The 576,716-nt window shown below is 44.9% G+C and overlaps 6 protein-coding genes across 15 annotated transcripts in view; 3 read left to right on the top strand and 3 right to left on the bottom strand.

The window, feature by feature from the left end:
- GLOD4 (glyoxalase domain containing 4) overlaps nucleotides 1–93 on the bottom strand; it is a 14,817-nt gene extending 14,724 nt beyond the window's left edge. Inside the window, exon 1 of one of the 2 annotated variants that reach the window (XM_072639891.1) lies at nucleotides 1–93. This exon is cut by the window's left edge and continues 97 nt beyond it. In XM_072639891.1, the coding sequence (XP_072495992.1) occupies nucleotides 1–14 (14 nt within the window). In that variant the 5' untranslated portion in view covers nucleotides 15–93. The other variant, XM_072639893.1, reaches the window with a different exon arrangement.
- Nucleotides 94–114: 21 nt separating this feature from the next.
- Nucleotides 115–10,603, top strand: MRM3 (mitochondrial rRNA methyltransferase 3). Its single transcript, XM_072639894.1, has 4 exons — nucleotides 115–425; nucleotides 1,823–2,067; nucleotides 5,668–5,835; nucleotides 9,880–10,603. Exons 1-4 carry the CDS (start codon nucleotides 127–129, stop codon nucleotides 10,449–10,451), a joined length of 1,284 nt encoding a protein of 427 aa, XP_072495995.1. The 5' UTR covers nucleotides 115–126; the 3' UTR covers nucleotides 10,452–10,603.
- Nucleotides 10,604–18,854: 8,251 nt separating this feature from the next.
- Nucleotides 18,855–187,355, bottom strand: NXN (nucleoredoxin). Of its 2 annotated transcripts, none has more exons than XM_072639889.1 (8): nucleotides 186,866–187,355; nucleotides 44,736–44,853; nucleotides 42,299–42,432; nucleotides 41,388–41,488; nucleotides 39,956–40,062; nucleotides 27,237–27,416; nucleotides 25,046–25,170; nucleotides 18,855–20,423 (listed from the first exon to the last, which is right to left on the bottom strand). In XM_072639889.1, the coding sequence occupies exons 1-8, from the start codon at nucleotides 187,244–187,246 to the stop codon at nucleotides 20,241–20,243; spliced, it is 1,329 nt and encodes a 442-aa protein (XP_072495990.1). In that variant the 5' UTR covers nucleotides 187,247–187,355; the 3' UTR covers nucleotides 18,855–20,240. The 2 variants fall into 2 exon arrangements, with proteins under 2 accessions (XP_072495990.1, XP_072495991.1); XM_072639890.1 differs by lacking the exon at nucleotides 186,866–187,355 and adding an exon at nucleotides 114,758–114,843.
- Nucleotides 187,356–204,165: 16,810 nt separating this feature from the next.
- On the top strand, nucleotides 204,166–210,729 carry TIMM22 (translocase of inner mitochondrial membrane 22). Its single transcript, XM_072639887.1, has 4 exons — nucleotides 204,166–204,465; nucleotides 207,950–208,146; nucleotides 208,760–208,832; nucleotides 210,066–210,729. The coding sequence occupies exons 1-4, from the start codon at nucleotides 204,228–204,230 to the stop codon at nucleotides 210,140–210,142; spliced, it is 585 nt and encodes a 194-aa protein (XP_072495988.1). The 5' UTR covers nucleotides 204,166–204,227; the 3' UTR covers nucleotides 210,143–210,729.
- Nucleotides 210,730–212,874: 2,145 nt separating this feature from the next.
- On the bottom strand, nucleotides 212,875–502,264 carry ABR (ABR activator of RhoGEF and GTPase). 8 transcript variants are annotated; one of them, XR_011973884.1, is made up of 24 exons: nucleotides 501,064–502,264; nucleotides 379,140–379,324; nucleotides 336,181–336,279; nucleotides 319,547–319,732; nucleotides 311,852–311,959; nucleotides 306,127–306,187; nucleotides 298,166–298,218; nucleotides 297,498–297,638; nucleotides 295,232–295,353; nucleotides 291,001–291,166; nucleotides 287,282–287,404; nucleotides 286,675–286,750; nucleotides 285,846–285,950; nucleotides 285,221–285,295; nucleotides 279,874–279,971; nucleotides 279,325–279,456; nucleotides 232,403–232,464; nucleotides 226,829–226,888; nucleotides 226,356–226,465; nucleotides 224,928–225,067; nucleotides 222,274–222,408; nucleotides 220,511–220,616; nucleotides 218,222–218,369; nucleotides 212,875–215,696 (listed from the first exon to the last, which is right to left on the bottom strand). XR_011973884.1 is itself a non-coding variant. In XM_072639879.1 (23 exons), the coding sequence occupies exons 1-23, from the start codon at nucleotides 502,145–502,147 to the stop codon at nucleotides 215,607–215,609; spliced, it is 3,603 nt and encodes a 1,200-aa protein (XP_072495980.1). In that variant the 5' UTR covers nucleotides 502,148–502,264; the 3' UTR covers nucleotides 212,875–215,606. The 8 variants fall into 8 exon arrangements, 7 of the variants coding, with proteins under 7 accessions (XP_072495980.1, XP_072495984.1, XP_072495982.1 ...); XM_072639879.1 differs by lacking the exon at nucleotides 232,403–232,464; XM_072639883.1 differs by lacking the exons at nucleotides 232,403–232,464; nucleotides 501,064–502,264 and adding an exon at nucleotides 444,972–445,500.
- Nucleotides 502,265–560,164: 57,900 nt separating this feature from the next.
- Nucleotides 560,165–560,959, top strand: BHLHA9 (basic helix-loop-helix family member a9). The gene has a single exon (XM_072638323.1). The coding sequence runs from the start codon at nucleotides 560,180–560,182 to the stop codon at nucleotides 560,957–560,959; it is 780 nt and encodes a 259-aa protein (XP_072494424.1). The 5' UTR covers nucleotides 560,165–560,179.
- Nucleotides 560,960–576,716: the final 15,757 nt, after the last annotated feature.

Raw genomic sequence — 576,716 nt, 5'->3', positions numbered from 1 at the left:
GCCGCCTCCGCCATGGCGCCGCGCCTCCGAGAGCCGGAGCCCCGCCTCTTCCGGTGCCCGCCCTTTCCGGCGTCCGCTGATGACGCAGAGGCGACGCCAGCGCGCTTCCGTGACGTCAGCGTGAAGATGGCGGCCTTCGCGCTGTCCCGCGGCGCGGGGTTGCCGGCGTTGCTGCTTGCGGCGGGGCCGGTCTGGGGCGGGGGCGCGCGGCGCGGGGTGCGGGCCCTGAGGCGGAGCCCCGTGCGGGTGCTGAGCCCCGGCCGGGAGTCGGGGGGGACGGCGCCGAAGCCGGAGCCGCAGCGGCGGGGGAGGGAGAGCTCAGGCCCGGTCCGGGCGCCGAAGCCGGAGCCGCGGGCGGGCCCCGGCGCGTGGGAGGAGGCGGGGCTGCGCTACGAGCGGGCCCTGCCCGGGGACCGGAGGTTGAGGTGAGCCTCCCCCTCCCCTGTGCGTTCCCCTTCTCCCCGCCCCCACCCTGTGCCCCTCCCCCTCCTGGCTCGCCCCCAGGGCAGGCCCCTCCCCGGGCTCCCGCCTCCATCCTGCCGCCCCGGGGCCCACCTGAGGCTCAGGCCCGAGCCCCCCCAGCCAGTGCCGTGACTCTGCTCCTCGGTCACAGTAGAAACTCCCCTGCCGGTGCTGGAAGTCTTCCTCAACCTGACCCCCTTCTGCCCTTTCATGGACGGTTCTTCCTCCCGGGACAGCATTCCTCCGCCCCTCTGCCCTTCATCCTGCTTGTTCGGAAGTTCTGCCACCCACTTTGTGGGATATGCTTTGCCACCTCCTTCTCCGGGTCATTTTTACAGATGAGGAAACGGAGGCAAGCAGGGTGAAGTGACTTGCCCAGGGTCACCCAGCTAATAAGGGACTGAGGCAGGATTGGAACTCAGGTCTATCTGACTCCAAACTTATCGCTCTACCCATTGTGCCACCTACCTGTAAATAGCCATTTGTTACTTAGATGCCTACTAACAATATAACATCCCTGTTTTTAGAAAGCACAAGATACATAGACAAAGGTTCCCTCGTCATTAGGAAGCCAATAAAAACTAGCTTTTATTTCCCGTAATATCACTACATTAAAGGATCATTTATTTCTCCAAGCATAATCTTACTTTTTTTACGTTCTTGGCTACTCTTTAATATTTTATGTTCTATTTTATTAAAAAATATTTTTCATTAAAACACATTCTCAAGAAAACTACTGTATAAAAGCACCTTTTTTTCTCCAAAGTACAAACATTTAAATACTACATTTGTAATTTAAACTTGAAAAATGAAATATTTTGACCATTTCAGTGTGATACTTTGGCACGGATAGTTTGGAAGCTTCTGACACTTCTACTACAGTAAATAATGCACAGTACATAGAAATGTGGGGTATTTTATAATTTTTTAAACCTGAAATTATCAGAGCTAAAAGGAGTGTTAGAGATCATCTATTCCCAGAGTCATAAGTTCATGAGGTGATAGATGTAGAGTTTGAGGGGATGTCAGAGGCTATCCATTTAGTCCATTTCCCCTCATCTTACAGATGAGGAAACTGAGGAAGCTGCATCTCCTGGAAATGAAAGAGCTGGGATATGAACTCCAAATCTGGCCCCCTCCACTATACCACACTGGCTCCCAAAGACAGCTTCTGAAAGAGTGGACTGGGATTGTATGTAATCTATATAATGGAATGGAGTTGTACATGTGCCTTCCATCATGTCTCGACTCTTCTCTGATGGGCCTCAGTTTGAGGGCCTCCTCCTCATTTCACACTCCCAGGGAGCTGTGTGATGCATACCCAAGACTCATTTATCTGTTTGTTTTTTCCCACCCATAGCAAAGTGATGACAGTTGTCAAGTCCAGGACCTTCAGGGATAAGCAGGGGAAGATATTGCTGGAGGGCCGGAGGCTGATTGCTGATGCCCTGAGAGCTGGAGCAGTACCCCAGACAGTCTTCTTTAGTCGACTTGAATACGTCCAGGCGCTCCCTGTGGATAAGCTGAAAGGTGTCAGCCTCATCAAGGTGAAGTTTGATGATATCAAGGAGTGGTCCGACCTTGTAACTCCGCAAGGAATAATGGGTCAGTGGCTCATGTCTTTGTAGAAATGCACCTTTCAGCCTTTTGTGACTTTCTTGAGCTGAAGATAGTCTGGCAGCTTAGCTGAGCAGGTCCCCAGGGAACCATAATCAGATCAGTACAGTCTCTGGAAAGGGCATGTCGGCTGTTCTGTGGCCTACCTCACCTTCCTAATACTGCCCAGATCAAAATTCCCTTCCCTGGCCACCACTGCCCTACACGTGGTGTCGTCTTCTGTTAGATTAAAAGCTTTTTGAGGGCAGGGACTGTCTCTTGTGTTTGTATCTGCAGTGCTTAGTACAGGGCCTGCACATAAGAGTTGCTTAATAAATTCTTCATCCATTCGTTCATTCTTGATCAGTCTAGCTAATGGCTCAGAGTGTTGTCCACAGGCCTGACTTCTTTCCTTAAACAATGCTAATCAGAAGTGTTTGCCATGCCACCTTATAACCAAGCACCAGGCTCCTCCCCAGCCCCTTTTCTGTCCTTGGCTCTACTCCCTAGACTTTGCTGGCCTGTCTCAGCCCTGCTGTTCTCTAGGAGCCTTGGGAAGGGTGCCTCTAAAGTCTTCCCACTTATTTGCCTCCTGCACTGACACCTTTGGGCTTTGCAAGTTGAGGGCTGCCCAGAGGCAGCACGGTCAGGCTTCTCATCTCCCCACACCTGTGTGGGTGGGCTGGGCCCCATTAAGCCCAAGGAGGATGGGGAGAGGTCGGAACTGCTCTGTTGGTCTTTCCTCAGCTGCTTCCATTGTTGCCCCCTTTGGACTCTATGGTGCTATCCCTTTCCTCTACCCCTGTGCTACCTCCTGGGACTACCTGGATTATTTCCTTTCATTGCTTTTCATAAACCCTGCTTAGCTCCTTCCCATTTCAGTTAATTGGGATTAAAGAGAGAGTAGACACATGGCAGCATGCTTTATGACTTAATAGGAAGGGCTATAGCCAGGAGATTTGGGTTCTAAACTCAGTTCTGTTCCTTGGGCGTGTCCTTCTCTGGGCCTATGACTTTCTCTGAAAAGTGAGAGGAAGTGTGGGACTTGTGGACCTCGCTGGGTCCTGCTTCATCTGTCAGATGAGGAAGTTGGACTTCGTGACCTCGAACCCTTGTGGGTAACATTGTATGTGTCTAAATTATAAGCTGGAAGCCTTGTTCCTATATTTCCTCCTCTGGCAGGACATTGCTAGATTCTGAGAGCTGCTGGACTAAGTGCCCTCCTGAGGCTGCTGCCCTTAGCAGAGTGAACCCCTTGCCACGGGAGGGCTGGCCTGCAAGGCCTTCCTCTAGGAGGCTGTAGTGGCATTTCTTGTACCAAGGGGAAGAGGAGTCCAGGTGAGCCCCATGGGGTTGTAGAGATCCACCTTGAAGACTCTGTGCCTCCTCCACTAGGGGCCACCTTTACTAGCTCACTGCTGCAAGATGGTGAATTCTTCTGGTTACGGGGGAGCCGGTGTGAAATCCTGGAGTTCTGCCCCAGTCTCTTCTTCCACACATGGGCTGCCAGAGCAACCCATGCCACCCCTTTCTAGGAAGCAGAATTGCTGTGGCTTCATTCTGTCACATAGAGGGATGCTGCTGGGGGGCATGTGTTTGCTTTGGGATGGTAAATATTTTTCTTTCTTTGGGTGCATGGTAAGACTGGATATGTAATTACAGGGAAATCATTCCTAAGTAGAATTTGAGTGTCTTGTTATGATGGCTCGGGATAGCTTTGTATTTTTAATGAATGGGTGGAAGCGCATTTATTAAGTGTTTCCTGTGTGCTGAGCACTTGGGGTCCAAATGCCAAAACAGGCAGCTCTTGATTCCAGGAGTTTATATTCTAATGGGAGAAATGCCTTCCCTGGAGAGGAAGGGCTGGTCAAGGACTCGGGTGCTGAAAATGAGAGGGATGGGAAGTGGGCGACGGGGGAGTCCATCCACATACCCGCTTCAGCAGAAAGGCAAAGTCAATCTGGTCTTGGTCCAGGGTTCCAGAACTGGAGGGGCTGAGGAGGAGGGGATGGGGTAGAGTGGCATGACTTGGTCAGGAGCCATGGTAGAGGGGTCCAAGGGAGGCATGGCCAGGGCTCTCTGGAAGTAATGCTCTGAGAGAAAGTTACTGATTGAGAGCAAGGAAAAGAAGGGCTTTAGGAGCATTGAGGCAGAAGTAAAGAAGAATCTGTACTGACTTTGTTAGGGCAAGCTCGAGGCAGTGCCTCAGTTATGGGGACAATTGTCCCTTCAGTCAAACGCAAGCACAACTAACATACTGACCCTAGCCCTTCGGATTTGAGTGGAAGGGAAGGGATTTGGCATGGCCTTGGTGTCCGGATAATGGGTCTGTCCTCCTCTTGTGTTACTGTGTTGTGCATTGCAGAGATATTTTGTTCGTTACCATGTGTGTGTTTGTCCTTTGTTGCCAAAGAAGACCATGCCATCAGAGAAATGATGACATGACTTGCACTTGACTTTGTTTTGAGTGAGGGAGGGCTGTGCAGGTCACCAGCCTCACTTCTCCTCCAGAGCCATCTGAATCCAGTGACCAGATATTCATCAGGATGACTGGAGATGACCTAGGATGAGGCAACTGGGGGTTAAGTGACTTGCCCAAGGTCACACAGCTAGTGAGTGTCAAGTGTCTGAGGTGAGATTTGAAATCAGGTCCTCCTGACTCCTGCACTGGTGCTCTATATACTGCACCACTTAGCTGCCCCTTGTTCATTACTACAGATGGAGTAGATGCAGAGTAGAGCTGGAACATGGGAGGTCACTGAGTCCAGCTACCTAATTTTATAGAAAGAGGATACTGAAAGAAATGACAGGTTGGCTAGTATGTCACAGACAGGATTTGAACCCAGGGCTAGGAGGTGCTTAATAAATATTGATTAATTTTTGACTCTCAACTTCTCTACTGTATCATGCTGCCTTTCCTATTATTAGTTATTTACTAAAATCCTGTGAACTGATAGGAAACTGGTTCTGAGGGTAGCATGTCAATGAAAGGACTTTTTAAAGGTATTTTTCTGCTGAAGCTCGAAAAAACCTCTTTACAATTTCTGCTCACACCTTCCAGTGAAGCTTCATTTTCAGGAGTAGGGGATGTAGTAGAACTTTTGAGGTAAGATAAAAAGATTTCAAATCATGCCACTTAGGGTTTGTAGGATCCTAGGCCCCTCAGGCCTGTTTATCTTCCTTTAAATTGGTCTGAGGACAGTGAGCTAGGCTGGGTATTCAAATCTCCAGGAAATGCCAGGCTCCTGGAGTTTCCTGCTAGAAGACCCCCCTGGGATGTGCCCACTAATCTGCAGACAGCTTCTCTTCCGAGGAGCTTTGCACACAACCTTCCTGGGGCATCTGAGAAGTAGGGCCTTTGAGGTCTTCGATGGTTGGATATTTGTTTGCAGAAGGGAGCATGTCTTGGATGTCTAGAAATTTTAGATGTGGATTCCAGCTCTGTGTCTGGGAATCTGCTTCTCATTGGACCTGCATGAAGGAAAAGCTGGGGAAGCTACTGCCATGTTGCTGTTGGCGTGCCAGGCTGAGAGCTTATCATTATCTGGGCTGGCTAACCAAGGAGGGTCCTGCTGCTCTGTTAGGTGAACTCATATTTCATTCCCCTAGGGATATTTGCCAAACCTGACCACATTAAGATAAAGTATCCAGAGAGCCAGCTTCAACATTCACTGCCTTTGTTGCTGATCTGTGACAATCTCCGTGATCCTGGAAACTTGGGTACCATCCTTCGATCTGCCGCTGGGGCCGGCTGCCAGAAGGTGCTGCTCACCAAAGGTAAGGGGCTTTTTCACCTGGAGTCTGTGATGGGGCAGGAGAGCAGCCGACTTTCCAGCGGTTGGAGCAGGTAGAGAGAACAGAACTTAGAAGCAAGCAATTGGCATTAAAGGGATAAGATGCCGATTGTGAACGATGGCTTTGTATTTGTTTTTATGGCCCTGAATTCTGAAACTTTGGGATTTGTAAAAAATTTTACGAACAGAGTGCAAGCTCCCGATAAGAACCAGCCTTTACACTCCCTTCTTCTGGGGAGGGGGAGACATTTAGCTTTAAACAGAATCGCTGCAAAGTCACAGAACAGCCTCAAGGGCTGGAAGGGACCCTGTCAGCACTGAGTCCAGCCTCCTTCATCTTGTAGGCGAGGCAACAAGCCCTGGGGACGCTGGGTGACTCTCCAATGTCAGAGGTTGGATCTGAACAACCGTGTCTCTGACTTCTGAACCTTTCACTGGACCCCAATGGAGTGTGTTGGGGATAGGCAGCATGAGATAGATGTTGACATCTGGGAGAAGCAGCCACACCCATCTTCTTTAGATAGGACATAAATTGGCGTTGGCCTCAGTTGCTGAGATGTGCCTAAACTGTAACCTGTAAGCAGTTTTGTTGCTGCTGCTGCCACCTCAGGGATCCCCCTTGTTTTTTCCTGTTTTGTTATTTCACATTTTGAGGAAGACATTTTCCTTCTTTAGAAGGAGAAAAGCTCAAATCCCCATGAATCCCAGCTGGTGTTCAAGTTGATACTGGTGTATTGGTAGCAGTGCAGAAGAAGGCAGCTCTGTTCATCAGAATCCTAGATCCCATGTTAGGAATTCCAACCCTTCTTCAGTCTATTATCCTTTCCCTACTCCTCCTCCTAACTACTATCCCTTCCCTCCACCCCCACCCCCAGGGCTGAGGAAGCTTCAGATGCCCCAGAGGCAGCTGTGACCTGAGATGGGGTGCCCTGCAGAGCAGGGGAGAACTGCCTCTCCTTGGCTGCTTTCCTACCTCTTTGGCAGACTCCTCCTGGGGAGAGGTGGTGCTGCTTCAACTCTGCCCTCTGTCCCTTATTGCCTGGTTTTTCTGGCTTGCCTAGTTGACTTCGTCTGAGGTTAAGATGGAAAGGTTTCCAGAAATGATTGCTGGAAAAAAAAAACAAAACACCTCTGAAGTACCTCCTCAGATCGGCAAAATTAAAAAAGAAAGATGACAAATACTGGAGACATTGTAGGAATACGGGTACATTAATGTATTGGTATTGGAGCTATGGACCAGTATGGCCCTTGTAGATTTGGAACTGTGCCCAAAAGCTATTAAACTACACATACCTTTTGACCCAGCAGTGTTGCTACTAGGTCTTTTTCCCAAATAGGACAAAGAAAAAGGAAAAGGGCCCATGTAAGCAAAAATGTTTGTAGCAGCTTTTTGTGATGGCAAAGAATGTGGAAATGAAGGGAACGGAGCCATGAGAACAGTTTAGACACTGCTAATAATCCTGTAAATACGAAAAGCTTGAAAAGATTCAGAAACTCTGGTCAGCACCTCCCCGACAGAGAGGTGAAGGACTCGGAGGGCAGGTGAGAATTTTTTAAAGAAACATGATCAAGGCAGGAATTTGTTTTGCTTGTGTATGTTTTTTTTAAATGGGTTTGGTTTTTCTTGTTTTCTAAAAAAAAAGGGGCAGAGGGATGAGAGGTAGGAGGGAGAGAATGCCATCCTGAAAGTAAAAAATAAAATTGAATTAAAAGAAAATTGCTGGGCTTGCCGCCACAGTGGACCACTAAGGAAGAGTGAGAAGTGAACGCTTGTTGTCAGGTGCCTGCTGCTTCCCTGCTTCCCAGTCTTCAAGGCAGGGTTGGGGCTAGTGAAGGCAAAGGAAAGGGCCTGCCCTAGTGGTAGAAATGGGTAGTTCAGCCCCCCAGGGGAACGGGCCCCTTTGTGATCAGCTTCTTCTAGTCTTTTTGTTTTTAAATAATTTTGTCAGTTAGCAAAAATCCACCTTCTTTCCTTCTTATCCCTTCATCACAAACATAGTCAAAACACAGTGGACATTGACTGTGTCCAAAAGAAGTACGCATGTCTCATTCTGCATTCTGAGACTTATCCTGTTGTTGTGGTTCTGCTGGCCTTCTTCTGCATCAGAAGCCGCACGCGTCTTCAAAGGTCTCTCTGAAACCACCCCCTTCCTCAGGTCTTCTAACACGGTAGGGTTCTGTCATATCATCATGTATGATCCTGGCTGCTGAAGCTCAGTACTTGAAGGATTTTGTCTTTGACCTGGAAGTTCTGAATTTTAGCTCTAAGAGAGTTTTTAAAAAAAGTTTGGGCTTTCTTTTAGGAGTTAGATTCTTTCTAGTTCTACTTTGCCCTCAGGTTCTAAGAGATCTGGGCAGTTTTCTTTTAAGATTCCTTAAAATATGGTGTGTAGGGTTTTTTAATAGTCATGGTATTCAGGTAGTCTGAGGATTCTTAATTTTTTTCTCTTTGATTTGCTTTCCAATTCAGTTGTTTTTTGCTATGAGATACCTTACATTTTCTTGTTTTTCTAGTCTTGACTTTGTTTTAGTATTTCTTGTCTCATGGAATTAATTATTGGCCTCTCTTTGGTCCATTCCGTTGCTTGGACAAGGTTTTGTTATGCCAAACTGTTAATTCCCTTTCCAAATCCTTGTGTCACAGCTCTCATTTCATTTCTGTTTTCCCCCCACTGCTGCCCTTTTTTCATTGGTAAAAAACATCTTAAAACTTTCTGGCTTCATCTTTTCCAGGAATTCTAGTTGAATTTATGTTCAAGCTGTGTTTTCTTAGGAGGTTTTACTTGTTGATGTTTTAGAGTTATCCTCTTCCAGGTCTGTAGCATGAGCATCTCTATTGCCACAATAGCTCTAAAAACTGGGATCCTTATTCTTTTGGCTCATTCTTCCAGCCTCCTCCTTGACCTCAGAGCACTTCTAGAGGGGAGGTCTGGCCTGGGCCTGTTGCTTTATTCTTGGGGGTATTGAAAATCTTCATGTTCTCAGGGACAGCTCAGGCTCCCAAATAGTTCTGGGGCAAAGTCTGATTGCTGCCCCTTCGTTTGAGTTCAGCAAGTTCCTGACCTGGGTTTGGTTCTGGGCAACAGTAAATGCTGCTGGACGCTGCCTAAGAAACTTTTCTAGTTTGGAGTGAAAGAAGTGCAGGCTTCCCTTTGGTCTGGGTTTCCAGCCATGGTAGGCTTTAGTCTGGGTGAGAAGCTGGAACTGAGACCCCTTTCTGCTCTTGCCTTCTTAATTTGCTTCTTTTTCCATTCACTGGCTAGGCCCTGTGTTAGCTCCTCATGCTGAAACACCTCCCTTGGCACAGGTCCCTTCCTCAGGCTGCCTTGAACCTGTAACCTGGAGCTGGGTGGTGATGCCAGGGCCTCACATAGGGTCTCTGTGCTCCAGTGCGGGTCTGGGGCCTTCTGTCCCTGCACTGCAAGGTTTCACATGGCATGTTTCTGGCTGGATCCTATCCACAGATCTCTGTTCCCCCAAGCTGACTTGAGTTGGTTAAGTAACTCACTAAGTCTTTCTCTTGGATTTCTCCTCCTGATGTGGTTTGATGGGGAAAAGCTTCGGGCTGCTCCACCCTCTTGGCCCCACCCTGGTCATTCTCCTAGATGTGTTTCAGGGACAAAGCACTGACAGAGCTCTTGATGTGCATGTGTCCTCATCCTAGGCCAATAGTACTCTTGTGGGAGGATGTGGTTGTCCTCATTCTGCAGAGGAGACTGAGGCTTTGAGGGGTTAAGTGACTGGTCACCTTCCTCTGCAGTGTCATGGATGGCATTTGAACCAGGACCTGTCCTAATGTGAAGGCCACTTATTACCATACTTGTTTCCTCCTACTGAGATTGCTGTTCCTTTTTGGGCTTGAGCATCGCTGGGTTCCTGAAGAGCCAGCTCACAGGAAGACAGTGCTAATCGGGCACCTTCTTCCTGACATGTCACCCAGTCTTTCCAATGCTCTTTGGATTGACACCTAAGCTCCCTTATCTGGCGCAGTTCTGACACTACTCAGTTCTTCCTTTTCCTTTTTCAGGTTGTGTGGATGCTTGGGAGCCTAAAGTGCTCCGGGCTGGCATGGGTGCTCACTTCCAGGTGCCCATCATCAGTAACCTGGAGTGGGAGGCCATCCCCAACTACTTACCCTCAGACACCAGAGTCCACGTAGCTGACAACTGTGGCCTGCACGCCCAGGCCCAGAGGTCTGAGGGAGCCAGTGACCAGGGCTGGGTTTGTGACCGGCGCTTTCAGAAACATCGCAAGTATGAGGAGGTGGATGATCTGCAGGAGGAAGCAGAGCCGGCCAACAGCTGGCTCCCAGAACTCGAGGTCCAGGGTTATGACACCATTTGGACAGATGCTCCAGCAGCTGTGGTGATAGGGGGGGAGACGCACGGGGTCAGCTTGGAGTCCCTCCAGCTGGCTGAGAGCACTGGAGGGAAGAGGCTGCTGATCCCCATCGTGCCGGGCGTGGACAGTCTGAACTCTGCCATGGCTGCCAGCATCCTGCTCTTTGAAGGGAGGAGACAGCTGCGCCTCCTCCAAGAAGAACGTGCTTGTTCCAGGGAGGCAGGTGTCCCCCAGCAGGCATCGCCAGGGCTGGGTTGATGGGTGCAGTGTGGCCCCCCCACTGCTTGGGATCCTCACCGCTTAGGACCTCAGCTTTCCTTACTTCATTTTCACTTCTGAGGAGTTAGGAGGGACTGTGTGATGCTTGCCTGATCCCTGCATTTATTTCTAATTATATTTTTTTCACAGAAGCCACAGTCTCTCAGGTGCTTGTACTTTTCTGAAGAAAATCAGTGGGAGGGGGATGGCCTTGGGTCACTTCCCCAAGTTCTGGAATAGCTCCCATTATCCCTCCCCTCCACAAAGCCAGCAGGGGGCAGCAGCAACAATGAATGTGGAAAGGAAAGGCATTAATGTTTAAACAGGAGACCCCTGCAGCACCTGCATGTTTGTAGTTTAAAGTCAGGAAGAAAAACAGTCTTTGGACAAAGACTCATCACTATCAGGCTAGTGAGGGAACCAGGGAAGGCAAGTAGGACCATTTGATCCGTGTGGCTTTTGGGAAATTGGTTTGAAAAGCAAACTCTTGGCTTCCTTTATAATAACAAAATTAGACAATGTAGTGGGAGTCAGAAGCGGGTGGTCACAGGGGCTGCAGGAGTTGTCCAGAGGAGCATGGGTAGAGGTAAGCTAGGTCAAGCCCCCTGTGCTTGGGGGTGCCCTCCCCAGCTGACTTAGCAGATTGTACCAACATCATTCTATTCTTAATGCCCCAGTGGCTCAGGAGCCAACTTTTCACATCTGACCTCTTGACAAGGTTGTTGCCAAGTGGGCACTAAGCCAAGAGGCTAAAGAAGGGCTGGTGGCTCCATCACTCTGGGGCTCTTTGTTCAGGCCTTGGACATGAAAGCTCTTAAAACAGTGAACTTGAACATAACAGAGCTGGAGAATCCTCTCCTGGATAAGTGACTGAAACAGGCCCAGTCGTCCATCAGGGTTGGTGTGCTAGGAATGTTTATTTCTGATGCTTTGGTGCCAGCCCTTCCTGTTGTCCCCTGCAGAGTGCTGCTTCTGGATGGGTTTTAGCCAGAGTTTGGGGATTCTGAACTGAACGCTAATCCTTCCCCCTTGCTCACCCACCAGCTCCTCTTGGGGCTGTGATCTCACCAAAAGATGAGATTTTCTGGTTAATTTGCAGCAACTCAAGTCAGTATCCTGTAATACATACAGCTTCCTTTCCTCTCCTCTATAGGAGCAAAATTAGACCACTTGAGAATATGTCAGGGACTTAGATAACTAAAAAGAGTCCCCATGTCAGGCAGTGGGGATCCAAAAACAGAAGACCATGGTGGTGGCGAAGGTCCTGAAGACCTGACTCAAGGTTGTCTCTCATTTAATCAGGGTCTGGGAGTTAAAAAGGACCTCACTGTCTCAGTGACCCTCCCCCTTCCCCCCTCCAGGAGTGCACCTGACCAGAGCTCATCCAGCCTTTGACCTCCAGAAGATAGCCCATTCCACCCCACTGGAGAGCTGTTAGGAAGTTCTTCCTGACATCCAGCATCAAGTTGTGTGCCCTGGTTAAGAACTGCTTGGCCCTTACTGGCAGCAGTCCTGGTACCTGCCTGCCCCTCTTGAGTAAAGGGAACCATCTCCCTTGCCCAGGCCAGGGTAGAGCAGGGCGTGGAAATCAGCAGCAGCAAAGAGACAGACCGAAAGGCTGCACTTTTGGAGATGGCTGTGACCAGTGTGTCAGGACCCTGTCCTTGTGTGTATAGGGAGCAGCGTTCTGCTTCTACCTAGTGGAGAGTGAAGGTCACTCAGCAAGTCTCCCACTTTCTAGATTTACCTGATTGAAACTGCTAGAAATAGGCCATGTTTTTTGAGTCTTCACCAAAAGGCTGAGAACTCTGGCTACATAGAAGGTGTGTGCATTGGAGTGATGGAGTAGCAGCTTGTTTTAACAGGTTTCTTCGTCCCCTGAGTACCCCTAAATGGTATGGCTCCTCCTGGCATCCTGTGTGCCTTTAGCAGCCTAGGACCCCAGGGGTCTTGTGCAGGGGCTGCAGGAGAGCTCAGTTACATGCATGTTGTCATTAGCTTACCTGAAAGGGGTTGTGGGGTACAGAACCCATTAGTGCCATACCTGGACATTTCCACCAGCATAAGGGAGGAGAATTCACTCCCCCAGTTTGCCTTGGGCCAGCTCTCCTATTCCTGTTCAGGGAGTACTGATGTATATTTAATCTGAGCCACTGGGAATGGCCCATAGCTCAGGGCAAAGGCTCGATGGAAAATGGCAGATGTTTGTCCCTTGATGAAGAACGGCGAAGGATGTGCCAGGTTTGAGGTTCAGCTGGGGGGAGGGAGCTCTCCTCCCAACTCCTGCATTTTAGAATCTAGGCATGGCAACAGGCTTTCAGCTGCCAGGCCCCACAAAAGGCTGCTACTGGGGTCTGAGACCTCACTGGCAACACTCCCCATCCACTAGCCAGGAGAGAATAGTAGGGGATGGAGAGTATAATTCCAGGCTGAGTTTCACTTCTTGAGAACTGTAGGGAACCACTGGGCACGAGCCAGAAAGCTGCTGATGTGAAACAGAAACAAGGAATCGATGGGCATTGTCTTCTCTGGTGTTGGTCACATTCCCACTGGCCTTTGTATCGTTTTAGACAGAGGCTGCCTGCTTCCACCAGGGGGTGCCGTGCAGCAGCAGGAGAGGTGTGGACTTGGGAGCACGAGATGCTGCAGTCTTTTCTAGGGTGTTGGTTAATGGGCTTGGCTTGCATGTGGTTTATAGGTGTCCAAACCTGCTGCAGACCCGAGGCCCACAGTGGGGCCTCTCCCACCAAACCGTCACCAGTACTGTCTTACTGGAAGGAAGAACTTTGAACACAGCCAGCCATATTGGGTGGAAGTAGAGAACTCACGCTCAACAGAAAACCCAGCCAGGGTTTCCTGGGTTTGTGTCTCTGGCCCCAATACAGACCTCTCTGGGAATCACTGTCCCTGTTCCTTGGGATGTGAGGCCAAGAAGTGCAGCCGGACCCAGCAGAAGATGCCCAATTTTGTTCGGTGCTGGTGATTCTAGTGCACTTCCTGGCCAGCCTGAGGATAAGCAAGCCTGGGCTGCCCCCCTCAGAGATCTCAGCCTCAGTGCCCTGGCCTTCCCCAGGCTCTCCACACAAAAGCTCTTCAGGGAGAGCAGCAGAGCTTTTGTTCACAGTGGTTTTAGGCAGGGCCTGGGGATCAGAGTCCAGTGCCAGAGTCTGCTCCCAAGCCTCATTCTCCTTCCTTCACAGACCTTCCTGGGGCTAGGGGCATGTCTATGCTCTAGCACCACAACCTTATCTTCCATAGCAGAGGCATCAAAGGTGGTGGTCTAGAACCAAATCAGAGAGGTGAGTGGATTGCTCTGGAGCTGGGTGGTTTGAAAAGGTGCTTTGCTCAAAAGATACAGAGCCTGTGAACAACTGAGGAAAACAGTGACCACTGAAAACCCCTGTCTCCTTCAGACTTCACTCTATGGTACAGAAACTGATGCACTCAAGATGAGAGCTACCAGGTTCTGTGTCAAGTGTGGCAGTGTTGAAAGGAACCTCTGAAGTCATTAAGTCTGAATCCTACCTGACACATGAATCTTTTACAAAAGCCCAGAAAAATGCTCCTCTTCCTGTATCTATCTTCAGTAACAAGTAATGTCTTACCTCTCATGGCTGCCCATTCCTTCACTGGAAAGCTGTACATATTAAAGGGTTCTTACACTGAACTGAAATCTGCCCAATGATAACTTGATAACTAAATCTGCCTGTGGAAGATACACAGATTCATTCTTCAAAGACTTAATAGTAGCCACATCCCTCTCAGTCTTACAGTTACAGTCTTGGAGCTGGAAGCAGCTCAGGGGGACTTCTTGCCCAACTCCCTTATTTTGCAGATGAGGAAACAGGCCTGGAAAAGGGAAGGCCCTTGCTCCAGATGATGCCAAAATTCTAGCCCAGATCTGGAGGGACCTGGGAAGGGCATTGGGCTTGATTTGGGAAGTTGTAGCTTTGGATCCCAGCTCTTCCATCTACTACTTGGGTGACCTTGGCAAGTCACTTCTTTCTGGGCCTTCCTAGATTTCCTCCTCTGTAAAATGAGTGGTTTGGCCTGGACAGCCCCTAAAGTCCTTTCAGCTCTCCATCTGTGGTCCATGGTCTCTCCCCCTCTTCCCTCCACCATGTTGCCTCTTACAGCCACCCCTTCTCATTAATCTGATTGTCCTCTGGATGAAGTTGATATCGGCTGGTCCTTCTTGAAATGCAACTCCCAAACAGTCACTGACAATCCAGGAGTAAATTGAGAAATATGTTTCAGTGGAAAGAATTTTGGACTTGCCTTCAGAATCACAATATTCTCTCTTTTGGGCCGCTGGCTCTAAGTCTCATCAAGCCAATATTTTTTTTAATGTGCCTACAATGTGCCAGGCACCGTGTCAAGATATTTAGAATATAAAGAAAGGCAAAAAATCATCCATCCCTGTTTTCAAGGAACTCACAGTCTAATGGGGGAGACAAATTACAGATTGAGCACCAGCACTTCTTTGTACTGAGAGCCTCCCCAACCCCAGAATGACTCTGTGTTTCATATGTGAATCATAATGTAAAATCCTGGCACATAGGGACTTGTCCCCAGCCATCACTTAGCACCGTCTAGCACAAAGTAGGCTTTTAATAGGTACGTATCTCTGAAATAGAATCTAAGCTCCCTGAGGATGGGGACTGTGATTCCTATTCACACCCAAGCATCTAGCATAGTGTCCCGCACACGATAGGTGCCTAATCAGTGCTTGTTGAGTGAATGGCTCTTGGAGTCAAATTCTAATTCTGAAACTCGTGATGGGGACCTGGACAAGCCACTTAACTTTTCAGACTCAGTTTCCTCATCTGTAAAGTGATGCTTGTACTTGCACTACTTACTACTCAAGACTATTATGAAGAGAAAGCACTTTGTAAACTTTAACAAGTTATATAAATGAGTTAGATAAATTGTTGGGGATTCCTGATTTATCTATCCCTTTCGGTACTGAAAAAGAATTAAAAAGAAAATGCTAGGTATCAGGGATATCTTTCTCTTTTGTATTATCATACCTAAGAAATAAGGAAGATGTGCTGGACCCTAACTTAGTGCCTGAGCAGCCCAAGCAGCCTCTCTGGAGGGGCCCCAGAAGGATCCTGTCATCTAAATCAGATCCCGAAATCACTTGCCTTGGGCTGTATATTTGTCCACTTGCCTGTAAATAAATTTTTTTTTTCCTTTCACAACATCACTGAAATTGAATTGAAAACCTAGAAGCCCTCAAGAGCAAGTCCTGGTCTAAACCTAGTGGGACATTTTTAGGAGGGGGTGCATTCTACAGCACGTGTGGGTAAGGGCACCCACTCAGTGATGCCCTGGAAGGATAGGAGGGTATATACAGAGCTGGATATTATTCATGCTCAAAAATACCAAACATCAGAGCTTGAAAGGAAATTCTAGAACCAGTCTAGTCCAGCCTCCCTCAGCTTGGAGAAAGACTTGGATGTGTCCTGCTTCCCAGGCCAACCCTCTCCCACCCCCTTCTACACTATGTAATATTGTCCCCCTTGGGGGGGAAATTCCAACCAGAATACCCAGGAAAGAAATTTACCCATTATGGTGTTTTCCATATAAAATGCTCAAAAAACAAAACAATAAACCTTTTGTTTCCTGGAAAATATTATGTTTTACCCTTCTTGCATGCGCATGCCCCATTAACCCTAATAACAGGGCTAATAAACAGCTGCCATTTGGCCCCAAAGACAGGAGTTTTCAGTCACCAGATTGCTCCAGGGAAAGCTGGAATGCTCCGTTTTTGTCTCTGTCCATGTCAATAAAGTGGATCATGGAGGAAGCAAAGCAAAAAACAACAAAAAACCCTCCCCCTCCTTCAATTACAACCATCAAAGAGAAGGCCTGGAGGCACCTTTGGAACCTGAAGCCCCCACTGGAAGCAGCCCCCTCCTCCCAGGGCAGGGCTGAAGATGAACATCCAGATCCTGTTGTACCCGAAGCCTGCAGCTCTCTCATACCCCAGGCTTCAGGAGGGGGAGGAATGACCTGGCTCATGCTGGGAGGGGGAAGCTGGCACCGACAACAGACGCATGGGGTTATGTGTGCGCATATAACACAAACACATGGGACAGCAGACGTTTTCTCTTCTTAAGCCAAGCAATGATAAACAACTTGAAAGTGCTTGTTTGAGCTACACGGGTCTAGCTGATCTGTTCCTGGCCCATTTCCCTAGTCTTTATGATGCCACAGACTCCAATCTGTTGCCTTGGGAATCATTCTATCACCACAAACATGGGCCTGGCTATGGCTATATGAAGGCAGAGGTGGAGGAGGCTTTAGTTAGACAACAGGAAAAAAGAAAGTCTGCATCCGAACTCGTTAATCTTCTCTCTAAGAGAAGATGCCGCCCCAAAGTGGCAATGTGACGCTGGCATTTGGGGAAGGGGAGTCTCTGACTGCACCCAGATGAAAATCCAAACGTCCAGGGCCAGGCAGTGGGTCTGATTTCTGCTCTGCCTCCTCCACATTCATGGGCCAGGCTCCCACTCTCATCTTTGCTAAGCAGAACCTCATTGCTAAGAGACCGCTGTGAAAACCTCTCCTTTGTTTTGTAAATGGGTAAGATCAGATCTGGAATTCATCGTGGAGAAAACAAATAGGGGACTCCTGGGGTAGCGTTTTTTTGTACAGGGTGCTGGCGGAAGCCCATAAAGAGGGCCCAGCGGATGTCTTAACCTGCTTCTAATTAGTGACAAGAATTTTAAGGTATTCCTGAGCTGCTCAGGGAAAATGCTCATACCACCCACTCAGTTTGCACCAACATCCCTCAGATCATCTCACCCTTCTTGGGCAAGGGCCAGCCCTCTTTCCTGGTCTTGGTGGTATTATGTTCCTCATTTCTTCTAGAGGAACCACTGCATGGGGCATAAGTATGAGGGGGAAGAGTGGGCACACTGAGCCTTCAGCCATGGTACAAACGAACCTCTCCTTCTCTTAAAAGTTAAGGCTCCTTGGGGCAGACTCTAGCTGATTTATCTGGCAGGTATATCAGAGTTAGAATTGGAAGTGCCAGGAGAGCCCTGGAGATAGCCTGGTTATTTTTTGGTTTTGCTTGGTATCTGCTTACAGCCCCTGAGGGGCTGAGGCGCCCAGCGTTGCCTGGCAGAAATCCTTGTTCCTGTTGCTTCAAAGGACGCGCAGGTGCTCAATGGGACAGAAGATCTTTTGCTCCATAGTAGGAAAAATGTGACTCCCCCTTTCTCTCCTCTTTCAGCCTCAGTGGAAACATTCAGCGATCCTTGGCTCACTGTAAGATGCACTTCATATTTAGACTTGGTAGCACCACAGTGCAAATCATGAACTCCTGTGTTCCAAGACTAGGTGAGCTTTAGGTCAAGGTCAGGTTTAGGGGTTTCCAAATGCTCTCTGTATTTTTTTTTTCTTCAGTTAGAGCCAGGTTCTCCCTGCCTTGCCCAGGCTATGGTGTAGCAGCCACTCACAAGCCTGATGTCATTTCTGATCAGGATGGGAGCTTCTACTTACTGTTTCCAAACTAGGCTGGTTTGAGCCTCCTTGGGTAAACTGGTTCCCTCCTCCCCCTGGGGACCTCACCTTCTTGGTGCAAGACTTGGAGTGGACACCCAATTGGTTTAGCCTACTACAAGCTCAGCATTCTGGACTTCAGGGATTTAGCCTCAGTCTCCCAATTAAGCACGGATTACCAGTTTCTGCCTGGCCTTGCCCAAGTCTTCTAGGTAACAGTGGGCCTCCAAGTCAGGAAGACCTGGGTTTGGGTCCTGCCTCTGCCTTATACTCATTCTGGGATCCTGGGCAAGTTACTTATCCTCTCTGCTCTGAGCAACTATCAAGTGACTATCAAGTGGCCAAGTGGGTGCCAACTTTCCCCACTGGAGGGAGTTTCCTTATCTGTTAGTTCCCAGGGAAATCACAGGTTCACACCATCTCTGCTAACAGTTTCTCTGTCATTACTGCTTTTGAGTTTTTACCCTTCTCTTTGATCTCCAACAAGAAGGGCTGCACACCCATGGGCAATTCAATGTCCACTCAATACCCAGAGATCTGAATGGCCACAAGGGGGTCAGGGCTCTGGGCTGGGGGCTGTGTGGAGTAGGCTGGCCCCACTTCTGGGGCCGGTTGGATCTGACCATGGAGAACTCATCTTATGTCCCCACTGTTCTTCTGGAAATCATAAGGAAGGGATTCCCGTGGCCTGGCCGTCTCTTCACAGCATCTGGACGCAGTTCCTGGGTCCCAGTGGGGGATCAAGGGGAAATGTTCTTTTCCCTCCAAAGACCTAGCAATCTTGTGAAAACAGCACCTAAATAAACACCTCTTGGGGATGAAAGCAGGGTAAGTGCATGGGGGATAAGTGTCCAACAACTCCCTTCACAAAGGAACTCTACACGCCAGTGAAAAACCCAAAGGTGCCTGTTTTATTTTTAAGTGACCGCATTTCAGACCTGGGCCATCATTAACGACTAACTTCCTACCCTTTGAACTACAAGAAACAAAACCACACAGCAAGGGCCAGCAAAATCAACAGCTTCCTCTTAGGGAGCTGGGTCTTCCCGTAAGCGTTCACCCCAGACCCCTTTCCCAGAGGCTGCTCTGTGCCCAAGTCTGAGGAAGGCCTGGCACAGCTCTATCCAGAGGCCTCCAATTCCTGGCTCCAGATAACGCTGCTCTTTTGGATGCATACATTTAGGTGTGGGATGGAAGCAATGAGATGCAGCGGGAAAGAACACTGAATTTAGAGCCTGGGGACCTGGGTTCAAATCCTGCCTCTGCCACTTTTTACCTGTGTGACCTTGGGCAAGTCACTCCCCCTCTGTGGGCCTCAGTTTCCTCCTCTGTAAGGATGGGGGCCATGCCAGATCATCTTGGGGATGCTTTTCATCTTTTGAGAGCCCAAGGGCCCGGCGAGTGAAGCAGTGACCAGATCCAGGCTTACAAGCCTCTAGAAAAGGGCACTGTGCCATGGACTCCCATGGGGTTCTCTGATGCCATCTTAGCCAGGGGACTGTTTCTTAAGAGTGTGCATCAGGGTCTGGGCTCAATGTGTTGGGCCCCTCTGAGGATAGGTGGCAGAATTCCTTGGTCAAGGGAGCAGTGAGAACAATTTGTGTAACTGAAGGCAGCAGGGGGAGTGTTCCTAGAAGGTGGGCCCTGTGTGGGGAGCCTGGGGAGAAGAGAGACACTCTTCTCTTGGTTTTCCTTGCAGCACTTTTCATCATCAGTAATGACAAAGACCCCCTCTTGGCTTGGGAGGAAGCCCTTAAGAACCCTAGAGTTGGTAAGCAGAGACTTTCCTTTCCTTTTCTTTAGCCAAGAGACAAGGACACCTGATGATTGGGACCAACAACCAGAGGCATCCCCAACAACCACCCTTCTGTTTGATGAAGAGTCCTGTGTGTGTATTCATGAAGGTGTAAGTGTCTGGAGAGGGCGGTAACCTGGCAGATGTGAAAAGGATGCCGAGAAACAGAACCAAGTTAACTACCTGCCTGCTGCCTAACCTGGGGGAAGGATACCCTTGTAAGGATTTCACTGTGAGGATCCCAGTTCTGGCCCAGCTAAATCATCTGTGAAGCAGAAGCAGGCTCCAAGACACATGGGCTCGAAGGAGGCGCCCCTCAGGGAGCTGGCAAGAAGGACCAAACTCAGAAAAAAAAGGCACCACAAAGAGGTTGGACATCAGGATTGAGTGAGTGCGTCAAAAACAGCTGAAAAGTCCAAGGAGGGGGAGAGGAGGCGGCGGCTGAGTTTTAAATAATGTCCAGGGAGGCCAAGGTCCCGTTAGATGGGCTCTGGCTTTAGCTTTTCTGCTAGGAAGTCGTTCACAAAGGCTTCCACAATGACAGGCGTGATCTCCTCCACGTCCATCACGTACTTGGCTCGGGCCGACATGTCCAGGATGGTGAGCAGGGGGGCAGCCTCGGGCAGGTTGGTGTAATCTCTCAGGGAGTCTGTCATGTCATCCTGGAAGAGCCACCAGAAGGGAAAGAAAATCAGCAGGTTTGAGAGGAAGAAGACAGGGAGGGAACTCCCAGTTCAATATGAAATGCATAAGTCTTTCTTCATTGGCCTGGGTGCCAACAGCCCCAAGAACTCTGATTCCCCAGGTTCACCAGTCAGGGGTGGGCTGGGAGCACTGAGAGGTTGGCAGCGCTGGCCATGGTACGCCCTTCTCTGCTTAGCCTGGCTGAGCACACTGGTGGACTTTGAGGTCATTAGACAGTCATCTTTTATATTCGGGCTCTAACGATATTACCACCATGCTGATCATAAGTGCTCGTTTGGTTCATTTTAGTTTATTTGTTGTATAGTCAGCTCTTAATTATGCATTGCTACACTGGGACCATCTGTGGCCAATAAGCCTTCCATGCTGCTGAAGGTCTTTTGAATATAAAGGACTCATTATGTCAGAGGCCCTGAGGGAAGGCAGGGCTCCCACAGAGCAGGTTTAGAAGAAGACAGTTTTGCTGAAGTTGGCGCTTTGGGTTAGTCTAAGAAGGAATGGGACATCTTGTTGTTTGGGGAGGATGGTAGTCTACAACGCTGAGGCTGAGGCTTTGGTTCTAGTCGAGCAGGAATGGATGGGGGGAGGGGGATCTTGTTACCCCATTCATTCATAGGAACACAGATTTAGAGCCAAAAGGATTGTCAGAGGCCATCTAGTTCAACGCCCTCATTTGGCAGGTAGGGAAACTGAGACCCAAGGAGATGAAATGACTCGTCCAGTGTCACACAGGAAGTAAACACCAGAGGCAGGTCCTGTAGTGCCAAGGCCTGTGTGGAAGCTGACTGTGTATATATCCTGAGGTGGCTTCGCCATAAAGTATGCTTTTATAGACCTCTAAGGTATCCTGGCAGAAAAAGACCCACTTCCCCTGCCTCCACTGCCCAGTTTTGGTCATGCTTGGCCACTACAGGAGATAGATGAATTGAATCCACAGATAATTTCTGGGGGAAAATGTCTCTCTCTCAAAGTGACAAGCCTGAAGGAAAATGGTGGGTAAGGCTCTTTCTCAAGAACTGAGCCCCACAAGTTTTCTTTGATTAGTACGTCAGGCCCTGGCTCTCCTGTACATGTAAGCATTCTCATTCTCTCATTTTCATTTTCTCATTTTCTCTCTCCCAGCCTGTGTTGACAAGGTGACAAGAGAGCACCAGAACTTGGCTAGGAAGTCTAGAAATTAAAAGAGATGATCCAGGATTATCACTGGGCAAATAATTTAAATACCTTTGGGGATTAAAACAAAAAAATTCAAATCCAGGTTAAGAAACAAACACCCAGCCCACATCTTGGCCATGCAGTTTCCTGAGCAGACAAGAGCAAAATGGAAGATGGTTCCCTCATATGGGGCTGTCCCTAGTTTTCTGGCAGAAAGGAATGATTTTTTTTTCCAGTTTAAAATGGGCACCAAGCAAGTGCTCTTCCCTTCACTGGGTATAGGACTGGACATGGTGCAAGGACAGACTCCAAAGCGCAGAGCCACAAAGCTGAGCCTCCAAATATAAGGTCAGCAAGGAAGTCTGATAAAGTCCCTGATAAATGGATAAAGCCAGTCCCTACAGAATGGGGGCAGGGAGAGACAGAGGGCAGGGATGGACAGTGCAAAGAGTGTTCTCTCTGGAGACAAAGGACCTGGATACAGATCCTACCTCCAAACCCCAATGTTCATGACCAAGACATCAACTTCCCTGTGCTTCAGTTTGCTCATCTGTAAAATGAGGTTTAATCAACTCCAGGGGCTCCCTGTTTCCTCCTCTGTTTAGTTTTTAAAGTCCTTCACTGCCTGGCCCTGACCTGTCTTTGCAGCTTCACTGGACATTACTTCCCTATCTTGGGAGATGGGATGCTCGAACCCATCAACTCCTGAGGCCTTTCCTGATCGCTAGCCCTGTTCCCTTCCTCCCAATGCCTCCATATTTAACTACTTTATCTGAATTCTCCCTCTGACTCTGTATATCCTTCTCTATGCCTTGTCCATGAGAGTTAAGGATTATTTCATTCCGTCTTTGTGTCCCCAGCACCTAGCATGGTGACTTGCACACAGTAGGCATTTTAATGCCTGCTGATTGCCTTTAAGTCCAAATGGGCTCTGAGGTCCCTTCCAGCTCCACCTCAAGGATCCTGGGATGCCCTGCCCATGCCCAGAATTTCAGGTCCAGTGACTATGTCTTCTAAGCTCTAAGTCAGGACATATAGTCTAAGAAAGGGCATAACTTTTGTATATCCATAATACGACTTGATTTTCCTTTCTTGAAACCAGCGACTGTCCAGGAAATCTGGTCACTGACCATTCAAGGGGAGCCCAGGAAGGTGCATTTATGCCCAGTATTGTGATGCCAGCCCCCTACTGGGTCCTGGGCTCCCTCTGTCCCTCAGGATGCGGCCTCAGAGTCTGAAGCCGCCTCCTCGTGTCTCCTGCCTTTTATTCCAAGGCTGTTTAAAAACACTACTACTACATAAGGGTATGGAGCTGACATTCAAGCTGGCCTCCACCAGCCTCTTTGTCTGTGGGGCCAAAGGCAGAGGGCCCTTTCCAACTCGCTTTGTTTCCCCTGCAGCCTCAAGGCTGAACAGGGGAGCCTGGGCCTGCTCAAGGGGCCCAGATGGGCTTAGCCACAGAGGCTATTGAGGAGGCGATGAATGGGTGATTCAGGGTGTTCGGCCATTCTTTCCGGCTCGCCTGGGACCCAGCGCAGTGTGAAATGAATACGTGGCAGACCTCCAGCTGCAGCCCGACTCAGGGCGCAGGCGCGCACCCGCTGGAGGGGGATACTTTTCAAAATCTGTGTTTCCCAATAAGAGGCTTATGGATGGACAGCCTTTGGACTGTCTTGGGAAAGGCGGTGGTGGGGGAGGCATCCTCTGCGCAGGGAGCACGCTTGTGAAAATGCATTGGGGGAGGGGACCGAGAGCCCCTGCGCAGACTGCGGCCATTTTGAAGAGATTTCGCCATTTCTGAGGGATTGAGCCTAGTCACCCCTGCAGAGGGTCCAGCTGCAGCTGCCAACCTGCCCGGCTGAGTGTGGCAGGAACAGGAATCAGCTCACAGAGAAGACATTGACTCATTTATGAAATATTCACATTTTCACAGGCTTTGGGTAAAATCACTCCTCAGCAAATCCATGCTCCTTCTGATGGACAACCATTTCTGGGCTTGTGAGAAAAGCAAGACCTACCCTGAAGGGCAAAGCACGCCATACAGAGGATCAGGGGAGCTAAAGAGTTCCCACAGACTGGGACTCAAGGGAGAGGAGCCCCCCCCAAGGGACTGGAATGGAGGGCTTGTCACTGCTGTACCCAGTGCCAGAGAATCCAAGGAGAGACTGACAAGCAGAGTCAGAGCCCCGCTGTGGATAGCTTCCTGGGGAGTGGACCAGCACCAAGCTCAGTGACTCCCTGCTGAGCTCTGAAAAGTCCTTGGTTGGCTTCCTCTGTCTCTGGAGCCAAAAGAAATTCTCCAAAGCCTGATGATGAGGTCATGGCAGGGGGAAACTCCCCAGTGAGGAGAGAAGGCACAACAGGAAGAGGATGTGGGAGATGGATTCACTCCCTAAGGCTCTGGGACCCCAGTGAAGTGACTCGTGAATGCCTTTTCAAATCCATTTTACAGGTGCTAGACCTCTCTGCCTTTGCCATGATCCTCATTTCACTGGATTTTTTATAGGGAGGGAAACCACTGGCATATTCATTTCATGGCAGTATGGTAGAAAGGGTGCTGAGTCTGGTGTCATGGCATCTGAGCTGGGCTAATGGCTCCTGATGTCCTACCTGTGTGACCTGGAATGGTCCCTTCACTTCTCTCAGCCTCAGTCTCCTCATCTACAACATGAGGCCATTGGACAAAGTGGCCCCCAGGCCCCTGCTCTAAATCTGTAATTCTATAACTACCCATAAATACTGTGAATCCTGTAGCTCCCAACTCGATGCAGAAGACTTAACTCTCCCCTGAACTCCAACAGAAGAGAGAGAGGATCTGGAGTCAAAGGAGCCAGGTTCAAATCCTAGATTATCTATGTGACCTTGGGCAAGTCCCTTCCCCTCTCTCGGCCTCAGTTTCCTCATCTGTAAAGTGAGGGTTTTGAATTAGACAGTCTCTGAGGTCCCTTCCAGCTCTAGATGGGCAATCCTATATAATAAGGAAGTTCAGTCCCATGAAGGTCATCTCTGAGGGATTTAGGAATACTCTTTCAAGTGATCTGGATGGGCATCTCTATTATTTCCTCATTGGACCAAAGACTGAGAGCTGGAAGGGGCTTTAGAGGCCACGTCTAGTCCCCTCCTCTCATAGAGGAGGAAACTGAGTCCCATGAAGCTCAAGGGACACATCCAAGATCACCCAGGTCATGATCATTAGAGGTAGGATCTGAGCCCAGGTCCTCTGACCCCACAGCTGGTGTTCTGCACCACTCTGAGTTCAGAAGCATAGCTAGGACCAAGCTCCGAGTGCTCTGCCTTTCCCATCTGGGCGGTGCTCCTGCATCTCCCCCAGAGGATGACAGTGAAGAGAGGGCACTGGCAAAGTGTCCCTCTGAGGGTGGCCACAGAGTAGGGGATGCCCGGCCCTCGGCCCCAACCCCTCACTCACCTCTCCTGCCACAAAGAAAAGCAGGGGGGCCTCTTCCTCTTTGGCTTTGTACTTGGCAATTATCTTCTCTGCGATTGGCTGGATGAGCTGCTTGGCAGCGTCAGATTCGCCATCATCCTCAGAATCTGCAGGGGGAGAGGAGAAGACAAGGATGCGTTGATTAGTGATCAATGGGGCCAGGAGATACATCGGGCAGTGAGGTCACAGGGAGCTCTTGGTGCCACAGGCTCCTTAGGAGAGCCCCTCTCATAGGAGGCGGCCCACTGGACCTTCAAGACTCCAACGGACACGTGCCCAAGACCCTGCCTCCCAACAGCAAAGAACCCGCAGGCTTCTGAGGGTCCCACACACCATCCCCCCAAGTTGCATCATGGACACTGGTCTGTTGTCACCCCAGTGAAAGGCAGCATGCTCGTTGCAGAAATCCCTAGACTTGAGTCAGGAGGGCCTGGGTGTGAACTCTCATAAGCTGTGTGGTCCCGGGTAAATCATTCAACCTCTCTGGACTTCTTTTGCTCACTTGTTCCCCTTACAAGAAATGGCATTACTAGGTAGCAGCTGCCTGTCTCTACCCCCTGACTAGTGGGCTCTCTACATCCCTGAGCTGGGTGCTCAGCTGTGGGCTCTGGATTCAAGGGTGGGCCAGACTAGTGACTATGGGGGAGGAAAAGAAGGGAGGTCAGCTTTGGGAGGACCAGGGTAAGAAGATAGGGCCACATGAATCAAACATGATTGGGGAATAGCAAAAGCACTGGCTTAGGGTGCATGAGACTTGTGTCCTGGTCTTGTCTCCTACTCTGGGCTTGGGATGTGACCATGGGTAAGGCATGTTGCCCCCTTGGGCCCTGCTGCCCTTCACCTGTAGAACGAAGGGGCCATAGGAACACAGGCTACTGATGTGGTACTGGGAGGGCCCTTAGAGGACAGCAAGGCCAGCTCTGAGGGGGAGGCAACTTGCCAAGGTCATGGACTAGGTCCTGACCCCATGTCCTGTACTTTGCCCCCCATCCCAGAACTCAGAAGCAATAGCCCAAAGCTCCTTTCGCCACATGTACTGCCCCCTCCACTTCATCATGGAGACTTTGGTTCTGGCAGCTAGACTTGAAGGCCACAGCCAAATCAGAGGATACCTAGAAGTGGAGAGAATGAGGGTTGTTGACAGGCTGGTGCTGCAAGACTGTGTGGCATGAGGGAAAACTTCCAAGGTCCCAGGGAAAATGCAAGGTATGCTACTTATGATGTTTGTGACTGGGCAGGTGACCTGACTTCCCTGGGACGCTGTTTGCCCCCTTATAAAACTAAGGTGATTGGACCAGAGCAGTGTGTGAGTGTGTGAGTGTATGTGAGTGTATGTGTTCGTTCCTAGCCTACTTCTAGCAGAAGCTCATTTGAAAAGGGGATCAGGGAGTTCCCTCAGGGCTGTGTGGACTACAGAGAGGGTGTGCAGAAAAAGGCATCTGAAGACAGACCTGATGTAACCTCCCTGAAATAAAATCCAGGCTGATTTCTCTTTCCTCTCTTGTCAGGGATAACACAAGAGAATCACCTGTTGGAGAACCTTTGCTTCCCGGTTCACTTATTTCCCTTGAATTCCCAGGTCTGGGAGAGTAGTCCCCAGAGGGCTGGGGTAGAGGATGATGAGCCTGGGAGGTCTCTTTGGCCCCAGGAGCCCTCCAGGAGCCTGGCAGGATTTGATAATCCCAACTTAGGGCTATGTCTTGAACAATCATGACATGAATGATCAGTCACTTGGGATAAGAAAGAGCTCTCAGCAGATCACCCCACCAGGACTGCAGAGCCCTGAGAGGGCCCAAACATCCTTCACCCCCACACCCTACTGGGATGTATAAGCCTGCGTCCTCCAGACAAGGCTTCTTTCAGTTGTCTGGGGTAGGCAGTGGGGGGACAAGGGAGATCAGCCCTGGCCTGACCTCTTCTCAGCTGGAAGGCAATGAGCCACAAGGGAGCAGGGCAGGCAGGGATCCTGTAGAGAGGACAGCCATGAATAAACCATTGGGGTCAAAAGCAAAGCGGTTGGGAAGAGACAAAGGCCTTGGGTCGGGCATTGTTAGGGACAGAAAGAGGCTGTCAAGAAGGGGGCCTCCCCAAGCCTGGTCTTCCCAGACAGGCTAGCTGAATCAAAGGCTGCAGCCCCTTCCCCCCTGCCCGGGCCCCCAGCTGGGCTCCATACCTACAAAGAGCACAAGGCACGGGCCCTCATTGAGCTGCACGGCATTGGAGTCGGAGAGCTCCAGCACAGGCTTGGGGTGCCAGGGGAACTCCCGGCAGTCTTCATCATTCAAGACCTCCACCCGCCCCTGTCGGGTGATCATCTCTCCCTTTGGGTCCAGCACGATGAGGGTGGGGATGCCTGGGTGGAGAGAGAAGAGACTAGTCCACAATCCTGTCTGGCAGGGAACGGAGCCAGGCAAAAGAAGTCAGTCTGTCCCTCCCATTTATTGACCCTGCACCACAGCAAGGCATGAGAGCGCTGGCCTTGTCCAGAAAGAGGAGAGGACGGAAAGAGATAGAATAAGAAAGATGGTTGACCGGCTCCACGTGAGAAGGCCTGGCATCTGCTTCCCTTCTGTCACAGGCCCCCTCAAACTGATTTTAAAAAATTGTAGCCAGAATTTCGATGTCATTTGAAGGTGTGATGTTACTCACAATGCCCCTGGGAAGTAGGCGCGATTACTATTCCCATTTTACAGATTAGGAAGCTGAGTCTCAGTGGGGTTATGTGGTTTGTCCAAGGCCACACAGCTTCGGAGTATATGATGCAGGATTCGACTTAGTGGGTAACTGGTCACCTGGCTTTTTTAGAGTGTGTCTTCATGCTCTTTGTTTCATATCCATGCACAGATACATGTGTATCTATCAGTGTGTATACACACACACAGACACACACACAGACACACAGACACACACACTGATTACAAATAGGTTCTTTGAAGGCTGGGGCTGCCTCACTTTTGTCTTTGCATCCCCAGGGGTTGGTCTAGATCATAGTAGGCATGTAGTAAATGCTTATTAGCTGATCCATTAGACCTGTGGCAGGGCCAGGCACTAGGCTAACAATGTCATTTTGATGATTCATCATCCACACCTGGTCACTGCTCTCAGTCACATAACTGAACAAGGAGAGGCAGGTTCTCCTCTATCTTCTTGGGACCCTGGATTCAGGAGCCCTGGCTTAGGGTGGGGCTGGGCTGCGACCTTCTTGCAGGCTGCAGGCTCCTAGGAACAACCTCCTTCCTCATCACTTTCCCCCTTCTCACCTCTTCCCAGGGATCCTGCCAATGGCAGTAAAGGGACAAAAGCAATCCCCACCAATCGCTTGGGGAGATTCTGCAGGCAGTCAACATTCCCCCTTTACATGGCACTGGAGACACTTGTACAAGCTGCCTGCCCCCTCCTGGCTGTGGGGATAAGCATTTCATGTGGCCCAGGGAAATCCAGGGCAGTTTAATATTTATAGATTTCCAGTCCTTTGCTGGGTAATTTGCACCCTTAGGTCATGTCTCGGTGGGGACCATGCCAAAATATTAAAAAGGCAGCTCCGGTGTTTTGGAACTCACCCACACAGGAGGCTCAGCCCCCCTGATTTCAGTCTTCAAAGGGAATAAACATATAAATTATGTTCACACTTATTAGGAGAAGTAGATTAATGTGTTAAGGAACTAACCTGTGAGGGAAATGTGTTACTGAGGGCAGCCATCTCATAACACGTACACTGAATAAGATTTTGTGAGCTTTCAGGGGTCTGTGTTGAAGCCAATGTGTTCACTAAACAATGAACTTCCAATCTTTCCTTCACAAGTAACTCTTTGATTCCCCTGGAAGTCTTATGATGCTTCTAGGGCTAGAATTTGGGGAAGGGGAGATAGACTGGGAAACCCCCATTCCATCACGAAGGAATCAACTTCAGAGGTCATTTAACCCACGGCCTTCATTTTACAGATGAGGAAACTGAGGTCTAGAGAGAGAATGTGACTTGCCCAAGGTCACTCATTTTTACTATCACATTTGTTTCTATTAAGTAGCAGTACTATCAGTATTTTAAACTCAGGGGCTATCTGATCCAACCACTGCCTGAATAGGAATTCTCTTCAAGATCTGACATGTAACCTTTGCATAAAGACTACTGGTGGATCCACATGGGACAGCTTCCATTGCTAGGAAGATCTTTACAACTCCTCTAATCCTTGGGATCAAAGATTTGGGGCTGAAAGGGACCTAAGTCAGGTGACTTACCCAAGGCCATGCTGGTAAACAAACAGAAGAGCTGGGGCAGTACTCTTCCTCTCTACGTAGCAGAGAGCTAAAGAGATACCTTTCCCCACCTAAGGCCAGGTCCCTTCTACTCAGAAATAACCCCTTCACTGCCCCATCCACTCCCATCCTGCCTCCCCAAAGAATAAAATTCTACTAATTAGAGATTTACTTAAATAACATACCAAGAGTCTGAAAGCTCCCACTTAATAATGATTTTTAGAAAAATAACAGTTACATTTGAAAAAAATGCTTCCACAGGCATCTTTATACTGCTGTTCTTTTGTATGTCTTCTCAGGGGCCCATGGCTCCCCACAAACTGGGAGAAGTTGGTGGCTAGCAGGCCTTCCAGCAAGAAATGAAGAGCACAGATGAGATGAAGGTGAACTCTATAGCTCTAAGCAGATACAAGGAACGGGTGTCACCTCCATCCCATAAGACAAGAAGAAAGAAGCTGAACTGAGAGGTGAGTATCAGGGAACAGACAGATCCTACTTTTGGCAGAGTGTGCTAATTCAAGGGATGAGCCAGACTGTATTGGAGAGTAAGAAGAGAGGGAGTAAATAATGAATGAATGCAAAAGCATTTCTTCAGCTTCTCAAAGTCAAGCGAGTGCTGGAAGTACCAAGGGAAGAGGGAGCCTGTCAGTCCCTGCTGTCAAGGAGCTCCAGCTCTGAAGAGAAGAGACAGTGACCCATCGAAGGGCAGGGGGCAAAGGGCATGAAGGCTAGCCCACAGGCCCTTCTGGAAGCTGGGAGCCAGAAGAAAAGTAGCCTTGGGTGGGGTCTTGTAATGGATACTCTGAGCACCAGAGGGCAGCATGAAAGCACTGAAGTCAAGAAGGAGAAAGAGAGGAAGCCCCAGAGGAGGTCTACTAACTGCCTCCTGGGAAAGGGGCCGAGTGGAGGCAGCAGAGTTGTCTCACACCAGAGAGGCAAGGACACTTTCCTCCGGGGAGCTGGGAGAGGGGCCATGCATGGCTTTAGCCAAATCTTTTAGCCTATTTAACCTCCTCTAGGAGATCAGGATGATTCTTGGAGTACCTGGGCTCCAATCCCACCTCTGACTCTTGCTGGCTCTGTGGCCTTGGGCAAGTCACTGAAACTGGGCCTCAGTTTCCTCCTCTGAGGGAGTTGGACTTGATGCCTTCTAAGGTCCCTTCTAACTTTAAACCTATGCTGTCTGCGGTCATTATTGTCATATGCCCTGCAGTTACCTTGTTTATCAATTTATATTTGGGAGTACAAGCGCCTTACTGGATTGTAACATCCTTGAGGGCAGGATCTGCTTTCTGTCTCTGTATCTCCAGTGCCCAGCACACAGTAGGCATCTAATAAGTATACGTAGTAGGCATCTAACAAGTCTCTGACTGACTGATGTCCGTATGTATCTTTGTAGCATTTACCACGGTTCTTGGGACACAGTAATTGCTTAATACAAGATTATTGATTACTTAATTATTATGCAGACCTATTACAGACCTCAGGAAAAAGGGTTAGAAGAGCTCTCTTTGCCCTCAACAGGAAGCTTGGGGGCTTCACTCTGGTCTCAGTGCTCCCCACACAGAGCAGAGGCTGGCAAATGGTTACTACCTAATAAATAGTCATTCTTTGATTTCTTCAAAATGTTACTAACCAATCTTCAAAACTTTTATGCATGAACAAATGAGTGTCTTATACAGAAAATATATTTTATCAATTTAGTCAGTTAACAAGCTTTTAAGTCCAAGCAATATGTGTGTGCACGCGTGTGTGTACATGTACACTTGCATGTAAGGGGGTTGGTGTTGGTGTTATGAAGACAAAAACTGGGGGCTGTTCCTCTCCCCCAGGAGCTTCAATCCCACCAGGGATCACACATATATAAATAAGACTATACAAGAGAGAGAAAATAAAGACCAGATAAACATGGAGGAGGAAGATGCTGAGCAGCTCAAGAAGTCAGGAAAGCTCTGATGCAGAAGGTGTCAGTCACTTAAGCAGAATCTGTGGGGGGGTGGGGCATGGAACAGCCTGTGCTGAAGTGAGAACATGGGATGGAACACCTATCTGAGGAAGAGCAAGGCCACTGGAGAACAACATGTAGTTAGGATGGAAAGGGCTTAAAATGCTCATTTAGTCCTCGAAGAGCCCCCTGAGCTCTCACCCAGTCCAACCTGTCCATTTCATAGATGGAAAAGCTGAAGCCCAGAGGTCCAGAGAGCTGGCCGAGGTCACATAGCTGGTAAGGGTCTGACCTGGTCCCAGCTTCCTCATCAGTAAAACAGGGGTAAGGAGTCCTAGAGAATCCACCTTCAGGGCTGTGAAGACCAAGTTAGATAATCAATGTAAAGCATCTTGCCAACCCTAAGATGTTATTTTATAAATCAAGTTTTAGTGTGCAGATGAGAAAAGTCAAGGGTTAGAGAGATTAGGTGACTGGTCAAGGTCAAATGGTTAGTAAGTAGTGGAATCCAGGCCTTTTGACTTCAAGTTCAATGCTCCTTCCACTACACTGTGTGGCCGAAGATCCCTGAAGACAAGGCCTAGATCTTTTTTTGTTAAAGGGAAAACCTCACCCCAGCCAGGAAGAGCCCCTGACTCAGATGGGTCCTGCTCCTACCCTTCCTGACAAGATGCCTTCTCCCCTGACAGTAAGTCCATCAGTTACAAATGAGAGATGCCTTTCTCTAACTCTCTCTTTTCTTTAGAAAAACACTTTAAAGATGCTGTAAACTTCAAACTCTGGGTCACACTCCACAGCATACTCTTTATGAGGCATAGGCACCAGGAGGGTGGCGAGTTCACATCTTCAGAGGGGGGAGAAGGAACTGCCAGGGGGCTCTGCTGCCGGCACCAAGACCCAGGTGATGGGGAGCACTTGAACACCTGCAGTCTCTCCCCCACCCTCTGAATGGGAGCCACTCCTGACAACCACACAATATTCCCTGGAGAGGCTTGGAGACTTTCCTCCCTCCATATGCTGCCTGTTCCCTGGAGAGGCTGTTGGCTCATCCCTGTCAGGACTCTAGGCTCATCCCGGCCATCCTTTGGAAATGGGGTCTCACTGGTCCTGCAATTAGGGCTGATGCCAAGCCCAACCCTGGTCACGTGGCCATCTGTTCATGCACACAGAGGAGCAGCAGCTGGAGCAGGAGACACATCCAATGGAAATTTTCAGGAGTCAAGAGGGGGAGGCTTCCTGTTCAGTCAGTGGCCTCCTAGACGCTAGCCTAGGTCAAAGTGCAGGCTGTTCTCTCCATATATTAACATAGATGATGATGAGAGCTGGTTCCAGGCTCCTTTCTGCACCAACTCTCTATTACACTTTGCTTCTTGCTGGGCTAGCGTTTCCTCTTTTCCAAAATGAAGGAATGAGGTGAGGTGGTCCCTCAGGGCCCTTCTAGATAATGTAGCCTAAGTTTTTATTCCATGATATACTGACAGCTGTACAGAAAAAGCCTTTTGATTGTATGTGCGGGTATTCTCTCTGCTGGTGTAGACTGCAACCTCTCCATACACCTCAGCCTGTACAATTTTCAAAGGAAGAAAGGAATGACTTTCTTATTAATTACCAGGAAGTAGGAATGAATGGATGAAAGAAAAAAGTATTAAGTACTTACTATGTTGCCAGAAAACACAAAAGTCAAGCCAATTTCTGCCCTCAGGGAGCTTTTCTTCTTCTCGCAGGGCAGTGGGGACCATGAGAGGTACTTTGGACAGAGAAGTTCTGAGGACGGAGTCATGGGGCAATCCAAGGTTGTGTCATTTTTTTGAAACGGTAGGAATGGTCTGATGGTGAAGGCTACATGCACCACAGCAGGGAAGATAGCCAGGGAGTAGTAGCAATGTGCCAGCTTTGGAGCAGGCTGGACATGGTGACCTCATCACCAACCCAGGACCTCAAGGCAGATGGCTGGCATGTAGGAACATGGCATGAAGACTTTTGGTGAGGCTGCCAGGGCAGCCAAATCTGCCCTCTCTGGCTCTGCTCTTGACTCAGCCGAGTTTCCTGAACAGTCTTGCTGCCAGGCACAAGGTCTGTTTTGGTGTTGAATTCTATTAAACTACAAACACCTTTTGGATCACATGATATTAGAACTGGCAGTGATCTTGCAGAACATCAAGCCTAATGTTTCACATCTGCCAAGGCCAGGACAAATCTGACTCTTTGTGATTCCATGTGGGTTTTTCTTAGCAAAAATATTAGGGTGGCTTGCCATTTCCTTCTACAGTTCATTTTACAGATGAGGAGACTGAGGCAAACAATGACTTGCCCAGGGTCACAAAGCTAGTAAGTGTCTGAGGCCAGATTTGAACACAGGAAGATGAGTCTTCCTCACTTCAGGCCCAGTGCTCTATCCAACGAGCCACCTAGCTGCTCTGGGTCAAGTTTTTACCCCTCTACAAAACGTTCACTACTCAAGGACCTTAATTCTTATTATTATTCGCCGTATGGTGATAGAGAAAAGAAAATAAGACTTAGCACAGTGCCTGACTCAGAGCAGGCACTTAAAAAATATCTATTGATGGAATGGAGTCAAGAGACCTAGATTTGGATCCTTGCTCTGAGCCTGGGCCTCAGTTTCCTCCTCTGTAGACGAGATGATCTCTAAGGTCTCTTCTAAATCTCCATCCCTAGGGCCAGCTGTCTCCTTTTCCTCCTCCCTCAGAACCACCCTACTGAGGTTTCTGGGAGTAAAACAGGCCATGGCAGAGGATCTGGACACTTTGCCACAGTTGAATCTGGGTTTACATTTGACAATGGAACCTGAGGAGGAAAACGAACTGAAGAGAAGTGCTGAGGTGTCCGAAGTCGCTCAGCTGATTAGGATGGCACAACACACCAAGGAGCAAAAGCCACTGGATTCGGTGACAGGGGAGGTGGTCACGGAGATGACTTTCTCAAAGGTCACAGCTGATAGGTGGGAATAAGGGATTAAGGTGTGTGATCATGCCCTCCCTGAATCTGTAAAATGGGAATGATCATGCCTTAACTGTGTACCTCACAGGAAATAATATCGGCAGATCTTAGTGCTGCTGGTCAGCCCAGGCATAAAAGACTCATTCCAGTGATCCCCACATGCTCAGTCCTGATACCAGCCTAGCCCCCAGATACTGGCCAGGGGGGCAATCCTTAGGGAGAAGTGAACTCTCAGCTCAGCCCCCACCTTCTTCAGCAGCCAGAGCTACTCAGGACCCTTAAATTTCCTGATTCAACATTCAAAACGGAAATGGTCTTGTCAACAGAAACAGCACAAAGGAAGATGCCTGCCCATGTGCTTTAGTGCTGTGCCCTGAGGACCACAGGGCCTTCCCCTCTGACTCGAAGCTGAACCTCATGTTTCATATGGTACCTCCCCTAGTAGAGTGTGAGCGCCTTAAGAACAGAGACTTTCTTGCCTTTTACTTGTGGTCCAAGCAATTAGTGTAGTGCTTGGCCCAGAGTAAACACATAAGTACCGTTTTTTCATTCATTCATATTATGACAAAGAAGAAGAGAGAGACAGGGCAGTAGGTTAAGGAAGGGACAAGCATGAAGGAAGACTTTTTTTAAAACCATAAGGAAACTCTCATTTTTAAGGAAAAGAGAAGGAGCCTGTGGAGAGAAAGACACAAGATACCCAAGAGAAGTAGCTGACAGGTCCTCAAGGTTAGTCCTACAGAACAGGGGAGGAGGTAGAACGTAGAGAGGGAGGAGTCCTCTATTCCCTCTCACAGATGGGAGTTTTCATAATGCCTTTTGTTCTGTGATGGGAAGGGAAAAGAAGGGATGGTGCTCATGAAAAGGCCAAGCCAGTAAAGGTAACTGGGTCCTGCAATCTCAAGCCCAAGACCCCAATTTTCTCATTTGCTGTGACTGAGGGAGGAAAGACTGGGACTAGGGTCTTCCAGGGCTGGGGAATTCCATGGGGGAGGCCACAAGAGGGGCAGGAAAGGCTGTTGGACCTCATGTCACTCGCCACAGGCGTTCCACACTGAGTTTGTCAGGGCTTCAGAGGCTCCTTTTGGGGAACCTGGCTTTCGAAGACTGCCTCTGACAACTCTCAGCATATGGGAGCAGTGAGATGCTCTCAAAGGCTGGGCCACAGAAAGTCTGGGAGAACAATGCTGCTGAACTGTTAGAAAGACATAAAACACAGAACAGGGATTTATTAACAACATGTGCTTCTACTCAGAGGACAGACCTCCAAAGTTAATACATTAAGGAGCAAAAAAAAAAAAAAAGAAAGAAAGAATGAAAAGAGCTCACAAATAAAACAGTCTATGAGAAGACACAACTGCCAAGAACTAATGTCCTTTTAGGGGAGATGGGCATGAGGGGATAAAACAGGGAGGGGGACACCCATCAAGTCGCCCGGGGTCTCTGTGGGGGCCACATTCTCTTCATTCCAGGCCCTGACAAGGCTGCCTCACATTCCTCAGGCCATGCAGCAGATGGATTACGAATGAGAAGATGTGGCCCAATCATCATCTCATCACAGAATTTGTTCATCACGAGCCAGGGCCTCCAAGAGCAAGCTGGCAGCTCAGAGGGAATCAGTTGCCTCATTGGATTACCTGCCTCCAGGCACCCCACACCCTCCTGTCAGATTAATTCTCTAAAACCCCTATGTAGACGAGTCAGCCCCTTCCCCAAAAACATCTTCATGAGAATTCCCTATTTTCCACAAGATAAAACCCCAAGTCCAAAGATTGGTCCTGAAAGACCTCTATAACCTAACCATGAGTGTAGTAGGGAAAACCCAAGCTCTGGGGTTTAGATGAATTAGTTTCAAATCCTCCTCTGAAGGTGATTGCCTGTGTGTAGTATACCTGCTGCTTCCCTGAGCCTCTTTAACCAGGGGGCTTAGACTTCCCTGAAATCCCTTTTAAGTTCTACATTTCTGAAGTAGGATTTTCCCAGACTCATCACTCATTGATTCCCAACATAAGTCCTTCCCTTCAGCTATCCTGGCCCCCAAACACAAACACCCTGTGTCCTGTGGCTCATTCAGCTTCTGTTACACTCCAGACCCTCTGTCTCTTCCAGCATGGGCCCCTGGGTCACAGAGTAATAGAGAGGAAATCCAGAATTATCTAAGACCTTTCTTGTGCCTACAGTGCTCTGGCTAAAAACTATGGGGGAAGAGGAAACAGGCACATTCATGTGCTGCTGCTGCAATTATAAACTGGTCCAGTTATTCTCTTCTAGAAAGCAGCTTGGAACTATGTTCCCAAAGTCACTTAAAGTGTGTACACATTGTGCAATCACCACTAGGTCTATACTCAAAGAGAAAAAGAACCCAAATGTACAAAAGTATTGCTGAGTATTCTTTTCATAGGGGTAAAGAACTGGAAAGGGAAACAGTGCTCATCAAATAGGGATTGGCAGAATAAATCCTAGCTGCTAACACTTACATCGTGCCTATGTGCCAGACACTGTGTTAAGTGCTTTACAATGATCTCATTTGATCCTTACAACCACCATGGGAGGTGGGCACTATTATTATCCCCCACTCATAGATGAGGGAACTGAGGCAAACAGGGGTCAGTGACTTGCCTAAGGTCACATAGCCAGTAAGCTGGAAATGAACTCAGGTCTTCCTGACTCCAAGCCCAGCACTCTACCCAGCACCCCACCTAGCTGCCTACAATGGGGAAGGTTTAGGAGAAACCCAGGAAGACTGTGTGAACTAATGCAAAGGACAGTAAGCAGAACTAGATCAATTTATCGCAATAACAACATTACAAAGATAAACAACTTAAGAACTCTGATTGACGAAGAGACTGAGCACAGGCCTGGTGGCGAGGCACATGAACACATCTGCTGATCGACTCGAAATGACAAAGGCTTCAAGGGTCGATTCTGCTGTGCTTGATTGTGCATATGTATTACAGAGGGTCTTCTGAAGAGGGGAAGAGAGGTGGGAATGCTTGTCCATTATAAAACAAAAGATAAAAGGTCTGGGAAGAGGCTTGCTCCAAGCATTGCTGATACCTCAGTAACAGTCCATTACAACTCACTAACCCTCTTTCTCTCTCAAATATAAACCTCTTCTATTCAGGGCTGATGCCACCCAGTGCCCTGCCACTCCTAGGGGCTCATTATCTGGCTGGGTGTTCCATCTCTTCTTATGTTATCATCTTGTACAACATTCCTCAAAGTCTGGTCCACTATGAACTTTTCTCAACATTATCTATCTTGGGTCAAATGACACACCATCTCCAAGAAGCCTTCCCTACCCACAGTGACCTCTTCTTTCCCTTAACTTGTCTACACCATTCATTTGGCACTACTCCCATTCTGTCCTGTGGTATTTCTTGGACTAGTGTTTTGTGTTGGTAAGTCAGCTCTACATGTGTCTGATCACTACAACTAGAAAGTAAATTTCCTGAGAACAGGGCCCTTGCTTCATACTTCTTGGGGCCCCTGAGGTACCTAAATATCTGAAGAATGAACAAAATAAATGAAAACTCAACTCTTCATCCTGTGTGGTTTTTTTCCTTTTTTTTGGTCTATAAGTTCTAGCAATTTGCACACTCTGCTGGGAACAGAATGAGGGGAGTTGATTTCCTTGTCCCACCTCCTGACGACCTCAACAGCTCTCCTCCCTCGTTCCTTCGTACTCAACTCTAGAAGTACCTTTTGTGTGTCTTCAGGAAGTCTTTGGCCATGGCTCTAGTGAGATCAGCACTGAGCTTTGAAATCAGGAGGGAACCACATGCCACGTAATACTGGCCCTTCAGCTTCCTCACCGTGTGACTGACAATAAGTCACTTAACTTCTCTAAGACTTAGTTTCTTTCCCTGTAAAGCAGAGACCACTGAACTTGCAGCCCTTCTTCATGAGGTGGTTGTAAACCTTAACCACAGAATGCTCAAACTTTCAATGTACCAGTGATCTCAGGTGACTACTACCTCCAGATAGCAGCCTACTCATCTCGATCCTACACAGAGGCTCCACCATGAGGCTGGGAGATGGGAACCTACATTCTGTGTTATCTTCACTCCTGCCCCCTCTCTGACCAGCTCTCTTCCTTTGCAAGAACAATTAAGAGGGCAAACAGGATTGCCAGGATGAGGACAGGGGTGTGCCCACTGTGCCATGGCTTCTATGGAAAGGTGAGCCTGGTCAAGAGCAGGCTTTGAAGGAGAGGAGAGGGGGATCCCAGTTCTGCCATCCCTCATTCCCAGGGTTATGCAGATAAGTAAGCCTTAGATCCCCCCAAAAAACCCTGGGTTAGGAGGCAAGGCACAAGGATAGGTTCTACCCGAAACCACGTGTCGCCTTGGGGCAGTCACCTCACCTCTCCAGGCCTCATTCGTGTCCTCATCTGTTAAATGAAGGCTGGATGATCTCTACAGTCTTTTCTAGCTCTGCCATTTTGTGATTTTGAAACAACTGCTCCTAGAACTCCCCTCTGGCCAGGCCACTCCCTGTTCAGAAATCTCCAGGGGTACTCGACTACCCATAGGAGAAACAGTCACATCCTGGCACTGAAAAACCTTACAAGCTGGTTCCACACCCCCTTCTCATCTTGTCTCCTGTTCTTCTATACGTTACATGTGTAGGCCAGACGAGCTTGGAAGTTCGTCCCACCCCGTACATAAGCAGCCAGGCTGCTTATTTCAAGCTTCCTGGAAAGGACCACTCAGATGCCCCCTCCTAGATGAGGCCTCTCCCAATCCCCTGAGTTGTTATTGTTCTGTCTCTATGAATAGTATTTTGTATTACTTGGTTAAAATTTCATAAGTATTCATCTGTATACATGTTCCACTCAAGTACAAGGAACATTCCTTAAAGGAAAGGATTATTTTATTTTTCTTCTTGTATTCCTAGGATCTAGCAGAAAGATTTGCATTCATCAGGTGGTTAATAAATGTTTGCTGAATTGAAGGCTCCTTTCTGCCTTAGTTTCCCCATCTGTAAAAAGGGAAAAGAATCCACAGCCCACACCTGTCTCCTAAGATTATACGGACTACTATGGGATGGTGCTGATGAGGGGAAGGGTATAGGGATATCTTCAATCCTTTTATGGGTCACTTAGTTTCATACCAAGAAAAACTGTTTCTGAGTCAAGGAGTTGCTTCTCTGCTCTCCCTATTTAATTTTTTTCAGGAACATACACCCAGAAGAAAGCTGCAAATGTGGGTACAGACAAGCAAACATCTGCCTGCATACCTGGTAAGAAAGCCCAGTACACATGAGCATGAAGGTGGAACAAGGTCTCACAGAGCAGAAACTCACAGAGTGGAAATGGCTACATGCACAAAGATGGCAGCCAGCATGACCTTCCTAGAAACCCTGAGGGCTGGACCAGTATTGCCTTGGGGCCCACAGAGTTCTGGTTCTGTCACAAGATCTGTATGTAGCCTCAACCTGTCTCCACAGAGAGGAGTTGGCCAGGCAGCTGGGGGCCCAGAGTTTACCCATTTAAGGACAAATATAATGGTTACATCCATCATCATAAGCCAGAAAACATGGAGATGATCAACACTCAAGGGCCTACTTTTTGAGTATAGGACACAAAAAGAAGGGAGAACATGGCACTGGACTTGGAACATGAGAAACGTGTTTCTTTTCTCTTTACAATGAAGATCAAGGCTATGAAAGGAGCAGAGGCACAGCTGTACATGGGAAGAAACACTCTGGAAAGGGTCTGTACCTCCTCCTACCTTGGATTCCATAGAGTCGGTTGAGACGTGACCTCCGAGCTTCATCAGTATAAGGGACAGCAAGCCAGGGCATTTCACTGAAATATTGTTTGAAGGAGTCCTCTGACCTATGGAGAAAAGGCACCCAAAATGAGAATGGCCTCACCCCCTGAGTCTTCCATTGATTTTTTCCAAACATTGCCCCAAATAAAAGACATCCTGCTGTTTACTATTTCCCTTCCTAGACACCCTGGGAACTACCCTGTTCTAAGAAGGCTTCATCTATAGGCAAATGCAGGGTCCTGGAAATCATGTTGCTGATCACCAAATAAAATGTCGAGCCCTTTCAATGTTTTGTAGACTGTTCTATCCCACCTTGTTGCCAGTTCAATCCTTCTCTTTCAAGCCTTCTAAAAGGGAAAAGTTATTTGAAAGAGGCCTTCCACCTGTACCACAACATCATACTCCCTGGTGCATTTCTTACTTGTGTGTCTGCCAGGAGCCCTATTTTAGGGTCAAGTGACACACGGGCACTTGACCTTCATGTGCCACATGGATGCACAGTATTCTCACCCTGTGCTAGGAAGGTGGAGAATAGAGAATGGAAGCTCCATGAGGACAGGACCTCACTCTAATTTTCTCTTCAGATTCACAGTAATAAGCACTGAGTAGGTGCTTAAACGCTTAGTGGTCTGGCACCTAATGAGTGCATAGCTCTATCCAAGAATAAAGAAAGGAGATAGCTGAGATGGGGGAACCCTCCCAACACCTCCATTTGTTGGCACTGACCCAACCTGTGAACACAAGCCCGGAGGGGAAGAGGCCAAGGAGAGCAGAAGTACCCCCAGGGACAGAGACTGAGACTTGGAGACAATCTGGCTCCTGAGTGAGCAAAAACATCAGGAATCCTGTCCCCACCCTCAACCCCAAGAGCATGGCTCTGCCCCTCTGTTCTCCCTCCTCACCCAGAGGCCTCCTGCATGACAAGGAGCCCCAGCTACAACTGACTCTGCAGCTGAGAAGAAACAAACCACGTTCCCACGCCAAGCAGGTGGGACATTCTGCAAACATTTGGCTACTTTCCATCCCCACCCCACCATGCTCTTCTGTCATCCTACAGAAAGCCAAACAAACTTGAAAATGCATTCCATTACAATCTGCTCTTTCACAAAGACCAAAGAATATCAGAGCTGGATGGGAACTTGGAGAACTCTGGCTCAACTTCTTCCCTTCACAGGGAATGTGAAGATGCCCCAGTATTCAAGTCAAGAATGGATTTTTTCTTATCTTCTAGTCAGAGCTACAGGAGTAAGTGTGAAAGGTGTTAGTTTCTTCTCCAATGATCATGAATGTGTTTTGTTTTTTTTTTTAAAGCACAGGAGGGTATCATGTGTGTTATCCATTTCAAGGAAAGCAGGGAGGAAGACACCTCCAGTTTCACAGCAAATATTACCTGTCAGCGCTAACAAAAATAATCTCAAATTTCTGTCCTGACTCCTTGATCTTCCGGTAAGACTCCACCAGGACACGGGTGAGACTTCGGCAAGGCGGACACTGACAATAAAGAAGAAATGTTGTACTTTAAAAATGCTTAAAATACCTCCTTCAAGATGTCAGCTATTGAGTAAATTCCTCTGGAAGGATAGCTAGGTGGTATAATAGATAGAGCAACAGCCCTGGAGCCAGAAGGACCGGAGTTTAAATTTGGCCTCAGACACTTACTAGCTCTGTGACACCAGACAAGTCACTTAACCTTGAATGCCTTCCCCACCCCCCCAAGAGAAAAAGAAAGAAAAATTTTTCTTTGAAGATCATGAGTTCATTCTCTCTACATGCTGCTGACGACTAGTGGGCAGGGAGGTTGCACACTGTACTAGAAAGGATCCAGGTTCCAAACTGATTCGTGACACACATTGGTGAGGGAGCTCTGGGCCAGTCCTTTCCCTTTTCTGAGCCTCATCTCATACCTCTGTAAATGGGGGTGATTATAATACAGGTATTACCTCCCATACAGCATAGTTGTGAGGGGAGGGTTTTTGCCAGCCTTAAGGTATGAGCATAAGGTACTGTTGGCCTCTCAAGAATCTCTCATAGTTATTTGGGGCCTGATCAGAAGAGGTAAGGAGAAATAGTGTTACTAATGAATACTGAGTTACCAAAGAAGTAATTTCTTTGTATTTATTACGGTTTTATGACTCTTAGTGCCAATAATACTTGGCATCCCTGAAGGCTGGGAAAATGTACCCCTCCCTCATGCCAAGGAAGCTCCCTGCCTAAGCTGTGGTACATTTCATGGCCAGCCACTGCTGAACCAACCCCTTCTCCTGCCTAGACTGATGGCAGGGGCAAGGGGGAAGTACTCACCCAGTGGGCAGAGAAGTAAACTCCCACATGAGACCCTTCCAGGCAGCTGCTGTCCAGCGACTGGCCGTTATTTCTAAGCAAAGACCCGGCAATGACCTCACTGAAGGGCTTGGGCCCCCAGGGGAATTCCAAACCTGAAACAGGGGCAAGTGACATCAGACACGTGACTGACTCAAGCGCCATTTGGCTTTTGAGCCTGACAGCAGTGTGCTGGCGCTCTGGGAAGTCAGGACATCTGGGCTCAAATCCCACCTTCGGTGCTTGTTGCTTCTGGGACCATGAGCAAGTCCCTCAAATCCCTGAGCCTGCTTTTTCGTCTGTAAAATGGGAATAAAAATGCTTCCATGATCCTCAGGGCACCGCTGTGAAGAAAGTGGCCTGGAAAGCTTAGAGCACTGGCTAAACCTAAGCATCATTATCATCACCAATGAGCGGTGATTCAGAACTCCTAGTTCTACCAGAGCAAAGGGAGGAGACGCCACACATGCTGAGGCATTTTTTCTCAAGGAGCTCCCAGCCAGTGAATCCTCAATGGCTCCTGATCTGGAGCATCATGCAGATGGCCTGTGCCACCCGACTTGCAATCTCTTCACCAACACAAATGCACATAACTTGGGAGGTATTTCACTGAACCACAGACCTAGAGCTGGGAGCAATCTGGAGAATGCTGAGGCCCCAGCAGGTGAAGTCACTTGCATACAGTCACACATGTGAGAAGGGTCAGAGGTAGGATTTGAACCCAGGTCCTCTTTTCACAGTAAGAAGAATTTATGAAAGTTGCTACGGCAACACCACCACCAACAGCCTTCCCTGGTTCGGCCAGCTTAGTGAGGAGTCTTTCCCAAATTAGCTCAGCTGGTCATCCCTGGGCCTTGGAAGGCTCTGCCAGAGCTTCTGTGTGCTGGCATGAGCTCCACGCCCCTGAGGAACAGGAACGGGAGGAGGACGAAGTCAGTCCTGTTTAAGAGGCCCATCATGAAGCTCTGGGCCATCCCATGCTCCTCAAACAGGGCAGGGAATGGGGGCCACACCAGCCAGAGGCAAAGGAATCCACGGAGGTATCCGTGCCTTATATGGCTTTGTTTGAGGGTCATTCCCAAACACTACAGGCTATGCTGATTCCAAGAAACCTATAATTTTCAGAAGTTGACATCTGTTGACAAAATGGCTCTTAAAGCTAGCCCTGGGCTCAGAGTTGCTCTGTGAGCACCTCTCCTGCCTCAGGCTCAGGGCCCAGCTTCCCTTTCTCCTCAGTCAGATTCGGGTCTAAGAGCCACACATTTAGGAGTCAGGATCCCTGAGTGGGGGTCACAGTCATCGGGTGATGACTAGTGACTTTGCACCCAGGTCCTTACTACAGGGTGCGGGGCAGAGAAAGCAGTTGATAAGTGCAGGCTGATTAGATGTTGGTAGGATACACTCCTTAATCTCTGGGAGCCTTAGTGGCCTCATCAGAAGCCAGGATAACTGGAGCGATCGGCACCTAGAGCTTTACACTCACCAACTGCCCTACGCACATATCACACTGGATTGTCACAGATGCCTTGGGAGAGAGGTATATCATTATTCCCACTTTACAGATGAGGTGACTGAGGTTCAGAGTGACATTTCCAGGGTCACACAGCCAGTGTGGCATCTTTACTCCCTCCTGGAGCTGCAGTGAGAAGCAAAGGAGACAATATATGTGAAATGGCTTAGAAATCTGTGAGGTTCTAGGGAAAGATAAGATGGTTTAATGATGAGAGAAACACATGAGATAAGACTCTTTCAAGGGATATCCCAATTTGCACTTAAAAGTTTTTTTATTATTTGTTTAAAACAAAGGATTAAAAAGACAGGAGAAGAGACCCAGCAAAACCAACATCCAAACATTCAAATCCCATGTTATCTGCAGAGTTTGGTGCACACATTCTCACATCTTTTCTTTAGAGCCAAGTGTGGCCATTATAATTTCACAGCATTTAGTTTGCATTGTTTTGTTTTGGTTGTGGTTTCTTCCATTTGCACTGTTGTTAACACTGCAAGGACTCAGGAAGACCTGAGTCCAAATCCAGCCTCAGACACTGACTAGTGACCTTGGCCAAGTCATTAGATCTCTGCCTGACTCAGTTTCCTCAACTGTAAAATGGGGATCAAAACAGAATTTCCCTCCCAGGGAGGTTGTGAAGAACAACAGATAATATTTGTAAAAAGCACTTAGCACGGTGTGCCTGGTACACTTGAGGTGCTATGTTAGTGATGGTGATGATGACGACGATGACGATGGCGCTTGTGACTATGTTCAGTTGGGTTCTGCTCCCTTCATTCCATACTGGTTCATACTAGTTTAATTTCAAATGAAAATAGGCCACAGCTGAGAAAATTAAGGAAACTTTATGAAGAAAAGAATCCTGTTTGGGGAGAGGAAAAGACCGGCAGAGGCCCCCATGGTGCTTACCTTCTGGGTCATCTCGGATCACCAGCAGCCCATTCCTGCACACGACTTTCCCCGTGGTGGCATCAATGAAGACCAGTGATGGAATGTTGGAAATTCGGTATTTGTTCCATAGTTTAAGCTGTAAGACAAAAAGAGGGCATTGATCAGGCCCAAAATGCATTCATTAATTCATTCAGCAAGTCAGTTGCTTGAAAGCAGGAGCTGTTTTGTTTTGTGTGGCCTTTCTTTGCATCTCTAGAGCTTAGGGCAGTGCCTGGAAGGCACATAGTAGGTGGTTAGTAAATGTTTGCTGACTGACTGCCTGCCATCTGTGTGACAGACTAGCATCTGCAAGGGGACACAGAGGTAAAAGCATCTCCGAAGTCCTCTAGTCTAAGCCAGATCAGAAAAAAGAGGAGTAAGAAAGCCCCGGATCTAATGGGTCTTACTGCCTAATAGAGGTGCTAAGGACAGATATACCCAGATAATGATAATAAACGTTCTTTCAAGCTTTCCAGGCCTAAGAGGAGAGGAAGAGGCAACTATGAAGATGAAGGAAAAATTGGAAAATACACCTTCTTGATAGTAATAATCACTGTCCTTAAAATCCTATTGCACAATAAGCCTGGTTGGTGTTGGGCCAGTTAAAGCTGTCATTCTCTTGGCCTTTTGGGAGCCTCCTGAAGACTTCACTCACCCAAGGCAAATATCATCAATCAAAGACATGATCAGGAGATCTGAGTGCCCTAAGCATATATAAATAAAGAGTGGTCATCCTCCTTCTACCTTCCCCCTCAGGTCCTTCGTCTATAAAACCTGGTGAAGGATCAGCCATCTTTCCAACAAAATCAGATTCCTGGCCAGGTGAAGAAGATAGGAGAGGAAGCATTTCATTAGCTCTCCATTTCACCCCACACAGCAAAACAGTCTTCAGCCTTCCCAGCATCCCCTTCGCCCAGCGCGGAAAAGAAATAGGAGCATCAAACCGAAGGTTAAATATTTATATGTTCCCCGATTTCTCTACACGGGAAATCTCCAGCTATTAGTTGTATCCTATTCAACTTGCTAATAAACAAAGGAAAGAAACAGTCTAGAAGCTGACACAATCTCTTAATCTCTGACACTCAGAACTCGACATTCTGTATTTGCTGATGTTTGACACTGGCCATGCAAACTGGCTGAAGTCCAAAGCCTCAGAGTCACCAGGCTGAGAAGCCAAGGATAAAAAATTCAATTCAACAAACATCTGTTAAGTGCTGGTGATAATAACAACGGAGACGCAAAAGACAACATGTGAAGCAGTCCATGCCCTCCGAGGGCATTCTCCTGGGGTGGTATTCCTTACTTTAAAACTTCCAGCTTCTTTCAAAGCTCAGCTTGAGGAACTTCTATTTTATCCTGAAGGAAGCAGAGAAGCACTGAAAACATCTAAAAAGCAGCAGAGTGGTAAGCTAGTCAGACCTGGGCTTTAAATGGAGATTATCCTGGCCATTGTGCAAAGGACACCCTTATTGAGATGACAGACCAGGGGCAGGGAGGCCACTAGCAAGGAGGCCTGGGGGGAGTTGATGAGGGACTGCGCCAGAGTGGAGGCCGGGGCGGTGGAAAAAAGGGGATGTGTGTGAAAGGTTTTGAGCATCACAAAACAGCGGGGAGGGGCAGGGAGAATCTAGCACACCTCCTGAGACCACCATCATCCACCAAACCAGGGCAGCCCATACTCTTTACAGGCTCACAAGCTCCTCAGGTAAATAACTTTTTCTGACACTGATAAATCACTGAATCTTAGTGTTAAGAGAGATGCTAGAAATTATCTCATTTAACCTCAGCCTAAAACACAAATCTTCTCTAGGACATCATTCATCAGCTGGCCTCTTGACTTGAAAACCTCTAAGTACAAATTATGTGGTATAGCAGAAAGAGTCCTGTGTGGGAAGGAAGACCTGGGTTTGAAGCCCAGCTCTGAACTAGTTGTGTGAGTCTGAACAAGTCAGAATCCCCGAGTTTCAATTTCCTTATCTGTGAAATGAAAACAAATATTCAGATTTATAAAGTCCCAACCCCCTTTCTAAGGTTTACGAAATCTTTTCCACAAGCCAGTGAGAGGGGCAGCACGTGTATTTTGATCTCCAGGAGCAACCCCTTTTCCCTTTAGGATAGCTCCATTTGTTAGGAAGTTAACCCCTCTCTTCCTTCTCACTTTTCACTCCCTGGTCATGGTTCTGTGCTCTGGTACTCTCTCTTCCATGACAAGGAAGGGCTTTGGAGGCAGCATTCAGAGTGGGCCTCACAGTCAGGAAGTGCAGCCTCTGTGACCCTGGACAAGTCACTAAACCTCTTTGTGCTCCAGGAGCTAACGGGTCCAGGGAGTTTCCTCTGTTTCCTAATGCAGTCACAGGTCCAGATCCAATCCTGTCCTTCCCAGCCCATTCTGACACCTATGTCATTAAATGAAATCAAAGCTACCATTTCACCTAAAAAAATGAAAGAAATGAAGAAAAGCCACTGAACTTCCTCCTCGGTATAGGTGCTGCTGGGGTAAGGGTTCCCTCTGCCAGCTCTGCAGGATACAGGCTGCTCTTCAGACAACACAGCAACTCAGCCAATGAAGCGATCTGGAATCAGCCTAAGGAAAGGTGTGGCTCTCTCAAAGAAAAAGAATCCTGCCCTACACAGCACTCATGAAGGAAACCTGAAGCTGCTGTTGCTAAAATAGTATTGTTTTTTTTAATCCAAAGGCATTTTAGGGCTCAGGGAAGAAAGAAAGGGAGATCAGGATTGCTCTAGAGGATTACTCAAAAGCACGGGTTGGGTAGCTTCCAGCTGGTTACCGTGAGGGCAAAGGTGGAAGGATGTCCCAACTACTGGGGCTGGGGTCCACAGAGAGCACCTCGCCAAGGCTAGCTCACTCCCCTGTTTTTTCCTAGGACCAGAGAACCTGGCTGGCTCCCCAGACCAGAAGTGACGTCACACCCACTTAAAAAACCAACACTGCAACATTCCAGAGAAACCCCAGATGGGATTCAGTTTAAATGCCCTGAGAGAGATGCGGTTGAACAACAAAACAAGACAATCTCAATTAGGACACAGGGATTAGCTGTCATTTAAACCCTGCTATAAAGAATGGGCTTGGAATGCAAGCTAGTGGTTGTAAAGACCCAAACATATTAATTTTGATGTCTGAATCAGAAAGCTCATGGAAGAGCGGCTTGCAGCCTGATCAGCCCATTCTGATGATTCTCTGGGGCACAAGCAGGCTGATTGGAAATGAGAAACGCATGCATCTGAAGAGCACTTGCCAAGATTCACCACTGCCCTGGTTAATGGTCTCCTTCAATCTGGCGTGGCTTTCTAAAGTACACAGAACACTGGGGAAAAGAGCTCTTAACGGATCATTTTAGTGCACCTCTGACCTCAGTTCACCTCACCTTCTAAGGAATTCAGTTGTGATGGCTACTTCCTTTCCCCACCTTTGTTTCTGCCACTCTAATTTTCTCCCATCTTCAAGTTACTCTTTAAAATAAAACCAGCCTTTCTGCCTTTGTGCAAAATAGAGGATGCTACAAGCTGGAGAGGGTAAAAAGCTCAAAAATCCTCACTGAGCAGCTACTCTAATCTGCAAATTATTCAGACTCACAGGTCTGATGCTACCCAAGTCTCGTGATTCATACTTTGCCTTTAGGAAGGCAAGTAGCTCTAGCCCCCAGGCCTTCGGGGCTGACTATCCATGTGGAAGCATCCCTGGGGACAGAGATATCCGCTGTCACCAGGCAGCGTATTCTCTAGGGCTTAATCAATCTTACGGGTAATGAGTTCTTCCTCATTTTATTTCTTCCATCAAGAGTTCCCTGATTTCACTGGTGTAAGAACTTCCCACAAGAACAGCTCACAATTTCTTCTCTCCTTAGGAGATGGTTTTGTGAAATGCTGGGGCCAAGATATTCACTCCCTAAGGACCAAGCCTCTGCTGGGGCGCCTTATACTCTCAACCACACTGTTCCTCTGATCATAGACACAGATTTTGTTTGTGGACCTCACTTAAAACTTGTCTGCCCTGGAGGTTCCTGATAGAGCTTGGGATCCATTTGTACGGCCTTTGAGAACCCAGCACTATCCCTATGATGTAATAAGGCTATGGAGGAATAAACAATAACCATTTAGGTAGCAATTTAAGGTTTGCAAAGTTCTTCACATAGTTTTTTCTTATTCAATCCAATCATATTGTAGGAGGCACCCAGGAAATATTTGGTTTCCCTCTCTCACCTCAAGTTGAGAGAACATGGGCCACCAAATCTCCATCCATTATACTCCCACATCTTCTATCCATCCCCTTCTCTCTGTCTGCACACAGCCACCACCCTTGTTCAGGTCCTCATTACCTGATGACTGTTACAACAGTGTCCTCATCGGTCTTTCTGACTTCATTGTACCCTACATCCAGCTAGAAAGGGCAAATCTGACCATGTCAGTCCTCTACTGTCTCCCTCAACAAGAGGATCAAATAGAAATGATCCTGTTTGGCATTTAAAGCCCTTTATAACTTAGCTTCTACCTACTCTTCTGGCCTAATTCTCCATCTTTCTCCTTCACGCCCTCTTTGGTAGGGCAGACTGGACTTCACACCATGCATTTGCACACTAAAGCTGGATCCCTCGCCAAAGCCTTCCCTCTTTACTTCTGCCTTGTAGAAGCCTTGGTTTCTTTTAGTTTTTCTTGTCCTGGTTTCCTTCAAAGGGCACCATGAAGGAGAAGATATCTCTGTTGTGCCTTGAGGGAACACGAGGATGCTGAGAGCTGGAGATAAGAAGGGGTCTGTCTTTCCAGGTAAGGGCACAGGTTTTTGTGAATGAATAGGGGTAGGAGATGGAACATTGAGTTGTGGCAACAGTTGGTCACCCAGTGTAGCTAGAACACAGAATGCATGAAGGAGGTGGAAGGTAATGTGTGTGTGATAAGCCAGATTTCTGAGGACTTCAAATACTTTCACTTAATAAAATTGCTTTTTGCTGCTTCTACCCACTCTTCTCATCTCATTCTTCCAGAAGATGATCAGTCAAGTCTCCTTGGCACAACGCAGAAATTTCCCTTTACACTGGGGCAGTGGCTGGTGCTGTATTTGGAGTCAGAAAGATGAGTCTAAATCTGGATTCAGACATTTACTAGATATGTGACCTTAGGCAAAGTCACTTAACCTCTGCCTGCCTCAACTGTAAAATGCAGATAATCACAGCAACTACCCCCTAGGGTTGCTGTGAAGTTCAAATGAGATAAATTTTTTAAAGCTCTTAACACAGTGTCTGTCACATAGTAGGCACTTCATAAATGCTTATCCCCTTCCTTCCTGTTTTCTCATCTAGAAAATGGGGATAATCATAGGTATTTGTAAGGAAGATCAAAGGAAATGATATAAGTAAAATTCTTGCAAACCTTAATATGCTATATGAATGGGAGCAGTTATTTAAATGATCTTGCTGATGGGCAGCTTGGCATTCGATGCCATGGCAGGGATCCTGAAATAGATCTTGGTACCTGTCTGGCAAACAGCCAACATGGAACTGGAGCTCTCTCAGTTGTCAGCCAACATTATTTAAGAGTCACATCATGCACCAAGTCTTGTACCAGGCCCTCACCATTTGTAAAAATGCAAGATGCAGAAGGTCATGGACATATTAGAAGGGTCTATTGAGTCCAGCTCAGTGGTGGTGGCTGGTAATGAATTTGTATTGGTTAGAAGGCAGAGCAATAAACCCCTTCCAAAGCCTTACTTTAGAGAGGGCTCAGCTAATTCCTCATTTTCTATCAGCTGCTCCACTTGGGTACCCAGTGACTTCTCCCTCTTTCCAGCTTCATTTTGTGTACTGTCTTTCCTCAAGATTGCAAGCTCCCTGAGGGCAGGAATTATCTTTTTTTGCTCTAATGTGCATCCCCAGGGATGCACAGTGCCTGGCACATAGTAGGTGTTTAATAACGGTTTACTGACTACTAGCTCCAACCCCTGGTGGTGGTTTTTGAGGAGAACCAAAATGGAGTCAAGGCACAGTGTGTCCAACTGTGGCTGATCAGATCAATACAAGCTCAGAAGGCTCTACCGCGGGTTGGGCACAAATAGTCCATATGAACATACGCAGTAGAGATGTCTCTAAATTTGCATATCTCATGTTTCTTTTGAGTTACTGCAATTCTGCTTTGCCCATAGAGCATAATGTTTTTTTTTTGATGTGGTACATCATGTTGGGTGGTGCTTTGCCAGCATCTTCCATGTCACACAATCAATTCCAAAATTCTGAGAGATCCTGAGACCTTGTATCACTTCTACCAGGTGAGTACCTTCCTTGCGTGACTTCTTTGTAAAATAGTCTTTTTTTAGGAAAACATGTGTTTGGCATTTGAACAAAGTAACCAGCTCATCAGAGTTGCTCTCTTTGCAGTAGAGTTTGAGAGCTTGGCAGTTCAGTTTGAGAAAGGACCTCAGCATCTGGTACCTTATCTTGCCAGGTGATCTTCAGAATGTTCTTAAGACAATTCAAATGGAAGTGATTTAGTTGTCTGGCAGGCGCTGGTAGACTGTCCAGGTATAATAGGCATACAACAATGAGGTCACCACAATGGCTCTGTAGAACTTCAGTTTGGTAAGCAGTCTTATTAGACTTCTGTCCCAGACCTTCTTTCAGAGCTTCCCAAACACTGAGCTAGCTCTGGTAATGCATGTGTCAACTTCATTATCAAGGTGTACATTGTATACAATGTATACTGCCAAGGCAAGTGAACTTATCCACAGTGTTCAAAACTTCTCCATTTCTTGTAATAGATAGTTCCATGTATGGATGCTGTTGTAATGGCCAGTGGAGAACCTTTGTTGTAGCTCAGCCTCAGAGGCTGCATTGAGTGTAACAAGCAAAAAGTCGAGTACCAACTCTCCCTCCACTTTAGTCTTGACTTGTAGACTTTTCAAGTTAAATAATTTACCCTCAGTATGGTAGCTGGCCTTGATGACATTTTTGTACTAATTGAAGGTGTCTGACAAGATTATACTTTAAAAAGCATGAGGGTAAGCACACAGCCCTGCTTCACTCCACTGACAACTGGGAAAGCTTGAGAGTATCATCCATTATCCAGAACAGGAAAGCATTCTGTGTCATGAATTTGATGGCTCATACTGATGAGCTTCTCTGAGCAGCCACATTTTGTCATAATTTTCCACAAGTTCCCAGGACTAACAGTAACAAAGGCCTTGGATGTATCTATGAACACTGTGTACAGACCTCTGTTCTGCTCCTAGAATTTCTCCTGGAGTTGTCAGGCAGCAAAAAACATCACATTGACTGCTCCTTGGCCCTTTCTGAAGCCACACTGGCTCTCAGGTGAATGAATATCTCCCAGGTAAAAAAAAATCAGCCTATTAAAGGAAGACTTTGGTAAGAATTTTGCCAGCAATGACTAAGAAAGAGAGAGATCCCTCTGTGATTGTCACAGGACAATCTATTTCCTTTACCTTTATAGAGATGGGCAATGGAGGCATCCTTGAACTCCTGAGGGACAGATAACCTCCTCTTGCCATATAACCTGGAAAATTTTAGTCACCTTTTGTATGAGCAATGGACCCCTTGCCTTATAAATCTCAGCTGGAATAGAATCAGCATCAGGTGCTTTGCCATACAAGAGGAGTTGAATGCATTCAAAACCTCTTTGTCAGTTGGAAGTTCAGCTAAAGATGGACTGACTTCAACCTGAGGTATATAGATCAGTAGCTTCAACATCGACTGATGATGGTCTGTTGAGAACACTATGGAAGCCTATCTCTCCAGGATCATGTCCTTATCACTAATCAATGTGGTTCCATTAGCACTGAGTAGCTGAGATTGGCCATAGGTCTTTGGCCTATAAACAGCCTTCAGGGCATCAAAAAAGTACTTTGGATTGTTACTTTCAGTATTCATCTGCCTTCTTACTGAGCCAAGAGTGCTGCATCTCTCTAAGCTTGACTTGCACTTTACTTTTGATAGAGTTAAATGATGCCTTCTTAGAGATGGACATACTATCTTTCTGGTAAACCCTGTGGAGTTCTCGTTTTTCATATAGCAGCTTCTGAATTTCCCCATTATTTTCATAAAATCAATCTTGATGTTTGTGAGTGTTCTGACTCAGATGAATAAAGGCAGTACTGTACACCAAATCTCTGAAAGGTGGCAACTCCTTTTCTGCTTCACTGTTGCCAACTGTGTCAGCTTTCCCTCCAAGTTAGCAACAAACAGTTCTCAGTGGGAGAAGTACTCCATCTAATCTGTTGACATTAAATATTCTGGTAACTGTCTTAATTGAGACTACCACTTTTGTTGAATGAGAATCTTTAGCTTGGAGAGGATAAGTCAATGATCAGATCAGCTCTCTGAGCCATACATCATCTTCGTCACCTTTGTTGTGAGGGTGCATCCACAAAGTTTTACTGCATTTAGGCAAACAGAAGACAGCATTGGTGATGAGAAGATCATGAGACGCACAAGTCTTCAGTAGTAAGTGACTATTTCTGGTTCCATTCCTCCCAAGGACTCCCTGAGTGTCTCATAGTTTGTGCCTACTCTTGTATTAAAGCCATCCAGAATTATAAGCTTGTTCTCTTTTGGCACGCTGATGATGAGAATCTCCAGGGCTTCATAAAATTTTTCTTTGACCTCATCAGAGTTTATCATGGTGGGAGCACAGGCACTGATGATGCACGGGCCCTTCCCTGCAAGTGGCATTCAAACTGTCTGAGCCTGGCAGATATACAAGTCTGTTGACTAGATTAGTTTTAACTGTGAAACCTACTCCAGCTTCACAGCACTCCCTACTCACTGCAGACACTCCAGGAAAACATGCCTTCATTGGCCGGCCTTGTTTAACTGAGCTCTTATTTGGATGTGATACCTGCTGAAATCTCTCCCTTCAAAAGCTGTTTGTCTTTCAGGTCTATTGGATTTCAGATTGTCCATAAGGTTGCGCACATTCCACATTCCAATGGTGAGCGGAATCATCTTTGGAAAAGTTTTTTACATTTTTAAATGTTTCTACCATAGGGTGGGATGCTCCACCTAGTGCAGTAAGCAGGCCAAGGTCGGGCGAAGCAGACAATTTTTAGGGTGCCTTTTCTAGTCCCTTCCTCATGCCAGGAGGTGAGCAGTGTAGTCCTTTAAAAAGGTTGCTTAATCACCTGCAGAGTTGCTGAATCCCACAGCTATTCAGCCCAGTGAGAAATCAACCCTATGGCCCAGGTCACCTACGTGCAGGACTGTGACTACAGCTCCCTGTGTATCCATACCTGCTACTTCGTCACTTGCCTGTGACAGGACTTTGAGGTAGGTAACAATGGTAAAATGGTACGGGTGATTGATGTCTTATGATTTGTGCGCAAATGAGATTGAAGGGAGGTAGAGCTGCTTGAGATTGTTGACCTTGCTCCCTATTCCAGGGTCATCAAAATCCAGTGGCAAGGCAGAAGTTACGATGACTGGTGATGTCTTTGAGGTCTAACCAAACTCTCAGCGCTCCACAGCCCCTGTTTCACGAGCTGTTCTCACCCACCCATTCTGCAGGGGAGGGCAGACACCCCCATAACTCACCAAAAGGTTACCTACCCTCAACCTGGTTTAGCCACTCTGCTGAAATGGTTTACTTGGAAGCTACAGTTTCTTGGAGCCACAGGTGACAGCTGGCAAATCAGGGGGAAGCCAAAGGTGGAAAGCAGCCCGGAGAAGGGTTCAGGAGCCCTGACACCAGAGGTACCAGCCTTCCCTGAACACACCCTATACCCAGTTCTGACCCATTAGCAAAGGGGCTAGGCAAAGCTTGGGCTTTCCCCCCAGATACTCCAAAGCCCAGAAACAACTCAGAGGAACATGTCACTCCCTCCTCTTATTTGATTTTTTTGAAGTTGATCAAATAACTCATTTCCTCATTGTGGTACTAGGGCATAGAGAGGCAGGGCTTTTTCTCCCAAGGCAAAGTGGAATGTTTACCGGATACGACTTCTATGGAACACACACATATGCTTTCTGACATGCTTTTCTGATATCTAGATTTAAAAGGTTCATCTTGTATGTAAAAAACACAGTAGTTAGGATTTAATTCTTTAAACTGTAACCACAGAGATTTGCTTTGTTCTTTACTCACGAAGGTTCAGTTTGGGCTCAGCATTTGGTTCTGACGGAAATCACTGCTTTTATTCCTTAACATTTTGGTCAGGATGACTAAAGGCCCCAAACGTCAGAGTACTGAGGAATTTAGCTGGGTATGAGCCAGTTGAGTCAGGCAGCCAGCCCTGGCCACATCAGATACTGGAAGTCTTACATGCTTCCATAGGGATCAGGAGAACTATTATCCATTTGAATAAGGAAAAGGAAAAAAAGGCCAAACTGACTTCCTCAAAAGTCACCTTCTGGAGGCCGGCAGCTGCTCCAGCCTTCCCCTCCGAGGCTATCCAAGGCACTTTAGTTGTTACTACCCATTTATGTACATGTCTTCTTCATTAAGACATAAGCTGCTTGAGGTCAGGGACTTATTTCACTTCTTCTTTCTATATATAACACCTGCCACAGTGCCTGGCACGGAGTAAATGAATAAATAAATAATTATTTGATAAAACTGCCCCAAAAGGTAATGATCCTGATTCATACTTCTGTGACTTGGAACAGCCAAGTCATTCTCATGCCATGACTGTTTCTCCTCAGGTACTTGTGTGGTGACCCTGATGTTTGCCCCAAATGGGGACCTCCAATGGAACACGAAGCCCAAACACCCATAAAACTCAACCGTTTGGGGAATCTGTCCATCATTCTCTCCAGCAAAGTGACTGCCCATTCATTCTCTGAGGGGTGGAAACTGGAAAAAAAAGAGAGTATTGGGAAGATTGCCTCAAGTTGGTGAAAATCAAACAGATGACAAGATGGGTGGGACCATCCAAATGGGAAATTTGGGTTATCGAGTTACTTGCGAAGTCTCAACTCCTCCCCTCCTGGCGGCTGGTTCTGGTTAGCTATTCAAAAGCTGTGGTCTGAGCCATCAGCCTAGGAATGCTGGCCAGCAAAAAGTTGGGACTCTTTAAAAATCACCCCTTTAAACAATGACACAAGTATCAAAAAGAACACTGAGGGGAATCAATAGGTTCTGTTAAAAATGCAAAATAGGAGACCCCAATCACAAATTAATTTGAACCAGGGATGAGATTTGTGCATGCCCACAGATGCCACAGGAAAACGCAGCATCAGCCATTTCTGAAAAGCCTTTGCTCTGGAGGATGACCCAGAATGTGTCTCTTGCTGGGAGGATTTGATCTTGCACTTGACTGGGGGGCAAGGGGGGGGGGGTGTCTCAGCTCTTATTTCTCAACAGCTGCTGTAAATCTGCAGGATCAAGCCAAAGCTAACACAGATGTGGGAGTAATCAACAGGCTCCTTTAGAAGGATCAGCTGATCCTTTTCCGGCAAACCCTGAAACTTGTGCAGTTGCTGGCTAGATGATATCTTCTGCCATCTGCAGGAAGCCACTGAGAAGTGGATGCCCAAAATGTGCCTCTGCTCTCTCCAAGCAAATGGGACCAATGAACATCACCTCCCTAATCTGGCAATTCCAGCCCCTGCCCCAAACACCTTCTACTAAATACAGGGGCATCACCACTCTACACGTCAGGCCCAAGGGACAAACGGCACAGCAATCACTTTACCTAGGTTTCAAACATTTTGCTTTCAAAGCATGACACTAAATATGAAACTTAGCCCTTTTCTGGAATGCTTCATGAAGACCACGTCTGTTATATCTTCTTAGGTGGGGATACCTTGTCCGAGAGGCCCTTCCTGGCCAGCCAAGTGCAGTTTCTCCAAAGGCTTAGTTATCTGACGTACTTTTGGGTAGGATAATAGTGTCAGCATCTTAGAGCTCGAAGGGACCTTAAAAGGCATCCAGACCAACCCCCTTATGCTACAGAAGAGGAAACTGAGGCCCAGAAAGATGAAATCACTTACCCAAAGTCATACAGGTAGTCACAAAGGAAGGGCTCCACTCCAGTGATCATTTTACTATGCTAAGCTGACTCCTGGCTAGTCTTTAGAAACATATTCTCCTGGTTATACTATTAAATGGGGCTATAAAAATATTAAAAATGCTTCATGGTAGCCCAACCAGAGAGACTCCATTGTCCTATGATCCCACTCCCAGGTATAATGCCTCAAGGAGATCAGAGATTAAAAAGGTCCCACATACATCAAAATATTTATAGCACCACCTTTTGTAGTAGCAAAGAGCTGAAAACAAAGTAGACACATATCAGCTGGGAAAGAGCTAAACAGATCATAGTTCTTGAATGTAATACAATACTGCTGTGCTGCAGGAAAACCTGAACATGATGAACACAGAGGAGATGAATACAAGAGGAGACTTACTGGAACTGAGGCAAAGTGGAGTATGAAGAACCAGGAAAACCTTAGTCAGCGACGAGAGTGACGTATTGCAATGACTAGATCAACATCGCTGCGACAAAACGATCAAAACTGAATGTTGTGAATGCTCATCACGGAGCCTGTCTCCATAGAAGAGAGGGTGGAAAAGAAGGTACCTCTCTCATGTCTTTGAAGAGACGGGCACTGCATAGAATGCTGGATTTGGTCCATACACCAGCTGGCTTTGCAGAACTACTTTTTCTCCTCAATTTTGTTCTTTATTATAAATAAATGGCTCTCAGGGGATGGAAGGGGAGCATATAGCAAGTAATGTAAAAACAGAAGATAAAAATAAAAATTTAAAAATTAATTTAAAAAAGAGGCCTCCTTGCCAAACAAATTAGCCCAGTGTTGGTCAAATGGTCCTTTTAAATGGGTGAGGCAGTCAGTAGTATAGTAGATAGCATGCTAGGAGGCCTAGAGCCAGAAAGACCTAAGTTCAAATATGGCTTCAGCCACTTACTAGCTGTGTGAGCCTAGGCAAGTTACTTTAACTCTGTTTGCCTCGGTTTCTGCATCTATAAAATGGAGAGAATAATAGGATCCACCTCCTGGGGTTCCTGTGAGACTCACATGAGCTAGTAATTGTAGAATGCTCACTGAGCAGCGTGCTTGGCACATAGTAGGTACTGTAATACAATTGTTAGCTATTATCATGATCATTATTAGGAACTTATCACCCTAACTAGGTGAGAGGGGATTGAAATTACTTTTACTGATACGTCCCCTTCCTATAATCTCCTCTCTTTCTTTTATCCTTTTCTTATCTCAGACTAACATGCAGCATAGTCTGGCCAGACGAAGCTCATTCCAGCTTTGCTACTTACAACCTGTATGACTCTGGGCAAGTCATTTAGCTCTCTAAGACTCAGTTTCCTCATCTGTAAAATGGGAGGTTTGACCTATTTGGCCCTGAGGTCCACTGCTATGATTATAGCTCTGAAGCTAGAAGGGACTTCAGAACTCATCTAATACAACCCCATCATTTTACAGATGAGGAAACTGATGCTCATGGAGGTTACATGACTTGCCCAGGATCAGAGAGCTCTTAAGTGGCAGAGCTGGGATTTTAACACAGATATTCTGACTACCTTCAAGGATTTCCCCCCTATAGCAGGACAGAGTTAGTCTGAGGCATTATAAGTAAGATAACCAAGCCCTCTTAATGATTTCTGGAGGTAATGTGGCCAAATAGACAGAGCACTGGATGGAGGTCAGAGGATCAGGCTTGGCTTTGCTGCTTACTACCTCTGAGTGACTCTGAGCAAGTCATTCCCCTCTCTGGCTCTGTTTCCTCGTCTGCAAAATGAGAGGAGTGAGGTCCTCTCTACCTCTGATCTAGGAGTCTATGGTTTCTGACTGTGAAGGAAGCAGTCTTAATGGTCAGTCTTTCCTATTCATTCACCAACTGTTCAGAGAGCAGATGCTATGGGCAATCAGCAGGTTAGGTAAGGGATTCTTTTGGTTGAACAAAATTGTTCTGATACCTCTCTGCTACTCAGCAGGGGATTAAAGAAGGAAAAACAGGCTAGCTGTAGCAGGTTACAAATAAGAAATCCTGTCTCCTTTCTCTTGGCTTTCGCGCAGCTTAGGCTTTCCAAGTGGACTTAGAATCAGCATGCAGTTGGACAAGGAAGAAGGGTCCAGAGAGCATGTTAAAAGAACTCTCATCATCATCATCAGGCTAGGAACAGCCCTGAGGGCTGAATGGAACCCAGGCGTCTATGAGGGCACCTAACTTCCAGATCGTTATTATGACACTGAAAACAAACAAATAAGAAAACGCAGCTTACTCAGGTTAGGTCAGGATCAGTTATTTATTCTGGTCTCAGGCACCTGATGTGGTGGATTTGGAGTATGAAAGGCCTGGTTTCAAATCCTACCTCAGGCACTTACTGGCAAGTTCTCAAACCCAGAAGGCTTCAGTTTCCTTATCGGTACAATGGGATAGGGAAGAATCAGACTTGGTGACCTCCAGAATCCTTTCCAACTCTAAATCTATGATCCTAGAAACAATGAAGGTTTTTCATTAAATGCCTGCTTTGTGAAGGCTGAAATACAAAGACAGATATGATACAACAGAGAACCCATTCTCAAGGAATTCAGTGGAAGGAGAAAAAGAGACTTGCACACAATAGCTACTAAGTGCAAGGGAGAGAGAATTTTCAATTGGGAGGGTAAGGGGTGTCTAGCGGTAACAGTTGAATTGGGCCTTGAAGAGAAAAATTGCAACAGGTGGATATGGAAGGGGAAAGCAAGCCTATAAAAGCTTAGAGTGTGGCATGAGCAGAGATGGCAGAGGGTAGAGTGACAACAGTGGAAGAAAGTGTCCCAGCTTAGCTGGAGCCCATGGTGGACAGTAGGAGGTAAGGCTGGGAAGCCAGACTAGAGTCAAACCAGAAGGCCAAAAGTTAGTTCTGAGATAAGGGGGAGTCATTGAAGTTTGGGGCTGCATTTCAAAGATGATTTGAGTACTGAAGTGAAGGACAAATGGAGAGGGGCAGACCAGAGGCAGAAAGATTCCTTTCTGGGAGACAAGAAGAAACAAAGGCCTGAATGAATGATTTATATTCCTAGTGTGTTTGAAGAGAAGCTAACCCAGTAAGTGCTGGTTACCTCCAGGCCAGGAAGGCACCAAAATTTTGCTGACTTCTTGTATCCAAAGGGGCAAATACTTCTTTACTGTGGACTTTTTGTACATTAAAAGGTCCTGTATCTTGCCAGTGGGTGAGAAATGCCTGTCTTCATCAAAGGGAAAGTTGTTTTCATCACGTACCAAACCACAGAATACAGTTTTTTGGGCTGCCTCTGCGATTCACTGTTTTTCAGGCTGCTCTGTGTTGTCAAATAGATTGGAACGTGCCAGAAGAAAGAGCCAAGGTCTTCTCTTCATTCAAACCAAATACCACCCCATTTCTGCCTCCAAAGTCCTTTTTACCAGGGTGGCTACCGGGCTTCCAACAATCCTTAATCTTTCATTTAACAGATGTATTTCGGTTTGTGGAGTCATGGGCGAGCCCTTCAATATGCTGACCATTTCAATCGTAAGGCCTGTACAACAGAATTTGGGTCCCTGGCTAACATAGTCCAAAGACCACATGGGTCCTTAATTAATAGCATCTGATAAGCATGAATAGGGCAGTGACTCCTAAAGTTTCTGGCATCAAAACCTGACCAGTCAATGCCAGGAATACAACCTGAATGATTCACACAGGCCAGAGCAGAGTGGTTGACAGGGACCAACTGCAAACAGCCAAACAAATCTTCTCAGACAGAAGAGAAGAGCTGAGGAATGGGGGTTTATGGGCATTTCCCTTCCCTTTCTTCAGGGATGATTTTGGGTGGAGACAGAGCATATAAGCTGGTACATAGAAGGGAAGCCAAACTCCAAACTATAATATTTCAGATCAAACCCACACGGCCAGCTCTGTTTAACAATGGAAACAAGATGTTTCTCAGGGCAGCTGCATTGGGCAGCTTTTGCTTTCCCTCAAGGAGGGGAGCCCTGGTACACAGCAGAGGGCCATTGAGTTCAAACTGTGACAGCTGAACGACAGTGGGGCTGATGGCTGCCTTGTGGGGTGGATGCTTCCTCAGGGCGCCTGGGGAAAACTGACAGAATGCAGCTTTGCCTGCCCCACTGGGCTCCAGCATCGTGGCGATGCCAGCAGGAGAGCTAAGGGGAGAAAGGGATGTACTACAATTGAGGAGGGAGGGCGGCTGAGTCCCTGGAGAAATACAAGAAGGGAAGCTTAGGGGGAAAATTGGTTAAAGAGTTCCTAAGGCTTCCTCCAAAGAGATGGAACTGGTGACCTCTTCCCTCCCACATGCTTCCCTTGAGGGAGTTAGTCAATTCTGTTCACAGCCCATTAATCATCACATTTAATTACAACAAAACTTCATTTCAAAGCAATTCCTGCTATAAAATTTCCCTCTCAAAAGACCCAGTCTGAAACTGGCTTCAATAGAGGGAGCTAGCTGAAAAGGAAGATAGAAGAAATCCCAGTCTTCTTCCTGCCTCTTTCCTAGACTGTCCTGAACTATGACATAACAGAAAGCAGTTCTAGAGGTTTACAAAATGCTTTCCAAAGCTGTTCTATCATCTGATCCTCACGATAACCCTGGGGTGCAGGGGGCGCTATAACTGCCCTCATTTTATAGATAAGAAAACTGAAGTGGAGCGCAGTTATGTGGCCTGCTAGGAAGTGTCTGAGGCAGGATTTGAACTAAGGACTTCCTGATTCCAGGTCCAGGTCCAACACTATTCATTTTGCCACTCAGTTAACTGAGAGGAGCTAGCCACTCAAACTAACACACTGCCGTCCTCAGGGGTCATGGGACTGCCTGACAATGGATCCCTGACTCTCTTCACTGAACGTGAATTCTGGAATCCTCTGTTGGGAGATAATTTGGTGCTAGTCAGGATTTCTTGAGACTCTGGACTAGAGCTGACTCCTTGGCTATATTTTTATTCAGCTAGTTTTACTGTCTTATGATTCAGTGACATGGGCCTTCTCACTGTTCCTCAGACACAACCCCATCTCTGACCTTAGGCCTTTTCACTAGCTGAATCTGATGCTTGGAATGATTTTCCTCCTCATTTCTGCCTCCTGGCTTCCTTCAAGACTCAGCTCAAATCTCACCTCCTACAAGAGGCCTTTCCTACTCTTACCCACTTCACTAGATTCCCTCCATTTACAACTACAAACCTTGTATGCACATAGCTCTGTTTCCATTTACGACAATATATATCTTATATGCACATCGTTATCTGCATGCTGTTTCCCCCATCAGGCCCTTGAGGACAAGGGTGGTGTTTTGGCCTTTCTCTGCCACACAGTAATGCTTGATGATAATGATTTTGGGCGTCCTTTTAGCTCCTCAGCTCGCCTCCAGTCCCAGTGTGGGGACCTGCGCCTCAGGGGCTCCTCCTATTCCCCCACCCCACTAGGGGCTCTTCTACTCCATTAGCATGAGTTTGAGGTGATCTCTACTTCTTTACAATCTTACTCAGATCCCCCATGATATTTGGTTTTAAAATCACAAACATGGAAAAAGAAACCAAAAGTCTTCAAATATGATTCTTAAAAAGGGCTGACTCATCCTAAGGGCCTGGACACGCTAACTTTGTGATCCTGTCCAGTGGTGCTGGGGAATATCCCTTGGCCAAACCTAGGACTTCAGAGCATTTGGAGTGCCAGCTAAAGAGTCTCATTACAATGCCAATACAACTTCCGGCACTAAGAAGCAAAAAGCCAGGAGATGAGCAGTTTGTTTTTAGTACAAAGCACCATATGGCTCCCAGGTGCTGGCCGACACCACAGAAGGAAAGGAGCAGCCGGTCCTTTCTTCAAATGTCAGTCTCACTGACGAAAGGGATTTCCCAAAGCCAGTGCCTGATGCCTAAACCTCCATCATGCAGAGGAGTCTGGAATAGCAATACGGCTGCCAGAAACAACAGGCCAATGGTCACATAAAGAGAAGGAATAATAGTGGTGGCTACCTAGGGCCGTGATGCAGGATGAGTCTTTCTGGGGCATCTGAACATAGGTCTGAGAGACACAGGATGAAGATTCAGAAAGTACCAGCTATATGCCAGGTACTGTACAAACCTGGGGACACAAGGAATGACAAAACCAGCCTCTGCCCGAGAGGAGCTCCTGTTCTAATGGGGAAGACAACATGCAAACAACTGGGCACATGCAGATATTTACAGAGTCAATGGGAAGTTTCTGGGAAAGTCATTCACTTCTCTGAGCCTCAGCTTTTCCCCACCTGTAAAAGGAGGGAGTCTGTCCTGAAAATCAAATGAGATGGTGCATATGAAATAAGAGCTCTGTGTCCTGTGAAGGTCCTTTAAGAGATGGGAATGCTGGTTCATCCTGTTTTTGAACCCTCTGAGGACAGCACCAGTAACAAACTCCAGTGTAGGAGTGTGCTAGGAATAGTGAGGTTTTTCAATTATCCACTGGAAAGTTTTATTTATTTGCTCCTCTCAAAGCCCAGCATCTTGTCATGGGAAGTTCACTCTTACAATGTGAAATTCATCTACACACACACAGAGGTCTTGAGTGTTTTCACTGAGAAAAAGCTCCAAATCCATATGGGAACTTGGATCAGAAGAAAGGGTAAGCCCAGCAAAAAAAACAGGATGAAGAAGGAAGAGTGAACCTCCTTCCAGATTCTCAGCATTCTCTACCAGGGCAAGGTTCTCCACCCCCATCCCCTGGAACTTTGGGCTCTCTCAGGCTCCCAAGCGCCCCAAGTCTTCACCCCTCTTCCTGGAGCCTGACATTTGCTAACTCTGCCGTTTCATGTATTATGGCTAGGAGGCACCACAATGCACAGATCGTGGGGCCTAGAGTCAGGAAGACAGTTCAAATCCTGCCTCAGACACTTACTAACTGGGTGATCCTTGGCAAAGTCACTTAACCCCTATCTGCCTCAGCTGTAAAATGAGGATAATAATAGCACTTACAGAGTTGTGAGGACCAACTGAGTTAATGATTGTAAGGCACTTAGCACTTTGCCAGGCACATGGGGAGCTCTGGATAAATGTTAGCCAATATTATTATTGTTAGAGTGTGAGTTCTTTGAGGGCAGGAGCTATTTTATTTGCTTGTGTTTGTATTTCTAATATTTAGTATAGTTGTTGGCACAGAGTACGTGCATAATAAATGATCTATCATCCATCCATCCATCCATCCATCCATCCATCCATCCATCCATCCATCCAAGGAACATGATCTTGTCCTAAGGGACCTGCCTCAAACCAGCACTTCCATTCCATTCACAGCTGATACCACGGTGAAGTCTACAAAAAGCTTTATGTTTCTCTATTGCCTTAGGTCAGCTGGCTAAGGACTCAAGCCAGCAGACTGGGGAGGCAAGGGCACTGGTAAAAACATGCAGAGGGCCAACCTCAGTGAAAGCCAGGGTCTCCACTAAGAGCCCCTCAACAAAGGAAGGGGGACAAGTTCCATTGGTACAAGATCATGTGGTGGGGATGAGAACAGTGTGTGTGTGTGTGTGTGTGTGTGTGTGTGTGTGTGTGTGTGTGTGTGTGTGTGTGTGTGTGTGTGTGTGTATTGTATGGGCAGATGTACACATTCTTTGCCGTTTCCACCTTATTATTAACGGTTATATTCAACACTTCCAAGGCACCTTAGCACATCACATGGTCATCTAAGCACTTCTAGAATAATGGGGACTAGTTCCCAGGAAAGGTAAAGACAAATCTTATTGGGTTGGTAAGTGACAGACTGGGTTGGAATTATGAACCCGGTCAGCAAGGTGGCAGCCTCCTAACGTCTGGTCATCTACCCCTCTCCTTCACTGTTGTGCTCATGGGTTGTACAGCAGAAAGAAGACAGGGCTGCTTCCCTGGATCTTTAGCTGTGTGTGCCCCCTGGCAAGGCAGCCAGTGCAAGCCTTGCCAGGACTAATACTTGAGGCCTGGTTCTGGCACTCAGAAGCTATGCTCCTGGGCCAGCACCTCTCTGAGCTATCTCCTCAGGTTGTAAACAGGCAAGTGTCATTTATAACACAGAGACTGGAAGGCCAGCTTTGGAGTCAGAACGCTTGGGCTAATGTTCTTCTTCTTTAAACACATCCAATTATGGGACCATACGGTACCAACTCTGGTAGACTGGCACTGGGAAGTTATTATTTTTTACAAGTCTTATGTCAGTATCTGGTTTTCCCCCCTTTTAATATATGTCACATTTCACAATCAAGACTCTTCCTCTTCCCAGAGAAAAATTATATTTAAAACTATATATTGTAAATTATAATAAAATATAAATGATAAGAAATTTTTAAAAAAGAAAAGAAAAAACAACACAAACAACTGAGTTTCAACATATTGAAAAAATCTGGTATTGTATTGCAGTGTTCCGCCCACAAAGGCTTCCACCTTGACGAAGAAGCAGGAGGTCTGGCCTTCCTCTGTCTTTTCTTTGGGTCCAAGCCTGGTCATTAGGATTTTGCAGCATTCATTTTCAACTGTTTTGTCACTGTAGTTCCCATTTAACTTGTTGAGGTACACTATGTACACAACGTACCTTGATTTCCTTATTCAGCTTACTTCTTTTTATATCAGTTCATACGTTTTCAAGGCGAAGAACTATGTTTATGATATTCACTGTTTCTTACAGTCAGGAGTATAGTAGTAAATGTTTAACAGCTGATTTGCCAGGAAAAAAATGTACATGATCTAGCTTTAAGTGTAATCTACAAAAGGAGTCTAACACTTTGTTAGGTCTAGACAATCAACAAAATAATAAATCATGTCCTGATTTTATAGCATTTGCCAGTTTCTGAGGTATTAAAAATGCTTATGCTGAATATTTAACTACCAGCTCATGCTGGTCCCTGTTTAGAGCAATCATATTCAGGTAACACAACTTGTTAACTGCTCCTTGATCTATGGATATAGACCTGGCCTCTAGTTCTCTGTTACTACAAAATGTGCTGCTATAAATGTTGTTCTCTATATGGGACCTTTCTTTTTATTAATGACCGAAGGGAGAGAATTTCTTCACCAAGCATTTTCCTGAGGCAGTAAGGTGGTCTATGTGGAGGCTAAAGTGCTGGATTTGGAGCAAGAAAGAGTTCATTCCTCTCTCTGATACTTATTAGCTCTGTGACCTTGGGGGAAGCACTGCAACTTCTCTGCTTCACTCTCCTCATTTGTAAAATCAGGCAGCTGGAGTTGAGGGCTTCTAAGGTCTCCGTACCTCTGAATCTGTACTGCTATGATACCTTGCACCAACAATGCAAATCTCAACACATGCTTCCTACCATTACAAATGCAGAGCCTTTAGAATCTGGGACTACTTTCTGTTTCTTCATATTTCTGGCTTCTGGTAGAGTGCCCTACAGAGCAGGTACTCGATAAATGGCTGCTCTTATTGACTATTATTTGACTGAGCAAGTGAAAGAAGGCAGAATAAAGCAAGGAGAGAAGATAGTTTCTACCATCCCTTCTGGCTCTACCAATTATAATCCTTAGGGGTATTTCTATGTGTTGGAGGACACACTGCTTGGGGCTCTTATCACAGGACCAGTCTGCCTTATCTGTAAAAAGCAAAGGTAGACTCAGTGATCTCTGAGGTCCCTTCTACTCTAGGACTCACAATTGTGAAATAGTCATACACACACATCTGAAAAACTCCTGCAGCTTTCAGTCAGTTGGGAGGGTGGACACAAATTTAACTATTATAGTAAATGGAATAAGATTTCTATGCATACTTCTGAGAGCAAAAATAAGTAGAGGAAAGGTGGTGTCTCTTGGAACCTACAGAAATGTTTATCATTTCAACCACATACCTGTCTGTCACTGGTCCTCTTTCAGCTTCCTAGTTCTGTTATTTTACCACTTGTTGCTCTAGCTGGGCAGGCTCTATTTCTTGGCACAACTGTCTGAACGCACAGTTATCAACCCCTTGTTACCTCTTTTCCTGCATCAGGAAGTCCCAAGCTGAGTGCAAGCCAAATGATGAGAGGAAGAAAAAAGGAGATATTTAAAATGAGGTGAGAAATTTCCAGCCAGGAAAAAAAAGACCCAACTGGGCAGAGAGGACTACTTGGCAGAAGCCCAGGATGGAAACATCACCATCTCTCAAGGGATTCTGAAAGCCTGTGGGCTCTCAATGTCTCTGTGGAGACCAGTGAGCTCCAGTGGTATCTGCCTGCTGGCCATGCCCAGAGCGAAGGGGATTTCTGCACCAACAAGATGCCTGCCTGTACACAGAAGAGGATTATGGCTTGTGAAGCATTTCTTGTTCCAATATGGGTATAACTGCTTTGCGTTGTTGCTCTACTCAGACTCTTGAAATAAAAGGGTTGTGGAGCACAATGAAATAAATAACAGCCGAGAGAAAGGAAGAGGGAGGTAAATTGTTTGGAAAGGAGAAGACAGGGTGGAAAAGATGAAATTTGAGACAGATGTGAGAGCCACAAACACATGCGTCCTTGAATTTATGCATCCAATCAATTCAGACTTAGAAAAAAGCTACATACTCAATACAGAAATAAATTTGGAAGTAAACAAAGAAAAAAACGTCCATTTTATATTTCTTTGTGCTTACAAAGAAGCATCAATTTCCATTTCTCTCTCTAGATGTCAGAATAAAGTTAGGGACTGGGATGAGTCAAAGGTCTGGGATGAAGATACATTAATTAAGCCAAGGGTCTCCACCAATTTACACTATCATCTATCATTCTCAACAATGTGTCATCCCCGCAAATCAATGCATGTTACAGAGCCTTGGGTTTGGTTTGGTTTTTCCCTTTTAAATCTCCAAAAGGTGCTACTCCTTAGGCATCAGCAGAAATTCAAAAGCCACCGCACTGGTCAGGTTGACGCCTCATCATTTAGGGAAAAAAAGCAGGAAGTTTAGATGGGAGTTCCCACTAAAACACAAAAGTTCTCAGATGCCGGGAGGAAAGTCATTTCCACGATCTAGCCTCAGCTGGCCACCGTTTTGTTTCTCACCAGTTAACTCCAAAGGGCCGCTACACAATCAGATCCAAACACGTCCCTCTAAGAAACAATACTGGCAACCTGCCTTACTGGTCAAAATCCCAGTTTTTGATTATGGAATAATTGAATAAGAATTAGGGACAGAAGGAAGGCAATCCTAGTGCCAGGAATTGGTTCTGGGATGGCAAAAGCCTCAGGTGCTAAAGATGCTCTGGACTAAGACCCCTGTTGTTGGTAGTGGCTTGCACTGTATTTTCTGAATGCGCAGAGCATCCTACTTGAAGGTTATAGGATCACAGATTTAGAGCTAAAGGAGGCCCTAAGGAAAGATGATCAAGTCTACCCCAACCCTTCATTTTGCAGAGGAGAAAACTGAATTCCACAGAGATTAAATATTTTAATAATTCAGGGTCACAACTAGTAAAAGAGTCTGGGGAAACATTCAAACCCAGGTCTTCCTAAATACCAAGTTCAAAACATGCTAAGCCTACACACTGCATCTTCGACGCAAAAATGCTTTGCTACAAAAGGAAAAAAAAGGTTTTCATCCTATCTTTCATTTTGTCTTGGTTTGTTAACTCTCATTTAGGTTTCTAGTATCAAAAATAACCACTGGATTTGCCTTTGAATTCTGAAAGCATTTAGGTACTCAAAGAATTATGCATATGTGTATATATGTCTATGTGTATATGTGTGCACACATATTCCTCATATGGTATTAGAAAGAGAGCAATACAACAAGGATGAGCTTAGAATAAAGCAAAAACCCCACCGACATGCCACCAAAAGGGGCACTGCTTGGGCTCATGTAAGATTAGGTCTTCTAAAGGCCAGGCCAGTGGGCGTGTGATGTCTCCCTGGCTCTCCTAGACTCTGGTTTGCTGTAACTCAAGAAAGAGGCAATTCTGGATGGGTCAGACAGTGAGGCTGGTGCCTGCTGGCTTCACGGCTTCCCCAAGCCACACTGGGGTGCTGCTCTTATAGTTAGTTCTCCTGGAAGTTATGGTCCTTGCTCCATTTCTCTCCAATTTATCCTCTATAGATCTTATTCTTAAAAAGTTGGTGGCACATGTTTGTCTCCCCTTTTGGACTCTAAGGTCCTTGAAATCAGGGACTGGGTTTTTTGCCTTTCTTTGTACTTCTCATACTGAGCACAGTGACTGGCACACAGAAGGCACTTAACAGATGCTTGTCATCTCAGCTTCCAAACACTACACTTTATACCCATTTGTGGACTTGGTTTATGCCGTGTTTATAATAGTAGAAGGTTGGTCTCAGCTGAGTATACTCTTCTTGGCAAGAAGATCTTGTTAATCAAGTGGGAGCGGGGGGAGGTGCCTGACTTGGTCCCTATTTGCCAAACATAATGTTTAAATATGACAGATATGGCAGTAGAACATGTGGTAAGGGAGTCTAAAACTCAAAATCTTACTTGCTCCCAAACACTTACTAAAACATACTTTTTTGACTTTTCAAATTTTTTTTCTCTGTTACATTAATTGAAAACTCTGTGAGAGAAGTAGAAAAGACAGGTATAAATGCTGTCAGTCAGTCACTAAGCATTTATGAAGTGCCACTGTGTGCCAGGCCCTCCACTAAGCACCGGAGACACAAAACCAGACAAACACTGCTCCCAAGAAGGTCACAATCTACTGGGAGAGACAGTAAGCAAACAAGTATGTACAGATGGACAACAGACAGGAGAAATGAGGAAATCACTGAGAGGGGCTCTGTAGAAGAGGATTTTAGATGGCAATGAAAGGAAGCTAGCAAAGGCAGCGAGTGGAGAGGAAAGAAAGCATGCCGGGCATGTGGGACACCCAGAGACCCCCAGCCTCAAGTTGAGAGATGGGGTGTGTTTTGCTCAGGAACAGCAAGGAGGATGGTGTCAGTGGATCAGAGAGAACGTGGTGGAGAACGAAGTGTAAGAACACCAGGAAGAGGCTGGGTTATGAAGCACTTTGAATACCAAACACAAGATTTTGTGTTTGATGTTGGAGATAACTGGGACGCACCAGAGTTTATTAAGTAGGAGGGGTGACATGATTGTCTCTGTGCTTTGGTGACTGAAAGCAGGCTGAACTGGAGTAGGGAGAGACCCCCCCACCCCAGCACTGCTGCAATAGCTCAGGTGTGAAGTGATGAGGGATCCATCGCACTAGGGTGGTGTGGTGTCAGAGGAGAAATGTTGTAAAGGCCAAATTGAAAGACCTTGGTAACAGGTTGGAGATGGGGTGGGGAGATGAGAGAGTGATAAGTCCGGGTTGACTCCAAAGTCACCAGATTGAGGGACAGGGAGGATGGTGATGTCATTTAAGGAGAAAGGAAATTTACACCAGGAGATGGTGTATAGTGAGATGGGTCCAGGTCTCTTGACCACCAAATGGTGATGCTGTTTCAAAGAGACTACCAGCTTTTGAGCTATACCATGACTTAAGTGTAATTGTAATATACCCCATAACAGCGATACAAAGTTATGATGTCCTCCACAGTGTATCACTGGATATTTATCAATCATTGGGCAGAGTTTCTAGAATTCTATCCTTGGAGACAAGATAGAGAGATGTGGACCAGATATTGGTTGGTTGGTGGTTGTCCTTCATTTTCAAAGAGGACCAAAATGACATCAATACGATAAAGTGAAATTTCAGTGTGTTCGACTGTGGTTGATCAGACCAATAAGAGTTCGAAATGCTCTGCCACAGGTTGGCAGAATATTTGGGGTGGATATTCCAAATTTGTGCATGCTATGTTTACATTGTGCTGTCTCAATTCTGCTTTGCTCAAAGACCACAGTACCCTTTCTGATGTGGGAATACCATGCTGAGTGGTCCTGTGCCAGTGTCTCCCATGTTGCACAGTCAAATCCAAAGTTCTTGAGAGAGGCCCTGAGAGTGTCCTTATATTGCTTCTTCTGACCACCAGGTGATGGCCTGCCCCATGTGACTTCTCCATAAAAAAGTCTTTTTGACAGGCATACATTTTGCATTCGAACAATGTGGCCAGCCCATCGGAGCTGCACTCTCTAAGCATAGTTTGAATGCTTAGCAGTTCAGTTTGAGCAAGGACTTCAGTGTCTGGTACCTTATCCTGCCAGGTGATGCTCAGAATCTTCCTAAGACAGTTCAAATGGAAGCAATTCAGTTTCTTGGCATGGTGCTGGTAGACTGCCCATGTTTCACAGACGTACAACAATGTGGTCAGCACAACAGCTCTGCAGACCTTCAGTTTGGTAGTCAGTTTAATACCTCTTCTCTCTCAAACTTTTCTTCGGAGCCTCCCAGACACTGAACTAGCTCTGGCAATGCGTGCATCAGCCTCATTGTCAATGTGTACATCCCTGGAAAGTACACTACCAAGGTAAGTGAATTTATCCACAGCATTCAAAACTTCTCCACTTGTTGTAACTGATTGTTCCACCTATGGATGGTATGGTGGTGGCTGATGGAGCACCTGTATTTTGTTGGTATTAATCATTAGGCCAAAATTAGCACATATATCAGAGAATTTATCCATACTTTGTTATATCTCAGCTTCAGAGGTTGCATCGAGTGTGCAATCATCTGCAAATAGAAAATCATGCACCAACACTCCCTTCACTTTGTTCTTGGCTTGTAGCCTTTTCAAATTGAAGAACTTACCATCAGTACAGTAGTTGACCTTGATGCCATGTTCATCCTCATTGAAAGCATTTGACAACATGGCTGAAAACATCATGCTAAAAAGCATGGGAGCAAACACACAGCCCATTGGTGACTGGGAAGGCATGAGAGCATTGTCCACTATCAAGAATCCAGACAAGCATGCCATCATAAAATTGACATACAATATTGATGAACTTTTCCAGGCAGTCAAATTTTGACATAATTTTCCATAAGCCCTCATGACTAACAGTGTCAAAGGCCTTGGTCAGATCTACAAACATTGTGTACAGACCTCTGTTCTGCTCCTGAAGTAGTCGGGCAGCAAACACCATATTGACTGTTCCTTGGCCCTTTCTGAAGCCACACTGGCTCTCAAGTATATGACCACCTTCCAGGTGAAGGATCAGCCTATTAAGGAGGACACTAGCAAGAATTCTGCCAGCAATGACTAAGACAGAGACCCTCTTGTGACTGTCACAGGACAATCTATTCTCTTTACCTTTATAGCGACGGACAATGGAGGCATCCTTGAACTCCTGGGGGTTAACTTTCTCTTGTCATGTAACCTGGAAATTTTCAGTCAGCTTTTTTGGAAGCAATAGTCCTTCTACCTTGTAAATCCCAGCTGGGGGGGCTGAGCCAAGATGGCGGAGTAGAAAGACGCACATACACATAGCTCCGAACCCACAACCCACAGAACGGCTACAGGGGAGTAACTTACGGCGAATTCTGCACCCAGAGGCCACGGAATATTGGAGCGAGGGAGATTTCTGTTCTGGAGGGACCTGCAAACCTCTCACGGGGGGTCCTTCATGGTGTGGACTGGGCGCCGAGACTGGGAGCTGAGGGCAGCCCTGCAGCGGCCGCGGCACCGAGAGGAAAAGATCCGAGTGGGCTTCGGGGGCGGAATCTCCAGCGGCCACGCGGGTCCCTCCACCCACAGAGGGACCTGCAAACCTCTCACAAAAGGTTCGTCGCGCTGCAGATGCGGAGCCCAGCCCAGCCCAGACCTGCTGCGGCCATGGCAACAAGAGGAACAGACCCGAGCAGGCTTCAGGGATGGGATCTCCATCGGCCGCACAAGTCCCTCCACCCACAGGTGACGGGGGTCAGTGAGAGAGTCTCTTTGGCGGGTCGAGAGGGGAGTGGGGTGCCCCCATGATTCGGGCCCCCCTGGGAGGTAGAAGCTGAGAGGCGGCTGCAGACCGGGGCTCCCCATGCAGGCAGGAGCCTGGATCCATTGTGGAAGGTCTGTACATAAACCCCCTGAGGGAACTGAGCCTGAGAGGCAGCCCTGCCCCTACCTCAGCACCTGAACTTAATTCTCACACTGAATAGCAGCCCTGCCCCCGCCAAAAGCCCTAAGGCTGGAAGCAGCATTTGAATCTCAGTCCCCAAACACTGGCTGAGAGGACCAGGAGGTGAGGTGGGTGTGAGGAGAATATTCAGAGGTCAAGTCACTGGCTGGAAAAATGCCCAGAAAAGGGAAAAGAAATAAGACTATTGAAGGCTACTTTCTAGGTGAACAGGCATTTCCTCCCTTCCTTTCTGATGAGGAAGAACAATGCTTACCATCAGGCAAAGACACAGAAATCAAGGCTTCTGTGTCCCAGCCCACCCAATGGGCTCAGGCCATGGAAGAGCTCAAAAAGAATTTTGAAAATCAAGTTAGAGAGGTAGAGGAAAAGCTGGGAAGAGAAATGAGAGACATGAAGTCAAAGCATGAACAGCAGATCAGCTCCCTGCTAAAGGAGACCCAAAAAAATGTTGAAGAAATTAACACCTTGAAAACTAGCCTAACTCAATTGGCAAAAGAGGTTCAAGAAGCCAATGAGGAGAAGAATGCTTTCAAAAGCAGAATTAGCCAAATGGAAAAGGAGATTCAAAAGCTCACTGAAGAAAATAGTTCTTTCAAAACTAGAATGGCACAGATGGAGGCTAAGGACTTTGTGAGAAAGCATGATATCACAGAACAAAGAGAGAAGAATGGAAAAATGGAAGATAATGTGAAATATCTCATTGGAAAAGCAACTGACCTGGAAAATAGATTCAGGAGAGACAATTTAAAAATTTTGGGACTACCTGAAAGCCATGATCAAAAGAAGAGCCTAGACATCATCTTCCATGAAATTATCAAGGAAAACTGCCCTGAGATTCTAGAACCAGAGGGCAAAATAAATATTCAAGGAATCCACAGAACACCATCTGAAAGAGATCCAAAAAGAGAAACTCCTAGGAACATTGTGGCCAAATTCCAGAGTTCCCAGGTCAAGGAGAAAATATTGCAAGCAGCTAGAAAGAAACAATTCAAGTATTGTGGAAATACAATCAGGATAATACAAGATCTAGCAGCCTCTACATTAAGGGATCGAAGGGCATGGAATAGGATATTCCAGAAGTCAAAGGAACTAGGACTAAAACCAAGAATCACCTACCCAGCAAAACTGAGTATAATACTTCAGGGGAAAAAATGGTCTTTCGATGAAATAGAGGATTTTCAAATTTTCTTGATGAAAAGACCAGAGCTGAAAAGAAAATCTGACTTTCAAACACAAGAATGAAGAGAACCATGAAAAGGTGAACAGCAAAGAGAAGTCATAAGGGACTTACTAAAGTTGAACTGTTTACATTCCTACATGGAAAGACAATATTTGTAACTCTTGAAACATTTCAGTATCTGGGTACTGGGTGGGAGTACACACACAAACATGCACACACGCACGCATACATAGAGACAGAGCACAGAATGAATTGAAGAGGATGGGATCATATCTTAAAAAAAAAAGAAAAATGAAATCAAGCAGTGAGAGAGAAATATATTGGGAGGAGAAAGGGAGAAATTGAATGGGGCAAATTATCTCTCATAAAAGAGGCAAGCAAAAGACTCATTAGTGGAGGGATAAAGAGGGGAGGTGAGGGAAAAATATGAAGTCTACTCTCATCACATTCCACTAAAGGAAAGAATAAAATGCACACTCATTTTAGTAGGAAAACCTATCTCACAATACAGGAAAGTGGGGGACAAGGGGACAAGCAGGGTGGGGGGGATGATAGAAAGGAGGGCATGGGGAGGAGAATGCAATTCAAGGTCGACACTCGTGGGGAGGGATAGGATCAAAAGAGAATAGAAGTAATGGGGGACAGGATAGGATGGAGGGAAATATAGTTAGTCCTATACAACACAACTAGTATGGAAGTCATTTGCAAAACTACACAGATTTGGCCTATATTGAATTGCTTGCCTTCCAAAGGGAAGGGGTGGAGAGGGAGGGAGGTAAAGAAGTTGGAACTCAAAGTGTTAGGATCAACTGTCGAGTAATGTTCTTACCACTAGGTAATAAGAAATACAGGTAAAGGGGTAAAGAAAGCTATCTGGCTCTACAGGACAAAAAAGAAGACGGAGACAAGGGCAGAGAGGGATGATAGAAGAGAGAGCAGATTGGTCACAGGGGCAATTAGAAAGCTTGGGGGGGAGGGGATAAAAGGGGAGAAAATTTGTAACCCAAAATTTTGTGAAAATGAATGTTAAAAGTTAAAATTAAAAAAAAAAAGAATAAAAAAAAAAAAAAAGAAAACGTAAATCCCAACTGGAACAGAATCAGCACCAGGTCCTTTGCCACATGAAAGGAGCCTAATGGCCCTCAAAACCTCTTCTTCAGTTGGAAGTTCAGCTAATGAGGGACTGACTTCAACCTGAGGTGAACGGTCAATGGCCTCAGCAGATTGATGATGGTCTGTTGAGAACACTATGGAAGTGTTAAGCCCATCTCTCTAGGATCATGTCCTTATCACTAATCAATGTGGCTCCATCAGCACTGAGTAGTTGTGATGCACCATAGGTTTTTGGTTCATAAATAGCTTTCAGGGAATCATAAAAGTGCTTTGGATTGTTACTATCAGCATAAAACTGAATTTCATCTGCCTTCTTACTGTGTCAGGAATCCTGCATCTCTCTAAACTTTGCTTGTACTTTGCTTTTGATGGAATTAAATATTTCCTTCTTCAAGGTGAATGAACCACCCTGCTGGTAAATCCTGTGGAGTTCTCGTTTTTAATTTAGCAGCTTCTGAATTTCCCCATCATTTTCATCAAACCAGTCTTGGTGTTTGCGAGTGTTCTGACCCAAATGAGCAAATGCAAATGAGCTGTACACCATATCTCTGAAAGCTGCCCACTCCTTTTCTGCTCCACTTTTGCCAACTATGTGTTGGCTCAACTTTCCCTCCAAGTTAGCAACAAACTGTTCGCACTCAGGTTGCACTTCCTCTGGTTGAATGGGTGGATGAGAATAATTTGTTCCAACAGTCATGAAGGCAGCTGAAGCAGGTGATGTAGAGTGCTTAGAGCTTGGTTAGACACCAAAGATGCCAAGGTCATCCACTGCAGCCTGAGCCATCACCAGTCGTCTTGACTCTGGCCTGCCACTGGACTATGGTGGCTCTGGAGAAGAGAGTGAGGCTGACTGAAATCCAATTTATGCACTTATCAAAAGACATCACCCATACCATTTTACTATTATACCTCAAAGTCCTGTGGCAACAGGCAAGTGCTGAAGTAGCAGGTGAGGATACACTGGGAGCTGTAGTCACAACCCTGCACACAGGTGGCCCAGGTCACAGGGTCATTTCTCACCGGAAGCAGCAGTGGGACTCGGCAGCCCCCTGGGTGTCTGAGCAGCCTTTTAAGGATCGCACTGTTCACCTCCTGGTGTGAGGAAGGGGCTAGAAAAGGTGCCCTAAACATTGTCCGTTTACCCAACCCTGGCCAGATTACCACGGCAGGCAGGGAATCTCACTATGTGGTCAAAACACAAAAAAATGTACAAAACGCACAAAAACATCTGCAAAGATGATTCCACAAACGTGTGCACACTTACAGACAACACAAAATCCAGTAGACCTGAAAAATGAACTGCTCTTGTTACAAGAGAACTCAGCAGGTATCGCATCCAAATAGCAGCCCTGAGTGAAACAAGGTTGGCAAATAAAGACCAGCTTGCTGAAGCTGGAGCTGGATACATGTTTTTCTGGAGTGGGCACAGTGAAGGGGAGCACTGTGAAGCTGGCGTGGGTTTTGCAATCAAAACTCATCTACTCAGCAAGCTGGTATGCCTGCCAAAAGGAGTGAATGACAGGCTCATGACAATGCGATTGCCACTCACAGGAAAATGCCATGCCATCATCATCAGTGCCTATGCTCCCACCATGACAAATCCTGATGAGGTCAAACAAAAATCTTATGAAGACCTAGAGACCCTTATCATCAATGTGCCAAAAGAAGAAAAGCGTATAATTCTGGGTGACTTTAATGCTAGAGTAGGCTCAGACTCTCAGACTTGGCAGGGAGTCCTAGGGAGGAATGGAGTGGGAAACAGCATTGCATGACCTTCTCATCACCAACACTGTTTCCCATTTACCTAAACGCAATAAAACTTCACAGATGTACCCTTGCAGTAAACATTGGCATCTAATAGACTATGTGACTGTAAGGAGAAGAGACAGACAAGATGTGAGAGTGACAAAGGCAATGTGTGGTGCAGAATGCTGGACTGATCACAGACTTATCCTTTCCAAACTAAATTTTTGCATTCATCAAAAGTGCAGCCCCCAAGGCAAAATGACTACCAGAATATTCAATGTCAACAAATTAGAGCACTTCTCTGAGAGAGGACCAGATGGAGTGGCTGAATTAAGAAGCTAATATTAACTTAGAGGGAGGTTTCTAATAGAATGCCTCAAGGATCTGGATTGATCCTATACTCTCAACATTTTTATCAATGACTTGGAAGAAGGCATGGCTTGGCATAATTATCAGACTTGCAGAGGAGCCAAGTCATTAGGGATAGCTAAAATACTGGATGATAGTGTCAGGAGAAAGAAGGATTCTAATGATCATAGGGTTAATTGCCCCTACTTGGGCAGCCCTGATGTGATCATCAAGAGAGTTTTGGTGAACAAGAACAGGAAAACAAGAGTCCTAATGTGTTTTCAACCCTGGCCACGTCCCCATAGTTAGTGCTAAGCGCCCCAGTTTTGGAAGGATATTGACAAACTGTAGCATGTCCAGAGGAGGGCAATCAGGATGGGCCATGTCATATAAGGACTGGCTCAAAAACTGGGGATATTTAGGCTGGAAAAGAGTATACTCAGGAAGAACGTGATATCTGTCTTCTAGTATCTGAAGGGCTGTCAAACGGGAGAGAGATTCTTTTTGTTCTCTTCCTCAGAAGACAGAGCTGGGAACAGTGGGTTGCAAAGGAGTAAATTTGGTTTGATGTCATGAAACCATCAGAGCTGTTCAAAGGAAGGCTGAGCTGTTCAAAGGAGGGAGGAGGTCCCTGCTGATCTTCAAAAGGAGGTTGGATGACAACTTGGCCATAATGCTGCAGTAGATGAGGTGTTATTTAAATAATTTTAAAATTATTATTATTAAATAAATTATAATAAACTATTTAAAATTTAAATAATATTTAAAGAATAATCTTTAATTATGTATATTTTCAGGCATTTCAGCTATAGTCCGACTCTTTGTGATCCCATTTGGGGTTTCCTTGGCAAAGATACTAGAGTAGTTTTTGAAGAAACTAAGGCAAACAGGGTTACATGAATTGCCCAGAGTCACACAGCTATTAAGTGTCTGAGACTGGATTTGAACTCATGAAAATGAGTCTTCTGGATACTCTTATCGTCTGTGCTACCTAGCTGATTATTTAATTGTACATATGAAGTCTAAAACCCAACGAATCCAACAATCCAACCCACTCAAACAACCCAAACCTTGAATTTAAAAGAAAATTCAAGGAGGCTATCAGCAGACACACCCAAGATAAATGAGTCTGGCGCCTTTCTGAACAGTTATATTCCAGAAAGCCAAGATTAGATGTGGAAAGTTGTGTAAAAAGAGCATATAGAAGAAGCCAAAGACCAGTAACTGGCAGAGCACAGCATTTCTGAGGTTGGAACTGGACAGTCTTCTTCCTCCAGAACTGAAATGTCCAAGTGAATCAGACCTTGACTATGTGTCTGATCACTTCCCTAGGAAATTTAAACTGCTGTGGCTTTCTGAATGGAAACCACATACAAATTGAGGCACCATAAGAAACATGGACTTTCCCAGGCCCACTGACCAACTCTTCAAGAACAGTCATCAAGTTGGCCTTTAGCAGAACACAAATGTGAAACTCAACAGGCATCAAACTGGTTTCCAGATGACCGGTAGAATCATTTGCTTCTGGTTTGCTGTGCTACCCCTGAGCAGGATGAAAATGGGGCCAGGAAGACTATTGAGTCTAGACTTGGGTCCCTGACCCAATAATAAGAGCAGTTTCTGGCTCTTATTATTTCTGGATGAATGTGTTCAGATCCTAAAAGGAATCCAGGCAGGCAGAAAATCAAGAAAACAAGAAAATACAAGGAAGTATCAAACATCTTTTCATTGTAATATTTTCTCTAAATGTTTTTCTTCTTCAGATTCATAATGCACACATATAATATTTCCTTATAGGTAACATACCAGAAAATGACCAGCACACTGAGGCCCAAAGGCCACCAAAAGATATCCATTAGTACAGAATGAACAGCATTTTAGGCTCTCCTTCCAAGTCTCTAAAATCAGGGACAAAAGGCGAGCAGCAATTCCGGGCACCAGGTGTTAACCCCGAATTACTAAGGAATGAGGCTTTGATGTCACTGAGCTGTGAATTTAATAGCCCAGTTCTGGCAGAGGGTAGAATGGTGGCAGAAGCCCCAGGTCAGACTTGAGGAAACTCTCATGAAGAACACACTGTATTGTCATTTTGTTCACAACCAACGGAGATGGAAGCCCGTACTTCATTTGTATAATAATAGCGAAGCCGACTGAAAGCATTTATTAAGTGCTTACCATGTACCAGGCACTGTACTAAACATTGGGGATACATACACAAGTGAGACAGTTCCTAACCTCAAAAAGCTTACATTCTAATAGAAGACACAAAGGGCAGCTGGAACCAGGTGTGTGTTTGGGGAGAGGGAGGAGCTTGGGGCAGGGGATAGGAAGGGAGGGTGTGGTTTGGCGCTGGTGACCAGGAAGTGAGGTCAGAGCTGGGTTCCAGGCACAAGGAGGCCTATCAGAGCCCATGGTGGAGTTTAAGTTTCCTATGAGGAAGAAGAAGGGATGAAGGCTGTAAAGGAGGTGGCAGAGCTTGGAGCTGGTGGCCAAGAAAAAGAGCTAAGATCTATGTGGCGCTTTACACATATTATCTCATTTGATTTGATCCTTACGGAGACCATCAAGTCCAACCCCTTTGTTTTACAGATAAGGAAACTGAGACCAAGACGAAGAACCTGCCTCAGGGATACATAGCTGGTAAGTGTGTGAGGCAGGATTCAAATCCACGTCTTCCTGACTCAAAGTCCAGCATGCTATGTCACGCTGCCTCCTTATCCAAGGTTCCAGCCAAGAAAGAGTGGGGAAGAATGGTTGTTCGTGTCAAATATCTCTGGGATGAGAATGCAAAGGGAGCAGTGAGAGGACAAACAAGGATAAATCTGTTGTCAACACAGGGCTGGCCTTACAGCAACGGTGCCAGTACCTCCAGGAGGCAATGAGCCAGGCAGTAAATTCAGAAGCCCTGGGATGCTGCTGACTCAGAGCCCTGATCTCTGCTGTTGTTGGGCAGAGCAATTACTTCTGCCCCACAGACCCTCTAAGGGGGAGCCAGGGTTCCCAGTGACCCAGCTCCTGCTGTTTCACCAACAAGGAATCTTGTAAAACCAACCAGTAACCAAAGCTAGCAAGAGAGGATGGTGTGCAGGACCACTGGTGCCTTTCAAGGGTGGTTAGACTTTCCTTCCAAAACTCATCTTTACCTTTCCCCTCCTCTTCCTTTCTCTCCCCCCAGGAAAGGTCAGGATGGTCTAAAAATCAATCAATTAATCCAAACTATTTAAGTGCTTCCAATGTGCCAAGCGATTTGCTCGTACTAGAGATACGGATAATAACAATAAAATAAAACACAGGTTAAAAGCCAGAGCAGGGGCACACCAATCAGTCAACAAGCACTTGTCAAGTGCTTACCTTGCTGGTGCTGGAAAGAAAGGCAAGACACAGTTCCTACTTTCAAGGTGCTTATGGTCTAATGAGGCAGACGATGCTATACAAATTAGAACTACACAGGATAAATTAGTGATAATAAAAAAGGAAGGCACTAGCACTAAAGGGACTAGCACTTGAAAGTTTAATCATCTGGATGTTCAGGATATTTAAGGATGTCTAAATGAAAAAAAAGTCTCCCTTCATTCTCTAAGAGGGTTCTCAAAAAGCTGGGTGCCGTTGGGCCAGATTTGGTTGCCTAGGGTATCTGGAATAAGCAAGACTCAACCATTTTCCACCTTCCACAGGAAGACTTTCCCAACCCCTCTTAATTCCACTGCCTTCCTTCTGTTAATTATTTCCTACTTAACTGGTTTATAGTTTGACTGTAAGAATCTGTTTGCTTATTGCCTCCCTCATTAGATTGTAAGCTTCTTGGGGGGAGGTAATGCCTTTTGGCTCTTTTTGAATTTGTAGCCCTTAAGCAAAGTATAGGTGCTCAATAAATGTTCACAGGCTGAGTAACATTTCATCACCACAAAAGCGCAGGCCTGGTGTAGACAGACTTTCTTCCTTTTCATGAAGGGGCTGGACTAGGTTATTCTAAAGAGCCATCCTGGACCATCTCCAGTCATCCTGATGAGTATCAGGTCACTGGACCCAGATGACTCTGGTGACTTTGCACAGCCCTGCCTCACTTAAATCCAACTCACTTGCATGCCATGGCATCACCTCCCTGATGTCATCGTCCTCTTTGAGGACAAAGGACAAACAACATCTTCTATTCCAAATGATGATGATGGTGGTGGTGGTGGTGGTGGTGGTAGCAGCGCACATTTATATAGCACTTACTATGCCCCAGGCCCTGTATTAAGCGCTTCACAAATATGATCGCATGATCTTCACAACAACCCTGGGAGGCAGGGGCTATAATTATATCCCATGAGCCTCTTCTCCAAAATCCTTTCTGTGTGGAGCACGATGGGAACTAAGCAGCCTAGCTGCCCACCCTCTTCTTTAGACGGCTGTACTGAATCGCACAGAGCGAGGCTTCTCAAAGTGTGGGTCATGCTGAAGGGGTGCTGAGTGGAAAAAGTTTAAGAAGCCCTAGGTAGAGCACTAGGAAATTCTTCGTGAGAGGCACCATCACTTTTAAAGCCTTACACGCTTTAAGTGACTTTCTACTTTCCTAGTTACACATTTAGAAAGAGGAAAGATTCAGTGATAATAATGTGAGCCTCTAAAGTTAAATAAGTCGCACCAAATGTTCACAGGTAAATTTCAGAAGTACAAGGAGGCCTCAGGTGAAATAGAATGGGGGGCGGGGGTGCTGCTGGGCTCCAGCCAAACTTGAAGTCATTTATGATCCAGAGCTAACATTCTCTAGCCAAGTAAATCAAAAGATTTTAGAGGTTTCTTCCCCTCTCTGAAAAGTGGGTTTCAAGAACTCTTTGTTTCTTGTCTCAAGTTGGAAGGGATTGTCTTTAACTGATAATATTGACCAATGAGCCTTCCTTTTTTTTCCTTCTAATTAATACTAAGTCAATTAGAGGCAGGTATCCTGCCGACAGGACACAAGGAACAAAAGGGCCCAGAGAATCTAGATTGAGAGGTCTCTGAAGGCAGGGACCATGTTTTTGCCTTTCTTTGCATCTCTAGTGCCCAGCACAGTGTCTGAAACAATTTAAGTCATGAACAAGTATGCACTTAACAAGTGCTTGTTGACTGATTCATCCATTAAACCTAGAATTTGTGGGTCCTGTCCCAGCTTCTTGCCTCACTCAGCAGCCAAGGGCAAAACATTAGGTTAATAAATAACATTGCCTTCAATATCAGCAAAGTACTCCATGGTGTTCTATATGGCCCCTGAAATATTAATGTCATTTTTAGGATTAATCATCTACATTAGGCTTGGTAATCTCTGTGTCTGAGAAAAAAAGGCCAAACAACCCACAATCCTAGGTCTTTATGTGAAATGGATCCCTTTGGGAAAAGGTCTTCTGATCATGAAACACCTCATTTAAAAGGACATTCTAGAAAGTTGAGAACAGGCAGCAGCAGCTGTCTGATTCAACAGACACCACCTCTCCAAATCCCACTGGGCAGGTCAAAGTGTGCCTTGACAAAAGCACACACTTCCATTTCCAATTCATATTCAGCTTACTGGTTTAAAGACAGAAGGGCACAGCCTGTGAGTGGTGGGCAGGGTAGTTGAATGTACCAAACATAAACCAACTTTCCATGCTCCTAAACTGTCGACTATAGGGGTATTACTGCCTTAAAATGTGATTATTACAACGAATCTAATTACCAAGAACAAGCTAGTCCCCTTATGAACTGATATAGAAGAAGAAAGCAGAACCAGGAGAAAAATATATATACATAACATCCTACAAAAGTACTGCTGTTAAGCTGTTTCAGTCAAGTCTGACTCTTCATGTCCCCATTTGGGTTTGCTTGCCAAATCAAAGATAATGGCGTGGTTTGCCATTTCCTTTTTCAGCTTATTTCACAGCTGAAGAAATTCAGACAAACAAGGTTAAGTGACTTGTCCACAGCTACTAAGTGTCTTGAGGCCACATTTGAACTCAGGTCTTCCTGACAAAGATTGGCTGTGTGACCTTGGGCAAGTTATTTTGACCTCTCTGGGTCTCTGATCCTCATGTAAAATAAATGCTGAAGCTGATGGCTAAGATTCCTCCAGCTCTAAGAAGCTGTGGGAGGGAAGCTGAGGCATCAAAGGAAACTAGCCCCTAAGTTACCCCAGGGAGTTGATAGGGAAACTGTGCCAGTTACTCCTGAGGCCAGCTGGAGTTTAGGGTTTGTTTGTGTTGCTGGTGGTTTTTAATTGCTTATAAAAACTTCCTTAATGTCAAGGAACCAAAAAACAACTGTCCAACGTTAACTTCCCCAAGATATTTATTCCAAAGCAAAAATTTGCTTGTGGCCACTTTGTTATGTTATGCATGACGGGATTAAAACGAGATAATATTGTCCTGGAGGGAAAGGGAAACACAAATCACTCAGGAACAAAACACCAGCGGCAATAAAAGGGCTGGGAAGGGAAGCGACTTATCAGCTTAGTCAGAATCTGTTTCACGGATCCACAGACAGGCTGCAAGATCCCAGGGTTGAGTTCCTCTCCTGTCAAAACTGATTAAATGCTCTATCAAAACTGCCCTCCAACATCTTCATTGGATTTGCAAGGGCTGCATTTCAGATCCTCCCTTGCTCTCCTTAATTATCCCTGCCCAGGCTGTCTTCTGCCAGGATCACTTAGCAACTGACACAACTTTGCAAATTAGCAGGCTCTGATAAAGGAGGAGATAACAAATTCCACATCCCTCTCTTTCTAAAGCATTTCCTCTGCTTATGATTGACCTTAGAACCCAGAGCCTCAGACCATGTCCATTTGCAAATAAGGAATGAGTGCCTCTCTGATCCTCCTTCCTCCACCCCTTTCTCCAGGCATCTCACAGACGGAACCAAATAACAACAGATTGTTACTAGGTTCATCCATGCCTTTGAGGAACTGTAGCTGGATTTAACTAATTAGCACCCCAGCCACAGGACAAAAACAGTGATTTGACCAAGACACAGTCCTTTAAGCCAAGGAGGCTGGCCTAGAAATCCATGCTCTAGCCCTAGACTCCAAATTCCATCCATCCTTTCGAGTGATGAACTGGAAGTAAAGAAAACCTGGGTCCAAATCCCACCTCAAGACCCTGGGAAAGTCGCTTAGCCTCACTTCTGTTTCAGGTCCTCTTCTCTAAAGCAAGGAAGTTGGACTCAATGACCTCGAAGGTCATTCCAGCTCTGGAGTCTCACAGATCTCTTTAGCTGACAACCCCACATAGATTATTTTGTATTATGGTTACGTGTATACAGGTGTTATTCCCCCAGCAGCCTGAGAATCCTATGATGGTAGGTGCTATCTTACTTAACTTTGTATCCCCCTGAGTATATAATAAATGTTTGGAGAGAGCAGTCCTCTGAGACTAAGATCTGAGTTCCAATTCTACCTCTTACATAGACTAGCAGTGTGATAGTGGATAAGTAAGTCTAATTGACTCAGAGGTTAATGATTTCTGAGTGACCTAGGCTCTAAACTCCAGAGGAGAACCTGGCTTGTTTTTTTGGCTGGACTTTCCTTTTTTGGGGCACCCTTACACACTGAGGCAGTCACAGGTCTTGTTCCTAATCCTAAACATCAGTGAAATTAGAATGTACACCAAGCTCTGGAGAAACAGATTACCATACAGCCGGCTGAGCTGTGAATTGGTCCAACAATTTGGAATGATACCAAAAGCAAAAAATCGCTAAACCCTTTGACTCAGCAGTAGCACTACTAGGCCTATGCCCCAAGGAGATCTATGAAAGAGGAAAGGTCCATATAAACAAAAATACTTGAAGAAGTACAGAACTAGAAATAGGTTTCCTTAGGTACCCACAGGATCGACCAAACAAATGGTAGTCTATGAACGTAATGCACCGTTATGACATGAGAAATAACAGATGTAAAAGAATTTCAAGGACTTTGAGATAATCTGGATAAACTGATGTAGGGGGAAGTAAGCAGAACCAGGAGAAAAATTTACACAATGATGCCAATACTATAAAGGAAAACCACACTGAAGAACTTCAGAACTCTGATCAATGCAGACCAAGCAAGCAATAAACTTACTAAATGCCTTCTGGGTCAGGCTTTATGCCAAGTGACTAGGATACAAAAAAAAAAAAAAAAGGAAAAACAGTTCCTGTTCTCAAGGAACTTACACTCAAACGGGGCAGACAACAGGTAAAAATAACTATGTACCTCTAAGATATATAAGGAGCATATGCAAGGTAATCTCAGTGGAAAGAAATCGCATCAATAAAACTTTTTTAAAGGAAAAACAATCTCACTCACTTTACCTTTCCAATTTTCCAGTACAAAATACCACTCAGCAGACGTGTACTAGACTTCCACCCCGAAATCATTCCCAAGCAAATTGCAACTAAAACCATAATTACTCCATCCCTGACACATGAACCTCTGAGTTAGCTTAGCGATCAGCAAAATATTTATCCTACTTAAAAATACAAAAAGCATTCTTAGCTCAGGGGCTAAAAACAGACCAAAGGTCAGATTTAGTCTTGGGGCCACAGACCCTCTATACTGAGGACCCTCCTCCTCACTAGCAAAGCCCAGGTCCTCTGGCCATGCTAGAAGGGAATAAGAGACAAGCTCCTTTAGGAACTAAGCTTTCTGGAAGAAATGGGGTACAATTTACAGTATGTCATTAGCGTTGTAAAAGAACAATTTATAGAACAAAGAGAAAAAAAGAAAAAACTTTTACTTTTGCCCCCAAAAGCATTCAGGCCAGAGAGAAGCCCCAGGGGTTTATCCTAGACTAAACTCTGTCAGGGTCAGAAGGCTTGAACTAAGCCAATACATCCACTCCAGAGGGCAGGCAAGAAGCAGTACAGGAGCCCAGGCCAGAGAGAACAGCTGCTTTTTACCTTTAATAATCTGGCCTTATTCACAGATGGACCTTTGGATTTACGTGAAATGATTAAGTGAGTCGTTTCTTTGCCCTTCTTTTTGAGAATTTCTATCACAAATCTGTTTTCCTTTAAAAGGTAGCTATTCATTACACATACTGGGCTACATCACAGGGCAGGAAACCCAGAAAGAGGAGACCAGGCATTGGTACAGCCCACTGCTGGGGGAGGTTGTGACACTGCCAAGAGCTCCTGACACTCCAGGCACCATCTAATCCCCTCTGATCAGGAAGCTGAGGTTCAAAAGGGGAGTCTGTCAGATCACTTGTGTGTTATTCAGCCCTACCTCTCTGCACTGGCCAGTGTCTCAGAATCAGACAAGTCAAGCTTTAAGAAAATTTCCAAGAGTTCTTGGCCACATTTATTGTGATGGATCTGTTGTTGAATGGCCCATCCATTCAATGTTTAAGTCAAACTTTTCAGAAATGATGCCTGGCAAAAAAAAAAAAATCATCATTTCTGATCTCTGAGAAATGCAGATGAAGGTGTGGTTTCTGAATCTAAACCCTCAGTGATAAGAAGTAGATGGGTTGGGAAGCAAGGGAAAGAGGTGACAGGCATAAAACTCTGGAGTTAATTTTTGACTCCTCCCATTCTTGTGCAGACCACAAACACCTCGAAGTCAAGCTTCTTTTTCTAAAGCAAGCCTGGGACCCCCAACCCTTCTTTTACAGTTTTCTATTGACGTTGATTTAGCCTAGGCCTGGGTCAGCAATTTATATGCCTCAAAGGAAGATGCAAGGAATGCAGGATGACTTTGGGGGGTGGGTGGGTAGGGGGATGGCATTGTGAAAAGGAGGGAGCACAGGACCGGTGTGTGTCCTGCAAGACCATGTCTCCCTACCATCAGGCAACATTCTGTTCCATTCCCATCCTACAATCCCTTGACCATTGGGAGCCAGGGATTATTCCCATCCTTTGACTGGGAGCTAATGCTGAACCTGTAATCTCATGTCTAGGGTTGCTTAGATCAAGTGCTGATTCTAATACATGGAGACAAAGCTACCCCTTCAGAGATCAAATCTTGTAGAGAGATAACAGAAAGGAAGCTGGCCAGTGCCCTTATGACTAGTTCTATCTGTCATACTCTGCAACATACTACGGACTTGCTGTGGGACTCTCCAGAATTCCATGCTTGACTTTAATGGTCTCATTTTCCTTATTTCTTATTAGAAGGTCAAATGGACACAAGAAGGATGATCACAGACCAATTAAAGAATTCCGTCCCAAAGCATCACTTCTGAGATGATGGGTGGGAGTTACACATGTAGTTCTCTGAGGTTTTTCATGGGCTTCTAGACCTCTAAGTCCAATGCAAAGGTGTGGTCCTCAATGGGTGAGACAAACTCCAGTTATAATCACCTAAAAGGTCATCTGATTCACAGATGCCGGTCCCTAGTTCTATTACTTGCCAATCACTGTAGTCCTGAGTGCAAAGACCCTTAACTTCACTAGCATTTTGCAAGGCTCTCCCATCACAGCCTGGGATGGCAGAGGAGACAAGATCCCAATCCTTTAAGAACTAAGCTTTCTGGGAGATAGAAAGCACAGCTTATAGGATGCCAAAATAGCCTGTAAAAACTAGGAAAATATGATATTCTAATACTGATATCTTAAAAGAACTGCTAGGGACATATATAATAAGAGTGACACATGGAGTGTGGAGGCTCCTCTGTGGAGCCACTGTGGTCCAGTGGAAAGAACACTGGTTGAGGAGTCAAAGGAAGTGGGTTCAAAGCCTCCTCTGACACTTGCTACCTGGACCCTGGGCAAGTTGCTACACATCCCTGAGCCTCCTCAATTATAAAATGAGTGGGAAGGACTGGATGACCCCTGAGGTTCTCTTCAGCACCAGATCTTGGATCCCCTAAACCCTCATCAGTACACTGTGTAATAAAAACAAGTCCAAAAAGGGAGGCAGTGTGAAATGAGAAAAATGTTATAGAATAACTACAACCTTATTTTTAAAATTAAATTTAAAAAAAATTAACAAATTAATTTTAAAACACATCAAATATACATAATCAAACAAATAATAATAGCTTATTGGCCCTGTCCCAAAATGCATGTTCCATTTTGTACAATGAGTTCATGTCTGTCATGTTATGGGTTACAGTATGCTTCCTCATCAGCGCTTTGCAATCGTGGCTGGTCACTGTGTTGATTAGAGTTAAGTCCTTTCAAAGTCATTTTTCTTTACAATGTTGTTATTGTATAAAACATTCTTTCCGTTCTTCTCAAGTTAGTTTGCATTAGTTCATTAAAATCTTCCAGATTTCTCTGAAGTCACCCCTTTCATCATTTCTTTGGACACAACAGCACTCCATAACATAACCTTTATATTCCATAACACAATTTGTTCAGTCATTGCCCAAAGAATGGGTACACCCTTAGTTTTCAGTTCTTTGTGCTACAAAAAGAGCAGCTCTGATCTCTCTCTCTCTCTCTCTCTCTTTTTAGTTCTTTGGAGGGTACAGGACTAGTAGTTGTCAAAGGATATGCGCAATTTAGTAATTATGGGCACGACTACAATATTGTAAAAGAAAACATTATCAAGTCTTCCAGACTCTGATCAATGCAACGATCAACCACAATTCCAAAGGACTATGGATAGATCATGCTTTCCACTTTTCAGCAGAGATGACAGACTAGGGGAACAGAAAGAGACATACCTCTTCAGCAATGGGAAAGAAAAGTAGAGAAATTAATTCAACGCAACTATTTTAGATAGTGTCTTTAAGTCCACGTAAAAAGCTTGTTTGCTACAGAGAGGTTGAGAACCTTTGGGCCTCCCCTCCACAGCACTTTCAGCCACAAGAGTTTGCTGAACAGCGGTCAGTGTGACTTTCCGATCACTGCATGAGAAGAGGATGCGGGGAGAGCAAAGCCCCAGACATCGAGAAGTTTTGTTCACTCTACAACAACTAGGATGATGTAATAGTGACTATCCCAAGGACTTGCATGAAAGGCCCCACATCTCCCATACTTGATTATGCAGAAACTATGAAACCATTTCAAAGAGGAGCTCTGGGGAAAACAAGAAGAGCTCATTTATATAAGATGTATCCTGGAAGAGGCAGAGAAGACCAGGAAGCAGAAAGTGTGTCATTTGATGATTGGGGAGGATGTCTCTTCTTTGATTTCTCCTGCTCTTCTATGACCATGAAAGCAGATTCTCCTTCAATTTCATTACCTTTGGATAATCAAGGGAGAAGTCCTGGCTCCAAGGGGGCTTCCTTTTGGTAGGCCAGTCAGGAGAAGATACAAAGAAAAAAGTAGGGACAGATAACCCCCAAGGGACACATCAAGAAGAAGCTCCACACAAAGATGGCTAAGAGGCCCACCTAAGAGGTACCAGGTGGGATGGAAAGAGGGCACCTTATGGAGTCAGAGAACCTGGTCTGGATCCCTGCTCTGCAGACTACTTGTATGACCTGGAGCAAATCCAGACCGTGAAAATTGCAGGCATAAGACACCCCTCAGAGCTCTAACATCCCCTCATCTATGACCAAATAAAAAACCACAGGCATAACAATACTGCCAATTCACAGTGTATGAACTAATAATAACAGCTAACATTTACATGGTACTTACTACGACCGAGCTCTAGGCTAAGTGCTTTACAACCATTGTCTTATCTGATCTTCACAATCACTCAGGTGTATTTTCCCCTATCTTATAGAGAACAATAAGAATAACGATCATTTTTCTAGTGCTTTACTATGTCCCATGCACAGTGCCAAGTGCTTTACAACCATTATCGTACTTGATTCTCCTAGGAGTCAGACTCGATGGCCTCCGAGGTCCCTTTTAGCTCCAGAGCCAGGACCCTTTGATCCTATGATTCTTTATTTCATGTCTGGTTTTCTTCTCTGACCACTACTAAATACTTGGAAACAATAACTCCTCCACGGGGCAGAATTTCCTGTAATTCACTTATGTTATAATGGAAGAAGGAAGGCTTGAACTTAGCTTGGAAGGGTCAAGGGGAAAACTCAAAATAATTGTTTATTTTTCTAATTAAAATCAAACAACAATTAGTCCCCAAGGAAGACTCCACAGGAGAGGAGGTGTAAGGAACCAAACCCTTCCTGATGATTTCCCAGCTTCAAGGATAAATGAGAATTCCCATTTTGCATCTTTACCACCCACTCCTGGACCAAGGGTCCCAGAAACAAACCAGGAATTCCAATTGTCTGTCAGACTCCTCAGAGAATAATCAAACCCATGGGAAGAAGTTGGTCATGGGGCTGGAGCCCAAAGCTGAAGAAAAAACTGGACAAGACCAAGCTCTGGTGTTTCAAGTATCTGGAAATCCCTTCTCTCCTACTGTCTGACTGAAAGAATCAGGCCTGAAACCTCGAGGTGAGCCTGGGTTCAGTCAGGGTCTCTGCTGCAGTCATCTTAGGATCCTAAAAAACAAACCAACAACCACTAGGAAAGAATATGAGAGGAAGGGCGCTCTAGGGAAGGACAAGAAGAAACAAGTAAGCCTCTTCTGGTGGCTGCTTTTGTCCTCTGAAGTGGTTCTGGGAAGGAAGGTTTCCTCAAAGAAGTGAGATTGAGAAGGGAACCTGAAAGATGCAAAGGAGGCAGCCTTTCTTCATGGAAAATGGGAGAGTAGACCAAAAGATGCACAGAGAGCGAGCATGAGAAAGGAACGTCACCCAAGGAGGGCATTTCTATGAAGGCACTCAACCAAGAGACCCAGAAAAGAGGAAATGTGATGAGGCAGAAAGAGCCATAGAGGCGAGAAGATCCCTAGAGGAGTCAAAAGTTCATCCAGGGAAAAATTCAACTGGTCAAATACCTACAATATCATTTAAAGGACTTCAAGGTTCTGCCTGGCTCCAGGGGGCAGGCCTTGGAATAAATGAGTGAAAGCTGTAGAAAGCAGAATTAGGTCTGATGCAAGTTACCCACTGGGAAGGGTGAGTGACCCGCTATTCAGCTACAGCTTTGGGCAGGAATTGGGGCTCAGAAATCATGGAAAAAATATGGAGGCTTGTAAATCCTGCTACTCACTGGGTAGGGAAGAGTTTAAAGACAGAATGGAATTACTCTGGCATCAGACTCCTGCAAATGAAATACAGCTACCCTGGCTCTCTGTGAGCTCCAATCTCGCAAACAAGAACCCCCACTGAATTTGTACCACATGCTTCTGTTTCTCCTCAAAGAGTTGGAAGACGACTGGTGCACCAAAGCATCTTCTGAGAGAGAATTTCCTAACAATCAAATGTCCCTGACATACTTCACCTCAATAAGAGCTCAGACAAACACAGGAGAATAAAAAACAAAGAGGAAACAAAATTTTCCTTTGTTCACTTCTCTTTTTTGCCAACTTGTGGATAAGAATGTGGGAAAAATTCAGAGAATTTTACCTACAACCTCCTAAAATAGAGGTTCCAGGCTTCTAAAATAAGGGCTAGAAGAAAGCCTAGGTCAGTCCCAATTCTCCAGTACTATGTGCAGATGTACCAAAGGCACATAATTCTATTCATTTAGCAACACAGCAAACCTTAGGACAACTGAACATCTATCCCATACTGGGAATGTATCTTGTTTATGCTTATTTCTCTACATGTTATATCTCCTATTGGAATGTAATGTAAGCTTCCTAATTGGAACACTAATGCATTGTTGGTGGAACTGTAAAGTGATCCAACCATTCTGGAGAGCAATTTGGAACTATGCCTAAACAGCTATAAAACTGCACATACCCTTTGACTCAGCAATAACACTACTAGGTCTGTATCCCAAAGAGATCACAAAAATGGGAAAAGAACCCACATGTACAAAAACATTTATAGCAGCTCTTTTTGTGGTGGCAAAGCATTGGAAATTGAAGGGATGGGGAATGGCTGAACGAGTTGTGGTATATGAATGTAGGGAATGCTATTGTGCTATAAGAAATGGTGAGCAGGCAGACTTCAGAAAAACCTGGAAAGACTTATATGAACTGATGCTGAGTGAAGTGAGCAGAACCAGGAGAACACTGCATATAGTAAAAGCCACAGTGTTTGACAACTAACTTTGATAGACTTAGCTCTTCTCAGCAATGCGAGGAGCTAAGGCATCTCCAAAAGACTCTTGATGGAAAATGCCATTCACATCCAGAGAAGAAACTTTGGAGTCTGATGCAGAGGGAAATATGCTATTTGCTTTCTCTGTTTTGTTGTTCTTTTGTTTCTTTTTTCTTCCAGTTCCTCCCATTGGCTCTAATTCTTCTTTACAACATGACCCATGTGAAAATATATTTAATATGAATGCATATGCAGAGCCTATATCAGGTTGCATACTATCTTGGGGGAAGGGGGAAGGAAAGGAAGGGGAGAAAATTTAAAACTCCAAATCCTATGGAAGTGAACACTGAAAACTAAAAATAAATAACTAAGAAAAATAAATAAAAGGTGTCAGTAATAGTTGAAAAAAAACAAAAAACCAAGAATGTATACTTCCTGAGCGCAGGGATTGGCTGTCCCTGTAGCAGGGCCAGTTGAACACAGCACCTGACACAGAGTAAGGGCTTCACGGAAGCTTTTTGATTGGCCAGGTTTTCACAAGGCTTTCTATGCCAACACGCAAACAACAAAAACCAGTGTATGGGCCAGATGGAAACTGCACGAGCTTCTTAAGAGACCATACATTTACTATCATTTGTTGGGCTGGGGCTACCCATCACCACAGTCCTCCCTCTTGTGAAAATCACTTTCTCCCAAAAACACAAGTTCACAAAGCTAAAGCTAAGTTTCTGAGCCACAATGAATACATGTTTATCTAGGTTTTACAGAAAAGGAAACTAAGTTTCAGAACAACTCTATTGAGATCATTCACACAGAAGACAGGAAGCCTGGGTCTCTCAAAAGAAAGTGCCTTCTCTAAAAGGTGAACTCAAGTTTTTTTGTCAAATGATAGGTAGATCACCACTTCAGAGGAATTTATGCTGCCTGAGCCTATTTCAAACCAGAGGATTTTCAAATAAGCAATAATGAATGGGCTTCAATGTTGGGGGAGAAACCCAACCACACCACCCCTCTCACTTCCCTGTTCAATAAACTCCCCTGGCTCTTAAGATGAAATTAAAATCATTTGTATGACTTTTAAAGCTGTTTATAGCCTAGCCCCTCCCTACCTTCCTAGTCTTCTCACACTTTCTCCCCTCCACATTCGCTGAGATACAGGGACACATGCTTTCCCTCCTCACGTTCACCTCCCAGCTTCCTTCAGGTTTCAGCTAAAGTCCCAACTTCCTGATCCCCGTGATGCTAGTCTCTTCTCTCTGTGCTTATGTCCAATGTGCTCCATCTACGGCTTGTTATTATATTGCTGGCTGCTTGTTATCTCCCCATGAGCGCCTTGAGGACAGGGACTATTTTTGCCTTCTTGGTGCCAGGTACGTAACAGGTATTTAATAAATTCTAGTTGACTGACTGAAATAACTTTTTTTTTTTTTATCCTTCTTCAGTTTATTTTCTAGATCAGGAAACTGAGGTACATAGGGTTAAGTGGCTTGCCCAGAATTACAAAGCTAGTTACAAATCTGAGGTCATATTTGAATTCCAGGTCCAGCAATCTATCCACTGCACCATCTTGCTGTCCTTACCATCCTCCATACTTGCCTTTTATATATATATATATATAAAATTTATTTATTTAACTTTTAACATTCATTTTCACAAAATTTTGGGTTACAAATTTTCTCCCCTCTTGTCCCCTCCCCCCCAAACACCAAGCATTCTAATTGCCCCTATGACCAATCTGCTCTCACTTCTGTCATCCCTCTCTGCCCTTGTCTCCATCTTCTCTTTTGTCCTGTAGGGCCAGATAGCTTTCTATACCCCTTTACCTATATTTCTTGTTTCCTAGTGGCAAGCACATTACTCGACAGTTGATCCTAACACTTTGAGTTCCAACTTCTTTACCTCCCTCCCTCTCCACCCCTTCCCTTTGGAAGGCAAGCAATTCAATATAGGCCAAGTCTGTGTAGTTTTGCAAATGACTTCCATACTAGTTGTGTTGTATAGGACTAACTATATTTCCCTCCATCCTATCCTGTCCCCCATTACTTCTATTCTCTTTTGATCCTATCCCTCCCCACGAGTGTCGACCTCAAATTGCACCCTCCTCCCCATGCCCTCCCTTCTATCATCCCCCCCACCCTGCTTATCCCCTTATCCCCCACTTTCCTGTATTGTAAGATAAGTTTTCATACCAAAATGAGTGTGCATTTTATTCTCTCCTTTAGTGGAATGTGATGAGAGTAGACTTCATGTTTTTCTCTCACCTCCCCTCTTTATCCCTCCACTAATGAGTCTTTTGCTTGCCTCATTTATGAGAGATAATTTGCCCCATTCAATTTCTCCCTTTCTCCTCCCAATATATTTCTCTCTCACTGCTTGATTTCATTTTTTTAAGATATGATCCCATCCTCTTCAATTCACTCTGTGCTCTCTGTCTCTATGTATGTGTGCGTGTATGCATGTGTGTGTGTGTACTCCCACCCAGTACCCAGATACTGAAATGTTTCAAGAGTTACAAATATTGTCTTTCCATGTAGGAATGTAAACAGTTCAATTTTAGTAAGTCCCTTATGACTTCTCTTTGCTGTTCACCTTTTCATGGTTCTCTTCATTCTTGTGTTTGAAAGTCAGATTTTCTTTTCAGCTCTGGTCTTTTCATCAAGAATGCTTGAAAATCCTCTATTTCATTGAAAGACCAATTTTTCCCCTGAAGTATTATACTCAGTTTTGCTGGGTAGGTGATTCTTGGTTTTAGTCCTAGTTCCTTTGACTTCTGGAATATCCTATTCCATGCCCTTCAATCCCTTAATGTAGAGGCTGCTAGATCTTGTGTTATCCTGATTGTATTTCCACAATACTTGAATTGTTTCTTTCTAGCTGCTTGCAATATTTTCTCCTTGACCTGGGAACTCTGGAATTTGGCCACAATGTTCCTAGGAGTTTCTCTTTTTGGATCTCTTTCAGGCGGTGTTCTGTGGATTCCTTGAATATTTATTTTGCCCTCTGGTTCTAGAATCTCAGGGCAGTTTTCCTTGATAATTTCATGAAAGATGATGTCTAGGCTCTTTTTTTGATCATGGCTTTCAGGTAGGCCCATAATTTTTAAATTGTCTCTCCTGGATCTATTTTCCAGGTCAGTTGTTTTTCCAATGAGATATTTCACATTATCTTCCATTTTTCCATTCTTTTGGTTTTGTATTGTGATATCTTGCTTTCTCACAAAGTCATTAGCCTCCATCTGTGCCATTCTAGTTTTGAAAGAACTATTTTCTTCAGTGAGCTTTTGAATCTCCTTTTCCATTTGGCTAATTCTGCTTTTGAAAGCATTCTTCTCCTCATTGGCTTCTTGAACCTCTTTTGCCAATTGAGTTAGGCTAGTTTTCAAGGTGTTATTTTCTTCAACATTTTTTTGGGTCTCCTTTAGCAGGGAGCTGACCTGCTATTCATGCTTTGACTTCATGTCTCTCATTTCTCTTCCCATTCCTCCACCTCTCTAACTTGATTTTCAAAATTCTTTTTGAGCTCTTCCATGGCCTGAGCCCATTGGGTGGGCTGGGACACAGAAGCCTTGCCTTCTGTGTCTTTGCCTGATGGTAAGCATTGTTCTTCCTCATCAGAAAGGAAGGGAGGAAATGCCTGTTCACCTAGAAAGTAGCCTTCAATAGTCTTATTTCTTTTCCCTTTTCTGGGCATTTTTCCAGCCAGTGACTTGACCTCTGAATATTCTCCTCACACCCACCTCACCTCCTGATCCTCCCAGCCAGCGTTTGGGGTCTGAGATTCAAATGCTGCTTCCAGCCTCAGGGCTTTTGGCAGGGGCAGGGCTGCTATTCAGTGTGAGATTAAGATCAGGTGCTGAGGTAGGGGCAGGGCTGCCTCTCAGGCTCAGTTCCCTCAGGGGGTTTATGCACAGACCTTCAACAATGGATCCAGGCTCCTGCCTGCATGGGGAGCCCCGGTCTGCCGCCACCCCTCAGCTTCTGCCTCCCGAGGGGGCCCGAGCCATGGGGGCACCCCACTCCCCTCTCGACCCACCAAAGAGACTCTCTCACTGACCCCTGTCACCTGTGGGTGGAGGGACTTGTGCGGCCGATGGAGATCCCATCCCTGAAGCCTGCTCGGGTCTGTTCCTCTTGGTGCCATGGCCTCAGCAGGTCTGGGCTGGGCTGGGCTCCGCATCTGCAGCGCGACGGACCTTTTGTGAGAGGTTTGCAGGTCCCTCTGGAACAGAAATCTCCTTTGCTCCACTGTTCTGTGGCCTCACTGCTCCAGAATTCGCCGTGAGTTACTTTATACCAATGTTGTATGGGTTGTGGGTTCAGAGCTATGTGTATTTGCGTCTTTCTACTTCGCCATCTTGGCTCCACCCCTGAAATAACTTTAAAAAAAAAAATCAACATACATTTACTTGACTACTATGTGCCAGGTACTGGAGATACAAAGACAAAACCAGTCCCTTTCTTCAAGCAGTTTGCCATTTATTGTGGGAAAATAACATGTACACCCTCAACCAATCAACAAGCATAGCTTAAGTACCTATTATGTGAGAGGCAGTGTGGTATAGTGGATGGAGAGTTAACCTCAAAGCCAGGAAGGCCTGAGTTCAAGTCCATTTCTGACAAATGCTGGTTGTGTGACCCTGGAGAAGTCATTGTAACTCTTGATACTCTACCTGACTCTCTAAAGACAATAATTTTCAGAGGATGATTTCCTCAACAGGAGATGTCTATACCAAAGAAATCACAGGACCAGTCCTTATCACTATTGCCATGGGCCAGGTGCATTGATAGGTGACAGGGATACAATGAGTGGCCTCAAGGACCTCACATTCTTTTGCAAAAAGAGGGACACAGTGTATGCAGTCAAGTATGGTACAAGGAAAACTGAGAAGGGGAAGAACAGCATTGACTGAGGAGATCAGAGAAGGCTTCAAGGAAAAAGCAGCATCTGAGCTAAGCGTGGAAAGATGAGAAGGATTCTGGGAAAGGAAGGTGAGAGGGACACAAATCCCAGGCCTGGGGAGTCTTAGGAAGCACCAGTTTGGAGATGCTTACAATACATAATCTTGGTAATCTTGAGTGGCCCCAGTTTAAAAAGCAAAGATGACACTGAGCTTGCATATTCACAAGTAAAACGGGAAAGCAGGAGAATTCTTTGAAGACACATTAAAAGCCAGTCATTATTTTTACCATGTTCACAGCAAGCAGCAATAAACTGGAGAGTTCAGGAAGGAGAAATAGGCCAGGAAAGTTCTGTAAGTAATGAAGTGACCAGACTATGCTGTACAAAAATTAAGAAAGAGGGAACTGAGCCAGAAGCTGAGGAAGAATTTCTAACTGCACGAATTAACAGGATCTCCTTTTAGAACATTGCATAAGAATTCAAAGAAAAAAGGCATGACCTTTACAGGGACAAATGAATAACTGGCAGCAAAATGTAGATCAAGCTCAATGAACACTGCTGGTGCTAACTTATTCAGGTTAAAGCACACACACACACTGCCTTTCTTTAACAGCTGGTAAACTACTAAGGGACAGATGAAGTTGCATGGACTACCTCCCTGCAATCATGCCTTTGGGTTGTTTCCATTCATTAATTTTGGGGGCTTGTACTCTGTTATGATAAAAGGCCTACTGTGCGTACACAACAGCACCAAATGGGACTGGGAGGCGAAGACGGGAAAAGAGGAACTTTCTATACTAAACCACAGAGATCTCCAAGATGAGAAAACACGTTATTCACAAAAAAGCCCAGGTCTCATTTTTTTCCCTTCCCCTCTATTCTCAAAAAGGAGCTTCATGCTGACTCTTTGTTCTTGAAGTCCCCCCAGCACAGAGCCTCACATTTCCATTACACCCAGAGCCCAAACTCCTCCCATACACATTATGACCTCCAGGGCTGAAGAAGCTCATCAGGAACTTCCTGGGCTAGGAATGTCCAGTTCCAGGCCCATGTGAAGGGAAGGATTTCCCCTGAAAGACTTCTGATTCCCTGTACAAAACAGGGTGATTTTTAGCTTCCTACTTAGGTTCACTGAAGGCATGAGGAAAGTTTGTCTGTAACGATTTTAAACGTCATTTGTTCCCTACTCCCCAGCTCCAGCCCATTCAGGCTGGGGGAGGCTACCTCACTCCAGGTACCTCACTAGGCCTCCATGTTGTAGAGAAGCTGCTGCCCTGTACTGGTCTGAGTCTGCTCCCTCAGGAGTTCTTTCTACTAGTGAAATGGTGAGTATGCTTCCCTGTGCCTAGCTTTGTTTCATAAAGTTAAAAAATAAAACATTTCCTCTGTCTCAAGACCAGGTTCCATTGATCCCCATGTGAGCTGGTGCTCTTAAGACAGAAAGCATGGTATGCATATGGGATCTTTAGGTATTACTGTCCATGGAGGATGATTTTTTTCCTCTGATCTACTTTTTTTTGCTTACTATTACCTGGAAATTGCCTTATTTCATTCCAAATCCAACAAGCATTAAGGCATAAAAATAAAAGTGACACTTAAGCTGCGTAAGACTAGAGATGGGCCACACCCTTCACCACTGGCCTGGCCTGCTCCATCCGGGAAGCCCATGCAGATGGAAAGACAAGGTCAGCCCAGGAAGAGTGAGCAGATCATCAGAAGACAGGCATGTCTGCTACTGCCACTACTGCTTGAGTTCCAATGATCACAGTACCTGCCCTTTTCTTTTAAAAAGGTTACTGACATCTTTTGTTGTCACAAAATCAGCTTCACTTCCCAGTAGATCACTTTCTCTCTCTTCTCCTTCGTCAAAGAAAGAGAGAGGGAAGGAAAAAAGCAACTGAACAGAATAGAGCAACCGAGTCTGCGTGCTATAGAGACAGACAGGAAATAGTCTGTCTTCATGGAACTTCCATTCTGTTGAGGGAGACAATGTGGACAGACAAGCATGCATACAGTAAATACAAGGTAATTTTTTTTTGAGAAGGAAAGAAAAATAATGATGATAAAAATAATAGCCAGCATTGACATGGCATTTACCATGTACCAGACATTGTGTAAGCATTTACAAAAAGTATCTCATTTGATGTCCACAACAACCCTGGGAGGTATGCTCCCCATTTTACAGAAGGTGATGCTTGAGCAGAATTTTGATGGGAAAAAGAGGAAATTGGAGATTTTGAGAGATGAAGGTAAGGGGAGATAGTGAGGCATGGGGGTCAGAGAAGGGAGGAACACCATGTGTGAGGAACAGCAGTCCCTTTGGCTGGACTATAAGATATAGGAAAGGGAATAATGAGAGGCTAACTAAATGACTTTTTATGTTTAAATGCACTTGAAAAGCCTTTCAAGTTTGTGGATATTTAACTAACCAATCAATAAACATGTATTAAGTACCTGCTCTGTGCCAGGCTGAAAGTGCATTTCTAGGATCGTTCCAGAGCAGGGCAGATATTCGGTGTGTGAGAAAGGGAAGTAAGACTGTCAGTAGTAGGATCTGTGGGACTTTGGTTTGGTTAGGGAGGGGTCAGGAAGGCAGCACAGGTGTTCCAGTTGGCCTGTGCACTTTCTGGGCTATGCCATGTTAAGGAGGAAGGCTTTAAAAAGGCTGACATGGGCTCCTTTCTTTCTTTCCTCTGACTCTAGGAATCAATGAAAAGAAGAAATCTCCCACTTCCAATTCTCATCTCTAACCTTCAGTCCTTTGTCTCCCTCCAGGCTTGGAACTCATTGAGCTTTGGAATCAAGAGACATTCTTCTCTCCCTCCCCTCCCCTTGGAGCCAATGCCTGGGCTTTGAGGACTATGGCCACCCCAGGTTTGTGGCCCTTGCCTGTTCTGCACCACTGAACATCCTGAACAAAGGCCTGGAACACCCCTTTTGAACCTGGATTGGAGGTAGCCATTTATGCAGCATGAAAGGCAAAAGATGGATCAAGAAGAACTGACATTAGGCACCTTAAAATGATTACAGGCGTCTGCTTTCTGGACCCACTATCGTACTATCAGCATGCAAACACTTCTCAATGAGCCACCTCCCTTTTGAGCTAACTGGGAAACACTGGATTTCTGCTGGGAGAGCCATAGAATGAATGGTAAACTTCATGGTACGGTCTCTTCGGCTATTTTTTTTTTTTTACTCCTGGCTCCCCTAATACTGCTTGGCTTTAACAATTAAATAAGAAATAACACTGGCATTTTCCTTCCACCAAGGCTGGTGTTAAGGGTTTTGTCCACTTGGAGCAAAGGGAAAATTCAAAGCAAGTGAGCGGTGGTTTAGACACCTGATACTTTCATATGATTTTTTTTATATAGGAGGGCAAGCAGCCCAGAAGGAGGAATTGCTATATGAGAATCAATGTTGCTAAGCTACGAGAAGTCACTGTTGTGAGTTAACAGTCAGGGACTTCTCCTGGAAGAAAGAATCAGCAGGGAAGGGGAGGAAGGGGGAGGGGACTAAATCCTCTAACTGAACAACTTTAAAGATTCTAAAGGGAAGTGCTGGAATCCCAGATCTAATTGTTAGGGCTGGGCAGCCTCCATCCAAGGAGTAGGCCCATTCCCCTTTTTAATTATCCAGAAATGGTGAGAAATATGGAAAATGGAAGAGTAAAATCTCTTACAATTTTGGTCACTAAGGCCACATTGAGAATATGGATAAGGAGGTGAGAGTGAGGGATAAGGGAGGGGATGGCCCGGGTGATGTAGTGGCATCTGTGAACTATTAAGACACCCAGAAGAGGGCCTCTAGCATGCTAGGCAGAATCTATGGAAGGCTATGGCCAAGAATGACGTGGGATGAGAAGGCATGAATAGTCAGAGCTCTGCACACGTGAAGGAAAGACCACAGAGATCAGGGGTTCATTGTATTATTTTGAGTATTTCCTACCCAACCAACCTCTTCTAACTCACTTTGACTTCATTTCTATGAAGGAATTTCTTTATCTTATTTTATAATCTATTTTTTTCACCTGTGGATCCCAACAGAGCATGCCAATATGTAGCCAGTAGGTTTTTAATAAATACCTGTTGACTGACTGACAATTTCCAACCTAAGGGACAGGACACAAGCAGGAGTCTACAAGGGAGGAGAGTGTCAGAAGCTTTGGTGAAATAGATCAGTGTCTGACTCTGCGGTTGCCATGCCCAGCGCAGCCCTGGGTCCTTTATCACTGAACAAAGACAAACAAAATCACCTTTTCCCATCCTCCTCCGCCAATCATACATTTGGATATTTTCCAAATCCTTCTAAAACCCCACAGCCGATTATTTCCTCCAAGTGAAGATGCCAAGAAGAAAATCCATTTTCTTTGTCATAACTAGCTGTAAGGTAAACAAGTATAAAAGAGAGCGAGTGTGTTACCCAATTAAACAAGAATGCAGTCAGGGCAGCTACATGACCACAGCTTTCCATGTGTTCTATGCCTTTGTAAGTCTTGTGTGGAGCAGCCTCCACTAACTGGGTCAGATGGAGCCTCAGAAAAGGAGGAAAGGTGTTTTCCACAAGTGTCTACGGGCTCTCCCTCCCCCTGACAAAAGAACCAAAACAAATGAAACAAAGGCTGAGAGTCCTAGGGAACGTGAGATCACCCATGAAATCCAACCAACTGCTGGAAAGGGAGGCAGGACACTAGAGGGCAGGTGCTGAGATGCTGGCGTTTAAGGTCAGAGGGCTTGGCTTTGAATTCTGGTTCTGCTTATTTGCTTCATGATGTTGGACAAATCACAACCCTTCTAGAAGCACTGTAATTTCCTCATCTGTTGATTCAAAAAGAAGAAGGGGATGGACTCGATAGATTATTACAAAAGGTCCTTTGACTTTTAGAGCCAGAGTTGAAGGGTTAGGCACTTAGGTATCCTCAGATTTGTTGTTGGGGTTTGTGCTTCATTCTCAAAGAGGACCATGACATCAGATTTAAAGAAACAAATCTGCAACAAAGAGTGGAGGAGAGCAATGACAGGAGTATTTCCTATGTACATTTGCTGAGAATCTATATCCACATGGTTTCTAGAAATTCCAGGCTTAAAGAAACAAAATCAGGAGTATCTTTCTAGCCTTCAGAAAAGCAGGTGTCACTAAAAGTTGAGGATGTTTCAGAATCCAAAGAGAAGTTGGATAACAGCCCCTGCTTCTCTCTGTCAGATAAAAGAGAAACAGAGGGAAATGAGGAATGTGGAAAAAAACAAATCCCTGGAGGCAGAATGAATTAGAGGTCTCTGCACTAGACTGTTGGTGAAGAATGATAGTACCTGGCATTTAAGACGTTGGTGGTGGATGTGAAACAGGGCCCCTGCCCTAGGCTGTTGGCTGGGGCTTGCAGGCTCAGGTGAGAACAATGGGACAGAACGCTCTCTTCTCCATCTTAGACATACCCTGCAAAGTGCTTGGGAGAGGGTTTCTGGCTCACCAGCTCTTCTGTATGTCTGAGGTGCAAAAAACTTAGCTAGTTCATAATCTGTATTGCTTAGAAGAAAAAAAAATTAAAAAAAAAAAAAAACCTAGACCCAGGGGCAGCTAGGTGGTACAGTGGAAAGAATATGCCACTGGAACCAGGAGGACCTGAGTCCAAAAGTAGCCTCAAACACTAACTGTGTGAGCCTGGGCAAGTCATTTGACCCCAAATGCCTACAACCCCTTTGCCCCAAACAAAGACATACCCAAAATAAAAATAAGGAGATAAAAAAAGAAAAAATCTAGACTTCCAAAACTCTTGAGGTGTTTGATGTTTGATTTGAAATGACAAAAGTTAATGCCTTACAGGTGGAGGGTTTAATTTAAAAAAAATTAAACATGCCAGTATGAATTGTGTCTGAATTTACTTACTATGAAATAAGCTTGATTAAGAACAAATCCTTTTTAAGATGAGAAAAAACAACGACCAGCAAGCTTTGTACATCTCTCTGGTACTGTTCTCAATTATCCCTTTCCCTCTGAACTTCACAAAGTATCAGCAGGTGGTAGATAATTGAAATTTTAATAAAACTTGTTTTACATCCCGAGCAGAATCTTTTTGTTCCAAGAAGCCCCCCTCTCTCTAGCCCAAAGATGCCCCCACAAATGAACTGATTCTGGGAGAGTTTCCTAAGCAAGTGAGTTTCTGGTTACATTTTGGTCTGGTGAAGAAATGGGGAATGTCACTTATGAGAAAAAAAAGCAGTACACATGACTCATATTTACATTCTAGAAGCAACAGTTTGATATTTCTGGTTCCCTTTTCATTCCTATCAGGAAAATAGAGCCTTTTCTCTACTCTCAAAAAATGTATGGGGCACTGAGAGGTCTCCATGACTGACGTGTGCTAGACAAGCTTGGGCAACCACAGCTCTCTGAACACTGGCCTTCTTTCTTGCCCCAAGTTGGCCTGTAGATTCTGTATGAATCTTTCCCCTTCAATAGCAGCCATCTATTCCTCTCCCTGCCACTCTGCAGCTCAGGTCAGCCTTTTCCCCACAAAAAGGGCTCTCCTGATTCACTCGGAATGCTGAGCTCCTTTCTTCTGGAGCTCTGTTGACACTGGAGTTTCTGTTGACAATACACTTCAACCTAAGATCTCCAAGTCCTTTACCGACATTAATTTATGTACAATGCATGAGAACAGGAAAACTCCCTTTTTAGATGGGGCAAAGACTAAGATCCTAAGAAGTTAAAGAAGTGGATTTGAATTCAGAACTCTGGATGTTTTGTTCAAGACTGAGCAGAAGTGGAATTTATCTGAAACTAATCAAAGCTGATATATCTCTGCAGAAGAGGTTCAAGCCTGTAAGGGGCAAGGAGGAAAGAATACATATAAAGACTGGAGTTAGAATGTTTGAAAAGGCTATGAGCTCTTAATTTGCCTCTGACTTTGACTGGCTATGTGATCCAGGGAGAAATACTTAGCTCTCCAGGACTTAGAAGGGTTGGATTTGAAGGCCTCAGAGGTCCCTGCCAGCTCTAAAAAATTGATGATTCCATGAGGTGGGAACATCCTCCCTGCTCTATGGCTTGTGACATGGGCAGCTGTCAGGCTGCCTTTTAGCTTTTAGCTCTTCTCCAAATTTAAATAAATCTAGGATCCTGTGATCAAAGAGGGCAATGCAAAGGGTTCCAACCCCAACTTGAAGGTCTTTCTAGAGATTGTTATCTAGCTCTTAGCCTTTCACTATATCATCAGTCAAGACAGTGCTTTGACAGGGAAAAGTGCCATAAGGACCAGCCCCTTTCCCTTAACAGTTTGAAATTATCCATACAGACCTACATCCCCTTTTATGAACACGGATAATGGAAAGCTGATTTCAGTTTTATGGATAAGAGTGGACATGCATATGGGAAATATTCATGAAATTCAGGCAGGAAAGCAGCTTCCACAGGCCATGAGAACCCCTCCCCTCTAATTCTTTCACCTTGGCCTATCTCACCCTTCTGTATCTTCTCTTGTCTTGGTTTTTTCCTCTTCTCTTTTGTTTTAAAATCTTCCCCTTTCTCTATTCTCAAAAAAGGAGAGAAAATAAAGAGGGAGAAACTAGAAAAAAAAGAATAAGGAAAAAGACTGAGGGATGGGGAAATCTAAACAGACACCTCCATTAGGATGCAGATAAGTGCAGACAGCAAATGAGAATAGTGGTCACCAAACCAAAGAAGTGACTACAGTATTCCTCCTTCAAGAGTTACTTGCTGAACTAGTTACCTTTCCACACATTCTTTAGAGTATTAATCCCCTAATATAACATTTCATTTAATGCGAAATTGTTTTAACATTTACTAAAATTATGCACTTTGGTTATCCTTCAGAAGCAGCACAGTCTCATTCCATTTCACTGATCCCTCACCCAGAAGTTTTTGGTAAATCATCTTTGCCTCTATTGGGGAGGCTGTTCTCAGAGATCAGTCTTTCTCTTTTCCTTCTGAGTTCTCATTCCTCAACCAGCTGAGATTTCACTTCCCCAGATTTCCTTGATGATAAGAACTAGCAAACAGCAGCTTTTACTCCATGACTAGAGTGTAATCATTAATCCGCTCACTCCACATCTCCAGCTGCTCTGAGACATCACAGAGAATTTCTCCTCCTTTTTTCTTGGAGATGGATACCTTCATGAGTCTTACTGTTTTAATTAAGTAAGCCCTTGCAGAGACGTTAGCACAGCTGATAAACAGGGGGATTGGTAATGGAAACACCAGCATCCTCAACAATAGAGACACTGTCGCACAGGCATGCACTTTCCTGAAAATAAAGTTGGCAGCTATGGCTGCTGTGCCCAGGAAAAGATTTTCTATGGGGGAAAGAAAACAACTTTCAGTTCCCAGCAGGTCCTGGGCAAGCCCAGGCCAAGCTTGCTTGAGAATCTGAACCCTCTCTTCCAAAAAGAAAGGCGAAGAAGGGCTGCTCCCACCCACTACTGCTCTGTCAGGAAGTGAAGTTGGCTAAAAATCAAAGCAGGATCCCAGACCTGGGGTTCCCCTTGGGAGCAGTGAAACAAATCCAAAAGATAAGGCTGCTACAGGGGTAACGTAGTGGGTCATTAGTTGTCAACAGAGATCTCATTGTGAAAGCCAGAAAACAAATTCTATTTCCCTTTTGAAAGTACCTTCTGGTCCTCTCCTCACTTCTTTGCAGAGGTGGAAGAACAGGGGTGTGTGACACTCCATACAATGTCAGATTTATTCTGCTTCATATATGTTGCCTGGTTTTGCTGAATTCTTTTTTCCCCTATTTTTTATTCTTTGTTATAAGGGAAGGTTCTCTCAGAGGAGTAGAGAGGAGGAGAATAATGGGAACTACAGGTGAAACAAAAACAAAAGGCAGTCATAAAATTCCTTTAAAACACAAAATATATCAATGAAATCACCATTTTTAAAGGTATCTTTTAAGTCCCCACCCCTGCTCCTCTGCAGCGAGGAGGACCATGGGTGTGGAACACTGCATATGTCAGATTTTTTTGCTATTTTGGTTATAACTGTTGAACTGCCTTTTTTTCTTTTCTTTTTTATTATAACGGACAGCCATCTGGGAGAGTGGAGGGAGGGTGCACTGGGAAACACAGAAGATATCAGTAAAAATCCATTTCTAAAAGAAAGTATTTTCTAAGGTTGGGTAGTTTAACACAGTCAATCGGGTAGAAAAAAGCAATCATTCAAATTTAATGAAAAAAAAGTTTTATCTTGCCTGCTTTTCCACTAACAAGAGGAGACAGGCAGAAAAATTAAAGAGAGTAAGTAACCTTTTACTTACATGATTCCTAGCTCCAACAGGGCTGGGAGTGGGGGCCTCAAAGGGCCGTTCAATACTATATGTTACTTGGCCAAACGTTAAATAAATCATCCTACTTAGTATTATCAACAAATATTTGGCAACATGTAGTTGGAAGTCCTCCATGTGCTGTATCAGGAAAGCATAATTTTATACTCTTTTACAGATGGAGAAAAAGAAGTTTGTTAAGAAATTAAGTTGTTTCTTTTAAGACATGATTACTTAATGTTTACTGAGTTCCCAGAAGGTATAAGGGACCTAATACTAAATATCAGAGCCTCTGCCTTTAGAAAAAAAAAAAAGATTAAGAAATGTTAGAAGTTCAGTGATGAAATATGGAAAAAATGCTGAGCTGAGGTTTATATAGATTTATTTAGATCATAGGATCCAGAACTGGAGGAGACTTTTAGATGAGGAATCTGGAGGGAGGGTCCAAGGATACAGAGGATCAGAGTACAGACTCTAGTCAGATCCTTGGATTCCAAAACTGATCCTCTTTCCCTGATATACAATTCCTCGGTCACTTACAAACTGCGTGAGCACAAGCAAGTCACTGTACCTAGGCCTCAATGAGGATAATGTTTATATGTGAGTTTACATATGCATGTATGTATGTGTATACACATATGTATGTATGTATAGATATATATGTGCATATATGTGAACTATTCTTAATATTTTTCTTCCTGATGAAAGCAGTATTTCTTTTTCAAATATTAAGGTACTCTTCTTGTGTGATCCTGGGACAATGAGACCTGTTTGGGAATGGGCATCAGTTGGGTGAGAATGCTTAAATTTGTTTAATCTTGGGGGCTCTAACTTTGGCTAAGTGTGTGTTGGATGGCTGGGGGAGGGACAAAGCAATGAATTTATGTTATTCCAAATGATGTTATACCTTTGAGGAGGAAAATGAATGGTATTAATTCTAAAAACTTCTAACAACTTCGACTAGAATTAAAAATTAATACTAACCAGTGAGGCCAAAAATTGCTAGATGTACATGCCTAAAAAGGAATACAAAGAAAATTTGTTGCTTGGGCTCCCCCTCCCCCCCAAATAATCCTTTCAAGAATTCAGAATATTCTGTTGAACTGATCTCAAAACCTCAGTGAGGAGTTACTAGCAATCTATGGGCTTTAAAATGTTTGACTCATTTTAATCTGTGAGTTAGACTACGCAAGCTTCCTTCTCAACTAGTTCTTTAACATATGGCCTGGTGGTTTGAGTCCTGGCTTTGTGTGGCTATGTGCTGAAAATATTCTCTGGATCATTGTGCCAACTTTAGAGCCAGGCTTGGTCCTGGAACTCAATGTCACCAATATCACCACTAGGCACATCCAAAAATCTCTGGGCCTTTGGCCACTGGGTCCATTAGTCCTCTTGTTTGCTCAGAGGGCAAACACACCTAGAATCATGACCATATGCAAATATAATTTAGCTTTATCAGGCAGGGGTAAAGAGCAACACCTCTCTATCAGAAACCTCTATCCACAACCCTCTCACAAACAATTCAGTATTAGAGATAGCAGAATGGTTTCTGGAGGATGCTAAAAGCCATTGTGAACCAAAAAAGCAGGCAGTCCCTAATACAACCAACAAACCTACTAGGGAAAGGACGGTGGCAAAAACTGTTCTCCTGAATAGCACTTGTCATGCCTTCCCCACGTGAAAGTCCATTTGACATAAACCCCAAGATCAGGTCTTTAGACTCCAAAACGTGGGGGCCTTTTCTACTACATCCATACTGTAACTTGCTTCACTCTATGGGTTAAGAACTGGAAAGGGGGTAGTATTTTCTAAGGGAAAATATGTAGTTATCAGATAGATTTATAGCAAATAAAGTTACATAAGTCTCAAAGAACCAAGGACTGCTTGGACATAAGGCCTCCCTACAGAATACTCAAAAGACTCCTGAGTCTATCACTGTTTGCCATTAATCCACACATCCTAGGGTGAAGTAAGAGTTAAGATCCTTGAGTTTGGCCACATTTGCAGACACAAAACTCCATGTTTCCTTGATTTTGTGGTCTGAAGTCAGACTTGTAACGTTAACTTTAATGCAATTTTTTTGGGAGGTGATTCATGCAGTGCTCCTGCCAAGAATTTTAATAATTAGACTGAATTAGGACAACTCTGTCCGCACATGCCTGACAACATCTGCTGATGGAACAGTTATCCTGGAAGTGCTGTAAGGCCCAGGGAAGGGCTATAAGGGGACTGTTCAGAAAGGATTCATAGCTGGCCAGGGAGTCTTTAGCCTGAAGAGAGAAAGCTGGCTCATGGGCTGTTCCCTTACCAGCTAAAAACTTGGGCTACTACTCTTCAGCTTTGTTAAATGCTATTAGTTAGTAGTAGGGAACAGAGGGTAGCAGGAAAAAGGGAAGAGGAGGAGATAGAAAGGGAGGGAAGGAGAGAAGGAGGAAAGGAGAAAAGGGGGAAAGAGGGAAGGAGAGGGAGGGAAGGAAGGAGAAAGAAGAGAAAAAGATAGAAAGGGGGAGAGAAGGAAGGGGAAAAAAGGAAAGAGAAAATGGGAGAAGGGTAAAGGAGGAAGAAAAGAAGAGGAAAAAAGAGAGAAAGGAGGAAATAGCAATGAAGAAAGGTGACTGGGGAAGAGGGAAAAGAAAAGATACACAGCTTGGAGGAGGTGTGATGCAGTGGAAAGAGCTACTACGGATGGTCTGAAGACAGGTTCAAATTGCAGCCCTGCCACTTACCGTATTACCTTAGTCAAGTCACCTAACCTGTGTGGGCCTCAGTTTCCTTATCATTAAGTGATGTAGTTGGTCTAGATTAGAGTTTTCATTTTCTGCGTGTGTGTGCCATGGACCACTTTTGGCACAGTCTGGTGAACCCTATGGACCTCTTCCCAGAATAATATTTTTAAATACATAAAATAAAATACACAGGGTTACAAAGGAAACCAAAGATGTTGAAACAGTTATCAAAATATATTTTTTAAAAGTTCATAGAACTAGATGGTCTCTAAGGTCTCTTCCGCCTCTAAATCTATGAGCATGTGATTTTTGAGTAGGTTCATACAATCACTGAATCTAAAAGTTGGAAGAAACTCCAGTGGTCATCTAATCAACCCATACACAAAAGAGAAAAAAGTCTCCAAAGGGAAAAAACCCTCCCCCCACATTACTTTCTACCAGGAACTGAAAAATGTACAAAATGTTTATCTCCAAGGATGTGTCCCAAAACAAAGACAATGTCAATGTATCAAGTATTTCTTGGAAAAGAAGGTCAAAAAACTACATTATGAGAAATCAAGCTTTCTCATGTTTCTAAAAGCTTTTTCTCCCATGTGCAGGGATGCTTTTGCACAAGAAGCATACCTCCCTCCCCCTTCCCCAGACACACACAATAATGATGAGCTCAGAGACCTAAACAGGAAGTTTCTTCTGATTAATATGAACAGAGAGAAAAGATCTCCCAAAGCTCTTTGTATAACTGTCTGATAATATTCAGAATTTCCATTAACCATCTCGAGAATGGACTAGGTGGAGTGAGGACAAAAAGTAGATTAGAATCAGATGATCTCTGCTCAAACCCAGGTTCTGCTACCTATCCACTTGTGTGATATTAGTCAAGTAAGATACCCTCAGATCAATGTATTCTTTCCCTCAAACATGGTCTCCAAGCAGTGTGAAAGTGACTAACCAAAAGGCAGAAAGAAAGAAAGGCTTTTATCTTCCTCTCTCCACCTCAGTCAATCCTGGTTTTATCTCCAACATGACCAGAGCATCCAGCCCCTTCAACACTTTGCACCTCAGCCCTCTCTCAACCTTCCCTAAGTATAGCTTTCCCTCTGTATAGTTAAAACCTAAACCAAATCAAGCACCCATAGCTGCTCAGTCAAAACTCCTGCCCACCCATACAATTTCTGTCCCCTGAAATCTCTCAGGAGCCCTACAATTATCTTATCTTTCCCTTTCCAAAATAACTCTAGGGGCAGGAAGAGTGGGACAGTGGAAGGAGCCCTGGCTCTGGAGTCTGAGGACCTGGTTTCAAATCCCAGCTCTGAGGGGTACTTCCTGTGCGATTATCCTTGGGCCTCAGTGTCAAAATGAGGAGATTGGTCCCTTCCAGCTTCTCTATATCCATGATCTTCCATTCCTTCTTCCAAAGTCCCTGCTTCCATGAAGGGTAATGTCTTCCTTCCATTCTTCCAGATTCTCAGGTTAACCTTCTTTCATCCTCGATTCCCTATTCAATTGAACCTGCTCTTTTCAAAGTCATCAATGATTGCTTAGGTTCCAAATCTGAGGGTCTTTTCTTATTCCTCATCCTTATCTCGATGCACCCATTGACACTAAGTTAACTAAGTTCCTTTCCTCCTCAATACTTAGCTTTCTCTTGTCTGACTGTCATAACAGAATTGTCTCTTGGTTTTCCTTTTATTTGGTTGACCACACCCTCTTAGCCTCCTTTGCTGGATCACCTTCCATACTACATCCCCTAACAATGGGTGTACCCTAAAGCTCTGTCCTGGGTCCTCTTCCCTCTTTCACTTGGTAACTACACTAGCTCCCATAGATTAATTATCATCTCTATGCTAACGATTCACAGATCTATATATCCCAGCCTAAATTCTCTCCTGTGCTCCCATCCCACTTAACTACCTGCCTAGTGAATATTTCAAACAATATGAAAATGTACAAAGTTGAGCTCAGTCTTTCCCCTCAAATTCAATCCTCTTCCAAACCTTCCATTTTCCCAGGTACTCAGTTTTTTTTGTTTTTTTTCACTTTGGCATTACCCTAAACCACTCCTTTTTCTTTATCTTATACCAGTTTGTTGCAAAATCATGTTGGTTCTCCCTCCACAACATCTTTCCCCTGTGGTCCCTTTCTCTCTCCCTTTTGTAGCCATCACTCTAATTCAGGTTATTGTCACCTCTCTCCTGGACTCTCTCCAGTAAGAGCCTCCTTGCTGGTCTCCCTGCTTCAGATTTGTCCCCTCTCTCTGGGCCTGAAGAGCAAAACTGTTTCCTGCTGGCATCTGCTGATCGTGACTTTTCTATGCCAAGTCACGTTCCTAGATGGCAAAACTGAATGAAGGTGGGGCCCTAGAGTCTCTTCTAGAAAAGAAGCAAGAGAAAGGAACTGCTGTGAACTCCTCCGACGAAGGGGGAATGACACATCTGTCTGTTCTTCTCTTCCTGCCCTTGGCTCCTTTCTAGTCTTGTATTTTTCTCTTTTCTTTTTTGAGGGGATAATGTGGGTGTTTAAATAGTGGGCTTTTTCTGGTGAGGCTAAAGAAAAGTTGAGGGGTGAAAGGGAAACTGGAAACTGGAGAGCAAATCCCCTTTGATATGAAGACATTGTGAAGTTTGAAGAGCTTAGGGACAGTTCAGCTCTGCTCCCCCAATTCTGAACCAATCACAATACTGAGAAACTTCATGGTACAAATGAAAACACAGGCTTCAGAAGAGGCCCACATTTGAATACTGACTCCTCTACTTACTAAACATATAACTTAGTCAAGTCACCTAACCTTTCTAAGCCTTGGTTTCCTCAACTGTAAAATGGGAACAATAATCCTTGCATCACCTATCTTACCAGATCTTTATAATTTGAAAACCTTAACTTTCTACATCAATGGGAACTCTTCCTCGTGATGAGCCATAATGAAAAGGGTGTTGGATACGGAGACACAGGGCCTGAAGTCAAATTCTGCCTCTGCCATTTACTACTCTATGACCTTGGCCAGTCACTAACCCTTCTAGACCTCAGTTTACTTCTCTATAAAACTAGCTCTTACTAGGGACCAATTGGTTCAGGCTCCAAAGCTAAATCATCCCAAAACTCACTCACATGAAAACAGTGTTAGAACTGGAAAGGACCCATCTCAGACTCCCTTTAGTTCAAACCTCTCATTTTATAGACAAGGAAATTTAAACCCCTCAACCTGTAAATGGGAATGATTAGAAATATGATGATACCAGAGGTAGGGTATTTTCAAGTTAACATGCATATGTTCTTCTACAGATTGCCACATTCACCTAATGATTATGCCAAAACAGACAAATATTTTTCTGTGTAAGGGGTAGCATGGTTTCTTTACTATCTGACATCAGGCTTGGCATGGACTGACTTAGTAACTGTTTGGTTACATTGCCTTTCCCCCCAGCTTCCCTCCAGGTACATATGCCCTGACTTAAGCACTGAACTTGAGACTTGTCGTGGGCAAAGGCAGTGTAAAAAGTATGATCATATAGGAATAAATATAATAATTGTGACCATTTCCATTGTCTTAAGCAACTGTAGATCAGGGTGTTTTCATGGACTGCAAGAAATGACCCCTCTCTCAGGCTTCCCTGAAGATGGACTAAAGAAAGAATAGTTTCCTGATTTTTCTACTCTAGAACCTTCATATAAGGCAAAATGGTCATACTATACGGCTTTTCTCTTTGTTTTTTTTTCATTGTGAAATGAGCAGGCTCAGCTATGTTGTCCAGATTTTTTTTTTTAAAGGAAGAAAAACTGAGCCTGACTTTGATACCTTGGAATGTTTAGCAAAGGAGATGGTGATAACAAAAAGCTTTGCTACATCAAGGTCAGATCATGCAAGACTCGTTATTTTTTTCTGACAGTTATTAAGCTCATAGATCAAGGGAACGTTGTAGACATAATTTAACCAGGTTTTAGCAAAGCATCTGATAAAATATCTCATGCTATTCTTGTGGGAAATATGTAGAGATCTGTGCTAGATGATAACGCAATTAGATGGATCTGGAAGTGGTTGAATGGTTAGACACAAAGTACTGTGAACAGTCAGATGAAACAATGCTGTTCAGTTATAAACAGTCATTCATGGTTCACTGTTACTTTGGCAAAAGGTCTCTAAATTGCACAAGGGATCTCTGCTTGACCTTCTGGTGCTTAACATTTTTATCAATAACTTGAATAAAGCCATAGGGGGCATTTTTACCAAATTCACAGTTGACATGCAGCTCAAGGAGCTCATATTCCAATAGGGGAGACAACATGCAAATAACTAGGTTATCTACAATATATAAATAGAGTAATTGAAAGATAAATTCAGAGGAGATAAAACACTAACAGCTGTGGGGGGTGGGGGTGGGGCGACCAGGAAAGAATGCTTGCATAAAGTGGGACTTAAGCTGAGTCTTGGAAGAAGCCAGTAAAATTAAGCAGTTGATAAGAGGAGGTCGAGAATTTCAGAATTGAGGGTCAGCCTGGCAAAAGAAAGGCATGGGAAATGGAATAGCTTGTTCAAGGCTAGTAAACAGGCCAGTGTAATTGAACTGTAGAATGTGGGCAGTAAAGTGCAAGAAGATTGGAAATGTAAGAAGGGGCAGTTTAAGAACACTGGTAAGCTGGAAAGCATCCAAGGAAGGCTACCAGAATGGTGAAGAGCCTCGAGTGTAGGTTAGAGGCTGAAAGAGCCATGGATGTTTAGCCTGATGAATAAAGGATTCAGGGTACAAGATAACCGTCTCCAGGCTCCTCAGATAACTGAAGGATTGTCATGTGGAAGAGGAGTGGAACTTGTTCTGGTTGGTTTGACTGGCCAGAATCAGGAGCAAGGGCTGAACAACAACATCGAACACCACTGAGGCTTGATTCTGGCCTTCCTGACTGTCAGAACCATCCGCCTCCAGACTGGTGGGATTCCATTTCCTGGAGGTCTTCAACAGAGACTGGATGAAGGCTTGTCAGGGATGTCACAGGAAGGATTCCCTTCAAGGATAGGCTGGATTAGACAGCTGCAGGGATCTTTTACACTTCTAAAACTTTTTTGTATAATTAAATTTCTAAAATCCTTTCCAGCTCTGATTCTTTCAGTTATCTGTTGATTCTCTGGGGTTTTCTATGTAGGCTGCATCAAGGTTCCAGAAAGAATTGCTTTTCTATAGTTGGATCTGGTCAGATAAAAGCAAGAGTGCTGTGTTTAGTTTGAGATACCCTGTTTTAGGAAAGACACTGATAAACTGGAGAGTATCTGGATAGTCAGAGGCCTCAAGTTCATGCTCTAGGAATATCAGTTTAAGGAAGAATTAAGAAGGATGTGTTGTTCAGTTACTTCAGGTGTGTCCAATTCTTCCTGACCTCATTTGGGGCTTTCTTAGCAGAGATATGAGAGTGGTTTGCCATTTCCTTCTCCTGCTCATTTAGTGACTTGCCCGAGGTTACACAGCTACTAAGTGTCTGAGGCTGGATTTGAACTCAAGAAGATAGATCTTTCTGACTTCAGGCCCAGCACTCTATCCATGCCACAGGAAGGTTATAACTCTTGAATTCAAATTCTGGCTTTTATATGCCAGAGGATCTGAGTTTTAGGAGGCAGAAGTAGGTAGAATGGGTGGAAGCTAAAAAGAGGTTAATTTTAGGCTTCATTTAGACACAAATTTCCTAGCAATTAGAGCTATCCAAAAATGGAATAGACTCTCTCAGAAAGAGGTAGTTTTCCTCTCATCTGAAGTGTTTTTAAAATGTATTGCTATCTTCTGTTTTCACATCACCTAGATTTTCCTATTGTAATCCTCCCCTTTTGCCTCTTACAGATTTCCATCCCTCATAACAAAGAAATTTTTAAAAAGAAAAAAAGAAAGATCATTAAAACTAACATATTAAAACAAAACAAAACAAAACAAACCTGATATTGTATGCTACGTTCCACTGATGAGGGAAGCATCTTCTCCTATCTCCTCTTCGGGCCAAGCCTTTTCTTTAGAATTTTCACGTGGCGTCTTTAACTAAAGACCAAATGACCCCTTGTTAGTTATGTTGCAGAGGAGATACTTTTCTCAGGGACAGGTTGAACTAAATGACCTCTTAGCTTCCTTTTATTTAACTCAGAGATTCTAAGTTTTTATGAAAATGCTGAGGATCCTGAATCTTACATTTTTGAAACAAAGGTCAAGATGGTTAAATAAAAATAATACCTAGAGTCTAATCCACACATCTGAGTATTCCTCATATCAAGTTAAAATTTAATGCCAAGCTAATGACACAATGAGGTGAATGATAAAATTAATATTTGTTCTCAAATTTTAATCTTATGAGGCAAAACTCATAGTATACAATCCCAAATATACAATCCAATATCATATTTGTAGTTTTCAATTGATGTCCACTCTGAAATACCAAGCTTTTCTGATATTCTGTATAGAAAAGAGAGGAGAAGAATTGTGGGAAGATGGCAGCATATGGCAGGAAATTACCTGGTTTTCCCAAATTCCCACCCAAATAACTTAAAATAATGACTCAGAGTGAATTTTAGAGTGGCAGAAGTAATTAAAGGTCAGGGTAAAGCAGTCATCCAGCCTAAGACAATTTAGGAGGTCATTAGAAAAAAACTGATTAGAGGTGGTGATCTGGAAAAAAGATACAAGAGCAGATACTGTAGAGTCAATAAACATCGAGCCCTGGGGCAGTTGGGATGTAGCAACCTCAGCTTCCAGAATTTTCATCCCAGGGATGGTGTCAACAAATTGGAAAAAGAAATCCAAAAACTTATCAAATAACTCCCTAAAAATTAGAACTGGACAAGGGGAAGCTAATGATTTCCTAAGACATCAAGAAATAACACACACACATACACACATCAAAAGAATGAAAAAAATAGAAGAAAACATGAAATATCTCATTGGAAAAATGACTGACCTGGAAAACAGATCAAAGAGAGATAACATCAGAATTGTTGAACTACGTGAAAGTTACTAACAAAAAACAAAAGAGTCTATAAACACTATACTTCAAAAAATTATTAAATAAAATCACCCTGAAATTTTAGGGTGGGTAGAGTAAATTTTAGGGTGGAGGGTAAAATAGAAATTGAAAAAAAAAATCTACCTATCACCACCTAAAAGAGATCCCAAAATGAAAACTCATAGGAATTAATTAATGTTTAGCTGAGTTTCAAAGTTCCCAGGCTGAGGAGAAAATATTACAAGCAACCAGAAAGAAATAATTTAAATACAGCCAGGATAACAAAAGATTTAGTAGCTTCTACAACAAAAGACTGAAGGATGTAGAATATGATTCCAAAAAGCAAAAGATATGGATTTTCAAGCAAGAATAAACTTGGTGTAATCCTGCAAGGGGAATAATGGATATTTAATGAACTAAAGGACTTTCAGGAATTCTTTTTTTTTTTTTTTTTTGGAGGGGAAAAGGCAGGGCAATTGGGATTAAGTAATTTGCCCAAGGTCACATAGCTAGTAAGTATCAAGTGTCTCAGGCTAGATTTGAACTCAGGCCCTCCTGACTCTGGAGCCAGTGCTCTATTCACTGAGCCACCTAGCTGCCTCTACTTTCAGATATTCTTGAGGAAAAGACCAGAACTGAACATAAAATCTGACTTACAAAAATCAGAAGAAACGTAAGAAGGTAAACATGAAAGCTAATTATAAGGGATTTAATAAGGCTAAACTGTTTACTTCTTATATGGGAAAATGCCATTTGTATCTCTTAAGAATGTTATCATTATTAGGGTGGTTTGAAAGAGTATACATAGAAGGCTCAGAGTTGAGTTGATTATGATGGAATGATCTTAAAAAATAACACTGAGGAATGAGAGATTAAATGGAGCTAATTATCTCATACAAAAGAGGCATGAATGGAAGTGGAGGGGAGGATGACTACATACAATCACATGAAAAATTCTCCAAATCATTTTTGATTAAAGAAATGCAAATTAAAACAGCTTTGAGATGCTATCTCACACTTATCAGATTGGCTAAAATGATAGATGGGGGAAAGGACAAATGTTGGAAGGGATATGGAAAAATTGGGAAACTAATACCATTGTTGGCAAAATTGTGAACTGATCTAATGGTTTTGGAGAGCAATCTGGAATTATGTCCAAAGATTCGTGAAACTGTGTATGCCCTTTGACTCAGTAATACCACTATTAAGTCTGTTTCCCAAGGTGATGAATGAAAAAGGAAAAGAACCTATATGTTCTAAAATATTTATAGCAGCTCTCTGTGACGGCAAAAAACTGGAAACTGAGGGGATACTCATCAGTTGGAGAATGGCGGAATAAACTTGTGGTATGTGATTGTGATGGAATACTACTGTACTGCAAGAAATGAGGAGCTGGCTGATTTTAGAAAAACATGGGAAAGACTTGCAGGAAATAATGCAGAGTGAAATGAGCATAACAAGAGAACACTGTATACAGTGACAGTGATACTTTTCAAAGAATATCTGTAAATGACTAAGCCGTTCTGGGTGATATGAATATTCAAATCAAATACAAAGGATGCCTGAAAGAAGATGCTATCCCAGTATCATTTCGCTAGAATCGAGTTTCAGTGCATCTGACTGGCTGATCAGACCAATACAAGCTCAGAATGTTCTACCACAGAGTGGGCACAAATAGTCCATGTGAACATTTGGGGTGGATTCTCTAAATTTGCACATCCTGTCTTTCCTTTGAACTGTTTCAATTCTGCTTTGCTCATAGAGCACAGTACCTTCTCTGATGTGGGCACATCATGCTGGGTGGTCCTATGCCAGTGTCTCCTATGTCACACAAGCAGATTTGGGGGGTAGGAAGGGGATGAGGAAGACTGCTTGGAATTCAAAATGAAACAAACAAACAAAAAGAATGGTGCAGAAGCTCTGATATTTAATTCCACTGACCCATTACATTGAAGGGAAGTAATTAGGCATTTCCTTTTTTTAAAAAATAAATTTATGCATAACTTGTTTTTATATCACCTATATTTCCAGTGTATCTTTCCCACTTGCCCTCTTCCCCTCCATAAGAGCCATCCCTTATAAGAAAGAATATGAAAGGAGAAAACTAGTTTCTTAGGTAGAATTCCAAACTGCTTTCCACAACAGTTGGACCAATTTACAATTCTACCAACAATGTATTTATTGGGCACTTAAAAACTATTTAGATTTTTCAAAATTATAACCTTTTAAAACTCAGGTGCCCCAATCAGAAAGGAAAACCAATCAAGTTGCCAATACGAGAATCCTACTAACTCAAACTGCCCACCCTCAAAAGGAGGCAAGTTTTTACCTCTGTTGGAATTACCCTTCCATGTGGGTTATAGAAATGTGCTGCGATTGCTTATTTTTGTAGGGACTAAAGAAAAGGCTTTCATATTCTAAGGTTCCAGAGGAAACAAGGGTTAAAGAATTATTAGGAATGATGTATGTGAACTGCCTCTAGTTATAAACTAACTGAAAATGTCACATGCAATAGATCAAAATGTGGCTGTCCCTAAATAGCTTAATAAATGCAAGATTTTTTAGCACTCAGAAATAATAAAGTCAAATCAATTTAACAAATGTTAGTGACTGTGAGATCCTAAATAGAACTTATAAAAGTATCATCATAAAATTCTTCTAAAACAAAGACAATTTAATTGCCAAAAAAACATCAAAATTATTTTTTCTTCCAAGGCATGGATGATATCACAAAGACCTTCAAAACTAGATGGATTTCCGCCCCCTACAAACTCTGGCTGATTCTGGGTTCAAATAACGTTCCTTACAGATCTTCTAGAAGCCAAGGCTATGACACTTAAAATTCTGATCTTCAGAAATGGCAGGAGGAGCAAAGGAAATTATTCCCAAATGCTGAGTTACTTTTTTTAAAGAGTATTTATTGGTACAAGGCACATTTCAAAGTTACTAACACGTTTTCGGACTTTGTGAATTTAAAAAACAAAAACTACTGTACATCAGAAAATCTCCTTCGTGCAGATAGACAGCAAGATTATTTTTGTGAATTAATGAATACTGACAATGCTCCTGGTGAAAAACTGGCCATCTGCAACTCTTTAGGAAATTGTGTGCCTTTGTAACACTTAACCCCAAACCTTTACCCTGGATGACTTCATTGGAGATCCATTTGCAAACTTAAAGACTTCCGTAAAGAACTCCAAGCAAGGCAGGCTGCTAGAGAAAAAGACAGTGGAGTGGCCCTGGGATCTCTCCAGGCTGCTCTCCAGTAAGAGAGATATGTCAGGTGCGTGTGGAGTTCATGGTCCACCTCCCATGAGCCTATTTGTTTTGTATAGAAAAGATTCCCCTCATTACCCTTGACAAAATTCTGGCTAATCCAGAAGAAGCACATTTTGCTTACTTCGTTTTATTTACTTGTTTGTTCACATTCCTATGGCTTTAGCCTAGTTTTGAACATAGCAAGTTTCTAAATAAGTACTTTTTTCATTTATTCATTCTGAAACTTTTTAACTTCTTCAGAAAGTCTCCCTTACCCTTGATCACTCCCTTCATTCTAAGTTGCCAAAGCTATTCAATTCTATCTCTTTGTACTTAATACATTGCTATTTAAAAAAATAATACTAGCATTTATATATGGCATTAAAGTTTACAAAGCACTTCATATGCTGACTAGCTCACTTCTTCCCATCCCCACTATGTTGTGCCTCCCCAACTAAAGTATAAGCTTCCTGAGGGGCCTCTGCTCATCATATTATTCGTTTATCTACCCATGACCCCTGTATAGTCTAACTCTTCAAACACTGTAAAGGCTCAAATTCACTTGAATTTCTAAGAACAGTGAAGTCAGACAGATTTTTAGCCAATCAAATTACAAACTTCAAAGTGTCTGGCAAAGCCTTCTCTGGAATCTGTGAGAATTGGGCCAAGAAGCAGGGGGCATCAAACCAAAGAATTGCCAGTCTATGGTGAAGTCAATCTTTGAAATGGCACCGGCAGATCACTCAAATGACACTACCCCCACAATCCTTTAGTTTGGCTTAAAAATTCCATCTGTCCACTTTCCAGAATCCAGCATCTCTCCAGGTGTCTGGTAAATAAAAAGGTTCTAACACCCCCCACTTCTCCACCTCCCCACTCCAGCCTCCATAAGGTTCTGCAATTGACTAGAACAGGAGTGGTGAATCTGCATCCTGGAGGCCACATGTGGCCTTCTGGGTCCTTGATTTCAGCCTTCTAACTGAGTCCAAGTTTTACAGAACAAATCCTTTTATTAAAGGACTTTGTTCTGTGAAGTTTCGATTCAGTCAAAGGGCCACACTTGAGGACCTAGTCATATGTGGCTTCCAGGCCACAGATTCCCCACCCCTGGACTAGGGTTTCCCTTTTCTGTTTATTACAGGAGCAGTGGGAAGGATGAGATGTTCTACTGCTAGAGAAGATTGAGGTGGGAAGACTCCATTCTCATCTTCACCTCCACCTTTGTGCAGTCTGCAGAATCCAACAGATTAAAGAGCAAGGGAGTCTAGTCTGATTCCTTTACTGGCGACATCATGAATCAAGAACAGATAATATAGACCCAGATGGAAAAATTATTAAGGCTGTGGAGTTTAATACCTAGCTCCCAGAGGTGACTTTTGCTCCTGGCCCTTTCACTACTCTAACAGTCTTTTCTACAAACCACCCTATAAAAAGTGGTTAAAATAAATGGATTTTTACACCTCTCGGACAGGCATGGAAAGGTGAGCATGTCTTTCCAAATACAAGAAACTTAATTACCTTGGGAGTGAGAGACAAATGGGCTAAGTAGCAGCTGTCCTTTGTATTTGAGATGGATCCCCATGACCTCTCTTCACACATATCTCTGCAGGACTGAAAAGATCAAAATACCCCACAAAAGAGGAGATTCTTTGCGGAGGGGAGACAGCCTGCCCTTTGGACTCAATGAAATAACTCTCTCCTTCCATGTGGCAACCTTTCTACTTAAGTGATTCAAATTCTAAGAGCCTTCCATTAGGATGTTTAGACTAAATGAACTTTTAAATTCATCACCACTGTGCTCATGACAGTAAGTAAATGGGGTTCTCTCAAAGTTTCACAGATCCATCACCTGAAAAGGAGGCCATAAGAGGTTATCATCCTGAAAAGCTAAAAACATAGCTCAGAGATACCAAAACCCCAGCCTAGGATGGAGCAAAGCACATTCTACCCATTCTTCAAGGCTTGAAGTGAGTTGGCCTAAGGCTGAATGATGCAGTTCAGTTCTATGAAAAATTTCATTCCCCACCTGAGAAGCTGAATATCTTCCACAGCAATTCTCACCCTCCCCTTTCCTGTGGCTCCCCCTTCAGCTCCCCTCTTCCCTCTTTGGAGCATGTGACATCAGCTATTCTGTTTCATGGAGGGAGGGAGCCCTCAGGACTTTGTCCTAGACCTTGAGGATGGACCAATCCCCAAGCCTGAAGAGTGACATGTCACCTCCTTTTACTCTGAAGTTATCACTTCCAAGTGCCATTTTCCAAGCTATTTTTGCAGGCTAATGTTTTATTCAATCACAAAATCACAAACCACAGCCCAAAGGGACACCAGAACCTATGCAATCCAGTCCTCTCATCTTACAGAAGGGAAAACTGGGGCCCAGGCAGGTGAAGCAATTTATTCAAGGTCCTACAAGTAGTAGCATCTTCTGAATCCGAAACAATATCTCTGTCTACTACAGTATGCCATCTCAGCAAGGGTGAATGAATGAAAAAAAAGCATGTATTAAGTGCCCACTATATGCCAAGCACTGTGCCAAGCGTGAGTAATACAAACAGAAAAGGTAAGACAGTTCCTGTTCCCAAGGAGCTCTGGCTCTATTTGCAGGAGACAATAGGGAACAGCAGAGAAGTCCAAGGAGGTGTGGGGTGGATGGCAAGGTCCAGAGGCTCCTGCTTACATGAAAATGACACTGCTGAAGGATAAAACCAAGATGGGAGAGTAGCAGAAGTTAAGTGAATATCCCAGCCTCCCCCATCCCACCCCCCAACTCTTCTGAGCAGAAAATGCACCAGACTGAATTGTGATCAGGAAATCCAAGGAAAAAAATCACAGTGAGATATTTTTCTAACTCAGGGCAGCACAGGGAGTCAGAGAGCTCTGAAGACACTGAGGTCTGGTCACTGGACCATGCAGACACTCCAGCAAAGAAAGAGGCCATGTACCAGGGCAAGAAGAGATTCCAGATTCAACAGCAACAGGTGCCAACTGGCAACTCTGTTGCTCACTGTACAGTTCCAAGTCACATCCATGGCAGATGGAGAAGGAAATCTGTGTCTATAGGTGGCAGTTCAGGGTGAGAAGAGGACAAAGCCCCGCTCCTCTACTGTGCAAGAGGGAAGTTCAGAAGACAGCAGCAGCTGTGTGGCTTGGGTCCTGGGAGCAGAGCTGGGTCTCAGTTCCAGCTTCTAGACCAATGTGAAGTCTGAAGAGAAATAATCAGGGTAGGAATCCTAGACCAAAGGCAAACCTATATTTCTGTTACTCTGGACCAGCAGAGATTTCCAGCGCGTTGACAGGGATGAGTCTGGGAACAATGTAAGCTTTACAGGTCCACAGCCTCCCCCTCCCTGAGCACCTAGAAAAACACAATAGCCAATTTCCCAAGAAAGCAGCAACAGAAGCAACCCAGACCTTCCCTCCAGAAGGGCACAGAGTCTAACCCTTCAAGTCTGAAGTCAGGAAGTCAGCTAAAAGAATGAGCAAACAAAGAAGGGATTCCTACTTGTAAAGCTATTATGATGAGAACAACACTCAAGACACAAACCCAAAAGAATCATTATTCCCAAACATCTATAAGCAAAGCCTCTGTCTCTGAGAAAAAACACAACCTGGATACAAATTCAACTAGAACTCTTGGAAAAGATGAAGTAAAAAAATTTTTAGTTAAAAATGTCTTTACAAGTGAAATAAAGCACTAGAGAAAAAACTGGAAAATAAGTTGCAGTTACGGAAGACAAACTGGAAAGGGAATTAACAGCTTGGCACCAAGGTACAAAACCTTGCCCAAGCAATAAACTCCTGAAAATGAGAATGCACCAAATAGAACCAATGACTCCATAAGACAATGCCAAAAAATTAAAACAAAGTCAAAAAGTCAAGAACACAGAAGAAAATGCAAGGTATCTCATGGCCAAATCAACATACTAGGAAAACAGACTGAGTCAATCAATCATCAATAAATGTTTCAGTGCCTGCTCTATGCCAGAAATAGTGACAGGGATGCAAAAAGAGGCAAAAGGGAGTCCTGGATCTCCAGGAACTCACAATCTAATAGAGAAAAATGTAAAAGTCATCAGACTACCTGAAAGCCATGACCAAACACCATATACCAAGAAATTGTAAAAGAAAACTGCCCAAATCTCTTAGAACCAGACGGTAAAGGGGAAACAGAAATAATGTACTGGTCATCTCCTAAAAGAAATCCCCAAATGAAAACTCCAGGAATACTACAGCCAAAACCCAGGGCTTCTAGGTCAAAGAAAAAATACTGTAAGTCGTCAAAAAGAAAGAATTCAAGTACCAAGCAGCCACAGATCAGGATTTAGCAGCTGCCATTATGAAGAAAGGGGCAGCCATCGATAGAGTGCTGGCCTGGAAGACTCTTTGTGAGTCTTCATCTTTGTGAGTTCAAACCTGGCCTCAGGCACTTATTAGTTGAGTGACCCTGGGCAAGTCACTCAATCTTGTTTGCTTCAGTTTCCTCATTTGTAAATGATCTGGAGAAGGAAATGGCAAACCAAGTATCTCCGCCAAGAAAACCCCACATGGGGTTACAAAGAGTCAGACATAACTGAAATGCTGGAACAACAAACAATAAAGAAATAGAGAGCTTGGCATGTGATATTTTAGAAGACAAAGGACATGGGCCTACAGCCAAAAATAATTTGTCCAGAAAAAGGGAATATATTCCTACTGGGGAAAAAAATGGACCTTTTGTGAACTGAGGACTTCCAAACATTCCTAATGAAAATGTCAGGACTACTTAGAAACTTTGAAGTTAAAACACAGGAGTTAAGAGAAAAATAAAAAGAAAAATAATGAACCATCATAGGTGACTAAATAAGGATAAAATGCTTACATTCAAATATGGGTAGAGGATATGTATGTCCCCTCTGAACTCTATCATGATCAGAGTTCATAGAGGAAGTCTGATTAGATAAAAGGTCTACTTCTGCTATATCTTGATGAAAAAAGACGAGAAAAGGAATACAATGGGGGTGGGGGAGAAAGGAAGGTTAGGGAATATTATCTTACATAGTTGTGGTATTCAAATAGAATTCTGTACATGGAGGAAGAGGTAGGGGGAATGGCTGACATGTGAACCTCATTCTCATCTGAACTAGTCAAAAGAGGGAAATACGAGGGAAAGGAGAAGGGGGAATTAGAGGGAGGGTTGATAAGGAAGGGATTAGTCCTAAGCATAGTAAGTTGTAAGGATAAACAAAAACATTTATAGCTCTTTTTGAAGTGGCAAATAATTGGAATGAGGGAGTGCCCATCAAATAAGGAATGGCTGAAAATTAACGTATATAATGTGATGAATATTATCGTGCTGTAATAAATAATGGCAGGGTTGGGTTCCGAAACTTGGGAAGAATTGTATGAACTGATACAAAATGAAGGGAGGAGAACTGGAAGAGCAATTGATACAAAGACAATATTGTAAAGACAAACAACTTGATGAGCTTCCAAGGGAGTAATGACAAAGCTCACTACCCACGCCTCCTGAGAGTGCCGAAGGAGACTCCTCAGGTGCCCACACACGAGGGTATGTGGACCTCTACTGCATCTGGACATCTTTATGTGTGCGTGTATACATCCATACAGGCAGACAGGCACACATTTATATACACATACATGTGTTTTTTGGACATGATTAATGCAGATTTTTTTTTTTTTTTGCTTTCCTATACATGTTGGTAACAGGGCTTTATTTTTCTTTTGCTCTCAATTTGGGGAGGAAGGGAGGAGAAGAGGGTAAAAGGGCAAATTTTTGCTGATTTAAAAAAAATTTAATGTAAAAATATGACAGTGTTGGGGAACTGCAGGGAAGGGAGGCAGGGTAGATGGCAAAGTCTGATGGTCCTCCATTTCATCATATATCAATCTTTCAGGCAAATGTATGGTGAGGTATATAAAATTGTATAAACCCTAATCCCTCCCCCCAAAAAGCTTACAAAGTAGTAAAAGGCATATTTAAATTCAAAGCATTTACTATATGCCTACTGTGTGTAGAACATTGCTAGGTGCTATTTAGAAAGGACCCAGTACCTGACTTCATGGATTTTCTAGTCTAATAAGGGAACATGACACAGACACAAATAATGATAATATAAAATAATACACATGTGCAGCAGGGAGATACAAGCAAATTGCTGTGTGAGGTTTGAGGAGGTCTAGCCCAGCCCCTGTAGCCATCATTTTGAGAACCAAACTCTGGCTTGGTTCACCACCAAGAGCCAAACAAGGGCCACCCACAAGGTAAACAGGCCACCCTTGCTGAAGGATCAAGCTACCCTGAGGGAGAGACAAGAGGCTGCATGTAACAGGCAAGTCAGGTCATCTCTACCACCTCCAACTACTGAACTTCTACCAAGAGGAAAGAGCCCCTTTCAACAGCCATAGATACTAAAGACCAGGAAAAGAAAGTTCTTGTCACCACGGTCCTAGTCACTGTCAAATGGTTCAACATTAGATGTGGATATAGCTTTCTCAATGGAAATAACATTTTAAAAAAACTCCATCTTGCCATTGTACTCTGAGGACCATAGAACCTTTCCATTTGACTTGCAGCTGAAACTTACTACATGTAATAGGTAGGATGTGACCTCTTTGAGAGCCTGTTTTTTTCTAATTTTATCTTCAGTGCTTAACTACGGTAATTTCAACAGAACAAATGTTTAATAAATGCTTTTCCATTTATTCAAGAGTAGGAATTCACTAGGTAGAGAGCAGTGGGGGCTGGGAACAGACATTTCAGAAATGGGGATTGTTTGTTCTTCATTCTCAAAGAGAACTGTGACATCAAGATGATGACATGTCCTACAGATGACTCTGATTTGAGTGAGGGTGGCTGTGCAAAGTCACCAGCCTCACTTTCTCCTCCAGAGGCAGGACAGTACACAGGATGTATGGCAAGCAGTCCCATTTGGCTGGGGTGTCTACTAAGGAAAATGACTGAATGGTGCAGCTTATGAGGCCCCTGAGTGCCATGCTAAAAAGTCTGGACTTTGTGTTAATGTAGGGAGCAAGGTCCATTATAATTTCTGAGAACAGTGACAGGAGCAGAAGAGCTTCTGGCAGTGGTGTGAAGGACAGATTGGAACAGCAAGCTGGGTAGTGAGGAAGCCTTGAAGAAGGTTATGGAAATAGTCCACTGGAGGATGAAGGATGGTAGCCATGAGTATCGTGGGTGGAGTGGAGAGCCCAAAATTGAAAAAGATGCTGAAGATAGAACTGATGCTGAATATAATGTCAGGGTGGTATTGTTTTGTTTTGTTTTTTTCTGTTGTTTTGTTCAGTTTTCCTGAACTGTTTTCCCCCTCTTTTTTATCCTTTGTTACAAGGGATGGATCTCTGGGAAGGAGAAGGCAAATGGAATACAATGGGAAATGTAGGCGATGGTAAAGCAAAATACTGGTAAAAATATTTTTTAAAAATAATAAACCAATTAGCAGGTTACCAAAAACATTTGACAGGGTTTGGTAACTAACTAAATAAAAAGGAAGAATAAATTGAAAATAACACCATAATCTGAAACATGGGAAACTGAATCAGCGAAGGAAGGCATAAAGTCAAAAGCTTAGAGCAGCTTTTTAGGAATAGGAAAAATCAATTGAAGCATGCAGAATCTGAGGTGTCCGTGGGACACGCCAATTCAGGTGTCTCACAGGACAGGGCTTCTTAACCTGGACCTGTGAACTTGTCATTTTTTTTACAACTGTAGGTCAATATAATTGGTTTCCTCTGTCACCTTGCACGTTTTCTTTTATGCATTTAAAAATAATATTCTGAGGCATCCAGAGCCTTTACCAGAGAGTCAAAGGGGTCCATAATACAAAAAAAACTTTAAGAACTTCTGTTCCAGAGTAACAGAAACATAAGTTGGGAGCTAGAGACAGAGGTGATTAGTTGGGAGAGTAAACTGGAGTAGACTACTTTTTCAGGAGAGTTAGACAAGGAGGCATGGCAAGAAGGCGTACATACATGTCTCTCTATTAAAAGGCAGCATGTCATTTCCTATGAACTATAGGAAAGCAGAAGTAATCAGAGATTTCATGAAGTGGCATTTATATGCACTCATAAAGTAGGGATAGAATTTCAATAAGTAGGAGGGTTTTTCTCAGGAAAATTAGTGGAAGCAAGAAAGTATCATACAAACCAATAAGCACTTATTAAGCATTTACTGTAAGATCCTACTTCATAGATGGGTAGAAGAGGGGGAGATGTCAGAGATGATTCATGATTTTTGGTTACAGTGACTTATAGAACTGTGGCACTGTTCATAGAAATAGTACAATCATAAGGAAGAGTTCTTGGGGAGAGGTTTTTTATTTAATTTCTTTTTTGTTATGATCTTGACAAACATAAAAACATAAGCAATTCCACATACAAAAAACAGAAAAAAGAGATTGTGCATGAAACCAAGACTTTTCACTAAATGCAGAATCGCTGAACATGCTATAGTATATGAATATAATGGAATACTACTGCATGGTAAGAATGATGGAGGGGATGGTTTCAGAAAAACCTGAGAAGATTTGTAAGAATTGGTGCAAAATGAAGCAAATAGAACCAGAACAATTTACACAGTAATAGCAACATTGTAAAGACAATCAACTGCGAAAAACTCAGAAACTCTAATCAACACAACAAACAAGCTATCCTCCTCCAAACAGAGAACTGTCGGACTCAAAGAGCAGACTGAAGCTTCTTTACTCTTCCTTCTTTTCTTTCTTTTTTTTCTGGAGGGACATGGATAATATGGAAGTTTGTTTTGCATCATGCTTTCCGTCTTCTAAATGGGTGAAGGAGTGGAGAGGGAATTTGGAATTGAAAATAAAATTGAATTTTAAAAAAATATTTAACTGTAGTTTCAAAAGAATCCTGCCTGTCTATGTCTTTCTGAGTAGCTTTCTGTTCTCCCCTAGATATTTCTTAAATGTTTCTTTGGGTGCTTTTATGAAAGGATAGAAGATGATGAACTCCATTTTAGGCATGCTCAATCATGCTGAGCTGTAAACATGGGATAGGAGCTCAGGTGAGAGGTTGCAGCTAGATAGAAAAAGATGGGAACCATGCCCATTGAGGTGAAGGTTGCAGCACTGGGGGTAGAGAGGATTATTTAGGGAAGGAGAGTCAAGGAGAAAAGAGGGCTGAATATAGAACCTTAGGGAACACTTAGAGGTAAGGTGAGAACAAGGACAGTAGTATAAAAAAACAAACAACCACCCAAAAAAAACTAAGGGAGGGCAGTCTCAAGGAGGTGCCAAGAGAGTCTGTGTAAAATATAGAGAACAAATTAAGAAGAATGAAAGGTAAGATAGAAAAAAACATTGCTTTGTCATAACCATATGGTAAAGAGGCCCTTCAAAAGTTCAACTTAAATGGAGTGGTGGGGCAAAAGCTAGAATACAAGGGGCAGTAAGTCAGAAAATGGGAGTACTGAGTGTACGCTATTTTAATAAGTTTGGCTATGAAAAGCATTTCAGTGTGTGGCAAGATCAAGGGATTGTTTTTCAAGACGGGAGACACTTGGTTACATTCAAAGAAAGAAGGAAAAATGGAGATGCAGGAGATGGTAGTGTGATACAAGGGAAGGAGCACTGATTTGGGAGTCAGAGGGTGTGGGTTCATATATCACCTCTGAAATTTACGATAGTAGGTGAGTCACATGGCATCCCTAGGGGCCTCAGTTTCTTCTTCTGTAAGAGAAGAGAGTTGAATTAAATGGTTTAGGAGATTCCTTTTTGCTCTAGCTCTACATCTATGATCCTATGAAAATTTGAATGTCCTATGCTTTAAGGTCATAGGAGAGTATGGGACTTTTAGAACACATATTCAGGGATTAATTTTTCTGCGAAACAGGAGGGAAAGTGGAAAGGAGAATGAATTTTATGCAATGAGGATGTCTTGGTTTTAAAAAGACAGAGTTTGTATCAGGGAGCAGCTGGGGATCATTAAAAGCAAAGCACAATTTCACAAATGTAATCCAGGCAGGTTTTTTCCCCTTCTATTTAAACATGAGACTCTGAATCTGCATTTAGCTGTTCAATCAACTGTATGTCATAAGGTGAGAAATATGCATCTTTCATCCACTTGGTTTTTCCTGTGTGGGTTGCTAGGTCAATCTATTTCAAGTACCTATGGATCTCACTAAGGAGGCCCTGTAATATTCTAGGGCTTGATACAATCAGCATGTTATCTCCTCAAAAGAGCTACATTTATAGGAAATACCTCTTGCACTTAGATTTCAAATATGAAATCCTCCATGACAGCTGTGAATATCTTTTTATCACCAATATCCTCTTGATGATGGTCTGTGACCACAAATCAAGGAATACCATGATTTAAAAAAAAAATAGAATTGTCGATGACCCAAAAGAGTAATGGATAAGGGACAGAGACTCCTCAGGGAACAGAAGAGAATAGAAATGAGTAGGTTTAGCATGTAGCCAATGATCTGTGTAGAATAAGTAATGTGAAATATATAATCAAGAAGATATATGGTGAATAGGAAGAAGGAGGTGACTGGTCATGGAACAAGGAAAGTACACAGGTACCCACAAAATGTTAAAAGACCTAGAAGAAGATTTCTAGTTGTTGGGTAGATCCTCTGTTCAAGGTTTATAGGAGGCCATGGACAAGAATAAATTAATGAAAAAATATTTACTAAGTAATTACTATGCCTCAGTCACTGTTTTAGACACAGGAGATACAAATAGCAAAAAATAACGCAGCCCCTGCTCTCAGAGAACTTACATTCCAGTCCAGAAAGACAACACATTCAGGCGAGTAGTGTCCAGGTGGCCAGGGCAGGGTGTGTTAGGGAGGAAAATCACTGAGAGGATGAGCAGTCACCGGACAAATGATTGACGTGCCTTTTCCAGGAAACTGCTAGTTTGATTACTGTTCCCCCAGCTAAAGGTGGAAAGCAGTAGGAAGGAGAGATAACAGTGGCCTGATGAGGCTGGGATGGGCTAGAAAGGAAGCCAGCCCAAGCACAGGAATGCAGGGCTGGAGGCAGAAGCTGGAATATAGGCACAGCGTATGACGATGGCCAGGGAATTCCATAGGATAAGAAATGTAGACTATAATCTGGCACAGAGAGTAACTGCACTGACAAGGTCATGGATTCCCCTACAGAGAAAACAGTGATAGGAAGAGAGGAAGGAACTGATGGGAGATTGCCATGGGTGGCTGTGATTTTCTATTAAAGCATGAAGCAAATTCATCTGTGTGGAATGGAGGTTTAGGGAGCCTTGAGGAGTTTGACAGAAAGACATGGTAGGGAAATAAATAATACTTAAATACTTTAATGAAATAAGGAAAAAAGCATAGGGGGTTAAAAAGAAGTGATTAAAAGGCTTGGTAAGCAGCAATGAGGGACCTCTAAGGATAAGATGATGAATTTATAGTGGATTTTGTCAGCGTGTTTTTTGGCGACCTTTTCCAGTAGCCAGAGTATGAACAGAGAAAGTGAACTGTTTACAACATAATTCAGAATTAGAGAAGGGCATAGAACCCAACAGAAGGTCAAGTGGACAAAGGATTCTAGGGGTTAGACAGGGCAATTGTAATGGAGTGACTTGACTGACTATGGAGTAGAGTTTGGGTCATTTAGGGTCCTTTCTCCCAACTCCCCTCTTTATTTCTCTTTTTCCTGAGGTTCTAAAACTTGGGTCTCAAAGAGCTCAGATAGAGTTAAGTTGCATCTTGAAAAGACACATCTTGAAGTGAGGAAACTGGGAGGGAAAGACTGAAGTTCCAAGAGTTCCAGCCGCCACTCCAGCTGCCAAGGCATTGTTTTAGTCAAATGTCTAATGAAAAGAGAGAAAAAGAACAATGGATTTATTTGAATCACTTCCAAGAAAAAGTAACTTCCTGCAAAAGTCAAGGCCCACTTTTCTGGAAACCCTGGCACATGGACGGCATAAATGGAAACAAGAAGTTTCATCTCCCCAGCAGTACAGCATCAAATAAAAAAGGCTGGGAGGGAAACACTGTTTTACGGTTCCTGAGGCTCAGCCTATAATCATTTCATTTCTTGTTGCCTCCTTCACAGGTTCCTCAAGCTACTGAACATAAATTCATTTGTGGATGTAATTGTCCTGGGTAAGAATGATGGGGATGTTAGGGAAGTGATGCTAAATAATTTCAACCTTCTAGAAAGCCTGATTTACAGAATTTTATGATCTCATCAGCTCCCATGGTTTCAATGATCATCTCTATGCAGCTTACTCTCAGATCTACATGTCCAGATCTAACTTCTCCAAAACAAAACTCATTATCTCCTTACCCTTTTTAACTCCCTTACAGCTATGGAGGGATGCCACTATCCTCCCAGTCTCAACCTTCCTCAAGTCTCCCCTTACTCCAGTCTACCTTCAACAAAGTTGTCAAGTTAATCTTCTTAAAACTAAGATCTTTGGGGCAAGAACTTACCATTTGACAAAAATTACAGGGAAAAATGGAAAGCAGTTTTGCAGAAACTAGGTCCATACCAATATTTCATGCCATATGCAAGACAAGGCCAAAAGGAGTAAATGATTTAGATATAAAGGGTACTATTATAAATAAATTAGGGGAGCATGGAAAAACTTACCTGTCAGAACTATAGAGGAGGAAAGAATTTATGGGTTAGAGTCAGGGTTAAGGTTAGGGATCACAGGACATAAAATGGACAATTCTGATTACATGAAATTAAAAAAAGTTTTGCACAAACAAAATCAATGAGCCAAAATTAGAAAGAAATTAGGAAAAAATTTTCATAGCAAGTTTTTCTGATAAAGATCTTATCTCGCAAATATATAGGGAACAAGGCCAAATTTATAAAAATAAGGGCCATTTCCCAGTTGATAAATGGTCAAAGGATATGAATGGGCAGTTTTCTTTTGAAATCAAAGTTATCAACAGCCACATGAAAAAATGCTCTAAATCACTATTGTTTACAGAAATACAAATTAAAACAACTCTGAAGTACCACCTCATAGGTATTAGGGTTACATGACAGAAAAGAAAAATGTTAAACATTGCAGGAGCTATGGAAAAAATGAGACCCAACTACTGTTAGTGGAGTTACAAAGTGCTCCAACCATTCCTGAGAACAATTTGTAACTATGTACCCAAAGGCCTATAAAACTGTGTATATATACCCTTTGATAATACCACTACTAGGTCTATATTCCAAAGAGATCAAAGAAAAGGGAAAAGTACCTGTATGTATGAAAGCATTGATAGCTACATTTTTTGTGGTAAAGAATTGGAAATTGAGGGGATGCCCATCAATTGGGGAATCGCTGAACAAGTTATGGTATATGATTGTGATGGAATATCATTGTGCTATAATAAATGACAAGCAGGATGGTTTCAGAAAAACATAGGAAGACATACATGAGCTGATAGAAAATAAAGTGAGCAGGACCAGGAAAACACTACACAGTAATAGCAACATTGTAACAATGATCCACTGTGAAAGACTCAGTCTGATCCACGACAATTCCAAAGGACCCATGATGATAAACACTATTTACCTCTAGAGAGAGAAATGATGAACTCCAAGTGCAGTTTGAAGCATATTTTTTCACTTTATTTTTTTGAGACAGCTAATATGGAAATATGTTTTACATGACTTCACATGCATAATTGATATCACATTGCCTGCTTTTTCAATGGGTGGGAAGAAGAGAATTTGGAACTTTAAATTTTATAAAATGTTAAAAATAAATTTTAAAAAACTTTAAATTTAAAAAATAAAGCAAGATCTAATCATGCCACTTTCTCTATTCAATTAACTTCAATGGCTCCCTATCACCTTTAGGATCAAAAATAAAATTCTCTGTTTGACTTTTAAAGGCCTTCATGACCTGATCCTCTCCTACTTATACTTTGCTCCTTTTTGTGTATTCTGTGGTCCAGTGACGCTGATCTTGCTCAAACAGAGCACTCCATCTTCATCAGCTGTCTCCCCACCCTCCACACACACACACACACACACACACACGCACGCGCGCACACACACACGCACGCGCGCACACACACACACACACACACACACACACACACACTGCAAACACACACACTTGGACCACTCTCCTAATTCATCTCTGACTCCTAGCTCACTTGACTTCCTTCCAGTTCCAGTTAAATTCCCATCTTCTACAAGAAGCCTTTCCCAGCACTCCTTAGTTTTAGTATCCTCCCTGTGAGCTGACTCCCAATTTCTTCTGTATGTAACTTGTTTGAACCCAGTTGTTTATATGTTGTGCCTCCCATTAGACTGTGAGCCCCTTTGAAAGCAGAGATTGCCTTGTGCTTTTTTGCGGGGGAAGGGAGGGGTGTATCTCCAGTGCTTAGCACAATGCTGGGCACACAGTAGGGAATAACTGCTTATCTCTCTCAGCCAGTTTCTTCCTCTGGAAGTAAGGATGGTTAGCACTTACTTCACAGTGTTGTTAGGAGGGTCAAATGAGAATATACATGTAAAGTGATTTGAAAATTTTAAAGTTTGTCCTTTACAGGGCCATGTAAACATTAGCTATTATTTGTCAATGGCCCCAGCCCCACCAGAGTCTACCACCAAGTACTGAAGGGAGATACTGACTAGGGCGGTGCCAGCACACAGTCTGACTTCGAGTCCCATCCTACTAGAATTTTCCCTTCCCTATTGTTATGAACGTGTCCACACCACAGGATTTAGATGAACAAGGAGTCACCAGCTACAACCCTTCTGTTAAAATGGAAGAACCCCTTGCCTTCCTGTCTGCCATGTCACTGGGCCCTAAGGACCCCTGGGTCTTTTCATCTGCATCCAAGAATCCTTTGTGATGCATTGTCTCCCCCCCCCCCCCCCCCCCCCCCCGCCCCAGTTATAATGAGAGCGAGGAATATCTCAATTTCCTCTTTGTTTTCCCAATGTTACCAGAGTATTTGACCCATAGTAAGTGCTTAATAAAGAGTCAGGAACATATGAGCAACCTCTATGAGAATCAAACTATAAAGGCTAAGTGTTACTGAACAGAGTTAGTGTGTGATACGCCAATAAAATCTGCAGTATTATTAATCTGATAAAGGTTTAATCATATGCACAGTCATTCTTACGCTTCTGTAATTAGGTCTGAACAAGTAAGGAGAAGCTGTTAGCGTCAGGAGGCATTGGGAGAAGCAGGAATCACAGAGTCAACAAGCTGAAACCTCAGACTCTGTCTAGCATGGGACATAGAGGAAACCAAGGCCCAGGGAGATAAGGCAATTTAGCCAAGGTCACAAAGGCAGGTCAGGGATGGGATTTGAACCCAGAGCCAACGTGCTTTGATTCTCCTGAAAACATATAGATCTATAACCAAAGGGGTTCCCTCATCCCTCTCCTCTTCTCTGGCTCTGGGAGTTGGGGACCCCAGATTCTTTCCTAGTAAATATAGCACAATAAGCCGTACGAATGGGGTGACTTAAGGAAAAGCTGCTCTGTCTCCTCTCATAATAGCTATTCCCTTAATGTAGATTAGTTTAAACAAACTCCTAATGCCTAATCCTGCCCAACTTCCCTAGGTGTTAATTAGCTTGTCAATTCAAATAAATTCTAGAAGCCTGGAGTTGGAAGGGACTAACGAGATCATGAGGAGGGCCCTTATAGATTGTCTGGTCTAATTCTCCAATAAGTGAAGTCCAGTTTTAGTTTGCCCACCTCACTTTTTACTCCCTCTCATCCTGTCGCCTTTTGTGCTTCCAGGAGACCAGTTCTTTATTCAATGTGGTCGCCCCAGTCCTGTTCATATCTGGGGCTAAGTGGTTGGTTGTCTGCCCTGTGAAAGCTGATCTGGGGCTATCTAGACATAATGGCCATGTGCTGGCTGACCACCATCACATGACCCAACATCACCATGACCCTGCCATCAGGGTTGATGCCTCTAAATCATCTCTAGCTGTTTCTCCTTCGCCCCCCAAATCAAGACTTCCATTCCCTTAGCACATATTACAACAGATACTGGCCATTAATCTGGGAATTGTGCTCTTAGATCCCATGGAACAGGAAATTCCAAAACTACTGATAATACAGGAAACAGAGGAGGCTGGGGTGGGGAGAGAAGAAGGGAAGAGAGAGGCAGAGACAGAGAGACGTGTGTGTGATCTTTCTTTTTCATTTTTCTCTCTTTTTAGCAAGAGAACAGGGATACACTGGGTAAACTAACATTACAGATTTCCAAACTAGTTCTAATTTCTTAACATACTATTTCTAGAACCTGAGGTAAAATTGCCAACTGAATGAAATGTGTCTCCCCACATTAGGGAGCTTAGGGCTTTTTGTCTCCTTACTTCCAGATGCCCAGGGTCTTCGTGTTGCCTTCTCATTGTTCAAAGCCCAGCCTTGCCCTCCAGCTCCTCCTTATTCTGTGGAAGTGCTTTTTCTTTTATGTTTAGTGGCACTCTTCTAAGGAATGAGAGGATTTCATCAAAATAATTCACTCTAAGGTACAAGTAAGGCTAATTTTCGCGGGACAAATTTGCATTTTTGTCTCAAATGAACTGGTAGAATTGCCAAACCATGTCTCCCCTTCTTCCTTCCTCACCACTCTCACCCCCCTTCTCTAGTAAATACTTAGTTTTGCCCCTAATGATGAACCTTGAACTTTCCACAATCTACCTTCCTTAACTTTTCAACCAGACCCACCCCAGGTCCCTAAATGAGATTGGAGAGGGCTTTTAATTAGATCCGATTGCTAAAATAAGATCTTGGCTTTACAGGTAGAAAGGACAGCAGAGACTATTTATTACAACTCTGTCATTTTACAGTTTAGGACTAGACTGTAAACTCCCTGAGGTCAAGGATGTCTCTGTACCCCCAGTAGTTCCTAGGGTAGGGAGTGAATTGTTTAATTCAATTAGGGAACCCTGAGAGGCTCTTTCCAGGTATTTTGTTCTGTGCATGGGGAGAAGGAGGCAGGGCGTTATCCAGGACATTGGCTCTGTGACCTCACTCTTATTCTGGGGCTCCTACCAAATCAGAATATGTTACCCCAGTGTGTGTCATGATAAAGATTCCTGGCCCTATATTATTCCCAAAGCTGACATACCAGTTTGTTCTGACAACACGGACAAGAGTCCTTTGAGGTTCAAATGGCAGGGTGGTTCAGTGGTCACTGGCTTTGGAGTCAGTGAATCTGGGTTCAAATCCTGCCTGAATAACCTTGGGCATGTTACTTTGACTTGCCTGTCACCTGTAAGAGTTGTTGGTCGGACCTGACAACTTCTGAGATCCCTTCCAACTTAGTTAGGAGCCCATGTTTCATTCCAAAAGACCCTTGGACATCAACTCAAATTTTCTGTATCCCCTTCCCCCATTTTAAAAGTTCTTTATAAAAGGATTTCTCATCTGAGTCCCCCAAAGTTAAAATACTACCTTTTGTTTTGACTATGATTTTACTCAAAGAGAAAGCCACCCCTCCCAGACCCCGAGTGGTAGAGAAAGGCTTAGGGTGCCAGTGGCTCCGGGCAGCTCTGGGTGGCTCCTGGCTGGCCAGCATGTGGTGGAGGACTCCAAGGCCTGCCCTGTCTCCAGGACACCACGCTCCCTCAAAAGTCATAACACTGTAAAAGCATTCATTTGTTAAATTAGTCCTCTCTCTAATAATCTCATTGCCCACTAATGTCTATGCCACCCATCTCCCTCTATTATAGCAACACTTTGTCATCCACTAGCTTGGCTGGGCAGACTGTCACAAAGCAGCTGCTTCAGAACAGAACATCTTAAATAGAAACGCATGAAGAGGGGCTTTCAGGAAAATTGAGGACACTTTCAACAATGAGTGAACCTCTTTATGCTGGGAGAAAGTAAAATATTAAGTAAAGAATGTCCTATTGTACTATTACACAGTTTAGTCAGGGAAGTTACACCTTTCCCCCCCAATATTAACACCTGTTGTATTCATTTTTCTAATAATTATCACACAGTTGTAATCAGAGCTTAAATTCTGTCCAATATAAAATAAAATTATATTTCATAATTTTAGTATTTTTTAAAAATGTGATTTCTACAGGCTAATGTATCAAACCAATTCCCTTTATAAGTAAAGAAACTAAAGCTTAATCAGTCAGAACCAAAGTCAAATACTGAATCCTGACCCTGACACTGATTAGAACTAGGATTTCTGGGAGTCTCCAATATAAAAAGAGGAGAAAAAAATAAGATGGTGATGACAATCATTGATGACTCCCAAGCTTCCTTGACTTTTTTTTTAAAATCAAACTCTCTCCTTCAGTTCCTTCCCCAAACAGTCAGAGGAGGGAAGGAAAATCAGTTTAATCAAGACCAGACTTCTCTGAGTCCAGGGTCCATTCTGCGGCTCTTTTTCCTAGCACTGTAGAGGTTCATGTAGCCGCCATAAGCCATCCTTCCTTGATTACAGAGGAGCTCTGTTGGCTTGATGGGGTTTTAAAGTATTATATAGCTGCTAAATGGATAAAGGAAGCAGACCAACATTGAAGCAACTTTATTTCATTTTACTGTTCAGATAATGCCCATTGTGGCTCGTATAAATTATTTTTTCCTTCTAGTTTGTGCAACAAATATTCCTAGCTTGTTGGAAAAGATATAGCTTCCAATAAACAAATATCTACTGAATACCTACCATGTGCAAGGCACCAGTACTAGGTTAATGTTTTATAAATAATAGGTGTCCAAGAAACATTTTGTTAAAAACTTAACAAACTGGAAGTCAATGAAATGTTAAACATATGCTTACCCTCCAGCAACTTATTTCAGAAAAGAACCCTATTTTCCCATTCATTTTCTCTGTGAAAGCAGAACTCTCTTAATTCTGATATTTCTTCTCCATCTTCCCTACCCCCATTCACTGATAATGGATTTTTAAAATAGCCTCGAATCCCAAACTCTGCCCTGGCTCCTCTTGGAACGTGTCTGTACGCTCATGATAGCTAATACAAGTGGAATGCAATATTGCACTTTACCAGTAGGTTCCACCACTGAACTTTACAGCTGAAGTCTGAACATTCCTTAAATTCAAGGGCTTCAAGTTACATGAAAAAGCAAACAAACAACCGAACAAATCGAACCAGAACCTCCGAGCTCCCTAATTCAGTGGTCATTCTACATGATCCCCTGGGGTATGCAGCCAACCAGCTACAGAGTGGGAAGAGAGGTAGCTTTCAGCCTCCGAAAAATAAACTTTCAGGGGAGGACCAAGATTTTCCATCGCAAAGCATAAGATACTTTGTCAAGACACCAATGCTTGTTTAAGGGCTACAAGATGGTTTGTTTTAGGGAATCCACCCTAAGCAGTGGTTTGTAAGCACAAAGGAGATAACTGAGGAAATATTTGTTGATTGATGGCCATCCAGTTATTGGTTTGCTAACTGTCTAGACTTTTCCTGACACAACCGTAAGCTTCACAAAGAGTAAGTTAAAGCTATCAGGACATTTCACAGAAATGACATTTAGCAATCTGGCTAGGGGTTACCCTGCAATCCTAGTTTCCAAAACCTGCTTCTTTTTATTCTGGAATTCCACCTCTTCTGCTGGCTAAATGGAATCAGAAGTATTGACTGATAACCTCCCCCAATCTTTCAATATATGCAGCTCCAGAGATGAACACCAGAACTATAAAACCTGTGAAATAACTCAGCCAAGTTTGTACATATTGGAAATATAAATTATACATAAAACTTTTTCCAATTTTCTCAAACAGATGTTAACCCTAATGGTCTCTTGTGAAGTTAGTTCTAATTCAAAGGGAAAATTTTCAGAGCAAACAATGGAAGAACTTTTTTTGTTTTATTTTATAGTAATGCTAATAACGGATTTCACAGATGTTTTGTGTATCTTCTAAAGTAAGAATTCTGGATTTCTGCCCTGAGGATATAATTTATGTTGATTACACAGTTTTTCCCTAGAAGACTAATGTTTTTTTTCTTCTCCCCTACTCAAGTATGTCCATAGATTAAGTTTAATATAGTTTTAAAAGAAAGTACTTTTTAAACCTAACTGGGAGAAAACCCAAATTCCACCACTTCACTTCCCCTCTCATCCCAAGAGAAGATGCTTATAATGTGTTCAATCTAAAGACAGCTGAATCTCATTTATGCTTACCTATCTCAAGGCTTATAGACTGATTAAAGTATTTTGTTATCTACTATTGCCACTGTAGCAGAATCCTAATGGCTAGATAGGCAGAAATACAATTCCAAACCAAGCAATGATTTCTATTAGAATAAAAGTTCACCAAATGGAGAAAACAAACTCCACAGCTCCTCGGGATATCATGGTCCTACCCAAATCAACACTGGAAAGAAGAAGAAAGCTGTCTGCCAAGCCCCCCCACCTTCTCAATTCCTTAATGAACCAATCAACAAGCATTTGTTAAGTGCCTACCATTGGCCAGGAGCTAGAGCTACAAAGACAAAAATGAAACAGGCCTTGCCCACAAGGAGCTCACAGTGTAGCAGGGGAGAAAACACAGACATGAAGAAATAGATACATATTATAAAATTGAAGGTAAAGGTTTTTTTGGAGGGAAAGGAGGAAAGTCTAACATAGAAGGGCTGAGCCCAGTTTTAAAGAATGCAAAGCATCCTGAAAGGTGGAGGTGAGGAGAGAGTACAACCAATCAACCACTGCTAAGCATCTGTGACATGTCTGGCACTGAGGACAAAAGGACAAAAGGTAGAGTCCCTGCCTTTGACAAGCTCAACGGTCTATTGGGGGAGGGAGAAAAAAACAATAGAATTCACATGGAAGAACAAAAGGTCAAGATATCAAGGGAATTAACGAAAAAAATGCAAAGGACAAGCTGGACCAGATCTCAAACTGTATTATAAAGCAGCAATCATCAAAACTACTTGGTACTAGCTGAGAAACAGTGGTGGATCAGTGAAAGAGATCAGGTACACAAGACAGTACGAAATGACTATAGTAAACGACTGCTTGATAAACCCCAAAGACTCCAGCTTCTGGGATAAGAACTCACTATTTGACAAAACCTGCTGAGAAAATTGGAAAATGGTATGACAGAAAGTAAGCAAAGAGCAACATCTCACCAAGACAAAGTCAAAATGGGTACATGATTTAGACATCAAGGGTGATACCGTAGGCAAATTAAGAGAGCAAGTCATAGTTTGCCTATCAGATCTATGGGGAAGGGAAGAATTTATGATCAAACAATGGATAATTTGATTACATTGAATTAAAAAGGTTTTCCACAAAAAAACTCCAGTGCAACCAAGATTAGAAGAAGAAAAACATAAAATGATTTTTACAGCAAGGGTTTCTGATAAAGCCTTCATTTCTCAAATAAAAGAGAACTGGGTCAAATTTATAAGAATACTAGTCATTCCCCAACTGACAGAAGAATGGTCAAAGGACAGCTATCTATAGTCATATGAAAAAATGCTCTAAGTCACTACTGATTAGAGAAATGTAAATTAAAACAACTCTGAGATACCATTTCACACCTATCAGACTGGCTAACATGACAGAAAAGGAAAATGAGAAATGTTGGAGAAGATGTGGGAAAACTGGAATGCTAATGCATTGCTGGTAGAGTTGTGAACTGATGTGGCCATTCTGGAAAGCAACTTGGAACTATGCCTAAAGGGCAACCAAACTGTGCATTCCTTTTGATCCAGCAATACCACTAGTAGGTTTGTATCCCAAAGAGATAAGAAAAGGAAAAGGACTCACATGTGCAAAAATATTTATAGCAGCTCTTTTTGTGGTAGCAAGGAACTGGAAATTCAGGGAATGGCCACCAATTAAGAAATGGCTGAAATAAGTTGTGGTATATGAATCTAATGGAATACTAAAAGAAATATATATTCTATATATGTATGAATATGTGTATACACACATATATGAAATGATGAACAGGTAGATTTCAGAAAAACCTGGAAAGACTTACATGAATTGATGCTGAGTGAAGTGAGCAGAACCAGGAGAACATTGTATATAGTAACAGCAATATTGTATCAACTGTGAATGACTTAGCTCTTTTCAGCCATGCACCGATGGAAGCCAACTCCAAACGAGTCATGATGGAAAATGCTATCCACATCCAGAGACGGAACTATGGAATCTGAATGTAGATCAAAGTATGTTATTTTCATTTGGGGGGGGGGGTTGTGTGGCTTTCCCCCTTTTGTTCTGTTTCTTCTTTCACAATATGACTCATGTGGAAATATGCTTCCATGACTGTACATGTATAACCTATATCAGACTGCTTGCTGTCTTGGGGAAGTGGGAGGGGAGGCGGAATGGAGAAAAATTTGGAGCTCATAATCTTATAAAAATGAATTTTGAAAATGATCTTTACATGTAATTGGAAAAATAAAATACTACTCACAAAAAAGATATCTATTATACACAAGTAACTCATAAAAGATGGTATGTGAGAATACACAAATGTAAAAATACACAAAGTACTAATTGATAAGCTTAAGCCATGCCCCTCCCCATATTTGTATTTTAAAAGTAGATTCTTTAAAGGCCAGCATAAGCAAGATTTGTCTGTGTCAGTAATGATACTAGCTCATATTTACATATGGTTTTGTAGTTTACAAAGCTAGCAAACTATACTGAAGAACTGCCTTCCCTGCTCTGGACTGGAGATTCCTCCAGCAACAGTTCTCTCCTCCTTCCCAACAGTGAGTCACCTAATTGCCAAAGTTACAAAATCTTGGGGCTGAATGAGACGTCAGAACTCTCCAAACACAACCCAGGTGAAAAAGACATTTCCACTACCACATCATGTGGTACAAATGAGTGGCCTCTGCCAGACCGCTGCATGGAGATCTACCTTCCACAAAGAAGCCCATCCCACTTTCAGGCAGTTCAGTTTGGAATTTTTCTTTATACAGAGCTGAAATCTACCCCTCTCCAACTCCTACTCATCACTTCCAGTTCTGCCTCCCAGAAGAGGGAAAAACAAATCTAATCTTTCTTTCACCATGTTAGATGCCCTCTTCTGAGTACGCTCTAGACTGTCAGTGTCTTCCCTGAAATGTGGTGTCTGCAAATAGACAGGACACCCATAACGTGCTCTAGCTAGTGCAGATGACATAGTAAGGCAAGATCACCTTTCTCATTCTGGACATAGGCTCTCTTATAGGCTACCATTTCACACAACTGTCTATGCTGTACTTGCCACAGTCCACTATAACCCCCAGATTTTTTTCATATGAATTATCTAATCATATCTTTTTCCAATCCTCCTTGTTGCAGAGTTATTCATATAAGAGCTTTAGTAGACACCCAGCAAATATCTGTAGAATGAATCTATGTGTGTATATACACATATATACATATATATGTGTATGTCTATACACACCTATACACACATATGTATTGTATATATGTATACACATATACATATACACATATAGACATGTGCACATACACACATATATAGACATACATATGTATGTCTGTGTGTGTGTGTGTGTGCATGATGTCCAACTAAACTAAAGTAATGATCAAATCAAACCACTGAGTTGCCAGCACAGAGATTTAAATATCAGTCTTGGTGCTTGCAGGGAATATGGAACCTAGCTCTGTCTTTTTCAGGTCTAGCTCCAGGAGGCCAGAGTTGTGGTTTTATCCTGCTCAGGTGTAGCTACTAAGGAAAGACTGAACATGAAGGGTGTAGGTGCAGATGATCCTTCAGATCAACACTTAAACCAAAGAGAGATAGGTGAAGTTGGGGGGATATTAGACAGTCATTATTTAGGGGCAGATCAGCAATGGCTCATTATCTTTCTGGAAGCAAAGCCCAACTAGGCTGAAAACTCATTTCTTGTTTCCTGGAGTCGCTTGTCGGGTTCTGCAGGTCAGGCAGTTACATTTTTCAGTTGCTAATATGAATAACACCCAAGTAAAGAATGCCCCAAACTGCACTTAAGGAAAAATGTTGAACTAAAATGAGCAAGTGACCACACCGAAATTGTACCAAAACCCAAAGTAATTTATATAGGGAATGTGTTTCATGGACATAGAAGTGTGTTCTGCCCTTGAGTGGCAGCACTGTGCAATGGATAAAATGCCAGAGTTGGAGTAAGGAAGATATGTGTTCAAATCCTGTCTCATTTACTTGCTAGCTATGTGACCCTGGGCAAAATCACTGAACTTTTTTGGGTCTCAGTTTCTTACCTGTAAAATAAGGGAATTAGACTAAAAGGACCTAAGTAAGGTCTCTTGCAAATCCAAATCTATGACGCTATGATCTATGATTCAAAAACTTTTTTGTATTTATTGTCACTTCAAATAAAAAGAAAAGAAGCCTTCTGATTCTTTTGCATAAATGTTTACTTCATACCTCATTCATCTTAGAGGTTCTTTAACCTCTGGTCATTTTTGAGGTCTGGTCTAACCTCCAGAGAGTTTGGCTATCTCACATGGTAGAGTCCAGTTATGTACGTGCGACTCCTCTGGGCTTCTCTCTCAACGTGCACTCCCTCATCCTTACAAGTCACCCCAGAGGTGCTCAGAGCTGAAGGGTGTATCCTGAGGCTAACTATCGTAACTAAAAAGCCCTTGATAAGTTTCCCATGAACAATCAGATAGTCGGCTCAACTCTTAGCAAAGGCATTTACTCAGATGGCATAGCAACACCAGTAATTACCAAATACTCTCATCATGTACCTGGAGTACATTCTCCCACAGATGCAGCATCCATAGATAGAATGGTATCACACTCTGGAGTACAACGGTAGTAGGTGAGGCACATGTGTAGGATACATGCCTGACAAAAGGAACGTGTAACTACTGGTTATAAAGGACATTGAAAGTCGTTTCTGCCTTTCTCTCAGGGCACTGCTCTGCCAAAATATAAAAGTAACCCAAGGTCTAATGTGTTACTCTTGGACTTCTTGTACATAATTTCATTTGATCTTAGTATCAGAAGACTTGGGTTCAAATCCCAGCTCTGCTCCATAGGGGACCATGAACTGGCTGCTTAATCTCTCTGGTTCCTAGATCCTCCTCATCTATAAGACAAGATAGTTGGACTGAACTGCCTGAAAGGTCCCCTCTAGCTTAAAATATGTGATGTTAGAAACCCTATGAGATAAGAGAAACATTATCATTCTCATTTTAAAGATGAAGAAATTATAGTTCAGCCAAGTAAAATGAATTAATTAAGGTCATACAATGAGTAAGTGGAGAAGACAGGACTCAGTCTAGGTCTTCAGACTTTGGGTCCAGTGTATACATGTATGTGTATGTGTGTGTGTGTGTGTGTGTGTGTGTGTGTGTGTGTGTGTCTGTGTGTGTGTTCTTCATTACACCATGCCAATTTCTAAATATGTACTAAAAGAGAATATGATGTAGAGGGTAGAAAACTGAACCTGGAGTCCAGAAGAGCTAGGTTCAAATCCTAACTCATACACTTTCTGTGTGTCCCTAGGCATGTCACTTAAACTGGCTGAAGTAGGAAAAGAAGAAAAAAAGCCTTCTTAACTGCTAGGCACTATGCTAAGCACTTTACAAATATTATCTCACTTCAGCCTCAATAACAACCCTGGCTGATAGGGAGATTATCCCCATTTTACAGCTACAAGGCAGACAAAGGTTAAGGGAGCTGGGAGTCTTCCTGACTCCAGGCCCAGGACTCTACCCACAGTGCCACCTAACTGGGCCTTGGTTTCTTTCTGTATAAAATGAGAAGGTTGGAAGTGAAGACCTCTATGGTCCCTTCCAGTTTGAGCTTGATCTATTATCCTATGAACTGAATTCTCTAGTTTTCCAAAGGTAACCTAACAATGAATTACACCCTATACTCCCAGCTACAAAAGGTATTTTGTTTTTTCTGAAGTGATTTTACAAGGGAGGAGAAGTGAGCACATTATTTTTCTACTATGAAGTCAGCATTTATATCTCAGGGTTTGCATTTAAAGGACTTTAGAAAAAATGTTTTCCAAACAACTTAGACTTAAGAATCCAGAACAATGCAAGGCCCAACCACAACTGAAGAAGACCATGAAGAAAGAAAAAAGAAAGGAAAGAAAAAAGAATGGAAGGAAAGAAGATAGGAAAGCAGTGAAAAAGGAAGAGAAAAGAAAGGAGGGAAAAAAGAAAGGAAGAGAAAGGAAGGACAGAAGGAAGGAAAGGAGAGAGGGAGAAAGAAAAAGAAAGAAAGCAAGAAAAAAGAAAGCCACTAAAGCATTTTTTTAAGAAAATATACAGTAGAGAAGGGAGGTCACAAGGAAACAGATAAGCACAGGACAACTTGGAAGTTTATGCACTAGATTTATATAAAGAAAAGCAATTTATACACAATACAAACTCTCAATTTTAGGGAATCTTTGCAAATCTACTACTTACATGGAAATGCTAATGTTATTTGGTGTTTAAGTTCAGCTAGGGATAAATGAATTAAGTTAATAAGATAATTACTCACCCAGAGCACAGGAAAGAAGGGAAGGAAGTGGTTCTGTGCATACATTAAGTTTGTGGAATGGACACTGGAAGATTGAAAGGGGGGAGGGAAGAAGCAAACTGACAGAGAGAACTGATTCTCTAAATCGAGGCCCTTAGCATGCCTGCTTCCTATTCCCAGGGAAAAAATGATAGGCCTGGAGCTGATAGAAAGCCGGAGCAGCACACTCTGGCCTCCCAGCTGAACAAAAGGATTGTGATTGCTCCGGTAAATCCAGTTCCTTTTTCTTCAGCTTTTCCTTACTGTCATTCACCATCACTCACTGGGCATCTTTATATTTTCTTTCCTCTACACAAACTCTAACTAAATATAATCAACTTTAAAATATTCATCTGAGTCCCACTTTCTACAACAAGGCCTTTTCTGATTCCCCAGCTGCTAGTATCCTTCCCCTTCCAAAACCACATTTGTCATCGCGATTTTGGATATGATTGTAACATTATATAAGTCCTGTAAAGGAAGAGGCTGGCTTCATCGGTCTACCTCACCGAGGCCACTGCTTGTGGAACTTAGCAAGGGCTTACCAAATGCTTGCTGACCGATTTGATTCACTGCACTCTCTGGGGATGGCTCTTAAATGCTTAGAATTCTTATGTAAATGCTAACATACTAATATTTAGGGCAAAATTCAGATATTTCACTCTATCACCAATATCCTAAATACTAGGACTTCAAGCAAAGCTATCCCTTGTCATTTATCAATTGTAAATTAAGTTTAGAGGTCAAGGTTTGGCTGCACACCAATCTACAATTTACAACAAAGAACAAAATATTGGAACCTTACTTAGTCCTTCAAAGCTTCAAATTTCTGCTTATCTTTACTATGTACCTAAACTATTTTTCATTCAAAATAAAAGTGCCTCCCAGGAAAACAAGGATTGGTTGTTAGTAACTTTAAAAGTCTTTATACTTTAAAATCCATTCTCTAAAGACTACGCCAAAGCATAAGATTTAGAAGCCATTTCTATACTGGATTACCCAAACAAAGATGAGTAGGTCAGAAACACAGGCTGAGATTAAGCCAAAGTAGCCTAGAGGTATCCTTGGCCAGGATTCCTACAAGTCCAGTGATGGCTAGCAGCCTAGGCACATACACAAGAAGTCATTGTTCACACTGCCCTCTACTCTCCCCAGAGAGCTCTGCCCTAGCTCACAATAGGGGTCTCTCAAACAGCAGGTGCAACTGCCTATGGATCACTGACCTCCTGGGAAGAAGCCAACCCCTCACCCAACCCCCTTGACAGGCCTCCCTAGCTCTGGGATTCCTAGTCTTCCACGGGCTATTCTGTCAGATCTTGTAAGTCTCCTACTCCACACTCCAACTCATTCCAACATGTACTCTACAGTGGACATTTATTTTTAAAATTAAAGCAAATTAAAATAAATTTAGAGAATTTCCGAGCAACCATTTTAGAAACTGGACAAGTCTCCAGTGAGGGCTCCAAAAGCAAAGTGCTTAAAATTCCACATAACTTTAATAAATCTGAGGAAGATTCATTTGTATTTGTGTGTATAATGGGAGGAATCATTTCAGAACAGGGTTTGGGTCATGCCTGACTACTGAATAAGAACAGTCAGCCCCCTTATTTAGTTCTACACAATAAACATTTATTAAACCCCTACAATGACCCCCTTGCAGTGCTAAGCACTGGAGATGCTAGATGTCTATACATTAACAGTGCTAATAATAAAGTCAGCGAGAATGGAAAGCTCAATTGCTCTCTGAGTGAGGGAGAAAAGGAACACCAGAGGCTTCCCACAACATCATGGCAAGGACTTTCTTTGCCTGCTACATACAAATTAATACAAACAAACTGAAACAAATTATGTCTTCTAGAAAGTAAACCTTTTTCTCAACCAGGATTTCCCTGCTGGAGCTTAAATTTAGATCAGAAGATCATAGGAGCATAGATTTCGAGCAGGAAGGGTCTCAGTGCAGACCGACCCAGAGTCACACAGGTGGGAAGTGTCCGGGGTAAGCTCTGAGCTCAAGCTTTCCTGACTCCAGGGCAATCCAGAAGATCATGCTGCCTCTTCTTCATACCTATACAGTGAGTGTTTTCAGTTCATGTCTCAGTTAAAAACCATCAACCTAGCACCCTTCTAATAATCCCCATCCTGAGTTTGAAACCAGGAAGAGAGTAATTTCTTTAAAACGAACCTTTCCTTCTATACCACTTCCTCCTCCCCCATTGTTCTTTGGCAAAGATTTAGAAAGAAAATGTTTTATACCTTAAGCAAATTAGGATAATAGGATCATGGATATAAAAGCTGGAAAGGACCTCAAAAGTCAATACTCTCACACTATAAGAAACTGAGTCCCAGAGAAGTTATTCCAAGGTCCTATTGCTACTAAGCAGCCAACCTGGAATTTGATCCTGGGTCCTTGGACCCTAAATCTAGCACTCCTTCCAAGGTACCACACTGCTTTCCACATTATGGGACAAAACTTCCTATTTTGGTGCCAGATGTAAGGACTGGCTTCTGAAAGAACACTGGAACAAAGGTTTGCAAGCTGGCCACTGTTTGCTTCGAGAGTCTGCCGCCTTTCAGCTGAGAGGCCAAGTCCTTGGGAACCTGTGCCTCTGACATGTGCCATCTTGTGCTTGGGCTTTGTGAAATACAGTGCAATTGTGTGTGTTGGTTTATCCTGAAAGGCAAACATCCATTCAGTATCTCATTCAGGGTGGTGACAGATGCTGGACTGAGCACTCCCACTGCCAAGGCTGTCGGCCTCCACTTTTTGAAATGTCCTCTCCTTACCAGTTCTGTTAGACTTAAAAGCTCCAACTTAGCTAGACCAACTAGGTACTGGTTTTTCTTCAGAAATTCAGAATTTTCTTCAGAAATACTTTCTTTGGACATGGAGTCAAGCAAGTATGTGTCATCTCTAAGTAAAAAATAGGCACACCTACATTATACATGTGGTACAAGAGCCACATCTGAAAAAGTTGACCCAGACACTTTTGGCTACTGAAGACACTGGTCTGGCCCAATTCCAATCCAAGCAATTACTGTCTGCTAAATCCATGCTGACTTTCTAGTTGGACAAAGTATTCACTTGTTGTCATTCATTATTGCATCACGTTGCCTAAAGTCTTTTAAAATGTCCATTAAGCTTCACTCCACCTGGAAAGTTTCTCAGTGTTCTCTGCAAAGAGAACAGCAAATGAAACACTTGGTTTCATGTATTTCTCTACTCAGCCTAGACCCCAAAGTCTTCCCATGCTTTTGCTAACACCCTAGAATTCTTCACCCTCTTGCCCTTTCCCACCATACCTGCCTTACCAACTTCCTACACTGGGCAAACTGCACTCTCTGTCCATTTTCAAAATCTTCTCTTGCTTTTGGGGCTGCTGACAGCAGCTGGAGAATTAGGAAACTAAGCCACTTGGCTCCACATCTAACCCCAGCTAGACACTCAATGCCATTTGGCAGACAATCGTTTGTCTTCAACAATGGTGGCTATTCCAAACTTTCTTCCCTCAGCTTCCTGTCCCCCTTCTCCTTCTCTATGGGTAGTCAGACTTCCTACTTCCCTGAGAATGTTACAACCATCAAGCATGGGTGCCTCTCAAGGTTCCTCCTCCTGCCTTCTGAGGAGACTTTAACTCATAAGAAGATGTTGAGATGAAAGCGGCTATAGAGGTCATCTAGTCCAGCTTATGGCAGAGAGACAAGTGACTTGCTAAGATTCCACAGAGAGTAATGTCAGAGGCGAGACTAGAATCCAGGTTTTCTGCCCCAAGCCAAGGGAACCTTCCACTTCGCCATGCTGCTCTCGGCCTCTCCCTCACCATGCTTTTCCCTTAGTATAAATCTGTTTCCAGCTCTGACTTCTCTCCTGAAGTGATGCCCAAGGTCACACAGCTGAGATTTAGTCCTGAATCTTCAGCTTCCAAAGCCAGTGTCCCTCTCACATTGCCACCCTTCCTCCTAGACTTACAGCATCTTTTTCACTGTTTTGAAAAATAACTGGAGCACATAAGCCTTCAGATGTAATAAATTAATTAATTTCGAAATGGTGTCCTAATAGCTACCCACTGTATGAGATCTGGCTGCTATGCCCTGAGAAGAGATGGTAGGGGCACTGATTATAATTTGGTCTGGTCAAAAAGGAGAGAAGAGAAAGGAACAGAAGAACAATTCAAGGGCCCAATGGTCATGGTACAGATACATTCCCAGATGAAGATGGGGAATCCTAGGAGACTTCCAAGGTTCTCAGGGCCTAGCACAGAGGCTCTGCCATGAGAAGAATGGAAGTTGGCAGGGATTTATGTAGGACCTGTGGTCCTGTGAACACATGTGGATTGCAGCCATGGGGGCAACATTAACAAGGAAGGAGATTGGAGAAGGCGGACAAAAAGTCTGAACGGATGACAGAGTGAGTCAACAAAAGCTACTAAGGTCAGTGTTTGGACCAGGCACTGGAGGGAAATGTCAAAGTCCTGCTAAAATTTTCCCTGTTCTTTGAGGCCCAGCTCAGGTACCACTAAACTCCATGAAATCTTTCTACCTCCTCCTCCTTCCTTGTTGGTATATTATCTTAAATATTCCTAAGTCGAGTCAATAAATATTTGTTATATACTATGTACCAGGCACTGCTCTAAGTGCTTTACAAATACAGGTTAACAAAGCACTAGCACTGGGGGTAGAAAGGGCTGCAAAGGCCTCTTACAGAAGGCAGAATTTAAGGAGAATTTTGAAGGAAGCCAGGAGGTAGAGACAAGGAAGAAGACCATGCCAGATGTGGGTGGGAAGTGATGGAGGGTCCTATGCAAGGGACAGTAAGAAGGCCAGTCAGTGTACTGGATTGCAGAGAAGCACATTAATAAATGCTTGTTGAACTGAATTCATGTAATATCATTCTTGGGGCAGCTAGGTGACACAGTGGAAAATGAGTTGGAGAAGGAAATGGCAAACGATTCCAGTATCTTTGCCAAGAAAACCCCAGATGGGGTCACAGAGTTGGGGACAACTGAAATGACTAAACAATAACAATACCATTCTTAGAGTATGGGCTATGGTCTGACACAGGAGAGGTCACTGACTTGGAGTCAGGAAGACTGGGTTCACATTCTACCTCAGACACTGTGTGACCCTGGGCAAGTCATATCACCTCTCTTCCTCATCTGTAATATGAGGCAGTTGGACTTGCTAGCCTCTAAGGTGTCTCTTCTACTTCTAGAGCTAGGATCCTAGTCTTTAAATATAGCTAAATAGGAGAGTGAGCTCCTGTTTGATTAGTTATAGAGTTATAGAGTCTGAACGGACAGAGGCAGGCTAATCAAAGACAACTGGCTCAAGGCTGGTGGTGAGTGGGGCTTTGAAGGCAGGCAGTGCCTGACCTGAGTAAGAGGAGGAGACAGGGACTCTAGGCACACTGCAGCTCTGGAGCCGGGAGCCTACTAAAGCAGGCTCTGGAGTTGTCAAGCAGGTTTGCTAGGAAGAAATCTGGAAACCAGTCACCCTCACCCATCTACTCACATAAAGCAAACGTGGTTGAGAAGGGGGAAAATGGATATGATATTATTTGTTAATTAAGGAGAATTTGTGCAGGGTTCTGCCCAGGCCCTCCCATTCCTCTCCAAATACACACATACACACACACACACATACACACGCATACACGCACACACGCACACACGCACACACGCACGTGGCACACACTTTGCTCTCCATTGTACAGATTCCAAGGAGGAATTGTGAAGACAGACATCAAAAGAAACCCATCTGACAACCCAGAACACATCATGCAGTCACAGAGAATTTACTAAGTGTTTTATTTTATTTTAAAGCACAGACATCTTTCATTTGGGTTTAAGGACAGCTAGCTAGCTACCTTTGGGAAAAAGACTGGGCTCTGATGCAGCTCTCATGGCCTCACCCCTGTGGCTTCCTCCTGCAGACTGTGTAGGCAACACAGTGTAGGGGGCAGACTGCTGGACATAGCACGAGTTCAAGTACTGCCTCAGAAGCAGACTAGCTGGATTAGTCTGGGCCTCAGGTACCTCAACTATAAAGCCACCTCCTTGTCACTTCCCCCAAAGGCTAGTCTCAACTCTAAATCTATGATTCTATGACCATGGGCTCCTCTTCTTCACCAAGGAACACACACACACACACACACACACACACACACACATACACACACACACACACACACACACACACACAATACAGAAATTCTAGTAGTGGAGACACTGAAAGAGAAGAAATGAGCCCTAAAATGAACACTAGTTAGGAAAAAACTAGACCGACACAATGTGTTCTTCTTGAAGGGTGGAACATTGGGGAATAGGGGCACAGCAATAAAACCCAGGCCTTCTCACTTAGAAGAGACTAAAAAAAACCTTCAACAAGTGAAACCATAAACCAGCAAGAGCCCAAGGCCATGAGAAAGCCCAGGAGCAGGGCCAAGAAAGGAGAGCTCCCCTGCCCCAGGCAAAGATCTCATGCACCAACAAGTTGCTTTCCTGTGGCTTGCCTCGGACTGCCCAGTCAACAGATTCCTTTTGGGCCCTTCCAGCACCTGCCAGTCTCGGAGATCCAGAGACTACCATGGGCTTGCCCAGGCAAAGCCGCACAAGGACTTTACTTCCCGGGCCCCGGAAGAATGAAGGAGAGCTGAGGGCTGCCATGACCTCCCTCCAGCCCAGGCTGATCTTTGTAGATGGCTTGAGCCTGCTGGCTTATAGAGGCCGAGCTGCTCCACAGGGATGCCGCCCTGTCTAATGTTCCCACAATTCCTTTACAGAAAATAGGCAATTCCTCACCACGTTTTCACTGGTAAAGTTCCAACCTTACAAAAAAGAGTTAAGAAATATTTTACAGAGGTGAAGACAATCTTAGAGAAAAAAAGGGGACATTCAAAATTCATAAAATATGGAGATTATCTAGTTGAACCCCCTCATTTTAGATATGAAAAAATAACAAGAAAAATAAGAGCTTACATTTTACAAAGGACTTGAGAGGTTTTGGCCTTGAAGTCAGGAAGACCTGAGTTCAAATGCTACCTGGAGGCATTTCCTAGCCTGGTGACCCAAGTAAGTCATTTTAACTGTGTATCTGAGTTTCCTCACATTGTTGTGTTCATTCTTCCTTTTCAAAGAAGACCAGGACATTAGTGAAACGATGACATGACTTGCACTTGACTTGGTTTTGAGTGAGGGAGGGCTGTGCAAGGTCATCACTCTCACTTTCTCCTCCTGAGCCATTTGGATCCAGTGACCTGATGTTTATACAAGTGAGAGGGTTTAAAGTCAATGGCCTTTCAAGTCACTTTCTAGCTCTAAACCTATGATCTTATGAATGACTAAAACAATGCAAATGGAAATACCAATAAAACAAAATGAAATGCTCTGTAATTCTAAGGGCCAAGGTTGACTTTGGAATAGCTAGGAATATGCACCTCCCCCACAAGAGAACAGTGAGACCACACTTGGAACTATTCAAATAGTTGGCTGATTTACTAAGGTTATTTTGTCCTATTTTTTTTCAATCTGTTATGAAAGGTGACCTACTGGGTGGGGAAAGGGGAAGGAGATGTGTTCAGAAGTGAATATGAGACAACAAAAAAGGCACTAATAAAAACATTTTTAAAAAGAAAAAGAATGTACCAAGTGCTTTCCTCATATCAGCTCTCTGAAGTAGTGGGTGCAAACATCCTTTGGCTCAGGGAGTAACACATTTGCCCACAGACTCCCAGCCAGGGCAGGGCTGGAACCAGACTGGGCAGGAAGGACTTCTACTGTGAGCCTTTGTCACTTCGCATCAGGCACTTTTCCAGTATATGTGTCTTATTATTATCCATCATTGTATTTCCAGCCCTTAGGTATTTAAAAAATGTTCTGTTGTAAACGTTCTTTTTAAAAAATCCTAACTCTCCTTAAATCAGCTAATGAGCCTTTAAAAAGCTGACCAAAATTGAGGCCCCTATCACAGAGGGCACCAGCCTAAGTGTCTGTTCACATAAGAAGAACTACCAGAACATTTCTGTATATTCACATTACATCTAGTGTTCTAATTAGGATATCCACCCCAAATATTCACGCGGACTATCTGTGCCCAACCTGCGGTAGAGCATTTCAGGCTCATATTGGTCTGATCAGTCACAGTCAGACACACTGAAATTTCACTTTATAGTTTGGGTCCTCTTCAAAGTCTAAGGACAATAACCACCGGTATTCTAAATATCACGTCTTACACTTATTCTCTCTTAACGATGTCTGTGGATCACAGTGCCTCATACAGAGTAAGCGTTAACTAAATTTGAATAAATGAGGACAGATGGACACTTAAAGTGTTTGCCTCCCAGTCCTAATAACACTTCCAAATCTCAGAGGATGGAAAACAACATTTTCTGTAAAGCTTCAAGTTTATACTGTTGACAGCACTGCAGGACTTTAAGATTTGCAAAGCACTTAACAGATATTATCTCGTTTGATTTGCAAAATAACCCTGTGGGGTAGATGCTGGTATTATTCCTCCCATTTTACAAATGAGGAAACTGAGGCTGATATGCCCAGGGTCCCACAAATGGGAGACTTGTCTTAGGTGGGATCTGAACCCAGAGATTTCTGTCTACAGGCTCAGTACTCAGGCCATAACACCACACAGTGTCTCAAGTTAAAATGGAGGCAAGGCACATAGTAGTAGCTATTTAATAGTAGGTATTTAATAAATGGAATATAATAGGAATGTCCATGGCCTACTGGGTGGGGAAAGGGGAAGGAGATGTGTTACAGACATTCCTATTAAATGACAGCTACATTTTCTGTATCTCAGGAATAATCAGTGGCACCATCTCTCTTACCTGTTCTAGAGTAGTGCTAACTGTGACATCTGAAAGAGACAGAAGGCCAATGGAAGGTGATTCCCAGGCTCTTCCTGCAGTCAGAAAGATGGTCAAAGCAGATCCTTTTGTCCCAGGTGACAAAGGGCAGGGTTCTTTTGTTTTATCTCTGAAATGTGGCTCTCAGGTATGGAAAAGCCCCCTCTGCAAGGAAGGGCAAAGGAGGAGTTCCTGCTTTTGGTTTTCTGTGTGCTCTCCACACTTCTTTAAATCAAGTCACATGCTACTCACAACAATGCAATCAAAAGACTAACCTCAATAGAAAGCCAGAGAGGGGCAAAAACCCAAGAAAAACAAAAAAACAAGAAGAGAGTTTCTGAGATTATCAAAGTATGTGTCCCTTCTCTCTTCCATCTCAACAATCCAACCACAAGGAGCACTTGGGAAGATGAGAAACAAAATTTTAAAAATTAAAAATTAAAATAAATTAAAAATTAAAACAAATTTTAAAATTTTAAAAATTAAAACATGATGTGTGTGTGAAGGGGGGAAAGTGATCCTCCAAAAATAAATCTAATGCCAACAGGGCAGATGGGAAGGAAAGCCCTAAGAAGCATTCCTAAGGGTGATCTTCACTATGGGAGACAGAAAGGAGTCTTTCTCTCTAAACTCCACATTGCTGGTCATGTTACATCATCAAGTGATGCACATCTGGGATCCTCCCTTTTGTCTCATTCTCACTACTGCCCTGCAGGTCCAGGCCATTATCATTTCAAGACTGTGCGCTCCCCCCCCAACAAGTGTCCAGACTCTTCCTTCTCCAAGTGGGCATCCTTCTACCAGACTACTATTCCTCAAACCACATCATCAGTGGCATTAGGCTTGGAACTTGGAGGTCTGTTTAAATCCTGCCTCTGCTATTTTCCAGCTGTGTGGCACTGGGCCAAGGCTCAGGGCCCCTTTGTGGCACTTAGTTTCCTCATCTGTGGTTAGATTAGATTGTCTATAAGATGGCTTCTGTCTCTAAATCCCATGATCACTCCTCTGCTCAACAACCTTTAACAGACCCTATTTGCTCCTGCATCAAATTTAAGCCCCTCTTAAAGTTCTCAGTAACTTGAGCCTGCTCACTCTTCCAATCCAATTTTACTCCTCCCTGTTCCCAGTCCAGCTGTCTCCCAATTGTCCCCCAAACACACCATGTACTGTCCTCATGTGGCATGTCCTCTTCTCCTCCCTAGACCTTGGCCCTAAGTCCTAGCCATCCTTCAAGTCCTATTTTCTCCAACAGTCCTTCCCTTCTCTTGGAAGTTCTTAGGGCCACAGTCAAGGAATTTATAGTTGGAAAGGCCCTTATTTCACAATGGAGGAAATGAAGGCCCAGAGAGGAGAGGTGACTTGTACAAGGTCACTAAGGATTGTTGCTGCAGCTGAAGGACAATCAAGTCTTTCCATATCTGCTTTGCATCAGAAACCTTTTTTTGTGTGTTATTTTCCCCAATAAAATGGGAGATCCTTGAAAGCAAGAACCTGTCTCTGCTTTTCTCTTTGCTTGACATAGAGTAAGCACTTAACAAATGCCTTTTCATTCATTACATAATAATTCATTTTTCTAGAGCATCTCAAGGTTACAAAGCACATTCCTCACAACAATGCTGCAAGGTAGGTAGCCTTGCTACTGTTCGGATGCAGCTGGGAGCTCAAGGACGTAACTTGGCCCATACAATTTAGCACTTTGCTTTATATCAGTCATTGTTTTCATTAATGTTCTGCAGGCCCCTGTCATTTTGGCTAGTCTGTAAACTTTTTGAAGGAAGGGAATATACCTATACTTCCCGATACACTTCAGATTGGAGCACATAATAAGTGCTTATTAGGTATTTATGATTGACTTCATCAGCATTACAGTAGCTTGCCAAAAATGTTCAGGATGGTGTGGCTTGCTGTACTGAGAGAGTCATAATGACTTGAAGTACCAGGTGTCTTTAAAGAGAATTAATTATAAAACCATGCATAGTTCTTCATCATGATGAATAAGATGTTTCAGACAGACAGTTCCCCAAATAACTGAAGATTTACTATTCAAAACGTAAGACTTTCCATGGTATTCTTTTTCTCCCTACTATTGGGAGGGCTGTTCCCATGTGGCTACTAAGGAAGCCAGAGGATGGCGCCCTCCACCCCCTCCCTGGCTCACAGCAAAGACCATGCTCACCTCTGGCCATTGTCAGCCCCACCAGCATCTTCTTATCTATGTCCTTTCCTACCCCATCCCCTCTTCTTTTCTCCACTTTTCCTCTTGTTGATCCCTTTGTCTTAAGCTTCTTCTGGGCTTTCATGTGACAAGGACTGGCCTTTTATAAATATCAACAACCAATCAGTCTTCATTTCCTTCTGCTCTGCAAACCACGCCAGTCACAATATATCATTTGCAAAGATTCTTCTCAAATATCTTCCTTACTAAAAAGCTGTGAAAAGCCACAGATGGCTCCCCACCCCTTTTGTTACAACTTCTGAGTTTTTCTCGATACTTGATCGTACAGAAAGGCGGATACCTGGATGCCCAAATACCCAGGATTTTACAGTATCATCTTTCTACAACTATCCCTAGCCAAAATACTGCAGTTGATGTGCCAACAAGCATTTATTAAGTGCCTCCTGTGTACAAGGTGCTGTGCTGGATTCTGGAAATGCTAAGAGCTGACACGTGATGCTTTTTAGAAGTCTTAACCAAAGACTGTGATATGTAGAGATGAAGGGGCCTCAGAGACTACCTAGTCCAACACCATCATCTTACAGAGGAGGAAACTGAGGCACTTATTTCACTGTAGCCTCACAACATCCCCCAAAGCTAAGAACTACACTTATGATTCTATAGATGAAGGAGCGTCAGAGAGTCTCTGAATCATGGCCACACAGCTAGTAAATATCAGAGGCAGAATCTGAAGCTAGGTCTTTGCAGCTCCATGGCCAGTGCTCCATCTACTAGACCAGTAACTCCTGGAACACGACCCTCAGTACCTGGCTGAGAAACAGATCCCAAATGGTAGATCATTCTCACTGATCAAGCCCATTCTCATTGACCCACTCCATAACATTAGTGAGCATCTATTAAGTCCATCTGTGACTTAAAATAATTCTTAAAGCTAGTTCAATCTAGTCACTTGACCAAAAAAAGGAAAGAGAAACACCAAAGAAGCCAAGTGACCTGCCTAAGGTCACACAGCTAGTCAGCAGCAAGGTCAGGCTTAGGACTCAACTCTTTCCCCACATTCCTGCTCTGTGAGGTCTCCTGAATGGAGGCTCAGCTTCCTACAAAGCTGCTGAGATAGACCACTTTGGTGATGATGCCGTGCAGTACCGGACTTGGCACATGCAAGGAACTAAATACTTGCTAATTGAATAAATAAATATTAGCCCTCCAGCCTCTAAAATCTCACCACCCTGCATGTCCTTCAAACTTAGGCATGTAGCTGGTAGTGAAGGGGCTGCTCAGTAGCTTAAGAGCTGGAGGTACTAGACTAGGGAGTCAGAAAGACCTATTCAAACCCTACTTCTAATATCCAGGTTCAGCCACTTACCAGATGTGTGACCCTGGGCAAGTCACTTAACTAATACCTACCTCAGTTTCCTCATCTGTAAAATGGAAATAACAACCTCGGGTTGCTGGGAAAATCAAATGAAATAACACGTGTAACGTAAAAGCATTATATAAGTATTAGCCATCATTATTATCATTCTCACAGAAATGAGAAATCTTGATGAAAGCACCTTTTGAGATGTCAGCAGCAACGAGGAAAACAATACAATGTCTTTTGCCTTTTCCTTTCCTTTATCTCTCTGTATTTCCCTACATAAAAGAAAAACGCCTGAAGACCCTGCTGTTGTAGAATCCCTTCACACATGTCTTCTTGAGACAGCTGGAGCCTTCTGTAGTCATGTCCCCAGACCACCTCAGTCTACACCCTTTTTCTCACCCTGCTCAGCCAAATTCTCCCAGGCCCTATCTCCTCCTGATTTGGAAGGTCTCACTCAAACAGCTACAATACAAAGGCATCCTAGGGGCCTTACATCTGAATACACTATGGGTAAACAGCAGCTCCCCTGTCACTCTACCAGCGTCCATTTTCCCCCAGAAAAATGCTGAGACAAAGCAGCTGGGCAGGCCGTGATGTCATTTGTGCAAATACTGGCCCCCCACTTCGAGGTGAAACAATTAGTAGGTCGATGACAGCCAGCCTGAGGAATCACCCACCAGAACTGCTAAAAGCAGACATTTTACCCAGGAGGAAGTTCTATCTACCCTACAATCCCAATACCTCCTTGGTATACAGATCTATCTAGCCCAGCATGTTATCTTTTAACTAGCAAAGAGATGGAAAAGGAGTTCAGATAAACACCACTGACTAAGGCATGAAATAAATGGGATTTTTTTTAAAAACAAAAGCATCGAAGAGCCAAGAAAGAATGTCATTATAATCCCTTTGTATAATTACAGAAAGGCAAGACATGAAAAAGTATGTCTTGCTCTTTTAAGTTCAAAATATAAATTGTGGTGAGAAATGTCAGAGAGGTTTAAATTTTTTAAAGAACTTAAATAAAGCAGAAAGAGTCTCTTGTTTTCTTTCCTGAGGGTCAACAGGACCATTCAAGTGGGGGTCTCTCCCATTCCTCAACCCAAAGCCCAATAAGGAGCACCACAGCTGTTAGCCCACTGGCTGTCTAGAAACAGTCACAAGCTTGAGCTATGGCTTTAAAACCACAATTCAGAATCTACATTGATATGTTTTGGGGGGAGGAACCAATGTGTGTGTGTGTGTGTGTGTGTGTGTATGTGTGTATACATACATACATACATACATATATATGTATGAGAGAGACAGAGAGTCTAGAGACAGAGAGTCAATCAAGTACAAAGATAAAGTATCTGAACCCTCAAGATAACTAGCCCCAGTGTGGCAAGGTAGAGTCATAGACAAGAGTCACAGACTAAGACCTTAACCAAGGAAGTTGCAGTTAGCACAAGCCAGGTAACAAGTTAAGTATCCAAAGACTCTCACTGACAAACCACAAGTCTATGAGAAATACACTCTCCCTTCTCCCAGGAATACCTTGGGACTGAACAAAAGTGTAGGCACCTCCAAATATGGTTCTGAGATCATACAGATGTGCAGATGGAGGATTTAGTCTCTGGGACATCAAACAACCCCCAAAGCACCTTTCACCACATTTTTCCTATTTCTGGTTCATCTAAACCTCACCTTCTCAGTCATTCCAGGGTCTCTGCCTCAGCTTCTCCCCTGCAGTGGGGGACTACAAAATATTAAAACAAACTACACAAACCCTAGTTCATTCAGTTTCTTGTGAAACTTCTCCTGATCTGGCATTATATTTGTCTTCATTAATTTCCCAAATTCAATCAAAATAAACATTTCTTTGACCAAGTTGCTCTTCTCAGCACAAAGGACACAAACAAGAAGAGATCCAGTGACAGTCATAGGAGAGGATCACAAACTGAGGGCTAGTAAGATCCTTGAATTCCTCTAGTCCAACCCCCTCCCATTTTACAGATGAGCACACTGAGGCGCAGGGACTCTAGATCCCACAGGCAGTAAGAGGCAGAACCAGGATTTGAACTCCAAGGCCTGCTCTTTCCTGTTCATTCAGATTTACCACCCCACACAAAGTCTCTGTTCAATTGTTTTTCAAGACTTAAATGTTCATCATTAGCATTGTCAGAGATTTCAAGCAAAAACCACCTAGGACAGCAGAGGAGTTCTGTTTATGAGTCATGCGGCAAGAGCTAGGGATAAAAGAGAGCCTGAGCACTAGCATCTGAGGAACACTAAGAGAAAGCCTCCAGCACTGAAGGAAGATGCTCTGTGGAGTACAGATGGGAGAAAGACAAGAATCTCCCAGGAAGAGAAGCTGTGGAAGGTTTTGAGGTGCCCTCTGTGAGGTAGGCCCCCAAACTGATGAGATCCCAGATCTCCTAACCAAAATACATTTGCTTGATAAATGAAAGAACTTGGGACACAGGATAGAGAGAGACTAGAACGTGTTTCTACTGGCTATTCTCTTCACTGAAGAGGTTTTCTTCTTGTGGGCATGTGTGCTTAAGTTTGGGGTATTTTCCATCAAATATCTTTTGAAACTCTGCATTGGTGGGGTGTCAGCTGTGGAAACCAACAGCCTGCTACAACTACCTCTGTTAGCCAGGCTGGCAACGTTCCATTTCCATGTATGGAAATATATGAAAGTAGTAAAACCACAGGCATGAGGCCGGGCAGGGCTCACAGGGTGGGGGCCAGCATTCCTCCAGTCAAAGCAAAGCATGGGCCCACAGGGACTGACAATAAGAACCTGTCACTGGAATACAAACCCATTCCAGGTCCCCTCCCCCAATAGACACAAGTGTATCGGCTTTTGCACCAAAATTACCAGCATAAGAAAGAGCTGTTTCACTCCTGTCCCTGGTAAAAGCACGACCTATTCTTCGAGTCGTATTTCACACTGCCCCCTTCACTGTCCTTTACTCGATTGGCTCCCTCCATGAGCTCTGCATATGCTGCTTACTGACTAGCCTTTGTAAAACTGCTCATATTGGACTCAGTGCTCTCATGTGTTAAAACCCTAACCTTGTTTCATGTCAAATGTCACCTCTCCTGTGAGGCCTTTCCCCCATGGGAGGGGGAGGGCTTTTCTCTGGACACAGGGTTCTAGCTCGAGAGCTAGAAAGGACTTCAGAGGCCTTCTAGCCTAGTCCCTTCACTTTGCAGAGAAGTAAGGTGAACTGGACAAAGTCACACAGGTAACTGTTGTTCATCTTTCATTTTCAAGGAGGACCAGCAACATCACAGGCAATGTCTTAACTCTCAGTGAATTAGATTTAAGTGAGGCAGAGCTGCCCAGAGTGGTCAGCCTCACTCTCTTCCTGAGTCATCAAAGTCCAGTGGCAGGATGACTGGCAATGGCCCAGGACACAGTGGATGACTTTGATGTCTGCAGTGTCTTCACAGTGCTGACCATTGACATCCATGGCCATTGGAATAAACTGTTCTCTTCTGCCCAGTCTGTGGAGGATGTCTTCATATGCTAACCCATAACTCACTGATGGGTTTGAGGGCTGTTGGTTATCCTCAACCTGGTTTAGCCCATCTGTGAGGAGATTTAGAAGATTTAGGGTGTGGTTGAGGCTGCTAGCTGCACACGCTCCAACTTCTTGGAACCACAGCTAAGAGTCAGGTAACAAGAGGTCACCAAAAGACGGATGAGCAGTCCTGAAAAGGCTCAGCAAGCCCTCACGTCAGAGGTGCCAGTCCTCTCTGAACACCCCATACACAGGTAATAAGCATCAGATGTAGGATTGACCCCAAAGCAAAAACTAGTCTTCCCTCAACACCAAGTGACCTCTTTCTCTTCTCAACTCCCACAGCACTAAGTTCCTCTCTCATGCACTTACCATGTTCTAATTTGTATTGGTGACTGGTGGATTCTCAAAGGTCCTGCCCAGCTGGAAAGGCTTTCAGTAGTAGCCAGGACACAGGAGCCTAGATTCTGAGTCCAAAACGACCTTAGAGACCATCAAGTAGAACCTCCTGAGGCCCAGAGAGGTTCAGTGACCTGTCCAACATCACACAGTCAGGAAGTATCTAAGGGAAGGTTTGCAGAGCTGGATCCCTTCTGAGCCTCATCTGTAAAATGGGGATAATAAGCCCATAGTACTTTCCTAGATTAAGATGCATGATGGGAATGACAGAATTTTGCAGGAGTGGTATCAAATTCAAATAGAAATGAATCCCTGCAGGCTGCATATTGACTTAGAAAACTACAAATTCATGTTGTGTTGTATTTTTATTAATTTTGTTAAACATTTCATTAAATGTAATTAAAATTACATTTTAGTCTGTTTCTGGCCACCCTAGGAAGTCCTGCAGACCACAAGGGTCCACACTCTTCTTGTTCCTTCAGCTGTTCTCTCAGTCACTCCCGATGAGGTGTAGGTATCAATCTCTGTGGAGGGTATTCATTGTCATTGAGTTGTTTTTCAGTCATGTCTGACTCTGTGACCCCCTTTGGGGTTTTCTTGGCAGAGATACTGGACAGGTTTGCCATTCCCTCCTCCAGTTCTTTTTATAGATGAAGAAACCGAGGCAAACAGGGTAAAGTGACTTGCCCAGGGTCACACAGCAAGGAAGCATCTGACACCAGATTTGAACCCAGGAAGATGAGTCTACTTGACTCCAGACCCAGTGCTCTACCCGCTGTGCCACAAAACTTTGTCTACAATGTATTGACACTGTTGTTGTTATTGGTGTGTGGAGACATGAAGTGGGAAAAGGAAGGTGACCCAGAAAAAGTTGTGAGAGGTAAGTGGGTAGTAGGTAGGATATTGGATTTGGGAGTCAGGAAGTTCAAATCTCACTTCAGACATTTAGTAGTTGTGTGACCCTGGATAAGTCAGTTCACCTTTGTGCCTCAGTTTCTTCATCTGTAAAATGAGAAAGCTAGACTTGATGGTTTCTAAGGTTCTAAATCTATGTATGAGCCAGTCAAAAATGCTAATAGTATGGCTCCACAGAAAGAGAATGCCTTGCCTATATCCACAAACAAGCTTTCCTCAAGAGAGTGGAAAGCAGGCTGAGGGAGGGTGCTCATTTCCTCTCCCATTCAGGAAAACACAGTGTAACTCTTTCAAACCCAAAAGGAAGAGTTTTTTCTCAGCACAGAGGAGGAATCCCTCCCATGCAGACAGGCGTAGGATTTGATTCCCTTTCAGCAGTCTCAGCTCCACCCCATCCAGCTATTAACTGGCCCTGGCTCCTTTGCCCTTCTCAGCCTTACAACAATCTTCATCTACATAGGGCCAAAATCACACTAGAGTGAGCTTTAATTTGTAGTCCATAAATAATTCACATTTCCCTCGTGATCTCCAAACAGCCTGAAAGCAGGGACAGGAAGTGAGGTAGAATGACGACCTCCTTTCCATAATGTCATCGGATCACATTTCCTCTCTTTAATCCCAAGTATGCATCACAGCTAGTGAAAAAAATACGTGTATGATTTCATGAGTGTTCTAGACTACTTTAAATGATTTATTAATAAGAAATTACTTTTGAAACTATCCCCACTCCAAAGAATTAGACCAACTGAATTCTCCCTCTAGTCTGAAACCATTCTGCATTTTATAAGCTCCCCTGCCCAGCTGTCATCATTCTGGATATTCATGAGTCCCAGGATGAACACTTGTCAAGGGCTGCTCTATACTGAATTTGCTTTTCTGATACTTCCTCTTCTGCTTTCCCCCAGGTTTGGATGACCTCCACAATGCAGCTGGGCAAATTCCCATGACCCGGGGCCAGTAAGCTGAGTTCCAGGGGCTCAGGTCATTCCGTCTCTCTGGAGGATTAGAAAAGTGCTCCAAATATAAGTTTCTCTCATTACAACACTGAGAAAAATGTCAGGTTGACTGGAGAAGAGTCTGGTCATATTCCATGAGTCTCTTTACTGGTCTTCTCCCTAGGGCCTATCTCTCAAAAGTTCTCTCCCCAACATGATCACTGCAGCAGCCAGCCAATACTATATTACATATCAAGCTGCATTCTAAACAACAACCACCATGGAAAGCTCTCAGAAATGTAAGCTCTTGGCCTTCCTTCAATTCCTTTCTTATACTTTACATATCTTGGTACTGGGATCCCTCCATGAGCACTTCTGGCAGTGAGGTCATGTGTTTGCTTTTTTAGTGACCAAATTACAGACACTCGAGGCATTCCATTCAAGAGTCTGACCGATATCTTAAACAGCAAGTGTGATGCTTTCTCTCAGGCCACAGGAAAGAGGACCTGCTCTCTGAGGCTTGGACATAAAGCCCAGATAAAGTCAGTGGGGTTACAGCATTAGTTGCCCCTTCCTCTCCTTTCCCTCATTCTCTGCAGAGAAGTTTGGCAATGCCTCACATGGCCCCATGCTCAGCAGGCACTAATAAATATTTGTTGATCTGATTCTTTCCCCTTCTCCCTACCTCTTCCACACAGGGTGTTGAATGCCAAAAGAGTCAGAGAGAACTCACAGCAAGGAGAGCACAGGCATGGGAACAAGGCCCCCAGCTCAACCTGACGTGTATAGTACTTTCTGTCTGGGTAAGTCACTTGCCCTCTTTGTGCCTCAGTTTCCTTAATCTAGACAAGGGGTAAACTAGACAAGTTCTAGGTTACATCCCTTCCAGTTCTGAAGTACTACAGCCCGGAGAAAAGTGAAGTCGATTTTCATTCTTCCCGCTGTGACCAAAGGCACCAGGAGAACTTGGGGGTGGGTGATACTCTAGGGACTGCTCCTTCTTCTATAAAGAGCTCTTGGCTCTCAAGGGCTTCTCCCAGTCACTGGATATTGGAGGACAGACTATGCATATGGAGGTGACAAGTCACCTGACTAGTAAGCTTTCCAACCAATTGGGGCAGTCCTAGCCTGGAACAGGCTAGCTAGCCCAAGAGGCTTTCTCAGGCAAAGACTGGATCATGACTTGGTATCCTTAAGTGAGGATAATGACAGCACTTACCTCACAGAATTACCGAAAGGATCAATTGGGATAATAGGTGTAAAGGAGTTTGCAAACCGAAGGCACTACATAAAGGAGAACTGCCATCGTTATTGCTATATAACATAACTAATACATACGTGACTACAGAACGCAGAGGCAGTGTCGCCAGACAGAAACAGCACTAGACTGGGAGGCAGGGGAGCTAGGCTCCAACGCTCTCTCTGTCACTTACTCTCTTTGTGACCTTGGGCAGACATCAGTTTTCTCTTCTGTAAAGTGAGGTGGGGTCCCTTCTGGACTCCAGATCCATGGGCCTAGGAGTCTATAAAGTCGAGTAAGTCCCATGAAAACAAGCACAGGTTAATCAGAGAACAACCAGCCTGGAGAGCTGGTGTTTTCTTTTGACCATGCCTGAGGTCAGCCCTCCGGTGCCTTCTCTTCTCCTCCCACATAACATATCACTCTCAGGTACACCTCTTCCATGAAGTCTTTCTGATGAGCCTCTCTGACACCAGCATCTCTCCTTCCTCTCAATTCCTGTGGTTCTTCCTCTTTCTCCCTCCTGTGTGCTTATGATTATTTCCCTCACCTGGTGAAGACAGGGCCTGCCTTGTCCCCAGTTCCTGGAAGACAATTTCCAGCTCCATTATTACATTTAGTGGGGGGCAAGTAGGTGGTGCAGTGGATAGAACACCAGTGCAGGAGTCAGGAGGACCTGAGTTCAAATCTCACCTCAGACACTTGACACTCACTAGCTGTGTGACCTTGGGCAAGTCACTTAACCCCGAATGCCTCATCCTGGGTCATCTCCAGTCATCCTGATGAATATCTGGTCACTGGATTCAGATGGCTGTGGAGGAGAAGTGACCTGCACAGCCCTCCCTCACTCAAAACAAAGTCAAGTGCAAGTCATGTCATCATTTCTCTGATGGCATGGTCTTCTTTGGCAAAGAAGGACGAGAACACACATACTTATCACAATCTTACTTTGAGTGAGATATACCCATTCAATGAATAGACTTCTTTAATTTACTCAAGGAATGGCCTCTTTGATAAAACAAACAAACAAAAAAAACCAATCAAACTGGGAGGGGAAGGCCTTCAGGGTTCCTGGGTAAAAGAAAAACAATTCAAAACTCTAAGCAGTGAAAAATACATCTCTACTGCACTACATAGAGGTGTGTGTGTGTGTGTGTGTGTGTGTGTGTTCATTCTTCCTCTTCTGCGCCAAAAATTGTCTCATAAATCCATACCTACCATTCCATTTCAACATCCAGAGCCCACAAACAGGCCCCCATCCTCTCATGCCTGCACTCCTGTGACCTGTTTGGCCAGAGCTACAGCACATAAACATCCTCCCTTCCAAATAACTGCCACAAAACTTTCTGTCTCTAAAGCTAGGCAGATGTTACAGCTGCACTGATGTGGGTGATTCTACAAACTACCTTAGAACAATCTAGAAGAATCCTGCCCACCATGCAACTTCTGACCATTATCATTCCTATCCCTATAGTAATACCTGAAAAAAGGAGAACAGAAAAGAGCATCAATGAATCCCTTAAAAAAAAATACACAGAAGAGAGCAGAAGGAAGTTCAGAAGGGAATGCAGACAAGGAGGGCAGTGTTGAAACATCTTAAATCAGAAATATACTTTTAAAAAACAAGTAATGCGTGGTAGAGACTCATGACTTTAGATTGCAGGGCTCTTTGGGGACTTGTTTATGTTTGTCAGGCTCATAATAATAATAACAATAAAATTAAATCTGCTTCTCAAAAACTACTTCAGGGAGTCCCTGTTCCTGCCTATTGATTTCGAATGGTGAGCTTCACTGAAATCCTGCTGGGCTGGTTCTACACTCCTCCTAATCCTGCCTTATTCCCAGATGCTGGGTCCCCTTCTCCACCTCATCTTTGCACCCTCTGGACCCTCTCCTTGAAGGCAGAGACAACTGAGTTCTCTTTCTACCCCAGGGCTTAGCACCGTGCCCAGGGACACTTCAGGCCTGTGATTTCACTGATCTAGGACCTTGAAGTGAGAACAGTCATTCTGCCCACACAGATGGGCACTTGCTCTGCTTCTTCCAGTAGTAGAGAGTTACCCTGGCCCTGTGGAGTGAAGGGACTCACCCAGCCAGGGCGCTTCAGAAGCAGGGCTTGATCTCAGGCCTCCATGACTAGGAGTTCTGCTCTCTGTCCAAATGCCATGCTGCTTCTCAGTCTAGCAAACAGCAAGAGCTCAGAAATGTTTATTGGCAGATGGATTGAATTCCTTCATGTGTGTGTTCATCCTTTGCTACCAAAGAAGACCATGCCATCAGAGAAATAATGACATGACTTGCACTTGACTTTGTTTCGAGTGAGGGAGGGCTGTGCAGGTCACCAGCCCCACTTCTCTTCCAGAGCCATCTGAATCCAGCAACCAGATATTCATCAGGATGACTGGAGATGACCCAGGATGAGGCAGTTGGGGTTAAGTGACTTGCCCAAGATCACACAGCTAGTGAGTGTCAAGTGTCTGAGGTGAGATTTGAACTCAGATCCTCCTCACTTCTGCACTGGTGCTCTATCCACTGCATGACCTGGCTGCCCTTGAATTCCTTCAAGTGTTACTTTCAAGCTACCCTTTTTCAGGAAGCATTCTTCAATAAAGTAAGAATTACTCAATACATCAATACAATCAATCAATAAGCATTTTTGGAAGATTTTTCTCAGATCCAAATTCTCTCCCTCCTCCCCCCTCTTCCAATGGAGAAAACAAGAAAAATAAGACTCCTGTTATGAACATGTATAGTCAAGAAACACAAGTCCCAAGAGTGGCCATGTCCAAAAAAAAGATGTCTCCATCTGCATTCTGAGTCCTTCACCTCTATTAGGAGGTGAGCAGTCAAGAGTTTCATTCTGAGTCCTCTCAAATTTTGGTTGGTCATTGTGGTGATCAGAGTTACTAAGTCCTTCAGAGATGATCATCTTTGCAATATTACTCTTATTGCTAACTTGTTATCCCAGCTCTGCTCACTTCACTTAGTTTTAGTTCAGACAAGTCTCTCTGAAACTACCCCCTCATCATTTTTCACAACATAATAGCACTCTGTTCCATTCATAGATTATAACTTGTTTAGTCATTTCCCAATTAATGGGTATTCCCTCAGCCTCCAATTCTTTGCTACTATAAAAAGAGCTGCTATAAATATTTTTACACACATGGGTCTTTTTCCTTTTCCTTTGATCTCTTTGGGGTATGGATCTTGTAAGCAGTATTTCTGGGTCAATGGGTATACCCAGTTTTAAGTCTTTGGACATAGTTTTCAAATGTTTTCTACAACTGTTGGACCAATTCACAATGGAATTGTGACCAATAACACATTTACATATCTGTTTTCCCACAGTCCCTCAAGTATTTCTCATTTCCTTTCTTTTTGGTCAATCTAATGGATATTCAGTAAAACTACAGAGTAGTTTTAATTTGCATTTCTGTAATTATTAGTGATTAAGAGAATTTTTTCATTTGGTTACAGAAAGCTTGGATATATTCCACTAAAAACTTCCTATTCATATCCTTTGACAATTTATTAATTAGGTAATGGCTATTTTTCTTATACATTTGAATCATTTCCCTACAAATATCTTAGAAATGTGTCTTTTATCAGAGAAACTTGTTGCAAAGATTTCTTCCCATTTAACAATTTCTTTCCTAATTTTAATTGCATAAGTTTGTGCAAAACTTTAAATTTTACATAATCACAATTGTCCATTTTACCTTCCGTGATCTTCCCTATCCCTTGTTTGTCCATGATATCTATAGATCTAACAGGCACTTTCTTCCTTGCTGCAATAAGCATTTAATAAGAAACTACTATATATCAATCACTCTATTAGTCTGGGGAAACAAGGTGAAAAATAAACCAGTCCCTGCCCTCAAAGAGCTTACATTCTATCAGGGGAAATAACCTATCCACACATAAGTAAATATCCACATGTTGGAGGTTGCCTCAGGAAAGGCCTTTTGTAGGAGGTGGCTCTTGAAGTGAGCTTGGAAGAAAGAGAGGGAATTCTAAAAGATGAAGGGAAATTCTATTCCAGGAAAGGTAGAGAGCCAGTGCAAAGGCACAGTGAAGGAGGTAGCATGCCCTGTAGGAGCAAAAGCAGGCAGGCCCGGTTAGCTGGACCAAGAGTTTGTGAAAGAAAGTAATGTTTATTATATGGAGATATTCCTTACCAATCCACAAGCACTAATTTGGTGCCTCTGTGTGCCAGGCTCTATGCTAAATGCTGGGGATTAAAAAAAAAAAAGGTAAAATACTATCTTCCATGAGTTTTTAATTTATTGGGAGGTGGGGGAGGAGATAGCAGGGAAGGGAAGAGACAGACTATCTTTATAGATAAGGATATATACAAAATAAACACAGAGGTGGTGAGGAGGCGGGAGAAGGTCCTTACTAGCAACTCAGTGAATCAGAAATGGCTTCCTGAAGAAGACAGCTCTTAAGCAGAGACCTGCAGGTAGTTGAGGGCCCCAAGAGGCAGAAGTATAGGTGGAGTGCCTTACAGAAATGAGAGTTACCCTGTGCAAATGCAACAAGGTGGGAGACGGAATAGGAAAAATCTTTAACCTCCTTGTTTTCTTCCAGAATTGTGTCAGTAGGTTCTGGTTAGGGGAAAGACTAAAAACCATCACAAAAAATGAAATGAGACCATCTTAAGGGAAAGGAAACAACTAATTTACTGATGTGGGAGTCATTTCCAAGTCATCTGTTTACGAGTAGTCAGATTGTCTATTAGTTAAAACAAAAATTAAAATCAAGACTAAACAAGAAAAGTGGATAAAGATGAACAGAGACTGTGTCCAAGTGGTATTGCCTCAAAAAAACAGAAAAGCAGTAGAGGATTTGAAAGAGTTGGAAAGGACTACAGAAGACATGAGCCCAAGCCTCTCAGAAGGTCCAGAGATTAAGTGACTTGCCTAAGGCTACAGGGATAGTCAAGTGGAAGAACTTGGGGCAGTGAGTTTGTCTGCAGAAAGTTTGTCATGGGGCCCAACAGATCATCCTATTATAAATGAAGCGGGTTAAATCACTGGATGACTGGACCAACATCCTTCCTGCCTTAGAGAGACAGATAGATGGATGGATACATAGGTAGATACATACATAGATAGATGGATAGATACATATATAGATGGATACAGAGATACGCAAATAGATTGATACACACATAGATGGATGGAGAGATACACAGATACACAGACAGATGGATACACAGACATATAAATGGATGGATGGATAACATAGACAGAATAAGTGAGTACTTATTTTACTGTTTACTATGTAACAGGAACTATGCTAAATACTGGGGATATAAATCTAAGAAGAAAAGAAAATTCCTGTCTTCAAGGAGTTTATGTTTTAATGGGAAAGGATAACACCTAAAGAGGAGCTGGGAAGATGAGGAGAAGAGTTTGGACGCACGTGGTAGCATGGTGTAGCAAAGTCCTAGAAGTGGAATGGAAGCCTGGTCCTAGGCAAGGTAAGGTAAACTTTTACATATCCAAGGTTCTGGAGGAAGGCAGATGAGTATGATGAGGGTTGTGTAGAGGCAGCATGATATGGAAACCACTCAGGACTCTAAATACTATAGTGCTGACGAGATGAGGTTCCCCATTCACTCAAAATTCTACACCTCTCAAAAAAAAAAGACTGTAAAAGAATATCTATTTCTATATCTAAACAGAGACAGATACATATATCTATGTGCTGTTACTTACCCTTTAATATTCTCCATTTCACCATCCCTTTAGTATATAAGCTCCCTGTGGGCAAAGACCACAGAGAAAAATGTATACTATGTATATTCAGTCATCAACATTTATGACGATGCTGATGACATTAAAAATAAAATTTCTCTCATTTCCAAGTCAATCTGAATTTCCATTCTAAAACTTTATTCTTTCTCATTGGTTTATTCTCAGTCAGTCTCTGCAGTCTGGCTTTCATAATTCCTGTCTTTGGTCTACTTAAACATTCCCATAGCAACACGTTAGAATATCATATGAAGTATATCAAGGCTTCCCTTGTGAACCCTGAATAGGATTTATAAGCAGTTTTCCTCATTTAATAGCATAGCAGTAAAGAACCAGGAGGTTTGGGGTTTTTTGTACATAGTATTTGACAAAAGGGGTTTTGGTGTGGAACTGGTCCATCTTTCAACAATAGATGTGCACCTAAAAAGTTGTAAAGATCGTTTTTCTACTTTGAATATTTTAAATGCATGATAAGCACTTACTATTTAAAGGATCATGGCAGTAAGCCTTTCCTTTCATAACCTCCAAATACTCACTCACCCCTTAATTTATCTGTTTTGTAACTTTGGGGTTTTGTGCAGTGTTTTTTTTAAAGTGGGGCACACTTCACTGACAAAAAGCCTATATGCAATAGAAACTGCCTGAGACGTCTCCATAAAAGGCACTGCGTACACAAATGCCCCCTCACTGAAAAATCTCTTATCCTTTTATGAATCTGACCATTCTTGAAAGGGGAGATTGACAACTCCAGAGAATGAGCCTCTTAATTTATCCAAATGACTGGGCAGCAGTAGTGGGAATCTCACAGACACTCTCTTCTCATTGCTGCAGGTCAATACTATGGGGGCCCCTCTCTGAAGAGACTGAAAATGCTTTCAATGTCTACCCAGTTCATGTTCCTGCTAAGCCTGTCAGAGACAGCCACTGAGGGAGAGAGAAAATAAGAGGAGGGAGAAGGCAAGAGAGAAGAGAAAGAAGGGAGAAGGAGTGGAGAGAAATGGAGAGGAAAGAGGAGAGGAGATAAGAAAGGAGGATAGGTGGTGAGAAAGACAGAAAGGAGAGGGGCAGAGAAAAGAGACAGAGAGAGGGAGAAAGAGAGATGAAGAGAAGAGGAAAGGAGAGGAGAGGGAGGGCAGAAGTTTGGTAACTCTACTTGTTTTCACTAGAAATTAGATCATTACTGGGGCATTTCACACAAAGTTATCTTAGAGAGAATGATTAATGATATCTCAGGTTTGTTACCCTGGACAAGCTGTTTAATCTAAAACTCAGTTTCCTCATCTTTTTAAAATGAGAAGGTTGAACTAGATGCCCTTGACAGTCCCTCCTAGCTATAAATCTATGTTCCTACAATCCTTTTGAGAATGGGAAAAAATGTTAGCGAAAAAAATATTTTTATTAATTATGTCTGACAGGACAAGAAATATAAACTGCATTTAAAAATATATAAAATAGTGTTTATATTAGTTTGACTGCACACATATAACAAGTGTGCATGTTTGACTACAAAGAGATATAAAATGCCTGAATCACATGCAGGAAGTTAAGCACACACCTTCATTCTCATTTCACAGGATGAATCTACTTACCTTAACTTCTTATACCTTTATAACTCATATCTTAACTTATCTACTTATCTTACCTCCATTCTCATGGAGAAAGGGACTCAGTCATCTCACAAAGGGCTTCATTGTTGGATATTTAGTACCTCAAAAACCTCAGAACTCAAGAGTGCCACCAAATTAGGCCCTAATAAACTCCTAAAATTTCAACAAAAGAAAATGTCCATTTAGTAGTATTTTACCCAAAAGAATGGGTTTTGGGGAAAAAGTTCAGTACAATGGGTTCCATACCAGGCACTGTGTGAGGCAATGGGATACAGTCCCTACTCTCCTGCTCACAAGAAGTACCCACATTCTATAGGTGAGACAATATGTAAAAGATATACACATCTTTTAAAATAAGTTCAAGGTAATTTGGAAGGAGGCACTGACAGAAGAGAAAATCAGAAAAACTTCCCATACGAAGAGATGGTAGAGCTGAGCTTTGAGGGAATAGGGAAAGAAAACAAATACATTTCTTAATTAAGATACAATTTTTAAGATAAGTAGATTCATCCTGTGAAATGACTGACAATAAAAACAAATTCTGTTCACTTCAGATGCTAGGTTGCTTTTAGTTAGTTCTAGTACACTTCTAATTTAAAAAAAACAAACCGAACATGATTATTCAGTCCAGTTCTCACCCAGCTTTCCCATAGGGAGTAAAAGAAAAGAATTATCATAAAGAAGAAGGCCCCCAAGGCACCCTAAATAAGTGGAAGGCAGAGGGAAGGGAACTAGGGCTGGGGAAGTCACTGTGCTATAACACTGCTCAGCCCCCACACACGGCCTGGCCACCCAGGCCACCTAGGAAGGAGGAAGACGTCTCAGGGAACACCTGCTGCTGGGAGATATATAAACACACTAACATCAAGGTGGGCACTTACTGCTGGGGCAACAATGCCCATTCCATCAACAGACGGTCTGGGGGATTAAAAAGAATTTGCAGAGGTGGTTGGGGGTTCTTTTTTTTTTTTTGCAGGGAGGGGAGAAGAGAGGAGAAAGGTCAGAGGAGGAAGGGGCAAAGGAGGGAAGGAAGGGGGAGGAAAACACACTGGATTCAGAAGATTGCTATAGAGTAGATGGGAGCAGAAGAAAGGAAACTACAGGATGACAGATTTGATCTAATAGAGCCTTGGTGGTCACTGAGTTAAACCCGTGGGCCTCCAGGGGTGATGTGACGCACATACATCTTCTGATTCCCAATCCAGGGCTCTTTCCAAGTCAGGTTGGGGTGGGGTGGGGATGGAGAACTTCAATAATACTGGTGAAAGAAAAAAGGGGAGCTATGGTTCAGTTTATCTCCCCTCAACTCTCTTGACTCTAAGGAAAGAATAAAGCCCATTTCTTATTAACTGACAAAATACAATTGTGCCCAATTAAAAAATGTTCAGATGTTCCATAGCTTCAATCAAATATTTTTTGAATGCTTATTAAATGAAAGGCCTGGTACTAGGAGCTATGGCAGATACCCCAAAAGGTTCAGATTGTGCTTTCCAGCAAACTGTAGACTTCCTAAGTATAAGTATTACCAGCCATCAAAAGAATGGAGACACCTTAGGCAAAGGTTTTCTTTTTAAAACAGCATAATATTTTAAAGAATAACAATGTATCATCATCTGAGAATATTTCAAATGGAAGGTCAGTGCAAAATGATGGGAGCTGGAAATTGAAATACATTGAAAACACCACTGAAAAAGCCTCCAGATCTGCAGCCATTCAGAGGTCTGTTGGCGGCTGCACCATGATTTTCGAGGACATTTTACTCTGTCCAGTCTTTCTACTTCACATCAAAACTTGAGCAATGAGTAACAGATGAGGGGCTGGTGCTGCAAGTTACCATGATCAAAAGAATACTGTGCTGACTGGATCACACTTTAAAAGGAGGGGGTGAGGGAGGGAGCAACGGGATGGGGAGAAGGAATATCTTTTGATTTTAAACAGATTAAATCCATACAGATTTTCATCCTAGGAATTTCTACTGGGGGAGGGGGGGGAGCAAAACAAAGTCATCTGGATAAAATTCCCTAAGAAAAAAGTGAAATTTTATCCCCCACACAGCCAATCTTACCACACCCAGCTTGAGACTACTAAAAAACAACCCAAGATCAAAACGTCTTGACTGTGAAAATGTTACAGGAATCTACCTTCAGTTGGTGTCTATGCCGATGTTTCAGAAGAGCCAGAGGCAAAGTGCTTTCTCCTTTTGGGCCTCAGTTTCCTCTTCTGTAATATAAAGGGGTTGAACAAAGGGACTCTAAGGTCCCCTTCAGTTCTATGACCCTATCCTCTCTCAAACCATGGAAGGGGTAACACTAACATCTAATTTTAAGTATTATTTCTAAATTGGTTAAACTGTTGCAGTACATATAAAAATATACAGTAAATCTGATCTAAGAGGGAGCACCAAAAAAAATTCATGTTTGTTTTTAATCACAGATGCCACAGAACTTAAAGTTTCCATTACGTGGTTCTGCTGCGGAATCAGAAAACTTAAACAACTTCCAATTACCGTACTTCTCACTGTCATAGAGGACAGCACATGTCTGCCATTTCACTGAGAGTTGTGAGTACTGCAAGGCCCCTCAAGCCCAGGTTCTAGGAGTAGTAATGCTGTCTCCTTTCTCAAATTAATCTGTAGATTTCATATCTTTGTGCTGCATCCTCCAGTTTGCTCTTTGAGGGCAGGGAGTTTGTTTTTCTTTTATCTTTGTATCTCTTGCTCTTGAGAGCCTGGCAATTCTAGAGGAAACCTTTCCTGATCTTCCCCCCTCCAAGTGCTGGCATCCCCTCCCTCCCAAAGTACTCTCTACTTATTCTCTCTACATAGGCATGTCTCCTCTGAGAGAATGTAAGCTCCCTAAGAAAAGGGATTTTTTTTTTGGATTTCAATCTTTCTATTTCCAGCAAATAGCACACAAAAACTGCTTAATAAATGCTTATTAGATGACTGAGTACAATGTACAGTGATGGAGAGGGTCCATAAAATGCACACTTAAACAGAAAAGCATAAACTTTTCCCCCTTATTTTTTTCTGAATTCATACTCTTTTCTAATGGAATTCTAGATGCACATACTTCAGTACTGTCCCTTGAAGTTTCTTAAGAAGAAGAAATCAAGAGCCCAGAGACAAAAGAATGTGAATTTGAGAACACTTGGTCTTTCTTTCTCTGTCATCAATACCAAGTGTGATAAAACCTTATCCTGTGTTTGCTCTGAGCTCTTCTTCTACAGCTGTTCCTTACTTCCTCACTTATTTTCCACCAAACGCTTTTAAAGAGGTCAAAATGCTGAACTTCTTGCTATCTACCTTATGGGACACTAGGAAAATGAATAGGAAAAAAGCCTGGCGTGCGTTTCAAACTCCGAAGAAGAAAGGTAGCTGACACACAGTAAATACAAAATGCTTCTTAAAATCACACTTACAGGTCTGTGTGTGTTCGTCCTTCATTGCTGAAGAAGACCGTGCCATCAGAGAAATGATGACATGACTTGCATTTGACTTTGTTTTGAGTGAGGGAGGTCTGTGCAGGTCACTAGCCTCACTTCTCCTCCAGAGTCATCTGAATCTAGTGACCAGATGTTCATCAGGATGACTGGAGATGACCCAGGATGAGGCAGTTGGGGTTATGACTTGCCCAAGGTCACACAGCTAGTGAGTGTCAAGTGTCTGAGGTGAGATTTGAACTCAGGTCCTCTTGACTCCTGCACTGGTGCTCTATTCACTGCACCACCTAGTTGCCCTAAAGTACAGGTCTGTAAACAGAAGGTGAAAGATTAAACTAACTGACCTGAAAAAAAAAAAGTCCATTTTGCCCTCTGGACTTAAAGGATGACACATCTGAAATCGAGGACTGAGTTTTCAGATTTTTCTCCTTCCTTTCCTTCCCATGATCAGTTACTTGATTATGGGGCAATACTGCTGTATAAATTAAAATAAGCATGAGCTTTTTTCAGTTGGGACGTCTATTTCTTTATTTAAATATCCTTGAAGGAATTAAGTGGAACCACATTCTCCATAGCATATATGTGATGAGAGTTCATTTAAAACCCTATTATAATAATATACAAATATTAAAAACAAGTTGATTGCAAAAAAAAATTCCTTAATTATCTCCTTAAAGAGGAAAGAATGGATTAACTAGAGAGTAGATACTAGAGAAGGGAGCAGATTTTCCAATCACAACACTTTATCAGGTTTTCCCCTGACTTAGGACTATCTCTGGGCTCAGACCGTGCTAACTCACCCTCCAGTCTCCGAAAACATTTCGATTATGGGGCAGCAAAATTGAAGTGTTCAATTCTTGGTTGCTGTATGGAACAGAAAAGATGTTAAGCTCAACTTAGGAAAAAAAAGTCACTTGAAAGTAAAAGTGCTCACAAATGTCATCTAGAACAATAATTTATTCTCCCCTCCTTCCCTGCCAAAAATAAATGACATATATAGGGGGGTTGTTGAAACAGTTTCAACCAGATGAACCTTCAGTGTCTAAGGTCTGAAATTCACTTTTTACCCAAGAAAGGATCTCAAGACGTTGCTTTTTACATTTATTTGTCCATTCTTCATAGTAACCATATAGACATTTACAAACTGTTTTTTACTCATACTCCACTTTCTCCATGTACACAAGCTAATTTATAATAACTGTATGCCAACTGCTTTTTAATCGCTGACTAGGGTGGGTAGGGAGAGATGGGAAAGGGACAGTTTTCCTGGAAGTTTTAATTTTAAATTACAACACTGCTGAAGGGGGTGAAAATAGCTAGGGAATACCTGTCTTCCTCTGTCTCTAATTCTGGAATTTTGGGGGAAAGAGAGAGGAGGTGAGACTCATTTCAATTCTTTAAAATTTTCCTCATTTCGTATCTTTATAATGCCACTAAGTATCAGAAAAAGAAAACTGTCATTCACATTTAGCTGGACAACCACATGGTCTCTCTCCTCATTCTGCTTTTCTTCAACAAAAAGAAAATACATTTATGTTCTACGAGCTTTTTGATGGCTCTAAATTCCCTTTCATTTACTTACATTGACCACTGCCCTTTATAGCGACTAGGATAGTAGCTATAATTCAATGCTGGATTGAATGATTCAAAAAGGTCTTAATTATTTAGAAAATAGTAAAACACAAGGTTAAAACAGAACAAAGAGGCCTGATAAAGTTGGAAGGCTTGACAGTAAGAAACTAAATTCATAACCAATTTGTTCAATGAGCATCCTTAAACAAGCATAAAGATAAAATTAATTAAGCACATTAAGGACATTAAACACTCTTAAAATCAGACAGGTAAACAGATGAGAAATCAGGAGGTAAGGGAAAAGAGAGAGCTATAAAGTAGAACAGCAAATCTCCTTTTCCTGCTAATCCCTTACCCCCTAGCCATCAAGGGCTAGAAAGCAGAGAGGGTGGAGGATTGCCCAATTTTTAATCTGCTCCCCTAAACAACACTGTGCAGAGCAGTCTTGATCAACCTCTGACATACCCTGTTCAGGAGCCCTGGCAATCCTCCACTCTTCTGGGCTCCTAAGCCCCAAAGGGGATAGCTGTGAGGTTTAGGACAGTGCAGCAGCAAATCCCACAGTTTACAGGGTCACTGCCTGAGAGCCAGAAAGGTCCTTAGAAGCAACTAAGTTCAAATCCCTTTTCATAAATGAGGAACCCAAGGCGCAGACACGTTAAGCACCTTGCCCAGAATCTCACCCCCAATACCTGAAGAGCAATGTGAATCCAAGTCTTTTTGACTCCAATTGCAGCTCTCTGACCACAACATCAAAGGTGTCAAACCCAATAGAAACAAAGCACTAATCTATACATAAGGATCCCTGGGAACACACTGCATTAGTTTTAATATGTAATCTAAGCTAAGTTTTATCATATTTTTATTTATTTTTGTTAAACACTTCCCAATTACACTTGAATCTCCTTTAGCGTGTTGCTAAAGGGACATTTCTGTCCCACAGCATCTCTCAACTTGTCTTTCTGTCCAAAACACTGGACTTCTAAACCTGCGTCCCCAAATTTGTATGGATGTAAGATGAGGCCCCTTCTCCCCCAAAAAGGGCAAGAGATAAAAACAGTGCCAATGTAAACCAATGACCTAGCCCCCAAACCTCATTTTTGTCCTTGCTTTGGCTTAGCTTTTCCAACCATTATCAGATGATAAATCAACAGCAGCAAGCAGCGGTGGACATCTGAGGCCAACCCAGACTGAAGCAGCCTATTGGACGATGTGCATTGAACCCAAAATGGCTTGATATCTGAACAAACCTTTCATACAGCAATCCATAGCCCATCCTACTGAAGGAAAAGAAAAGGATTTTCCTCTGCTACAGATGTTTGCTAATTCACTGTGCTGCATCACGTTTCCAATGTGGAGAAAACACAACCCTGTAATCTACCAAACTGACCAAATCTGACTAGTGTAAGCAGAATAACGTTTAATCATCTTAGCAACCACTAGATTATAAGGAGAGGCAGCTGTATAGAGGAAAGGCACACACTATTCAGAGTCAGTAAACATCTTACTTGGAATCCTTCCGCTCACTTATTAGATAGAGAACCATGCACCAAGTTGCATAACTTCTAGGAATCTAGTTCCTCATTTGTAATATGTGATAATAATAATATCTATAGGTATCTACCTAATGGCAGAATGGTTGTGAGGCCCAAAGTATGTATACAGTGCTTTGCAAATCTTGCAACCAGAAATTAAACTGAAAAGACACTGCCATCTTTAACCATTTCTTATAGGCAGGCCATCATGTTTTGACTTTAGGGGCCTAAACAGCTTATGGACAGAATAGAAAATTAAAAAAGAGAAAGATCTGTTGTTATTAACAATATCTCGGAGCTTAAAGAAACTGAGGTCTCCTATGATCACTTGTTCTCTTAGCTGTTTCTCTAATAAGAGTCTAAACTACTGAGGAGTACCATTTCTTTTGTAGCCCCCCTCCCCCCTGCCATGCCCCATCATGGGGGGAGAGGGGGAGGGGAGGTTTCAATGATGTGCACAGAGCAAGGTCCTCAAATGCCTACTGAATGAATAATACATTTGGAAAATTCTCATGGTATTGGCTATTTGTTTTGTGTGTGCGTTTGTGGCGGGGGGGGGTGTTTCACCACCACCTTCCAATGGCTTTGTGATTGTGTAATTTGATAAATTCCAAAGCCTCAAGTTGTGGTAACCAACCACTATGATTTATCTCCAAGGTATGTGGGGTGTGATTAAGCAACTAGAAAGCAGAAATGAAAAAATCTGAGGCAACTATCTGAAAGGAGTCAGCTCCTGGAGGAAGAAAGACCTTTTGCTTCAGTCTTTTAAAACTAGACTGGGCATAGTTCTGAAAAACTCAGCCTCCCATGACACCCATCTCCAACCTAGGCTTTCTAGGAAAAGTGCTAAACATCCTAATTATCGCAATCTTTTATCCCATGCTATTTATCCCATTCTCTCTGACATGAGCATTTATGTTCTCTAAAGTCTTGCTTTTCCCACCACATTATATATTAAGAGTGAATATAATGCTTTTCCTATATACTTTTGTCTCAGTTATCCTTACAAAGCCCCATTGTATTTTCAAAATGTTTTACTGATGCAATTTGTGTACCATAATCACTTGCCCATACATTACATTACCCTTTCTTATTAAAAATAAAACATGGAACAGTTCTGAAAAACTGTCCAGTAGGGAATGGCTGAATAAATTATGGTATATGAATGTAATTGTGCCATAAAAAAGATTGAAAGGAATGTTTCAGAGAAATATGGGGAAGATCTGTATGAACTGATGCAGAATGAAGTGAGCAGAACCAGGGGAAAAATTTATGTATGGCAACAACATTGTAAAGAAAAACAATGTTGAAAAACTTAGCATTAATCAAAATGCCGCCTGATAAAGCCTGCTCCCCGCTCCTAACAAAGAGGTGAAAGACTAAAGATATAGAATGAGACAGAAATTTTCCAATATGGTCAAAAATAGATCTGTTTTCAGTGACCATGTTAACTTGTTATAAGGGGAGTATTTTTTTTTCATTTTTGGGAGAGGGGAGAAGGAAGAAAGGAGAATTAGGAGAGAGAGAGAAGGATCTTATTAATAGCAATGCCAAAAAAAGTGTGTCAATGAAACATCTTTTAAAGTGCACAGAAATGGAAGAGAGAAAATATTTTGGAATGAATATGCTGAAAATAGTATATACTTTAAAAAATAAAAAGATATAAAACAAGTTGTACATAAGGAGATTTATAGGTTCATATATAACACTCTTTTTCTGTCCTTTGTATATAGAAATGTTCATGTTTGTTCACATTTGTCAAGTTAGAATAACAAAAAAAATTTTTTTAATTGTCCAACACATTGACCAGGAAGGAATGAGAGTCATAATATTCCATAACCACAGAAAACCTCTGATGAGAGGAAGCATATTCCAACATCAGTCATCTGGGCCCAACACTGGTCATTGCACTTGATCTAACTTGTGCTGTCATTTAATGTTATATAAATAATTGTGTGTATCATTCTCCTGATTCTGATTCCTTTGATTACATCAGTTTCTCTGAATTATTCAGTCATCATTTCTTAATATGCAATAATATTCCCTTACATTCAGATAACACAATTTGTTTGACCATTCCCCACTATTTGTTTCCACATTTTTTTTGGCTACTACAAAATGAACTGCTATGAATATTTGAGAATATATGGAAACTGAATTTCTTTGATTGCTCTCTGAGAGAAAGATGGGGTATGGACAGCTTAGTCATTTTTCTCACAAAGTCCTCAACTAATCCAATGGCAGCTTCAAATTCCCATTTGGAAGAGTATCTTTTTTGAAGGGAGAAGAAAAGGGAGGAAAGAGAGAGAAAAAAAAGAAGAGATCTAAAGACATTTTTACTGTGGTGATAGAAAACTTTACCTTTTCATATGGGTCATATGCATTTCAGGGGAGGGGAAACTGTAAAAAAAAATTTTAAAGATTTTATATACTATATAAACAGGTGTTTATGACAAGTCCTAGGCAGATCTTCCATAATCCAAAGTACTTAGGAAATCCAGCTTATTCTAAGGAGGACCTGAGCATCTAGTCTTTTTCTGGGACCTCCAGGATCATTCCAGATAAAAACAGAAGATACATGAAACAAAATTTTTTTAAAAAAGCCTTGTAGGGTAGCCATAGAAATGATCCAGTCTTCCACGGGTGTACCAGTCAGACCAGGGATGACCTACAAACAAGCTAAGTATCACTAAATCAGCTACAGACTGGAGTTGACCCCCTCTAGTTTATCTCATGAGTACTGGGTGTTCTAAAGCTGGGCTAGATGAATACACAAAATACTCCAAAGTCTATTGGTGTATCAGCTTTCCAAAGTAAATACGTTATCTTCTATCTATTTGGGAACATATAAGAAATAAAAATGACCAAAAACCTGCTTATTAATCCAAGAAATGCTGTCTGTTTGAAAGGGGGGCTTTCAAACAAATTTGATATCATGACATAATTGCCCTGGTCAACTTAACCCACAAGGTACTATTATCTCTTGATTAAAATTTCCGTTCAGCTCCATAACATCAGTGTATATTAAAAAAACAAGTAAAACCTCAAGCATAAATTACTTTTACAGCTCCTACTAAAACAAGCATGAACAGGTTGAGCTTTCTTGGGGGTAGCTAAGACCCTATAATCTTTTTATATATTATTTTCTCATAGCACTTATGGGGGTGCAGGGCTGAACAGAAATGCACACAATATATGAGGCTCATCCTCGAAGCCACTTTCTATAGAAAAGGGAAATGAACAGGAAAAAAAGATATGCCACATGGCATTTTCTTTTCCCTACATAATTTTTCAATTTTCTTGAGAGAAATGCCAACCAGTAAATAATTAGAACCATAATCCTCTGTTATTCCACTGGGAAGAAGGATGTGAAGGGCTTTAAGGAACACTAGTTATTACTTTCCTGATGCTATGTTAATGGAAACTTAGAAAAATTAGTAATCTGGAACTTTCATTTCCTTTTGGTGTGAAATACTACTTTTACAGTCAGTGAAAAAGTACGGATGCAGTCCAGGAAGAAAAGGTGAGATGTCATAACCAAGGCAGTGCTAGAAGACCAACCATTTATGATACAGGATGGGGAGTCCAAGTGTTTCTTCACAACTATGTCACTTATATTAATACTAATTATATTATATGTCATGTCCCTCAGACCTCTAATACTCTGAATTTCAGAAAACTGCACCAGGCTACAATGTCTTCAGAAACCTCTCTGTACCATCAGTAAGAATGAATAGTTAGTCTGAGGAACATTCCACTTCCCTTCTCCAGGCATTCCCACAAGCTGACACTCATTCCTAGAATGCACTCACTCACCTTCCTTGAAAGATCAGCTCAGGAGCTCCCTGTTCCTGAATCCTCCCTTCCAATGGCACCTGAAATGACCTTGTATTTAATTTACCATGTACATGTCATATCCCCCAATTGAACGTAAGCTTCTCAGGAGGAGGGATTTGGATTCATTAGTGCTGCCCTGCATATGGAAGGTGCTTAAATGTCTGAAATGACTGCCATCAGAAATGCAGGTTCTCCTGATGTAATAGACCCCAAGAAGCAGAATCACACTACTGAAATGTCACTTTCAATGAAGAGACAGAGGCTTCCTGTTTCACAGTTAAGAAAGGGGCAGGGAGAGGGAGAGGAGGGGAAGAGCCCCTGAAAAGGGTTCTTGGTCACTTACAAAGACCCAAACCCATTCTTCTTCCTAACTTTGCTCTGTCTGCCCAGGGCCCTACACACCTTCCAGGCACCCAGCTTCACCACATCAGGGTCATCCCTTGGCAATGGTACTGCCCTCACCCAACATATCCAGCCAAGGGCCAGGTCTTCTTGACTTTGTGTGCTCTCCCACTCCCTCACACAGTCATATTTCAGGCACTCGGGGTCTCCTCTGGATTACTGCAATAGCCTAACTGGACTCCCTGCCTCCCTCCTCATTCTCTGTTCTCTCCCAGCTGCCAAAGTGAAGTTCCTAACACACGTCTGACCATATCACTCCTCTGTGCAAAAAGCGCTCATGGCTCCCTGTTGCTATCTCTATTTTTGGCAACAGAAAGTCCATCTGGCTCCTGGGATGAGTCTTCAGGTCTGAGACCAAACTAGGTGCCTAGGCCCTGGAGGGAACCTGGAACTGTTAGATGCTTTGGAATGTGCACGAGCTGACTGATTTCCGGCCCTACTACACATGACTTCCCTTCAGGCGCTCCAGTCCTCCTTGCTGCCTTTTCAGTCACGATGGGCCTAGGCCCAGGTCACCCCCCCTCCCCATCTCGAGAATGCATTCCCTCTTCACTTCTGCCTCTTACAAGCCTTAGCTTCCTTCAAAACTCATCTCCTAGAGAGAGGGGCCTTTCCAGAGCTCCCCACTCCCAGGAGAAACTAACTTCTATTTATTTTGTACTGTTTATTTCAAATGAATTTATGTGCAATATATAGATATATGTAGGCTGCAGATGGTTCATGCATATAGTGTTTCTCCAACGGAATATAATGCTGAACTGTTTTTTTGTATTTGTAGCTCCAGTGCCCTACACAGTCTGGCACACAGTAGGTGCTCGATAAATGGCTGCTGATTCCAGCATTCACAATCCATAATAGTGAAATACAATTAGGAGAGTAACAAAGCCTCAGGAATTGTTTCATAGCAGGGATGAGCTGCATTGAGTGAGTCATGAAGAATCTCTCATGCTGTTATGAAAGAGGGGTGCAGTCTGCAGTCATAGAACTTTTCTCTGTACCAAGTTAACTGACCCATATGGACTGAACTCTCCACTACTGGCATCCTTAACACCATGGTCTTTCATTCATTCATGTATTTACTAGGAAATGTTTGTTGGATGAATTTGTGCTCAAATCAAGCAAGCCCAGGTTCATCTGAGTATATAATGTTTATTTTCTAAGTAAGATAAATAACTTTCCTCTGTATCTCAGTTCCATTCTTTATCAGTGAAAAATACCCAGCAACATGTCTTACCCTTTTAAAGGTTTTTCTTTAAGAATATTCTGGCACTAAAGTACAGAGTTTCAAATGCCAGCAAATCTTATTAGTTAACCAATGAGAACACTGATTTTTTTTTTTAAATGCTAGGCAACACTAAAACTGGCCATAGGAACATTAGATATCCTTTTGGTAAACAACTTTATAAACCTGACTTTTTCCCCTTTACAGGATAATTTAAAACAACCAATAACCAAAACAAATATCCCAGTACTTTTCATTAGTCATGCATGCTTTTATTTGCACATATTAATGACTACTGTGCCACAGTGGAAAGACCAATGGGCCTGGGTCAGAGTACCTGGATCTTCTCAGAGTCCAGTACTGTCCTGGAGCCTTCTAGGCTTCCTGAGGCCAAGCAAACTGAATCTGGACAGCCAGCAGAACAAGGCTTACACACTACTGGCCTCGTTTGACTATTGTGAACAAAATGCTTGGCTCAACTAAAAAATGCCATACAAATGTGTTTAATTATGTAGAAAGTGTGCAAAATAATCCAGAACGCAAATTTACCTTATTTAATTGCTGTGCTGTAAGAAATGGAGAATACAGAGAAGCACAGAAGAACCTGGAGGAGCTAAGGCAATGTGAAAAAGCAGAACCAGGAAAACAATATACACTGACCACAACTTCAACGGAAAGAACAAGGCAATCCAAACCAAACGTTAATTAATGGTCAAGCTTGACCCCCTTTCCCCCGCAGAAGCTCCATTCTACATCACACACACCCCCCACTTTGGGGAGGTGGGGCTACTGATGTAGAATGCTGTATGGAGTCAGACTTACTACGGTTGAGTAGTTTTGCTGACCATGTTTTTTCTCCTTTTGGTTTCGGGGTGGGAGGATACAATGGGAAATATAGGTGCAGTGAAAACAAAGGGCATCGATAAAATTATATTTTTTTTAAAAAGAATAATTTGTTCACGTAATGAAGAGTAATGAAGGGTGGCATCAGTTTTGATGGATATGTCTCCAGTATCTAGTTCAGTGCCTGGCAAATAAAGATGTTGAATTAAAGTGGTGAGATGCCTTCCCAAAGTCAAATTTACAAAATGTATTTATTAGATTGTGTTACATATTTCCAAGCTCAGACTGGTGCCTCACTCACTCTAAAGGAACAAAGATTTATTCAAGACATTTAAAACCACTTCCTAAATGAGACCTTTGCTTTGCTCCCTCAATCTAATCAAATTTTTAGGCAATTTACTCCTATATAAGACACATTTACCACTCCACTCCCTAAATGACCCCAAATACTTCTACATACTCTCCTGCCCACCTCATAAACTGAGTTTCTTAGGAGAAAAGGTCAATGTTCAATGATTCATAACTGACTAGATTTTCCTGGCCTCAGAACTTCATTTTATTCACTAAGTCCCCTATCCATCCAGACTATGACCCACTCTCCGGCCTTTTCCCATCTCCAGTGAAATTCAAAAAGACAGTACTGTATCAGTGCCACCTATTTTCTCATTTCCGGAGAATCTCAATCTCCAGCTACCAGTTACCTGAATCTAAAATGGAAAATCTTATTTATACCTACTTAGAATTGACCCGAGATGCAGGCACATCCACTGGTCAAAACCAGCTCCCCTTACACGCTAGAGGAGCCTTCCTAAAGGAGAGCTAGCTACCGAGGCGCTGAAGGGCTTCTTCGGGCAGGCATCCCATACAGGGAAAAGGCCCCTCATTCATCCGAGGCTGCTCAGGACACGGGGGAGAGAGGAAGGGACTAAAGAAGGTGTTGGGGGCCTCTTCTCAAAATCACTTGCTAACCTTTTGTCACAGATCCCTTTATACGGCAGGAGCATCAGGGCACCGATCACCACGGCATCTATATCAATGAAGCTAGTCCTGGACGCTCTTTCCAGTGAGGAAAAGGAGGAAGCCTCCTAGACCTGGCATTATGGGTAGGGGGCCAATCCCCCTCCCCCACAACAGACTATATATCAGCTAGAAGTCAATAGGCTGAGGGAAAGGAAGGGGCCCCTCCTGCAACATCTGGCTGGCCTGGGCTCCGTCCTTTAGAGTGGAAAAAACTGATTTCCCCAGTGGAGCCCAAGAAGATTCTTCTCGTCACGGATATCTTGTGAAAGGGGGAAGAAGGCAGGTCGGGCCACCCCACAGATCGCAATCTGAAAGCAGTCAGACCTAATTCAGTGCTGTAAATATGGTGGGGTAGAGAAGGCAGAGAAAGGGAGCGAGGCAACCCAGGAGAATCCTCCCCGGACGCCACCTCACCTCGAGCCCCAAACCAAGGGCGCTAGGAGGGGGTCTTCGGCATTCTCGGCCAAGTCAGACCCACTTTGGGAAATCAACACGAACGCGGAGCCGGGGGCGGGGCGCGGATGTCAAACTTTTTGCCGCCTGCTTCTCGAGGAGCCCCGGGAGCCCCGGACTCAGCCCCAGGCGAAGCGGGCGGTGCGGCGGGGACGGGCAGGAGGCGCGGGGCGAGAGGAAAGGAGGGGAAGGCTCGTGGCAGGGGGCAGGAGGCGAGAGAAAGGCCGGCCGGGCGGCCGGGCTGCGCGCTCCCAGACGTGCCTGGCCGGCCAGCCGGCGGGCCGGGGGCTCACCTTCCGGTGCTTCTCCTTGTAGGGCAGCGCCAGCCACGGCATGTCCCGCACGAACTCCTGCCACTGCTGCTGGTCCTGGTCCGAGGACACGAACACGATCTCGAGGCGGCGGCGCGGCTCCGGCTCCGGCGCGGCGGCCCCGGCGGGGGCTGCGGCGCCCGCGCCCCCGCTCCCCGGCCCCGGGCCCGGCGCGTCCCCCCGCAGGCGGCCGTAGAAGGCGGCCAGGCTGGCGCTGAGCTGCGCGCAGGGGGCGCTCAGGCTGCAGCCGAAGTAGAGCCCGAGCAGGGAGATCCCGCGGGCGCCCAGCGAGTGCACGTCCACCTCCTCGCCGCCGCCGGCCACCAGCTTCTCGCCGAGCAGCTCCACCAGGAAGCCCGACATCCTGGAGCGAGCGCGAGCTCCGGCTGCCGCCTGGCCGCGTCCCGAGGCTCCGACACACAGAACAGCGGGCAGCCGGGCGCGCAGGAGGCAAATGCGGACTGGGAGAGCGGCGCCGTCCGCCCGCCCCCTCCCCGCCCCCACGCCGCCGCCGCCGCCGCCCGACTACCCCGCCAGGGCCGCCAGGGGGCTCCGTGGTGCCACGGCGGCGCCCGCGGTCCGGGGGGCTGCCCAGCCCCAAGGTCAGGGAGGTGCGCTGAGGCCAGGGCGCAGCGGGAGGGACACTGGAGATGGGACCAAAAGCGGCAGCCCCGAGTGGGCAGCGTGCGTGGAGATGGAGCTGCCGGACAAATGCCCCTTGGTTTGGGGTCTAGGGACCTTTAGGATCCTAGATCTAGAGCTGAAAGGGACCCCAGAGGACAGCTAGGCCAACCACCTGCGTGGACAAATAAGGAGTCGGAGACCCGGATCGCCAAGGACTAAGTGGGACATGGAGTTAGGAAGAGCTCGAATTCAAATCCGGCCCAGACACTTACTAGCTTTGTGACCCTGGGCAGTCAATTAGCCTGTATTTGTCTCCCGTTTCCTCCTCCATAAAATGGTTGTTGTGAGGATGACATGATAGGTTAAGTGTAAAGTGTTTTGTGTGATGCCAGGCACTGCCATGTAAATGTTAGCTCATATTAAGTGTCAGAGATGGGATTCAAACCCTTGTTCTCTGTGGTATCCTTGTCCTCTGGAACATTCATAGGGTTCTAGATTTAGAGCTAGAGCTAGAGATCATCTGATCCAACTTACTCTTTCACAGATGAGGAAACTGAGGACAGGGTGGCTTACTCATGGCCACACAGTTCCAATCTATGTGCAGCTCCCAGCTGCCAATCTGAGCAGCTCTACCAGACTGCCTTTTCCTCTTCCCACTTAATTTCCTCTCCATTACCCAAATTCTCAGTTCTCCATCAAAGTCTCTTTCCCATAACATACCACTCATCTCTCATTCAGCCTCTGTCTCCATTAAAACTCTCCTTAGTTCCTACTCTTCACCAGCCCCCCACCAACCCTTATGTCCCTTTCTCCATTTCAGATCCATCCTTCAAAGCCAAGTTCCAATTTCATCCAGGTCAAAAGTCGGTAGGCACTACAGGTGGAAGAAACATTAGAGATCACCTAGCTGTGCTCTTCAGGACCAGAGAGGGCAGTGACCTCAACTCAGCAGTCTCAAATGTGGGCAGCAAAGCCCAGATTTAAATGCTGGTCCTCTGAATCCAAATTAAGCCCTTTCCACTGGACCATCCTGTTCTCCCTGAAGCCTAACACAGCACTGCTGTTCCACATGGATTTCTCTTTCCTTTAACTCCTATTTTACTTTTGATCATTACCATACAATAGACATCTATTATGGTTCTAATGCTGTCAGATGTCTAACCCTTTTTTTGCCAACAAGATAATGAATTCCTTGGAGATAGGAACCCTGCCATACTTTATGTCCTTCACCTAAGTACTCAATAAATACCTTTAGGTTGACTAAATGGATCTACCCTTTGCATGGCAGGCCAAGTTTCAGAGCAGGTGAGTGGTGTGCTTTGACCAGGGAAGAGGACCAAGAAAAAGTGGACATCTCAACAAATCTTGCGCTCAGACACCACATCATCTTTGATGAACAACTAAAATTCTAAATGACACCAAATGGCACTAGTACTTCTAATAGACTGGGCATGAGAATGATCATAATGATTTCTATAGTCTCTATGACTCAGAATTACTAGACCACTAGGCAAAAGACTCAGATGATCCTAGGATTTAAATCGGAAAGGAACGTTAAAGATCATCTATTCCAAGCCCCTCATTTTTCAGAGTAGGAAACCAAGGACCCCAGCATTATCAGAACGACTTGCCCAGTGCTACAGAAGCAGTAAATACCAGAGTATGCATTTGAACCCAGGACCTCTGACTCAAAATCCAGTGCTCTTTCCACCACTCCGGGGCAAGAGTATCTGAATTAAGCTTCTATGTCCAGACCGAAGATCACAGCTGCTAAACGCCCCCCCTCCCCACCTTAGCGTCTTAAATGGGAGAGCCCCGAAGTATAATTTCTGTAAAAGTCGTTTATTGGGCTCTACTGCCATCTAGTGGACAGAGCCGCAAACAAACGTCTATGTCCCAAAACCCAATATGAAAACAAGATACTAACTTGTGCCAAGCAGAATATTTTGATTTTCTATAGTGGCTTTCCACCAACAATCTTAAAATGCTTTACAGGAGCTAATTTAAGCCTCAGAACATAACCACAAGTTTCTGGCACAGAAATGAAAATTCAGGGCTAAGATTTTCAATTTTGTTAGTGTGGGACAAGGCAGTGCATGGATTTTCAGTTCAGTAAAATATTACCACACAACCCAGGGAAAGGTTGGAGGGAAAGCCAAGAGGAGAGGGGCAAGCCATACAAATTATATCTCCTTACTTTGTCCCCTGGCACTACTGCTCACTCTGTAGCTGGAAACCTATGGATAGAAGGGCGCCTCTAATTACCAAGAGAAACACTGCTCAAATACACAGTACAGATGGGTTTCCATGTTAGTTTTTGGAAGAACCAATCGATCGATATGATAGCCACTACAGAAACAATATTAACTTATTGCCTAATTACACATAGAGATGTATGTATATGTGTATATGCACACATAGATGAAATGTTGGGTTTTAATTAAATCACTTGGGATGTTCACACAACATGGCTAAAGGTTTCTTAATGTCTCAGAATTGCTGTGTGTGTGTATGCGTATGTGTATGTGTGTGTATACTGCAGCTTTCTTACCAAAACATATTTATTAAGCCCCTATTAATATGTGTTGTGTTAAGCACTGTTTGAAGCATGTTAAGCATACAACTTAAACTCCAGAGCTTACAGATACATGAATACTATAAGCGTTTATATTACATGTCAGGAAAAGGACAAGTCCTTTTAGCTGGAATAGTAAGAGAAGAGGGCATCATGGGACTTGCAAGTTCAGGCAAAATAGTGAACTCATTATTATACTACTTCCTTTGGCTAGTGTCAGAGGTATAGTGGAGGAAAGACTGAAAGAAAACAGCAGCATGTGTGTGGTGTGGTGTGTGTGTGTGTGGGTGTGTGTGTGTGCGTGTGTGTGTTCAGCACTTCACTTTTACTATTTTACAGGAAAGCACTTTCCACTGGAGTGTGTCCAAACCAGCATCTGGCACCTGGGAAAGTGAGAGCCTGAGCCTACTACACATGAAATAAGAATCAGTGTAAATAAAATTTAGAGAATCACTGGTAAAGCAGGTTTTGGTTTGAAGCCAAGTGCAGCAGCTGCCTTTTAAATTGGTGTGGAAAGGGGAATTTCCAATGGAAATGATTCCAGAATCATAACGCTAGTGAGTGCTCATTATAAGAAGTAGTCCAATGAGGCCAGTTTAGCTTCTGAGAATATAGCTGACATCCCTTGAATTATGGAGCCCACTCCATCTTTCTATGTATCAAGAGAAGGTCCCTCTTGGTATTTAGCAGGTTATACATATTGGTCATTCAGGTATATTATTATGGCACATATATGCATGACTTATAGCATGTTTGGCACCCTATGGAAATGACTAATAACATTTATGAAGTACATCGCTCACTCACAACAACCCAGTGCCAGGGCAGCTATTATTATTCCCATTTTCCTGATAAGAAAACTGATTAATAACACTTAAGTGACTTGTTCAGAGCCATGGCAGAAGGGTAGCTCCAACTTGGTTCTTTGACCTCAAACCTAGAGTGCTTTCCACCACCCCAATGTTGCTTCCAGTAAACATGACAGTTTCTTTCAATGGTAGGGCTCTGCATTCAAAGGCATATGTGATCATATGTGCAGTGCAAACATTATGCATACATTCCACATAAATACTCATTCTTTTCTTAATTACAGGTTAAATCCTACTACAATGAAGATTTCTATGTCAAATGTACCACAATAAGTGCAAAATGGATCTATGGCTTGAATAAGAAATTTCACACCACAAAAGTAATTCAAAGAGAATAAGATCAGGTACCTTTCATAGCTATGGCTAGCAGAAGAGATCTTAACCAAACAAGGAAGGACACAGTCAAAAAATAAATGTATAACTTCTGTTACATGAAATTAAAAAGCTTTGGAACAAACGAAATGGATGCCAGTAAGATTAGAAGTAAAGTTACAGAGTGGGAAAAATCTTTGCATCAAATATCTATCAAAAATCTAAGATTTACTGGATATGAATACAGATAAGATGAAGTGCCATTTCCCAGTGAAATGATGTGAACTGCTGTCCCAAGAAGAATTACAAACTATCAGTAACCAAACAAAAGATTGTTCCTAATCACTAGAAAATCAAAACAACTCTGAAGTTTCACTTCACACCCAGCAAATTGGTAAAGATGACAAAAGATGGAAATAGTGAATGCTGAAAGAGATGAGTAGAGGAAGGCATACTAATATATTCTTGATGGAGTTGTGGACTGGTCCAGCCATTCCGGAAAGCATTTCAGTATACACATGTATGTGCATATATGTATATGTATATATATGTATATGTGTATGTATATTTTTAAGTGACTAAAACGTTCATACCTAGAGATCCTACTGCTAGGTGTATATCCTAAGTAAGTAAAAACCAGAAATAAAGGTCTCATATATACTAAAATATTAATAGCAAAGAACTTTAAAAAAAGATACCCATCATTTGACACGTGTCTAAACAAACTATGACATGTAAATATAATGGAATATTACTGTAACATAAGAAATGATGACTACAGAGATTTCAGAAAAGCCTAGGAAGATTGATATGATGTGAAACAGAAGTAGGACAGCAGAATACACAACAACTACAGAAGGGTAAATTAAATGAAAAGAACAAAACAATGAAATGGAAGGCTGATAATTAAAATGGCCAAGAATCTTAGACTTAGAAAAAAGACCATGGTTCTCAGAAAAGGAAGATTCTGGGCATGGCTTGTTGGACATACTGTCAGACTTAGGTGAGTGTAGTTTGGTTTTGCTGAGCAAGTTTTTTTTTCCTGTTTGTTTTAAATTCTTTGTTATAATGAATGGTTCACTGGGTAGGTGGTCAGGGAGAAATGTATTAGGCAATAAAAGTGATGTAAAAAAAAAATCAACAAAAATTTAAAATACATATTTCTGTATACTATTCTGCTAGGTGGTGCTGTAGAGAGTGCCAGGCCTAGAGTCAGTATGACATCTTTCTGAGTTCAAATCTGATCTTGGATACTTACTAGTTGGGTGACTCTCAGTAAGTCACTTAACCTTGTTGCCTCTGTTTCCTCACCTGTCAAACAAGCTGGAGAAGAAAACAGAAAACCACTCCAGTATCTTTGCCAAGAAAACCCCAAATGGGGTCACAAAAAGTTGGACACAACTGAACAACAAAATAATCCTACCTACTGGCCCACTTAATTGAAATAAGATTTGATTCAACAAAATCCCAGGATCAATCAAAATATCTGAATATTTTCTTAAAGTTGTAGGATAGGAACTAGACCTGTGATCTCATTGAATACGTGAAGAAAAACTCACAGAACCTGGCACACAATAAATGATTTAAAAATGTTAGTTATTAGACTCTACCAATGCAGACTGGCATCTGTTTTTGTCTTAGAGAGATGCCTGACACTAGAATATCGAGAGGTTGTGACTTGTCCAAGGTCACACAAGCAGTATGGTCAGAGGTGGACTTGAACCCAGGTCTTCCTGGCTCTGAGGCTGGCTTTAATCCACTATCATGTCACATCTGCAATGAGTTCTAACTTGCAGTTTTACATCATGGGAGTGTTTTTGAAATGGACTTGTTAATTTGTTCGTATAGAAAACTCCTAGGGAGGAAATTGTGTACTTGGTCCCACTCCTTCTCATCTTCCTCAAAAGATTAAATCCTTAATCATCTCCTCCCCTATCTCTTCTCCCCATCGACGAGTTACTCCCCTACTACCTTTCAAACATATCCAGGTTTTCCTCATCCTTAAAAACTCTCAGTGGAGCCTAACATTTCCTCCTGCCTTCACCCTACAAATTTTCTTCCAAATTCCATTAAAACCTTATGAGCTGATGCAATTCTCTTAGAGGTCTTTCTGGTCTGTTAAATGCATGGTGAAGAAACTAGCTTTTTGACTGGCTGCCAACCAAAAAGTGCAATGCATAAAAAGGAACTGACCAGTCACGTCTATTTCTTTTTCCTCCTTGGCTTGACTGAGGGAAGACATGCTTCAAGCCTCTGTGGGAGGAGAGCAACGATATTGTACAGTGTCGTTTTGGGCATAAAATGGGAAAAAAAAAAAAGCCCTGCGTTACAACCAGCAGTAATGGGCATGACCTGGATGAACATCAGAAAAGAGACTAAGCAAAAATGGTCAGACAAGTCAAACTAGACCCAGGATAGAGTAGGGTCATAGAAACCTAGACAAAAGAGAGCACCAGGAAGAAGATGCTCAGTAGGGCCAACAACTGCAAAGAGGTCTAAAAGCATGAGGTTTGAAAAATGGCCATTATATTTGGTAACTTTGGAGAGAGCAGTTTGGGTGCAGGTTGGAAGGCAAACTATAGAATATTAAAAAATGAGAGAAAAGGAAGTATTAGATGGTCTTCTCAAGGAGTTTAGGCATAAAAGGGAGAAGAGATGTGGGAATTATAGTTAGGAGGGATAGAGAGGTGGAAGGAAGGTAGGTTTTAAGAGGATGGGAGAGTCATGGGTATGTTTCTGGGCAGTAGGGAAGCCAATAGAAAAAGAGAGATTGAAGAAAAATGAGGAGAGGATGATGGAAAAGGCAATCTGCTGAAGATGGGACAGAATGTGGAAGAGTTTGCCTTGGCCAGGAAAAGGGCCACCCTCACCACAGGAGACAGAGCTGAAGGAGGAGACAGTGGTAGAAGGCATCTGGGTTATGTGAGATGAGGAAGAGGGGAGAAGAGGGAGCTCTTGGCAAAGAGTTTCCATTTTCCCATGAGATATGAGACAAGATTTTCAGCTGAATGGGTGGGGAAGAGGGAAGCCACGGTAAATTTGAGGAGGCATAAAAAGATTTTGAAGAGCCATTGCAGTGAAGAGGACAGAGGATTAATTGGGGAAGTGTAAAAGGATTGTTTGCTATCGTCAGGGCCCAGATGAGGTTATATAATATAAAACTGTAATGGACCAAGTCAGTGGTTTTGTGATTTTTCTCCAGTTCTTTTCAGCAGCATCTGCATAAGAGCAAAGGTAGTAAGCAGATAGTAGGAGTGATCCAAGGTTGAGGCTTGGCATCCATCATATAAAGGAACAAGAAATTCTAGAAGAACACAGTGTAAAGTTGGTTTACCAAGAGGTCAAGATGGGGAAGGGAGAAAAATGTAGCTAAAGAAGGAATATGGCCTGGAAAAGAACTGAGGGGTAGAAAGACTGGAGGTTGTGGTAAAGATGAAAAACAGTTTGGGATTACAAAGCAGAGATAGAGGTAGAAGGACGAAGTGTGATCAGATGAGAGCATTTCAGAGTTCATGAGCACTGAAATGGCACATTTGTGAGTGATGGCAAGATAAAAAACATGGCTCTCCTTGTGTGTGGCTCAGGTTGGGGAGGAAGCACAGGTCATGTAAAATGCCTAAGGAGAAACTGTGACGTTCTGTTGTTTGGTGGAGTATCACTATGTATGCTCATAGCAGAAGGGCAGGAATTGAGAAGAGAAAGACTGAGTCAGGCTCTGATCTCACTGATGAAACAAAAAGCTTGTCCTGGAGGTGTGCAGAGAGCAGCCACACAATCATCAGTCAACATGTTTTCATTAAGTCCTTATTATGGGCAAGGCTTTTGTATGGAAAATACAAACAACTGTGTCAACATGTTGATTAAAGTAAAAGGTATGTTCCAAAAACTTGCTTTGTTGTCAGAACTTTCATTCCTTGAGGCAAAAATAACATAGGGGAGCATTCTTGTAGAACATGGGTCACTTAGAGCTTGTGCAGATCTACCCAACCTGCTTCTGACCGAGCACATCTGGGCACACTGGAGGCCACAAACTCCTCGGCTGTTTCTGGCTACCTAGTGCTGAAAGGCCTTGTCCTTTGGTATGACAGAAAATCCAGAGCGGTCCCTTAGACTTCTCCCCAGTGTCTCCCACAAAGAATGGCAGAAGGGTGGAGGGCTGTATCACTGAAAGGGATAAATAGCTTCTGATTAGCTCTCTCCCTTTGACTCTCCAAGTGGCATCACGTACCTAACGCGGACACTTTCAGTGATGGGTGCAGGAGGACTGGCCCCTCTCTACCCTTCACCCCCTTCTGGCATCACGGTGACTACACCCAGAAGGCTGCTAACACAGGGAACTCAACTAGGCCAAGCTTACACCTACACTGGAGCTATCTTTTAGTTGACATGATTTATGTTTCTTTTTCTGAGTAGTACCTGACTACCAGGTTCAATATAAAGGTATCCAGGCTTGGAGCGAGAGAGGTGCAGAGGTGCATCAGATGGGGCTGACTAGCATCCAGAAACCATCTGTAAAAGTGGAATTAGACTTGTGTGTGGAAAGAACAGAAGCAAGAGGAAACATGGCCATGCTCTTCCCTGGCCTCACAAACTGCTTTATGTCCTAGGGAAGCCTAGGTACCACTCTTTTGAGGTTACTTGTGTTGTTCAGTCATTTCAGTCATGTTTGACTCTTCATGGTCCCCTTTGAGATTTTCCTGGCAAATATACTGGAGTGGTTTTCCATTTCCTTCTCATTTTACAGATAAGGAAACTGAGGCAAACAGGGTTAAGTGACGTGCCCAGGGTGACACAGGTAGTAAGTGTCAGAGGCCACATTTGAACTCACGTAGAAGAGTCTTTCAGACTCCAGGCCTGGTATTCTACCTACTGTGCCACCTAGCAGCCCTCTCTTGAGGATATAATAGTAATTATAAATTATGTGACTTAATCCTGTTTTAAGTTGTTCTATCAATTCAGGCTGTGGGTCATTTTTGTCCATTAGCATTCCTTGGGTTTGGTAAATAAAAGCTTTTTTTTAATACCTGATAGTATACAGAGTACCTTTCTCCTCCCATTTTGGCTAAAGTCCTAGACAAGAGTCAAATTAAAGTTTTAAATAGTTTTATGGGAGTTTCATGAACCAACGAGTTAAGAAAATGGAGCCTAACCCCTCTCGTTAGAGGCTAGATTCTCCCAGGACTGAACCTATTTCAGACCACCTACATAGGGCCACAGATCAGAGGGACTTAGTGGAGAAGGGAGTGGGTACAGTACTCTGAAGTGATTTCTTAATGTTAGAGCAGGATGTCAGAAAAGGTAAATATTTATGTTAGGTGGTACTAAATATAACCAAAAAAATATCCAAAGTGATGGAATCTTGTGTTAGAAGGCCAGATTATGCTTAGGAGGAGAAGGAAGGAACAGATGCACTTGGTCAGGGAGGGAAAGAGAACTGGGGAGATGGGGGGTCCTGGGAAGCCTGTCGGGCAGACTTGTGTTGGGACAAAGTTGATTCTAAGTACAAGAAGAAACTGATCAATTCCTCTATTCCCAACAGTTGAGCCTTTTCTGTAAATTTCATTGTCCTCTGTGGAGCAAAAAGCCAAGACCACCCCTCTAAAATGAATTGCCCCTTATCACTCCCAAAGGGCTAATCAAGTTTATTTTAAAAGCATGCCTTATGTGCAATTTGAGAAAAGAGAGCCAGGCTTTTTGAACAGTCTGTACTTAAGTGCTAAAACATAACTGCAGGCAAATCCCTTGGCCTCTTCATCTGTAAATGATATTTCCTGTGCTACGAGCCTCACCATTCTCATGTTGTGAAGAAAGCATTTTGTAAACAGTGGGTCGCTATACACATGAGAAAGTTCAGTATGTACAAAACGGGCATAGTAATGTTCATCAGGCTGTGAGGTGGCTGCTAGGAAAGTGCCTGGCAAATCTTCAAGCCCAACGTATATAAGCATCAGTTATTATTAGGTAAACTTGAATAAGAAGTAGTGGCTAGGGCTCTCTATTCTCCAAATAATTAATGGTCAAAGGATATGAAGTAGTTTTCAAAAGAAGAAACCTATCTATAGTCATATGAAAAAATGCTCTACATCACTGCTGATTAGAGAAATGCAAATTAAAACAACTCTGAGTTACCACCTCACACCTATCAGATTGGCTAACATGACAGAAAAGGAAAATGACCATTACTGGAGAGAATGTAGGAAAATAGGAACACTAATGTACCATGGGTGGAGTTGTAAACTGGTCCAGCCATTCTGGAGAACAATTTGTCCAAAGGGTTATAAAACTGCGCAAGTCCTTTGACTCGGCAATACTACTACTAGGTCTGTATCCGAAAGAGATCAAGGAAAAAGGATGAGGACTTATATGTGCAAAAACAATGATAGCGACTTTTTGTGGGGGCAAAGAACTGGAAATCAAGGGGATGCCCATCGAATGGGGAATGGCTGAATGAGTTGTGGCCTATTATTCGTGATGCAATACTAGTGTGCTATAAGAAATTATGTAGGGGATGGCTTCAGAAAAGCTCGATAAGACTCATATGAACTGATACAAAGTGAAGTGAGGAGAATCAGAACATTGTACACAGCAGCAGCAATATTTTAATAACAATCAATTATGAAAGATTTAGCTACTCTGATCAACAGAAGGATCCATAGTAAACTCAAAGGATTCCTGATGAAGAATGCTATCCACCTCCAGAGAGAGAACTGATGAACTCTGCAGATTGAAGCATACTTTTTTCCCTCTCACAACATGGCTAATGTGGAAATACGTTTTGTATGGCTTCATATGTATGAAGGGTATCATATTTTTTGCTTTTTCCATGGATGGGAGAGGGGTGGAAGGAAGAAAAGGATTTGGAATTGAAAAAAAAAGATAATTGTTGGGCTGGGAGACAATATGACTTGGGTTCAAATCATGACAGACATTTAATAGTTGTATGAGCAAATTGAACTGACTCAGTTTCTTTATCTACAAGAAGGAGGTCAGACTTGATGGCTTCTAAGTTCCTTTCCAGCTTTAAATCTATAATTCTATGATAAAAACTTGAAATAAAGTGGGTGCTTATAAATTGTGGTTAAGTATGTGTAAGATAACATTAATGTGTTGTAAAAAACAATGAATATGAAGAATTCAGAGAAGCATAGAAAGACTTCTGTGAATGGATGCAAAGTGGAAAATAATATCCATAATGGGCATAATGTAAATGGAAAGAATAAAAAAAATGAAATTGGACGCTGTGTAATTATAATGACTAAATCTGTCTTTTAAAAAAAAGGATGAGAAAATGGATCTCTCTTCCTTCTTTGAAGAGGTGGGAGACTAAAGATGTGATGGAATATTATAGATACCATCAGATTCTATTGATGCATTAATCCTTGGACCAGACTCTACTCTATCTAAGGTACCTTCTTCTACCCTTACCTTTTCAGCTTCCTTTTCTAAGACTTGAAGCTCCCTGAGGGCAGGGATTAATTTTTCTTGTTGTATCCCCAGCACTTAGCACAGTGTTTTGCACATAATAGGCATTTAATAAATGTTTGTCTAATGACTATTGTTTATTTTTGCTGAACTTCTTTCTTTTTCCTCTTTCTTATTCTTTTATAACTATCTTTTTCTTTTTTGGAGATGTAGTCCTGGGCAGGGGCCATTTTTCTTCCTGTCCTGGGAGTGACTGAGACTACTGTGAATGCTAAATCCTACATGCAATTCTCACCCCATGGGGAGCTCATGACCTGAACCCCTCGGTGGTGGCAGGAGCAGCTGGCTGTTGGTTGTAAAGTGACTTTTCTAATTTCTATTTAATTAGTTTTCATTTCTTTTACCAGCTAGATAAATTGTACTAATCTATTTGCTGTTGATGAGCATGCTGCCTCATTTGTAGAATGGGCTGGGGTAGAAGAGGTGGAGTAGGAACAAGTACAGAGAGAAACACAGAAGTCCAGGTCAGAGTCCTGGTATTCCAATGTGCCAGGTTTTCTCCTGGCTGGGCGCTCAAACAATTGTTAATCATTTTTATAAACTTCCCAAAAAGCAGTTTTCCTAATAATCTTAAGCTAACAGAGGTCATACAACATTCTGTTGTCTGGGACAAGACTGGACTTTTGGGTCACATGGCCTCCCTCCCTCATCCTTTCCCCATGTAGGTCCAGAGAAAGCTCTACCCAGGACAGAAACATGTGTGTGGGATGGCTCAGGTCCCTACATAAATCAATTACTCAGAGGCCTCTCAAAGTGATGACAGAAAAGAGATTTATTTGATTCTCGAGAAGCGGGGCTCACCTGTAGGAGTAGCAAAGCCGAAGACAAAGAAAAGGCAGTGATTTATATAGACTCTAAGGCAAGTCCCCCCCCCCTCTCCCCCCCCCCCCCCCGCTGACCATTATCCTCATTAGCTGAGAATATGATCTTACATTCTAGACACGAAATCTAACCAATCCCTTTTGAAATGAAGACATTGAAGAATTAGGTAAACTTTATCCAATCATTGAGACCCTAATGTACTACATAGTTTTATATCCTTATATGGAATTATTCTGTTCTAAAAAATATAGTAACCTTGAGCCTCTCAGTCTTACCTCACGCCTGGGAGAAGAATTACAATCTGAGAAGTCTTCACTAAACCTATCCCACTCACATGGGTAGGGGCTAGGGAGTGGGGACTGCCTGGTAAGAGGAGAGAAGGTGTGTCTAGACCTGTGTCTACACCCACATCAAGAGGTGGGGGCCAGAGAAGGGAGTCAATGCTTTTTCCATTTTGGTTTTACTTCCTACCTCCAGATTGGCAAAGGAAGACAACACTTTGTCACCAGGATATTGTGTGCAGGAAGGAGAAAGGACACATCTGGAAATTAAGGTGACCTAAAAATAAAAAGTATCCATGAAACGCTGGCTCTTTTTAAAAGTGGGTTCTCATCTTTGCCCTCCACTGCGTTAAATGTTAGCTTGTTATCGTCCCTCTGCATCTGTGGCCCTAACTGATTTTAACTCCAGGGAACTAGATGATCCCCCACCCCACCCCTCACCCCCACACTCAACTTTCTTGCCTCCTGTATGGTGTTTCCCCTTTTGGATTGTAAGTTCCTTGAGGGTAGGGGCTGCCCTTCTTTTTGTTAATTGTATCCCCAGCACTTACCACAGTGCTGGGCACATGGTAGGCACTTAATATTGCATGAGATTGCAATAGATTGCATGAGATTATTCTATATTTCTAAATTTCTGCACAGACCTGTGTAGTTCCAGCCAACTCCAAACCCATCCCACCCCCACCCCCAGCCTCCAAGCCACCTCTCAGCCATCACCACACCATGCTACCTTCCCTCTCCCATTTTCAAGCACCTCTTTATTTGTTATTCCCTCATTAGGATGCTGGCTCCTTGAGGACAGGAGCCATCTTTTTATTTATGAACCTGTTCTTAGGATAATGGGCACATGGTAAACAAGTACTTCATCTATGTTCTAGTTACCTGACCTCCCAAAGTTAATCATCCTAAGCCACTTCTGCCTTGATTTTCCTTGAAAAGGAAGTATTTGTGACTAAAATACTTCACTATGAAGAAAATAATATGAAACTGCTCCATTTTCTAGAGATGATCTCTCTTTGCCTTGTGAAGGGAGGGAGTGAATGGATGCCCACCTGTCCATGATGAGCACAGGGTTTCCTATAGAAAGGAGCTACAATTTCAGCTTGAATTTTTACACCCTTAGGATCCAGGTAATGTTCAAACTTCAGAACTCTGGCAGAGTAAAGTGTTATATATTTACATATTATTAGAGCTGAAAGGAATTTCAGAGATTATCTAAGTCCAAATCTCTCATTTTACAAGGACAGAAACTAAGGTGCCTAGATGTTAAGCCAGGATGTGTTAGGATAGAACAGGAAGGTTAACCTTGACCAGTGAATATGGTGGCAGGTGCTAACATTTTTTCTGAGGCCTCTCCTTCTTCTCCAACTGAGGAGAGTACCATCCAGAAAGAACATAAAATGTTTTACAACCTTTATAGACTCTATAAATGTTAGCTATTATAAATATCACTATATCTATACAGTATATTTAAAATATATATGTATTTGGTGTTGTAATGGTAAGGGAATTTGAAGATTTTCCCTGCTCCTTAATAAGCCCATGTGACCTGCTTTGAACTTTGGCCCAGCCCACAACCTGAGTCACATGAAGCAGACGTGAGCTAGCTGAACATGTGTAGCAGGAAGGGTAGAGCTGGGAGACAGTGAGGCAGAGCAGAGCAGTTAGCATGAGAGAGGGTGTGATTTTGCCTAAGGGAGGCCTGATGGAAGGAAGGCTTGGGGATGGCCATGCCCCCTGCATTGATAATGTATATAGATTTATTTGTTACTATGACAGATTTGACTTTCTGGTGTTTGAATGAGTGTCTTGGTTTCATCTTTGAGGAAGAAAGTTTATATTTTGTGAATTTACCTTGGAAATATACATGTATATCCATAGTGGCTGCTGTGGGTATCATATTGGTGCTACAGGTCTCATGCCTATACGAAACATTTTTCTCATAATAACCTTATGAATTAAGCCATGCATATATTATCATGCCTATTTTGTAAGCTCTTCTATGGAAGGACCTGTTTCAATTTTCTCTTTGTTTTTCCATTGTTAGTGAATGGCCTCAATTTTCTTAGTAAAGAGGCAATGTCTTCAGCTGAGAGGATGGAGAGAGAAAAGGAAAGGCTACAGGAGAGGAGGTTTGGAAACTCCCTTTCTGGAGCGGGACAGGAGATCCTTTAGGGACCAATAAAAGGACTGCCTTCCTGAAGTGAGGGCCCAGTTGAGGCCTCACTAACATTAATTTGTACTGTACCCAGTCAATTTGGTTACATGCAGCATGGAAGCAGCAACAAGGGAGCGAATGGAAAGAGTAATCCAGGGTTGGAGACCCTGGATAAGTGGTCATGGGACAAGATGAGAAAGGATTCCATAACAAAGAGCACAGAGCTGAACTGTTAACTATTAGATTGAGACTGAGAAGGGAAGAAAGTCAAGTCAGAAGAGGGAATGGTCAGAGAAAGTACCCAGAAGTAGAGGGACTGGAGGTCAGGATATAAGTAAAGAGTAAATTTAGGAAGGGTAAGGCCTAGTGATGGGGATGGGATCTGAACCCCTAAAAGGAAAACATGTCTTTGGCACATGGACCCCAAAAAGGAAAAGCCCCTGGACTTTCCCATGTGGCCCAGTTCCCTGGTACTCCCAGTTAATAATCCTTTCATTGTGGCCCTCATTGTCTGCAACTGGCCTCATCCTAGACCACGACTCCTTAATTCCATCTAGGCCCTTTTATGTTCAGTCTCCTGTATAAAAGGGGCATCTTGCCCCCACTAAAATACTCATATTCAATGTGGCCCTCTTGTCAATACGAGCATCATAAATCCTCAGGATTCTTAAAATCTGGGCAATATGGTGGATTCTTAAAATTTCACCCACCCCATCTGGTGTTCTAATAAACCTTATCTTTGGCTCAAACGAGGCTTGGGTCAAATTCATTCAAGGCAGGACCTAAGTCATTTGCCCTTGAATTTCAGGGCCCCAGCACCCCTAGACCTCAAAAATAGGAATAGATGGAATGACAGAAGGGGTTATGGTCATGTATTACATGTGTCTGTCTATACATACACATGTATTTGTGTATGTATCCAAGTCGTTTGTTTTACACACACACACACTTATCTCTTGGTCTTTTATTTTCTCTATGTATGCATGTATATATGTATGCGTTACAATAACAGCACATACATATACATATATCATACACATATAAAATATATAGATCTCCAGGTCTTTTGTTCTATATATAATGTGTATATCCAAGTTTTTTGCTTTATACACATATGTATACATGTATATATACACACATATCTCCAGGTCTTTTGTCATATCCACACATGTGTATGTGTGAATGTATACATATATGCATATACATATGCGTCTATGTGTGTGTGGGTATATATGTGTATGCACAAGCACATATGTATAAAGCCCCGAGGACCTGGACATACGTGTTATATCTGCATATGTGTATGCATATATCTTATACACATGCATGTATGCTGCACATGCGTGCATATGTTTCTGGATACAACACCCAAGGACAAGGGTAGACGTGTTGCATGTGTGGACATACCTTCTGGCTCAGACTTCTGGGCTCCCAGTCCAGCCTCAGAGAGCCATGACCGAAGTCAAGCCTAAGGTGTCAAAGGCAGGATCTGACCCTCCTTGGCCTCAGTTTCCTCACCTGTGAAATGGGCTGGGCTGTAAAATGGGGGCAATACCTATCCTCCCCCTATTCCCCGGCTCCGGAGCCTCCTGCTTCGCCCTCCTTACAGAACTTGAAGCCACTAGGTGAGAATTCCAGGGTCACGTGGGAAGGCGCGGGAACTGTGCCTCGTGCTGCGCAGCACGAGGCAGGGAGGGAGTTGGGCGCATGCGCTTCTGCGCTGCTCCCGGGAGCCCGCCCTTCCCTGATGCTCCTCTACACCCTGCAGGGCGCTACAACCGCCTCTAGAAGGAGAGCGAGGACTAGGCACCTCACGGTGCAGCCCGGATCTCCCTGGGAAATGTAGTTCCCGGATGCCTGGGCCTGTCGCCCAAATTTGGACTACAGCTCCCGTCACGCCCCGCGCGGCCCACACGTAACTAGAGACTATGGTCCGTATCCCCAGCTTCCCCAAAAGACTAATACCGCTTGCCAATGTCTTCAGTCCCACGGAAGCGTCTTTAGAAAAACACCCTAAAGCTTCCTAGCTCTTCAGGGGTGCTGTGAGGGAGTAGACTTGGCTCGGGTCCCGGGGTAGGCCAGGGAAAGCTTAGCGCGGTGTGTCGAATCTGCCGCAGCGGAACGCCCGGCGGAAGTGCTGGCGTGGAATTTGCCTGTGCCGCAAGGCGCGCAGGCCGGAAGGCCGGCCGGCGGAGCGGAGCGCACCGAGGCAGCGGCCAGCATGGGGGCAGCGAGGCCGGCTCCCAGCCCCGGCGGCTCGGCGCCCGAGGCGGCCGCCGAAGCCCCGCTGCAGTACAGCCTGCTCCTGCGGCACCTGGTGGGGGACAAGCGGCGGCCGTGGCTCCCGGAGCCCGGCGTCCTGGGCGGGATCCCGAGCCCGAGCAAGAGCGAGGAGCAGAAGATGATCGAGAAGGCCATGGAGAGCTGCGCCTTCAAGGCCGCTCTGGCCTGCGTCGGGGGTGAGCCGGGAGCCCCGCGGGGAGGAGGCCCGCGGCCGGGGGGAGACCCGCGGCGGGGGGGAGGCCCGGGGCGGGGGGCTGGCCGGCCGGGACGTCCTCCGCGACCCCTCCCCAGGCCCGCGGCCCGTAGTAGGTGCTTAATAAATGGGATCGCGGTTTGAACCGCAGCCTCGCCTTAGGCCGACCTTGCAGAAATAAGTTGTAAGCCATTGATTTCACGGGGGAGCCACGTGCCCACAGTGGTCCCCGAGCCTCCCCCGAACGAGACCCGCAGGCCGAAGATGGAATGTGGGCCCGGGAGCAGCTGGCAGGGAGGGTGGCCAAGGGCAGGCTGAGAAACCACGGGGATCCTGACCTGTAGTTTTCCCAGGGTTTGGCCACCATCACCAGGGATGGGTTGGATTGGAGAGGAAGAAGCCAGGCACAGGGGGTTCCTGTTCACTTTGAGATTCCGTACCCATTTTGTGCCCATTGTGGTGGGCACGGAATTTAGAGCTGGAAGAAGCCACAGGGATCAATCAGACCAGGGCATGTGAATCTAGAATTTAGGAGATGTCAAGGGGCCTGTAACACCTTTGTTTTCACTGACCTCTAAAGGAAATGAATTTCCTGCAATTATTTAAAACCGTTATTCAGAGAAAGGGTCCCTTGATTTTGCTAGACTGCTTAAAAGTGTTCATGACATAAAAAATGTTACAATCTTTTGATAAGGTAGACCAACCTCATTTTATTGATGAGAAACCTGAGGTCCAGGGAGATTAAGTCACACAGTAAGTAGTAGAACCAGGCTTTAAACTCTTGACTTTTGACTCCAAATCCAGTGTTGTTTCCATTATGCTATACTGCCATAAAAGAGTCAGGGTTCTCAGTGTATAATTTAACTGGGAAGGCAAGACATTAACACCTGGAAAGCTGCTGTTCTAAGGCACTGTATGATGGATGGATGGATGGATGGATGGATGGATAAACAAGCCTGTCTAGTTACAACTATTTTCATACCCACTTTGCAAATGAAGAAACTGAGGGCTGGAGAGGCTAAATGATTTAGAACGTGGTTGTTATGTGAGTGATAAGGGTCAAGGACAGGATTTGGACCTCAGTATTCTTGGTTTTAAATATCCAGTATCATGCTTCCTCTCAGGCAAAACCAAACTGGTGAGGTGTTTCTGGACTCCATTATGACAGGTCTTGAATGCCAGTTTAAAGGGTGTGGACTTCATTCTGTAGACCTTAAGAAGTTATGATTGAAAGAGAGAGGGAGCGAGAGGATGTAATATTTGAGGAAAATTCTTCTGATCCTAGTTTGCAGGATGGATGAGGAAATGAGAGGAAGGTTCCAGTTAACAAGCCATTGCAGTAATCCAAGCTTGAGGATCTGGATGAGGGTGGTGGCAGTGAAAATGGAAAGGAATGAACAGATATGAAAAGTTCACAGTAAAAAGACACAGAACTTGGTAAGTGGGTATAGAGATAGTGAGAAATGAATAAGTGAGATTTTAAGACTGGTGCCTTTGACAGAAATAGGGTAAGTTAGGTAAGAGCTCTGCGTGTGTGTGTGTGCGTGTGTGTGCATGTATGTGCACGTGCGTGTGCACATGTGCATATGCACACACGTATATAGTAAAGCTGGTGAAATGAGGGACAATTTCCATTCAGTTATATGATGTGTAAGGTGATGGGGACAAAGAAGTCAAAACGTTAGGTAGGCAGACAGACAGAGTCAGGGCTAAAGACAAAGATTTGGAAATTTTTCACTGAGGTGACAGTTGCAATTGAGGGGGGACAAGTTCTCTGAGGGAGGATCCAGCAGAGGAGGCAACAGTGAGGAGTCAGCCTTGGGAAATACCTACAGGAGGCACAGGAGCGACCATCCCAGGTGTGCTTGCAACGATAAGGTAGGATTAGGGAAGCCACAAGAGGGTAGAGACTACACTGAGGTCAAAGAGAATAAGGACTGGGAAAAAGATCTGGTGATTAGAATCTGGTCAAAGTACATTTTCAGTGGCACAATGAGGGTGGAGGCCAGATTGGAGTAAACCTCGAGTGACTTGGAAGTAGAAATGGAGAGCACAGATCACATGAATGAAATGATGTTGAGCATCAGAACTAAAGAGAAAAGAAAAAAAGTAGCCAGAGTGGTCACTTGAGGCTTTGGGGGTATGTATGAAAGGCTAGGGCAGGTGTGGGGAACTTGTGACCTGCTAGGTCCTCAAGGGTGGCACAGTCCTCATCTAGAGAGCTTGAAGGCGAGGGGCTTAGCAGTGGACGCTGACCTTGCATGCCTTTGTCCAGGCCCCTCATCCTGCCAGGAATGGTCTCCCTCCTGACCTCTGACTCTTGGAATTCCCAGCATCCTTCCAGGTTTTCGTGTACACGTCACTTTCTTGAAGTCTTTCCTGTCTTCGTTTTCTCCCCCTCCAAATTGTGAGTGCTCTCTCTGTCTCTATGTCTCTCCCCCTCTCCCTCCCTCTCTGTCTCTCTCTTCCTCTCCCACCTCCCCCTCTCTCCTCCCATGATCTTGTATTTACTTATTTATGTACATGTTACATTCCTCTCCCCCCAGTAGATTGTAACTACCCTGAAGATTAGGACATTTTCATTATTGCCACAGAGAGGTGGTATAGTGGGTAAAGCACTCAACTTGGAGTCTAGAAGATCTGAGTTCGAATCCTTCAGATATTTCCTAACTGTGCTACCCTAGGCAAGTCATGTAACTTCTCAGCCTTGGCTTCTTCATCTATAAAAGGGGGATGAAAAAAGCACCTCAGAGGGTTATTGTGCATACTTTAAAGTGGCTTTTAAATGTTTGCTATTATTATTACCTGTGTATCCCTAGGACTAGTGCTGTGTGTACACAGTCAGTGCTTTATGGTTTGGTTTTTAGCTGAATTGACTATTACTGCAGCACTCGTGGTACTCCATATATAAAGAGGGGTGAAAATTTGGATAAGGTGGGTTGTGGGTCTCAGAAGAAAGGGAGGAATCTTGGGGACAGTCCTTCCTCGGCAGTTTCCTTTTTTCTGGATTTCCAAGAGAATTTCCCTACATTGGCCTATCACCAAATTCCTGGGAGCCTGAGAAACAGCTTCAGGCATAACTGTAGAGTTATGTGGTAGGTTTTAGAGTTAGCTCTTGGTCTACAGTGTTTCATATACTTCTATTCTCTCATCAAGGAAGCAAAGGGTTGGGAGCCAAGAACCCTTTTGTAACGTGGTGTAGACATTTTTATCTTGTACAGTTGCCAGCATATCTCATCGTGTTTAGTGATTCTTAGAGTGTTCATGGTTGCCTTCAGCACTCACGCTTCTTGTAAGATTGACCCTTAAACAGCCACTGTTAACTTGTCTTGTCCATGAGAACTTTCCAAAAGTAGGGACATCAAGCTAGCATGATTCCTGGCACAGGGTATTTTGTAGTCAGGAGTATTACAGGAGACTTTGCAAAGTAACAGCCTTTCCTTTTTACTTTCCTTTTACTTATTTAGGATTTGTCTTGGGAGGAGCATTTGGAGTGTTCACTGCTGGCATTGATACGAATGTGGGCTTTGACCCAAAGGATCCCTATCGAACACCAACTGCAAGAGAAGTTCTTAAAGATATGGGACAGAGAGGAATGTCCTATGCCAAAAATTTTGCCATTGTGGGCGCCATATTTTCCTGTACTGAGTGTCTGGTAGAATCCGTAAGTGATGGCTTTCTGAAAGAGTTTGGTTTGTGGACATTAACCATTAGCATCCCTGCCTGATGCAGATGTTCTGGAGCTCATGTGCCAGAAAAGCATATAGAGACTATACAAATGAGAGGCTCGTTTCGTCAATAAGGCTATTTCCTAGTACTTTGGGTGGGAGCCCTTTACAGAGGCATCAAAGTTAGTTTCTTGTCACGTGCCTATATTGGTTTTTTTCCTCCTAGAAACAGGCTTCCTTTTCCATGTGAAAGTCATAAGGTTATGATTTCAGTTAATCTCCTTGTGTTAGGCTAGTTAGGAAAAGATTCTGGCATCCTAACTGCTTTGGATCTTGTGTATGAGGTTGCCCTGGTGCCATCTAAAGGAGATGCCTTGGAACAGATCTAAGCTTTAAGAATTGTCTTTGAATTTGCACTTCCAAATTTTAAAAATGAATGTTAAAAATTGTTTTTACATATAATTGGGAAAAAGAAAATATTTTTGAAAAATTGTGTTTGGAAAAGATGAGGTTCTTATTAGTGACAAAATGAATCGGCCAACTAGACACCTGTGATTTATTAATCGTTTTGTCTGGTTGGTACTGACCTGTATTTCTCAAATCCTATAGTATCGGGGAAAATCCGACTGGAAGAATAGTTTCCTCGGCGGCTGCATCACTGGAGGAGCCATTGGCTTTAGAGGTCAGTGGACCACTCTTGTGGAAGTGTTCATTGTGATTGTGGGCAACATTGCCCTGGTTCTAATGCTGCCACTGGCAGCCCATGGCATGTGTAGATACGAGATAACCATCATCTCCTAATGACCACAATTAATATTTACTCGTATGTGAATGCTGATATGCTGGTGGCACTTCATCACTATGTGGTATAGTGGAAAGAGGGATGGATTTGGGGTTCCAGTCTTCTACAACCCTAGGCAAGTCTCTGGGATTCATGTTCTGCATCTGTAAGAAGCGGGGGTTGGACTAATTTACCTTGGTCACTTCCAGTTCTAAAATCTGTGATTGTGTGATCTGTGAAGGAATTTAGAGATGAAGAAGCATCTCCTGATAGTGAGCAGTCATTGGAATGGTTATTGCCCCTTTGGGAATTTTATCTAGGTTTCTTCCTTTTTCTTTCTTTCACTTTTTATACTTTAAAAAAAAAGAATCATTTCCTGCTATACTATTCCCTACCCCCATCGATAGAATTGTCCCTTAGAACAAACATAAATGAGCAAAACCTGATCAACAAAATAACCGTGGCTCATAGGCTACATGGCATTCTACAAATGGCACTCCATGTTATAATTCCCTTCCATTAGGATAAAAATTAAAAGTTGCGTTGTCACTAAGCTGCCATCCATCAGTCAAGTTGGCGAAGATTCTGTGGAAGCAGGAGGCATTGCCCAGCAGCCCTGCAGCCACCGTCACCTCCTGGCCTGCCCAGAGCCCAAGCCCCCTTTCTTGTTTGTTCATAATTGCTGAAAGATTTGTTATTATTGCCACGGCCCTGGCAACTTAACCAGACAGTGGTGTTTGATAGAGGAGTAGGAGAGCTAGCTTTTCCTCTGCTGAATCTTCTCTTGCCTTTTCTACTGCCTTGCAGCAAATTGGCTGCCTTCCATTCTCCTTTAATCACCTTCTCAGGAATTTATTCTATAAACAAATATCAGGGTGACACGCTGTCTGCTTTCCTTGATTCCAAGGCTGATGCTCTCAGACAGAAGCTCTGGCCATGGAACTGAACTGATTAATTCTCTGGGATGAGAGTATGAATGTGTGGCTAGATGCTGCGAGGGGCCTGATGGTTGGGGGCTTCGCTGGCCTCCGTCACATTGGCTGCTTTATCTGTGTGAGTGCCATCCTCCAGCTAGAACTGAATCTGGTGTCTCTTCCATACCTGGAGCATCTGATCTCCTTGTTTGTTTCACAGCTGGTTTAAAGGCTGGGGTCATCGGCTGTGGAGGTTTTGCTGCTTTCTCTGCTGCAATTGATTATTATATACGATGAGAGGAGCTTCTTCTGGGTGAGGAGCCCAGCGCCTCATCAGGAGCCACGAAGTGGAGGAGGCCTGGCCTTTAAGTACTTTACCTGGACCACGAGAGTGAAAGATGCCCTAGGTTTGCTTTCCCAATCCTGTAGTGGTGGGTGACACAGGGCGGGCTCTGTTGGCTGCTGCCGCCGCCTCCAGTTTCCTGAGCTATTCCACTCCGCTCTTTCCAGGTGCTGGCAGACTGCCTTTCATGGTGATCCCCAGTCCTTTCTGGACTCCACCCAGAGCTTTCTAGTAAGAAATGCCACAGATCAGGGACAGTTTGTTGACTTTAAGGCATTAGGAATCCTGACTGCAGCTGTCCAACCTGCCTGTGTTACTGCTAAAACAGACCTTCTTTATTATCCTGTGTTGGGATTTATTATGAGCAACATGTCATAAGGTCCCCTTATTTGAGGGAAGGGACAGGGTCTGGGGGCAAAGTAAAAGTTACTTCTTCCTTCCAGCCCATTCTGTGGCTAGGGCATGGTTCCATCCTGTTGGCTATTACCCTGTCATCCTTGCATTGGAAATTGTGTATTTAAATACAGTTTGAAAAGACAAATTTGATGGTCTTTTTCTCTTTTGTCAAAATCTCCCCAGGCAGGACTTGGGTACCTACCCTGTGGCCCAAAGGGAAAGGAGGTGGGAAGTTCTGACCGAAGCCAGACCTAAGGGTGCACAGAGGGACATGTCTGTTGTTGGGGAACATTACAAACATGCTCACTAACTATATCCCTGGCATGCCTCTTAAAAAAAAACAAACAAAAAACCTTTTGTCTTACTGACAGTCATGTTTCCAGTTGGCTGAGTCTACTAAGTTGATTCTTGACTCCCTGACATTGGCTAAAGGTGTGAATGAGCCTCGATCCTTAACTTGGCAGCGAATCCCCACTCCTTCCTCAGGGGCTTCAGTGGGAAGTTGTTTCCAGGGTTTTCTTCACTCCCTGTGTTCTCCAGCATCAGTCTCAGCTTTGAGTGAGTCTAAAGCAGCCGAATATAAGCAACAGCCACTGACCTTACTTCCATAATGCTATATTTGGCAGAATCTCTTTATTTTATACCTGAAACTTGGTTATTTCAGGCCAGTTTAGTGTACAGATGACTGTCAGAAAGAAAAGGCCCTCAAACCCATAGTACAAAGGAAAAAAATAAAAAGTTCGGTTGCCTAGCAAGAGACGCTGCTCTGATAGGTCAAGTTTGAGCTGCTTTACAACCTAAAAAAGGACATTTTTATTAGGACAGAATCTCTGGATGCCCTCTCACCATCTTTCCTATCAACTTATAACATACTTTTTAAAAGGCCTCACTAAATCCACAGTAAATGTATCTCTGCACAGGGAAGCAATTTGATTAAACCAGGCAGGAGAATGCCCAGGGTAGGGGGACCTGATCTGGTAATGGGAAATGGCATTCCTTAAACTTGACTTTGATATCTCAGGCAGTTATCCTGATGCTGGGATGGGCTGGGTGGGGTCCCAGCCATGACCCCTTTCCCTTCCCAATACACTGTGCACCCCCTTTCTTTTGTCTCTTATGTGCTTTATCACCTTGATTTTCACCCTCCATCTTTCATCAAAAACCAGGAGTCAGAGGATTTGCCCAAACATTTCCAATTTGAGTGTGTCATCCATGATGACTAGTCATGCCTTCTTCTGGCTGCTGTGTCTCATCTCCTGAGCAGTGCAAGGTCCTACAGATCCCCACAGCATTCTGATCATGAATTTGATATAATCCCTCTCCTCAGACCCCCTGTGTGACAGACCACTGCTGCTATTAGCCTTGACATTTCAGGGCAAACATGCTGACAGAGTGGTTCCAACACCCCTGCCTCTCCCATATGGGCATTTTGGGAAGCACCAGGAAAGGGGGCTTTCTAATCCCAGATGATTACCTATCAGAGCATTAGGACACCATGCAAGTCGGCTTGAATAGCACCCAGCCTAACCATGGCACGAGGCCCTGAATGTCATTAATGAATCAATGAAATGCTGTATTCCCCATTGCCTTTGAGAAGATGAGCTCTGTGGAAGTTGGTTCAATAAACCAAGCATTGTCAGAATGGACTATTCAATCAGAAGAGGAGATGAATGGTTTCCTGTTTTAGATGGCCAGATCTATAGTATGAGCTCATAAACTAAACACTAATTTTCAGAGACATCTGTTCCCTCTCACCAGAATAAACACAGTGTTGGGCGAGCTTTGGCCTGCTGTGAGTCGGCATTAACCCTCCTGGCACCATGGATGAGAGTCTGAGGACTTCACTGTATTTCAGCCTCTCTATGGACAAGATGCTCTTTACAGTAGGCCTGCTCCTTGCCAGAGAATAGCCTCTGTCTTTCAAAAGAAAATTTGGGAAAATTTGAGAGAAAATCCATTGTGTGTGCTTGAAAACAAGCCCTCCTGCCTTTTATGCACCATCCAGCCACTTTTTGGGGTCCATTACCCTCTGAACTTTAGGGGAATTGGTATCCTACCAGTGGGGGCAGGAAGTTGATTCCAAAAGTGCCAGCTTTTCTAGCCAAGGTCTGGGTGGCTGGTGGCCTACACCAACAAGCCTGCTCCACCACTATCCAGGAAAAGGCTCAGAAGCCTCTCTCTTTAAGCCTGACTCCATCTTTGACATGCAGGGGAGGTGTAGAACTGAGAAAGCAGTATGGATTCCATGTCTCCTGCGCCACTGAGAATGCAAACATCCACACCATGGGGCTGTTTTGTGCAAATGTTGGGGCTTTGCATTTTTATTAACATTTTCCTCTCACATGGTTTACATCCATTTATAATAATCTACATAATTGAAACAACACAGACAAAAAAATATATCCTTACCAACTTATTAAAGTCAAATTATTAATGAACAGTCCTATCCTACCTGTATCTGCAAAACTCCAGATCTCCCAGGCCCCTGCATGGGAGGGCAAGGTCACATGGAGCGGGGAGGATGCCTGTGTTCTGGGCCTCTGTTAATACCAACTGTGCCCCATAGCAGGCTACCTGGCTAGGGCCTGCGCTGAGCAGTCCCTAACATGAGAAACCAAAGGATCTCTCGTACAGCTTTGTCCTGGCTTAGTACCTATCCATTCTTCCCGTTGTAGACTTTGAGATAGATATATAAATATTTTGATTTCTTTTACCTTCTCCTTAGCCTCTACTTTTCTCCTGCTTCCTCGTCTCCAGGTGGCAGCAGTTGACTCCCTAAGAAACCAGAAGCTGGCTGCTTCCCTTTTCCCACTGGCTTCTTGGGAAGAGGACTTCTTTCCAGCTGCTGCCAGCTCCTGCTAAGCTTTTCTTTCCTGCCCTGGTACTTGATTTGGAAGTCAAAGAAAGGGTCCATGGCGGTACAGGAGGCTAACTTTAGCATGCCAAGGCTACTGGGCAGCTGGGGCCTTTGGACGTGGGGATGTTCCTCTTCATCTGGTGTCCTAGTACCTCTGCTGCCAGTGAGTGCCCTCTCCCGTCACCTTTTTGGGCATGGCTACATCCAGCTCCTTGGCAAGGCAGAAAGAGGACCAAAGGGAACTGCTTCTCACTGAATGGGCTGCATGTTTGATGCGCCCTTGATCAGAATTTGGCCTTGAGCACCAGTCGGGCAAGGCCAGGAGTAAACTGATGGCAGTCTTCTTCCAAATGCACTCAAACACAGGGAGCCCTGCCTTTGACTCTATCATATCATTGTGTGGGCTCTCCAGTCCCAACCCCAGGGGCACGGATGTAGGGATGTCCCTCCTCCCCCCCTTCACTAGGGAGCGCAACTCTCAGGTGAGTGGGAAGCCACTTGCTTTCCACAAGTCATGCTGTGGAGCTGCCAGTGCTTGGCTGGGGAGCGCACATCAGACTCTGCCACAACTAGGTGTGCGTCTGTACTCAAAGCAGCCAAATTGCTCACTTCCTCCAACCCCCTTCCTGTAGCTGGGTGGGGAGGTCACTGCCAGAAGCCAGACAGGCAGGAGAAGCAGGATCTGAATGAACAGCACTGTGGAGGTCGACTGTAATCATCACGCCTAGGCCTTGCGCTGTTTCTACCCCAGGTGCTCTGGCAAGGCAGGAGAGGGGGTCAGTGCTGTAGCTGACATACCCCCTCCTGATGGCTGGGGTCAGGGAAGGAGGGGATTTCAGAGATCCTACTGGATCTCACTGAGGGTATAAGGAGCTACTCTGTGGCAGTACCTGTCTACAGAGCACCCAGGTCTAAGGCAAAAGTACTGAGGAGGTAAGAGAGAGGTGCCAAGGGCTGGGTGTCACTGCCCGCTGAAGGCTTTCTCTTCTGGGCAGCTGGGTCAGTCCTGTTTATCACCCCAGGGGAGATGGGCCCCAGCAGGACTCAGAGCTGCCTTCCCTGCCCCACATTCCACCCCTTCCCTTAGGGACTAGGGTTACACTCGATACCTCTCACTTTCTAACCTATGAACACACAATGAGAAGTGGACCAAACTTTTTTGTTTCCCCAGCACCAGAGATTTAGAGGAGAGGAAGGAGCCTCAAGGTCTTCTAGTCCAAAACCTGTATTTGGCAGATGAAACTGAGGATCACAGGGGAAATGACATGCCTAAGGTCACATACACCCTTTGTGAGTGAAGAGTTCTCCCAAACCCTCCGGCTGGACAGCAGGTTACCCGCCATGAGTCTGCACATAAAAGAAATAGAATACCAGGGAAGAAGGAACAGAAAAGCAGAGGAAGAAAAATCAGGTGATAATCTCTCCTAGAGATGGGGTTATAAAGTAGGGAAAGCAAACAAGAAAGGACCCTTATGGACACATTCCCAGGAAGAGAGATGCTCAAACAGCAGTTCCCAATGTTGTCTCTGGGCTCTTGCTTGGAGCCCGGGGGATGGGTGCAGCCCCATCTCATGGTTCGACATCCTCACGGGCGTCGAGGCAGAACAGGACACGGTGTCTCAGAGAGCTCTCCCAGACAGGGGGCTGGGCTGAGGCTTCACATGCAGGGGCGTGGGGTGGGAGTCAGTGGAAGAAGCGAAGAAGAGGACTTCCGGGGGCAGTGCCAGGAGAGGGCAGCTTGGCAGAAGTCAGAGAGCAAAGGAAAAACCTCTGCATTTAGACTTGGAAGCAATGAAAATGCTGGAGGAAAGAAAAGTCTGGGTCCAGGGTCCGAGTCAGCCATTACCTTTTCTTCATGACAGAAATACACAGGATGACTCCTGAATACCGCAGGGCATCAGACATGAGCGGAAATACAGAGGGGTAGGGATGGAGCACAGCGGGGTGATGGGGCCGGGGGGAGGTCGAGGCCAGCTTTGTACAAGGCTGCACAGGAGACAAGCATGTTCCAGTTCTCAGAAATCCGCTTCCCTGTTGTCTGCTCTGCTCCATCTGGTTTTGTGGGGTGGTTGGTCGATTGGTTTTTCAAGTCTGCGCTGAGCCCCAGGGCCAAGCTGGGAGGGACTGGTGCCCTCATGGTGGACCCTGTGCCACCCAGGCCTGTGCTAAACGTCCGTGGAGAAGTACAGTGTGTTCCGTTTTAGTTCCGCAAAGGAGATGGGAGGGTGCTGCAGGTAATAAAGGAGGACCTGGACCTATGGAGAAGCAAAAGGGAGCAGTAAGGGCTGGAAGCTGCCCCAGACCCAGCCCTGTAAACATCCCCCTCTCCCTGAAGGAGCCACATGCTGAGAACTGGCAGAAACCTCGGGGGGTCTTCTAGTCCAACCTGGTTATTTGGGAGATGAGGAAACCCAGGCTTGGGGAGTACCAGCGACAGGGTTTGAACTTAGATCCTCTTACTCCTAAAGCCAGTGCCCTCCATTTCTAAATGCTTGTGGACCCACTGAAGGGGGCAGGTTAGGAAAGAAGGCATCTCCTTTAGACAGTACAGCCTGAGGAGGCCAGGAAGTCTGCAGGGACAAGGTGGGCATGAGTGCCTGGGCTGCTGCCTTATGCAGCCCCTGGAAGGGCAAAAGTTTCCAGACCGAGATGTAGAAAAGCACCTTTGGACAGGTCAACCTGACAGGAGCAGGGGCCTCCTGAAAGCTGGGATGGCAATCCAATCAGTCAGTAAGTGTTCACTGAAGGGCCTGGCTGTGGCAGCTACCAGTGCCAGCTGCTGGAACGGCCAGATGTGGGGCCTTCTCTCATGTCACCTGGGCACATCTTGGGATGGAAAACGATGACCTTCTCCTCTACCCAGGGCCTGCTTTCCTGTCCCTGCACTCTCAGGCTTTAGAGGAGCGCAGGGACGAATGACTCTAAGCCTGGGGTTCTTAACTCTGTTTACATACAGAACCCCCCCACACCTCGGCAGTGTGGCAATACCCATGGAAACCTTCCTAGAAGTAGTTTTAAATGCATAAGATAAAACACATAGGATTACCAAGGAAACCAATTACAATGAAACAGTTTAGAATATATGCACACACACACATACATAAATGTGTGTGTGTGGGGGGTACACACATGCATGTGCGTATATAGCTATACACATATACGTACATAGGTATACACACATATAGGTATATGGATATATATATATACATATATATATAAACAGCAAGGTTATAATCGATAATACTACTTGCCTTCTCAAGGGGTGGGGTGTGTGTGTGTGTGTGTGTGTGTGTGTGTGTGTGTATGTGTGTGTGTGTTCGTTCGTCCTTCGTTGCCAAAGACCATGCCATCAGAGAAATAATGACATGACTTGCACTTGACTTTGGTTTGAGGAGGGAGGGCTGTGCAGGTCACCAGCCTCACTTCTCCTCCAGAGCCATCTGAATCCAGTGACCAGATATTCATCAGGATGACTGGAGATGACCCAGGATGAGGCAGTTGGGGTTAAGTGACTTGCCCAAGGTTACACAGTTAGCGAGAGTCAAGTGTCTGAGGTGAGATTTGAACTCAGGTCCTCCTGACTCCTGCACTGGTGCTCTACCACCTAGCTGCCCCTAAGGGGTGGGGTAGGGGCAGGAGGGAGAGGGAATTTGAAAATCAAGATTTTTACAAATGTTTAAAAAAAATTTTGAATGGGAAATATTTAACAAAATTAATAAAATTAAAAAAAAAAAGAAATCCTGTCCTAAGTGCCATAAATTCTGCCCATATGGTTCGCTGACTCCCTGCCATTATTTATATTATATTAGGTTTGCTTGGGGATGACCAGCCCTAAGTGAATCTCACATGGCTTTTCTTCCACAGAGGATGGAAGCATAGAATCGTGGGAGCTGGAAGAGACCTTAGGAGCCACTGAACCAAACCCCTCATTTTACAGAGGAAGAAACTGAGGCAGAGGGATTAAGTGGTTTGTCCTGGGTCCAAAGCTAGTGTCTAAAAGAAGGATTTGAACTCAAATCTTCCCTGACCCAAAGGCCAGTCCCCCCTCCACTAGGACATGCCTCCAGTAATTCTGGGGACAATGCAGGATGTGGAAGAGAGAAATCCTAGCACCACTGTGGGGGCTGGGGAGGAGAGGACCTCTAGTCCCCCTTGCTTAAAGAGGCCTCTTGCCCTGACAGCCCCAGCACTGTGGGGGTGGGGCACCCTACAAATGGCCCTCAGGGGCGGTCTCCTGAGCTGCCTCCAGGGAGCCAGCAGATCATGGAATCTCTTCAGGCCCCAGCAGACCACATGTTCTTTCTTTTGTGGATCAGGCTGTAATTTAACTGACCTAATAGTAATCACCAGCTTTTATATAAAGCTTTATGGTCTGCAAAGTACTTTACAAATAACTTCTCACTGGATCCTCACCACCCTAAGAGGTACGTGCCCTTCTTCTTATCCTCATTTCATCAACGAGGACGCAGTTTAACTTAACAGAGAAGTTAAGTGACTTGCCCAGGGTCACACAACTAGTCAGTGTCTGATGCAGCATTTGCACTCAGGTCTTCCCGACTTCATGTCCAGCTCCCTCTCTCAAAGAGGCAAGGCCACTACCGGTGCAGATCTGGAGAGCTTCCTGTGGCACTGAGAGGCAAGGGCAGGGTCACACAGCCAGGATGTGTCAGGGACATGATATGAACTGAAGTCTCATCTCCTGGGCCACCCTTGCCCTCTATTCTTTCTCCTCTGGTGCTGTCTGCTCCCAATCCCCCTCTGCCAGAAGGAGACAGTTTACCTGTGCCATGACGTCATGAGACCAGATATCCGAGGCTGAGGTCAGGTGTCCTTTGCTCTCCACCTCAGACGGCCTTAGTAATGTTGGGCCAAACACAGTGGCCAGATTGTGAAGGGACATCTTGTTGATGGGCTCCTTTTCAGCAACCCTGGGGGAGAGGAAGGAAGGAAGCCAGGGTGGTCATTTCTGCCCTAGGGCCCCTGGAGGAATGTTGCTCAAGCCTGCCCATTCCCAGCATCTCCTGCCTGGGAGCCTCCCCAGGAGGCCTTGAAGGGATGGCTAATTTCTAGATTACAGTTTTAGACCTGAGAGACTTCAAGGTCATTCATCCAAGCCCCCATTTTACAGAAGAGGAAACTGAGGCTTGAGGGATTCACAGCATCACAGACTTAGAGCAAGAAGGGACCTCACAGTTTACTGAATCCAATCCTCTTGGGATGATTTTTTTAAACTTTCGGGAGGAGAATGAGAGCCAAGGAGGTGAACAGATTTGCCCTAGGCCACTCTGCCTGACTCCAGGCCAGCTCTCCATCTGTCTCCTCACTTCCCTGCTTCAATTCAGTTACTGTTCAGGAGGAAACTGGGGTCCATGGAGGCTGTGACTTGCCCGAAGAGCATGTCAAAGGTGGGATTTGAACCTGTGACCCTCTGCTGTCAAAAACCATTTAGTCCAACTCCCTCACTTCTGGGAGGTCAGGAGAAGTCAAATGAAGGTCACTTGGCTAGTTGGGGTGACTGGGCTGAGGAGAGGGCAGGACTTCGAGAGAGGGAGGCCACTGAGCTGGCCGGATGGAGGGAGCTCCCAGGAAAGGAGGTAGCCTCTCCAAAGCCAGGGGTGCAGGGTCTGTCCCTCTCGCCACTTCCAGATGATTGATGCTCTGAAGCCTGCCTTGGATTTTTTCCCTGCCCTCCTTTCTCTTGCATAACTGGCCAGATGTACTCGCTGTGATTTCTCCCTGGAAACAGCAGGTATTAGCTGCTATCTGTACCCAGTGCCCAGGCAGGCCACCTCCCCCCTTTTTCCTCCTCCCATCTCCACCCCACACAGTTATCTGACAATGAAACCTGTTCCTGGCCTGTCCTCAGCGCCAGCACCCCAATGCCACTTGAGAAGTTCTTGCTGGAGCTGTTTCTAGCCTGACCTGCACTCACAGATGCCCCCCAATCCCTACCAGGGCCACCACCATCCTTTGAGAAAAACCCACAGGCCCTGCCCAAATGGAGCAGTCCATTGCCTTGGAAACAGGCAGGAAAACAGGGCCATGTCAAGAGGCAGCTGTGCAGGCCTCCTCCACCCCCAACCCACACAGAAATTGAGCCTGGTCCAGGAGACCAGATGTGGGAACAGGCTGTGCCCGGTTCTCAGGGTGGAAAACCTAATGGATTTTCCCTTTGCCCTTCTCCATGATGTTCCTGCTCACTCTCCAAACTGTTTGGGAACTGGATGGGACTTTGGTCCCAGCCAAACCAGAAGGGAAAGCGCCTGAGGATGGGAGGAACGTGAAACCTGAGCTCATTCCCGGCTCTATCTCCCACTCCTCTGGCCCCTTGAATAGTCAGCCTCCTGAATAGTCAGCTTCTGCTCAGCCTGAACCAATGTTCAGCAAGGCAGATTCCCAGAAGCCAGAAAACCCAGACCCCAAGGAGAACAGATGGAGGGGGGATGGAATGGCTGGTGCTATGATTCCTGAGAAGTGCAATCCTTCCCTCCAGTCCAGGAGTGGGGAACCTATGGTCTCGAGGCCATGTATGGCCTTCTAGGTCCTTGGGTGCGGCCTTTTGACTGATCCAAGTTTTACAGAACAAATCCTTTTATTAAGGGGATTTGTTTTGTGAAGTTTAGATTTAGTTAAAGGGCCACACTTGAGGACCCAGAGAGCCACATGTGGCCTCTAGGTTGCAGACTCCCCACTCCTGCTCCAGCCCATACCCTAGGGCTGCTATCTAAGTTCGCAAGAGCTGGAAGTTGAAAAATCATAAGATCATAGTTCTATAGCTGGAAGGGACCTCAGAAGGCATTCAGGACACCCTTCTGCCCCCATTTTCCAGAGGAGGAAACTGAGGCCCAGGGAGGTGATGTGATTAATCTAAGGTCTCACAAGCAGTAAGACTTGAAAGCAGATCTGATTCCAGTCAGTCTGTGCTCTCTGGATGGGACCCCTCTGACCTCCCTTTGCACCCACCTGAGGGTACAGTGAGTGAGAGGTTACACACAGAGTAGTCTACCCTCTCCCACTGGGCAGTCCTACCAATTCCAGGAGCCCCGTGGGCAAACCCCCACCTCTTTACCTTTTCAAGTGTTCTAGCAAGAAGAGGAAAGTGATGAGGTTGGGATCAGGAAGAGTCCGGAGAAGGTGCATCATACAGTTTTCCTTGGCAGCAGGATCTGAGAGGGCTAGAGATAGACAGGGAGAGAGCGGGTCAGCAAGTGAGCAAGCTCATCAGGACAAGGGGTGTGCCAAAGCCTCACCTCCAGAAGCTACGTTTTTGTCTAGCTGAGTGACTCGAAGGAACTGGGTGGGGTGGATACCCTTTGCTGTGTTCAGGACTAATGTGATCGTCCTGGAGCTCCCTAGACAGGTGAGTTCTTTTTGTAGACTTCATGCTGGACCCTTGGACCTAGGGCTTGGTAAGTCTTAATCAGCAGGAAAAACTGTGAATCTAAAGCTGGACGGTATCTTAGAAATGACCTAGTCAAAGCCCCTCAATTTACAAAGAGGGAAACTGAGGCCCAGAAGGCAGCCTCAGAAGTCAGTTGATCCAATCCAGACACTATCCCTGACCAGTGGTCCTCCTGTCTCCAGGAAAGACAAAGAGAAAAGAGAAAGAGAGAAGGCAGTGAGAAGGCAAGGTAGAACTTGCTGCCTGGCAGCCAGCCTGTGGCTGACTAGTCTTTCATGTACTGTACTCTCCAATAAGACTGGGAGATCCCTGAGAGTAAAGGACCATCCGGTTTTGTATCCCTAGCTCTTGAAGCAGGGCTTAACCTAGGGTGAGCCCTTGATAAACATCTTTTCATCCTTTCACTTTTCTTTCCTTCATCTCTGCCAATGTGCACATTGGTAGCTGACAAAGCCTGTCCACCTTTTGCACCCCCCCCGCCTGCTGCCCAGCTCCCTCTTCCTTTGCTCCCAGCCAAAGATGGTGTCTTGTTTCCTGTTACTGTTTTTAGTAAAGCAGAGTTGGAAGGCTGGAGCAGGAAGGGCAAATTACTTCACCAGAGCCTGGTGAAGGGGTCCCTCTTCTCTCTAGAATGAGACAAATCTCCAATCTCTCTATCCCACTGAGAAAGTTAGTTGGGGGTAAGGGAACTGAGTCCTAAGAGAGGACAGGGATAAAGGTGGAAGCTGGCAGACAAACCCATGAACTTCCTCCACCAAGGGCTGCTTTACTCTGATGGTCCTTGCTGTGGGCAAAAGGGTCAAGAAGGCAGCCCATCCCTGAATAGTACAGCTAAGGGCAGAGAATCCCTTTTCTTGAGTCCCTCTGACAAATGGGATTGGACTTGGAAAGTCAATCTTGTGCTGATCAGAGAGCCTAAATGTTCTGAGGAGCAAGAAGGATGGTGTCAGAATAAGAATGATAGAGGGTTGTAGGGGAGAACATAGGCACAGGATGGAAGGGACAGGAGTAGATGATGGGGCTAGGGGATCAGGCCTATGGGTCAAGAGTCATAGAGGACAGTAGAGGGAGTGCTGCCTACAGTAGACCACACAACAAAAACCAAGTTGAGGCTGTCCCTTTAGGACTGGTTATGTTCAAAGGCCAGCCCTGTTCTTCTGGGTACTGAGCATTATCGAACAAATGGCCTGGGGTCATCCCCACCACCATTATGGCTTGGAGGTTTACTAGTGGACTTGGGAATTCAAGGCATTTGGGGTTAGAAATCTTCCTCCTCAAACCTAAATGAAAGGATAGGCAGCACTAATCACTAGCTACGTGTTATTGTGTCTTCCTAAATGCTCCCCAACCCCAGGGATCACCTAGATAGGAACTCCAACTGCCAACCTCTAGCCTAAGAAAGACTCTCAGGAAACTGGCACAAGTCTCACCGATGCCCTCCATGAAGGCTGGATAGAGTCTGTCTGTGAGGAGGGGCTCTGGGAGCTCCCGGAAGTAGAGCTTCAAGGTCCCTGCGATGGCGTTGATGTCCATGTCACTCAACATCACCAGCACATCCTTATTGTCTGGAGGAGAGGAGAGGAGAAGAGTGAGAATAAGTCACCCCCCACAGAAACTCAAAGCTGACTGCTAGGAATGCATCCAAACCATCCCTGATAAGGGTTCCTCTGGTCTCTATTTCAAGACTTCCAGGAATGGCGAGCACACTGCCTACCAATTTTGGAAAGCTTTAATTGTTAGAAAGTTTGTCTTTATCCTGCATAAAATACACCTTTGCGGAGCCAGCAAAATCCCTCCACCTTCCTCCCCCCACAGCCAAAGAGCTCATATGTTGTTTGATCTGTTACCATGTTTTTTAATTTGTTGCTGCCAAAATTCTGCTCTGTGGCAGTTTCTACCCATTGGTCAAATTCGGCTCTCTAGGGCCAAGAAGAATAAGTCAAATGCTGTCTCCCAGAGAGCACCCCACTTATTAACACACATGCATCTTGGCAGCTTTTCAAATTCCCTCCTTCCTGTCTCAGGGCCCAGGAGTTTCAGAACAGTTCCCTCTTCCCCTAGAAGTGACAGGTACCATACTTCCCTATTTTATTCATGCTGTGCTAAGAAAACTGTCAGAAGCATCTTTCCTGCAGGCCTGGCCAAGGGCCATCAACATGGGGGTTGGCTACAAGCTGGCATGAAGGGCTTTCCTGGTAAACAATTTCTTTCCTCTGACAGGGCCCTAGATAAAGGATCATAGATGGAGAGCTAGAAGGAACCCCAGAGGCCAATTAATCCAACCTGTCACTTTGCAGTTGAGGAAACTGAGGCTGTGAGACACTAGGCAACTCCAAGGCCAGGTCTGAAAGTCCGCCTTGCTCTAGGCAGCTAGGGACATGAGGGAGGGAGAGAATGTAAGACTTGGCAGTCAGGAAGACAGACCCAAGTTCAAAATCCTGCCTCCGATATTTTACTAGCTGTGATCCTGGGCAAATCACAGCCTTTCACAGCCTCAGTTTCCATGTCTGTACATGAGATCATAATAGTATCTACTTCCCAGGCTAATTGTGAGGATCAAATGAGATCATGTTTATAAAAATCAGATTGTAAAGTTAAAATCCTATATAAATGTTAGCTATTTCCTACATTATGCTATCTCTTGAATATCCCTGTTAAGGATAAGGCAGAGCCAAGACAAATCTCCAGCCTGGTATGGAGAAGCTTGGGACTTACCCAGTCCCCACTCAGCCATGACAGGGGAGGGGGTTCTGGGCCCTGGGGCTGCAATCTGGTTTGCTTTGCCCGTGACTCTCATGTGAAGAGTGGAAAGGGGAATGAGGGAGAGAGAAAAGTCAATTCCATGATCCAGGGCTCTGGGGCCATGTTACTGTACAGAAGGCTCTGTCCTCACTGACAGTCTCAGTTAAGCTCCTCTCTGGAAAGCTCGGCACATTTTTTACACCTAAAATCATGTTCAACCAAGCCTCAGTTTTCAGGCCACAAAGAGAAATCTGGGCCAGGAACAATCAGCTTTGTGCCAGTATCTCCCTCAGCCTCCTGGCCCCATCCTGCCCCCTCCATTTTCCCAACCCCCCCTCTCTATCCACTCTCACTGCCCTCCCCCCTCCTTCCAAAGGATGTCATCTTCTGTGTTTGCCAAAGACTACCCATCAGGGCCTCTGCTTCTCCCAGGGTGGGGGTGGGGTAGAGGGGAAGGGCCAGGGAGAAGGTTCAAGCTAGTTCTTCAGGAGCTGTCCAGCTCAGCCTCTAAGGGATTGGCCTGGTCTTCCTAGATCAGTTGGGCTTTCCCAGCAAGCAGGCAGGCAGCCAGTCCATACCAAGTACTAAGTACCAAAATAAAGACACAGCCCTAGGCTCATCACTACAGGATCATATGAATGAAACCAAAGGCCCCGCTCTAACCTTTGAGAGTCTTCTGGCCTTAAAAGAGAAAGCAGGATAAATATTACAGGATAGAGACTGATTTTATTGGTACAGAGATTTCCTGGGTGAGGAAACTACTTTTGCAAAAACAAGCTGGCCCCTTGTATGCAACTAATAGTTTTAGAGACTCTTAAAACAATGTATATTTTGATACATTTGCTTTATTGTAATTAGTTTCCTTTGTAATCCTATGCATTTTAGGCTTTTAAAAAATATTTTTCTGAGGGGCCCATAGGCTTCAGCAGACTGCCCAAGGAGGCCATGAGATGACAATGTGAAGAACCCCTGTCTTAGGGGGTTACCCAAAACACTGGGCAGTGAAGTGATTCACCCAGGGTCTCACAATGCCTCTCAAACTCTACTGAAAAAGACCTCAAGAGCCTGGTATCCAGAAGTCGAGAAGTGCGAGCTCAGGGTTTTTGAACCTGTCTCCACTGAGTACCCTGGGAATGAACATGGGAGTCAGTTTCCAAGATGTAAGCTGTAAATTTCAGCTCTGTCAGAAGCAAAGCTCCCCCTCCACGTGCAAGTCTAGGCAAGTGTGGGGAGAATACCTGAGAGCCAGACAAGAAAGTGTGCCAGTCCCACCCTCTGCTCCCCTTCTCAGTCCATTTTCCCTATCCTCCGCCCCTCTCTCCCCAGCTCCCCTGGGACTCACTGGCATCAAAGACAGCCTTCAGCGCCTGGATGTCAGTGGCCACCCCCGAAATCCGGTAGATGCCAATTTCCTCAATGCCTCTTTTCTCCACCTCCTCCACACATTGCCGGACAATGTAGGGTACCTTGGAGCGCTCTCGCCTGTGGAGGCAAGGAGTGGGCAGCATGGTGACTACCTATGCCATGACAGCAGTCACCTCCCCTTATCTCCCACTCATGTCTTCATTCCTGACCTTGGGCAGCCCTGGCTGCTTGGAATGGGGAGGGGGGAGAAAAGGAAGGGGAAGAGGAACAGAAGGAGATACCCACAGAGCTTGCTATATGTGTAAAGGGCTGGAAAGGGGAGTAGGGTGTCAGATCAAGGTACACAGGGTCTCTGTTCTCCTTTCACAGGTTGATACCAAGATAAGGGTCATGTACAACATGTCTGGGGTTTATAAAAGGGAGGCAGATTAAACAGGAGCCCAAAGAGATTGAAGAGGGAGGATTTTCCTTTGGGAAAACCCTAAGGAATTTTAGTGAGGATGAACAAGCCTGGGGCACTCTCCTCCTACAGGAGAATGAGGTATCTGTTTCTAGGGAAGAACCTCAGCTCCCAGTCACAAAGACTCGCCTTTCTGAGATGACACCTGAGTGCCCCACCCTTCCCCTCGACATATCCCAGGATTACAGGATCCCAGATGTAAAGCCCAGACATTGCCAAGTTCAATGCTCTTCATCGTCCAGATGAAGTAATAGAGGCCCAAGTGATTTGTCCAAAGTCTCACAGGAAGTATGGGGGTAAGGTAGGATTTGAACACAGGACCTCTCTGACTCTAAAGCCAGGGCTCTTTTCCTATCCTAAATTGTCCTAATTTTCCTGGAAGATGTTGCCTCACCAATTCAGGGTAGAAGAATCTCATCTGTCCCATGGGGCGAGGGGTCAGAGGGAGGATGAAGTAGCCAACTTTTGGATCAATCAATAATTATTTGTTAAGGAACCATGCTACACTGGAATCACAGCATTTTAGAACTGGAAATGGTCTTAGAGGTCACTCAGTCCAACTGTTCTCACTCCTTCACTTTACAGAGGTAGAAACTGAGGACCGAAAACTTGTTCAAAGCTATAGTTGGGTGGCATAGTAGAGAGAGTCAGAAAGACTCATCTTCCTGAATTTAAATCTGACCTCAGACACTTACTAGCTGTGTGACCCTAGGCAAGTCACTTAACTCTGTTTGTCTCAGTTTCCTCATCTGTAAAATGAGCTGGAGAAGGAAGTGGCAAATCTTTGCCAAGAAAACCCCAAACAGGGTTTTGAGTAGGAGGGATCTGAGCCTAGCATGTTGGCTTCCAGTGCAGGGCTCTTTTTCTCCCCATCCTTTGGGGAGGTGTGGCTCTGGTGGGGAGCGGAGGGGCCTGGGGAATACAAGTTCCAAGAACGGCACACACTTTGTCACGACGCTGATCTTCACCCCAAACACTCCTGTCTGCTTTTTAGATGGGGTCCTCTTCAGGCTCATGTCACGGCTGGTGAATTTCATGGAGAATTCCACCTTGATCTGCATCAAAGAAAAGGCCAAGTCAGAGCAAGCTTGGGGCAAAGGGTAGTCAATGCCTTGGAAATACCTCCAAGACACATGGTAATGGTGGAGACCCCAATAAGGTGGTCTCCAACAAGTACGTGGACACAAAGGGATCAAGATGTGGGAACGCAGGGCAGGGCAGGTCTAGCTGCTATGTGGGCTGCCTCCATCACGGGCAAGGCTAACCCAAGGCAAACTCTGAAGTGCCTCTGAAAAATACTCTGAAAAGCGAAAAAGAAAGACAGTCTTCCCTAACTAGAAGCAGCAAGAAGCTGGGGAGTGACAACAGGAAGGCCCACCATGCCAAGCTGGGATCCCCTCTAGCTCCAATGGCCTTACCCCATTCATCTCGATCACATCCATGTGCCAGTTCTTTGTCTGCACGGTCTGTGGGTCCAGCTGGAGAAACAGAGGAGATGGGGAAGGTTACATACAGCATGGCCTCACCAGAGGCCGAGGAAGACAGCTCTCCACCAGCCACCAATGCGTGCTGATTAGATCTCTCAGTTTCCCAATTTGACTAAAAGCTCCTTGTGGGGAGACTGTCCTGAACTTCTTGTGTACTGTGGATATACCATAAATATCTGTCAAACCAAGAAATAAATGGATGAGACTCAGTTGGATGTGGGAGCCTCGGATGGGCCCCAGGGGATTGTGAGGAATAAGAAAGGCAGGGAGAACTGATTAAACCACAAGCCAAGAACCAGGCTGGTGCTGAGGATACATGGAAAACAGTTTCTGCCTTCAGAGTTTACCTTCCAGTGGGGAAACAACAGGTACAGATAGAAGCATAAACTAAGCACTCACTGGAAGTGCCAGGCACTATGGAGTATAAAGATAGGCAAAAATCTGACTCCTGGCAGATAACATACAACTATATACATACAAGATACCTACAATGAAAAATAGAAGGGAATCCCAAAGAAATGCAAAATAATTGGGGGGATGGGAGAGGCACTAGTATCTGAGAGAATTGGGAAAGGCCTTATGTAGGAGATAGAACCTGTGCTGAACTTTAAAGGAAACTAAGGGTGCTAACAGTGAGGAGAGATGGTGTTCCAGGTATGAGTCTCTGGTATCTCTGTGCAAAGGTGTGGAAATGGGAGATGGAATGTTGTAACACAATATCACATAGAGATATTAAATAACTCAGTTTTAGAAAAGGAAAGAGGCCTAGCTGTAAAGGAACTACGAAAAGGAGGGAAAAATCTGGTATGGAAGAATTTACAGGGGAATTAAGTGTAACTTTTAGAGTGCTTTCTTTCTCAATGTGTTTACAGAAATTATTCTCCATACCTGAGGGAAGAAGCACTCTACCAAACTCCCTTTTATGAGACAAACAGAATCCTAATACTTAAACCAGGGGAGGATAAAACAAAAAAAGAGAACTATAGATCAATATTATTAATGGATATACTTTTAAATGAAATCCTGTCAAACAGACTATCCAAGAAATTCTGACTGAAGTAGATTTATACCAGGGAGGCAAGACTGGTTTAACACTAGGAAAACCATGAACATCATAGCTTTTAAAAAACAAACATCCAAAACTACACAATCATCTCATTAGACAAAGAAAATGCCTTTGACAAAGTATAAAACTCATTTATGCTAAAAAACAAAATCCTACAAACTGGGCATAAAAGGAATCTTTTTAAATATCATAACTCTTTAAAAACCAAAAGCAATTATTATACATAATGGAGGGGCACTAGAAGCTTTCCCAATAAATATAGGAATATCAATCCCATTTTATAGCTGACGAAACTGAGGTTCATGGGACAGTCCAAAGTTATAGTGACACAAGTCACCTGATACCCTAAGGAATAGGAGGGAAACCCCAAGGGCCTCGGGGGGAGGCCACCTCCAGGAATAGGTTGCTGCTGGCAGACACAGCAGAGGAAGACAGGGAACACCCACCCCGGAACCCAAGAAGACCCCCTGAGTTTCTTGGGGAGGAGAGAGGAGGTCCTTGAATGGTAGGAAAGAGCAGCTTCTGATGCCCTCTACCCCAAGGTTCAGTTCACTGAATAGGAGCTGGAAGGGGCCTCAGAAGACATCCGAACCCAGACTTCCCATTTTGCAGATGAGCCAATAGAGGCCGAGAAAAGTTGAGTGATTTGTCCAGGGTCACGTAGAGCAGGGATTCTCCTCGCTCCAAATACGGCATTCTTTTTGTCACACTGTGCTTTCGTGATGGCGGACAATGAGCTGACCTCAAAGCTAAGAAGACCTGGGTTCAGGTCTCACCTTTGACACCTACTAGCTATATAGAACCTTACGCAAGTCACATCCCAGTGCTCTAGGCTGCTCCTTATGACCAGGAGCTGACAATAAGGTGCCAACTTGCACTGTTAGGGGGAAGGACTTGAGAGCTGACCTCAGTGGTTAGGGGGAAAGTGATCCCTAGTGTTTCAAGTCCAGTTCCTCCCCCTTAATCTTATGCATCAATGAATGCTGCCCCAACTGTTCCAGCTTAGATGAAGATCTCTTCACCACCCACCCACCCACTCCCACTGGGGTCTAGACAATCTTCAGGACTCAGTCATGTACTGTCTGATGGATGCTTCCTACGGCAGTCACGGCATCTTCTTCCTCTGTCCCCCAACTCCACTCCTCCAGTGCCTAGAACAGGGTCTGTCTAATACTAGGTGGCTGACTGGCCATTCAAATCTCCCCTTCCCCCCATTCCGTCAGAGGGGCACCAGGTCCCTCTCTGCCCTCTACAATGCCAGCTCTGTCTCTGGGGAGCAGAGCAACTTCCATAAATTAAGGCTATTTCAGGATCTCATTTTAATACAGAGAGAGGAGGAGGGGAAGGCATGGAGAAGGATGGGGGCACATTTTCCAGTGAAATTATGTCTCCTGAATTGCTGTGGCTATTTATAACCCCTGGGAAATGTGCGCTCTGCTATTTCCTGATTAGATTAGTGGTCTAGGGGTGGGGTGGAGGGTGCAAGGATGTCAGGAGGGGACTGGATGCTTGGCAGGGGCCCTCTCTGCCGCAGCACCTTCCTCAGCCCCCCACACAGCTTGGTACCTGGGTGGGAGCCACCTGAGAGCATCCTAGACACAGCCTGCCGAACAAAACTAAGGGTGGGAGAAAATATGAGGTGGTCAGAATCAGAAAACAAGCCGGACCTCCAAGGACATCTGGTTCAGCCCACACAGGAGAGGCTGCCCCTTCTGGAACCCACTCAGCCTCTGCTTGAAGTCCTCCTGCAGAGACCCAGCCAGTCCCCTTCCTCTCCCGACCAAAGCTGCCCAACTGCCTCAGGGGACATCCTCTCTGGAAGGTTTTCCTGACATCAAACCTAGACTTGATTCATCCAGAGACATTTACAGGCACCCACCACACACCAAGTGCTGGGTTACACACACAAAAATCAAACCTGCACACTCTATACACAAACATGTATAAGGAGTACCAGGTTACACCACCTCGGGTTCTGCCCCCAGGGTCAAACATGACAAGCTGACCCCCTCTCCACAAGACAGCCACCTGAAGACAGCTGACCTGCCTCAGCTGGCCCCTCATCCCCAGTGCCTCTGACTGACCTTCATGACGCAGACATGAAACCCTGCTTCAATTCTGAAGGACTTGAGAGCTGACCTTGGCGGTGGCCAGCCAGCCTTATACAGGCCCTGTGATGAAGGATGACTTCTAACAGAGGATAGCAGAGAAGGGAATGCACATGTGCCATCTGCAGAATGGAATTCTTTAGGTGCGGACGTCGTCAATGAGGGAACTGGGTTAGCTTGAATAGGCACATGAGGAGGGGTTTGCTTTGTTCTCTTTTCAATAAAGGGGAGGCAGGGAGAGAAAATTAATTTTTAATTGAAAAAAGAAAACTTTATTAATGGGAGAGTGGAGAGGACACTATGGAGGGCAAGCTGCATTTATAATCATAACAGGGTCCAAGTCTTGCCTTTGTCTGCTGTGTGACCTTAAGCAAGTCACTTCACAGCTTTCATTCTCAGTTTACCTCTATAAAATGAGGAGGCCAGACTTGATGGCCTCAAAGGGCTTTGAATCTACAGGCCTTGTGGTGACTTCCCACCCAACCAATTACAAAGAAGTGAGACCGACCTGTGTTGAGGGGAGGAAGGAGAGGACTATCTGGGGGAAGGGGGAGGCTTCCACGGAAGGCAGGAGACGGAGCCCCAGCTGTGAAAAGATGTTGGAGCACAGACAGCAAGTCAGTACAGGACAGAACTGAGACCAGAGCTGGGGGCAGCACCCCTGAAGATGGCCGGCTTATAACATACAAGGGTGAGAAACCACTGGGGAGTGAACTAGGGGTGGCTTGAGCACACACAGACACAGACACAGACACAGACACACACCACACACCCACACACACTCTCTTTTCTCCTTTTTTTTCTTTACGGTCATGGATTCACAGATAGGACAGCTGGGTGAGACAAACCTTCAGGGTCATAGTACTCATCATGTTAGGGCTGGAAGGGACCTTTAGGAACACTGAGAACAGCTTTCTCATTTCTTAAAATAGGAAACTGAGGCCTAGAGAACGTAGGTGGCTAACACAATCCAGGAGAGAAGAAAGAGCACCTCAAAAGCTTTCCAGCCAATTTTCTTCATTCCTTCCTCCTCTTCCTTCCTTCCCTCCCTCCCTCCCTCTCCCTTTAGTTCTTTTGCCAGATTCCAGGCCAGCCCTCTATATGTTAGATGGTGTTGTTTCCATAGTATTAAAAAGGGTGTTCCAAAGGGCTTTTTGGAACATTTTATATATAAAACTGGGAACTTCTGTTCCCTGTAAATTTCCTATCCCTTTCAGGCCAGCCTAGTTAAAGGGTCCCAAAGGGAAGGAATTCATGTTCTTTCTGGGAATCCTTTTCCTTCTGGGAAAAGCACTGGAGTGTTGGAAGCTCTGAGTTCAAATCCCAGCTCTGTAACTTGCTACTAACTACTGCAAGCAAGACTGTTTAATTAATTTAATGGAGGGCAGGAAGGAAAGGAAGATGTTGAGAAATGACAGCAGTGTTTTAAAAAGGCATTACTAAAATTAAAATAAGTCAGACAAAGGCTGTCCAAAGTGACTTCCAGAAGGGCTGAGCATGGATGCCTATATCTCCCTGTTGAGTTGGTCCCTCCCTAACCTGACATATTTGAGTTAATGAAGGCAAGAACGGGCAGAAGGGTCCTTCTGTGTTCTGGTTTCATATTATAAATGGGAAGAGGACTCGGAGAAAAGGGGAAGATGAAGACGGGAGACCACTTCCCTTCTCCCCAGAATTAGGTGGTCCCTCCCGCAGAGCCTCCCTTCAGCCCTTATCCTCAGCCTTGCAGGTTTGGGTGGCTGTGGCTTTTCATCTCAGCTCAGGTCAGAAAGAGCCATCAGCAGCTTCGCTTGGAGGGGTCCTGCCTTGGTTCACCATTCTTCCCTTGCTTTCCACTCCAGTGGCATTTCTTTCTCTCTGCTCTCTCCTGGAAGTCCTCCACCCACAGCAGATCCCAACTATATCTCAGCTGCAGTCTTTCAGCCTGCTTGTCTAGGATATGAAGCTTCTGCCAGGAACCAATGACAAGCACCACGACCTAGTCTCTAGAGGCGAGCATCTGAGTTAGCGCTGATGGCGTCACGTCTTATAAAGTCAGCATGATGCAGTAGGAAGAGCACAGTAGGAAGGATGGAGGTGGTTTGAGAGATCTGACCCTGGGCAAATAATTTTATTTCTCTGGGTCTCAGTTTCCTCACCTGTAAAATGGGATTGGCCCCAGAGATCCTTTCCAGCTCTAAACTGAGGGCTATGATCCTAAAGTAAATATGGGTTGTATGCAGTAAGCATTTAATAAACGCTCATTTATTGATGAGATGTATGCACAGTGGTAAGAGCAGGGGCTCTGAGGTCTGGGGACCTTTGTGGCTTCTGGGAAGTTTCAGATCTTACCTCTTGGCACCTGTGTGACCTGAGGAGAGTTCCTTCAGTGCTCCGGGCCTCACTTTCCACATCTGTAAAATGAGGAGATTGGACTAGAAGGCCCTTGAAGCCCCATCCACCTCTGAGGTTGATTTGCACAGAGGGGTATGCCTTGATCCTTCCTTCTTTTCTTAAACCCTTCACCCTGGCCAGTCTCTGTTCCTGTGGTCACCTCTGTACAGCTGTTTATGAATAAAGGAAGCCCCTAAGAGGGCTGTGAAGGATGAATGGTTCATAGGATCATAAGTTTGGAGCAGGGAAGGGACCTTCCTAGCTGGCTAGCACAACCCTGTCATTCTGCAGATAAGCAAACTGAGAATATTAAACATAAATGTTGAAGGACAGAGGACTGTAGAGCTCATTCTGCAGATGAGGAAACTGAGGCCTGGAGAAAAGAAAGGACACAGCTTCATAGCTCTGACAAGTGACAAAGGGGCAGCTTGCTAGCTGGGGCAAGTGACAAAATTGAGATTTGAATCTAGGCCCTAGGACTACAATGTCAGTGTTCCTCCCACTGTACCATGCTATTTTCACTTACGTTACTGTTGTAATTGTGTATACCATTCAGAGAGACTGTTTTTTAAGAGAGGCCTTTGCTGCATTCCAGGAGCCTGGGAATGGGGCCCATTTGAAATGGGTTACCCTGACCAAAGGCTGACAGGTAACCCTGAGCCAAAGTCCTAAAGAGGTTGTCCAGAAAACATCCTGCCCAGGACCTTGTCGGCTCCTGGGAGAAAGGGGATTAATTAGCAGTATTTATAAAGCTGGCAGTGAGGACAAAGATAAACATGAGTGCATGCTGCCTGCCCTCAGGGATCACATACTCTAAAAGTTGAGGCAGGATGCCACCGTAGGGTGGGGGCAGGAGAAAGGATCAACTATACATATGTACATAGTGACGCCCCCCCTCCACAGACATATACAACCACCACCAGAGACACAAGTTGCTTGGATTGGGGTGGGGGTGAGGTGAACCCTGGAGTTTGGAATCAGAGGCTCCACCATTTAGAGTCATGTGACTCTCTGAGTCTCTGAGCCTCATTTTCTTCCTCTGCAAAATGAGGAAGACGGCCTCAAGGCCCCTTACAGCTCCAAATCTATGATCTTTTGAGGTAGTAAGCTACCTGCCCTGCCCGTCCTCCCCATTACCCTCCAAACCCTTCTATCTATCCGTGGATAGACTCTGCTCAACGGGGCGGGGGAAGAAGCCTCTTGGGTGACTAGCTTTGATAGCTCAAGGTCAGTCTAAGCTTCGGGTGTCTTTGCTCAGCTGCAACCATTAGCCAGCTGGTCTGTTAATGTGGGCAGTGCGCAAAGTCCTTCATCTTGTACCACAGGGCATCATCAAAGCAAGCCAGAAATGGAAGGGACCTTTAGAGACTTTTACAGAGAAGGAAACTGAGGCCAGGGAGGTGACTTGTCCAAGGTCATACATCCAGGAAAACAGCAAAAGCTCCTTACTATAGGAGACCCACTTCCTGGTCCCTATTTCATCTCAGGGAATGCCCTGTCTTTGTCCTTCTGAGCCCCAAGGCCCAGGCACAGTAGTTCTGTGAGTCTGGAAAGGCTCCCTACTTAAGGGCTGAATCTGGGCCCAGGATAGGGGAAACTCAAATGTTCCTTGAAGCCTAATGGAAAAATTTTACTGAGTGTAAGACTCATGGAACTTGTACCCCAAGAAGTAATAGAAGAAACATAAAGAGATTTGAGAAACACTTAAGATAAAATAATTATGAGTACTGACTGAGAATGATAATTGAGGGGAAGCTAGGTGGCAAAATGGATAGAGTGCAGGACCTGGAGTCAGGAAGACTCATCTTCCTGAGTTCAAATCTGGATTCAGATATTAGCTGTGTGACCCTGGGCAAGTCACTTAATCCAGATTGCCTCAGTTTCCTCATCCGTCAAATGAGTTGGAGAAGGAAATGGTGAGCCACTCCAGGATCTTTGCCAAGAAAACCCCCAAGAGGATCATGAAGACTTGGACATGACTGAACAACAAAATGCCCTAATGGGGAGGATGTGAGAAATGGCCAACATAAGGCCAAACAGGATCACAGGTGAAGTACTAGAAGGAGCCATCTAGTCCAGCTAATTTTACAAAGGAGGAAACCGAGGCCCAGAGGATAAATGACTGGCTCAGGGTCTCACGGTGGTAAGCAGCTGAGCTGGGATTCAAACTCAGACCTGCAGATAGCAAATCCATGGTCTCTCTTCTCTGAACCTCCTTCAATGCCACTGTCAGAGTTATGTGGATGAAAGGGGTGAGCCAGCATGTCACTTCTGGCAGTTTTAAAAGGCCTGTGTTGAGGAGGCAGCTTGAATCCTAAGATTCACAGGCTACCCCATCTTGGACTGTATGATTCCAGGCCTGAGTTATTCCTATCCCGGTGCTTCCCCCTCTTCTCCAACCCTTGCAAAAAAAAAAAAGAAAGAAAGAAAGAAAGAAACATTGACAGGCACATACCCAGCTGAGGTCATGCTAACTCTGCTATGCCAGGGCCAGTCTATCATTGGGGGAGACCACAGGCTTGAGAAGCATGAAAGGGCTGGCAAGAGAGACAGATGAATGCATCAGGAGCCTGCCTGCCTCCCTTGGGCAGAGGTGCCAGAGTGCTCCAGCAACGTGGCTGCTGGCTTGGGGTGGGGGGGTGGGAAGGAGAGGGAAGAGGGGCTGTTGGGAGCTGTTCCAAGGCTTCCCATGTCAGGACAAGGGCCAGAACACATGCCCTCCCACTGCCCCCAGGTCTAACCCAGAACCAGGCTGGCACCCACAATATCACCAGAGCCTTTCCAGGCTTCCTCTGTCTCTCTCCACAGAGATTAAGGGTTTGTCCATCCTGCCCTGTGCCTTCCCTTACACACACACACACACACACACACACACACACACACACACACACACACACACACACACACACACACACACACACTCTCTCTCTCTCTCTCTCTCTCTCTCTCTCTCTCTCTCTCTCTCTCTCTCTCTCTCTCTCTCTCTCTCTCTCTCTCTCTCTCTTTTCAATGCACACCCAATGCTGGATCCCTCTGGAACTCCATTCTAAACAGCCCTGGCTTATGCCTGCCCCCCCGCTCCTTCTCCCAGCTTTCCTCCTCCCTCCCACCTAAACAGAACTTTGAAGTGCCTGAGTTGCACATATGGAAGGGGTTTAGCTGGGCTCTGAATGCAGCCTTTATTAAATCCAGGTTAGCCCCCCATCAGCACCGCCTACCTGCTCTCCCCAGCACACTTCACATTCCTCCAGCTAAGCCCTGTTCCCTTCTGGTTTTTAACCCTTCCTTCTGCTCAGTGTGGAGGCAGCATGCTTGCTTCCCAATCATCATTTTCCAAGCCTCCCTACTCCCCCTGACCCAATAAACTAATGAGAGAGAGAAAGAGCAAATGTTTCAGGTTCTGTCAGAGCTGCTGGTGGCAAAGCTGGCACTGTAGAGGTGGGGGCCTGGGACTGCATTTGGGGTCCCATAAACCTCGGCATGACCCTGAAGTTAACCTATCTCTTTTGAGTACAGCCATTCACCAGTGCTGACTGCCACACGGCTGTTACCCCCTTCACCTCCAAACAACTCCAAGGCTCTGCTCTGTGGCCAGGGCCCATGCCAACTACCTGGGAACAGTCTATCAAAATTCAATGCCAAGAGATCATGTGGTGGAGAGGATGGGGTGCTGGGCCTGGAATCTACCTCCGATACTTACTAGCTGTGTGAGCCTGGGAGGCTTACTTCTCCTTGCCTCAGTTTCTTTCTCTGTAAAATGATGGGGTCCCTTCCAGCTCTAAATCTATGATCCTATAATTATGTCAGAGGGCAAGAAGGGGGTTCATGCAGGGCAGAAGGAACTGGCATCTCAGAAGAAAACGTGCAAGGCATCACTGTATCCAGGAAGTACGTATATGGTCACATTATTCTCTAAGGAAATCCCCAGGGAGAAGGCCTGGTCTGACCTTCGCTGGCTCAGCTGCCTGTTTTCTGAAGGTCAGGAGACAGCATTGGAGGTCAAATCCAAGGGAAGGGGTCCTGACACGGAAACTTGAAGTTAGTTTAAAAGACAAGGCCAAATTTCTTGGAAAGCTATTAAGCAAGGGCCCTGTGCCCTGTTGGCGGCAAAGACCCTTTCCATCCTTGGTCTTAGAGCTCAGCAGTTTGGAAAGAGTTTGAGAAACCCTTCCAACAGTTAGCTCTCCCCTGCCCCGCACAGACTATATGTTCTGAGTCAGCTCAGGCTCCTCACCACTGGCCAGAGGAGGAGCGAAGGCATGGCTGCTCTGCCCTGAGAGCTCTCTCCACATAGGTGACCCTCTGCCCCAAGAAGGCAGCTCCTCGAACAACTAATGCTTTCTCCAGAAGCTGCTACCCCATCTGTCCTGCCCTGGATCAAGCAATGCACTGGCCATAGCACACAGGCATCATCGCTGCATGTCCACCTCAATGTCCCTGATGCTGCTGAACCAGCCACACCACAGATTGCCAGCATCATCCAAGAGCTGGCTCATTTGTTAAGTGCCTATCTTTGCCAGGTGCTAAGGATACAAATACAAAATAAAATAAGCATATGCAAAACCCCATGAATTGGATCTAGGGATAGGAAGAGAGAGAAGGGTATTGGACCTATCCTCATGGGTCTTATAATCTGGCTGGGGATTCAGGTCATGGACAGCAGGACGTGCACTGACTCTAGGGTCTGGGCACAAAGCTCATCTGTTCTCTTTACCTCCCAAGTGGTCACCCAAGAGGGTAAGAAGGCAAGGAAGGCAGGAAGGGGTCAGGTTGGCAGAGAGCTTTTAACGACTGAGAATTTTAAATTTGAACTTGGAGATAATAATTGGAATTGAAGCTTCTGGGAAATTACTTTGAGTAAAGGATAGATTGGTGTGGGGAGGGGATGGAGGCAGTGAGGCCATTGCTGTTGTCCAGGTGTGAGATGATAAGGGCCTGAACTGGGGCCATGGCTGCGTGAGGAGACAGATAGGGCCCTTTATAAGAGATGTTATGAAGGGACAAACAAAATCTAGCAACAGATGAAGTATGTGGAGTGAATTTGAGTGAGAAGCTGAGGATGAAGGCTGAGGGTGGCTAGAGGAAGTAATAGGGAAATTGGTTGGGGGTGGGGAGAAATTACTGAACTGAGATGCCTACAATTATTCATTTCGAGATGTCCTGGAGCTCAGCAAAGGGCCTGGTGTTGGACGCACAGATCTCAGGACAACTGAACCCACAGGGGTGGATGAGACAGATCATGGAAGGAGTGAGCCCAGGACAGAACCTCGGGGACTCCCACAATTCATGCTCATGACCTGGATGAAGACCCAGCAAAAAGTTCCAGGGCAGCCTGAGGCCTCACCTTCCAGATGAAAACAGCAGCTCCCCATTTATCCAGCCCCTTCTCTAGTACTTAGCATAGTGCCTATCACATAGTAATTAATAGATGCTTCTTGACTAATTAATTCACTCTGTGCAGACTGGTGATCATACAACGGGCATTCATTCAATCAAAGCGTGTTTACCAGGCTGGACCTCGGCATAGAAGTTAGAGAAACTTACACTAACAATTCGGGCTATGGTCAACGGTGGGAGAGCTGTAGAGAGCATCTGTTTCAACCTTTTCATTTTACAGAAGGGGAAACTAAGGAAGGCCTTGAAATGTGAAATGACCTGCCCATGATCACAGGGTGAATTAATTATACAACAAGCACTGATTAATTACTATGTGTCAGGCTCTGTGCTAACCACTAGAGAAACAAAAAGAGGCAAAAGACAATCCCTGCCCTTAAGAAGCTTATGGTCCAACGGGGAGACAGAACACACAATTAAGTGTATACAAGATGCACACAGAATAGAAGGAAGGAAACCTTAGAAGGCAAGGCTCAAGTAGCTGGGGTGGTGGTGCAGCAGAGGAGACCTCACTACTGGGAGAGGTCAAGATCATGGTACCTCTGTGCCTGGAACACAACAGGCAACTGCTTGCAGATGAAAGAAGGTGAACACAGGAATTGGACACTGGCTGAGGGGGCAAGGGGACAGCCTGGGGGCATTTTGGAGCAGATGGATCGGCAGGGTCTCCCTTCCTGCCCCCCTAAATCTGTTTGGGGATGGGGGGGAAATCCATGCCCTGCTCCTCTGGGGAACCTCCCAGCTCAGTAGCAAAGCTGATAAAGCCAGGGTTTTTGCGGTATTTGGTCAGGGAGGAGAACTGCTTTGTTTTTCAAACCAGAGGTGTTGTTTCCTCCTTCTGACCACCAAGGTAGGGCCCCCACCTCCACATCATACCACAGCAGTGCCCACAGAAGCATCCTTGCTGGGTGGGACCGGCTTTTCCCCCAGCACTTGGCTGGATGGGCCCACTCACTTCAGCTCATTCCACTGCTCTAAGGTCTGGATGCCTCCCCCAGAGCCCTACTCCTCCATCTTGGTTAGCAAATTCAGTTCTCAAGAACCTTAACATACATGAAGGCCATTGCTGAAATCCCTGCCACACTCCAAAGCTCTGTGTGTGTGTGTGTGTGTGTGTGTGTGTGTGTTTGCATGTTTCCTCACCTGTAAAATGAGCTGGAGAAGGAAATGGCAAACCGCTCCAGGATCTTTGCCAAGAAAACCCTAAATGGGTCACAAAGTCGGATGGGACAGAAACGACTGAAAAACTTACTGTGTCTACATCACAGTCCTCCTCCTTGAGGGCAGGGAAAGGACTATGTCATTCGTCACTTCTGCATCCTCAGTGCCTTACATTCAATTGATGCTTAATAAGTGTTTGTTGAACTGAGTTCAAGTGCCTGATTAAGAAAGGCAAATTCCAGTGGAAACAGCAAGGAAGACAAGCCTTGCAGAGAGTGACCTAGGGCAATGACCCAACCAGGAGGCTTACCTCCCAGGTCTGACTCTGAGATCGACTCATAGATTCTGATGCAACGCACTGGCTGGGGATCCCTGTTTACCATCATGAAGGCTTAAGGAAAACCTGTCTGAAAGAAAAGGGATTGTTGGCTGAAGGAAAGTAGAGTCTCCTTTTCTGGAAGATTGCAGACAAGAAAATCTCTGCTGCCATGTGGCGGAGGAGAAGTGGGCCTATCCAGGGGAACGAGGCTGCGTGGGCTTCCTCTGGGACCTTTCACATGTCAACTTCACGCTTCTCTAGTGAGGGCATTCAAATTAAAAGGAATTCTTAAACTCACAAAGACTCAGATCATCAGGCATCATCCCATCTGATTCATGAATCGTCTTCAAACATCCCTGACAAATGGTGGCGGAGCCTCCGCTCACAGTGACAAGGAATTCGTTATCTCCTGAGGAGGCTCATTTCCACTTTTGGATAGTTCCAATCATCAAAAGGTCTTTCTAATATTGAGCCAAAATCTGCCTTGTGTTATTTTTCACCCACTGACCCTGGATTGGGCCTCTGGAGCCAAGTGGAGTCACTGCAGCCCTTTTTCCATATGGCTAGGAGGGTTTATCTCAATCCTTGCTGCTGACTGGCTGCCACAATCTTTCAGAGCTTCAGTTTTCTCATCTGTGAAATGGATTAACAATAGCACCTATCTCCCAGAGTGGTTGTAAGGATCAAATGAGACAAATGTAGAGCGCTTCATGCTGTACCTGGCCCATAGTAGGGGCTACTTAAATGTTTGCTATTATCACACATATAGAAGAAAGAGGGGGCATCTGGGAGCCTCCCAAATGTATACAGCCACCCAGTGTACATAGAAATACACTGATAAGGCAGAGGCAGTGTTACTGTGGAAAGGATGCTAGATTTCGGGGTCATAAGATATGGTTTGGAATTCCAGTTCTGCCATTTACTCCCTGTGTGACCTTAAACAAACTACTTAAACTCTCTGGGCTTCAGTGTTTTCAGATATAAAATACAGGGAGGCAGGTGGACAGGATGACCACCACAGCTCCCCTCCAAGTGTAAATCTATGGCCCCCTGCACAGGCTTTTTCTTCTATGTGGGGCAAGTGTTAGGGAAATGGTCTTGGTGTGCCCACAGACATTAGCCAACAGTTATCAATTAATAGTTAATTAGCCTTAATAGTCAAGTTTGTTCATCTGTAAGAAGGGGGAAATAAGAGGCATACTGCCTACCTACCCCATTGGGATTCTGCAGGAAGTGCTTTGGGAACCTTAAAGTCCTATGGAAATCTAGGTTATTATTAAGTTTGTCTAGCGGTGCATGTGTCTAGGGCAGGTGCTGTTATATGGACAGGAGCTGGATACAGAATGAAAGATAAAGAAGGGTGAATGAGCTAAAGCATGCTCAATACCGACTCATATCCAAGAGAGGAGGAATCCATCAAAATAGGATTACACTGGCCCTGGATTTCATCCATGCAGAGAACTGCCAGGTAAGGAAATTCTCTCCACCATCTGTCTCGGGGACCTGCACTGACAAGTTAAGACTCAGAGTTGCCTGTGGCCATCAAGAGGTTAAGTGATTTGTCCAGGATGACACAGTCATTATATTATCTGTCATTTGGAAAAGAGACTGGATTTCTTGGCCCCAGAGGGCTAATGAGTGAAAACTAGAAACATAATGTAGACTTTGGTTCACTTTTGATAATGAGAGCTATCTAAGAGTGGAAATGAATTGTTTGAGTAGATAAGGGATACCTAGATGGCCCAAGAGACAAAGCCCTGGGCCTGAAGTCAGGAGACCTAAGTTCAAACTTGACCTTAGATATTTACTAGCTGTGTGACCCTGAGTAAGTCCTCTGTTTACCTCAGTTTTCTTATCTGTAAAATGGGGTGGGGGTAGGGGAAAAATAGCATCTATCTCCCAGGATTGTTGTAATAGATCAAATGAGATAATGATCACAAAGAGTACCTAGCACATGTAGTAGGTGCTATATGAATGTCAGCTACTCTAGTCCACATACTATTCCTGTTGCATATGCCAAGTATTGTGCTAAAAGCCCTCAAAAGGATCATTATTCTATTAATATGTTCTTGAGGTTCATAGCAAAAGTATGAAATACTTAGGGAAGCCAGAGACATATCTGTGGGGTCACAGGCTTATAATCTGCATAGATTATGCCATGGAGTCTGAAATAGATTTTTTTTTGGAGGCAATCAGGATTAAGTGACTTGCCCAGGGTCACACAGCTAGTGTGTGTCTAAGGCTGGATTTGAACTCCTGACTTTAGAGCTGGTACTCTATCCACCATGCCACCTGGCTGCCTTCCTGAGATACAGTCTTAAAAATTATCTTGACATGATTTGTTTTTATATCATCTTCATTTCCATATATGTATATATACATATGTATGGAAATGGGTATATATATATATACATACATACACACACACATACATATAAACATCCTTTCCCTATAAAAAAGAAAGAGAGGGGGGAAAAAGCAGTTTTGCCAACCTCATCAGCACCCCTGACAGTACATGCAGTATTTCCCACCCACAGTCCCCTACCTCTGCAAAGAAAGGAAGAGGGCGCATTCAGTGGGAGAGAGTTTTCCAGGAGAATGTCAGAGAGCAGGAGGGGCCGACAGTGACACATGAGCTGCCCCATGGTGCTATTGGTTCTTCCAGAGAGTTCCTTTAGTGATTTTTCATAAATTGTGAGTCACCCCCAAGGAAGACCAACAGCTGTTCCCACAGTCTGCTGCTCAAGGAGGACTCATCAGATTGACACACTTAAGAAGTCCCAGAGAAGGGCCATTTATTCACTTTCTCTGAGCCCTGAGGGTAAGAAGATGAGTCTTGGTCACTGGGCATTCCCAGGCTCATATGGTTGCCTGGTAGACTAAAGAAATGAGGCAATCATGAGCAGCCTCCAACTCAAGTCTCCTCAGTGTCCAGATCACTTCCTACCCGTGGCTCTGTCTGTTTCTCTCTCTTTCTCCCACTTTATGCTAATTCTACACAAAGGGTACCTTTGGAAGACAGCCTGACTTCCTATCAGAGGCCAAAAACCCTCTCCCTGGTCTAACCTGGGACTGCAAGCATCTTCCGAGGTATCTCGGTGATGGTGATATAGAGCTGGGAGGTTTCCACAATCTCATCCTACAGTTTTCCTTTTCTCTAAAACAGGAGTCTTTTAGACACAGGGAGTCTGTGGGTAGATTTCAAGGGGTCCAAGACATTACATTTTTATTTCGACATGACTGGCTTGAGCTCTGTAATCTTACATATTTTATTTTATGCATCTAAAAACACTATTCTGGGAAAGGAGTGATCCACAGGCTTCACCAGATTGTCTGTCAAAGGAGGTCAGGACACAGAAAAGCTTAGCAACCTCTACTCTAAAACAAGTTTCAGACGGGGAGTCAATCAACAGGCACTTACTGATACCTACACCATGCTAAGCACTTCTGACAAATGTTATTTCATTTGATCTTCATCACAACCCTTCATGGTAGGTGCTGTTACGGTCTCCATTTCACAGTTGAGGAAACTGAGGCAGACATCAGTGACTTACCCAGGGTCACATTACCTAATAAGTGTCTGAGGCACTATTTGAACTTAGGTCTTCCTGACCCAGGTCCAGAGCTCTACCCACATCCTCTGCACCACCAGCTGCAGTGGAGATACAAAGACAAGTAAATCTGCCTGCCCTCAAAGAGCTCACATCCATGTGGAACAGTCAAGAAAGGGGGGAAGGGCCCCGGTACGGGGACAGATGAATGGGGTCTCTTCTCATTTATCTGCCAGGGACAAATTATTGTCTGTGAGCAAGTTCAAAGGCAAAAAGAAAACACACAAAAAAACAGGAAATGAAAATGGAAAAAACAGTCTAAGTGAAATGCTTATCTGTACTATTTCCCCTGATATATGCCTGTGCATCCAAGGTCACTGCTGGGCTCTGGGCCACAGTGAGCACCTCTCCCAGCGCTGTGAAGGGAGAGCCTGGTTTTTGACTCTCAGGGAACTCTAGGGAAGGAGGATCAGGGGATCATATCCCTGGGGCTAGAAGGGACCTCATCTAGTCAGTCTACCAGAAGAGAAACCTGAAGTTCTAGGAGGTGAAGGGATTTGTTTAACATCACACTCTTCAGAGGCAGAATCTGAATCCAGATCCTCTGACTCCAGAGCCAGAATTCTTTCCTGAGCTACACTGCCTTCCCATGAGACTACGCAGGAAGGGATGAAGCTAAATTCCTTAATTCAGCTCTCTGGTCGGAGCTCTACAGCTAAACATAGGTTATTTTAAACATTTGGATTCAATATTGTGATGTTTCTCTACACTGCCAGCAAGCGGTCTCCTGGTGACTTATTCATGGCTTCCTGAAGCCTTTAAAAGGGAATAGGAAGAACCTGGGTATTTCTGGCAAATGAGATGCCGTTGAATCCTTGGAGCAAAGATCATGAAATGAAGCATCTTCCTTCCAGTGACAGGCCAGCTTTGGGAACTGTCAAGAGTTAACCACTGAGCTTGCTCCCCAGATAAAGCTCCTGTTTAATCCCTCCCCAGGGAGGGCCCAGCCCCTCAGCCCAGGCTGCTACTGCTGCTCTGGGAAAACTAGGTTAATGCAGCAGTGGTGGCAGTGTGCTGGGAAAAGAGAGGTGGGCAGCAGGCCTGTCTAGAAAGTCTGCTTGCAGGCAGGAAGGCAGAAACAGGTGAGCAAACCCCACTTGGTTACCAGGCAAACACTCGCATCTATAATACTGACCCACTTTGACATACAGAGAATGCCAGGGGACTGAGTCAGCCTCTGAATCATGTATGCCAACCACTGTTGCTGCTGGGAGAGCCACCATGTGACCCACTAGTTGAACTGACCCAGCAGCACTGCCTTGGGGAGCCAGTCTTACCAGCTTGCAGACCTGCTCACCTCAGGGGCAGCTCTATAGAAAAAGGCAGGGTAGAACCAGGAAAAGCAAGCAGAGGCCACAAAGACAGAATATGGAGACAGGAGGACCTGGTTCAAATCTAGGCCCTGCGCTGCCTTGGGTAGGTCACTAACACAAAGACTGGCTCTACATTCAGAGGAGGGAGATTCAAATGCCACTTCTAACTCTTAATACCTGAGTGACTTCTGGCATTTCACTCAGTTTCTTCATGTGTCAAATGAGAGCTGGATCACGTGGCTTCTGAGGGTCCTTCTTGGCTCTAGAGTGATCATCTTCTGAGCCTTGGTTTCCTCCTCTGGGATATGAGGGAGTTGACCTCAATGATCTCTAAGTCACTCCCAGTCTTAAGACTCTATTGTGTTCTGTGTGGGAACAGTATTTCTTTTAGGGCCTCCATAGGATTCTACATTCAAAGGGAAAGAAAACTCAGAGGCCATTTGTTCAGCTTCCTCATTTTACAGATAAGAAAACTGAGTCCCAGGGAGATTAAGTGACTTGTCCAAGGTCAAACAGGTACTAAGCAGTAGAGGAGGGATTTGAACCTCGGTCCTCTAACTCCAAAAGCTCTAGGTCCTATTTCTTGAGCTAGAAGAAATCTCAGAGCCTACCTAGCTGGCAACTTCTCATTTTATGTATGAGGATGCTGATGCCAGGCAAGTTAAATGATCTGAGGTCACACAGGGAATCAATGTCAGAGGCAAGATTAGAACCCAAGTCCCCTGGGCTCTCTCCACTGTACCACACTGCCTTATTTTGGTGATGATCCAAGCCACAGGGAAGGAGTCAAGGAGAGCTGAGCTAGGAAATGAATGGAAAATTTGAGGTTTAAAGAAGAAAAGGCCCCTGCAGGACTGACAAAGCTCTTAGTTCACCCCAGGACACCTCACTCAGGGGTAAGGTAAACCTAAAGAGCTCCTCTTTTGGTATCCTCTGTTCAGTAAACCTATAAAGTTGAGTCATCATCCACCTCGAGAGTGTCGGGGAGGTGGCTGCAGGCCAGACTGTTTGGGAGCTCAGGGCTGCTGCACCAGTGGAGGACAGAGAGGAAGCAGGGCAGGTGAGGGTGGGGGGGAGGAATGAGGACCTAGGCACCAAGCTGCTTGCCACAGACAGCTGCCTCAGCAGCCAGGGGGACATCAGAGCTCTGGTGACCTGGTCCCCAGGGAGGCTCAAGGTGAGATGGGGCCAGGACACAGCAGCTCATGTGGCAGGGCCTACCCAGCACTTCCCAGAGCTGATGTCACCTTTGCTAGGGCATATTTGTCCCCTAGAAACAATGTGCCAGAGTCCAGGTCCCTTTGATTTTTTGAGCAAATCACTGGCCCTCAACTTTTCCATCTAAATCTAGAGCTCTTAGCCTGGAGTCCACAGACTCAAGTGACTCATGGATAGATTTCAGGGGAGTCCAGGGACTTGGATGGGGGAAAAGCAACATCTTTATTTCCACTAAATGAAATTTAGCACTTCCTTGAATCATTAAAAAAAAATATTCGGAGAAGGGGCCCATAGGCTTCAACAGAGTACTGCCGAAGGGGTCCAGGATACTAAAAATAAGGTGACGTTCCTCTGGGTGAGATGACCCTTGTGGCAGGTACCACAACCCTGCCCCCTTCCCACTCCTGCAGGTGCCAAGGAGTTGGCAGAGAAAGCACCCCCAGGGATGCCCCCAGGCCAGGGGTCCCCAAAGGTGGCACTGAGGGATGAAGCAGGGAAACGACAGCTCTGCAGGCAAGACCTGTGGCCTAGGTCAGTCTATTAACTAAAAAGCATTTATTAAGTACCTACTAAATGCCAGACGGGGCAGGGAGGCCTGGGGGGCTCAGAGACAAAGACAGAACAGTCTCCGCACTCCAGGAGTCTACATTCTAATAGGGAAGTCAACAGAGATTTCATTAGTATATGGAACCCCCAGATGAAGAGACATTCTCAACCAAGGAAGACCAGCCCCTTCTCTGCAGATCAGAGCTGCCCAGGACACTGAGAGGCTGAGCAATGCAGCCAGGAGGTGTCCCAAGTGGGTCCTGAACCAGACTCGTAGGCAGCTCTCTCCGCATGAAGTCAGGCTGCACATACACAGTAGCTAGCCAGCAGCTGGGGAGACCACAGAAAGCCCCGCACAGATGGTGGCCTCACCTGCATCCAGTCACAACCCTCCGTCCTTTAGGGCATTTGGGCCATAGAGGACATTGGCATCCTCTCTGACACCCAAGGGCCATAGAGGACATTGGCATCCTCTCTGACACCCAATCCGCTCTTTTGCTTGGCTGGCACAAGCAGAGAGAATGAAGAAACTGACTTCCCCATCTCCCAGCCTCCCATTCTGTTAGAAGCTGGAGGTGATGGAGATGAACTCCCTCACTGGACAGGGGGGCAGAAAATCAGGCCCAGAGAGGGTACTTGACGTGTGGCACCCAGCTCTAAAAGCCAGCTGCCCTGGTTTCGAGTCTAGTGTTCTCCCTCATTACACAATAGCCTGTTTCTAACCTCCCCGGTTCTATTGTACCACAGAGGAAAACTTTCCATTTCCCTGACCAGAGGGGGAATCCAATCAGCCCACCCTGACCCCATGCACCCAAGTCTAGTTCTTCTTGCCTGCTAGAGAAGCCCCCAGGACCTTCATGCCCCACTGGGGCCAATCCAAGTAAAATGCAATACACAGCACTGACTCAGTGGCTCTGAACAGGGTAATGGGACAGCTGAAAAGCCTGGGCCCCTCACCAGAGACTAAGCAGCATTTCCTCTGCAGACCTTCACTCTTTACCCTCCCACCTCTTCAGCTTCCCCTGGTCACTGGGGGAAGCTAGGGGCTTGCTCCCAAAATAACCCACTCAGCGTCTATGTGCCTGCTCCGCTCACCCAAACATAAGAGCAGGGCAAAGAGGGTCCTTTCCCACACAAGACAAAACATGCCCCCCCCCCCCCAAACGTGGCCAGATGCAGAGAAAGCCATGGCAGGGGGGTGGGGGCATTGCTAACCACCATTAGTCATCATGTTAACACAGTTAGGTACAGCCCCTCCTTCTCTTTCAGCTCGTCCAAAAATTATTCCTACGGAAATTGGCACTCCTGGCACAGGAGAGTGCCTCACCAGGATTTGCAGGTGTTAAGGCTGCTGGGCCAAGGAGATACCAGGTAAGAAGAGTCTGTGGGCTTTGGGGGATGGGGTTGCTACTTCCTAGATGAGAAGCACAGAAACTGCTAAAACAGCTGAAGGCAAGAGGGGGAGGCTTCTCCAAAAAGCCCCCCCTTTCTTTCCCTCCTTTTGCCGTTGTCCAGGTTCCTCAATACCACCCTGCCCCCCAAGAAACAGGGACAGACAGACAGATGGCACCTTTTGGCGGAGCAGTTTGCTGCGGACCCGGCCCCAGAGGCGGGCTCCTGTGTTGGGGGGCCGCTTGCTTCCCGGCTCCTCCATCCGTTCCAGGCAGCAGCCCTCCAATGGCTCACATACAGAGTTCAGGTTGCAGTCTGGCTGGGCCAGGATGTCCGTCATTCTGCCAGCCCACCCCCCTCCCTGGCCGGGGCCCTTCTCTGCCCAGCTTGGGGCAAAAGAAAAAAAATTCCACAGCCACTGTTCGGGAGCCCTCCAAACTGGCTTGTGGGCGAGAGAAGAGAGTGAGCCTCCTGCCCAGAGGGAAATCCCAGCGGCGAGGATGTCTTGGGTTGGTGCCTGAGCAGAGGACGAGGCGGTGTGCGTCTGAGAGACCTCTGCCCCAGCTGGGGAGCTTGCCCCGGGAAAAACGTTAGTGGAGCTTGGGCGAAGCCGTCATCACGGAGTGCGGCTTCCCTCCAGCCAGAGGCTCCAAGCCGGGGGAGAGAAGGATGGGGCAGGGCAACCGAGCACTCTCTCCCCTCCCTGGTGTGGGACGCGTCCTAGGCTGCCAGGATCGCCAGTGCGCCAGTGCGCCAGTGCGCTCGGTGAGCTGGCGGCAGGCGCTGGAGAGCATTTCGCCTCGGCTCCCCCCACCCCGGCCTGGCCCGCCCTCTGCACGCCCCCCGCCACTGAGCGCTGAAGGACCTCACCCAGAGGAGGAGCCCACCCAGCGCTCGGCCCGCCCCGTCCTGCTTTAACCCTTCACAGCTCAGCTCTCCCTCCCTCCAAGGCTCTACTAAATAAAGTTTGCCAAGTTGGGAGCTACAAGCCAGCCCCTTCCTCCTCCCCCCCCCCCCACTTAACTCCTTCAGCACCAAGGCACACCAGAGGACACAAGAGCCTCCCAGGACAGCTTCCTGGAGGCTCTAGGTAAGGCGTCCAAGCTTTTGCCTGGATCAGGGCTTCCTCCCCTTCCTCAATATCAGTCTGGGAAACCCCAGGACCCCTTCTCACACTAAGCATTTTAAATGACTACAAAGAAAGCCAATTAGACTGAAAAAGAGTTATCAAAATAGCAAAAACCAAACGAACCAGTTCACTGACACCCCTTCCTAGGATCCCCTCGGCTGGGGCTGGGATTCCTGGTCAAAAACCTCTAATCTAGACCAAGGCACAGTGGTTTCTGCCCAGAGTTACGGAGCCCAGGCTACAGTGGACCAGGGAGAAAGCAAGTCTGATGACCACCACTACTCGCTGTCAACCAGCCTTCTCTCCCATTCATTCCACATTCGGGAATCACAGATTAAAGGTCTTTTAGGGCCCAGCCACGGGGCAAGGTACTGGGGGCACACCTAGGCTTAAGTGAAGTGATCCCTACCTAGCCTGCCTTCCATGACCAGAGAGGTCAGGACAGAGACAAGGGAGAGAAAAGGGAGCCCGCCTGCTGGGGAATCACACCTACCCTGGCTCAAATGCATAGGATTTCTGCCCCCCTCCCTGACACATGCCTGTTTAATTACTGTCACGTGTGCTATTTGCAAACGGCCATGAGCACATGTGTAGACCTATCAGCCAGGGGCTGAGAGAAACAAAGCTCCCTTGTGACTCTTGTGATGTTTATTTAGGGCATTTTCTGCCAAATGGGAAGCAAATGCAGAGATGTGAAGATGAGCTCTGTGTGCGGCAATCCCTCCTGGCTCAGCTTTCCCAGCCTGCCCCCCATTCTGCTCTCTTCCTTTCCTATCCCACAACGGGGATCTGGGGCTGACTGCTGCAGACACTCTCTAGGGACGTGGGCACAATGGAAGCCAACAACACCTGCCATCTGTGCCCAGCGCCCTGCTGGCAACACCCCTCATCCCTGGGGTAAACCCTCCTTGAATGTCATCTTCCAACCAAGCCAGAGTTGGGGGCTGCAGGCAAAGGTCTTCATCTGGGAGCAGCAGGAGTGCAGACACTACCCATTGCCCCCAATCAATCAAACATTTCTTACAGAGCGCAAGGAACTATACTACGGAGGGGGAAAAAAGTCAGTACCAAAGAATGTAAGTTCCCTGAAGGCAGTGCCCCCAGTTCCTAGCATAACAACTACTGCATGGACCTATTAACAAGTGAAGGAAACAAAGTATACGTAGGTGAAAAGTTAAATAATGATAAAAGAGTTAAGTAATAACACATAATTATATAGCCAAGGCAAGTATGTAATTAATTGGCAAATGAGTGGTACAAGAAGTTCTACCTTTATAAAATGAGGGGGCTGGACTATGGGAGACATGAGAGGTCTGAGAGCTCTGACTTCTCAAGATGCTGTGACAAAGGATGCTCTGAATGTAAGAGGAAAGAGACAGTGGGCTGCCCAAGAGACACTGTGTCTGAGTGAAGACTCAGAAAGGGAAAGTCACTTCATCATCTCCAAGCTTGACTGTCTGCACTCCGGTTGTACTAGGAATGCCTCGATGACCTCTAAGGCTAGTCTGGTCAGTGCGCTGTTCCCTGGGTCAAGAAGAAATTGTGGAATATTTCCCATAAAATCCCCAGAATTCCTCCCAGGAGAACCCAACTTCTTTGGATAAAGAGAGACTGTCCCATGAGGCTCCAGATGTCAAGGACAGAGCTTACTGGATTCAGCAGCTAGGTGGCCTGTAGTCCGCCGAACACTGAGCTTGGGAGTCAGAAAGACCTGAGTTCAAATCCTACCTCTAATGACACCAGCTGTGTAACCTTAAGCAGATCACTTAAGTTTTCCTAGTTTCACTTTCATCCTCTGTAAAATGGGGATAATAGTCACAGAGTTGTAATGAGGACCGGGGCAACTGCATCACAAGGTTGGGAATATGAAAGATTATAGCAGGACAGGAAGGGGGATCTCACCAAGCAGAGGAGGTCTGAAAGATGGATGGGAGAGAAGAGTAAAGCGGAGGAAAAGGTACAAAGAGGGGGAGGAGGAGAGGGTATTTTCTTTTCCTTTATTAACTACTTGAATCCTACTTAAATGTATTACTTTTAAAAGGCTTTTTCTTCTTTGCAATTATCATTTTATGATTCCAGATAACCCATGGTGCAGCTTGCTACCCACCTCCTGACAAAGGGGTGATGGACTCATGATGCAGATTGAGACATAGGCTTTTGGATATGGCTCGGGTAGGAATTTGTTTTGCTTAGCTATGTTTGCCTGTTACAAGGATCTCAATTTTATTTTTATTTTTCAGTGTGGGCAGAGAAGAAAAAAAGTTTGATAAACGAAAAATAATTTTAATTAAAAAAATAAAAAAAACAAACAAAATGTGTGTTCTTGATCTGATTTACCAGCATGGTGCAAAATTGAGTCTGGATGACTTTGGAAGTTTATCAACAAGAGCTGGGACAGGGGCTCAAGCTAAATAAGGAATTCTTATCATGCAAATAGCTCACACTGACCTAAGTAATCCATGTGACACCAGAGCTGGGTGGAATGTGGGCAGCAGAAAGACCCCCAGATGACACCCAGCACCCTCTCTGGCAGGGTTCTGGCAGGCTCTGAATGGGCACTGCACAGGTAGCCAGATGTCTCCTGCTTCAGAGAGGGTGGGATCGGGGCTCCCAAGTCCTCTGGGGGGTCCTCACCTAAACTAAAGGCAGAGCAAGGCATGGGGCTGGCTCTGGAGGCTCCTTTGGTGCAGACAGCTCCTCAGACAAACCCTGCTGAGGACGTACAGAGCATTCCCACTGCTCTTCCTCCATTCCTGCAGAGCATTTGTCTGAACAGCAGACTGAGTGGAAGGTATCCAGAGCCTGGATGACAAGAGCCCCCATGCAGGAGACAAGCAACAGCTTTCCCATTGCCTCCGCAAGGAGAGAGGAAGAGAAATACACACAGATGTCTAGATTTGGCACTGGACTAGGAGTCTGAGTGCTGCCAACATGAGACCTGAGCGCTGTTTCTGCTGACCTGGCCTGCATCCCTTCACTTTCTGGCTGAAGGGATCACAGCCAGGGGAACAAAAATGCCCAGGGTGCCCCTGGGGGCAGAAGTTCTTGCTAGCTGTGTGATTCTAGGCAAGTCACTTAACCCTGTTGGCCTCAGTTTTCTCATCTGTGAAATGACCTGGAGGAGTAAATGACAAACCACTCCAGCACCTTTGCCAAGAAACCCCCAAAAGGGGTCACGAAGAGTCAGATATGACTAAAGAAATATAATTTCCATATGACTGGCTTTCTCCATAATCCTTGGTATTTTATCTTATGCTCTTAAAAACATCACTCTGAGAAAAGGCCCACAGGCTTTACCAGAATGCCTTGCAAGAAGGCTCTAGGACACACAACAAAGGTGGAGAACCCTGCCTTTAAGGAATATCAGGTAACTGAAGTCCTGGCTAAAGGGAACTTTCTAAAGAATCAGCCCCACAATTCACCTCTTTTAGGAAGTCCTCGGGGATCAACCATACCATCTCACTCTAACTATTTCTCTGGCCGCATTTCCCTCAGCCCTAATGCTACCTTCTTCCTCCCCGCCACCGCTCCAAGGAGAACAGAAGCCTCCTAAGACAGGGGCTGCTTTGGATTCCTAATACTGAGCACAATATTTGGAACATAGCAGATGTTTGTCGAATTGAACGGAATTCCATTTTGTGGCATTCACCAGGTAGTTAAGAGGAGGCTGGTAGCCACAGAACCTTTCATTTCCTCTCAGCTGTTACTGGGGATTCCATCTTCCTCACTGCTGCACACCTTGCTCCTTCCTCTAACTCTTCTTGGACTGTTCCAGAGTGAGGTCTGTGCTGGGGAGGAGAGAGCAATCTTCCCTTTTCTTCTCTCTATCAACAGCAGTGGTATAGTAGAGGGAGCACTGGGCATGTCAGGAAGACAGGTTCAACACCCACCTCGGACACTTACTAGCATTGTGATCCTGGGCAACCTCTTCCTGTCTCAGTTTCCTCATCTGTTATGTGAGAGGGTTAGACTTCTAAGAAAATCTGTGATCTTATAAGCTCTCTGGGTCTCAGTTTCTTCATCTGTAAATGAGGAGGGTTGGACCCAATGACCTCTAAGGTCTAAATGCATGATTCTCTGAGCTTACTGTCCTGGCAACCTCCCCAACCCCAAGTTCTTCTCTTCACCACTCACATCCAGATGTTAGCTTGGCTCCTCTGCTGCGAGCCTCATCCAGCTCCTATGACTTAGATGTCTAGGACCCTCAGAAAACAAGGAGTGACTAGAACCAAGCCTTGGATCGGAGACCTGCCCAGTCTTGTATGCCAAAGAATGCATCCAAGGGATGCCAGCCAATCTCTCTCAAGACCTGTCAAACTGGATGGCTGTTTCCCAATCCTGGGGTTGCATGTGGGCACACATGATACTGCCAGAAGGAACCCAGAGAGTACAGTTAAAGGCACAAATTCCTGGTTAGGAACAAAAGACCTGGAGTGCCCAGGTGGTGTCTTCATCACTGCTGGTTCAACAAGGGATTGAGCTGAAAAAGGGCAGATCTGGGAGGTGGTCAAGATGGAACCTGCGAATGGGAATTGGATTTCTGGAACACAACTTAAAAAAGAGACGTATGTGACTTCTCCTGGCACAGGATGGAGTATTTCTGACCAGAGTGGGTAAGCCTATGTCTGCTAGTCTTGCAAATTGAATCAAACAGGCAAATTTAGGCTTGATATAAGGAGGGGGGCACGCACAAACTCCCTAACACTTCAAGCTGTTCAAAAGTGAAAGGGGCTGCCTTGGGAGGGAGTAAGCTTCCAGGTGCACAGCAGCTAAGATCTCAGACAGAATCCTGCTTCAGATAATTACAAGGTGGGTGACCCTAGGCAAGTCATTTCTTTCTGTGCCTCACTTTTCACATCTGTAAAATCTAATGGTCCCTACACCTTCACCAAAAGCAAGGCTGATTACTTGTCCAGTGTGACACAGAAGAATGTAGGGGGGATGGTCTGTGTGGCCTTGGAAGGCCCTTCTAAACTGAGATTCAGGAGTTCCAGAGGCATCCTGGGGATTTCCAGAGGCAGGAAGCTCCTGGCCTCTGAGGATCTTTCTGCTGCCACTCCTTAGGGGGATGTGTGTTTGTGTGGTGTGTGTGTGCACGCGCATGCACATGCATGCACTGTTTATCCATTTTTAAAGAGGATCAATGATATTACTGGGAGATGTTGTGACTTGTGCACAAACTGGGTTTCAATGATGACACAAGTCATCAGCCTCACTTTCTCCTCCAGAGTCATCGAAGTGTGTGAGTAAAGAGTTGGAAGTTCCCAAGTTGGGGATGTGGGTCCCTTATAACTGGGGTCCCCTCATCTCTCTGGGTCATGATGGACTCCACTGTCAATGAGTGGGTAGACCAGAGTTCCCTCTGGCTCTAATGTTCTGTGTGTAGGCAGGAGATCTCTGACACCCGAATTTAGAACTCGGCTCATCTGTTCCCAAGGAAACATTTCTATTTGGTCGTAATTAGGGTCGATACTATTTGCACTGAACATCAGCTACAAGTTCCCATTGGCTTTTACAGGTTGGTGTGGGAATCCAAGCACCACAAAGGACATGGAAAAACATGGTTTCACCCTCTAAACAACTGGCCACCAAACTTCAGGAACACAACCTGTTTGTAAGTTGAGGCGTGACTGCATTCTGCAATTGTCGCTATGGTGTTTCTTCTGTGATTCCCCTGAAATGCAATTTTTATTTTTTTCTGGTCTCCCCATCATAGAGCAGGGACAGTTTCATTTCTGTGCTGGCGTTGTTGGCATCTGGCACTGTGCTTGGCACAGAGCACATCCTTAAAAAATGCTTGTTGATTGACCGCCTTCCTAAGACCTGGATTTTCCCAAATCCTCCAGGATTCTTCCCCTGACTTTTCCCTTCTCCAAAACCCTCGAGAAGTGTGGCCGGTACAGTAAGCACTCCAGACAACTTTTCTAATCTCATCTCCCACTACTGCCAAACCTGTATCCTGAACTTGGGCAAAACTAGACTAACAGCTGATTCCTAAATATGCTCTTGTGATTTCCCACTGCCATGCTCTTGCTCACACAGTTCTTTTCCCCTCAAATGTCTTTCCCACAACCCAGCTCTTCCTGTCCAATTCCTAATCCACAGGATCTTAAATTTCAACCTGGAAGAGGCCTTAGAGGATACTGAATCCAATCTTCTAATTTTACAGATAAGGAAATTGAGACCTGAAGAAATTAAGTGATTTGTGTAGGGTCATATAGCTAGAGAACATTTGAGGTGAGATTTAAGCTCAGGTCCTTCCTAGCTTTACTGAGCCACCTGACTGCTTCCTATTTCCACAGCCAGGAAATATCTCCCTCTATTTAATTAACATAGATAGTACTTTGGACCTTTCTTACCATGTTAATATAACTCATACAAGAGTTGACTCATTACACCTCTCATCATTCTTACTATTCCAATGGAGTGTCTTCGGTTCTTTCAATCACATGATTTAATGATGGAAAGTTGTTCTTCAGTCATGTCCACCTCTTTGTGTCCACATTTGGGGATTTCTTGGCAAAGATACTGACGTGGTTTGCCATTACCTTCTCCTGCTCATTTTACAGATGAGGAAACTGAGGCAAACTGGATGAAGTCACTTGCCCAGGGTCACACAGTTAGTAAGTGCCTGAAGCTAGATTTGAACTCAGGAAGATAAGTCTTCCTGACTTGAGGCCTGGAGCTCTATCCACGGTACCACCCAGCTGTCCATGATGGAAACAGTTACCTGTTTTCACAGATGAGAATAAAGTAAAATGACTAGTCCAAGCTCACACAGACCTGGTATTCAAATGTAAGCTTACCAACTCCAAATCCAGAATTTCTTGTACTACCTCACAAAGACTCTACCCTCCCTCCTCCCCCCACCTCCATCCCCTTCACTGCCCAGCTCACTACATTGGCTCAAAGACAGGTACTCAGTAAACATTTGTTGGATGAATGAGTACTAAAGATCACTTTGGCTTTCCCTTCCCCTTCACTCCCAAACAAAGGGAGAACACCATTCCTTCTGGCCAGGGTCATGCATATTCTCTAGAGTCCCTTAGAAATAGCAAGCCTCATCAGAAAGAGGTCTGATTCCTGCTTTTGTGGGTATGGAGAGTGGGAGAGGAGGAGGAATATGGATGCAGGGCCCTGGGATCCAATCAGTCCCAAGAGCCCCTAGGATGAGGCTTGCTTGGATAAAGCAGCACCTGATTGGAGGAAAGCTGGCTGGTCTGTCTCCATGGCAACCCTAGTGCCTCAGCAGATGGGTCCTGAGCAGGAGTTCTATCCCTGCCTTCCCATGGACTGGGGGCTCTTTTTAGGTCATCCAACTTCCCTCAATGATAGAGATGTCTCCAGCTTTGTGTGTTCCTCCCTGGGCTCCCCACCACCACCATCTTGCTCATCCTTCATGGTAGCATCTGGCCCAAGAGGTTTATTTCTATTGTTCAGGAGGGGCAGATCTGCTCAAATCCCAGACTCTTTCCCCCCAGAAAGTTCCAGAGAAGTATCAGACTGAATGAAAGTCACTGGCTCACTTTCACTCAGACAGAACCAGCCAGTGAGTAGGGGCCTTACACCCACCCATCCAACCAAACTTGGCACAACAGAGCTCAGAGGATGCTCAAACACAACTTGAGCCTCACCCAAGATAAATGGAGCCCAGTCAATGGTGTCAACTTGAACAAATGCCAAAACCTGGTGGAAAAAAACCTTTCCCAGAAGCACTTCCTGTTTCCCTAATTCTTCTTAAGTCTCAAAGCCAGAGGTGTATAACCGGGGCTGGTAGCTTATGGCAGGGGTTCGTAACCTTTTTTTTTTTTTTTTGTAATTATGAACTCCCTCTCAGAATCATGTTTTTAAATGCATGCAATGAAACTATTTAAATGGAAATAACGATGTGACTCCCCCTGACCCCACTCCACCCCATGCAAGTTCCCATACCCATTGAAATCTATCTACGACTCCCCCAGAAACCCAAGGTTAAGAATCCCTGACCTAGTAGGATGCAGAGCTCAGTCATCAGTAAGGCTGCGAAAATGACTTTGTGTGGGCTTATTCATTCAATATTTTTATCCAGGGAATGTGAAATTAGATGGAAAGGGGACCTTCTTCTCTGCCCATCTGAGTCACTGCTCAGCAGTCAGTCACTCTAGCAGGTGGAGGCCCCCAAAGTCCAAGTTCCTGGGTACACAGCAGATTCTGAGGGAGGTGTCAGGCTAGAGAGAAGAGGGTTTGACAGGGAGATCTGTCTGCTGTCACCCGCCTCTTCTCCTTCCAGCTGCAGAAAGGCCACTCATTTATTATGGCCCTATGATGTTGTCAGGGTCTGTTGTGCCCGGGGGTCTTACCCAGGACCACTTGGTCTGGATAGGTCAGCTGACTCTAGACAGCTCCCTGACCACTCTATGGCCCTATTTTTAAGTCAAACATGCCCAAGTCCTTCAACAAATCCTCCCGGAGCATTGTATTAAGCTCTTAGCCATGCTGGGGGTCTTGCTCTGGAAACTCTGGAGCCAATCAGTGTCCTTTCTACAAAGTGGTGCCCAACATAGCTGTGCTGGGACCTGGGCAGAGGACAGAAGGTGGAGAAGCCTGTGTTGCTGTCATTTCCCACTGTTGTTGACTTGGTGAGTCTGCACCCCCTACCCACCCCCAACCACTCTCCTCCAAAACAACTGGTGTCTAGCCATGACTGTTTGTACTGATTTTTGACTCAATGCCTGTCTAGAACTCTAGATTTAGCCCTACTGCGATGCACCCTCTCTGATCCAGGACAATATTGGAGCCTGATGTGATCTTCTTGGTTTCTGCCTGTCATCAAGCATATTAGCTATCCCTCCCAGGCCTGCATCAGCTGCACACATCTGATAAGAAGTCATTAATAAAAACAGTAAATAGCTCAGGGCCCCAGGGACCTCATTCCCAGTTGACAATGAGCTGTGTTTCTCACCTTTTATCCTCATTGGACTGTCTGTGAGTCAGACAACAACAGGGATGATGGTTCCTACACTGGAGAAGGAAAACCCAAGGCCTTTGTTTATTTACTCATTCACTGTTTCTTTGTTTACTGGGCACCTACCATGCGCATGGTTAAGGCCCAATGGGAGGCTCAGAAAAGGAAAAGCTTTGCCCTGGGTCCCCTGTTGAGGCAAGGGCAGGAGCAGGAGCAGGGCTGGCGACCAGACTGGGTTCACGCTGCCCCCACCCCAGCTTTGGTGGTGCTGGAAATGTCAGGAGATGTCCTGTTTATGGCAGGATAAACAAGCTTGCTCTCTGTTCCTCTAAGCCCACCACATGGGGCTTATACACACCAGCACTGTCCTACAGAAGCAAAGGCAGTGGCGTTACTGAGGGAAACTGGGAGCTACGGGTGCCTGGGGCTGAAAGGCCTGTTTGGGAAGAGAGGAAACAAGGAAGGAAAGGGGAGGCAAGGACAAAGGAGGGAAGAAGGACAAAAGGAGAAGGGAGAAGATGAGAAAGGGAAGGGAGGAAAGGGGAGGGGAGGAACAATAAAGAAAAAAGAAGGAATTTCCAGCCGTGCCTTCTGGAGCCCTACCCATTGCCAGTCAATTCCACACACCCTTCCCAGCTCCAGCCCAGGGGGTGCCACAATGTTCACAGGATCCCAGATGGATGGAAGGAGTCCAACACCACCATTTTATAGAAGCAACCCAAGGGCCCGAAGAGCATCTCTCATCTGTAAAATGGGGACAAGTACACTTGCCTGTATCCCCTACAAGAAGGAGTTTCATAGAGAGGAGAATGGCTCCTTGGAGCTTTTACAGATGAGAAAACTGAGGCTCAGTGACTTCCCATGATCACCCAGGTATTAAGAAGCAGGGTCAGGATTTGAATGCCTGTTGTAAGATCATCTATTGAGTTGGAAGGGGCCTTGGAAGCAATCAAACCCCATTTTACAGATGAGGAAATGGAGGTTAAGGACACTGAAGGGATTTTTACAAGGTTGTCCAGGAAGTAGCAGAAGGAGGACCTGAACCCAGGTCCCTTCGCTCCAGAGCCTGGGCTCTTTCTGCTGTAAGTTATCACCTCCCTGTTACACAACAGTAATGGAGTTTTAAGGTTTGCCAAGAGCCTTACAGATGACCTCATTTGATTCTCTCAACAACCTTATGTGTAAAGTGCTATTATCATTCTCACTCTGCAGATGAGGAAATGGAGCCTTGGCCCATTCTTCATGGAGAAAGCCTTTCTTGGGCTACTTAGCCTTATGGGGTCAGGTGGGGCAGCCCCAACAAGCTAGAAATCCTATTGGTTGGGGCTCAGTCTCCTACACATACTGAGCCTGCCCTCTAGCACCGAGTAGGTGGGAAAAGGTGCTCCTTCAGCCTCACCCTGGGGCCCCCCAGGAATCCTCCAGGTCACGGTGGGAGAAAGAAAATCCACTTCAGCTCCTCTTTGAACCATGGTCTCTTTGGAACATCTTGTTTCACACAAACTAGAGCTCCCACACAATAACCCCTCCTTACAAAACCACCCAGAGCTGAGGACAATGCCAGATTTTCCTTGGACCTTCTCTCTTTTCTCCATCTGAAGGAAATGATATAAAGAGAAAAAGAAGATACCACAGGCAGAGTGTCTTAGGACTTCTGTTAAGTATGGAATGGGTGCAAGTGATGCTGACTGAGACCTCCCAGAGGGCAGGCCAGGGGATGGGGGTGCAGCCACCCCTGGAGAGGGAAAGAGGGAGAGCTGGGCAGAAGGCAGCCTGGGAAGGGTCCAGGGTGCCACAGTGGACACCAAGCCTCCCCTGTCCTTTCCCCTTCCTTCCCTTTCTTCTCTCATCTGTGCTAAGAAGCACGTCTTCCCCCACGGACATTCCAAAGGATCCTCTCCAACTGGCCTCAAATATTTTTCTTTACAAAAAATTTTGCATTGCGGTCATCTGTATTATCACCTTGATTTCCAAATATATCCCTCCCTTCTCTCCTACCCAGTGAATCATCCTTCATGATAAATGAGAGACAAATAAAATAAACTGGCAGACAGATTGTGCCCCTCAGTGGCCCTGCCAACTTTCAAAAGCAGGAAAGAATCGCTTTTCATCACTTAGGATCATGGATTGAGATCTGGAAGGGATCTCAGAGGCCAGGTAGTCCATCCCTCTGACTTTAGAGATAAGGAAATTATGGCTCAGAGAGCCTTCTCTCTCTCTATCATTAGATGGAAGCTCCTTGAGGATATGGACTGTGTTTTCCTTTTTTATATTCCCAGTGGTTAGCACTATGCCTGGCACATAGTAGGCACTTGATAAATATTACTGCTGGGCTTACTACGAGATGATCCACTCACCAATTTGCTGGGTGATCTGCTGTAAACTGTTTGCCTTTTTGGGGCTTTAGGTTATGAACTTTTTAAATGCCCAGGATTACAAAGAAACCTATTACACTGAAATATGGCTATCAAAATATTACCAAAATAGAACCAAGGTCAGGGTGAGAAGCCCTGGACTAAATGATCTCTTAAGGTCCCTGTGCCATTCACCATCCAGCACTGAGTCTGACTGGGGGCTGGGGGAAGGAGGGAAACCCTGGGGAGCTCTCTGAGACAAAGCCAGTCTGGGAAGAAACACAGCACAGGTGTGTCTCCTTTTAAGCACCAAGTTTATAACTGAAAACAGAATGATCATAGTAGACAGTAAAAAGGAGATGATGGTGACAATATAACAATGCACACAAACAGAGTGCTTTCCATCAGAACGTATAAAGAGATTTCCCCATAACAACTCAGTAAGGGTCAAATCTGGGTTTAAATGCCAGTTGTGCTATGTTTAATGCTATTGTGACCTTAAGCGAGTCACTGAGCCTTAGTTTCCTCATCTGTAAAAATCTTTTAAGGGCCACTAATTCCCAAAGTCCTACTGTAGTTCAAGCAAGTATATGTTAGCCCTTCTAACTGATGAGGAAACTGAGGTGCAGAGCTGGGACCCCAACTTGGGCTCCCAAGGATCTCTGGTCTGCTGTGCTATATTGCTTCTCAATGTCAATTTTTCTGAGGCAAGTCCTGTTCCCCCCCCCCCCATGATTTAAATGATCATTTTAAAGATAGCTGAGTATCAGGCCTGGTTTTAAGATGACCTGGCTTCAAAAATCCTATCTTGGACACTTACTATCTACGTGCCCGTGGGAGAATCACTTCCACAGTGACATCTGGAGGGTCTGGCAGTATGGTTCAGTGGATGCAGAGAGTGTGCTATAATGACTAATGTGGTCAAGAAGTGCTGAGTTTGAATCTTACTCACTAGCTGTGTGATCATGACCTCCCCCAACCTCAGTTTCCTCATCTGTAAAATGGGGATCAGAATTCCTGTGCTGGAGAGGGATGGTAGATACTGGTGAATAGTATAGTGAGTAAAGAGCTGAGCATGGAATCAGGAAGACCCGAGTTCAAAATTCACCACCTCAGATACTTATTAAAGTGCTTGGAGGCTGTGAGGTCCTTAAGGCCAGGGACTGCTTTCTACCTTTCTTTGTATGCTCAGTGTCTGGTACCTGGCACATAGTAGGCATTTAATAAATGCTAGTTGCCTGAGAAGTGACTGAAGGTAAACCATTTAACTCAGTTTCCTCATCTGTAAAACAGGAGAAATAGCAGCATTTCCCTCCGAGGCTTGTTATGAGGGGCAAATGAGCTCATGTGTCTAAAGCCCTTTAAAGGACTGTTATTACCGGGTACTGCATGGGGAGTCAGGAAGAGCTGGGTTTCAGCCCCACCTTTGATATGCTGACTAGCTGCATGACCCAGGATAAATCATTTAATGTTTCTGAGTCCCAGGTAACCCTCTGAGAACTGCCCCAGAAGCTAAATTAAGGCTGCACTATGCCTGCATGGAGTGAGTACCCACAAGGCCAGAATCACACCCCCTTGATGTACTGACCTCTAATACCTGCCTCAAAGGGTTAACAAGGGGCTACCAGGCCCATGCTAACTATGACTGAACAGCCAAGGGCAGGGGTTTCCAAAAGCCCTGTTTTGCTTTTCTCCCCGCTTCCCTGTCCCAAACCCTGGCCCCTCTGTCAGAGATCCTATAAACGAACACTTAGAGTAACCACTGGAGGACTGGGGAGGAGGGCCGAGAAGACAGCAGAACTGACCTTGCCTTGCATCACAGGCTGACTGCTTTGTGCCAGGCACCTGGCGAAGGATGGTCCCCGCCCTCAAGGAGGTCACAATGGAACAGGGAAGGCAACATGCAGACAACTCTGTCCAAACAAAATGCAGCCGGGATAATTTGAAGGTAATCTCAGAGGGAAGGCGTTAGCATTAAGAGGGATTGGGGAGGGATTCTTGTACCAAGTGGTCTTTAAGCTGGGAAAGCTAGGAGGTAGAGGGGAGAAGGAAGGAACTCAATACTGGGGATGTTTGGTCCAGGGAAAAGTAGACCCAAGGGGAGACACGACAGCTGTGTATTCAGACTGTCATGTGGAAGAGTGATTGTGAGGAAAGGTCTTGACCAATGGACAGGACTTACAGGGAAGTTGATTTCTGCTTGATAAGGGCAAGGGCAAGGATAGAGACTGGATCTGTGATTTCAGTGGTACAAAGAACTCCCAAACCTCTGCATTCCCTCTGTCCATGAGGCTAAAGGCAGGACCTATCTTTTGCCTCTTTTTGTATCCCTGGCACTTAGTGCAGTGCCTGGAGTTTAACAAATAACAATAAATAATAAGTAACAAAACCGGTCAGCACCTCCTCTGCAAGCGATATCAGGGAGTTTCCTGGGCACAAAGTGAACTGACGTGTCTTGTGTCACACAAGCAGAATGTGTCAGAGGCAGGACCAGAACCCAAGTCTTCCTAGTTCTTTACCCATTCCATCCAGATTATCCCCTCCTTCTACAAAGCCCTCATTTGGGGTAGGCTAGAAGGACAAGGGGCAAGTCCTTGGGCCCACAGGAGCCCTCAGGAAGCTTTGCTGAGCTGGAGAAGCCAAACACATCTGCCTTCAGAGTAGGCCAAGTGGGGATGGTTTAGGAGACAGATGCAAAGACTTTCCTGAGTCTAGGAGAAGGAAGAAAATGATGACAGCAGTCCTATGTAGCAAGCGTTTAGAGAGTTGTAACAATTTACACACATTGTCTCATTTGATCTTTGCAACAACTCTGTGATGCAATTATTATCCCCATTTTACAGTTTAGGAAACTGAGGCTCATGGAAGATTTAAATGATCTGGCCCAGGTCACACAGGTAAGCCTCAGGGGTGATATTTGAACACAGGTCCTCTAGGCTTGGGGGCTCTTTTCTCTGGCTCCAGGGAAGAATGACTGCCTATAATCTAAATTATGCCAGGTAGAAAAATGTGCATCCCCAAGCAGCCAGCTTGTGACAGGCCACCATGGCTTGACAGAAATGACCCTTGAGTTTGTAGGAGGGGGCCCCTAAATGGTATTTAGAAGCCCAGGCCTTACCATTTGAGAGCTAGACATGTAGGGATGAGCTGGACATCAAAGATTCTCATGGGAAACATGGCTTTCGTCTGGGCCGTCATGGCTGTCACCAGAACACAATTTCTAATTGAGGAAAATCCAAGCTCTGCCCTGATGTGAGCTGCCAACGTGACAAAGGGGCATGAAAGGCTTAGGAACTGCTGCTGTGGCTGGTTGGTTTTTTTTTTCTTTTTTAAAGTAAGCCACTGGGTGAGGTTTGCAAATCTTTCTTTTCTCAACCCTCCTGGCCCCAGCATAGGCTGCTCCTTCAGGAGGAATCTGGGTCATCGCTTTCCTTGGGAAGAATGCCAGCAATGGTGGACCCAGCCCTGGTGACTGCCACCTCCATGTTTGTGACCAAGACCACATTTCACAGGATGGTCCATTTTGTAAAAGGAAGGACCAGCTTGTTGTGTTAAAGATGTTAATTCTCTTTGGAATGGTGTCTGTGCGTGATTTAAAGCAGGACAAACTTATAACTAAAAGAACAAAAAAAAGGAAGCCTGAGGTGTGCCAAAGAATGATATAAGATCATAGATTTACAGCTGGAAGGAAGCTCGGAGGGCAGTTAATTTAATTCCCCCCATTTTACAGAGGAGGAAACTGAGGCTGAGAAAGGGTAAGTGACTCTGCCTAGATTTGAAACTAGGTTCCCTTCTGACTTCAGAGCCCTTGGAGAAGGAGAGGAGAGGCCCTGTCCATCACAGGCAACTAGACAGTGCAGCAGATAGTAGATAATCCAATCTAGCCTTAGACCCTAACTGGGTGGCCCTAGGCAAATTACAATCTCCATTTACTTCAACTGTAAAATGGGGCTAATAGCACCTACGTCCCATAGCTGTGGCAAACATAACACAGGATTTGCATGTAGGGCTTTACTAATCTTAAAAGCTAATTGTTAATTATTCCTATTACTCATCTCTATAGTGCCTTGCTGACATTTTGTGGTAGACAAACAAGGCCTTTCTCTCCTCTTGAAAGAGAATCCAATTTGTTGGGCAGCTTGGCCCTGAGGGATGTCCCCTTGCCTAGAATTCAATTCAATTCAACCCAACCCACAACATGGTATCCAGTGGATAGAAAGCCAGGCTTGAAGTATTTAAAACCTGGGTTTGGGATCTGTCTCTGAGAGTGACTGTGTGACCTTGAACAAGTCACCTAACCTCAGGCCTACATCTTTCAAATGAGAGGGTGAGAATTGAAGGCCTCTGAGGCTTCCTCCAGCTCTGAATGTGGGTCCTTACGATCCTACGATGCCTGTACATTTGCTGTGTGACCTCCTTAGGGGATAAGGCAACTCTGTGACATGATCACTCATGAGGTCCCATAAAGACCAGGAGTGCAGGAGCCATGGCCGAATTGAGGAACTCGGGAGAATGTTCCTATTGCCCAATAGACCTTGCCAAAAGTAAGCCAGGGTCTCCGTGCAGAGAGCTGCAGAGAGCTAAGGACAAAGCCCGAGAAAGAAGAGGCTCTTTCTCCATTTCAGGACAGGCCTGAATTTCTCTAGTGAAGGCATCATGTCTTATCATTCAAGTATAGTCCCTTCTAGAGGGCATGAAAGGAGGCCCTGCTGGAAGTCAGAGCTGGAAGGGACGTTGGGAATCCTTTAATCCATTCGTGCCAGAAAAGGAAGCTAGTAGGGGCTAAACAATGACCCAAGGCTAGCAAGGACTGGATGCCAGAGCTTCCAGTGATTAGCACAGTTGCTGGTACACAGTAGGCACATCATAAATGCTGGTTACCTGAATGACTGACTGCCCATCCACTGCTCATTCCCATACAGCACTTTCCCCCTGACCTCCCCCTCCCACCTTTTACCTTTTCCTTTCAGGGGTAAGAGAGTGGATGTTCTCATGGAGAAGGTAAAACTATTTCCAAGGACTCTCTGGGTCAAGGATTCTTAACCAAGGGTCCATGGACTTGGGAAAAAAACATTTGTGGCAATGTCTATTTCAGTGGCTTTTGGTGTCCTGTGCCATCCTCTGTTTTATGCCTTTAAAACAGGATCCTGAGAAGGATGCCCAGGCTTTTGGCAGACACTGCCCATGGGTGTCTGTGAGGCAGGAAAGTTTTGAGCCCCCGCTGCAGAGCCAGTCCTCAGCCGCTGTTTGGTCCCTAGTTAGGGCAAAAAGAAAGAACACAGGATCCCCGAGATTCTGAACCGTGAAGGAGCCCCCACTTCTTACAGATGAGGCAACTGCCAAAGGACTTGCTTGCAGTCACACAGGTCATGACAGAAGCAGAATTTGAACCCAGGTCCACCGACCCCATATACAGAGAGCTCTTTCCACTGAGTCTGGTTCAGAAGTCAAATGTGGGATGCAGAGGGGAAGGAGAAGGGAAGGAGAGAGCCTAAGCTGACATCTGCTTGCTTTTCAATGCTTCCTGACTCAGGAGTTCACTTGGCAAAGTCTGGGTTGGCCAAACCATGAACACCTGGGAGACAAGGAAGGAGGGAGAAAGAAAGAGTTTCCTCCTAGAAGTCTGGGGAAAAACCACTGCACATTAGCCTGGCATGGGCTGCCACACATAGGAGAGCCCCTTAATCAAGCTTCCCTAGGTTCTAGATAAGCATCTTCCAGTCTCTCCCCTCTCCCTAGGGGATTTCTAGGGCCTGGCTTTGCACCATGAGAGGTCAGACAGCTGCCAATGGACACAACTGCAAGGGGCAGAGGTCAGGGAGGGAATGGGTCTAAGAGCCAAAAAGGGACTGAGGTCAGGAGAGGTACTGGGGCATGCCGGGCTCGGGGGAGGCGGGGAGTCCCCTCCTTGGCAGGATTCAGGTTTTGCAAGATGTCTCAGTCTCCTGCTCTGTGGCCAAAGCAAACACTGATGAATATGGTCGAACAAGGAAGGGCCCTCCAGTGGCCAGAGTCATTAGCACCATCATCCAGATGGTAGACAGTGTGGAATTGTGCAAAGAACACTGGCCTTGGAGTAGGGAGAACTGAGTGTAAATCCTGCCTGATGCTGACCAGCAGTTACATGACCATAAGTAAGTCACTTAACTTGTGAACCTTAATTTCATTACCTGTAAAATGTGCTAATGCTTTTATTACCTTGGGAGGCAGCATGTTCTAGCTGGTTTCAGAGTACGGATGACCTGCTCCTGATGCATACTGACTATGTGACCTTGGGCAAGTCACAGTTGTCGAGAAGGCATGATCTATATTGGTATAGGGGAGCTCCTCATGGAGAGGACACTTCACTGGGGGGAAAAAAGGAAATGGCCCATCTCACAAAGCTTAAATTTAATAGATAATGAAAAGAGTAAAATAGCTAGCATTTAAAATACACATACACAATAACTAGCATTTATATAGCATTTTTAGGGTTTGCAAAAGGTTTTACAAGTATTAGCTCATTCGATCCTCACAACAGAGGTAGGAGGTGCTATTAATATCCTCATTTTAGAGATAAGGAGACTGAGGCCAAAAAGCTTTACATGATTTGCTCAGGGTCATACAGCTCAGTAAGTGTTTTCCAAGTCCAGGGTTCTGGGTACTGAGCCTCTTAGGTCTGTAAAGCCCTTTGTAAGCTGTGAAGCAATAAATAATTGTCAGCTATTATTAACAGTGGGTTAACAGAATACTTTCCACCTATAAAGTCTGGGATTTCAACAGTCTGGGGTAGGAACAAAATCCTGCCAAAACACCCAGAGCAGATCAAGCCAAGTAGTTGCTGGAGGTACAGGAGGGTAGGTGACTAGCCCAGGGTCACATAGCTAGTAAGTATCACAGACATTTCGGAACCCAGGTTTTCCTGGCTCCAAGTCTCTTGTTCTATCCATGTCAACTCTTATGTGTTCACAGGTAAGTAAACAAGGTAATTTGAGAAAATGTGAGATATTATAGAATCATTAATGATATAATTATGTAATATAATTATTAATAATGCACAGAACAGGGAGAGATGGCTGGCACTGAAGTCAGAGGACCTGAGTTTACAATTCAACCTCTAATACTTATGAGTCCCTAGGCCTCGGTTTCCTGCTCTGTCAAAAATGACAACAAAAGTGGGGGGGGACCCTAGCTGAGCTGACCTCTCAGGTCTCTTCAGCTCTAGATTGGATGCTCTGAGCCCCTAGGGCCTCACAGCATCATGAGGATCTAGGTTGGTTTCCTGCTGAGGAATGCACAGGCAGGAAGGGTCTATGACAGGGGCACTTGAGACCTGAGAGAGGTAGGCAGAGCTGAGAGGGGGAGGAGGATAGTTTTGGCTCCCATGCCCATTTCTGGGAGGAGGTTGGACAAGGGGCAGCTTCCGAATGCCAATAGCTCCGGAGTCCATTCAAGCCCAGCGATGTTGGAGAGTCCCCAGGGAGGGGGGCAGGGGCCAGGAGAGAGAGGACGAAGCAAAGGACAATGGTCCTGCTCCCTCCCCTGGAGCCAGGGCTTCCTCGGCGCTCCCTGCACTTTGTTCCAGTCTAAACAAGGCTTCCCACAGCAGTCAGGGTCATGGTCTCTTTCTGTGCCTTCTAGATATGTGGGAATGAGAGCCAAAGCCTGCCATAGCATGGAAGGAGGAGAGCATCCAAGGGCTGCAGTTCACCCCAAATCCTCCTTCAAACCATGTGGTACAGTGGGAATAAGGCTGTCTCTAGAGTCAGTGGACCTGGGTGCAAATCCTGCTTGGAACACAGTACATCTTCATTTTTTTTCTGTGTCCCCAGTTTGAACGTGAGCTCCTTGAAACAGGGACTATCTTTTCCCTCTTTTTTGTACGTCCCATGTCAATGACTGGTACACCCTGGGGAGGCGCTTAATAAATTCTTACTGACACATCCTACCCACGTGCCATTGGGCAAATCGTTTACCTCCACATGTCTCAATTTCTTCATCTATAAAATAAATGAGTTGGTGTACACAACCACCTGGGGTCCCTTGCACACCTAGATATCACACAGTAGGCTCTTCATAAATGTTTAACACATGCTACCCGTATGACATTGGGCAAATCATTTACAGGAGCTACCTCAGATGGACACTGGGGCCCTTTCCATCTCTAGAGCTATGATCCTTCAAATTGTTTAAAATGATAAACTGAGTCACAGGACATCAGAACTAGATCTTGGAGATGATCTGTTCTGAGTCTTTCATTTTAGAGAGAAAATGAAAGCCAGAGAGATGCCCAGGATCCAATGCCCTTTGATCCTGTTATGCATATGACCCCACCTCCAGGGGTCAAAGACAAAAAGTGTGCAGATACACACAAATATTAATAATGCTACTTTTTTAGAGGGCAGCACAGGCATGGACACAAAGTAAGATGCCTACCCACTGGGTCAAGGCTAAACAAAGTGTTGTGAAGGAATGTAATAGGATTCTGAAGTGCAGGGATAGGGATGGGACCTGTGATTTTACTGATTCAAGGACCTCCCAGCAGAGAAAATTCCCTCCTCTGGTGCAGGTTAGCACCTTCTCTGTATATTCTAGTCTTAGAGAGGTGCCCAGAGCAGTCAGAGATGAATTGACTTGCCCAGAGTCAACCAAGCCAATGAGTCAGAGGGGAGTTTGAACCCATATCTTACTGGCCTTGGGACCAGCTGGCTTTCTATCTATCATACCAGCTTCTAGAGAGTGAGGCACGGAAAGACTCATAGGAAGTGGCCCTAAAGGAAGGAGGCACAGCCAGGAAAACAACAGATGAAACGGCTATGACAATGTGTGTGGCAAAGAATGATGAGGAAATGTTGGGAAATCACAATGAGCAAGCGTGGCTTAGCTCCTCTGCAGAGGTGGGGGTCTACAGCCATGAAATGGTGCATACAGCATCAGACTAGTTTTGTGCTGTTGGCTGCTTTTGCTTGATCCATGCCTTGTCTCAATGACCCTTTTCTGCTCTAGGCCTCATGATTTTCCCTCCATAAAGTGGCATTAAAAAAATCATGTATTAAGTACCCACTGTCAAGTCATTTCAGCTTTACACGATAGGTCCTTGTACTCATGCCTTATCCTGCCTCCCTCTCTCTTCGTCTTTTCCTTCCTCTACTTCCCTGAAAGGATGGGGCCAATTCCTTGTCTTGGGGGGGGATTTGGAAGGCACACACTGGACAGGAATGGACCTTGAAATCAAACCAAGACCACAGGAGGATTATTAGGACAATTTTACACAAACATACACACACATACACATACACATACACACACACACACACACAGCCTTCTCAACATGGTCACTACTTTGCAGGGCATTAATAAATGAAAATCTCCCCAGTAGCTAAAAGCTGATGTCAGAGGCAGCCTAGCACCTACTGGTCCCACCCTTACACTAAACTGCTCATTCTCTGCCTTAGATCACGGGGTCTGAGGCACCAAGAAACAAGCATGTTTGAGAGGACAGCAGACTGATGGGCACAGCCGGAGGGTGCTGGGTCCGGCAGCCCTCCTGCCCTGGGACCATGGGAAGAGGCCCAAGGTTCCACAGCATGGTGGACCCATACTCACTCCTCAACTTCCTTACAATCTTTCAAGTAACTGAAACCAGAAGTAGCCCCAGTGCTGCTTACAAAGCCCTCTTGTTCCCCAGCACCGCTCCTGACTGATGGCTTTGCTGAGCCCAGGCAGATGGATGGCCTCCCCAACCATCTGGGTCCCAAGGCCAGGGAAGGCCACCACTAGTACATCTCTACTTCCCCGGGTCACTCACAGCAGTAATGCCTGTGTCCTGCATCACCTCACTGCAGGTATCAGAAAAGAACGAGCTCTATCATGGGGAGATGGGTACCCACTGACCACTCATTCTTTCATACACAGCAGTCATACATCTTTAACTATCAATTGATTTATTAAAAATTTTGTGGCCCAGGCTCATGAGCTCTAGAGTTGGAAAAGAGCCATCAAATACAACCTTCCCATTTTACAGATGGGGAAACCAAGGCCCCAGGAAGGCCTTGGGAGGTCACACAGGTAGTAAGGAGACAGAGTAGGAGGTAGCTAGGTTATCGAATTTCAAATTCAGCATTCACAGGATAATCATGGGGAAGGACCTGGAAGAGGCCTCAGAAATCACCTTGCTATTTTACAGATGAAGAAACTGAGACCAAGAGAGGTCAAGTGACTTGCCCAAGGTCACACAGGTTGTTAAAGGCAGAGCTGGCAATAGAACACAGATCCTCGGACTCCAAAGGCAGCCTTTTGCACCATTCTTGGTGGCAACAGACGGACAATAAATACCTAGTCTGATTTATTTTTGCTTTAAAATGAATGCTGTACTTCAAAATTTTTAATTAAGGTATAAAGAGTTATTTAAACTTGAGGTTTTCTTTGGAGACTTGTTCCACTTTGATTTATTAGTATTTCTGGAATATGTTGTGGTGGTTGTTTTTAACCCAGGAGCAGTATCTAAGGCCCCTAGGGTGGGACAGGGAGAAGCAGAGAATGAAGACTCTGAATGTTCAGTCATCCTCCCTACTCCTAGTCTGGCCATCAGCTGCAAACACATCTGACACCAGCAGCCACTGTGACCAGATGCTGGAAACACCCAGCCAGAGAAGTCAGTGTAGCTGGCCACTGCCAGGTGACCAGTGCTCCCTGGCCTCTGGGGGCAGCTGTGATGGGCTCCAAGCCATGCAGTCAGGCCTCCCGACAGTCACAATCCCCGCAGTGTGACCCAACACAACAAGATGCCCAGACTTGCCAGCGTGGGGGGAAGGAGAGGGCTCAATCCCCATCAAACAAGGTCCAAGGCGCCAAGCCCAGGAGACAGATGGCAGCTGTGGCCTCATCTCCCACTTGAATGTGGCTGGCAGCTCCTGAGGGTTGGGTGGGATGAAACCTGAAGGCTCCATCCCTGACCTTTGCCTCAGCTGACCTGAGAAGCAAGGCTGGAGGGGGTTGACCCCAGTACCTGTCTGAGGTAGATATAAGGACCCCAGAGCTAGAGCCAGAAGGGACCTCAGAGGACATCAGCAAGTCCAGCTCCCTTATTTTTACAAAGAAGGAAACTGAGGCTCAGAGAGGCTAAATGATTTCATAGGCAAGCCAGAAAGGATCTCAGAGGCCACTGAGTTTACCTCACTCATTTTACAGAGAAAGTAAATGAGGACAAGGGAGGTTAAGTGATTTATAGATCTGGAAAAAGAATCTCAGAAGCTGTCTGGTGTGCCCAGCAAGGAGCCAAGGGTCACACCCATAATAAGGGTCATTGGCAAGATTTGAATCCAGGTCCGCTGACCCTAGAAGTGTGTCCTCCCTCTGAACACAGAAGTTGGTATTGCACGATGCTGAGTATAGCTTGTCCCACAGATAATGACTTTGGGAAGCCTCAACACTTCTGAAGAAGATTCTGGGGCCCCACCTGCCTTCACTATTTGCAAGCATCTCTGTTGTTAACCACCTTCCTCTGACCCAGCCACTTAGAGAACCAGCACTAGCAACATTCTTCCTCCCCACCACAGCAAACAGGTGTCTGCTCCTCACTTCCCCTAAAGACAGGACTGGTTCTGGCTCCCCTGGCTAAATAGGAGGTGAGAACCGCCCCCAGTGCTGGGCAGTTTCTAGGGACTTCCTAGACATTGGGCTCCCAAGAGTCTCAGATTGAATGACTCATCTCCTCTCCTGATCTGAGCAAACCAGAGCAGCCGCCAACTTCCCCATCCAAGGGCAGAAGAGCAGGCCCTTCCCCAAAGAAGCCATTGGACAGGCGGGTGGGTGGGTGGCATGAGGCTGGGGAAGGAGGGCTATTTTCTACTTGGGTGACTCCAGGCAAGTCAGGTCACAGGCCCTCTCTGCGCATCAATTTTCTCCTCTATAAAATGGGGGAAGGACTTAATCCCCCACGTCTGATCATTCTACCTCTCCAGATTGTTGGTTCCCTTCCAAGATGAGATCATGCACTGCCTCCTCCAGGAAGCCTTTCCTGACTGCTCCCCAGTTGCTCGGTCACCCTCCCACCATGAACTCCCTACCTTCCATATATAGGCACATTTCCTCCCTCATTAGACTAGAAATTCTTTGAGAACAAGGACTTTCTCGCTTTCAAAATTATTTCTTTCTAGTACCCTGCACAAAGCAAGTTCTTAATAAATGTCTGTGGATTGACTAAATCCAAGAGGAAAACAGCAGGTCCTATTAGGAATCCCAAAGGTGGCCAGCCAGCATAGAACAAGCATGCTGGATCTGGAATCAAGATGACCTGGACTGGGATGCAGGCTCTCCTACTTTTTCTTTTTTAGAGGTTTAAGCAAGTCACGTTTAACTGGATACAAACAGGGCTTCACAGCAAAGAAATAGGATGAAAAAGTTAAAAGTCAACAAAGTTTGCAAGATCTATTCCAGCAAATACCATCAGCTTAAAATAAACAAATTTTATGGAGAGTTCAGTTTATTTTATATATGGCAAGGAGACACCATCAGACTCTCCTACTTTCAACCTGTATGACCCTGGATAAGTCATTTAACTTGTGTGGGCCTCAGTTTTCTCGTCTGTTAAATGGCCACGATGGGAGAGGGCTACATTAGGTGATCTCCAGGGCTCCTGCCAACCCTAACTCAATGCTCCTTCGATCTTTGGGTCTCTCTCTCCTCTCTGGACCTCAGTTTCTTCCCATGCATGCACACACACAGACTTCAAAAGGCTCTATGGCCACCGAGGGCTGAGCACGAAGTGACGCTCTGCAAATAGGGAGAGGATTTTCCAAGCTCCTCCTCCAGGACAACAGTGACGCCTCCCTCCCCCCAGACACCTTCCTTCACCCTTCTTCAGACTCTCATTCATCTTTCCAGGATCACTTTTTTTCCTATCCTGCTCAGCACCTCACACATAAGCACGGAGGGCGGTGGACCTGACAGCCAAGACAAGCTGGCTTGAAATCCTGCCTCAGACATTCACAAACTGTGGCCTCCCAGTTCTCTGGTGTATAAAATCAAGGAAGGAGGTGGAAGCAGCAAATTCTAAGGCCCCTTCTTATCTTAATCAATCAACAAGCCTCTATTCAGTTCCTTTATACGTCAGGCACAGTGCGGGGGAGGCAGAGAGAGAGGAAGGAAGGGAGGGAGGGAGGGAAAAAGGAAGGAAGGGAGAAAGGAAGGATGGGAGGAAGGGAGGGAAGGGGAAGGAAAGAAGGGAGGGAGGGAGGGACGAAAGAAGGGAGGGAGGGAGGAATGAAAGAAGGGAGGAAGGAGGAAAAGAAGAGGAGGAAGGAAGGAGAAAAAGAGAGAGGAAAGAGGAAGGGAGGGAGGGAGGAAGGAAGGAGGAAGAAAGGAGAGAGGGGTCTGCTTTGCCCGAAAGAAGTCTATATTCTATTGGAATGTCTGTTGAATTGATGTGACAGATGCCTACTTCTGCCCAGGGGGCTAGCACACTAGGCTGAGGCTGTGGAGACTTAGCCCAAGAAGAGGTCTAGGAAACGCCACCACAGAGCCTTTGGTGCTTCACTCTCCCAGCTGCCTGAGAGCAGGGGACTGGAAGAGATGACCCCCGAAGCTGCAGACTCTTTGAGGAGCCCTGCACCTCTCAAGGTCTCCAAGGGTCTTAGTGCCTGCTCCCGGACTTCCCAGAAGCTGCCCTCTCCTGCTGAGGACACCCTGTCACTGGGTGCAAGTGCTGTACTCTGGAGGAAGAATGACCCCACGGCCAAGGCCAGGAAGCTTGTTATTGAGCTGACTGTTTGCCTTCTGCCAGTCCCTTAGGCTCAGGATCAAAGGTTCTCTCCCACCCTGGAGTATGGGCTCTGGCCGAATGCAGAGGGGCCTCTGAGCATTTCAGTCCTGATGAGGAGGCCTTTAACTGCTGGCTTCATGGGAAAATCAGCCTGCCTCCCACTCTGGGGGTGGGGAACTCCCAGCCTGCACGAAATCTCAAGCTACATTTCACAGAGTCTTGGGCTGGGGGGCAGATATGAGGGGGACCAGGAACCCGAGTTTGGCTTTGGGAAGCTCAGATGGGTCACCCCTCCCCTCCGCCAGGAGGGAAAAGACCAAGTTCTTCCCCGCAGGCCTCTGAAGAATGGATTTAACCCTGGGAACATGTGGATCAGGCAGCATGTAGGTCCCGTTGGGGACAGGAGCATCTGGAGGCCGGGAAAACGTGGGGGCTGTTATCGGAAACTGGCTTGTGTAAACAAACAGCTGAGTCACCCTGGCTCAGGGCTGGGGGTGGGAGTGGGAATAGGAGACCATCTGAGGCAGGCAGAGAGCAGAAGCTGTGGTTAAGGAGGCCTACCTTTCTGTAGAGAGGGAGACCTGGACAAATCAAAGAAATTGCCTGGACCCTCAGAGCTCTCTACTACAATGTCCAGCTTCAGAGGAATCTTGCTGGCAAACCTCCCTGACAAGAGGTTGCCTGGATCTTTGCTTGAAGACTTCCAGTGACAGGGAACTCACTACCTGTTGAGGCAGCCTCACTTTCTGCTTCACTTTGCGGGGAGGATCAAATGAGAATGAGATATAACATGCCTAATGACCTTAAACTGGTACGTAAATGCTAGCTAGCGTTCTAATTAATCATTTTGTAGACTTCCTGACAGTGAGCTTAAATCTTCCTCTCTGCAAGTTCCTTACTTGGCCTTCGGGAACCCAGGAAAGGAAGGCAGCTTCCATATCTCCTCACCCACAACGCCCCTCCAGCTTTCTCTTCTCCAGGACAAAACCCTTCATTTCTCCCCTTTTCCTTGCCATGACCCAGCACAGAGCCTTTCACTCATGAACTTACTCTCTGGGCCATCTTCGCGTTACCAAGGTCCTTCCTAAAATGTGGGGCCCAGAAATGAACACAGTGCTCCAGATGGGGGCTGGGCAGGGCACAGGAGCCTTCTGAGTCTGAGGCTGAGAAGCAGGGGCTATTAACCCCGCATCCACAACCTTGTTCCTAAAGAGACATTGCTGGCTCTCAATCTAACTGGTTTCCTTTGCAGTCCTGTGCATTGGTTCTGAGGAGGGGGTACATAAGTTTGACCCAATTATCTTTCCAAAAGACACGAAGGGTTAAAAGACCCCGTTCTGGACAAAGGTGGCCTGGAATTAAAGGGATAAAGGTAGGAAAGTGCTCATAGTATCTACATGGGACACTAGAAAAAAGAGATGGAGAAACAGCCAGGAGGCCGGCGTCACTGGATGGAAGAGTCCATACAGAGGAGTGAGGAGTCAAGGTGAGAGCAGGTGAGGAGGGGCTGGGAGCACCAAACAGAGGATTTTCCTTTTGATCCTGGAGCTGATGGGGAGTCAGTGGAGTACTTGTGCATGGTAGGGGCTTAAATAAGTGCTTGTTGATTGATCTATTGATTCCCTGTAATACTTCCTGTCTACTCTGCCTAGTCTAGGGCCTGATTACCGAGGATCCCAGGTTGTTCCGCAGCTGCCTCTTGCCCACACAGCTAGACTATAAGCTCCTGAGGGTAGGAGCCAAGCCTTCTCTTTCTCTTGTATACCCCCAGAGCATGGTAGCCACTCCAAAACAGAGAGGTAGAGTAGGGAACAAGGCAGGCCTCTTTTTATTCCCTCTTTCTACCAGCCCAGATGAGGAGCAGTGGAAGTAAAGTCCCCTTTCCCTCCTGTCCTTCACATGGAGTAGACAAACAGGAAGATATCTACAAGAAAAGTCAGAGTCTCACCTCCCTAAGGAATAAATAGCAACTCCTCACTTTAGGATGGCACTTTCAGGTGGGCCCAGTGTCTCCCCCAAACTGGTGAGGTAGGAAATATCTAAGTCATGGTTAGTATTCTCATCACACCCCACTCCTCCCATTTAACAGATGAGGAAACTGAGGCTATAAGGCCATAGCTGAAATGGCCCTCGGAGGCCACTGAACCCAACCCCCTAATCCTCCATAGCAGAAATCTTAAGCCTCAAAAGGTGAGATACCTCATCTCATCACTCACGTATTGGGATGTTAGGTTGGCATGTTAGCTAGGATGTTACTTAACTCCAGATCCAGCCTTATGACCCAACACACCAGCCTGGCTCCTTCCTTCTGAAAAATGTTTGCTAAATGATCATTTTTTTTAATGTCACCATCACTTCCCAATAACTCCCCTGTTCCTTCAGCAATAGAATCCCCCCTTGTAAGTACAGTCAGGTGAAACAAACACATGGGCCACATGGGCCACATAGGCCTCATTCAGCATCTCCTCCCCTACTGCTCTGCCAGCAGGGAGGAGAGATTCATGCCTAGCTCACTTCTCAGTCTCACTGCTGAGCTCAGACAAGACTCTCTCACCCAGGCTGAGTGCCTCATTCCATGCTAATTCCTGCTCCTATCAGTGGTCACTTACACAATGTCTGTTCTAGCTGACAATAGGGAGCCATTAAAGCTTATGAGGAAGGGAGTGATGTGGTCTGACCCTTGCCATGGGGAAACTGCATGAAGGCTAAAATGGAAATGGGAGAAAATGAGCCACCCAGGGGCAACCCCAGGGGCAAGTACCCAAGAGCTACTACAGAGCTGGAAGGGGCCACAGAATCCAACTCCCTCATTTTACAGAGGAGGAAACTGAGGCATGGAGCAATTAAAGTGATCACAGAAGCATATTGGATTGGAACCTGTAACATCACCTAGTCTAATCTGCTCCTTTTATAGATAAGAAACTGAGGTCCAGAGAAGCAGCCCAAGGGTAGGATTCAAAACTAGGTCTTTCTGATTCCAAGTCCAGCACTCTATCCAATTAATACATGTTGTCCAGAGTCACCTAGGTAATGAGGGATAGGACAAGATTTGAAACTAGGTCGTCTGCCTTCTTCAGGGCCAGTCTTCTTACTTTCGGGCCCTCCACTGGTTCTGTAGCCTCTCCCTGTAGCTCTGGTGTTGGGGAAAGACCACATGGCCAACAGAAGCAGGAAACCCTTCTTTCCCCATGCCAATCAGGTGCCTTCTTTCCTTGACCATTGGGGCAGAAACTAGGCATCAGATGCTGTAAGACTGATGTGACCATGTACAAAGAGAAGTCAGAGTGAGGTCAGAGCTGTGCCAACCCCCTTCCAAAGTAAAATGAGGTGGGCAACGTGGGAACAGTATATTCCATGTACTCTCCAGGGTATCTCTTCCTGGCCTGGGGAGGCAAACCATGCTGCTCTGAGGGACTGCAGGGTGAGTGAAAACTCAGGACTTAATCCCATATCTCCCAGATCTATCAAAGTGACCATTTTAGGCATTTCCACCTCCATAGAGACCTGTGGCAAAGGGCAGGAAGCCAGGACCCCGGGTGGCTGGGAAGGACCTGAGGACTTCAAAAGAAACCCAGAGGAATCCAAACTGCCCACTTCAAGGCCTAGGGTCAGCTGGCGAACCTGAGCCATAGATTTCTTTTCATATCAACTCTCAGGCAGTTAATATTTTTAAGTTTAAATATAAAAGCATTTTCCCTACCAGCCTGTGCTCTCCTCTCTGCCAAACACAACAGAAATTCCCTCTCCCATTCCCCCTTCCTCCCCTCCCTCCCCCCATCTGCATCTGCCAAAGAGACATCATGATTTATGGCTTATTTCCCTTGGGGGCCTAGGAGGCTGGGGGAGGGGGAGGGACAAATAGAGAGCTGGAAACTCAGGTGGCCACTGGCCACCTCCTTCCATGAAATTTCCATAACAACATTCAGAAAATAGGGATGGGGGAGGGAGGACTCCAAATTTCCTGTTAATTGGTGGCACTGATGCCATTCCAGAACACCCTCTCTCTGTCCATCTTCATCTGCCAGCCTCTCTCCCTCCCCCAGCAGAGAGAACAGATGGCAGTCACCCACCTCTTCACTGTGGAGACATGTATTCTAACAGGACCCAAGCTGGAGCCCTGGAAACCTCCTGGGGCCACACAACTATGTTCTAAGTGAGGAGGGGGTGGGCAGACAGGGACAGTGTAGGCACCACAAAGAATGGAGACCTTCCCACCAGCCTAGTCTGGACATCCCAGGAACTGTCTGGGTATGGAGATGGGATCTCCACCAGAGTCTCAATAACCACACAAAGAAAAAAGTTCCAAGAACTGAATTCAGAGCTCTCTCTCCTTTCCTCTCCCTCCTGCCCATCCACACTCTCTTTATCTCTCTCAATCTCTCTCCCTCTCTCTGTATTCTCTCTCTCCCCCCTTCATCCCTGTTTTCCTTCTTCTCTCTCCTCTCTCTCCCTCCTTTCTCTCTTCTCTTTCCCTCCCTCCTTATCTCTCTCTTCTCCCTCCTTTTCTCTCTTCTTTTCCTCCCTTCTCTCTGTGTGTTCTCTTTCTTGTATTCTCTCTCTCTCAGCCCTGCTCCCTCCATAATGAAGCACCAGCTTGCAGTTGTCTTGGCAGCACTGGTTTCCTTGGTGACAGTGCCCAGGAACAAGAAGCAGGCCTGGTACACTGAGGACACCATAGTGAGTGGCAGCAGGAAAGAAAGGCAGGCAGGCAGTGGGCACTCCCTGCGTGACATCCTCCCCATGCCTACCAAACTCATCTTGGTGGCTCTGAGGGAAGGAGGAGACACTCCCTGTGTCCTGGGCAAAGGACTAAGACAATTCAGCTAAGGGCCAGAGCATGAGCCCAGGAAGCTCACATTCTAGACCAAGCAGAGGGCATCTCTAGGGACATCCTACACACTCCCTTGAGAGGCGCTCTCTCCTCTCTGACAAAGGAAGGTACTGTGGTGGCGATTTACAGTGGCCAGCTGGCTCCATCCATCAGAGCACAGCATTAATGAGGCCTCAAGCTCCATTCTTACAGAGGCTTGGGAGCGTTATGCAGTTCCATAGTCAAAGAGGTGACCCCTGAACCAGGTCATTCATTTTGTAGATAAATATACATGGAGAGAGGAACCAGGTGAGGGAGTGCAGATGGTCCATCACCACTGCAGAAGAAACAACTCAAAAGAGAAAGCAGAAATCTCCTCTGATAGTAAAGACGAAGAACATAAGAGTTTGCTGCCAAGCCAAACCTATGGAAGGACAGGGTCCTCAGCCACCAGGAGACACAGGACAGATGAATGAGGTGGCATTCCTTTTGCAAAGCCTGGAGTCGACCCCCCAGCGCCTAGTAAGATCTTGGGTCCCTTCACCCCACCCAGACAAAGCCTAAAAATTTTCTCCCTGTACTGGGGCAGGCCAGCATGATCACAGAACCAGCTAGGAGGAAAACCAGCTGGGGTCTCTTTCTTTGAAGCGGCTGACTCCTTACATTAAGTAAGTGCCTTGAGGGCAGGGAGGTCTTTCTTTTCCTTCCTTATATCCCCAGATTTTAGCCCAGTGCCTGGCACACAAGAGGCACTTAATAAAAGTTTAATGTATTCTAGGATAGCACATGGAAAGACCAAGCAAAATTTGAGGAAGATGGAGATGTCAGGCAGAACAAGGTCCCCAGGGAAGGAGGAAACAAGGTCACGTGAGTGCAGTTGTGGCAGCGCTTCCATCCCCTCCTCCCCACCCCCAGCCGTTTCCCATTCCGTCCCGCCAAGCATCTGACCTGGATCTGTCCTTTGCCCATGATCTTGTCCACGATCTCATTGTTGTCTTTGTTGACCTTGGTCTTATCATAGCATTTCTCGTAGCAGAGGATCCGCAGAGACTGAGAGCCCTCCAGCTCAATCTCAAACTCCTAAAGGGAGCAGAGAGTAAAGGGTCACCCAGACCTCTGAAACCTGTGGGGCAGGCATGGAAAAGAACCTTTCCTAGATTGCCAAACTGCCTCCAGGATGGGGGGGAGCTCATCTGAGGGACTAGTACAGCAGTGTTTGGGAGCCCCCAGAAACAGAAACATCCGGATTGGAAGCTGGGATGAGCAAAGGACCAGAGAGCAGAAGGGATGGCTAGGTCTTTGTCCACCTGGCCCCCACCACCCCAGCTCTGGCCAAATGGGATCCTCACCAAACCAGTGGTGGACATGTGCTTCTGCAATGGGTCCTATCGCACACACTCAAAGGGCAGTGGGCTCTGCTCTCTAGAGCTGGGGTCTCCCTGCAGGGATATCCATGCTCCCCATCTCTCTGGAAGTCAGGCCCTCCCCTTCACTTACCTCATTCCACTGGGGCTCCATTGTGTCCCGAAATACCCTGGTTTTTGCTTTGCTGACAAAATAGCCGAATGAATCCACCTCTAATGTACAGTATAAGTCTGGGGAAGAAAGGGAAAGCAGAGGAGCACTGAGACTTTTGGGGAGCAGGAATGAGGGCTTAGGGGTGGAGAAAGCCATAGGAACATATTGATGGATAGTATGGTAAAATGAAAAGGAGCATGGGGAATCAGGAAACTTGACTAGAAAATCACTTCTCTGATCCCCAGTCTCCTCATCAGTAAAATTAAAAGGTTTGGAAACATGTAAAGAGGTAGGGTTGCAGGAGCCATAGTGGTGTAATGGAAAGAGCCTGGGATTTGGGAGTGAGACAGACCTCAATACAAATCTCTTCCCTCCTGCTAAGTATCTGAAAGATGGTGGGCCAGTCATTTCTTCTCTGGGCCTCAGCTGCCCTCTGTTAAAATTAGGGGGCTGGACTGAATCATTTTGAGGCCCTTGCATTTTTCATCCTATAAAAAGGAGGATAACAACCCTGAACAACTCCCTCACAGGCCTCTTTTGAGGATCCATCCTACATACATCTTTCTTAATTTAAGAGCAAGAACTGTTTCCTTTTTCTTTTCCCAAGAAAATATTTTATGGACATTTTTTTCTATATCTCTGTATCCTATACTTATCCCCTCCCAGAGAACCATCGTTAACGTCAAAGAAAGAAAAAGAGGAAGAAAGGAATGAAAATGTGACAAAACTAATCAATAAATCAAAAAAAAAAAAAAAGCCCATTCCACACCTGTGAACCCCTACCCTCTGCAAAGGAGTATGGGAAGGAGTCTCTTCAAGAAGCCAAGCTTCTTTCTCACCATTTTCTTCTTCAGTTAGTGTGCCCAGCTCTTAGATTGGTGCTTACCCCATTGAAATATTTTCATTAGTTCACTCACCAAATGATCTCATCATGCAAACACATTATAACCATAAATAAAGCAATACACAAATGTGATGGATGACTGGAGTCCTTCCGCAAAGGGAAAGAGACAATATTCAGAGAGGGATATCTAGGTTAATCCCTCCCCATTTTGAAGATGAGGCAACTGAGGTCCAAGAAAGCCAACTGATTGTCTCCATGTTTGGTGCTCTTTCCCAAAACATTCAGCTCTTCCATTAATCCTAAATCTGGGTGTTCTTTTTCTCCCCAGTGGGGCTGGGACTGCCAAGGAAAAGAAGTCAAAGAGGACACATGGGCAAGCCTACATCTTACCTGACTGCTTCACCCCATGAGGTGGGGGCAGCTGGCTTCCACTTGGGAACCCCTCTCCTCCTCCTGGGTCTTACTATAGGAAAAGGTAGATCTACCTGGGTCCTTCCACTGACCATGTGCAGCAAGAGGCATAAGGGTGAACAGCCAAATGGGGGTCACTGCTCTGAAGGAAGTAGTCAGGGGCCCGGAGATAAAACCTGAGGATTCCTGCTCTGTTCAGACCCCATGAATCACACAAAATATGAGCTCTAGGGCTGCTTTCCATCAGGAGGGATTTAGCATGGCAGAAGGGTGATGGGGGTGGGAGGAGCCGCTGCTCCCCAAGCCCCTCAGCCTCCAGCCAAGACTGACTTTTACTGACCATAAGCCTCGAGGGCTCAGATCATGTTTGGGCGGGGGTGGGGGGGTGGGGCCAGAGAAAGGAAGATGAAAAAGCAGGGGAAACCAAAAATCCCCAAGTCATCCAGAGCTCTGGAAGCCTGTTAAACCAGGGAACAATTCGGCATGCTGGCCAGAAATGGAGGAGAAGGAGGAGGATCCAATGTCTGCGGCTTGTCTTGGGGCGTGCACCCTTGCTAAGCCAGGGGGTTGGGTGCACTCTCTTGGAAGAAAACTGGGTCTGTATGGGCCCTTTTGGAGCAAAAGACAGTTGTGGAACTCAACAGTCAGACACAGTCTGAAAGCATCAGCCAAGTCCAAAAATAACAAGGAAGACTAAATTAAATATCCCCATGGGACAGGAGGCAAGGGGAGGATACGGGAATAAGCCCATTGTCAGGCTTGGAAGGGACCATAAGGATCATTGAGCCTAAGGCCCTTATTTGTAAGAATTATCCATCACTCCTTTATTAGAGCAAGCAGAATGAAACAAAAGGTTGAGAACAGCAATGGCAACGTTGATCATGGGACCCAGGTGGCAGGCAGTGCCAGGTAGCTGGGGTATGGAGGAGAAATAAATAGGATCCCCTGGGAGACCATTTACATTAGCTGGGGAGATGTCACTGCCACAAAATGGAAAAACCAAGCGGGGAAAGCCAAGGCCTCGAAAAGGGAAGTGATTCACCTAAGGTCACACAGTAAGGGCAGAGTCAGGACTCCAACCCAGCTCTTCTGATTCTAAATCTACTGCTCTTGGAATTGGAAGTAACAATAATAACTGTTTAATTATAAATTTTAGCCTTCTATACAGCACTTTTTCAGTTGCAACATGATAACACATATTATTTCATTTGGTCCTGATTTTCCCAACAACCCTGGGAAATAAGTGCTATATTATTCTCATTTTGCAAATGAGAAAACTGAGTCTGAGAAAGTAACTTGCCCAAGGTCACTCAGCCAGTAAGTGCCTGAAGCAAGATTGGAACTTGAGTCTTCAAGTCTCCAAGGCCAGAGCTCCATCCACTGCAACTCCTAACTGTCACAGCATGCCCAGTTCCTCACACTTCATGAGGAGAGGTAGAGTGAAAAATCCCTTGGCTCTGGATTCCGGAGACCTGGGTTCAAATCCACTCACCTGCATGACCTTGGGCAAGTCAACTTCATTTCCAGCAGCCTCAATTTTCTCATCTATCAATGAGAAGTTCTGGCCTTGATGGGGGGCTTTTTGCTTTTTGTGTGTTGCACCCCCCTCCCCTGACTCTACGGTGAAACCTGGGGATCCCCTTCTCAGAATCAGCATTTTAAATGCATAAAATACATCACATAGGATTACAAAGGAAACCCATTATATTGAAATACAGCTATCAAAATATGAAAAGTTCCAAGTTCACAGTCCCCCACCCTCCCCAGTCTATCCACAGACCCTTTGGAGATCTGTGGACTCCAGGTTAAGAGCTCCTAGTTATTTGTTTGCTTTTTAAAATTCCTTTTTTAAAAATCCCTTTCCAGTTCTAAACATGAACTATAGAATACTACAACTGGAAGACACCTTGAAAATGATCCAGAGAAACCACTTTATATGAAGCCTGAGAGGGAAATAACTTGTCCAAAGTCACAAAGCTGGTGAATGGGAGGTCTGGGACTTCACACCCCAGGTCCCTAATCCAATGGTCTTTTACCTATGTGAGCCTGAGCTTGGTCATGCCCACAATGTGCACCCCCTAAGGCGAGCTGTTCCTCTTTGGGACAACTCTAACAGCTAAGAAGTTCTTCCTGATATCAAGCCTAGATTGGACAGTGTGGTAGAGCCTTGCATCTCCAGAGTATGAGGCCCTGTATTCAAATCCTTCCTCTGGGTCTAACTGCCTGTGTCACCTGGATGGCACGCCCCCCATCCTCCCCGCTTGAGCCTTCTCTCCTCTCTAAACACACCCAGGTCCTTCCAGTCAAGGTCTCAAAATCCTTCACCTCTCCTGTTCTCTGGTTAGTCTCCAGCTTATCAAGGTCTTCTTAACTGTGGCGTCCAGAACTAAGTCCTCACTAAATGTTCCCTATGAGGGCTGACCCAGGCAGAGTGCAGTGGAAATATCTCAGTCCTGGAAACCATGCTTCCCTTAAATAGGCTTTTGGCTGCCTCATCACACACTGACTCAGACTGAGCTGGCAGTCCACTAAAACCCCTCCATCTTGTTCAGCCACTGCTGTCCAGCCATCCCTCCATCATCTTGTATATGTGAAACTCATTTTTGTACTCAAGTATGAGATGCCACCTTTATCCCTTCTTACTGAATTTCATCTTCCTCTACTCAGCCCAGAGTTCTAGTGGAGTACGCCCTTTTGGATCTAATTCAACAAGCATTTATTGAGAGTCTACTGTGTACAAAGCACTGCACTGGGGACTGAGCTTACAGAGACAAAACCAAAGGCCTCCTGGCCCCAAGGGGCTTCTGTAGAACACTTGCTCGACTCATGGCAAAAGTCAGCTTGGGAGGATGATTTTGGATAATGCCTTTTTCTTTTTTCTTTGCATTTTTTTAAAATAAAATTTTATTTTTTCCAATTGCATGTAAAGATAGTTTTCAACATTCATTTTTTATAAGATTCTAAGTTCCAAAATCTGATATAGGTTATACATGTTCAATCATGTTAAACACATTTCCACAGCTAATGTCCTTTTCTAACATCACCGATACCAAACCGTTTTGGGGGAAGGAGAGAACAACCCTTTCTGTTGTTGCTGGAGGAAGACTGGAGAAGCCCGCCTAAGAGAATCTCCCACTATGCAGTAGGCTCACCATCAGGTTACATTCTGGGAAGTGGCATTTATAGCCCCAAGCCCACCTTTCCAGCTTTAATTCACACTGCTTCCTTATTTATGCCAGATCACAGACAAACTGGACAATCTGCTATTTCTGGAATTCAACATGCCTCCTACCCCTGGGTATCATTCTTTGCCTAGAATACATTCCTTCAGATAGGGTGCTAGACTTGCAATCAGAAAAATCTAGAGTCAAATTCCATCTCAGATACTGGTTCTATGATTCTGGGCAAATTACTTCTTTGGGTCTCAGTTTCCTCATCTGTAAAATGGGGGTGAGGGAGGACTAGGTAGCCTATGCCTATAACACCCCTTCTAGGTCTAAATCTATCTTTCTAAGTCATTTAACCTCCCTGGGCCTCAGTTTCCTCAAATGTAAGATGTAGGAGGTTGGACTCAATGGGTTCTCAGGTCCCCTCCATCTTGAAATCTCTGATTCTAGAGGCAGCACGGTATAGTGGATAGGGTACTACTGGATTTTGAGTCCAGAAGGCCCAAGTTCAAATCCTATTTCAGACCCTTGCTTGCTGTGTGGCTTTGTGCTTATCTCCTTAACTGATTTGTGCCTCCTTTAGATGATGGGGCTGGACTGATGCCTCAAAGTCCTCTTCTAGATCTAAAAATATTTTCCTATAAGTTACTGAGCTTCCCTGGGCCTCAGTTTCCCCATCTATAAAATGGGAGTGCTAAACAAGATACCTCTAAGGTCCCTTCCATCGCCATCTCTAGGCTCCTAGGATACAAGTTCAAACCCCTGTGATAGACTGACAGGAGTTCTTTGATCAACAAGGAAACCGAGGCCCTGAAAAATGCCTCTCGGGGAGTCACCCAGGACACTGACAGCCCCTGCTATTTTCGGTTTCTGTCCCCAAGGACTGGGGTACCCAAGCACTTACTGGCTGACTGCTTAAACCCCTTGGCGGAGTGGACGATGACGTGCAAGAAGCCATAGAGTCCCGGGGCCTCATCGTCTGTAACATAACAAAAGGAGATGGTTTTCACCAGCACAAACCTGATCTGATCAGCTCCCTCCAGGTCTCTGGATTAGAGCCCAAACTGACCAGAGTCTTGGTCTGACAGCACCACCTGGTGGTTAGAAAAACTATGCTGCTTGGAGTAACTCCACCCAAAGCTAAGGCCCAGTGGGCAAAGGGCCCGCAAGCAGGCCTGGGTCTTACACCCAAGGCCAGTGCCAGACAAAAAGAAGTCAAAGGTGCAGTTTGTTTTCAGTTCAGTCCTCTTCTGGGTACCCCAACCCATCCCTTCTTAGCACTGTGTTCAAGCATCACCTCCCCAACCCCTTCAGGACTGACTTTTCTCAGCCACACTACCCCATAAAAAGGGGATCTAGCTTGCAATGAATGCCCTCAAAATCAGACTCTGGGGATTATTAGCCAGGATTATTATTCCTCTTGTCCCCCCTATATGGTATCTGTATTTTATCAGGGTCTGACTCATAGGAAGGAGGGGCATGAATAGCTGGGAGATATCCATGAAAGGGAGAGCAACTGACATTCTTACCATCTTTATTGCTGGTGACAGGAATATTATGGACAGTTCGCAATTTGAAACAGGACCCTGTGAGCACTTGGAGTTCCACTGAACTCAAAACAAAGGCTTGGAGATCTGAAAGTAAAGCAGAAGGGGCAGGGAGGTGAGGAACATCATTACCACAGGTCCACTGGGGCCTGCTTATCTTCTTCTGTAAGGAACTTACTGAATGAGGAAGAGGAAAGCCCTGGCATTAGGCGCCCTGGATGTCCTAGTGATGGGCAATGGAAGGGGCAGAGACTAGGCTGCCCTCACAGTAACAGTGGAAAGAGCATTGACTTGAGACAGGAGGATCCAGGTTCGAATCTTGACTGTTGTACTTTCTACCTGCCTCCACTGGGCTAATCATTTTGATGGCTGGGGCCTCAATCCCTTCATTTGCAAAATGAGTTGGTTCAACTCAATGGGCTCAGAGATTGCCAATCATTCTCAGAAAGGAGAGGACATGCAGACAGGCCATGAGGAAGAAGAGTTTAATGGGGCCCAAGAAAGGCCTTGGGGTGGGAATGAAGAGAGGGAGCTTTCATTTGTGGCGGGTAATCACTATGGGCCTAATCTCTTCATTTGTAAAAGGAGGGGAAAAAGAGAGGGAGAGGGGAAACAGAAGCAGACAGGAGAGGGAGTCGGCGGGGAGGAGAGGGATTGAGAGAGAGAGAGAGAGAGAGAGAGAGAGAGAGAGAGAGAGAGAGAGAGAGAGAATAAAAAACTGAAAATGAGTAAAGTGATGTTATTTCTATGACAAAGGAGGGTGGAGCCCCCTCCCCTTCCCCCAACTGCCCCTTAGGAGGGCAGGCTTTACCTTTCTTCTGTAGTTTCTGAATCGCTTCTCTCCATTCTGACCTCTCATAATCTGAGGACAGGAGGAACAGGTAGCTCTAAAGGGAGGAGATGAGAATTCATGGGGCAGCTGTGTCCAGGCTCCCCAGTGGCTCCTTTCAAGGGGGAAGTGGCACCAGTGGGAGTTGGTAGGTGAGCCAAGCTACGGAAATGCTGCTCAGACCTGGGCAGGGAGGAGGCTGCTCCCTCACTGACTGACCCAGATGTCCCTATATTTTGACTCTACTTTCCCTGCCCCTACCTTGCTCTGCAGGAGCAAGAGATAGAGCTATAGCTTCCAATCCAGAAGTGTTGGGTTCAAACTGCTGCCTCAGATGCTGGGTGACCTAGATTCCCTTGGACTAGAGTTTCCTCACTTGTCAAAGGAGAGTGTTGGTCCTGATGACCTCTAAGGCCCCTTTCAGCTTTCCAAATATAGAAATCTATGAGGGATCCCACTTTGACGAGACAGCAGAGGACACTCCCTCCCTGCCTGTCCCATCAGGGGCTCCCCTTGGACAGCCGCTTTCCCAGACACCTCTCCTGGGCCCAGCCCCTGCATGGGTGCCTACGTGTGGCGGTCTGCTCACCTTTCCATTTCGATTGTGGATCCGGAAGGGGATTGTTGGAGAATTCAGAAGCAGTAAAAACTCATTTTCAAACATTTTCTTCTTTAACCTCTCAATAGCTCGACTCTGACCTTTGTTGGCTCTCTGCAGGGCACAAAAGGAGGGACCCCAAAGTCACCCATGCTCTTTGGGTCTTGTCCCTGGAGAGCAAAGGTCTGTCCCAGGGCCCACCCCACCTGGAGAGGTGTGGCAAGAAGAGATCTGGTTTGGGAGCCTGGAGACCTGGGTTTAAATTCAGCATGGAAAACCTACTACCAGCATGACCTCAGATGAGTTATTTCCCTCAATGGGCCTCAGTTTTCTTATCTGTAATATGAGGGGGTTAGGTAGCCTCTAAGGTTACCTCTAGATCTAAGTCTAGGATCCCATGCCAGCCAACATCCCCTTGCACAGGCCAATCAGGTAAGAGAGGCTAGTGTAGTGGATATAACTCAGGGCACCTTAACAGGGAAACTCTCCCGCGGCACAGGAGGCTCAGAGCTCAGGACCCTAAGAGGAACAAGGCCATGGGCAAAATTGGTGATAAGTGTCCCATGTTTCCTGCCACCATGTTCTTGCTTAGGCTGTTCCCTTCCTCTGGACTGCCTTCTCCTCTACTTATTGAAAACTTGTCAGTCTGTTCCTATTTATTCAGAAATCTCAATGCTAGGCCTATATACCAAGGAGGTTCAAAGACAGAAAGACAGGTCCTTTTTGGTGAGTGGGGAGAGCAGCAAAGACCTAGCAACAAAGTAGGTCCCCTCTTTTGGAGAATGGTAGTACACGAATAAAATGGAGGGACTGCTGTGTCATAAGAAAGGATGAGTATGAAGGAACCAGGGATGTGTTTTATATGATAACAATGATGTATTATGACACACTGCTTCTAAAATCTTTTCTCTGTTTATCTCTTTGTTTCCAAGGAAATTTTCCCTTTGTAAACTTCCAACCTTAACCCAAGGGGAGGGCCAGATTTGTTCAGACCCAGACTAGGATGGGCAGGGAGAAGAACAGAGCCTGAGATGACAGCGATGATTCCAGCTTGGGGGCCTGGGCTCCTCTGGCAGCGCTCCTACCAAACCCCATCACCACATAGTAAGGTCTCGAGGAGCAGGAAGAATGAATCCAGTGAAATGACATGATCTCAGTATTAGAATCCTCACTATTCCGAGTGTAATTATGTGTAAAATATGATCATAGGTTTCAGCCCAGTGGACATGTTCTAATAACGTGACTCATTGTTTGCCCTCATTGGGACCTGGTTGTGATGTTTTTCCACGCACAAAAGAGGATTATAAAGGAAACCAACTGAACTGAAATATAGTTACCAAGAGGTATTTTTTAAAGACGTTCACAGGGTTGGGATAAAAAGCCCTCCTCCCCAGATGGACATCTGCCCTTCAGCCTCATCACCCCTTCTCTACTACTTCTCTCCATTCATAGGACAGATATTCCATTGCCTCCTGCCTCTGTTAGGACTTCTCTCTCACAGCCCATCATCCCCTCTCTCTCCTGACTGCTCTTTCTGCACTCTCTCCTTTCCCCTCTGCTTATACACATGTTCAGGTCTTCTGGGCACTCTTTCCACCTCTCCTCACTCCTTTTTGGGCTCTTCACCTTCTTTCTGACCCCTTCACATGGCATTTGGCCTGCTTCTTTCTTTCCAGGCAATCTCATTCACTCCCTTAGTTTCAACTGCCATCTCCACGATTCCCATACTTGGCTCTCCACCCCTGATCTCGCATCTGAGTTCTAGACTCTCATCATCAACTGTCTCTAGGACAGAGGTCTTTAACCAAGAGTCCATGGACCCTAGATCTCAGAAGGAATGAGAATTTGTTGGGAACTGCGTCTTTATTTTAGTAACCAGTAATCTTCATGATTCTGTGTATTTTGTTTTACGAATTTAAAAAATCTGATCCTGAGAAGGGGTCTACAGGCTTCTCAGACTGCTGCCAGCCTAGGGTGTGTGACACAGGAAAGGTTCAGAACGCCTGCTCTCTGGCATCCCTCCTGGGTGCTCCTGTTGTACCTCAAATGCAGTTTCCTCCAACTCAACTCATTATTTTTCTTTGAAATCTATTTTTTCACTCTGCCTTTCCCATTCTTCTCTGGGCCACCATTTACCCAGTCTTCCATGGTGCTCTTGGTACTCTCTCCAATTCCTCTGTCTTCCTCTTTGCCTCTTCTATCCAATTATTTACCAAGTCCTGTAAATTCTATCTGTGCAGCTCCCTAGGACAGTCTCCCTGCCTTCCATGCTGGTCACTATAACAGCCTCTCCAGGGACAGTCTACTCCTCCTCCGCCTCCAAATTTCCAATCCATCTTTCACATTGTTTGCCAGAATCAGCTAAAGTCAACTGTTGCTTCTCCACTCAAAAATCCTTAGTGGCCCTCCCACTCTATCCCAAGGAGAGTTGAGATGCTTCTGCTTTGTAGTGAAGGCATTCCACAACCTGATGCCAACCTACTATTTCTAGCCTTACTTCACATTACTAACTACTAAAGGGTGATCATTCAATGAGTCAACTAACAAGTATTTATCAAGTACCTACTATGTACTAGGCACTGTGCTAAGGATACACAGACAAAATAGTCCCTGACCTCAAGAAGCTCATATTCTGTTGGAAAGATAGCATGGATGAATAAATAGGTACAGAAGAAATATGATAATATAATATGATAATATGATATGATGTGGTATGATAACATAATAATACTTCACTTAAGGTATGGGGTAGGGGAAGAGGAAAGGCCTTAGCTAAAGATAGAGCTTGAGCTGAGTTCTGAAGAAAGCCATGACTGGAAGCAGCAGAGGTGAGGAAGGAATGCCTTTAAGGGAATGAGAGCTGAAATGTCAGATGTGAAGAATATTAGAAAGGTCAGGTTAGCTGGTGCTTGTGAAGGGGAGTCGAGGGCAGGCTGGAGCCAATTGTGAATGGTTCTATGTACCCAACAGGGGAATTCTTATTTAAAGGTAGAGGCCATAAGGAGGCACTGGAATTGATTGGGGAGGGGTGACAGGGCCAGACTGACACTTAAGAAAAACCAGTGTGGCAGCGATGTGGAAGAGGGATTAGAGAAGGCAAAGGTTTGAGGAAGGGAGACCAATTAGGGGACTCCACTAGAGTCCAGGAGAGAGGCGCTAAGGGTTTGAACCATGCTGGTGTGGCTACATGAATGGAGAGAAGAGCTGCCCACCCCAATCCGCTGCCCCCAGCAATTTCCACCTGGGTCCTATCTTGACCACTGCTATTGCCTCCCACAGAAAAGTCTGTACATGTGGCATCCACCACCTCTACCCAAAGTACCCTCTTCTGTATTACCAGCTCCTCAAAATCCACTATCTTCCATGAATGACCCCATCTGACCAGCACTCTCAACATTGTAACTGATTTTATTAGATGGACTAGGGAGTCAAAGGACCTGAGTCCTTAGCATATGACAAGAAGTCAAGAAGATCTAAGTTCAAATCCTGCCTCAGACACTAGTTGTGTGACCCAGGGAAAGTCATTTAAAGCTGACTCAGTTTCTTCATCTGCAAAATAAGGGGGTCATGCTCAATCACCTCTAAGGTTCTTTCCAGCTTCAACGATATGATCCTATGACCTTAGGCAATTCTTATTAAATGTTTCTGGGCTTCCCAGCAATGGTCCTCAGGGTGGGGGTTTTGGGGGGGGGGCCACTAGTTCTTCTTACCTCCTTCTGGATTTCACTCTTGAGGGCAGAGATCTTCATCTTCATGTCCTCTAGTTCATGGTCCGGGAAGGGGTGCACTTGGGGGCTGGGTTCTGACTCCTCTGGGGATGGGAAAACCAGATCTGCCAGTGGGATGTACCACTTACAGTCATACTGTTGGTGTTTCCTGTGAAGAGATAGTGGGGGGAGACACAGGAGGATATGAGGTGTTGAGTTGGCCACCCCTAACAGCTCCTCTCACCAATCAGAATGGCAGTATTGGAGAGGCAGCCTGTGTGGCATGATGAGACGAGGGGGATGGAGTCCAAAGGGCCCCAAGTGTGGAATAAGGAGACCTGTTGTTCAAATCCTGGTCTGGCTCCATAAGCTAGAGAGGCAAGACCCTCTGAGCTTTCATTTCCTCAGCTATAAAATAGGGACAATGGAAGAAATATGACCTGTCCCTCAAAGGGATTCTGTGAGTGAAGCATTCTATAATCCACAAAGCACTGGTGCATCATTACTGCTGCGAGGGGGCCAGGGGTATGATCCCTGATTTACCTGATGACATCCCCAATCCATGGCTCTGGAGTCAAGAGGGTTTGAGTTCAAATCCTGCCTCTGACATTACTCTGACCTTGGCTGAGCCTCAATCTCTTCATCTACAAAATCAGGAGGTTTGACTCTCAATGGCCTTTGACGTTCCTCCCATCTCTGAATCTAAAGCTTTGATTACAGGATCTGAGATCAGCTTGGAAGCACATTGCCCACACTATAAGCTCAATCACTGGTGCTACAGAGAGAGAACACAGCAATCTTCTTTGGGGTACAGAGACTATGGCAGCCTGGGCCTTCAGAGGATGGACTCCCATAGACAGCTCCTGGCACCCTCCTCCTTTGACCTTTTTCCCTGTTCAGAAGATGGGCCAGGGTCCAGCAGTAGAGAAAGAGCTCTGGGGAGTGGACATTCTCAGATTAAAAATGGCAGTGGCCAGGGCACTAAAAGAACTACTGCAGAAGCACATGGCAGAAGGAGACGTCAGTCAATCAATTTCAGTCAAAAAGTACCTACTATGTGCCAGGCACTGGGGATACAAAGAAGAAAAAAAAAACCCTGTTCTTAAGGAGATTATATATTCTGTTGGGTCTTATCTTTTCCTTTTACATTATCTTTTCTTTCATACTGACCTACACGGCCCAAGAGAGGCCATGGAAAATATTTCTGGGCCCCAACTTTCTGCATAAAAATGGACAATAAAGTTCCTAGCTAGCATTTTATAAAAATTTAGCCTTCTAATCAGAGATGAAGATTTCCTGAGCAGAGCCAGTCTTGAGAGATGCTTTGTGGGTAACCACAAGTTTAAAAGTTTGGGGACCAGATTTTCTAGAGAGGCAAACGGGGGATTTCCTGATGTAGCAACCACTAGGAGAAAGATAATCACACAAGTGTGGCTGTGACCCTCTCTCTCAAATTTAATTTCCTTTTGTGGGGAGCTTATGGGCTTTTACGTGTTTCTGTGAGTATTGGTGAGCCCAGGGTCTTCTGCATTTTCTGGGCAGGGAAATGAAGACTGTCCTACCTCATAAGCATTGTTGCTATCTTGAGAGCCTTTACAGGAGCAAGGACCCCACTTCCCATATCTGGAGAGACAAACATAAGCTGTGGGTAGCTAGAAGGCACAGTAGATAGAGTGCCAGGTCTGGAGAAAGGAAGACTCATCTTCATGAGTTCAAATCTGACCTCAGACACTTACTAGCGAGGTGACCTTGGGCAAGTCACTTCACCCCATTTGCCCCAGTTTTCTCATCTGTAAAATGAGCTGGGGAAGGAAATGGCAAACCTCTCCTGTATCTCTGCCAAGAAAACCCCAAATGGTGTCATGAAGGGTTGGACACAACTGAAAAATGACTGGACAACAAAAACATAAGGTGTACCTAACATACAAGTGGGAGATTTCCTTCAGAGTAAACTTCAGAGTTGGAGGAATAAGAAACCAGAGAGAAAATAATTATCAGTTCAGACCCTCAGTATTAGACTATTTGGTCCCAGGAGACTTGGGAGGTTTGGGGCCTCAGGTTATACAACCAACATTATTTACTCTGTGCCCAGCACTGTTCTGGGTAGTGTGTGTATGCACATGCATGTGCATCTGTATCATGTGTGTGCACGTGCACATATGTGTATGTCATTATGTAGAAATAGTCATCATCCTCATGGGATTTCCAGCTTAATTGAAGCGACATGAAGACCAGTCATGAATCCATCAGAAAACACCAGACAGTAAGTGCACAGCATATGAGAGCATCCTATAAGAGGGTACTGAGTACTCCAGGCTTAGTGTGCCCCCAGTGGGAAAAGAGTTCCCTCCCAGCCATTCCAAAGAAGTTCCCAGGCCAGAGAGACTCTAGCTTCAGCCTGGAGGATGTTCTGAGAGACACCTGGCCCAGAAATCTGGGGCTGCCTGAAATCAGGAAGACCTAAGTTCAAACCCTGACTTAGACACTTCCTAGCGCTGGGTATCATGCTAAAGCAATGGGTCCCTGGAATGAGCTGCCTCTTCCCTTGTCATGGATGGCAATGCCATCAACAACTGAGGAACGTGCAGCAATGGGAACCAGTAAGGGACTTTGGTGGGAGAGGGGAGCCGTGGCTTGGAGAATGTGGAAGGTGAAGGTTCCCTTTGAGCACTGTCCTGGAAGTGAAGGACAGATGAGAAGCCAGCCCACAAAGGAGGAACAATGTGGTCAGGAAGAGGAGCCTGCAGAGCCCACTCTGCCAAGGCAGAAGGGTGACTGGCTCCTGAAATGCGGGCAGCACTCTACAAGTCTGTGCTCTAAAAATCTATTTTACTTTCTTACCCTAAGGGATGATCATAAGATCAGAGCAGAAAGGACCCTCAGGGACCATAGATTCTAATCCTTTCGTTTTACAGATGGGGAAACTGAAGCCCACAAAGGTGAAGGGACTTGCCCAGGGCTGCCTGGCTAGTAAGGGTCTGAGGAAGGATATGAATCCAGGTCTCACTAATTTCAAGTCCAGTGTCCAAGTCACTACACCATGGTTCCCAAAATAAGTGTAACACCATTGAGAAAAAGTGAACCTCTGTCTTGGGGTTTACTGAGAGGTAGGGGGAATTTAGCCAAAGACCAAAGGGGCTGCCACCCAGTAAAGACAGAACCATACCAGCTGACAGCTGTGAGAGTCAGGCCTCTTCTGGCCTGGGGTCATTTCTGGGCGGTCCTTGCCTCCAGTCACACCATTCTCCCTGCCTGGACTGCCTGCTGATCCCTCTGCGTGCTCTGCCTTAGAATCAGCATGACATCATGGATCCATGGTTGAGCTTCAAGCATCAAGAGACCTGGGTTCGAATCTAAATGCCTCCAACATTTGCTAACTGAATGACCCAGCAAGTGATTCTGCATCCTTGTTTATAAACCCCTCCCTGGCTGTGGTGAGGAAAGTACTTCACAAGTCTTAAAAGTGTCCTGTAAATGGGAGTCATGATGATGCACATTCAACTGATCCTCCACAACTCAGTCCTTCCTCCTCCATCAACTGTCTCTGAACTCTGGGGCTTCAATGGACAGAAGGATGGAAAGCCCAGCTTCTCCCTGCTCAGGGCCCAGCAGTGACCTTGGATGGGAGTTTACTTCTCAGGTATCTCTCAGCAAACAGTACAGACAAGTATCTCACTTTGACTTTTTTCAATTAAATGAATGTTAAAAATAAATAAGCTTAAGAAATGCAAGGATTGGATCAGAGAGCTTTTAAGGACTCTTCCAGCTCTAGACCTAGGATCTAAGTCACTTCATCTCCCTGGGCCTCAGTTTCCTCTTCTGTAAAATGAAGGAGTTTGCCTTTATGGCTTTCAAGGTCCCTTTCCACTCTAGATATGAGAGTATCTAGTTCGACTCCAGAATACATTGCTCTCTTTCTACTCTGACCTGCCTTCCAATTCATGGAACACTCATCTAGATTAATCATAGATAGACTCATGGATCGTCCCAACTGGGCATGAATTGTTTCTCCAGCTGGATTTTTGGGGCCTCTGGGGCTCCAACCATATTGGGTCCTTCCCTTGTGCCCATGACTAGGCACAAAGTGGGCACTCCACAAACACAAATGAGAGGGAGCCATGCCTGTGTGTGTGTGTGTGTGTGTGTGCGCACGCGCGCACACAGAGTGCTCCATCGGTCCAGCCTCCTCCCACTGCTCCCTTACCCTCTACCCCCCAGATCCTGCCTGCCTCACCCCACGGATGTCTTCTTCAGCTTGGCACAGAGCAGGACATCTGTGAAGAGGAAGACGTGTCGAAGCTTCCTCGAACTCTCAGCCATCTCCACGAGGAAACCATCCTTCACCAGCTGCCGGGTCTGATGGGAGACAGTATAACCCAGCCCTGCTCAGAGGGGGCTGCAGGTGGGGCTGGGGGTCAGCTGAGTGAATGGGGTAGGGGGTAGAGTTATTATAGGCCAGGGCAGCTCTCTCTGCAAAGGGACTCAGGCACACAATGGGGTCAAGCCTAGTCAAAGGGAAGGGGTGGTTTCCTCCTGGTTGAGTCCCGCACAGGAATCTCTGAGTGCTCTGCATGGAACCAAATACATCCCCTGGGAATCTTCCCTGCCCCAAGAAGCTGATCTGATTCTAGCTTTACTCTAGGACTAGATTCCATCTAATGCTTAGACTGGACCCCCAGGATCTGCCTTTAACTCATGGCTAGAGCCTGCGCACAGCCTAATTCCTGAGGTGGCCAGGACTAACCTAAGGCAGATCACACTCAAGCCTCAGCTCCTTTTCTGACCACTCCAGGGTCATTTGAGGGACTCATTTATCTACATTCTGTTCTAGACTACACTTCCCAAATTTCCCTTCCTTTGCTTCAAAGGAACAGGATACATGCCTCAGCACCAGTGACTATCAATTATTTTTCTTGAAGTTCCACATCCTATCATTGTTCAGTTTTTTAACACCTCTCCACCTCCTCTTAAAAATATATTTCAGTGTCTACAAACACACACACATACACATACACATGTACACATGCATGCACACACACAGAGTGAAAATATCACTAGCTTCAGAAGCTCTGCTACTTTCTTCCAGTGTGACCCTGGGCAAGTCTCTTAACATCCCTGGGCTTTTGGATCTCATCTGACAAAGGAGAGGGTAGGACTAGATCACGAAGGTCCGTTCCAGCTCAAAATCTATGACCCACCCCCAATTATATATAGAATACTTCTATGGCCTAGATCTACAATTTAAAATATAGCTGATACTTTCAAGCATCAAATTGATCTGAAAATAAAGAATTAAAATGACTTAAAAGAGATAGGGTTGTGACTTTCAGAGAATTCGGGCACCTCCCTGAGATTAATGGGAACATCCTTGGGGTCTACAAACCTGGACACACACTTCTGGATCTCATCAATCCCTGCAAGGCCCCTATCTCTGCTTCCCTCCATCTCTCAGCTCAGTCCATGGGCTTGAGCTCCATAAATCAGATAAATAATTGGGATCCCAGCCAGCCTTCACTTTTACTGGACAGTGAACGTGGCATTCCTGCTTGGCCTGTGAGCCTTCACAACTGCTTAAGGACTTGGGATCCTCCTGAGGCTGTCTTCACTCAGCCCCAAAGAGAAGGAAGCATTTGATAAGGAGTCATAACCTAGCTTTCACATGTTATATACAGGTAATCTCTAAGGTCCTTTCCTACGTCTGTGATTAGAGGTTCTTAACATTTTATGGATGAGCAAGGTCCCCTCTGGCAGACAGTCTGGTGAAGCACTTTTTGCTTCCTAGACCCCTTCTCAGAATCATGTTTTTAAATGCATAAAATATGGAGGATTACAAAGAAAACCAATTCTATTGAAATACCATTATCAAAGTATTTAAAAAGAACAAGTTCACAGACCCTAGGTTAAGAATTTCTGCTCTTGAAGAGGCTGTCCATTCAGACACACATCAACCACCTGACACTGCCTGAATCACTGAAGGGCCAGGTCTTCACCTAGTAATGACCTTGAGGTCAAGAGTTCAGGTAGAAATGGTGCCACCCACACACTACCACAGTCACAGTGTTAAGAGGGCAGCAGTAAGCCAGCTGGGTGGGGCTGGTCTTTATAGGTAGAGGGGTGTTTATTGGTGGCATGACCCTGGGTTCATCATAACTTCCCTGTGCCTCAGTTTCCTCATCTGTAGAATGATGCAACTGGATTCAATGAGGTACCTCCTAACTCTAGAGCTAGGATCATAATATTGAGTTCTAAAAGCTGACCCAGATCCTCCATTTTCTCAGCATTCCCCAGGATGCAAGTTTCTAGCCTTGGTTAAGAATACATCCCAGGGAAAATGTCTCATTGGGACAACAGCGTGAAGCCAACTAATTAATGTAAAGGGTAAGAACACACATAGAAGAAGGTGGGACCAGAGAGAGAATGTACAATACATCTCTTCAAATGCTTGTCATTTGGCCAAGATAGCACTGGAAATAGGTTGACCCTCTGAGGCTTGGGCTCACCTCTCCCTTGGGGGTAGTAACTGCGGTCCGGCGGGGGTCAATATCCTCATTGATGCTGGACAGGAAGTTTTGGGAGATACGCAGGGCATCCTGGAGTAACGGGTAGTCAGGATGGTCCACTGGGGTGTGCTTGAGGAGGTCCTATTTGGAGGATATGGAGGTGAGAACTGGTGACTTCTGGAGGTAACATCTGCCACATCTATCTCCCAGAGGGGCAAGGAAAAACCTTCTTTGCTCACCAGGCTTCCCCTGGGTGACATCTTTGTACAGGACCAGGGTCTATGAGAGTTACTTCTGAAAGGACTGCTCAGAGAAGACCATTCCCCCTCCCTCAGCTCTATTCCCTGTGTTTTGAACAGGAAATGGAAAGAGAGGAAGAGATCTGAGGACATGGGGACAAAGGGGATACTAAATTGCCATCCTCTCGAGCGATGGGAGCATTTGGCCAAACATTGGGCTCGGTAGCCAAGCTATATTTAGGCCCAAGGTTGGTTGGCATGGTTACCATGGGCTAAGCAGGCGCAGTTGGGGCCACGGGACCGTCTGTGTGGCTCCCCAGATTAGCCATTCTGGGCACTACACAATCTTTGTATCTCCAATGCCTCCCTGCCCTTGGACCTGGCCACCTTTCCTTCTCAACTCCCTCCCACCCCCAGCCTGATACTCACATGGAGGACGAGGGTGCTCCTCGTGACACGGTCGATGGGCTTGTAAAGCAGTGCTGGGTGGGGAATTTGGGGGGTAGAGGGAGGAGAGAAGAACACAAGGAACCCTGGTGAGACATCTGAAGCAAGTAGACCAGGGGCCCATTCCAACATCCAGCAACTGCACCCTTCACTCGTGGTGGGAGGCCCCAATCTGTACCTGGAGCTCCAAGGAGCTCCACTCTTCCTTGTGGTTATTCCTTGTCTAACACAAGCAGGAATTCTCCCCACCCACTCCACTCATCCCATTTTTCTCTTCAGCCCCAGGGAGTAGATGCCCCAATGCCCCTTTCTTGTCCTAGCTTAGCCAGAGCAGCTCAGGACCACCCAAGAAGAAACCTCAGAGGTCACCTAGACAATCCACAATTCTACCATTCAACTTTTCAACTCAACAAACATTAGGAGCCTATCAGCGAATCATCAATTAACATTTATTAAAGGCCTCCTATGTGCCAGGCACTGTCCTAAGCGAGCACTGTACCATAACCCTAAGAAGTGGTCTTCCTGCCTCTAAGTGAGGCTAAAGGTCTCAAGTAATGGGGAGTTCAACCATTCTCTGAAGCAGCCCAGCCTGCTTTGGGGGAGCTCTCACTATTACAGAGTTTTTTCTCATATCAAGACAAAATGGCCTTCTACCTGCTGGAATTTCTGCCCTCTAAGACCACAGAGAATTATGCTAATCCCTTCAAAGGCCAGAAAACAGCCAAGCCCTCCCTCCCTCCCTCCCCCAACCCCATCTCCCAACCCCCCAGACTATAACCATTTTCAGTTCCTTCAAGGGATGCAGATCAGGTATGCTCTCCAGTACTCTGGACATGGCCTAGGTTATCAGTGTCCTTCCTAAAACATGTCACCTAGGACAGAGCACCAGGGTCTGACTGAGGCAGAGCACAGGGAGGCCATCACCTTCCTCATTCCCGACATCATGCCGCTATAAATGCACTGAGAATCACGCTAGCTTTTCTGGTCGTTGTATCCCACTTCCGACTCACATGGAGCTCACAAGTCACTAAAAGCCTCAGGTCTCTGCTCCCACATGAACTCTAATCAAGCTAGGCATCCCTTATCTTGCCTTTTAGAGCTGATTTTTTTGAACCCATGTGTAGAACTTTACATTTAACTCAAGCTCACAGAAGCTCACCTTATTGGAAAGACTGACCTTTACGCCTTCCCTTGGATTCACATCCATGTCAGTTAGACTTGGCCTCATATTGTCCAGACAATGCCAGCCCTTCACACTCTTGGGAGGACATGATGTGGGCTGGCAGGAGGTACTGCTGCTTTGCCCAGACAGGATGGCTGCTCCCGGTTCTGTCATGTTCAATCACTCTTCCCTTCTTCTGTGCTACCCAGGGCAACATAGTAGCCCAACATGGTCAGGAATGTCTATACCCTCAGTCCCATTTCCTTATGCAGAAGAGCCTCTGGCACTGAGACTCCCTTGAAAGGAAGGGATATGTAGTGGAAGGCACACAGGTACAGCATGGAAATATTCTTTCCAGAGAAACCCTTCTGTACTTAGACAAAGAATAGCCCTGGGGGAAGGAAGGAAGGAAGGATGCTGGAGGACAATCTGACTGTAAGAATTCACCTGGCCTTCAGACTCAGGCTGGTGCAGCCAAACAAAGCACTCCCCTGTTCTCACTGCTCAGAGCTGCATTCTAGGTTTGGCCAGCAGACGAGGATCGCTGGGTTTCAGCGGAGACAGGTGGAGGCAGCAGCTGGCAGCCGAGTCTGCCAGTGTTTTTCAACTACCAATTCAAAAAATCACTTCCCTCAAAAACCAGCCATACCCTTTTCTCCCTCCCTGAGAGGGTCCAACCAACGTTAACTCCAGATGTAGGGTCTCTCAGAGCACAGTATGAGGAAGAATATTCTTGGAGATGGGAACCAGACATCTGGATGGACTCCCTGGGGTGGGGCCAGGTGATCTCAGCCTTCAGCCTGGCCCTTTGCCAACATCCCCATCCCAAAACAAATAGCCCTAGCCATTTGCTAAACAGAAAATAGCTTCCCCTAGCCGCAGATACAAACACCCGGCACACTGCTGAGGAGACCCCCGTGGGGGGACAGTTTGTTCTTCATAAACACAGGTGGAGTTCTCAAGTAGGGTGGAGTAAATGTCTGGGGACCCAGTGGCAGCCTCCAATTCACTCCTCTACATTCCTCAACATCTGTATTTTTAGTCCATCCCATTTGACATCTACCAGAGATTCTTTCCTGACAATGCCTGGGCTGGGGCATGGGGGCTGTAGCAGGGCAAGATAGGGCAGAGATTTCTCTCTAGAGAGGCATGGTAATGGGCATGGCCTTTCAGCAGGACTCTGGGTGGAGACTCATCCTACCCTAGAGATGTAATATGGCAGATATGGAGCTAGAAACGACTTTGGAAGTCGTCAATGTGACAAAGAAACAGACACACAGGGGGTGCCCACCAAATAGGGAATGACTGAATCCATTATGGTCTATGAATGTGATGGAGGACTGTGGTGTTGTAAGAAGTGATGAAAGAAAGGGATTCAGAGAAACTCAGTATGATCTGGGCAGAGGGAGGGGGTAGAACAATTTACATGATTGTATAAGTTAATAAATTTACAGCAACGTAAAGACAAACAAAAGACCTTGAAAGACTTAAGAACTCTGATCAGATTGTGATGACTGGCCCAGAGAGGTAATGGGTTCAAGATACAGGAGAGGCCTAGATGACCTGACGTGACTAAATGGGAATTTGTTTTGTTTGTCTACACCTATCTGCTACAAGGGTTTTCCTTTGTTTCCCCACCTCCATCCCAATAGGGAAGTAGAAAAGTGAACAAATAAATGTTTATTGGGAAGACGTTTTAAGATTTTTTGAAAAGGAGCCACTTAGTTCAGCCTGCTCATTTTACAGATGAGGGAAACTGAGGCCCAGAGAGAATAAGTGACTTGCCTCAGGTCACAAATGGCAGAAACAGCAGCCTTCTACCGCCCCATTTTACCTCTGGCAGATACCAGGACAGAGAGAAAAAGAGAAGTAGGAAGGATAATGGGTGACAGTGCAGACAGAGGGAGCTCCTTTCTATCCCAGGCCCAGGGAAGGAAAGCTGACACTGCACCTTGGGGTCCCGGGGTGGGAGGTGGGGGGTTTGGGGAAGAAGTTTCTGATTAATCCTGCGGGCTCTTTCGATTGCCAGAGAGACATCTGCACAAGTCAAGGGTCTGGTTTCAGCGGGGTTATTAATACCACTACTGCTCATCTCTAGAGACTGCTGGGTTTTAAAGATCAGTGAACCAAATTCTAAAGTCTTCGTTTCACAGCTGGGCAGGGGTGGGGAGTCAGACCCAAACCACAGCAGCTGTGCTGTGGGCATGTTAAGGAGCACAAGGCAGTGATGGGAGGACCCGTTGTCTGGTTCCCTGGGCACAAGCAGACAAAGAGGTAAGCTGTGGGGTATACTTCCAGTGGTCACCTGTCCACTCTCCAGAGCAAACACTGGTCCCTATTCTTAGATTTCAAGGCCTTTCCTTGGAGGAAAATCCTTCCATCCCCTTCTCAGTAATTCCAACCTTTATACCTGTTCTAGGGAAACTAACCTTCTTTCTACACATGGCTCATTCCACTTTTCCCATTTGTGAATCTATTACCTCTCCCCTTTACCTGGAATAACTTGTGCACCATGCTACCATTTTCCACTTCCTTCCACCCTCCAATCTACTCCTCCCCCTCCTTTCAGAAAGCCTTCCCAGAATTGATAAGAGTAGGCCAATCAAATAGTCTGAAGGCCATTCACCTGTCTACAAAGGGAGATTAAAAAGTCCAAAAGATAGAATGGTCATTCATCTCTGTCTGGTCTCTTTCAGCAAATCATCAAGGGAGGGGAGGGTGGGAACATGGCTCTCCTATTGCATACGCCACTTGCAAGTAGTCTATGAATCTCTCGCAGAAAAGCAACTCGGTAAAATTCACCAGTCCTGGAAATACCATTGATATCCATCCATCCAACTAACCCTACTTCCTTTGGGGTATCATTTCATTAGACATTTATTAAACCCCTACTGAATACACAACACTGTGACAGGCACTTGGGGAAATACAGAATTGGACACAACGAAGTCCATGCCTTTATTATCTTTCTCCCAAAACCCATCCTTCCTCTGAGTTTCTGTTTCTGTCAAGGGCACCACCATTTTTCTAGTCATCCAGATTCACAACCTAAGAATCATCCTTATTCTACCATATATTTTGTACCCAATCAGTTGACAAGTCTTGTTGATTCTGTATTAATCAGTCATCAAGCAATGATCAAGTGCTAGCTGTGTGCCAGGCACTATGCTGGGGGTTGGGGTTGCTAGTGCCAAGGATGGACAATGACATCTCCCCAAATGGTAATAGTAGGAAGAGTCTTGGCTCTAGAGCAGGAGGGAGCAGATTCAAATTCTGCCTCTGTGACCTCTGATAAATCACCTAACTTGCCCAGGCCCCAGTTTCCTACTCTGTAAAATGAGGGGGTCAATGAGGTCCCTGACCTAGCAGTCAAGTTCAGGCCCTCCTTGCTTCTCACTTGGACTACTGAAGTAGTCTCCTGATTCTAGCCTCCTTGCCTCCAATCTATACCTTCTCCAATCCATTCTCCACACAGCTGTCAAAGGGATGTCCCCAAAAGGCCAAGTCCTGGCGGTGTCACTCCCTGGCTCAATAAATTCCAGTGGCTCCCTCTTACCTCAAGGGTCAAACACAAACTCTTACTTGGCATTTAAAAGGCATCATCTTCTAGATTCCACCTGTCTTTGAAGCCCTCGTGAGACAGGACTCCTCCCAACTGTCCTCACATACAATGATTTATCCACCATCTTCTCTTTGGACAATCTGCTCTTCAGGCCTAGAACATTTCTTTTTCTACTCTACCTCCTCAAATCTCTAATATCCTTTCAAGCTCCACTGTTCAAATGCTACCACCCGCATACGGCTTTTCTTGACCTCCTCTCCACAACACCCTGCCCCCCAACAATGACCTTCTATTCAACTGGCATGTACATGGTTCACTTGGTCTCCTTGGATGAAGATGAGCTCCCAGAGGGTACAAATGCTTTCATATTTGTCTTTGCATCCTCAGTGCCAGACGCAGTGGTGGCACACAGCAGACACTTAATAAAAGACTTGCTGCTTGATTTTAAGTAGGGGACTAAGATTCCAATGGATAAGGAAAACAATGGACAAGTCACAATACAAAGTCCTCTGGGAGGTCAGAGAGAGGAGGGAAGTTTAGACTGGGGGGATCAGGGAGGGAGGGACCCCAGAACTGGGAGAGAGAAACACCTCAGCCCCCAATTCAGTCCCCATTCAATTCAGTTCAGTCCCCAGTCTCCAATTATGAAATGAAAGGGAATGCAATTGCCCCAGGAGAAAGGCTGAAACCTCAATCTTTGCCCCTTTTCAGTGGGAAGAAACAGAATTAGAGGAATAAAAAGTTGGGGTTCTATCCCCAGGCTCAGCCATTGTTGGGAGACAGGTTGGTGCCAGGTCTGGGATAGGACCAAGAGTGCCCAACCTCTGTGCCAAACAGAACACTCCCTTTGAGGCTCTGGACTTTCCAAAGTACTTTGAAACCATAAGCCAAGGAAGCTTCTTGGCCTAACCCTGTTACAACTGGGGAAGAAGGGACTGAGTCCTCAGGTCCTAGAGGACCCTAGACTTAGATCTGGAAACAACCTCAGAGGCTCCCTAGTCCAGCTCCCTCATTCCAGTCACTGAAGTCCAGAAGGAAGCTATTTGCCCCAGGTCATTCAGTAAAGTGGCAGAGCTTGGATCTGAACCTGGGTCTTTGGATTCCAAACTCAGTGCTCTTTCCACAGAAGGCAGGGTTGGGACTTGGTTCTTATGGGTTTGGATATAATGAGTGACTGCTCTTTCCCTGTACTACTGTTAAGTTCTCACATCCTTGTCTTAGTCAGCTGGAGGGCAGCAAGGTGGATCTGGCTCTCTCAGGGCAGGGTCCCAACCTCTGCTCAGGATGGCCTGAGCCGGGGACCTGCCACCATGAGAGGAAATACCTGTGGGATCTTGGAGATAAGCACCCTAGAGTCCCTGAAAAGACAGAAATTCCACCATTTACTTCAGCAAATATTTTCATTCTTTCTCTCTCTCTCTCTGTCTCTCTCTCTCCTTCCCTCCCTCCCTCTTGCCTCAAGCCCCAAGACAATGAATAGAACTAGAGTACAAGCTATCTGAAAAAGGGCGCTGGAGAAATGGAGGGCATGAGGGAGGGAGCAAAATGGAGAGTAATGATTTAGAGGAGATGGCACTGGGATCAAGAAAATCTGGGTTCAAATCCCATACCTGTGACCCTGGGCAAATCAGCTGATGGCTCTGTGACTCAGTTTCCTGATTTGTGAAATGAGGGCACTGGCTTTGATGGCCTCTGAAGTCGCTTCCAACTCGTGTTTGAGGATCCTGTGACCCGTGAGTCCTTGGCCTTCTCAGCTGCCCCCAACCCACACAGATGGCAGGGGGCAATACAAAGAAGCGAGCTCTTGCCTGGCAGTGGACAGCTCTGCCCATGCCCCAGGCACTTCCTGCTTCACAGAGGAGGGCACAGCAGCTGCCAGAGGCGAGCATGCCAAGCACACGCCCCCCACCACCCAGCCAAACTCCTCAGCCACCTTCTAGCAGCTGTTCTCTCTACCTCCTGAGCTCCAGGTGAGGGTCCTTCCATTGTGCCCTGCATGCTCCCAATACCTTCTCCTGCTCCCTGACCCAAAAGCTCCCCAGCTTCTCAGCTCTGCCAGGGGGTAGGGGTCCCAAGGAGCCAGGCAGGAGCCTCTTGGAGGCCATTCCATTTTCTCCTGCCCTCCCAATTGCATCCACACTCCCCCAATGCTGTCATTCCAAGTAGAGAGAAGCAAGCCCGAGGCACCATGTGAGTTCCCCATGCACACAATACACGAGCAGCTCAGCCTTCCTCTCTTCTCCTGGGAAACAAAGAAACTCCCAACTACCCCTTGCAGATGACTGTGGCCCACGCCCCTCCTGGGCCCCCATGACTCTGGCACTGACCATCACACTTGCCTCTCTCTGAGACCACTGGGCACCAGGTTCGGGGCCAGAATCACACTCTTTACTTTCTGTCCTCAGCAGCTCCTTCTGGAAGTTATCCCAAATCTCCCATTCACAGTCATCACCTTTCCTCCAGCCCCTTGGGAGAGGAGGAGCACAGCATCTCAGCCACCCGAGATCTATTGGCAGCTCTTGCTTCCTGGCTCCCTGACTAGGGGTTGGAAGCAGGTGACAAGGGGGAGAGGACTCCCTGCCCCCAACCCTCTATGACCACCACATCTAGGCTGCCCCATCAGGGCCCCCCTGACCAGCTAGTGGACCAACAAGTATTCCAAGAGAGGCAAGCCATGAGTTACCGTAGGTGCAGTTACAGCAGAGTCTGATGATCAAGAGAATTTCCATGGCAGCCTTTTCTGCAGGGCACCCCAACAGCCATCTCTCCCTGCTCCCCGGCTTCCATCAGCAGGCGAGCCACCCAGTCACCTCACCCACCCGCCGGGCACAGCAGCAGCCACGGCCACGCAGCATCCAGAACCTGATGCTGCCGCCGCCGCTGCCGAACAAGTGAGTGAGCGCTAGGGAGGCTTCTCAGAGCCAGTGGAGGAGGGGGAGGGGAGATGAAAATGAAGTGTAAGACTGGGGAGGGGGAGGAGGGAGGGACATCACTGACATTTTGATGAGGAAGAGCACGATAGCAGTTGGCCGGTGGCCTGGGGAACCCAAGGGCTGGATTCTCACAAGTGTGAGTGCATGTGTGGGTGAGTGTGTGTACACACCTAACACAAACACACAAAACACACACATCAGATACGCACACTCAGCAGCCCACGTGCTCAGGGCCCAGAGAGTCAGACAAAGAGAGCTGAACCACTCCCCCTTCTCCTCCAAATACCTTCCATGGTGATGGACGTGTGGCTGTCCTTGGAGTCCTTGGGGGCTTTGACTTTGAGTTCCTGTCAGTGCAAAGAGAAGACACGTTGACAAATGCCCCCCTCCCATTTCCTGCTGCCCACCTTCCCCACGGAGTCAGGAACCTCCACACACTCCCACTGCCGTCAAGCCGGCACAGTTTTCTTAATGGCTATAGTGAAAAAATTTGTAATCATTTCTTTTTTTTTTTCTTTTTAAAGCCTCTACTTAGTTGATGCAGCCTGGTACAGAGGAAGGAGTCCTGGTTCAAATTCCACTGTCTACGTGACCTTGGGCAAAGTCACTTCTCCCTGGGCCTCAGTTTCCTCATCTATAGAATGATGGGGTTTTATCAGATGGCTTTGGAAGCCCCTCTGAGTTCTAAATAAGATTCCTCCTCTGTAAGATGAATTAGGGAGGGGGTTTGGACTCAGTGGCTTCTAAGGTCCCTGCCAGCCCACTTTCCCCTCAGTACCTCAATTTCCTCATCTGAATAATGGACCAGATGTCTTCTGAGATTCCCTCCAGTTCTAGAGTTCTGATCTTAAGTCCAGATCAAGGCATGAAGGTGGGAGCCTAGATCCCCAAAGGCAGAAGCTCTGGTAGGTCCCGAAACAAGCTGGAAATATTTGGGTCTGGAAGAGACCTCAGAGACCATCTAGTTCAATCCTCTTATTTTACAGATAAGGAAACTGAGGCATAGAGTGGGCAAATTCATAGGATCTAGAGCCAGGAAGCACCTGAGAGGCAATCAAGTCTAATGCCCTCATTTTATCATTTTTTGGCAGGGGAGGCAATTGAGATTAAGTGACTTGCCCAGGGTCACACAGCTAGAAAGAGTCTGGGGCCAAATTTGAACTCAGGTCTTCCTGACTCCAGGGTTGGCGCTCTCTACACTTCATCACCTATCAGCCCCTTATGCCCTTACTTTACAGAACAGGAAATAAAGGGGAGGGGGAGGAGAAGAGATTTGCCCAAATTAACACAGGTGCTAAGCATCAGAGGTGGAGTATGCCCTTGAGTCCAGAATAACACTCTTCCCCAAGGCTGCCTCTCTGTGTCAGGAGGCAGCCATACCCAGGGGAATGCCAATCAGAAGACTTGTTTGGGCCTCCTACTATGGCTCAGGGAGGCAGAGCTCCACGTTGTGGGAGAGAGTGCTCCAATAGAAGAAATCAGATTCTTGAGGTTCTGAAGAATTCTTTTGGAAACATGAAGGGAAGCCAGAGGGGTAAGAGAAAGCAACGGTCTGAACAGAGTGATTTTTTAAAAAATACTTTGTCTCTTCATTCCCAGAGCCCAAAGCAACCAAAAATGGATGCTGGCTATCAGAACACAGGTGGAAAATTGAGGAAGCCTCAGACCTGGGGAATGTGGCAAGTCTGCCTCATGGTGGAGACTAACCCTAACTACCCCCATCCCCCAACCCCTACTCCTAGAAGGAAGGCCTTTCCTGGGGAGAGATTGAAATATATCCACCTGTTCCAGTTCTACTACACAAGGAGCCTGACACTTTTAACCCAAAGTACACCCTTAGAACAAACTTCTTTTGTTCCAATGAAATACCTGCTTCTCCTTCTCTTCCCCAGGAGGCCAAGGGAAAAATAAGATCATAGCTTTTCGACCATAGAAGCCAACTGTCTCAAGCCTCTCCTTTTCCATAAGAGGAAATGGAGAGGCCCAGGGTCTCAGTCCAGATCACATTCAGGTCAGAGAGGCATGGATAGAGAGCAGGGCAGGTCTTGAGAGGCTCTCTAATCCAAAGCCCTCATTCTTCTGAGGAGGACACTGAGGGAGGGGACTTGCCACCTTACTTTAGTCCCTGAGCTGAGGGAGGATGGGGCTCCATGGCACACTGATGCATCACCCCTCTAGCCATGATTTCAAGGTAGTTTGCTATATAGGATGATGAACCAAAAGTTTAGAGACCTGGATTCAAATACAGCCTCTGCCTTGTACTAACTGGGTGATCAGAGGCAAGTGACCTTACGAGTAAGCTGTCTCTTAGCCTGCTTCCAGGGCGAAATTGAGGATTTGATCCTATTCATATCTTGCTTAACATCTTAGTTTCTTCCTGCGTAAAATGAGGAATTGTTTCTCTTATAGGGTTTGTTGTGAGGAAAGCCCTTTATAAACTTTGGAATCACAGAATTAGAGCTGCAAGGGACCTTATAAGTCATCTACAGCCACATTTTTGTTTTTACAGAATGGGAAACTCAGGTCCAGGGAGGCTGAGTGATTTACCCAAGGTCCCACAAAACTAGGATTCAAATATGGGTCCTGCAGTGCCAAGTCCTGCTCTCTTTCCATCACATTTAAAGTGCTATAGAAATGCGCTTATTGACTGTCTGACTGATTGAGAACAGTGGTAACTGGGCAAATAGCTTGCCTGTCCAACTACAGGAGAATTCTCAAAGGAGGACTGAGCTTCTGTAGAGGTGCCTGCTACTAACTGTCTGTAGTAATAAGGGCATGAACCATCCTTGCCGTGAGTCTACATTACCAACAAGATGACCACTGGCAGGGAGATTGAGAGGAGGGGTGGGAGGACAGGACCAGCTCTCACCTTGCAGATGTTATGTTATGTGCTCAGGAGATTGCAGGGGACTGCCTATCTGATCGAAATTCCCTTTGTCAGCCTTTGTAGCTGTCATGGAGTACTGCTCATGCTTCCAAGGATAATGGGACTGAAAAGCACAGTCCTGTCTGAAATTAGAGCTGAAAGTTGATCCTTGAGTAGAAGTGGCTGAAGGCCTAAAATCTGGGCTAAGGGGGAGGGAGGCAGGTGCAGAGGGAAAGGACAAAGGGTCAGGGCATCAAGGTGCTTCTACCTGCTTCCATCAGCATCCTATCTGGAAGGCACTGGAAAAGGTCCTGAGGGACAGAGTCAGCCTACAGGATGCAATAAAGGATCAGTGAGGGTCAAGCCAGACACAGATCCCCAAAGGAAGGGAGGGAAAAGTGGGAGAAACTGACCAGGACTGAAGGAATTCAGTTTCCTCTTCTAGCTCCAAGCTATTTCTAGAGAGAAAAACTTTGGAGAAGACTAGAAATGAGGCTTCTCTAGAAAAGCAGGAGGCAGGACTGTGTTCCCCAGGGCTAGAGCCCAGCTCTGTTCTCTCAGAGTCTCTGGGGAATTATCATTCCCAGCAGGCTCAGCCTGAAAGTATGAAATCACTCTGACAGCCCAGGAGAAGAGCCTAATTACCGTAATTAAATGGCAGAGCAGAGCAGAAAGCACCAATGAGTCAGTGAGAGGGGACTGTCACCACATGGCTACACCTGGCAGGCAGCCCTCAGGCCTGAGCTGTGGCCTTGGGAATGTGTGGGAGTGAAGGGCTGCCAGTACAACTGGTAACCAGGAGTACTGGGCATTAATCTGAGGCCCAGACTCCTCAAGAAAGGAAGGAAGGCTGAGGTCCCAAAAAACACAACCAAAGTTATAGAGATTTTCATTCTTTTCAGGATCTCAGAGGCCATATGAATCCCATTCCCTCCTTTTAGAGAAGAAAAACTGAGGTTTTGGGTTGAGGTGAGTGGTTTAAGTGGTTTGCTCAAGGTTACATAGGGATTTGAACCCAGGACCTCTGATTTTAGTGCCAAGGCTCTTCATGTTATGCCAGCTCTTATGGATACCTTCCTTGGCTCAAAGGAGGCCAACAAAGGCCCCTGGGCACATGTGGGGAGACCCAGGACCTGTTCCATTGAATGGGGAAAGCTACAAAGCATGGAATCATAGATTTGGAGCTGGAAGGGACCTTGGAGGCCATCAAGCTCAATCCCAACTTAAGGGAAATGGGACTCCTGAGACTGAGTGATTTGCCCAGGATCTTACAGCTGTTTAAGAATCAGAAGTGGGATTTGAGCCTTGGCTCTCCTGCCTGCCCCAAAGTCCAAGGCACAATGTTGTCTTTTGGACATTCTGATGGATATCCAGCCATATGAAATTGGGAAACATGTTTGATTTCTCTGTGCCTCAGTTTCCTCACCTATAAAAATGAGTAAATGGTCTTGTAAACTGTAAAGCCCTCAGAAGATATGAGACACTCCCTAGGAGAGCAAGCACTTATCTCACCAACTTTTATTATACAAAGGCAAAGACATGGAAAATGAAGGGACAAATTCTGATCTTTCCAAGTAGTAAAATCATCTGCAGCAGCAGGACCAGCCCACAGGATCTTGAGGTCATTAACCCCAAGCTTAAGGCGGGTAGGCTATAAAAGTAAAATGTTAACAGATCAGGGAGGCTTTCTGAAGATCTCTTACAACCCAAAACAGCCTTTCTATGGCTGGGTTATGGAAGTCGATGATATGGTGGATAAAGTACACTGCAATCGGAGACCCTGGGTTCAAATACTACCTCTGACTCTTATTCAGGAGGCTCAATCTCCTGAGCCTCCGTTTCCTCATCTGTGATATGAGGAGGCTAGATTAAATGGCCTCTGACAGTCTCTTCCATTTCTGGAATAATGATCCCTGTCTACTTTCCCTGCAATGGCTCCACTTGGAACCTCACCCACCATGATCTCCCTTTCCCAATTGGGCCTTACCATCTGCCCCAAAGTTTACCCCTCCCCAAGTGTTGTCTCCCTGAATGAGAGTATGGACTCCTTGAGCGCAGGGACTGTTTTAATTTTCCATTTCTATTCTTAGACCTTAATACAGTGATTGGTTCATCATGAACATTTATTCCATGGTTTCGCACCCCATCCTCTGCCCCTTTGTTGATCTAGGCCTGTGGCAACAGCACGGTGCAGAGGAAAGATTGCTACCTTTAGAATCAAGATACCTGAGTTTGAATCCCCAGCTCTACTATACACTCCATATGACCTTGAACAAACCACTAATTGGGTGAATTCTGATTCCATGTCCAGATCTTGAGGGTGACCATTCTCCAGCTCAACCCCTATAGGGTTCTGGACTCAAGGAGTTCCTGTCCTCTCCCACTTTGAAGGAGATTTCACAGAATTATGGAAGTCAAGAGCTGGGAAGGACCTTAAAGTCTATCCAGTCATGGGGTCATAAGCCTAAAGCTGGAAAAGCTGGAAAGTTCAATCCACTGTTTTACAGATGGGGAAACTGAGACCAAGAGAGAGTAAGAGACATGCCCACGGTCACACAGCAAATAGGTATCAGAGGCAAGATTTGAATCTACATCTTCCTAATCTCAAGTCCAGCTAGTTAGTACACCATGCTGACTCTCGTAGTTTCCTAGGCTCAAGGAGCTGTCTTCTATTTTGAAAGGGATTTTAGGGAGCTAGAAGGGCATTTAGTCATAGGAACATAGGTGTAAATGCTAGAAAAGTCCTTGGCAGTCACATAATCTGACTCCATCTTTGCTCAGAGAAGGGAACTGAGCTCCAGACATGGGGAGTGACTTGCCCAAGGTCACACAATGAGTCAGTGGCATGTGCTTTCTAATTTTCCTTGCTCCCTAATTTCAACCAGAAAAAAAAGTAAACTGTGGAGGGTGGGGGGCAGAAAATCAAGAAAACCAACAATCCCAAATTAAGAAGCGGGTGAAAGAACATGCCAGGTGTAGGAGAGGGATTGGTAGTTTAAGCATCAGCCAATCTGAGAAGCCGCTTCTCTGTCTGGTAATCAGGGAGGAAATAGCCCAAATCTGGGCTGGCTCTCCGGACAACTCCCAAAATATATTTTCAGTCTTGGCCAAAGGGTGTCTCCCAAGCAGGAAAGAAGCTGCTCACCTCGGAGATCTTCTGGAACTGGTTGTTGGACTGGCTGCATTTCTCGGCCGTCTCCAAAGCGATTTTATAGTTATCCACAAAGGCTTTGTACACGCCAAGCTGGCTGGCCTGAAGGAGAGAGATGGATAGGGAGAGGGGAAGAGGGGTTGGCAGGAGGAGAGGGGGGATGGAGAGAATGAATGAATGAATGATTAATCAGAACACCTGGAGAGCTGGGACTAGCCAAGGTACTCCAGAGCAGTTCTGAAGGTTTGGAGGTGGGGGTAATGAGAGTATAGAAGGGATGGAGGCTGAACAGCATCCCTTTGAAAGAGATTCAATGGTTTCCATGGAAACCAGCTCAACCCATAAGGGTTAACAAGAGGGCACTGAGGGCAGGGTAGTGTCATCTCAAGCATGCTGAGAAATTTAAGCCACCATGGCATTCGCCTTTTTTTTCTTTTTTAAAAGCATTATATCAAAGGTCATGTTAGATTTGAAATCCCTCTGTGCTTCACAATGCTTTCAGGGCTTAGAAATTTCCCTAGAAGAAAGCAAGGTGGGGAGGGGAGTATGTATGCGTGAGTGTGAGTGTGTGTGAGTGTGTGTGAGTGTGTGTGTGTGTGTGTGTGTGTGTGTGTGTGTGTACCAGCTCCCTGCCCCAGGCTCCAAGCTGCTCCGTGCTATGCCTCTATGCCTCACAAGCACCACCCAGGGAGCTTTGCAGTTCTCCTGTCCGGTCTCCTCTCAGTGCTCTGTCCTTCCACTCTTTCCTGAGAGTCCCCTGTGCCACTCCCTCCACACAGCCACAGGAACATAGCAGTCAGCGTGTTAGCCATCAAAGGCCAGAAAACAAAGGGCTGGAGCCCAAAGGTGGAGAGGAACACCATGGAGGAGGCAGGAAGCCTAGAAGAACAGTGTCACAGGATACCCTACTCTGCTCATCTTACTCGAATGCAACTCCTATTTTTTTGGAGAAGGAGAATGCAGAATGTGCCTAAATGTTTCAAGGGTTTTTTTCCTTCCCCTTTCTCTCCCTTTGAAAAGAAAATCAATTTTTGTTAACTGAGGGAAATTCTTTTACAAAATGTTAAACAAAACCTAAAACTCCTTGAAGGAAGGCAGTTTCACTGATATCCACAGTACATAGTAAGTGTAGGGATAGAGACTACACCTGTGATTTCCTTTGTACAGGGAATTCCCAGAGAAGGAAGGTTCCTCTACTGATGCAGGTAGCACCTCCTCTCCAACTTGCAGTTGTAGAGAGTTGTCTGGTCCCTGAGAGGTTCAATTACTTCCCCTCTACGTGTGAGAGGTTGGACTGGACCCCATGGGCTTCTCTTCCTGGTTCTGAGGCTGGCTCTCCCTCCATGACTGCCCAGTGCCTCTCCCAGAAAAGAGTAACAGGGGTTCTGCTATCTAATCCCTCCTGCAGGATCCAAAGTAGAATGGAGACTATTGGGGGGAGCAGGAGGGAGGAGAGAGGACCACACATTTAGAGCTGGAAGGATCTCAGAGACAGCTGAGACCAACCCCCCTCCCTTCATTTTCCAGAGGAGGACCCTGAGCCCCAGGGAGATGAAGAGATGTGCCTAGGATCACACAGGTGGTAAGAGACAGGGAGCCAAGATTTGAATCAAGGCCTTCTGATTGCTTTAGCTCCCAGGCATCCTGAAGCCTGCTGCACATTGTCACTACTGTTTGATTGTAAGTACCTGGAAGACAAGGACGGCGTTTGCCTTCTCATTGCATCCCTAATGTTTAGCACAAAATCTAACACTCAGTAAGTGCTTAATAAACAAATGCTTATTGACTGACAGATTGCAGACATTAGGAATTAACTAGGGAGGGGAGGGAGAGGAGGGATCCAGAGCCAATTAGAGAGAGATGCTCAGCCCTGAGCTGTGAAGTGCCCTCAGGATCTCAGGTCTAAGGGGTTCAAAGCTGGGACAGGTAAGAAGTGGAGGGACTGGGGTGAGGAGATCTAGCTTCTTTCTGTGCAAGAGGACAGGTGCCAGGGCTGGCCCCCAAGTGGGCAGAGCTCCCTGAGATTCACCCAAAGCCAGCATTTCCATTATTTCCAGGAGTGATGGAAGCCATGGATCAAGAACACAGTCAAGAGGCACCCCACATTCCCTGGTTCCTCTCTTGCTCCCTTCCCTTTATGGCAGGCATTCATCACACACCATGGACCCCTTTCTAAGAATGTGTTTGTGTGGATTGTGTTTAGTCATTTTTCAGTCACATCCAACTCTTTGTTACCCTTTTTGGGGTTTTCTTGGCACAGATACTGGAGCAGCGTGCCATTTCTTTCTCCAGCTCATTTTACTGAAGGGGAAATGGAAATACAGCAAACAGAGGTTCAGTGACTTGCCCAAGGTTATACAGCTAGTAAGTGTCTGGGGCTGGATTCTGAACACAGGAACATGAGTTTTCCTGACTCCAGGCCCAGCATTCTGTCCATTGAGCCATAGCTGTCCCAGAAAGACATTTTTCAAATGCATAAAAATACAACAGAGAAGATTACAGAAGAAACCCCTGCATCGCCTATCCCCTACACTGCTGCATCGGTCTCTTTGCCTCAAGTCTCCCCCTGCTCCCCACCTGTGCCACCATCCCATTGCCCCAAAGACTCCTCACACTCGAAAATTCCAAGACTTTAGGATTTGAAGGTTCAGGTTCCATCACATCACTTTCCTACTCAATGGAATCCAGTAGCCTCCTATAAAAAGAGGCTTTCCCACTTGGTTCATAACTAGGTCGACCTTTCCAGTCTCACTAGATACTCACAGGATACTCCTGCCCTCAACATCCATCCATCCAGGCTGCTTTCTGTTCCTCACACAATGGGCCAGCTCTCATCTCTGAACCTTGGCACTGGCCATCCTCCTCACCTTGGCTTCAGAACCCCTCTATCCCTTCAAGACTCAGCTGCAGAATTCTAAAAAATGAATGCTAACAATAAATAAATAAATAATAAGGGGCAAGGGAGAGACACAGCTGAGGCACCACCTTTGGCACAGAGCCTTCTGGGATCTCCCCAGCTGCTAGCATGCTTCCACACAAGCCCCCTTTAATATTTATCCTCTTCACGTTTATGCTGTATATACTAATATATGTGCTTGTCAGCTCCTTCAATAGAAGGCAATCTCCTCATGAATGGGGATTTTTTTTTTATTCTTTTATTGGCATCTCAAGGTTTAGCATGGTGTCTGGCCTGTGTTGTTTTGCTGCGTCCAAATCTTTGTGATGCCATCTAGGGTTTTCTTGGCAAAAATACAGGAGGGGTTTGCCATTTCCTTCTGCAGCTCATTTGACAGATGAGGAAACTGAGGCAGACAGAGTGAAATGACTTGCCCAGGGTCATACAGCTAGTAAGTGTCTGAGGCCAGACTGGAACTCAGGTTTTCCTGACTCCAGGCCCAGCACTCCATCCATGGTGCCACCAAGCTGGCCCAGAGTAGGTGCTTAATAAATGCTCATTCCTTTTTTGATTGAGTTACTAATTAAGCACATTAACTTTGCAAAGGGCTTTCCTAGTGTTATGGTACAAATGTTGGTCTCTCCCAGTTTTCCAGATAAGCAAACAGGGGTTCTGGGAATGGAAGTGACCGTGCCTATGGTCACAAGGAAGGCCATTGGGCACAACACACAGCAAGACGGTGGAGGACCTGGTTCAGATCTCAGCCCCGTCCCATTCTGCCTTTGAGCTCTTTGGTTGTCAGCTTCCTCATCCGAGAATTGTTCCCTCAGAATCCCAGTACCTGGCCCAGAAAAGATGCTGAATAAGTTATTGTCAATTAGTTTATTGACAGAAGAAGAGTTGGAGAGGAGCCCTGAACTGAGAATTCTCTTCAGGCAGCCCTGCACAGACAAACATTCTGATCTTTATCCCATTGGGGGCCAGGGTGGTTCTCCCCTGAATTCTGGTCACCTGAAATGGAGATGCACTTGCTTGATGTCAGAGTCAAGGAGGGCACTGACTGCTAGTCATGGGATCTTGGACCAGTCATTGCCCCTCTCTCTGCCTTGGTCATTCTAACTCTAAAATAGGGATCACAGTAAGCATCAGAAATGGTATTTCAGCCCTGATGGGACCCAGAGCCAGTCTGCTCATTGCCTCTGCCACTGCCTGCCTCCCAGGGGCGCTGGTGTGAATACCTCTATACACAGTAAAAGCATGAGGTAAAGGGGGTCGCCTGGTTCCCTGCTTCTCTTTAGGCATCTTCTGTCAGTGGTTAGTTAATGGTTTGAAAACTACTAATAACCCTAGCATTTAAAAGTAGTCCAATATAAAGTATAGTAGAAGGCTGAATTTGAAATCTGAGGACCTGGGTTCAAATCCTGCCACTTCTATCACCTACTACTTGTGTGATCTTGGACAAATTGCTTAACTTTCACGGATTTTAATATTCCTCATTTTAAAATGAGGGGTTTGGAACAGATGACCTATAAAGCAGTATGGTGTACTGATTCTAGGGCAGTTAGGTGGCATCAGGTCTAGAGTCAGTTCCTGAGTTCAAATCTGGCCTCAGATACTTACAAGCTGTGTGACCGTGGGCAAGTCACTTAACCCTATTTGCCTCAATTTCCTCATCTGTAAAATAGGAGGGCTGGACTAGATGGCTTCTGAGGTCCCTTCAATTTAGATCTGTGATCCTGCCCCAGTGCTTACTATGCCCACTCAGTCACTTCATCTCCCTATACCTCAGCTTCCTCATCTGTAAAATGACAGAACAGGACCATTTGACTAGAGCTCTTCCAGCTCTAAATCTATGACATCAGGACAAACAAGTGACCATAGCTCTTGGGTAGAAGGGGATGTGAGGGAGTTTCTCATTCCAAAGCCTTTTCTAGGGACATCCTGCAGGCCCTAAAGAACCACATACCCCAGGGCTTCCTGTCTCTCTAGGTTAGGTACCAGCCAGAGTCATTAGGCATTCTGGGGGTGGTGGTTGCCTGGAAACAGCAGCTTAGCACTGGGTGATCTAATAAAGGAAATAGCAGAGATGCTAATTCCCTTTTTCCGGGTAATGAATAATCAAATCTCTAATGCCTCCCTCAGGAGGCAGACTCAGTCCCCTAATGAGGCAGACCTGGTCCCCACCCCCTTTCCAGGCCTCCAACTTGCAGAGCCCAAGAAGACCAGAACAACTCATGCAGAGCCATAGGAACAGAGCCACTCCAGATGCCTGAAAGGGATGCTCCTCTGGGACTGTATGAAGCACCTGGCCCCAGGAGAGGAAGTCATTTTGGGCAAGGTCTTCACACTGGGCCATGTGGCATTCTTCTTCTCCCTCCCTCCAGTGAGGAAAGTTAGACACTCCATTCAGTGCATGTAGACCAGCCTCATTCCCCAACTCCTCCCCTATCCCCCAAATGGCTAATGCCTTTCGTTGGAGATTAGACCATGAGTTTAGTGCTTGAAGGGATTCCAGAAGACACCTTATCTAAACCCCTCTTTAAGCAGATGAAGAAATGAAGACTTGCCCAAGATCACACAGGCAGGGTCAGAAGCAGAACCTGGGTCTTTTTCACTTCCAAGTTCAACACTTTCTTTTTCTAGAAAGGATGGTTCATCCTGCCTAGAGTCAGAAACAATACAGCTGAAAAGGACTTCCTATATATTCTGCAGGGTGGCTAGGTGGCACAGTGGATAGAGTATTGGACCTGGTGTCAGGAAGACCTGAGTTCAAACCCAGCCTCAGACACTTACAAGCTGTGTGACTATAGGCAAATTAACTTAAACCTGTATGCCTCAGTTTCCTCACCTGTAAAATGAGCTGGAGAAGGACATGGCAAACCACTCCAGTATCTTTGCCAAGAAAATCCCAAATGGGATCAGAGTCAGAGATGACTGAACAATAACATATATTCTGCATATTTTTTAGTAAGCAATTGTTCCCCCCAGAAGTGAGTGTCTCAGGGAAGGGACTCTTGTTTTGAATTGGAGCTTGTTTCCATTGAAATAGGATCAATGAGATCTGCAAGCTACTCAGGTGGTCATTTTACTGAGGACAGGAAAAGTGTAGGACAGTCACGAAGTGGGTGCTGCTTGGGAGTCCCCCACCTGGTTCTGTCAACCTTAGGTGATGGGGTGTAAGAAAAGGAGGACCTGAGATCCCTGTGCTATCTTCCCAATTTGCCCTAGTGGGAGCCCTGGAAGAGTCTGTTCTGTTTCTCTCAAGGTCAAAGTCAAGGTCAATCTCTTTAAAACCACCCTCAGGGTCAAGGTCAGTCCTGGGTTGTATGCTGAAGAACCTTCTTTAGCAGCAGAAGCAAACTAGCCTGTGCTTCCTCCCATTGGCTCTGGCATGACCCATACACCTTGGGTAAGTTACTTAGCCTCTGTTTCCTCATCTGAAAAATGAGGATATTGAACTAGATGGTTCTTCCCACTCCCCATGTATGACTTGATGATCCTATGATCCCCCAGTGAAGGGTAGCTGCCCGTCTTTGTATGGCCTGCCAACTAAGAATGGGACAAAAATAGGCAGTGGTGGGCTCAATTTGGCATGGGGGCCATAGTTTGATGACCCCCCAGTATAGTGGAGACAGAATAACTTTGAGGGCAAGAAGATCTGGGTTCAAGCCCCTTCTCAGACACTCACTGACTAGGTGATCCTGGGCAAGACACTTAACCTTTGTGTGCATCTGGTAGTGCTCTATTTCAAGTTGAAAGATAGCTGTTCAGTTAAAATTAAATCACTAATTCAGTTTGTTTTTTTTTAATGCTTCCTTGGCAGAGTTTCAAGTCCATGGCTCTGGGTTCAAATCCTTTTTCTACCACTTCCTGCCTTGTCTTGTTCTTGGTTTCTGGATATTCCTAGTCTTTCTGTAGGTAACTGAATTCCCATTCCCTTGTCACTTTTCCCCACTTGATTTCACTGCTCAGGGCAAACTGGGGACAAATGTAGGAGTCCTTGAGGTTCCCCTCTCCAGGGTCCTGATCGTTCTGGCTGCCAGGCATGGTTACCTCTGACTCTCACTTGGTACCTTGAAAAGCTCACAAGGTGGTACTTGTTCCTTGCCTGCCTGCCTGCCTGTCTGTCTGTCTGTCTCTCTCTCTCTCTCTCCCCTCATTTATTCATCAGGAAAAGAGACAGGCAGAAGGTCATCATGGGTCTACCCAGCTAGAATACCATCAAAAAGGTGCAGAGCCCCACCAGGAAGTGCAGAAGGATGTAGGCCATGCCAGGAAGAGGAGGCAAGGAAGGGGCTTAGGAAGGATATCAAAGCTGTAAGAGGTCTTTGGAGAAGCAATGGTACAGTGGACAAAGAGCCAGCCTCAGGGTCAGGAAGATGAGCTCAAATCCTGCCCCTGACGCATACTATCTGTGTGATCCTACAACTAACTCCCTGTGTGATACTGGACAAATCACTGAAGCTTCTCTGAGCCTCAGTTTCCTCATCTATAAAATAAGGAAGATGGACTAGATGGCCTCAGAGGACCCTTCCAATTTTAACACTTATGCTGCTTATGACAAAAGTGAGGCCTTCTCCCCAGAGGCTGGAAGACAACCTCCCCATAAAAGAGCTAAACTGAGAGGGACAGCTGGGAACTTCGTGGATTTCTCCCCTGAAAACCACTGCCCCCAAGTCCCTGTCTCCCTGGTGCTGGTGGCCCGGCAGCTTTGCGGTGCATGGTCGTCTGTATCTGAGAGCATCCCTAGTCTGGCCCTGGATGGGGTGGGGAGAAGGAAGCAAGGAACTTACCAGCTTTTGGAAGAGGTGGCCCAAGGTGACCTGGCTGTCCCACTGCTGCACTTTGGGGCAGAGGTTGTCATAGAACTCCTTGTGTATCTCATAGATGTCCTGGATCTTGTAGAAGATGGTCTCTATCTGCTGGATGGTGAGCACAGGCTGGGAGGTGGTGGCTGTGGCTTTGAGGGGTTTCATGGGCTGTGAGCAAGAAGGGAGAAAAGACAGGGCTGGAGTAAGAAAACCCAGGCAGAGTTAATCAAGAGTGTGGGGAGAGTGCGGGGTGAGGAGACCTATGCTCAGATTCCAGGGGTTTGTAAACACCTTAAATTCTGGGTCTCAGTTTCCTCATCCATAAAATGGGGACAAATCTGCTTATACTCTCAACCTCATGGGGACAGTGTGAAAAAAACAAACAATAAAACTTAGTTAACTATATTAACATCTCAAGGACCTATAGGAACTCCCTCTAATAATAATAATAATAACAGCCAACATTAATTAATAATTTTTTTTGAAGATTGAATAAAACATTCTCTTTATTAACAAAACAACCTCTGTACAAAAATTATAAATGTTTACAATATTAAAATTTTGCTTTCAAAGTCAGATAGCCACTTAGTAATACCTTTAGAATGAATGACACTTTCTTCAAGGCAAGTTTCTTTCAATTTGTTATCCCAGTTGAAAAAGCAAAAACCTCAACATCTCATATCTCAAAGGACATTTTGTTTACTGCTTGGTTTCTAAATTCAGCTGTGTGTATACACACACACATACACACACTACCTTAGGTAATATAATGTAATTCTCAAATGAACTCATCTCTTCATTAAAGGGTGTATCTTTTTTTTTTTATTTTTTTTATTTTTTTAATGTTTAACAATCACTGCCATACAATTGCGATTTTATCCCTCCCCACCCACCCCCCACTACCTCCCTCCCTCCCCACGACTGCATACAATTCTGTATAGATTCTACATATACTTTCCTATTGAGTATATTTTCACTATAGTCATGCTATGTAGTCAGACTAAGATAAATGAAAGAATCCGTATAACAAATCAGAACATGATACACAAACAGATACACATACACAAACATGATCTGCTACATTATGTGAGTGACTTCCATATTTCTCTCTCTGAGTGTGGAAGGCATTTTGCCTTGAGGTCCACCATTGGGATTTTTTTTTTTTCAGAAGTTCTTGTGTTATTAATTAATAATTAATAGCACTTTAAAGTTTGCAGCAAAGTGCTTTGCAGATATAATCACATTTGATCCTCATAATAACCCTAGGAGGCAGGTGCTATTTTTTATCCCCTATTTTACAGATGAGGAAACTGAGGAAGGCAGAGCTTAAGTGACTTGCTCAGGATCACACTGCTAATAAGTGTATGAGGCCAAATTTGAACTCAAAACTTTAGGATACCAGGTCCAAACTCTCTCCATTAATATATATATATACATTACAATCTCTCAGTACTTTTGGTCAGAAAGGTGGGGGAATTCACTATCAGGAAAGTAAACTGACTCGCCCAAGGTCATATAGCTAGCTAGGAAGCACCAGAGATAGGACCTGAACCCAAGGCTTCTGACTCCAGAGTCACAAAGGGTTACCTGAGGCCCAGGGAGGTGCAGAAATTTGCTTGTGGTCACAGAGGGAGTGTCAGAAGCAGAATTGGAGCCCAGATCTTCAGAGGATCTAGATCTAAATCTCAGAAAGACCTCAGCGAGTCCTCAATTTACAAATAAGGAGAATGAAGTACAGCCGGTAACATGACCTGTCCAGAGTCATACAGCTAGTAAGAGTCAGGGGCAAAATTTGAACCCAGGTCCTCAAGATTGCTATTATGGTGTCCTGTTGACTAAGGCCACATTGTGTCTTATGAATTTGAAAGCATCTATATAAATGTAAGGGTGCTGTTTTTTTAAAAGTGGATCTGTGATTTCATTGCTATAACAAAGGCCTATTGAGGAAATTCCATCCACTAATGCAGCGCAGCACCTCCTTAGCCACTTTTAACTTACAGTCATTGAGAGATTAATTAAGGGACTTGCCTAGGGTCACACAGATGGGACCTGAACCCAAGCACGAAACCAACTCTCTGTAAGTCTTGTTTCCTTTTCTCTAAATGTGAGTTATTATTAGACTATCCCTCCCCACAGGGATGGGAGGGGCTGGGGGGACATCTTTTGCCAGGGTCTTGTCCAAACAAGGGCCTGGGGTGGCACTGTATCCACCATATAGAGTCTGGAGCTTGATTTATCTTTGGGAGGGGCTGTCACAGGTCTCAACAGGCCATGCTCAGCTCACATGGCAAAGAAACCCAGCATGCTGGGACCTGCTGGATCCTGGGACAGGTGCCAAGACTGGGCACCCATGGACTCCATCTGGAAGCCAGTCCACAGGCTGTAGTTACTTGGGCACCACCCTGCCAGGCATGCTGTAATGGGTTGTTTGCTTTTTTTTTTTTTTTTAACAGGGTTCACACTTTCCTCTGGAGAGGACCTCACCCGGTATTTCATGAGGCCCCTTCCCCTCCCACTGTAACGGATGGGAGGGTTAGCCTGGAACTTCCTCCCTGTAAACCCAGCCGCCCTTTTGCTAGCAATGGAGAGAGAAGCGTTGGGCTCTCGGGAGGCGGAGATCAAACAAGCCCAGCTGATAGGATCAGAGGTTTCAAAGCAAGACAGTACCTCAGAGACCATCTAATCCAACTTCCACATTTTATAGCTGAGGAAACTGAGGCCCAGAGAGTTTAAATAGCTTACAGGATCATCACCTTAGAGCTAGAAGGGGCCTCAGAGGCCACCAAGTCCAACAGATGAGGAAACTAAGGCTCGGGAAACTAAACTGATTTGCCCAAGATCCCATAGCCATTTAGCGTCAGAGATATAGGATTTGACTTAAAGTAAGAAAACCACTGAATTAATAAATAAAACTAGAAGCTAGCTTTATGAAAAAAACAACAATAAAATAGATAAACCATTGGTTAATATGATTTTTAAAAAAGTTAAGAAAACAGAATTACTAGTATCAAAAATGAAAGGAGTGAATTCACCACCAATGAAGAGGAGAGTAAGACAACTGTTAGAAGCTATTTTGCCCAATTATATGCTACTAAGTTTGACAGTTTAAATGAAATGCATGAATATCTACAAAAATATAAATTATCCATATTAACAGAAGAAGAAATAAAATACTTAAATAATCTAATCTTAGAAAAAGAAATCAAACAAGTCATCATTGAGCTTCCTAAAAAAAAAGATCCTCAGGACCAAATGAATTCACAAATGAATTCTACCAAGCATTTAAAGAACAATTAATCCCAATACTATATAAACTATTTGAAAAAATAGGCGAAAGATTCCTTTTACAATGCAAAGAAGATGGTCAAAAGATATGAACAGGCAATTTTCAAAGAAATCATATCTACAGTCATACAAAAAAATGCTCTTAATCACTACTGATCAGAGAAATGCAAATTAAAACAACTCTGAGGTACCACCTCACACCTATCAGGGTGGCTAATATGACAAAAAAAGAAAAATGTTGGATGTCGTAGGCGAAGTGGGAAAATTAGGACACCAATGTACTGCTGGTGGAGTTGTGAACTGATCCAACCATTCTGGAGAACAATCTGGAACTATGCTCAAAGGGCTATAGAACTATGCATACTCTTTGATCCAGGAATATCACTGCTCGGTCTATATCACAAAGACATCTAAAAAAAGGTAAAAGAACCTATTTGTACAAAAATATTTATAGTAGCTCTTTTTGTGGTGGCTAAGAATTGTAAATCAAAGCAGTGTCCATCAATTGAGGAACAGTTAAACAAGCTGTGGTATATGATTGTAATGGAATATTATTTTGCTATAAGAAATGACAAGCAGGATGATTTCAGAAAAACCTAGAAAAACTTACATGAACTGATGCAAAGTGAAGCAAACAGAACCAGAAGAACATTGTACACAGTAACAGCAAAAATTGTTCAGTGAAGAACTGTGAAAGACTTAGCTATTTTCACCAATACAACAATCTAAGACAATTCCAAAGGACCAATCAGGTGAAGTATACTATTTGCCTCCAGAGAAAGAGCTGATATTAATTAAATACAGACTGAAGCATTTTTCAGAGGGATAAAATTGGGAACTCAAAACTTGAAAGAAAAATGTTAAAGAAAAAAGAGAGAGATAAGATTTGAATTCAGGGCTGCTGACTTCAGAGCCAAAGCTTTTTCTACTACCACGATACTGCTCCTATTTAGGCTCATCACGTGTTTTGTTTTTGTTTTTTTTTTCACCATCCAATGATCCCTCCCTTTCCAACAGGCAGGAATATGCATGTCTGACTTAAGATCCTCTGGGGCCCGCAAAAACAGAGACCAAGAAGTCTCAGGAGAGAATGGCAAGCTGTCGTCACCCAGTATGGTCCACAGAGTTAGCCAAATAGGAGCAATGCTCCCTTTTATTCCATACCACATGGGTATTGGAAGTGGGGTGGGTTGCAGTTCCTGACACCCACAAACCATCTGCTTTACATGTCAGACAGAGACTTTCCTAGAACAGCTGGTCTCCAGAGGCCTCCCAGCTAGTGTGGCTTGCCTGGAGGGTTAAAGGGTAGGGAAGGAGCAAGGAGGGGAAACTGGCTGTTTTGTTTCTTGGAAAAGGAAAAAGAAAAAGGAAAAGGGGAGAGAAGAAAGGGGGTAGCATTTTCACCAAGTAACTTAACTTTGCATTTTATTACATCCTCCCAAAAAGGGGGGAGAAAAAAGTTTCTTCTCCCTCCAACAGTCCCTTAACTTCTCTGCAAAATCAACAGCTTTCCAAGTGAGAGATCTTTTCACAGCTCCCCTAAGCAAACACAGTGGCAGCCATCTGAGCAAGAGTCAGGCCAGAATATGGAGAGAGCTCCAGCTTGCAAGGCCTGTCTGCAGAGAGTTGCCCAGATGAAAGGGACACATGAACACGTAGAAGATCACAGGGTCCTAGATTTAGAGCCAGAAGGGAACTTAGAGGTCATTGGGTCCAAGCTTCTCATTTAACAGATGGGGAAACCGAAGTTAAGTGACTTGCCAAGGGTCACAAAATTACTAAGTATCTGAGGTAGAATATGAACCCAGACCTTCCTGACTTCCATTCCACTGCCCTATCCACTGTGACATACTGCCTCAGAAGAGCACAGAACATCCATAAGGATAAAGGGTCTAGAAACCACATCAAAGGAGGAACAGTTGGGGCAACAGGAAATGGATAAGAGGATTTTCAATTTACAGCTTGATAGGATCTCAGGTCACTGAGTCCAACTATCATTTTATGAATGAGGAATCCAACCTCCTCATTTTACAGATAAGGAAACTGAGGCCCAGAGAGGTCACAGATTTAGAAACAAAAGCAATTTAGCAGTTCATCTAGTCCAGTGCTTTTTATGGGGTTGCAAAAAAACTGGCAACAGTAAAAGGTTTTTGAATGTGCAACAACCAAAAATTAATTAAAAAATCAAACTTGTAATGAATCAGAGGTGTTTCTGGTAGTGCATGCATCAGGCAACTTCACTGCAGCCTTGGTTCTGAACATGGAGCATGGGCACTTTGCACTACACGTGCCCTCAGGCCATGCAACACCAGCTGAAATTCGAGTGGAAAAATGTTAAGAAGCCCTGATCTAGTCCAATCCACTCATTTCACAGATAAGGAAACTGAGGCCAAGAGGTGTCAAGAAATAAACATCTGAGCCACAATCTGGATCCAGGTCCAATAAACCTCAAATTTCACCCTCTTTCCCTGGCACTATGTTTAACCTAGAAAAGAGAAGATGGGCAGGGGCACCGTAAGTCCCTTCAAAGATCTGAAGGCTTTTCATGTGGCAATGGGAGTAGACTTATTCTACTATACACAGACACAGGTCTTGACTTTACAAAAAGGGAAGAGTTGTCTAACAAGCAGTCTAGCAAGAGAATGCATTATCTTGCTGTGGGAATATGCACACACCCCTGTCAATGAAAGCAATCCAAGAAGAAGCGAGATGCCCATCTGTCAGGCATGCTACAGGAGCAGTTCATTCATAGGCTGGAATCAAAAGTACAGAAGGAAGGCTCATTCAGAGATTTAGAGCAGGGATGGATATCAGAGGGCATCATATCCAGTATCATTTTCCAGACAAGGAAAATGAGGCCCAAAGAGGTTAAGAGACTTGCATGGTATCACAAAGTCTGAGGCAGGTTAATTCAGGTCTTCCTGACTCCAACCCATACACATATAAGTGACCAAGCAGGGATTCAAATCCCGGTCCTCTCACTCCAAGTTAGTACTCCAAGTGGCAGAACCCATATCTGATCCCAGGGCCTCTGTCTCCAAAACCAGAACTTTCTAGAGAGCCCACCCTCAGCCTTCCCCAAAATATATCCTCACTGTACCAGGCAAGAGTCTGGATGTGATGACCTGAGAGCCCTTTCAGCCATTAAATTCTAGGATTCTAAGTTTGCATCCTGCTGCCCCCAGCTCCAGTTAAGCCTCACCAGCAGAAAGTCCCAGGCTCAAAGTCTCCCTCTCCCACCTGTCTGAATATGAAAGCTATAGCTCCCATGCTCTGCCAAGGGAAAGGTATTATGTTCACTTAAACAGACAAACTCCCAGCTCTAGGATTGAAGGACTCTGGTAAGTAAAGAACATGAGTAGACCATATTCTCCCTCCCTAATACTTCTGACGATCAATATCTACTGAGTATCTGAACATGGAGTTAGGAGATGTGAATTTAAATCTGACTTCAGATACTTCTTAGCTATTTCACAGGGTCATGGATTTAAAAGTTTCAAAGGGCCTCAAAGGTCATTCTTTGTCCAATTTCCCACACTTTCCAGTTGAGGAAACTGAGAAGCAGATAGGCTCAGTAACTTAAAAATAGCTACTAACAGCAACAGCTAACATTTATATACAACTTGCCAGGCATTGTGCTAAGCCTTTTACAAATATTATCTCACTTGATCCTTACAACAACCCTGGGAGGTAGGTGCTGTTATTATCCCCATTATATAGATGAAGAAACTGAGGCAGGCAGAAGAAACTGAAGTGATGTGCTCAGGGTCAGAATTTGAGCTCATGTCCTCCTGACTCCAGGCCAGCTCTCTCCCCTTCTCTCTTTTCATCTCTCTCTTCTTCTCTCTTGCTCTCTGATTCTGTCTCTCTTGCTGAGCACTACAGAGTGTAAGTGAAAGCCAAGGTTCCTGCAACCAACATTTATTAAACCTCTACACTGTACAAGCACACTGTGATGATAAGCACTGGGGGCTCACAAAAATGGTGCCATCTGAGAGCCCCCAGTCTTTGCAGAGGGATAAGGTACATGACAGATGACTAACTGTAAGATGTACAGTACATGACCAGGGCATTAGAGAAGTGTAAAAGCATTGTGTGATATCCAAGGGAGAAGGCTGCACCCAACCAGGGATACCAAAATCCAAGGCGGCACCGGCCTCCTGACTGACCTTTGAATAAGAATCTCCTGACTTGGTGACTTTGCACTGGCTGTCCCTCAAGCCTGGAACTTTCTCCACTTCCTCGCTTCCTTCAAGTTTCAGATAAAATCTCACCCTTTAAAAGAAACTTTTCCCAGTAGCCTTTAATGCCAGCACCTTCTCTCTGGTTATTATCCTATACATCATTTGTTTGCTATATTGTCTCTCCCATTAGACCATGACTTCCTTGAGAATGAGAATTTCTTTTTTGCCTTTCTTTGTATTCCTTAACATAATACCTAGCACACAGTAGGCACTTAATAAGTATTTCTTGACTGAAAAGGTCTTCAGAACACCAAGTAGTAAACAAATGGAGGCCTTAGAAATAGACAAAAAATTCAGCAGAAAAGATAAGAAGAGCTGGAAGCGCTTGAGGTTTTACTAAATGACATTATTTTCAATTGGGCATGTAGACAGGAAGGAGAGAGTGCAGAAAGAGAGGTTAAGGATATGAGAAAGAGATGGATTACTGGAGCTAAGTCCTAGCAGAGGTGGGAAGGCACAGGTTATCTCTCTACTGTGACTGGAGGGAAGGGAGAGAGGAGTAATGATGCACCTCTCTGGGGAGGAGCAAGACAATGGTTGGTTGTAAAGGAAGGAAGGAAAGATTCAGGAGAGTCATCATGGAGAATGGTGAACAGATAAGGGTTGGGGAGAAAGACCAGTGGGTAGTAGCAAGAGCCTCAGCAAAGGAAATGGAGGCTGGATCTTAGCCTAGGTCAAAACTGGCAAAAAGGGGAGGCAAGCCTAACTTTGAACAACTAATGATTACTAGAAGAATGTATATTATGATATGCTTCAGTGCACAGTATAGACACTAAGCCTATGCCTCAGAAATGGGGAAGTGATGTGAACTGGAGCCATCTGGGAAGGTTTAAATGGGAAAGATGGGGCTTCAGTTGGAGCCAAAGGAACAGGATTTGGATAGAAAGAGGAAGTAATGGGACATTAGAGGGAGGAGGAACTAGCCGAAGGAAAGGCAGGGAAGTGAGAAGGGATTTGGCATCTGTAAAGGAAATGCCAGGAGAGAAGGGATCAGAGCATCTCATGAAATTAGACAGCAGTGACTTTAAGGTTTATTTAGTGCTAGGGTTTTTCAACTGGGATACACAGACACCCTATCCCAAGAGATCCCTGAAGAGATTTCAGAGGCTCTATGAACTTGGGTAGAAAAAAAAAGTTTTTATTTTCACAGTCCTCTAAGTGGAATTTGGTATATTCCTTAATTATTTAAAAATATATTTTTTCTAAATAGGGGTACATAGGCTTCACCATTCTGTCAGAGGGCTCTGATACAAAAACGTTAAGAATGCCTGATCTAGCCCAACCACCTCATTTTACAAGGGGAAGGAACTGAGGCCCAGAGAAGATGAAAAATCTTGCCCAGGCCCATAGAGTTGGAAAGTGACAGGGACAGCACTAGGCCCCAGGTCTCAGGCCTCTCAGCGTTAGGTGCGTCTACCATCCATCAGGCAGAGATCCCTCCCGCTCCTGCTTTTTTTCCCGTTGATCTGGCCCACCTTTCCTCGTTCCTTCCAGAATTCCAAGCTGGGAGAAGATCCCTTCCAGCTCAGAATCTCCCAAGATTTTCCAAAATCACTTCCTCCTCCTGCCTTCTCTCTATGGCACCACCATTCATCCCATTTCCCATGTCTGGAACCTTGGTGCTAGCTTTGATTCTTTCCACTCCAGTTTACCTTAATCCACACAGGGCTGATGTCTCTCCTCCCTTAGTTTAGCTGAGACAAGGTTGGGGTAGGAGAGTTTAAAAAGTACTTTTACTTGAAAACAAAGGAAAACAAACAAGAAAGAATACAAAAGCCTCAAATGCCAGGCAAGAATAACTCAGGTTTCTTTAATTTGACAAAATGCTTTCCTCCAACAACCCAGAAAGTCAAAGTCTCAAGGTGTAAGGAATATGACATCTATGAAGGAAGCATGAAGAGGGGAGGGCCCATGGAATCTCATGTGGATAGAGTTGGGAGAGACTTTAGGGTCCATAGGGACCTATCTCTTTTTTTGCTTCCTGGCACCTTTTGGCACATTAATGAAACCCAGAGGCCCTTGCTCAGAATAGTGCTTTTAAATATATAAAATGAAATATGAAGAATTATAAAAGAAACTGATTCAACTGTTTATCAAATACAGTCACAAAAATTTTTTTTAAGTTCATGGACCTCAGGTTAGGAAATAAATGGCAAGTATGATTATCTACATTTCACAGAAGAAAAAACTGAGATGGGTGGATGAGAAGTGACTTGCCCCAACAGGTGGCAGGGCCAAGATTGAGGTCTAGGCCTTGGCACTCTCTGTCCTCCAGCCACAGGCTGGCTCTGCCAGGCGCCTAAGCCCCCCTGTCTCCAGGTCCCTGGAAATCTGACCTTTCACTGAAGGCCCTACACCCCTGGACCTACTCTCCCTAACAGTGAATGTGTTCTGGAGTCCGTTTGGCCGTCATTTCAACAGCCATTAAGGGGGTTCCTGTCTGTCTCCTCCAATTTCACTTTCACTAAGTTTTTTCCTGTCTGAGGAACCCTTCTAACTCCCAACTCCATTGCAGAGCCAAGAAAACTGAGCAGGCTCCCAATTCCAGGCATGCTCAAGCTCAGGCTCCAAATCCCTCAATCTCCCACAGATGACTCACCTGGGCTCCTCCCCCATCCCTGGGGAGATGCTTTCCAGAATCTTATCTAAGACAAATAAAAACCAAAGCAACAACAGGCAATCTTTACCTCCTCAAGCAGGAATTTAGTGTGGTAGACAGAAAGGGAAGCTGAGGGTGGAGGAACTGGTCACTCTGCTGTTTGCTACCTATATGATTTGGGGACAAGTCCCTTGACCTTCCGGGCCTCAGTTTCCTCATTTGTAAAACAAACGAGTCAGATCTGCTGTTGTTCTTCAATCATTTCCCATTCTTTGTGACCCATTAGGGTTTTTGTGGCACAGGTACTGGAGGGGTTTGCCATTTCCTTCTCCAGCTCATTTTACTGAGGGGGAAATGGAGGCAAATAAGGAGTTAAGTGACTTACCCAGGATCTGAAGCTGGATCTGAACTCACAAAGATGAGTTTTCCTGACTCTATTAACATTAATAGCTAACATTTACAGAGCACTATTATATGCCAGGCACTATCTAAGCGCTTTACAAATATTATCACATTTGATCTTCGCAACAATCCTGAAGGTAGGTAGGATTATTATCCCTATTTTACAGATGAGGAAGCTTAGACACACCAAGGTTCAGTGACTGAGCTAGGGTCTCACAGCTAGTGAATATCTGAGGTCAGATTTGAACTCAGGTCTTCCTACCCCCAGAGACCCCTAAGATCCCTTTAAGCTCTACACTTCTGGTCCAGTGAATAAGAATAAAAAACTTTATCCCTATGAGGCATATTGGGGAAGGACTCATATCAGAGAGGGTTTATCAGTCAATCAACCAATTAGCATTTATCAGGTTCTTATTATATACCATATAAGAGGAAATTTGGAGTCAAAAGATCTGAGTTCAAATCTCAGACCAGCCATTTAATACCTGGGGTAACCCTGGGCAAGCAAGTCACTTTCCCTCATTGGACCCCATTTTCTAAATCTGTAAAATGGGATGGAGGGGTACTGGTGGGGTAAGACTAGACAAAGGCCTCTGAGGTTCATTTAAGCTCGATATCCATGATCCTATGAAGAACAGCGTTTGTCCCATCAAGGTATTATGCTACAGAGGAAAGGATGAATTTAGAATCAGAGATTCTAAATTCAAGTTCTAGCTTTGCCATTTATGACCAAGTGCAAGCAAATCCCTCCCTTTCCTGAGGCCTCAGACTCTCCTTGTTTATAAAAAGAGGAGGTTGAATCAGATGGCCTCTAGGGGCTCTTCCACTTTGGATACCACTTACTATGAGTGTGACTTTGGGCAAATAAGCTCCCTCTTTGAGTCTAATATGCTAAAATGTTTCATTCATAAAATGAAGGGATTACACTAGATGACCCCTGGCATCCCCCCTTCCACCTCTAAATATATGATGACAATGGGAAATATATACACACAGAGATACAGACACAAACACACACATAGATATACACACACAGATACACAGACACAAACATATACACAGATACACACACACATACACACACACAGATACACAGACACAGACACAAACACGCACACAGATACACACACACAAACACAGACAGATACACAGACACAGACACAAACACACACACACACAGATACACAGACACACATCTACAAACAGATACACACAGACACACAGAGAGACACACATCCACAAACAGATACACAGACACACATACACAGATACACACACAGACACACACACACAGATACACACACAAACACACAGACACAAACACATACACAGATACACACACACATACACACAGATACACAGACACAGACACAAACACACACACAGATACACACACACAAACACAGACAGATACACAGACACAGACACAAACACACACACACAGATACACAGACACACATCTACAAACAGATACACACAGATACACAGAGAGACACACATCTACAAACAGATACATAGACACACAGACACAGATACACACACAGACACAAACACACACACAGATACATACACACAAACACACACAGATACACAGACACAGACACAAACACACACACAGATACAGATCTACAAACAGATACACACAGATACACAGACAGACACACATCCAGAAACAGATACAAAGACACACACAGACACACAGACACAGATAGATACACACACACACACACACACACACACACAGACCACAGGGCCTATATGTTTCTATCACCAAAGGTCTCCTCTGTTAGCTCATGTAAGACCGACCACACCTCGTGAGAGAAGGTCTGAAGACAGTTTCTTTTTTGGGAACAAGAAAGAAACCACTACCCAGTCCTCAATGAAAAGAATCCCTCAAGTCACCCAGTGACTCACTAGAAGGGCCAGGAAGAGGAATTAGCGTTTCAAGCCTCCAGATCCACTTCAGTCTCCACCTGAATGGGGAAGGCTTTGCTACCCACCTGCAGAGATAGGGAACAGGAGAGAATGGATGCCCTCCCCCCCAAACCCACATGGAAGCTAACCAGTGTCCCCACAGGGCACCGCTAAGAGGCCCAAAGACCTGGTTCCTCATAGACGCTCTGTCTGGGGAGAAAGGGGAAGATGTGGAGGCTGTCCCAGCTGCTGTTCACATGAGCAGGCCTCAGGCTAGTCACTGGGAAACAGCAGAGAATGGCCAAAGGAAGCAGGAACAGGGGCTCCAAGGGCCTCACGTGGTTCTCCTTTTGAACTAGCATGGAGAGAACCCTCAGCTGGACCTGTATACTTGGGATCTGGTGCCTTTATTTCTCTTTCTCTTTTTTTTTTTTAATAGTAAGTTTTTCTTGATGTCCCCCCCCACCTTTCTGTTTAACACCATCATAATTTTCCCTGGTATCCCTCAACCACCCAGAGAGGAAGCCTACCTAATAAATAATATCCTTAAAGACAAGAAGAATAAAAAGAGGAGAAATTCAGTATAACCGATCAATATATTTGAAAAAGTTTGAAAATATGTGCAATTGTACCCATTGTGGACCTCCCCAAAGGGTGCACCTTGGGGCTTCCAGGGCAGTTTCTGAATGGTACAAGGGAAAGGATTCCTCTGTGTCTTTTAAGTATTCCAGCACTCTTGGAGCCATTACATCACTTCTGCCCTTACAGCATTCCCAGGCAGGGAAAGAGCTAGGATGATCTCCCTCACCAAGTCTACAAGGGGAGGAACTGAGGGCCAGAAGAGCAAAATAACTGGTTCAGGCTTGGGATTTCGGCTGAGGATCAAATGAGCTAAGAATACATAGAGCACTTAATATATAACATAATATATCAGTGAAGTCCTTCCTCCCCCTCCTCCCTCCTTCCCTTCTTCTCTCCCTCCCTCCCTCCTCCCCTTTCCTTCTTCCCCTGCCCTATAATATATGCTCTGCTGACCTCTTGCTGTTGCTCATAAAGGACACTCTGTCCCCCATTTCTGTGCCAGGAGAGACTCCAACTATCCTCTCTCTCTCTCTCTCTCTCTCTCTCTCTCTCTCTCTCTCTCTCTCTCTCTCTCTCTCTCTCTCTCTCTCTCTCTCTCTCTCTCTCTCTCTCTGCCTCTGAGAATCCCAGCTTTCCCTCAAGACTCAGCTCAAACTCCACCTGCAGGAGTAGGCCCTTTCCAGCCTGAGCTGGAAGACCACCTTCCATCTACTGGGCACACACCTATGTATTTATATATCTGTCTCCTCCATTAGAATGTATGCTGCTTGAGACTATTTCATGCTTGGCACAAAATGAGCGTTTTAATAAGCACTTGCTGATGGACTGATTCTTCCCAGCAACATTTGGAGGCTGAATGGAGTCTACCTGGGAGGGTCCCCCAATTCTCCAAGACATTCCAGTCACTGGGACTTCTTAGCTCCAGGCCCAAGGTTTCCACAGCCTCTCCTCCCCCATCAGGCCAAGGCTGAGCCCCCCTGCCATCATCCTCTCTCCTAGCTGGCTGCAGTTATTGTGTTCAAATGTGCACGGTCTTATCTTCCCCTGGCATCCAGGCTGCCCGCCCCAAGCTCAACAGGAACCTGGAACATACAAGATTGCTTAATCCCTAAAACAGTCAGAAATTCCCCAACCCCCTGCACCCCAGGGCAGGGACAAAGAAACAAGGAAGCACTCATTTCCCCACAAGTCTGTGCGTGTGTGCCTGTGTGTGTGTGTGTGTGTGTGTGTGTGTGTGTGTGTGTGTGTGGCATCCCCCCCACCACAAGTACAAACACAACCCCCCAGCACTAAGAGTACTCTCATAACCAGAAAGTGTGAAGACAACATTCAGACCATGTGGAAGGACACATAAAGGGTCAGAAGACAGAGGAGAAAGAGCCGGCCCAGAGGGGCTGCTCCTCTTCCCCCTTAAAAGCACATCCCAAGCCTCACTCCCGACCTGGTCAATGATACGTGAGCTCTGTGGGCAACAATGGAGCAAGATGCAGGGTGCTGGTTAACCCTCTGGAGTCTGTGCCAGACACCTGCCCACTTCCCCTTACCACAGATACAGCCTAACAAGCAGACACTGAGGCTGCCAGGCTGGAGAGAGGAGGATGCAGGAGCCAGTACCTCTGCTCACTCATGCAGGGTCGTGTGAGTGTGTGCATGTGGGGGAGGGAGAGGGGGAGAGGAAGAGGGAGAGGGAGAGAGAGAGAGAGGAAGAGACAGATAGACAGACAGACAGTGGCCTCTAGGTCTTATGGGGGGAGATGAAGTAGGGAAAACAGGAAATAAAACAACCTCTGTACAGACCATGTCAGCATGAAGGGGCCAGACAAATGGAAAGAGACCTGCTGGCAGATGAGGACCAGGCAGAGGCCCTAAGAGTGATCCCTCTGGATAAAGAAGTCACCATGTCTCCCTTTAGAAGAAGTTCACATGCGCAGACCCAGACTAGCACCCGGTGACACTGTCCCCTAGCACACAGTGAGGGAATCTATCCAAGCCTGACAGAGCAAAGAAGAGTGACAGAGTTGGAGCCAGAGAACCTAGCTTTGAATTTGGGACTTTGGGAGGGTCCTGAACAGCCACAAGGTCAGAGTTCTGGAGCAGGACAGGACCTCAGAAATCACTGAATCCCACTCTCTCTCTCCCTCTCCTTTTCTTTTCTTCTCTCTCTCTTTTTCATATCATATAAAAAACACTAAGGCCCAAGGAGTTTAAATGACTTGCCCAAGGTCACTCAAGCAGTAAGTCACAAATGGCAGGATCTGAACCCAGATCCTGACTCCAGAGACAGTGATTTTGTTACTGTGCCATGGTGCCTAATGAGCCTCCTCAACCATAAGATAAAGGAATTAGACTCAAATTCCTCCCAGTTCTGAGATGCTATGACTTAAAAAGCATAAGAAGTAGTGGGGGAAGTAGAGAGGGCCCTGACTTGGGCCTCAGGGAGGTCTGGGTTCAAACCCCACTTCAGACACTACAAGCTACTGGACTCTGGCCTCCATCTCATCATCTAGAAAATGAGGAAACTGGACTCAGTGACCAATGATCCCATAAAAGCAAGATCTAAGGTCCCTTATGCCAACCTTCAGAGAAGTCACTGGGGCTCCCCAACCAAGAGCAGATTGGACAACATTGCTAGCCAGCACCTCCATACCCTGTTCAGCCATGCCCTGGGGCAGAGAGCAAGTCCTAGGGCAGAGAGCAGGCCCTGTGAATCACAGGGCACCCTCCTCAGGAGCACACAGAACAAGGGCTCACTCTGTCTCCCAACTAGGAGCTGGTGTCTGTCAGTCTATTTCTGCATTTATTCTTTATTATCACTCTTCTTTTGGTCATCACTGTGTCTTACACTGAAAACCCCAGAGCAGAGGATGACTTTCGCCTCCATGATTCTCCACAGCATCTGGGCACAGCTAAAACATGTTCTTTGGTGCCCATGCCACCCATCAGGATGGGCAGGGTGGTGCTGTGGATAGTGAACTGGCCTTGGAGTCCTCAGGGCTGAGTTCATTCGTAGCTCCCAGGGAAGACCTTTCACCAATGAAATCACTGCCCAAATTAGGATGGTGCTTATAACTTCTTAAAAAGCTCTTCTAATTATTGACTCATCTGATCATCACAACCACCCCGTCAAGTAGACAGGAGAGTACAGGCAGCATCTCCATTTGGAGATGAGGATGCATGGGCACTTAGAGATGAAGTCATTTTCTTAAAGCCCCAAGAGGCAGTGGTGGGTGGGGAAGAAAAGGGCAGCCAGGCAGACTTGCTGAAGCCTAGGCCACTCCTCTGGTTCCTCCAATCCTAGAAAGGGGGCCCTGCCTCCAGCCTGCCTACTGCTCAAGCAGAAGCAAAGACCTGGCCTACTCACCCTTCCCCCCCTTAATCAGAGAAGACTTTGGCTTCCTAGGCCTGGAGACAATGAAAGCATTGGGGATAGTAGGCACAGGCCCATCCAAGGTGTGTGTACGGAACCAGCTAGTCAGACAGAGAATGTCTCTCCTCTCTCCCTCTCCCCTCTTGACTCTACATTCCATTTCCAAAAGCAAAGTGGCGCAATCAGACCACAGAGGGGCTCTGAGGACCCCAAGGGGACTCACCAGCAGCAGTGCTTCCAGCTGGTTGATATAAATCTCTTCACTTGCTAGGAATCCAGAGAGAACCAGCTTCCTCATTTCCAGTCCTTTCCCCGCCTCCACCTGAGGGGGAGAAAAAAAAAACACAACAAAGCAGCTCATGAGTAGAAAGGTTAAAAAAATCATTAGGTGACAGGCAGTTTCCCTGAGCTGATTCCTCGGGACATCCTGCTCCAAGGATCCACAGCCAGACTTCCTTAACCTCTGATAGAATCCTCATTTCTCCGGAGGGCTCTGTTCCCAAGTGGATGCCAAAGTTTTTAAGGCTCTGCTTTGAACAGGGCTCAGTGAAGGAACTGGATGACTTCATCAACTTCTGAAGTTAAAAAAAAGGAGTGGTGATGAGGTAGTATTAACTAACCCAGGATAGAGTACTTCACTTTTCTAGAGTCTCAGTTTCTTCATCTATAAAATGATGGTTTTAAGGTCCCCTCCATCTCTAAATCTAAGCTCCTAGGATCCTATAAACCTGAATTTCCTGGACTCTTCCACTCTCCAAATATCTCATTCTTTCCTGTCACTAGAAAGGAGCTGCTTTTAGCTGAAATCAGAAGTGGTCAATGTCACGGCAACAGGAATCAACTCACAAACTCTACAAAGGATCAGGAAATTAGAGAATTAATAAATAGGGTCACTGGGTCATAGGGTTTAGAGGTAGATGAGGTTTATTTAGCCTAGCTCTCTCATTTTACAGATGAAGAAACTGAGTGAGGCCCAGAGAGGGGTGATGCAATCTACCCCAAGCTACTGCTTCAAAGTGTGATTGCACGTTAACACTAGTTATTCTGGGGAAACTAAGGCGTCCCAGGTGTCAGTGGAGTGAGCAGGTTTGGGAAGACAATAACAACAGTGAGTCCCAGGAGGATTAAGGTATCTTCTGATTCAACTAATTTCTTTTTTAAAGATTTCCATTTCTAAATTCAACATTTAGGTTGCTCAGTAATCAATATTTTATTTTCATATCTTCATTTCACTGGGATGATTTTCTAGAGGATGTTACCACTCAACACAGGGAAAAGAACTCTGAATTTGTAGCCAGAGGACCTGTATTCAAATTCTGCCTCTGCTATTAACTGCCAATATGGCCTTGGATCAATTTAACCTCATTGGGCCTCAGCTTCCTCATCTGTAAAATGAGGCCTCTGAGGCTCCTTCCACATCCCCATCTAGGATCCTCTGAGATCTGATCTCAACTATGCCTTGTGTTCCTGGCTTTCCAGGTCAGGGAAATGCAGGGGCAGAATATCTGACAGTAGGAGCTACCGCTTGGACCCTTTAGGCTCTCAACCTGGAGGCCTGAATTCTGTTTGCATCCTGGACCCCTCTGGCAGTCAAGTCTGGCGAGCCTATGGGCCCCCTCTCAGAATCATGTTCTTAAAATGTATAAAATAAAATACACAGGATTACCAAAGAGATCAATATATTAAAATACAGTTATTAAGATATAGATTTTTTTTAAGTTTATGGTGAAGAATTTATACTTTACAGGGTGGGAGGGAAAGAGCAACCAGCTCTTGGAACAACCAAAATCTCTGGATGAACCTTAGCCAATGGTCTCATACCAAGAAGTAATAATGGTCTCTCCAAGGGGACAGCTCTCAAGCGTCACAAACAGACTGCAGGTGAACAGTGTCACCAGACCCCCCCCCCCCCCAAAGTGTCAGATTTGTTCTTCATGATTCCCCAACCCAAGCCTTCTAAAGTGACACTCACTCTCCTTCTCTGGGAATTGACAAGACTATGGCTTTGACTCCATTCAGCTTCCTGCTCCCTAGGTGAAACCTATGGATAAACCCCCAAATCCATAGCACTCCTTCTGCCTAAAATTACTGTCATTGCTGTTTTTGTTGTTAAAGTTACCATTAAATAAGCCTGTGGGTAAAACTGAACATCTATACCACTATCATTATTATATTATTACAATTAATATATCATTATACTGGCTAGCGTTTACACAATACCTACTACATGCTAAGTGCTTCCCAATTATTATCTCATTTGATCCTTACAACAAGCCTGGGAGGTTCAGTGCAGTTATTAACCCCATTTTACAAATGAGGGGACTGAGGCAAATAGAGGTTAAGTGACTTGTCTAAAGTCACGCAGTAAGTGTCTGAAACTAGATCTGAACTCATATCTTCCTGATTCCAGACCCAGTGCTTTGTCTACTATGCTATCTAGGCCACTGATCCCTGGCTGAGCTCTGGTGTTTTGTCCAGGAAACCATATGTGATTTAATTATATTCAAGTCTGGCCAGCAGGCAGGCAGTCCTCATTGCAAGTATGGTGAAATTCACCACCAGTAGGCTGGCCCCGACATAATGAATTCTTCTTCCATGGCAATCCATGAAACAATGAGAAATTTTAAAATAGTCCTTAGTCCTAGGAGGCCCTCCTATTCCCCCAGGGATGGTGGTGAAATAGTACAAATAACCCACTTTTTAGACATTCTATGAAAAGAAAGGCAGTATGGTATGCAGTGTGGCTGAAAGTTGGCGTCAGAACTGAGAAGAACTGGTTCAAGTCTTGACTCAGACATATCCAGTCCCTTCTCTGAGTTCCAGGCAATTCTCTAGGCCTCAGGCCGAAGTGCCCAATTCCAGTGAGCCACTATTGCTACAAAAATTAACTTAAACAGAGGACAGGTAGAGGGACTAGACCTGTGATTTCAATGCTATAGAGAACACCAAGATGAGGAACACCACCACCACTCTATCCCCTCCCCCACCCCACGGCTTCACACCTTCTAGGCAGAAGAGCTGCCCAGAGGGCCAAAAGCTTAAGTGATCTGTCCAAGGTCACACAGCCCATATGAGTCAAGAGTTTGGACTGGAACTCAAGCCTTGCTAATTTTGGGCCAGCTCTCTAGCCATTAGGTCATATTTATCTATAGGTACTCTCAATCTGACCTCTTGGTCCAATGACCAATAACTGGCATACTATTACAAGAACTAAACAGCATCAATGCTGAAATTCTCATTCTGAATGGATTAATGTCATTAAGAGGATGTGCCAGGCCCTGTACCTTTATCAGGTGGGATAAACTCTGAGTTAAAGAATCCATCAAAGATGTAAACCAGGTAATTGGAAGTCCAACTTTGGGGGATATTTGTGCTCATCAGAGCTGTGCAAAATGAAGTTAAGAGCACAGGCATCTACATCTATTGTGGAATATAGAGAAGAGAAAGTCTATGCGGTCCACCTTCATAGAGCCCCAGGCCTGGTGTCAAGAAGATCTAAGTTCAAATCCGGTCTTAGACACTTCCTAGCTGTGTGACCCTGGACAAGTCACTTTACCTTGTTTGCCTCACTTTCCTCACCTGTAAAATGAGCCAGAGAAGGAAATGGCAAACCACTCCAGTATCTCCACCAAGAAGACTCCAAAGGGGGTCATGAAGAATGGGACATGACTGAACAACAACAACCCCTTATTCTTTCATCGTCAGTGATGTCCATGAGAAGGGGAATATAAAAGATGGGGCAAAATCTTTCAGAAAATATATTTTAAGAAAGAAAGAAAGCAAAGTTTTAAAAACTACTCAGTAGCCTCATGTAGTATGAGTACTTTCTTCCAGAAGAGAATTGGAAGGCACCAAGCATTGCAAAAATGAAACTGACTTTAACTTAACAGACAGGAAATTGCTGATGATTATTAACATCAGTCATATAGACATCAGCTGCCTGGGCACAGTCAGCCCACTGACTAGTTAGAGAGAGGAAAGGTTTGTCTGCATCTAATTAGAAAAGAAGCTTGAAGATGAGAAGGTGCCGTGAACAACTGCTATCTAACCTCTAAATGAGTCTTTGAAATGGAAACGTGGAAAAGGGGGAAAGGAAAAGATAAGGACATGGATGATCACTATTTTCTGAAAGAATTTAACCCAAATGTCATAAGGAGGAGGCCAAAGGAGCCCAGAAACCACCGTGGCTGGCAAACCTCCTGTTAACCTCTGGGCCAAGGGAAAAGACAGAGCAGTCAAGGACAAAACAGATTTAGAATGGGGACACATGGGTGAAACCATCCAGAGGATGATGGCAGAAGATCACAAGTATCTCATAAAAGATCCAAAAGCAATGAGGATGAAAATAAATTCTCCAGGAAGCTGGACTGGAGACTCCACTGCAACACATCATCCCACCATCCCAAGGGCATTTATTCATACACAACATTGGTAGAAGGGCAACAAACACAAAATGGAACAGATCTGTTAGTGTTTCACACTGGATGACCTCTCAGGTCCCTCCCCACTTGAAATCTATCATGCTATGAACCTACAGGAGTGGGATAGGAAACTCCCAGGTGAGGAAGCTCCCTCTCTTTTCAACATCTAGTCAGAAAGTTGCCTAGAGCAGGGCTTCTTAAACTTTTTACACTTGTGACCCCTTCAGTGTTTCTTAAACTGTGGGTCATGACCCCATGTGGGGTTTAAGAAGTGATGGCTAAAGCATTATGACGGACTTGCTGTAAATATTACAGGAAGGACTTGAACCCAGGCATTCCTAACTCTGAGGCCAGGTCTCTGATCACAACAGCACACTATCTCTCTGCATTTCTAAACTGATCAGCCCTGTGCTTAACACAGCGCCTGGCATACAGTAGGTATATATGAAATGTTTCTTGATTGACTGATTTATTTTCATTGTCAGTGGATCTTTAGAACATGGACAAGGGTCCTATGGATTAAAAGAACAGAAAATACTTAGAGTTGAAAGGGAACTCAGTGCCAGCTAATCCAATCCTCTCATTTTCAAGTTGAGAAAACTGAGGCCCAGAGTGGGTAAGTGATTTGCTCAATATCCCACCACAGTTAATGAGAAGAGCTAGAATTGGAACCTGGGTCCTTTGACTCCAAACTCCAAATACTTTCCACTGTCTCAGGATGCCTCTTTGAGACAGCACCAATGGGCTGTGATCTAGAAGGGGTGATCACAGAGACACTGAACACACAGATCCCAAGATCAATACTATTTCGTTCCCTACTTCACCTCCAGAGATTCACAAATGCTCTAAAACCCCCTTCAGAACCACACAGCAGCATTTCCTGAGGCGACCCAAACTGCCTCCTTGGCCTTCCTGTCCAGTTTCGGAACTGGTACCATTGATCATTCTCGCACTTAGGAAGATTTGATTCCTTAAAATCAGACTCCTTTCTCTCCCTGTCCCTTATAGGAGCCTGATAGATTCTTCCTCTGTGAGGAAGCTCACATCTGTCTTTCTCATCACTGACCTTATCACCTCATGCCCGATAATACTGCAATAACTTCTTTTAAAAAAATGCAATTTTTATATTGTCATTCTGAACTTGATAACCATCAACAGATACTTGCATATCCTTATACAAAGAAAAGACAAAGAGGCTTGTATAGGAAATCAGGAATCTCTAGTACATAGCTTGCTTTACCACTGCTCTCTCTGCCTTCAGTCTCCCCATTCCAATACATCTTACACAATGCCAGTAGGTTACTCTTTTTAAAAGACCAACTGCACTCCTTTTATGGCAGCAAAAGACTGCAAACAGAGTAGACACCCATCCACTGAGGAATGGATATTATTCACAAATAATGAATGAAATGAATATTACTGTGCTCCCAAAAGATAACTATGAAGAATCCAGAGAAGTATGAGAAGCCTTGCCTGGACTGATTCGAAGAAATGGAAACAAATCACCTACATGTATGAAAGCATAGCAGGTCTTTTTGTACTGACAAAAAACTGGAAATCTAGGAGATGTCCATCAACTGAGCTAAAGGCTGAACAAATTATGGCACATGAATACCACTGGACTATATGGAACGATGAAAGGGATGGGTTTAGAGATACCTGAGGAGATATGTATAAACTGATGCAAAATGAAATGAATCAGGAAAACAATTCATAACAACAACACAGTAAAGATAAATAACTTTGAAAGACTTAATAACTCTCACTGATGCAATGGCCATCTAGGATTGCAGAGAATCCAACATGGAGGTTACCCACTTCCTGCCAGAGGGGTATAGATTCAGGGTTCAAAATGAGACATATACTTTTGGATATGGACAATACAGGAATTTGTTTTCTTTCTACATGGTTGTTACAAGAACTTTTTTTTGTTTCAAATGGGGGGGAGAGAAAATAAATGTTTGTTAATTGAAAAATAAAAGGAAAAATGTCCAAAAGGAAGGAAGCAGAACCAGGAAAGTTATAAGTACAATGACCACAAAAAGGCAAAAGGAAAGAAAAATTAAGTTAATCACCAAATAGTTATAATGACCAAGCTTGTTTCTGAACAAAAATATATGAGAATTCACCTTCTTCAGGACCTTGCAGAACTGGGGGGCTATGGATATGGAGCACTGCATATATTGTGGATTTTGGTTAACAAGGTGTTGTTAATTTTACTGGTTCAGCTTCTCCCACCTTTCTGTTTTACTCCTTGTGGCAAGACAGAACTGCCTGGTTGGTGAAAAGAAAAGGACTATTGTGGGAAAATAGAGATGATGGGAAAATTTTTCAAAACAATTTTAAAAAATAATAAACAGCCAGCTGCACATGCTTTATCCCCTCCTCAAAAACCTTCTCTGGTTCCCCACGGCTTTCAGGATAAAGGGCAAACTTTTCTTTAGCTTGGTATTTAAGGTATGCCACCATCTGGCTCAAACTTTATTTAATTCCAAAAGGATTTGCCAGGGGTTTTACTACGTGCAAGAAGCAAAGCTGAGAAGGACCAGGAATGTCTCCGGTTCAGTGGTCCAGACTTTATTCTACTGGCAATGAGGCAAATGAAGGCTTTTGGGCCTGGCTGTGATGTGAGCAGAGGAGTGTATCAATCAATCCCTGAGCATTTATTAAGTACCAACAATGTGTATGGACATACACAAAAGAAGCAGAACAGTCCTTGTGCCCTTCAAAAGGTTTGCATTATTATGAGGGGAGACAACTCTCTCTCTCTCTCTCTCTCTCTCACACACACACACACACACACACACACACACACACACACACACACACACACACACACACACACACACACCCCTCACTGGCATGAGGAGAAGACTTTGGCAGTTTAGAATGGAATGGAAGGAGACATAAAAAACTTTGTCCAGGTGAGAAGAGATGAAAGCCTGAACTAGGGATGCCAGAATCAGCACAGGAAGGAAGGAACTGACCATAGACAGAGGCTGAGTGACAGGGAAGAGTCTGAGATGACTATGAGATCTGGGGAGGGGCTGGCAGGGAGGGTGATGGTGCCCTCAAAAGAAACAGTCATTGAACAGGAAGGGTTTAAGGGAGGAGGACGTGGAGAGAGATGAGGTCAGCGTGGTGTGTATTAGGCTTGAAAAAATGGCAGATCATCAAGCAAGATTAGAAGCTTGGGGCTAGAGACATAAATATGGGTGTCGTGTCCAGAGGTGATAACTGAAACTATGGGAGGTGATGAGAGCATGCAGGGACAGGAATACAGAGGAGCTCTCCAAGAGCACTGCTCAGTACAGACCTTTGCCCCCAGAGGGATTGAATCTACCAATGATATGCTCTACATAATTCTCTTGGAAGGCAGTATCACAGGGGATCATTAAGATTCCAAATTTTAGAACTGGAAGAGACCTCAGAGACCATCTTGGTTGAACCTCTTATTTCCCAGAGGAGGAAATGGTAAGCCAACAGCTAGGTCCATGTCCTGCTTCTGCCCTGTAGGGGTCGGGTGACCCTGGGTAAATTACTTAGCCTTTCGATGCCCCAGGCAACTCTGTAAGGTAGTCACATTTCAGAGCAAGTGCTGGCCTGCATTGGTAGAGCAAGATTCCCCATTGGGAATCCCCAGTGTCAGTGAAATCCCAGGTCTGTTCTCTCTCCCCCAAATTCAATCATTTAATGAACATTTACTGAGCACCTACCATGTTCCAGGTACTGAGCTACTGCTATGCCTTTGGTTACACTCTTATTTATGCCTAGAATGCCCTACTATGGGACTAGGAAGGTCCTTTAACCGCTGTGGTTCTTAATTTCCTTACTATAAACTGAGGGATTTGGCCTAGATGGCCACCTGTCTGGAACGCCCTCCTTCTTCATCTCCCCCTCCTGGGCTCCTTTAAGGCCCAGATGAAGTCCCTACCTTCTACAAGCCTTTTCCCAGCCTGCTCTAGCTTGCTGCCTTCCCTCCACTGACTGCCTCTCAATGAATCCTCATTGGAGTTGTTTGGGAGTCATCTCCCCTTTCCACTGTGAGCTCCTTGAGAGCAGGGACTGCCTTGTGCCTTTCTCTGTATGCCCAGTGCTTAGCACAATGCCTGGCATGGAGTAGGAGCTTAATAAACGTATATTGACTGACTGGGTGACTGCCATTTAGGTCTGTATCTTGTGTCCTCAGCAATCATTCCCTCTTCTGGAGCTCTGAAGCTCAGTGGCCTCGGGTTTCATACTAAACCCTGGCCACCTTGTATCACTGATTTGGACACTTTGTTTCCTCAGCAGTCTAGCACACTGACCTACATACAGGAAGCTCCATCAAACGTCGGCTACTACTGTTGCCACTGCTGGGAAAAGGATTCACAGGGCCACAGATTGAGAACTAAAAGGGACCTCAGAGCTCCACTGAGTCCCAGTAAAGCTGATGCCTGCAGGGGCTGGGCTAAGCAGCATGTCCAGGGTCATGCTAACACAGCCAGAATTCAAACAAGAAATGTTTATCAATAAGCTCTCAGAAAAAGAGGGGGAATGTTTTCTCCATCACGTTCTTAAGTCTAGACAATAAGAACAATAAATCAGGCCAAGCTGTAGTATTTGTTGATACTAAGTGTAAATGCTTACACTGAAAATTTAACAATTGGCTCCAGGTGGCTCCAGCAAACTCCTACCCAGGTTCCTTGGATTCCAAATCCAGAGCTCCTTAAATTGTATAAAGTCCTCTGTCTGGCACATAAAGACCTTCCCAGCCTGGCCCCTTCCTATCCCAGTCTTCTTATGCTTTATGATTCAGCTACCCTGGCCTACTGGCTGTTCTTCACATAAGATGCTCAATTTCCCAATTCTGCACCTTTTTGATACCTAGCCCCCCTACCTGGAATGCCCGCCTCCTTTACCTTCAACTCTTAGCTTCCCTGGCTTCTTTTTAAGACTCTGTTCAAATTCCATCTCAGCAGGAGGCCTGTCCTGGTCCCATTCCTCCCCCCTCTCTCTTGCCTAACAGATTACTTTCCATTCTCTCTCTCTCTCTCTATAAAAAAAACCCAAAATGTATCTTGTTCTGGTCCCTAACCATCCAACACTTCTAGTCAGCATAGTAAATTTTCTAGGTAGCCAGAATAAAGGGCCAATGATAGGAAATAAGACAGCAAAAGGGAACCTGGAAGTCACCTCCACACAGTCCCAAAGATTGAAGGAACATAATTTACAAATTGTATCATATATTAACCAACATTCACATCCTAGTCATATGTGCTGAATAAGGGGAAAGAAAGTATCTAAGCGCTGCTTGTGTTCTGGTCCTGTGATATGGGAATTCCAGACAAAACCCAGACCCCCGCAGCTCCAGACAGACCAGAGAACATCAGAAAGCTGCCGACAACAGCGATGACGACTTTCAAGTTTTACCAATAACCAAGATGCATATTAATAAGCTAATCCCAAGGTGGCACAGAGAGGAGCTGGTCTGTTTTCCCCCAAATGAGATCTCAAACTCCTGCCCTGCCCCCACTCCCCACCTCTTCCCTCTCCTTTGGGTCCATGCTGCTGAGAACTCCCAACTCAAATCTGAGGTTATGGGAGGAATTCTTTCTGCCTCATCCCCCTCCCCATGCTCTTCCCCATCCCTGCCAGCCTTTCTTCACCACTCCATCTTGCCCCATGCGGTCTGTCTTTGTCTTGCTTTTTGCCTCTTATCTCTGTTTTCTGTGCTTTTTGCCCCCGTATCTTCTGTGTTTAAGTGGAATTGCTGCCCAATTTCCCACTGCCAAGTATAATCTTTCCCGGACAGTACCCAAAGAACTGGGAATGCCTGCCTTATTTCCTACATGAATGATCAATTCAGTGTGTGTGTGTGTGTGTGGGGGGGGGTACACTGCTGTTTGCAGGTTGTCTCCCCCATTAATAGACGAGGGACTGTTTTGGCCTTTCTTTGTGCCTCCAGAGCTTAGCACAAGGCCTGGTACACAGTAAGCACCTAATAAATGCTTTTTGGCCAACTATACTACAGTGACTCTCAATTCAACAAATACTGTCTCATAATATTTAATATTCTATTATATAACACTGTAGACAGATACATATACATATGTAGAAATATAAATATATCCACATAAAGATAAATTTAGATGAAGACATATATACACACATATTTTATGTCTACATACATACCTACACATTTATTATACGTACAATATTTTCTGTGTATCTCCATATCACAGTCAGCCAGAAGGCACACTTGGCTGAGGAGACAGCTCCAGGACCTCTGGGAGATTAGACTGCTTTTCGGTTTGTTTGGGTTTTTGTTTTGGTCCAGATCTCTAATTTCATCAGCACAAGCCCAGGAAAGACATTTCCCCGACCTGCTTCTGGCCTCCAAGAGCTGCCCAGATCAAGACCAGCTACGGAGGCTTAAAGAGCCCACATTGATACCGTAATGCAAAACAGACTAGGAAGAGCTTGAGAGAAACAGAAGCCAAGGACAGCAAGATATTCAAAGAGGACTATCAGCCCATAGTAAATATTTAGTGAGAGTCTGGCTCCTGCCTCCAGTGGCAGTTTACAGACCCAAGCTCCCATGGCAGCCAAAACAGCCCTTTGGCTGGCACCTGCTAAGGTAGTTCTCTGTGGGAGGGCACAGTAGCCTTCACCCAGCTGGAAGGGCCTCAACTAAACTGGAGGCTGCCTCCACCCCCAACTGCCCTGTGTGACCAACTGTGACCCAACCTGAGACTTCACTGGTACAGGTCAGCAGCAACCCCTTTGATACCCATAAGGTTCGCATCTCCTGTGCTTGAAAGAGTTGCCAGAGAGGGATCAGGGCAGTCAAATGAATTGCCAGGGTTACGTAGGCAGTCATCTTCAGAGGTAGGACTTGAATCCATGTCTTCTTAGCTCCAAGACTACCTCTCTCTATCCCCCTACACCTGTGGTCCTTTCCCAACCTCTGTTAATTTTAGGGTCTTTCCTCTCTTAATTATTTCCCATTTGTCCTCCATAGAGCTTGTTTGTATATATTTGTTTGCATGTTGTCTCTCCCATTAAATTGCAAGTTCCTGGACTGCAGGGCCTGTCTTTTGCCTCTTTTTGTATACCTAGGGCTTAGCATGGTACCTAACACATAGTAGGCACTTAATATTTACTGACAGACTGTTTCCTATTAGGTGATTTGAAAAACCCTTGAGGGTTCACAAAGATGGTCCAAGGTGTCTATGCTAAAAAATTATTTAGTAGTGCCTTAAGCAGTAAATAATTTTAGAATGTTATGAGTAAAGTAAAGGTTCACAGCATTTTTCTTTCTGAAAACACTGGGAATCACTGAACTACCCCATGCTGCTTTTTCACTTAGGTAATATCTGACATTTAAGGGGCAGTTGAGTGGTACAGTGGATAGAGTGCTGGTCTTGGGAGTCAGGAAGGCTCAAATTCAAATCTGGCCTCAGACACTGTGACCATGAGCAAGGCACTTAAGCCATACCTCAGTTTCTTCATTTGTAAAGTGGGGATAATAATAGGAATATTAGATAATGAAGATAATGCATCTACCCTTCCCAGGACTGTTGTGAGGACATGAAAATGATAAGATTACATTAGCAAGACTTAGAGTATTCTATACACGTTATATAGATTGATACTGACAGCACTATATTCTATGTCTACAGAATATTCTACTGACATTGACAGCACTACACACACACGCACACACACATGTTACTAGCACTACCTAGCATTATCAACGGTCTCATTTGTACCCATGAAATACTGTTGGTTCCATTTTACGGAAAAGGAAACATTGCCAGGTCACAGCATCACAGATTTTAGAGTTGGAATGAATCAACTCTCATTTTACAGATGAGGAAACTGAGACCCAGAAACTAGCAGCTGCCTCCACCTGACACTACCTTTCCCAGTATCACACAATTACTTCAGAGAAAAAATTGGAAGCTAGGTTGTGGGGACTCCTTTCAGATATACTGCTAACGTTCCTTCCTACTCAAATCCTGTGACGCTTGGCACCAAGTTCACCACTTCATTTGCTATGACTCAACGTTCTTTACAGCCGTTGGCAGTCATGTGCCATTTTCAAGATGACAAAGTACTTTACATAGCTCATCTGTAAGGTAGGTGATAGTATTACCTCCATTTTACAAATGAGGAAATTGAGTCTCAAAGAAATGACTAGCTCAGGGACACACAGCTAGGATGGATTCTAAGGGATATAGAATCCTGTGACACTGGCTGTCCTTGAGGTAAAAGATATGGGGTGTGAACTCTTGTGTTCTCTCTCTTTTGGTCCCTCCCTTCCTCCCTCCTTCCTCCCTCTCTCTGCCCTCCCTTCTTCTCCCTCTTTCCCCCTCCCTTTCTGCCCTCCCTTCTCCCTTTCTCTCTCCTCCTTCCCCCTCCCTTCATCTCCCTCATTCTCTCTTCCCCTCTCCCTCTCCCTCTCTCCCTCGCTCTTTCTTTCTCTCTCCTTCCTCGTCTCCTCCTCTACCTTCTACTACAAAAGACAGACCAAGTGTTTAAGGAAGACCCTTCGATTTTGTTCAGACTCAGCCAGCTACTGCTCCATCTAGACCTCAGACAAACTCAGCTGTTCTTCTGGTCTTCCAAGTGGGCATTCTTGTACAAAATATGCAGGAGTCCATACTCTTCTCCCCAAACCCCCAAAGTGATGGTGTGCCCTAGAGTACATTAGGGCTGACAAAATAAACAATTACAAAAGCAGCTTAGCTTCTTCCATCATGGGCTTCACAATCCATGTTCCCTGATGTCTCCACAGAGCCTATGAGGCTTCAGAGGGTAGAGAGGGTGGGGAAATCATCTGAAGCAAGCAGAAAAGCAGGATATCTTGAGAAGCAGCTATCTGCCAAGCAGCCGCTGGCCCCGGCTCTGAGCTCCAACCTCCATCTCGTCATGCAACCCCACAAAAAATCCTCAGAAACAATCTCATGGAGAAGATGCTCCTGATTCAACAGTGTCCCTTCCTAGACTGTATGTCATGGAATAATAAAAAGAGCACTGCATTCCAGTACTGGCTCAGTCATTTGCTATAGCCCTTGAACAGGCCTCCCTGGGCCTCAGTTTCCTCATCTGTAAAATGAGGGCATTGGGCTAAAGGGCCTCTGAGATCCTTCCTGGAGCTAGATCACAGTCTGGAGGAGTAGTCTCAGTGGGAAAGAAGCTGAGAGTTTGCCCCTTTACCCCATTTCTCCCCAGCTGTCTCGACACCTCACTGGGGCTCCTTACTAGAGACAGGCTTGCTCTGGGGGAGCAGGACAACAGCAGGCATGGAGAGGCGGGGCTGGCTGCTGAAGCTTCACTCCCAGAACTTCACAAACTCCAAGCTACGTAGGGCAGAGGATGGAGTTCCTCACATCTTCCACCTCTCCCTCTGGTAGTTATCAGCATTTCCAAAGCACCTGCTATGGGCCAGGAACTGTGCAATCCCAGTCTCAAATTAGGAACATTTTCTCCAACTCATTGGGGCTATTTCTGTCCACTGTCTCTGTCTCTCTCTGACACACACCAGTCCCAGAGACCATAGATTGTTTGCACCTAGCTGTCTGCATGTTATCTCTCCTATCAGAGTGTGAGCTCTCAGGCATGATTTGCGGGGTTTGTTTTTGCCTTCTTGTGTATCCCCGGCATTTGGCACAGTGCCTGACACATAGTAGGTACTTAGAATGTCTAGAGAAAATGAATGTCTAACTCCAAGGTCCACTGGATCATAGCCTTTGCTCAATCTGGAAGTTTTATGGAATTTAAAGGTTAAATCGAGGACTTGGCACCATGCCAAACACGTGGCACAATGTCCCCAAGCTGTTATAAGCTTCTCAAAGACAACACTAAGTAAGAAACAAGCAGGGTGGTCGCTCCTGGCAAGAAGCCAGCCAGGACTGTTGGCTCACTCCCTCTTCCTCTACATGGCTTTTGAGTTAAAAGCTTCAGGAAGGGAAGAGGTCAGACAGGACTTTCTCTCTTTATCCCTCATGGAGTTGGCTTTTCAGGTTGGCTACTACATCCCTCCTCTCCTCCCCCAGCCCAGACCTGATGCTATTGTCACTCTGTCCTGACCCAGAAATGGCTGGCACCCTCCTGGGGGGCTGAGCCAACAATTGGGCCTGCCCCAGCACAGCTGACCCTTTTGCTCCTCAAGCAGAGGACACAGCCCAATGCCCCCCAGCCCCCTCCCTGAGAACACCTGCCCCAGCTGCCCTAACCACCTTCTACTTCCTTCCTCTGGCACAAGTCCAAGGGATAGACTGGGACAGCTGCAGGGGCTGTAGTCAAAGTCTGGCCTGACAGATGATCTCATTGGCGTGATAAGAACCTGACAGCAGTGTCCCCAGCCCTGCATCTGCCCCACCTCCTTATTCTTCAGCTTGGTTCAGCTGGGCTAGAAGAACAGAAAAGTCAACAAGAGACATGGCCTTGCAAGGGGGCATTTGTAGTTCCTCTCTCCCAAACCTGCAACCCAGATGAGGCTCATCAAAGTCCTGCGACCATGGCTGGCTGGCCCTGAAGACTTCCTCCTGTGCCAACCCTCTCATCTAGGAAACAGGGAAGACACACCTTGAGTAGTCCAATCAACCCTCTCCCTTCTTCCAAGGAGGAAAGGAGGGGGCCACAGCTGGCACCCAACTCCGCGTAACTTCCAGCTGGGTGAGAGGGGACTGGACTGGGAGGATGAAGTTTGGTTTGAAGGCCACTCTCCCAGAATCAGGAACATGTGAGGGGGGCTTTATTTGCATTTACAAACTGATTTTTCTAGTCAATGGGCTCCTTGGAGAGGTCCCTTGATCTTTAGCTGTCTTCCCTAATCCACCTCCCCCACAGCTGCAAAATGATACTCCTGAAGGACGCTCCTGTCTGAGCAGGTTTCCCACCCCCATCCCCCGGATCCCTATTGCTTGGTTTTTAAAGACCTTCCCAGCCACCCTGCAGCCCACCTCTGTGGGCTTCATACATACCACTCCTTCTTGACACATTCTCCATCCCAGTCCAATGGACCCTCCTTCTGTTTCCACAGCCATTATCATGGCTCTGCCCTGACTGGCCCCTCCCCTAACCCATGTCTGGAATGCATTCCCTCCTTATCTCTCATATCTCTATCTCAGAATCCCTGACATTCTTCAAAAGGTAGTTCAAGGGGCAGCTATGTGGCCCAGTGGATAGAGTATGGGCTAGGAGGTATTTGAGTTCAAATCCAGCCTCAGATACTTACTCCCTGTGTGACCCTGAGCAAGTCACTTAACCCTGATTGGCTAAAAAAGGAAAATGGGCAGCTTAAATGCCATCTTCTCCATTAGGCCTTCCATAATCCTCCTAGCTTCCTCCCCACTCCACTCCCATGTCAAAATAAATCACATTCTATTTGCTATATATTTTGCATATATTTGTAGAAGGAGGCATAGTACAATGAAGAAAGAGGCAACCTTGGAGTCAGGAAGGCCTAGATTCAAGTGTTCCTTCTCACCCATGTGTCCCTGGGTCCCCAGATTTAGTTTCCTCATCTGTAAAATAAGGTGGGTGGCCTAAATTGCCTCTGAGGTCCCTTCCAACTCTAGATCTGTGATTCTACAGAAATACAATTGCTTTGAAAAGTATAAGGCCCCGTACAAACATGAGGGTTTGTTATTTTAGTTTACAGGTAATTAGTGATGGGCAAGAAGGTCTGAGGAGGGAGATGGTGGAAGAAACCAGAGGAAGCTGGGCCTAGGGATGATTCATCACTGCTAACTGTGCATCAGAGAGAAAGAGGGAGAGAGAGACACACACAGAGAGACAGCAACAAAGAGAAACAGAGAGGAGAGAGACAGAGAGAAGAGAGAGAAAGACACAAAGAGACAGAGAAACAGTGACAGAGGTAGAGAAGAGAGAGACAGAGAGACAGGACAGACACACAGAGAAACACTGACAGAGACAGAGAAAAGGGAGACTGAGAGAGGAGAGAGAGACACAAAGAGACAGAGAAACAGTGACAGAGGTAGAGAAGAGAGAGACAGAGAGACAGGACAGACACACAGAGAAACACTGACAGAGACAGAGAAAAGGGAGACTGAGAGAGGAGAGAGAGACACAAAGAGACAGAGAAACAGTGACAGAGGTAGAGAAGAGAGAGACAGAGAGACAGGACAGACACACAGAGAGATAGAGAAACAGTGGCAGAGACAGAGAGGAGAGAGACAGAGAGAGGACAGAAATAAATAGAGACAGAGTAAAAGAGAGACAGAGAGACAGAGCTAAGAGACAGAGGAAGGAGGCAGGGGGAGGGAGAGGCAGGCAGACAGGTATAGTCATCATGTCTATGATGAGAAAGTGACATGATCCGTAAAAAAAATTCATTTCAACAAAACTTCTCAGGAAGACCTCTAAAACTTAAAATAAGGTTCACCCTCATTTGCCATCTACCCAGGGCTCTACAGTTTACAAAACATTGCCTTGGCACCCCTGGGAAGTAGGTTATCATCCCTGCTCAACAAGCGTAGCACCTCGAGTTCAGAGATATCCAGCGACTGAGCAAAGGTCCTGTGGCCAGCAGGGGTCAGACCTGGCTCTGAACCCCAAGGCCGTTGAAAACCACAGGAATAGGGGGACAACTGCCTTTGGACTGCAAATGGATACAGGGAAGAAAGCTTCTGGATGGCAGGCTGACCCAAGGCTCTCCTTGGCCCAGGAATCCTTCCCTTTGTGTGTGCCCTGGAACCTCCTGGCCATCTGGGGAAGCCTCTGGCCCCCTTCTCACAGTAAGGTTTTTAAATAATCAAGGGAAATGCTAAATTTCAGTAAGAAGTTAGTGAAAATGAAGAAGTCATTTTGTTCCTCATAAATTCACAGATTTTCCTGAAATCTATCCACAGACCCCAAAGCCCTAGACAAGCATATGGTCCACCTCTCTGCCTCGGATGACATAACTGCTGAAAACCTGACACAACCTGCCATAGGGAAAAAGCAGGCAGCAAGATCCCCAGGCCCAGGCCTCAGGCAGTGCTGGGCAGCTGCTCATGGGGTCGAGCTGCAAAGCTGGAAGGGGGCTCTACTCCAACCTCCCCATTTCACTTAGGAGGAAACAGACCAAAGTCACCCAGGTGGTAAGTGGCAGAGCTAGAGATGTAGAGATGGGACCTCAGGGTGCATCTAGGTCCCCAATCTTAGAAAACAGAGACCCAGGGACATAAGGTGACTTCATAGGCTCATGGGAACTGGAAGGGACCTTGTTCAAGCCCCTCATTTTACAGGTAAGGAAACTGAGGGCGCAAGGCTGCACACGCAGTGAGCCCCGGGAGTGAGATTTGAACATGGATCCTCTGATTCCCCACTGCAGCACAAGTGGCCAGGCTTACACTCAGAAGAGGTCTCAGACCCTCCAAAGCCCAGAGTCAGGGAACCGGAAGACACCAGGGAATTGCCACCAAGGATGCCTGAGACAGAATGGGGGCCAAGGGACAGAAGGCTTGCATGAGTCATTGCTTCAGCCTCTGAAGACACCCATGCATTAAATGGAATCACATCAGGTTACAGGTGTGCAAGTGCCAACGTCCTATATGTGCCCTCACCTCAGGGCTGCTCGCCCAGCCCCGCCCAGTACTCAGCAAGTGAGAGACAGCGTGGTGCACTGGAGAGTACTGCCCTTGTATCAGGAAGATGCCACTCCAGCCACTTACTATCTGAGTTACCCTAGAAGTCACATAATTTCTCAGAACCTCAGTTTCCTTAAAAACGAGTGGGTTGCACTAGATGACCTCTAAGATATGTTCCCACTTTAAATGAAAACCATGATTGTATAAACTCTAGATCATGGAGAGAATTAGAAGTTTCTAGAGAACAGTATCACACATCTCTCCTGGGAGGCTAGCCTCAATCTAACTTGAGTTTCTCATCTTCTCAAACACCAGGTGGAGGGCTGTGATCCATGCCATGCCAGCCCCTTGTCCATCACTGTCGGTGCATGTGTGAGGGGTGGAGGGTTCAGCCACAAGTATGAGGTGCCAGCTTGTTCCTCTGGCAGAGACGCAAAGTGGGTTTCTGCTCATAAAAACCCTCAGAGAAAAGACAAGTAAGTAGCCATGCATAAGGAGGCAATGCTGGCATGTGGGAAGGCGTGAGGAGATGGGGAACCTTGGTGTCAGAGGAGGGAGCTTCAGATATCACCTCTGATGCTGCTTGCATCACCCTGGGCAGGCCAGACCTTTCTGGGCCTCAGTTTCCCCACCTGTAGAGTTAAACTAGACAGACTCTGAATTCAAAATCCTATAAGCCTATGACTCCCTGGCTAAAGAAACTGGTCTGGGTTTAAATCCTACTTTGTTTACTTGTCGTTAAGTCATTTCCAATTGTGTCCAACTTTTCACAATGCCATTTGGGGTTTTCTTGGCAAAGTTATGGAGTGGTGTGCCATTTTCTTCTCCAGCTCATTTTACAGATGAGGAAACTGAGGCCAACAGGGTTAAGTGACAGGGTCACACAGCAAGTAAGTGTCTGAGGCTGGATTTGAACTCAGATCTTCCTGATTCCAAGCCCAGTGCTCTATCTACTGCACCACCTAGCTGTACTTACTACCAGTATGGCCTCAAACTGTTAGCCTCAGTTTCCTCATCTATAAAATGAAAGGTTTAGACTAAATGACTGCCAAGGTCTCTCCCAATTCTAAATTGTGTGATATTTATTACTCGTTACGGCTTTACACATACACACACACACACATACACACACACACAGAGTCAGGGAGGGTGAAGGGAAAGTAAATTGCAAAAATACCCATTTTGCAAAAGAGAAAACTGAGGCCCAGAAGCTAAATGTCCTGTGCAAGATTCCACAGCTAGTTCTGTCAGGCTGGACTGTACTGATAGTGGGTGTTTATAGGTGACACTAGAAGCCAGGTCTCCTGACAGGCCCAGGCCCTGCACCCATGAGGAAGCAGTCAGCATCTCCTTGGTGAACCCAAGTCCGTACATGTGGGCATTTTCTTTCAGGCAGCTCGGTTTCTCTAACTGTGGGCTCCCTGCCATCACTTAGTCACCAGCTTCCCTCCCACCCACCCCCACCCACCACACATACCCTCTCCCACCCCAGCAGCCGCAGAACAGAAAGTAAATGAGCAAGAAGGCTAAAGTTAGACACACACTAAGAGGTGGGCCCAGGCTGGAAAGAAGGAAGGCAGTCGTTGCTCCCCCAGGCCCTGCCCAGAGCCCCCAGAGGCCCTGGCACCTCCCTGCCCGGCACAAGACTAGTAGAGGCTAGGGAGGGGAGACCGGGAAGATGGCTGATGCAATCAGAGGAGGACAAACGAGTCAAGGGGTCTGCTGATCCCTCTCTCTGCTCTCCCCTTCCCAACTGGACAATCTCTCCAAACTGTGCGGGAGGTACTGGCCATAGGCAAGTCCAATGGTGAGCAGGTGCTCCTCCAGAAGCTACCCAGGCTCATCCAGTGTTAAAGCAGCAAGAGGGACCTTTGAAATACCTGAGGATCACAGAATCATAGATCAACAGGGGGAAGAAACTCTTAGGCCATACAGTCCAAATCCTTCATTTTACCAATGAGGAAACTGAGGCTCATGGATAGAACAGATCATAGACCTGGAGCTAGAACCGACCTTAGAAGACTTAATCCAACCCCTCATTTTACAAATATGGAAACTGAGGCACCTATGTGCACTATGAGGCACTTCAGTGACTTGTCTGTGGTCACAAGTACTAAGTGTCAGAGGCAGAATTTGAACCCGGATCAGCCCTTTGTCCCCCAAAGCCAATGACTGCTCTTGCTACTGTACCAAGGTACTTCAAGGGCAACTAAGATTTTTGGGGGGTTGGGGTGGGGGGGGTAGATCTTTATTTTCATTGATAGGAAACTCTCAGTAAGAAAATTTTGTTCACCAATACAGATCTGACCTGCTCTGCAACTTACAGATTTAAGAGAGCTGCATGGGGGCTTGCAAGGGAAATGACTTGTCCAGGGTCATGCAGTCTTCCAGGCTCCAAGGCCTTCTCTGTCTGCTGCGACACTCTACTTATCCATTTCACAGCAGGATGAGACTGATCAGCCCAAAGACACCAGGTAGTGGGCAGCAGACAGGTCCAAGAGCCTCCTGTCAGCCTGGGTCCTGACCTCACTCTCCTTCCAGCAATCCCAGTAATCTGGGACTTGTGGACTCTGCTTACTCTGTCCTGCCTCATGTGGCCTCATCCAACACCCCAGTCTCCAGGCTGGGAGAATTTTCTCAGCCCCATATCCTGGACATCTACCCAGAGCCACAGCACAGCTGTTACCATGGAGGCAAATGAATCATCTTCTCCCAGACCAATGTCAGGCAGCTATGCTGGGACAGGGGCTTTTACAGGCCTCACACAGCAACAGGGTGATCATATTAGCCAAAGGCAGCCCCCAATGGCCCAGGCGGCCTGGGGGCTATGGGCAGCCACTCCCTTGGAGAACAGCTGGTCCAGGGACAGGCATGCATCAGCTCTACTCCAGTGTAGCACCCCACCAAGAACAACTGCCCCCCAGCCAGGAGGCCCCCTGCCCCCCTTCCCAGACCAGCTGGCCATGTCCTTGGTCATTACAGTTCAGCCCCAGGGCTGGGGCAAAAGGCAGCCATTCCTCCCCACGCTCTCGTGTACACAATCTGTCTGTATCTAGATAACCCAGGAAGCCTCCCCCACCCCACCGCGACCCTCCCCAGCCCTGACAGGCGCTTTGACTGCGTCTGCGTCATGCTCCCACCTTCACTGCCACCAGAAACGGGGAGCCCGAGGCTGGGCTGCTGGGGGTCCCTAGATCACATTCTTCCAAGACAAACACGTCTTCATCCTCCAGGACCTTGTCGAGAAAGCCTATCGCCTCCTCTTCCTCCTCCATGGCCGCTGGAGCCGCAGCAGGCAGAGGCCAAACAGGAAGACGGTGGGTCCCACGCAGCAGCAGCAGCAGCGGCCGCTCTGAAGGGGGCTGGGGGCAGCAGCTGAGAGAGCACAGGAGGGAAGAGGGGGCCGCAGGAGTTGAGCAGGCCTACACCCGCGTGCTGGCCTCCCCAGAGTCAATATTGGAACCTGGCCACAGGCTCCCAATGAAAGAGTCCATTATGAGAGCTTTCGGCACTCTCCTACCCGGGCTGCTCTCAGCTTTGCCCCTCGCAAACCCCCGGCTCCTCCCAGCCAGGAAAGCGAGGAATCCAAGGTCCCTGGCCCCCACCCTCCGGGGCAGACCCTGCCAGGCTCCGGCTGCCTGCAGCCTTTGCAAGCACTGCTCAAATTCCGGGGGCTGTCACCAGAGATAAACGGGCAACCAACCCTTGGAGGAAAAAGAAACCACCCAGGGTTGCTGCTACTTCCTTAAAGTCTCTGCTGCTCCTGGGGACTCGAGCCCTGGTGGAAGCCCTGGCCTGGCCCTGGTGCGCATCCCCCAGTCCTGCTCCTTCTCTCCAGCCTCTGCTCGCAGCTGCCCGTCCCCAGTCCCTTCCTCCTCTGTAGGCTGTCCAGTGAGCTCCGAGCCAGCCCCAGCCCCACAAATCCCGCCCTTCCAGGACTCAGAGGTTTGAGTCTGCTATTAATACACAGGAAATGCACGTCTTGACTTGTGAGATGGAGCTGTTCCCTCTCTGTGGTCACTGGGCGCACTGGCAAAGGTTCTCCACAGGGGGTGGCTGGCTGAGGACAGCCGAGCCAGATGTAGGGCTCCAGGAGGGGATGGAAGGGGAAGCATCTGTCTTCCCAGGGACCAAGGAAGGGCCTCTTCTATTGATAGGCCATCTCCAGAGCAGTAGCTCCGGGAACAGGGAGAGAGGTGGCGAGCTCAATTTGGGACCCAGCTCCAGGGTAGCCTGGCTTTACCCCTGTGAGCCCAACTTCTGAGAACAGGACCGAGCCTTCACATAGCCCCCCCTGTAATGAAGGGCAAAGGGAAACCAAAGAACACAGGCTACTTAACCTTCTGGGGCTCAACATACTAGCTTCTCAGCTCCTACCAGGATCACAAAAGCATCGAGTTAGAGCTGCAAGGAGCACAAGAGCCCAGATCCTGACTTGAAAGGACCTTAGCCCAATCGGCCCAACAACCCCATTTTACAGAAGAGGAAAGTGAAGTGACTTAAAGGATCCTAGCTCCAGAGCTAGAAGGGACCACAGAGACTACCTGGTCCAGCATTGGACCTTGTAGAGATGAGACAACCAAGACCTAGGGAAGTGAAATTATTTGCTCAAGGTCACACAGGTACCAGGTGGCAGAACTGACATTTGAACTCAGACTCCAGAATTAGAGCTTTTTCCACTGTACGCATGACACCCACCAGAGGCCACATATTCTGCTCACACCTAGCCAGGAGAGATCCAGTACCCTCTTTCCCCTCTATCCCATTCTGGTTTTGCTTAATGTCTTCTGCCCCTCAGTGCCCAAACCTACTCAACTAGACTCTATGAGGGAAAGGGACTTAGGTGTGCATGCGCACACACACACACATACACACATTCATATGCTTCTTAGCACTCCTGCTTCCACCTACTTTCTTTATAGATTTCTTGGTTTTGTGTTTGTTTTTAAAGCCCAATTCATCCTGCTATACCAGGGTCCCAGAAGCCGAATTGCCAACATCCCTATCCACTTCAGAAGACAAATGAGATGAGCTTGGTGGCAGCAGCCTATGATCATATTCTTCTACCATACAACACTGATGTTTAGACAAAATTTCAGAACCGAGACTGTCAGTGGGATGTGTCAGTTGGGTCAGGAAACAGAGAGAAAAAAGGAGGAAAAAAAAATTTCTTTCTCTCTCTCCCTTCTTTTCCCCTTCTCTTCCACCTCAATCCTGCCCAATCTCAGGTCATAATCCAACTGCGTTCTACTCATTACTGATGTCAGCCACCTTCTGCAAATCTCATGGCAGGAGGGTTTTAATGACCAAACAGGTCTGGTTCAAACTGTGGCCTTGGGATCATAGATGGACAGTTAGAAGGGCTCTCAGGCTAAGAGTTAAGAGCAAGAACTTATCTTAGGAGTTATCTAATCCAACCCTCTCATTTTACATATGAGGAAACTGAGGCCCAGAGGAAGAGAGTAAAGAATCTTGTCCAAATCACAAAGGGAGGAAATGGCAGAGACAAGATTTGAAGGCCCATCACTGAAGCTGAGGCCAGCCTTTCCTAAGGCCAGAAGCCTTGTGTCAGCCAGATTTCCTTCACCAACCTCCCTGATCTCCATTGCGATGGACATCATCCCACCCCTTCTGCAAGTCCTCTTGGCTATCTCAACACACATGGGCTTCTTCCTTCTATGAAATGAGAGCCAGACACACAGATGAGAAACTAAAGAGACAGAAAGGAGATGAGAGAGGAGAGAATGAAGAGAAAGACACAGCAAGAGAAAGAGACACAGAGACAGAGAGATGAGGGAATGTAGAGCAAAAGAGAAGAGAGGAAAGAGGAAAGCAGATGCGTGTGGGGGAGAGACAGAGAGTAAGAAAGAGTGTTTGAGTCAAAGTTCTGGGCAGTCTGGAGCTGGCTATGGAAAGAGTGCTGCTATGTTTGGAGTCACAGAACCTGGATTCCAATCTCATGTCTGTCACTTCCTCCCCTTCCCATGCTTCTAGAAGGGGTGATCCAAAGTGATGCTATTTTCCAGGAACTCCCAGGGGACCACCCCGCTGCAGCCATGAGCTAGGAACTGCCAAGCTCCTCCATGGAAAGGCCTTACTAAAGTGATGGGCAAGTGACTTCATCTCGCTTGGCCTCAGTTACCTCATTTGTAAAATGGGGGGGGGGGATAACAAGATGGCCTCTGAGGTCTATGGCACCTCTAAGACTGTGAGTCTGTGGGTCCACAGCCACTGGCAGGTGAGGTGTCTGGCTCACTTCAGAAAAATCCAAACACCAGGTTGATTCCTTCTAACTTGTAGGGGTCTCAAGAGTGGAGGAAGTGCCTACTGTGGAAAGACCTGGATCATTGTGGCAGCTGTTAAGGACTTTCCCTTTTTCCAATCAGGCCTGAGATTTCAATGTTGTTGAGAACTCTCAGGCGAGGAAACTCCCTCTATTAGTGTAGATCACTACCTGCTCAGCAACCTGTCCTCTTATAGCAGCTGAGTCACAGAAAAGCGAAATGTCTCACCCCCAATCAAACAGTCACCATATCCAGGACATACTTACTTTGACAGTTTCTGTTCTTTCTTCATCTCTAACCTTTTGCGGCAATATCTTCCACCATACTTGGGAAGGACAAAGTAATAAGCTCATTTGATCCTTGAAACGTAATAGCACCTGGGACTGGTATTATTATCCCCATTTTACAGTTGAGGTTACTGAGCAGACAGAGGTTAGGTGACTTGACCAGGGTCACATAGCTAGTAAGTGTCTGAACTTGGGTCTTCCTGACTCCAGGCCCAGTGCCATCCACTGCACTACCAGCTGCCTTCCCTTCCTTTCCTCATCTTTAACCCTTTACACTCCTCTCTACATACTTGGCACAGCCTCTCCCTTGAAGGCCCCTTATTTTGTCCTCATGCACCCCATTACCCAGATTTCCTACACTCCTACACATCAGCCACCTCCTCAAAGGCCACCATGTCTAACTAGAGCTGTAAAGGACCTCAGACAACTCTATTCCAAGGTAGAATGTTCCAGTATTGGGAAGGGAAAGGTTGGAAGGCGGCAATGAGAAGAGGCAAGATCTTCTCCCCTCCATACAACTGGAAAAGGAAGACAATCAGCCCTGTATTTTTTTTTGGACTTAAAAAAATAATCTGCTGGAAAGACAGGTCTGATGGAAATCCGAGGTCCATGTGGGCTCCTTGCCACATTTGCCAGCAGGGGAGACAGGGCTTCCCTTAGGCCGCCTGACTCTTCCTGGCTACAGAAGTCATTCTACTAGAATCCCTGGGTCTGGGGGTAAGAGCTCGAATTTCCCCAAAACCCCCAAGGGCGACCCCAGCCAAGGTGAGTAGAAGGGGGCCCCACTGGCAGAGTTCAGTTAAGCCCCACCCAGTGCTTCCTAACTTCCTACAACTTCAGGACTTGGCTCCTGCCCTTGTCACTGGATTTTCCCTTGGCCCGGCCCTGGGGTGGGTTATAAATAGCCAGGGCACATCTGAAGGGCCCTTTCAGCCACAATTCCACATTTGGTTTGGAAGGGAGAGGCCATTCATTCCCAGGGCTTGGGAAAGGACAACGCCTAATGTTCTGGGTAATACCCATGAGCCTGCTGGGACTCTGGGTCTCTCTACCTACAGCTCTGTCTCCCATTCAGCACTCAATGGCTTCTAAGACCCAAGAATCAGTTCAATCATCCCAGCCAGAGGAGAGAGCATAAAAATCAGGAAGATGATGACCCCAGTCCAACAACTCCACTCCACCCCAGCATGGAGGCAAGTTTTGAGGAAGTTTACCATTCTAATCATGAGCACCCCAATGACACCCATCCAGTCCTGGACCCTCCCTCCAAATCCTGATGGTCACTTGACTCTGGAGTCGGAGGACCCAGGTTCAAATTCTGCCTCTGATGCTTAGGACCTATGTGCCTTTGGGCAAGGCACTGCAGCTCCCCAAGTCTCAGTTTCCTCATCTGTAAAAATGAGGGCTTCAAGGGTTCCTTGTTGATCTAACCTACAGCCATACAGGTCAGATACTAACCCAGGCTGCTTCTCTCTCTCTCTCTCTCCTCTCTCTCTCTCTCTCTCTCTCTCTCTCTCTCTCTCTCTCACACACACACACACACACACACACACACACACACACACACCTTGGATTTACTTATCTGTGCCCATGTTCTATCTCTAGTTCCCTCCTCCATCCTGATGTAGAATGTAAACTCCTTGGGTACAAGGTTATCTTCATTTATGCCCTTGTATCCCAATACCCTGCATACAGTTGGTGCTTAATAAAAGTTTGTTAAATTTAGTCTCTTCATTGAAAGCATTACCTCTGAATCTTTTAAGAGGCAGCTAAATAGTACAGTGGATAGTGCATACACTGGATGTGAAGTCAGGAAAACCTGCACCAGAACAGATTGTTGGGGGGGGTGGGGTGTCTCAATCAATGATTTTGTGTGTCCTGGTCCACTAGGACAGTGTCTGGGGAAGTCTATGGACCCCTTTTGAAAATGAGGTTTATACATGCATAAAATAAAATGTACAGGATTACGTAAGAAACCAATTATTGAAAGTCAGATATCAAAATATTTTGAAAAACAATTTCACAGACCCCCAAGTTAAGAATGCCTATACAAAGAGGCTTCTACGATCCCTTTTAATGCTAAGTTGACAGTCAGATGACTTCAGCAGGGGTTAGAAATTCCTTCCTTGACACATAAACACCTCTCAGAAAAAACAAAACAAAACACCTCAGTCCTCTTGGATAGGATCACAGATCTAGAACTGAAAGAGACCTCAATGATCACCTAGTCCAATATCCCTTGATTTTATGGAAAAGGAAACTGAGAGAAAATAGAGACCAGAATTATACAGTTTGTTGATGTTCAGTAGTTTTAATCCCATCTGATTCTCCATAACCCTGTTTGGGGTTTTCTTGGCAGAGATATGGGAGTGGTTTGTCATTCCTTCTTCAGCTCATTTTATAGTTTGAGAAACTGAGGCAAATAGGGTGAAGTGACTTGCCCAGGGTCACACAGCTAGTAAGTATCTGGGGCCAGATCTGAACTCAGGAAGATGAGTCTTCCTAATGCTAGGGTCTCTGTATCCTATAGTGCCACCTAGTTGCCCCAAGCAGCAGAAACAGGATTTGAACCCAGCCTCCACTTAAAGAACTACCATATTTAGGAAATTTTCTTCCTTTCTTTTCCACATGACTTTCCATTTCCTTCCCAACCAGTTTTTTTGTGATTGTTTATACCCAAACCTTCCATTTCTGTACCACGTTGGCACCTGGCTCCCATCTCTACCAATCTCCCTAAACCATCCTCTCCAGTCAACAATGATCACCTTTTCTCATTTCTAAAATATATAGAGAATTGAGTCCAATTTATAAGACTACAGGTCATTCCCAAATTGATAAATGGTCAAAGGATATGAAAAGGCAGTTTTCAGAGGAAGAAATTAAGATATCTATAGTGATGTGAAAAAATGCTCTAAATCACTATTGATTCGAGGGATACAAATTAAGACAACTCTGAGGTACCACATCACACTTGTAAAATTGGCTAATAAGACAGAAAAGGAAAATGATAAATGCTGGAGAGGATGTGGGAAAAGCAGAACACTGATGCATTATTGGTAGAGTTGTGAACTGACCTAACCATTCTGGAAAGCAATTTGGAACTATGCCCAAAGGGTTATAAAACTGTGCATATCTTTTGATCCAGCAATACTACTACTAGGTCTATATTTCAAAGAGATCATTAAAAAAGGGAAAAAGATCCACATGTACAAAAATATTTATAGCAGCTCTTTTTGTGGTGGCAAATAATTGGAACTGAAGGAACACCCATCAATTGCAGAATGGCTGAACAAGGTGTGGTATATGAATGTAATACTATTCCTCTATAAGAAACGATGAGCAGGCAGATTTCAGAAAAATGCTGAAAAAATTACATGAACTGATGCTGAATGAAGTGAGCAGAACCAGGAGAACACTGTACACAGTAACAGCAACAATGTAACACTGATCAACTGCCAGTGACTTAGCTCTTCTCAGCAATGCAACAATGAAAGACAATGCCAAGATTCATGATGGAAAATGCTATCCACATCCAGAGAAAGAACTAAGGAGTCTACATGCAGAATGAAGCAGACTATTTTCACTTTTTTTCTTTCTTGTGGTTTTCCCATTTTGTTCTGATTTTTCTTTCACAGCATGACTAATGTGGAAATATGTTTAACATGATTGTACATGTATAACCTATGTCAGATTATTTGCTGTCTTGGGGAGGGGAGAAGAAATGAAGGGAAGGAGAAAAGTTTGGAACTCAAAATTTTACAAAAATGAATGTTGAAAACTATCTTTACATGTAGTTGGGGGGAAAAATAAAATACTATTAAGGAAAAAAATGACCACCGTCGCACCAAATCCTTCTCCCAGGAGTCCCTTCTTTCCTACTCTGGGGTATCTCACACAAACGACTCCTCTCCTTGGAACTCTCTCTCCCTAGGCCCTCCCTCCCAGCTCCCCCATCCTGACTGCTCTTTGTCTTCTACCTTCTGAATGGGGACGTTTTCCCCAGCCCAGTTTCAGTCTTTTGCTCTTCTCTTCTTAAAATCTCTCACCACCTCTTCTTTGAGAACTCATCCCTTCTCAAGGTTGAGCTCTCGCTCATGTCTCTGTCTCTCTCTGTCTAGCCCAAGTTCCATGCTTGACTCTCTGACAGCCCCTTGCACCCACCTTTGCCCAGATACCCCACTGTAACCTTGAATTCAGAACGTTCCAAACCAAAGTCCTCCGCTGCTACCCTAAACCAGCTTTCCCTTCTGACTTTCCTACTTTAGTCATGCTCTCACTCACTCGAGGTTAAAACTCTGGGGTCATTTTTGACTCTTTTGTCCCACTAAATCCTGTCAATTCTTCAAGTCTGTCCCTTCTCTTTCTCCACTGCTACTATTTTTGTCTAAGCCTCAAGTGTCTCAGGGAAAAGAATACTGTACTCTGAGTCAGAGTTCATTTACTGTGACCTTAGGCAAGTCACATCACCTGTAAGGGCCTCAGTTTCCTCATCTATAAAATGAAAGGGGGAATCACTAGATGGCTGGGCCCTCCCAGCTCCAGAGTGATGCTTCTGTAACATAAAGTCATAAAATCTTAGCGCAAAAGGGGATATTGTATATCATCTCACTCACTTTCTCCCACAATGCAGAAATTGCTTTCACAATATCCCCAACAGTTACATAGTTTCTGCCTTTATTTCTGGTAACAAAGAGGCAACATCCCCCTCCCCAGTACAATGCAAACTCCTAGGGAGCAAAGGCTTTCCATTTTTGCCTTTGAATCTCCAACGTCTAACATACAGGAGGTGCTTAATAAAAATCTGCTGAATGTAGTCAAGTAAACATCAATGGGCATTTATAAGGTACCTACCATGTGTCAGGCATTGTGCTAAGTCATAGAGATATAAAGACTGGCAAAAGACAATTGCTGCTCTCTGGGAGTGTACAGTCTTTCCAGTGGGAGCTTTATTAAGTGGCAGCTAGATGGCACAAAGGAGAAGCCAGAAAGACACGGGTTCAAATCCAGCCTCTGACATCACCTGTGTGACCCTGAGCAATTCAACTACTTTGAGGCCCAGATTTTTTATCCATAAAATGAAGATAAAATACGTGCAGTACCTATCTCACAGAGGAGTTTCTAGGCTCAAATGAAATAATGTCTGTAAAGTGCTCTATAAGGGGCAGCTTTTGTAGTCCCATCAAATAGTATTATTACCATTAATTAAAATTATTATTTACCTATCTCCTCTGCCCCTCTCCCCCAATAGTAGCCCATGCCATTATTTTCTCTTTCTAATTGACAGGAAGTTCCTCCTTCTATTGAGCTCAAACCAGACTCCACAAAACTTCTACCAACCCACCAGTCTGGGAGGTCTGAAGCTATCCAGAACAAACTCATTCTTCTTTCACATAATTGTCCTTGTCAAACATTCCGAAGGCAGTAATCAGTTACCTGGGGCCAGTTAGGTGTCACCATAGTGCATAGAGTGCTGGATCCAGAGTCAGGAAGACTCATCTTTCTGAGTTCAAATCCTGCTTCAGACACTTACTAGCTGTGTGACCCTGGGCAGGTCACTTTACCCTGTTTGCCTCAGTTTCCTCATCTGTCAAATGAGTTGGAAAAGGAAATTGCAAACCACTCCAGTATCTTTGCCAAGGAAACCCCATATGGGATAACAAAAAGTTGGATACAATTAAAGAAATAATTGAACAACAATTACCTAAGTCAAGACAACTTCTCTCCAGGCTAACTACCTAATCCCTAGTTCCATCAACCTCTCCTCGTAGCATCTGATTTCCACAGGATCACTTTTTCTTTCCAACCTTTCCTCACACTGGCCCCCATCTGCTGGCCTCCTAAAACAAGCTGACATGTTAATGTCCCTCTTATTGAGAGGCATCCAGAGAAGACTTACAAGGACCAATGCAAAGTGAAGTCAGAAGAACCAAGGCCACCACATGCACAATGATTACAATAATGTAAGTGCCAAGAACAGCCCCCAAACAACAAATATTGAATGCTGCAAAATCATCATGACCAAGCATGGTCCTAAGAAAAAGAAATATGAGAATGCAACTCCCTCTCTTCTTTATAAAAGTGGGAGGGGGCCTATGGATGCAGAATACTACACAGAATGTCAACTTTAGCTGCAATGTTGGTTGGGATAGATTAAGAACTCTGGGTCACAGCATTACAAGGCTCTTCCCCCTCCCCCATTGAAAAATGACATCATCTCCACCTGAAGGGACCTCAGAAGACATCTAGTCCCACTCACAAAGTATGACTAAGAATCCTTCTACATGTAATAACAAATGGTCACCTGAGCCTCGGAGGATGGAGTCACTACATCTGGGTTCAAATCCCACCTTGGATTACTTGTATAACCTCAGACAAGTCATTTTTCCCATCTGTAAAATCAGGATGGGTTGGACTAGATGGTCTTTGAGATTTTATAATCCTATGAAAAATTCCTAAGACAGCTGACCTCCTGAAGAAGTCTATTTTTCTTCTGGACAGCTCTAACTACTAACAATAACAACTGTAATGAAGCATATCTTGTTTTCTTTTTAACTTTATTTTTCTTGGGTTTTTTTTTTTGGCAACATGGCTAATATCAAAATATGTTTTGCATGACTTCACAAATATAATGGATATCACGGTCCTTGCCTTGGGGGGAGGGAGGGGCGGAGCTGGAAGATAGGAAAGAGTTAGAATTCAAAATTTTAAAAAGAATGTTAAAAAATAAGAATTTTTAAATAAAAAAACCATTCTAACTTACAATGTTTACAAAATGTTCTATATATCAATCTCCTTGGATCTTCCCAACAGCGCTGTAACAGATATTATCATTCCCATTTTCCAAATGGGGACACCGGAGCACAGAGTAGTGGCCCATGTGACTGACCCATGGTCACACAGCTAGAGAAAACTGTCAGAGGCACGATTTGAGCACAAGCACCTCCTGACACCAAGTTCAGTACCTTTTCACCTACGCTATATCTATGCTACCCTCTTTTGAGGCACATGCACCCCTGGGGCCTGTAGCTATCAAAGCTGAGGTCCTGAAGTAGATCCTTCAGTCACTGAGCACTAACAAAGCGTCTACTCTGAGCCAAACTGAATCCCTGCTCCTCCAGCCACCTGGCACCTCAGCTAATGTCTGCTGAGAGCTGCAGGGGGAGGGATGGGCTTTATGTCTTCCCCCTCCCCCTCCCCAGAACATGAGCTCCTTGAGGGCAGGGACCATCTTCCTTACTTGTTTTTGTATCCAGTAATGGCTTAATAAATGCCCTTTCATCTATTCATGGTGCCCTAGTGTTGAACTGTTGCTTGTTACTTTTCAAACCAGAAATAAAAACTAAATGAATACAAGACATAGAATATGGACTCACTAGCGCCAACTAGTGGAGTAACACCCAATAGCAAGCAGGTGGGAAAAACCCAAACAGTTAAGATGCTGAGAATATTCAGTGGAAGTGAGAGACATGACGTCAACATTTCACAGGATTCAGATGGGGAAGAAACCACAAAACATTCCAGTCCAATCCCTTCATTTTACTGAAGAAGAATAGAGATATGTGATCTGCTCAAAGTCACACAGGGTCGTAAATAGTGGGGCAGGATTCAAACCCAGATCCTGTGCCCTTTTCACTAATAACCACTGTGAACTAACTCTTGCTTGACCCAGGGGCCATGGTTGACTATGAAACCAGAAGAAAGTAAAGTCCCTGCTTTCAGGAAAACAGCGTGAAGGCTGGGAAAGCAAAGTCTGGAGCAGATAGGCTGAGTGTGAATGCTGACTTTGCCCCTGCTGCCTATGGGACCCGCCTCAGTGTGCCCCTCTGCAGGATGGATAAAAGCTTCCCTTTGTATACTCCCAAGGTTGTAGGGAGCCTCAAATACACCAATATACATAAACCATAAACCTTTACTTTCAGTATCCAGGATTCCAAAGCAGCAGGCACCCCCTTCACCCAAGCAGATCACTCTTCTACAACATCCAGAGTTATTCTGTTTCCCCCCCTTCCCTTCTTTGAGGCAGAAGCCTATGGGTGTGGACTGTCGCATCTGTTAGTTTTGATGAACTGCTTTTTAAATTTTTTTTTTGATATGAGGCATGGCCCTTTGGAGCGGTGGAGGGGGGAAACAAAGGTGATGCAAAAAAAAAACCATATCAATAATTTTTATTAAAGAGTTGAAAGGTTGAAAAATTCATTGCCTTATAGACCATCTATTGATGAGACTCTATAAACTTGGTTCATTCTTGCATAGCAGACAGGTGGTAAAGTCTACAGAACCCCCGGGGCAGCTAGATGGTGCAGTGGATAGAGCACCAGTGCAGGAGTCAGGAGGACCTGAGTCTCACCTCAGACACTTGACACTCACTAGCTGTGTGACCTTGGGCAAGTTACTTAACCCCAACTGCCTCATCCTGGGTCATCTCCAGTCATCCTGAGGAATATCTGGTCACTGGATTCAGATGGCTCTGGAGGAGAAGTGAGGCTGGTGACCTGCACAGCCCTCCCTCACTCAGAACAAAGTCATCTCATTATTTCTCTGATGGCATGGTCTCCTTCTGCAATGAAGGATGAACACACAAATATCTGAGGCCAAATTTGAACTCAGATCTTACTAACTCTAGACTCAGCACTCTATCCCACTCCCTGTGTACAAAAACCCAGAAGGCTGGCAGGACTTATAAAAGCAACTTAAATGCAGTTGGCATGGTCTTCTAGAACACAGAATTGTCTCTATATCACACTGGTGCCTCAGTTAAGAACTTTGGTGGATAAATGTTAGCTATGATTTTTTCATCTATTTGGAGAGAGAGAGAACATGGCCATCTCATCCATGATTTATTATAAATCAACTCATTAGCAACTGTGAAGTGCCATTCTATAAGGAAGACGAGTTAGTACCCACTCCTAAGTCAGTAACTGATTCCTGATTTTTAGACCTGGAAGGAGCTGGATTAGAGAAGCTCTTCCTGTAGGGGCTGAGTTTTAGCTAAGGTTTAAAAGGAGGTGACAGAAACAAGTTTGCCCAGAAGAGGAAGAGGAGCCTAGGTAACAGGAATGAATCTGCAAAATGGAGATTAATGAGTCCCATATGAGGGACGGCATAGATGGAGTCTGAGGGAAGAATCAGAACAGGTGAGAAATGAGGAGGAGAAGTGGGTGAAGGAAAGTTTGGAAGGCAACCATTAGGGTGAGGAGAGACTTGTTTCTAAAGGATATTGTGGGGGGAGACAAGCCTTTATTAACCTCCTACACTGTGCCAGGTCCTGTGCTAAGGGCTACAAATATCTCATATTATTAGAAACAACAAGATGCTGTTATATCATATTATGTCAATATTCAAAGTCGCTTTAGTTGCCTCTTCATGGCCGTATTTAGTCATGAAGCCAGAATATTTGAATGGGGGGTGGGAAAGAGGTGTCTCAGGGACCAAATGCAAGTTGAACATGAATCTTCCTCTGTACTACCCTGGACCACTTGGCCATCGAGCCTTTGCTCAAATGGAGGGGAACTCACTACCTCCCACGCAATCCGAAAATGGAATATAAATTAACAGTGAGATACCCAGCCCAGAAACGTAACATGATCTTCGATTAGCCACTTGGAACGCTGCAAATGGCCCATTAACCAGCCTCCCTGACTCAGGTTTACCCTCTAAGGCATCCTAACTTTCCTTGAGTGCAGGTCTGATACCCCACTACCCTGCTCAATAAACTTCAGTGACCCCCTACTGCCTCTAGGACAAGCTATAGCTTTTCAAGCTCTTCATAGATGGGCACTGATCTCTCTCTCTAGTGTCATACAGGGCTTGGCACACAATACGTGCTTAATAAATGCTGGTCTTCTTCCAGCTTCATGATACATTACTCCTCTTCCCACATTCCACAATCCAACCTAGCTGGCCATCTTTCTGTTCCTTACACATGGCACGCTACGTCTCCCACCTCCATGCCATGGCACTGGCTTGATCTCCTGCCTGAAATGCATTCCCTCCTCACTACTGACTCTGAGAATCCCTAACTTCTTTAAAAATACTTTCCACACTGGGGGGTTCATAACCTAGAGGTCCAAGGATAGATTTTAGGGGCTTCACAAACCTGAATGGGAAAAAAATTACATCTCATCCACTCCCCCAGCCTTTCATCTCCTTTGTAATCTTAGGATAATTTATTTTAGGTGACTCAGTGAATAGAGCACCAGCTGTGGAATCAGGAGGACCTGAGTTCAAATTTGACCACAGACACTTGCTATGTGAACCTAGGCAAGTCATTTAACCCTGATTACCTCAGAAAAAAATGATTTATTTTATGGATTTAAAAACATTATTCTGAGAAGGAGCCCACAGTCCTCCCTAGACTGCCAGAGGGGTCCAGGGCACAAAACAGTCAAGAATCCCTCCAAAGTGCTTTTCCCTATATTCCCCATCCCCCCCAACTGCTAGTGTCTGCCCCTCCCAAACTACCTTCTAGTTAATTTCCTTGCATTTATTTTGTATACATTTATCATAGGATATCCTCACACCAGACGGTGAACCCCTTGAGGATAGGCACTTTTTGCTTTTTCTGTATCCTCAGTGTTTACAGAATCTGGCACATAGTAGGTACTTTAATTAATACCTGTTGACTTGCGTATCTTAACTTCCACTTCAAACATTGAAGCTAATGTGCCCTCTTCATCTCAGTCTCCGTGTTCTCATTCAGATAAAGGTTACATAGCCAGTGAGTTGTCTTTCTAACCCCAAGGCCAGTGCCTTAACCACCATGACATTTTTCTTCTTTGGAGATAAGGAAATCCTTCTTCACAGACTAGGACATGGCACCATGTCTTTCCCTTTTCCAACCACCCAGTCTTCTCTTTCCCAAGCTCACAATTTCTGGCTCCTTCTGCCTATCTTTGTAGGGTGTGGAGTCAAGTCCTCTTGCCATCCTCATTTCTCTCCTCTGGATGGACTATACTTTGGCTACATCCTCCCCAAAACCTGGTGCCTTGAACTCAGTACTGTACTCTAGAAATGGTCTGACTAGGGCCGAAGAGCAGGCTGGGCATACTATCATTCTCTCCCTATTCTGAACAATAAGCTTTTCCTAAGGAAGTCAGATGATGATACATTTCTTGTTTTTCACATCGTACTGTTGACTCATAGTATGTTAGCAGAAGCTAAAACCCCCAGACTTTTTTTTTCAACTGCTGTCTAGCCATACCTGCCCTGTCTCGCATTTATACAGTGGGTTTTCTGAATTGAAATATAGGATTTTACATCTATCACCATTAAATTTCATTTTTTTTCCCATTCGTCTCATTGTTTAAGCCTACCATGACTCCTTTGGACCCCAAACTTCCCATCCAATTTATTAGTTGTCCCTGCCTGGTCCAAGCCATCAGAAATCTGAAAAGAATGCTATCTGTGATACTAGCTGTGTTATACCTGTGTAAGTTAAGGATTCTGTGATCTAGGATCTCATGTTGTCTAGTTTAGAGGCAGTATTAGAGTCCTGTATCCATTCTGCTGGAGACTTCACTCCAGGCTAATGTGGACCCATTCATATTTGCTCTGTTGGGGCCTAGTCCTTAATTGCCTTAATTGTACCATTATCTAATCTGCATCTCCCAACCCATCCACAAGGACACCTGGAAGAGCCTTTGTCAAATGCCTTGTTTGAATCAAGGTATTCATGGCATTCTTCAATATACTATCAGTATATTAGATCAGTCTGACACACTTTGTTCTTAAGAAGCCCATGGTTACTTTTTACGTGCTCATAAATCATCACTCTAATATTTCTGGGAAGACTGTAGCCTGAAGAGTATGCAAAATCTACCTTCTTCCTTTTCTGAACCCTCCTGCATTCAACCACTGCTACTCAGCCTCTGCCAGAAGCCAGGAGACAGGACCTGATAAGCTTGACATAATAACAATGCAGTTCACTTAGAGTATATATTCTGTTTCGGCAGCATCAAATCCCAAACCACAAGCTTGTGCATTACAGTGGAAAGAGTACTAGACTTCAAAGTCAAAAGATCAGAATTCAAATCCTGCCTCTAACACTTATTAGCTGTGTGACTTTGGGCAAGATACTTATCCTTCCTGGGTCTTAGTATCCTCATCTGCAAAACAAGGGAGTTGAACCAGTAGCCTCAGAGAAACTTGGGAAATTAGCTCTGGAATGAGGAAGGCCAGCCTCAGACACTTATTAGCTATGTGATCCTGAGCAAGTTACTTAACCCTGTTTGCCTCAGTTTCCTCATCTGTCAAATAAGTTAGAGAGGAAATGGCAAACCAATCTAACATCTTTGCCAAGAAAACCCCAAATGGAGTCGAAAAGAGTCAGACATGATTGAAACAACTGAACAAGTAATATTCCAGGTTCTGGCTTTGCTAATTACTTGTTCTTGGAAAGGCATGTGAATTCTTGAGCCTCTCTTTCCCTGATTTGCAAAAAAGGGACAATCTTACTTGAACTCTCACAATAGGATGGTAGCAAGTCAAAAGCACACTAGACTTGGAGTATGAAGACGTGGGTTTAAGTTCTGCTCCTGAAATTACTAGCGGTGTGACTAAGTGGCTTAACCCTTTTGGCCTCAATTTCTCTACCTTTACAATGAAAGGGTGAGACTAGTTGAACTCTAAGGTCCCTTCCAGCTCTACAGCTAAGATTCTATAAACCTACCTTACAGGACTGATGGGGAGGATTGAAGGAGATAATGTGTGCAAAAGTGACTAATTTTAACTCAGATTTAGAGGGGACAGTGCTTTTCTCAGTACCACCCCTTGGAGGGAATGCAAGCCTAATTTATCCTCATTATATGGATGAGGAAACTGAGGCTGGGATGGAAAGTGACTTGATCACAGTCCCACAGCAAAGTCAAGTGCCATATAAATATAGTTTTTATTATTTTTTTTTATAAAGAGATAGGCAAAGAATGACATCTCTCCCATCCTAACTTCATCCTTCAAACACTAGGAACTGAGAGGCACTTCCCACCTCAGCCTCTGTTTAATCATGCAGATCTGACATTCCCTCCAAGAACCAGCTCAAGTACTAACATACTCTTCCTCAACCTCCTGGTGTAGGTTGCCCAGGAAGAAGAGAATGACAATGAGACCCCATTTCAGGCATGGGTGCCCAGAGTACAACCAGCATGAGTACCAGGCAGGTGCTGCTGCCCAGAGGCAAAAGCTACCAGAACAATGGTCAGGCCCAACCCAGAATCCCCCAGGCTGCCAGGATCACCACAGGAAACCCTGATGGGGAGGGACTCTGACACACCAGACTGATGAAAACTCATGCCAGGAACATTTAAGTCCTTTACCAAAACACTGAGTCCTGTTACAAGAAAAATAACATCACTGACTCCATTTTGCCTTTCTCCACCATTTTGTGAAGCTAAGTTTCAGCTGGTTTTAGAGAAGTCAGAAAATTTTCCCTTTCCTAAAGGTCCCTCAATGTAAGGAATGTCACAAAATTACCCCTCTACCTTTCCTAATAATCCTGTTTTTAGTATTTTTTACTCCCTTCAAATTATATGTTAACTGTTTAGAAACAAAGGTTCTGGGCCTTTGGCTACTTACAGCCTTGGACCCGATTTGCTCCCACAACCACATGCCTTGCTAAATAAATCATGTGTCTGTATGTAATGACTCTGTTTCTTTACTTCATTCAAACAGCCCTGGGGACTCAGGAAAAGAAGGGTCCATGCCAAGCCAAGCCCACATTGTTTTCCCTCAGAGACAGCAGATTAGTAGGACATAGGCATGAACAGAATCCTAACTGGGGCAATTAGAATCGGGAGGTAATTAAAAACTTTTGATGTCTGAAGCTAGGGGGGACCACATTCTGCTATCTCCATCTTCTAATCAGCAGAAACAAAACTGCAGGAGGAGGTAAATGGCCACTAGGGAGCTGTTACGGGGTGAACATTAGAATTTCCTCCTCAACATAAAAGAAAGCAGTGTTAGAACAGAGAGGGATAAGTGACGGGTGGTATTTATTGGGGAGAATTCTCCCAACTTATGCCTAGGCCTTTATATTTTGCTCCAGTGATTAGGAGACAGGAAAGTGGCATATTGATTATAGGATCATGGATTTAAAGCTGGAAGGTCCTTATGGAGCACTGAGTCCAACTCTTCTCTTTTTACAGGGGGGAAACTGAGGCTGAGAAATGTGGAATGACTTTCCCAAAGTCTTATGGGTAGCAAGTGAATAGCTGTAAAATTTAAACCCATTTCCTCTGACTGAAAGCCCAGCATTCTTCCTGCTACACTACAGAAACTTTTGGTCCCAGCTGTGCTGCTAATTAGCTGTGTGAGCCTTGTTTGGCCTCAGAGGGTCTCAGGAGTAGGAAAGGACCACAGGGGCCATGGGATGCAGCTGAAGAGGATTCCCCACCATAACATCCCTTCCAAATGGTTATCTGACCTCCACCTGAGGACCCCCATGGAGAAGAAGGCACTGCCTCCAGAGGCAGGGCATTCACTCTGCCACAGCTCTAATGGCTGTGACATTTCTGAGCCTGAATGGACTTCTGATTCTGCCTCTGGGGAGAAGAAGACCAAGTCTAATCCCTCTTCTGATCTGTCCCTCCTAAATCTTCCCTTCTTCAGGCTCAATAGCCCTAGTTCCTTTCCCCCCTCCTCCCTGTAAAATTACTTCAGTTCTAATATTCTGTATTCTGAACTCAGACACTCTGGGATGCAAATAGCAGTACCACCTGGGCTCACAAGATGGCACCAGTGATGCAGAAGAAGGCAGCTGGACATGGGAATGCAGGAGATGGCCAGGAGAAGGGAGGGGGTTAAAATTTTTTGACAGTTCCCCACAACACTAGAGAAGCTTCAAAAACTACACATACACATGCTCTCTCTCTGTCCTCCCATCCTCTTCTGCTCTCTCTCCCTCTCCTCCCTTCTCTCTATCTCTGTCTATGTCTGTCTCTCTATCTCCAGTTGTCTCTGTTTCTGTCTGTCTCCCTCCCTCCCCTCCTCTCTCTCTGTCTCTCTCTGTTTCTCTCTCTGTCTTTGTATCTCTGTCTCTCTGTCTCTCTCCCTCTCCTCCCTTCTCTCTCTCTGTTTCTCTTTGTCTCCATCTGTCTCTCTGTCTCTATCTCTGCTGGGGTTGGAAACTCAATTCCATGTGGACAGTCTCGGGCGGGTAAAGGTGGGAACTTCTAAATCTTAGAGTTCTCACGAGACCCCCCAGGAAACAACTGGGAATCGAGGTGAACCGAGCTATCTCGTGTATTTCCGCCTCTTCCCGTGAGAGACGTGATGGGAGAGAGCTCTCCCCACCCTCGAGATTGTCCCGGATCTGGGCACACCTAACAGGCACGGTATTCAGATGCAAACTATGCGACTGGAGAGCTTAAGTAGGATCAGGAAAGCCTGAAAGCTCTCTTGGGCGGAGGGGAGCGGAGCGGACAGGACAAGGCTCCGCTTTCCCTCTTTCTTCTCTCCCCTCCCCCCATCTCCCCACTTATACTTCTACTTCCAATCTCTTATTGTAAGATCTTTGCCTCCTTGGGAGATTCTTCGCTCCCTCCTAAGGAAGAATTCCCCTGCACTTGTAACTAGACCCTAAAATAAAGCTCAACCCTTGTTCGACTCTGGAATGTCCTTTCTCTCATACGAGCATCCGGTTTGGCCAACCGAAGACCTCGGGATAGAGGTAAGAAGACTCGGGTAGCCCTCAGGCCTCTAGGCCTGGCATATCTCCATCTCTCTGTCTCTATCTCCATCTCTCTGTCTCTGTTTCTCTCTCTATCTCTGTGTCTGTATCTGTTTCTTTCTCTCCCCCTCTCTCCCTTCTCCCTCTCCTCCCTTCTCTCTGTCTCTCTCTGTGTTTCTCTGTCTTTGTCTCTATCTCTGTCTCTCTGTCTCTATCTCCATCTTTCTGTCTCTGTTTCTTTCTTCTCCTCTTTCCCTTTCCTCCCATCTCTCTCTCTGTCTCTGTCTGTGTTTCTCTCTGTGTCTTTATCTCTGTCTCTATCTCTGTCTTTCTGTCTCTGTCTCTCCCCCCCTCCCCCCTCTCTTCCTGCCATGCCTACCTACAAATCTCTGTGTGGCACATGTTGTTGTTCACTCATTTTTCAGTTGTATCCAACTCTGTGACCCCTTCGGGAGTTTTCTTGGCAAAGATACTGGAGTGATTTGCTGTTTCCTTCTCTAGCTCATTTAACAGAGCTCCAATGGAGGCAAACAGGGGTGAGTGACTTCCCCAGAGTCACACAATCAGTAAGTGTCTGAGACCAGATCTGAACCCACAAAGATGACTCCCCTGACTGCAGGCCCTGACGTCTATCCACTGTACCACCTCACTGCCCATAGCACAGAGTAAGCTTCTAATAAATATTGATTGGATTGGTCTAGGGTAGGAAAAAGCACTTTTTCCCATTCAGGGCTTCAGTTTCCCCCACTGTAAAATGAGGGCCCTGGGCTTGATGACTTCTGAGTTTCCTTCAAGAAATAAAGCCATGACCCTGTGATGCTAATTCAATCCAGCAAACATTTGTCAGGCTAGCATTCTGTGTGGAACAAAGCAGAAGCGGTCCTTTCCCAAGTCGTCTCCCCTCCTCCCACCATTCTGACTGTCCCCCTGCATGTCCCACCACACACAGACCAAACACCAATAGATCTGCCACGTGTTGTAGTGGGCCTCTCTGTACTTTACTTACTTATCTGTGTGACTCCCAGCACTCAGCACAGGGCCTAGCACATATAGGTGCTTCATAACTGTTTACTGACTAACTCAGTGGTCTCTAAGAATCCTTTCATCTCTGGCACTTTGTGGACCTAGCTGCTCAAGAAGAGGTTGGGGAACAGGAGTCACCAGAAGGGTCACTTGCTGGGCTTGGGGGTAGGAGTGGTAAATGAAATCCTGGGGCCTGCCTGGTGTGGCTCCCGGCTATAGATATTGGCCTCTCCTCAAGCTCTATCAGCATCCCTGCTCATTCCTACCAAACTAACATGACTAATAACAGACTCCTGCTCCCTACTTCATCTAAAGGTAACTCCTCCAGTACTGACTATCAGCATGAACCCCCATCTCCAACATCTACCCCCCCCACTCTCATCATGCCTGGCAGGCTCTTGGTACCATTTCTATGGTTATCTGCATTGGGTCTCAGTTGCTATGACAACATGGTGGCTTCCCCCAAGTGGAAAAGCCGTTGTCAAGGCCGCTGCTGCCAAAGGCTACAACAGCCAACCTCCACCAAGGGGGGCGTGTAAAGAGGGGGCGCAAACTCCAAGGAGGGGAAGAGAGCCCAGCAGCAACAGGGAAAATGTACACAGTAAGATATGGATGGGTCCCCTTGCCAACCAGGGGCTCTTGTGAGCCTAACCCAGGGAGATTCTCTTTCTAGCTCCTTTTTAAAAAAAGAGGTTGAACAGGTTGGAGCCACTCATGCAAACAAGACAGCCCCTGGAGAAACAAGCAAAGGGGCATCTCACAAGGTTCTCAAGGCTCATCCTGAGGCAGTCCCACTAAGACAGAGGTACCAAACCTTCTTTTATGTCATGGGTCAGACATCTTTGGCAGCTGGCTGAACCCCATGAATCCCTTCTCAGAATAAGATGGTTTTTAAAAATTCAGACTAGAAGAAATTGCTAAAATTCAGTTACATGTTAGGAAAAACATATATTTTTTTTCCCATCCAAGTTGATGGATTCCTGAAATCTATCCCTGACAATTCCTAGTCCTTGAAGATGCACAAACCCCTCTCCCTAAGGCAAAAGACACAGAGGAGACAACCTAGCAAAGATCTCAACCATTCTGGGAACCCAGCTCAAGAACTCCTGTATTAGAATAAAAGAAAAGCAGCCAGCATAACCCCCTACAAAGGAGCCCATAGCCAAAAGACATCAATCACCATGAGCCACCTCCCATGGGGGATGTATCTGTCCAGCTCTGGGGAAGGAAAGTCGAAGGTTGCCTCCAGTTCCCCCCATCTCCCACCACTACGTCTGTCTCAGGCTGTTTCAGTCTCAGTCTGTCTCTGTCTCAGTCTGTCTTTCTTACATACCATACCATACCACAACACACACACACACACACACACACACACACACACACACACACACGCACACGCACACACACACTCACAAACAAGAGAGAAGGGGATGAAAGCCCAGGGTTCCAGAAAGGTCAGTCTAAACTCTGGTGTGACATTTCCTCCTGAACTTTTTCTTCCTTTTCAGAAAGGGGGTGAGAAAAGGGAAGAGGGGGCAACCAGGAGACAGAAGCCAAGCAGACAGAGTGGAAAAGGAGGAGGAGACAGGGTGGAGGGACAGATCACAGGGAGAAGAAAAGCAGACAGGAGAGAAGGGGATGTGTAAAGAGAGAGCAAAAGAAAGAGAGAGAAGCAACTGGGCAGAAGGAATGGGAATTATCTCAAGGAAGATGGCATTCTAGGATCCCATAAATATAAACTAGCCAAAATAAACACAACTCAAAGACTGACGGACAGCCATTAATGGAAGTTAGAACTGGGGGCTCAGAATCTATATTTCAATCATCCTCATCCTTTCCCCAAAACATTTCTGAGAACTGCCAGTCTTTAAGAATCATGCCCCACCCTCTCCAAGGCAGAAAAAGAAAAGAGGAGTCACCTACCACAGGTCCCAAACCTTCTGGGGGGGTGGGCAAAATGCCATCCCCACCACCCTGGCTTCGGGCGCTGAGTTGAGGGGACATAGTAGGCGACTCATCGATGTATGGCATGGTCTCCGAGCCCTCGGGTGGCACCTTCTGCTCTTCATTCCCCTCCCCGTCGTAGTCGTCGGCCCCGTAGCTGAAGTCTGTGACAAGGAATAAGAAAGGCCACTGAGAATCTTCGACCAGGGCTGCCAGTGAAGGGTAGCGCAGTGGGCGCCGACGCCGGCCCCCTGCCGCCATGGTTCACCCCACACCATTCACCAGCCCCCTTGGCTAGGTCTAGGTCATGAGAGAGCCCCCCCTTGCACCGGACCCCAGAGCCCCAGAAGGCGCAGGTCTCGCTGCACACTCAGGAGCTGCTCAGAGTTAGGCGGCAGCAGCATTGTCAGAGCCGCCTGCTTAATGACATGTCAGACTCTTATTCCAAGCTGCCGTTTCCTTTGCCTTCTGCCTAATTCCAAGTCTAAAAATTAACAGCAGGAGCAGGAGGCAGGAAGCTCCCAACTCTCTTCTCTGAGTCACCATTCTGCTTTTTATAGGGAATAAGGAGGCGGGGGCAGGCTGAGCGATGTCACTTCCTGAACCCCTCCCCTCCTGGTATCATTTCTAGACTGAGCCCAGTCCCCCCTGGAGGGCCAAGACTAAGACTGAAGTGTGAGGGAGAAAGCAAGAACCATCCCCAAATCTGCCCTCCTAGTTCCCTCAAACTTTTCCCCATGAGAGGGTGCCAAGGCTCCAGTGCCAGGGGGATATGGGGTGGGGATAAGGGGGTGGTTCTGTGGCCAAGCTGGGCCAGTGTTTAATAGTAGGGTCCTCAAAAGCCAGGTCTGGTTCTATAATTTCAACATAAGCTTCCTTTAGAGAAGAAGCAAGAGGATGAGGGGGCCAAGGGAACCGCTGAGCTTCAGTTAACCCCTTAACTGCTGCATCCAGCACCACTCAGCCTTTTAAATTATAGGCCCAGATTCCCTAAGCACAAAACAGCAGGACTAAGAGGTGAGAACAGGAGGTGGTGGGAGCTGTCCAAGAGCTCGGTGCTAAAAGGGTTAATGAGTCTGTTCCCATGAGGACTCCCAAGGAGGAGATTCCCTCCTGTAGGGCAGCTAGACCTGCCATATCTTCTTTATTTATAAAGAGCAAGTCAGTTATCAACCTCTAGTAAAGCTAGGAATCACATAGTAGTTGCTTTTCTTCCAAATGACTGCTCCTATAGGGGATATTTAGAGCCCCACAACAGTCTAGGAGCACGCTCCCACTTGGATGCCCCCAGCTGCCATGAATGAAGGCCCAGTTTACTTCTGTATGAAGTCTATGACCAAGATTCAAATTTGACAAAGGCATGGCTTCTTTCCTTGCATAATAGAGCCATTGGAATCTCCTATAATACCCTCCTTTTCATGAAATCAACAATGGTCTTCCAATCTTAGAAATTGCCTGTCTTGGGATTGTGCCCAGCCTGGGAGAGTATTCCTCCTGCCCCTCAAACAGCCTAAGTGGTCAAAAGCCAAGTATCCCACACCCCATCAAGTAGGTTAGCCTGAGTTGTGGAGATTTTCACTTCACAGGTAGTCACTTGCTCCTACTGAGTATAACAAGGAAGACACTAAGATGTCTTGGCTGCTTCATAGGGATGCTGAGGACTGAAGTGGTGTGGGGACAGTGAGGGGATGAGAACAGGTTGTTCAAAGCCAGGGAAGGGACTTGATTAGTCCATCATGGACCAAAGGGACCTATCTGAATGAGAGATTCCTCAATACCTCTCATTTCACAGAAGAAGAAAAAGGCTGATAGAGACGAAGCTGCCCAAAGTTGCCCAGCTAGTAAGTGGACAGTAGGGCTTCTGACTCCAAATCCAAGGCTTTTCCCATGGCACACATTTTTTTTTTATCAGCTGGGCTGGTCAATTTCAGGCAACCAACCAGCCCAGATTTCCTTAATTTGATAACACAGACTCACAAGCAGGCACACTCATGCTCCCTCCCACTGTGCAAACCCATCCTAATAGACTAAAGATCGATGCTGACCCCATATTTGACATCTTCCATGGGCTCCTTTCACCACCCATGTAAACTCGTTGTGGGCAATGGGCTCCTATGTCTTTTGTCTTTGCAGCCCCAGCACTTGGTACAGGTGCCTGACCCCAAGAAGGCTTGAACCCAGCCACCACCACTCACAGATGCCTCTGAATCCTTGTGGAACAGCTCAGAGATACCTCCAGGCTGTTCTCCAGCAGCTGCACCTGCTCCAAACCTCCTATCCTCTCCCCCCACCTCAGCCCTGAACATCACCATTAAGTTGTCAGGGCATCTGTGTTCTCCCTGGCTTCTTTTTATGCTGTTACCAGTTATTACTGAAGCCTTGGACTGTATTGTGTGGGAGGGAGGCAGGCCTGAACAGTACATGAGAGTTAGAGGTTCTGTGCATGAAGCCGCCACAGGGACCACACGGTCACCATCCTCTAAAAGGCAGACAGGCATGTGCCTTGTGGCCAGCAGAGTGCTTGGAAATATTTCATTTTTTTTTTTTGAGGGGAGACAGCAATGGCCTGAATCACTAGATGCTGAGTTGTGAGAAGGTCATAGAATATTGATGGGAAATAGGAAAGTTACCCCTAAGCAGCCACTCCTTCTTCCCTGGCTGGTTCAAAGGCTGTCTACCTGAAGGAGTCCAGAGTCCATCTCAGGCTTCCTTCAAAGTTCAGCTGAAATACAATCTCCTTCCTGCAGGAGGCCTACTCTGATCTCTCCAAATGTTAATCCCTCTCTCCAAAATTACCTTTGTTTTTACTTTGTCCATACTTACACACACATGTATTGTTTATCCTAATATAACGTAATCTCCTGGAGAGCAGAGCCTATTTTTCTTTGTTTTCCAGTGCCCAGAACACAGTAGGTGCTTCATAAATGCTTGTTCATGGATTGCCTGGTAGGCAGCACTGTACCACAGTGCTTGATTTGGAGTTCCAGAATCCAGGCTCACATCCTATTCACTATCTGTGTGACCTTGAGATAAATCACTTAAGCTTCCTTGGCTTCAGCCTCATCTCTAAAATGTGTCTGTTGAACTTCATGGTCTCTATGGTAGCTGGCCCTAATTACAAGGCCCACATGGGAGTGCCCAGGAAGGGGGACACTTAAGTGAAACTGATGCCAAGAAGGGCCTCCCTGACCCTCCCCCAGATTCCATAACCAACCTCCCTGCCCATTTGCTCCTCCTAACAATGACCTCTCCACCCCCAGCCCTGCCAGAGGGAACCTAGAATCCCCTGCTCCACTTCTTAATGGTGGTGGGTCTCTCCTTTCAGGCTCCCTGCCACACTGTAACCTTTAGGACTCCAGACTCTGAGATCCACTCTGTAGCTAAACGCTCCCTACATGTGCTGTATCTCCTACAAAGGAACATGAGATCCTGAAAGCAGAGGCTGCCTTGCTTTTCTATCTGTATCCCACATACAATGGCAACATGCTTCTCCATTCATTTTTGTTCATAAGCCTATGATGCTATGACTGATCATGCTAACACTTCAGAAAATTCTAGAGACCACTTGAAACAGGGAGCCCATATTCTTGAGTCTTAGGGAGCTCTTAGATATGAAGAGTGGGCGGGGGTCAAGAGGCGAAGACCAAGCTTCCCACAAGTAAGCTAAGGTCTCTGAGCCATAAGCCCAGCTCTCCATGCCCAGTGGACACTTCCAAGGGCAGAGACAGACTAGGTAAAAGGAAAGGTGGCAGATTTCACTCCCCCTCCTCCCTGAGCAGCCAGGATGCCACTGTTCTCCCCAGTCAAGGGCTTCTGCTTCCCTAACATTTTCCATGTGAGGAACAGGAAGCCTGATTAAACTTGGCCTTTTCAGGACACACACACAGCAGGATTTTCTCACCACTCCCCCTCTCCTAAGCTCCAGAACTATTCCATACTGTTTCAGGGAAGATGGAGACAGGAATAAAGCAGAAGGAAAAGACACAAACTAGACTGTCTCGGACCCTGGCTCTTCCCAGCAGAGCCCAGGGGAAAGACCTGGAAAGAATGAAGCTAGGAGAAATTGTAGCTAAGCCAAGAAAGAGCAAGGAAAGTCCAGTCATGGGAAAGTCCTCAACCATCAGTCAGTCAGTCATTCATTCATCAAACATTTATTTAAATGTCTGAGGGAAACAGGATTCTCAGTCATTTCCTATTCACAAGGCTGGAAGGATGGATACTCTAGCTAGGGAAAAATGGAGGCTTCCTCACAGAACAGGGTCTTCACATGTGGCAAATGAGGAAGGGCCATATTGGCCCTTTTGTTCATCTAGAGGGGAAGTTCAAGGAATGGGATGGAGGGGGTCTCACTGGGCTGGCTGATCAGTGGCTAGAATGCACTCACAGACCACCCCCTCCCTCACCTCTGCCTCCATCAAAACTCAGTTCAGAGGCAGAGTGAATACAGCAGTAACTGTGGAACCAAACCATTAAAAGTTCAAATCCTGCCTGATGCTTTGCTACCTCAGTGACCCTGAGCAAGTCCCTTTCCCTTTCTGTGTCTCAGTTTCCTCCTCCGTGAAGCAAGGGCATTGGACTGGGTGGCCTCTGAGGTCAGAGCTCTGGTGCCTATCACCCATACCTGTTTCTCTTCTTTCAGATGCTGTGTGCTTGCCTTCCTCCTTACTGATCTGGATACACGGGCCATCCCCCATCAGAATGTGAGCTTTCTGAAGGCACAGACAATTTTTCCTTTTTGTCTTTTTATCCCCAGTTTAGCACAGGCCCTCATATGTGGTGGGCACTTAAGAAAGGCGTGCTGAGAACCAGGAAAACAACATACACAAAGACTACAGAAATAGAAAGAGAAAGAACAGGAGGACAGAAACGAAGGCAGCAGAATTCTAATGACCAAGTTTGGTTCAGAGAATTTTGAAACAACCTTGTCCTTTCTTTTCACCATGCAGGTGGGGGCCGAGGGGTGTTCTAGGCTGAATACATTGTTAGAGTCTGGATTTGGGGATAGTTCTGTCGTTTTTTTTTTCTGAACTGCTCTATTCTTTTCTTTTTCTGTTCTTTCTCTTTTTGATTCAGAGGATCCAAGTTCAAATACAATCTCCAATGCTTCCTACCTATGTGATCTTAGGTAAGTTGTCTTTCCTCCACAGGCCTCAGTTTCCTTATCTGTAAAGTAAGAGGGAATGGCATCAGAGGTCCCTTCTAGCTGTAAAACCATTTTTTAATGATCCTAGTCTTTGTTACAAGATGTGGTACTGAGATATATGTGGATGTAAAAACAAAATATAGGGATGGGGGAGGGGGAGACTGAGCCCAGGATTTAATTGTATGGTGAAAAAACTCCCTCTCCCAATACAGACAACCACTTTCTCCTCAACTTGTTGTGTTCCCTGGAGCACCGAGACATTAAATGTCTTGGCCAGGATCATAAAGCCTCAGAGGTGAGGTGTGAGACCTGAGACTCCTACTCCAAACCGTGTGTATGTGTGTGTGTGTATGTGTGTGTGTGTGTGTTTGTGTGTATTTAAAATAAATGTCTCTAATTGCATAGGCATGAGATTACTGGGCAGGGTGGTCTCCCCCTCCACTGGCTTTCTCTCAAACTGCAGCAGCCTAGGAAAGGCTAACTAAGGAGCTGAGCCACAGAAACCTCTCTGACAGCGGCACTCTGTTCCTGTCTCTTCCCTATGCCAGCATCTGCACACAGCTCTGAGCCCACCTGACTGGGGCTTAGGGGAAAAAGAAGTCTGGTGGCTGTGAAGCCATAATACAGAGTCTCAGCCTCCATCCTTCCTCTGTGGCTGAACAAATGGCCATTTATTGCCATATCAAGATTACCTGTAGGTGTCCCCTTCTGGAGAAGGAAAAAAACAATAACAACTCACCAGGTCATGCCTTTGAGTGGGCACAGGGGAATTAAAAGATAATGAGGAGAAAACAGACTTGGTTCTTAGGGACAAATTGTGCCTGTTGGGGAAAAATGAACCTTTTACCAAGATTCTGGGTGACTAAGTTAGCCCTTGGTGACAAAGGCTTTGCTCACCAGAGCAGTATGGGAGATTTCTGGCAGTGCCTTGCTTCCTAGGAATAGCAAGAGATGGTTAATAGCAGGAGGGGCTGCCAGGAGAAGAGACTTCAAAGTCCAGAGGACCCACCAAGAAGTCCTGAATGAACACAGAAAGATCCCCTGCCAGCAGCAATCTGGGTTATCCAGCCAGGAGGGGCCCAAGTCAGGGAGGAGGACCCAAGAAGGCTCCCAGATTTAGAGCTGGGAGTCAACTCAAAACCTGTCCCCATTTCACAAATAAGGAAACTGAGGCTTGTTGAACAGAGAAGAAAAGCCCTCAGAGCCTTTTCAACTCCCTTTTGCATGCTATCTTCCTCCATTTGAATATAGATTTGGCTAGGATTTGTATCCTTAGCATTTAGTACAATTCTAGGCCTTTAATAAACACTAGTTACCTTTCCTAGCCTTTGAGAGGTTAACCAACTGACCAGGTAGCCCAGTGCCTGACAAACAGGAAGCATTTAATAAATGCTTCATCTACCTCTCTTATTTGATTCTCACAACCACGAAGGTTATCACCATTTTACAGATGAGGAATTTTGGACTAGATCTGTGATGTTAATGATTTTTTTTGATGAGGAAACTCCCTCTAACCAATGTAGATGGGCAACTGCTTAGCAAATTTTTTTTTTTTAAAAGAATCACCATGTAACGCCTGGGGGAAAGTCACCTGGAACAAAGAGATATGAAGTGATTTGTGGAGGACTACACAGCTAGTGTGTCTCCAAGGCAGGATCTGAATGGGAAAGTCTCTCTCAACTTGGATTATGTTTCCATTAAACCATGAATTTCATGATCACCAATCGCTAGTCCCTAAAAGAAGTTTAGGGTCTGATAAGTCTTAGATAGGTAGGAGCTGGATGAAGAAAGGATGGTGACTTAGGAGGCATTCCTGTCAAGAAACATGACAAACAGCTGCGGGGAACGAGGCACCAATCACAGACAGGATGTGAACCTTGAGGACAGAGCAGGAGAGAAGAGTTTACAAGTGTCCCAGAAAGGCTATAGAAAATGTATGGATCTGCCCAAGAAGAGTATGGCCATCATCCCTCCACAGCATAAAAAGCAAGGCTGAATGGAAGGATCCCCTTCTCTTGAGCTATAATGTTAGAAGGGCAAGTTGCCTGCACACACAAGAGATGGGAGGCACCCCTATTGAAACGCCCCCCAAAGCCGGTATGTACTACCCTCCCATAAGACAGTGTAAAGGATGAACCTCAAAGTGGCAAGGAAGGTCATCTAATAAAACCTTGAATTCCATAGTCTCTGGAGTTCAGATCTGAACTGAGATTATCTAAATTCCAATCACTTGGCACTAAGTACCATTCAAGCCTGCTCCTTTGAAGACTTCTAGTGTGTCCTCAGACTCTAGGGTCCAGCTCTTCTTCCAGCATTTGGTACAGGACCTGGCACATATGAGGTGCTTACTTGAATGACCCAGATCTAATCACTAAGTGTGAACTAAAGTTAAACAGAGCTTGGATTAGGAGTCAAAGGTCCTGGGTTCAAATCCCATCCCTTCTGCTTAATACCTGTGTAGTCTTGGGTAGATAACTAACCTCTCTGGGCCTCATCTTTAAAATAAGAGGCTAGGACTAAGAAGGTATTGAAAGCTATGCTGACTCAGTGACCCACTGTAGCCAGTTCAGCTTGTAAATCAATCCTGGGGGAAGCATCATTCAGTCTGCAGCTTTTCTGTTACCTGCCAGTTAGCCCTCACCTCCTGGCAACTGGGAGGTGCTGAGATGCAATGGTCCATTCCGAACTGTCTTTATCTCATTTCAAAAGTTATCCATAAAAGCTGGCTCCATCTTGAATCACTTGCTGATCTCCAGGGATCAACAAGTCAATGTGTTCTTCCTTGACATTTTTAATAAACTCACTTAATTCTCTTTTTCCTGAGTTTTGTTTTCAGAGTGAAAGTCCAAAGAAAGAATTTTCCTTTTTACAATTGCCTCTAAGGTTCTTTCCAGCTACAAATCTATTGTCTATACAATCTATAGTCAATAAAGGCCAGGAAAAAGTAAATGGAAACCAGGCCAGACAGCATTTAGGTGAAAAAATGACAAAGGCATACTGTGATAATTCCCAGAACTGACTCAGTGCTCCTCACTCCTTCTTATCTTGCCTCATCATTTTGTTTGCATCCAGGTTTTTAACTGATCCTCCCCAACCCCAATGCCCCACCTCCTTGCTCCCACTTATCAGCCATGGTTAACACACAGGTGATTATCTGTTAAATGTCCTCAGCTTCCTTTGTTGGCAGAGCAAAACCTTTCCCTGGATAGCTCAGTCCACCAAGAAGAGATAGAAGTTGGAAAGTCAACCAGGTGAAAACTACTGGTCTTAAATGTTTTTTAAATTTAATTTTGTTTTTAAATTTCTGTTATCTATTCATTTTGCATCAACTTTGTTTTCCAACCTATCTTTCCCCCTCCTAGAAAGACAACCCTTATAGAAAGGAAAGAAGAAAAAGGGGAAAAGAGCAATTTGTAGATTTAAAACTGGAAGGAAAATCAGAGAGAAGTCCCTGGGGCAGTGTAGAGACCCCAATCTCTCCCAAAGAGCCAGGCCTGCATCCACCTGCCAGATGGACAGGCACGTATGTCCATTTGGATGTCACAACAGGAACTTGAAATCAACATCCAAAAGCTGGAGTCTCTTTCCCAGTACCTCTCAGCTCCTTATTTCTGATGATGGTACTCAAACCCCTCCCCATCACCCACACAAAAACTCACAGTCATCTCTGATTCTCCACTCTTCCTCACTTTCCCTCCCTTTCCCCTACCAAATCAGTTGGCAAGTCCTGTCAATTCTACCTTCCCAATATATGGCCCACCAGTCCCCATTCTCTCCACTAACAAAGGGCCAGCAGCCTAGTTCAAGCTTTCATCATTGTACTGTCAGGACCTTTAACAGTTTTGTAATGGGCTACCCTTCCTGTAGTCTTTCCTAACACCAATTCAGCCTTCTCCTAACTGCCAAAATCATAGGAGATTCAAAGTAAAACAAACACTTCCTGAGTCTAACTTCTAGTCCTCTAGAAGCTGGCTCCAACCCACTTTTCTGCATTCCAGCCAAAATGGACTAGCATCCAGTCCCTCCTCTTGCCTTCCTCCCTTCTGTATGCCCGTGGGAAAAATTCCAAACACCCAGAACGGCAGCCCATCCACCCCACTGCCCTACGACCTCCTCTGTCTTGAAGGCAATGTTCAGAGGCCACCTTCAACATCTCTATCTGGGATCATCCATGAATCTTTCCTTGACAACCATGACCCCCCAACTCGGGCTCTCTTCTACCCCATTACATTCCACTGTGTATAATAAACTGTCTATACCTTCATACATGTTCTATGGGGCTGTTCTCCATTTTCTTAGAAAGTAGCTGTTAACATTTTCCATCTTTGGTCCTTACATTTAATACCCACTAGGTGGCAGAGCATACAGAGCCCTGGATTTGGAATCATGAAAGCCTGAGTTCGAATTTGACCTCAAGCACTTACTGCATGTGTGATACTGGCAAAGTCACTTACCCTTTCTCTATCAGTATCAGTTTTCTCACCTGTAAAAGGCAGACAGTGATACCACCCAGCTTGCAGGCTTGTTGAGAGACTCAAATGAGAAAATATATGCAAACATTTATTAAGTGTCTACTATGGGTTAGGCACGGTGCTAACACTTCCAGGCATACAAAGAAAGGCAAAAGCCAGCCCCTGCTCTCAAGGAGCTTATAATCTAATGAGAAACCCTATGTAAATAGAAGCTAGTCTTATGGTTGTTTCTTGAAGTTCAAAGTTCAAAGGTGGTGCTTCAGTAGTAGTAGTGCTTTACACCCACTATCTCCTTTGATCCTCAGAAGGGTAGGTGCCATGACCATCCCTATTTTAAGATGAGGAAACGGAGGCTGAGAGGTGCCTAGGGTCACACAGCTAATAAGTGTCAGATTCAGATATCACGCAACTCCCAAGACTATTATTTTATGGGTCTTTCCCAATTCCAAGATTCCTCTTTCCACTAACAACAGGATTTCCCAATTTGGGTTACCATTATCCTATCTTCAGGGAGTCTGAGATGCTTTTCAGGAGCTATGGGAGCATTTGGTAAATAATCATATTAACCAACTGTAACTAATCCACTTCTCATATGCATATGCAAGGATAACCTCTAGAATTGAGCTCCTTTCATAACAAATAGAGGGGATGAGAAGGTTTACTGAAAGCCAAGGGATGGGGGAGGTGGCCAAAAATTGTTGGGAGCCCCTTCCAGGGTCCTCAAGCGCAGCTGTTTAACTGAATCCAAACTTCACAGAACAAATTCCCTTAATCAAAGTGTGTGTGTGTGTGTGTGTGTGTGTGTGTGTGTGTGTGTGTGTGTGTGTGTGTGTGTGTGTGTGTAATAAAAGGGACAATACTATGGCTGACTGTCACACATACGGTTCCAGTCCTGCTTGAAGAGGGGTCTAAGGATAAGGCCCAAAGCTATGATTTTATTGGTATGGGCAACTCTCAAATGATTGTCTCAGTCAACACCAGACATTATCTAGGTAGGGGAGTTAAATCATGTGCTAGACTTGAAGTTTTAGAAGATCTGAGTTCAAATTCTGCCTTGAATACTAGTAGTGTGCCTCTGGGGGCAAGTGAATTAACTCCTTCTTAGCTTCAGCATTTTCTTCTGTAAAACAGTATAGACAGCTAGGTGGCACAGTGGACAGAGTCAGGCTTGGAGTCAGGAAGACTCATCGAGCTGAGTTAAAAATCTGTTCTCAGACACTGACTAGCTGTGTGACCCTGGGCTCACTCAATCCTGTTTGCCTCAGTTTCCTCATGTGTAAAATAAACTGAAGAAGGAGACTGCAAACCACTTCAGCATCTTTGCCAGCTATCACTGTCTTCGGAAGTTTATACTCTTAAAGAGCACTCAGAGGTTCAGAATCAGGATTTGGAACTCAGGAAAGAAAGAAAGAAGAAAAGAAAGAAAAAAGAGAGAAAAGAAAGAAAGGAAAGAAAGAAGAAACAGAAAGAAAGAAAAGAAGGAAGGAATGAAGGGAGAGAAGGAAAGAAAGAAATCCCATTTTCCAGGTAAGAGATAAAGGATGACTGATATTGTTGTTTTTCAGTAATTATGCCATTTCCTTCTCCAGCTCATTTTACAGATGAGGAAACTGGGACCAAAAGTGTTAAGCAACTCGCTCAAAGTTACACAGCTAGTAAGTGTCAAACACTGGATTTGAACTCAGATCTGCCTGACTTCAGACCTGGCATGCTATCTACTGGGTTACCAAGTCATTCTATATTGTTGATATAGGGAAATAAAAATCATTGTTATGTAGAAAAGTATCACCTCTCAACCCTAAAAATACAACAGAATCCTCTCAAAGAGATGACAGTTTCTATGAAGCATATTTCATAAACCACTACTGACATGAGAGAAGCCACTTATGACCAAAAGAGATATTATATACAAATCTTTTAAATGTTACATAAATATTCTTCTTATCCCATCAGAGATAACCACTGTGATAGCTCCTCAACTTCCTAGGGTCCCCTGGAGGACCCTCAATGAGTCAAGAGAAGTCAAGAGACATCCAAGAATTTGTGTGACCTGACACTCCCTCTTTATATCTGAGAAGAACCCAAAGGAAACTCAAGCAGATCCGGAATCAAGACAACCAGTGCTGGTAATAAAGGAAGAGCAGGGAAGAGGAGGGATGCTCCTTCCAGAGAGGTGAACCTCTCATTTCCTTCATTTTGAATTGCACAAGGGAATGTTTTGAAGAGTCAGCCCAAGTCTGGAGCCCAAGAGATGATAACTGGGTTCAAACTCCCTGAGTCCTAACTCCACAAGCACTTGAGACAGATCCAGGGTAGGATATGAAGTGTCTTTTTTTTTCTTTAAAACTGTTATTGCTATCTTTTGTTTTTATCTGCCTACATTTCCCAATAGTGGTGAAATAGAGCTCTGGGCCTGGAGTCAGAAAGACTCCTTTTCCTGAGTTCAAATCCAGTCTCAGACACTTACTAGCTGTGGGACCCTGGGCACTTGCCTTTGCCTTGCACTTAACCCTGCTTGCCTCACTTTCCGCATCTGTCAAATGAGCTGGAGAAGGAAATGGCAAACCACTCCAATATCTTTGCCAGGAAAACCCTAACTAGGGTCACAAAAAGCCAGACATGACTGAAATGACTGAACATTTCCCCATATAGACCACCCTTTCTCTATGCTCCAGAGAGCCATCCCTCATCACAGAGGTTCTTAACCTTGGGTCCACAGATTTCAAGAGGTGTTAACGATATCACAAAACTTACAATATATTTTTATAAACTTACTTCAATATAATTAGTTTTCTTTGTAATTCGATGCATTTTACTTTATGCATTTAGAACCACGATCCTGAGAAAGAACCACAGGTTTTGCCACATAGCCGATGGAGGGGACCATGACACTCAAAAAGGTTAAGAACCCCTGCCTCAAACGAAGAGAAAGAAAAATGATTCAGTAAAGCCCATTAACACATTGGCTAAGCCTAACATAATAGGCAATGTTCCTCTCCCAGAATTCCCCACCTCTGACATGAAGGGAAGGAAGAGCATCCTGACATGAGGTGTTTCTAGTTCCCATTCGAGAATCAATGGAAAATAATGACTTGCTCAAGACTCACCTCTGGGCTTTAAAAAGGCCCTCCATCCTCACCGCTTCCAGACATCCCTGGGATATTTCCCTCTCTTTAACCCAGATTGGGGGAAAAAACTCCCCAGGGTCCTCAGACTAAAATTCAACCATTCAATAATACAGAAAATTATGCTCTCCAGTGAGGAGGTGGAACACACATACGTTCTCTCCCCCCAAACCCAGCCTGTTCCACTTGTCAAAATCTCAAGTTATTGGAAAGTTTTTCCCTCTCTAACTTTATTTCTTGGTAACATCTTCCCAGGTCTTTTTCAAATCAACCTGTCCAGTCACGTGTCTCCTATCCTGCACATGTGAGGCTGATTTTTTGAACTCTTGTGTAAGACTTTTAACATTTACCTATCAATATTTCAAAGTCTGACTTTGTCAGCCAGTGTTAGCTGTCTCCCCAGCTTTGTGCCATCTGCTGACATGATTACCATGCCATCTAAGCCTGTATCCAAGTTACTGTTAAAAATGTTCAACTTCACATTCCCAAGAATGGATCCCCCCACCCCCTGCCTGAGACTGTCTTTCAAAGGAACAGTGAATCAATAATTGCTATTGTTTGGCTGTTTCAGTTGTCTCTTTTTGTGACCCCATTTGAGGTTTCCTTGGCAAAGATACTTGAGTGGTTTACCATCTCCTTCTCTAGATCATTTTACAGATGAGGAAACTGAGACAAACAGGCTTAAAGTGACTCACTCAGGGTCACATATCTAGTAAGTATCTGAGGTTACATCTGAATTCATGTCTTCCTGACTCCAGGCCCAGTGCTCCATCCACTTCAACACCTACCTACCCAAAATCAATAACTGGTGAAGCCATTTAGCCAATTCCAAATTGACCTAACCAGGTTACTAGAGAGCATAAATCTTTTCCAGAAGAACAAAAATGAGAAATTTTCTATCAAATATTTTGCTAGGTTAATTATAATTACAACATTCCGTGACAAGTCTAGTAACCGCCTGTCAAAGGAGGGAATGAGGTTAGTAGGGCATGACCCAGCTGGCTCTTCCTGTTCATGGCTTTCTCTTCTGCAAGTTCACCATGCCATCTCTTTAATAATTCATTGAATATGTTCTACTTGAACACCCAAGAACTAAAAGGAGATTTTTTTTTTTAGTTAGTCAACTTAAAAATTTAAATGACTACTATGTGGAGATCTAAGCATGGGACAGATACAAAGGCTAGGTAAGATAGTCCCCAATCTCCTAGGGGGATGAGGCACACAAAAACAATGATACAAAATTTTAAAAATGTAGGAAAGAGGTGAAAATAAATGATTGTGTGAAGTTCTTTGGGGGAAAAGTCACCACTACTTGATGGGATGATCAGGGAAGGTTTCACAGAAGTAAAGGCATTTGAAGGGTAGTGCAAAGCTGGATTTGAACTCAAAGAACCAGGGTTCAAATCTCATTTTGCTGCTTAGTTCCTACATCATAATTTCTTTTTGCTTCAACTTCCTCAACTGTAACAAGAGGGAGTTGGGTTAGATGATCTCTAGGATTCTTTCCAGTTGTAAACCTCTTGACCCTCTGAACTAAGTTTTCAAAGGGTGAGAATTCCAACAGTCAGAGTAAGGGGAGCAGGAAGGTCTATGCTGAAGCACAGAGCTCAGGAAGCAAAGTCATATGACGTATGGTAAAGCACTAAACTTGGGAGTCAAAGGACCTGGGTTCAGATCTCAGCCCAGCCACTTGGTGTGTGACCTTGGGCAAGTCATAATCTCTCTGGGCCTCAGTTTCCTCACTGGTAAAATGAAGGAGCTAGACTCAGGTCCATTCCAGATCTAGATATCTACGTTGTTACCCAGTTTGAAGGGGAAAATATCTTTTACTTTGACTGCCCTGTTCTTTCCACTGCCATGCCTCCACATGGGAAGGATGTAAGTATATGTGTTCCCATCTGATCAAATAAAAAGTGTCCTCTTCTTCAGGCAGAGTCCTTGGAATTAACAATGATGGGAGGCTAGGGGGAGAGGGAAGGATGCCTGATCAAATATAGAAATAGCCCCTAATCTTTTGAGTTCTGTTAGGGACAGGAAAAGAAAGAAAGAATGCTGGATACAGAGTTGAGAAAACTGAGTTCAAATCCTGCTACTACTCCTTATTAGCTTTGTGACTCTGGGTAACTCCCCTGACCTCTCCAATCTCATCTTCTATCTTTCCCTAACATGAAGGTGTTGGGTCAGGCAATGATAAATGTCCCTTCCAGTTCTGGGGCCTAGAATCCTTGGACCTGAGGCTTCAACGACGGAAAGAACTGGGTCCACTGGAACAGAGGGCGTTGGGAGGGAAGGGACAAGGTCTCTCATAGGTCATTGCAGGCAGCCACTGACACTGTTCATGCCCAACCTGAGTGGGTTGTATATACACTTGGAGCCTTGCCTCTAAGTCCCCTCATTAACAGGAAGACCCATCCTTGCCCAGTATCATTCCAGATCCATCAAGAGACAAAGACAACGTCTCTGTGCTCACAGAACTGTGATCATCTATTTGAGGAAATAAAACATGGGAAATAATTATAGAACAATTAAGTGCTATGCTGTGTGGCCCTGATTGTAAGCACCACAGGATTTCTGAGAGAGAGGAGAGGGCTGTGTAGGAGGGAGTAACTGGAGAAGGCTCCAAGGAGGAGATGAGGAGTAGGCACCAGGCATTGAGGAACGAGCAGTCAGAGGTCACCCAGGCCAACTCAGTCATCAGACCTTTGATTCCCTTTGGAGAGAATGTATGGATATAGGTACAGGTATACGTGTGTACATACACACACAAACGTACATATATACTCTATATGTATATAATGTAGAGAAATATATGTACAAAGAGGATACATATAGAGAATATAGAGAAAGAAAAATATACTTATATTAGAGAATATATGAAGAAAAACAGTTATATATGCATACAGTATATATAGAGAGAATATATATAAATATATACATAAAGAGAAGATGTAGAGAAACATGTATACATATAGAGAGAGTATACAGAGGGCAAGAAATACACATATATAAATATACATAGAAAGACTATAGAGAAACATATACAGAGAGAGAATACACACACACACACACACACACACACACACACACACACACACACTCTCTCTCTCTCTCTCTCTCTCTCTCTCTCTCTCTCTCTCTCTCTCTCTCTCTCTCTCGGGCAGGAACTATCTTAAATGCTACCTCTGTCTCCCCAGTGCCCAGTCAATAATAAATATTTGATGATTAACTCGTTGCAGAGGCCCCCCCACCGCCTCCCAAGACCCAGGGAAATGCAGTGTCTTGCCCAAGGTAAGCAGCAGGAGAACCAGTACTGGTACCCAAGTGCTTGACTTCAAAGCCAGGGCTCTTTCCAGGACGCCACAGATTTGGAGAAGCAGGAAGGAAGGGAGAGGCCCACCAAGTGGGAGGTACTTGGTCACCTCTTAGTCTCAAGTGTTTTATTTGGGGTTCAGAGACCTAGCACTGCCAGGGTTTGGCTCTAGCTTATACAGATCCCGGAGCACAGAAGTGACAGAGGGCCTTCCTTCCTCTCCTCTATCCCCCAGCTTAACTCCCCCCTCCTCAATTTCATGGTGCTGATCACTTAACCACAAGAGACAGTCACCATAATAACTGGGCTGAAGAAATAAGGTTCAGATCCAGTAGGCTGAGTCTGAGCAATGAGGCTGCTGGAACAGAGGAGGATAACACTAATTCCTGGAGATAAAGGGCTGATCGAGCCCACCTCCGTTTGCAGTAATGGGCTAACTGCGCACAGCAGTGTGTGTTGTTTGGGGGTGGGGTATGAAGGAAGAGTGAGAGGGCACATTATATCTGGTTGCCATGGAAACCGATCATATCACCAAGTTGCCAGGCTGTGGAGGGAAGCAGAAGGCTGGAAAGGAAAGGGCCCTGGAGCCCAGAACAAAGTGGGTAAGCTGGCCACTCTAACAGGCACGAGGGGAAGGGTGGACCCCTGGAAGCTGGCAATCACTGCTCACTAGCCTGGTGATGTAGCCCTGCTGCCTAAAGAAGCCCCCCAATACAGCAGGAAATAAACAAGATATGGGGGTGGGGGCCATGTCCACCCTGAAGATGGAGCTGCTCTTTCCCTACTGGCAGCACCTCCTACCTCCCTCCTCCCGCCAATTCCCTTCACACAGAGCAGCCAAGACTTTTCTCATCTGAGAAACCTCTGCTGCTTACAAGAAAAGCTGCCCCTTGGTATTGCCATCCCCATTTGCCAGATGAAATAACGAGCCAGAAAGGGCAGATAATTATGCCCAGGTTCCTAGCAAGTCTAAGAGGGTTCAGGATGCCAAACATCTCCTTAGCACTTACTCTGGTTTTTACTATATAAGATAATAGGATGTTCCCATCCCCATGCCTTCACATAGGCTTTCCCCTTGGGCCTGAAACACTCCCTCCTTAAGGTCACCTCTTAGAATTCTTTAGCTTCTTTTCAGGCTTGCCTCAGGGGCCACTTCCTTTGGGAAACCTTCCCTAAGAGCTCTCTCCTCAAATTAACCGGTAAGACATATTTTTAGCTGTGTAAATGTATCCCACCCACCCATCTGACCCCGAGAGGTCAGGTTCCATGCCTTGCACACAGCAGACTCTCAATAAATGCTGGTTTAATGAATGAACTGGATGTATAGACTTTAGAAATGATTTAGTCCAGCCCTCTCATTTGACACATGAGGATGATAAAGTCTAGAGATGGGTGATAACCTGTCTGAGCACACAGTTTCTGTGCTGAAATTCTAATCTACAGTTGCTGACTAAAATCTGTGCTTTTTTATTTTTTCCATGACGACCCAAGTGCTCTCAAGCTGTACTGGCCTTTAAGGTCACAAGTCTTAAAATGAAAGCATTATGGGCACTACTGCCTACTTCAATGCCCTGATTTTACACAGATGGAAAGTGAAGTCTTAGAAAATGACTTTCCTAAAGGCCACACAGCAAGTTAGGACATAGCCAGGACTAGAAGTTAGAGGCCTCCTAACTAATTTCCAGTCCAATGTTCTTCCCACCATAGTATGGGCTGCCTGTGCATTTGTATACCAGTTCTCCAATGATCACCATAACCTGTCATGGAAAGAATGCTGAATTTAGAGTCTAAAGCCTTTGACTCTGTAACTTACTTCCTATGTGGCTTTTAGCAATCATTTCATCTCAGCAGAGTACAGGGGCTCCAGGGGGCAGAGGACCTGAGTTCAAATCCCACCTCTGACATTATTTGGGTAAGTCAATGCACTTCCCTGGGCCTCAGTGTCCTCATCTGAAAAATGGAGTGGTTGGATTGGATAACTTCTGAGGTCCCTTACAGCTCTTGGCTCCTAAGCTCTCACTTTCTTCTCCCAGTAAAATGAAAGGTTTTGGACTGATGATCTCTTGAAGTCCCTTCTAGCTCTAACATTCCACCTATGGGGTCTAGAGCTCCTGGAAGGCAGGCACAGTGCCTCTGCTTTGAATCCAAGAAGAACCAAGTTTGAATCCTGTCTCAGACATTTACGAAGTGGTGTAACCTTGGGAAAAGCCACTTATGACCTCTTGCCAGTCTTTCCTTATCTCTCTATAAAATGGGCATAATAAGAGTATCTGCTTCACAGGCTTGTGATGAGGATCAAATTTAATAATGCAGGGAAAGCACTTTGCAAACATTTAAGCTGGGGCAGTTAGGTGGTGCCATAGAGCACAGAATGACCTGAGTTCAAATCCAGCCTAGCGGTGTGACCATGGGCAAGTCACTTAACTCTGCCTCAGTTTCCTCATATGTAAAATGAGCTGGGAAAGCAATGACAAACCATTCCTACATCTTTGCCAAGAAAACCCCAAAGGGGGCTAAAAAAAAATTAGACACAAATGAAAGACAACAGCAGCAGTAGCGGCAGCAACAAAAAGTTTTCAAGGGCTACACATAAGTGCTGGTCATTATTATGATTTGCATTAATCCACTGCATTTAGAGCAGCCATGAGCACACAGAGAATGCTCAGGAAACACTAGCTGGCCAGCTGCCAATCCTGTAACATTCCATGGGCATCATCTTCATACCACAACCCATCAGATGGTCTTCCATTCCAGACAGTCACAGGGGAGAAGGGTCACCCAGACAGAGGAAAACCACAGAGAAATCCAAAACCTCAATTTCATTAACAGTTTCAACCTGCTTCCGCCTCGGACCATGAAGTGGGTTAATAATTATCCACGACACTTTTAGGCTTGTAAAATTTATTTCTCACAAGAACCCCATGAGATGAGCTTCACGAGTATTTCTAGCTCCACCTTACAGAGGGGGAAACTGAAGCCCAGAGGAATGAAATGGTTTGCCTTAGATCACACAAGTAATATGTGTTTGGAGAGAGAATTAGAAGGGGGCTTTGGAATTTGAGAACCTACATTCAAATCCCAACCCTGCTATATGCTGGCTTTGTAACTTCAGACAAACAGCTTTATCTCTCTGGGTTTGTTTTTTTTTTTCAGTTTCCTTGACTGATAAATGAACGCACTGGGGTTGATGCCCCTTCTAGCCCTAGAAATGATTCTCCATCTCCAGATCCAGCTATCATCCACCATGCCACTGTCTATCTATGAGCTGACCACAAAAAACACAAGGCTGACTTTAAATCAAGCCTCTCTTTATATCTGCCCCTTCTCATCCTGTGATGCAGATGCTCACTGAGCAGTAAATGGTAATAGGGTAAGCAGGGCAAGGGAAAGATGCATCTCTAGAAACCTAGACTGATCGAAGTTCATGCCCCAGACATCTGGGGCTTGAGTCCTAAAACGGGCCTTCCAGATTTCTCCCTGGTGAGGACCTCCCCAGAGCACCAGGTGGTCTCCCAGCTAGAGGCTCATTACTCCTGAAGATTTCTTATTACACATTACATTGCCCCAACTCCGTTCTGTGGAATGGGACTGGGGAGACATAGGTGATCCCATTTTAGAAGTAAAGGTCAAGAAAAGTTTCTCAACAATGTGCAGTGGGTCAAACATCAGAACAACAATCACAGTCTCGTAGTAAAAAGAGGGCCTGGGCATCTTTGCTCCCATGTTTGCCCTCTCTCTGGGCTCAGAGTCAGCAAAAAACACAGGAAAAGAACTCAAAGCCAGTGCCCAGCTGCCAGGGAGACCGGGTGGGCAGGCGCTCTCCCTGGGCTCTTGGCTCCTGAGCCCTGGCTGCACTCAGGAGAGGCTGCCTCTGTCGTCAAAAGTAATTACACTATTGAACCAGACACTAAGTAGTTCCTTCAAAATGCTGGCTCCCTTCCCACCCCTCCAGCTCCAGTTGGTGCTGTCTCCCTTCCAGTCTCTTAGAACCATCCAGAGACAAGGAAGCATGTCCCCATTCACCTCATCCCAAGGGTGTCAACAACACCCTTGCTCTGGAGAAGGGCAAAATCAGGTATCAATACTGGTGGAAACCCCCTAGCAGACCAGCTTTTTGCTATCTGTCTCTTTCTTTCTCTCCGCCTCCCTCCCTTCCTCCATCTCTTTCTGTCTCTTTCTCCTGTCTCTACTTCAGTCTCCTGTCTCTCTCTATCTCCATCTGTGTCCCTCTTGCTGTCTCTGTGTCTGTGTCTCTCTTGCTTGCTGTCACTCTTTCCCTCTCTCTCTCTCTCTCTAACTCCATCTTTCCTGGGGCCCTAGAAGAGACAGCGGATAATTCCTACCATCCTTTGCATGGCATCACCTGCTCTGCCCCCATCCCAGAAGACATTACAGATGGCTGTTCCCCTAGAGTCAGATAAGAACATCTCCCTGACTGGCCTCCATAGTGAGGTCATTCAGAAAAGGATCCAGCCAATCTCAGACTCAGACTAAAAAAACTACAAGCTCCCTATTGGCTTGGAATAAGCCCCCAGGCAGCTTTGTCCCACCCCTGCCACCTGTCTGAGGTCCCAGAGAAAAGGAACCATCCTTTCCAAGGAGTGAGAGATTCCCTAGTGCCTCTCTCAGGGTCCTTCCTCCCTGACATGATCTCCTTATACATTTTTGGAATGGAAGCTGGGTCCAAGAAGGAGAGAGTTGAGTTGTCTGCTCCTTTTCTCCTCACCCACTAGCTCCAACTCTCAACGATCCCATCCCAGGACCACATTCAGGAATGGACTTGGTCTCTGCGGTGCATGATCACTAACCTCTCACCTCCAGACGCATATCTAGTGAGGGCACTCCAAGGCACCAGGAGCTGAGCACAGTGAAACCTCAGAGGAAAAGGACCATGGCTCTGGTCCAGCAGTGTGGGGCAAAGGGTCTGCACAGGAGTCCAGAGGGCACCCTGTCCACTGGGGCACAGGGAAGGTCAGGGACTCCTCAAAGGGTTTTTGAAAACACATACCTGAGCAAAAAGGGGAAGTCTCATTTGTAAAATGCATTTCAGCCAAACCACCAGGCAAGGGACAAACCAATTTTGGCTAGGGAGAGGGGGCGTCCCAGATAAAATGTAAACTCTTTGAGGACTGTCTAATACAGAGGAAAGAACACTGCCAGTGGAGTCAAAGGACTCAGATATTAGAGCAAGGACCTTTTGGGAGCCTCATTTGTAAGATGAAGGGGTTGGAGTGGGTGATCTCTAAGGCCCCTTCCTGGGCAGCTGGGTGTCACAGTGGATAGAACCCTGGGCCTGGAGTAGGAAAGACCTGAGTTCAAATCTGACCTCAGACACTTACTAGCTGTGTGACCCTGGGAAAATCACTTGACCTTGTTTGCCTCAGTTTCCTCATCTGTCAAATAAGCTGGAGAAGGAAATGGCAAAGCACTCCAATATCTTTGCCAAGAAAACCCCAGATGGGGTCATAAAGAGTCGAACTCTAATGAAATGACTGAAAAACAACATCAAAGATCTCTTCTAGCTCAAAAGCTGTGACTCCTATGATTGTTTCCTTTTTGTCTCTGTATCCCTTTGGCCCAGCATGGTACTTGGCACCACAACAGTGAGTATTTAGATAGCACTCTACATATATTGTCTCATTTGCTCTAGATAATCCTATAATAAAGGCACTATTTTATCCCTATTTTATAGATGTGGAAACTGAGGCAGACAGAGGTTAAGTGACTTACCCAGGGTCACACAGCTAGTTCAGGGTTTTGAAGACAGATCTGAACTCAGGTCTTCCTGAATCCCAGTTCAGTGCTTCATCCACTCCCACATCTTATTGTTGGGGTGATTAATAGATGTGTGTTAGCTGGCTGATCACATATCTTTTCCTACATCTAATTCTCATTCCTCTCTTTCCCACAAGAAGGCAGCACTGGGTACATCCAAACAGGCTTCCCAACACCTCTGACATTCAATGAAGAGCTAAGAGGAAAAAAGGGGGGAACTAAGGCCTCCATCTTAATTCCTCTGCCTGCCAGGGGCTGGGATATCCCACAGACAGTCCAGGGAAAGAAAAGAAGTGACCTTTCCCAGGCCTTCTTCTCCTTCCACCTCTGGCAAGACCCCTTCCCTCCCTAAGCACTCACCCCCAGGCATCAGCAGCTCCATCCTCCCAGGAGGCAGCAAGGACTGCCAGCTTCACCTCCCATGTGGTCCAAGGGCTGGAGAGGGGCTGCTTGGGATGGGGAGAGGGAGCGGCCCACCCAGTCTTTTCATTCAGGACGACTGCAGATCCCAGGCAAACCTAAGGAGAACTGGCCCAGCAGCCTTGGAGCTCTGTGGGGTTGGAACATTCAAACTGAAAGATGCCTGTACCGTGTGTGTGTGTGTGTGTGTGTGTGTGTGTGTGTGTGTGTGTGTGCGTGTGTGTGTGTGTGTGTGTGTGTGAGAGAGAGAGAGAGAGAGAGAGAGAGAGAGAGACTGGGAATGAGAATGAAAGACTGGTCAATTACCAGCATACTGTTTTCCCAGGAGAACTCCTTGGAAATGTCCTAGAAATGTACAGCGAAAGCGTGTGTGTGTGTGTGTGTGTGTGTGTGTGTGTGTGTGTGTGTGTGTGTGTGCCCATGCCCCACCCCCACCCCTGTGCTCAGGTGCACACAAAGTGGGGAAGGGAGAAGGGAAAGATGGGAAGTTGTTCTGAATGGACAGATCACATCCTTTACACATTTCCTTAGAGTGGATTAACATGGAGATTTTAAAAAATAAGGCAAGGATGCTCCTCTGGGGCTCATGGGCATCTCTCTGTCTGTCCCTGCCCCAAGGCTCTCTGCCATTTTTCCCAGGGAGAGGCCCACTTTGGGCTGGTCTATTTCCAGGGGCCGGAAGTGGCTGAGTGTCACAGGCAGAGCCAGGTTACCAGGTTACCAGACTCCAGAGAATGGAGCCCAAGTACAATGGCAACTGCAGTCACCTTCCATGCTCATTACTGCACTCCCCCTTCCCACCATCCCTTTCCCACTGATCCCAAGTCATCTACCTAAACCAGTATTAGGGCTCAATCTGGGTAATGCATTCAAGGCTCCTGGAATAGACCCCCCCCAAGGATGGAATCCTCCCCAAGAATGGCTGTCTGGTCCTGGAGCCACAGCAACCTCCCACCTCCTTTAAGACACGGATTCCAAGGGAACCATAGAAGCAGAAGGAACACTCCCAACAGGGAGACTAAGGGTGGTTACTCCGTGATCATTAACAGGCACATGCAAACACTTGTGTGCAAAGAAATCTAGACTTTCACATGCCTACAGGTCCACAGGGAGAGAGAGACAACACCCTCTCTACACATCCCTGAAGCGTCACGCCACCCTTCCTACACATCCTGTACTCATTTTTCCTATTCTTTCTCTCTTCTCTCCACCCCATTCCATGGTTCACATCCTTTTGTTAATACACCCCCCCCCCCCCTTTATTTGCACAGATAAGGAACTTATGTTACAAGAGCCCCTCCTGGTGCTCTTGGGTGGGGTAGAATCTGATGGTTTCCCAGCTATTCTCTGAGGTCTCCAGTCCTATCCCGATTTCACTGTTCCCTTGCTGTAAGGATAAGCCTTATCAAGTCCAGTCCTGAGGGAAGACCTCATATGACAGGCAGATGTGCCTGTCCCACATTTCCCTTGAACTAGAATCCTGACTCTCCAAAGAAGGAAATTACTCCTATCAGACTATGGGCTCTGGCTGAGTCTAGGGCCCTGGCCCTGGCTGTTGCTAGGGGTCTCCTCTGTCTAGGGAGCATACCTCTTCCGGGTTCAGAAACCTCTCATTCCTTCTTTTTCCTCTTCCCTAGACTGTTACTTCCTCATGCAGTGCCATGCAACCAAAAATGGACCAATTAAGTCTCTCCCTTTCATATTCAAATCAATCAGCAATTAAGCCTGAGAAGTTGAGAACTATCACAGCAGTAGTCAGGACTTGGATTCATTTTGCATATACTTAGGTACAAGGTGTCCTAGTCCAAAAGCTCTTGATCTTACTCAGATTCGGGGTAGAGAAATGACTTCTCCAAGGTCACACAGGCAGTAAAGCCAAAGAGCTGACTGCCTCCAACTCTAGCACTCTCTGGTAGACCTCGCTGCCTGCTCCCCTCATCCCAGGTCAATGCAGGGACCACTGAAGGTACAGTCCATTTCACCTTTTATGTCTGTGTCCCCAACACCTAGCAGCAGGGCTCCTGCTAGGTTAAGAGGAAGGGTTTCTGGTTCAGTTCTTTCTCTTCTCTAAGGTAGGCAGGTTTACCACCTAAATTTGTCTGGTCCCTTCCCTGGGGTGGTACATCCCCATGGCAAACAGAGAACCAGCACCAGCAGCATAAAGCATGCTCAAAAAGCACACACTTACCCCTCCCCCTCCAAGTCCCCTTGAGATGGGTGGTTCAAGTTCACAGATCAAATTGTAAGAACTCGGAATTTTAAGACACTTGAAGGGCACCTATCAATTGATCCATCGTTAATCACTTATTTATTAAGAACTTCCTATATGCCAAGTGCTGTGCCAGACACTGAGGACACAAAGGTAAACCCAGTACCATCCTTACCCTCAGGGAGCTTCTGTTCTATCATTGGAGACAGAATGAACACACACATATGCATACATACATAAACATATATCTACACACATCTCTATGTATTGTATGTGTGTGTTACATATGTACATACAAAATGAACACAAGGCTATTAGTGGTAGGGAGAAGCAGTACCATCTGGGGGAGTTTAGGGCAGGCTTCCTGCTGGAAGAAGCCCTTGAGGTGGGCCTTGAAGAAAACCAGAGATTTGAGGAAGGGGAGCATTCCTGGTATGCGGGAAGACCAAGATTGTCACCAGACAGGAGTTGGAGCACCACAACTGTAAGAAAACTCTTGAGTGTCGAAGGGGAATAATTCAAAGGAAACTGTGACCAGGCTGTGAAGGGCTTTAAGTGCCAGAGGATTTTAGAGTTGCTCCTGAGGAGATAGGAAGCCAGTGAAGTTTACTGAATACAGCAGTGACAAGGTCAAACCAGGGCTTTTGGGAAACAATCACTTCGGTGAATGTGTGGAGTTATGGATGGGAGAACTCAACTGGGCAAAGGAAGGAAAAGGAGACCAAAGGCTGATGCCAATAGTCCAGGGGGAAAGTGCCGAGGGCCTGAAATAGGGAGGTCAACGTGTGAACGACTGGAAGAACCAATATCAAGTCCATCCCCTTCATTTTACAAAGGAGAAAAATCAAGACACAAGAACTCGGTCACGTAAGTGTTAGATGGAAAAGTCAGGATTTGAACCCAGCTCTTAGCACTCCAGATCTGGTGCTCAAGGACACATCCTGGATACTTCTCAGCTGTCTATGTTGCCAGGCTGGACTTCTCCCACCTCTCTGCTCCCTTAGAATACTTTATTCCTGACTCCTTCCTAAATCCACTCTCCCACCAGTCCATGTCCTTGGTCAGATACCCTCCCAATAGTTCTCAGCCCTGTCCAAAATTTACTGCCTCACTGAGCTAGACAGAGCAAAGAGGTTGTGAGAAGTGGTGGAAGGAATACTTAGACCATCAACGCGGAGCTCAAAGGGACCTTTAAAATAACCCCAACCCACTCCCCTCATTTTACAGATATGGAAACAAGGCCCAGAGGGGAAGCGATTTTCCCAAGATCACACAGATACTAAAGAGTAGAGGGAAATTTAAAACCGAGTGTCCTACAACACCATAGCATAATAATTTTACAACTGGAAAGGACTTCAAAAGTCACAGAGTACAGACCTCTTGCTTTATAGAAGAGGAAAATGAGATCCAGAAGGCAAATGACTTGCCCAGGGTCATGCAGATGTAAGTGTCTGAGGCAGGATTCAAACCCAGGTCTACCGGAGTCATAAATCCAGGGCTTAATCTCTTAGCTCTCCCTGCTCAGGGCCCTCCGCCATGCTAACATTGACTACTTCCTGTCTGGTTTCTGGAGCAGCTCTGGCTCATCCACCTCAGCAGATGGCCCTGTCCCCCTCATGGATAAGCTGAAAAATGCCCGACAGCCAAGCCCCAGTGATCCCTGACCCCTCCCTACGCTGTCTGTGGAGACACCACTGTGACTATATGAAAGGCCTACATGATGCAGCTCATCCTCATTCTCTGGTGTGAGGCCTGCCAGTCACCATAGCAACAGGCTCCATCCTCCCTGCTACCCAGGGCTGATGCAATCTTTGAGCATCGTGTAATGCCAAGACTGTCCTCCTGGGGAGAAAAAGGGAGAGGGGAGAGGAGACCAAACTCAGGGAGGAAATAGGCAGACATTTTCACAGAAATCTTCAGCCCCCCCTCCCACCTCCTGGGGTCTGGGAGCTTCTTTACATGCTTCTCTCACTTCCTTCATAGACCTTCCTGTTTCAAAGCTGCCCCTTGAGGTCTGAGCACAGTATAAAACACATCTCTAAGACCCTAGGAGCCAGGCAGGGGGAAGGACACTCACTTCTCCCTCTATACTGGGGCTGCTCCTTTTAGCCTCTAAAATCAATCTCTTTTCTACATGCTGAGGTGGTATCTGGCTCCCCAGTGCTCTCCTGAGAGTGGGAGGGGGGGTCCCTCAGCCAGACAGCCTTGAACCAGTCACAGCTGTACCAAGACCAACTCCTTGGCCATAAATATATAACCTTTATGATGGAGGAAACTTCCACGTTGGGTAATCTTAGAAAAACCCTGCATGGCTGCTTATATCTCACACTTATACCTGGCCAACCAGGGGGCCAAGAAGAGCCCCCCTCCCTCTTGCTTTTCTCATCCACAGGACCAAGTCTTTGTCTCATACACACAGAGGAAATGGAGAGACCCACACTCCTGCATGTTTCTTAAGAGACAAGACATGCCCTCCCACACCCACACCCACCTTAGGGTGGCAGAGATCAGGGAGAGGATCCTACCAGGCCCTTAGCATTGGAAAATCCCTCTCTATTATCCCATCTCCTACCCATGACTGTGAGACTCTCCCTCCCAGGGCTGCGTCCTGTCCCGCTGAAGTCAGAGCGCGTGTGTGTGCTCCCTTCCTGATGGCCCTGGGTCCCTTTCCACCAAGCACTTCCACCCCTGAGCTTCTCCTTGGCCGGCTGGTAATAACAGGTTCCATTAGCCAATCAGGAGCTGGCCCTAGGTACAAACAAGCCCTGCTCTGGGACTCTGCTACCGTAGATAACAACGGTGCCTCAGCCGGGGGTGGGTCAGAGTCCTGGGGCAGAGGTGGGAAGTCACACCCACTCTGAGCTCCCTCTGGACCTCCTCCAGGGATGTGACCCAAAATAAATAAATAAATAAAGATCACACCTGTGTGCGTACCTGCTTCCCAGTAGTCATCACCCTCCAAGATACGGGAAATGACTTAACTCCAGGGGCCAGCTGGGAGATGATGTTCAGTTATGGGATGTCCCCAGGCCCTGGGGATACCTTGGCATTCTCATTAGGCGCAGCTATAAGGCTGCTGGCAGCAGAGACAACAGGTATAGGCCACTGAGAAATGGCTCTTACTCTGTGATCAGGAAGTAAAAGGATAGAAAGAAAAACAAACATCCACAGAAGAGTCTCAAAATCCATTTCATCTAGGAGAGCACTGATGTCTTCTCAACACACTGGAAAGGACCAGAGGAATGGTAGCCATCATGCCATAGAGAGGCAGGATGGAGGGCTGGTCTTAGAACCAGGTAGATCTGTCCCACCTCTGACACAGACTGGCCTTGTGACCCTGGGCCACTTATATTATTGCTTGCAGTCTCAGTTTCCTTATGTGCAAAATGGGGATAATGAGTACTCATTTCACAAGGTTGTGTTCTGAGGCTCAACTGAAATAACACAAGATCCAGTGTTTTAAGCCTATATAAATGATAAGGATTATTCAGTCTCCTAGCTTCCAGGGCTTCAAGTACCAGATCTAGAGAAGCCTTTCCCAGTGCCACTTAACTCCAGTGTCCTCTGGGGATTATCTCCAATTTACTCCTTTCTCTCCTTAGTTTGTGTCTGATTGCTTACTGTCTTCTCCATTAGACTGGGAATGCCTATCCCTATATTGGGGTTGAGGTCCAGTGTGTCCAACTGTGGCTGATAAGACTAATGAATGAGTGGAAGGCTCTACTCCAGGTCAGGCACAGAGAGTGCGAAGGAACATTTGAAGAGGAGATGTTTCTAGAGTTGTGTTTCTTTTGAACTACTGTGATTCTGCTTTGGGCCTTCTCTGATGAGGGCCCGCCCTGGTGGGGAGTATCTCCCATGTCACACAATCGATTTCAACATTCTTCAGAGACTTTGAGAGTGTCCTTGTATCTCTTCTTCTGACCTCCACGAGAACATTTGCCTTGTGTGAGTTGTCTGTAAAATAGCTGTGCCCTTTGGATCTACTGAAATGCATACGACTGGCCTGCCCTCCACTAAATGGTCCCCAAACTGCTCTCCTTACAGCTATGGATAATAAAGAATTAAATATATTAAGCCCTTCACGGGATGGATACCGCATTATCCCAACACAGCCTGGAATGGATTTAACTTGTAAGGGAGCCTCCTTAGAGGCTTCCTACTGACTTATTTTACACACACTTTCTAACAAGCTTGCTTATCTGGGGTCCCATCGTTTGAAGCAGCAAATTAAAAGAGAAAGGATGGGGCTCCCTGGGATAAGGCATGAGAGAAGGGATAACTAGCAGAAATAGGCAGGGTGGTGGTACAATAAAAAAGGAACTGGATTTGGAGCCTGGGGCTCTGAGTTCAAGTCTCTATCACTTATTACTGGTATAACCTTGGTTAAAGCATCTATCCTTCTTGGGCCTCAGTTTTTTTCCTCTGTAAAATGAAAGGTTTGGACTAAATGAGGTTTAAGGTCCCTTCTACCTCTGAATCTCTGATCCCAGAATCCCCAAACCATGACATCTAGGGTCACTGAGTATTGGGTCAAACCTCCCTATTTGCTCAGTAGCTCACTGGGTCACACACACACTCCCGTCTTGGAGGACTGGATGCACTTGGATGCACATTTATTAATGTGTATAATGTAATGTAATGTCATGCCTACTGTGTGGATCTGCGACCTCTTCAAAGAGAAAGAACAATATTCCTCCATGGGTCTTCACTAGTTGCCAAAAAAAAAAGAAAAACAATTCTTCCATGGGTGAGAAGATAGCCTAGGCCTGACTGACTACTGTCAAAGTCGATGAGGCAAATGGAATCTCACAGGGTAACTGGTCAAGAGGGAAAGGGCCCCAGAATCTAGACCCACAGCCTAAAAATTCTGTCAGTAGGAGCCAATTCTCTGGTAAGGAACCTCCTGGAACTCAGTCGGGCTGGCGTTCAGATGACAGACACAAAGTGGGACTTAGGCACCACACCATACCCCAACAGCTAACATTTCTATAGCACTTTAACATCTGCAAAGAGCAAAAGTTCTTAAGGAAGGAAACAAGCATTCATCAAATACCTACTATGTGCCAGATGCCTTACAAATATCTCATTCAATCCTCTCAACAACCCTGTTATTATCCCTGTTTTACAGTTGTGGGAACTGAGGCAGAGGTACAGTGACATGCCCAGGGTCCCACAACCAGTAAGCGTCCAAGACAAGATTGGAGCTCACTTCTTACTGACTCCAGGCCCAGCATTTTATCCACTGCCCCACCTAGAGAGGACACCCGAAGTCCCTTCCAGCTCTAAATCTATTATTCTCTGAAAGAGGGAGGTGCTGTCTGGGTCACAGCTCTGAGTGCATCTTCTGCCCCGCTGGCTGAGGTAGAACGGTCCAGCAAGATCCACCTGCCTCAGAAGAGGGAAAGAATGACACTGTCCAGGAACAGGGGTGGGGGGAGGAGAAACCCCTACAATTTATATTCTGGAACACATATATCCCCATAATTCTTGTGTTATTCTATCTCTGGTAATGAAAGGGGCAGCTAGGTGGCACCATTGTGCAGAGAGAACCCAGCCTGGAGTCAGGAAGACACATCTCCCTGAGTTCAAATCTGACCTCAGACACTTACTGCTGTGTGACCCTGGGCAAGTCACTTAACCTTGTTTGCCTCGGTTTCCTCATCTGTAAAATGAGCTGGACAAGGAAGTGGCAAATCACCCCAGTACCTTTGCTAAGAAAACCCATAATGGGGCTACAAAGAGTCACACACAGCTAAAACAACTCAACAACAACCGGTAATGAAGTCCCTGACAAGGAAAAGTATCTTTCAAATGCCTTAACTCCATCAACAGAGGCCAGACTGTTCTCTGCTTAAGAAGGCAAGGACATCAAACATGATGAAGGAAAGACTTCCATGAATGGATGCAAAGTGAAGTGTGCAGAGTCAGGAAAACAACACACCAGGGTACAGTTTCCATGGAAACAAGCACCACCAAACAATTCCAAGTCACTGTTTCAAAATGACCAAGAACAAGCTTGGCCCAAAGCAGAGATATGAGATACCTTCCCCTGCTCAGCAGCAGAGGTCCTCAGGTATGGAACTATGCGGAAAAAGAAACAAAACAGATTGTTTTCAGTGTGTTAATGAATCTGTTAGAATTTTTATTTCCTCTTCTTTTTTTAAGTTCTTTGTTAAAGAAAAAGATGTTAAAAATAAATGATAAATTAAAATGTTTAAAAAAAAGCTTTGTTGTAAAGGATGGATATAGGAGGAAATCTAGGTGATGTAAAAAACAAAAAAGGGACCCAAAGATCTATTTTTAAAAAGGCAGAGAAATACGTGTCCATAGAGACCCCCTCCCTCCCACTCCATCCTTCCTCATCTCTGGGGCTCGAGTGGAGGGTTGTGGGAAGAAATGAGGACCCGTTTGGAGCTCTGAACAATTTTGAAAGACTAAAGAAATGGAGGGTGTGGTATCAGCATTCGAGAACTCAGTACTGCAAGGGCCAGACTAAAAAAAGCCCTCTTCCTTCTGGTATAGGCACAGAGCAGATCTGAACCAAAGAGGGATGGTAGAGAAAGCACTGTCAGCCAAGAGAGCAAACAAAGCAAGCCTCTGCCACCAGGAGGCAGGGGAGTCCGATAGGCAGAGCATGAGGTCTGGAGTCGAGGTTTAAAATGCCTCACTTCTCAGCTTGACTACCAGGACCTGGGTCTGGGCCGAAGGTCCTTCCCCTCTCCTCAGGCCTTTGTTTCCTCTTCTGTAAATTGAGTGGGTTGGATCTCCATGGTCCCTGCTAGCTTTAAATCTGGATCAAAGCACAGACATGCTCACTTCATTTGCAGGGGACACAAAGCTGGGAGGGACAGCTAACACATTGGATGACAGAATTGGGATCCAAAAATATCTCACCAGGCTAGAGCTTTGAGCTGAATCTAAGAAGATGAAATTCAAATATGGCAAAGTCTTATATTGGAGTTTAAAAAATCATCTTCAAGAATACAGAATAGGGGTCTGGGGGGCATAGTTAGGCAGCAATATGTCTGAGAAAGATAGTATGGGATGGTGGGGGTAGCAGGCTGCTACCTGAGTCAGCAGAGTGATGTGGCAGCCAAAAAGCCTCCAGGAATAAGGACAGTGATAGACCTTCTGCAGTCTGCCCTGTTCTGACCAGATCTAGAGAAGGCTGGTGGTGCAGTGGATAGAGTTCTAGGCTTAGAGTCAGGAAGATCTGAGTTCAAATCCAGCCTCAGACACTTAGTAGCTGTGTGACCCTGGGTCAGTCACTTAACCTCTATTTGCCTCAGTTTCCTCATCTGTAAAATGAGAGTAGTAATAGCACCGGTCTCCCAGGATTGTGGTGAAGATCAAATCAGACAATAATAGCTAAACAGTGCCTAACACATGGTAAGCACTATATATAAACGTTCATTACCATCATCATCATCATCGCCTAGAGTTGTGTTCAGTTCTAGGTACCAAATTTCCAGAAGGATACTGATAAGCTGGAGCGACACAAGGTAGGCAGTCGGGGTCAAGGAGTGACTGCCATCAGACGACTAGATGTAAGAAATGGGGATGGTTAGCTGGGAGAGCTAGAAGAGGATCAGGCTTGTTCTTGTTGGCCACAGAGGGGAAGCAGGAGCAGGAGAAGGAATTTACAGAAAGTCAGTTTAGGCTTGATGTCAGGAAAGCCGTTCCCATGTTGGAGTTGTGCCAAGGAGGCTGCCCCTCCTTGGGGGCCTTCAAGCAAAGGCCAGATGACTGACTAGTAGCTAGGGATGTTATACCAGGGACTTCCTTCTGAGTATGGGATTGTATGAGAAGACTTCAGAGACCCCTCCCAACTCTTATGTTCTGAAACCTAAAATTCTCTGATCCTAAGATTTCTACTTTAACCCTTGGGGCACATAACAGAAACTAGGCATGGGAAGGCCTGGATTTTGAGACCAGCCACCAAAGGGGGAACAATGACTAGCTTTGCTTTCTAAATGGAAAAGATGAGTCTACTGGAAACTCTAGGTCCTGGTCACAGGATTGGGGCAGGCCCTCCCCACCTTTAATAATCACGTGACTACGTGGAGACTTCCCCAAATCCTTCCTGCTTGGCTCAGGGAGGCCAGCATGTGATTTCCCTCAGGAAAGAAAAGGAAGCAGCAGGCACCTGATGCTGCCATTCCCTCAGCTCCAGTCCTGCTTCCCCAGACACCCAATGATTCAGTCAAAGATTTGGGGAAGGGGAAGATTCTGACATCATCAACCAACTCCTATTTCCTATTCCTTTTGGTGGCAGATAAAAGAGAAAAAACAAATTCTAAATTATCACATCAGATTGAGGATAGATGATGAACAACAATGATGATGATAAAAATAAGGGTACCACATTTCTACAGTATTTTGACATTTTCTTACTAAAATCCTTGAAGGTCAGTCATTCTGTCCAGACCTGTGATTTGACTGATGTGGGGAAACTCTCTGAATAGAAAAGTAGCTCTACTTTGGGAAGGGCCCTGAGAGGACACTGAGTCCAACAGTCTCATTTTACAGATGAAGAAACTGAGGCAATAAGTGACACAGATTCCTACCAAGGATGCAGATCTTTAGGGCTTTAGCCTGCCTTTCACTGGACCTAAGTTTCCTCATCTGTAAAATGAGGGGGTTAGACAAGATGACTTCCTAGATCCCTCCCAGCTCAAGGGTCAAATCTATGAACAGCAGTTTTAGAGAGTGGCATACTTTGCCCAAGGTCACAGAGCCACGCATGGATCAGAATCAGAACTTGAACCCAGGTTTTCCTAACTCCAAGGCCAGCCTTAAGAACCCTGAGGGGAAAGACTATACTTATTTTTGTCTTTGTCTCCCCAGCACTTGAGCAGCTAGGTAGCACAGTGGATAAGCACCCTGGGCTGGGAATCAGGAATATTTAACTTCCAAAGTTCAAATCTGGCCTCAGACACTAGCTATGTGAACCTGGGCAAGTTGCTACCCTATTTACCTCAGTTTCCTCAGATGTAAAATGAGTTGGAGAAGGAAATGGTAAACCACTTCAGCATCTTTGCCAAGAAAACCCTAAATGAGGTCACAAAGAATGGCCAAGGGCAGGGAATCAGGCAGAACTCAAGGACCAACCCTTAGTGTGCAGTCGTTTTCCATCAGTCCAAAGAGGGAGAGAATCCAATATTAATGATGACATTGATTATAGCCAATTCTCACATGGAATCTTAGGGTTGTCTAGGGCACTGAGCACCTGGTCCAAGGTCACACGGCCAGGATAGATCCAAAGTGTAGAACCAAGGTGTTCATGACCCCAAGCTCTTGCTCACATTGCTGTCAAATGATGAGGATGATGACAAAAGCTAGCAATGATATGGCACCTTAAGGTTTGCCAAGCACTTTATTTATATGATCTTATTTAATCCTTACACTAACCTTGAGGTTGGTACTATCATTTATCCACATTTTACAGATGAGAAAAATAAGACTGGCCTGCTAAGGGTCACCTAGCCAGAAATTACATGAGGCAAGACTCACACCCAGGCCCACCTGACACCAAGTCCAGCACTCTATCTGCTCCATCATGGTCATCTCAGATGACTAGGCTCACATTGTCCCCATTGAATGAAGGATAACCTCTAGGTTTCACTCTGCCTCTCAGATGGAAGAGAGAATGACTTAAAACAGGCAGGTTACGGACCAGTGGAAGCTCAGCATTCATAGTACCTGCTCACAAGAAATCAGAAACCAGCCCCAGCTGAGGGAAGGGAGTGGAAAGGCAGAAGTGCGGCTACCCTGACAACTGAGAAAGTGTGAGCGGGCGGGTTAGGAGCTCCGCTGGAGATGGCATTCAGCCCAGCCAAAAATTAGCAGGAATGGGAAAAGGTACAGCCAGAGATGAGGGCTAAGTCTGGCAAAGTGAGATAGTATCACAGGATCGAAAGCCTTGAGCGGGAAGGGGCTGCAGAAGCCATCCAGGAATCTAACATATGAGGAAACTGAGATTCAGAAAAGTCCAGGGACTTATCCAGGGAATGCAGCAGATTGCAGTCTTCTGACTCCAAATCCATGACCATCACACTTCTGGTCTTGGGAAGGAGGAAGGACCAGAGGAAATCCCAGGAAGGCTTTGAACATTTTTGCAACCAAAAAGGAAAGGAATTTCAAAAGGGGAACATGCCGTACTCAGCTAGAAAAGCCCTGTACCTAACTCCTAACCACTTCACAGGGTCCCCATGATCCAACATCAAAATCAAGGACATCAGCCCCATTGCTAGATGACAAATGTGTTGTTGAGACAGGGAGTGGAATCCAAGGCCCACCCTGCCCACCAAGTGGGGACCATATGCTCAGAGGCCCAGCTTCAACCCCCTAGAGGATCAGAGGATGATTGGACCACAGATTTTGAGTTGGAAGGGACATCTGAGGTCATCCAGTCTGACGCCTTCCCTGTTCCCTCTCCCTCCCCCACTCCTTCATTCGACACTCCCCCCACCCCACCCAGCTGCCATGTGGAATTTCACTTTAGTCATTCACAGACGATATTTTTAGTCCGAAAGTGTTTTTTCCTCTTGCATCAAAGGTGCCAAGAAAATGTGACTTTTCACAACTGCAGGACAAACAAGTCACCTGGTTCTGTAAAGGGCCATTGCAAAGTGCCTGTCAATTGTTCTACCAAGGGAAGAGGCTTATTTAGGCCCTGGGTGTACTTCTTTGCCTGAGGCCATCCCATTGTTTCAAAGTGCTGGCTCTGGAGCTCAAAGACCTGGAATTCAAATCTCACCTCTGAAAATACCTTTGTGACCTTCTGCAAATCATTTAAGCTTTCTCCCCCTCAGTTTCCTTATCTGTAAAATGAAGGTACTGGTTTCAATGGTCTCTGAAGTCTCTCAAGTCACTTAACCTCTCTGGGCCTTGGTTTCCTCATCTGTAAAATGAAGGAGGGTTGGACTGGTTGACACCTGAGACCCCTTCTGACTCTAAATTTACAATCCTGTAATCCCAGCTCTGACTTATGCCACCTGTGACTTTGAACCACCACATTACCTCCCTGGTCCTCATTTTCCTCATCTGGTAAAATGAAGGGGTTGGCCTAAGCTGATGAGATCCCCAAGATCTAAGTTGTAAAAATAGGAACATGAGCTGCTGGGAATTAGGGTCAGCACCAAGCTTCAGATTCAGAGACTCCTAGAATCTCAAGCATTGGAAAGGATTTCCAAGATCGCCAAGTCCAACGTATGTTGGCGACCCCCTCTACCCACCAAAGAGTCCTCCAGCCGAAAGACCCCTACCCCAAGAAGACCAGCCTCCAAGCATTTGGGACCCTCCAAGTAGCCTCATCCTGGCAATGGATGGAGGTTAGCAGAGTACAGGGCTACCAAGAGTGGAGATAGGAGATGGAATGTGATATTCACAGAACTTCAAACAGGCCAGTGTAGCTGGATTGTAGAGAATAAAGCATAAGAACAATGAAAAATTGTAAGAAGTGAGATTACAAAGAGCTGTCGACGCCAAACAGGGGAATCTATATTTACCCTGTTTATTTTACCCTGGGATAATAGGGAGCCATTGTAAGTGATTAAGAAGCAGGGAGACATGGTCGGACCTACAGTTTCAGGAAAATCACTCTTCTGTGGCTACTCACTCAGCACTCTCAGGCTATCCATCTGTTTTCCGCTCCCTTGCTGTACACAATCCACCTCCAATGACCCATGTCCAACCTCCATTTCCAGGCACATATCCTCGAGAATGCCTTTTCTTTACTTCTGACATATGAGGCAACATGCTGTTTCCATTGCCTTTAAGTCCCCAGAAAACAATCAAAATTGAGAAAATAAATAAAAATACCTATTCAGGACCAACTAATTCTTAATCAATGATCTCATAATCTATGATTCATTGATCCTACTCTGTTCCCAGAGACATAACCCCTAGAAAAAAGGACTTGGGAGACTAATCATGAGCTTTAGAATCCAGAGTTTAACATATATACCCAAATCCAAAATAGAACAAGAACTGATCCTGTTCAAAATAGGGCTTCAGGCTCTTTGTGAGGTAGCAAATAATTGCAAATGGAGGGGAATACGATCACCTGGGGAATGAATGAACAAGTTGGAGTATGTAATCATGATGCAAGACTATTGTGCTATAAGAAATGATGAGCTAGATGCTCCCAGAAAAACCTGGGAAGATTTATATGAACTGATGCAAAGTGAAGTAAGCAGAACCAGGAGAACACTGTACAGAGTAACAACAATGTAACAAGGATCAGCTGTGAGTGACTTAGCTCTTCTCAGCAATACAGTGATCCAAGAATTTCAAAGGGCTCATGATAAAAATGCTATCCACCTCTAGAGAGAGAAGTGATGAACTCTGAATGTAGACTGAAGCATACTTTTTTCCACTTTCTTTTTTGTGTGTGTGGGTGTGTTTTCTTTTGTAACATAGATAACAGGAAAATTTATTTTATATGACCACATATATAATTGATATCACACTATTTGCCTTTTCAAAGGGAAGGGGAGGGGAAGGAGACAAGGAGAAAATTTGAAACAAAATTTTTTTTATAATAAATTTGTTTTCAGTTTTCAACAATTACTTCCATAAGTTTTAAATTTCCTCCCCCTCCCTTCCCACAATGGCATCCAATTTTATATGGGCTCTACACACACATTCTTATTAAACACATTTTCACATCAGTCATGTGGAACTCAAAATTTTTAAAAATGAATGTTAAAATTTTTTTTATGTGATTGGGAAATATTTAACAGAATAAATATATAGTTCTTAAAAACAGGGTTGCAGAATATCTGGGAAGAACCTCAACCTTAATCTTATATAGTCCATCTCCCATATTTTACAGACGAGAAAACTGAGGCCTAGAGAGGAGAAAGAACTTGTTCAAGGTCACCCAGACCTAGTAGGAGCAGAGACAGCATTAGAACTCAGGTCCTCTGACTCCAAATGTAGCTCTCCACTGCATTACCATTGTCCTCTGCCTCAAAGCACTTACCCTCTAGCTGGGGAGATAAGACCAGAGACAGAGGATCACCAACAATGCTATTGTGGGCTCGTGAAGTGCTAGATAGTGTGGCACAGGCTGGGCATGTGGGCATTAAGAGAAGGGGGAGGAATTCAAGAAGGCTTCATGGAGACAATAGAGCACTTGCTAGGCCTTGAAGGATGGGGAGAGATGGAATAGCCAGAGGAGAAAGAGAAGACCGTTCCATATTAGGATGGGGAGAAGAGCCCAGGTTGGAAGGTAGACGCCTAATTAGAATGGAGGGGGAAGGGAGAAGGCTAGGGAGAGTATTTACTGAGTATTTACTATATAAGTAGAAGGGATACACATAGAAGCTTACAGTCTAATGGGAGAAGAGTGAACACAAAGGGCAGTACAGCAGCATAGTTGGGAAATAAGTAGGGCAGGACAGAACAGGTTGGGAAGAGGAGAGCACAGACAAGGTGCTGCTGCAATGGGCACTCGGGAGCACCAGCATCAGGCTGGCCTTTGACCTAGCCTGAAGCACTGTTCTGACTTCCACATTGGAACTCCAGCTCCAGCTACCTTTCCCCGCCTTCTCTTCCTCCTCCTTTCCAGCTGGGAGGAGACAGGACAGGGACCAGTGATGCCTCCTTTCCACCTGGCACCAGTTATATGCCTTACTAACAGCAGCTCTGCAAATGTCACACATTGAGATTGACTCTGGTCTCTGACTAGATGAGATGCCAGTTTGATGATCAGCCACTGAAAGGGGGAAGGTTACTTATGAGCTGACGGCAGCCATGTGCTCAGCTCGGCTGTGCCTCTCAGCTATGGCATCCAACAAACCTTTGGCAGGGCACTCAAGCATGGCTGGATGGAGATACCAGCTGGTTTCTCATTAACCCCCTCAATGATGCACTGAAAAACTAACAACCAAAGCATTCCACTCCATTAGCACTAATGCCATTTGGGGGTGGGGAGGGCAGAGGAAGGGGATGTGTGGCACTATCTGAATCTCAACTCAATTAGTGATGGATGGTTCTATATATCTATGTGCACACAGACCCAGAAAAGCATAAAAGGAAAGCATGGGTTCCTTTCACTTAGTTATAGTGACTGGATGTGGGTGGGGGAGGGCAAAGAAAGACATGAAGCTCCCCCCACCCCTAGGGCTTTTCGAGTTACCCCTAGAAGGCAAGCAAATGCCAGAGAGAACTAAGGGATAAAGGAATGTGGGATCATGGAGGCAGAGCTGAAAAGAGCTTTGAAATCCCTCATTTTGCAGATGAAGAAATTAAATTGACTTGCCCAATATCACCAAGAGGGTAGCAGAATTAGGAACTGAAGCCAGAGCCTCTGACTCTAGAGCCAAGCCCCTTCCATTGTAAGAAGCCACTTTCATGTGCTGGAAAGGAGTTATGGAGCATGGTTATCAGCTTGCTGGGAACACCAAAGCTGCAGGAGGATTGAGCTGGCTCTGTACCAGGGGTTAGTCACCCAGGAGATGCCTTCAGCCTCCTCTGCATGCTCAGGTTGCCCTTGTCCCTCATCACATCCTTTGCCCACCACAAGAAGGGGTTGGAACCACAGGCCAGGAGAAGAAAAAGAATTCCACTGGAAGATCTCTGGAACCCTTGGATTAGATGTTGGAAACATGAGTTTAGAGCTAGATGGGACATTAGAAGTCAGCTAGTCCAAGCTCCTCTTTATGTAGATGAAAAAACTGAGGCTCTGAGAGGTGAGTCAACTGACCCAGGGTCACTCAGCTAGCAAGTGTCCAACAAATCAATGTGTTGCTTCTTTGACATTTTTAATAAACTCATTTAGTTCTCTTTTTCCTTAGTTTTGCTTTCAGGGTGAAAGTCCAAACAAAGAATTTTCCTTTTTACAATGGCCTCTAAGGTTCTTTCTAGCTATACTCAGTTAACAAGTGTAAGAGACAGGTTTGAACCCAGGTCTTCGTAACTCCAAGTCTGACATTTCTTTTCCAGAAATGATAGCTCATCTTGTTGCTTTGCAAATCTTAAAAAGCACTATGTAAATGCCAACTGGCAGCTAGGTGGGTAGCGGATAGAGTGCTGGACCTGGAGTCAGGAAGATCTGAGTTCAAATTTTGCCTCAGACATGTCATGCACCAATTGTGTGACCCTGGACAAGTCCCTTCATCCTGTTTGCCTCAGTTTCCTCATCTGTCAAATGGGCTGGAGAAAGAAGTAGCAAACCACTCCAGTATCTTTGACAAGGAAACCCCAAATGGAGTCATGAAGAGTCAGACTGAAACGAACGAACAGCACCGAAATGCCAGCTATTAGGACTAATATAGTTGAAAAGGACAATCTTAGAAATCCCCTCATACAACCCTCTCAGAAGAGCAAAAGACACAAACTGAGACCCAGAGAGATCAGTGAAAATCTTGGAGTAGCAAAGAAATCTCAACAACCAGGTAGTGCTGATCCAATGACTTAGCTCATGTCACAAAGAACTGAGTTCAAATCCTGTCTTTGCTTCATGCTTACACATGTGACCTGGGGCAAGTCTTGAGATCTCATCTATAAAAGGGGTGGATTGGACTAAATGGCTAGCAAGGTCTTTTTTGGTTTGTTTTTGCCTTTTTCCACATCCCAAGTCCTTAGCAAAGCACCTCCATGTAGTATGTGCTTAACGAATGCTTGCTGACTAAGGTCCTTCCAGTTCTGGATCCATGATCCTATAAAGTCTTATAGCTTTTTCCTAAAACCTATTCCCCCATGGATCAGCTGTAATAGAAAATTCTTTAAAATGACAGAGCTGAAATTTGTCATTCAGGGTTTCCTCTGAGGCAACAAAATAAAAGTGTTCCTTCTTCTATCTTCAAACACTCGATCCATTATCACATCCAGTCCTTACCAGTGTTCTCCCTTCCCCCCCCCCCCCAAACTCCTAATTCCTCCAACTTTTCTTCTTCTGCCATGGTTTCCTGACCTCCAGCATCATCAGGGCACTATGCTCCTGGATACACACTCTAGTTACTACACTGTCCTCAAAATCTAGGACTGAAAATACACCCAGGTGTCCAGATACAGTCAGCTCCATGTACAACTGAGTAAAAAACCTAGGTGGGGCTGACGGTCCACTGCAAATAGAAGAGGACTCCCAGTACCTCCTGGAACCCACATGTACCATTCAATCTCCCCCCACTGAAGTTTCCGTGTAATAAAGAGCTGATAACACGAGCTCCTGCCTCTAGATACAAGGGGGGTGGGTGCCACCTACCAAGCACTGAATGAAGGGAGGCAGCTCTGCCGGCAGCTCACACACACTGAGTCATTTTCCCCACTTGCACAGAAATGATGGCTCTAGATGTTCAGGCAATTAGTAGACTTGTTTTAAAGTGAAAAGTTTTAACCTTTTAAAAAAATCTAAGAAACTATCCAAGGCTAATAGACACCCACTACCAAAGTCAGCTTTCTCTGCATTCTTACTAAGCCACATTCTGCAATGGTCCTGTTTGGTGGGTTCTCCATAAAGGCAGACATTCACTTCCTCAGGAAGAATGGCAGGAGGGAGAAAGAGGGCAGGGGAAGGAGGAGGGAAATGGGGAAAGAGAGAGGAAGAGGTAAAGGGGAAGCATGGAGGGAGGAGAAGGAATAGAGAGGGATAAAGAGGAGAAGAGGAAGGCAGGAGATTGAGAAAAAGGAAAGCAAGAGGGATGAAGAAAATAGAGCAGGAAGAAAAGGGACAAAAGGTGGAGGACAAGAGAGGGTGCAGGGCAGGGGGGTGGGAAAGAAGAAGGGTACAGAAGGGAGAAAGTGGCTTATGGGATGATATGCTAGATCAGACCCATGGGACACTGGTACTGTAGGATAAAGCTGGCTGGGCTTCAAATCCATGCCCCAAGATGAAGACAGACTGAGTGCCATACTAAGGAGCTTGGCAGGTCCATACGGAGAAGACAATGGGAGAAGATGTGCAGGTTTTTGCCAGAAGGCACAGAAGAGGCTGCCTAGAATCTTAAAGGAAGAGTTCAGAACTCAACACCCAAAGAGGTAAGAACCTGGAACAGAGATTCTAAGAGATGGAGGTGAAGAAGGAGGGCATTTCAGGCATGGGGAACAGCCTGTGCAAAGTATAGAGGTCAGAGATGGGACACAGTGTCAGTTCTCATCTTCCACTATCCAGTCAGCCAAAGGTTCTCATCATTACAACCCAGATTTCACCATGGCATCCTCAGCATCTGTGCTGATCCTAGGTCTTGATCCCCATGTAAGCCCCACTTTCACTTCTGCCCTTTGGCCATGTTTTCTTAGGTGGACTGAGCACTAAATCAACCTGCTTCTTAGATCCCATTTCTACCACTGACATCCACACCCCTAAGATTCTTCTGTCTCCAGTGATTTGATCACCATCAATCAGACTCCAAATATCTTTCCCTACCTCCACCTTCCCATTATGTACTTTATGGTTTGCAAAATGCTTCAGCCATGCCAAATCACTGAACCCTCACAACAAACTCATGATGTAAGTACTACAGATATTATCCTGTTTTACAGGGTAGGAAGCTGAAGCTGAGAAAAGTGAAATGACTTGTCCAATGTCAGATGGCTATGAAGTGTCTGAGGCCAGATTCGAAGACAAGGCTTCCTAATTTCAAGTCCAGTAATCTCTCCACTGTGCCAAACACAAAGTAGGTGCTTAATTAATGTTTACTGATTGATCCTGTGAAATTAAAAGTCTGACTAAATGGCCTCTGAGGCCCTAGATGACTTGAAATCCCATGCTGCAAACCTGGTGATATCAGACTTCTATTAAGCATTATTTCCAAGAGGGAAAAACATTGGACTGTACAGTAGGAGGAGGCATGCCTTCCTCATGGTCAATAAGATAGCAGTTTGGGGGCTTGAGATGGACTGACTCAGGAGTCATAAAGATCTAGATTCAGATCCCACATGAGCTACCCTGAGCAAGTCATTTAACCTCCAAGGGCCTTGGTTTTCTCATCGGTAATGACCAAAGCCAAGATGAATCAGTCAAAGGGAAATGAGAGGCTGAATAAGAATGGAGAACATGGACATGGAAAGGAGAAGGAAAATGATAGAACCACCAACCTAGACCTGAAAGTGTTATCCAGCTAAACCCACTTATTTACAGATGAGAAAACTGAGGCCCAGAGTGAAATGACTTGCCTAAGATCTAATAAGCATCAAGAGGTGGGATCTGAACCCAGGTCCTGAGTGTGGTCCTACTGCACCACACTGCCTCCCCAATCACTGATTGTTAATTTGAAGTTTTAAGCCCAGATGATTGGGGCACACATGATAAAAGTGGAAATGAAGATGATATGAGAGGGAGTCTCCCCCTTAAATCATACATCCTCTAATCCTGCCTAGCTACAGTATCTGCCCCTGGTCCTGTTGAGTCCAGTTCTCTAGCTGCTAAGAGAGAATCCAGCAGACCTTGAGCAAACCAAGGAGGTCTGGCCAAATCCTGCTGGGTTCCCACAGAGAAGACTGCAGTCTCACAAGGAGGTCTCTCTTTGGGCCAGTTAGAAGCACTACCCTTCCCTCCCCACCCCTAGCTCAGGCTCTACAATAATGAAAGCTTCCTCCATCATTAATATGCTTCTGAGAAGACACAGACTAGGCTTCTAGGCCAAGCCTGCCCACCCCACCACCGGTCACCACTGACTACCTGATTGATGGCCAAAGGGACCTCTTTTCTTTTTTTTGCCTTTTAAAAACTGCTCAGTGAAATTCTAAAAGGCTGAGGGAGTCAGGGCTAGTAAGCTCTTCATCTGCCAAGTTCTTTCTTCCTCTCTGTATTAGAACATACCTCTTTCACTTCTCAGTCCTCAGCTTCTTTAAGATCCTTCTTGGAAATCTCATCTGCATCTCTGCTTCCTCCTCCCTCCTCTGAGATTCCTTCCCACATACACTGTATATATTTTGTATGTACAGAGTTGTGTGCATGTTATCTTCCCCATTAGAATGTGAGCTCCTTGTTGTTACAATGTTGCTATTACTGTATAAATTTTTCTCCAGATTCTGCTCCCTTCATTTTGCATCAGTTTATATAAGTCTTCCCAGATTTCTCTGAAACTATTGCCTTCATTATTTCTTACAACCCAATAGCATTCCGTTATAGTGACCATATTTTGTTCAGTTATTCCCCAACTGATGGGCATCCCTTCAGTTTCCCATACTTTGCTACAACAAAAAGAGCTAATACAAATATTTTTCAACATTTCTCCTCCTCCTCCTCTATCCAATACCAATAATATTTGCCAAAGGACAAAGAAATAATGAGATGGGAAAATGTGCTTCAGTGAGGGCTCTCAATGTGCTCTTGGGAGGGTCTCTTGGGCAAAGGGAATTAAGTAATCCAACATTAAACTAAATATTGGTGCACTGAGTCCTCTATAAGGGTCCATATCTATGTGAAGGATAGGGAACAAGATATAAGAAATAGAAGCCAGCCTGCTTCCCGAAAGGAACTCGTGCCATCTAGATAAGAAGACAAAACAGAAGCAAATCCAGGACCACCTTCAGGAGTTCTTCATCTGCTCCTATAGGTGTGATATAGATAAGACCCAAAATACCTTTTAGAAACTCTGTCTCCCTTAGGCCAGCAGGGTCAATAGGTTTCCCATGTGTCAGACACAGGTAATCCCCAAAGACTGAGGCCAGGATCATCTATCTTCCCAAAACAATCAGGACCTTATATTGAACACATTTAGCGCCAAATCTAGGAGAAAGGAATCACTGAGTTCCATTCCTGAGGCTAAAGAGTATCTGAGCAACCAAAGGAGAACCACCAAGACAGTGAAGGGTCTTTTTGAGATATTTGCTAGGGAGAAGAGAAGAGAAGGAGGGGGTGGGAGATAGGACAAGCATCTTCATGATACAAAAAACCAGGTTAAGAGCCCCTGGATCAGATGATCTGTCAGGTCCCTTTAAGATCTAGCTTTCTGAGACTCCCACTGCCTTAGTGGAACACTTTCCTTTGATTAACAAGCCAACAGTTAGAAGCTCTTGAAGCTTTAGCTGATACTTTACTTACAACGAGAAGTTGGGAAGGGAATCAGATAAGACTTTACATAGAATGTGAAGCTACATCTGTGTTTTAAAGAGAGGGAGTCTGTGAGAAAGAGGGGAGAAGAAGGTATTTCCCAGGCAAGGGGAAGGGCCAATAAAAAGGCAGGAGAGGGCAGCTGGGATCTTCACCCCGGTTTAAGTGGCTAGCCCACCAATACTAGGGTCACCCAGCTAGTAACTGGCAGAGGAAAGATTCAAATCGGGTCCATCTTTACGGTATGGCCAAGCACAGTGTCTGGCACACAGTGGGCACCTCAAAAATGCTCTATCTGTATACCTGCCAATTTATTTGCCCATTTATTTTCCCATCATACTGTACTACCTTCTGTTTCCACCCTTAGCACTCTGCTAGTGGTTCCCCTGTGAACAATTAGCTAAATTGTCAACTGAGGCTTCTGTCAGTCCCTGGATTCTCTCCAGACTCTAGCCTGGCCCCCAGCTGCACCTGTAGTACATAACTAATTCTGCAAGGGCAAACCCCTAGATCTAGTTAGAGGGCATTTGGGGTCCTGACGCTTACTACCATGAAGTCATTCCTGTGGTCTGGGATGCACTGCCCAGGAGGAAGGGGGAAGCCAGTTCCTTAATAGGATCAGCACTTCTGTAGTCATGGAAGTGATTGGCTGCATCCCAACAGACCCAACAGTCCATCACTCCCCTGTTCACTTTGGGAACTTCTGAGGCTGTTCCAGCATAGCCCAAGGACAGGGTTGGCCTGGAAAGGCAAGGATCTCTTGAGGCCACAGGCCTCCTCATCCATCCAAAGGCTTAAAAGCTTCCTGCATCTGCCTTTCCCACCATCTATAGCAATAGCTTTGACCTATATTTCCAGGGCCACCTGGGAGTATGATAAGTTTAGCAGAGACATAGGGGTCCTAGAAATTGGAACAGAGAAGGCAGAGTAACCAGCCCCTTTTCACAAGCCTAAGTAGGTCACTAAACACGGAGGGCACCTCCCCTTCCCCAGCCTCTGATACCTGGAAACCAGCCCTACTATACAGCCCTTTTCCCAAGGGCCAACAACTCTGCATTTGTCTTTCTCCTGGGGGGTAGGAGTGGGGGAAGGCAGGAAATACTCCATGAAGGGGGGCCAGAGGTGAGGTCTGAATGCTAATGCCCAGACTTCAGGAGCAGCTTTGCAGAACTACAGGGAAGTAGCAGTTCCCTTCCACTGAGTTGTCCCTTCTGTAGAATGAGAAGCAAGGATTTATGGGTTGTTAGAGCTGAAAAGAAGACCACCTAGTCCAACCCCCTCATTTTACAGAGTAAACTGAGGACCAACCAGAGAGGGGAAGACAACCTGTCCAAGGAGGCCATGAGTGGCAATTGGCTGGAACTCAACTTTCCTGACCCCCAAGCCCAATGCTCTTTTCTCTTTATTAAAAAATTTTTTAGTTTTAAAAAATGTTTTATTGCTGCTCTTTTTTTCCAGATCAACGTCACCTCTCACTGACATACCCCATTCACATTTTCCCAAACCTCTTAGGACCTTCCTTGAGTAGTCATGCAGAACAAAGTCAACACACTGGCAAAGTTTGAAAATGCACGCCTAGCTCCTTGTGCCCCATCTCATCCATCATGACATAGTGGGCATGATAAGGCTGGGCCAACAGCAGCAAGGTCCATTGCTTTTTGTCTATTTCCTTCACTCATAAACTCTCCCATATGTAAAATGATGGGAGTTGGACTAGGTGGCCTCTAATAAGGAACCTGGGAGCTCCAAAATCTAGTCTTTGGACCTCTCTGAGCCTCAGTTTCCTCATCTGTAAAATAAGGGAGTTTGACTAGAGGGCTTCTCAGGCTGCAGGTTTAGATTACTGGGTGAGCTCCCTCGTGTTTATGTCTTTCACTCTACTTTCCATTCCAGCTTGGTTTAATAGGCATCTGTTCAGCAGTCTTATCTCTTCAGGTTCGAGTATAAGGTCCATGAGAGCACAGACCACATCCTATATCTTCTCTCTATAATTAACAGGGGCTAGCATAAGTCCTTCTTATCATTCAATCAAGAAGTATTTACTAAACAATAGAGCTGGACATAAAATAACAGAACAGTCTCTGCCCTCAACAGGCTTATATTCTATTGGAATATATATGCAGGAGATGGCACTTGGGCTGGGGCTTTGGAGAATTCTAAGAGATGGAGGTGAGGAGACAGTGAATTCCAGGAATGGAGGGCACAGCCTATGCAAAGACAGAGAGATGGGAAACTGAATGTACAATGTGAGGAATATGTGGCAGGCACTCCATTGTCTTGCTGAATTTGTTGTTCCACAAACCTCTGGCATCTGACTCCACCTTTCCACTCATACATCTGACACAGGCCCTCCTAACCTATGGCCTAGATTACTGCAAGGACCTCCGGATGGGTCTCCCTGTCCCAGGTCTCTCCCTACTTCAGTCCATCCTACATAGGTTTAGTGACAAAATGATTTTCTTTAAAAAGTGAAGGCTTGACCATGGCACTCCCCAATGGCTCCCTATTGCCTCTGGGAAAAAACTCTGCTGTCTGGCTTTTAAGGCCACTCATAACCTGTCCTCAAACTGTCTGTCCAGCCTCACTGGCTGAACGCTCTCCCTCCTACACTCTAGGATCCATCCAGACTTTCCTTGGTTCTTTCCCTCCCACAGAACTGACCAGCCATTCTCTCCCTGACTTTGCACTGGCCCTTCCCCTTGCCTGGAAAGTACCTTCTCCTCACCTCTTCCTCACAGATTCCCTCTTTCTTTAAGACACAGATCTATCATCATGTTTTAGGCAACATCTTTCATCATTCCCTCTCCAACTTCTAGTGCCCTCCCCTCTCACACTACCTAAGTGGTGCCATGGACTGATTGATCACTAGACTTAGAGTCAGAAAGACCTGAGTTCCAATCCAGTCCCAGACACTTAACTGTGTGGCCCAGGGAAAGTCATTTATCCTCTGTCTGCCTCAGTTTTCTCATCTGTAAAAGGAGAATAATAGTGCTTACTGCCCAGGGACACTGTGAGAATCACAATGCCTGGTACATTTTGTTCATTCATTTCAGTCATGCCCGACTCTTTGTGACGCCATCTGGAGTTTTCTTGGCAAAGATGCTGGAGTGATTTGCCATTACTTTCTCCAGCTCCCTTTACAGATGAGGAAATTGAGGCAAACAGGTTGAAGTGACTTGCCCAGGGTCATACAGCTACTAAGTGTCAGAGGCTGGATTTGAACTCAGGTCTTCCTGACTCCAGGCCCAGTCCTCTATATATTGCACCATCTCAATACCCCTGCCTGGCACACAGTAGGTGTTTAATAAATGCTTGTTGACTAACTTATATTTGTATCTCTACTCCCTAGCACAGTATCAAGCACCTAGTAGGCCCTTACTAATTAATCTTGACTGCTGCTTTCTGGAACCTGCTTCCCTTCACCCAGGAGTGTTCCTCACCTTCTTTTCCTTAAACAAAGACCCTGGTTAATCCTTAATCCTTCATTCAATGCCTTGAGTTTGGCAAGAAAAACCAGCAGCTCCCCTAAAACCCTCCCCTTGGCCACTATAAGACACCAAAGGCTCCACTGTGGCACTATCTGGCCCCAGGAAATGCCACGGGGCAAAGGAAATGGGGGCCAGAGGAGGCAACTGTACCTCCAACCTCTAAGAGCAGTTTCAGTCCGAAGCCCTGTTTCTGCAGCACAAGTAGTCATTTGGAGGGAAGAGCCAGGATACCAGAGGAGGCGGGATGTGGTAGGCCAGGCCTGACACTGGGATAATTCCAGCCTACCACAATGACTGGCCTGGAGTTAAAACCCTGAGCCCCACAGAATGGCTCCAGAGCCACCTGTTCCTGAGCTGTGAGCTCAAGACCTAGCAGGGCCAGCCAAGCACATGCCCCTGAAACCTGCAGAAATCCTTCGAGGGGTATCAAGCTACACTGCTGGTGGAAGCCAGTGCCAAACAAGCATTGAATACTACTTAACACCGACCTTCACCTGGGCGGCCTCACTCTGTGGCACAACTCTCGGCTGGGCCAGCAGATAATGACAAGCAGAGAAGAGACCCAAAACTCGGGTCAAGGGTGGCCAGGTTTCCTGCCTCCTTCCCAGCACCCTCCCTTCTCCATTTCCTACATCCAATGGGGAATGAGACTCAAAGGATCTCCCCCGCCCAAGTCCTTTCTTGCTCCCCAGTTCATCTCTATGCCTTTCATCTCTACTTTCTAATAAGAGGAGGTGGAGGACAGCTAGGCAGTTCCAAAGGACTGAGCAGTCTTCAAAGTCCCTTACAAACATTAACAAATTAACAGCACTCCAGTCACCATCAATGAAGAAACAAGTATGGGGAAAGAATCCAGACAATGAGACCAAGATTTCATCCACTTCAGAGGAAAAAAGATTAGAAGGTATTTTATCAAGAGCACTGCCTCTGGAGTCAAGGGACTTGGGTTCCCATCATGCCTCTCACTGAACCTCTGGGCCTCAGTTTCCTTATCTGTAAAATTAGTGGGCTGGGCTATAAAACATAGTATATGGGGTGGGTGTGGGTGTGTATAGGTATGTACGTACATCTAGGCCCTTCTGGCCCTAGATCTATGAGCCTAGGAAGTCTCTAATTTTAGAGCAAGGTTCAAATCATGCCTTAAGACACCAGATGCGTGACCCTGAGCAAATCCCTTAACTTCCTGAGTCTTGGTATCTTCTTTTCTAACAGGAGGGAGCTGGACTGGATGGCCACTGAGGTCCCTTCCAGACCCAAGATCCTTGATTCTCTTTCCCTCTGGACCCTAAGGACTCTCTCCAAGAGGCCCAGTGACTTTCTTTAGAGAAAACATTGAAGCCATGTAAAGGACAGGTTTGAATTCCATCTCTGGCTCTCAATAGCTGAGTGACCAAGAGCAAGTTAGTTCACATCTTTTGAGCCTCAGTTTCCTCATTTGTAAAATAGGGGGACTCACTGGGTTATAAGTAAACCCTTTCAAGAGCTATATAAATGTGAGCTATTATTATTATAATTAACCCCCCATCCTCTCAGTCTCCACCCCCACATCAAGTATATTCTTGCTACTCCACACATCTGCGCCTGTCATTTCTTCTTGTGGAAAATTAAAAAAAAGTTCAGATGACTAGATGAATCTTAATTCTGTCTTCCCATTCCTAAGGCTCTAGAAACCAAGAGAATTTTTGGCTGATGCTGGAAATAAGGAACAAATTACTACGGATATTCACAGAACAAGATATCCATCTGAATTTTACACCAAACTTTTGGGAGGGGGCACCTCCCACCAGCCCCAAAAGTCTCATCAGGGATGTGACCCTGCTCATTACCATAAAGCTTAAGAGTTGAGAAGGGAATGGGATCTGAGCTATCTGGGAATACATTTATGCCTCCTCATTCTTATCTTTCTCCTCACAACCTAAGGAAAAACATGTTCTCATCAGCTGTGATGCTTGGAGGACAGAGGGGCTCAGCCAGCATCAGAACTAGAACCCAAGTCATGGGATCACGAACCTTCTGTTGGAAGGGACCTCCGAGACCTCCAATTTCTTCATTTGACAAAAGAGACAACTGATTTACCTAGGATCTCAAGATCAGAGATGGGATTTGAACCCTAGCTCTCTAATCTCACTGCTAGGGCTCTTCCCACTGTACAACACTGCCTGCCCAGTCTATGCAGCTAGGTAGCACAGTGGATAGAGCACTGGGACTGAAGTCAGGGAGATAGGAATTCAAATCCAGCTTCAGACACTGTGTGACACTGGGCAAGTCACTTATAACTTCTGTTTGCCTCAGTTACCTCAACTGTAAAATGGGCATAATAATAGCACCTCTCCCCTCCCCCCTCCAGGTTGTTGTGAGGATCAAATGAGATACTATTTGCAAAGTGCTTAGCACAGTGCCTGTGCTTAGCGCAGGGACTGTCTTTTGCCTCTTTCTGTATCTTCAGCATTTAACACAATGTCTGACACATAGTAGGAGATTCTTTAGCAAATGCTTATTGACTGCCTGGCACATAGTAGGCACTACATAAATGCTAGGTGGTGGAAGGGGTGGTAGTAGTAGTGGTGGTGGTGGTGGTGGTGGTGATAGTAGTAGTTGTTAAGACAGCCATCTTTCCTCTAAGGCAGGATGCTACCTCTCACCTCCTCTACCAAACAAAGCTTGGTCTAATCCAGCCTACTGATATGACATGAGAAGGATACGGACAGCAACAGTAAGGATTAACAAAACAAAGGGAAGGGAGATTAGAGACAGACAAGAAAAAGGAAGAAGGATATGGTACCATGCCAGAAAGATCCATAGAAAGAATCCAATCGGGGCAGGAGGAACATGGCTAAAGCTGATGGTCCCCTCTGATTTATGATGGGACACTACAGGGCCAGAAAAGAGCCAGACCCCTGCATGAGTGACCTCTGCTCATGCCCACCAGCTGGACCCTTTCTGATCTCTTATGCCAAAAGACCAACATCTCCTCTACTCCCCAAACCCCCAGTCCTCCAGGTCTCTCCTGAACTTCCCCCCAAAACAAAAAAGGAAGGATCCATACCCCTGCAGCAATGAATTGGTCAGTAGCCTCAGTGATCTAATTCAACTTTGGTTCTTCAAGAGTACTAGCCGGGGCTGTCCCTGTTCCATGGGCCCTCCAGAAAGGACTCATACACTTAATAAATGCTTATTGATTGACTGCATGTGGACTGAGACAATAGGGAACAGAGCTCAGCACCAAGGAGAATCCCAGAGCACACCAGTGAGGCCTCAGCCTTGCCACCATGGCCAGCCCCCAATTATTGTGAGAGACCAAGGGAAAGATGGTAAGCTGTGGGTAAGTCAAGCCAAGCTGGATTTAGAGCCATGCTTTATGAGTCGACATGGACAACTTCAGAACCAAAAAGGACTTCTAGGACCAGCAGAGATTCCATGATACTCCAAGGACTTCCCTTGAAGAACTATGAGTTTTAGTGACTAACATAACTGCCCAGTAGGATCACAGATTTAGAGTTAGAAGGGATCTTAGAAGAGTCTAAGCCTGCTCATTTTACAGATAAAGAAAATGAGGCCAAGATAAGTTAAATGCCTTGTTCAGAATCAGCAGCTGGTTAAGTATCGGAGATTGAACCCAGGTCTTTCTCACTCTAAGTAGACATATATCACGTCTCTTATGTTCTCCTGTTGGCCATGAGAGGAACATATCTATTCTCATATACTATACAATCTAATTCCTCTTAGAAATGACCCTTAATAGAAGCCTAGTAGCACTAGTTTGAAAGATGGGGCTTAAAGTTGAAAGGAAAGCTGAGATCATCTAATCCAACCTCCCCATTTCACAGAATGAGAGGCAGCACCATGGCTAGAGTGCTGGACTAGGGAGCTTAGAAGACTGTACACATTTATATCTGTGTGACTTTGGCTGCCCTTCATTCCTGAATGTCTCAGTTATCTTCTCTGTCTTTGTGGCCCCCTTCTCCCACTGGCAAGTTCTTCCCAGAACCTCCATTATGAGGCAGGACCAAGACTAGCTATCTCATTCTCTGGACTTCATCACTATGACCTTGCAAAGTTAGCAGCCCCTCTCCCAGATTAAATGTTGCTGAGCTTCATACATGGATGGAAGGAGCTCCCTATAGAAATCACAGATCCAATCCAAAAACTAGCATTATCATTACAGAAGCAGAAACTGAGCCCCAAACAGGGAAACTGACTTGTGCAGGGTCAATTAGAAGTAACTAATACAGCCAGAATTCAAACCCAGTTATCTATCTCCAAACCTAGGGCTCTCCCCACTAAGGTAGGCCACCTTTCCTTCTCCCCTAGATAATCATATGTGTTATCTTCATCCAGTCAGGGGCCAACTTCATGTGGAGTTGGGCTTTTGTAGAGGCTCAACGCCCCAGGGCTGGAAGTCTTGTAAGCAAACAGCTTCTTAAGAAGTAGAATGACTTCCATTGAGCTGCAGCCAGCCAAATGACAGCCCGTATATTTGTTTTAATTTAGGTTCTCATGAAGAGGAAACTTCATGGCTAACAGCCCAAACATGACTCCATAACAACTCCCCAAGAAGCCTCGTGCAGAGAACACAGTGGGGAGACTACTACTGCTGCCTTCAAGGAAGCATTTTTAGAAATAAGGAACAGGCCCTCCCTTGGGTCAACCCCCAGTCCATCATTCAATATTGAGCCTCCTAAGATCAGAGAACGTTAGAGATGGAAAGGAACTAAGGAAATCTAGCTTAACCCTCTCATTTTACAGAGGTAACTAGGGCCCAAGGAGGTCACAGATTCAAAGATATAGAGCCAGAAGGGATCTCACAGATCACTGAATCCAACTTCACTTTACAGATAAGGAAACTGAGGCATAGAGCAGTTAAGTGACTTAGAGTCACACAGCTATTAAGCATCTTAAGCAAGATACAAAGTCAAGTCCTTGGACTCCAAATCCAAAGCTCTTTCCACTCCCCCATGCTGCTTCTGGAGTCTAGGGGCAGGCTCCAATGTCACCATGCAAGATACAGAACTAGTTATTAGACAAATCACACAATGAGACCTTCTTTGGCACATGTGAAGAATCCTGCCCTAAGCTTGCCAAGGAAGTAGATCTAGGAAGAGCAGCCAACAAAGTTCCCAGTCTTGTTCTCTGGCTGGGGATGTACCTTGTTCTGAAGGCCCCAAACCATCTCTTCAGGAGCAGGCAAGCTACAGCCAGAGGACAACTGGAGAAACTTAGCAGCTGGTGCTAAACCCACACATCAGGATGAAAAGCAGGCTCTTTGCAGGGTTTCCCATCCCCTGAGCCTACCTTCATCTGTGTCCTTTATTTCCAGAGTCACACCCCACAACTTTGCTTCTCTTGCTTAGAACTTAATGTGCCCCCAGTAGAAGCCAAAGAATGTCAGAGGTGGAAGGGATCACCTAGACCAACGGTAATGTTGAGCAGAGTCAATGAACTTTTTTAAAAAAATATTTTTATAACTATTTTAATGCAATCAGTTTCCTTTGTAATCCTACATATTTTATTTTACGCATTTAAAAACATTATATACGTAGGCTACCCAAAAGGGTCCATGACACAAGAAGGTTAAGAATCCTTGATGTAGTCCAACCCCCTCTATTGAGAGATGAGGAAACTGAGGTCCAGAGAGGCAGGTGTATGTTGAGCACTGGGTTTGGAGTCAGGAAAATCTGAGTTCAAATCTAGCCTCAGATACTTACTAGCTATGAGACCCTGAGCAAGTCACTTCACCTCTGTCTGCCTCGGTTTTCTCAACTGCAAAAGGGGGATAAAATAATAACACCTACCTCTAAGGTTGTTGTGGAGATCCAGTGAGATAATATCTGTAAAGCATTTAGTACAGCACCTGGTACTATACACTATGAACTGCTAGCTATCATCATCATCATTATAAGGGAAGTGGAAAGTTACTCAATAGCAGATCTAAGACTAGAACAGTCTGGACTCCTGGCTTTCGTTCCAATTAGGAATTCTCCAAGAGGTTCTTTTTAGGGTAACCAAGAAGAAACCATAGAAAGCTCCCTCTCCCCAAATTCCTCACCTAGGAGGGAGAAGGCAATTAGTGCCAGATGTGAAAAGAGCTAGAAACATTCAGCAGCATTGGTAACATATAATAATGAAGCACTGTCATTGTCAGTGTTTGGAACATCACCTCTAAGAAATAGTCACCAGTCCTTTCCCTGCCTGTAGGGTCTGGAGCTGACCAGTTGCAGGGCCCTGAACAGATATGTGTGTAAATACACATCCATCTGGCTGCAGGATCTGACCTTCATCCCATGGTATTGTGGTACTGGCCACTACCAGGGAGGGAAGGCCAAAGCAGATGGAGTAGAAGGTTTGGCAGAGGACGACCACCCTGGGGACCCTGCTTTGCTCCTTTGATGTAGAGAAAATGAATCAGAATGAGACATCAAGGAGTAAGAGTGGGAGGAGGAGGAAAGCAGAGGAGGCAGGAAAGCTGAAAAACAGGAGCCCAAGGGGATGCAGAGGTCAGGATGTATGTCTTAGACACTGCAGGGAATCAGGGAAGAGAAATCAAAGACCTTTAAAAGCTCACTTACTCCCACACAGGAATAATGTTGCTGACCTTAGGGAGTTTGAGCCCTTCTCCCCTGTCCAGATTCTTTCCCCTTATCCCCATCCTTCTACAACCCAGCCAAGGGACTCATAACCTCTTTTTGTATTATAGACCCCTTCAGCAGACTAGTGAAGTCTATAGCCCTCTTCTCAGAATAATGCTTTTAAACAGCTAAAAGAAATGCTAAATTTCCATTAATAGTAAGTGAAAACAAAAATGTCATTTTTGTTTCCCAGTCAAGTTCACAGACCCCCTGAGATGGTCCATGGACCCCAAGGTCCATGACCAAACCATTCAAAAGAGCTGCTTCCCCCAACCCCAGGAGACAGCCCATGATGATGCCATCTCTGCCCTCAACAATAGACAGGAAGCATATGTGTGGGCAGGATTTGGGAGGGGGGCATCACTGTGAAGTCGAATCAGATGGGAGCTGCTCCCCTACTGCTCCCTTCCCCAGGTGGCTTTGAATTCCTGGTCTCCATCTCCCCATCTGGTTTAAGGTACGTGATAGAGATAGGGGCAGAGAGCACAACCTCACGGAGAATGGGGAGGAGATGTGTCTGAAATACTGAGAACTCAGTGCCCCCCCCATCTTGGTAAAAAGGATAGGTGGGGCTATAAACATCCCAATTCCAAAGCAATACCCAGTGGGAACACTACCTGACCACCAAGTCCTCAGGCCTATAGTCACATGATCCTAGCTGACTATTTTGAAGAGAGTGGGTGTAGTAGATGCATGAAATAGAATTTTGGGGAGGGCGAGGGATGGAGGAGAGAGAAGGGGCTGGTAAGGGATGATTAGAGCTCTGGGGATTTTCAGTACTGTAACCCTAGTTGCTCCCCAAGATAGCACAACAGCCCAACCTCTCACGTCTATAACTCCCTTTCACACATCCCCCCAACTTCCACCCCCAGGATACAGAGATGGAGGAGCACAACGAGCACGGGAGGGGAGACCAAGGGGAAAAGGGACAGCAGCAGTGGCTGGGAGCATAAGGAGCAGGTGCCGCCAGGTGCAGGTACCGAGGCCCGGAGGGGCCATGTCACCCCAATCAGAGCCCCCCATCTTCCGTCCTTCCCTGGGTTTGCTTACACAACAGGTAGGGAAAAGGGGGCAGCGGACTACCTGCTCTCCCACCAGTCGGAGCCCACTCTCACCCAAGCCCCGGCCCCCTGTTTCTCCCCCACGCCAGGCTCGCCCTCTAGCCCCTATCGCGCTCCCGGCGGGGGTTCGTGGTCGTGGCCTTGACCTCCCTCCCCCTCCCCAGCCGGCGCAAGCACGTACTGCTGTAGAGGGTGTCGATCCAGGAGAGGCGCGGCAGGCCCCGGTGGCTGAGCGGCTCCATGCCCCGCTGCGCTCGCTCGGCTCCGTCAGATCGGAAACCCGACCCTCATTGCACAACAAAGGAGGGAGGAGGGAGGGACAGCCGCCGAGGAAGCTGAAGTTGCCGCCAGGGGATCGGGAGAGGCCGGCAAACAGGTAGCAGGGAGGAGCGCCGCGGAGGCAGGCTGGGCGGCCCCGAGGTGCCCGCGCAAGCCCCGAGCGCGCCCGATCGGCGCAGTGCCTGCCGCGCCTGCTGCTGCCCCGAGCCCCAGCTGCGGCTTCCGTGAATAGACGCGCCGCGCTGCGCACTGCCGCTGGCCTGGGGACGGGCAACTTCCCGGGGGCCGCGCCGCGCTCTGGTGGGGGACGGCAGCCGGCGGCCAATCCCAGTGAGGTTCGCCCCGCCCCCAGTCCGTGGAGGGAGGGAGGGGAGGCCAAGGGGAGGAGGGCTGGGGGGTGCGCCTCCGCAGCTGGAGGGCCTGGGGGACGCCGCCAGCCGTCTGCTAACTGCCGAGCTGGGGGGCGAGGAGAGGTTTAGGGGGAGGCGCCTCCCGCTGCAGAGAGAGAGCTGCAGCCGCAGCGGGGCCTCAGTCTCCCCCAACCTAAACCGGGTGCACCAAAAAGAAAAAAAAAGTCTTAATTCGGAAACCCTGCAGAGGAGGTGGTGAGAGGGCGAAATGTGGGGCGGATGACAGCGTCTGTGCGGGAGTACGTGGATTGTCACAGTATCCCAGATCTGGAGCCGGAAGGCGTGGCGGACTCCGTCCCAACCAAACCTCTCATTTTACAGAAGAGGAAAGTGAGGTTCAAGAAAACGAGCTGATTCCTAGATCTAGAGCTGGAGAAACCGCAGAGACCGTCTAGCCAACCCCCTCATTTTAGAGAGAAGGAAACTGAGGCCGGGGACCTTAAAGGACTTGCTCAAGGCTCAGGTGGTGACCAGGAGCTCCCTGCATTCCAGCCAGATGGATACCTGCCATCCCAGGATGTCCCAGCTTAGCCTCCAGGGGAGTTGGTATCAGCTGATGGGCCCTCCCCCGCCTCTATACAGGGTTCGTTCTCAGATTTAGGAGGAGGAACAGAAGGAGAGTTCTGTCTGCATCAGTCCTACAGATCAAGACAATGAGCCAGGTCCAGTTTTCCTCCAAGGAACTAAGAAGAAGTCGGGGTGGTTGACACACAGGACACTGTACCCCAAGAGGGCAAGTCTGCAGTACTTCCAACCCTACCCTTTCTGGGGGTGGAGGAAGGAGGTGTCAGCTGCCAATCTAGAGGGTATAGAAATGGCCCTAAAAGATCCTCCTGGCTCCCCTCACAGAGAGGGGAGAGAGAATTGGCTTCACAGCCCAGGAAGACCTGGGTTCAAGTCCTGCCTGAGTGTGACCCTAAGTCGTTTCAATTCTCAATGCCCCCAGACAGCTCTTTAAAACAATAAATTGCTGCAGAGAAATTGCCAGTCTGGAGTGGCAGAGAGAATTTCTTCCCTAACCCAAAGAAATCATAGCTCAGGCTTAAATCTTTAAAGAAAAAAAAAAGCTTATTCTATAGCTTCCCCTTGCACCCAATTATCCAATCAGCAAGCATTTATTAAGCACCTACAGTATACCAGGTACCAAGCTTAGCACCTTGGGACACATTAACAAAAGACAGTAATAATATTGGTTAGTATTATTTAATAGCTTAATATTTGCAAAGTTTACTCATCTGATCCTCTCAACAACCCTGTAAGGTAGGTAGGGCAGATATCATTTACCCCATTTTACAGAAGGGAAAACTCAGGCTCAGAGAGAAGAAGTTCCGAAGTGAGGTACAACCTGAACTAGGATCCAGGTTGTTAGGATGAGTTCAAATCCACCTCCAGATGCTGAAAAACTGTGTGACCCTGGGCAAGTCACTTTGCCTCAGCCTGCCTCGGATTTCTCAACTGTAAAATGGGGTTAATAATAGAATGTCAAGTGAAATAATTGAGAGGCACTTAGCACAGTGCCTGGCACATAATCCCTTCCCCTTTCTCCATTCCAATGTTCTTTCCACCCAATCAAGATCCCCCCACCCCAGATTCTATCTCTCTACCTCTAGTTGAATGTAGGGCAGGAATCACTTCCTTTTTGCCTGTGGCTCCTATATATTGTTGAGTCATCCCCTACTCTTTGTGAAAAAACCATAGCATACCAATACTATGTGTGAGGTTTTCCTTGTCAAAGATGCTGGAGTGGAGTGCCATTTCCTTCTCCAGAGGATTAATGCAAACAGAGATTAAGTGACTTGGCCAGGTTCACACAGCTAAGTGTAGGCAGAATTTGAACTCAGGTCTTCTTGACTCCACTGAGTCATCTAGCTGCCATTTACCTATGTTGTCTCCCTTTCTAGATTATAAACTCCTCAGGGCACTTTTGTTTTTTATCCCTATTGGCTAGGACAATCCCTGGCACACAGCAGGCATTTAATAAATGCTTATTGATTGATTGAGAGATGGAACACAAAGATCAAATCTGATCCAAATTCTCCAAGTCAGACACTTTATTGTTTCAATTTGTCTTCTCTTCACCTCCTTCCTCTCCTCTCCATAATCATAGTTCATTTATTTGGTAGAGAGCCAACAGGTCCTTGAAGGAGGCATCCCCAGTACCTAACATAGAGCCTGACACATAGTAGGTACTTAATGCTAGCTTATTAAAAGTGGAAAAAGAGGGAAGAAAGGAAGTTATTTGTCAATAAGGAGATGCAGCATTCTTGGCTAGATCTGTGTGTCAAATAAAGACTAATAGTCTTAAGAAGAGAAATGCCCTCTGGTATACATTTTTTGAAACACACACACACACACACACACACACACACACACACAAAACTAGTAATGGACATTCACAGTTTTTTATATGATTCTTCCCTGTTCTTTGTATCTTAAAATGTTTGTGTTTGTTGGTAATTGTTAAGATCACAATTAAAAATTTTTTTTAAAGAAATGGACCCACAAATGCTGGTAATTGGGCCTTGTTTTTAGTCTGAAAAGCCCCCTGTCCACCCAGATTATTGTCGGAACTAAATGGCCCTGGAGCTTCCCTCATGGCCACAGGGGCCGGCCATGCTCTTTGGAGCTGTGAGCTTGTAGATCGAATCCAGCTAGAGATGTGGGAAAGCTAAACTGAACCCTTTTTTGTTGTTTTTAACCAGAGGGTGACTCACAGAGCCCTCCCAGGGCTCCACTCAGCTCTCCATCCTGCCCTCTCTCCTAAGTCTCCAGGTTGTAGTCAATTCTCCAGCCCTGCTCTTTTGCCCCGATCCAACTCAATCCTGGCTTGCAGAGAAGATGAAGACAGACACCAAAAAAATCCCTCCAACGGCACCTGGAGTGTTGGCAGGAAGGGGGAAGTGCATCTCCTAGGAGCAGCTCCAGAAATAGAGCCACTATGGGAAAGGGACCAAACAGTCTCCTAGAGGAGACAGAGTGAGGAAAGGAGGGAGACACCCACGGAAGAGGGGGGAGGAGTAGAAGGGGATGGGAGTGAAGCCTCTCTCCTTTATACTTGCCCCCAAAGCAGAGCCCCTGAAAGTCAATGCACACATCTTCTCCATCTCCCCCACCCCCAGGAAAAAGGCAAATCTAGGAGCATGGATTTGGAACAGAAAGGAAGGTCTGAGAGATTATCTAGGACAATCATCTCATTTACTAGGGGGAAACCCGAGGTCCAGAGATGGGAGAGTGACTTGCCCAAGGTTGCCTACAGCAAGTAGGAGAGCTGCATTTGAACTCATGTCTTCCAACTCCAAATCCAGTACAATTTCCTCTACACCGACAACATGAGCCCAGCCTCATCTATCATCCCTCATAGGAGTATAGATTTAGAACTATTAGGGCCCCTGGAAGTCATCTTCCTCACTTTACAGAGGAGGACCCTGAGATGTACAAGGTCAAACAGGTAGCAAGTAGAAGAAGCAGGATTTGAATCTGGGTTTTCCATACACCCCCCCCCAATCCAGTACTCTTAAGAGTGTCCTCCCCTGCTTTGCCATTCCTCCACAGTCACCAAGCCAGAGACAAGGCTAGCTTATTCAGAGAGACAAGGCAACCTTTGCCCATGTTTTCTGTGTCCTGAAGTTTCTCCCAAGGGCCATGTCCAAGAGCTTGGAACAATGAGAGAGGCCACAAATTTATCCATCTCAGAGCCACACACATTTGCATGCATGATGTGGAACCTACTTGTACATTTCCTTCTCTGGTAGTTTTCAAGATAAAATGCTACAGTTCCTCTCATTGGGGCTGACAATTTGTTCATTTTCTCAATCTCTTCCTGTCCACCCCCTGCCATTGATATAAACCTCCTACTTCAAAACTCTACGGGGAGAACAGGGAGAAACAAACAAAAAAAGCCAGAAAGGGGGCAGTGAACAGCAGTTGGTGTAGACAACTAGACCATCATCTTTTTGGGGTCCTATGAATGAATAAGCATTTATTCACTTAGAGCAAAGAGTAGCTTTCTCTATGATCCTTCTGTCCTGATCCTGTATCATCTGGGATCACTGATTATCTATTCTATTCTCTCCTTGCCCCCCATCCCACTTTACAAAGAGGAAACTGAGACCCAAAGTTAAGTGATTTCCAAAGGTCATACTGGTAGTAAGAGGCTCGGAGCTGACCTGGGGTCCTTTAACTCCAGACTCACCCTTTCCACTATGCCTCCTCCTTCTTTTATAAGGTGTGAAATTGGGGAGGCAGCATCTTAGGGTAGGAAGAATGGTTCTGGAGTGAGAGGATCTGAATTTAAATCCAGCTCTGTTTCTGACAACCTGTGTGACCTTGGGTCACTAAACTTCTCTGGGTCTCAATCTCCTCATCTGAAAAAAAAATAATGAAGTTAAGATTTCATCTCATGCCTGACAAGTTGGCAAAGATGGAAACAGTCAATGTTAGGCTGTGATAAGCTAGGCACACTAGTACATTGTGGGTGGAGTTGTGAATCAGTACAAACATTTTGGAAAGAAATTTAGAATCATGCAAATAAGGTGACTGAAATATCCATGCTCAGAGATCCCACTCCTAAGAATATACCTCAAGGAAAGACATTGATAACAAAAAAAAGTCCCTATATATGCCAAAAATATTTACTTTTCATGATAACAAAGAATTGGAAACAAAATAAATACTCAACTTGCAATGGCTAAACAAACTGTGGTATATGAATGTAATGGAATATTACTATGTTGCAAGAAATGACAGATATAGTCAATACAGAGAAACCTGTAAAGAACTACATGAACTTATGGAGAGTGAAGCAAGCAGAGTCGAGAAAAGAATATTCATGATTACAACAATGTAAAAAGGAAGAAACACGCCATCAAAAATTGTTACAAAATTGTTATTAAGAATGATGCAAAATTATAAAGAATAAACATGGCTCCAAAGAAGAGATATGAAAAGACACTCCTACCCTAGCCTGACCCTTTGCACAGGTAAGAAGTCCCCTAGTGTATTACATTACACATATTTTTCAGACCTTCATGATATATTAATAAGTTTTGCTGATTTTATTTCTTTTTTCATTTTTAGTCTTTAAAAACATTATTAGTTTGTCTGGGAGGAAAAAAGAAAAGGGTAGGGACATGAGGGGAAATTCTGGTGAGAGAAAAGACATCCTGTTGTTCAGTTGTTTTTTGTTGTGTCCAACTCCTCATGACTCCATTTGAGGTTTTCTTGACAAAAATACTGGCAAAGTTTGCCAGTTCCTTCTCCAACTCAGTTTTACAAATGAGGAAACTGAGGCAAACAGGGTTAACTGACTTGCCCAGTATCTGAAACTGGATTTGAACATAGTCCTTCCTGACCCTAGGCCCAGCACTCTATCCAGTGCACCACCAAGCTGTTTTGCCACCCCTCCAAAGATAGCAATACAACTTATTTTTTAAAAATGGGGGAAAATCCAATGGGGTTAGATTCAGTGGCCTCTGAGGTCCCTTCCAGACAGATATTGTCCTTCAAGGCTCACTCCTTCAAGGAGAAGCCTTAGCCCCAGCTTGCTTGGAACTTAAGCTAGCAAGCCAAGCCCGGGACCTTGGCAAAGTGAGTAGGATAATCTAGGTCCTGAAGGAAGCATCTGCACTGATCATGTCTATGGGCCCTTCAGTCCTAGAAGTCAGAAGAAGGAAGAACCCTGATGCCCATATTCACAAAGCTTACCTCCACAGAGTCATATATATATCTCTGGGGCCACCTGGTCTGACCCCCTCATTTTATGGTGCTTAATAAATGAGGTGCTGCTCATAGCATAGCTAGGATATGAGAAGAAATGTGGTAGAATAGAAAAAGGACTGTACTAGAAGTCAGAGGACCTGGGTTTGATCTTATCCCTAACACTATCTTTGTGACAAGTCTTTTCTCCTCTCTGTGGGCCTCAGTTTCCTTATCTGTAAAATGAGGGAGTCAGGCTTGATCCTTTCCAGCTCTAAGTCACAGGTTATCAATATGTAACAGTACAGAGCCTCAGTGCCCAAAGAACTTGGTTCAGATCTGATCTTCTGTCCCTGGAGGAGGAGTTAAAGATATTCTCATCTACAAACTCAGGGAGCATGAACTGGCTCCAACACCACCTCCAACATGTTAGAGCAGCAGTGGAGCATTCACACACAGGCTGCCTTGCTTTCTGCTCTGTGCACTCTCCTCTCTGTCCTCAGATCCCTGGGTCAATTTAATGCAATTCAGAAAACATTGGCTAAGAAACTGCACTGCCCAAGGCCTAATGGCTACGACTTGGCGCAGCCCATACCTGCCATCTGGTTGGATGCCCACTGCCCTTGAAACCTTTCTTTTTTTAAATTACATTTTCTTTTATTTTCAAATCAGCATTCTCCCCCCCATATGTGTGTATGTATGTATGCATACATACATATGTATATAAAAATATGTTTACATATCTTTGAAACCTGCTATCCACCTTGAGACAGAGAGTTGATACACTCAGAGGGCAGATTATCTATCTCTTTCTATATATCTATGTATTTAGATCTAGATACATAGATATCTGCCTTTCAGACCTTTTTTTTGAGACCTTTGAGACATTTCATATAGATATAGATATATACACATACATATATGTATATACACATATATATGCAATTATATGAAGAAGCAAGGGGAGAGGCACAAAGAGTAGAGGGAATGGAAGAAGGGGGGAGAGGGAGAGGGAGGAAGGGAAGGGGAGGGGGAGAGAGAGGAAGAGAGAGAGAGAGAGAGAGAGAGAGAGAGAGAGAGAGAGAGAGAGAGAGAGAGAGAGAAAGAGAGAGAGAGAAAGAGAGAGAGAGAGAGAGAGAGTGTCAGAATCCTTTGGAACTGTGGTTGATCATTGTGTTGATCAGAGTTCCTAAGTCTGTGAAAGCTGCTAGTCTTAACAATACTGCTGTTAATGTAGATGTTGTTCTCCTGACTTCATTTCTATGGACTCTGGAGGTCATTCAACCATCTCTACTGGGGCAACACCTTCCATTTATTTTATCCTGAACCACCACCCCTTCCTGAAGCTGAGCTTCATTTCCAGTTTATGGCCCAGTTGTGGATATTCTTCTATCCTGGCTGCTCTTGACCAGCCTCGGCTATAGCTCAGAAAGCCTGATATTGTACATTTGGGTTCAAGTGTAAAGTACTTACTTCCCCTTTCTGCATCCAAACTGTCCACTTAGAATTGTTCCCTGGAAGAGAACATCAGGTACTGTTCCTTTCATATGTGAACAGTTTGGTTTTGGAATGTCGGGGGCAGCGCCTCCCATCAGAAGTCAGTGTGATTACCAAAGAGGTCAAGGGAAGGTGTGGGATGGGATGGGGTGGTCAGTGGCTAGAATGTCACTAGGACAGCTTTTTTTAACCTATTCTCTTCATCATAGATTTAGAACCAGAAAAAAAAAACAAAGGTAGAGTCCAATTTCCCCTTATTATATATATGAGGAAACTGAGGCTGGGAGATTTTAAATGACATTAGGATCACCTCTATGTGCCTCAGTCTTCTCATCTGTAAAGGATTACACTAAATGGCTTTTGAGATCCCTTCCCATCCCCAAATCTATGATCCTATAAATCACTTTACTTCCCTGAATCTCACTTTCCTCATCTGTAAAATAAGGCAGTGGTCCTAGTATCTCTGGCACATAAGAATAAGTGCCTAATAACTGAATGATAGAATGTTTTATGGATGAGGAAACTCAGGCCCAAAGATCTTTAAGTGATTTGCCCAAGATCACACATGTGATACATAAATCGTCTGATATCAGAGCTAGTGCTTTTTTCACTGAGTCACACTGCCTCCTGCCTTGCTTCTGGACAACTAAATTCTGACTTGTTTATTTTTCCAGTTCTGGACCTATAATCCCATAAATTATTTCAATTCCCTGGGCCTCAGATTCCTCCTCTGTAAAATGACAGGGTTAGACTAGATGGCCTCAGAGGTCCCTCCCAGCTTTCTGGTAGTGATCCTATGAGATACTTATTCTCTGTAGATCTGTTTCCTCTAGAATGGGTGGGGGTTGGACAGCTTCTGAGGTGTCTTGCAGCTCTCAATCTAGGATCTATGAAGTAAGAAGGAGTCATGCTTCCTTTCACAGACCTGTAATTAACTCCCTGTCAGCTTCAGAGAGAGAAAGAGAGAAAGAGAGAGAGACAGAGAGACAGAGAGACAGAGACAGAGACAGACAGAGAGAGGAGGAGGGAGAGAGGGAAGGAGGAAGGGAGGGAGAGAATGAGAGAATAGAAGAGAGAGAGGAAGGAGGGAGAGAGAAAGAGAGAGGAGGGAGGGGGGAAGAGAAAGAGAGAGAGAGGGAGAGGGAAGGAGAGAGGGAGGGAGAGAGAAAAGCCTTGGAGCTGGGGAGGCCAGCCGACTTCCCACTGTCACTGGGCGGTACTGCTGGGATGAAAGCAGACACAGCAACAGCCTCTGGATTGGCCCTTCACTAAATCGGCCACAAATAGGGAAGGAGCTTGGTGGGGGGATGTGGATCAGGACAGGACACGAGGTGCCATCAGGGCATAGATGATTTGGCAGGAATTGAGGGTCAGGGGTCCATTTCCAGCACTCCTGGGGCCATCCCACAGCTGAAGGAGGATTAGTCACAGCGGTCTGGTGGGGTGGAGTGCTTCTTTCTTCTCCTCCCTGTTGGCTACGTTTACACATCACCCCACTGCCACCCCAAGCTCTGCCCCAAACCTGATAAAGAATGGGCTTCGGTGTTCTTCATTTGCCCCTTTCCCTCCTTCCTTCCTCTTTTCCTCTTTGCTATTTCTTGGGAGATGGAGGCACCAAAGATAAACACAAACCATTCTCCAATTATTCACTTCTCAGAACAAAGTTGTGAGTCAGCCTGAATCATCAGAAGGCTCTATGGCATAGGCAGGATGTAAAGTGGCACTGCAATTAGCCCCTTGTCACCAGGAAAGACAAGACCCTCCTAGCCCAGGACCTGATAGTCCAGCCAACCACTGAGACTCCCTTCCCATGGTACCCTCCCAAAGGCTGGGTTCTCTTTCCATAGGGAATTGTGGAGGACATGGTAAGTGGGTTAGAGGGCCTGGCTTGGCTATATGACTGTATAATACAGTCTCTTGCCTTCTAAGCCTATTACTGCCACTCATCTCTCAGAGCCTCAGTTTCCTCTTTTGTAAAACAAGGGAGTTGGACTGGATGGCTATATCCACAATCCCATGAGCGGGCTCTAAATCCTGGCTCTGTTTCTTATTACTTGTATGACCTTGGACAAGTCATTTCTCTCTCAACCCCAGTTTCCTTCTCTTCAAAGTAAAAATGCTGGACCAAATGCCCTCCAAGGTCCCTTCTACTCTAAACTGAGATCTTAAGTCCTTAATGGATTCATTCAGAACATTTATAGTTTAAACACCTTAATGGGCTGTTTGCAAACCTAAGACTCTGTCAGAGCTGCACCCCACTGCGCTGTGCCATGATCCCCTTCGGGCTTACTTACCACAAAGTCCTCATCCTGCCTCTTCAAGAAGAGAGAGTATGACCGGGGCCAAAGGTACTCCACACAACCGGGAGAAAGTTCAGAGGCTCTAAGCAGAGCAGGTGAACGAGCAGCCAGTTGGTATGGGAAGGCAGGCAACCATCTGCAAACAGTGACCCGCGTTCAGTCGTGATCCAAGCACGTGCCTGGCTTCCTGCGGGGCTGGCCCTACCCTCGGCTTCCTTCAGCCAGCGTCCTGCAGAGTGACATCCCAGCTTAGAGCTCTCGGAGCTGTGACGCCACCAGCCCAGGCTGGCCCCGGCCCCAAAGGGCCTCAACAGAAGGAATGGCAGTGGGGGTTGAGGCTTCGGGTCTGGGTGGCCTGTCATCACAGAAGAGGGCAGCAAGGAAGCCAGCGGCCTTGCTCCCTCACATTCTTCCTTTTTCCCTTGCTTATTTAAGTTGGCCAGAGAGTGGCAGTGTCACTTTAAGGACCAGACCTCCAAAGCAAGTTCCAGCCGCAGTCCTGGATCCCTGGGCCCCTGATGCAGTCTGGAGGAGCTCCCAGGTACCACCTGGTGGTCAAGCTGTAGAAGTGCCGCCAAAAATACCTGCATTCATCACCCACCACCCCTCATCTTCAACTAACAGAATCCCCACTTCCCCACTTGCCCCATGCCCTAGCAAGCACCCAACAGCGGACCGAGTGCTGGCTAGTCCCTCCGGCACTTAGCTAGTTAGCAAACAAGGTAGAGGGGTCCAGACTAAGGAGCCATGTCTGAAGAAGGTTTCTCTCCAATGGGAGAGGCCGAATGATAGCCAATAGGAAGAATGCTAAGCTGAAAAAGGCCACTCAGCCCTAGGCCCCTCTCGGCCAATCAATCAACAAGCACTTCCGAAGAGAATCTTGTTCATAAACAGCTGTGGCTTTAGGCTGGGAGCTCCCTGAGGGCAGGACCAGGCTTTAGGCTTTGTTTCCATCCCAGAGTTTAGCAGAATCTGGCATGAGTGGGGTGCTTAATAAATATTTAATGCAGCTCAGGCAAAAATGAAACAGTCCCTGCCCCAAAGAAGCTAGTATTTTCTGACTGGAAAGGCTGCTAGATTCAGTCAGAGGACCTGACGGTTCAAATCTTTGGTTCTCGACGACTCACCAACCATCTCTTAGCAGATCTAGAGAGATGGTTTCTGAAACCCTTTCCAGCTCTGGAGTTCAGATGTATGACCTTGAGTAAGTCACAAATGCCTCCAGTCTCCGTTTCCTCTTTTGTTAAATAGATTGGACTAGATGGCCTCTTAAATCCCTTGCATCTCTAAAACAATAAACCTATAACAGAGAAGAAGGAACCGACAGACTCCAGTAGTTGGGAGGAAATCCAGAGGAATATCAGGAAAAAGTGGGGGTGATGATGGAGAATCTACCAACCTTTGGGATAACTGACTGCCACTCCTAGCTTCAGTTAAAGAAAGAATAGGTGATAATTTTCATTTTTTTAAATTAAATTTATTTATTTAACTTTTAACATTCATTTTCACAAAATTTTGGGTTACAAATTTTCTCCCCTTTTATCCCCTTCCCCCCCCAAACACCAAGCATTCTAATTGCCCCTATGACCAATCTGCTCTCTCTTCTATCATCCCTCTCTGCCCTTGTCTCCGTCTTCTCTTTTGTCCTGTAGGGCCAGATAGCTTTCTATACCCCTTTATCTGTATTTCTTATTTCCTAGTGGCAAGAACATTACTCGACAGTTGATCCTAACACTTTGAGTTCCAACTTCTTTACCTCCCTCCCTCTCCACCCCTTCCCTTTGGAAGGCAAGCAATTCAATATAGGCCAAATCTGTGTAGTTCTGCAAATGACTTCCATAATAGTTGTGTTGTATAGGACTAACTATATTACCCTCCATCCTATCCTGTCCCCCATTACTTCTATTCTCTTTTGATCCTATCCCTCCCCATGAGTGTCGACCTCAAATTGCACTCTCCTCCCCATGCCCTCCCTTCTATCATCCCCCCCACCCTGCTTGTCCCCTTATCCCCCACTTTCCTGTATTGTGAGATAGGTTTTCCTACCAAAATGAGCGTGCATTTTATTCTTTCCTTTAGTAGAATGTGATGAGAGTAGACTTCATGTTTTTCTCTCACCTCCCCTCTTTATCCCTCCACTAATGAGTCTTTTGCTTGCCTCTTTTATGAGAGATAATTTGCCCCATTCAATTTCTCCCTTTCTCCTCCCAATATATTTCTCTCTCACTGTTTGATTTCATTTTTTTTTTTAAGATATGATCCCATCCTCTTCAATTCACTCTGTGCACTCTGTCTCTATGTATGTGTGCGTGTGTGCATGTGTGTGTGTGTGTAATCCCACCCAGTACCCAGATACTGAAATGTTTCAAGAGTTACAAATATTGTCTTTCCATGTAGGAATGTAAACAGTTCAACTTTAGTAAGTCCCTTATGACTTCTCTTTGCTGTTCACCTTTTCATGCTTCTCTTCATTCTTGTGTTTGAAAGTCAAATTTTCTTTTCAGCTCTGGTCTTTTCATCAAGAATACTTGAAAATCCTCTATTTCATTGAAAGATCAATTTTTTCCCCTGAAGTATTATACTCAGTTTTGCTGGGTAGGTGATTCTTGGTTTTAGTCCTAGTTCCTTTGACTTCTGGAATATCCTATTCCATGCCCTTCAATCCCTTAATGTAGAGGCTGCTAGATCTTGTGTTATCCTGATTGTATTTCCACAATACTTGAATTGTTTCTTTCTAGCTGCCTGCAATATTTTCTCCTTGACCTGGGAACTCTGGAATTTGGCCACAATGTTCCTAGGAGTTTCTCTTTTTGGATCTCTTTCAGGTGGTGTTCTGTGGATTCCTTGAATATTTATTTTGCCGTCTGGTTCTAGAATCTCACGGCAGTTTTCCTTGATAATTTCATGAAAGATGATGTCTAGGCTCTTCTTTTGATCATGGCTTTCAGGCAGTCCGATAATTTTTAAATTGTCTCTCCTGGATCTATTTTCCAGGTCTGTTGTTTTTCCAATGAGATATTTCACATTATCTTCCATTTTTCCATTCTTCTGTCTTTGTTCTGTGATTTCTTGGTTTTGCATAAAGTCATTAGCCTCCATCTGTGCCATTCTAATTTTGAAAGAACTATTTTCTTCAGTGAGCTTTTGAATCTCCTTTTCCATTTGGCTAATTCTGCTTTTGAAAGCATTCTTCTCCTCATTGGCTTTTTGAACCTCTTTTGCCAATTGAGTTAGGCTAGTTTTCAAGGTGTTAATTTCTTCAACATTTTTTTGGGTCTCCTTTAGCAGGGAGCTGATCTGCTGTTCATGCTTTGACTTCATGTCTCTCATTTCTCTTCCCAGCTTTTCCTCTACCTCTCTAACTTGATTTTCAAAATTCTTTTTGAGCTCTTCCATGGCCTGAGCCCATTGGGTGGGCTGGGACACAGAAGCCTTGATTTCTGTGTCTTTGCCTGATGGTAAGCATTGTTCTTCCTCATCAGAAAGGAAGGGAGGAAATGCCTGTTCTCCAAGAAAGTAGCCTTCTATAGTCTTATTTCTTTTCCCTTTTCTGGGCATTTTCCCAGCCAGTGACTTGACCTCTGAATATTCTCCTCACACCCACCTCACCTCCTGATCCTCCCAGGCAGCGTTTGGGGTCTGAGATTGAAATGCTGCTTCCAGCCTTAGGGCTTTTGGCGGGGGCAGGGCTGCTATTCAGTGTGAGATTAAGTTCAGGTGCTCAGGTGGGGGCAGGGCTGCCTCTCAGGCTCAGTTCCCTCAGGGGGTTTATGCACAGACCTTCCACAATGGATCCAGGCTCCTGCCCCCTTGGGGAGCCCCTGTCTGCAGCCGCCTCTCAGCTTCTACCTCCCGGGGGGGCCTGAATTATGGGGGCACCCCACTCCCCTCTCGACCCGCCAAAGAGACTCTCTCACCGACCCCATCACCTGTGGGTGGAGGGACTTGTGCGGCTGCTGGAGATCCCGTCCCTGAAGCCTGCTCGGATCTGTATCTCTCGGTGCCGTGGCCGTGGCCGCAGCAGGTCTGGGCTGGGCTCCGCGTCTGCAGCGCGACAGACCTTTTGCGAGAGGTTTGCAGGTCCCTCTGTGGGTGGAGGGACCCACGTGGCTGCTGGAGATCCCGTCCCTGAAGCCCGCTCGGATCTTTTCCTCTCAGTGCCGCAGCCGCGGCAGGGCTGCACTCAGCTCCCAGTCCCGGCACCCAGTCCGCAGCGCAAAGGACTCCCCGCGAGAGGTTTGCAGGTCTCTCCAGAACAGAAATCTCCCTCGCTCCAATATTCCGTGGCCTCTGGGTGCAGAATTCGCCGTGAGTTACTTCCCTGTAGCCGTTCTATGGGTTGTGGGTTCGGAGCTATGTGTATGTGCATCTTTCTACTCCGCCATCTTGGCTCTGCCCCCCCCCCCGCTAATTTTCATTTTTAAAAACAGAAGAAGAGAAAAAGACCTAAGGTGCTGAAATTGTGTGTGTGTGTGTGTGTGTGTGTGTGTGTGTGAGACACCATTATTTAAACACGGGGAAATGGAGCAATAACACCTTGCTGACTATCATCCTATCTGCTAACACCCACCAGAACCACCCACACTTAGCAGGCTGCATGCCGCCCTCTTGTGACAGTCTTTTCTCTTTCTTTTTCTTCAAGGAAAATCCTTGACATTCACTTGCAATTTCACCTGGATAAAAACATACAGGGCACACAGCTTGGTCTACCCTGGACCTGGATTCCACTAGGGATGAGTCAAGGATGAGTCTGTCCAATGTGTCAAACATGCTGCATGAAACCCCTTATTAAACAAAGAGGCATGACAATATAGATAATGTGAATTTGTGGTTTCCTGAGTCAATCTGTGTCCTGTTTGAATTTGACACTACTGGTGTAAGTAACCCAGAGCATGTCATTTTATCAAGCTTTCCTGACCTCATCTGTAAAATGTGAGGGTTGAACCAGATGACCTCTGGGGTCTCTTCCAGCTCTAAATTTAGGATCCCAGAGCCTCAGTCTCCCATTCTGTAAAATGAGGAGGTTAGCCTCTGAGGTTTCTTCTAGCTTAAAACTTTGAGTTTCTGAATAGTAATAGCTCAAAACCTTGATGGTTAGCCTCAATATTAGCCATATTCCAAAGGGACTTCATTGCTTATAAGAAGCAGGAGGACTGAACTCGATTTGTTACTGAATCAGCAGACAGAAGTGTCCTGCAGAGCTGTCCTGGACCCTCTTCTCCCCTCTGTCTACACTCTGCCCCTTCCTAAACTCATCAACTCTCACGGGTTCAAGTATTTCAGATCCTGCCTCAGACCCTTACTAGCCATGTAACAAATCACTTAACTGACAAAAGCCACAGAACAGATGGTTTGGGAATGATAAATGGCTCTACAACAGTGGTTTTCTTTTTCCTTGGTTTCATTGGCATGCTTTGTTTTTATATCACCTTTATCTCTGAATACATCTCTCCCACCTTTCCCATCCACAAATCATCATCCCTTGTAACGAAGAAAAAAAGCAATTCACCAAAACCGAGGCTGACAGTGGATGTCATGTTCCCAAACCATAGTCCTGCACCTCTGCAAAAAAGGGAGAAAAATGAATCTTCTCAGCTCTTCTCCAGGGCCCAGCTTGGTCATGATGATGATGTAGTATTCATTTTCACATGGGGTTGTTTTTGTTTTTCCATTTACATTGTTGGAGTCATTTCCTCTTGGTTCTGTGTACTTCATTCTGTATCAGTTCATATACATCTTCCCATACTTCTCTGAATGGTAATATTTCATTATATTTGTCAGCACCTCAATTTATCTAGCCATTCCACAGTGGTCACCTAGTAGTGATTTCTGCTTCTTTGTCTTTACAAAAAGTACGACTATGAAAATTTTGAAACACATGGGACCTTTCTTCCAGTGAAGTAGTGATTTTTCACCCTTTGTGATAGGGACCCCTGTAGGGCCATGGAGTTAATACACAAATACAAACCTATACAAAAGCAAATCCACTATTTTTCAAATGACTGTAGACCCTGCAGTGATGAATTAAACATAAGCCTGAGTTCAAGTCCTCATTGGTCCTTGAACAAGCCACTCCATCTCTCAATGTGGGGCATTTTCTCTGTCTGTCCTCCATGCCTGGAATGTTCTCCCTCCTCCTCTCCACCTCCTGGCTTCCTTCAAGTCCAAGTTAAAACTCCACCTTCTAAGGGAAGCCTTTTTTATTAAGCCTCTTAATTTAATGCCTAGTCTCTGCTGATTATTTCCAATTTGTCCTGCCTACAGCTTGTCTGAATGTAGATCAAAATGACAATGCTCGCTTCATTATGGACCCCCTGACACTAATTCCAAGGGCCCCTTAGCTTGCAGGTTGGAGACCACTGCCCTGAAGACTTTTCAACCACACCTCCAGGGGAAGCCTAGTTAGACCACCTCACTACTAGCTCCATCTCTTCTGTGAGCAGAAGACTAAATAAATAAATGATAACCTTGGATGCCACCTCTGCATGGTGTCAACCTATGAGGGCTGGGTGTCATTTATTGTTCTCAGCCTTGGTCTTTGTTCATAGGATCTGAACATAATTTGATTTTTTTTTAAGTTTAACATTTTTATGAAAGATTTAGACAAAGGGATGCTAGTCAAAATTTCTGGATAAAGAAAGCTGAAAGGGAATGCCAACACACTGGGAGAGAGAACCAGGAGCCAAAAAAATCTCAACAGCCTACAGCAATGGGCTAACTCTAATAAAGTAAAATTTTAATAGAGATAAATACAAATTTCTAAACTTAGGTTTAAAATATCAGCTATGCAAATACAAGATGGGAGGGATGTAAATAGCCAAAAATTCACATAAAAAAGACCTCTAGGCTTTGAGGACTGCTAACTCAATGGAAATCAACAGTATAACTCAAAAACCCAAAAGCTAGTTAGGGCAAGAATGTATTTTAAACATAAGTATGACATTGTACAGTGGAAAGAACACTGGATCTAGAAACTGAGTCTCTGGGTTCAAATCCCCACTTTGATGCTTACTACCTAGGTCACTACCTGTCATTTTCATTCCTTGGGCCTCAGTTTCCTCATCTGTAAAATGGGGGAGGTTGGAGTAGATGGCCTTTAAGGTTTAGACCAATGATCTTATCATCCTGCGAATGAGGGAAGTGCTAGCCCCACTATACTCTGCTCTGGGCAGACTGGAAGCATCTGGAATACTGTGCCCAGTTTCCTTCTAAAAGCTTTACTGATATCTTTGTGTATTAGCTATCCCTCCCAGAGAGGTAATAGCTATGCCTATCATGAGTCTCTCTATTGCCCTTTGGGTCCAAAAAATAACTTGTGAGATCAAGATGTTTCATGACTCACAATCATAGAGCACTGCCAGACTAATGATGGTGTTAGAAAGATGGAGGTGCTTGGGAGTGCTACAATCATTGGGTGATTTCCTAAATGCAGTCCAGCCTATTCCTTTCCTCTGGTTTAATTCTGTGCCCAGCTCATTAACCACTCATCTGAAAAAGCAAGCCTTTTATTTTTCCCTAATTGATTTTCTGTCCCACTCAACACATCAACTGCTCCAAATCTCTTCTCACCTCAGGCCCCACACCAGGGCCCTCCTCCCACCTTCTCAGCTGAGAACTTTGCCATATACTCTGCTGAGAAAATCAAGGCCATTTTTCATGAGCTTCCATTCTCATCTCACAGTCCAATGACACCATCTCCCACTATCTCTTCCTTCACTCCAAACTCTGATGAGGAGGTGACATCCTGAATCCTATCCTCCCCAGCTTCTCTCCAGCAGATTGTCCCCACTATCACCTTCCCCACCCCCAATCTTCAATCTCTAACTCCTGATTCCTTCCACTGCTGCTGACAAACATGCTCAAGTCTCTCACCTTAAAAACTCTCACAAGATCCTGCCATTCTGAATTGCCTTAGACCTAGAAGTAATTCTCTTCCTACTCAGCCAAATTTTTTGAAAAGCCTGTCTATACTTATTGCCTCCAATTCTCCCCTCCTTGACTTCTAAACCCTCTACAATCTGAATTCTGACCTCATCACTCAACTGAACCCACCCTAGGCTCAGAGCTATCAATGTTCCCTTTCATGGCCTTTTCTCAATTCTCAGGGTTCTCGATTCTCAGCAGCATTTGACACTGCTGCTCCTCTCTCCTCCTGGACACTCCTTGGTCTACAGTGCTGGATCTCCAGTTATGCCATACTCCCTAATGGTGGATGTACACCATGGCTCTGTCCTTGGCCCTCTTTCCTTCTCACTTTGTACTATCTCACATGGTGGCATCATCAGCTTCTATGGGGCCAGTAAGCATTTCTATACAGATGACTCCCAGGTCTAGATATACAGCTTTAGTCTGTCTGTCTGTCTCTGTCACTCTGTCTGTTCCTGTCACTCTGTCTCTCCCTCTGTCTGTGTCTATATCACTCAATCCCTCCCTCTCTTTCTATCTCCCCCCCCTCTCTATGTCACTGTCTCCCTGTCTCTCCATCACTGTCTCTCTGTCACTCTCTCTGCCTTTGTCTCTTTGTCTCTCTCTCTGTCTCTGTCTTCCCCTTCTCTCTCCACCCCTGTCTCTGCCTCACTCTCTCTGTCTCTCTGTTACTCTTTCATTCCAGTTGCATATAACCATCTGTCTCCTGGTCATTTAAACTAGGTGTCCTGTAGGTATCTCAAACTCAACTGGACCAATACAAAACTCATTATCTGCCCCCTCCCCAAACCTACCCCTCCTTTGGACATCTTTATTTCAGTCCAGGCACCACCATCTTTCCAGCATCCATGTTTACCACCTTGATGTCATTCTCTATCCTTCACTTTCTGTCCCCCTACATCCAATCAGCTACCACATCTCATCCTTTCCATCTCCATCTCTCTGTGTCCTCAAAGACAGCCTCCATTCCAGTTCACATCCTTCTCAGCTTTGACCTGGCCTACTGAAATAAATTCCAGATTTCTCTCAAGTTTTCTATCCTTCATATAGTTGCCAAAGTGATTTTCCTGACATGGAGATATAGCTAGGTCATCTACTCCTTTACTCAGTACACTTTAGAGACTTCTTATCTAGGATCAAATATAAACTCCTTTGTTTGACATTTAGAGTTCTTCCCAGCCCCACCCCATCCTGCCTTACCAGGCTTATCACACATGACACCACTCTACACATTCTACTCTAGTCGTGCTGGCCTTCCTAGAGGCCATCCTAGAGATGCGAAGGGATACAATGAGTTGAGCTCTGAGCCTGGAGAAAAGAAGACAAGTTCAAATCCAGCCTCACACACCTCCTAGTTGTGTGGCCCTGAAAAAGTCATTTTGTCTCAGTTTCCTCAGTTGTAAAATGGGAATAAAAGAACCTACCTCCCAGGTTTGTTGTGAACATCAAATAACATTAATAAAGTGCTTAGCAGTACCTGGCTGCATATAGTAGGTGCTTAATAGATGCTTGTTCCCTTCTTTCACTCCTTCTTTCCTACCATTCTTCATACACAATGTGCTCCACTTAATTTCCATGCCTTGCCACTGGCTGTCTGCCATGTTTAGATTTCTTCCTTCCTAATTTCTACTTTTTGGAATCTCTGATTTTCTTCAAGACTCAACTCAAGTATCTCCATTCTGCATGAGGCCCTTCTGGACTCCTGTAGGTGCGAGTACTTTCCCTTCCCCCGAGGACTTGGTGTCTGCACCATAAATGTTGTTTATGTGGCTGTATATGTGCATGTGATCTGCGCCATTAGGGTAGGGATGGTTTTATTTTTGTCTTTTTATCCCTGACACCTGGCATACTGCTTGGTACAGAGGAACAAACATAGTATATGTTTGATGACTGGCCATCTGATCTGACCCTGGCATTTTAATGGATAAGGAAAGGGAAGCCCAGAGAAGGTCCCACAGACAGGGTGTGGGAGGTCCTAGGTCTTGTGACTCCAATTCCAGCCCTCTCTGTATCCCATCGCTCTGCTTCCCTCCTATTCTATGGCTGGATACAATCAACATGATATCACCAACAAAGAGGGTCTCTGGAGTACCCTACTATCCATAAAGAATTCCTCTTCCTCTCTGTCACTGGCAAATGCCTTTGGTAAGGATCCAATTCCCTAGGATCCTAGATCTGGAGCCCAAAAGTGCTTCAGAAGCCATGGAGGCCAATCCCACATTACAGGAGGGTCAAAGGTCCAGAGGGGCTGGGACTTATCCAAGGCTATACTAGTGTTATTGGTCAGTCATGTTTCAGTTCTTAATCTCCTTTTGTGTCCCAGAATCCTATGGAGGACCCTGTCTCAGAATCATGTATTTAATACATAAACCCCCGTTTGGTGTTTTCTCAGCAAAGATACTAGAGTGGTTTACCATTTCCTTCTGAAGCTCATTTGGCAGATGAGTAAACTGAGGCTAACAGAGTGAAGTGACTTGCCTAGGGTCACACAGATAGTAAGTGTCTGAAGTTGCATTTGAACTCAGGTCTTCCTGACTCCAGGCTTGGTGCTCTACGTACTATGGTGCCACCTAGCTGCCCAAATAAGTAGTAAACGTTTACTCATATACCTCCAGCTAGAAGGGACCTCTGATGCTACCTAGTTCAATCCCCTCATTTTATAGTTGAGGAAACTGAGGCCCAGGGAGGTTCCAATGACTTGCCCAATATGGAGTATGGCAGGCAGGACTTAAACTCAAGTGCTCTGACTCCTGTAAAAGTAGAGCTTTTAATACACTACACTGCTCTACTTCCCCCTCACCTGAAAATCATAATTCCAAGATTGTTGAACAAAGTAATGAGAATAGCTCCAAGTGGAATGATGCCTACCTTGGGAGGTAGGCAGCTCTTTGAGCATATGTCTGACAAAAGGAGAAAAACAAAGTAAGAAAGTAAGAGATAAAGTGAAGTCAAGTGAGTCATTTGGGCACTGTTCCTGTTTAGGGACAGCTTGGTCTCGATGGCCTTCAACATCCCTGCCAAACCTGGGATTCTCCAGTTCCATTTCAGTCTCTACCTCCAGGTCCTTAACCTTCTTTTGTGTCATAGAGCCCTGTGAAGAAACCTCTGGACCCTCTCCCAGAATCACATATTTAATGCATAAAATACATAGCATTACAAATAAGACCAATTAATTATATTGAAATATGGTAATCAAAAAGGCTGCTAGGTATCACAGGGAATAGAGTGCTGGGCCTGGAGTCAGGAAGACTCATCTTCATGAGTCTGAATGCAGCCTAGCTGTGTGAGCCCAGTTTCCCTCATCTGTAAAATAAGCTGGAAAAGGAAATGACAAACTACTCCAGTATTTTTTCTTTTTAAAATTAATTAATTCATTTTTAGTTTTCAACATTCATTTCCATAAGATTTTGAGTACTAAATTTTCTCCCCCTCCCAAAACAGCACTGATATAGGCTCTTTACGTACATTCATAATAAACACATTTTCACATTAGTCGTGTTGTAAAGAAGAATTAGAACCAATGGAAGAAACCACGAGCAGGAAGACACAACAACCAAAAATGAGAGAAAATAGCATGCTTCAGTCTGCATTCAGATTCCACCGTTCCTTCTCTGGATGGGATTAGCATTTTCCATCACGACCCTTGGAGTTGTCTTAGAGCCTCCCATTGCTGAGAAGTCTATCAAAGTCAGTCATTGCACAACATTGCTGTTACTGTAACTCCAGTATTTTTGCCAAGAAAACCCCTAATGTGATCACAGAAGAGTAGGAAGTGACTGAAACAACTGAACCACAACACTGTTATCAAAATGCTTTTTAGAAGAATACAAGTCTGGGACCCCAGGTTAAGACTCTGGAAGTTCATCGGTAAAATGAGGAGAACATGTGGGCACTGGCGATAAGGCTGATCCGAATCAGTTAGCTGAGCTCCTTCCTCTGCCAGGCTTTCATGGGGACTCAGGGTTTAGCTACAGAGCTCCAAGGCAAGGGGGAGGGACAGGAATGCAGCTCTCATCCCTTTCTCCTCTACATCAAAGCCCTGGGTTTTGAACTTCTCTAAAGGCAGCATCTTTCTCCCCCAGGGAAAACTCATTCCTCCTCTCCAGCAGCTTTTGGGGAACCCACTTATCTGAACAGGCTCATCCCTCTCCATAACGTTCTGCTTCCTCACTCCTTCAAGGCTCCATTTGGGCATCATCTCTTGTGGAAGTGGGTTTCATACCGTTTTTATAAAGCACCCCATCACTGAAAGATGTTTAAGTTTGCAACCCCAATATGTATTCATTAATTTGTATGTATTACTTTACTAATAATTTTGCATGTTATGCTTCTTACATGAAAAGAAAAAGGAAAAGAGAATGAGATGAAAATGAGCTAATAATTGATCCTAAAATTAACAGGGAGGTCCAAGAGTTCAGTGAGTAGCAAGGACAATAGGGTATGTGCTTTAGGAAATCACTTTGACAGTTATGTGGAGGCTAGATTGGAGTGGGAGGACCCTTAAAGCAAGGAGACCAATTAGGAAGCTATCACAATAAGCCAGGTGAGAGGTGATGAGGGCATGAACTTGAGTGGGGTCCCTTGTGTGAATGGAGAAAAGGGGGGAGATGTCAGACACATGAAGATAGAAAAGCCAAGATCTGGCAGCTGTGTGGATGGTACTAAGGTTGCAGACTTGGGTGACTGGAAGGATGGTGTTGTCCTTGACAGAAAGAGGGAAATTCAGAAGAAGGATCAGATTAGAAGGAAAGATAATGTAACAAGAGTTGAGATGCAGATCACAACCTACCTAAACATGTGAGATTCACTGTGTCCCACATGAAATGAAAAGGTGGGAGTGGGGCTCTTGCTTAGCAGTTACTGCCCCCAAATGCAGAACCTGCCAGCCATGACATGATCGGGAGGTAGGTATGTTCAAGTGGGAGGGGGATAATTTCAGAATGGCACCGGAGATTGTTGAATGCTCAGGTGATAATTGGGTTCTAAGTACCCTAAGGGACCACATCAGGCTCAGAATGGAAGATGGAAGCCTTCACAGGGGACAGAGCAGGGCAGTGGAGTTGGGGAGTGCTAAGAAGATAGGGATAGGTGTGACTATAATGAAGACCAATCCCTCAACTAATAAATACCCTGCATATAGGAAACAGCTAAAGAGACTGTGGTACAAATAAATACCATGAATTCAGAGATGAAGCAAAGACATATATAACTGATAAGAGTAAAGTAGGCAGAACCAAGAAAATAATGTGAACAATGACAATAATAGAAATAGAAAAATAAAACAAAATTAAACTGAATGCTATAAACTTATCATAACCAACCTTGGTCCCAGAAAAGAAAAGATGAGAAACTGCACCCTCCTCCTTTCTTTGCAAAAGTAGGTGACTAGGGGTAAAGAACACTGCATATACTTTCAGACGTGGTTGATGTATTAGTTGGTTTTGTTCAACTGCTTTTTTGTCTTTCTTTTTTAATCTTTGTTACAAAGGATGTTTCTCTGGGGAGAAGAGGGGGAAGGGTATGCTGGGAAATGGAGGTGTTAGGAAAATGAAAAGTAATAACAAAAATAAAATTTGAAATTTTTAAAAATTAAATTGTTATTGAAACTACCTCTGGTCTTCTCAGTTCTCACAAAGCCAAGTAGCAGCATGCCTGAGTCTAAGGTCAAGGTTCTGAATGAGTTTGGGGGACAGTGGGGTGGTAACTGTTCTTTCCATTTGCATTTTTATGGTCATTGTGTATACTGTACTCACTGTTTTACTTACTTTATTCTGCATCAGTTCTTCTACATCTTCCTAAGCTTCTCTGACTTCTTTGTATTCATTATTTCTTATAACATCTATATTCCATTACATTCATGTACTGCACAGTCTGTTTCACCACTGTCTGAGAGGCGTCAACTTTGTTTCCAACTCTTTTCTACCAAAAAAAGTCAGCATTCTGTATTAAAGAATACTTTCCAAATATTCATCCCTACTTCAGGGCAAGTAAGAGACCCAGTCCAAGCTTCATTTTCCAAAGGCCATTCTGACTAGAGTACAAAGAGTACAAAGTACTCTTTTTAAAGTACAATAGAATACAAAGGTATGTAAAACAGCATTCTGAATTATCTCTGATTCCTAGTTCTACCTACAACTTCCTTGATCAGGGTCAGAGCCACATTTGCCAATCCTAGATCTGTCTCCTTCCATCCTTATTAGCCCTTACTCAGGATAAGACTCTGCCCCTTTCTCTCCTAAATGCCCACTTTGGAAACCTCAAAGCCTCCGTGACATCATCTTCTCTGATTCTAAAGAGGCCAGACTTCTTGTGCCTGGGTCTCAGAAATATGACAGTACTCAGTTCCCTTTCACCTCTTACCAAACCATTCTATTCTCCTTATGACTATTTCTGTACTTGTTGCACAAGTTCCTGTCTTCTAGAAAAATCACATGCCAGTCACAAGTATGATGACAGAAAAAGAAAATGCTGGCATTATGTGAGATTTCGCCACTCTGACTCCTAGGTCTGACTTCCTAGTCACCAAACATAATTCCCTACCTCAGACGCTTCTCAAGGAGTCTGAAATCCCTCCCCACCCCAATTCAGGACAGTCACGTGAAACTCTCCTTAGTCCTGAATAAGAAGGTCAGAGTCTGGCCTTCTACCAGAAATGGAGGAGAGATAAGGGATGCTGAAAAGGACGACTCTACTGTGCATCCTGCTAGACCATAGCCCTTCCCCACCCCACCCCCACATACACACTGAGAATAAGACAATCAAGTCAAACTCTCCCAGTTCTGAATAGAGACTGAAGTCTGGTTTTCAGCTTCCACCCTGAGGAGGAGGAGAGGGAGGGACACTGAGAAGGAAGACTTTACCAAGCATCCTCTTAGCCTACAGCAGCATCACAATTCAAGTTATTATATGGAGGCCATCTTGGGGCCTCTTCCCTTGTCAGCTAGGGATCCAGTAGAGCCTGATTCTTGGGACAAACATTTTATGGGAAGTGAGTTTAGAGTCTACGTGAGGTACAGCTATACCAGGAAACTCCAAGATCTCATCCTTGGGAGGAGTCAGAAAATAACCACATTGAAGGCTTGGCTTTTTTTCTGGAGGAAAAAGAAAAATGAAGGCTGAAGGAAGAGGAGAAGGTTTTAAATAGATGTTATCATACTGAATATTCATAATTTCCAAGCTAGATAGAATGGAAAAAACTTCAAAACAGAGACACCTAGCAGAAGAAATATAAACCCGGTGAGAAAAGGATGAGGCACATATAATAACCATCTTCCCATTTGCTACCACATGTCCAAAGATACTTAGTGAGGCTACACAAAGTGGTTACACCTCAACACTCTTATTCAATGACAAAAGGCAGTTATATTAGCTACCTGAGCAATAGTTCTAAGAACATTAAACACTATATAACAATCACTTAACTTCTCTATGCCTCAGTTTCCCCATCTGTTAAGGCAGGGTGAGCTAGATGGCCTCTAAGGCCTTTTCTAGCTCTGGAGCTAAGATCATATGACCTCTCTGAGCCTCAGTTTCCTTAATCTGTTGTTAAATCTTATTGTTCCTACTTACATATCTCTTACACAGTCACTGCCACCCTCAACCCCTCTCAGTTGGATGGTTGCAGGTCCCTTTGATTTGACTTTCTCCCAACTCCATTCTATCCTCCACTCAGTTGCTAAAGTGATTTTCCTCAAGCATAGGTCTAGCCATGTGACTCCACTACTCAATTAACTCCAGTGGCTCCCTATTACTTCTAGGATTAACAATTTATCTCTCCCTATATACTCTCTCTTTGTATTTAAAGTTCTTCATAACTGTCTCTTTCTACCCTCTAGTAGTCTTTATACTTTCCTCTCCTCTGCCTACTTAGGAGTCTATGATCCAGTTGCAGCACTGGGTCATGATATGACAATTCCACAGGACTTTCTCTACTGCCCCAGAGGAATCTCTTTTCCCTGGAAGTTCCCTCCACCCCTTCTCACTCATGGAAGTACTCTGCCAGTGCAGCCTCACCTTCTGATTGGCTCCTCCAGACCAGGTCAAAGAATTCTCCATCCCTATACTGACTCAACTCCAGAAGATTCCTCTTTTAGCTTTCTTTTATGTGCTGTCTTCCCCCATTAGAATGTAATCTCCTTGAGGGAAGAGCTGTCCTTTCTGTATCTATTTGTAGTCTCAGGGTGTAGAGAACCTTGAGGGGTTTGAAAGAGCCTCTTATCAAGAGTTCCCCTCCTCCAAGGGAGAAGAGTAGCTGGCTTGAGAAGTTAAGTGATATATTGTTCTCAGGTGCACATCCTTGAATTCAGGTGTTGAAGTTCCAGGAATCAGGGCCTTTGCTATACAGGATAACATTCCAATAAAGAAGCCTTGAGGCCTCCCTTTCTGCTTATCACAATCTCTTCTATTTCATGCCTCATTTGCTACCCCTAGGTTTTTTACTATTGAAGCACCCTAATCCCCTAATTTATTGGCTCAGTATGTCCAGAATAAACTCAGCTTGTTCAGACTGCTGTGTCCCACTTGTCTTTTCATCCTGGTTCTGTGAGCCCCGTAACCGCGACCCAGACCTGCTGGACTGCGCTGGCTGCAGCATCAGGGCTTAGCACAGTGCCTCAGTCCTGAGTGAACATCTGTTGTTGAGTCACTTCAGTCCTGCCCAACTCTTCCATGACCCCATTTGGGGTTTTCTTGTCAAAGATACCAGAGTGCCTTGCCATTTCCTTCTCCAGTTCATTTGACAGATGAGGAAATTGAGGCAGACAGGGTTAAGTGATTTGCTGAAGCTCACACCGCTAGTAAATGTGTGAAGCCAGATTTGAACTTGGGAAGCCTTTTTGATTCCCAACCTAATGCTCTATCCACTGTACCACCCAGCTGCCCCCATAGTAAGAGCTTAATCAATGCTTGTTGACTGACTGATACATCTCCACTACATGCCTGAATGTTCCACATCCTCACCTAAGCCTCTTGGCTTCCCTGGTTTCTTTCAAAAATCAGTTCAAATCCCACCTTCTACAGGAGGCCTCTCAAGGTCTTCCTTCTCTCTTCTCTTTTCTCATTATGTGTGTATATATGCACATACATACATACATACACACAGAATATATACACATACAGTAGGAGCCATCAAATACAAGTCTCTCATTTTACAGATGAAGAAACTGAAGCACAAGGTATTAAGGATTTTTCTAGTAAGTATCTAGGGAGAATTCAAATTCAGGTTTTTCTGACTTTGAGTCCATTGTGCTCCTCATTACATCATCTCACTTTAAGCTACTAGGAACTGGGACTAGCTATTCAATGTGATTGTGGATAAGTCACTTAACCTCTCTGGGCCTCAGTTTCTCATCTATGTAATCAAGGGTAGGGATTGGGTGGTCTCTGACATCCCTTCCAGCTCTGTCTAGGAGACATGCTGTCTGCACAAATGCCAAAAAGCTGCTCAGCCCTTGCTCCTTTCCCCACAAAGCCCTCACTTTTTCTGTCCTTCTATCCTATTTTATCAAACTAGTCAAGGAGAACCTGGAAAAATTCCTGACCTTGACTCACTCAGGCATGCTTAGATGCCCTGGTAGCAAAAGTGAAGCCCAGGGAGCCAATGGAGGAGGCCTTGCTTCCCCAACAGGAAGCTAAGAACCTCACTCTCTAACACTACAGTGGAGATGGGTGAGCAGAAGTGCCTCTTCCTTCCTCTGTGCCACACTGTTAGAGGCTTTTGGGTTCACCTCTGCCAGAGATGCCCATCTGCCAGCTGTCACTCTGCTATGAGATTATGCATTCATACAATTAATATGAGGAATAAGGGTGGAGGAAAATGAGCATTTATTAAGGATCTACTATGTGCCAGGCCCTAAAAGTGCTAAACATTTTACAAATATCTCATTTGATCATAATCCTGGGAGGTAGGTGCTCTTATCATCCCTGTTTCATGGATGAGGAAACTGAGGCAGACAGCTAAGTGCCTGAGGCTGAATTGGAACTCAAGTTTTCCTGACTCCAAGCCCAGTGCTCTTTCCACTGGGCTACTCAGCTGCAGTAATAGCACTAGGATGATAGGGGATAACAGAGAGCAACATCCAACCAAGGGCCAAGAAGAACCACAGGTTGTTGCTTTGTATCTGGAAGAGATCCTAAAGCCTATTTAGTTCAATGCCCCCATCTTGCAGATGAGGAAACTGAGGCCCATATAGGGTAGGACAATGATTTAGCGTAAGAGGACCTGGGTACAAATGCCAGTTCTTCCCAGGCCTTTCAGGGCCTCAGTTTCTTCATCTATAAAATGAGAGGGTGGGACTAGATGGTGTCTGAGATCCCCTCTAACTCTGAAGCTATGACTTTAAGTTAGGTGACTTAGCCAAGGTGATAGAGGTAGTATATGGGAAAGTAGAATTTCAACCTTGGTCCTCTGATTCTAAATATGTGCTCTTAGAACCAGTAGGGATTTCTTACTGTGTTCAGTTGATTCAGTCGTATCTGACTCTTTATGACCCCATTTCTTGGCAGAGATTCTAGAGTGGTTTGCCATTTCCTTCTCCAGCTCATTTTAGAGATAAGGAAACTGAGGCAACCAGGGTGACGTGACTTGCCCCAGATCACACAGCAAGTAAGTATTTGAGGCTGGATTTGAACTCAAGAAGATGAGTCTTCCTGATTCCACGCCCAGTGCTCTATGCATTCTACGGTACCACCTAACTTCGCAGAAGGGACCTCAGAGACCATTTATTCCAACTCTCTCATTTTATAGATGAAGAAACCAAGGCTCAGGGAAGTTAAGTGACTTATCCAAGATGACATATGTAGTAAACATCAGGGGCAGGATTTGAACCAGGTCCTCAGACTCCAAATTCATTATCCATATGCACTGCCAGACCAGCCCATCATGACTTTGGAACTTCTGGTTTGCTGTGAATTATCACCAACGATAATGATGGGCCACACAATGTGCAGCTAAGAGGGACTGTGAGAGGGCCAGCTGAGGGCCAGAAAAGAGAAATGATCCCTTCAGGTCCCAGGGCCACTCACTGGAAGAGCTACAACCTGTTCTCCCACATTCTAAGCCAGCCGGCTCTCCAACTGACCACTCAGCAGTTGGATGTGTCCAAGGACCACTTCCTGCTCTGGCTCCAGAATAGCCACTACAACAATAGCTTATGATCATATAGCCCTTCAAGGTTTGCAAAGTACTTTACCAATATTATCTCATTTGATCCTAATAAGAATCTCACAAGGCAGGAAGTTAATAGTGCCACTTTACAGATGGGGAAACTGAGTTTGAGAGAGGTTACCTGGTGTCACTATATTGACCTCAGGATGAAAGTGAAGCCAGGTTTTCCTAACTTCAAGCCCAGCCCTCTATCCACTCTGCTGGCTCTAAGGAAAGGGAAGAGAAAGAAGGGAGAGGAAAGAAATGCCTTCTTCCTGCCACCAAACACTCCTGAGCAGACAGAGAAGTTCCCGAGAATTACATGCTTTTAGTAGAGTTGTGAACCCCCATCTCCCCACAGAAAGTGGCACACAAGCCTTTCCAAGATCAGCCCTGAAGATGGGGCAATTCCAGCAAATTAGCAGGTGACACAAGACTCCGTGTCAGGATAAACTCAAGCCTCTTAGCAGGCCTGGGCAGGATTCCAAGGAGGAGAAGCAGCTCTCTGGGGCAAGATGAACAATGGTTTCAAGGTTGTAATGATGGGAAGTGATAGCCTGGAGGAGAAAGTCACAGTGCTTTCCAGACAGCTAGGTAAGCCAATCTTTTCAACAGGTTCATATTCCCCAGCTCACAGCCAGCAGGACTCCCAGCCAAGGTGTAGGCTGCCAAAGGACACAGCTGCTCCATGAGGGTGCTCCCTGCCAGACTTACCAGTGGCCTGTACTTCAGCCCAGGGATGCCAACATCGTAATAACAACAACTAGACTGATAACTTGATGAAGAAGCTTGAAACAAATGGTTGAGTCATGTGTGCTCACAGAAACACAGGAGATTATGCTATTAATACAAGACTAGGTCAGGGCTGCCAGAAATTACAGATAAGTTAAGGAGCCTAGACTTATTGACTGATGGAGGCTATATGATGAAATGGTGGAAAATGTGCAACATAGAGCACTGCAGGATGCAGAAATACCATGTCTACTTAAGCCGTTAGTCAAGTCTTCTGTTTTTACATTACCCATGTATCCCATTTTGCCTCTCTCCTCTCCCCCTCCCAGGGAGCTGTCCCTCATAACAAAGAATAAAATGAAATTTTAAAATAAAAACAAACAAAACAATACCTTAAAAAAAACTTATCAACATAATGAAAAACTTTGATGTGATATACTGCATCCCTTACCCATAGTCCTCCACCTCTACAAAGAAGGGATATTTCTCATATCTCCTTTGGAGTCAAGACTGGTCATTATAATTTCACACAGTTTCTTTTTTATTGTTTTTAGTCTTTCCACTGACTTTTTGGTATCTGTTGTTTATGCTTTTTTCCTAGTTCTACTTACTTCACTTTGCAACTATTCATATGTGTTCCTATGCTGCTCTGTATTTACCATATTTATCAATTCTCACCGTGCTGTCATATTCTCTTACATTCATGTCCTGTGGCTCTTTTAGCCATTCCCTAGTTGAGAGTCATCTGCTTTGTTTCAAGGTCTTTGCTATTATAAACAGTGCTGCTGTAAATATCTTGGTGCATATGGGACCTTTCTTTTTAGCACTGACCTCCCTGGGTAGATGCTTAGCCGTGGCATCTCTGGATCTTTCCTCTGATTTCTAAAACGGTGACAAAGAGGCTTCTTCATTTCAAGACCAGATGAAACAAAGGGATCAATGACAGAATGTTCTAATCTTCCAATTTGTCAGTGAGTTCTTCTATGTAGGTATTCTCTTTAATACTGCAAATCACAACCAATACATGCCCGTCCATCTTCTGCAACTCATGACTATAATCTCCCATAAATCCTTCACAGGGGGTTGATCTCATGTGCTGGTGGTATTCCCTAAATGTTCCTGCCATTGTATGAATTTCATTTTGTAGCCTATCAATTACATGAATGGGCTATGTTTCTCTGTCTCTGTCTGTCTGTCTGTCTGTCTGTCTCTCTCTGTTTGTCTCTCTCTCTCTCTCTCTGTCTTTCTCTCTCCTCCCTCCCCAGTCCTTTGGGTGGTCCTCAACATCACCTTTCCATTCTATGACTCTAGCTATACACCACCACTAGACAAGTAAAGTTGGTTTTTTTTTTTTTAAGATGGGTCTTTTTTGCACGAAGATTGGTAACATTAAATGAACTGTACAATTTCCCAATGGCAATCTTAACTGCTTCATTATCCATTGGCATCATTTGTCCAAGATAAAGGCAGCGATAGACCAGTTCTATGAGCCAACCACTAACTCCTTTGATTATCATTCTTCTGTTTCCAACCTAACATTACAGCCTGGTTATATATACTCCCCACTAAAGTAAAGGCCAGCCAAACTGGCCTTGTTACTGTTCTTTATAAGTAATGTTCCATCTCCCAGTTCAGTACCTTTGCAATGGCTCTTCCACCAGCCTGAGAAGTTCACACTTCTTCTTATCTCTGCCTCTCAGATCTCTGATTTCCTTCAAAGCTCAGCTGAAACACAATCTATGTGAATCTTTTCTTGACCACCTCAGTGACTAGCACCTTTCCTCCAAAATTACCTTGCATTTGTGTTGTATCAGTTTGCATCTATTTATCTATATACATTTATATAAACATGTTGCCTCCTTTGGTTAGATTGTTGGCTCCTTGTTTTTGCATCCCCAGAAACTAGCAGTCTCTGGTATATACAAGGGACTTAATAAATGCTTAGGGATCAGTCAAAACCACAATCTAGATATAATAAGCATTCCTCATTTGCTTGGTTCTTCCTGTGTGGACAGCTAGAACCAACTCTTTTGAATTGAACTCTTTTAGGTTTATCAAGGCAATTCATTAATAGCATCAATTCCCTTGTTTCTCTCCAACACACACCCCAACTAAAAGGCAGAGAAAGTGAATTCTCAAGCCTATGCATCTGAACCATTTCCATAACATTTGGGTAACAGGAGATATAAGTTAAGGCTTTGAGCATCAATGGCCTATATAAAGTGTACTAATAATTTTAACCATCAGTGGTTCACATTTCCATAACGCTTTAAGCCTTGACAAGTTCTTTGAGGTTCATATGAGATAATGTGTGCAAGACACTTTGAAAATCTTAAAGCACCTTAGAGAGTTCAGCTATTATAGTTATTCCTTATCTTAGACTGAGGAAACTAAGCCCTGTTAGTCACTACCAATGTGACCATGGGCAAACTGCCTCCTCTCTTTGGGCTTCAAATTTCCTCTTTGGTAAAATAAGGGGGCTAAACCAGGTCATCTCTAAGGTCCCTGTTCATTCAGAATTCCAGGATCTTATGAGGCTCTTGCCTATATTACACAGCTAGTAAACTAAACCCATGTCTTCTGATTCTGGACTCAAGTAGTATTCCATTATACTGCATAGCTTCTTTTATTTCTTTAATAGAATGATATCAGAAATGGACAGAGCACTGGATCTGAAGCAAGAGAACCTGGATTCAAATCCCATTCACTGTATGATGCCAGGTTTATCTCCTCACCTCTGTGAGACTGTTTCCTCCTTTGCAAAATGAGAGGATTGGATTAGCTGCCTTCTAAGGTCCCTTCCAGCTTTCAGTCTACGATGCAATAGGAAGCTGCATTATGCAGAATTCAGCATCACAGATCCAAAATGGGACCTACTCAGAAGAACTCAGTGACATTCATAACACGCTCTCAATAACAGCAATATCCCCCAGCATAGAGCCTGAGGAGATCATTTAGGGAGGCGCCATGAATAAGAATCTTTTTCTACTTGGAAATTAACATGATCTCTCTTCTCTTCATAAGCTACAAATGGAAGGAACAAATCTGTCTCTGCATGAACAGAAGACCTCTAAATTCATTTAGCAACATTTCCTGATCAAGAGGTATGGCCAACTTTCTGGCATTGCTTTCTAAAGCATTGATGGGTACCTCACACACAGTATAGAACACTTTTGAATTTTCCACATATTAGCCCTTTGTAAATGATGCATAAAAATTTTGATGATACTTATTATTACAGGGAAGGAGTGATCCCAATGGAAAAATCAACCCTATTCATAAGCAATGGGTCCCATGATCAAACTTCCCCTAGACAGGCTATGCCAAAGGGTGGAAAGAGTAGAGGAGTATGATATAGGAGACCCAAGTTCTAGTCCAGATTCTGCCCCTAATTAGTAGTGTAACCTTGAGCAAATAACTTCCCTTTTCTGGGCCTCAGTTTTCTCCCTTATAAAATAAGAGGGTTGGATAAGATGCTATCTAAGTATCTTGCCTTTGGATTCTAGAAGCTAGAATCCCAGCCCCCAGTCTTGATTTCATCCTAGCTGGCTTTGAGAAAAACATGTTCTCTTTACAAAAAGGAAGTTTCCCACATCAGTGAAAATAGGAAATTCATCTTTTGCCTTCCCTTGCCAGTTTCAATATTAGGCCATGTGAATCAGCTCTTTTTTGTTGTTGTTGTTCCAAGTTATTTTTGTCTTCCAAATTTTTTAAAATTGTGAACTTGACAAACATCAACAATAATGAATATTTCAAGATACAAAAAAAAGGGAGGGGGAGACTATACTTATACCATTAACTTCCAGTATATGGAGTTCTTTTAAAGGCAGCACAGTATAGTGGATAGTGTGTGTGCGTGTATGTGTGTGAGTGTGTGTGTGTGTTCGGCCGAAGAAGACCATGCCATCAGAGAAATGATGACATGACTTGCATTTAACTTTGTTTTGAGTGAGGGAGAGCTGTGCAGGTCACCAACCTCACTTCTCCAGAGCCATCTGAATCCAGTGACCAGATATTCATCAGGATGACTGGAGATGACCCAGGATGAGGCAACTGGGGTTAAGTGACTTGCCCAAAGTCACACAGCTAGTGAGTGTCAAGTGTCTGAGGTGAGATTTGAACTCAGGTCCTACTGACTCCTGCAGTGGTGCTCTATCCACTGTACCACCTAGCTGCCCCTATAGTGGATAGAGAGCAGGCCTGAAAGCCAGGAAGACCTGAGCCCACATCGTACCTCTCACACATTGTGGATGTGTGGTGCTGTCTAACTCACTAAACACTCCAGCCAACTCTCTTAAGACCATAAAGTTGCAGAGGAAAGCTACTGATTTAGAGGTCTGCTGTTTATATAGAGACATGTTGGTTCCTTCCATTTGCAGCTTATAAAGAGAAGAGAGATCAGGTTAATTTCCAAGCAAAATAAGAATACCTGCATTGGGAACAATGGGAGGGAAGGGTTCCAGGTACTTCGTACCGATGAAATCACAAGTCTAGTCCCCATTCATAGATTAATTTTAACAATAATAACAAAACAGATTGCTTATGACTGTCCTGTGCTGAATTTCCTTCAGCTTTCTCTCTGGAGCATATTTTTGATGCTGCTGACACTTCTTTCCTTTTATTTTTATTTTTTGACATCATTGCCCCTCCTTGAATCAGAGAATTATAGATTTAGTGCTAGAAAGGACCTTAGAGATCATATAATCCAACCCTCTCATTTTACAGATGGGAGAACTGAGGCTCTGAAAGGGTAGGTGACTTGCACAAGGCCTGGTAGCACCAGGCCTTGAACCTAGGTCCTTGGATACCAAATCCTGCACATCAGTTCTCCCTTATAACAACTAAGTGTGGCCAAGCAAAGCAAATCTACACATTGGCCACATCTAAAAATATATGTATCCTGTGCCTGCAGCCCCTTGCTTCTTTATCAGGTGAGGGGAGGCATGTTTCCTCCTTGATCTTCTGAGGTTATGGCGGGTTATTGTTTTTATCACAGTTCTTAAGTCTTTCAAGGTTGCTTTCCTTTACATTATTGTGGTCATTGTAACAATTGTTCTCTGGTGAACCAGCTCTTAACAGTCGGGTGGGGGTTGGGGAGTGGGGGAGGAGGCACAGTACCTTTCTACCATCTGGCCAGCTCCCAGTAGGGGTCCTCTCCATAGCGACAGGGCTGGTGGTGGGGGAGGGGGAAGAGGTAGCGTAGAAATGATGGGGCATGCACTATATCCTTTCCCCAGAGAATTTAAATATGAAATAACAAGCAATCGCATCAATAACAAAAAAAAAAAGTTGGCTCACACTGACAGCTGCCACCCATGGGGTGAGCCTGGGGGCTAGGAGGTAAGGGGGAGCAGATAGAGAGCACAGCCAGAACAAATGCAGCCATGCATGCAGGCCAGCTGAGAGCAGCTCAGTGGGTGGGGGGAAGGAGGTTTGGTTTCGGTGGTTTAAGCTGTATTGCAATTACAATGCAAATCTATTCACAGGCCCTAGGCAGAGCAATGAAATCATCTGGAAGGCAGTTTGTTCTGGGTATCAGAGCAGGGGGGGAAACAGTTCCCTCAACCTAGGGGCCAACAATGGATCCACCAGTTCAGATTCACACATTGTTAGAACTGGAGGGACCTGAGAGATCATTGGGTCTAGCCCCCTTTGCTACAGATGAAGAAACGGACACCCAAAAAGGGGAACAGATTTGTAGGAGAAGACCACCCATTAGTGGCAGGTCCCAACTGAAGCCCAGGACTCCTGAAGGCCACTCCACTGCTATTTCTGTGGCTGAAGCTATACAGAAAATGCTGTTTGTCTTCCTCTTCCTCTCCTTTTTATGAAGGAAAATTCAGACATCTATTTTCCAGCTCTCCCAAGAGAAACTGGACACAGAGTGATATAGTGGAAAGAAGGCCATAGATTTTGAGTCCAAAACTCTCATTTTACTTTAGAGGAAACTGGAGCGGGGTGGGGGACAGCTAGGTGCTGAAGTGGATAGAGCACAGGCCCTAGAGTCAGTTGAACTTGAGTTCAAATATGGCTTTAGATACTTAATAGCTATTTGACTCTGGGCAAGTCACTTAACCCTATTGCCTAAAATAAACAAACAAAATAGAAACTGAGGCTCGGAGAATCACTCAGTCAACAAACATTTATTAAGCGGTTACTAAGTTTCAGGCACTGTGCTAAGGACAAACAGGGTCTCTACTCATGAGAAGTTCCCATTCCAATGGGGAAGACATCATTTTAAAAACTTTACATTTGAGGGGTAAATGGTAGGTAATTTTGGAAGAAGGACACTAGCAGTTGGGGGGAAGAGGAGGAGCTTCCTCTAAGGTGGGGTTTGAGCTAAGCCTTGAAGAAGCCAGAGAAAAGGTGAGGCTCCATCGAGCACACGGGATGAGAGGGCAATGGGGGAAAAAGTCCCAAGCTGGATGATTGTGAGAACCAAGAAGGCTGGTAGTGCTGGACTGTAGAAGACAGAGAGGGAAGCGAGGAAGGAAAGAAGGGACCAGGTCAGGAAGGGCCTCAAAAGCCAAACAGAAAATTCTGTATTGGATCCCAGAGGGGACAGGGAGACAACCACTAGAGTCAAGTGACTTCCCTTGATAGCAAGTTCCACCCAGGTCTTCCTTACTCCACATTCATGACCCTATCCACAATCCTCAGAACCCAAATGGAAACAACCTCTCTATTCCTTACTGTCTTTGTCACCTTAGGCAAGTCACTTGGCCCCCTCTGTTTGGTTTTCTCATCTGTACAATGAGGGTCAGAATGAGATTAGATAGCCTCTAAATCCACAAGTCTGTGAATTCAGACCTAGATATCAGAAATATGTGTAGAGGGACAGACAGGTACAAGTGAAAGAGTGCCAAATTTAAATCCAAGGTGGTTGTTGTTCAGTCATTTCAATTGTATATGAATCTTTGTGACCCCATCTGGGGTTTTCTTGGCAAAGATACTGGAATGTTTTGCCATTTCTGTGTCCAGCTCATTTGACAGCTGAGGAAACTGAGGCAAATAGGGTTAAGTGACTTGCCTGAGGTCACAGAGCTAGTTAAGAGTCAGATTTGAGGTCAGATGTGAACCCAGCAAGATGAGTCTTCCCGACTCTCGGCCCTGCACTCTATCCACTCCGCCACTTAGCTGCCCCTAGGTAAAGTCCAAGGACCTGGATTCAAATCCTTATCTGTTGCTAAGTGCATAACCCTGGACACATTTTATCTCCTCTCTGTTCTTCTGTTTCTTTCTCTGTAAAATGAGGGTATTGGATTAGATCAAGGGCCCTTATCTTGTAGTTTATAGAGCCCCAAGAAGTCCATGGATGGAGTTCAAGGGATCTGAGGAAAGAAGGAAGGAAGTGAGGGAGGGAAGAATGGAGGAATGGAGAAAGGGAAGGGGAGACAAGCATTATTGTCTACTATGTGCCAGGCATCGTGCTAAGTAGTTTACAAATATTCTCTCATTTGTTCCTTACAACAAAGGATGCAAATGATATTTTTATCCCTACTTTGGAACTGAGAAAAATAAAGTAGGTAGAGGTTGTGACTTGCACAGGGAAAAAAAACAACCACCAATCTTTGGTTTCTTTCTAATCTAATGTATTTTATTGCATGCATTTAAAAACATGATTGTGAGAAAGGATTCCTTAGGCTTCCTCAGACTGCCAAAGGGATCCAGGACACACAAAAGTCAAGAAGTCCTGGACTAGATGACCTCTAAGGTCCCCACCAGGGACCTACAAATGCTTTTACGGTTATATATTACATTTTTCTACCTAGGTGGAAAGGGTGGGCAAGTCCACTTCCATGCCCTTCCTTCTGCAGAGCATGGCTAAGGGAGGAAATGGAGCTGGATGAGCACACAATAGCAGGTCATAGGCTTGGTGCTTTCAGACATTATGATAATAATCAGATGAGAGCAAGTGGGTCACTAATAGCATGGAAAATAAACTACTTTTCCCCCAGAGTAATGCTGAATAAATGGATCCCTTAGTACAAATGTATTACATTGAAGTCCTAATGAGTATTGACTCTTATTTAGTGCTACATGCCTTTGCTAATTTCAGCATTTTTTTAATATTCGTAGATAATCCTCAGTTTTAAATTGTTGGTATAGCTAGCACATAACTGTGTGGAGTCATTTCTCATTGATGATCTATTTTCTGCTTGATAAGATTTTATCATGTTCATTTTTTAAAATTTTTGTTCACTAGATTTTTCGCCCCCTTCTTTTTCATCAGGTTAGCCAAAGGTATATTGATTTTGTTAGGTTTTTCAAAGAACCAGCTTTTAGTCTTTTGTTTTCCAACTTACTCATTTCTCCTCTAATTTTCAAGATTTCCTCTTTTATTTTTAGTTTGGTTTTATTTGTTGATTTTCTCATTTTTAAACTGCATTTTCAGCATGCTAATCATCCCTTTTTTTATTTTGTTAACATAAGCTCTCAAGGATATGATTTTCACTCTGAGGATGGCTTTAGTTGCATCACAGAAATTCTGGCATGTTATATTATCATTATCATTTTATTTCACAATTGTTTCTATGATTTGTTCTATAACCTACTTGTGTGACTGGTCAAATCACCTGACCTCTCTGGTTCCCAATCTCTTACCTGCAAAACTAAAGAGGGTGATAGGAGGAATCTTTAAAATTCCTTCTAGTCAGTCAGTCAATTAGCTTTTATTAAATGCCTACTTTGTGCCAGGCACTTTGCTAAGCACTAGAAATACTAGAAAAGGCAAAAACAAAAACAAACAAAAAAAAACCCTTCTCTGCTTTCAAAGACAAAGCTCACAGTCTAGCTTAAAATCTGAAGAGCACAATCTTCTCTAATAAAGGTGTTGCTGTCATCTGACCCTAACAGGAGGATAGAAGACTAAATAAACTTACTGAACTTTAACTTGAGAGTCTTCAATGATCTGACTAATGAATCTTGTTTCTAAAGCTTAAAATCTCTTTCTTAATGTGATTAGATGAATTCAATGAATACAATGAAAACTTTCCCAGAATTCCAGGTGCTGATCAATTACAAAGAGTAAGAAGAATTCTGTATGACAGGTACATTAAAACCTGGGTAACAGACAGTCTTCATTCATTTTGGTTGGGGATACAAAGATTTTTTAATGATGCAGTTTCTGCCACCTATAACCTCCAAGGGGCTCAGAAATGGTATCCAGCCCCACTTCCATTTCAAAAAGGAGAAGGAGCATGCTTAAAGATGCAAAACTGGTATCTACCTTCAGGCCAAAACTCTTCCAGAGGGAAACACTAAAAGAATAACTAATGACTAATAACTAATCAGTAATCAGTTAGCTAGAATGGGCCATGCAGTCAGTGACTTAGAAAGATGAACCTCTCAAGCTATTATTTTGGAGACAGGCAGGCTACAGTAATAATAGTCCTTTACATGTGCTCAATATTTTCCTTTCTACTCAGGAAGCTAGGGGAGTGCTGTGGATAGAGTACCAGCCCTAGAGTCAAGAGGATCTGAATTCAAATCTCACCTCAGACAGGTGTATGCCCCTGGGCAAGTCACTTCACCCTGTTTGTCTCAGTTTCCTCATCTGTCAAATGAGCTGGGGAAGGAAATGGCAAACCAGTGTCCTTGCCAAGAAAAACACAAATGGGGTCACAAAGAGTCAGACATAGCTAATAGACTAAACAACAACAATAAAATAATTTGCTCCAAAGTCACAAAGGTTATAAGTGGCAGAGTTAAGATTTGAACCCAGGTCACAGGATCACAGATCCAAAGCTGGACGCTATCTCAGAGACCATCTAGTCCAACCTCATTTTTTTTTTTTTTACAAAGGAAGAAACAGGCTCAGAGAGATGAATTCACCCAAGATCAACAGAGTAAGGCTTATCCCAGTAGAACCATGGCCCATGGTTTGGAGGTTAGGGGCTAATTACTGTCTTAACTGCATAGCACCATAGGCCTGGAAGAGATTTCAGAGGCCAACTCTGAAAGTTCCAGCTCCCTGATTTTACAGGTGGAATCTGAACCCAGGTCCTCTGACTTCAGGGCTAGTGCACTTTTCTAGTTTGATCCCTAACCTCACCTGGATCAATACCAAGCATCTGAAAGCCTCACTTTAAAATGCTTCCCTTAGAAAAATAAAAGGAAATGGGAAGATCTGAAACCAAAATGAGCTTCCCCCTGCCAGGGTCCAGAGTATTAGGTAAAGAGTTGACTGGATCAGGTCCCTGGAAGACTGCCTGTGTGTGGTCCAGTGGAAAGGGCTGTGGCTTTCCAGTCCAAGGACCTGGATTCCAATACCGTTTGGAAAGTCAGGGGGTTGGTATAGGGGACCTCAGAGATGTCCTCCAGTCCTAGATCTAGGATCCCAAGATACTGAAACAATATAATCCCAAAGCTTCAAACTATGGTGAGGAACTAGAGATAAATCTAGTTTATACTCTTGGAAAACCCTAATATTTAGGGAAATAGAGGCATTAGTTATACCATAAGACCAAGGGAGGCAGCAGGACACAATGGTAAGAGTACTGAACTTGGAATCACAAGAGATTGATGCAGCTTTGAATCCACTCACATTTACCATTTGTGAGATCTTAAAGCAAATCACTTAACCTCAGTTTTCCCATCTGTAAGATGAGGATAATAAAACATGTCTCACTGGGCTAATGTGAGTAAAAGGCTTGAGAGAAGAGACTGATTCATTTTTTTGTTTTTGTATCCCCAGCACCCACACTCAGTAGGTGCTTAATTAAATGCTTGTTGATTAATTCATCACTTACAAGTCGCCTAATTTGCACCTCAGTTTCCCCATCTGTGAAATAGGGAATCTCTCTTATTTTACATGAAAAAAATGTCATGAGGATGACATGAAAATGTTTATGAAAGGTTTTTAAAATCACATTAGAGCTTGGAAAGTACTCAGAAAAAGAGAGGGAGAGATAATGCCACTTTGTATATTTTCCAGTTCTAAAATTTATTCTAATCTACTTAGGACAGAAGTCTGCTGATAACAAGTCCTCCTGAAGGTAACCAAAGGGGCCTTTTCATAAGAAAAAGTGAAAAATGGCTTCTCCTTCACACTTTTTGCAAGGGTTTTTCTTTTTCTATATATTGTTGAACTTGGAAGAAATGACCCATGACCATTTTTCATTTATGGAGTTCCCACTATCACTGGTGAAAGTGATAGTCAGCATTTTGCAAATCCTGCTTTTATTCAGAGCCAATTAAAGATGGCAAGGGAAAATCTGGATTCTTGAAGTCTCCCCCCTCCTCTATAGCAAAGAAAAATATACAGCAGCGTTTAGAATAGGTAGGGGGAAGAATGACAGGAAAATAAAGGCTAGCTTTTCCCCACATTTCTGTATAAGTAAACATATACTTCAAAGTAGTAATACCTTTCAATCAATCAATAAACACAAATTGAGCACCTACTCAGTGCCAGGCATTAGCTAGGCTCTGGGGATACAAAGACAGAAATAAGAAACCAAAGTCCAGATCCTTTACTTTTATTCTCTTTGGGGAGTGGTGGGGGTGGGGTCAAGTAGCCAGACAAGTAAATAAATAAAACTTCTATACACATAATATAGGGTAATTGCTTTAAAAAAAAAATTTAATGATATCTTATTTTATTTTCTTATTATCTTTTCCCTCCTCTCCCCCACAAAGCCATTTCTCCTAATAAAAAGAAAAAACCATTCAGCCAAACTAGCCACAGCGCATGCAATATTCCACATCCACAACCCACCACTTCTGCTAAGAAGGAAAGGAGGCACATTTATTTTCTCTTCCAAAACAAGCCTGACTATTACAATTATACATCATTAAGGTTTTTTTTGTTGTTTTTAAAAATACTTTTCATTTACATTGTAATAATCCTTGGGCACATTGTTTTCCAGGTTCATCAGTCCATACATGCCATCCTATGCTTCTTTATAATTTGAATTCTTCATATTTATTATTTCTTATGGATCTATAATGTTCCAATATTCACATACCACAACTTGTTTAATGATTCCTCATCAATGCACATGTACTTTGTTTCCAGTTCTTGGCTTTTATAAAAAGCATGGCTATAAATATTTTGCTGTGGGCTTTTTGTGTCTTCAATTCCCTTGGAATACATGCCTAGGGGAATCTCCAGATCAAAGGCTATGGATATTTGTCACTTTCTTAGCTTAATTCTTAGTTGCTGCTCAGAGTGTTTGGGCCACTGCACAACTCCACCAACAATGTATTAGTGTGTTTTTTTCCCTCAATTCCTCTAACATTAACTCTTTCTATTTTTGTCATCTTTGCCAAATTACTAGGTAAAATATAAAATGTAAGAGTTTTTAGTTATTTTGAACAACTTTTTATATAGTTAAGAGTTGGCAGTTGTTTTAAGATTCTGACAACTTGTCCATAGGGGGACTGAATGACTCTTGGTCTTATATTTCTTTGTTAGTCTTCTATATATGTTGACTATCAGACCTTTAAACGGGCAGCTGCATGGAAAAGTGGATAGAGTGCCTGACCTGGAGTCAGGAAAATTCATCTTCCTGCATTCAAATCTGGCCTCATATGTAACCCTGGGCAAGTCCCTTAATTCTGTTTGCCTCAGTTTTCTCAGCTGTCAAATGAGCTGGAGAGGGAAATGACAAACCATTCCAGTATCTTTGCCAAGAAAACCCCAGATGGGGTCACAAAGAGTCAGACATGACTGAATAAGAACTGAATAAAGCAATGGGAAGCCTCAGGGGAGGGTGACAGTCAGACCTGTGCTTTGGGAAAATTACTTTGGCCACAGAGTGGAGGGTGGATTAGAGAGGGGAGAAGTTGGAGTCTGGGAGACCAACCAGAAGCTGGAGGCAGTCATCCAGCCACAAGGTGATGAGGTACCATGAGCTACCCCAGCAGCTGTTGTGTCAGTAGAAAGGGAAATACAGGAGAGATAAGATGAAGATAAAAATGACAAGACCTGGCCATACATTTGATTTATGGTGTGAGAGAGTAAGAAATTGTGGATGACATGGAGATGGTGGCATCCTTAACAGGAACAGGGGAGCTCTAAAGCAAGGAAAGTTTGTAAAAATGATAGGAAGCTCTATTTTGGACACAATGATGCCTACAAGAATCCAATCTGAGATGTTCAAAAGACTGGAGCTCAGGAAAGAGGTTAGAGCTGGGGAGATCATTTGAGACAAGTCTACAACATTTAGAGAGAAGAGGGAGAGATCAAGAAAAGGAGCTGGGCTGTGCACTGAAGGAAATCAGAGACTCCAAGGCAAGGTAAGAAAGCCTTCAAAATCATTTAACTGTCTGGACACTTTTCTTTTGATTTTTCAACACGATTTGTCACTGATGGAGGCTGTCAGTCCCTACAACCATTCTATGTCCCCTCTCCTAGGAGAACCCCCTCAACTCAGGTTCCCAGAACAGGCCTCCTTATTAAGAGGGCACAGAAAGAAACCCGATAAAGTTCGCTTTATCAAACTCCAGCAGCTCTGGCTAAGAGAACTCAAATATTTACTAACATGAACAGCAAATGTATTGCCTTAACCTTACCTCTGTGATCTCTGTTCTCCCCAGAACTGCTGTTGTTGAGTCATTTCAGTCATGTCCGACTCTTTGTCAGACCCCTTTGGGGTTTTCTTGGCAAAGATATTGCAGCAATTTGCCATTTCCTTCTCCAGTGGATTAAGCAAACAGGATTAAGTGACTAGTCCAGGGTGGCACAGCTAGTAAATGTCTGAGGATGGATTTGAATTCAGGTTTTCCCGACTCCAGGCCTGGCAGTCTTTGCATTGCACCACCTCACTGTTCTTCTTCCTAGAATATATGAACACACACACACACACACACACACACACACACACACACTCATTTCTCACACTGCCTGGGACTAAATTAAAGACCCTTCCTATGAAGAAACCAACTTTTAAAAATGGAATTTGGATCTCCCCTTTAAAAACAAAAAGAGGGAAGAGGCCCAGAACTTTCAACACAGTGTGAATGTTGTCATTTTTCCACCTGGCATAAGACCCCTTGGTCATCTCAGCTGGATATCTCTGGGAGTTTGCACAAGCCTCTTCATCTCAGTCTCAGTTCTCAGTTTTCCCATCTGTAAAATGTAGGGGTTGGATAAGATGACCTGTAAGGCCTCTTCCAGCTCTAAATCTATGATCCTCCCATATACTGAATGCCATTCTCAGCAGGGGGATTGAACCTGAGGAAACAGACAAAGCTTCACCCAGGGCATGACACAATCAAAGACAGGGAAGGTTGGCAGACAACAAATGGGTCACCTATAAGACCACTTATCTAAACGGGAAATTATCAAGTGTTAGCTTACACTGTTTGTTCTGTCAATCCAAAGGTCACATTTGGCTCCCAACCTCATTTGGATTGCTTTCCGGATTTTCCACTCAAAAGGATTATTCTAGAGTAAATGACCCCTCCCTTCCTCTCTACTGCCACCCCCTTTTCTTATCCACTCCCAAGAACCAGGATTACTCAGAAAGGATTTTCCTTCAGCCCCGTTTATTTTGCCAACAGGATCTTTTAACACTTCTGGCATCTTCAGATTTAAGTTCAAAGTTCTGAGCTTTAGGGGTAGACAGGTTGCTATTATCTGGCTCACCTCTTCAACTGTAATAGAAAGAACCTAGTACTGGAAGCCAAAAGACTATAGTTCCTTACTCAACACTCTATCATGCTGTATGATCATGGGCCAAATCACTTCACACCTTACTTTTCCTCATCTGTAAAATGGGAAAAATTACATTGCCTACCTTTATGGGGTTCAGAGCATCATCGAATTGTAGATTTAGAATGGAAAGGGACCTTGGAGGTCACTTGATTCAATCCCCTCATTCTACAGCTGAGAAAATGGAGGCACGGAAGAGGAAACAGAGATGAAGAGATACAGATAGGTAGGGTGAGGGACCCTTAACCAGGATCTGTTCCCATGTTCAGGATTCGATCTACCTATATCACCTAGTTTCTCCTGAAGAGAGGGCTCTAAGGGCCTCCTTCAAGAGGCCCTTCTAGATGACCTCAGCTCCCCCCTCAAACAAACAAACAAACAATCTCCTGAGAGCCACCTTCAGAATCTAAATCCCATCAAGGCCCTGAATTTCAGAGCAGATGATATGAGGAGGATTCTCATAGGGATTTTTTAAGCCAAAAAACAAAACTGGAGGTCCAGACATCCCCCAAAACTTTTCATATATACTTACTGTCTCCCTCATTAGAATATAAGTGCTTGGAGGGCAGGGGTGGATGGTCTGGGTTTTGGTTGTTTTTTGTTTTACCTATTCTCCAACAAAGTTCTCGGCATATATAAGTCCATTGTTAGTCCACAAGAATTTATTAGGTGCTAACTATGTGAAAAGAACTGTGTTATGATGATGATATTTTTTTTAAAAGGTAAAAACAAGGTCCCCTCAAGCAGCTCACATTCTAATAGGGAAACAGCATGCAGATAACACTCAGGATTGAGTTGTTGAAGGTTACAAACCAAATAAACATATGAATTTGTTATTACCTAGAAGAATCCGGGAACCTATGATGTGATTCCCAAGGAGGGGAGGAAGGTGTTGCCAAATAATGCCCATTCATACCCATGGACTCCCCTCCAGCAGCATTTCCCAGTCCCAACCCAGAGTCTGACCCAAATTTTGGCCCAAAGAAGGCTCCCTAAGGCCTCTGGCAGCCACCCTCCCAGCTATGGATCAGGGTGCAGGGGACCAAGAGCTCGAGAGAAGGAAGAAGGTAGGAAGAACAAAATTACTCATGGATATACCACCAAGGCACAGGGACTCCCATTTCTACAAGCCCTTCCTCTCAATGGCCCTAGGAGGCAGATGATGATGCGAGAATCATTGTCCCCATTTTGCAAACAAGAAAACAAAGGCTCAGAGAAAGAGAATTAGTTAAGTGGTTTTCTTTCTTTCTTTCTTTTTTTTTTTTTTAATGTGTATTGGGTTTTAAAGTCTGAACCTCTGATAGTAAAAATAACCACTCCCAGTAAGAATCCACAAGCACAATAAGACAAACTCTGCTGCCCTAGATTCCTCCCCTAGACCAGTCTGGCAGCCAAAGGACAAAAGGGATTCACTTCAAATCTGAGGTATTTCAGCCAAGTCCACTTCCTTGCACATAAAAATAGAAACATCACATTTCATGACTGGAAAAGACCTCTGGGCCCATAATAGTAGGTCCCATTTATAGAGGGAACCCTGCAAGGTACAGAGAACACATGACTCACATCCACCCTGAAAGGGAAGTGATTTTCACCCTTGTAAAATAATTACCTCGAATATATTTGGCATTTACTGCATTTTGTATGTACAAACATCATCTCCTCTCTCCTCCCAGTTGAAGGTAAACTCCCTGAGCATAGGGTAGGTTTTGGTTTTACTTTTATATCCTCAGTGCTTGGAATATTTATTTGTTGTTATTGGTCCTGTGTGACTCTTGGTGATCCCATTTAGGGTTTTCTTGGCAGAGATACTGAAGAGGTTTGCCATTTCCTTCTCCAGCTCATTTGACAGATGAGGAAACCGAGGCAAACAGAATTAGGGGACTTGCCCAGGGTCACACAGTTGGTAAGTGTTAGAGGTCAAATTTTAACTCAGGTCTTTCTGACTCTAAGCCAGAAATTCTATCTACTGCACTACCCAGCTGCCTGCTTAGAATATGGTAGGTCCTTAATGCATGTTTGCTGATTTGGACTCAGTTGTCCGGGCTCCCAAGGCTAATGAGTGTCAGAGTCCCATTGTCTGGATTTATTACATTATTTCCCTCCTTATTCAGTCAAACTGGCTTTCTTGCTGTAGCTCACACACAACATTCCATCTTTGAGCTTTAGCACCGGACTTTCCTTTCTACCTCTACCTCCCATTCCTTGAATGTATTTCCTCCTCCTCATTCCCACCTCTATGAATCCTCAGTTTCCTCCTAAACTCAGGTCAAACAGATACCCACAACTCCTCCTGCCTCTGTCTTCCCAATCCCCCCTAAACATTACCTTGTAAAAGTTTATCTTGGAATTATTTTGTTTATACTTACAAGAAAGTGAACTACTGAAGGGCAGGGACTTTAATTTTTGACCAGACTTCCCTCTCTGTGCCTAGTAAGTGTTAAATAAATGTTGCCTGGGTGACCCCTGTGATACCAGCTTTTCTGTGCCTAATTAGGTTATGAACAGGGACTGGACCTGTGATATCTCTAAGGTAGGGAATTCCTAGTGGAGGCAGCAGCAGCAGAGCACCTTCTCTACAAGAGCCCAGAGAAGTTAAGTCACTTGCCCAGGGTTACACAGTCATTATGTATTTATTGGAAGCAGGATTTGAACCCAGATCCTCCTGGCTTTGAGGCCAGCTCTCTAGTCACTATATACCATGCTACTTTTTATCTTGCATGTGCCAGAGGCTAACTTTGGGTTGGGGTTGGAGTAATGAAGGCAAACAGAGTAATAAGAAAAAAAGATGGAAATGAAAATTCAGTGTTCTGTGTCCCAGTCTTGAACAAACACACACCAGTCAGGCTCTGCCAGTCTGTCCAAATGACAAAGAATGGAACTCCCTAAAGAGAAAGTAAACCCCACAGAACAAGCTGAGGCAATTCAGATTATAGATGATCCAAAATCTCTGTTAATTCTCAAGGAATACATGGGTTCACTTGAAGCCAGGTAGCCATTTTTCTTCCTTGAAATTGTCTCATTTCTCTCAGGAAAGTGGTTCTCTGACCTTGAGCACGGGGCCATGAAAGGACTTCCCTCCTTCCTGTTCCTGGTCCCACTCTATAGGCAGGAGCACAGAACCACCAAGAAAGATTGCTGGATCGAAGACAGAAGACCTCTTTTGTTGATGTTGGTCAGTTGTGTCTGAGTCTGTGTGACCCCATTTGGGGTTTTCTTGACTGTGATACTAGAGAGGTTTGTCATTTCCTTCTCCAGCTCATTTTACAGAGGAGGTAACTGAGGCCAACAGGATTAAGTGACTTGCCCAAAGTCACTCAAGGAGTAAGAAAAAGAGCCAAGATGGGAACCCAGTCCTCTGACCCCAAACCCAGCCCTTTTGCCATGCACCCCTTAAAAATATTGTCCCACCAGTAAACATCCTCTGATGGTATTAAAGGGGACAAGGTTGAAGTTAAAACTCAATATTAGCCAAAACAATTACAAAGAGCCTAATTCTCCAGGATTCTAAGGCTCCTGGGACCAGGAAGGGAACAGGATCTGTGACCCCAAGGAAGCAAGAGGTCTTGAATGCAAAAATATCCACATCTAGAAAGAGTTCAGAGTCTAAAGTTACGGCATGAATGGAAAAGGCCCATACATAAGCTCATTTTGGTTCCTTTAAGTCCAGGAATCAAAGAGTTAAAAAATATGGGAGAAAAAAAAAGACACAAGCAAACCAAAAATCCTGTTTGGAGAGTTAATGGGAAGGAAACCTGGTTTTTATTCCTTGGTTCAACCAACAAAGCAGATCCCTCTGATCATGTGACACATTTAACTCAAACCCATTAAAGCCTGGAGACTTGGAAGGCCACAGCCTGTATAGCTTTATAAGGCAAATGGTGGCTTGCCTAAAGTTATATAGGTGATAAGTGGAAAAGCTGGGATTTGAACTCATGTCTTTTGACTCCATGTCAATTCTTTCCAGCAAACTATGTTGCCTCCCCAAGAGGGTCAGCCAGCAGGACAATAGGCCTCAGCATGGAAGCCTTCCCTGACCACCCCATCCCAAGCAACCCCAACCTGTATCACTGGGTTTTGTTTTCAACTTGCCAGCCTGCAAAGGTTAGGCATAGCCTGGCCACCAACCAACAACATCGGGCATTCAGTGGGAGCTACCCAGCATCCAGCCCCTCTGAAACAATGAAGAAGGGAGAGTGAGGGGGCCAGGGAAAGCAGCCCAAATAGAGGCAGAATCTGCATAATGAACTCCAAGGGGGGCAGCACATCAAAGATAGTATTGTGCACTCTTCCCTGGGACCCAGCCACGTGTGTGCACTCAATGCGTTGCCTTGTCCTGGGTCAAAACGGATCACTCTGTGAGGCTCATTAGAGAATGGATGCTCAGCAAGGCTTTAGCTGCTGTCAGCGGGAGCCAGTTTGGAATTTCTCGAGATGCTTTAAAAAAAATAAAGAAGCAGCAGCACAATTATGCAGTCAGTCTCATGGGAGACAGGCTGAATGTAAAGAAGGGTTTTTTTTCTCCTAAGAGAAATTTTCACTGCAGTTCAAGGATGCTTCTGGCTCACCTTACCACCAGACTGAAGCTGTGTTACTTCTGTAACAGGATGCTCTGCTGCATATCCTTGTGGATTATTCAAAGCAGTAGGCCTTCCAGAGCCCTCAGATTCCTGCATAGTTTAGGGGCATGAATGGGCAAGAGTCACGGCTCCAACATTTTATCCCACTGTTCTACTGGTACTACCCACTGTGCCTCAATCTCCCCCCGCTCTCAACTCTCACAAGCTTGGAGCAGAACAACAAGAATGCAGGAGGGAAGGTAGAAAGACAATCCATCATCAAATATTTGTTGTGCACCTACTACATGCAGGGCCCTCAGCCAGGCACTGGGGCACCCAGCACCTGCAAACAATGAAACAATCTCTGCTCTTAAACATGGAGGGTTTGGTAGAAGAGAATGGGAAAGTAGTCAAGCTTAATGCAGACATGGCTACTTTCACCTGATTGGAAGGGACTGCCAAAGGCCACCAAGTCCAACCTGGACCTGTTCAAGAATTCTCTTTATAACAGCTCCAGAGTGTGGGCATCCAGCCACCACTGGAACCCCCTACCTCCAAGCAACACCTCCAAGAGAGTAGGGAGTGAGGGTCCAGAAGGAGGGGTGTGATGTCATAATGTCATAAGACTACTCACTACCACTATGACTTTCCAGACCAAAATGTCGGGATGTTCCTGGTCCCCAGCCTGGTCCTATTAGACTAAATTCCTTGAGGGCAGGGATAGTCTCGTTTCTGCGCTTATAACCCCAGTGACTAGGATAGTTAGTTTGCTTCACACACCAGACACTTAACAAATGCTTTCTTCTTCAATGATTTACTAGAGACGTCCCTCCATGTTCAAATCAACACAGGGGCAATTAGTCTTTGAGGTGAGTCCCAAATCTACCTAACGGCATCCTTCCCCTCCTCTCCCCCCAAGATCTCTTTATCTTGACCACAAGGTTGGCATGAAAGATTCTTTGGAGGGCTTGGCTGAAATCTAAGTACACAGCATGAACAAGGGGTTGCTCCTCACTGCTGACAAAAAGGGAGGTTGGCCTAATAAGATTTGTTCTTCATGAAGTTATAAGGGTTCTTAGTAATCACTACTTCCATTTCTAAATGCTTACAAACTAAATCTTCAATAATGGAGTTTCCTGGGGAATCAAAGTCAGGCTCATAAACTCCCAAGTTTACAGACTCCAGTCAATTCCTTTTCTTTTTCCAAACCCACCGGCCCTGTGATAGTCTCATAGTATCTCTTCCAGTCTCCATGGTCTTTCCTATCATCAGCTCTTTCTGTACCTTTTTGCATATTTGTCTGAGCCTTCATTAAGGGCAACCTTCAAGGAGGTGTGGCCACAGGCCAGGGAAGCACCTGGAAGACCATCCTAACCCTTTGGGGCAGCTCTGGGGAGCCAGATGGCAGGCCAGGGCTAATATTCCCTTCCCCTTTGAAGGTACTCTCTTTAGTTTCTTGGTTGGTCTGTGTTAACACAAGCCCAGCTGGGAAAGATTAGGGACTTTGAAGGGTGAATATTTGCTGAGGCTCTTCTGAACAAAAGGGTTTGGAGTTACTGAAAATAGGAGAGGGAGGAAAAAACATTCACTGACCATAAATCCTGAGTCACCAACTCTACCTAGTCCAGCACTAAAGTAGCCTGACCAACTCACTGGCTATATTCCAGAAATTGTCTAAGCTGGCTTTTTGAAATAAGGGATGTTTTTTTTTTCCATAGAAAGTATACAAGTTATACTAGAATACAGTTATATCAGTTAAATTCTCAGGTCAGTCTACAAAAACCTATTTCATCAATTAGGCTGCTAAAAATTATAAAAAAAGAGTACTATATGTTAGGGATTTCTATAAGTGACCCCTGGCAAAAAGAATGCATGACACAGCTTCCACAGAGGACTCCTACCATTATTTACTATAAAGTAATACAGCCACATTCTAGTAGGTTTTTGTGGGCTAGTCTCAGAACCTAACTACAAATATATTCCTCCCACCACATACACACATTCACATTCTCATTCTCTCCCTCTCCCTCTTTCTCTCTCTCTCTTTCTCTCTCTCACTCACTCACACACACACATTCTCTGTTTCTTTCATACACACACACACATACCTCCCCCTTCACTCACATACACACACACATTCTCATTCTCTCTCTCTCTCTCTCTCACACACACACACACACACACACTCTATTGCAGTCTGTCTCTCTTGCATACACACACATACATATTCTCTGTCTCTCACTTACACATACACACACATTCTCCCTCCCCCCAGCTCACACAGACATATACACATTCTCATTTTCTCTCACACACATGCATACACATACACTATTGCTCTGTCTTTCATATATATACATACATATTCTCTGTCTGTTTCTTTCTTACATACATTCTCCCTCCCCCCTCACATACACACCTTCTAATTCTCTCTCTCTCTCTCTCTCTCTCTCTCTCTCTCTCTCTCTCTCTCTCTCTCTCTCTCACACACACACACACACACACACACACACACACACACACACACACACACACAGGGGAACAGATGGAAGGGATGAAAGTATTTCAAAGACAAACTTCACCTACTTTCCACTTTTGCCAACGTTCAGATAAGAGAATGGGAAAGAGAGCTGGTCTAGTACAAAGCACTTCAGTGTTAGAATGAGTCAACTGAATTTTTAGTTCATAGACTAGAAGAGGCATTGACAATTAGCTACTCCACCAGCCCTCATTTTACAAATGAAAAACAAGACCCAGAGAAGTACAATTTGTCCAACATCACAGCTGAAGTACTATCTCTGCCAACAACATATGTCTTATCCTTAGGTCCAAGATTTAAACCTATAAGAGACCTTAGAAATTGAAACTAACCACTTCATTTTACAGATGAGGTAATTATGACTCCAAAAGGTCAAGTGACTTTCCCAAATTCACAGAGGTTGTGAGTATCAGTTGGGGAACTCAAACCTCCTTTACTCTCTCAGCTGAGCTCTTTCTGGCCTGGTCCATGTGTCCTTCCAGTTCTTCCTTCTGGAACAAAGTGACTGAGCCAGGACTTGGCCCCAAGTCATTCTAAATGCCAATAGAGCACTCTCTTTACTACTTGTCCAAATAAGTGTTGGTGTGTTGTTTTTTGGTTAGCTGTTTTATTTCAATGCAGTGCAACTATTCTAAATCATTTCTAAGAATCAATGCAATGATTAAGAACAAAAAACAAAACCGTATTTGTTTGGCAGCTACTAACTGTGACGTAAGCTTGAGACAGTTCCCTACTGGTGGCCTTGTCTCACTCAAGCAGGTGAAGCTAACCAGCAGGCTGCAACATGAGAACTACAGGGGTTGCAGATTTCCTGTACGGTAACCTCCAAGGTAGAGACACAGGACAATGACACAGCACTGTGTAGCATCATGGTACAGGAAGTTCAGTGAAAAAATAAGGGAGATTAATTTGGTTTTGAATGAAGTGACACAATTCATAAAAATGGGTAAGAAGAACCAGGTGGGAAGTAGGGATGTTTTGCTTCCAAGAGGAGCAAATACACATAAACAGGAGAGACCATTTTCCAAGACAGCTTAAGCAGTCATGGCACCTAGATAATCAGGGTGACTGGCAATGTACTTAGACCTACTACACCAGTGTGGAAAGGGAATCCTGGGTTTTGAGGAAGTGATTCTGGTTGTTAAATTGCCTGCACAAAGTCCTTCAGATTAGTGTGAATCAAAAACATTTTATCTCACACCCTGAAAATTGGCAAAGATAACTCAAAACCAGTAACAATAAGTATTAGAGGAGCTTTGGGAAGATAGGCACATTAATTCACTGTTAGTGTAACTTTGAATGGGTCCAACCATTGCCTAATCAATTGGAATGACCTAAGACAACATAAAAGGATTCATGATGAAAAATGGTATCCACCTCCAGAGAAAGAACTAATGGAGTCTGAATGCAGATCAAAACATATTTTTTAAAAACTTTCTTTATTTTTCTTCGGTTTTTTTTTGGTCTATTTCTTTTTCCCCCATAACATGACTAATATGGAAATACATTTTTGCATAACTGCACATGTATAATCTATACCAAATTGCTTGTCTTCACAATGAGGGGGGAGGAGAGGGAAAGAATTTGGAACTGAATTTTTTTTTAGAAAATGACTCAAATTTTTTTACATGTAATTGGAAAAAAACTTAAACATTTGAAAAAAATCAATCTGAAATATGCAAGAAAAGGGACTAAGTGTCTGACACCTGAAGGTTATAACAATCACCCCTCCTGGGCATATACCTCAAGGAAATCAAAGACAGAACAAAGTTCTGATATATATATAAAATAGTCATTTTTACTATTTGATGCATTTCTTTATGACAAAGAACTAAAGGAGGGAAAAGTGAATGTCCATTGATTGGAGAATGTGGGATATGGATTTAATGCAATATTATCACACAGTAATACAAAATTAACATGAGAGGTCCAAAGAAACACAGAAAGATTTATATGAACTAATGCAAAGTAAAATGAGCAGAACCCAAGAAAACAGCATATACAATGTAACAGCATAAATATAGGTAATATATCAGTATAAATATATACAATGTAACCATGTAAATATATACAATGTAACCATGTAAGTGCATAGATGGCATAATATGAATGGATATAATGTAACAGTATCAATGTATACAATGCCCCTTTGTGAATATATAATGTATCAGTATAACATATGCAACGTATCCATGTAAATATATACAATGTAACCATGTAAATGCATTCAATGGCATGGTGTGAATGGATACAATGTAACAGTATCAATGTATACAATGTCCCTTTATGAATATATAATGTATCGGTATAATATATACAACGTATCCATGTAACTGTCCATGTGAGCATCTACAAAGGAACAAAGTAAAAGTGTATATGTCTACAGACAGCCAGTGTGACTGTATGCAACGTAAATGTGGTTGTATCCAGTGTAAGAATGTAAATATATACAAAGTGGTCATATGGATATATAAAATACAAGGGTACAAATGACAAGATAACTCAAAGAAAAGGGAACCCTTATGGAAGGATACATTTCACTATAGCAGGATGAGGAGAAAACCTCAGATAAATCTAGTGGAAATCGAGCATTGCAGGGCTTGAAGACCATGCTGGACAACTTTGTCTGATAGGAATTAAGCTAGGCCACAACGGATAAGGAAATCACAGTTCCAATGAAATGCAACCATCTTTGGCTGGGTGAAGAACAGCGACAAAATATTTTAGAAAGGAAAGGGACAAGTGAAAACTCAGGAACCCTATTTCCTCTGAAATCAACAAGTATTTATCCAGAGACTAATACGTACCAGGAACTATGCTAAGTGCTGGTGATGCTATGCTATGAAGAGCCATGGATGTCTCATAGTTTAAGGAGGACCTTCACCTGTTCTCCTCTCTCAGGGAGTCCAGGGATGGGATGGAGACTCTTGGGGATAGACAGGACCAAAGTGGTGTCTCTCTTTCATCCTAAAATCATCATGCATAAACTCAGCCCTTTATATGTTTAACCAATCAACAAGGATTTACTAAGCACCTCCTATATGCCTACAGACAGCATCATGTGGTGGATGGAGATCTCGTCTAGGATCCAGTTCAAGAATTGTCTCTGACATGTATTACAGGATTTGAATTTGTAGAATGAAAGAGACCTTAGCCACCTAGCCTAGCTATCTAGTCTAACCCATCCTCAGGAGGAATCCCTACTATAACAGAACCAACAAGTAGCCATCTAGGCTCTGCTTGAAGACCTCCCTTTGGGAAATTTCCCTTTGGGAAATTTGACTCTTTGCAACTTTTACTCAGAGCTCCTGCTTCTGCCCTCTGGAACTAACAAGAACAAGTCTAGTCCATCTTCTACATGGTAAGTCTTTCAAGTACTTGAAGTTAGTTATCATGGTATCAAAGTGGATATAACACTGGACCTGGAGCAGGAAGACCTGAGTTCAAATTCCAGCTTAAACACCTATTAGCTGATAATCCTTGGAAAGTCACTTAACCTGCCTGCCTCAGTCTCCTCATCTGTAAAATGGCTACCTCTGACATTGTTGTGAGGATAAAATCAGGTAATATTTGTAAAGTACTTTGCAAACCTGAAAGCAGTATATAAATACTGGCTATTATTATTATCATGACCCCTTTAATTCTTCTCTCTAGACTAAACATCCTTCATCATGTGACATGGACTCCAGCCCTTTCACACATAAGTCCCTAGGCAAGTCATTTAACCTCCCAATTTCTCAGACAGCTCTAAGACTGTACTGAATATTGAGAAAGGTGCTAATAGACATTAGCAGAGGGAGTTTCCTCATCTGGGAGTGCCCTCTGACAAAGACATAACAGATCCAGTCTCTATCTTCCTCCCCCACTGCATGCCAAGAATTATGCTGGGTGTTGGGTACAAAAACAAAATTAAAATATCCCTCTCCTCTCCCCTCCCCACCCAGTAGAATTAAAGTTTCTTCATGACAAGGGCTCAGTATTACTGGTCTATTACTCATTACAGATATATATATATATATATATATATATATATATATATATATATATATATATATATATATATATATATACACACACACACACACACACACACACACACACACACACACACACACACACACTGTTCTGCCTCAGTATCTCCAGTGCCTACCATGGTTCCAGCACTTAATGAATCCTCATTTACTTGGATAAATGGCCTGACCAAAGGAAAAAACAATCTCCCTAAGAGCCACCCACCTGCTAGATGAGTATGAAAGAACCATAAGACTTTTGTTTTTTAATCACCTGATGAGTATCCAAGGGATAGAGAGAGTTGAAATCAATCAATCAACAAGGATTTATTAAGCATTTACTTTGTGCCAGGCACAGTGCAAAGCCATAAGGGTACAAATAAAGGCAAAAACACAGACATTGGGAGGGGAGGAAAGCTCCTGTTCAGTTTGTTCATGCTGAGCAAGGGAGAGGGAGCAGGGGTGGTGGAAAGAAAGGGACAAATTGCCAACATCTGTCTGGACCTTAAGCACTCTGGGTCTGTTTCCCATCTGTAAAATGCCAATGCCAAATAACCTCTAAGTTCCCTTCCAGCTCAAAATCTCTGATCCTCTGATCTTTTCACAATTTTATCAAGTGGGAATAAAGCAATACCTGAGTACATGCTTGCCAAAACAGACATAGGAACTATACAAACATAAACAGAAAACACTTTTTTAATACAAATAAACTCAGATCTAAATTGAAGGAATATTTATTGTTCACAAGCAGGTCAAGTCAATATAATTTTTTAAAATGACAATTTTACCCAATCTATTTATGTAATGCTATTCCAATTAGATTACTAAAAAAAAATCCTACTGAGTTAGAAAAAATAATAACAAAGTTCATTTGGAAGAACAAAAAGTCATGAACTCCAAAGAAACCAGGAGGAAAAGATGTAAAGGAAGCAGATGTAGTAGCATCAGACCTTAAATCATATTGTAAGGCAAGAGCATTGCTGAAATGTAAAATGGATAATTTTGATTATTTTAAGTTGAAATTTTCTTGTATAAATAAATTCTATGCAGCCAAGAATAGAAAGAATGCAGAAAATTGGGGGAAAAACTTTCATAGATAATCTCTCAGATAGAATGTGATTGCATTGGAATATTGTTGTGGTTTAGGAAATGATGAGCTGGTTGATTTAGAAAAACTTGGAAAGACTTGGACTTATGAAGGAAGAGGCTATCCACCCTCAGAGAAACAGATGACAAGTGGAAATAAGCATAGTATCGTCTTACATATATATGTGTATATGTGTACACATGTGTGTTTATAGATATATAGATATGTGTGTGTATTTCTATACCTATATCTCTCTACAATTAATTGTAGCCTTCTTTGGAGAGAGGAGAGAAGGAAAAAAATAAAGTAAAAATGACACCTCAGAAAACCAAAGAAAACCTGCTGGAAAGCAAAGAAAAGCTGGATGGTTTTGGAAACAATGAGTAGGATTTATTATATTGGTTTTCTTGAAATGGAAATTTATTGCTTTCTATTATATCCTCTCTTATGCTCTGCTGTGTACATAGCAATAGTTTTTTTTCTTTTCTTACTTTGTATTTGAGTTTAAAATAAATTTAAAAACTTTTTCTAAAAAGTGGGAATGAAGGAAACAACTCACAGATGAAGAACACCCCCATCTGGCCTGGAAGTTCAAGTTATGCAGAATCATCCACTGAATTTATGAACTTTCCCAGGGGAAGGGAGAAGGGAGGAAAGAGGTGCAATCTTGTTCACTAAAGGAAAAGGGATGGGGGAACCTTACTAAGACAGACATGAAGATATCTGAATACCTGGTAGGATACTTCTTTTCTTTAAGGAGATAGGACAAACCCAAATTAAGAAAAACTGGTTCTTGGGTACTCTCATCTCGTAAATTATCAGAAACTTCGGTCTCTGGAAAGGAGCCCAGAATTCTAGAATGCTATTGATAAAAGGAGATTTAGAAGGTCCCCTCCACCTAACCCAGGACTCTATACCTCCTCCTTTATTCATTCTAGTACATCAACTCTCCTCAGAATGAATAAATAAAATAAAAAAGTATCTATTAAACATTTACTACACATCAAGCAATGCGTCAAATACTACCTTAGAGTCTAACAGAGGTGGACAACACAGAAAGGACACAAAAAGGTAGCAGCAGCAGAGGGTAGACAAGTGACAGCCTGATGACCTGTTCCAAGTCATAGAAAGGGAAGGCTCACCCACCAGAGAGCACAGGGCCCCAGGGACAGGAAGAAGTTCAAGGAATTCAAGTTCCCTTGGGATAAGGAAAAGGGACAGAGTCTAGGCACCATGGTTTAGAAATGGCCAAAAAGTGACCTATAATCAAAAAGATCTTAGATCTCCAGCTAGACAGGGCCTTAGAGGACATCTGGTCCAACATCCTCATTTCCCAGGGAAGAAAACTTAGACCCAAGGAGATGATAGCCTAAGGTCACACAGAAGAATCAGAGGAAGGATTTGAACCCTGTACCACAGCACATTCTGAGATCCTATTGCCTGTCACTGGTATTCTTCAAAACAAGCCAAATAGTTATTTACTAACCTCCCGGATAGAAGAAGAGCTGGGGTGGGGAAGAAATCAATCAACTTTGAAAGTGATCTGTGTCAAGTTAACTGAAACCAGAATGACAGATTAACATGATGTTTCCTGCCTGCCAAAAAATTGGACCCACTTGAACACTTCCTTTCTTGCTTCCCTTCAAGGGGATATCATATGTTTGGCCCACACAATGTGCTATGCTCAGAGAGGACCATCAAATCCTGCCTAAGATAGAAAGAGACCTGGTCCTAACATGGCACTCACCTCATTAGAAGTAGCATTTATGTCTCACCCCTTGAAAGGAAATAAAAATTAGATGATTAAACCAAACAGAGAGACCGAAGAGCTTGCTTGGGTTTTAATTTTAGGTTTTAAATTTTTTAAATGTCTTTTGCTTTTATATCACATTCATTTCTGTATATTATTCCTCTAGCCAGCAAGTTATCCATTGTACAAAAGACTAAAAAGAGAGGGAGAAACAGGAAAACTAACCAGCACATTAAATGTATCCAACAATATATTCCACTCCCAGAGTCCCCCACCTCTTCAATTAGGGGGTTAGAAGTACATTTTCTTAATTAGGGGGTTGGAAGTACATTTTCTCAAGTAGGGGTCAGACATACATCTTCTCAGCTCTTCCCCAGGTCCAAGTACTTAGGGCTTTTAATTGCCTAGAGGAGGATGTAATTTGTGTTTTGATCCCCTGGGGATCTTCTCCCTCCCAATCTTTTAATGCAGAATGGTTTAAAAGAAAAAAGGGCAGGAAAAGTATCAAAAATACTCATTTAAACTGGTCTTCCAGGGGTCCGGGGAACTGAGTAAGGATAGGTTGGGAATCTGCCAGGGATCCATGGTGCCCACTGAGAGGACACCTCAGTGAGGGGACCCCTTATGAGAAAGGTCACATGTTATCTAGAGGCTAAGCCACATTTATTTACTATGACTGAAATAAAAGAAACCTCAAATGGTGCAACAAAGCTCTGGCTTTCAGACTTGACCTTTGGTCAAGTATTCAAGGCCATAAAAGATGGGTGGAGGTTAGAGTAGGGGCAGGAAGGAGGGTATGAAGGCAGAGTGTCAAGACTTCAAGATAATGGAATCACCATGTCTTCTCCTCCTTCCCCCCTCACTACCTACACTTCCAGTAAAATCCCAAAAGGATAAACTTTCTTGGTGAAGAAGTCTGAGTCAGAAAGGAACAAATCCCAAGGAGAAGCAGCAGCCAGGGCCAAATGGAATCAGGAAACAGAGGGTTCAGATCTTGCCTCCAACTTACTGTCGCTGGACAAGCAACTTAACTTCTCTGGGACCTCAGCTTCTCTATCTGTAAAATGAAGAGATTAACCTAAATGACCTTTACAGCCCCTTACAACTCTAGGTCTGTGATTAAGAGTCATCTAGGTGGCAGCAAGAATTTCAAGCCAATCATTTGGCAATCAATTGATTAACAACCATTTATGTATTAAGGGCCCTCTATGTGCCAGGCTGGTAGCACAGTGAAGAGAATGCCAGGCCTGGAGTTGGGAAGACCCATCTTCCTGAGTTCAAATCTGATCTAAGACACTTACTGGCTCTGTGACCCTGGGCAAGTCATTTAACCCTGGTTGCCTTAGTTTCTTCATCTGCCAAATGATCTGGAGAAGGAAATGATGAACCACTCTAGTATCTTTGCCAAGAAAACCCCAAACGGGGTCACAAACAGTAAGGCACAACTGAAAAACAACTGAACAACAAAATGTGTGAGGTCCTATTGAAGATGCTGGGGATAGAAAGACAAAAATGAAACATTCTCTGCCATCAAGGATGCCAGGATACTGGGGGTGGGGGAAGGTAAAGGCTGGGGGAAGGGAGTAGAGAAGCAGTCCTTTTATTTTTCCCCATTGACTCTTCTGAAAATTTTTTTCTTAACAGGAATTTAATCACCAACAAACAAACATTTTAATATACAAAGAACAAAAAAAATTGTGCATGGAACTGCGCATTTGTTACATCTGGCTGATTTTTAAGTGTATATTAACTTTAATAAGGTGGTAACCAGGCTGCCATACTTGTATTTCTCTCTGAACTTTTTGCTTTCTTCTGTTTTCTTGATTTTTTTTTTCTTTTTTCACTTGAGCACTTATTATTTAACTCCTCATAGGCTCTGTTCCAAACTTTTTCTTCCCTTGTCAAGCCTCCCAATGCTTCCTTTCCTCTCCCACTTTACTGAATAAAAGCAAGGCCATGGACTCCAAGCTCCCTCTTCTCCCAAACTCAAACACTTTTACATCATCCTACATTCTTTTCTCCTTGTTCCAGACTCTGAGGAAGAGGGAGCCCGTCCTACTAGTGCCAACCTTCTATTATGCTTTTGATTCCATCCTCTACCATTTTAGTCTAAGAACTGGAATCGATAATCACTGGGTCATCTTCTCTTTTCCCTCCCCTTGACAATCCCTATGTTCACTCTTTCTCCTCTCTTCTCTTTCTGCTGGTTACTTCCCTGCCAAGTACAAACATAACCAGGTTTTCTCCATTGAAAAACCAAGAAACAAACAAACAAAACTTGTGTTGTCTTTGCCATCCTTCAAGAACTACATCTCTCTTTCTTTTTCAGGCCAAGCTCCTAAACACTCACCTGTACCTGATGTCTTCACTCCCTCGCTTCTTCAACTACTTTTCTTGTACACTGGAATCTAATTTCACCATTTTATTGAAAGAAAGAGATTTCTCCAAGGTTACCAATGTTCTCTTCATTGCCAAATGCAGTAGATCTTTCTCAATCCTCACCCTGCTTGATCTCTCTTGAGTTTTGACACTGGTCACCACCCATTCTTCCTGGATGGGCTCTCTTCCCTTGTCTTCTAGAACATGGCTCTTTGCTGATTCTCCTCTGCTTCTCTGTGCCCTTTACTGAATCACCATCTGCCTTTTGCCCCTCCCCTATCCTACCCACCTCAACCCTCCAAGCTGGTCCCCTCAAGCATGAATGTTTCTCAAGGTTCTGTCCTGGGCCTCTCTCTACACATCCTTTCTTAGTGGTTTTATCAACTCCTATGGCTTTGGTAACAACCAAATCTGCATGAAGATTACTTCAAAAGATCTATATATCCAGCCTTCATCTCTCTTCCAAATTCCAGTCCTGTATCACGAACTGTCTGCTGGTCATCCCAAATGGAATATCAGATCACTTGTACTAGATCCATTAGATCTTGAGAGCAGAGATTGTTGTTCCTGTCCTGCCTCTTTTTGGGTCCTTTGTAATTAGCACAGTGCCTGGCACATAGAAGGCCCTTAATAAAAACTTACTGACTGATTCACATTTTCAAAGCAGAACTCATGACCATTTACCCTTAAAACCATCCCTCTTACAAACTTCCTGATTTTGGCAGCATCATTACCCAGGTTCCCGCCCTCAGAGTCAACTTCAACCATTTCCTCTCCTTGCCCATTTAGAGTCAACCAGTAGCCAAATCTTTCAATCCCACTTCTACCCCTCTCTTCTCTCTGTCTCTCTCTGTCTGCCTCCCTTCATCCCTTCCTCCTCATCCCCCTCCCCATCTATCCAAGTCACACTCTCACCTGGACTACTGCAAAAGCCCCCTACTGGAAAAAGGGGAGTCTAGTTTTTCTCTCTCTTGAATCCATACAAGTCAAAAAACTAATCTCACAAGTCTGGCAATGTTACTACCTTGCTCCAAAATCTTCAATGGCTCCCTCTTGCGTCTGGGATAAAATACAGCCTCTTCAGCTAGGCATTTAAAGCCCCCTAGAATCTAGAAATGACAACTCTCCAGACTTATTTCATCCTTTCACACATACTATGGCCATTTAACCAATCTGAAAGGATTTATTAACATCCTAGACACTGTCCTGAGAACTGAAGATACAAAGACAAAACCAATGAATTTACTGTTTAACAGGAGAGACAACATGTTCACATTAAAAAGATATATTGGAGCTGACTCAAAGTGTCTCTGAATAGAAGGACTGGAAGATGGGCAGGAAGGGCCCTAGCATAAGGTGGCTTCCAGGCAAATAGCTCTACTCTCTATAGTCTGAACTTGACATTACGGCTCCCACCTTCAAACCTTCAAATAAGCTGGCCTCATGTCTGGAATGTCTTCCCTCCTCACTTAGGATTCTTATCATTAAGGAAGCTTAACTTCCTTCTTGGTTCACATCAGGTACCAGCTCCTTTACAAAGAAAGCCTTTCCTAAACCTCCAAGTTATTCCTTCCCTTCTGAAATGAATGCGTGTAGTTTCAGGGTTTTTTGTCTCTAGCACAGGGCAGGGTACATAGCATTTTACACGTGTTCACTGAATATTCTGAAAGGCTGGAAGGAAACATAAAGAAAATGGAATTATGTAGAACGCATGGTCTCTGTCCTTTAAGACACAGACATACAATTTATTTTTTATTTTTTTGGAGTTAGAAGGGATCATTTACTTTGAACCCAGTAACTTTTTAAAAACTGAGACCCAAAGAAGTTCAAGAATTTGACCAAGGTCACACAGATAATCAACAGTCATTTAATGGGGGCAAACAGGACACACAGCTGAAAAAGGATGACTGCTCAAAAAGAAAATGACATGAACAAGGACACACTAACTGTAGTAAATCAAGCTACAACATTCAAGGAATACTAAAGAGATGAGTAGAGATGGCGGTATCAGGACCAAGTAGGTCAAAAAGCACTTATGAAATGCTTACTACATGCTGGGCACTGTGCTAAGCAATGGGTATATGAAGGCCCAAACAGTCCCTGACCCCAAGCAACTTTCATTCTAAGGGGGTATACAATAAGGAAATGACGATATAGACAGAAGGTGAGTAACCTCAGAGAAGGTGGGGGGTCTGGGAAAGACCTGCATCAGGGAGTTTTCAGTCAAATTCTAAAGGAAGCCAGGTAAACTAAGAGGGGGAGGGGAGGTGGGAGAGCACAGGAGGCCTCAAGGACAGCCAATGGAAGAGCAGGGTCAGGGAGATGGGAGAAACAGCATAGAGGACCACTGAGAGCATGAAAAGGAGTATAGTGTGAGCAACCTGGAAGGTAGGAAGCAGTCAGCTTATGGGGCACTTTCAGTACCAAAAGAGCACTTCATATTTGCTCCTGGAGGTAAGAAGGCACCACTGACATTTACTGGGGAGGTCGAGGGGAAAGGGAGGTTTATGGTCCTATGCTTCAGGAAAATGATTTGGTAGCTGAATGGAGAATGGATTGGAACATTGCAAGAGTGAGGCTACTAGGTGGCACAGAGGAGAGAGCACTGGATCTGGAGTCAGGAAGATCTGAATTTCAATGCAGCCTCAGACACTTCCTAGCTGAGCTATCCTGGGAAAGTCACTTAACCCTGACTGCTTTCTAAAAAAAAAAAGAGGAATACTGCAGTAGCCTCCTAATGGCAAAAGCAGTTTCTAGTCTTGGCCTCTCTTCAGTCCATCCTCCATACCACTGATAGAACAATCATGGGTCTAGAGTAGGGAGAGACTTGAGTCAGGGAGACCAATCAGAAGGTTTCTGTAACAGCCCAAGTGATAGGTGGTAAGGGCCTTTGCCAGTGTGGTGACTGGTTGTGTGAATGGAGACAAGGGATGTAGACGAGAGATGTCATGAAGGCATGAATGAAAAGACTGGGTGACAGATTAAATACATGGTGGGGGATTTAGGACTCAAGGATCTCAAGCCTGGGAGACTGAGGATGGTGGTGTCCTGGCCAGTAAGAGGGAAGCTGGGAAGCTGGGAAAGTTTGGGAGCAATGATAATGAGTTTGGTTCTGGTCATGTGAGTACATCCACATTCAAAAAGCAGCTGGTGTTGGATGAGTAGCTCCAAAGAGATACAAGTGCTGGATATAGAGATCTGGGAATCATTAGATGAAATAGAGATAACTGAATCCATGGAAGTTAATGAGACTGACAAGTGAGAGTATAGAGGGCCCAGGCTAGAACCTTGGGGAATACCCACAGTGACCAGTCACCATGACACAGATGAAGAACCAGCAAAGGAGACTAAGAAGGGGGAGAACTGGGAAAAACTAAAAAAGGAGAATATCCTGGAGAAGGTGATCAATGAGGGCAAATGCTGCTGAGAGGTAGAAAAGGAGGAGGTTTGAGAGAAGGCCTTTAGATTTGACCAACAGAAGGTAAACAGAGACACAGAGTATAAAAAAAAGGCACAGAGTCCAGTGTAAATAGCATTAAACCTGAAGATTCCTGGCTCTGACACTTACCAGGCATGGCTTTCCACCCAGAGCCAGCGTCTCCTCATCTGTAGAATGGGGTCCCATATGCCTTGTATCACCAGGATTGGTATGAGGAAAGCATTCAGTAACTTTTAAGGTTCTAGAAATTTGGACCATTGTTCACCAGGAGTTTCCTGGAGGTGAGTTTGGAGCAGGCTCTTACACTGGGTTAACAGCATACAATTTGCTGGGAGAGAAGTACTGGACACTCCTTGGTACTTGGCAGTACCTTGGCAGTGTCCTTCATCCTTTAAACTAAAATGGCATATAAAAATTGTTCCTAGCCTGAGCTGAAGAAACGTTACCTATGGGAAATGTTGCCCATTCTCTGCTAATGAATAAGTATAATTGATCAAAACATATGAATTGATGGGCTCCCTAAAAGCACTTTTAGCAAAGTGGACAGTTTTTCATTCAAATACAGATTCACCCAGATACAATCTAATAATGGAGATTCTGGAACCATCCCAGGATGGGTAATGTTCTTTCCCCTCAGTATGCAGGAAGGGAAGCAGGCTCCAGGAGCCCCATGTCCTCAGTCAGAATGTGATCCAATCCCCACACCAAATCATCCCTTCTCTGTGGATAACTGATAGGAGGCAGTGGAAAGAAGACTGGCTTTGGGGTTACAGAACCTGGGTAGGAATCCCAGCTTTGCCTTTTATTAACTCTATCACTGTCAAACAGCAAGCCAGTATTGGCAGGAAAGTCCACAGGTCGCATTCCTACCTCCTTCTTGGCTCTGTTAAGATACATTGTCAATAACTCATTCATTCACACATCTATCCATTCGACAAATGTAACTTGGAGCATGTGTCTAGCACCTTGTTTGGCATGGGAGCTACAAAGAGGGACAAGACCCTGTCCTTGAAGTTACAGTATTTGGAGGGAGGGAGATTCGTTCCCAATGTATTACCTAGCATAGCATAAGTCTCCTAAGAAAGGAACAGTGTGCTGTGAAAGAGCAGGGATAGCTCACTTCCAGATGGTAAAATCTAGGAGAACTTCCTGGAGGAGATGGCATTTGAACTTGAAGGATGAACAAGATTTCCTGAGGCTGAAAGGGGAAGGAAGCAATAATCTGCATAAAAGCTAGAGGCTGGCAATACTGGAAGTCCAGTTTGGACAGCACATAGGGAATCTAAAAGGATGTATGCTGGAAAGCCCTGGTGAGGTTGGATAATGGAGGGCCTTGAATGACTGACCACCCAGTTGAGTTAGACCTAGTTATCGGAACAACGGAAGCCTCAGAGAGGGGTGGAGCAGTGGAGGGATAGATAATGATGAGTGGCATAATGAGGTCGATTAACTTGACGATAAGAGACATACTAGAGAGAGTAAAGAGTGATCATCCCCCAAGACCGCAGCGATAGTCCAGATAAGAAGCACGGAGGGCTTTGACAGGTGGCAGCAGCAATCAGAAAGAAGAGATCCCTGCAGACAGAACTAAATAGAGCCCCAGGTGGAGGCATCAGGCCCCAGCAGCACCCTTAAGTCACATCTGCACAGGTCCCATAGAGTTTCACAAGCTCACCCCAGCTACATTCATTGGAACTCTTTTAACCTCACCACATGCTTGGCCTTAGCAGGTAAAACAGGGAAGTGTCTTTCTTCCGTGACACAAGAGGTTAAAAGTCCTGGTCTGAGGTAGATGCCAGTTAAAAGACCGAGGTAATCAGTGTCTAGGGGGAGGGAGAAGCGGGGAGGGCGAGCGAGCAAAGATCCTACCTGCGGAGGAGACATCCTCGTGGTCTGAGCTGTTGTAGCTGCAGTCACTGCCCCTTTCTGGAGAGCTATGGCCCGGCGAGTCTCGGCCTGGCACCCCCAAGAATCTCCTGCGCCTCCAGGGCGGGAGATGCTCACGGGCCCCGCGGGAGTGGGATTCCTCTGGGGGCAGGGGCGAGCACCTCCCGTCTTTGCCCTCCGCCTCCAGCTGGTCCAGGTCCCGGCTGCGCCGGTGCCGTTTGCCCCCTATCAGGTGCAGCCAACGGTGGGGGCTGCTCGCCCGGGGGGACTTCTCAGGCGCGTCCTCGCGGGGCAGGAAACGGCAGGGTGCCAGGAGCAGGTGCCCCAGGACGAATTTCTCGTTCAGATCCACCACCTCGAAGTCGTGGTCGCTGCTGTCCCCGCCCTCGTCGGCGGCGACCAGGGCCTCGGACTCGCCGTCCTCAGGCGCCGCTGGGGACAGCTCCTCTCCTTCCTCCGGGCTGGCACCGGCGGCCGAAGCGGCCGGGTCCAGGGACGGCTGCGCGGGCTCCTCCTGCGGCTGGGCATCCCCGGGGGCGCGCTCCGGCTCGGGCATGTGCTCCTCCCGGGGCCTCAGGAGCAGCTGCTGGTGGATGGCAGCGGTCAAGCTCCGCACGGCGCCCCCTTCCCCGGGCCCCCCTCGCCACGCAGGAAACTCCAGGTTGACATAATGGGGAGACTTGGCCCGGGGGGCGGCGCTGGGGCTGCCTGGGCCGCTGCCCGCCGCGGTGGGCCCCTCCGGGGTCTCCGGCTGGGGCTGCTCCGGCCGGTCCAGAGCCGGCGCCTCCTTCCCTTCCTCCTCGGCGGGGCCGGAGCCGGGGCTGGAGCCGCCGCAGCCCCCCCAGCGGCCGCAGTCGTAGCCCCGCTTCTCCCGGGCCAGGGCCGTCTGCAGGTAGATGACTTTGAACTTCTCCTCGGCCAGCACCTGTTGCAGTCGTTTCATGTGGAGCTTGCAGCGCTCCAGCTCCTGCTGCATGGCCGGTACCGAGTCCAGCTGCATGGCGGGCACCGGCTCCCCGGGGAACTCGGCCCTCCAGTGGCGCTCGAAGTCCGCGGGCTCCCACATGCTGGCCCCGGGGGCAGGGAGCCGGTGGCCGAGCCCTAGCCTGGGCCGCGGCGGGACGCCCGGGAGGCCCCGGCGTCCTCGGCGATGAGCTTGCGGCTGCCTCTGCCTCCTGTCGGCACTTCAGTTTCGAGGAGAAAAAAGAGAAGAAAAAGTTTTTTCCCCTTCCGCTCCCGTCGGGTTGGGTTTTTTTCTTTTTGGTTTCAGGTCCCTGACGTCAGCGGCCCGGCCCCTCCGGTGAGGCGGAGGCGGGGGCGGGGGGCCCTGGGACCCGCCCCTCGGGGGCTCGGCGAGGTGCCGGGCCGTCCGCCTGAAGCCCCCTCTCGTGCTGACGTGCGCGGCGGCGGCGGCGGCGGCGACTGCAGGGCCCGAGGCCGCCGTGGGGGGCTGGGCGCTGGAGGCGGGGCAGGGTCCGGCCGGGGGGCGCCTCGCGCTGCGCAGCGTGGGTAAGGTTCCACTGCGCGCGCCCACTGGGGACAGGGTCCGGCCCCAGGCCTCGGGAGGCGGGGCTGGTGAGACCTGGGGAGGTGGGCGGGGGCCGCCACACTCCCCGGCGCCTCGGGAGGGCGCGTGCACGGTGGGGGTGGGGTGCGTGGGAGGGGGCGGTTCCAGCGCCGAGCCGGTGGCGGAGCAACACCAGTCCAGCGGGGTACCACTCGCGCCCACTGCGTCTGAGGAGGCTCAAGGACGCGAGAACGGGACTGGAGACGAGGATCCGGTGGATGGGCGGCGGGGGCGGGGCCGAGGGAAACCTGGGAGGTGCATCTGAATGGTTTGGGGTCCCGCAGTCTTGGGGAAGTAGGCATGGAAGGGAAGGTTGTTCAGTTGTAGAAGCCAAGTCCTTATTTATGGCTCAGTGTTCGGGGCCAGTGGGTTTCTTGAAGATGAGGCAGGAACGAGATTCAGTTAGCCTTCGTCGCTTCCCTCTCCCCACTCTCTTGCAGGTGGTCCGTACTCTCCTGGGGCTCTGGCAAGCATCCTTCAGAAGACCTGGGCTCTAGGCTGCCTGAGATGCTCCATAGTGAGGGATGGGGCTCCCGAGGCCCAGTGCTCCTTCCCCGTATTGGGTTCCTCTTCAGACGGGGCACAACTGGAGAGAAATGGGCCCCAGTGTGCCTCAGGCAGGGAGTAGAAAGGGAGCAGCAGCCTGAAAGGCTGGAGAGGCCTCTTGTAACCTGAGACCTGCACAGATGGAGAAAGGAGACCCAAACACCGGGGCTTCCTCGGCTCATTTTAATCAATCAAATATTTATTGAACGTCTTCTATGACCTGGGCACCCTGGGGAATACATGAGAAGACAGGATTGCTTCCAGATTTGGGGAGGAGGGGAGACTATCAACTACAGATCTCTTTGACTTCAAAATACTTCAGTCTTCTCTTCCCCCCCACCCCCCAACCCTCCCATAAATCGAGCCAAGCTTGGAAAGGAAGCTGAACTCAGGACTTAGACACTGTACAAGCGATGAGGGGCTTCCAGCAGCATCTATCTGAAGGCCGTTTTTAAAATTGAGAAAGGGAGGATTCTGGTTAGCTGTTTACTATATCCTGCTGAAGGTTGGTGAATCTAGCACCTAGGCCAACCGCACTTTTTTTCTGTGACGTGGAGTCAGCTCTGATGGAGATCTTTCCTACTTTTTGATGTTTGTTTAATATCTCGGCATGTCAGTCCCCTTGAACAGTTTCTGCACTATCAATTCCTGCTCTCAGAACAGTAAAACTCCCCTAGGAAAGGGGAAAAAATTACTTTTACCTACTTGTATTTGGCAAATAGATCCATCCTGTCCCAATTCATCTTTGGTGACTCCCTATAGTGTATCTACACCTTATCAGGGCACCTATGCTAATATCCTCCAGGTATGAATCATGGCTCTTGAGACTTACGGCAAGCATAATTCCATAAAGGTTTCTCAACTCTGAGATTCCCCTGTTTATCCAAAGGCTGTGTATTCTTTAAAACATTTAAAACAACATGCTTGTTTCCTTTGGCTTATCACATATACTGAACATTTGCTGGGGTAGAGGGTGATGATATGTCATCAGTCTGCCATGGGAAATGGACATACTTTTTAAATAGTCAAAACAGTACTTCCAGATTTTGAATTATGTCTCAGTCATTCAGCCTGTTACTCAATCTTTATTTCTGCCATGAGCTACACATTTGGAGTAGTCCTCTGAAATACCAAAGTTGTGTTGTAATGGTTTCTTGTCAATGAGGAAGTAACACCAAGCTCAGAATCACAGAATTTCATAAGCAAAAGAGATTTCAGTGGTCATCTAGTCTAATCAGTGCCTGAACTGAAATCTCTTCTGTGATATAATTGACAAAGGTAAAAGCCCTTCAGGAAAGAAGAACTAGCATTTAATTAGCGCTCTAAGATTTACAAAGTACTTTACAAATGTTTCAAAAAGAAAAAGGACCTATATGTACAAAAATATTTATAGTAGTTGTGAGAGCAAAGAATTGGAAATTGAAGGAATGCTGATCAGTTGGGGAATGGCTGAACAAGTTGTGGTATGTGATTGTGATGGAATACTATTGTGTTATAAGAAATGATGAGCAGGCTGGTGAATTTAGGTGAACTGATGCAAAGTGAAATAAGCAGAACCAGGAGAACATTGTCATGTAATTAATTACTCCATGTCTCAGTCTGTTGCTCTGTCATTTTAGTCATGTCCAAGCCTTCATGATCCCATTTGGGGTTTTCTGGGCACAGACAGATGAGGAAACTGAGGCAAACAAGGTGAAGTGACTTGCCCAGGGTCACACAGCTAGTAAGTGTCTGAGGCTAAATTTGAACTCAGGTCTTCCTGACTCCAGGCCCAGCCACGTATCTACTGCACCACCCAGCTGCCCATCTGCCTCAATTTACTCATTCATAAAATGAAGGAGTTGAAACAGTCAGAGGATATGCTACCCACCTCCTGCCAGAGAGATGATGAACTTAAAATGTTTGATAAGACATACATTTTTTTTTGACATAGCCAATGTGGGAATCTGTTCATCTGTCTTTGGATATTTCTCTATATTCATTTTGCTCATTGTTTCTTATAGCAAAGCAACATACTTCTTTAAGTATATTGGCGTATACAGAAACTTTATTTTTGTCAGTGACCTCCTTGGGATGTATGCTTCCCAGGAGAGTTAAAGAAAGGGCCAAAGGGAACAGACATTTAGTTATTGTTTATTTAATTCCAAATTGCTTTCCCAAGTGTCCACCTGCTTTTGTATGTTTACCTTTCCACGGCCCCACCAATATGGATTCTTTCTATCCTTTGCTGGGTTTTGCTCAATTGCTGGATGTAAGGCCAAGCCTCAGGGGTGTGTTGACTTCCATTTTCTCTTATTAGTGATTTATTAAATTTAATAAATGAGTATAATAAATAAAAGAATAAACTTGGACCCAAAGAAGAAATATAAGAAGACATCACCCGATCCTCTTTTGCAGAGGTGGGGAAGGATATGGAACATTGTATATACCATGAGATTTTTTTTGTTGGGTTAATTGGTTTTGTAGAATCATTTTTATTTTTCCTCTTTAAAAAAATTCTTTGTTATAAAGTATGGTTCTTTGGGAGGAGGTAAAGGAAAGGATAAAGGGGAAGCCAAGGGGATATAAAAATGAAAGATCAATAAAATCTATTATGAAAATGGTGGCAGGATAGTTTTTGCTGTAGAGCTAGGCTTTCCTTGTATCAGTTCTTCAATCTTTTTGGCAAACAAGCTCTATATTTGAATACTGCATAAATTCACAATGAAATCTGCTTAGAAGTGAGACTACACCTCTCTTCTGTACAAAAGTGGGAAGGGGAGCCCCTATGGGTGTGGAACACTGCATATGATATCAGCTGAGGTTGATACATAGGTGATCAGTTTTATTTAACTTTTTTCCTCTCCTTTTATGTTCTTTGTTATACAGGCTGGCAGTCTGGGAGGGGAATAGAAGAGATATATTGGGAAATGAAAGTGCTTTAAGAACAATAAAGATCAAAATTTTAAAACCTCTCATGTAATTTTCTTTACATTTGTCCAGTTCAATTTGTTCAGTCTTGCCTTGGCTAAACACTGAGGGTTTAAAGTGAGTTTCCACCCTTGATTTTGTATATTTATTTCAAAAGATCTAAACAGAAAGAAAGAAATAGGCTGACAAAGGCAAACGTCACCCCCATCCCAGTGAAATCTGAGTAATTCCAGAGTTAGATAGTAGCGGTAGTAGTTGTAGATAGTATTTAATAGTAGCAGTATTAAACTAAATCATAGTAGTAGTAAATAGCTCCTCCACAATGTATTTGTTTCTTTGTTCCTGATTTTGAGTGGAGGTACAGAATCCTTTCTGCTTTGTGTTATCACTTGTCTCACCACCATGCATGGTATAAGAGCTCATGCCCTGTCTGACCACAGAGTGGTTGTGCCTGAGAATTTTCTCATTCTCAATATATGTGTCACACTGAGGAAATTGTAAGATGACTAAGACTGTTCGGTTTGCTGTTCCCATGGAGGAGGCAGAGTAGGCAGAGACCTTTGGGCCATTTAGCTCTCAATACCACAGTGATAGGAAATTCTCAGCCAAATGAGAATTTTCTCTTTATGCTCAGAGCTGTAACTAGCCTAGGTTGAATAGGGCTTTGTCCAGCTGCACCAACATGGGAGAGGAACACTTTCTGGGGAAGGATACTTCCTCCGCACAGTTCCTAAATTGCCCACACCTGACCTCATGGTCTTCTAACCACCATTAGCCTATGATCTTGGTCCTTTTCTCTTGGGCACAACTTCCCCACCCAACCCCTCATGGGTAAGGCCTGGATTCTCTGGGGTCAACTGTACCTGTTTCCTAACACTAGTATCAGCCTGTCCTCTGTGTTTTGGCTGCTTTGGAGGCCCTGCCCAGGGGCCAGGATTTGTCCCAGCTGCTAGGATTCCTAGTTCTAGGTCTGTTTAGGATCAATTCACTCACCCTTTTGTCTTCACTGACCTGTCATGCAGGGGATCATGTTTACCCTTCACTTAGGAGAAAGTGAACGACACCATTGAATAGTATGGTGATCTTGGAAAAGCATATATGAGGAAACTTTCCTCACCTAGCAAATGAGGATAATAATGCTGACTTCAATGAGGTCTTTATGGAAATCACATGAAATAATGTATGTCAAAGTGCTTTGCAATTCCAAAGCAAAGTGTAAATTAGCTATTGTCATTATTAAGGAGAAAGGATGATAGGTACTACACCAGGAATCTCCTTCTCTACTCTTAGGCTGCCAGCCTTTGTTCCTAGAAATGACTCTCTTAGTTTGGGGTTTCTCTATGAGACACTGAATGAAAGACATTAGTCATCGATCATGCCTCAGCACAGATATGAGGCCAAGGCTGTTAGAATAAGCCCTGAGAGGAACCACAACATTATAAATTCAACCAACATCTACTGTAAGTACCTGACTAATACAGCCTTGTGTTGTACCATGTGGTATAAAGGAAAGACAACCAAGTGACCTTGGACATGTCACTCCCCTGCTCTGGGTTCCATTGTCCTACTCCATAAAAAGAGAGGTTAGGTTTAGAAAATCTCTAAAGCAGAGATCCTCAGCACTCCAGAGAGAAGGCAGAACCAGATTAAAATGTAATTGGGAAATATTTAACCCAAATTAATAAAAATACAATAGATAACATTAAGTTTTAAAATTAAGCCAATATGTGACCTAGAGGACTCCTTATGTATAGATTAGTAGTCCCCATTTCTATCTGAGTTTGATTCCATGGATCTAAGGTTTCTCCCAGCACTGACATTCTGTGTTGCTCAAGGTTCCTTCTAGGTGTGACATTCTGTGTTCTAAATTTAACTGAACTTTCACCCAAGTCTAATGTACATTGCTTGTGGCTATATATGCAGAAGGAGATGTGACTCTAGCCTGGCAGAGAGAATGCTGAGCGTGATGAGTACTTGTAGGAAGCACTTAAGGTTTATAGAAGGAACTTGGGAGACACATGTGGTTCCAGAGACTCTTTGGGAGAGATGCATGGAATAAGAATCAGCAGACATATAGAAGAAGCTAACTCCTCAACATGTCTCCCTAGTGACTGCTATAATAGACTTTAATAGGTGAGACAAGGTCTTCTCTTGTTTTGAACTGAAATCTCATCTTACTCCCAACTAAAGAACTCACTCACTCTTATATAGGTATGTACTAATCTGTATAATTTCTCCAGTCACTTTGCCTGAATAAATGTGTTTACTGGCTATTTGATATCTGTGACAATTTTTTGTGTGACCAAGATTTGGTGGGAGGGAACTAAGCTAGCAAATGTTAGCTCAAGGCAACCTTCTTCCTTTAATTTTTTAAAAACAATTTTCCCCCAATTATATGTAAACCAATTATAACACTTTAAAAATGTTTTAAGTTCCAAATTCTATCCCACCCCCTTTTCTGAAACTATCAATCTAATATTACCTTCCACCTTTAAGAGCTAGGTGTACCCCTTCACTGCGTAAGAATTATAATGGAAAGAGCACCAGACTGTAAGAGTAGACAGCCCATAATAATAGTATGATCTTACCAGGAGAGCAGCTTTTCTTCTAAACCAGACTTGTATCCCAAGACTACCAGTATTTAAGGGGTGAGACAGATATAATCCTATCCCTCTTGGAAATAGACAAAAGAAGGAAAAAAGATTCAGTCATCTTCTTGTTCCCCTCAAGGTGGGAAAACCCCACCTCCCTTGGAGAAGAGTACCACAGATTTAAGACACTTCCATCCATGGGTTGTGTCCATACATTGGGACAACCCACATGGCCAAATCTGTCCTCCAAGATGACACCCTTATCTCATATGAGGTTCCTCATGGCTCCGAAATTCTGTGTTGTCTTTCTCTGTTCTAAAGTCCACTAAAGTCTAGGCTTTGGTTGAAAGGCTATCATTAAGATTGTTATCTTTGTGCCCCACTCTCATCAGTCAGTTATGATCTTGGGGATCTTTTGCCAGAAACATTGACCTTATTCAGCCATGTGTTCTCACACAGCCTTCTCTGCAATCTATTGACCAGCCTCCCCATTCCCACCCTCTCTGCCCTAGAACAGAGGGTGACCATTAAAGAACATGGAGACATATTGAGCCCTTTCCAGTCCACAAGGTGCTTTATATCTCTTTCCACAACAAGCCTATGAGGTAGGTAAGGTAGGATAGCTATTATCTTCTATTTTACTGTTGTAGAAACTGAGGCTCAGCAAGGCAATGTGCCTTGGAGAAGGTCACACAGATAGGAAGTAGGTAAGCTGGGACACTCAACCCAGTGGAGATTACTCTGGAAAGAACGCTGGCTTTAGAGTTAAAGGAACAAAGTCCAAATGCTGATTCTGCTGCTCTCTGGTTGACCCTGGGCAAGTCCTCACCCATTCTGACTCAGTTTCCCCATTTGTAAAATGAAAGAGTTGGAATAGATGACTAGTTTCTTCCAGCTCTAAATCTGTAATCCTATGAGTCTTTTTTCCTCCTACATCTCCTCCCACCCCTAACACGACCATGCCAATTGGCCCAGAAGGCCTTACTGTCATGAACATCTAGCTCTGACTAGCTGATGGAGCAGCTTCTTCAAGGGGAGTTAAAGAGGCACACAGAAGGGGCATGAAGACAAGTGGGGATTGGCATGATGAGCACAGCTCACAGATGCAACCCAGAGGTGGGATGTGGGCAGAGATGATTGGTTATGGGGACTGCTAGAGAGACCCTCAGTCTATGGGTTAGGGTTGAAGGTGGAAGCATTTAGGGTTAGGATTAGGGTTGGGAGGGGGGTCAGAGTCCAGTAGAAAGTTGCATTCCAAAGCATAGGGTGGGGTAATTAAAATTACCCGGAAACCAGTCAGAGCCTCGAGTCAGCCAAGCAGAAGTGAGATTCAGGACTAAATTTCTGAGGTTCCAGGACCTTGATTGTGTGTGTGTGTGTGTGTGTGTGTGTGTGTGTGTGTGTGTGTGTGCATGCGCGCGCGCGCGCGCGCGCGCGCGTGCACTTTCCTTTGTTTGGCATATAGGTCTGTGCATACATAATCTTGGGTGCAGTTAAGCATGCAAGAGAGAAAGAGTGCCCACAAAGATCTGGGTCACTCAGAAGTGCCAAAACTGCTTTCCCTAGTATGGGGGAAGCAGGAAGTATGGGGAGTCCAGATGCCTGAGTGTCAGGGAGTTATTGTGCTCATTCTAGTAGGTGCTTGTCATAAAGCCAAGACAAGAAATTCAGCTAGAGGTTTTTAAAGCTTGGAGTCATTTGGACACACCCCATTCCAAATGACCCTTGCCTAAACCCTCTACCTATTCTACAATGAATTGTAATCTCTGGTTTTCCAAGGGGTTTTCTTTTAAGTATTTTCAAATAAATGTTTTTTTAAAGATATTATAATTAGATCAACATTCCTTTTCATTAAAAAAAAAGTTTCATTGAGATCTTTTGTTGTTATATCATCATAGTGTTAGAGTTGGAAAGGATCTTAGAGGCCATTTAGTCCAACTCTCATTTTACAGATGCAGAAACTAAGGCATAGAGAGGTTAGATGGCTGATTCAGATCCAGGATTGTACTACCAGTAAGTATCTGAGGCAAGATTTGAATCCAACTCTTGCTGGCTCCAAGTCCAGTGCCTCTACAAATATGCCTTTCTCTCCCTCTTCCCCATTCCCCCCTTTTAGCAGAGCCATTCCTTGTACCCAAAGAATAACAAAGAGAGGAGGGGCAAAAGCATTTCAGCTAAACTAATTATCACATTAACTTAGTCTATACAGTTTATGCAACATTGTAGACCCAAAGTCTCCAACCTCAGCGAAGAAGGGAGAGGGGTTCATTTTTTTCCTTTTTTCTCCAGAGTCAAGCATGATCATTATAATTACAAAGCATTTCTTTGCCTTTTTTTGTTTTTTGCATCCCTCTTGTCATCACTGTATAATTGTTTTCCTAGCTCTATGTACTTCTTTTTGCATCAGTTCAAAAAAGCCTCCTAAATGCTTCTCTGAATCTTTCATTGTTAAGGTAGGCTCAGTTCTCACATAAACAGCCTCGGGTCAGGTAAAGGTGAGGGCTTCTAAATCGCTGAACTCTCACGAGGCCCCACGGAGAACAGCTGAGAAACATGAGCTATCTCGTTTTTCTACCTCGTCTCAGTGGAAACTTGCTGGGGAGAGCATCCCATCCTTGAGATTGGTCCGTGGTCTGAACACACCTTTTTGTTAATTAGCTAAGGAGTCCACGAGCAAACTATGCAGCTGGGAGAGCTTAAATGGGGACAGGAAAGCCTGAGGGGTTGGGTTCCTCTCTCCCCCGGAAGGAGAAGGGGGATCCATGGGGAGAACTCGCCCTGCATGCTGACATGTAGCTTGTAGCTGGAATAAAGCCTACACCCCTGTTTGACTCTGGAGGTCTCTTCTTTCGTACGTTTATCCAGCTGGCCACCGAAGACCTGATATAGGTAAGATGACCCAGGCAGCCCACGGCAATTAGGCCGGACACTTCATATTCATCATTTCTTCTGGTGCAGTGATAGCATGATTTTATATTTTTGTATTGGGCAACTTGGTGATACAGGGGATAGAGCACTGGGCTTAGAATCAGGGAGACTCATCTTCCTGAGTTCAAATCTGGTCTAAGACACTGACTAGCTGTGTGATCCTGGGCAAGTCATTTAACCATGTTTACTTCAGTTTCCTGGACTGTAAAATAAGCTGGAGAAGGAAATGGCAAAATTCTCCAGTATCTTTGCCAAGAAAACCCCAAAATGGGATCATGAGGAGTTTGAAATGACTTAACAACAATATTTGGTACCACAATTTGTTTGTTTTCCATTCCAGTAATCAATGGACAAGAACTATCTCTTCTATCAAAGAAAAACAGTTAAGCAAAATGACCTAATTTACAAGGGAACACATGGCATAATGTGCTAGACCTGGAGGCAGGAGAACCTGAGTTCAAGTCCTATGTGTGACCAACCCCCAGACAAATCACACTTTTAAGTTGTTGTTCAGTAGGTTTCAGTCCTGCCTGAAAATAGGTACACTAATGCATTGTTGATGGACTTGTAAACTAATGCAGTCATTCTGGAGAACAATTTGGAACTACGCCCAAAGGACTATAAAAATGTGTGTACTCTCTGATCAAGTGATAACACCATACCCTTTGACCTAGCATTAACATAATGTTGTTCAGTCATGCCCAATTCTTCGTGACCCTGTCACCCAGTTACACTGGTCTCCTTGGTCTTCCTCTTACAAGACTGTCCATCTCCAGACTGCATTTTCATTGGTTATCCCTGATGCCTGGAATTTGCTCCCTCCACATCTCCATCTTCAGGATTTCTTTAAGTCTCAGCTAAAACCTACCTTCTACTTTCCTGGTTTCCCCTTAATTTTTGTTATCTCTGATTTATCCTGTTTGTAAGTGTATCTGCATAATTGTTTACATGTTGTCTCCTCCAGTAGACTAGGACCTCCCTGAGAGCATTGGGTCCTTTAGACTTTCTTTGTTTGTCTGATGACTAGCATGTGGTAGGTGCTTAATAAATGTTTACTGAGTGACTGACAAATATGATCCCATCACCCACAAGACTGGGAATGGTCTTTGGTGCACATAGTTCATCCATGGCTATGGTGCCCAACTTGGAATCAGGAAGACCTGGGTTTTAATCAGAAGTTCGCTGGAGTTAATTGTCAAATTTTGGGAGCATTTACACCTCAGAAATCAGCAAATGCTACAAATTTGACTTGGTTTATCACTCTGTTCATTGTCTAGACATAAAAAAGTCATGGAGGAAATATTGATGTTGTGGATTAAACTTAAAAGTGTGATGTGGGGGCAACTAGGTGGCACAGTAGATGAAGCACCAGCCCTGCAATCAAGAGGACCCTGGTTCAGATCTGACCTCATACACTTCTGAGGTGTGTGACTCTGGGTATGTCACTTCACCCCAATTCCTAAAAGAAAAAGTATGATATGCATATTTGTCGGATTTTTTCTGCTTCAGACACTTGAAAGCTACTTGACCCCAGGCAAGGCACAACCTCTATGGGGCTCAGTTTCTTCTGCTATAACATGAAGGATAGACTCAGATGACTTTGAGGGTCATCTTTGTCCTAAGTAGCTCAGGAAATGGAAATGACTCATCAAAGATCACATGGGTGGTAAGTAGCACATATCTATCCATATTTTCAGATGTCAAAATACAATAAGTACTCTTTCCATTCTACATCATTTCCCTTGCATTTTTAAAAAGCTTGGGTTTTTTCCCCTTAGTATGTAATTGGTCTTTTAACTTTATATCACCCAGGAAGTCATCTTTTGTTATTGTTTTATGTGAACACTCTAAATTTCTTCCATATCAAAAATTAGCAACAATTTGGATCAAAGAACTCTGATGAAGGTAGAGTGTTGTTTTCTATTTTGAACATTTAAAAAAAATTTTGAATTCCAAATTCTCTTCGTGCTTCCTTCCCTTCCCCCACCCACTGATAAGGCAAGCAATATAATATCAGTTACACCTTTAAAGTCACACAAAGCGTATTTCCATGTTTGCCATGTTGCAAAAGAAAAAAAACCCAAAACAATAAAATTATTATTATACGAAGAGAGGCAAAGACAGAGAGAAATGTTCAGTATAATTAAACTCTTCCACCATATCTGATAGCACATATTACATTCTATACCCCCTAGTCTCCTCTACTGTGATAAAGGGAAGGATGAATGTTTTCTCATCTTTAAGGCTTCACTGTTCATGACAGAGCATTCAGCTTCTTTTAAAAAAAATGTCCAGGGCTATAAAAATGTGCATATCCTTTGACCCAGCAATACCGCTTCTAGGACTGTATCTCAAAGAGATCATAAAAATAGGAAAAGGTCCCACATGTTCAAAAATATTTATAGCAGCTCTTTCTGTGCTGGCCAAGAACTGAAAATTGAGGGAATGCCCAACAACTGGGGAATGGCTGAACAAGTTGTGGTACATGAATGTAATGGAATACTATTGTGCTATAAGAAATGACGAACAGGAGGAGTTCAGAAAAACCTGGAAAGATTTATATGAACTGAAGCTGAGTGAAATGAGCAGAACCAGGAGAACATTATACAACATAATAGCCACAGGGTGCAAGGACTGTTTCTGATAGACTTAGCCCTCCACAGCAATGCAAGGACCTAAAACATTCCCAAAGGACTCCAGATGCAAAATGCCATCTACATCCAGAGAAAGAATCATGGAATCAGAACACAGAATGAAGCAGACTATTTTCTTTTGTGTTATGTTTTGTTTTGGTTTGGTTTTTTCTCATAGTTTCTCCCATTCGTTTTAATTCTTCCATGCAACATGACTAATGTGAAAACGTGGTTAATAAGAATATATTGTAGAACCCATATAAGATTGCATACCATCTCAGGGAGGAATGGGGGAGGGAGGGGGAGAAAATTTAAAACTTATGGAAGTGATTGTTGAAAAATGAAATCAAATTAATTAAATTTAAAAAAACAAAGGAAACAATTCCCTATTTTTATAAAAGCATATACACACACATATAGTTTATCTACCAGTGTATGCATTTTCAGTTCACTTCCACTTTTCTTCTTTTTGGGTTGAGCAGGGGTGATTTTAGAACAACCTTAGCCCAGGCCCAAATTTTCCCTTTTCATAGACATTATTCTCTGAGACAGCTCCTTCTCTCCCATGAATCACTCCTTGTACTTGAAGAATTGGCTTTTTTCCATAGGTACAATAGAGAGGTACTTTACATGATCTAATTTGATGGACCCAGAGAAGGCTCCTCTCTTGGAATTTCATCACTCCCCTCAAACACATTCACTCTTTTCGAACTTCTGAGTAATACTTAAAATTCTTTAACAAGAAACTAAGGTTTTCTGTCACTTAGAATTAAGACTTTAGGGCCTAATGTCCCAACGATGGGGCAGTACTCCTATTAAGGGTCTCTCCTAGGTGAAGTCCTTTGCTAGGATTCCAAATTCTTAGTGTAATTTACAGACTGACTCTCTGTGACCCCATTTGGAGTTTTCTTGGCAGAAATACTGAAGTTTTTGCTCATTTTCTTCTGAGAGCTGAGGCAAACAGGGTTAAATGACTTGGCCAGAGTCACATGGCTAGTAAAGAGTCTGAGGGTTTGAACTCAGGAAGATGAGTCTTCCTGATTCCAACCCCAGTGCTCTACCCACTGTGTCACCAGTATGGGTATCTCTCTATGTTATTTAACTGGTGGGTTTGTGTAGAAATGCTGTATGTGCTCACTCTGGAAACTATTCAAAACACCAATATTCTTCTCCCTTCTGTCAGAAAGAAACTCCTATTCAGACCTTCCATCTTGGCACAGGGCAGACTGTATTTGCCCACACTGTCACTCAATTCTGCTTTGTTGGTTGGTGATCACACTGAGTACCACACTGCTATCTGTATGCCACACAAACTCTGTGCACATTTCCATACAGTGTGACAGCAGGACTGTTTGGAAGAAGTCATTCTTGGGAGACCACAGGCATGTGATATAAGCACAAAGGGAAGATTTTCAAGGGAAATAATGTCATTTGAAAAAACCATTTGTGAACCATAAGAACAAACAGATGCCCTGATACACTATTAGTGGAACTACATATTAGTGCTGGCACCTTGGAACATAGCACAGCAATGTGCAGTAAGTCTTGAAACTGAGCAGTCCGTTTAACCTGATGATTTTGCTACTTCAACCCTATCCTAAAAACAATACAAAATGGGGGAGGGAAAGTTCCCCATCTGTACAAGATTCACAGCTGTTCAGTTTGTAGTAACAAACAATTAGAAGCAACCCAATTCAAGGACTGAAGAATGCTGGATAAATTGTGACATGTTAATGGAAAAGAGACAGCCTTGGTGTAATGAATGGATAAATGCTGGGCTTGTAAAGCAGATAGGACCAAATCCTGCCAACCTCTCTCAGCCTCAGGAAATACTCTAGGAGTGATTTACTCAGGACTTCACGGAACAGGTTATATAATAACGAAGATTTATATAGCACCTACAATGGGCCAGGCACTGTCATGTACTTTACAAATATCTCATTTGATCCCCAAAACAACCTTGGGAGGTAGGTGCATTCTACAGATAAGGAAACCGAGGCAGGGGTTAAATGACTCATCCAAGGTCACACAGCTAATAATGTCCGAAGTCAAATTTGAACTCAGGTCTTCCTGGATCAGTTCTAACACTCTATCCACTGCGTTATCTGGCTGGCCCCATTAACAGAAGGAGGAACCAGTGCTGATGAAATTACTGATCCTTCATATTTTCAAGCTGTGGAACATTCCGGTGTTAAAAATGATAAATACGAAACATACAAGGTAGTATGGAAGAACCCTCTTTCGAGGATGTGAGCTCCTTGAGGGAGGAGACAGATTTTAATTTGTCTTTGCATCTCCAGTGATTATAGCGCAGTGCCTGGAAGCTAAGTGCTTAATAAATGCTCATAGACTGATAAACCCACACAAAGGAATGCAGAGTGAAATCAACAGAACTATAATTACATTACTATATATGTGTGCATGTGTTTACACAATACGTGTGCATTAGAACTGATACATAGAGAAAGAGATATAGATATATAAAGAGACAGATATAGATGATGGATGGATAGATAAAAAGATAGAGATAGAGAAACAGAGAGGGATAGATAATAGATAGAAAGATAGAAAGATAGATAGATAGAAAGATAGATAGAAAGAGAGATGATAGATAGTATTGGGAAAGGAATTAGATCTAGAATTCATTGGCATAACGGGAACAACTCCCTTTACATTTGCAGGCCAGCATCTCTTCCACCCCTAACTTCTACTCTCAAATCTCCAATTGTCTCTTGTACATTTCAGACTGTATGTCCCATGGATATTTGAAATTTAACGTGTCCAGAACTCACCTTGTTGTCTTTTCCCCAAGCTCTCCCCTCTTTTTCACTTTGCTATCACTGTTCTCTCAAGGGTATCACTATCTTCCCAGGCACTCAGGCTCATAACCCACATGTTATCTTTAATTTTTCATTTTTTGTCACCTGCCTCCAATCCAATCAATGCCAAGTTTGATTGATTTTATCTTTGTAATATCTCCTGCGTATGTCCTTCTTCACTGCTCTGACACTGCCACCCCCTGGTGCAAGCCCCCATCACCTCACACCTGCTGGATGGTCATTTTCTCTCAGGTCACTTTCTCTTTCAATCCATCCTTCACTCAGCTGTCCAATCAATCTACCTGAAGCTTCATGTCACCCACACTCCCATTCATTAAATTCCATTGGTTCCCTATTTCTGCCAGGATCAACTACAAAGTCATCTGTTTGGTTTTGAAAGCCCTTCATGGACTGGTTTCTTCCTTCCTTTCCATTCTTTTTATACCTTACTCCCTTCCACCTACACAGCAACCCAGTGACACGTGGGTCCTTGTTCTTCACCAAGCCACTTCATCTCCCAGTAGGGTGCATTTTCCCTGGCTCTCCCTCCCCATCTCTGCCTCCTAGCTTCCTGGGCTGCTTCCAAGTCTCATCTGGAGGTGCTCCTCTTCTAAGAAGTCTTTCTGCAGTCCCCTTGGTGGAGAGTAAGGCTGGTGCTTCCCTCTGAGTTCATCTTCAATCTATCTCGTGTCATCACCTCCATTAGACTGTGATTTCCTTGGAGGATGAGATTGTGTTTTCTCAATTTTTTTGTATTCCCAGAAACCAGCACATAGTAGGCACTTAATAAATATTTGTTGACTTCTCTGTAACTTAAATTCTTAGAGTTGTCTAGGACAAAGAGAGGATGAATGACTTCCTTGGGAACATACAGCTGATATGAGTCAGAGACAGGACTCAAATCCAGGTTTCCCTGATTCCCAGGCCAGCTCTCTATTCATTCTGCCATGCTGTCTTCCTCTTACCACATCTCCTGCTTCCTTCCATAAGGGAAAGGTGGAGGAACTGTTGGCACACCTGGAAAGGGATGTGTTCTGTGCTTTGTTGAGGGTTTCTTCCTTTTTTTTGGTCTTGCCTTGTTAACTAGGGTTTAGAGTTCGCTGACTGTCTCTTTCCACCTCTGTCTGTCTCTCTCCCCAGCTATCTGTCTTTGTCTCTCTATATCTCTCTCTGTCTCTGTCTGACTCTCTCCCCCACCTATCTCTGTCTCTCTGTCTGCCTCTGTCTCTGTCTGTCTCTCTCTCCCCAGTTGTCTCTGTCTCTCTATGTTTATCTGTCTTGGTCTGTTTCTATCTGCCCAGCTCTCTCTGCCTCCTCTCTCTCCCTGGTCTCTCCCAGTCTGGGTCTCTACGTCTCAGTCTTTGTCTCTTTTGAAGCTCTGGTCTCCTCAGTGTGGAGTGAAAATCCAGGTCCTTGTTCACCTGTGATCCTGAGGAAGAGGGAGGCAATGACTTGCATATGGCCGTGTGGTGGGCGTTCTCTAGAGTTACTTGTGTAATTGTGCTGTATTTATAGCCCCAAAGTGCTTCGCTGTTATTTCGGAATTGTTCACATTTTTTCACCCCCGTGTTTTTCCCCCACAGGCAGGTTCTTAACATTCTGTCCTTAATGGCCCAAAGCTGTTGTAAGAGGGAGACTACTTCATTTGGTTAGAGGACCATGTTATAGATAGACTCTCTGTCTGCTCAGAGTTCCAGGAGATCTTCAAGTCATAAAACCATGGATTTAGATCAGGAAGGAACCCTAGAGACCATTGAATCCAGCCTTCCCCATTTTACAAATGAGGAAATTGAGGCCCAGGAAAAGTTAAATGATTTGCCCAAGTCACACAAGTAGTAAGTGGACGAGTCAGAATTTGAACCCAGGTCCTCTGACTCTAGAGGCATTGCATTTCCTGCAATTTCCTTCATTGAATTTCCTTCATTCCAACTCAAAGTACTTTGAAAGCAGGTCGGGAGGGTCAGCCAAGCGTGGTCAGGATGAAATATTTAAAAGCCATGGTTTCTACCCAAGTGAAGAGTATGTATAGAGGGTTTAATGGGAGGTATGGTTTAATAGAGGCAGGGAGGGGGGAGGGTGCTTTTTAAACAGATGCATCCTCCCGAGGGGAGGCTTGGCAGAAAGAGAATTTGTTTTGCACCAATGCCCCCAGCTGTAGCCAGCTGGGTCTTATTACTTTTATTTGGTGCTTCTAAGATATTTTGATTTTCCTTCAATTACACATGTTTAATTCAAATTTTTTGGGGGGAGGAAGGAGGGTCAAATCCCATTCCTACCCCATCTTTTAATTCCACAATCCTCTTCCCATGCAGACACAAAATGCTAGCCCACCAAGCAGGTATCTAACACTGTATCCCCCTTTTCCTAATGCAGCTTGGAAGATGAATCTGGTTGCTTCAGGCTATTAAGGATCTCTCCCCCCCCCTCCCTCTCATCCCCACTAGCTAATCTCTGATAGAATTTGCCATTTGCTCATCAGAAAACAATTCCAGTTTCTGAGGCTTGTTGTGAAAAAAGACTTCTCCTGCTTCTGTCCCCAGCGGGAGAGATTCAACTCTCCTTGACTTGTGTATGTGTAATAAATATGATCTGGAAAAAGACAGATGAAAGAGAGGGGGCTGGGGGTTGGGGGCAGGGCCGAGTGCATCCACATTCTTAGCACACACACACATGCACTCACAAATACCCTTTTAGGACAATGTGTTCGTTACTAGTGGGACATTTTCTTGTCGTTCCCCCTGAAATGCATAAATGCTCTAAAGAGATGTGATACTAGGTAGACAAAGGCAGGAATCTAGGGCTTGGGGGACAGGGGGAGGAGGCACACGTTATCTTTGTTCAGCAATGGTGGCTTTTGTGAGGCTGAAACATCAGAGGATCAGTACTGGGTAGGTCAATCTGGTGACCCCTTCCCCCTCCACTCTTTGTAGAGGAGGACGACTGTGGGCATGCAATGCTGTCTAAGTCTGACTCAATTCATGTGTAAGTTTTACTGACTTGCCTCCTCCTCACCTTTCATTCTTTGTTAGAAGGGATTCTTCTCTGGGTTGGGGAGTGTTGAAGAAGCTATATTGGGAAATCAAGGTGATACAAAAATAAAAGATATTATTATATTTTTAAAAGAATGATGTCATCAGTATTTCAGTAGATCCATTGTCTTTTTAATATTGCTATTCTTTCATCAATAAAGATCCCAACCCTTTATCTAGTAAGCTTGGCACATTGGGCGGGGGAGGAGGGGAGATTATTTATTTAATTTATTTTTTACCACCAGACTTGTGTTGCATTTGTACATAGACTCCCTGTAAGGAAAATACCTCCACCATCCTAGAGTTGCCTGAGGCGACGAGAAAAGTGATTCTCAACCCAGGGTCACACAGCTAGTATGTATCGGGATTTGAACCCATGTTTTCCTGATTTTGAGACCCTCTCTCTCTACTACAGCCTCTCAAGCCCATAATTATTTATTGAATAATCAACAACGCTTTACTTTTCTATTGCATCTTATTCATCAAAGCATCTTGTTTTTAGCAGCTTATGGTTTCCTGACTACAAACCTGTGAGATCAATGGAAGTAGTCATTAACTCTATTTTACTGATAAAGAACCTGAGGCTAGAAGAGATGGAGAGACCTATAGGACCACACATCTGGGAAATGACAGAGCTAGGACTCAAGTCAATGTCTCCTGACTCTCTAAGTCAAGGTCTAAAGATGATAGGATTTGCCCTAATCCCAGAGCTAAGGGATAGAACTGGTTCTACAACCGAGGTCTGCCAATTCCAAGCACAGCACTTTGTCTTCTCTGTTTTGTACCCAACACCTTGCTAGGCATTATGGGATGTAACATTAAGTGTAAGACACAAGTGTAATATCTCAAGGAGTTTGTGACCTAGTGGAGGAAATAAGTCACACAGAGACAAAAACACCTAACAACAGTATAGGGTGTTTGATCTTGGGATAGTCACAATCTGGTTAGAGGTCATTTTGCACCTTTGTCAAATGAGGTTGGATTTGATCATCTCTAAGCTCCTTTCCATCTCTAATATTCTATGATCCTAAGTGCTGGAGGTGGGGAGAGACAGGCAGAGTCAGAAAGAAAAAGAAAGAGATCAAAGTCGGCCAATAGGTATTTATTCATGCTTTCTATGTTCCAAGTAGGACAGCTAGGTGGTGAGTGGTGGGCCTAGAGTCAAGAAGACTCATCTTCAGCATTTCAAATCCTGCCTTGGACATTTTCTAGCTGTGTGACCCTGTGCAACTCATTTAACCCTGTTTGTCTCAGTTCCTCATCTGTAAAATGAGCTAGAGAAGGAAATGACAAACTACTCCAGTATCTTTGCTAAGAAAACCCCAAACCGGAGTTATGAAGAGTCAGACACAATTGAAACAACAAACATCCCAGGTACCAAGCTAAGTGCTGGGGATACAAAGAAAGGCAAAAGATTGGTCCCCAACCTCAAGGAACTCACAGTCTAATGGGGGTAGATAACATGCAAACAACTACGTACACACAAGCTATACCAGAATAGATGGAAGATAATTCCAGAGCACCTAGGGTAGGGAGGAAGCAGGGAAGTTCTGGAGACAGTGAGATTTTAGAGGGGCTGAGGTGAGTAAGGAGGGTATCCCAAGCAAGAGACAAAGCCAATGATTTAGAATAATTAGGGAGGCTCCTTATAGAAGGATTTAGGGATTCCCTTGGGTCTTGAAGAATAGCTAGGATTGGGAAGTGGAGTGATTAGGATGGGGGTGTGTGAACATAAGGTATGGGGAGAATTAAACTTCCTTCTCAGGTGGTGTTCCTTTGTCCACCAAACTGGGGTCATTTTTATGGAGCAAGAGTTTATGTCTACAGGTTTTGAGACTGACAGAGAGCTCTCTAGAGATGACTTCATAGCAAGATACACAGACCAGGGTAGGGGTCTTACCAGCACTTACCATTGATTCCAATAGGCGGAGACTCTGTCCAGGTCAGCTGTCAATCTAGTACTTCATACCATATTAGTTCAAGATTTAGGATCAGAGATTTGAAACTGGAAGCCATTGATGTTAGAATCATCGAGTTCAACCCTTCATTTTACAGATGAGGAAGATGATTCCCAGAAATACAGAGTCCTCAAAATTGTACAGGTAGACAATGGCAGAGCTGGAATTTGGCTAAATGGCCAGGTCCATATATACCATCAGCACTTCATTGACAACAAAAGTACTTTCTCCAAAAGGAAGTAGGTAGTGCAGGTGCATTTTGGGGGTGGGGAGTAGGTTAGAGAGCTAGGTTTCAGAGTGATGAAGTATTGTTTATAGTTACATAGCCAACAAGGGTCAGAGTCATGTAGTTTGCTATCCTGACAAAGGCAGCATGGATCTAAGCCCAGGTAGGAAAATTGACATCATCCTCCACCCAGAGTAGGAAGAGCCCTCAAGGGCCCTCTAGTCTAACCCTCTTATCTTGTGGATGAGGTAATTGAGGTTTGAAATGGTTAGATGACTTAGGATCAGAGGATCATAGACTTATATAACTGAGAAGGACCTCAGAGGTCAGCCTCCTGATTTGAGAAGATGGGAAACTGAGGCTCATGGCTGGGGTGGGGTGGGGGGGGGTGGAGAAGGAAATGGCAAAGCCCTCCAGGATCTTCGCCAAGAGAACACCAAATGGGATCATGAAGAGTCTGACCTGAGTAAAAACAATAAAGGGAATAAGGGGTGGAGTGGGGATTTGAAAGTGCCATCTTTCACTTTTATTAGTGTTTGTTATATTATTTCATATTTATTACTATTTCTGCTACGCCAAGCTGCCTGTCAGGATGAATCCAGGGAGATGTTATTTATTTTGAAGCTTGGGAGATGTGTGTGTGGGGGGGGGGGGCGGGGTGTAGGTGTGGGGAGGTGTCAATGCCAGGAGTGGGTGAAGTACAAGTTTTTGCAAGACTATGGAAAATAGTGTTTGGGGCTCCCCCTGCTGGACTCAAAATGAAACATGCCTCCAGCCTGAGGAAAGTCTAGTAGGGAGTATTTTGGAAAGGCGAGGCAGAGGTGCCAGGTGAAAGACTGTAACAAACCTTTGGTGTGTATCCCAAAGAGCTGATGGTGAGTCCATCTAATCAACTGGGAAGTCCCTTTGGGAGGCCTATCATGATCACAGGGCAATGAAAAGAGAATGGAATCCCCAGATTAAGTCAGCAGCCTGACTCACTCCTCTCATTTCTAACTCTGATTTCACCACCCACCCATTATGTCATCCTGACCAAGTCCCTATACTTCTCTCTGCCTCAGTTTCCTTTTTGAACCATTTGTGAAAAATCACCAGTAAGAATAATCCTATAAAAAAACAGTTTTTGAACTTTTTTTTTTAAGAGAAAGAAGTAGAAAAAGAGCAGCGAGGTGGCTCAGTGCATAAAATAGAATCAGGAAGACCTGAGTTCGAGTTTGGCCTCAAATGTTTACTAATTATGTGACCCTGGGCTAGTCAGTTAACCCTGTTTGCCTTAGTTTCCTCATTCCTGGAGAAGGAAATGGCATGTCTCTTCAGCGTCTTTGCCAAGAAAACCCAAACAGGGTCATGAAGAACCAGACGTGACCAAAAAATGACTGAACAAAATGAACTGGAGAAGAAATGAAAAACCACTCCAGTGTCTTTGCCAAGAAACCCCCAAATGGGGTCGTGAAGGGTCGAATATGACTGAAATGACTGAGAAACAGAAGAAATATAATGTGTGCTCTTCTAATTTTTTATGCCGTGATCTTCAGTATTCAGTTCACGTGCATTTGAGATTTATTGTGGAAGATGGTGGAAGATGTTCAAGTAAACCTCTAATTTTCCGAGCAGTTCTTATCAAATAGGGAATTTTTTTTCCCAAGCAATTTATATTTTGGAGTTTATCAAACCCTGGGTTATTGAGATCAGCTATTTCTGAGTCATCCTTGTCTAGTCTGTTCATTGAGCTTTTTTTCCATTTCTTATTCTGTATGAAACAGTTTTGATGATTGCTGATTTCTAATGTAGTTTGAGGTCTGGAACTGCTATTTCCCCTTCATTCCTATCTTTTTTCATTATTCTATTTGATATTCTAGATCCTTTATTTCTCCAAATGAATTTTTAAAAATTATTTTGCCTATCTTGGTAAAGTATTCCTTTGATAGATTGATTGGTGTAGCTCTGAGTCTATATATTAACTTCAGCAGTATTTTCATTTTTACTATATTGACCCAGCCCAGCCACAAGCAGCAAATATCCCTTAGGCTATTTGAGTTGTTCTCTCTTCCTTAAGGATTATTTTCCAGTCTTATCTATAAAGGGATTGACTGTGCTTTGGCAGATTGACTCCCAGATATTTTTATGCATTTGTAATTAATTTTGAATGGGCCTTATCATCTGTTGGGTTTTGTTATTATGATATAGAAAAGCTGATTTTTTTGTGGCTAAGCTTTGTAATTGTCAACCTTACTTTAACTATTATCTCAATTTCTTTCTTAGTTTCTTTTCCTTCCTTCCTTCCTTCTTTCCTCTCCCTTCTTTCCTTTTTTCTTTCTCTTTTTCTTCCATTCTCCCTTTTCTTTCTTCCTTTCTTCTTTCTTTCTTTCTATTTTCCATCCACTCATCCATCCATCCTTCCTTTATTTCTTTCACCAACCCACAGGATATAATTTGAGGATTAAAAAGGAGGGGGGTAACACCCCTAAACTAATCTTTTAAAGACACTACTAATTGTAAATGCCAGATCAAAAGTTAGGCACATTCATTCCACTCTGTCTTTTCATTTTATCCCATCAGCTAATTAAAAGCCACAATTTAGACAATAATGACCTAACTGTCTGGATTTTGAAATCAAACACAAACCCAACACTAAAACATTGGATGGGATAAAAGCTAATGGATCCAGGAGCAGCATAGGCTCCTGCTGGGTCTGGCCTGGCCTCCTTCCAGGGACAGCCCCGCCATATTTGATTAGCGGCAATCATTCTCCAAGCAGTTTGGAGCAAACTCACTACAGGGGCGATAAGTGAACAATTTATGAGGCTAAGTGGTTTTTTGGATCTGCTCCCACTGCTGATGGAGCAGGATTTAATATTTATTCCATGTTCCCCCCCCACCCCCCCACCATCATCACACCATGCCCTTACTCATTGTCACTGGTCAATCCTTTCTTTTCCCAGACCCTGCTCTTGGTTCATGGGAAAGTCACTTCTGAAATAACCAGCAAAAAGGCATCGCAAAATAAAAAACGTCAAAGAAGAAACCAAGGATATGGATGCCCAGAGTATCCATCTGCTTAAATGGCTAATGAAATGATAAGCAATGGAAACAAGACAGCTTTCTATCTGCCCCCTTGCCCCTCCCTCAGACAGGAATTGGAGCATCTGTGCCAGGCTTAAAATAGTCCATCACTCAAGAACCAGTCATGTAGAGCCTACAATGCGAGGATGCCCTAATCTTGCCACCTTTCATGTCCCAGCCTTCTTTCTCACACTTGCCAGAAGGCTAGTAACTGTTCTTCTAGTGTTCTTTTGGTTAGAAGTATTGGAGGAATGAGTCACATCTTATTTTAATTTGTTCCTCCTTTGGCACTTAGGACAGGGCCTTCTACACCACTGGTCCTAGATAAATGTTTGCTTGTGACAGATTAGTAATGGACTGTTTATAGAAGCTAAAGGTTTATGGGGAGAGATGTGTAACATTTAGAGACTAGTTGTATAGTATGGTGTAGCAGAGTGATGGAGAGGTAATCAGAGGAACTGTATTCGAATCCTCACCTTTGACACTAGTTTTTTACTTCACTTGGGCTGAATTACTTCATCTCTCCGGGGCTCTGTTTCCTCCTCTCTATGACAGAGAATTGGAATAAGTAACCTCAAAAGCTCTCCCTTCCAGCCTTTAATGTCTAGGACCATAGGTTTCAAGTTAAAAGGGCCTTTAGAGGCCATCTAATACAAATTCCCACATTTTACAGATGAGGAAACTGAACCCCAAAGAAATGATTTGTCCAAGGTCATGTGGATAGTGGCAGAACCAAGATTTGAGCCCAGTTCTTATGATTAGAAAGCCAGTGTCCTTTCCACTGTGTCATGATGCTTCTCAGAAAGAGGCTTAGATATGACCTGGTCTACTATAACCCTTAAAACTAAGACCAAGAGAGATGAAGTGACTTACCCAAATAATTGTCAGAGTTGAGATTTGAACACAGTACTTCTGACTTCAAATCTGGATTCTTTCCACTAAACCCATGCTTTCTTTTTTTAAAAAACAATAACACATTTTTATTGTTTTTTTTGTACATCTCTAAGATTTTCCCTTGTATCATTAGCCCTCTCCTTTACTCCCTCTCAGAGTCATCCCTTAAAAATGATCAAATGAGGTAACATATATGTACTCTATAAATCTTAAACTTGATATGTAAATGATAGCTATTATTTCTAATAAGATTTTAAAAAAGAAAACAAAGAAGAGAAAATTTTTGCAGCTATTAACATGATATTTAAAAAAGAAAAAGAAGAGAAAATTTCAGCAAAGCCAATCAGTACATGGACAAAAATTTTGACAATATATGCAGTGTTCCACACTGATGGACCAATGACTTCTCCAAAGTAACCACATTACCTTTGAACAGAAAGTCAAGGCCTCCCCTAAAAGTATCCCAAGGTGATTTTTTGGAGAGAGACCTGGAATGGGGTCAGCAATATTTTAGAGTTGGTATAGCCAGTTTTAAATTATTCGATACCTCTCTAGCAGATGGGAGAAGGGGACTGCCCACAAGTTGCAGCCCCCAACCCCATCCCAACCCAGAAACTCTATAGTGTAAAGCTATTCAGTTGAAAAGGTACAGTCAGCCTCAGCAGGTCACTGATGGTATTACTGGTTTTTTTCCCCAGGTAAACCTGAGTGCTTTCTGTGCCATGGTAGGATGAAAAGTGACTTAGAAGTGCTTCTTATCACAGGAGCATTCTTTAAAGCAATCTCCTAGAAGTTCCCATGGAGGGATCTTTAGAAGACTTACTGTGCATACACTAGCAGAGATACTAAAAGACATGATTTTGTAGGCTTACCAAGAGTCAGGAGGCTTAAATTATTTTATTAGTTCCACCAAATGATTCGCATTTCTGTAGGTTCTAGTCTCTGACTGAAGTTCATCAATTGTGTGATCTTAGGCTAGTCCCAGGATTCCAGAATTTCAGAGTAACTCAGGGGCCATTTGGAAAAATAGAAAAATAGAAGAGCTTACAAATGGCTTTTCCCATTGCCCTTTGTGAGGTAAGGAGTACAGGTGTTAACATATCTATTTTAGAGATGAGGAAACTGAGACTTAAAAGGGGCCAATCACTTGATACAGTCCACATGGGTAAATTTTTGACTCTTAAGTCCAGTGTCCTTCCCTCTGCAGCATGTTACTGTAATTACTTGGGGATTCAGTATCAACACATCTGTAAAATGAGAGGGTTGGATCTGCACAAGATATAGAGAGGAAATCGTAGACTTTTAGAATGGCGAGGGGATTCAGCAAATGTGCTTTTGATTCCACATTTATCTTGTTACTTTTTTCTAAAGTTCTTTCACATATATTATCTCAAAGAATGCTCACCACCCCCCTCCCTCCACTGAACAAGGCAGCACAAGTTTTATCATTTTCATTTGACAGATGAAGAAATTAAGGCACAAAGACAGATGTTGCTGATTTCACATTGCAGAACACTTGAAGGTAGGAGGGAATAGCTAACACATCACATGACAGAGTCAGGACCCCCAAAAGATTTGGAGAGGCTGCAGTCACAGAATTCTACATCTGGAAGGTAACTCAGAGGTTATTTGGTCCAATCTGTGCCAACAAAAAGAATCCCTGCTATAACCTAGTAATTATCTAGCATGGCTCAGTGGAAAGAATATTGGCTGTGGAATGGGAGGATAGGGGTCCACACCTCTCCTCTGATATTATGTTACTTTCAGTAAGTCATTTTACCTCTCTGGGCCTCAGTTTCCTCATCTGTAAAATTAAGGCCACTGGACTTGAGGATCTCTGAATTCCTTTAGATGTAATCTATGATCTTCAAATTGAAAACCTTCAGCAAAGAATAACCTGTTTGCCTTCAGAGGCAGCCCAGGACCTTTGGAATACTAGTCATTGTTTTTCTCAACATCAAACCTAAATCTGCCTCTTTGCAGCTTCCTTCATGGCCATTGGCTGTGCCCTCTGGGGCCAATTCTTTTTCTATATGACACTCATTCATAACAGCTATCAGCCTCCCACCCCTGAAATCTTCTCCTCTTTAGAATAGACATCTTTCAATCCCTTCAACCAGTTCTAATATGGCATTGACTCAGAGCCCTTACCACCTGGGTTGTCCTTCTCTGGACCCACTCCAGCTCATCTGAGTCTTTCCTAAGCTGGAGTACTCAGAAATGAACACAATACCGCAGATATGGCCTGACTAGGATAGAGTACAGTGTGGCTATGACCCCTTTGAAGTTATGCTTCTCATTATAGAAAATTGGATTGAATGTAATAAGAAATTCAATCTATCAATCAGTCAGTCAGTTAATAAGCATTTATGGCAAATTCTGGGCAAAGTGTTGCTTTCTCTTTACATACCCAGACACAGTTAAGCTATCCACCTTATATCCCTCACCCTCAACACATGAGTCCATCTTCTTTTTCTATCGTGTATTTCCTCGATAACATCTTTCTCCTTCCAAGTTCCTCATTGGTTAGCTCTTTCAATCAGTTCACACCTATCACATTCCTATTCATTGCTTTTTGTATGATACTCAATTTCAATTATTTTTTTAAAGAGGCAATCAGGTTTAAGTGACTTGCCCAGGGTCACACAGCTCGTAAGTGTCGTGTCTGGATTTGAACCCAAGTGCTCCTGGTTCCAGGGCCAATGTCTTTTCCACTGCATCACCAAGATGCTCCGCATTTTCCATTCTTCTGAGGCTGCTGTGCTCCATGTTGTGAAGTCATGTAACTTTGGTAGAACACCAATATTAAAAATATTTGTTTCTGGGAGAAGCTTAGTGCGTCTACCAAGGAAGTTTTACAATTTCCTGAATGCAATCTCTCCCATTCTTCTCCTGTTTAATTCTGGGCACAAATTCATTGCCATCTGTGCTGTTTGTCCCAGATATACAGACTGATGGACAGTCTCTATAGTAAGTTTATCCACCTGTACCACTATCTGGGCAATAGATACTCTTCATCCATTTGGTTTTTCCTGTTTGGATAGTCAGGCCAGATTCTTTTGAGTGGTTATATATCTTTTCCAGGAGGTTCTTTAGTGTCCCAGGGCTTGATGACAGCACAAATGTCATTTGCAAATAGAAGCATTGGGAAGATATTACTATTCATAAAGAATTATCATAGGATACTGTCAGAACTTGAAAGAACTTTAGAGGCAGCAGACTATAGTGGGGAAAGTATCAGACTTTGTCATTTAAAATATTGTTTCAATTACACATAAAAATAATTTTTAACATTTGAAAAATTTGAGTTTCAAATTCTCTCCCTCCTTCCATCCTCTCCCCCCTTATTGAGAAGGCAAGCAGTTTGATAAAGGTTATACATATTAGGCCATTTTTATTAGCAGTTAGGATCTTGATTAAGTCATTTCATTTCTATTTCTGCATCTGTAAAATGGGGACAATAATACTCGAAGCCACCTACTTCACTGGGGTTGTTGTGAGAAACCAGTGATATAGTGTATAAATGAGCTTTGTAAAAATAAGTCTCTCTGTACCAATTAGCTAGATTGTTACTATTATCTACGGTTTTAAGCAGCTGTGGGTTGATATGTGTTTGCTTTGATGCTGGAGGTGTGGAAGAATAAGTTGGCAAGGCTGAGGCTGGTAATGCATTTTCTCACTTTCATGATAAAAATCATAGTCATTAGTCATAGAGTTGTTAAGAAAATACAGCCAGCTTCTGCTTTTTCTTCATTGATTTATATATACTTATGTATACAGGACATCCTCTGCATATCTTCAGGGAGGTGGGAAATAGGTTCTCAAGGCCCCTACAAATGCCCCAGTCTTCAGTACCCCTCCTTCATCTGGCTTAAGGCTGTCACCTTTCTGCCAAAGGTCACCCTCCCATCTGTCCCCTGCTGACTCAGCCATTCTTCTTGAGATGTAAAACTAGAAAGTATGGTGCGGGTACATTCTCATAGTGAAGTCCAGAAACAAGAGATGGGTCTGTTATCACATGAGAAGAAAGATCAGAAGCAAAAAGCACATTGGAGGTTCTGAAGTACAGTTCAGCAATGGTAGTAACTTCTACATTCAAAAAAGACGTGATAGACGAGCCCAGGGAGGCAAACATTCAAAAATACACAAATCCATAGCAATTTGACCTCATACAAGAAAGTTATTTCTAAATTGATTTTCCCAACTTTGAAGATGCTACTTTGAGCCCTAAGTTGGGGCCAATTCTTTGACATTTTCCACAACCCCCACCTTGAAATTCCCCTGCAAATTGATCTTTCCACTAACTTCAGCTGTGGACAGCTCCCAGTTCTGAACAGTTACCTACATGAGAAGCAACTATACATCGTTCCAATTGGTGGACATTATGATCCAATCCAACTCTGATATTCTGTAGTCCTGAGATTCTATGAATAACTGAAGCCACAAATCCTGAACCCGCGAGTCAGGAAGATTTCTTTGCCTACATTGTTTTTAATTTTATCTTATTTTAGTTGAGATCTTTTTCCATCATGGTCATTTCTGAACATATCCCTCTCTTTTATTCAGCAAACTATCTTCTGCATAATAAATAAAAAGAGTTGCCCCAAATAATCACAATACTGATTGTGTCTGAAAGCATGTGTAATATTCCACACCCACAGTCTATCTCCCACTTCGGCAAAGAAGGGTGGCAGGGTACATCTCTTCTCCAGGGACGAGCTTGACCATTATAAGGAGTATCAGGTTTTTTTTATTCTTGATGTTTGTCTTATTGTAGCCATTTTATACTTTATTTCCTGGTTCTACTCCCTTCTCTCTGTCTCAGTTGAGAAATCTTCCCAGAATTCCTCATGTTCTTTGCTTCTTATGGCAGAGGACTATTCCTTTATCTTTTTCTCCCTCAAACCAACCCTTTCTATGAACTTCTCTATTACTACATAGGGAACCACCATACTTCTGGTAACTTAGGTTCATAGTAACTTCAATGTCTGGCTGCTTGCTCAGAAACTCTGTTGCTTCCCAGTTACTTCTAGTATAATTGTAAGATCCTCTGTTTTGCATAGAGACGTCCCCATTCCAAATGTTCATGTGGATTATTTGTTCCGAATCTGTGGTAGAGTATTCTGAGCTTATGTTGGTCTGATTGGCCAGTCAGACACACTGTACCTTGACACCAACATCATGATGCCATTTTGGTCCTTCTCTTCAAGAATGAAGGACATCAATTAACCAACCAACCCACCAACCAACCAACCAACATACTTCATAACCTGATTCCAACCTGCTTTACCAGCCTTATTACATACATAGACTCTGTGCAATAATTAATCAGGTCTTATTATTTTCTCAAGCACAGCACCCTATTTCATCTCTTCTTGCCTCTGCACTGACTACCCCCCCTCCCCATGCTTGAAATACACTTCTTACTCTTCTGGGTCACTTAGAATCCCCATCAAAGTTCAACTAAATGCCCATTTCTGCAGGAGGCCTTCTTGGTTTCCCCATTTGCTTGTGTCCTCCCAAGGAAATCAATTTCTACCTTGCATCCACCTTGCATCTGCTGCCCTGTCTGGTCTCAATTCCATGGAACAAGATGCCTCTATGGTTTCTCTTCCCCACCTTCACCCCCATTTCCTGCTTCCTTTTGTGTGTTGTCTCTCCCTTGAATTGTAAACTCATTGAGGGCAGGGGCTATCTTTCTTTTTATGAGTTGTACCATCAGTGCCTGGCACATTGTAGGCACTTAATAGATATTTATTTAATTTGATTGTATGCATATGTAAGGCTGGGAGTGGGGTAACAACTGAGTCGATCAATCATTTACCCCACAAAGTTAAAATGACTAACACAAAACTCTAGCTCTAGGTGGTGCAGTAGATAGCACACCAGTTCTAGAGTGAGAAAGATCTGAGTAGCTGTGTGACCCTGGATAAGTCACTTCATCTCTTTGCCTCAGTTTCCTCTGCTATAAAATGGGGATAATAATAGCACCTACTTTCTAGGACTGTTGTGAGGATCAAATGAGATATTTGTAAAGCACTTGGCATAGTCCCTTAATTGGCATTATATAAATGCCAGTTATTATTATTATGTGAGAGCATCTCTATTGAATCTATGGGGTCATCATATAACCCCATTTAAAGCAACTACCTAAACCAAGTGGCAGCGCTTATACTGAATCATTCAGTTGAGAGCATTGACCTAGGTTTTCGAAGTCCTTAAAAGGCATTGGATGAAATAGAGTCATACTTTACAAGTATGTGGATGTTAGCTGAGATTTAGTCATGGCCTGTGGGGCCTTTATAAAATAGCAAACCAGGGTGGAACCCAAGCCTTTGAGGCAGCTTAGAGGAGATAGAAATCATCTAAGCCCCTGACAGGAAACTATTGGGAGAGGGAGGGTGTGAATGGCAGGTAAGCCTTCGTCTTTTCCCCTCACCTCTCCCCTTGACCACAGGAGGACATCAGGAATTTTGGGGACTCAGATTTGTTCTTCTCATTAATATCCTAGCAGGCTACCAAGAACAGTGGTGACTACCAGTAGCATCAGCACAGGGAGCCTGGAACCAACTACATGCCTCTGATGGAGATGGGGAGAGAAGGACACGCCCAGTCTGGGCCCTTCATCAATTTTTCTCACTGGCAACCTGCAACCCTTCTCAAGGAGGGGAGCACCAGATTCCAGAGATATCTATGCATGCCACCTGCCTTTGAGCTGAATTTAGATGGCCCACAAAGGAACATGTCTTGCATGGGCAGGCACAGTTTACATATATGAGGAAAATGAATCTTGGAGAAGCTAAATGATTTGCCTTGATTCATATAGTTAATGTCTTAGGTAGGATTTGAATCCAGGTTTTACTAACTCCAAGTCTAGAACTCTATCATGCTGCCTCTCCAGAATTTCCAGCTCCCATGGGAGACACCCCCAGAGCAAGGTCAGAGGAAAATTGCCAATGAAATCTAGTGGAAAAGCAACAATGTAAGTAAAGTCATCCTATTGGGAAACTCATCTTAAACCTCCATCCGCCCCCCCCGCCCCCCCATCATGTAGTTATGGGCCTTGCCTGGTTTCTAAATGGCTTAAGAATTCCTTTCCCGCTCTGCCTCTCTCCCTTCCTTTTCCCTCCCCCCTCTTCCTCCCCCTTCTCCCTTCCTCTTTCTCCCTCCTTCTCCTTCCCTCTCCATCCCTTTCTCTCTCTTCCTCCTTTTCTCTTCCTCCTTTCTCCCCCCTTAGAAATAAAATGATTGGTGTGTAGAGGGTTCTGTAGTCCAGCCAAATTGGCCTTTCTGTTTCCAAGCTCTGCCTTTTGTACATAGGCTGTTGGCTATTCCTGGAATGTTTTTCCTCCTGGGTTTTTTTACCTCTTAGAAATTCCTGGCTTTCTTCAAAACCCAGCACAAATAAGCACCGCCTCCTACAGGAAGCCTTGCTTAATGCTTCCAGCTGCTAGTGCCTCCTCTTCAAAATTACCTTGTGTTTGTTGGTTCTTTGTGGCCAGGGGCTCTCCTTTTTGTCATTGGGTCCCCAGTGCCCAGAACACAGTAGATACTTGATAAATGCTTGTCAAATTTGCAGATGAGAACACCAGAGCCTAGGCTTTAAATGATTTGCCCCAAAGGAAGCAAAGGGCAGAGGTAGGATCTGAATGTAGGTCTCCTGAGCCCCAATCTAGTTAGGGCTCTTTTTGCTACCCACATGTCTGTCTCCTGCTCAACAGAGCTGGGGTCAAGGAAGAGGAGTGGGCTGTGATGATCAGGACCAGTGCTAATATCAAGTGAACCAGCCTGAAAAAGATGTTCACTAAAGCAAATAGTCTCACTTAAATATGTGAATGGAAGGAAAACTCTCAAGAGAAAAAAGAAAGAAGAAACTGAGGGTGATGGAGGAAGAGACTGAGAGCTATATAGGAGGGTTCCCTAAAAGAGCTGAAAATGAAGGTGAAAAATCCTTGGGTACTGGTGGTTTTATAGAGGGATAATTGGAGGAATCCTATTCTGACCAACCATTATGTTTATTTTTTAATGATAAAGAAAGGCAAAGAATTATGGAAAATTCAGAATTGAAAATTCAGTAACCTTAGACATCATCTGGTTTAAATTGGGTCTAAGAAGATATCCTTTCTTTTTCAAGACAATTGGGGTTAAGTGACTTGCACAGGGTCACACAGCTAGTAAGTGTCTGAGAATGGATTTAAACCCTGCATCTTCTGATTCCAGAGCTGGTGTTCTATCTGCCATCCCACCTAGACTGCCCCCAGAAATTCTTTCTAAAATAGCCCCAAAGAGGGGTCCAAGCTATTAAAGTTTTGGGGAGGTGTCTTAGGAGGACTCCCATAGGAGAGAAATATTTTACTGGAATGTCAGGATTTTGTCCTGTTGTCAACCCAATGTGAGGATGCCTTCCAAAGGGAAAGGCAGAATTATTTCTCTTTGGGTTAATGAGGTCATCTGTAAATTTTTGTCCTATTTACTTTGCTCTGCACCATTTTACCTGACTTGCCACATTTCTCTGATTTTCTCATCTTTGTCACAATAAGATTTCACTCTATTTATTGGCCACAATTTGTTCAGTCATTCCCCAATTGATATCTCACCTCCACTCTGTTTGGAGTTTATTTTTGTTTCCACAAAAAGCACTGCTAAAAATATTTTGGTCTATATGGGGTCTTTCTGTCTTTGATTTGCTTGGAATATATGCCCAATAATGGAATTGCTTGGTCAGTAAATATGTGGACTTTAGTAATTTTTCTAGCTTCCTTACCTTAGAGCTATATTAGTTATTTTTTCAAGTAGAAGACAGTCTTTTGTGCTCTTTAAAAAATGGAAAAAGTGGAAAGGACCTATGGGAGCCCATTAAACAGGCACAGAAAAGGCTTTTTGTAGAAGGCGGAATTTTAGTTGGGACTTGAGGTAAGCCAGGAGTTGGAGATAAGTAAGGAGAGCATTCCAGGCATGGGAGACAATCAGGAAAAATGCATAGAATTGGGAAAAGGGAGTGTCTTGTTAGAGGAATAAACTAGGAGACCAGAGGATGAAGGGGGGTGGTGGTAGAAGGTGGAAGGAGCCTGGAGAGGTAGGAGGGGGATAGGTTGTGAAGGACTTTGAATGGCAAACAGAAATTGACCTCCTTCCTTTCATTGAGGACATGGGGGACTTTGCGTGTGTAATACTACGTGCATTGTCTGACTTGGCTGATATGTTGGTTTTGCTAAACTGCACATTCCTGCCCCCCCCCCCCCCCCCCCCGGCCCCCTGCCTTTTTTAATATTCTTTGTTATGGGTGATGTTTGCTGGGTAAGTGGAGGGAGAAGGGTGTGTGTGTGTGTGTGTGTGTGTGTGTGTGTGTGTGTGTGTGTGTGTGTGTGTGTGTGTGTGTGTAAATTAATGTAATATCAAAACAACAGAAACCAACAAAAATAAAATTTAAAAGTAAAAATAAAAGTCTTCTCTCTAAAGCTTACATTTTCAGCGCAGGGGTCAATCAATCTCCTTTTATGTCTCAGGCAATGAGAACTCATTTTCCTATATTTCCTCTTTATTCCCAGAAGAGGGCACCAGGACAATGCACTAACAGTCATTCACAGAGGTCATTGCTCTTTCCATGTCTTTCCCCCTTTCTGAACGGAAGGAAAAGTTTGTTTCCAAGTAAAAGGTTATCTTCAAGAAAAAAAAAGGAAGGGTGGAGAGATTCCATCATTATTTAGCGGTATTTGGGTGAAAAGAAGTTCCTGGCATGGAAATCCCTTAGCAAAGGGGCTGGCTATGGAGCCCTGGACCCAAGGGGCACTCCCAGTGAGTGGCCATACTTACCTAGACCACCCTGGCAGGGCTCTTGAAGAGATAGTTGGGATGGCACAAAGGCACTCATAGAAGAAGCCTCTGATGGAATGAAATGAACCAAAGGATCACAGAAACACAAATCTAGAACCAAAAGAAACTTCCAGTGCCATCGAGTCCAATCCCATAACTTTACAGATAGGAAACTGAGGCTAAAGAATTCTAAATGACTTGCCCAAAGTGGCATGGATAGTAATGATCAGAGGTAAGATTTGAACCCAGGTCTATGATTCCAGGGCTAGTGCTTTCCGCCATATCACTTTCTACCCCACCACTCTTTCCACAATTCCATGCTGCCTCCAAAGAAAAGAAATTTGTGGTTGTTCAATCCTTTTAAAGTCTTGTCCGACTCTCTGTGACCCCGTTTAGGGTTTTCCTGGCAAAGATAATGGGGTGGTTTGTCATTTTCTATTTAAAGAAGTTCTACTGTGGGACCAAGCGGCCCTCTGACAAAAATCTTTCAAAATTTAACTTTTTTATTGATAATTTTTATTTTTAATGTTACCTTCATCTTGGAATATAGCAGCAAACTGTCTCTTGTAGGAAGGAAGGAAGCAAGGAGGGAGAGAGGAAGGGAAGGAGGGAGGGAAGGAAAGAAAGAAGGAAGAAAATTAGAAAAGGTAGTCAATACTTGACTGGTGGTAGAAGTATATGCAATGTTCTGCACCCATAGTCTCCCACATCTGCAAAGAAAGAAGTGAGCTGAATTTTCTCTTTTCTTCTTTGGAAACAAACTTGCAGATATACCATCATTTTTCTGGTTACACACACACACACACACACACACATACACATACATATATATATTCATACACATATGCATATATATTTCCCCCACACACATTTATTAGTATTTTATTTTTTTCAATTATGTGTAAAGATAGTTTTCCACATTCACTTTTACAAGATTTTGATTTTGAAAATTTTTTCCCCTCCCTAACCAAGAGAGCAAACAATCTTATGTAGGCTATACATGTACAATCATATTAAGCATTAGTCATGTTGTGAAAGAAGAATCAGAACAAAAAGGAAAAACTATGAGACAGAAAAAAAAGAAAATAGTATTCAATCTGCATTCAGACTCCATAGTTCTTTCTCTGGATGTGGATAACATTTTTCATCATGAGTTTCAGAGTTGTCTTCTTAGATCACCTTTGCTGAAAAGAGCTGAGCTGATCAAAATTGGTCATTGAACACTGTGACTGTTACTGTGTACAGTGTTCTCCTGGTTCTGCTCACTTCACTCAGCATCAGTTCATGTAAGTCTTTCCAGGTTTTTCTGAAATCTGCCTGCTCATCATTTCTCATAGTTCAACAATATTCCATTACAGAATACAAGTTTCTGTGGTAACAAGAACCCTGGCTTGGGAATTGGATGACCTGGGCTTGAATTCCATCTTTGCTACTTACCCCATCTCTGACCGTGGGCAGTCACTGGAAATTAATGTGATGGAACTTCCCTGAACCTTGGTCTCCTCATGCATAAAAATGGGGGGTTGAATCAAATTATCTCTAAAGTCCTCTTCCCTCCAAATCCACAATACCCTCAGCTTCTAACTAAAAGTCAGTAACCAAATATTAAGGGGTCTGGAGTCTAGAAGGCTCTGACCACTCTGAGGGCATGGGAAGGGCTGTGCATCTGGAAGGGGTTCAAGGGAAGTAGTGCTGGTAGACTCTGGTTACAGGAGGTTAAGAGGGGAATTTGGGTGATGTTATGGAAAGAATGTGTCAATCAGGGGACAAGTTAGATTGTATGAAGGACTAGAGAGTGAGAAGAAGAAAGGAGGAGGTAGTAGGGGCAAAAGGAAGGAAGAAATGAAGGAAGGAAGGAAGGAAAGAAGGAAGGAATGAAAGGAGGGAGGGGGTAGGGAGGGAGAAAGTAAGGAAAGAAGGAAGGAAATAAGAAAGGAAGGAAGGGAGAAAGGAAAGGAGGAAGGAAGGAAGGGGGGGAGGGAGGAAAGGAGGAATGGAGGAAAGAAGGAAGAAGGGAGGGAGGAAAGATTAGCATCCCCTTTCATGGTAGGCATCCTTTAGGGTGGAAACAGTATCAGCCCAACCCTATCCCTCTGTTTTCCTGTCCTCCACATTTCACTCCAGAGGTGTAGATAAACCAGGACTTAGAAGGGAGATCACAGACCCAAGTCCTGGGTGAGGCCCTGCTCTCCAGAGAGACTAGGCACAATGGGTGGGTGGGGGCAGTGAAGTTGGGGGTGAATATGCAGGATTATTAAGAGATTCAGTTCCAGCTCTCAAAGAAGTCACAGTGTTGTTGGAGGGACAAAACATGCAGGTTATCAGACCATAGATTTAGAACTGGAAAGCAGTTGCCTCTCTCATCTTCCAATTCTCTTCGGAGTTCATTTCTCTTCTAAGGGGAATCCAAAGGACAGGACAGTGCTACGGGGCAGGGGGATAGTATAGAGCCCTGGGGATAAGGAAGGACTCGTCAGACAGGGAGGATTACATGTGTCAATTTTATAGGCTCCTTTACGAGCTTTTCTGCATTTTCTGTGGTGTAAAATAGTTTATCTTAGAGAGAGAGATAAGAGAGAAAGAGAGAGAGAGAAAGAGAAAAAGAGAGAGGGAGAGACAGAAAAAAGAGAGAAAGGAAGAAAGAGAGATAAAGAGAAAAGGAGAAAGAGAGAGAAAGGGAGAGAGAAAAAGAGTAAAAGAGAGGAGAGAGAGAAAGAAAGAGGGAGAAAGAGAAAAGAGAGAAAGAAAGGGAGAGAGAAAAGATAGAGAGAAAGAAAAAGAGAAAGAGAGAAGAAAGAATAGGTAGAAAGGGAGAGAGAAAGAGAAAAAGAGAGAGGGAGAAAGAGAAAGAGAGAGAAAGATAGAAAGAGAGAAAGGAGAAAAAGAAAGAGAGAGAGAAGGAAAGAGATAAAGAAAGAGAGAGAAAGGGAGAGAGATTTATTTATATTTATACCTATATCTATGAAGGTATATATAGTTACACTGAGTATTTTTGTGGGAGCTGGGAATCTTTTTACCCATCTATTGGGATGTGTGTGTGTGCCCATATGTAAGCTATATTCTGATTTCCTAGAGGCAACTCTGGGTGGGGGCAATGGGTGGGGAATGATTTGGGGGATAGATTTGCCCCCCAAAATGAACCCAACTTGGATAAAAGCCACATTTTAGGGTTCCTTCTGCTTCTATTAAATGCCAGTCATACAAAAGACATCATGACAAGGCAGAGGATCACAGAAAGAACAATTTTTGCCTGCAAAGAGCTTTTATTCTACTGTGGGATACAACATATAAACAGATTATATAAATTTGAGATAATTAGAGGTAAGAGAGAGAACATTTCCTCAGGCTGTTTAAGCTTACCATGCAATATGGAATCACTGTGGATTCACTAGTGGAAAAGCCCTGGACCTGAAGTCTGGGGACTTGAGTTCAAATCTCAACCCTACTATTTCCTGAGTGACCTTAGGAAAGTCACTTGACCCAATCGGTGACCCTATATGAACAATCATATTCTTCACCCACAATAACACATAGAAATCTATCTAGGTGGCACAGTGGGTAAAGTGCCGGGTCTCGAGTCAGAAAGACTCTTTTTCATGAGTCTTCAAATCTATTCTCAGATACTGACTGTGACCATGGGCAAGTCATGTTTGCCTCATTTCCCTCACCTGTAAAATGAACTAGAGAAGGAAATGGCAAACCACTCCAGTAATTCTGCCAAGTAAACTACAAATGGAGTCATGGAGAGTCAGACACAACTGCACAACAACAAAATCGACCTATGGTAAAATCCCATTATAAAGCACCTCATTATGTGACTGATGCAGTTATACTGGGTCGGATTCTTGGGTGTAGAGAACCATAGAATGCATCTCTGACTCCAACTCTAAAAGTCAATAATGGGAATGTTATACTTTACTCTTGATCCCAGTGCTCATCAAAGCAGATGGAAGAGGGGCATGAAGGTAGAATAATTGTGGACTTGGGAACATGTCCCACATCTGACACACACTACTTGTGGAACTTTGGGCAAGTCCTTTTTCCTCCCTGGGCCTCAGTTTCCTTATATGTAGAATGCTGGAGTTGGACCAAATATCCTCTGAGGTTCTCCCCCCCTCCCCCAGATCTATATAGTCCCATAGACCTGTGATCCCATGATCACAGTAATTTCTGGAGTGTGTGTGGGGGACCATTAACAGGGGAAATCAGGAAAGATTTCACATAGGAAGCAGCCCCTGAACAGAGCCTTGAAGGGTGACTACAGTCGTCTTTAAGCATTCATAGTTCTACACAGTTGGTTCAACTCAGACTCGTAATAAACATCCCACCGGTGAGAACACATTCCCATGGCCCTAAGTCCTAACCAATTATGGATCTGTCAGCAAGGGTTGGTCTTGGATAAAATATTTGCAGAGAGTTTTTAAATGTTTATAGGCTGGTCAGGCAGGCAAGAAGGACCTCTTCTCATGCCCAGAGACTTAATAAATGCTTGTGGATGGATGGATTGATTGGGGATCCCAATTGGAGGGATCCAATTGATTGGATTTCTATGGAGGCTAAAATCTTTCTCACTATTAACCTTTCACAGAGCCCCAGGAAAGGTGAAAGGAAACCAACCAACAGTACAGTTTTCCTACTCATGCGACAGATAAATGACCATAATCACCCAAACCAGGTATCCATCTTGGCTCCTGTCCACAAGATCCCAAGGAAATCCGGCCACCAGGAAAAGCAGCACCTTAGCAGGAATTTACTGAGTTTCTAAAGACTACTGGATCTGAAGACAGAGGACCTAACTCCTACCCACCTCCTACCTTCATGGCCTTGGCATCTAGGAGACTCAGTGGATGGAGTCCTGGACTTGGAGGCAGGAAGACCTGAGTTCAAATCTGCCCTCAAACATTTACTGAACTGTGTGACCCTGGGCAAGTCACTCTACCTCAGTCTTCTTATTTGTAAAATGAGAATACTAATAATGCCTACCTCCCAGGGTTATTTTGAGGATTTATGTGTCAAATACTTTGCAAAGTGCTACACAAATGCTGGCTATCAATGGTGCTGCTGCTTAACCTCTCGGAATCTTATTTATTAAAAAAGGGGAGGTGGTTGGAGAGGATCTTGAAGACCCCTGCCAGCTAAGTCTTTCCTAATTTGAAAAGAGTAGCTGGGTATGAGGAGGTTCGAGGCACTCACCATTCTGGGTAAGGCTGGTACTGATTCTGGAAGGATGCCAAAAGAGGAGGAACTTGGAGGGAGGCAACAGCATTTGTTCATGGAAACAGATAATGAGGGCTCTCTCATTATCCATCAGGGAGATGGTTTTCGTAGCATCTTACAACACATTCTGGGCTCTCCATCAGCTCATAAATCTTCCCTCAACAAGGGACAATAAATCAGAGGGCTTGCCAAGGCCCCCCTGTATCTTGGTGCCCCAGGGGGACGTCCCCCCACTACCTGTCCCTCCCCATTCTAGAAGAGGCATGTGTGTAGGAAACCATCAGGACAGGGGGGGAATGTGGGCCCCACCCACCAGTGGACCTGGCTAAGGCACGTTAATTACATGGTAGCGTGAGGATTACCGGCAGCTAAGATTTATTGGCCATCATGACCAGGCATCCGGATGCTTGGGATGAAATCCCACCAGCCTTTGTCCTCACTGGGCACTGGATGGGGGCCAGGAGTGGTGGGAGATGAGGAATGGGAAGGGGACCTAAAGACCCACCAAATTCTGAACCCTCAAGCAGAGAAGTAACTTACAGGCAGGATAGTCTAAAGCAGGGGTTCTTAACCTTTTTTTAAAACATCACAGACCCCTTTGGCAGTCTGGTAAAGCCTATGTAGCCCTTTTCAGAATAAGAAATAAAATATATAGAATTACAAAGGGAACTAATTGTACAGGGTGACCCAAAAATCTTAGTGCAATTTTAAGCTTAAAGCTGTATTGAAATAAAGATGTAATTTTTTCACATTTAAATGAACAGATCCCTGAAAACTCCTTACGGACTTTAGGATAAGAACCCCTGGTCTAGAGGATACAGTATTTCTGTGACTAGAATCCTCAGTGGTTAGCCAAGAGATTTAGGTTGGTTTCTTGGTGACTTAGCTTCTCTTTGGTTTCAGTTTCTTCATCTGCTAAAGAATCATAGAAGTTAACACTATGCTATGTGCTTTCCAACTGTTATCTCATTTGATCCCCACAAGAACCCTAGGAGGTAGATGCTATTACGATCTCCATTTTACAGATGAGGAAACTGAATCAAACAGAGGTCAAGTGACTTGTCCTTGGTCACACAGATGGTAAATATCTAAGGCTGGGTTTGAACTCAGGCTTCTCTGACTTCAGGAAAGTTCTTGGTTCTTTATCCACTGTGCCACCTGGCTGTCAAGGAGGGATGATCGTTTGTTTAAGACAATGTTATTTTATGGGGGAGATAATAGGTGGACTAGCCTTCCATTTCTGGTTTAACTTGGCTCACCACATACATACCATGTTGGACAGAGGATAGAAGACTGGACTTGGAATCAGGAAGACCTGAGTTCACATCTTGCCTCTGACAGGACCCTGGACAGGTCACTTAATTGCCTTTAGCATCAGTGTCCTCATTTGTATAATGGTGATAATGAGAGTGCCAGTTTGCCACTGTAGCTGTGAGGATCTATGAGGTCATGAAATGCTTTGCAAACCAAGTGATTAGTGTGTTGAGAATCAGAAAGGGAATTTGGCTTTAGAGGTGAGTCCTATAACTTGACTGGTTTATGCCAATGCAAGGGGTGGGGGAGGCTGGAGAGGTCAAACGCTGAAGGGAGGGACAGGGGTATGACTTTTAAAGCACTAGCTAGCCTTCATAAAGATGGGATTTAATTCAGTAAATTATTAAGCACCTACTATGCCCCAAGCATGAGAGATACAAAGACAGAAAGAGAACAGCGCCTGCCTTCCAAGGGTTTTTGTCCTATCAGGGAGACAACATATGTAATCCTAGGTAAATCATAACCTCTCAGTCTCAATTTCCTCATCTGTAAAATGGGGATAATGATAGTACCTGTGTCTCATCCTGGGGCCTCTAAACTAGACAGAAAACTTACTAGGACTAAACTTCTTCAGCAAAACTCAACTTTGGTCCCCATCTAGCTCTACTTGGTCTTCACCGTCTTGGATTTGATGAGCCTTTAATGAACCTGTTTGTTGTTTGTCTACTTTCTTTGGATGGACCTATGTAAAGTTTCCACATCCTATGTGGAATCTTTAGCTCTTCTAGGTTACTAAGGAAGAGGCAGCTGCCATGACTCCCCTCCCCACCCATCATTGGCATGTGGCCTATGTAAATGGATCAGCAGCATATCAGTGTAACCAATGGGGTGAGAATAACTGGATCTTGAGGCTAGCTAATCCCACCTACCTCTTTGGCCTTCCTCATGGCTCTCCTTTGAATGCCCTCCACTGCAGCCATGACTATATCAGTCATTTAATCTTTCCCAGTCACCAGTTCCTAACTGTGCCCCCTCCACTCTGTCCTTCGTTCTTACCTCCACTCCAAAGGAACTGTGAGCTCAACCACCCTGGACATGGTGAGTTTTCCTCTTGTCTTGCTCAGAACCAACTTTTTCTTTTATTTCCTAGTCACCTGTGCTGAACTATACCACCCTCAACCCTTTTCAGCTCCGCTACATGTTGTCTTCATCCATTAGTATAAAGCTCCTTGAGGCTTATAGTTGTATCTTCAGTGCTTAGCACAATGCCTGATACATACACAGTAAGCACTTAATAAATGCTTGCTCAATTGATTGATCGATCTCTTATCTACTTATCATCTAATAATAATAATAGCTAGCATTTATATAGCATTTTAGTTTGTCAAAGCATACTAACTGATTCGATCTACTGACCTACTATCAACCTACCTATCATCATGATCATCATCAACTCTCTCTCTCTCTCTCTCTCTCTCTCTCTCTCTCTCTCTCTCTCTCCTGTCTTGTCTGCCTATTATCTTTCTATGTATCATCTTGTCTGCCTTCCTTCCTTCCTTCCTTCCTTTCTTCCTTCTTTTTCCTTTTCTTTATTATACTCTATGTGAAGAGGAAGGAACCCCTCTACAACCTTCCTGACAAGATGTCGCTGAATCTCTGCTTGAAGGTCTCCAGTGATGGAAGGAAGGAGAGGGAAGCCCCATGTCCCTTAAAACTGCCCTTTGTTTTGTAGACCCTAATAGTTTTGAAATTTTTCCTTATATCAAGCTTGAATTTGTCTCTGCAACTCTTGCCTAGACCAAGCAGGATAAGTTCAACCTTTCTTCTCCATGCTAGCTCTTCCAATCTAGGGCTAAAAGGAACCCCAGAGGTCTCCCTATCATAGTCCAACCCTATCATTTTGCAGTTGAGGAGATTGAGGCCCAGAGAAATTAAAATACTTGGCTAAAGTCACACGATTAGTAAGTATTTCTTGTCCAGGTAAAAAACTCCTAATTCCTACAATTAATTCATGCAGACTGTTCACTAGCCCTTTCCCCAACCTGGTCACTATCTTACAGATGTGCTTTAGTATGTTTAGGTCTTCCTAAGAGAGATAGGAAGGATTTTGTTAGATAGAGGTAGGAAAGCAGGTAATCCTGAAGGAGAGCACAGCATGATCCAAGCTGTGGAAATGAGAATGGAAATGTCAAGTCTGGCTGTGGTGAAAGTATGTCAATAGAAGTTGTGGCTAAGGAGGTAGTGAGGGGTCAGATTGTGAGAGGCCTAGAATGCAGACCAAGCTGTCTGGCCTATAATCAGCAGGTGACAGGGAGTCACCAAAGATTTTTCAGCAGAGGAAAGCCAGGACCAGAGCTGTGGTTTAGATGACTAAAGATAGATAGATAAAGCATTTATTAAATGCTTGTTGTGTGCCAGGTTTTGCTTTAAGAAGACTGATCTGGGATTAGTAAGCAAAAATGATGAGATTAGAGGGTCTAGAAGTAGAGAGAACAATTAGGAGTCAATTACAATTGAGTAGGGAAAGCTACTGTAATCATAATTAGGAGGTTATCGATATAATGAATATCTGAACTAGGCTAGGGGCAGCAGGAATTGAAGATAGGAGAGACTGGTGGAAGACTTGGTGATTGAGGGAAAGATGATGAAGAAAGAGGAATTGAGAATTTCCCCAAGATTTCAGTGTCTGGGTGACTGAGGAAATGAGGGTGCCTTAACAGCAAGAGAGACTTCAGGAAAGGGAACCAGTTTTGGCAGAAGGGGAAGAGGGTTAATTCAGATTCAAGTCTGAGATGCCACCAGACTTCCTGGTGAAGATACGTAGCAAGCAGACAGTTGGAAATTACAGTTCATTGCCTAGGAGAAAGGTCAGAACTGAAGAACCATCCATTTGGAAGCTTAATTGGAATTGAGAGAGTAGATTAGGTCATTGGGGGAAACATCATAGAAAGGGAGGAAAGCCAAGGACACTAGAGTCAGAGTACCTAGATTCATATCCTTCTAATGCTTACTGTTTCAACCACCTTGGTCAAGTCAAATGGCGCTCCCTGGGTCTCAGTTTCCTTATCTTTTAGATAAGCACTTTAGACTAGACAGCCTTTGAGGTCCTGGCCAACTCTCATTTCCTTACTTCCCTAATTAGAGAGTACCTCACCAGGTCCCCAACATCTAGGTGGACTCCAGTTATGCTTTGCTTTTCTCCCAGGGCACATTTTCACAAGTTTTCTCAATGCTGATGTGAAAACCTACTGAAGAATTCAGTGAAACCTGGGAAAATTTGTCTGAATTGATACAAAGTGAAATGAGGAGAACCAGGAGAAAAATTTACACAGTGAAAACAACAATGTAAAGGAAAACCCCATTGATTCAGAATTCTGATGAATTCAGTGATCAGATGTGGTCTCAGTAAAGAAGTGTGGAACACTGTCAGACTTGACCAATTTGTTTTGCTTGACTTAAAGTTATTTGTTAAGGAAGGGTTCTAGGAGGGGGAAGGGATGATGGAGGAAAGTATTTTTTTTTAAAGAGAATCGATAAAATATTTTAAAAGTGAAGTTGAAAGTGATCATTGGTGAGAGTGAGTATCACATTTTTATTTTATTTTAGATTTTAGTGAATTTTTAACTTTTAAGTAAATTGAAATGCAAAGGGTTAGAAAGAAATAGAATTAGTTAACCCATTTGTCAAAACCCACCTTCTGTAAGATATTGGCTCTCTGTGTTGCCCTCAGAGCTGTTTCTCCTCAAAGGCACAGGATCTTGGATCTCTACAGGTGAGAGGATCTTCTCCCCTGAGGGAAGAAATCGGAGCAGAATCGGAACTTCCGAAGAAGGAAAACAGAAATCTCTGAAAACCAGGGGGCCAGCTTGGCCCCAAGAAACAATAATAGGCACCTTCCCAGTTCTTGCAGGAACCACCCAGCCCTAAATCACAGGCCTGCCCAGGCCCTCCTCCCAGCTGCACTTGGAGGTCTATTCATTTGGGACTACCCCCTCCTTTCTTCCTCCAGCCCAAAAGATGTGCTCCTGGGCATGGTGAGATTCCAGCCTAAAAGAAGCAGCTAGTTAGGCAGTAAGGACCAAAGCCCAGAGCCACTGCAGGTGATGATGGTGCGGAAATATTTTCAGAGTTTTCTCTGCCTTTGAAGTCCTGTTCCACATCCTTCTCCCTCCCTGGGGCCCCGGGGCTCTGATTTATTAGGTAGTTCCTACCCAGAAACCCATATTAGCTACTGCTTCAAAGTGCTGACAAAGGAGGAGGGTAATAGACAAATGGGCCCGTGCTAATTGCAGTGATTGATCAGGCAGTATCCTAGATACTCAGATAAGAACTTGGAGATGGGGAAGAGATTTCTATGCTTCTCTCCAAAAGACAACCCCTACCTGGAACCGTCTTGGATGTGTGGCCCTTTCCTTCCATGACATTCAAAAGATAGCATTTCAGGCCACAGAAGAAGAGTGGACATGGCATAGAGACTGACCCTAAGGCATTCTGGGATCCGGGCAGGAAAGAAAAAAAGCCATATATTCTGGGGCAGGAAAAGGAGGGAGAGAGTAACTGGAAGTACTTGGTGCAATGAAAGATCTGGCTCTGGAATCGGAGGACCTGAATTCAGATCCCCTTTCTGATACTTCCTACATGCATGACCTTGGGCAACCCTGGGCCCCTGGTTTCCTCATCTGTAAAACACAGGGGTTAAGTTAGAGTATAGCTCTGAAGCCGGATGGAACTTCAGACACCATCTAGTCTGTCACCTTCAGTTTGGAAAGCAGAAAAGAGAGGCCCAAGAGGGAATCATTTTTAACCATTTCCTTGAGGTTCCCAACTTGAGAAGTGGAGTGAACACTGCATTGGAAATCAGGAGACTTAAGACCTGACCCTAGTTCTCTTGATAACTTAGCTATGTGGGCATCATATTTCTACTCTATAAAATGTTAGAGTTGGATTTTTTAAGAATTACTTTCAATTAACAAGCATTTATTTTTCCCCACTCTTACCTTCCCCACAAATGGAAAACATTGAAACAAAATCTCTAACAGATATGTGTATATGTATATATATGTACACATACACACACATATATTTATAGCCAAGTCAAAAAAAATTCTCCCATTGACCAGATCCATAAATGCAACTTGGGTCCATCACCTCTCTTTCAAAAATCAACAAGCATTGACTAAATGCTAAATACTGGGTACTGTGCAAATCATTCAGGGTACAAAGGCACCATGCCCTCCTCCTCCCTCTCTCATTCTCAAGAAGCTTATATTTTAGTTCGAGGTTCTTCTTAACTTTCATTGAATTGAAGAAACATTGATTAATTTCATTAAAACATTAGTAGACATTGGGGGAGATGCAAGATTTAGATAAGACCTCATTCCTTACCTTCAAAGAGCTTAAAACTGAGTTGAATCCAATTCAGATAACCACAGTACAAAGTGATATATGATAACTGTGTGAGAGATGTTATATAAACAAGTGTTATATTAGACCTGAGGGGGAAAGGTCATAAGAAACTGGAGTGATGAGAGGGAGAGGGCCTGCCTGGAGGAGGGGGACATTTGGGGTGGGGTTTAAAGGATTATTTAGGAATTCAATGGGTAGAATTATAGAAAAGAAACCTTACAGGAAGAGAGAATGGACACTGCCACCATTGCTCAGCAAACTCGCTTCCTTTGAGGTTAACTCCATCCATCTCTAGAACCTTCTCCAGAATCCAGTGGCTATTCACCCTCCATTCTCTAGGAATTCAATCCTTGGTTTAAAGTTTTCTTCTCTACCCCAACCTCTGCCATTATGCTTGGGGATTTTGATATCCATGGTGATTCCCTTTTGAACCCTCTAGCCTCTCAGTTCCCCCACCTCTTCAGCTTCCATGACCACTGCCCCACCAGAGGCTGATCATTCCCTGGATACTATCTATCGCTCATCATTCATAACTATTCAGCTTACATGGTCCAGGACTCTGAAATCCCTCCCTTGGACTAAAGCTGCTTGTTTCCCATCTGCTTTACTCCTACCAAACCTGTTCTTCCTTCTCACCATGGCTCCCCATTACTCCATCCCTCCTTGTCTTCCTTTGCTGGCTCAATCCTGAAGTCCTTTGACTGCCCTCTGCCTAGAACTCACTCTCCTCTCACCTTTTCCAAACACTAACTCCAGTTACCCCCACCATGTGCCTCCTTCGCCCTTGTCATATGCTGCAAAAAGTCATGTAACGGTGCCGGTGGGGTCTGCTGCAAATGTCACCTGCTTTCATTGAAGTCTTCAGCCTTACAGGATATATAGCCTTATAGGATATTACTCTTCCTATATAGACAGACTAGACAGAGATAGGCAGATAGACATTAGATAGATAGATGCATGGATCGACAGACAGACAGATAGATGTGTAGATAGACAGATAGATTGATGGATGTGTGGATAGACAGACAGATAGATGTGTAGAGAGACAGACAAATAGATGGATAGATGGATGTGTGGATAGACAGAGAGACAGACAGAAAGATAAGATAGATATGTGGCTAGACAGACAGATAGACAGAGAAAGAGACAAACAAACAAAGCATTTAGTAAGGGCTAACTATGTGCCAGGCTCTGGGTTAAGAGCTGGCTATACAAATATGAACAAGCAAGATAATTTCTGTCTACAAGATATTTACCTTCTGTTCTAAGACAACTACAAAAGGTTCATGATGGAAAATGCTATCCACATCCAGAGAAAGAATTCCGGAGTCTGACTGCAGATCAAAGCATACTCTTTACTCTTTTTTATTTTGTTTTCTGTTGTTTCTTCTTTCTTGTGGTTCATTCCAGTGGTTATAATTCTTCTTTACAACATGACTAATGTGAAAATATGTTTACTATGAATGTATATGTAGAGCCTCTATCAGATTGCATGCCATCTTAGGGAGGGAGGGGAGGAAGGGGGAGAAAATTTAAAACTCAGAAGTTCGTGGAACTGAATGTGGTAAACTAAAAGTAAAATTAAAAAAAAATATTTACCTTCTAAAGAAGACATGAAAGAGAGTAGGATAGGGGTGGGGTATGCAGATGTCAGGCATGGTGTAGAGATGGTTAGGAGAGGGAGGTCTGTTTCCAGGTAATATAAGGTAAAACATCACTTATCAAGTCAGAGGAGGCAGGGGCAGAGTATAAGTCTGCAGTGGGGAGAGATGAATATCATAGTCTGTCACGTTCCACCTGGCATTGGAACCAAACCATCTCTTCCTTCCTCAATCCACCTTCCCTACTTCCTCCTCTTTCTGTCTCAGCAGAGGATCTCATCATACTTGACTAGGAGCTAAGAGCTCCCTTTTCTCATCATTCCCCTCTTCAGATCTCAATTTCCCACATATGCCAAATGACAGAGTGGAAGTCAATGGCTCCTTTCCAGCTCTAAATCTATAATCTCAGGTTCCTGTGTCTTTTGCACCACTTCTCATGCATGAATCACCATTGGAAGAACACTTCCATCTGCATACCCGACATGCATCTTTTCGTTGCTTTTCTCCTTTCCCAAGATTCTAGTCATTCTGGGATCCACGTTCTGTGGCTCTTGGCAATGCTCATCACTGAGAGAAAACAGCTATAATAATGATAACAGCAAGTAGCATTTAACGTAGCATCTTAAGTTTTGCAAAGCACTTCACACATATGATCTCACTTGATCATGATTTTGGTGTTTATAACAGCAATGTTATACATGAATGACTTAGCTATTTTCTTTTGAATACAATGATCCTAGGCAATTCTGAAGGGCTTAAGATGACAAATGCTCTCCACCTCCAGAGAAAGAACCAATGGAGTCTGAATGCAGATCGAAGCATACTATTTTAAACTTTATTTTTCTTGGTGGTGGTGGGGGAATCTGTGTTTTCTTTTGTATCATGGCTAATATGGAAATATGTTTTGCAGGACTGCATATATATAATCTATGTCAAATTGCTTGACTTATGAGGCAGGGGGGAAGGACCAGAGAAAGGGAGAGAACTTGGAACTCAAAATCTTAAAAAATGAATGTTAAAATTTTTATGTGTAATTGGAAAAATAAAATAAAATAATTTTAAAAATATATTTGTGTTTAAAACTAGGTCTTTGGACTTCTGGTTAAGATGGCAACATAAAAGGTGGCAGAGAAGCCTGGACTCTCCCACAAAACCAGGGAATATCCAAATATCCAGAAATGGCTCTGGAATGATCATGAAAAAGTCTGACAAAGAAGAGAAGGAAGATATGAAGGACTTGAACCCATGCCTCCTGAAACTGAATCCAGGGCATGTCTCTGATCTCTATCATTTTTTCCCTCTGACTATCCATTTGGGAGACTTTGCCTCCACCCTTCAACCCCCCTGCCCCCAACCTTTTCCTTCAGGTTTTTTTTTTGTGTGTGTGTGTTTTTTTTTTAGTGAGGCAATTAGGGTTAAGTGACTTGCCCAGGGTTGCATAGTTGATATCAAGTGTCTGAGACCAGATTTGAACTCAGGTCTTCTTAACTGCAGGGCTGGTGCTCTATCCACTCTGCCACCTAGCTGCCCACTCCTCCAATTTTTCTTAAAACAACAGTTGCTAGTAGTGGATTTGGGAATCAGAAAGGCTTGTGTTTGAATCCTGACTCAGACACTTCCAAAGTGTGTGACCTTGGGCCAGTCACCCAATCTCTCTCAGCCTCAGTTTTCTTTATCTATAAAACAGATAATAATAACAGTATCCACCTCATCAGGTTATAGCTATATAGAGAGATATAGATTACATATACATACTTATATATAGATTTCTATATAGGTACACATATATGTGTGTACATATATACATATATAATGTCTCTTTCTCAATAGATCTCACTATATAAATATGAGTCATTATTATATGATGACCACATCAGCCTAAGAGCTCTTCATATTTCAGTTTGGACAGAAATCGGTTTTTTTGGTATTTTAAGGGACTTTACCTAAAAGAACAAGTAACTGGCATTCAGTAAGAGTGAAAAGGTGCCTGTCTGGGACTTGGACTCTTTCCAGATGGGTATAGTGAAGGCATTTAGCAAACCCAGTCCTCAGCCTTTAATATAGTGGGGGCGGGCAGCAGGCCTCTGGGGGCACCGGGACAGGAAACTGTCTGGAAGTTGCATTGTATTTTTTGTCACTGTCTGGGCTAGTTCCTCCTCCTCTTCCTCCTCGTCCCCCTTTCTCCTCTTCTCCTCCTCTTTCTCCTTTTCTTTCTCCTTCTTTCCTTCCTCCTCTTCCACTTTGCCTCTAGCAAATTCCACCTCTTTGCTTGTGTGGTCAGCCCCAGGAGAGGGGTGGGGAAGGAAGGGGTCTGGGATGGGGTTGCCTCCTTCTCTTTGGGGAGGGAACAAGGTTCCACTCATTTCAGGGAGGTCCAAGGGCTCCTCTTAGAAGGCATTCTAGTGGAGTAGTGGGATCGTTGCCTAGGAGCCAGGAGATTCAGGACCCATTTCAGGTTCTACCCTTATCTTGATGTAAGACCTGGCTCTAAATGCACTCTATTTCTATTAGTTTTGTGACCTTGGAAATATCAGCATACCTGTCTGGGCTTCATTTTCCTCCTGTGCAGATTGAGGAATTGGACTAGATAATCTCTAAAGTCCATTCCCCCTCTAAGCTCCATGATCCCCGAGGACAAGGATTTTTTTTTAAATTTTTCTATTCATTTAAAAGGTTTTCAGTTCTGACTTCTTTCCCTTCCTCTGGTCCCTCTCCCACTCGTTGAAAAGGAAAGTAATATACCCTTTAACCATGTGAAATAGAATGTGGGGCACATAAACTCCAAAGGATTCCAAGGACAGGTTTTAGGGGGTCTGTAAAATCGTATGGGGAAAAAATTACATTTTAATTTTCATTAACCTTGAATTGAAAGATATTATTTCTTTAAATTATTTAAAAACCTGGTTCTGAGAAGGGGTCCATAGAAGGCCTTTCTATCAAAAAGACCTCTGGGCTGGGAGTTCCAGGTAAGAAAATAACATCTTTGATTTCTAATTCTGGCAGAACTTAGTGCTCATAGGGTCTTTTGGCCTCAGTCAGAAATCGGGATATCCCTAGATGTAAATTGCTGATACAGAACCTGCAATTTCAAAGCATTGAGAAGGAAATTAGCAAGTAGAAATTGACATTTCCACAGTTTACCAAGCACTCTACTTACATTATCTCATCTCAGCCTTATAACAATCCTGTGAGGTTGATAATGAGGACCTGGACCCAAATCACACCCCTGAAGATTATTAAACCTGGGCATGATCTTGGGCAATCACTGAACCTCTTGGGACCTCAGTTTCCTCATCTGTAAAATGAAGGGGTTGGACTAACTGGTCTCTGAGACCCTTTCCAGCTTTAGAACTGTGTTCTTATGATCCCCAGTTTACCTATGAGAAAATTGAGGATGAGAGGGGAAATGACTTGTCCAAGGTCACTTGACTAATAAGTATCAGGGTAGAGTTTGTACATTTGCAATAAACACTGCCCTCTCCTAGCAGTCCTTTTAGAGGGGCAGATCTTGCTGGACATTGAGGTAACAGAATAAGGTTTTACACCTCAGTGTGAATGAACTTATCAGGTTAGCTTCTTTTTGGGCAGGAGGTTATTAAAAAGAAGGAAAGAGGGAAGCTAGGAGATCAAAACACTAGCTCAGAATGTTGGACTCCTAGAATGACAGATCAGCAAGGGGCCATGGAGACCACCTAATCTTGCTGCCTCATAGCTAACTCTACCCGATGGAGCTCAGAATCCCTGTCCCCTTTCCCAACAGTGATGGGGGGCTGATCCTATCTAGCAGGCATTCCATCCTGCAGGGTAGAAATCTTCTTTCCCTGAAGGGTTTCTGGGCCTTGCCATACATCAGACAGATGAACCCTACCCTCTGTGCTTTCCTCTCCCCATTGTGAGCTCTTTGGGGGCACAGACTTTCTGTTTGTGTTACTGATGCTTGAACACTAAACATTTAATAAATGTTTTTTTTCCATTCATTCATTTTATGGAGGAGGAAACTCTGGCTCAGGGACAAGTGACATGTTTCCGATCATACACACAGGAAGAAGGCTGATCTCAAAGAACTGTGAATGGAGATGCCCAATCAAAACCCTTTCCACAAGATCTCAGCTTGCTCTCTCAGAGAAGCTGCTGTCAGTGAAGATTTTTTTTGGCAGGTTTCGGATCTGTGTTTCCATTGATACAGGAAACTCCCAACGAGGAAATTCCCTTTATCAATGCAAATGGGCATCTCCTCTGCAACTTACAACCTTAGAATGTTACCTGGATCATTGAGGAGTTAAGTAATTTACCCAAGGTCACACAGTCAATATGTATTCAGGCAAGATTTTAATGTAGTCCTTCCTGATTCTAAAGACAGTTCTCTTGCTCTGGCTAAGATGTTTCCTCTGGGTGGGGATTTCAGATCAGGTGATATAATGGAGCCACCAGCTTGGAAAGATATCACTTGTTCATTCTCGAAGAGGGATAATCAAGAATATTCAAGTTCCTTCTGTTCACTGTCCCCCAATCAGCCATCAGCTAATATCCATCCAACATTCTCCCCCAAAAACAAAAAAACAAAGCCCCAATAGGTAGGGATACTTCTTTTGAAGCTATCCAGCTTTATTTCACATCTTCTCTATCTCATTCTTTTATTACTCTCCTACCCACACACCTGGGGGCCATTTCCAGTCATCCTGACTTATCTCTGACCACTGGACCCAGATGGCTCTGGAGGGGAAAGTGAGGCTGATAACTTTGCCCAGCCCTGCTTAAATCCAATTCACTTGGCAAGTGATGACATCAGCTCCCTGATGTCATGGTCCACCTCAAGAACACAGGACAACAACAACCTACAAGCCTACCTGGGCACAATCCAAACTGGGTCGCTTGCTTTCCATTTGACTTGCTTCACATTCATTTCCTATTTGTCCATCATGCAGATCCCAGTACCTTGGCATGTCTCCCTGGCCTCTTCAGAGACCTGACCCCCCCAGTCATCTCACATCAGCTGAAATTGTATCCACCCTTCCATATGTAAGGATAGAGGCTGGGTCTTTGATTTCATAAATGCAAGAATGAATGAAAAAATATGATTGTTATGGAAATGTTTTGCATAACTACACACGTATAACCTAAAAAAAATGAATGAAAAGCATTTATTAAGGACTTACCATGTGCAAAGTGCTAAGTGCTAGGGATAGAAATACAAGACAATCCTTGTTCTCAGGAAACTCCCATTCTAACTATGGGTGACTGTACCTTTAAGAGGCTCAAATGTATGTTATGTGGAAAGGTCCCAGGGTCCTTAGGGTGCATCAGCAAAACAAATGGTCATGCATCTCACTTAATGTCATCTTCACTAATGAAAGCATGCCAGTTTCTGCCACTGAACCCTCTGACAGTGCCAATATTTTGGTGGTGAGGACTTTCTTTTCTGGGTCTTGAGAAACTGTGGATGCTAAGGACCCAGAAACTGTAGCATGCCCAGAAACAGTCACCAGGTTGCGTCTCCACCATGGCTGCTTTCCAGAGCTGTATCTTTGGGAACCAGGTAGAGCTGTCAACATGAGCAATTCCATTCCTATTCTTAGGTCTCTTGAGTGGCTTCTACTGGCCCTTTGGAGGATCAGTGGTTGGTGCTAATGATGGCAGGTGATGGTAGGCAGGAAGGAAAACCTTCCTTCACAAGGCTTGGTCCCCTTGGCAACGTCTGTGGAGTAGATCCATCAGTAGAGGAAACTCATGGATACTTCGGGGGGGCAACTTCCAGTCTTAGTGGTCTGAAGGGACTGAGAAGTTAGGTAAAATGCCCAGGGCCATGTATGCAGGATGCACCTAAGGGGGCATGAGAACCTAGGTCTTCTTGGCTCCATTGCCAGCTCTCTTCCCACTATACCAGATTGCCTCTAGTACATATAGCATTAGAATTTTATTTATTTATTTAATTTTAAATTTATGGACTAAAACAAGCATTTCCGAAACACAGTATAATAAAAAAAAGATGAAATTACAAATCTATTATGTATAACTTGCTATTCTTTTCAAATATATAATAAAGTAATCATGTAAATCCCCCTTTTTTCTTCTTTCCCATCCCACCCTAGAGATAGCTAATATTAGACACAAATATGTATATATGTAGTATCATTCTATACATGCTTCTGTTTATCAGTTCTTTCTCTGGATGCAGATGACATCTTCACATGTCTTTTGTAGTTAATATGGGTATTTATAATAGTCAGAATGAACTCAAAGTTGTTCTTAAAATAATATTGCTGTTACCGAATACAACATTAATATTAATTATAAATAAATAATGCAACAATATGGTAATTTATATTTAATCAATATAGTGTTTAAAACCAGATCTGTGATTTCTTTGGTATGGGGACTTCCTTTTGAAAAAGTTCTATCAATACAGAATAACTTAAGGAGTGACTTAGGGCACTGAGAGGTTAAATGATTTGCTTAGGGTCATATGATAGGATATTTCAGAGGCTGCACTTATACTCAGCATTTTCTGACTAAGAGGTGGGCTGTCTATCCAAGCTACATCTATTTTTGTAAAGGAAGAAAGAGAGAGAGAAAGAGAAGGGGAGAGAGAGAGAGAAAGGGGGACAGAGGCAGGAAGGAAGGAAGAATGAAAAAGAAAGAAAGAAGAAAGGAAGGGAAGAAGGGAGGGGGAGAAGAGGAAATGAGAAGGGGGAAGAGGAGAAAGAGAAGAAGGAGAAGAAGGAGGAGGAGGATGAAGAGAAGAAAGAAGAAAAAAAATAATACATACATATATGTATGCATAGGTATGGATTATCTCATTTGATCCTCATGAGATCCACTGTGCTGATATCCCCATTTTCACAGACTTTAGAGTTGGGAGAGACCTCAACAACCCATCTAGCAACCCAAACCTCCAAAGTCATCCTCACTTTATCATGTGCAACAAGTGGTTCTCTAGCCTCTGCTTCGGAGGAAGGGGTGCCCTCCCATCTCAAGGCTGTGTACTCCACTTCAGGTTGGCTCTGTTTGGAAGTCTTTGCTGACCTCAAACCTAAAGAAGCCTCTTTGCAACTTGCTCCTGCTTCTGCCCTATAGGACCAAACAGAACAGATCTAATGTCTCATTCAGAGGACAGTCCTTCAAATACTGGAAGACAGCTACCATTCCCTTTTTGATTGCTTTGCCAAAATCTAGGTAAACTAGAGCTATAGCATTTCCCTGATCATCCATTTAGTAACCCTGTCCCAAAAAAGGAATTTTCCTAAGTCCTAAAATGTTAGTCTGGCCTGATCTTTCCTTGCTGAAACCTTTCTGGCTCTGTCATCACTGCTTCCCCTTCTACATCTTTGACAACCATCTCTTTCAATGATCAGTTTTAGAATTCTCAAGGAAGCCACTGAACTCAAGTCTGTAGACTATTTTCTTCACTCTTTTGAAAAGTGAAACATTTGCCCTTTTCCCGTCCTGCAGAACCTCTCCACTCCACAATTTTTCCAGTATCATTGACAGCAACCTACTAATCACATTGGACAGTTCTCTCAGAACCCCAAGGATGTTGTTCACTGGGGCCAGGGAATTTGAATTCATCTACAGCATCTGGATGGTTTCGTATCTCTTTATATATCTTGGGCATTGGCTTTCTGTTCTTAATTTTTAATTTGATATCCACATCTTTGTTCTTCCATTTTCAATGCAAAGGTAACTTTTGGTGGCAGAGAAAAGAGAAGCAAAAAAAAAAAAAATCAGCAGTATGTCTTCTTTGTGTTGTCCGTTAATATCATCCCACCCACTTCAAGCTGTGGTCCAATACCTTCTTTGGTCTTCTTTTACTTAATATAGCTTTAATGAAAAGGATCCCATTTTGGTTAATCTCAGTTTTCTTCATTGCCCTCCATTCATTATGAGCTGTGACATTCCTGAAACTTTACAGAATCATATGCTCTTATATCCATCCTCTTTTGCCTGTCTTTGCTTCCATCTCTCCTAAACATCTAAGTTTAGTGACCAGAGAGTGCTCATATATTAGTTTCTTAAGACAATCCCTCTTTTTCTCTTCCTCAGAATTGTTTGACTTTCCATCTTTAGGTCTTCATTTGTAACAGAGTACCATTACTTCTGTGGTGGCTTCCCCCACAGAATTTTTTTTATCTATTCTTCCTCTAAACTCCTTGGAATATGTTCATATGGTGTAGTCAACCTAGCTTTCCTTTCCTTTTCTATCACAAACTCTAGGAGGGAGAAGGAATTTCCCTCCAAAATTTCCATCATTTTCATCCTAGAAAGAGATTCCTCTCTATTAACAAGAACCATATTCAGAATAGATTATCTCTTTGTTGGCTCTTCCATCTTCTGAAGGCTGGAGTTACCATTAAAGCAAGTCATGAAGTTATTGGCTGCTTTGCTTTTGGGAGAGACAGACAGACAGAGATAGACAGAGAAAGAGAGAGAGAGAGAGAGAGAGAGAGAGAGAGAGAGAGAGAGAGAGAGAGAGAGAGAGAGAGAGGGAGAGAGGGAGAGAGGGAGAGAGAACTCCAGTAGGACCACATCACTATTGTTCATACGATTTGTTTCCTAAATTCCTCATTTACTTTTTCTTTCTGTGCAGCTATATAGTTTACTCCAATGACAAAATCATTTCTAATGCTCCCTCCATTGATCTTCACCCAAATGCTCTCCACCATGCTTCCTGTCTCTGTCTGTCTCTCTATATGTCTCTGTCTCTGTCTGTCTGTCTGTGTCTCCCAAAAGCAAAGCATCCAATAATTTCATGACTTACCTTAATGGTAACTCTAGCCTTTAGAAGGTTCAGGAACCAACAATTCTGTTCTAGGATTTCCTCATATGCATATACCCTCTTAATACGAAATGTTACCCTAGCCCTCAATCTATCCTGTTTCTTTTGAGTAAGGTATACTTATTCAGAGTCATATTACAGTCATGGGCTTCATCTAACTAAGATATCATGACACTTATGAAGTCAGATTTGTCTCTGTCTCAGGACCTCTCATTCATTTTCCTTGTTGCCTAACTTTGGGTTTTTGTAAATAACCCCCCAAAAAAACCACTTCGGGTTTTTGTTATGGCTTATTCTTTTAGCGAATTTTTTCTTCTGTGAACTCTTTCCCTATATCAGTTGCCAAATCTTATCATCTCTGCCCCCCTCCCCATTAACAAACGCTCAGATATATCCCTTTCTTTCTACCCTCTCTTTCCCCAAACCTCTCTCCTGGATATTACAACAGCTTTTTGGTGGGTCTCCCTGCCTCAGGTCTCTCCCTACTCCAATCTGTTCTCTGTTCAGCTGCCACAGTAATTTTCCTAAAGCCTGGGTCTGACAACGTCACTCCCCTACTCAATAATACTGGTGGGATCAAATATAAACTCTTCTGTATTCTTTTCCCAATTTGGCCCCTTCCTATCTTTCCAGTTTTCTTACACATTAACCCCCTCCACACACTTTACCATGCAGCCCCACTGGCCTACTCACTGTTCCAAAGACACAACATTTCATCTCTAACTACTGAGATAGGCTGATTCCCATGCCTTGAATGCATTCTCCTCACCTTTGCTTCTTAGAATCTCTACTTTCCTTCAAGACTCAGTTCAAACAGCACCTTCTACACGAAGCCTTTTCTGATCCCTGCGCCACCTCCTGACAGTTCCTTCCTCATCATATACTTATTTTGCATTGACTTATTTTTGTTTTTGAAATATAAGTGAGAAATTGTTTGTGTTAAACATCAAATAGAGTTTCCATGCTTTCTCTGTCCCCTCAATTAACAAATTCAATTTTTCTCTCACTCATCTCCCTCCCCTCCTTAAAAAAGGAAAAAAAAAGAAAAAGAAAACCCTTCTAACAACTATTCACAGTCAAGCAAAACAAATTTTCACATGGCCGTGTCGACATGTGTATCTTATTTTGCATCTTGAATCTATTGCCTCTCTCTGTATATGTATATCTGTATGTCTACATATTCATATATAATACGTACATAAATATATACATACACCCGTCTCCTGATAGCATGCAAAATCTCTGAGGGAATTGTGTCGTGTCCTTGTATCCATGACACTTACTACATGTAGTAGCCATGTGATGTTGATTGGCTGATTGGTTAGCTGATTGGTTGTTTTCCTTTTGACTCTTCTCCTAGGGACAGATCCTGAGTCCCCAGAATTTAGAGTTGGAGGGTCCCTTAGAGATCATCTCAGCAGTCCCTTTGTCTGACAGAGACATTAAGTGGGTAGAGGTGTTGGACATTTGAGTCTATTTTGTAGTATCAAGGAAAAGATTTCCCCAGCCCTCAGCCCGAAAGAGCCCTAGAAACCACAGAAAGGTGCTCAGTGTGCTCAGAGTGGCAGGAAAGTTTTTCTTGGACTGAGGGAGATCACCCAGAAGGGCTATGGAGATGGAGCCCTGTCTGGTCTGGTCTGGTCTGTCCATTACAAGACTCTGCATGCTTCTTAGGTGTTCTTACCTGGGGGCAGGTAATAAAGCCAACCAAGAGAGAGATGGATGGGGAGGGCAGCCACGTGGCCTAATAAAGCCCAGCCCAAGAGGGACTGACTAGGAAGGAGGAGTGTCCAGCCTGCCAGAGTCCACAGAAGGAGAGCTTTGTCCCTCACCCTTCTAGGAGAACAAGGGAAAGGAACCCAGGCCAACCATGCCCAGGGCAGTGACAGGAATGGGCTGCAGGAGCTTGAAGGAGTCAGACAGTTCTGAGGAGGAAATGGAAGGTGTTTTCTGGGATGCCAGGGGGAATTTTGGGCAGCTGAAGGATGCCAGAACCTCCCAACACTCCAGCGACATTGAAGGGCTCAGAGTGAGAAAGACGAGCCGGCCTGTGAGATCAAAGGCCAGGAGGATTGCTGCTAATGTTCGAGAGCGCAAGAGGATCCTGGACTATAACCAAGCCTTCAATGCCCTCCGGCTGGCCCTCAAGCATGACCTCAGTGGCAAGCGGCTGTCCAAGATTGCCACCCTCAGGCGGGCCATCCATCGGATCACCTCCCTATCCATGTTCCTGCGCTCTGGCTCTGCTGGCCGATGGCCCTGTAGCCATCAGGAATGTCGGATCCATTATGGCAGAGTCCAGGAGGAGGAAGCTAGCTGGGACAGTCTCCCACAGCCCTTCCAGCTGCCTATGGACTACAGCTATAGAGAGGCTGCTCTTCCCTTCCAACCTCACCCTTCTTCTCCTCTCTACTTGAAATATTCTCCTGAGACTCAGTTTTCCTCACAACTAGAAAGTCAGAAGGAGGAGTCCATCCCTCCTAATCCTGTGTACCATTCCAGTGGGGACTGTCCTCTTGGGGAACAACCCCTTTGCTATCCAAAGTATGTGGACGACCTCCGAGCTTCCTCTCCCAGAACAATTCCCTGGCATCTTGGGTACCTTCGAGGACCAGGGCCAGGTTGCCAACAGTCTTTGCCCATGCACTGAACTGGACTGCTCACTCTTTCTTGGAACACAGAGGGACGCTTTTTCAGCTGCTCAAATAAGAAGAGATCGACAAAGGCTGGGGAAAAATCTACTTGCTCTGGGAACAGCCACCAAAGATGTAGCAAGATGGCACTGGAAATGAGAGAGAAGCTGTAACCCTGGTGGGAGGAGTGACTTCCTCCTGGGAGGGCGGTAGAGGGGACTGTGATTAAGACTCAGGATGGAGTTGGAGGGTCTCTTGTTTGGGGGCTGCTGCCCTAAGTCTTCAGGAACTGCCGCATATGACTGTCAGTAAGCAGGGCTGTGTCTTGCATGCTTCTTAGATGTTGACTCTTTTAAGCCTTATTGAAAGTCTGGTGTTTTTATTTCTGGGATCTCTGCGTCGGATCCTACATATCTTCTGGGCTTTCAGGACATGGAGGCTCATTTTTGAACAAGTGAGGCATGTTCATATGTGTGGGTGTGGATGTGTGTGGGCAGCTGTGTTTCAGGAGTGATCAGCCCGATTCTGTCTACTGTGTATGGGGAGGGCAATCTGCAGGGGGGTAGGGGACAGTGTCATTCCCTGACATTCCCTTCTATTCACCTTGGAGACAATGGGATCTAAACTTTGAAAAAGTGGGAGACAACAATCAGAGTAGCTACAGAGAGGCCACTGGTCCTGGGACCTGCAAATGATAGGATCAGAGATTTGAAACTGGAAGATCTCCCAGAGGTCATCTAGTCTAACACCTTTATCTTATAGATAAGGAAAGTGAGGCACTGATAGAAAGCAACAGTGAGATTTGAACCCTGGTCCACTGCATCTGAATCCAGTATTCATTCTACTGGACCCCATGGCTTCTTCCCATGTCACAGCTCAGCCTGCTCAGAGCTTTTGTCCGTACCTCTGGTAGACATAGAATGAGGGTGGAGAGTGGGTCCTAGGATGGAAGGAAGGAGGTGAGCCAGCTAGCATAGATTATAGCAACCTTAAATTGACAAGGACCTAGGAAATCACCATGTCTAACTCTGGTTTTAGAGATTAGAAAGCAAAGAACCAGAGAAGGAAGGGACTTAGAAACCAGTTGGTAGTTTATCAAGTCCACAGAAGAGCCAGAACAGTACTGGGACCTAGCTCTCTTCACTTCTATGCTCCAATGACAGCTGAGTGTGATCCTTTGTCTTCTCTGAAATGGGAAATGGGAAGACAGCTAAGGACATTTAAAGGCAGGCTGATTGGCAGGAGGAGGAAGAGGGAAGGGGGGGATCTTCCTTGGTTCCATAAAGTATGTTTAAATCTTAGGATCATAGATTTAGAAAAGTACTTCCTAGTCCAACTCCCTAATTTTACAGATGAGGAAACTGAGGCCAAGAAAGTAACTTGACCAAGGTCAGATGATTATAGTAAGTGGCAGAATTGGTGTCTGGATCCAGGTGCTCTGGAGCATAACAAGGTTAAGAGTTCTGATGTCCAGGAAAAAAGAAATGAGTGTGTGTGAATAGGAAGTGATTTAAACTCTGGGGTTAGAAGGGACAATATGGAGGGTGGAGTGTGTGTGTGTGTGTGTGTGTGTGTGTGTGTGTGTGTGTGTGTGTGTGTGTGTGTGTGTGTGTGTAGAGAAGGACTGACTGAGGGAAGAGGAGACTGAGACATAGGTTGAATCAGGGGAGGGGACTTTTGCTCCCTTCAACAAACCTATTAAGACTCTGTGTTGGCTGTTTAATCCAGACATGAAGTGTGTCTCAGAAACTAGCCTCTAGGCCTCCCTTGGCATCACAGGGAAGAGGATCAGGGGGCTACTTAGTGGTTTGGGGCTACTGAGAAACGTCAAGTCATGACTGACAGTTGTGTGGTCCTAAAATAACAGACTGGGAAAGAATATGCTGGGATGCTAGGCACCAAGCAGGGACACTGGCTGGGGAACAGGAGGACTTGTTGTTCTTTGAATAACAGGGGATGTTCTATCACCTGTGAATTTTTCTTCCTAGCCCCAGCTGGAAAGGGTTCTGGCAAAACTGGAAGATGGGAAAGCCCGATACCCTTACTTTATAGGATCAGACCTAGAAAGGACCTTGGAGGTCATGGAATCCATGGAATGATGGAATCCTAAAAAGGACCTTAGAGGTCATGGAAACCCTCTTATTTTGCAGATGAGGAAACTGAGACAAACAGAGGCTGAGTGACTTGCCCAGGATCACACAGCTAGTCACTGAACCCAGGTCTTCTTAACTCCAAGTCTAGTGGTCTATACAATGTGCATTTAAAGTACCCCTCTCCTGACGTACACATCAACAGCCAAGTGCCTTCCTTCTCAGGCAAACCCTCCTCCCTGTGGTTTTGCTGGGCCTTCTGATTTCACAGTACTCAGGTGAGCCCTAGACACCTCAGTGACTTACCTTAGTCCAAGATGGTCAGGAGCACAGTAGGGAATAAAATAAAGGCCTCTGATCCCCTAGCACTGTCTCCTACTCTATCTCAGTAGGGTTTGTGCATGTCACAGAACAGGACAACCCATGTCAGTTTGTCAGCATAAATGTGTAAGGTCTACAGAGGTGAGGTACCTGTCCTGTGATCCCAAAGCACTTAAATAGCAGAGACAGCATTTGATCCCTGCCTCACTGACTCTGAATTCATCACTCCACTCACCAGACTTTATTATCCCTAAAGCATTCTCTTTCCTCTTGTCTTCCTGGGCACTTTGCCTAGGTCTCTCCTTTTCCCTATTACTCCCTGCCTTATAGAGTCAATCTGTGTATAGGTGAGATTTCTCCCCTCCCTCTCAAAACTACCTGGAACACAGTAAAAGCTTAACAATGCTTAGTGGATTGAATAGAATGTTTTCCCCAATACCCACAACAGAGCTCTAAACATAGTAGGTGTTCAGTATATGTTCTTGAATGAATGAATAAAATTAGTGCACTGTCTGACTGAGAGAAGGCAACACTCCTAGGCAGGCCAGCAGGGGCATTGCCCTTCATTGGTTCATACTTTTATTCCCAGAATTCTATTAGTGGATAGGTCCTGCATGCAGCCCTAGATCCCAGGGATCACAATGGAGCCAGAAGGTAATGATTGTAAAAGGCACCATTTTCAGCTGAAGCTGGTGGTAGTGGGGTGTTGTTAGAGTGTGAGGAGGGGGAAAGGTAGGTCAGAAGTCAGGTTTCCACCCTGTTCCTGAAACAGAAATCAGGAGTTAGAAGAAATCACCACCATGATCATAGTTAACATTTACTTAGTGACTTAAGGTCTACATTAAATCTCTCATTTCATCTTCACAACAAACCTAGGAGGTAAGTGCTATAATTATCCCTATTTTACAGATAGGGAAACTGAGGCTGAGAGGTCACACCTAGTAAGAGTCCGAATGAGAGTTTGAACTCAGGCAAGAGATTGCTTATTTACCGATTGTATATGTGCATGTGTGGTGTATGTGTGTGTATGTGTGTATGTTTACGTGTGTCTGTATATGATTGTGCATCTGTGTGTCAAGGCAGTGTGAATGTCTTCCCACCTGTGTATTTGTGCATAAACATGTACTGGTCTATGAACACATGTGTTCATGTATGCATCAGCTGGATGGGGAGGGGTGAGGATGGGGAAGACCTGAGATTTCATAGGTATGGGGAACTCCCAGTGTGGAAATGACTTCCAGTGTTATCATTTGACAACTCATCTCCAGTTTTAGAGTCTTAAAGTATTTCTCGGACACTGAGAGGTTAAGTGACTTGTTTGTGGTCACAGGCTAATATTGCATGTATCAGAATCAGGATTTAAACTCAGACAAGTTCCTTGACTCTGAGGCTGGCCTTCTTTCCACTAAGTCACACTGCATTTTGCACATCTATGTATGCATGTATATATATATATATATATATATATATATATATACATATATATGTATATATGTATGTATATATATACATATATATGATAATAACAGAAGACACTCATCTAGTGCTTTAAAGGTGGTGAAACTCTTCACACATATGATCACATTTGATCCTCACAAGAGGGGGGGCTATTATTATCCCCATTTAACAGATGAGGAAACTGAGGCTAAGAGGGAACAAGTGATTTCCTCATGGTCACACAGCTAATATGTGTCTAGGGAAGAATTTGAACTCAGGTCTTCCTGGCTCTAGTTCAGCACCCATTCCTCCAGTCCACTTGGCTGCTGAGCTTTCAGAGACTTTACCGTCTATTTCACAGAGAAAGTTATTTAGAGACATCAAGGGACTTGTCCAGGGTCACCTGTCAGATGTGAGGCTTGAACCTGAACCTTCTTGGGTCTGAATCCAGCACTCTCTCTACTATACTTTGCTGCCTCTTCAGTATATATCTGCCTAGAAGTCTCTCTCCGTCCACCATCCACTCCCAGATCATTCCACTACCCCGAAGTGTTTACTCTGGGCTCCTCTTGACTTGCACCTGCCTCTCTCAGGGTCTTCTGGGACTTGTGCTAGCCTTTTGGCTGTTCCTACAAAGGACCAAGATTCACCACAGACAAAGTAAATAAAAACATGCCACTGGCTGTGAAGACAGTTCTCAAAGAGGATTCCATTGAATCATGGCAGCCAGAGGTGGGGCAGAGGGAACGGTGGAAAGAGGAGTGAATCTTTTTGGTCTGGACACCCAGACCAGGGTACAGGGTGGTCCCCAGGCCAGGGAACAGCTGGGAAGGGAAAACACTCAGCTGGTCCTGGTCCAATTGTGTAAAAACCAGCTACATGAAGTAATCTCTTGTTACACGTGGGCAGAGGGTGTATGTATGTGTATAAATGTGTGTGTGAGACAGAGGTAAAGAAACTGATGCACACAGAGAAAGGGACAGAGAGAGAACAATGAGGGAAAGGGACAGAGGTAGAATTAGAGATGGAAAGAGCAAAGAAGAGAGAGAGAGACGGAGCAGAGATAAAAAGAGTAGAGAGACAGAAAGAGGTAGAGGGAGAGAAAAAGAGAAATGGAGAGAGAAAAAGAATGAGAGAAAGAGAGAGGAGGAGAGACTTGGAGAGACAGGGAACCACAGACAGGAAGAGAGGGAAAGAGAGAGGGAGAGAAAGAGAGAAGGGAGAGGAGAAAGAGACAGGGAGGAGAGAAAAGAGGAAGGGAGAAGAAAGAGAGAGAAGGAGAGAGAAAGAGAGAGAGAGAGAGAGAGAGAGAGAGAGAGAGAGAGAGAGAGAGAGAGAGAGAGAGAGAGAGAGAGGACAGAGAGGGAGAGAAAGGAGGAGAGAGGAAGAGAGAGAGATTGAGGAAGAATTGAGAGACAAGTGACAGAAGAGGCTGCTGAAATGACTGTGATAATTGTTCTCCCTGTGGAGGAGTCTCGGAAGGGTTGGAGGGGGAACAAAGTCTAGGGCAGAGTTTTGCTAAATACTCTTAAATCCAAGTCAGAAATAAGCTTTTCAGAGCCAGCGAACACTTCGCGTCAGCAATGTCAGACCATCGGGGCAGCACTTTGCAGACATATCGATGCTTCCCCACAAAGGGGATTTTTCTACTCTTTTCTTCTTAGTGCTTCCTGAGGGAGAGATGGAAAGCGTGTGCGCTCTGCCTCGGAGGCAGCAGCCAGGTGGGGCTCAGAAGACTCAGGTCCAGCCTCAGCTATGTGACTGCTCGCCCGCCTGTTTGCCTTTGCTTCTGCCTCTTTGTAGATGTACCATTTTAAGGCCTCACTCACTCAACACCTCTGGGAGTCCTTCTGCTCCTCTATAAATGAAGAAGTTCGGCTGAAAGAGGGGACGGGGGCGGGGGTGGGTGGGGGGATCCATGGCTAGATTTCAGGACATCCATGAACTTGGATGGAAAAACAATGACCTCCTTCTTTTCAATAACTTCTAACAGAAGTCTAGCATTTCCCTCAAAAAGGAATGAAAATGACGCAAACAAAACCTTTTCTCTGAAAAGAGGTCCAGGGTGCCGGAGCGGTGCGTGACATCCAAGACTGGCAGAGTTGCCCTGCACTCCCAGGGGGCCTGGGAGAAGGTGGGCGTGGGGTCTGTGCCGGGGTCTGGCTGAAGCTTTGAAATTCACCTTGATGGTCCTAACGCGGGATTCCTACCTTTTGGGGTTTCAAAAGCTGGGGAGGGGGAAGGGGAGGATGTGGACAGGAAATGGACTCCTCCCATCCCGCTTACACTTTGCTGGCAGCAGGCCGGGAAAGCTCAAAGTCTCCTCCGGGTCCTCCCCAGTGCAAATTTTTTTTGGGGGGGGGGGGGCCTGTCCCTCCACTCTGACCCCCTTCACCTTGCTATTATTTGATTTTTTGGTTTTTTTTTTTTAGTTTTGCTATCACTCACTCACTCTTCCCCGCGGTTCTTTGGGCCAGATTTAAAATTCTCCAGCACCTGGCTTCACAACCCCATTTCTTAGCTCCCCTTACACTCTATTCAGGCGTGTGTTGGTAAATGTTTAACAACTGGTTCTAGGCAGAACAGCATTTTCCCTTTAATTTGCATTATTGACATTTTCTCCATCACTTTCTTCAGTCCCGAAATCAACAAAAGAAGCAATCGAACTGTAGTTTGTAGTATTTTTTGCTGGTACCTAGGTGTAAATGCTCGCACAGAAAATTTAACAATTAACTTGCTAGCAGTTTGAGATGGCATTAGCCCTGATTCCTCTCTATGACAATCAGTCAGGAGCATTTATTAAGCACTTACTACCAGTCGGGCACTGTGCTAAGCACTAGGGATGCAAAGAGAGGCCAATACAAGGACAGCAACTTGAAATCTCAAGACGAGTTCAAATGCTGATTTTCTCATTTACTACCTGTGTGACTAAGGACAAGTCAGTTCACCCCAACCTTTCTGCGACTCCGTTTTCTCATCTATAAAATAAAACAGATGAACCAGGTGGTCTCTGAGTTCCCCTAGATCAGGAATTCTTAACCTGAGATTCATGAACTTGTGTCCAATTAACTTTGGTTGTAACTGTTTTCACATTGTTTTCTTGAGTTTGTGTCTTGGTCTTCCTTGTCACCATTTTATGGTCAACGTTTTTTTTTTTAATTGGTTGCCTGCTTTCCCAGTCTATTTCTTCACTTTGACCTTTGTGTTGAAGTTAGGTTCTGTTCACCTGAGGGTGGAGAGGCACAGTGCCAAGTTTCAGGTTTTTTCATGCTGTTTTCAGAATTAGTTCTGGGACTCTGCATGTTTTTGATGCCTCCAATGTGATGTGATCCAGGGAGAGGGGTGGTTACTGCTTTCCTGGTCTGTATTCCAGTCTTTATCCAGGAAGGACCCCTACTCCTCTACAGCCACCAGCACTCTGCCCTAAAATTGTGACCTAGAACTGCTTATGGACAATAGTGTTGCCAGTTGGTGCCAGCTGCGCCCAGTGACAGCAAAAGGTCCCTTGAAATCTCTTTCTGACCTTTCCCTGTCTCTGTGCTGAGAGCTCCTGAAGCTGCTGCTGGGACCAGTAAGCCCAGAGACCTCTCCTACCCACCTCCTAAGTTTTCTTAAGCCAGAGAAATGTCTCACTCAGATCTTTTGTTGGCACTGACACTCCAAAAATTTGATTTGAGACATTACTTTAAAATTGTTTGGAGGGGATGTTGGGGGAGTTCAGTTGGGTGGCTGCCTCTAATCTCTCTGCCCCAGGGACCATTGTTTTTAATCTTTGTTTACCCTAGGCTTGGCACAGAGCAGGATTTTAATAAATGCTTTTAAAATTGTTTAATTGAATCCAAGTTCTCAGCCAAAAGATTCAATGCTTTTAGTGAACTCTTCGAAGAATGACTAAAGCTCATGTACTCTGTGAAACTAGTCCTGCCACTCTTGAAGACTCTGGCCAGTCTGAGGTCTAGACTTTTGAGCTGGGAATAGAACAGAACAGTCTTGGGACCTTGGGCCACCTCTGGATCAAGCCCTGTCCAGATCCCAGATGCCCTATCTTCAGCTTCTCCAACCAAATGGGCTTTCAGCCTCTGGTTTCACACTTCCCACCATAGGAAACTCACTACTTTACAAGGTGGTTCATTCAACTGGCCAGGAAGTTGGTGGGCAGTTAATTGAACCAAAGTTGTTTGGGAAATTAAATGTGCCTCACTAAGCTACTTCCTCCATGGAGGGAAGCATGGCTCCCTAGCATCCCTGGCCTCAGCCCCCCCTCTCTGTACCCCACAAAATCATACTATCCTTCAATACTATCCAATCATACTATCCTCCTTCAGTGTCCCTGCTGGAGGCTCCACCACCTCCTCCTCTACCTAGCTGCTGAAATTTTCCTAAAGCACACCTCTGACCACACCCCTCCACTATTCAAGAACCTTTCACTACCCCCTATTGCCTCCAGGACAAAATCCAAACTCCTCAGTCTTCACAATTTGGCTCCGGTCTCTCTCCCCAGCCTTATTCATGTTGCCCTTCCTCATAGATTCTACATTCCAGCCAAACTGACCCACTTGCTGTTCCACAGACTTGGCACTCCATCTTCTGACCACCTGTCTTTGCAAAGGCCCCCCCCCACCCCCGCCCACCCACTGCCTGGAATGCTTTCCCCCATTTCCTCCCCCTAGAATTCTTAGCCTCCTTTCCGGCTGACCTCTGGTGCCACCTCCTACAGGAAACCTTTCCTGATTCTGCTAGCTGCTGGCACTCTCTGGATTCCCAAATCATCCTGTATTTATTTATCTGGGTCTGTTAGAACACTTTCCCAGTGAGGGCAAGAGATGCTTTTTTGCCTTTGTGTCTCCAATGTATATCACAGTACTTTGAACATAGTAGTTACTTAGCAAAATGTCTGTTGAATTGAATTAGAAGCTAGATGGTAATGGGTTCTTCTCTCTTCTTTCCTCTCTCTTTCTTTTTTTTCTTCCTTTCCTTCTCTTTCTTTCTCCCATATTCCCTTCCTCCCTTTTCTTTCTTCCTTTCTCTTTTTTCCCTCCTTTCCTTTCCTTTCCTTTCCTTTCCTTTCCTTTCCTTTCCTTTCCTTTCCTTTCCTTTCCTTCCCTTCCCTTCCCTTCCTTTCCCTTCCCTTCCCTTCCCTTTCCTTTCCTTTCCTTTCCTTTCCTTTCCTTTCCTTTCCTTTCCTTTCCTTTCCTTTCCTTTCCTTTCCTTTCCTTTCCTTTCCTTCCCTTCCCTTCCTTCCTTCCCTTCCCTTCCCTTCCCTTTCCTTTCCTTTCCTTTCCTTTCCTTTCCTTTCCTTTCCTTCCTCCCTCCTTTCCTCTCTCCTTTCTTCCCTCATTCCCTCCCTCCCTTTTTTCCTTCCTTCCTTCCTTCCTTCCTTCCTTCCTTATTCATTATCCCACTCCCAGCATAGGTTGCTCTGACACTGTTCACAGCTGGTGTTTTACAACCTGCTCATGCCCAATTTATATATCTCTCTTACATTTGGGTATTCAGTGATCCTCACCTTCAATTTTACTCAGTTTATGGAAATCTGGGACTTTTTCTATCCAGGTTGAACATGGTTATTTCCCCTTACAGGAGAGCCAAACGTCTGAAGTGAGAGACTTCAGAAATGGTTCTTCTCTCTTTCCAGATGCCTAGGAACAGGCAAGAACTGGGTCTTCTGGGAATAGCTCCAAATTGAGGTAGAGCTCTGAGCCTGACCCAGTCTAGGACCCCCAGTGACTCCAAAAGCTGCCAGGATCTGGATTACTTCAGATCATTTCTTCAGATCTGGTTCTCATGATTTCCCAACAAAACTCTTTCCCCCAAGTGTCCTTGTTCCTGGAAGTATGACTGCTACTATGACCTCATTCAACTCTGTGGGGAAGCAGGAATCTGTCTTGCCTTTCCACTCTTTCTTTCCTTTTTCTTGACCTCATCTGCAACTTTCCAGTGTAGTCAAGGCCTGACAAAGGGCAGAAAAATCCACTCCTTTCAGTTCAAGGGTGAGGAGAAGAGGAAAAAGAGTGGGACTCATGGTTAGGGAGACACAGGGACTGGAAAGAGCCATGCACAGGACTAAACCATTAGGACAAGTAAGAGAAGGAGAAGATTGGTTAGGTTAGTCGAAGCTTCGAGTCTAGTCCAGGATCACAGAGCTAGAGGTAGATGGAAGCTCAGAGAGCGTCTACTACAATTTCCCCACTTTACAAATAAGGAAATAAATAATCAGTAAGTATGTAAAGGGCTACCCCTGTGAGGCAAGCCACCAAGTGGAGCAAGTAATCCCTATTTTGCAGACCAACTCATTGATGCACAAGCCTTTATTACGCCCCAGGAAGTGGGAATGAAGCCAGCCCGGACCTGCAGAAGCCAGTGACTTGGCCAGAATCACACAGCTAGGGAATGAAATGGACCTTCTAACCCACCCAGGTCAATGCCTTTTCCCCAACAAAATGCCAGCTCTCAGTGGATGTTTATTAAAGTTTTCTTGAGTCAAAGGAAGCAGTCTATATTTATCTGTCTCTGTGTGTGTGTGGTGGAGGTGGACAGTGACAAGTAAACTCCCGTCCCCGATAATCTGGCTCCCCCCACTCCTTTTCTCTGTCCATCCACTCTTACACCTTGTGTTCCCATGAGGTCCACTAGGTGGGGCCCCGTACCAAGCTCCCTCCCCACTGATGCCAGGTCAGGAAGAGTCCAGGCTGGTTCTGTCTGTCTGTGAGGTTATGGAATTCCCACTTTGCCTTGCGTCTTTAATGCCACGTTTCACCCTAGGATAGGACCACTTAGTTCTTTATTATCATTGCTTGAGTTTGTTCTTAATAAACCTAAAAGGCCCTTTTCTGTAAGCTCTGGGATCGGTATCCTGCTGCTCTCCTGGTCATCCCCTCCCAGGTGCTTCCCTCCCCCTGAGGCAGCTTTCCATTCTGACACATCGATTTCTTGATTTCTTCCTGAGCTGCATTACTGACCGTGTGGGTCGCCCCATGTGCCTCTGGGCTCCAGTAAGCGGGTCTCTTAAGGGGTTTACATATTTATAAGTACATTAACATAGTCACGGGAGACCAGAGCTGCAGGTTTGAAGAAACAAAACAACCGAACTATTTCTTAGGCAGGAAGAAATTGAAGATTGGACGATGGGGTTGGGGATGGGGGGAGATTCTACAACAGGTAGGGGGCATCATAGAATTAGAACTGGAAAGCAAAGGACCTGAGAAGTCATCTAGTATAAGCCCCTCATTTTACAGATGAGGAAACTGAGGCCTAGCATGGTTAAGTGACTTGCCCAAGGTTGTAAATATCAGAGACCAAAATTCAGATTCTTCAGTGTCAGAGCTGGTGTCCTCTCCATGTGGGGGCAGCTGCCTCCCAAACTACTCTCCAAATTGGGGAGTGGTGTGGAGGGGTGCAGGGCACCCTTGTATTCATCTACTTTCTCTCTTCCTGCAGTTCTTTGGTTTGAAATGAGCAAAGGAGAAAAAGCAAATGGGCTTTGGTGAGGAGTTGTTTGAGACTGAATCCAAGGCTTCTCAAGCTACCTAACACTTTATGTAAAAGCCTTGACTTCTAGTGACTGGCATTTCCCCTATATTGTCCAGACCTTGATCCTCACCTAGCTGTGAGATTCAGAGGAGCCGACACCAATGGGGCCACCTGCTTCCTGAATCTGGGTTCCCAGGTATCTTTTGTTCCATTTTGAGAAAGAGAATCTGCCCTCTTCCCACCTGGCAGGTGATCTATTCAAGCCTTCCAGCCTGAGGAATAAACAGCCTACTATTACAATGCTGGCAGGCAGGGCTTGAGAGCAATGCAGTCCTAGAGCCAATAAAGAAAGGGACTGGAGGGTGGAATGGAAAAGCCTTGGGGGTCACATGACTCCCTCCCTTGCAGGTCGTAAGCTAGCCAAAGAGGTTTTTCAAGGAGACTAAAAATGACAAGCTTTAACACAGAGGCAGCTCTGCTAAAGGAATGGGCCACCTGCCTTCCTCTACCTGCAGTCCCAGAGTCCCAAATGTTCGAGTTCTCAAAAAAGATGCTAAGTAACCACTAACTGGAGATGAGAATTATCCATCCCTTCTGCCACAGGGAAGACACCTTTGTGTCTGTGTTGCAGTACTTCTCACTACCTTCTGCTGCCTCATTATCCCAGCCCAGCTGCTCAGTCCCCTCCCTTTGCTCAGAGCCACACTTTTAGATGCAGGTTCATGCTTATTCCAGCACAATTTCCTTCCTCCCTCCCTATCTTTCTTTCTCTCTACCTTCCTTTCTTCTCCCTTCCTTTCTCTCCCTCCCTTCTCTTCCCTTCTTTTTTCTTTATTTCTCTTATTTTTCTTTCTTTCCTCCCTACCCTTCTTTCCTTTTTCCTTCCTTCCCTTTTTTCTCTTTTCTCTTTTCTTTTTTCTTTCTTTCCTTCTTTCTTCCTTCCTTCCTTTCTTTTTCTTTTTCTCTTTCTTTCTTTCTTTCTCTCTTCCCTACCCTTCCTTCTTTCTCTTCTTCCTCTTTGTTTCAAAAAAGTAGGAATAAATTTTGTTTTTTGATAAAAAAGATATTTTCCAACACCCAAACAACCCCCTTTGTTATTATTATTAATAACCAGCATTTAATTACTACTATGTGCCAGACACTGTGCTAAGCACTATTACAAATATCATCTCATTTGATCCATACAATGACCCTTTGAGGTAAGTGTAATTATTACCCTCATTTTACAGTTAAGGAAACTGAGGCAGACAGAGGTTACATGAGTTGCCCAGAATCACACAGTTAGAAAGTGTGTGAGGTCATCTTTGAACTCAAGTCTTCCTGACTGTAGACCCAAGTGCTCAATCCACTGTTCCACTTAGCTTTCCATTTGTCCTTTACAAAGTACATTCTCCAGAGCTGTAACAAGTATCTCTAATATACATGTTACAGAGAACTAATTTATACCCTTTGAGAGTTGTGTGGGGCAGTAAGAGGATAAGTCACTTGCCAAGGGTCATGTAAGTAGTCAGAGTCAGAACCTGAACCCAGCTCTTCCAGCCTGAAGATGGCTCCCTCTACACCATGACACAGCTGCCTTTCCTATTAGTCTTCTTATGTTTCTCTGAATTATTCATATTTGTGTTCTTATAACATTTTCTTTCCAGTGAAAGTACTTTCTTTAGTACTAGTTTCTGGCACAGGCTGGCACTAGTTTCTGGGCACTGATGCCTAATTTTGACACATTTCAAGGTGGATTTTGTGGGTGATGCAGGAATAGACCCCAGAGTAGCAAACTTGTCTTGGGGTTTATTGAGTTCACCAGCCAGGGAGTCCCATGTACAAAAGAAGAGACTCCCTAAAGTGAGTATACATGGGGTTTATACATGCTTAAACTACCAAGGAGGGGAACAGCTTTAGGCAAAAGGAGATTTTGGGACAGTGTGTCAAGGGCTGATAAGATGAGATGCTTTGACATGAATGACCCAGCTGATTCCTGAAATGAGAGAGCCTTTGAAGTATCCCTGAACAGGTATAATCACACAGCATGTTCTTGTGTAGAGGTTATTTGGGTGGAGAGCATGGCATGAGGTCCTTTAAATGGTGAGCAAATGCTAAGCACCACAGTGCTCACAGCCCTGGGTTTGGAGACAGGAAGGCTCATCTTCTTGAGTTCAAATTCAGCCTCATACACTAGCTGTGTGGCCCTAGGCAAGTCACTTAACCGTGTTTGCCTCAGTTTCCTCATCTGTGTAATGAACTGTAGAACGAAATGGCAAACCACTCCAGTATCTCAGTCAAGAAAACCCCAAATGGAGTCACAGAATCAGACATGAGTGAAAAACAACTGAACAGTAATGCTTAACACAAGGTGGAAGGAGTTATGTTAAATTTGTGATCCACAACTTCCTTTTTAAGCTCATTAAGTGTGTAAAACTCTGTGACTTCCTGAGAAAAACACTTCCCTTCGTTAAGCTCCTGTGTCCTTCTCTATAAAATAAGTAAGTTAGGTGTGTGTGTGTGTGTGTGGGGTGATCTCTGGGAACCTTCTAGTTGTTTCAGAAGTCTCTTATTTTGTTTCTAATTCAACCCCTTCCTCTTCATATCAACAGGACAGGGATGCTGAGCCTGGATATTACAAGTGGACATCGAAACTCAGAGCAATAGCTAGGAATCCTTATATCTGGGACAAATTCATTTTGCAGGTCATGGATAGGGGAGGGTTGACCATACAAACACACATGACAGTTTACCACGAATATAATACCAAAAGAAGGAGAAGAGTGTCCCCCAGAGTCCCACCCATGCTCTGAGGGGAAGTCGGGAAGAATATAGGGAGAAGAGCACCATGGTAATGAAACCCCAGTGATGGAGGCCTTGGAGTGATCATCCGAAAAAGTCCTGAGGGCTATGTATGAGGTGAAGGAGAGAACAACTGTTATGAGAAGGAAGCCTGCCCTAGACCCATGTCAATGACTTAGACTAAACTCCTGGTTGTCCCTCACTTGTCATAGCTTTTGGAACACTGACCACCAAAATGAGCCATAGCCTAAGAGAAGAAGGAGACTCTCCTATGATCAGGGTCAATAGACCTTAGAGGCCTCCCTCATTTTACAGATGGAAAAACTGAGGTATAGAAAGTATCAGAATGAGGATTTGAACTCAGGTCTTATCACTTCATGTTTGGCACTCTTTCCACTGTACCACAGAGCAGAAAGAGAGAATCTCCTGCTGAACTGCTCACACTTGCTTCTAGCAGCTCCCAAGAGAGATATCATACACACACACACACACACACACACACACACACACACACACACACACACACACACACACACACACACACACACACACACCCTGCTGTCCAAAGGATGAGTGGTGTGTTTGGAAACATCCTTGGTCAGCTCCATATTTTGTTTAGTCAGTGGAATTCAGACCAACTGCTGTTCGTTTTAATAATCAATAATAAGAGAAATTGCAGGCCAGAGGTACTGGGTCATTTGTTGAGCTCTACCCCAGGAGCAAGGCTGCTCCCCAGAATTCCATCGAAGGAGGGAGGGCCTCTCGCTGGCCAGGAGGAAGATGAATGGGCTGGCATCTTGCTTACCTTAGCATTCAAGGATCACTGAGCTAGAAGTTGATGCACCCGGCACAGAAAAGACTCTTTCTAGTGCTTTCATTTTGTGCTCTCCTTCCTCCTTCCCACCACCATGACTCCCACTCCCACTCACACAGATGGAGGGAATTAGAAGGCACCATTGCCCCAGGAATGAAGCAGCAGAGATAGAAAGAGAGAGGGAAGCCGACTTGGGCTCTGGGAGGGTATTTCCCCAGTGAGGCAAGAGAGTTCCTTGGAGGAAAGGGGAATTACAATGAGAAAATAAAAAACCTCAGAGGAGTGATGGGTGGGGGAAGTGGAGTGGAGAAGAGGTTGAAGGAGGGAGGACAGGCAGAAGAGGGAAATGCTGGCGTGGCTCTGCTTAGACACAGCCACCCACGCACCAGCCTCCTCCTGCTGCCTGCCTTCAAAGAGGGAAACACCACCACAGGGACAGCCCATACCTGCCTGAGCTCCAGAGATTCTTCTGCCTGCCTGTGCCTTCGGCGCTCAGACAGAGAAAGCAGCAAAGTTGGCTGCCAACTTGGTTTGCCCTGCCTGGACTGTTCCACTTGGCAGTAGCAGATTTCTGTAGCCTAAGAGGCATTTGCTTCCAGCAAAGAGGACGGTGAGAACGGTGAGCGACCTGGAAACGAAAAGATGGCTTTCTGAACCAGCTGCCTCCTCCCCTTCTTCCCTACCCACTGGGCAGTGCCTGGCACCTGGGCTGGGGCAATCTGCTAGGCCATCCCTCTGATAATTTTCCTGCTGCCTAACCCAGGCCGGGGATGGCAATTTGACATTCCATTCGGCTCCTCATTCTCTATTGCCTTGGTGCCATCTGCCTCAGTCAGGAGCTGGCCCATCCAGGGAGCCAGG

This window comes from Notamacropus eugenii, chromosome 2 (assembly GCF_028372415.1).
Source record: "Notamacropus eugenii isolate mMacEug1 chromosome 2, mMacEug1.pri_v2, whole genome shotgun sequence".
Taxonomy (NCBI): Eukaryota; Metazoa; Chordata; class Mammalia; order Diprotodontia; family Macropodidae; genus Notamacropus; species Notamacropus eugenii.
Note: the sequence above shows the minus strand (reverse complement) of the source record. Positions and strands in the feature narration are given on the sequence as shown.

Coding starts and splice junctions, on each gene's coding strand:
- MRM3 (XM_072639894.1), top strand. CDS start 127: ATGGCGGCCTTCGCGCTGTCCCGCGGCGCGGGGTTGCCGGCGTTGCTG. Junction 426..1,822: donor CCCGGGGACCGGAGGTTGAG/GTGAGCCTCCCC, acceptor TCCCACCCATAG/CAAAGTGATGACAGTTGTCA. Junction 2,068..5,667: donor AACTCCGCAAGGAATAATGG/GTCAGTGGCTCA, acceptor TCATTCCCCTAG/GGATATTTGCCAAACCTGAC.
- NXN (XM_072639889.1), bottom strand. CDS start 187,246: ATGTCGGGCTTCCTGGTGGAGCTGCTCGGCGAGAAGCTGGTGGCCGGC. Junction 44,854..186,865: donor ACAAGGAGAAGCACCGGAAG/GTGAGCCCCCGG, acceptor TTTGTCTTACAG/CTTAAACTATGGAACAAATA. Junction 20,424..25,045: donor TTTTCTTTGTGGCAGGAGAG/GTGAGTGAGGGG, acceptor TGGCTCTTCCAG/GATGACATGACAGACTCCCT.
- TIMM22 (XM_072639887.1), top strand. CDS start 204,228: ATGGGGGCAGCGAGGCCGGCTCCCAGCCCCGGCGGCTCGGCGCCCGAG. Junction 204,466..207,949: donor CGCTCTGGCCTGCGTCGGGG/GTGAGCCGGGAG, acceptor TTACTTATTTAG/GATTTGTCTTGGGAGGAGCA. Junction 208,833..210,065: donor AGGAGCCATTGGCTTTAGAG/GTCAGTGGACCA, acceptor TTTGTTTCACAG/CTGGTTTAAAGGCTGGGGTC.
- ABR (XM_072639879.1), bottom strand. CDS start 502,147: ATGTGGGAGCCCGCGGACTTCGAGCGCCACTGGAGGGCCGAGTTCCCC. Junction 319,733..336,180: donor AGCTGGAAGCACTGCTGCTG/GTGAGTCCCCTT, acceptor TCTTGCTCACAG/CCCATGAAACCCCTCAAAGC. Junction 279,972..285,220: donor GGGGTTTAAGCAGTCAGCCA/GTAAGTGCTTGG, acceptor TTTCTTCCCCAG/ACTTATACTGTACATTAGAG.
- BHLHA9 (XM_072638323.1), top strand. CDS start 560,180: ATGCCCAGGGCAGTGACAGGAATGGGCTGCAGGAGCTTGAAGGAGTCA.